The sequence below is a fragment of the Macaca thibetana genome, chromosome 18 (assembly GCF_024542745.1).
Source record: "Macaca thibetana thibetana isolate TM-01 chromosome 18, ASM2454274v1, whole genome shotgun sequence".
Taxonomy (NCBI): domain Eukaryota; kingdom Metazoa; phylum Chordata; class Mammalia; order Primates; family Cercopithecidae; genus Macaca; species Macaca thibetana.
The window spans coordinates 35,602,204-36,178,919 of record NC_065595.1 but is presented as its reverse complement, the minus strand read 5'-3'; the positions used below and the strand labels follow the sequence as shown (position 1 = coordinate 36,178,919).

The following is a 576,716-nucleotide window of genomic DNA, read 5'->3' as shown; positions in this document are numbered from 1 at the left end:
AAATGTGAAATAATAGAGTGATAACAGACACGCTTTTATTTCTCTTCTAAATTTTCAACAAGTATGATATTTGATGTAAGGTTATTTGATGCTAAATTGTATCAAATAAATACAGCATTCAATCTCAGAAACTATTAAAAAATAATACCCAAGAACTTAAAAGTATAAGAAAAGAAATAAAATCAACAGCATAAGTTAGTATAATAAAAACAAACAAAATTAATGTAATCAAAAAATCCAAAGTTGGTTATTTAAAACAGTAGTAAAATATGAACCACTGGGAAGAAGAATCAAGAAAAATAAAATTTCATATAGAAAATAGGACTTTATTATGAAAATCAAGGAAATTATATTTGAATAAATCAAAATTAATTAGAATAATTGACTCACAAATTTAATATATTCTTTTCTGGAAAGAGGCATCAGCCAGGCCTAGAAAGTTCTACGGGGTGTTGTTACCAAAATATGAAAGAACAAATATCCTGCTCTTTATTTTGCACTTTTTGTTAAACATTCACAGATTTACTCAAATCCAAATATTTTCTCTCTCCCATTATTACACTTCTGCTCCATTCCCACTTGCTTTCTCTCTTATAAGATGTATATTGAAACTTTTCATTCTATCCTTCCTCCGTGTCTCTTAAAAATTTTTAACAATTTTTATTCAGTTCTATTTAATTCACTAATTCCAGTTGTATCATTCTGTTAAATATTTCTCCTAAATTTTATTTTAATAAATATGATATTAGTTTCTGATACCTGCAATCATTTCATTTTCATATACTCCTTTTTAAAGAAAAGTTCTCTCTTGTTTTCAAAGATAATAACTACTTTGTTGGATGACATTATTTTTAATATTTCTTTCCATATGAGTTCTGTATGTTGAGTCTTTCATAATGTGTTCAGTAACTTTTATTTAGTACCTCTATATTGGTCCTCTTGTCTGTACAACCCACAACAGGTTTTATATTTGCATTTTGCACTTTCCTCCTCAACTGCTAGTGCTGTTCTGCATGCTTTTGGTATTTCTTTTTTGTTACTCTGTTTTTGTTTTGTCACTTCTCTGTTGTTTGTTTGCATTTAGATGCATTTCTTTCTTCCTAGGCCACTGGCAAGAGGTGCTTCTCTGACCATACCCACAACAGTTGTAAAATTTATTTGAACTGGAGTTCACTAACTAGCACTAAATCCAGCCCCTAACTCTGACATGTAGATTGTGTTCTCTGCCATGATTTAACACGGTTTTAAAAGTCCTAAATCACTCTGCCTATATTTTCCTCCACTTTCTTCTTGGTACTAGAATTTATTCTTACTATTTAGAGTTTTCTCTTCTTATCTGAACACACATTTTATCATCATGTATCTTACACACACACACACACAAACACACACACACAATTCTTATGTATTGGGAGTTGGGTGGTAGGGAGATAAGGCGTGTGTGTACCACTCTCTCTTGCCCAGGAGTTCACTCCCTTTATTATTCTATCAACATTCTGGTATTTATTCTATTTTTATTATAAAATTTTCAAATATATGGAAAATTCAAAATAATCATCTTAAAATGAGATAATTTTAATATTTTACCTTATTTGTTTTATCTACATTTCCACATGTAGATAAAATTCAAATTTCCCTAACTGTCTCCAAAGTGTGATTATGATTTTTTTCTTTCTAAACCAATCTCTTTTTCATTATCAAAATAGGTCAGTTGTTATATAAACAGTTCCACATTTTAGAGTTACCTGATTGCTTCCTCATTATGTTGCTAACCTGTTATTATATGATCTGTATCTCTTTAAAACTGAATTTAGGTCTAAAAGGCTTTGTAAAATTCAGATTAAACATTTTTGTCAAAAAAAAAAACCTCTAGAGGTGATGCTATGGTATAACACATTACCACATCAAAATGCACATATCAAATTGCCAATTATTAGCAATACTAAGTTTGATTATTTGGTTAAGATCGCTTGATCCTAAAGGTATCATTTTCTTTTGCAACTTATAAACAATTGGTGGAGTGGGGCTCTAGCACTTTGGAAATTTTCTGTTTCCCACAAACTTCCACCTAATCATTTTAGCATCCATTGGTGATTCTTACCTAAGTCAGTTACTTCTTTAAAGTTTGCTGAATATTGATTTTCTAAATCTATTGTTTCTTCATTACGTTAACTGGTACTCTTCTACAAAAAAAAAAAAAAAAAAAAAAAAAAAAAAAAAAAAAAAAAAAAAAAAGCAAATCCTTTATCAACTGTTATATATTGAATTTTTGCATTTCCCCCAAAGATGTATATGTTAAACCCCTAGCCAGCAGTGTGATAGTATTTGGAAATGGGGTCTTTGGGAGATAATTAGGGTTAAGTGAAATCATGAGGATGCTGCTATCATGATGGGATTAGTGCCCTTATAAGAGGCAGCAGATAAAACTCTCTTTCTCTCTTTCATCTTTACAATCAATTATAGGTATTTTTTTGTACACAACTTTTTACTTTCAAATTTGCCCATATTGGTCAATGAAAGCCTCTGCAAACTGGCATCTTATTTCTCTTGACATTCCTACCCTAGACTCTGATGCATCATTGCTTTCTGGCACAAGAAGATGCTCCAAACTCAATTTACATATTCCCTATCTTAGATCGAGTACCAGCCACTCCCCCAAAGATCCATGATTCCTTTAATGAGGAAACCAAGATCTGATTGCTAGATGTTTTCATTGCTAATTCTTTGTTGTAGGGGTTGTTCTGAGTATCCCTGGACTCTTCCCACTAGATACCAGTAGGACCTTTCCAGTTATAAAAACCAGAAATATCTCCAGATGTTGCCAAATATTGCCTTGAGGGTCAAAATCACCCCAAGTTGAGAACCTGTGGTTAACAGGAATGAAAGCATTATGTGAATACTCTTCTGAGCCTTGATTTGTTCCTTTTGATAATTCATACTGAAGATAATTCCAAATCAGCACATAGAGGTAATCTTCATTATGTCTTAAGTTCTCATGGTATTCTATTTTGCAGCAGTATCAGAAAATCCTCATTTAAACACTCCCTACTTCTGGACAGAGAATAAATTTGTGTATTTGTTCTTGATATGCATTGAGGTATATCTTTAGGAAAGATTCCTAAGAATTAGATTTCTGATTAAAAAGCAAAGTACATGTGTAATTTTGTTTTATGTTATGAAATTTTCCTCCATAACATTTGTACTCTTTTTCATTTCATCCAGTCATGTGTGACAGTGCCTTTTTCATAACAGTTTTGCCAACACATTTTATTTTCTGGGAAGTGGAGAATGGGCTGGAGGGTGGTAATATGTTTTGGCTCTGTGTCCCCACCCAAATCTCATCTTGTAGCTCCCATAATTCCCATGTGTTGTGGGAGGTTTCAGGTGGTAGATAATTGAATCATGGGGGTGGATCTTTCCTGTGCTGTTATGATAGTGAATGAGTCTCACAAGATCTTATGGCTTTAAAAATGGGAGTTTTCCTGCAGAAGCTCTCTCTTTTTGCCTACAACCAAACACATAATATGTGACTTGCTCCTCCTTGCCTTCTGCCATGATTGTGAGGCCTTCCCAACCACGTGGAGCTGTGAGTCCAATTAAACCTCTCTCTTTTGTAAATTGCCCAGGCTCTGGTATGTCTTTAGCAGCAGCATGAAAACGGACTAATATAGGTGGGTAATAGGAGTTTTGCTAATTTAATAGACGAAAAGTAATATTTCCAGGTAGTTTTCTGCATTTCTCTTTTTAATATATCTAAGAGCCACTTCCCACACACACTACCCCTACCCCCATTAACTTTAAATTTTTTTCCTGTTTCTTTTTTCTGACAAGTTTTCAGGTTTTGTCATCGCTATTTTTTAAGAACATTTTACATTTCAGTAGATATTCTTTAATATAATTAAGAATTATTTTCTGATTTATTTGTGTTTTGACTATGTTCATGGTGGTTTTTTTCTCATTACTTTTTGTATTAAGATTTTTTCTTTACTGCTTCTGGGTTTTGAGTCATTGTGAGAAAAAAACTTTCCACACTTGGAGATTATAAAATAATTCACTTTTTATGTTGCACTTGATATGGTTCAGCTCTGTGTCCCCACTCAAATCTCATCCGGAATTGTAATAATCCCCATGTGTCAAGAATGGGGCCAGGTGCAGATAATTGAATCAGGTGAATCATGGGGGTGGTTTTCCCCATACTGTTCTCATTATAGTGAATAAGTCTCATGGGAGCTGATGGTTTTATAAATGGGAGTTCCCCTGCATAAGTTTTTTTTTGCCTGCTGCCATGTAAGACATGCCTTTGCTTCCGTTTTGCCTTCCCGCATGATTGTGAAGCCTCCCCAGCCCTGTGGAACTGTGAGTCCATTAAACTTCTTTCCTTTATAAATTACCCAGTCTTGGATATGTCTTTATTAGCAGTGTGAGAACAGACTATACACACTTGTATGTTCTTATTTTTTATATTTTTATCTAAGATCTATTTAAAATTTATTTGGATATGGGTGCAAAGTAAGTAATAAAATGTTATGGCCATCAAATAGTTTTTAAACTGTTTATCAAAACCTCTATTTTTTCCATAGTAATTTGAAACGTCACCTTCATTATATACAAAATTCCCATATATCCATAGGTTCTTTTTTTAGTCTTCTGTTCTAGTCCATGAATGGATTTAGTTTTTCTTATCCTGATACCAAAGTGTTTTAAATAGAGATATTGATAATGTATATTTTTAACTTAAAATGAGGCTCATTATTATCACTGCACCTATTCAAAATGTTGCTGGCTGGTCTTGTTTACTTGCTTTTCCTATAAATGACAGAATCAACAGGCCTAGCATCCAAAAAATAATCTGTTATTCAACATGGAGCATCTATTTTTTCAGGTCTATTTTTGTCTCTTTTCAAGATATTTAAATATTTCCTCATACAGATATTATACATTTCTTACTAAATGTCATACCTGGATATTTTATTGTTTTATTTCTATTATAATTGGGACATTTAATAATAGTTTGATAAACTAGACTTCATCAAAATTAATTATTTTGGTATGTGTTTAAGATCATTTCAGGAAGATCAATACTAACCTAGATTTAGAGAAAAACCCATGGTTCTGTGATATATAAAGGTCCAAAGTAAAATCATGAATAAATGTCTCATAAGTTAGATGAAGAGAGTTTACACTTCTATTTTACTAATAAACTTGTATAATATAGTTGAATCATATTCCTTATTGCTATGTGGCCCGATTAATCTGAATATTATTAAATCCAGTTTAATACTAATATAGTATGTTAGATTTATGAAATAGTTTGAAATTACATATTTTGCAAATAGATAATCATACAGATTTTTCAAAAGCATAAGGATATCAAAAAGTAAACTATTCAATCTCTTGTTTTATGAATGAAACTTTTTCTACTATTAAATGAGCAGACTGGCCTGGCACAGTTGCTCACGCCTGTAATCCCAGCACTTTGGGAGGCTGAGGTTGGCAGATCACTTGAGGTCAGGAGTTCAAGACCAGCCTGGTAAACATGGCGAAGCCCCGTCTCTACTAAAAATGCAAAAATTTGCCAGGCATGGTGGCAGGTGCCTGTAATCCCTGCTACTCGGGAGGCTGAAGAAGGAGAATCACTTGAATCCAGGAGGTGGAGGTTGCAGTGAGCTAAGATAGCACCGTTGCACTCCAGCCTGGGCTACAAGAGTGAAACTCTGTTTCAAATAAATAAATAATGAGCTGACTGAAAAAAGCGAACAAATGAAATTAATAACTTTGGACTGTCAAAAAAACACTGTTTAGAAAATGAAAAGACATGCCACAGATTAGGAAAGAAAATTTACAAAACATGTATCTTATAAAGGACTTGTACCCTTAATATATAGTTTCCATAATCTAACATATAAAGCAAAAATCTAAATTTAAAAAAATAGACAAAAGATTTTAATAGACGTGACCAAAAAATATATTAGATGGATGAAAAAAATTTGAAAAATGTTCAATATCATTACTTATTAGAGAAACATAAATGGAAACCACAGCGTCATACCACTATACACCTGTTAGAATACCTCAACCTCGCCTAACTCCAAAAGGGCAGGGAGGTATGATCCTAGCCTATGCTCAAAAGGAGTGCGGCAAGTATTTAGCCAACAGCACAGATAAAGAATCTCACAAGGCCTTCAGGGTTCTACAGGGTCCTTCCTCTAACAATTACGCACACCTAATTGTAAAACATCTCCCTCTTGCTCCCGGTCCTAGGTCTTCTCAGGCTTTTTTAAAAAACCTTCATACTTTCCATGTTACTTTCAACCACTGGACTTTCTCACATAAGAAACCCTCTCCCTCAAGTTTTCTTATCTCTCTTGGCCTAGTCCAGTTCTACCCATCTGAAAACACAGTGACTCTTAGTTCATAGGTTAAATGCCCTTCCTCCTTCAGAATGGCTGGAAATTTAATATGGATTGTGAAATTGTGTCATTAACATCTCTTTATCTACTAGCCCATAAAGCTCTGAGGGAATGGAGACTACACTTGATTTTACTTTCCCTTATCTCTTTAGTACCTAGCACAACTGTGGCACCTTTTAGGTATTCATTCAACATTGTTGAATCAATGTATGAATGAAAGAGTAGGTGAATTAAAATATACGAAATTTGAAAACAAAAACATGAAAATCCAGAAAATTGAAGATGGACAGAATCATGAAGGTCTTTTTTTTTTTTTTTTTTTTTTTTGAGACAGAGTCTTGCCCTATTGCCCAAGCTGGAGTACAGTGGCGTGATCTCAGCTCACTGCAACCTCTGCCTCCCAGGCTCAAGCAGTTCTCATGCATCAGACTCCTGAGTAGCTGGGACTACAGACGCACACCACCATGCCTGGCTAATTTTTATATTATTAGTAGAAATGGGATTTTGCCATTTTGGCCAGGCTGGTATCGGACTCCTGGCAGGTTTCAAGTGATCCATCCACCAGCTCAGCCTCCCAAAGTGCTGGGATTACAGGCATGAGACACCGAGCTTGGCCAGTAAGCACCTATAACTGAAAAACATGCTCACCTCTCTAGGAGGCTTTTACTTCAAAGCTTGGATGCAGTGTAAAGAAATGGCATTTTTATCACTGAAGTAAGGTAATGCTAATTATTGATAAAAGCTGAGGTAATTTAAAAGATATTAAAATATACTCAGATATCAAATGAATGTATTATTTCATGACATATAGCCTCTAAAATACAATGGTCTCTAGAATCATGGGATTATAAAATGTTAGAAGTTGAAGAGACTTAGAGGTTTTTTTCTTAAAACCAGCTAACTTATTTTACAGAAGAAGAAAGCTGAGCAAGTTTCTAGTTTAGAGATGACAGTGGGAACATTTCTCCTGATTTCTAGTCTAGTGATGCTGCTTATTCCTTTCATTTTAACTTATATGTCCTATTTTTATCCTCTTTTAATATATTCATAACTTTTTTTCCAATAGGCATTTATTGGAGACCTACATTAACCAAAACTGACTTCATCACAGTTTACACACCTTATCATTGGGCACATATGGAAAACAAAATAATTATTCTTTTGTGTGCTCATTTGTTTAAATCCTTAAATATTGAAGTTGTAAATATTTTAATATGTATTTTCTATTTTTAGAGCATTGACAAAATATTGACTAAGAGAGTTATTTCTGCACTGTGTTTTAGAATCATGGCTCCCAAAGGTGGCAGATCATGTCACCACTTCCCAGATGTATCACTCCGATATTCTCAATTTTAAATGCAGATTTTGGGTATCTCCTGAGAATTCATATTTTTAAAAAATGCAAGCAATCCAAAAGCACAGCCAGGTTAGAAAATCAGTGTCTTAGAGGATTACCAAATTTTGATCAACTCAAAAACTAATCTTATGAAACATACCTAGCCCAATCTAAAATAATGATAGTAATACTTGATGGTAATATCATGTAATAGAATAAATGAATTACCTAAGGCTTTTTATTGAAGCACCCAATTATTTGCAAATGCAAAATGTAGTAGAAGCCGGATTGGTTGAACTGATAAAATAATTTAGAATGTGAAATGTCTAAGTCCTATATTATTCAGATTTAGAGAGCACCCCTCCTGACATTTCTTTCCGCTGCTTCACAAATGCCATCATCTTTATGACTATAGCCTTTTTACTTTTCCTTACTGCTATTGCCTTCCTGCAGACTTTATAGCAGCTTTGACAGTCCCCCTCTTGATTCATTTAACTCCCCCTCCTTCTCTCTGCTGTCTTTTTCCTCCATCTATTTTAAGTTACAAGGAAAGACAAGAAAATCACAGCCTAAAGGCTTTCAGAATTTAACGTTTTCACTCTATGGAATATATGAATCACCCACTTGCACATTCTGGCGTTTAGTTATTTGTTTCTTTTTCCAAAAGAAATTGTTTTTACAGATTGCAAAAACATGTATTTAGATATTGACTCTTTTTTGACACTCTCTCCCCTCTGAAATATCCGTTGCTCTCTGGTCATACTCAAACACGTTCACAATATGTGACCAGCAAAATAAAACAGAACATGACTAATATGGCACAAAATCTTCAGTAGACAGCATCTTTAAACTACGTAGTTATATGAATCTGGCCTTAGTTAGTAGAACCAGTATAAGCCAGTCACTAACAGGAGTTAAAGATCTCATTCCAGGCTAAGCTCTGGGAAGGAGGAACACTGGCATGGTTTAAGGCCAGTTGTACTTTTCCATCTAGGTGCCAGCCAGGCCCCAGAGTTTATGATACCATGAAGGTTAAAAACTCTTGTGTTATCAGGTATTGTTTCTTCTATAGAACCTGCCTTTTGGTCATCTTTTTGAAAATCTGTTTCTCAGAAATATATTGGGGGTTAATATGAAACTAGCCTGAGATGCCTTCCACTAGTGAGGAGTCCTCACGCTTGCAATATGTAACCAGATCAGGAAGAGAACTGATGAAAAAGGGGCAGGCAATGGAGATCTAAACCAGCTCCTGATACTTTGAGAAGAAACACATGCCTGGATGAGCTTTCCTCTGTTTTGTGTTTGCTGCTGCTTCTCATTGTCAGAATATTAAATCATCAAAGTTCGGGGAAGGGAACCAGGATGGCTGTATTTAGTCATTGCTACTGAGCCCTCAGAGACAGCCCAGCCCAGTTGTGAGGTCTGGTACCAAAGCTGGATAGACATAAGTCATGGATGTGTTCCCTATTCCACTTCAACAGTTTCTCTCTTAAATCTGCTTGTTGTCATGCTATGTGACTGGACAAAATTGAGTGTTAGGGACTTGAGATCCTAGGTCCTGACTTTCTCACTGTCTCTTCTCTCCCTGAAATACAACAAAAAACAATCTTTACCAGAGAGAAAATGGAGAGTGTCAATGGCCATTGGACAGTGTATGTCATAAATCTAAAAACGAACAAGATTCAGAGTTGCAGGTCAGCAGAGCCAAGAACTGAAGCAAAGAATAAAACAGAACAAAACAACGAGTGAAGTTTTTAAGTAGCAGAAGATCCAGATAGACATAGGGAACATCAGACAGAAATCCGAAAATTAACATGATCATAATATACACACATACAAACACAAACAGAGCCAAGCCAGGGCCAAAAACAATTTCTAAAATAATTCTGTCCATGAAGGCCTCAGATTTTGCAATCCCTAGACATTCAAACCTCCACTGGTGGTGCTAAATTCTAGATCAGGGTACTGTACTTTTAAATAGACTCTAGTCTATTTCAATTTGCCTATGATCTACAAAGCTATAGTAGGACATAGACATACTAAAACAGAGACAAATGATTGGTCTTTTGAGAAACAAAAGAATCTGCCTGTCTAGAAAACATGCCAGATCTAGGTACGGTCACATACCTCCCTGGAATCTGAAGCTCAAAATGGTGTCTCTGTTTTTGGAGCATTAACCTAGATTTAAAACAGAAGTGGGAATAATGCAGACAAGATGTGCATCGGGGATCACGAGCTTCTTTTCATTGGCTTGTCCTCTCTTCTATTACTACTACTGATACCACTACTGGCAGTACTACTCCTTTGAATGTCACTAAAATAGCCCAGATGCTGTTAGGGTAGCTGTTTTCATGAATAAGATCCACTAATGCTTTAGATATAGACCTTATGGACCCACCCAAGCTCCATTTTATTGTTGTGCACTGACACCCACATCTCTACATTTATCAGTCTTCCCACTTCACTCGTAAAGTGGCCTTCTTCAGGAACTGGAATTCTGATCTATCATAAGGTTCAGCTTCTCAATTAAGGTCCTCTGTATAGACATCTTCACTGCAAACAAGAGGTAGAATTTCAAAATTGCAGAAATCAAATAGAAAGTCAAGACTGGAGAAAGAAACATCCTTTAAAGTCATTTCAGTCAGATCCAGTCCACTGCTGGACTCTCTTTTAAACATTGTTTATTTTACAGCTGACATTCTCTTTTATAGAAGTCATTTAAGTAATCAAAGATAGTCTTTTCTTGTTCCGATTGAACAGTTATATTTTCTAATATTCAGGTTGCTAGTGGTAGCAACGTACTTTAAAATGACACTCATAAGAACTTCACTTAATTATTTGGATATGGTTGGAGTAGCACAGACCCAAGCAAAATTACACCTCCTTTGTTTTTGATTTTAAGTCTAATTCAATGATTAGTTACTTGGATGATAGAAGAGGAAGGGGAGAATAAGAATAGGGAGTTGAAATGACAATGATAATTTAGATCATCTGAGCTTAAAATTTAGATATTCTGAGTTCAGCATTATGCTTAGCATCTACATAGGATTTAGGAATTCTAAGACAGTTTTATATTTACTATATGAGTTGACCTACACACCAAGCGATTATGATAGATAAGACAAGGTGAGAGTTCACACTTGATTTTCTTACAAAACAAAGTATTTCCACATAATTGCTTAAAGCTGAAGCTACTCTTATCCCATCTTCCTGGAGCCTAAACCACTAACATAAGTGTATTTCCTTCAAAGACGTCACTCCCACACATCCATCTTTCACTCCAGTTGTCAAACAATGAGATACAGAGTTTGGCAACAAAAAAACACAAGGCACATTTTGACACTTGGATATCTGAAAAGACAAAATTAACAATGCATTAATGTCATGTAAATGTCACCCCTCTCCTCTTTCCTTTCAAAATATCATTTTCTTTTTTTTTTTTTAATTTATTTATTATTATTATACTTTAAGTTGTAGGGTACATGTGCATAACGTGCAGGTTTGTTACATATGTATACTTGTGCCATGTTGGTGTGCTGCACCCATCAACTCGTCATTTACATCAGGTATAACTCCCAATGCAATCCCTCCCCCCTCCCCCCTCCCCATGATAGGCCCCGGTGTGTGATGTTCCCCTTCCTGAGTCCAAGTGATCTCATTGTTCAGTTCCCACCTGTGAGTGAGAACATGCGGTGTTTGGTTTTGTGTTCTTGTGATAGTTTGCTAAGAATGATGGTTTCCAGCTGCATCCATGTCCCTACAAAGGACACAAACTCATCCTTTTTTATGGCTGCATAGTATTCCATGGTGTATATGTGCCACATTTTCTTAATCCAATCTGTCACTGATGGACATTTGGGTTGATTCCAAGTCTTTGCTATTGTGAATAGTGCTGCAATAAACATACATGTGCATGTGTCTTTATAGCAGCATAATTTATAATCCTTTGGGTATATCCCCAGTAATGGGATGGCTGGGTCATATGGTACATCTAGTTCTAGATCCTTGAGGAATCGCCATACTGTTTTCCATAATGGTTGAACTAGTTTACAATCCCACCAACAGTGTAAAAGTGTTCCTATTTCTCCACATCCTCTCCAGCACCTGTTGTTTCCTGACTTTTTAATGATCACCATTCTAACTGGTGTGAGATGGTATCTCAGAGTGAACAGGCAACCTACAGAATGGGAGAAAATTTTTGCAATCTACTCATCTGACAAAGGGCTAATATCCAGAACCTACAAAGAACTCAAACAAATTTACAAGAAAAAAACAAACAACCCCATCAAAAAGTGGGCAAAGGATATGAACAGACATTTCTCAAAAGAAGACATTCATACAGCCAACACACACATGAAAAAATGCTCATCATCACTGGCCATCAGAGAAATGCAAATCAAAACCAAAATATCATTTTCATTTGAATCACAATTCACTTAAAAATAAGGTCCTTCCTGTCTTTAACATAATGGGATCAACTTGCTTCCTTACCCTCTTTCTCTTTCCCTTGTACCCTTGGTCAGTGTATATGTATATGTGTCCTTGTGAATGAAGGAGAGGGGACAGATTTCCCACTTCCACCTCTAGGATTCTGGCTTTGAGATTAAGACGCCTTAGGAGTGCATGTCTGCATCTGCCTTGGAGACTGTGTCTACTTGGAGACCTAAGCATCATGACCTACTTATATGCAGGCCCCACCAGGTGGATCCTCAGATTCACTCCTCTGGTGTTCTGGCTCTCTTATATCTCTCCAATGTGCCAGATGTTTCTTAAATTGCTCTCTCACTCAGTACATTTGAAATCAGTAGGGCTTGGTGGTAAAGGGAGAGGGCTGTTGTTTCTTAATTTTGTTTCCTTCCTTTGAACACTCCTGCCACATCTGTGCACTGACAAAACTATCTTGAGTCCCTCCCTCTGTGGCAAATTTTGGTTTTGGGTTCTAAAGTTTCATTAGCCCAAGCAAAGTCTCCTGGAAGCTATTTCATTTTTCATAGCTGCAGGCAGCAGAAGCTAACACTCTCAAAAAATGGAAAAAGCGAGAGTCTTATTGTGGTTTTATAAGTGTCTCTTTGATGCCCCTTTGCAGGTGCGGATATAAGGCTGCTGAGCTTCAAGAAAAGTTCCGTGCTCAATTCCTGTCTATGGTTTCCTGTAATCTGCCCCTTCATCTTCCTGGGAATTTATTAACTTTAGCAGTTATTACAGAGAAGACTCAGTAGCTCACAGTAACCTTCAGAGTAATCAAAATCCCACCAGTTATTCTATGGAAGCATATTTTGTTGTCCAACTTAATGGAAGAAGTGTACAATATAGTGCAAACAGTATTTCAGGAAAACTGAATGTGATTCTAAGCCATTCCACTAACCAGCAGCATGATACTGAGAAAATTATTTAACATCTCTGGACCCAGGTTTTTGTCTTAAAAAAATTAAAAAGTTGAGTCTATAATCTCTATGCTTTCTTCCAAGTTTACCAACCTATATGTATTTTATTAATCTAATTAATGTTTATTGCCTGCTCTTTTGTATCACACTTTATGCTGGATGACTGTAGAGAAGCAATGATATATAAAATGCAGTATCTAACCCCAAAGCATATAGTCTAATTGGTGTAAAAATCATATGAACCAATAAATAAGTATAATTCATAATGTTGAGTGTTATAAGCAAGATTCCTGGTAAGGTGAGGTAGTTGAGGAATTCCTAATTCAGATTGTGGGGAGAAAGTGAATAATGAATATTGGACTTTATTTACTTTTCCATTTCTCAATTGTTCAAGATAGAGTAAATGACAACCATATTACATCTATGTACATATATTACATATATTATGTATATAAAATACAGTTGTTAGTGGTAATTGTTACAAGGTTATTGCAATTGTGTACTGGTGCTAGATATTATAATGAACATTTAGCATGTGTTACCACTTATAAAATTAAAATAACTATGGGGTAGGTACCATGTTTGGTACTTAACTCTAGCTGCTGAAACAAACATTCTAAATGTTAGTTGGGAAGCTTTGGAAGCTTTCTGCCAATTGATGACTCAAGGTTCAACTGATTTCCATCTTTGTCATCTCAGATGCATAACCTCCAGGTTCTTGCAGAGAAGACTGAGAACCAAGTCTCATCCCTCACAATGCTTTTAGTCCCACTTCCCATTTCATAAATACTGAGCTGGTTGTAGCTCTATGAATAGCCATACTATTTCATTCATCCTCTCTTTACACATACTACATGTTTAATCTGAAAGTGACTTTTGCTTCTTTCCTCTTAGCAAATTCCTATTCTTTCTCCTGCAAATAATTTTTTTAACTATTGTATACATTTCTAGGACTGTAGGAAATTTGGTTCTTCTTGTGTGATGCTAAGTGGCAAAAGCAAGACTCACAGTCAGGCAAACACACACATATTATCCTCTTCCCAAATGTACATAGTTCTCATTTGACTGCATGTGTCAAAAATCAACCTCATCTTTCACTACACCTTTCCTTTTATGATCCTTACTATTTGTTGATAGCATGATTTTCCTTTCCTTGACATATGGGCCTTATGCCTTGAAACTGACTTTTTAATGGTACCCATGGTGTTCTTTCTGCAACACAGCTCATGTTTATACCTTCTCCTCTTTCCCATGGCCATGGCCATTGGCATGGTTCAAGTCCCTATCACCTCTTTCTCTGATCATTGTAGGAGCTTCATAACCTCTAGCTACTTCCTTTTTCAATGTATTTTACTTCTGCTTCCAGACAGTTATATTTCTTTTTTAGTTTTTATCTCCACAATGCCTTACATAGTGACTTACAAAGAGAAAATACTTAATAAATTACTTTGCCACTGACAATTACAATGATAAAGATTTATTAAATAATCAAAATAACTATCAGTGTATACTTTTAAAGCCTACAAATTATAGAGGAATAAATGAATGTGATTACCACAAATGAACTTGCAATGTTTTTAGAAACCCAAAGATTTTAGAAGTAACACTGAGAGCAGTTATAGATGTTTCAGTTGTATGTGAATGTGTATATCTGTTATGTACCTGTGCAAGTACGCACACACAAAGATGAAAAAATCCATCTTGTAATAATAAAACTACTCTATATTCAGCCCTCTTTTTCAAACAATGCAAAATTTCTTAGTGAGGTTTATTTCATAAGTCTACCTAAAACCATATTTTAGAAGGTAAATACAAAGAAAATATATAATAAAAAGGGCTCTGATCAGAAAAAGCAAACAGAAGGACTCTATTTTTCTGCCTAAACTATATGCATATTTTTACCAGTGACTCTCTTCTTAATCAATCAATGAACATTAAGCCCAGAATTGCATGAGACATTCTAGGGTAAAGAATAAAGTAAATTGTCTTTTTTAAAACCTTTAAAAATTAATATTCACACCTTCATGTGAAAAGAACTTTCAAATCATGGTGTGCAACCAGAAGTTTTAAAAGAAGATACTGAGACATTCAACTAAATAAAAATGTAAAACTTCCCTGTTTAAAAAAAAAAAAAAAAGCACGATACAAGTTAAAGACAAATAACAAAATGGAAAATAATAAGAGCAACATAAATAAAAAAGACTAATATCATTAATATACAAACAGTTGTCATAAATCAATAAGAATGCTCCAGGAGAAAAATGAGCAAAGAATATAAATAGGCAATTCACAGAAGAATAATTATAAATGACTTGTAAATGCATGAAAAAACATTCAATTTTACTAGTCATGAAGGAAAAACAAATTAAAACAAGATATAATTTTTCACCTGTCAAATTGGCAAAGATCTAAAACAGATACTGTTCGCTTTTGACAGGAGTTTAGATAAACAGGCTCTCTCGCATACAGCCGCTGAAAGAATTTATTCCACTTTTTTTGGAAAGCAATTTCTCTTTATATCTTAAAAGTATTAAGAGTTTACATAAAGTTGGTTTTCTAAATTAAGAACTTAATAATTATCAAAGAAATAATTTGACAAATTTTAAAAGATATGTGTATAAGGATTTGCACTGTGCCATTATCTACAATAGCAAACAATTAGAGATAATGTTCAATAATAGGAAATTGACTAAAACATAACTATAAAAATGACTTACGTCTACATCTTTTGGCAAAGGAAGATGTTCATGATGTACTAATGGAAAAACAGACTGGATAATATGTAGAATATTAATTTATTTTAGGAAATCTACATATAAATACATTTCTGGAAAGATTTATATAAAATATAAGGGAGTTTAAGTCTGAATGAGTCATTTACTAGTGATTTTCTCTGCTCTCACCAATATTTGAATTTTTCAGCATAAATACAGACCATATATAAAGTATATATAATTCATGCTATAGTTTTGACATAATAGGGTTTTTTTTTTTTTTTTTTTTTTTTTTTTTTTTTTTTTTTTTTTGAGAGGGAGTCTCACTCTGTCACCCAGGCTGGAGTGCAATGGCGCGATCTCAGTTCATTGCAACCTCTGCCTCCTGGGTTCAAGCAATTCTCCTGCCTCAGCCTCATGAGTAGCTGGGATTATAAGCACAGGCCACCATGCCCGACTAATTTTTGTATTTTTGTAGAGATAGGGTTTCACCATGTTGTCCAGGCTGATCTTGAACTCCCGACCTCAGGTGATCTGCTTGCCTGGGCCTCCCGAAGTGCTGGGATTACAGGCATGAGCCATCGTGCCCAGCCTAGAGTCTTAAATTTAGAAGGAATCATTGAAACAATCTAATCTATTCTAACCTAGAGACCGGGTTAAGGATTCCCTACACAAATGTTTCTAACTGATGACAAAGTGTTTGTCTTGAATATTGTAAATGAATTGAAGGCCACTATTCTATGTCCTATTTTGGAATCTTTAGTTTGTTTTTAATACTTTCTACCTATTAGCCCTAGTTCTGTGCTCTGGAACAGTGGAGGAGAAACCTACTTACTTCTTTACGTGACAGTTTATCAACTCTTTGGAAGAAACAATCGTCTCCCATCCTGGGCTTGTCTTCACAAATATATCAACCCCTAAGGCTCCATCTATGGCTCTTTTGGCCTTGAGATCCTCTCTCATCAAGGACAAACTCCTTCAGATACCTCCCCTAAGAGACTTGACATACACCACTAGAAACTGTGGACCCAGTCAGAATAGGAAAAAAGGGTAAAGGAAAAAAAAATAAAAAAATAAACTTAAGAAAAGAAAAACATCTCTGTGAGTGAGAATGATAAACTCAGGCTTCACAGAAAAGATAGAACTTGCTGTAGATCTGTGAATTTTTGAACCAAAGAAGTAGAAGGGAAATCTAAGCTCTATAAAGTGAGAGACAGTTTCGTCTTAATGGTTAGCTTTTCAATTCAAAGAAGGAATAGAGGGGAATTTAAATTTGCCTTTCTTCACATTTATTCTTACGTTCTTTTCACTCCCTTTCTGCCTTCTTGCAATCTTTGCTGCTTTGGGAAATGCCAAAAAAAAAAAAAAAAAAAAATTAAACAAACCATTGTTTTGTGGCTACTATTCAAGGTGTTAACAATGTTACTTTTTTCAATATTTTTATTGGTGTTGGTCCCTAACTATTTCCTTTATATAGGTTTCAAATTCTCAGTTAGGCTACAAGCAGCTTAAAGCCAATGACACATCTTTAATTTCTTTGTCATCTCTTCCCGTGCCCTTTACCACATAAGAATGCATACCATGTCTAAAATATTGTTTAGGCTTATTAAGTAAATGGTGGTGTTTTTTGTCGTCTGATGATTAGTCTTTCTGAGGTAGCATCACACTTTTACCCTATGCCATACATAAAGGCCTACATCCTATCCTAATTGTCATACTAGGAGAAGGAATCAGGTCGCAGTGTTGTCATTGCTGAAGTCCATCCATGTTCCTTCCAGTTGTAGACAAACTCTCGTACAGCTTCTTCCTCTCCACTGTGGCTTTTGTGAAATTCTCAGTGGGAGATGATAGGGATCATTCTCTCCCAATGGATAGGTGTAGCTCTTAAGGCAAGAGCAAGGGAAATGCTGGAGGCCACTGAGCCTCCAATGTAAGAGTTGCTGCCAGTCGGACTCACGCTAGCCTCTCTCATTCTTTCTCCTATAAGACCTTTTCCCTTCTTCTGACACACTGGAGTTTCTATAGAATAATCCCTCACTTCAAAATTGTGAACTTATGATTCTCACGGGATCTGCTCTGGCTGATCCAGGGACTCAAACGATTTTTCCTTTTTCCTTCATGATCATCCCAACCGAAGAGAATGACAGGGCAGCAGGAGATTATCATACTTGGCTAATGTGGCTCCTTCTAGAAGAGCTAAAGGGAACAGTTGGTGCCTCTGAAGTGGTTTGAGGATTGGTTTTCATTGCTTGTTGCCATCAGGAGTGACCAAGGAATGATGGCTGACTCATGACCCTCCAGGTGGGGCCTCGGAGCCCAGCACCTGATTTGATTATCACATTGCATTTATCTTGCCAACATATGTCAAGAGGACAGCTTTTGGGAAAAAAATATGTATTAAGCAAAAACTATACACCCAATATACCTCATCTTTACACTCAATACCCTTCCCTTAGTCATTTTCCTCACTACTCAACTTTGTATCTAGTCCTATTCCTGTGTCCTAAAATAAATGTTCATTTATAATAAGATATTTGCATATCCAGTGAGAAAGACTTTATTATTAAAAGAGGTTTTAGAATAAACTAAGTGGTGACTGTGATTGCAAACTAGGTAGCCTGTTGACATAATGAGTTAGGATACCTTCTAAGATCCCACCACATAAACAAAATTTTCTTATTCAGTATGACCCTGAATGATTTCACAAACCAGAAATACCCATGGCCTGAATCCATTACCTACCCATACCTTATTTTTAATTTATTTAGGAAATATAAATTAAAGCTAAATTGATATTTTTTGATAAAAAAATTAATTTGAAAAATTTGCATTATGAATGCAGTGCTGAAAAACAATTTATATTTATAGTTGCTACGCAGACAACTACTTCCACTCAATACCACTGGCATGAGACAGGTGGCCAACATCAATCTTCTCCCCTGGAACTATTAGACATTAACCAACCTCTAGAGGCAGAAAGGGGCTCCAAAATTTGCTAATAGAAGGGTAAAGCTTAATTGAGATAGAAAGCTGGCTAGATCCTGAGCCTTCAGCAAAGAAGATGGGGGCAATGATATACAGGGAAATTTTTGTTGTGGGATGTACGATCAGAAACGACAAATGGTCAAAGAACTTTTGCCAAAATGGCCTAGACCCTAAACACATTATTTTCCCTATTTTTCTCCATAGTAAATGTAAGCACTTGATTAGTGTCTCATCAACAATATCATACCACAATTCACCAGGTTACTACAGAGGTTGTCTGATATGATATCTCAGGAAATAGTGATGTAATACTGAGTTTCAATGACTCCCTTTTATTAATGACTGACTTCTCATCTCATGGCTTGTATATTGAGCATCATGGGTATTGTTAATTGTCCCTGGAATCTGATTTTCACACAGAATCAGAATACATGCTCTCTGAGAAGGTTAATCACACAAACGCTCTTTGACTTCTTTCTCATGAATGCCACATCCTCCTCAGAACCAAGCCCACGACTGACTGACAAGCCCAATGGAGAAAGAGCAGAAAACAGGAAAACATGTATTACACATTGCCCTGCATTCATCAGACTGCCCTTCAGAAAGGGGAAATAACAAAGAGTGAATGGTGGGAAGTCATTTTATCTGCTAGAAAAATATGCCCTGTTCCCTACTCAAAAAACAAGTGGTTGTGAAGCAACGGCATTATTTAAAGCTACAAGGCAAACAGGAAGAGGCAAACCAAACAGGCAGACCCTGAGAACTTCCCGCAAGTGCTCCCCTCAGCTGGGCTGGTTTGCAGTCTGATGGGCATGCTGACAGGCTCCAGTGGTTGCTGTGAACCCAGAGCATTCTTGACGAGAAAGGAAAGAGGTAAAGAAAGTGCTAGTTCCTCTTTAGCAAGCTATTTGGGAAACATTTGCCAATTCAAAGGAATAACAATGATTTCTAAAACCAACAACCATTAGCGTAAGCATTAACATCTGAGAAAGAAACCCAGTGCTACAATGCAAGCTTGAAGAGTTAGGAATTGCCCAAGAATAGGAGGTAGAAGAAAGTTGTCTACAAAACCCAGAAGAATGGTGGTACTTAAAATTAATTGACAACACAAGTGACTGTAGTGGCCAAAGAATGATCATCATTGGAACTTTAAAAGTTTACAGGTTGGGATCAATGAGTCCCCAGTTTTGAAATATTTGATATGAGTGGACAGATATTCCAGGAACTGTGTGGGATGACACTCTTGGTCTCAGTTCCCCATTTTAGCCACATTTGAAATACCTAGAACTATATCTCAAGATAGCCTCTGAGCTAAGTTGTTATTTTGTTGCTTCACAAATCAATCTCAGTTCTGAGAAAAGAAGTAGACAAATATTGTGACCACAAAGCAATTCAGGTATTATTCTTAATCCTTACCATGGGCTAAGCATTAAGCGTCAATGTCATCATCTTACAAAGGAAGGTACTGACACTAGGATAATTGTTCACCATCAGAGAGTCAGTTACAGCAAAGTCCATCAGATAATATACCCCCTCTTTCTTCTGTACCATGGGATAAAACACATTTAGGAGACAGTAGAGAGATGATGCCCCTGCATCATCATTTCTCATGGCAAACAAACTGAATTTTCTTTGGGCCAGAGTGAGCAGTCACAGGGGAAAAGTCCTACCCTTGGACATAATGAGAAGTTTGAGTCTGCAGCACTTACAGAGCCTAGAGATTCACCAAGAGGTGGGAGCCAAAGACCCTTGCTTTCCAGAGATGGATTACATAGAAAAATGTGCCACTTGGCTGACAGTGATATTAGTGTATGTTTTCCCATTTCTCTCACTCCTCTGACAAGATGTAGTGTCACTGAGAACCAAATTAACACACCGGGAGGCTTTGTCATTAAAGAAATACAAGCTCGCTTTGATTATTGCTGGCAAGAGAGCAGAGTGTGTGGTGCAAACAGCAATCCTATTCTCAGAACTAATATTCTTGCAGACAGCACAGCTCTGTCTCAGTGTATCTTGAATTGGAAGATGGGGTGTAATTTTTCAAATCTAGAGGGACAAAATGATTTCCAAGCTAGGTACTTAAAGGTATAGGCAGCCATAGATCGCAATGAACACAGCTGTCAATGTTGCCATAATCATAAAAAAAGGGAGAGAGAGAAAAAAAAAAAAAAAAAACATGAGCAAGGAGGGAGAAAATCACAAGAAGTGTTTCTAGCTATGTATGTATGAACTGAATATGCTATTTGTGAGATTAAGCTAGAAAGACACTTAAGTAGAGGGTAAAAATAAAATGTACTTATATGAAAGAAGTTATCAAATATAATCAGGCAATTTACTGGAACAGCTTTAAGAGTCTTAACTTCATTGTTGTAAATGTTGTTGTTTGCCTTTGCATTCAAATTAAGGTATTACCATTTTCGTGGGTTTTTTTAATTTACTTATATTTGTTGTTTTGCTATATGACTGGAATCTGTTGATTATGGAGAAACCAGTCCTAGACCAGGAATGAAATATCCGGCATGTTTATTTTCCTCATTCATTACCATTTAATAAATTACTTTATTCTTTGGAGCCTCAGTTTTATTACCTGAAATTTGGAAGAATAATATCCATATTGATAACTCTACAGAAGATTGTGTATATCAAATGAGAGAATTAATCAGAGAGCACATTGGATGAGGATTGCCTGGTCTTCCCAAGGCTGGCAGTGTCTCAATATGCACCACACTATAAATCACATTGATACCTGGAGAAAAAGGAAGATACAGTGTGGGATAAAGGGGAGATGTAAAAGGGCTGTCCATTCCCTCAGAAATGGATGGTATGTTTTGTTTTGCCACCTGAAATAGCAAAATCATTGAACTCTTCTGAAACCTAATTCACTGCTTACATCCCAAGACTGGAGGACACATGAGCTGTGACTACATCACATAAAGATAAGCAGTTCACATAATTGTCTCAATTAATTGTCCTACAAATCAGTGTGATATTTAGTCTTTAAGGGAATAGGTAATTACACCCATCACAAAGCAGTTTGTATCTGAAAAATAATGTTAAAGGACGTAACCAAAAGCAAAGATTCAGAGGAAGCTTTATGTCCCTAAAATAAAACACTTCAGATTTGTGTGAGAGGGGAAAAAAAAATAAAAAAATCCACACAGATGACCAAACAATGGGAAACGATGACTATGGAACAAGTTCTTTCCAGTTCTGGAAAGCATAATGGTAATAAGAATTAACAACTAGTCAATCCTTTCAACTAGTCGGAGGAGGTATGTGGGGAAGAAGTCAAGTCTAAAAGAATCAGGTAGGTCCCAGGACCAGGGTCAGGTAGAATGGGTGGAGAAACATCAACCACAGCAAAATGTAACAAACAGTCGATGTTAGTGATATGATTCAGACTTTTATAAAATAACTTGACAGTTACATTTTATGTTAATCTCCCCAAAACCCTATGAATGTGTCAGCCCAGGTAAAAACACACACACACACACACACACAGACACACACACACACACACACACACTGTAAGGAAAAAACATTTCAAAAAGTTTAAGCAATTTTTCCACAGATCACAGGAATATGACCGAGAGAAACTTTCTTTAAAACAGTTCTTATAATTACAGTCTTCAGCTGAGCTCCATGGAAAAGACTTAAATTTAAATTATTACATTGCTGCAAAAACATGAATAGTTGAAAAAGAACTTATGAAAATGATGCTACTGCAACTAACTGATTATGGACTGTCATATGAAAATTTTAGCCATAAGAAATGGATTTCTTGGACCATTTTAGCACACATCTACTACCAGATAAATGGTAGAAATGGGACTCATATCAACATAGAAGGAACAAGTATTTAGGTAAACTGGCCAATAAATGCAGAATACTGGACAAGAAAACAGCTACAGAGGAATAGGTGTTTCTCTAGCAATATACAACAACTATGCATCTTGAACCCAAAAGCAGTATTTCTTGAACAATATTCCCCTTAATATGCTTATTTCCAACTCATATAATGGATTTGAAATCTAAGGAAAAGTGTGTAAAACTATAACTTTATTCCTTTACAATTGAAAATAACCTAAACCTCAATTCTCATTTCCAATAATTGTGGAAAACTGAGCAACTTGAGTAGAACTAGTCTCTTTCAGTTTATAACACAGTATCAAAGGAATCAACTCTCTACCTTTACATTCTCTCTGAAATGAACCATTATTATTCCTTGGGAGTGTAAGATCTTCAGTTTGGTGAAGTTCAGTTGATCATTTTTTAATTTTATGTTTTGTTTGCTTGGTGTCATTGCTAAAAAGTTGTTATCTACTTCAAGGTCATAAAGATGTTTGATTTTTCAATGTGTTTTTTAAATGTGTTTGATGTTTTTCAAATATGTTTGATTTTCAAAATATATTTTATTTTTAATTTTAAAAACAGTTTTATGTCTCAATCTATGGTCCAGCTCTAATTAATTTTTGTGTGTGGTGTGAGATAGGGGTCAATGTCCACCTTTTTCCTATAAGTTTATCCAACTGTTCTTAGAGACTCAGAAGGGGGAGTATGGCTGGGGGGGCTAGTGATTAAAAAAAAACAAAAAAAACACTACACATTAGATACAATGTACACCACTCTGATGACAGATCTACTAAAACTTCAAAGTTCACCACTGTATAATTTATCTATGTAACAAACCACTTGTACCCAATTGACTATGGGTCAATTGATATGTGGATTTGCATCTAGATTCTCCATTTTGTTTCTTTGTTATATATATCTGTTCTTACACAAATACCACATGTTCTTAATTACAGTAGCTTTGTAGTAACATTTTAAATCAGGTAGTTTAAATACAGTTATTCTTTCTCAATATGTGTTAAGAGTTATTCTAGATCTTTGCAATCCCATATAAATTGTATAATCATTTTTTCATTTTCTAAAAAAATTTTAAAAATCTATTAGAATTTTGTTGCATCTATAAATCAACCTCAGGAAATATCTACAATATTGACTCTTCCAATCGATGAACATGGCATATCTCATCATTACTTTAGTTCTTTAACTCATCTAAGGCATATCTTATAGGCTTCAGTGTAGACATCTTACATTCCTTTTATTATATATAATCCTGACTATGTATGTATTTATTTATAAATTTTTATATGTGTGCATATATATATACATACACATATATAATATTTTTCTAAATCTTATGAGAGTAATTTGCTGATATGATGCCCCTTCAGTGCTACTTTATTTAGAATTCATTTTCTAAAGCACAAAGGAATCAAAATATATTCAGAGTATACTTTCTAAAGTGCAAATAACTACAAAGTACAAATAACGACAAAGTTAAAATAATGAGTAATACCCTTTTACTCTCAAACTTACATACGTTATTTTAACATTTATTGATGATTCTTATCTGAGCCCATTATTACCAAGATTTTTAAAAATACTTTCCCCAAAAGTTCTACTTATCATCTGTTGAAGGATTAGTTCACTATAAACTATTCCACCATTACCAGAACCAAAATCCCCGATTACCATTTTAAACATAAATTCTCTGGGTCCAAAATGATTTGTGAAGAAACACATCAGACTGGATATTGTGGCTCATGCCTGTAATCCCAACATTTTAGGAGGTCAAAACAGGAGGATTGCTTCAGCCTAGCAGATCAAGACTAGCCTGTGCAGCATGGCAAGACCCCATCTCTATCAAAAATTTAAAAATTAGCCAGGTGTGATGTCTTGTACCAGTGGTCTCAGCTACTCAGGAGGCTGAGGTGAAAGGATCAATTGAACCCAGGCGATTGACACTGTAGTAAGATGTGTTCATGCCGCTGCACTCTAGCCTTGGTGATAGAGTGAGACCCTGTCATGAAAGAAAAAGAAAAAGGAAGGAAAGGAAAGGAAGAAAGAGAGAGAAAGGGAGGGAGGGAGAGAAGGAAGGAAGGAAGGAAGGAAGGAAGGAAGGAAGGAAGGAAGGAAGGAAGGAAGGAAGGAAGGGAGGGAGGGAGGGAGGGAGGGAGGGAGGGAGGGAGGGAGGGAGGGAGGGAGGAGAAAAGAAAAGGAAAAGGAAAAAGAAAAAGGAGAAGAGAGAAGAGAAGAGAAATATGAACATACATAGAATGGATTAAATGTGAACATACATTTAAATACATAAATGAAATATACAACAAAAGTGACAGCTAATTAGTAGTGTTGTTAAAACAAGAACACAGTTTTCCTTTACTATAATGTGTTTTTGCTATTATTATTTGTAATCACTCTGCATTGAGTACACCTGTGTACTTGCCATTTGGGTATATAAGGGTTTTAAATACGATTGTTATTTTATTTAATTCTTATAATAACCCAATAAGGTAAATGTTGCTGAAACCTTTTGACAAATGAAGACTCTGAGGATTAGAGAATTAGCAATGTCTTGGGTCAAACATCTAAGTGGCAGAGTCAGTATATCAAACTTAGGTCTCCATGACTGAATGTAAGAGTAGGAAAGTAACTCATAGCTTACTTTATTGGAACTTTTTCAATTTTCTTAAAACTTAAAGTTGGAAAAACCAGTGTTATATTACTTAGGTATCCAGTTAGCTGATTCCAGGTCACTAAACAGGTAGCTGCATTGGCATTCCCTCTGTGTGGACAGTGTGTTCAAAAAAGGGACTGAGTACTATTGTCATGAGAATAAGAAGCCAACAGGAAAGATATAGCTGAAGGAAAGGACAAGAAAAGAGAAACATTTAAGTGATTAATGTAAATCAAATTCTTTAAAACAAACCCCTCTCTTGAAGGATTAATTTTTTTAGAACATAATACATCTTGTCTTCTCCATTGGGCTAGGTCATGCATGCCAGGGATTAAAAAGACTGTTTTCTGTCTCATCATTCCTTAGATATTTACTTCTATAATTAGTTCAAGACATTGATGCTAGCCTGACTTATTAAGATAATTGAAGAGGAAAAAAATATATTTACACTAGATTTCCAAAGGACTTAGCCAATGCCTAATTTTATCAAGAACCGATTATATACTTATAAGGCTGGAAATACTGTAATTTATAGACCTTACCACTAAAAGGCTTTCAGTCCAATGGACCTGATACAGAAAAGTTAAATGCTTACTCATATTAAAGAGCATAGGAAAATAAGTAACAGTTATCACCTGGAAGTATACAGTAAATTAAATGTGTTATACATGCAAGGAGAGCTAGAAATGAGGAGAAAGCAGGTGCAATGTGGCTTGGAAACATTTCACAGTAGATTTGGCACCACATTATTGAATAGTTCATCAGCAGCAGTCGTCATTATGCCTGAAACAGAAAAGATGAGGTGTAACCCACATATATTACAGAAAGTTGGGCTGCCATTTATCCCTTTTTCTGCTAGTCAAAAAAGCACACAACAAATTGTACAAAAGTACTACAGTTGTTTTTACAGAAGCAACCCTGAAATGCTCTATAGTGTAAAAGAAATATCATCCATATACTTAAGCATTTAACTCTTTTCAGTGACAGTTGACTTATGACACACCTCATAGTTCTTCCACCTGCCGCAACACTGGTTAAGAACAGCTGGCCCAATGACCTCTAACAATTCTACTTTGAGCATTCCCTAAATCCTTGATCAGACGTTGATTAGATGCTTGATTCTATGAACATGCCATGTAAAGTTATTTATATAGAGAATAGTTGAGACAGACTTCACTATTGCCTTTTAGAATTGAGCGTTCATTAGCTCATGAAGGCATTTGAAAATTGAAGAATTTCTTGGTAGCAAAACGAAAACAGAAATTGGAATCAAGAGAGGAAACAAAAAGATTGCCAGAATCTTAGAAGTCCCTCTTTGTAGATAAGATCTCTCGGGCTAGGATCACAGCACAGAGAAATGAAGGCTACCAGACTAAGCTGTCTCTTTGTCCAACATGGTAAAACACAAAAGAGTGATACAATATGCCCCTAGATAAAAGAATCCGCTGTGGTGTTCCCCATGAACAGTATGATAGTGACAGTGAGAGTTACATGGGATGGAGCTGGTGAGGGAGAAGAATCATAATGGATATAACCCAGAAAGGCTATTTTCCATTCAAGCTTCAACTACAGTTCTGCAACCACGAATATTAAGTTCTTTATGACAAAGGTAACCATTACATTAAGGAAACAAGATGTACAAAGTGTAATCAGAAGTCACTGTACTTTTGTCTCTCCCTTCCCCGGTCCCACCCTCACTCCACCACTTTCATCCAGTCTCTCTAAATCTGTCTAGGGGAAGGGGCTTTACTGATAATTCTTACGTTATAAAAATTATACAACACAAAATCTTCTTCATTTACTAATTAACATCCCCAATCTCATATTTAAAATAAAAACAACTCAAAACTGGCTTTCAAATGAAAACTTTCCCTTCCATTTCAGAGTGCTGTAGACATGAATCTTGAAGCTGAGGAAGCAGATGTGATCACCTTCTTTAGCTTTGCTGTGGGTCTCCTCAAACCTCTTCTCACTTAGCTCAAGTGGAGAGACACAAATACCTATCTCAAAAAATTTACCCTCAAATCATCAACTCCCAAGTCTTTTGTAATTTTTGCATGTGTGGGAGGATTAATATTGTGCAATTAATTGGTTTTTGACAATTCAAAAATTTTGCATCCTTCTGTCACCTAACTAATGTCTATTGAATATTTCTTGTGTTATGCATACACTGTGTTAGCTCAAAGTATCTAAGAGACAGGAGGCAGATATTCTCTTCGGGATGAGTGCCACAAAAGTGAAACAAAAATTTCACCAGAGAAGGAAATCATTGGTCACTGGGACTGTCTGGAAAGTTTTCAAACAGGGCATGATATATGTGTTGTAACTTAAGAGAGAGATGGATGGATTTCTAACAGGCAGAAGTAAGGGATAAATTTCTTCATATTTACTGAACGAAGTCTAACTATAATCAATTGATCAAATTGTAAAGGTGCCAGATTTTTTTTTAAGTTTTCTTTACTTGTACTATATGGAATGTATTTAATTTAGTACATTTTACTATATGTCTGTCTGATTCAATTGATCTATAAGTTGTTAAGAAGATAGCAACTGAATTGGGCATTTGCCTTTTTGGGCTACTCAGTATTGGAACTCACTCCCTTGGAGAACAGATATGTTTTCCTTAGCTCCTGGCAGCTAGACAACAGGCACTTCATTGAAACTCAATCAATTGCATATTTTCCCTGGGACTTTAATTGGGAGCAAATAAAGCAAAGACACAGGAAGCAAATTGGAATGCCTCTAACTGTGGTGACGGCATGCATCTCCCAGCAACCATGTCAGTGGCGACTTCTAATACCCAGACCTAGTACTTTAGGTCAGATTCTTTTTGTGGCATCTTCTTAGATGTAATTCAGGCACACACACTAGCCTACTTCAGCTTCTGCTCATTTTCTGAGGCCAGTTCTTTACTCTTCCCAATTATTCTTGGAGTTATCCAGTGTTCTTCCAATAAATTCCTTTTCTGCTTAATTTATTCAGGCTTTGTCTCTGTTGTTTGCGACCAAGGACCCTGACTAAAAAAATGTGTCTTTTTTTCTTGTTCTCTTTTATTGACATAATAAGCACTCAATTGTTGGTCTGAATGGAATTGAAATGTCCGTTGCCAGATTCTGAAAGGCTTTAAGTTTTAAGTTGGCTATTTTGTCTTTTATGCAAAGGACTGGTATGAAAAACATTTTGTTAATGTCATTCTCAGTATTATTCTCCCTCTTAAAATCTCACCTATTTCCATGAGTTCTAAGGTTACAGTTCACGTTTCAACTTCCCAATGAATATTTTCATTTGGATACACTGCCAGCACTTCAAGCATATCATTTAAAAATTAAAATTTTTAATTTATATCCCAAATCAGCTCATTTTTTAAACTTTCTTATTTTTATTAACTTTACGACAAGGTCCACAGCCTTGGATATCCCCCCACACACCTACCCACCCACCCCCACCCCTCCCTACATACATACTTTGACCTCTTTTTCTCCTCGTGGCCTCTCACCTATTCCAACTAAATTATAGTTCAGGAACTTATTAATATCACTAAAATCCTAGGTTGGAATATTAGTCTCCTTGACTTTACAATTCGTATACTCTTCTGGCAATTATTCTCTCTAGGTTGCCCTAGGGGGGTGTCCAGAAGTGATTAGGTGAAAGCAAAAGTAACTAAAGAGAAGGATTTAGGCTAATATTGCACATCTATCAAGAAGGATTAGAACTCACCATGAGAAGAGACAACTTGAATTTCAAAGATGACCTTGAAAAAGAGATCTCAGTAGAGTTGTGGTAATGAATATGAGACAGTAAGTGTTTGCAAAAGGGTGGGATGAAAGTCGGGACCATAAAAGCAGATGGTTTCTTGAGAATTTGAAGAGAAAACAATAGCAGGAAGGGGAAATAGGTGTGAGAGAAAGCTGTACATATGTAGTTATCATAAAACATGACGATTAGAACCAAACGGCCTAGATTTACATCTCAGAGTCATTATATCCTACCAGCTCCCCGACCTCAGGCACTCAAATATTACCTCCCCTGCCTCCATTTCTTCGTCTCTAAAATGGAGCTAATAGTATCTGTCCCAGTGACGATTAAATGAATCTATACATCTAAAGCACTTCTGAGAGAGCCAGTAAATCAGTAAGACATCAGCAAGCATTAGTTCCAAAGGGTAATTTCTTTCTTTTTTCCACATTATGAAAGACAAAAGGTTATTTTAAGACATATGTTTTTAAATAAGAAGATAAGTTTTAAAACAGAAAAGAGAGAAGAAAATTTAGCAGAGGTAGATCTGTGAGACACGGAGAGGACAATACAAACCAGGATTTATAAGGTCGGCCTTTCACACAGAGATGACTCGTTGGGCAGGGAGGAAAGCAGCTCAGAGAATATTTCCATAATTTTGCAGTGAACAGGAGGATGTGATGAACAGGTTGTACTGAGCAATCCACATGCTGTTCTGCAATAGGAGAGGGAGTAGGGGACTGTCTAGGGGCTGAACTGCAAAGAGAAGGATTTTTACGAACTTTGCTGGGATGTGTAGTAACCATTTTGGTCTCATCCCAAGTAAGAAAGTCTTAGCTGCTGATCTTACTCCTGGACCAGCCATCTGTTCAGCATTTAGGTCCTCCCGATCCATAAATGCAATAGTTATGCCAACTCATCAGATCCAGAAAATGAGCTGCCATAACTTGACACTTGCCCCTTTTTGTCAAATGTGTAGTACATAGTGTGTAGTTAACAGAGGGAGAGGATAACGGGTTTTAAACATACATTTACATGGCTTTACTTTCTAGAAAAGGTCTCATATAATTTTTGTTTAAAACCTATGGGGCTTTCCTCAATGTGGTTTGGAAATATTTATGCATCCCTATAGGTATGTATGTTGGAGAATTACGTCACATTACACACAGATGTATACTTTGTCTGCTCTGGGGCCATCTGTGCTTTTACCCTTCCCACCAGGGAACCATGCCAAGAAACTTCTGAGAAGCAGACAGGCCATGGGCCTTTAAAGGAGGGGTGCTGTTTCCTCTTGTTCATTCCTAGTCCACAAGTTAGACTCAAGTCTTCTGTGGGTCCTCGGACCAATTCAGTTCCCAAAGTCAGTGTCTCAGCCACCACTCATTCTTCTGTAGAGAGGGGCTGCTGAAATGGTGGAAATCCGAAAACACTAAAAACAGTGCCTAATGAATGAGAAAACTTACAACCTCTTAGCTAGCTTTGGCATCTCTCTATCTCATTTCCTTCTAACAATAATCCAGCTGGTTGGGAGAGATAGATATCATAAGCCCCATTTTATAAATAAATAACTGAGGCACAGAAACTCGTCACTAAATCCTCCCATGATTTCCATCATGCTTTATCACAATCCCTGTGAACTCAGTTTCTACTTCTACAAAGCAAAACAAAACAGGGAAATTCACTACCTACCAAAATATCTTGATAACCATGCAGGCAGGGATTGTAACCAAATAATCTCTGTATTCTTAGCATCTAACCCAATACCTGGCATGGGATACTCACTCAATGAGATATCAAATATCTAAATATCTAAATATATCAAACTAAACAGAATAAATAATTTATTTTCTGCTTCCTTGAGCTGTTCTTGTTATCCTCACCTTTGCTGAAATGAACAGACTCAATTTCACTGTATTATATAAACCCAAGGGCTACCAAGAGAAATATTGACCCAACAGTAATAATAGGTAACTTTATTTCAAAAACTTATTCATTCCCTAAGTCTACAACTATTTCTCTAAGGATGGGTAAAATACACAGAATATATTCCCTTTACAGATTTCCCCAAGAATAGGAATCATGTCATCTACTTCTTTCTGTATCTCAACACATTGCACAAACAAAAGAAGTTTTAGGCAACTGTATTTGGGATTCTGAACACTATTCTCTTAATGACATAGAAATCAATCAAATCATAAAACTATAAATAATTTCTGGGCAAAGAAAATTAGCATCGTTTTGCACTGGGTTCGATATCAGATACAAGATCTTTATACAAAGTATTTTCTCTCAGTGTGCTTACTTGTTAAATCATGTTAAAAAATAAAAGATGAAAAAATAAGTAAAAATATGACTTAAAAATATTATAGGAGTTCAGGGGAAAAAAATTCACATAGTACAGTAGTAAGGTCTTCATTGAAAAGGTGAAGCTTCAGACTCATCAAAAAGGATGCTACATCAAGGCTATTGACCTCAAGCTACATTCCTTATGAGCCATCTGCAGCCTGGAGGTATACATTCCCTGATTGAGGTGATAAGCCTGGACTCATTTGATGGCAGGTAGAATTGTTTGGCACAACATAGCTCCATCTTTAGATTTCTTATTTGGTGGTAAATTTCTGCTTTTGTTTGCATTTTTGTTTTGTGAAAATTCTCCATCAACATCACGATCTGAGTCTGATAATCAACATATAAAAAGGAAATGATTTTAAAAATATGATGATTTAATTAACAGCACCCAAGCCTGTCAAGGTGAGAGTGACCACAGAAAGTGATTCGGAGGGCCACAGTGACACAAATTTCAAGAAAGCCTATCACACATTCACACAAAAACTACACAAACCCATGGCATCCAGACACACAACTCTCACACACAAACCAATGCATACATATAAATACTCCAAAGCCAACCTGTTTGCCATTCTTGTGAGAGGTGGGAAACTGCAATATCCACTAAAAAGTTAACGTTCCTCATTAGAAAATCTCTTATCTCACTTCAACCTAGTTTCAGATTTTTGTCTCTAAGGTCACTAAGGGTCTCAGCTTAAAGTCATTTCTCCAATTATTTGTGGCATCTTTTTTTTATTCTTCCCCCTCTTCCTATTAGCAGTCAATTAACTATAAAATAGAAAATATTAAGTTACATTTGAATTATTTTGAACAAATGCAAACACACTATAGATATTGACAATTCACCCATTTTTTGCAAATTTCAGAGCTACAAAAGTATTAATTAGGGAATTTCATGTTTTTAGTGATCTCAGGTATTTAAGGGAACAATACATGCAGATGAGGCTGTAGATACTCTAATTCTTTCTTGGTTCTCTCAGGTATAAAAGCTTAACCTTTATAACAAGTTCTCCTCTTAACCATAAACTTGAGAAACAGAAGAAAATCCACTACTAGGAACATCCTTCACCACCACACAAGCTCAGTTTCCAGAGTCCAAAACAAAAGGCCCATTATATATCTTCAGCTACATGGCCCAAAGGTACCTGACTGGAACTGGGAGCCCATCCAGTCCAGTCAGAAGGAAAATATTACCCTTCTATTTAACAAGGCAGTGCTGAAGGATTAATCATTAAATAAATAGCAACAAGCCAGGAGATTTACAGGAGGGACAGAACCCCACCCGGTGTTCTCAATTTTTCTGGGATTCAGGATGGAAATTATTACAAGAATAGTTTGGAAGGGGCTTCACTAACAATCACCTTCCAAGGCAAGATGGAACAATGCATGCAGCCCCAAGTATGACCCAGACAAGAGAGAAATTCTTCCCCCAAGCCCTCTGGGGAGCATAGATTCCTTTTGTCTAGCAGTTGGCATCCATGCACAGGACTGATCAAACCTGGAGAATTGGCAAAGCCTGGCCATGTATTGCTGTGTGACTTTAAGCAAGTCATTTAACCTTTTTGAACTTTGTCTTTCTCAATTTGAAGTGGATATGCTACCCATATTATGAAGCACACCATAACTAGTCATACATAGGAAATAAAAATCTTGTCACTTGGGTTGTTTATATCTCTTCAGGCCTCCATCCTACAAGGACAGATCCAAATAAGTCCTGACTCCTTTAGAAAAAATATTTCTGCAATCTGAGCCAGGAGACCAGAAGCATTTGTCTCAACAAAATGGGGTATATGCCTTCTCTTAGAAACTAGATCACAATTTTAAGATTGCTTCATGAATGACCTCACCTTAGGGTTGCAACATGCTTGGTCTATTCTGTGTGACTAGATGGTGTTGAAAAGATACAGACATTTCATGAAATATGTTATCTCAAAAGTACTTCCCTATTAAGTGATTGAACAAGAGTCTTTATCTGTGATTAGATTTATTCTGTCTCCTGTTAAATTTGTATGTATTAACTCAACAAAACATATTTACCAGACATCTAAAGTGTGCAAAAAAAACAGTGTTTGATGTTCAATAAAATGTAAGAAAATGATGGGACACAATCTCTGTATATATGGCAATTTATAATACAGTCAGGATATGGTAAGAAGAGAAAAAGTTAACACAAATAAAATATGTAAATAAAAATATAAGCAGCATTTGGAAGGAGACCTGAGAGCTTCATTTCCCCTGTAGCTGGGACAGACCTGTGATGTTACTTTCCTGAGTCCAGGGTGACCTGTCAGGAAAGGGCAATGATAGCTCCTGGGTGGTGGCACGCTGGTATTGTGCTAAGGGCAAGGCTGCCAAAGAGCATCACTTGGGATGTCAGGCAGGTAGTAAAGTAGATTTAGACATGTACAGGGACTCATTTCCTCAAGAAAGCATTGGAAGTTCAGGTGAGCCAAGCCACGGACCATGGCTTGATCTGCAATCCCAGGCTTCAATCTTGTGCTCCAGATCAGAGAAGGCCTGACGGAGAGTTACCACAAGGGGTCCTTGCTATGAAGTACCCATCAAGAGGATTTCTCACTGTTTTTGAAAGTTTCTGATGTCTCCTTTTCACAATGTCAATTGTTTAATGTGTAACTGAATTGCTACATCATGGTGAAAGACTTAATATCTTTAATGTTACTCAGATACAGCACAGCCCATAATGATATCATCCCAATGAGCATCAGAAAAGAAATGGGCAGGTGTTCTCTGTCACTGAGAAACTCTACTTCAGGTTTATGAACAGAGCACTATAGCAGTCCAAAACCCTGTACAATCTACATCATGGCAGGGATGATGAATGATCATTCTCCAGGATTGGAGAAAAAAGAAAAAAGAAAGAGGACAGATTGTGCTGAAGGGTCTGATCTCAAAGGGCAGACCAATAAGAATCCACTGTAGTTGACCCTCCCTCCATGCTCAACCTCTATGCTTTGGACAAGAATAGCCTCATTTTTTCTATCCTCATGGCCTTTGGTGTCTCCATTTCCTCCCTCTTTTTACTCTGCTGGTTGTGAGAGCAAAGAACCTTCCTGAATAGGGTGGATGATATGGGAAAGAAACCAAGCATGGTTGATTAGGGATTTTCATGATGATTAACAAAACAACAACAAAAAGCAAACAAAGGCAATTAAAGGAGGTTGTTATCTGAATATTATTACATAATGACAGAATATGATTAAGTGTTCAAAGAGAAGACTAAATAATGCATGTTCAAACGTGTCCCAAAAATGCAATAGTGACACGATCTAGAATCAAAAGATAAAGTTCCATAGAGGAAAAGAGAGAGACTAAAATGCAGTTTTGAAGGATGAGAAAGAGTATAATACATTGAGAGCATGTATAAGGACATTTCCAGTAAGGAGAACAGTTTTCCAGCTTAAGCAAAGCTGTAAAGATGGAATGAGTTTCATGTTTGCTGGAGGGTAGTAGCCAAAATGATCTCCTTTCTTTCAGGGTATAATCTTTTGGGGTACAGTCTCTGATTTCTGGACTCCAGCCTTCTGACTCCTTTCCCTCTTGTCTTGTTCTCTCTCACTCCCATATCCACGTCATGCTGGCAGGGAGGCTTCCCAGAATACTTAAACTAGGATGGCCCTTTTATACTTGCATATAATAGTCATCATATACTCCTCCAAAATTCACTTAAAAAATCTGTCCTAAACCTTATGCTAAACCTTACAGCTGCCATTTCTATAGGCATATATCCTAAACAATGCCTAGCACAGAGGAAATTTTAAATTAATTAAATGATTATCAGATTCTTGAGAATGAGATCTGGCTTCAAGGAGTAACATTACTAATACAAGATGAAATAACATGGTTCAAGCTCTCCATTCAGGACCTAGCGTTCGTAAGAAAAGGCTTGAATAAAAGGAATGACAAGGTAATGTTATGAAGAGTTTAATAGACACATATGGTGCTGTCAAAAGCATGAAAGGAGGCATCAACACTGCTGGGAGGGTCAGGGCAGGCTTCACAGAGGAGATGAGCTCTTTGCTGAATCTTAAAGGATAGTGGGAGGACTCACTCTTTAGCTAGCAGAGAGTAAAGCAGAGGATTTGAAATATGAGTAGTGTAGGGAGCAGTAGATTAAATTGGAGCTTAGAGATGCTTTGAATTTCAACCTTTGTTTTATCTACAGAGAGTCACAGCCAGAGCATATTGTCACAAGTTGAAGTCTAAATTGCTTTAGATCACAGGTTCCCAAAGGGTAAGGTCCATGTCTTTGGTGTGTTCTCTCAGAACTTCATGCCTCCTGCACGGTGGGTGTTCAAATAAATATTTAATAATAACGAGCTGATTAATTGAGGGCACTCATGTTCCATATGCATGGGTAGAGCCCTCTTTTCACTTTAATTACTATTGCTTTAATCATCATTAAATGCATTTCTTAGATAGCAATGTGGTTCATTGTTAAACGCTCTGGCTTCCTAAGTTTCTAGCCCTAAGGTAAATAGTAGTATCAGAGAATAATCCTGTTCTTACTTCTAGTAAATGATTTTGTGACACTGTCTATATGAACCTGAAGCAGAATTCTAGAATGACATTTATCAAGAGATTACACCTGGAAGAATGCTGGAGAGGACTCACGATGTTGGGAAATATAGGGAATTCCCTAGAAGGAATTGGGAATCCAGTGAAGAGTTTCTCACATAGCAGGGGCAGAAATAAAATCAGAAAGAGGTCTTCCAACAAGTGTGGCAAAAAATATATGGGTTCCTGACTTGATGATGGAATCCAGGGAGGAAACTATGACTAGCCATAGCAACTGATGAGTGTGCTTCAGACCCATGGACCCAACAGGGTGAATAGTAGAAACACACCTGTATGTATGAGCATCTCTGCCAGGCAGATCATCAATGATCAAACTGCCCCAGGTTGTAAAAGGCCAATCTCACCTCAACTGAATAAAGGGTAAAATGAATTCATGACTCTTGGGCCAGGAGAAGTCTGGAGAGCAGTGAACTCCAATGCAGAGGAGGTAGCATCATTTTCCACAGCAAATCTATGCCCAATGATGGAGCAGAAGTGAAGAGAAGGTAAGAGTTGAGGAGGAGAAAAGGAGAACAGAGGTTAGAACACTTACAGCTTTTTCATATGCACAAGTGGAGAAAGCATTTATGAAAGCTTCTTGCTTGACCAATTTACTGCCCCTAATACCACCTAGGGGCCAGCATGGAGCAGGCAATCACTGCAGATCAAATACCAGGCTGGGGCTTTTGGGCAATCATCCTAGATGATTTTAATAAGTGTTAAATATTGTTTATCTTTTTCCTTTCTTGCCACAGTAGAGACTATTATGCATAAAACATCCAGAGTGATATTTTTAAACACAATTCAGATTGTATCATTCTCCTGTGTAAAACTCCCCAGTGGCTCCCCATAGTATAACTCTATGATTATTGTAGTGCAGAGGTCTCAAACTCAAATGTCTAGAGGGACTAGATTATAAGTGTTAAACATGCATTATCAGATTGGAGTGGCCTCTCAGAATGCAAGTATGTGTGAATTTAAAGAACACTGTTGCTGCTTCCTCCTGTAATGTGTTGCCATGTGAAATTATTAACCCATCATTGCTAGAATTAATTTTTCAACACAACCTGGATATCTAAATTTTATGTGAAATCTAATTTTAAATGTTGGATCAAATTTATAAAATACAGTTCATGCTAAGCAAAATGTATCTGCGTAAGTGTTCTGTCTGATAACTTTATCTGACACCAATTCTAGACTGGCATTAGCCATGTCCCAGAGGACCGGCTAATGCCGGTCTAGAATTGGTGTCAGATAAAGTTATCTCATGATTGCTGACGTGGGGGTTAAAATTGCAGCAAATGTAATGAGTGTTACGAGAAGCAAATGGCCAGATCAAAGGGCTAAACTTATATCTGGGCAATCTAAAGAGGGGCCTCAAAGACAGGATAAGAGATTAAGACAGGAGAGCTCACTAGAACCCACACTATGTAACCACAGCAGAGAGGTCCATAGAGCTACTGATGCCTCAGTAACTTTCTGAAGCAACAAGACAAGCTTATAAGATTGTCTTACCATGTATGGTCTCTAACAAGACAATTTCATCTTCTATATTTATGTGAAGAGGCAACAGAATGCAGAAAGAGTAAGAACATACTATTGGCTAAATGCTCAAAACAACATCCATCTCTTCAGAGGTCTGAGTGGGCTTGTGGTTCACAGAGAGCATAGCCTTACTGAGTGGGGTGCAAAAGTATACTTCTTGGTGATTATTCCCAAAAGTAACCTGTAGCATTGGTGAAATAAGACATAGACTTAATTCAGTTGGAGATAATAAACTAAAGAGTACCTGAAGCAAACCCCAGATCAGAGGCATATTCAACCAGCAAAGAGGAAGTTCAGAATCTCAGAGAGGAAGAGAGAGAGTAGGTATTATCAAAAAAGGGTTTAGAGAGAAGGCAGGACATGAGATGAAGAATAGAATAGATTGATAAAGTTTTTATTACTTCATTAATTCAACAAAGGTTTATAGAATGTTAGGCATGATTCTAAACATTGGCATTGGGGATACAACAGAAAAGAAAACAATGACCTTGATGGAGCTTATTCTGGTTGACAAATCATTTCTGCTAGTTAGAAAATGAAAGAGGGAAATAGGACATGAAGACTAGTGTGGTTAGGAGTTGGGCATCTCTTCAGAGGTGGCACCTGATCTATATCCTGATAGACAGAAAGGAGTCAAACAGATAAAGGTGTCAGGAGAAAGCATCTCAGGCAGAGACAATAAGAGGCATACGGTGGTAATGAGCCTAGTGTGTTCAAGAGAATAAGAGGTAACTGGTGGCAATGAGCCTAGTGTGTTCAAGAAAGAGGCTAGATGCAGTTAGTGCCATGAGATGAGAGACAGTTGGCAAGGGTCTTGCAGATTCTAGACACAGGGAAAAGATTTCAATTTTGTTGTATTTTTAATGTGCAGCCATTGGAGTGTTTTAGGCAGGAGAAGAATAATATGATATGGACAGTACCTTTAAAGACCACACTGGCCATTATGTGAAAAAGAGACTTTAAGGACAAAGAATAGAAGGTCATAGACCCTCTAGAAAGTGAATGCAAGCCGGGTACGGTGGCTCATGCCTGTAATCCCAGCACTTTGGGAGTCTAAGTCAGGCAGATCACAAGGTCAGGAGTTTGAGACCAACCTGGCCAATATGGTGAAACCCAGTCTCTACTAAAAATACAAAAAAAATTAGCCGGGCGTGGTGGTGCATGCCTGTAATTCCAGCTACTCGGGAGGCTGAGGCAGGAGAATTGCTTGAACCTGGGAACCTGGGAGGCAGAAATTGCAGTGAGCTAAGATCGCACCACTGCACTCCGGCCTGGGCAACAGAGCAAGACTCTGTCTCAAAAAAAAAAAAAAAAAGTGAATGCAATAGAGCAGACAAGAGATTAAAGTGGGTCTCAGGTGGTATTTAGCAGTGCTGAGTTGCTCCCAGTGCTGAAGCTGATAAAGAAGAAAGGACCATGAAACACAGTATTTTGAAAGTTGGAGGCAAATTAATCCAATTTTTAAAGAGAGCACTGAGATTCCTGACCATAGGACTGATGTGACAGTATAAGAATAATTTATTTGCTTAGTTGCTTATCACCTGTTTTTCTCCGTAAATTTCATGAGGAATTTGGTCTTATTCTTCAGGACCCCATCAACTTTACTACCATCACCACAAGACAATTAAGCATCTTGAAGGCAAGCACCATGCTAATTTCACTTTGAACACAGTTGTTAGCATATAGTATGCTCAGTAAGTGACTAATGAATGTAATGAGCATATAAGTGGAAGAACAATGTATTCGATGAAATAAATAAGATTTAATGGAAAGATATTAGAAGAATAACAAGCAATGAAGTTGCTACAATAATATAGATTTGAAGTTAAGAGACTGTACTAAGGAAAGAAGGAAAGAGAAATGAAATCTGCATTTTTAAGGAAATCAATAGAATGTGGTAATAGTGGTGGCCTAGTGATCGTAAAGGATAACATTGAGGAATAAAATATGATAGATTAGCACGTCACATCTATTTCACCCTCAACTCGCATCTCCTGTCCAGTGTGCTAACCTCATCTGCAAAGTTGGGAAAAATGAAAAACACATTTCCCAGGGACTCTTGTAGTTAGGATTCTTGATGTGATATAGGTTTGGACAATTTTATGCATATGCACGATATTTTATTTTATTATTTTATTTTTGAGACAGAGTCTCACTCTGTTGCCCAGGCTGGAGTGCAGTGGCACCATCTCAGCTCACTGCAACCTCCGTCTCCCTGGCTCAAGCGATTCTCCTGCCTCAGCCTCCCAAGTAGCTGGGCTTATAGGTGTGCACCACCATGCCTGTCTAATTTTTGTATTTTTGTAGTACAGACCGGGTTTCATCATGTTGGCCAGATTGGTCTCCAACTTCTGACCTCAAGTGATCAACCCGCCTAGGCCTCCCAAAGTACTGAGATTACAGGTGTGAACCCCATGCCCAATCTATTTGCAAGATATTTAAAGGAAGAATTGAAGTGGAGACTGCACTACCTGCCACTGCTATTTTGCTGGCAAGCATGGCCATTGAGATGTTGGGTTTTTAATGGTAGCATTTAGCAGATGCGAGGGTCCAGTCAGGCCAGCACGGTGGCTCAAACTTGTAATCCCAGCATTTTGGGAGGCTGAGGTGGGCAGATCACGAGGTGAGGCGATCGAGACCATCCTGGCTAACATGGTGAAACCCCGTCTCTACTAAAAATACAAAAAATTAGCTGGGCGAGGTGGCGAGCACCTGTAGTCCCAGCTACTTGGGAGGCGGAGGCAGGAGAATGGCGTGAACCCGGGAGACGGAGCATACAGTGAGCCAAGATCGTGCCACTGCACTCTAGTCTGGGAGACAGAACAAGACTCCATCTCAAAAAGAAAGAAAGGAAGAAAGGAAGAAAGGAAGAAAGGAAGAAAGGAAGAAAGGAAGGAAGGAAGGAAGGAAGGAAGGAAGGAAGGAAGGAAGGAAGGAAGGAAGGAAGGAAGGAAGGAAGGAAGGAAGGAAGGAAGGAAGGGAGGGAAAAGAAAAGAAAAGAAAAGAAAAGAAAAGAAAAGAAAAGAAAAGAAAAGAAAAGAAAAGAAAAGAAAAGAAAAGAAAAGAAAGAAAGAGTCAGAAAGCAGTCTCCCATTTTGCTGATGCAGATTATAGCAGGTTCAGTTGCAGACCCAGGCCTAGGACTGACAACAATAATGGCTTCTTAATTATAGCACTTTGCTGGTGTTGACCACTTTCTGTTTGGTAGCATTGGCTACCATGAAGAATCTGCACCTTCCTTGGTGGCAAGATACAGTATGGTAGACTTGGGAGTTATTTCCAAACATTTAACACAATTTTGTTTCTTCCACCCTCTGAGAGATTTTATAAGTCATTTAATATTCTCATATTTGACTCCTTATTGCTTAAATTAGCCAGAGTAGGTTCTGTTCTTTCAAATTGAACTGTGGGAGATAAATATTTCTGGATTTGAACCTGAGGGACTGGAACAGTGGTGGACACACAAGAAAGAAAAAGTAAGGAAGATAAGAAGAGGATAGAGCCTGAAAGGGAAAGAGAAGACATTTTCTTGCCTTATGGAGAAATTGAAATAGGCAGTATGACAAGAGGGAAGCAGAGCCCAAACAGGATTGAAAAACTTCAGTGTATCCACAAAGCAACAAGCAAATACGAATAAACACACACCCTGGGACTTGAGCACAGAAGCCCTGAGTAACCTGAATTATCAGGAAGACTTTGGAAGCAGGCAGCACCCTGTTAGGAGGAGAGAGCTTCAAACACGATCGCTGAAAACAGAAAGATTCCTTGGAAAGCAGTTCCATAACAGTTTAGATGAATTCAAATGGTCTGTGTACATGTTTTGGACATTGCCACAAACAGGAAACATGGGATTGAGCCATTGGATACAGTGCCTGCCTTGCTTGTCAGCCAGGGCCACAGGGGCCAGTGCCAGTGTAATGCAGCAGAAATGCACAGAAACATTAGGTGCCAAGAAAACACAGAGCATCCTGGAGGCTGCTTTTAGACAATAGCGGGACAAAAATGCCTTCCCCACAGAATTTGAATGGTCTAAGAAAATCCCATAGTGTGAGGTACTAGAAATTGTTTTCTTAATGGAACATCAGAATGATTTACAGAGTAATGGAACTGTCTAAGGTTTAGCAATGTCCTGGGTTTCCAGACTGCTCTAGCCAATGTTAGACCAAAGATTACACAGGGAAGGGTATGATAGATGTGAAATAGGAGAAAGGGAGAAACGAACATGACTATGAATCTGTGGGTATGTTTTGCAAGTATTTGTCATGTTTCATTTTATTTATTTGTTCATGTATTTGTTCTTTTGCTTTATTTTTACTCAGACCCATTCCACAAAACACTTAGGCAAGAGTTATTTATGACATATTTAGTGCTTTTTACACTTTTATTTTCTGAAGTATGTGTTAGTAATCATTACCTTGATAATATATACAATCTGTTTCCTATCCTGCATCCTGTGGATGCTCCTTCTCTAGTGGATTTGTAAAGAACTTCTGATGAAAGCAAACAAAATATGCAATCATAAACATGCTTAACACTCACAGGCATCATTCTCATATGGAAAATTGTTTAAATCACCCATTCAAACATGCTCATTGTGGCAATCACACCACCTCCATAAACTGTGTTGTGAAAGAGAAAACACACACGCTCTCCCGCTGATGTTCCTGCCTACAATAACTCAAAGGCAAAAGCTACAGGCTACAATTTGCTGTCAGGCTGTCAGGTTCTGGACCCACTGGGCGTGTCGATTTCACTTTTCCTTTCTACACATTCAATCTCTGGCATCTTGGGGCTAAAGAGACTTCCAAGTAGGAGATAACTACAATATTCTAACAAGGAAGGGGAAAAAGGAGATTAACTCTCACAGCTCCCCGATGCATGTTAGCATAAAAACACAACAGTACTCTTTATAGTCCTTATTTTAGGGGTTATGGAAGCCAGTTTAAACATGGCTTGTAAACTTCACCTGAATTATTCCGCAGTGTGTATCGCAGTATTCTGCACCATGTGGGTCCTGTTCACCTATTATCATAGAAGTTTAGAGGTGGAAGGGACAATAAATGTTTGACAAGGTGTTAACAGTCTGTATCTCCATGTCTTCCATTCACGTGGCTCACCATCCACATATTCAGGAAGTAGCTTTTATCTTTCAAAACAGTTCAGTGATAAGAAAAGAAAATGCATTGTGTGAATGCACAAAGAAAAGTGCATTGTGATGTCACAATGGAGCAGCTTTGATTCTCTTTCCTCTGAACACTAGAGAGGCAATATCAAAGCTAGACCCTGGGAGTCCAAGCACCTCTGCAAATCCACTTCTGACAAACATGATAATTATGATGGTAGGTAATGTTATCGGTCGATTTGTGTCCCTCCAAGCTTCATATATTGAAGTTCAGCCCCAGGATCTCATAATATGATATTATTTGGAAATAGGGCCATTGCAGATATAACTAGTTCAAAGGAAGTCATACTGAACTAGGGTGGGTCCTAATCCAATATGACTGATGTCCTTATATAATTGGAAATGGGAACACAAACATGCACACAGGGAGAATGCAGGTGAAGGTGAAGGCAAAGATCTATAGGCCAAGGAATGCCAAAGATTACCAGCAAACCATCAAAAGCTAAGAGAGGGATGAAACAGATTCTCCCTCACAGCTTCAGAAGGAACCAACCCTGCTGGCACTTTGATGTTGGACTTCTGAATCCTAGAACACATTCCTGTTGCTCATGCCATCCAATTTGTGGTACTTTTGTTATAGCGGCCCTAATACAGATAAATAAAGATACTAATTAAAACCATAAACCTCTAATAACATGAGCACATATCATAGAGCTCTTTCAAGATTACTTCCCCAAGTCAAGACATAGGGCAGAGATTTTTGTTTTAAATGAGCTGATGGAAGTGACGAGACTTATTCTCAGTTTACATTCAAAGGCAGTAAAAAAAGCTGAGGCTAGAAAGGTGTTTCAGAACTGACTTTCTGCAGATTCTGTGACATTAATCCCTGGCCTATATTGGTGAAAAGAACCGGAAAGGAGAAGACGACTACGACTCCTAGATAGTCTCTGTTCTCTCCTGTCAACTTCACCAGGTTAGCAATGCATCTTCAACAACAATAAAATGCTGAAGGAGATGGGTGCTATAAACTCAGATCAGAGTGGGAGTGTGGCAGTAGAAATAACAATGATGTTATAACAATATTAATAACATCTTTGCTTCCAGAACATTTTCTCATTATCTATCTCTTTGAACTTTACCTTCAAATATATGAGATAGTAGCCCACCTATTATTATCCCTTTTTGCAGAAAGGGAAGCTGAGACTCTAAGAAGTAAAATGAATTATTCAATCAACTCAGGCCACAGCTAGGCCAATGCTCTTTCTAGGAAACCATGCTTGAAGAAAATGCTTTCCATGGAGAATTTATATAAGAACATAGTTACAAAAGTAAACAAGGAGACATTAAATTTCATTAAATTCCTGAGGGTTCTGAACCCTTGCTGCATGATTGAGGCAAGCACATCTAGGAATGTGTCCTGGGAAGGAATGGTGGAATGAATGACCAGAGAAACCCCTGAGGAATACAAGGACTCCCTGGTTTGAAAGGCAGTAGAACAGAGCTTCCAATGTGCCCTCTGGATCTAGTATTACATGAATAAACTCAAGAGAGGGCCACACCAGGCCTGCTGGCATTGGTCTCCCCAGGCAGAGCTCCTGGGACTATGTGGCCACAGCCTCTGCACACAAGCCTCTAACCTACCATCTGATGGCAGCAGCCCAGGGTTAAACCTCTGCAAATGAGTGATTGATTGCATCACTGCAACCTCAAAAGGCAGAAAATCTTCCAGCTTCTCCAATCTTCCTTCAAAATTCCTTATTGATTCATCACCTGAGTATTTATCCAATCTTTCAAAAATCTTTCATATATTCAATGCATTTCCTCTCTAGATATAAGAAGGTAAGCTTACTTCCCACTCTATTAATGGAATGCCTACTGAATTATCCTAAACCTGCCTCACTCTGTCTCACGATCTCAAAGTGATTCCTCTACTCCTTATATTCCACATGGCATGGAAAAGACCTCCTTCTCCATCGCCTAAATGAGCTTATGATTTGTATCCGGTTTCTCCAAAGTCTTCCTCTTCAAACTCCCATTCAATATCATAGTCACATAGTCTTTCTTTTCCATGGGTTCTCTCACCAATCAAATTTTAAGCATTTTCTTTATGCAACTTGCTGGCCAATTACCAGTGACACAAAGATGAACAAAGCACTGTTCATGTTCTCACAGAGTTCACGTTCTAGGGGCAGAATTTCAGTCGAGTGGGAGAGTGAGTTGGACTAAGCTCAGCTGACCAGAATGTAATGTGGGCTATGATAGAACAAGCAGAACACATGGGTTTTGCTCACAAGAGGGCCCCTGTGTTGATCAGAGTTCTTTGCAAACAGCATAAGTAAGTTCTGGCTTACTTAGACACAAAGAGGGAGAGGTTGGAATATTTGAATGGCTGAAAGAAGACTCAGGAGATCCAAAACAGACCTCAGAAAACTAGGAGCAAAGTCTGTTTCTGGGATTCAAAAAGCAGGAATTACCTAGAAGAACCAGCTCCAATCATTTCTGGTTCCATGTGCCATTTCAAGACAAATACCAAAGAGAGGGCCCTGGCTGCTCAACCTCAGTCCTAGGCTGACTCCTTTTCCAAGAAGACCAGCTCACCTTACAGATACCTTGTTCAGACTGCTTCTGTGGGGGAATAGGCAGTTCCTCAAAAACAAAAACATCAAGGTGATGACACTAAATGAAGGTGGCTGTCAGGTAGAGCAAATAACAGATGTCTATAACAACAACTAGAATATAGAGGGAGGAGGCTGGATGTTGTGGCTTATGCCTGTAATTCCAGCACTTTGGAAGGCCAAGATGGGTGGATTGCTTGAGCCCAGGAGTCTGAGACCAGCCTGGGCAGCATGATAAAAGCTCATCTCTACTAAAAGCACAAAAATTAACTGGGCATGAAGGTGCGTTCCTGTAATCCCAGCTACTTGGGAGGCTGAGGCACAAGAATTGTTTGAATTGGGGAGATGGAGGTTGCACTCTGAGATTGTGCCACTGCACTCCAGCCTAGGCAACAGACCAAGACTCCATCTCAAAAAACAAAAAAAAATTTACATGTGTATATACGTGTGGGTGTGTACATATATGTGTATATATGTGTGTATATGTGTGTGTGTGTGTGTATCTATAGACAGAGAGAGAGAGACAGAGACAGAGAGAGAGGATGGGGAAGACTCCTGAGAGGAAATGAACAAGAGCAAAAATGTTAGCAAAAAGCAGGAATTTGTGGTGTGAGTGTAAGAGACAGGGGAAGAAAAAGGAAGGTGCTCCAGGCATTTGAACAGCAGAGACAAAAGCAGGGAGCAAGTCCTGAGGATAATAGAGATGCTTTGGGACATGGCACCGAAGTGGGGAAGGAATAGGAGCCAGATTTTGAAGGAACCCATGGAAGGGCAAGGGTGTGGGAAAGATGACAAGGGAAACACAGAAAAATGGAAGACAAGACTCAGTGTGGCAGCAGTGTAAAGGGGCACATCATCAGGCAGTGAGGTTCTAAGTGTAGAATGGTGCACAATGCTTAGCACGTGATTAATGCTTAATAAGCATTAATTTCATTATCATTATAATCATAGGAGAGGCATAAGTACCTTCTTCCTTTGTAGGCTTCTCTGAGAACTCCATGAAATCAGGGATGTGAAGGGGATGGTGTAAAGTAGAATGTTTCTAATTTGTTTCCTACTTCCGTTCCCATTCATGCAGTAATCTAAGTCAAAATAATTACAAATGGTTCCTGACCTAAGTTGACTGCACTGAGAATAGAATGTAGCAAAAAGAAGAGAGGCATTAAGGTGAACAGGTAGTTATGAAGTATAAAGAAAGAGTTTTAAGACCTTACCAGGTGTCTGATGTAAGAGATTAGGTAGATAATGGCATTATTCTTCAAGATGGGAAAGGTGGGTTTTGAGGGAAAGAGGAAGTGTTTGGTTTGGTGATGTCGAGGGTTAACTATGTCAATTACGGTTTTGTGTTGGGTTTGAGTAGCAGAAGACATTCCATGGGTGGTGGAACTGCTGGCACTGGCCTTCCCATGCCTTGACAGTGTATGTGTGACCCGAACGGCCAGAGCAGGAGTTTTTGTTTTGGGGTACTGAGTTTTGGACTCTCAATGGGTATCAAGTCTTCTGACCTGCTCTGATATAAACTAGCTTACTCTTTTCTTCAAATCCTTTATTCACACTGTACTTCCTAAGGCATGTTCTCTTTATTTAAATCCCTGTGAAAACCTCCCATCTGAGGATGTCCCTACTAAAGTATTTTCAAAAGGAAAGAGAGGAAGCAATTAGAACAGCAACAATGAACAAGCCCTCAAGGAATTTTTAATGCCTGGAAAGTATTTCCCCCTGAACACCTGGGGTTTCTGGGATAGACAGTTTCCAAGTCCCCTAAAACTAGTCAGAAGGACCTGAATCCTTCTGTGGCTTACAGAGTCCAGTCCAATCTCAGCACTCCACACACAGTGATGAATCATAAAGAATGGAGGAGTTGAATTGGAACTGTTTCTAAGCCCAAAGAGTAATTTTTTTCTTACTTATGATGTATTTCAGATCTCACAACATCTGCCTGTTTAAATTTCAGCTGGGGAATTTGGGGGGGAAGTTAAAAGATTTCTGGATTTCTTATAATAGAAATAAATGTTTCCCTGTGCATTCTAACTTTTCTCCTGATGAATTTTATATCTCTTTAATCTCCTGATAAGCTTATGCCACAAGCATTACATGCTTTATTTGGAACGGAGTGCCCCCGACGCTGGATGATTTCTCCAAGGGCACACAACAATTGCACAGGTTCAAAGGAATTAGACACTGGTGCTCTTGACCCTTAGTGCAGTCTCCTTCCCATGAATCTCTCCCAAGAGTTTGCTGGGAACCATCCCTTCCCTAAAAGCAGGCTCTCACCAGAGCATAGACCATGCTAACAGGCAGTGCAATCAGTGAGGAAGTTCTTAACATCCACCTGCTCGCTTGTCCAGAGAATATACTGAACAGCTCAGGCAGCACTGATTACAAAGGTCAGTAGTCGACATGTGGCTGGAGAGCTTAGCAGAGCAATAATCAGGTGCAGTCTCTTTCCTTCCTCTTAGAGTTTTTTCAATTTGATAGAGTAACATGCTCAAGGATGTGAGGTGACCTCTTGGAGCACTGAAGCTTTGTGTTCATCATACCCATCTTCTAAAAGTCTCTGTGACCAAGAGATATATCAAGTGATGCAATGAAAGAGGTTTTGCATCCTGCTCGTATGCGACAACATGAAACTGGAGGACATAAGGCTAAGTGAAATAAGCCAGCCACGGAAGGACAAATACTACATGGTTCTCCTCATATGAGATATCTAAAATCAAACTCATAGAAACAGAGTTAAATGGTAGTTTCCAGGAATTAGAAGTAGGGAGAAATGGGAGTTGTTGCTCAATGGATATATAATTTCCATATACAGTTTATGGAAGATGAAGAAGTTGTAGAGATCTGCTGTACAATATTGTGACTAAAGTTAACAATACTGTACTGTGCACTTAAAATTTTGTCAAAGGAGTAGATCTTCTGTTAAGTACTCTTACTACAATTTGTGTGTGTGTGTGTGTGTGTGTGTGTGTGTGTGTGTGTGTGTGTATGAAGATACTAGGGACAGAGGTAAAGTAGTGTCAATCACTTACATTTATAAATAAACTTAGACCTAGGAAAATGAAGCCACTTGCCACAAGCCACAGAACTAATCAGTAGCAGGTTTGGTAGAAGAATCCAAACCTTTAACTCCCAGTCCAATAATGTTTCTACACATTGAATAGCATATAGTTGCAAAGAATACACCAAAGTAACTGCGTTAATTTCTCACTAGTCACGTCGGCAGGAAAACTCAGGTTTAACAAATAACAAATTGGAAACAACCCTCAAGGCACCACTCCAAAGCCGATCTGCCAGTCTAGGAGCCTGTGGTCCCAAGTTCTGAGTCACAGCCATTCCAATGAGTCACATTGCAATGCTGGCCCCCTGGGCATTTCACTGTATTTGTAGGAGCAATTCCAAATAAGCAGACAGACTGGCTCCATGCAGACCATAAGCCAGAAAACCTGCTCCTGTATGCTTGTCTGGAGATGCTGAAAGTGGTTGCCTGTAATGAGTGATTTATATTATATTTTTTATATATATATGTTCCTTCTACTCACCTGTACCTGCTTTAGAAGAAGTCGGGTTAGGTAATTGCCTATCCTAGAGCGACCTGAGCAGTAGGTACCTTGCTCCAAGATATCCCCACTAGTGTCAAATCAAAGTTTGTAAAATTTTAAATTTAAAAATATATATATTACTTTGATTCTTAAAAGCCCTTTTGTATTTTAAGAACCACCTTATTTACATTTAATAAAATGTAAATGATAAAATGTAAATCTTTGGAGAAGGGAAATTAGGTGAACTTAAGAGAGCACTTGCTACTAAGAAACATGAGAAAGAAAAAGGGGAATATGGAAGTATCAGAATTCAAATTAATATGCTTCATCTGTCATTGACTTTTTCTGAGCACTTAATATATATCAGGCCTGAGCTAGGTGCTGGGGGAACAAAGATGAATAAGGCATGGTCTCTGTTCTCAAGTTCAAGAGTCTCTTAGACAAACAAAGGAAAGAAATGTGAATAATCGCAACATTATGCAATAAAGTGTTTTAATGGTGATATTAAAAGTGTTTTAATTATGAAAATAGAGATGAGGGCTACCTGAAAACATCCAAAAAATAGATTATATTTGCTGAGGAAGTAATGCTCAGATTGTTTATAAATAAGAAGAAGCTCATCACAAAACAAAGAGGTCATTTGAAGCTGAAGAAGCAACATGCACAAAGGCACAGAAACAAAATAGATACTTTGCCCTCAGGAATAACAAGCAATTTGGAATAAATGTAATGGTGACATCACACACCCATTTTTAGGGTGACTAGCCATTCCAGTTTGCCTTAGTCTAAGGTGAGTCCTGGGGCATGGGACTTTTAATGCTAAAACCGGGAAAGTCCCAGGTAAACTGAGATGGTCACCCCATAGATGGCCATGAGGAGAAAGATGTTTATGTTTGGGAAAAAGTAGCAAAGCAAATTGCATAGTAAAAACCATACTGAATCAGGAGTTAGAAGCCCTGAGGTTGAACTTGGCTTTGTCATTACAAGGAGCCTTCTTGGAATCACTTTTCTAATGAATACTTGGGCAAGGAAGCTCTGGTATAATTTCAAGCTCAATAGCTCCATCGTTCTAAATGTCTTGGGATATTTAGAGCAAAGAGCAAAGTGAGGCAGAATCACCTGCATGAACAACAGAACATTCAATAAAACAGTAATTCCAAGAGTACATATCTTTCATGCACAAGTTATCTGAAGCCTTCCCCAAAAGCAAAAAGAGCCACAGGAGCTTGATATCTGAGAGACTACTTACTGCTACGTGATAAACCATGGAAGCCATGAATATGAGTGTATTAATGCCTTATTCAAAATTAGTCACTTTCAAGCACAAGTCACTGGTTTGTGGCTAGGCATCGAAATGATTAAAAAAGAAATCAGTGTCTGTTTATCATTACTATATAGATATATTTTACATTGTAATGATCTGGAGTTGCCAATCTTCGTTGCACTGTGGCTTATCACAGCCTTTCTTATTCATTCATTCCGTCAATGGATTGTAATAATAATTCTTCACTTAGGTGATTACACAATTTAGATGATTACTGCTTAGAATTACTAAAGTAGACCAAAAACTAGAATTACTTTTGTAATTGTTCTAGATCAAAGCAAGAATTACCAAACATGCTTCAGACTTCCAACTGCACAGAACCTCTATTCATATTAACCCCAAAATTCCAAGAATAAATCATGCCTACACTGCACCTTGACTGTCTATAAAACGTGAAAACAGTGACCAAATTTAGTCAGAGGAAAAAAAAAAAAAGTCAGCCTGTGAGTGAGTTAGATGAAGAGGCCTGGAGAAGAACCTTGTGGACTCATAATTGGTTGGCTGACTACAGTTAGTGTCTCAGGGTCTTATCCAGACAATCTTCTTTAATATGAATATCATGAATCCAAAATAAAATGTGAGCTCCCAAACTAAATTTTCTATTTTCTGGATTTTTAGTTTTCTCATCTACTTCCACAGTTGGGAGATCAGCCCAGCAATCCTTGCAAAAGTTCTAAAAAACAATCAGTTCCATTTCCAACCCCAGTGATTGTTCTCTGCTTCGCAGCTTGTAGCCTCTGCCAGAAAATGAAGCAAACGTTCCTTCTCAAAGCAGGTGCAGCAGCCTGACAATCATCCAATAAAAAACCTATTAGCTGGGTCTCCATGACACTCCTGGTATCCATGGGACCCACAATATCTTTAATGTAGATAATAAATCCAGACCATTTCCTTCTGCAATTGCTCCCAATATGGCTCCACTCCTAGGACTGTTCCACTAACCTTTTGTTGCTACATTTTCTCATGAATGCTGAATCACTCTCTAATCTTTGCCATGAAACACGTGCAGTCCCACTCAGTGAAACGGATCAATCTGCTTGTGTTAGCCAATTGCAATTGCCTACTGGGCCATATCCATAGATTGCAAACAGCAGGCCTAATACTGACCAAGTTGTAAATTATCAGTCATGGGTTGGTGATTAAGTGATGATGGGTAAAGAGGGAACACAAGAGGTGATTTGAGACCATTAGAGGCACTGCATATATCTCTGAGTAACTCTGCATATGTAAGCTCTAATGCAACAATTTGACCTGCATATGTCAGGTCAAAATGTTAAACAAAAATTCAAGGAAAAGGTGTTCCAACTCATCTCACATGTTGATTTTACCTTAATATTCCTGTTATCATATCTCATCTCAATTCAGAAATCTTCTATGGCAGGCTGTACTAAAAGACCAAACCTCTCTTTCACCTGAGATTCAAGACTTTCATCACTAGTACCCTCCATACGTCCAACCCCATCTCTCACTGTTCCCATGTTAACATTCTATTTAAAGAGCAAAGTGGATCACTATTAAATGTGCATTATGGTCACTGTCTTATCACTTTATTTGCGAGACTATAATCTCCATAAAGCAGGCACCAAAGTTCGTCACAGTTACCCTATATCCACAGCATCTAGCATCTAGTATATACATAATATTTCTTGCAACTATAAATTAATTTGTTATGTATGCTTCTTGCTCTAAAATTAATGCTCTTTCCTTTCTCTGTATTTTCTTAATTTTCAAGGCCCTGCTTAAATACTAAATCCTCCTGACAGATTTTCCTAGGCCATTCTTGATTATATTGACCTATTTTCATCAAAGTCCAATTATGTTCTAGAACTCATGTCTCTTTAATTCTTGACTTGGAAAATGTTAGAACTTTAAAAATACTTAAAGTTCATCTTGGCCGACACTCCACTTTTTATAAATAAGAAGTCTGCAGCCAAAGAAAATACATCACTTGTCCAAGTTTACATAATACATCACAACCAAGACTAGAACCAGACGTGGGGTTTTGCACAACCCCAGCTCTGTCATAACTTGGTCTTGTCTGCACCAGGAGGCTGTCATTCATTCCTTGAAAGCTTGTTAAGTGTCTGTCAATTCCTCCACAGGCACAGAAGAGATTCCATCCTGATGTTTGATAAATATTGTTCATTGGCATATTTGTTCCCAGATTTAAAATTGTGAAGTCTAAAGAACAATGTAAAATCAATGCTGAATAATTTTTAAAGTTGTTAAATTTTGTCTTTGTTTCATGTTTAATGAAAAATTAAAGTCACTTTAGATCTGCAGTGATTTGTCTTAAACCAACAAAAACATCTGGGTAGCTATTAAATGTCTTACAAGCTGTAACAAATCAACAGCCACTCAGAATCAATAGTTCTCCTGGGAAACTGTTTCTATTCATCAGTGCTTTCTACAAAATGTGACTGAAGTATTATAATAGGAACCTGGAAAAATAGTATGGTATGGAAAAAGGGGTGTCATTTTATGAGATTGAAAGGAAACCTTCAAAAACATTTACTGACCATATTATCTAACCATCTGCTTCTGGAGAAATATATCATAAAAGACATGTGAGCTCCTGCCCTCCTCAGTACATGTCATCCCCCCACCCCAAAAAGAATGCCAAATTATAAGACTGTTTGCCAAGGACCTAAACCCAGCTACATGTCAAACTGGTTAGGTAAGTAATCTTAAATTGTCTTAGCATTCATGAATATTATGTTTCTGATAAATACAGAAAAGACTATAGTAGTGCCTATTGGCGATTCATCACTCTCCATTCCCTATCCTTCCTGGAAACACAGGGAAATTTCATTTTCAAACTTCCCTTGCAGTTACCTGTGGTCATTTGACTGAAATCTAAGCCAATGGAATGGAAATAGAGATATCTGTGCCACCTACACCTTAACACCTGGTCAGTGAAAACCGCCTACATGTTCTCCCCAGTGTTCTTCCACCTTTCAACTGATGGCAACACTAGAACAGTCTTAGCAGCCACAGGTGGAAAATGCCAGAGTTGCCATCAATCTGAGCCCCAGAAAAGAGCTACCCTGTCAACATAAGCACCAGTCCTAGACAGTTATTATTTAACCCACTGAAATTTTAGTGACTTTTTTTTACTGTAGCTTAACATATTCTAACCAACAATAACAAAAAAAAAATTTCCATGTTACAAGACTGCTGCAAAGTCCAAATTTTTCTTTGAAAATTATATAAATATGATATAAATTGAAAGGGGGATAATTTGTTAATTGCATATATATTGTCCTTTCCCCCTAATTGCATGATTTTTACAGGGAAAAAGAAATACCCACATATTTCTGTGTTCACATTACTATAAAATTACTAGTAATAAAATATTACTATATTCCTGATAAATAAGAATATAGTATCTTTTAATCTGGAAGCTTTCAGGTAATGCAAATAAAATTCCTTCAGTCTTTTTTTTAGTGATGAAGTCACATTAGGAATAAATCAGATTTGAAGCAAAAATTACATAAACAATATCTCCAGTCTTTATTCTGTTTGGATAGTGTAAATCTTGGTCAAAAGAAAGAACCAGAACTTGAAGATGTAATCAAAGACTTTCATACAGGATCATCAAGGAATTGTGACCTGTCTCTATAGCCTCCAGACCTTGACAAAGGAGACAGAATTGCTTCTCAGTTCCTCAGAGCAGAACTGTGCATGAAATGAGACCTGTCAATAATTTTCTGGTATGTACTCTTACTAGGAAATCGGGACACATTCCAGAATCAAGCCCTTCCTTATTTCCAGAAGATCATAATTTAGTAGGCAACATAATAACAACTAACACTTTTACGGTAACTCGTAGCTCAAAGAATACTGTCAAAGTTTCCATTTCAGTCGATAGTATTACCATCAGGTTTTCAAATTTTAATTTGAATCTTGACATAGAACCCAGTTGTTTCTGGCTTCACACTATCTCTGAGTTTTATTATTTATGTTCCATTTCAATATCCAACATCCTAGTTAAACTTTAAACCCCATATCTGAATTCCTAAAAAATACTCCTAATTACTGTTAGCTCAAACACTGTCTCTTTAGTTCCTCTGCCATAGCAGATGCCTTAAAATATTGGTGCATCATATAAAATAAGAATAGTTACCTTTTACTGAATACTAAGTGCTGCACTCTATGCTAAATACTCTACATTTATTATCTGATTTTATTCCTGCAATCACTACATAGTAGATCTCATTTTTCTCCCCATATAATGCTTGAGGACACTAATCCTTAGAGAGGTTAAGTAACTTGTTTGGCAGTGTTTAGTGATAGGGATAAAATTCCCTACCTGGCTTGTCTGACTTAAGAACTTGAAATTTTTATCATTATATTATATTGCCTTTAGAATAATAATAATAATAATAATAATAATAATAAAATGTCCCTTAATCCATTTGTTGGTTTTTAAGTACAAACCCCTCTCTCAATTCAATCTTTTTCTATCTCAGATAATTCAAAATGGTCTTCTATGTTGAAACATAGTCTCACTTTCCAGTGAAATTCAAATTTGTTCATAGCATCTCCCTCAGCTATTACTCTATCATCTTTTTGGCTCTACTAAGTAGTCATTGCAACCAAACTTTTTTCTGTGTGTATGTATATGAGGTATTTTATATATATAATATTATAATTAATATTATATTATATATACACATAATACATATTTCTTTTCCCTTATATCTCTTTGTCACTCGGTGATCTTTTTCTCCAAAAACCCTTTCTCTTCTGTCTTGGCAACTTCCTTCTTTTTCTTTCTACTCGTAGTTCAGATACACACATATGTACTTGCCCACAAGAGTCTACAAATATTTATTTAATGCTTCTCACCTGTGAGGCAGGGGCTCCTCTAGGTTTCAGGAAAACAGCTGTGAGCAAAACAGAAAAAGTTTCTACCCTTAAGGAGTTTCCATTCTGGTAGCAGAGACTGACAATTTGTGAACAAGCAAATGAGAAATTTGAAAAATGAAAAGTGCTATGAAGAAGATAAAACAGGATAACCCAATAGAAAGTGTCATCGGCAAGGAGGGGATTATTCTAGCCTGGGTGATTAGGAATGGACTACCTGAAACTGTACCATTTGCACTAAGGACTAAATAATGAAAGAGCCAGCCATGCAGAGGCTTGAAAAGAAAGATTTCAGGCAGAGAGAACAGCTGTGTCCCAGGGTGAGAATACGTTCCTTGTGGCCCCACTATAGCCAGCAGGTGAATGTGGCTGAGGGTAGGGAGTAAAGGGGAAAAAACGAGGTTGGAGTTATGGCTGGACCTAGAATATCTGGAGCCTAAAAGTTAAGGTAAAGATCCTGGCTGGGTCCTCGGTGAGGTGGCAAGCAAAATGAGATGGTGAGCCAGGTTTTCCATTTTTTAAGAGTACACTCTGGCTGTTGTATAGAGAATAGACTGCCGATGCAACGACAGTGGAAGACAGGAGACAGGTAGTCTATGCAGTGGTCCGGGGAGACATTTTTATTATGTGGTCTAGAGTTATGTTTGTGAAGATGGAAATAATAGTGGGTGTTTGGAACATATGTCCTTCACTCTTCTTTTTTACTTCCAAATTATATTAAGTTTAAATCTATGTATGTTACAAACTGTATTGAAGTTTTGAATCTTCTTCCAGGCTTTTCCTTCTAATCCTCAGAGATTACTTCAGTGTATAATTGCCCAATGTAGTGAGCGCTGATGTACATATTAGGTTGGTGCAAAAGTAATTGCGGTTTTTGTCATTAAAAAGTCATGGCAAAAACGGTGATTACTTTTGTACCAACCTAATACATTACCACAGTAGGCCTTCAACAATATCTGATGTGTAAATGCATACATGAATTCTAATTTTTATGATTTTCTAGTTTCACATGTGCTGAAGTTGCCTTAGGCTTATCCCCTGACACAGTTTGGAAGCGTCCTCATCCCAATCTCATGTTGAAACATAATGCTCAATGTTGGAGGTGGGGCCTGATGGGAGGTGATTGGATCATGGCATAAATTTCTCATGAATGGTTTAGCACCATCCTTTTGGTGCTGTTCCCAGGATAGTGAGTGAATTCTTGCAAGATATGGTTGTTTAAAAGTGTGTGGGACCTCCTGCTCTCTCTTTCTTGCTCCTGCTTTGGCCATGTGATGTGTCTGCTTCTGCTTCACCTTCTGCTATGAGTAAAAACTTCCTGAGGCCTCCCCAATGACAAGCTGATGCCAGCACTGTTTCCTGTACAGCCTGTAGAACCATGAACCTATTAAACTCCTTTTCTTTGTAAATTACCCAGTCTTGAGTATTTCTTTATAGCAGTGCAAGAATGCCCTAATCCATCACCCTAGTAGACTTGTAATCCCCTCTAAGGATAGAACTTGTCCTTTATATTTTATTTTTTTATTTTTCTTGTAGCAGGGGGGTCTTTACAGGACTAGGTATATGGCTTGACATATATATTTTTTACATTTTGAATTTTTTAAAGTAATTCATAACGAAAAAGTAGCACTGATGTGTCCACTATTCAATTCAGCAAATATAGATTGACTATTATAGACTCTTCCACAGGCTAAAGGCTAAGTGTGATGTGTTAAATATGTTTTAAATGTGGCAGAATAGCAGTGTACTTTGCAGAAGCAGATAATTCAGGCTTTCTAAAGGTGCAGTTTTTCTGAAGAATTTATCAACGATAAGGTTGGCTAAATAATCTGAGGCTATGTTATGAAGGTATTCAAAAAATATTGGCCTTCATCCTGCAGGCAATGCAGAGAGCTTTTCTGAATAGGCAAATCACTTCAGCAAAGTGTTAGCTTGGAGGAAGGGTTCAGGCTTCACTGACTATGGAAGACTTTGAAACCAGACAGGCCAGGAAGAAACTATTTCCAAATAATCATCTTCATATAAGGAAGAATTAAAGGTAACTTATATTTTTTAATGCCTACATATGCTTATGAAAGTGTCAGGTATTGCTGAAGACTTTATAGACATAATCTCATGTTAATTCTTGCAAAAAATAGTAAGCGAATCATTATTTCAATGGTAGTGGCAGAGAACTTGAATCTCAGAGAGCTTATGTGATATCTAATATCATAGAAGTAGGATCAAAGTGGTATAAATTAATAATAGTAATAATTCAAAGTCATATGTAGGAATTGATGTTTAAATATGAGGGTAGAAGAGAAGAAGCTCAACATCTTTGCAAGCTTTTAATCCTGTGGCACTAGAAAATGGGAGTTGCTATTCATGGGGGTGAGAGATGAAGCTAATAAAACAGTCTATTCTCCATTTATTTACTATGTATCTTAGGTTAATTTTCTGGATAACTATCATTCTAATAATACGCCTTCTCAGCAAACTCAATTTTACCATATTTGTCTCTAAATTAACTTTGTTTGTAAATATTCTGTGCATCTTCCCAAAACAATTTTCCACCACTGAATGTAAAAGATTGTTGTAGTTTTCTTGTCTAGTAGAATATTTGTGGAAAGTTTGGCTAGCAAACCTAAGTTACATTTTAGTACATATAGCACAGGGAACAAAAAGAATAAGAGGCATCATGCAGAGTTTGTAAGATTATTGTTGCTGTTTCTATTGTTTTGCAGAGTGTTTGCAAATTTAGAGACTAAATTGTAGTTCATTTTTGTTTCTTATTTTTAAAAACTTTTTGTATACATTTAAGTTTATAGCATAAAGGCTTAATACATTGTTGCTTTTGGAAAATCATTTTATAAATCAATTTATAAATGTAATATCCCTTTCTTCTCAATAAGGGTTAGTCATTTTACAAATGGAAAATGTCAAAATTCTTATGGTACGGTTGAAAATAGAAGCACTCCTCATGGTATCTCAGATATGCAGGTAATGGGAACAAATTCTTGATATTTTATTCCCATCCACCCATCCCTTAATGTACCTTTCTTTCTTAAGCCCATGGCCAAGGAAGAAAACAAATGTTTCTAGTTTTTCCCTGTTATGTCCAACAGTGATTAAATGTCCCTGAAGCACATACAGTGGTTTCTTTGTGTCTATGTTTTCTTATCTAATGCCACATTTTGCCCTTACAGTAGCCCCAGTGGATAAGTAGGCAAGTATTACTATTCCCATTGTGCACACAGATGTTCCAAGTTCAAGAACGTTGCCTAAAATCACAAAACTGGATATTGGCAAATCAGGTCTCTAGACATCCTGCCCTCCTCTTTCTCCTGAGCAGCAGCCTCTGAGACTGGACTAACATTTTTCTAGATTAAAGTAATCCACATTAACTACAGCTGTTTTTCCAAATGTGTGGGTGGGTTAGTGAGCAGCTGCTCTTAACCCTAAAGAGAAGCAAAAGCACAACCGCAGAGAATGATAACAGGAAGCATCTTTCAGGCAATTTACAACTTGAGGCCAGGCTTCCATCTGTTGTAATAAATAGAAGAGAGGATTGCATAATTACCTATTATGTTGATCCCTGTAGATAGCCACTTTTCCTAAACCCGTCAAATCACTTCGTCTTTAGAAGCATTTCCTTCCTTCTCTTACCCTCATATTTTCTGACCAATTGTATGGTAAACACTTTGAGGGCAGGGACAGGATCTTCTATGTCCCATATAACTAGACTGCTTGGCTTAGTTGGTGATAACGAGCACCAGGGTGTCTCTTGGGGCTTCAGAGGTGGGGCGGGGCACAGGGATCCCATCTCAGTGCTGTATTAGAATCTTCCCAGAATTCTTGTTTATAAGCACAACTGGCCAAGTGTAGACTCTCCATGATATCTTTCCCTGACTTCTTAACAGTCAAAATTCAACCTGTTCTTCAAGATCCAATTAACTCCACCTTCTCCATGAAGCTTTCCCTGAATATGCAAGTTGATTTCCCACTTTAATAGAAGCCCCCAAGCTATTGATGACTCCTTTATAGCCCCAAGTCATAGCCTGCCTTTCACTGATAATTATGTCTCCTCAATTAAAATAAAAGTTCAGGGACTGTGCATTTTATTTCTTGTAGTTCTGCCCCACTCACTTACCTTCTCACCCACTCCTACCCTCAACTAGTATGAGTATCCGGCGCAGAATTGAGGTCATATGAAAAATGACAATGTGAATGATTTTTATAAATATGTTGGGACTTACCCATTCAAGGAAAAGCTGTTCCCTTCAAAGCAGTTTTCTTAGAAAGCTCAGCATATTGCAGCCTTTGATGTTCTCTCCTCTCTCAAGTAGGTTCATCTGTTAGAGGGTAGGTAGCTGATGCTTACTTTATTCTATGTTGAATAATTTGACTCTCCTATGCTTGCTCTCCACCAATAGACTGGGCACATTTCTGCAGTTGAAAATTTTTTCCAACTTGAAGCACTCTAGTTGAGATTAAAAAGATAAGGCAAATGAAATGTTAGAGAACAGCTCAAATATGTATTTAACCAATTGTTGCGTGTCTTTACATTCTTCATGCCCTATGCAGAACAGATCTTTCCTCTTTAGAGCCCCCATAGCATTGGGAACTCCAACAGAGCACATCCCTGATATATGCAGTGGTGGGCTGCTGCCCTGACTCTTGCTGCCCCACCACACCATGAGATCTGGTGGAGCAGTAAACAGGCATTGCTCTTCTGTCTTTGCCTCAAGCCCTCACATAGTATCTTAATTAACACATCCAAGAATCAACCATTAACTATTTTAAAAAAAAAAAAAAAAAAAGCTTGTTCTCTTTGCATTGCTAAAGAAATTCAGGGAAGACACTAAACAGTGTGGATTTGAGAAGCCCAGTAAGATTTCATGGCTTACCAGAGACCAGATGTACACCTTAACAGATAGTAAAACATAGGTGGAGGAAGGAGGAGGGGAGAAGCATGCAGCAAAAATGTTGATGCATTGTCTATTAGACATCAACAAGAATATTGAGGCATATTTCGTCATCACTGTCCTACATAGTTTCAGTGATTCTATCAAAATTGTTCAATCAAGAAATTGCCTCCATTTGGTAAGAGTTTCAAGTTACAGATTACCACGCCTTTGAAAGAAAGCAGAGTGGCTTTGGGAAATCAATTAAATTTTCTAGGCCTTTGTTTCCTCATCTTTAAAATGAAAATAGTGTTGTTTGTCCTGTCTCCCTAGGATGAAGATGAAGATTATATGAGATAGTATACGTAAAATACTGTGAAAAGTACTAGGGCAATTATAAGGAATTATCATCTAATTTAGCTGCTGACAGGGGAAGAGAACATAGTTGTCTGAAGATGGGTATGGTATCTACGTGAATCATTTGCTTTCAACTATCTTTTACCCAGGGCCAAAGCTTCTTTATGAGAAAGCACCAGGCAGGTGTAATCAGGCTTCATGAAAGATGGTTCTCCTCCCCTTCCTTTCTCTTTCACCTTCCAGTATTTTGGGTCCAAGGAACGCTTGGCAAAATTAACTTGAAATTATTTCCTTGCAACTACATTGTCTCTCTTTAATGTTGTAAGAAATGTATTTTAATCCTCATTGTTTTTCAATGTCTCATACAGAAAGAGGAGATGTTTCATAAAATTTGATGAATGAGTAAAGTTGCAAACCAACAAAGACTTGGGATTTATTTATTAATTAATTTAGTAATTTATACCAAGGATATATCCAGGTCATTTAGAAAATGGTTCCTCTTTCTTGTGATTTAGATCCACTAGTTAATTGGTTTCTCTGCCTGGCTGATTGTCAGTCGAGACGCCTACATTGCTTATAACTAGCATGTCCATAAACAGAGCAAAGTTATTAATTTAATCTGCTTCAGTTGGTAGGCAATGTGGGGGAACCAGTCTGTGTGTACATAGTTCTCTTGGGCTTGTTTACTGGATTCCCACTTCAGAGACAGCCAGACTGTGTCTGTCTATACAACACCTACACTACGCAGCTGTTTAGGCTGTGTACCCAAACAATTCATTGACTCAGTGGCAAGTGTCAATTGCTTGGCTGAATTTCTGGTTGTTTAATGAAATTGAATAGTTGATTAACTTCGATTGGTTAATCCAATACTGCTATGGAGACCAACTCTTTTTTAAAGAAAAATATGTATTTCTTTACTTGAAAACACTAATGATTAGTTTTAATCACCTTCACACAATATTTTTTTTTGAAACACAGTCTCACTCAGTCACCAGGCTGGAGTGCAGTGGCGCGATCTCAGCTCACTGCAACCCCCACCTCCCAGGTTCAAGCGATTCTCCTGCCTCAGCCTCCTGAGCTGGGACTACAGGCATCCACCACCACGCCCAGCTACTTTTTGTATTTTTAGTAGAGACATGGTTTCATCATGTTGGCCACAATGGTCTCGATCTCTTGACCTTGTGATCCACACCTGCCTCGGCCTCCCAAAGTGCTGGGATTACAAGTGTGAGCCACCGCGCCCGGCCACACAACTAAATTCGTTACTCCAGCCTAGGCAAATATAAAGAACATTGGTTTAGGAGCCAAGAGATCTGTATTATTTCTAGTCCTCCCTCTCCTATTGCCTAATTACTTGACCTTGGGAAATAAACCTTACACCTCACCTTCTCTCCCCACCACTATGTTCTACATTACTTCTCACTCCCAGCCTCAATGGTATCACTTGTAAATAAAAAGTTTAAACCAGTAGCTCTCAAGTTTGTGTTTTACGAACTTCTGATGCCATGACTGTACTGGATTTCCTCATTATAGAATCCTTGTTTATGTAGGCTTCAAGTACCTAAGTGCTTGTGACTCATTCCTATTATGTATATATTATATCTCAGAGAAATTGCAAGGCTTCTAAATAGGGTCGATACTTGGGCCTCATTTTAGACTGTGGGTCAAAGTTAAACTGGTGAATAAGTAGAGAATAAAGGGGAGAGTTTAAACACAACCACAATTATGAGATAGGAAAGTCATAGTCATAATGCCTCCAAAGAAGTAGATGTTGCTCAATTTACCCTGAGAAGAGATGTGGCAATAGTTAGAATGGGATAATTAGGTGATGACTTTGACATGGTGGCTCTCACAGTTATTTAATCAATGACAGTTCTATTATTTCCCAACACTTGTTTTAAATGATGACAAAGACTCCTGAAATGTAGCTTATATTCCTAAACCTAAACCCTCCTGGTGGCTCGAGGACATGGAATTGGTGCCAATGTGCCATTTGGTTGAACAGGAAAAGAGGCTAGTGTTACAGTAGGAGTACCAATTGTGGTACTGGAGTTGTGGTACCTGGAGTACCAGTTAGGAAGCTGTCACAGCAACCCTGGAGAGAAGTGACGAGGGCCTAACCTGAAGGCAGTGAGGTGGGTATGGAAAAGAAATTATTTTATTTGGCATGGACTTTACCTGAGAAACCATGCACATGAGCCTCCGCCCCTATTTTCACAGAGCAGTCCTGTTCTCCTGGGTTAATTTGGGAGTGTGGTAAGTTAGTTTAAAAAACAAATACAGTAAAATACATCCTAACAGTTACAAAACATGTCAGAAGTACACACAAATTAACAAACTCCTGCAGGCTGGGCTGACGTTTTGCTGGAGACTATAGGGGGTCTGTTGGCCTGACAACCAAAGGGAAGCTTCCTCGGAGCCCCACAGTGGATTCTGCAGTGGCCGAGGTCCGTGATAAAGCTGCCTCCCTTCCCTGCAGGCACCCATCTCACAGTTGTGTGTTCCAACAGCAGGCTTATACCTCTGGCTTTTTCAACAACATGGCCTAAGGCAGAGCCTTATAGGCTTTCTAGAGGAAAAACTTCTTTGGGAGCCCTTTCCTGCTCACTTACCAGCCCTGTGATTGTAAGTGAACCCTGGAAACTTTCAACATCTCAGCTTCATTTGTAATAAAGGTGAATAAAACATTCATTTTATATAATAAAGATTAAATCCCCAAACAAAACAGAAAACCCCCACAGCTACTCTACAGAGTTGGAAAGCAAGGTCATCCTGTGGATCCAAGGAAATAAAATTGCATGTGAAAAATCCTTGTAAGCTATAAAACACTATACATGTACTCACGTATGTCATTGTTATATGAGTACCTTATGCTGTCTTAAGTACCTATTGTTGTACAACAAACTACTCCAACATTCAGATGTTTAAACTAACAAAGGTTTAGCCTTTCTCTCAATTCTGTGGGTTAATCTGAGTGGTGTTATTTTTACTGGTCAGTCATGGCTATGGATACCCAATGACTTATCCAGAAGTTGGTTCCAGCTAACAGAAGTTGTGCCTCTTTCATGAGACTTATCATCCTTTGGTGGACTAGACTAGACTAGACTTATTTGGAACATGGAGACCTAAGAGTTTCAAGACTGAAAGCAAATGATAGGACATTTCCCTAAGGTCTAACCCCAGAAGTCATATAGCTTTGCTGTACTGTATTTTTTTTTTTTTTTTTTTTTTTTTTTTTTTTGGTCAAAGAAAATCACAAGGTCAGCCCAGGTTCAAGACAGAGGGAAAATATGCTCTGCCTTGTGATGGCAGATTTGGAAATAATCTATCACATATGAATAAAATAAAAATTAAAACATGGTCAAGAATTTCCTCTCTGGCCAAGACCAAACATACAACTCAGGAGGAATTAAGGTCTAGGCCTTGCATTTTATTTTAAGATCTTATTTCAGCTTGGCACAGTGGCTCATGCCTGTAATCCCCGCACTTTGGGAGGCCGAGGTGGGTGGATCACCTGAGATCAGGAGTTCAAGACCAGCCTGACCAACATGGTGAAACCCTGTCTCTATTAAAAATACAAAAAATTAGCCAGGCAAGCTGGCAGGCACCTGTAATCCCAGCTACTCAGGAGGCTGAGGCAGGAGAATTGCTTGAACCTGGGAGGTGGAGGTTGCAGTGAGTCAAGATCGTGCCACTGCAGTCCAGCCTGGGCAACAGAGTGAGACTCTGTCTCAAAAGCAAAACAAAACAAAAACTTATTTTGTCTTCTGATTGTCATATCTACAAACACCCAGACTATAAGCCTTCTCCACCACTCCTTCCAGAAATCCCAAAGTCCTAGATTAGCATTTTGTATGCCTTACCCGGGAATATTTTTTAACATAAGTTAAATAAAAAAGAACACTCAATACAATGGACTTGTTTCCATTTTTGACACTACTAAAAACTAATATCAGAACTAGTCAAAGGCATCAAAATTCCCCAAGCCTGAAGTTTCACACTAAAACTTAAGACAATAATGGCTACAGAGGAATTTTTACATAAAGTGGTGAAAATAAACTTCTCCTGCTTGCCATTCCCAGAAGGATCCTTGATATGGCCATAAGACAATTGCCAAACTGATTTTCCACACTCTGCCTGGGATATTAGCATGGCATCTGCCCCTAAGCCTACTCCCTCCATCCACTGAGAACTTCCATTACTCTTTGCCGCCCACCACCTTCCCCTGAATGCACATTGTTGATCAAGTGCTCTAGACTAAATGTAAACGTCTTTTCAAGCCCTTTCAGCCCCAACCTCCCACACTTCACAATATCAGAAAAAATGATACATGTGTGAGTTTTATTGTTCTTTTTCTTCTGGCCTCCTAGCTTTCTTGCCTGTGTCTCCTATCCCTGTATAACCTAATACACTAATCTAAATGAAGACGTCCTAGGAGAAAATAGCTTTAGGAAACTAACCTCCTCCAATGGCATTTGTCTGTTCATTAGCAATCTTCGAAGCTTTCCATTAAAGAATGATAGGTACAGAGATGGGAGCATCATTGCAAGTAGGATGGAAGATATTATAGAGGACAACACTTTGACTTATATTCTTCGAGCACAAAGATAAATATTTTTAATGGTGTGTGATATTTATGCAAGAAAAGCATCTTGTATAAGCAGAATTATTTTTTGGTAAAAGCTAAAAAATTTTACTGTTAATATTGATGTCAGTCAACCCCCGTTATAATGAAAACTCAGCTAACCAAAGATTTCCATGCATCAGGTAAAGGGCCACTTAGTTCAGACTCAGTGCTACACAATTTAAGCCTGACTCAGGATCCCTCACCATGGACTTGGTCACATACTAGCTCTCCAGGTAAGAAGCTGAATATTCTAAGAGCCAGCCAGCCTTATCTGCAGAGGGAATTTTAGGCTGGGATTTAGGGGGTATCAAACAGGTCCCTTCACCTAAGATTTCCTCCCCCAGCTACATGCCTCAAAGCCTGCAACCCTGCCAGTTAAGATTCATTCCCTTGAGTTTTAAAATCTGCAATTTTTCTATTGACATGCTAAATTTCAGAGGCTACAGGTGAAACCTGAGGTTATTTCTGGTCTACACCATTAACAGGCCACGTTCTAGACAAATCCTCAGCTAAGAACAGGGCTCTACAGCGAAAATTTGTAACTCAGGGACTTTTGGACATTTAATAAGCTGATGATACATTTCCAGGGACATAGGAACCCTGAAAATACATGTGAAGTTTCAGTTTCAACACCAGACTCCTCATGCCTATCTCTGTGGGGAGTGATAGGAGATTAAACTCACACATGTATCTTTCTACAGATAAGATGTCAGGTTTTATCCTAGTCAAATCCTTGATATAAAAAGATTTATAATGCTAAAAAATAAAACACAGGAGAGGATTCAGGATATGAAGTAGTTCAGAAGTGGCTGGTGGAGCAGAAGTGAGGAGAAAATCTGAACAGCAAGTCAGAGAGCCTTGAGACCAACTGTCTTGTGGTCACAACCTGGCCACAGATTCAGGCTGGCTTGTAAACTGACTCCTGCTCATCAGGGGTCCAGACCCTGTTCAAACCATTGTGGAAGCTCCTCTAACTTACTTCCCAAACCTCACCCCAGAAATACTCCTGATCTTGGAATACCTTACCACAGCACTTTACAGTAACTGGTTCCCCACACTCTGGAATCCCTCAAGAAAGAGATGGACTTGGCAGGAAAGAGATCCACTTGGGCAGGAAAACAACTAATTTCTCACCTTTCCCTTCCTCCTGCTATCTTAAGGATCTGGATTAGAGCAGACCTTTTCTTGCTGCTGCAGAAATGAGGAGGAGTAGGGGGCTGGTTCAGGCCTGGGGGAATTCATAAACACAGGTCTGACAGCTCAGGTCTCTTGCAAGGCTGCAGTCAAGGTACTGGCTAGAGTTACAGTCATCTCAACACTCTACTGGAGAAACATCTGCTTCTAAGTTCACTGCCATGAGCATGAGCAGATTCAGTTCCTTTTGGAAGGTTGAACTGAGAACCTCAGTGTCTCACCAGTTGGTGGTTGAAAGCTGCCCTCAGTTCTTCTCCATGTGGGCCTCTGCAGCTTGGTCAATCATAGCAAGCACATTAGAAGAGCCAGAGAGGTGCAGCAAACCATCATGGCACATGTATACCTATGTAACAAACCCGCACGTTCTACACATGTATCCCAGAACTTCAAGTAAAACTAAAACAAAAAAAAAGAAGAGCCAGAAACACAGCAAGCAAGGGGCAAATCAGAGTAGCTATGACCTAATCTCAGAAATAGCTTTCCATCCCATGTGCTATATTCATGACAGGAGAGGACTAGAAAGGCATGAACATCTGGAGGCGGGAATCACAACCACTGCAGGCCAGTAGCAGCAGCTTCTCACAACGATTAATAAAGATCATAGGATCTTAAAACAAAAATTTTAAAAAGTTCATAGAATCTTCAGTCTAAGACAATTCTGGGAGATTATCTGATTTCTATACTGAAAGGTAGGAGAACTGAGGTCGTGTAAAGTTCAATGTGTTTTCCCAGATTACGCAGCATCAGGTGGTGACAATTGGCAGGGACTCACACCGTCTGAGTCTTAGTCTAGTGTTCTCTCCAACAACTGCCTCAGTGTCCTCACCTGTAAAATGGGATTAATAATTTCTGGGCTACCTTCATTCCCTCAGAGATCTGTGAGAAACCAAAGCAATCAAAGAAGAATGCTTAAAAAAATAAAATACTAGCTAAAGTTGCTAAAGTTATATTTTTTGTTATTCTAATAAACGATGATGCAAATTTGTGACATGAGATTTCTTTTTACTCATCTTTTTCCTCCCCTTGGTGGACATCTTACTAGCTTTTGAGACATGTGAAGCACCTCATGTTGAGGAAGGCTACAGAAACAGACATCCTGTCTCTTTTCCACTCACTTGATTTCAGTGCCATTAATGAAGCATTTCCATTCTCAATACATACGTATCAGAGCCTACCAATCTTGAGTTCTACCCTCAAGAAGTTCTTTTCCCTCTTTAATGACAATGCCTGTTCAACATAAAAAAATGAGGCTTCCTTCCTCAATAGGCCTCATGTTTTCACAAGCACCTGAACCCTTTTCTCACTTAGAACTACCATTTGTTAAGAATCTTCTTTGTGCTAGATACTTTTTAAAGCACTTTATAGGGATCATCTTTGGTTTTCAAACATGTACACTCAAGTGTACAGATGAGATAAATGAGACTAAAAGAGGTTATTTGGCTAACTTCATAATCAAGAGCAGAACTGGGAATCAGCCCAAGCCGTGTCTAACTCCAAAACCTAAGCTTGTGTATTTTCCCATATCATCACAAATTTCCAAATTCTTGATTATATTCTTCAGCAGATCCTATGTCTCTTGGAAGGAAAATTATGTTTTTCTTGTTTGTAATCTAAGTGCCTGGCATAGTGTTGGAGTCAGTGTCAGTTAAATATTAGCATGCACTGCCCTTTCAGGCTTATTTGCCATTTTACCATCCTTTCTAACATCCTTAAGGGCAACATCTTGCCTTCTATTCCCCTCAACAGCAAGGACAAATTCTCCAACGGATTTCAGATATGTTGTTTATTTCTCCTAACCTTATCTGTCACATCCTGAGTAGCTGGCAGTGACCTTACACGGCAAACTCATGAGTTCAGTGACGGGATGTAGAAAAGATTATTTTGCCAGAGATTTAAACACCTGATCTCAGCCCACAAATGCCTTCCAGTGGATGGCTCCATATTACCTTATTACAGAAGAAAGGATGAACGTTGTTCTTTGCATGAAAAAGATAGTAACTCATACCAAGGGCATTCCTTTAATTTGTCCTAAATAATCTCCTTTACACTTCAGAGAAAGCAACCCGTATTTTATATTTCTTGTTGGAAACCAGTTTATCCACACACGTAAACACAGGGGGAAAAAGAGGCAGAAATTTCTGTATTACCTTCACATTTCTTCTTGTCATATTTTAATCCAAAATATCTATTTTTCCAAGAGTCTGACTGAATACCTTCTTAGTATCCTCAGGCTATCCACATTTTAACCTTATCTCAGCCTAAAAACATTGGCCTAGTTCAATTGTATATACAATTAAAGTGTTTGTTTATAATGCTTTCTATCACAAGTACAAAATAATCAGGTATCATTGTGTCCATTCACATTGCCAGCAAAAGTATTCTTGATGGTTTTCTGAATTTCTCACACATTCATTCACCTTTTCTCTCCTTCTTGGCTTCTCATGCTAGTTCCCTTCCTTCCTGAAGTAATTGAGACCAGAAATCTCCCTGTCATGTTAGTTCCTTATTCTGTTTGCCAAATGTTCTTTATTTCATTTATTTATTGGATTCATGCATGTCCTCAGAGTTTACAATAATCTAGAGAGTTGGTGAATTCCAATTTAGTATTTCCTTTATCACTAAATTCATTTCTGTATTACTCTTCAAGCCTTAATAGTACACATCAGTGCCAGAAAATACAGCACATATCTCACAGCAGAGGTGCAAATACGATATTCCTCAAAATATCTTACTCTTGATCCAGGAGCCATAAAAGACAAAAAAAAAAAAAAAAAAAACAAAAAAAAAAAACACCTGGTTAACTTAATGTCAGCTGCCTAGCTCCAGCTGTGCTGTCTACAGTTACAATAACAACCATCATCTATACAGTTTAAGCCTAGTTAAAGATTTACTGAATGCACACAAAGTTGTGATAGAACCTCAATTCTCTTTGTGTAAATATTCAAGAGTATTTAGTGATTTGGGGTTAACATATGAAAAGTGGTTTTATATCAGTCAATATTTAAAAATCCTCACTCTTTGAAAATGACCCAAATAAATGGAAAATAGAAGTCAGAGCACACAAACTGTAAGACCAGAGGCAATCCGAAATCAAGGTCAGAATCTGACACAACAGAGGTAGTAACCTCTGGGTCCCTCCAGCATGCCTTGAGCTTTTGCTTTGAAGCAGCTCAGTTCTTCCTTAGCAGCCCATCTCATTTCACAAATTAAGATCTTTCCTATCCCATCACCCAAACAAGGCACCTTCATGTCTGTATCCAACAGCAGCAGACTCTTAAGGTGGTGAAGCAGGATTTGAGGCTTGATCCAGTGTTGAACTGCTGTGTCCTCATAACACGTATCATAATGTTTCTCCCCTGAGCCAGATTCTCCCAGCTGAACTTTTGATCAAAGGGCATGTTCAAGCAGTTGCTGAGCATCTTACACACAAAGCATGCCTAAATATATAAAGCTTTTGAAAATTGCAAGAATGTGAAGGAAATAAAATTGTAAAAACTTGAAATCTGGGGAAAAAAATGACAAATAGCAAATTTTTTTAATTTTCATATGTCTGGTAGATATAAAGACACTTGGTTCATGTAAAATTGATAATGTACTATTTAAAATACATGTAAAATTTTCAATTTTGGTTTATTGAATGACAGAATGGCCCCTCAGATAGCTTTAGGAAAATGAAATTATTTTTAAAAGGGAATGGAGAATACTGAGTCTAGGAAATAAAGAAGGCCAAATAATCTTTGGGTAATTTTATAATTTCATATTTTATTTCTAGACCTTCATGTCTCCATAAACAACATTATGTTGGATCCCAGATAATCCAATTTAACTAGACATAGAACAATTTCAGCAAAAGTCTTTCTTTGTATTTAGTATCTAAATTTTATATTTTAGGATGGAGGGGAATTGGTACTGATTCATACCTCAAATAAGTGAAGATTTCAGAAAAATAAAAGCGCTTGACAAATGATACTGAATTCCGATCTCAGTTTTACCCCTTATTAACTGTATGATTTTTTAAGTCTCTCAAGCTAAGTGGCAGTTTCTTGTCTGGAAAGTGGACTAGTAGTATCTTTCATATATACTTTACAAAGTTTCCATGAGACTCAACTAAGTTGATATATAGGAATCTTTTTTAATAAATACAGAATGTACTATTTAAATTATTTGTCTTCAGGTACCATCATTAAAATTATGATTATTTCTTCATGCTATTCATAGTAACCAGGGAAGATAAATTCTCTTAAATTCAACGAGCTTTGAGCATCCTATGTGGCCAGTCAATACTAGCTGACATGATTTCATTTTAGGCCAAAAATGGGGAGGAGGCTTTTAATCAGAACCCCCAATAACTATCAGGGCTACAGTACTAGCAGAGTTTCAGCACAGCAGATAACAGATTTTTTAAATATACAATATCATAGCACTTGCCAATAAGGACAGTTTTATGTCTCCTTTTCAGTTTTTACATCTTTATTTCTTTTTCTTGCCTTATTGCACAGGCTAGAACTACCAGCAAAGCTCTATACTTGCTATGTGTTCCATGCATTGAGTCAAAACATGTACAGAAAATATCCTTATCTCTTCACTAGTGTTTCTTTGCTTTTCCATGACATTTTTATAACTACAGAACTACAGAACAAAACACCCCTCAATTTGAGTTGGCTAAGGTTTCTATTTTATTAAGTTTGGGTTATACTTTTTGGGAGGAATACTACAGAAATGACATTGTGATCTTTTTAATGCATCATACTAGGAGGCACAAAAATGCAACTAGTGATGTCAATTTAAACCAAGATGGTGTCTGCCAGGTTTTCGTACTGAAAAGTTACTATATGTATATTTGTGATTAATAAATATCTTAACAAATTTTGAGATTATGTAAAAATCTTGTTAATCCTCAAAGTTTAACCCATCAGCTTTATCATTCATTGATGATTCTGGCCTCCATAAATTATTATAATAATGGTTGTCAAATAGTAATTTCCCATTTTTTTATACATTTAATCATTGGTGTTCTGCTGTAAAGGTTTTATCATTTTATTTATCATTTGTTTATTTGTATGACAATATGACACATAGATTTTTATTTCATTCAATTGGAAATAATTTTGTATTATCATTATTAATTTTGAGTTTAAATTGTCCCAGATTTGAACAGTGAGAGTTCCTTTAAAATGGCTCCTATGATCCTTTCTTGTGTTTTGTTTGATATGTCACCATCATTCTTTAAGCATTTGTTTTCTGGCGCAGCAAGATGTTTCAAGTTTATTTTACACTTTTCTTTTCCAGTCTTGGAATCTATCATTTTTCAAGAAATCCTAGTTCCCTTTAGTTAAGAATGGTATTAGATTACTAAAATCTGTTCTTCAGTATGGTTATTGTTAATTTTTGTTTAATTATTCATTTTTACCTAGTTCAAATATCTTAGTCTTTTGTTAAAATATTTGTTACACTTGCATTAAATGTTATTATTGACATCTCAATTTGTTCCCTTTTTGTTTTGTTCTTTTCTTCTACTTCTTTCTTGCTTTCTTTGAATTCATATTTAAATTATTCCATATACCCTTCTCTTATCTAGTTATTAATTATTTTTTTATTATGTTAGTGGTTATTCTAGAGATGGCCATACATACCACTCCCTGATTAGTGTATAAAATAAAAAGACCTTGCAAAACTATAATGTACTCCTTCCCCCTCCTGTATTATGGTTTTCATGTTTCACTCCACAGATATTTCACACCTCATGAGATATTATTATAATAGTAACTATTTAGATTTTTCTGCTTACTCTTTTCAGTGCTCGTTATAAGCATATTTTTTTCTGCCTGAAAATCTCCCTTTAGTTTTTCTTTTAGTAAAGGTCTGCTGGCCATAAATTGTGTAAGGTTTTGTTTGACTAAAATTTTTTAATTTCACATTTATTTTTGAAGAATTTGGGGGGGGTACAGAATTCTAGGTTTAGAGTTTTGTTTTGTTTTTTTTTTCAGATACAATTCAACGGGTTTTTGGAAATCTGTTTTCTGTTTTATCATTACTACTTTGATGGTCATCTGTGTTCAATCTTTGCCTACTTTGAGTATCTTTTCCTTATCTTTAGTTTTCTGCAATTTTATTGTGATAAACCAACTGTTAATTGTACCCCCATAAAAATATATGGCAAAGACCTAACCCCCAGCACATCAAAATGTGACCTCACTTGTAAATATGATCTTTTCTGAATTAATAAAGTCAAAATGAGGCCATTATTCCCTATCCAATAAATGGTGCTGGGATAACTGGCTAGCCACATACAGAAGACAGATACTAGACCCCTTCCTTATGCCATATAAAAAATCAACTTAAATTGGATTAAAGAGTTAAATATATAACCCAAAACTATTAAAATCCGGGAAAATAACCTAGAAAATATCATTCTGGACATAGAAACTGGCAAAGATTTCATGATGAAGATGCCAAAAGCAATTGCAACAAAAGCAAAAATTGACAAATGAGTTCTAATTAAACTAAAGAGCTTCTGCATAGCAAAAGAAACTATCAACAGAATAAACAGACAGCCTACAGAATGGGGAAAAATACTTGCAAACTATGCATCTAATATCCAGAATCTATAAGGAACTTAAATTTACAACCAAAAAACAACTCCATTTAAAAGTGGTGAAAGCACATGAACAGAGACAGCTTTCAAAAGACATACATGCAGCCAACAAGCAAATGAAAAAATACTCAATATTACTAATCATTAGAGAAATGCTAATGAAAACTATAATGAAATATCATCTCACATCAGTCAGAATGGCTATTTTCAAAAAGTCAAGAAATAACAGATGCTGGCATGGTTGCAGAGAAAAGGGAATGCTTACACAATGTTGGTGGGAGTGTAAATTAGTTTAACCATTATGGAAAGCAGTGTGATGATCCCTCAAAGAGTTTAAAACGGAACTACCATTTGACCCAGCAATCCCATTACTGGGTGTGTATATATATATATATATATATATATATATATATATATATATATATATCTCCAAAGGAATATAAATTGTTCTACCATAAAGACACAGCCACACGTATGTTAATCACAATGCTATTCACAGCAGCAAAGACATGGAATCAATGTAAATGTTCACCAGTTGTAGACTGGAAAAAGAAAATATGGTACATATATACCATGGAATACTATGTAGCCATAAAAAGAATGAGATTGTGTCCTTTGAGGAACATGGTTGGAGCTAGAGACCATTACCCTTAGCAAACTAACACAGGAGCAGAAAACCAGATACCGCACGTTCTCATTTGTAAGTAGGAGCTAAATAATGAGAACAAATGGACACAAAGGAGGGAACATAGGCACAGAGACCTGCTTGAGGCAGGAGGGTAAGAGGAGGCAGAAGATCAGAAAAAAAGATAACTATCAGATACTATGCTTAGTACCTGGGTGATTAAATAATCTGTACACCAAACCCCCATGACACAAATTTACCTATATAATAAACCTGCACACGTAACCCTGAATCTAAAATTAAGTTTTTTTAAAAAGTGAGGTGATTAGGACAAGGGTGATTAGGATGATTTGTGTCCTTATACGGGGAAATTTGAACACAGAAACAGACACACACAAGGAAGATGATATAAAGACACACAGAGACAATGCCATGCAAAGATGAAAGATTGGAGTGATGTATCACAAGTAAAGAAGCAGTTGAGGCTACCAGAAGCTAGGAAGGACTTTTTCCCTGGTGCCTACAGAGGGAGCATGACTCTGCCATCATCTTAATTTCACATTGTTGGCCTTCAGAACTTTAAGACAAGAAATTTATAATGGTTAAAGCCACCCAGTTTGAGGTACTGTTACAGCAGCCCAAGGAAATTCACCCACAAAGGTATAGATTTCTTTACATCTTTCTTGCCTATTACAAGGGCCAGGATTGCCAGTGTACCATCAGTGCTAGGTAGTTATCTTACTTGGGGACTATAGCATTTTGGGATTTAGAACTTGATGTCTGGCAAATTTGAGGAAGTTTTCAGACATTATCTCTTCACATAGTCCCTCTATTCTATTCTCTCTTTTCTCTCATTCTAAGAAGCTGGTGTGATTTAGACCTCCTCACCATGACCTGTATGTCTCTCATACTTTCTTCTATGTTTTCCATTCTTTTTAGTTCTCTGTGTGCTTCAATCTGGATATTTTCTAATAATCTATTTCTAATTAATTATCTAATCTGTTATGTCAATTAAAATATATCCATCTATTAAATCCTTAATTTTAGTTATTATAATTTTTAGTTCCAGATTTCCATACTACTCTACTTTATAGATTCCAGTAACCTGGCTAAACTAGAATTTTATTTTGAATATATTATTATTTTATATTCAAGTCCATACCTTATCTATATCTTAAAATTCTGACTCATGATTCACTTTCTATTGTCTATTTTTCCTGTTGGTTTTCAGTCATTCAGTCTTGTTTCCTACCTTCCCTGGAAACTTTTGATTGAATCCTGGATATTCTTACAAAAAAATTATAGTGACATGATATAATGTTGTCTTTCTTCAGATAGACAGGTAGAGTATTGGCATATAAGCTTGATGAATTTGGGACTGGTCTATTTAAGGTTAGCTTTTACTTCTTGAGTGCAGCCCTTTCAGGTTTCTAATTATAAAGCCTGGGGTATTCACTTGGGCTCCTCTCTCTTGATGTGCTCTGAATGCTAATCCTTGACTCTCTAGTACCAGGAGACTGCCAAAGTCTCTGAGAAATTTTTGGCCTCTAAGCAGCAGCTTTTTGCATTATTTCTGAGAGTACTGCCTGCCACATGCATTGCTTTGGAGTAAAAATGTCTCTAGGGGAAATTGTGCAACAGAGATTCAGGTTCACCTGTGGTTTCCTTTTCTTTGGGATCTTTCTTCCTCACCTCAAATGATGGCTGTCTTGACAGCTCTGAACTCCAAGTTTTGTCTCCCTAGCCCTGGTGAGTCTGCCAAAGGCTCTAGGCTGCCACTTTCTGTTTGGCTTTGCTGCCATGATATGTGAATCAGTCAAGGACCTGAGGGAAAAAGCAGCCATAAATGCCAAGCTCAGTTCAATGCAATTCGCTTGTCTTCAGGATCTTGGACCTTAATGTCTGGTTGCTTTAGTTTATTTCTAATGCTTTTGAATAATCACTTTGCTTCTCTCCCCCAACCCCTACACCTAATTCATAAATTTCCTGGTGGAAGGTTTTGGCTAATACCAGCAATAATATCATAGCCAGAAACAGAAGTGTTTCCTGTTTTTACTGAATTCTGTAAAAACGGAGATGGTAATTTCTGCCTTGCTTACCCCATGGGAAGATCTAAAGTTAATTTAACCTGGAGAAAGGAAAATTAGTAAAAGAAGAAAGTTAATAACTGATTCCGAAAGTTACTTGTCAAATCTTCATTGAGTAATCAATTTGTAACAGGCATTGTTTAGTAAAAGAGAAAAAAATAAAAGGAAGGAAGGAAGGGAGGTAGGGAAAGAAGGAAGAGAGAAAGAGGAAGTAGAAAGGAAAACACGTCTGCTCCCATGAATCTTTTTTTCTAGTACATTCAAATAGATTGTAGGTAAGTAAAAATTTACAAGATAATGATAACTGCTATTGAGAGAATTAAAAGAAGGTAGAGACTGTGAAATGACTACTTTAGATTAAGAGGATAGGGAGTCGGAAGAGGCTTTCTAAGGGGATGATATTAAAGCTGAGATCCTAATGACAAGAAGACAGCAGCCACCTGAAGTTTAAGGGGAATAACATTTTAAATAAGAAGAATAGCTAATGCAAAGGTAAGCCCCAAGTCAAAAACGAGCAAGGTAAATCTAACTATTAATGTCAATAATTGCTGTGTGACACTTCTTATTTCTCTACTGCCTGATCCCCTCACCAGTCTCTGCTACTCAAGAAACTAACAGGGAGCTGACTGGCTAGGGAGACTGGAAAATGGAGTTTGTAGACTTTTAACCACAATAGTACAGAACAGAGTACAGATGGGTAAATGTGGACTGAGAAACAACAAATTAATACCAGAACAGTATACCCTTTTGGCTACTCATGCCTTTCTACACTTATTTAAGCTTCTAAACAGGGACAATAACAATGATGTGTTTACCTCATATAAGATTCAACCATCTTTTATGCAACTGATGCTCTCAACCTCTTTTCCCAAAGATGACAATGTCTCAGAAATTGTTTCTATCTTCAGGTAATGTTATTTTATTGGTAGTTAAGTCACAATCCCAAATTATTCTGTAACCTAAAGACTAAATTTTAAAAATAAGCACAATCCGTGTCTCTTACATTGAACAGTGAGAAAGGAGAAGAAAAAACATGTAAGGTATACTTAACAAACAAGAAAAAATTGTATGTAACTGTAACTAGATATGCAGCCATTACAACTTTCATCTCTCACTCCCTATTCCGTGTTTTTCTTACCCTGAACCATTACCATAATTTGTTAGAATTCCTATTTGGGAGTAAACCAAGCTGTCATTTCTGAAGGGGGTAAATCTTATCTGTATTTGGTTGTTGATGTATCCACTAAGTTGGGGCATGGAAACACAGAGTATAGATGGGTGAATATCGACTGAGATACCCTCAGAAACCCATGAGCTTCAGATGTATTTTCCTCTGTGATGCTGTGGCAAAGCAATTATTTTTCCTTTTGATAGTCAGGATCAATCAACTTAACCAGAAAGTGACTTGATTCTTTCACTACCTGTTGGTTTTGTGGCATAAATACCAGGTGTCAGCCTTAACTTTCAGTTTCATTAACTTATTGTTGTTTATCTGGTGAAAGCATACCTCCAGTGAGAACCAAGACCTTCAAATCAGTATAATCAAAAGGTAAGGGACCAGACAGTAAAAGTTTTGCATCATATGCTACCTAAATATCAATCCCTCACTAATGGTGTGCTGAGAAGGGTTCAGAGGAGACAGAGGAACGTATCAGGGAGAGAGACACTGACACTGTTGAAAAGCTATGTGATCTTTGTCCTTTGTAGGCCAGGTGTGATGGTAGAAGGCGTTGCCATTGATGTGTGCTCCCTAAGTTCAGTTGGAATGATGGGATCCCAAAGAGGCAAGCTCCACATAGCAGTAGACAAGGTAGGCACAACTGTGACAGGCAGGAAAAACAGAGTGGAATCCAGAGCGTGGCACACAGAATTCAGACGGATCACTGGAGATTACTAATTGATCATGCTTTCCTCAGAAATAGACACCATATAGTAGCAGTGCTTACCTACAGATGGTCCCTGACATACAATGGTTTCATTTAAACTTTTTACACATTGCGATGATAGAAATGCTATACACATTCAGTAGAAACCGTACTTCAAGTTACCTATACAACCATTTGTTTTTCACTTTCAGTACAATATTCAATAAATTACATAACATATTCAACACTTTATAAAATAGGCCTTGCGTTAGGTGATTGTGGCAAACCGTAAGCTAACGTAAGTGTTCTGAGCACATTTGCGGTAGGCTATGCTAAGCTATGATGTTTGGTAGGTAAGGTGTATAAATACATTTTCAACTTAGGATGGGTTTATTGGGACATAACCTCATCATAAGTTGAAGAGCATTTGTATATCTTTCAGTGCTTATAAGCATTTCTTGAATTTCAATTGTGAAGTCATTATTCTTAAAAAAAAAAAAAAAAAAAAAAGTGTAAGTGTAAGGAGACCTGAGTGGAAAGAAATGAGGAAGGACAACTAACTTTTAGTCATGACTACACTATGGATTTTGTCATGACCATGGTCAAGAGGCTTCTTTTGGGACCTCATCTTTTGTAATTATAAAGTGAGAATAACAAAATAAGTTAAAAAAGAATAACAGGTGGTATTTATTGAGCACCTACAATGTACCAAGTACTGTTTTAAACACATCTTGTCACCTCATCCAATCCTCTTATGACTTGTGTCCTATTATTAAATCATCTTGCAGATGAGACAACTGAAACACTGAGAATTTAATAATCCATCCAAGCTTCAACAGTTTCTAAGTGGTAGTCCAGGGTCTTAAATCTACACACTTAATGCCACTAAGTCATAGATGAAGCCCGTTTAATCACAGTTTCAATGTCTGCAGTTTTAAGTCTCAAAATGGCCCAGCCTGATCTCCAGAAATGACCAATTTTAGGGAAACAGAAACCAGCTTTCTGCAAGTGGGCTGATTGTGTAACTTAACTCAGGTGGACTAAATTGGCTGTAAATTCTTTTACCAGGCATCCATGCCCTACAGGCTTCTGGGCACTAGAACAAAAATAACAAAGTGCATAATGATCACAACAGGGACAACTTGCCCAAACATATCTATTTGTGCCAAAGCACAGGAGAGAGGAAAAGAAATAGTTTTCTATCTACACGACTGATCATTCTGGGAGAATACGTCATAAATGTTTGCCAAAGCAGAAAAGAAGGTGATGGTGGGTGGGAAAGCTGGGGCTTACAGGGCGTCGCAGAATGGCATGGACTCATGGGAAGGCACTGGCCTAGATGCGGGACACTCAAGCTCTAGTCCTGCCTCTGACTCTAAACTACCCAACATTGTACATGTTATAATCTCCACTGGATATTAGTATTAAAGGAATCATCAGTTTGAAATTCCAGATTTTGCAGATGAGAAAGTGGAGGTCCAACAAAGTGCAGCCAAACCTCAGCTGAACTATTCAGAATCCCCAGGCCTTCTTTCTGTCCACACTATACCGTTTTACTGGTCTAAGGCTATTCATTATTCTGAGCATCAGTTTTCTCATCTGTATAATGGGAATAGCCTGACACTCTAACCATCTGCTATAGGTGATTACACAAGACTAAATGAGGTAATATATGAGGTTGTTTTTAAAAGTGCACACCATTCAAATGCCACTGGTCTGAGGGGTTTGGAATGTAACATTTTTCTTCTCACTGGATAACTCATTTCTACAGACTGTAGCAAGAATGCCCTAAGGGTCTCCAGAAACAGACTTGGAGTTCAAAAGAAGACAAACATCATTTAAGGTCAACCGATGAGTTAGAACTAAGAGGAATAGAATGGAGGTATGGGAAATTTTAAGGAGATGGTGAAAAAGAAACTCATAAAAAGTAATTTGGCAAACCACAAAAGTTTCTCTGCAGAGACAAACTGATCGCTCTAGCGCTTGCATCCTTTAAGCTCACACCAGACACAGCACTTTAGGATGCACCAGGTGGGTGATCTGCCATAAGCAAGGAAGCAAGCAAAGGTATCCTAAGTTGGGTTTTCTGTTTTTCAGCACACAGACTTTATGCTAATGTGTCCTGTCTCCTCCTTCAGCCTGGACAGAATTGTCCCACATGGCCTGGACTTCCCTGATCGCTTTAGTCAGCCAACTTTTAAATAATGGTGCATCTTGGCCCAGGTGCTCTCATTTACTGTGCAACTACTTTTTGCTAAGCTATTATCCAATGCTTATTATGAGCCCAAGCCTGCACCCAGTGCTTTGTGTGTATTCTCTTATTTAATTCTCCCAAAAGTACAATGAAGTAAGTCACTGAATGCTTTTGAGATGCTAACGTAATCCTCATTTACCAAGCAAATATCCTGAGGCCCAGAAAGGAACCAGCAAGTGGAGGAGCCAAGTCTGAAACCAAGACCATCTAAACCTAGGGTTTGCACTTTTAACACCCTGCAATTTTGCTATCTTGGTTGTTTCACTGTCTTGAGCTATAACTTCAACCCAGTTGTGCCAGGGAATGAATCTCTTGCATTACTTTCCAAGCACTTTTTGTTTTTACAGATATTTAAGAGGCTCTCACATTGATGAAAAATTAACCTTATTCTATATAGCTTTAGAAGTTAAAATGAGACTCAATGGCTGAAAAAACCTAGCCCAATTTCTGCTTACTGTTAAAAAGACTTGTGTTTTCATGGAAGTAGTCCAATGAATGGAAACAGCTATTTTGTGAGTGTGGCAAGCAGAAATTACTGTTTAAGAAGAGATTGTCAGAGACCACCTGTTAAGGACTGCTGCCATGCTGAGGGGGGATTTCCATTTGCAAGCTCCTAAAGTCATGGCTACTCTGAAATCTTACAAGTCTATGACCAGCATGTCTCAATAAAGAATAAGTAACATCTTGTCAAGCATGGCCTTCTGTGATGATTTTACACCAAGGATAATCTGAACAATCTCCTAAAATGAGAGTCAAGAAACTAATTCTGCATATTGAGAAAGGGAATACTTATCCTGGGTTTGATCTATTTTAAAGCCATAATGCTAGTCTCTGTCTGAAAACTTTTCTCTATTTCAATTACCAAATTTATTCCTTCTTCATGGCCATTTCAAGTCTCACCACCTCCACAAAGAGTTTCTCTAGGCCATCCCAGGCCTTGACACTACTCTCTCCTCAAACTCTTGCAACACTTTCTCTTCTCCAAAAATCAATACAGTACTGTCCTACTTGCAAAAAAAGCACTGTAGGAGCTGTCAGGCTGCAGAAGAGTCAATGACCATTCAGAACAAGGATACTCAAGAAAAGACTTTGAAAGAAAAATGTGACCTGCAGCTAAATCCTAAAACATTGACTGTCAGCTCAGGAGGGTGAAAAATATATCTGATCTTCTGATGGAACCTTAGCAGTCAGCACAGTGGCTAGCACATTATAGATGCTAAAAGCATCTATCAAAGGAAAAAGAGAGGAAGGAAAGGAAGAACAGGTGGGGGAGGGGAGAGAGGAAGAGGAGAAAGGAAACCAAAGTGGTCCAGGCATGTTTGTGTAATACTGAGGAGACCAAACTAGTGAGAACAATGTGTATCTGTGTTCAACGCAGTGGCTATCGGGAAAAATGAGCAGTGAAGGCTCCGATTAAGAAGAGCCCAGAAAGTCTGGATGAGAACTTGAGGCTGGCTGTAGAGAGATTTATAGCATTCTGAATAGCGTCGACAATTTTTGTGGCTTCTTTATTAGACTGCAAGTCATGTAAGAATATGGGTCTCAGCTTATTCTTCTTGATATCTTCAGCTGGTTTAGTTATGTATAATACTTGATAGAAAAATAAATAAATAAATGAATAAACCAGTCTCTGCCTAGTCATCCCAGAGATGAATTGATTTTTCGCACTTTGCCAACATTCTGGTGCATGCCACAATGTTGGACTCTCTCACACATAGAAGAGCCAAAGAAATGTGACCATTTCTTCAACTTGGACACTACAAAGTGACATTTAATGAACTTTCTTCTAAAGATGGTATTTATCATTAAATCAATCTCACCTTTCCAGTGCTATTCAGAAACTCCCCGTCTACACTAGTAGCCAATTTCCAATTCCCAGTCATGCTCTTGAAAGTGAACTGAACAGAAAGCTTAGTAAGAGAGACTTTTAAACTGCACCCAATCCCTGGAAAACACTTTATTGAAAGTGTTTCAGCCCCTTTTTTTCTGACTAGAATATCTTTAAATCAACTGTAATTCATCCTTCAGAAGATGTTCAATTAAAATTGAGTTTTGTAGAAGAGTAGAAAGAGGTAGAAAGGAAGAGGACTTGGCCAGAGAGTCCTGACCTGAAACACTGTCTCTACTACTTACTAATCCTGAAAAACTTACCTTCTCTAGGTCTCAGTTTCTTAATCTGTAAAATTATACCAATGCCTACTACATTTTTGTACATTACAGTAACAACATTTTTGCACATCAGTTTTATACATGTATACATATATACGCATATAAGATATAGATGTATATAATGTACATATAATATATAAAATATATACATGCATGTATATTTTTATGTAAATATTAACAAAATTTAATCTGATATTTTTTTTCCTAGGGAAACAGACCTGCTTTTCACAGCAAAGACTCTTGTCCTAAAACTGTCTTATTCCTTTCTCCGATTAAGACATGACTTTCTCTTTGACATCCTCTTAGGGCCCAGCATTTGACTAGTAAGGTACCTTTTCAGACTAATGTGCTAATAGAACACTTCTTTGTGATGGAGTATTCTCATTTTTAACTAGAAAATTCTGGGATATCTTACCCCTGATAGATTTTAATCTTAATATTATTAAACATTATTAAATTGATAAATCTATGCTGATAGAAAGCCATTAAGAGAGAAAGTCGGGGTTTAATTGCTTGGGGATAACTTTACATTTTTAAAAATTTCTTCTGCATACGTGACTATGTGGTAGGTTAATCATGAGCTTGTAACTGAACCAAAGCCAACAAAATGCATTTCAGTAGAATAAACACAAAGCCCTACATTTAGATTCAAAACATCCACTTGACAAATAGAAGATGGTGCTTATTTTAGCAATACTCACATGCAAAAATGTGACAGTATTATTTGACTACAAGTTGGGGGTGTTCAAAAGGCTTACACAAAATAAGATCAGTCACATTTATACATCAAATCAATATCACGAGACAATCCAAGCTGGTTCTACTGTGATGGCTGGACTATAGGTAAAATTCAAGATAACCTATTTTAAGACACGCTGCCAAAAGAAGACAATGAAAGGTCTAAATAGCATGTCAAATGAGATTCACCTGAGGCAAATAGGCTTCCCTCTCTCTCTCTCTCTCTCTCTCTCTCTCTCTCTCTTTCTCTCCCCACCCCCCGCCTCCCCCAGAAGACTAGAAGATTAAAAGAAAATACAAATAATTAAGAGACTCTTATAAGAAAGAGAAAAAAGCTGGGCATAGTGGCTCATGCCTATAATCTCAGCACTTTGGGAGGCCGAGGTGGGTGGATCACGAGGTCAGGAGTTCAAGCCAGCCTGGCCAAGATGGTGACACTCTGTCTCTACTAAAAATACAAAAATTAGCCGCTGGTGGCAGGCACCTGTAATCACAGCTACTCGGGAGACTGACGCAGAGAATTGCTTGAACCTGGGAGGCCGAGGTTGCAGTGAGCCAAGATTGAGCCAATGCACTCCAGCCTGGGTGACAGAGCAAGGCTCTGCCTCAAAAACAAGAAAGAGAAAAAAGAGAGGTTACTCTAAAGGACAGAATTAAGACAACTTGTTAGGAACTATGAACACGTCTATTTTGCTGCATATAAGAAAGGGCTTTCGAGTAAGTAGAGCTACACAAAAATAGAAGGGTCTATTTCACAAAGAAATAACTTACTGTTTTCTGCAACTTCAAAGCCTAGTGCAGTTCTTGACTCATGGTAGAACAAGGAAGAAAGGAGAAGAAAGGGTAGAACAAGGAAGAAAGGAAGAAGAGAGGGAGGGGAAGAAGGAAGGAGGGAAAGAAGAATGGAGGGTACAAGGAGGGAAGAAAGTAGGAGGGGAGAAAGGAGGAAGTTGCCCTCTCAACTCACAGCTGGAGCCAGCCCTTTTTCCCTAACTAGATCAGGATTTCTTATTAAAACCACATCACCTGCCCTTTCCCAGAAAGTTTCCTCAATCACCACCTGGTCCAAATTTGCTTTATACAGACTCTTTCACAGCGAAATTCCACTTCGAATTTAACCTAACTCTGAAAGGCAGGGCCAGACAAAAGTGTTCTTTTTCCTAACTGGAAAAAAAAATCTTGAAATTTCTCACATACATTTTTTATTATTTTCTATTGTAAATGTTAGACATAGCACAGTTTCAGCATCTGCCAGCAAAATATATAGATATATATAAACCATTGTGGAATAAAATTTGGTCATAATAAGGGAAGATGGGTGAAGGACACACAACAATTTTTAATAGAACCATATTTTCTTAAACCTTAAAGTCCAATATTCAATATATCTTTGTTGAGTAAAATTTGTTTGTTCATGCTTAGAGATTTCATATAGTCAAGTCCTGAGTCTAATCGGAAATTCCTGTTACATTTAAAAGAGTTTCATAGCATCGACTTGTTTTTTCAGATTTTAACGACAAAAAAAATAAAAATAAAAAACACGAAACGGCCATTCTGTAACAGTCACTTAATTCACCTTGGTAATATGCCTTAACTATGCGTCATCCCTTTCAGTTGACCCTGATGGACCTGATTTCTGACATATCCTTTAGTATGATCTAAAGAACAACCTGAGAGTTGGAAATCACGAAATCTGGGTATTAGTCCCATATCCGCTATTTCGTAAACGTGTGGCCTTGGGCAATTCCCATAGCTCTTCTGAGCCCCAATTTTCTCAGATGTAAAAGGAGATAAAATTATTACCCCATTTTGCCTTTTTTGGCTTATTGCAAAATTGTCTGAGATATCCTATATGAACACGCTTTAGTAATCTGTAAAGACTTTTTTTTTTGAGAAGGAGTTTCCCTCTTGTCACCCAGGCTGGAGTGCAGTGGAACAATCTCGGCTCACTGCAACCTCTGCCTGCCTCCCCGGTTGACCCCATTCTCCTGCCTCAGCCTCCCGTGTAGCTAGGACTACAGGCGCCCACCACCACACCTGGCTAATTTTTTGTATTTTTAGTAGAGACGGGCTTTTGCCATGTTGGCCAGGCTGGTCTTGAACTCCTGGCCTCAGGTGATCTGCCCACCTCGGCCTCCCAAAGTGCTGGGATTACAGGCATGAGCCACCGCACCCAGCCTGCAAAGACTTTTAAATAGCATAGACATATTTGTCCTTCACAAGTTTATGAGCACACAAAAATATCCCTATTTCATTCTCAAGGAGCAACCTGGGATTGGGTTCCTTCTCAAATTCACACGATCTCTATAGACAAAACCATTGCTGTGACTGCAGAGTGGCTAGGATCATCACAGAGAGATGGGGGTGCAATTGAGATCCATTGATGGATATTTTGTTTTCTTGTGGAACTAAAGCAATAACAAAACCAACTTACAATCATGTATTTCCTAAACTTTTGCTTTCTGTATTTTTTGTCACTATGTATAGTTCAAAGTATAATTGAAGCCTATGTGGACTTTGTACACCCTGGAAATCTGAGAAGGACCTTGAATTGTAGGGCTACTTTTATTATACCTTATAGGTCTACTTTTATGATGATTTCATAATGGCATAATGCATGGGGCTCATACCACTCTGAATTCTAATCACAGTCCTACCACTAAAGTTACTCACAGTTTAATCCCCAGAACCTATGCATTCTATATGTGACTCTACATGGCAAATGGGAGTATGCAGCTGTGGTTAAGGATCTTGATATAGAGCTATTATCCAGAATCATCTGAGTAATCATTGGGCTCCTTATAGGAATCATCTGAGTAATCATTGGGATCCTTATAAGAATCATCTGAGTAATCATTGGGATCCTTATAAGAGGGAGACAGACGAGTCACAGGTGTAAAGGAAGTGTTGCTGCCAGAAGTGGTGGTCATAGCGATGTAGGGTCGTGAGTGAAGGAATGCGGACAGCCGAAAAGGCAAAGACAGATTTTCCCTAGAGCCTCCAGAAGAAACAGCCAGCCCTGCTGACACCTTGATTTTAGCACACAGAGCCTGATTTTTGACTCCTGGCCTTTAGAATTTAAATGAATGAATGCATGAATGCATGAATGCATGAATGAACGAATTCATGTTGTTTTAAGATGCTAAGTGTGTGGTAATTTGCTAAAACAACAACCAGAAACTAATACACTAGATTTATAAAAATATTCATCTCTCTAAAATAAAATAATTGTCATAAACATCTACACATCTAACATCAGTTGTGATGTTAGATACCTTATAAGGCTACTTTTATAGCCTATAGATAGTCTTACTCTTGGGAAAATCTAGTTTCCTGTGTGGCATTATAGTTGGATTTTATATAGATAACTAGGGCTCTGTTGCTTCTAGAAATGAGATTCTCTGTTGTAAGTTGTTTGTATTTTGGGTTTAGTTCTTGTATTTATTTGCCTGAAAGGAAAAAAAAAAGATACGTGTATTTTTTTCTGGAAGAAAATAGGGATAAAAATAAATGAATAAATGCAACGAGAGGCGTACTGGCTGCAAATGGAGAGACTTGGTCTCTACTCCTGCCTTTGCTAGTGGGTAGGCCACTTCACCTCTCTGTCTCTCTGTCTTTCCCTCTCTGTATGTGTGTGCTTGTGTGTGTGTGTGTGTGTGAGAGAGAGAGAGAGAGAGAGAGTGTGTTTCCTGGTGCTGCCATAACAAATTACCACAAACTGAGTGGCTTCAAACAACAGAAATTATCTCACGGTTCAGGAAGCCAGAAGTACAGGATTAAGGTATCAGTAGCATTAGTTCCTTCTGGAACCTCAGAAAGGGAATTTATGCCTCCTCTCAGCTTCTGGTGGCTGCAGCAGTCCAGTTCGCAGCATTCGTTTGCTTGTAAGTTCATCACTCCAATCCTTGACTATCCTCAAATGGGACCTCTTCCCTGATTGTCTTTTCTGTGTCTGTTTTCTCTTCTTATAAAGACACTAAGCATTGGATTTAGGGCCTGCCTTAATCCAATATGACCCATCTATCAGTCAGGGCTCTCCAGAGGAATAGATCTATTAGGATGTATATATCTACATATAGAAAGAGGTTTAAGGAATTGGCTTACTTGATTATGAGGGCTGACAAATCCCGAGATGTGCAGTGGGCAAGCTGAAGAAGCAGGAGAGGTGGTAATGTAGTTCTAGTCCAAAGGGCAAGAGGCTCCAGAGCCAGGAAAAGCCAATATTTCAGTTTGAGTCCAAAGAAAGGGAAAAAACCAATGCTTCAGCTGGAAAGCAGTCAGGCAAGAGGAACTCACCCATTTTCAGGGATGGTCAGCCTTTTTGTTCTAGTTCAGCCTTCAGCTGAATAGATGAGGCCCATTCACATTAGGCAGGGCAATTTGCTGTACTCAGTCTATTCATTTAAATGTTAAGCTCATCCAAAAACATCCTCACAGAAATACCCAGAATAATGTTTGACCAAATTTCTGGGCACCCTGAAGCCCAGGGAAGTTGACACATAAAATTAATTATTACAACCTTATCTTAACTAATTGTATCTGCAAGGATCCTACTTCCAAATAAGGTCACACCTGAGATTCCAGGTAAACATGAATTTTGGAGGGCGAGGCACTCTTCAACCCTCTATACCCTCTCCATTGCCTTCTCTGTGAAATGAGGGCCTGGACCTGCGGGATGGGGGCAGGTCCTCTATTAACAAGGGGTTTTGGGTGCTGATAAGATTGGGAAATGCTGCTTTGAACAAAATTGGCCAGGATTCTTTATCACTGGCCCTTGCTGAGACTTTATTTCATAAAGAAGTACTGCGAATCTTCAAGAGGAAGATACTGCTCTGTTTTTTCAGAGCTTATTTGATCGTAGAAACCCCTCTCTGTTTTTCTCGGCATGCCTATGAACACCTCTCAATGCAGAGTTCCCTAGAACCCAGTTTCAGAAATACTGGACTAGGTCAGTGATCTCCAAGGAGTTGTCAATTTCCAATAATCTGTGGTTCTATAGATCATTAGTTTTCCAACTTCCTTTTAAAAAATAAAGTACTCTTGAACTCCCAGTATTGGTTTAAATTACATTTATTAAAATGTTATTTAAATATGAATAAACATAAAACTACCTATAAATCCCTTATGCTTCTGACTCTTACAGAACTATAAAAACCAAACAAATGTGCAAACAAATTAAAAGAAAACCAATAAAATTAAAATTAACAACAGTAATTTAATGTGATAGTATTTTGTTGGAATTATATCATTGCTCACAATGTGCATATGGTATACTCTGTTCCAACGCAGTTCAACAAATCTATTACAATATGCCACAGGTGACTCGATTGCCCCATAATTTTTTTTTCTATTCAAATTCCAGGAAAGCTTTATTTGTACAGCTCTTACGGATACCATTTGCCTTCTTATGGTGGGAGCACACCATTTATATATTTTTTTTATACCTCTGTGGATTTTTTTATTACAGGTAAACATTAGATAGTTCTTTGTATTACTGTAATAATAAACACAAATAGAAAGAAGGTATGAATATTGTGAGTAGGTAATTTAGTAGCCGTCCAAAATATCCAGAATGTCTTTGCTTTAGATTCACATGATCATTAGACTAAAATAAGACACTTTAAAACAAGTGTAAAAATAAGAGATAGTTGGCAAATCTCTTTAACCTTTAATTTTTCAGAGCCCGTTTTAAAAGTGCTAACTACAGATGCTTGTAGTTCTCCCACATGAACTTGAAATTCCCCTACAGAGGCTAGCTCATCTCTTTTCTTCCATTCTCTTCCCAGGAACCAAGGAGTCAATCATACTCATGAAGATGATGCTCCACCATGAGTCCTAACCACTGATTCGGGAAATCATGGCCATGAATGTTTCCTTCATAAGACTCTATGTAGAAATTTGTGTACGGTACTTTGGCTTCTGCAGACTCCCAGTTTAACCTACAGTAAGAAAGGGACAAATCTAACAATCTCTCTAAAATGACTCTCTTAGATTGCCCTTAAACAACCGTCATTAATTCGGACTTAACTGGGCTATGAAGAGGCCAGTAGGAATTAGAGAATTCCTTTCTCTTCACTCTCTAGTAAACACAACAACTCAAATCAGCTTAACAAAGTGTTAAGAAGCAGAGGTCCTTTAATGGCCTGCTTTAATGAACAGGTAAGAACAGTTTAAAAATAGCACAATGATTGTTTTCTTGCAAATTTGATTCTCTACTATTCTATTAGGCACTTTAATTATCTGCAATCTTGTTTACCCCAGTAATTTGCTAAGAAAACCTTTTCCTTCCTAGCTAGAGTAGAAGCAACATTTAGCTCAGGCTGGTCCAAATAAGCAAGAGTTTCAAATTAGTAGCATCTGATTTAATTAGATTTTACTAACAGCCAAGTCAGGAAAATGCATTAACTCACTTAGCCCACTAGGGGTTCCCTTTGTGTTCCGACGCTAATCGCTGCCATTTACTTCCTTGCCTGTTGCCGCCTTCCTGGCTGCTTTCTCATTTGCAATAGTGTGGGAAACGTTTTGAGAAACCTCACTCAACCTCACCAGCATTCCCAGCTCAGCAGAAGGTGGATGAATGGTGATTTGGCTGTCAGTCTGCATGATGAGATTAGAGAGTCACCAAAAAGCCACCTGGACCAAAATCATTATACCTTTTTGTTTGTGCAGCAAGTCCAGAAGGAGCTATCACATAGACATCTCACCATTTACACTACTTCTTGAGGACTTTTCGAGTTAGCTCACTTTTTACATCCTCAGAATATCACTTTTTCTCTGTTACTCACACATTCCATGTACATTAGCATGTAGCATTTGTTTCTATTAACTTAAATTTCTGAGAGGTATGCTGCATCTTTGCAACTAGACTTGGCTTGGAGAACAGAGGTTACTTTTTCTTGCATTTTTGTTCAACCCCACCTCCCTCCTAAGCCCGTGGCACAATGATAAAACTGGGATCATAAGTTACTACCTTAGGACAGAGTAATTGTGAGGTAATACTTTTTAAGTGTTTTAAACAGTATCTGCCCAAGGGATGTTAGGGAATAAATAAGTGTAGATCCTTCAATCATTAACTTCTATTATCTTCCATTATCAGGACCTATGCTTTCTGATTATTCACTCACTCTGATTATTCACTCACTCCACAAGCATGATTTGTCCTCCTACCTGGTGCCAGCCACTACACAGGAGATGACGTAACAAAGAAGACAAATGTCCCTACTCTCAAGCGGTTTTTGGTTGGCAAAGCTAGGTTCTATAGCTATAATAAAGTGAGCTCATTCAGTTCCCTGCTCCCAATCTCAAAGAAATTGTTACAAAAAGGGGGTGGGCATTAATCAAAACGATGTGTAGTATTATCTTGGAGAAAATTAGCACAGTTGGGAAAATTTATATTTAGGAGAAATTACTCCAACCAATCACCAGGAAGGCATTTTTTTTTCCTGAACATAATATTAATAATCTGTACTAGGCCTAAAATAATGTTTATTTTATTCTCCTCTGGTTCTAAAAATACACAATGGCCTGAAAGCCAAAATCTAATTTGTAATTTTCACAGCTGAATCATATTCATTTCCTTCCAAATCGGATACTCCTGGGCACTGCCACCAATACTCAACAGCAGCCCAACTCGAAGCCCAAAAGCTCCCCTGGGGAAGGGCTGGGGCGGTTGCATTCCATTTATAGCAAGATGAAAAAAGAGCATCTCTAAAGTAGAGGATATTCAATCAATAGACAGAAAGTTGGAGTAGAAGACCTTCAAAGCTCTTTCCAATCCCAGATCCCATTATGCTGGGAGAATTAATGAGTGGCTCATTAATGTGACAAACATCATAGGCAGAATATGGGTGGAAGCCAGGTGTCTAACCTCCAACTGATGACTTTGAAAAGCAGATTACGGTGGGCCTGGTCTACAGCTCAAGGAATCAAATAGTGCTGTCTTTTCATTAAGGAAAATAGTTCATACGACAAAGAAATAGCAGGTTCGCAAACCATTTTATGTGAATCCGCAAAGCATTCTCTAAGCCCCAGTTTGTAAGAGGCAGATAGATATACGCAAAGGTTGTAGAGGCAGTCATAGCTGGAAAGCTAATAAGTTTTTGAGAGATGATTTGGTCCTTAGATGACACCACTCCCTTCTCATTAGGGGGCACTTAGGGAGAGGCAACAACAGCCTTCCCTGACCTTCCCTGCAGGCCCTGAGCAGAAGTTGAATACAGGCCTGGAATAATTTTAGAGCTGATGGGATGATGGCCTTTCTGTGGCTAGAATGTTCACTCTGGGAAATTTTGAAAATAAGGCACAGTGGCATGGTAATCTAAGAGTCTATTTATAAACAAGGATTCTAAATTTTGATGAACCAAAGAATAGGCATAGATTCAAAATTCACACTTGCCACCGTTAAGAACATTCTTCTCCAAAAGAACAGAATTTCTCAAGCCAATCTCTGACTGGGACGGGAACCTAGGAATATACTGCTTAGGGTTGTGGTTTTTAAAGATTCATGAACTCTCATTGGGAAATATCTATTAAGAATTAAGAGCATGGAACTTGGAGTCAAAACTGAGTTAGGTTCCAGTTTTATCCCATATTAGCTACACAACCTTATGTTAGTTATTTAATCTCTTTGAGGCCTCATTTTCTCATTTTTATAATGAGATATCTTGACCTTGGGCAGGTCAGTAGAAGTTTTTGGGTTACAACCAAAGAGTAAGAAATTTTTAGTGCGAGGGGTCCCTGGGTTTGTTCCTCTACTCTCCATCTTCATGAGACCAGAAGACTAGGCTGCCAAAAAAAAACTCTACCCCAAGCTCAGCTAAGAAGCTGAGCAGGTGGAGAAAGGAGCACAGTCTTAACTCTCGAGGAAAAGAAGGTTCAACTTCTGAAGGATCTTTGATAATTTCATCGCTGGAAACATATAAGTGAGTTCTTTTTCCTAATTTGTTTGCTCACTTATTATGCCTTGCAAGTCCAAGGGCTATACTGGCTCTTATAAGGCAGACCCAGTCTTCTGCTTCAAGCTAGGACACTTTGCTCCAATGTGGGGAACTATCTTGGACCACAAATAAGAGGAAAAATTAAGTCATCTGAATTCTGAATTACTTATTCAGAACCATAAAGATGAACTTGCCATCCAAGCCACCAGAGGAATAAATTTTTCAGTATACCTCAGCTTTGTGAGTTTGTATGTTTGAGAAGTTTTGTGAGTTTGTCCTCATTTTCAGCATTCCTGCCGAACTTTACAGAGATTAGCATCTTTTTAGTGACACTAAAGACAAAATGCATCCCATTCATTGAGCCTCTTTTTGAATCAAATGTATAATGAGCCTATGCTTATAATTATCAATCCCAATGAATCCCACTTCATTTCCCTGTGACTGTCCCGAGACACACCTTCAGCCCTGGATTCTCCATTGTGCCAGTGTCATTTTTTCAACTGTGTATTAGGCATTTGAGGATAACTTGCCACCCCCTAAAGCTAATATATTTAACATTACATTTATATTTTCTCCAAAGCACTTCATTTTATAAAATAGCCACTAAATAAATACTTGTTGGCTAAACCCATAAAACTCTTCTGTTCATCTTGATAGTAGCATCCATTGCTCCATTATTCCCTCCATTTACAAGTCTTGAATACATTCCAGTCTTTGACTCCGCCCTTTCCATGAACCCTCAAGTTCAATTAATCACCAGTTTGTCAAATATTTACTTGACACACATGCACCCTTGTCAATACCCAGATTCAAGGATCTTATTATTTTATCACCTTTTTATTAAATTCTTTATTCTCACTTTCTCCCTCATTCTAATCTATTTTTTTAATTAATCGGTAGTTACCAACTAGGACTTTGATTCAGGACTTCCCATTTCTTCAGTAGTGAAATGTGCCAGGCAGTATTTTAAGATCCTAGAGCTGTAAGTTTTAATCTGTGTTGCAAAGATCCATGGGAGTCCCATAGAGGGAGGAAGCTAAGGGGAACTTTCAAGGCTCTTTCATCTCGTCTTCCACCAGAGATGATTGTTGTTTTCCTCTATTTTACAAATAGGGATCTACACAAATTTGCTTTAAAATTGTCTATTGGCAGACATGAGTTTGGGAATCATTGGTACGTGTGTAAAAGGCAAACCTCCATAGCCTGCTATTTAAAACTTTCCCAATCTAGCCTCACACATCTTTACAAATTAGTTCATTTTATGTCTCTTAAAGTAGAGTTTTCTCATTAGTTTTTTTCCAGTAGGTCTTAGGTGCTCTCACCCTCCCCACTCATTGTCTCCTACCTAAATGCTGGCCATCTGTGGAAGTCAATAGTTCTATTATTCATCAAATATGTCTACTTCTCTATTCTTCTGGTACAAGAGCGGATTACATTTCCTAGGATCTTGTGTATAGTTCTGGCCAATGACTTTTGAGTGAAAGTGATTTGTGTCCCTTACAGAGAACAAAATGAATTGCCAGTTGCAGACCCTCCAATGTCTATCTTTCTCTCTGGTGCTTCATATCTACACTCCAGATAATGGTCGCACTATTAGACTCAGTCCAGACCGAGCCTGAGACAGAGCAGAGACTTCAAGTAGATAGAGTGAGTGAGAACCACATGTCTGTGCTTAAAAGTCACTAAGATTTTGAGATTTTGTTGTGTTACTGTAAACTTTCCTAAGCAATACACAATCCTTCTTCAAGGATGGGATAAAATTCTTCTCAAGGCAACTCTTTTAAAAAACAATAAATCATTTTATTATGTACACCAAACCTGCTACTACCACCAAGGTAAAATATTTCTCATAAATGATATCTGTGGCATATCAAGTAGTCATTCTATAGAATGCCAAAACACTTATTACTTATGTTCATGGCATTTAAATCGATAGTCTGTCCCATATTGTTAAGTAATAGATGTATCTGCTTACCTGTTTTTCATATAAACCATAAACTTCACCTTGATTATTCCCTACTGGGTATCAGAGTGGAGGGACTATAACACTGTGTGCTTCTCTCCCAGTCCCATCTCAAAGCTAATATATTTATTAATATTCCACATAAAATTCGGTTAAATTACTATCAGGAGGTTGTCAAAAGAAAGATTACCTCATGGCCAGGCACAGTGGCTCACACCTGTAATCCCAACACTTTGAGAGACCAAGGTAGGCGAATCATGAGGTCAGGAGTTCGAGACTAGCCTGGCCAACATGGTGAAACCCTGTCTCTACTAAAAATACAAAACATTAGCCGGGTGTAGTGGCAGGCGCCCGTAGTCCCAGCTACTAGGAAGGCTGAGGCAGGAGAATCGCTTGAACCTGGGAGGCGGAGGTTGCAGTGAGCTGAGATCACGTCACTGCACTCCAGCCCAGGCGACACAGTGAGACTCCATCTCAAAAAAGAGAGAGAGAGAGAAAGAGAGATTATCTCATTAAAAAACGTACAGCCTAAGAATTAAAGATGTGTGTGATGGGTGAGAAAACCAAGTGCCCCAAAGGCTATGTGTAGATATTTCTCATTCATCATTGGCCTCCTCATCCTCCCCTATCTGTAACCTCCTTGACTCAAGAAGAAAACAAGAGTTTTGAAGGTCCACTAAAATGTAGAGCTGAGGATGAGGACCTCAGCTTGACATATCTTGCACTTCTGTTGTCTGTGAAGTTCAAGACTGTATCAACTTTTAAGTTCCTTTTCATATATAGCCCCTGAGTATCCAGCCCAAGGATGCTAAACATGCTTTCATTTCTGGGTTGATGGGATTTTTTCAATTCCCCTCAAAGGATAGAATCACTTCCATGGGCATATTAAGTTGAAACATAAAATTGGTGACTGCCCTGAATTATAAAAAGAGCTGATAGTAGCTAATACTTATTTTGTACTCACAGTGTGCCAGGTATTGCTCTAAGCATTTTGCATGTGTTAATTTAATATAACATGGTGGTTAGCGTGGAGACCCGGGTCAGACTGCCAGAACTTGAATCCTTGCTGTTTCATTATGGCCTGTGTGACCTTGGGCAGTCCACCTCTCTGTGCCTTAGTTTTTTTTATTTGTAAAATGAGGTGATTGGACACAGTGGTTCATGCCTGTAAATCCCAGCACTGTGGAAGGCTGACATAGGAGGATTGCTTGAAGCTAGGGGTTTGATACCAGCCTGGGCAGTACAGCAAGACCCCATCTCTTAAACAAATTAAGTCAAAATAAAGTAATTATCATGATAGTACCTACCACACAGGATTGTTGTAAGACTTAAAGGAAGTAACATATTCTCAGATCTTAAAACAGTTTAGAGCCAGGCATGGTGGCCTATGCCTATAATCATAGCTGCTCAGGAGGCTGAGGTGGGAGGATCACTTGAGGCCAGGAGTTTGTGTCCAGCCTGGGCAACATAGCAAGACTCTGTCTCTGAGACAACATGAAAACTCAGTCCAACACAGTGTCCAAGCTCTGCATGTGCTGCCTGGTTTTCTTTTAGGGAGCCAGTCAGAATATATACTCGGGACCTATGGAACACTGCAGATGGGAGATGCTAAAACAAATATCTTCACTCTTAGTATCATGTCAGGGGAGACCTATGAGGAATCAGTCATTGTCCTCCAGAGGGATGAGGAAATTTGTTCCTGACAGAAGTTCCTGCCATCTGGCTGTGTTGCTGCTACTGTTTTGCATTAGAGAGTTTTTTTCCCCCCACCCAAGAGATAACCACAATATACTTTGCACTTCAGGGCCTTTCATCCCAGGCATTTATGGGATGTGATAACAACTCTCCTAGCATTTGTTTCCCACCAAAGTAGGCCAGGCCATCACTGGATTGAGCTTTGTGGGAATAGGAATGTTCCAATGCAGTCGAATAAGACAAGAACCAGGTCTAATATAATTCTTCAGAGGAAGAGAAGATGCGCATTTGGCCTGCAGTAATTGCTTTTAGAGCATAAACAATTGCCAAGATGAAAAAGATGAACAGTTTGGCAAATCTCAGCTCTGGAATCCTGTGCGGAGATACTCCCAGGTTGCTGTGTCATCCAGTGCCATAGCCACAGCCTGTCAGCGTTTCACTCCCCAGAACATCCAGAGGAGGTAAATCAGAAGTGAGCAGCCTGATGCTTGGACAGGTGGGTTGAAGATTTGGCTCAGGCAAATGTGAGGATGGCAGCCCTCCAAAGGCGGGCCTGGAGTAGGAAAGAGGAAGAGAGAGCCATCTCCCCTCTTTTCAAAGGGCCTGGCTTGGAAGCTTGCTTCTTTTTCTGCAGCGGCTGCCAGGAAGGCGTGTGAGGAGTTCTCTAAATGGTGAATGGTAATCCTATTTGCCAACTATGGGCAATTTGCAGTAGAAAAGAACAGAAAATAGTTGTTTGACATAATATTTGTATTGGTAGTTTAACTATAATAGTAGAAATATTAGAATATATTGAAAAAATCCATATTATTGGCTTATAACTTCACTGTTTAAAATATGATTCCTTGTTAACTTTTCCCAAAAATCATATTTCTACATATTTCACACATGAATATAGCATGATTTATTTAACCTCTCCTCTTCCCATGCTTCAATAATTAGGTTGTCTCTAATTTCTGAAAATCACAAAAGGCAGAGATAAATACACTTGACCATACATTTTTGTTGTCATTTTTACCAATTTACTTTGCATAGATTCCTGGTAGAAAAATTTCTGAGTCAAATGGTATAAGCAAATTGTGATATAAATTATATATGTGTGTGTATTTTTATATATATATATATGGAAATATATATGTGTGTGTGAGTATATAACCATATTTGTTTTTCAGGAAGGGATTATATACTTCCATAACCATACATGAAAGAGTCTAGCTCATCCAAGCCTCCTAGTCTTAAAGATAGACCATAGATAGATAGATAATATTTGCCTTCATATATGAAAAAGTATTGAATTAAGAAGCAGCTGTAAATTCACCCACATGGAGCGATATCATACATTGTAAAATGTCCTGAAGCTTTAAACAGGCTGAAAGTCCTATTGGAATTGGGAGGGGTGGGAAATAAATAAAATTGAAAGGCTTCAAGAAGCAGCTAGTCTTAAGTTGAACATGAATGTGTGGTAAGTATTTAATCAGGTAGATTGAAAATAAAAGCCTATGTATGCCTGGGTGACAATAAAAGCCTATGTATGCCTGAGGGAAGGGGAAGATTGAACAAAGAGAAGCCAGAATAAGCAAGAAATATTTGGTGGATGGTTTTACCAAAGAATGTTTATTTCCACATCTGTTCATTCAAATAATATTTACTTGGTATGTATTAGCTACCTGGCAGTGTGCTAGGTGCTGAAACTCCAAGGATGAATAATAAACACAGCTTTGGTCTCCTAATGAAATAGTCTCCTAACTGGCATCGCTGCCTCCAAGCTCAATCTACCACTATCCATCACTAGCACTGCCATCAAAGCATCTTCCAAACTATAAGCCTGTTTATATTACACCCAGGTTTTAATCCCCAGATCATTTTTACAAGATTGGCTTAGCAATGCTTTGGGATAAAATCCAAAGACCTTAATGGGGTTTTCGTGGCTTTTCTCCATCTGGAGGCTTCCTACCTCTTCACATCTAGCCTCTCTTCCTCTCTTTCCAAAAATAATAAGGTTCTTTCAGTTCCTTGAACTGGTCAAATGCGAACTCTTCACCCAATGTCTAGACTCCTGGAATTCACAAATGCTGTTTCGTCTTGTGAAACATCTCCCCCTCTGAGCCCATGTTCCTGCTCCACCATGTTTTACCTAGCTAACTTCTGTTCATCTTCTAGCAGTCAGATTTGGGAAGGCTTCCCTTGGCCCTGAGTCTGGCTTAAGTTTTCCTGCTACTTATCCTCAAAGCACTTGTTACTTCCCCTAGCATAACTCTCATCACATTTTATTTGCATAGCTTCTTTTATCATAGCACCCTCAAGAATGTAGTCTCTATAAATACAAAAACTGTGTCCTTCATGTTCACTTCCAAGTTCCTAACATTGCACTTTACACATAGTATTTTCTCAATAATTATTTATTGAAATATTTTGAAATAAAGTTAGTTGTAGGGGACTGACCTGCAACTAACCACTTGTTCTATCAACTCAGAGGCCAAATGTTCGCAACATTGAATTCCGGAGTCAAACATAACCAGCAAAGGTTTTGAACAGAACAGAATCCAGGCTCAGGAACTAAAGTATAGCATGTCAATATACTATCAACTTAGAGCAGTTCAGTTATGTCTCTTCTCTAATGCCTCTCTCCCAAGGCCATGGTAACGAGCTAATAAAACCAAATATGTAGGGCTCTGCATAAGGCATCCATTAAACTCTCACATTTACTAAGTATTCATTGCTTTCCCTTCTCTCAGCTCTTCATCTTACTCCCAAAGAAACTTTGACAAGTCACTTCTTCCGGGGCTTTCATGTTTTTTGCTGTAAAAGTAAAGGATTGGAAAAAACAGTTATTGCCTAAACTGGTCAAACTCAGCATCATTAAGAGAGCTTTGGCTGAAAACTTCCAAGGGTGGACCTGGAAGCCAGTTTCTTTATAAAGTTCCCCCAGGTGATCCTGCGGCAGCCAGCCCAACTTAGAACTGCCATTCAGTGTGTTGGAAACACTAGCCTTTTCCAGCTCTAACAGGCAATGGTTTCATTTTTCTCTCTGCTTCTCACATGGAAAGTGTTTATTCAATAAATCAGAATATGACTCACTTGGCTGGCATTTTTTGTTCCACCAGATGAAAACTATGCCATAATTAGCAGTGAAGGTCTACTTTATGTGTATGTGTATGTGCATGTGGGTATATGAGAGTGTGTGTGTATTTGTGTGTGTGTGTGTGTGTGTGTGTGTGTTGGTGGACTGAGGTGGAGAAGCATAAAAAAAGTCTTGCATCCCTCAATCACTTCCATTTCTGACTGGCAGAAGTAGACCTCCCAGTAATGACATTACAGCACAGTGAAGCAGTGAGCTGCTTCCAGAAGGCCGCCCTTAAATAGAGACAAAGTGAAGATGTCCTTTATTCTTCTGCTTTTATTACATCAACATCAATCACATTTGCATGTTGGCCAATGGCCATTGCCCTTTTAAGTAATCACCAGAATACAGGGTCACTGTGGGCTCTCAGAATGGTTTGGTAGAAACAAAATCAAGATCAGTCCAGAGCTTGGCCATTAGTTTAACAGACAGTATGACCAGAACCCAAAGCCCCTTAAAAAAACACTAATTAGATGTCCACTTGATATAACAACAAAAAATTCAAAAGCTGAATGGATCATGCAAAAGAGTCAAAGCCCATGGAAAACTTTGAACTCAAAGCCTGCAGAATTATATGGCAAATGTTTTCGGTAATCTGTAAACATTTCTTGAGCCCCTTCTCTGAACTAGATGTTGTATTATAAATTGGGAATAAAAATATATTAAGACATGGTCTATCTCTTTAAAGAACTTTCAGTCTATGGATATGGAATTTGAAAGAACAGTAATTAAGACTCACTGTGTGCTAGCTGTATTACACGTGATATTTTATTCAAACTCCTTAACACTTCTACATTGTGGGTATCAGTATTCCACTGACGCTCAGACAGTCTGAACAACTTACCCAATATTCAGAGATAATATTAGAAAAACTGGACTACTTCTTTATTAAGAATATAGATGGAACTGTTCAGAAATATTATCTATATTATACAGAAAATATTTGCAAACATTGTCTTCTAGTAAATAACCATGGCTCAAGCACTAATTAAAGGAATACTCTAATTAAGAATCATCAATCCTAATAAGTTTCTCTGTGACAGCCCAGAAACTTAATGGTTACTGGAGTTTTAAGATGGAAGATTCTGATTCTTCAAATGCCATTGTCGTTTGGGTGTTAACCCTAGAATGAGTCCTTGCCAGCCACACAAATCTGTTCTTCTGTCTTCCCAAGCCAGAATAAGCAGAACTTTCCCCTTATTTACATCCATATTTTGGCTAAAGCAACAGTCCAGACTCCAAAGAGTCATATGGAATGCTAACTGGGCACTGGTGGGCAAAGCATCATGCCAAAAAGGCTGAAGTTCTGGAGGCAAAATTCACCCAGTGGCTCCCAGAACAAAAATCCATATATTTTCTTTTTTCCTTTACCAACAAAAAAAACCATCTCAAAACTAACAATCTATCTAGGTTAATAATTGGACAACCAAGTATCCACTACTCCCCGCTACTCTTTTTAAAAATCTCATTACTGGGACTGGAAAGAAGTAGAAATAATCTTTGTGTCTGATTGAAAACAGGTTTCCTGATTCTCTTGTGCTTCCACATTTAACAGCTCATTCCACAGAAACAATCTCTCTTCCTTCTGCTTGGCCTAGAAAGTTCCTGACTTTATTGGCGCATTTTAACACGCAGACTGTCCCCCTTGAATGTGACCTGTCATCATTGAACTTTGAATATACAAATCCCAATCACCTTCTCCTTCCAAATTAACTGAACACATCTCTCTGTTTTGACTCGAATTACATGGTTGCTACTAAACTTGAAAAGGTTGCGTCTCACTTCCTGGCATCATTGGACAGGTTGCAAATCATAACCACACTAATTAGCACATGGATTTCTGGATTTTAAGTATGCCAGGCAAAGGGAGATGTAAAGGAGGGGATAGGAGAAAGAGGAAAGGGTCACTCAGGGGAGAAAATGGAAGGGAGGGAACATGGGCAGAAGGAATTTGACTTTATTTTATCCTCCAAAGCAGATACTTGCTGGAGGATTAACTTCAGGAAAAAATCCTTCAGTATTAGCCTTACTTATTTGTTACACAGAAACAAATATTCCTGTTCTTTCTTACTAGATCCTCTTCTCTTATTTTGAATCATGGTAATACAACAGATTTCAGAAGGTACTGAATTAAATTATCTCTGGCCTGGCTTCCAAGTGAGGTCAAGTCAATTGCAATCTCATCAATTACGTAAATGAACTAGAGAAAATGGGTCTTTGGAAAGTTCCTGAGCTAAGCTTTGCTTTCATAGCAAGAAACACCAAACCATCTTTTAAAAGTATACATATGTGTGTGCATATACACATATACATATGTATACATGGATATACATATACACATATACAGATGGTCCCCAAATTGCAATGGTTAGACTTAGAATTTTTGGCTTTATGATGAGTTTATCAGGACATAATACCATTGTAAGTCGAAGAGCATCTGCATGTATATGTATGAAATGCTTCCAGTCCTTCTTCAAATAAAGGAAATTTTTTTAGAGAAAAAAATATCCTCTAGGAATACCCTCCACCCATCCCAACCGCAGTTATTTAAAATAGAGACTTACTTAATTGTGTCACCTACCTACCTCTTCCTTCTCTAGAATCTCAGGCTATTGAATTGGCATTCTCTAATTAGGAATATATTTGAAATATATCGGAAGACGCAGACTGTGTGTTTTGATTTTAAACTTTGTCTCTTTGCTTTCTGTGTATTCCCCCACATCCCCCCTTCTGCAGTCCTTCAAATAGCCATGTCCTAAATGAACCTTCCAGGCCAGTCTGATGTTAAAAGAGAAATGTTTATCTTGGAGTGTAGAGATAATTGACAATTAGAAAAGAGGACGCTTTTAGCTCTTGCTCAGGGCACTGTGCTCCTGAACAAAGTGCTCTTTTCTTTGAAGCAGAGTGGATTGCTGAGTGACTCAGGCAGGGATATGTGCATGTTTATATTTAGGGCCTACCAGAGTCAAGGAGCTTTCTGGGACAGATTTCTCAACCAGCTGGTCCCAGATAATACCAATAACTCATAAAAGACGAGATCAAATGAGCCCAGCCCCTCCTGGTGAGAATTTCTAACTTTAATCCCTGATGTGTTGGTTTAGGGGAACTGATTTTTCGAGTGAAACCCAGCTCTGCCCCTAGTTTTTATTTTTTTCTGTGCACCGGAAAAGGAAGGAGGCTATGGAAGGAAGTGGCTTTTCCCCAACTCTAATCTGAAAAGTTAGATTTTTTTTTTTAGAAATTTATAAGTGGTTTTATTTTTTTAATTATCATTGTATTTTTATCTCAAATGAGGCTCACTTTATAATCTTTATTATAAATTCATTTTTATTTTATACACTATTAAAAATAATTTTTCCATTCTATCCTCAAAATCCACAACCATTACCCCCCCGATAAGGGTAACTATTCTAATGTGTTTAATAAGGTTTTGTTGTTGTTGTTGTTGTTGTTTTTATGTGTTCTTAAGATTAGGTATATTTTATATAAATATATATTTTTAAATTTCTATAGAAGTTATGACATTGTACATCTATTCTGTTTCTTGGTTTTGTTCTCACTAATTTTTAAAGATCCCTTCATCACACTTAGTGCACATCTAATCTACTGCTACTATCTGAACGCTACAGTGTCCGTCTACTCCATTTTACCTCTCCAATGCTCTGTGTTGCCCCCTGCTATGGTTTAAGTGTATCCCCTGAAAAACATGTGCTATAAACTGAATCCCCAATGCAACAGGGTTGGGAGGTGGGGCCTAATGAGAGCTGATTAAGTCATGAGGGTGGAGTCAATGAATTAACGTCATTATCTCAGAAGTGGATTTGTTATAAAAGGGGGAGCTCAGCTCCCTTTTTATTCTCTCCCTCTTCTCCACTGCCACCAACCCCTCTCCGTCACCCTCCCTTGCCCTTCTACCTTCTGCCATGAGATGATTCAATAAGAAGACCCTCACCAGATGCCAGCCCCTTGATCATGAACTTCCAAGCCTCCAGAACTATAAGCCAATACATTACTGTTTATTATAAAATACTCAGTCTCAGGTATTCTGTTATAGCACAAAATAAATGAAGACAGTCCCTAAGTCCAGGAGTAACTGAATAAACTTTCCAAAAGAAAACTAAAGACAGAGGATTTGCCCTATCAAGTACTAATACATATTACAGAGGCATAATAATAGAAACAGTGCATTTAATGGTCAAGAATAGAAAAAATATATCAATATAGAGCCAAGGGACAAATTACTGCATATATAGAGATTTACTATAACACATAAGAAGAGTACCATAAACAATGGGGAAAGGAGGATGGTTTGATAGGTAGTGGTGGGAAACCTGGTTCACTATATCTGTAGAAACACCTAGAACTCTAATGTTACATTCAAAGATGGGTCATAGATGAATTAAAGACCCACCTGTGAAAGGTAAAACTATAAAGTTATTAAAAGAAAATATAAGTAAATATTTTACTTATTTTATTATTAATAATATTTAAGTAATATTATTACTTAAAAATGTTTACCTGGGAACAGGAAAACACTTTTAAAAGAAAACTTCACAATACAAATGTAAGACAAGAAAAATTTGGTGATGTATAATTAAGTGAGAATTCCTGTTCAATGAAAACCAGAGATATAAAACGTTATTTTCTCTTTCCACACCTGGATAGTGAATAGAAAATTGTTTCATATGGCTTCTTTTCACTTGAACTGCTCCAAATTCCAAATAATACTCATTCATTCTTTCTGGTCAAAATTAATGAACAAATCAGTTTTCATTCTATCTAAGCCCTGCATGGTTTTATAAATATTGAATGGAAAGACCTTACTTTTTTTTTTCAATCTACCCCAAACTAGTATTCCCCAAAAGGAAAAGAGAATCTTACAAGTGCTTCCTGGTGTATTAAGCAAAACTGTGTTCATAGAGATATTTTGCTCTTCTGAAAGCATTAAATCATACAAACATTTATTCTCACTCTCTGCCAGGTCTCACACTAAGCATACACAGAATTCCTTACATAGTTCTTCTAAGAGAATCCTGAGTTTGCAGGACTAACAGGTTGGGGTGAGTAGCAGGGATGAGATGCCTGAATTCAAAACCAGCTCCATACTCACTTTCGAAACAAGGATCCAGAAAAATGACTATTTGTTATTTAAGGTAGCAAATTCTTTCCAAGCTTTCTTCGAAACACTGATAGAATTAAAACTCCTTCTATCATAAGAATGAAAGCTAGAAAGAAGCATGAGGAATTAACAAGTTCAGCTCTCCTCCACTGTGATAAAGGTACTGTGGTAGAGTGTGCTGACATGGCCACCCTATGATACCGATCTAGTTAACTGAGCCAGGCCCATGACTCAGAGAGCTGATTCTTGGCCCTGTTCCCATGGTTTCCCAATTGTATTAGCAGAGGCGCCTCAAAGTGCCACAGTGCTCACACAAGGTTGCTGTCAGATATTTTAAATTTTCTAGGAAAACCGTAATAGTTGACATTTGGCAGACACCACACCAACTACTAGCTCAAGATAGTTCACAGTTTTAAAATTAGATTGCATTACATTCCTTTTGATGATGTACTATCTTTACGAAGCTGGGTTTTCATCTTTCCATGCAATGAAAAGTAAGTACAGCAAAGAAATCAATGTGAAACAAGAAGTAAAGATGATGGTATACAATCTAATTCCAAGATTTGAGAGTATATGTGGAGCCCAGCAAGCACATATATCCTACATTAGCAGGTAATTGTACTTATTTAAGAATAAAAGTAAAATATGATTTCTCTCCATAAACACATATTAGTTTTTCAAATGGCTTGTAAGCTGTGAGGACAAATATTAAATCATTTGAATTTTAATACTTAAGATACTGAATATTTAATACTTCTCTTTTTTAAAAATAAACATAAGGCTTAAGTATTTCTTTTCACCTAGGCCCTCCATGAAAAAATTTCTGAGACATACGGGGTACCAAGAGCCAAAAAAAAAAAAAAAAAAATACGGAGAACATTTGCCCCATTCCTTAGATAGTCACTCAGAAGGGTAACCTATTTCATAGTCACAAAGGTGTCCCTTTAGGGACTTTGAGACTTGGAGTGGAAACCTTGAAAACCTCCACCTCCACTTTAGCAAAGCAGCTTCTTATTTACTAGTTTTCTGCTTTGCACATTTCCACAGACTTTCATTTGGAGAACCGGTTGAGGAGTTGGGGACAAATGGATTGAATCCACTGGCATGGTAGACTGAGACTGGATTGGGATAAGGACACGAAGAAATTATTTGCATTAAAAACGATGGGCAGCCGGGCGTGGTGGCTCACACCTGTAATCCCAGCACTTTGGGAGGCTGAGGTGGGTAGATTACCTGAAGTCAGGAGTTTGAGACCAGCCTGGTCAACATGGTGAAACTCCATCCCCACTAAAAATACAAAAAAAAAAAAAATTAGCTGGGCGTGGTGGCATCTACCTGTAGTCCCAGCTACTCAGGAGGCTGAGACAGGAGAATCGCTTGAACCCAGGAGGCAGAGGTTGCAGTGAGCCGAGATCGCGCCACTGCACTCCAGCCTGGCAACAGAGCGAGACTCCGTTTCAAAAAATAAATAAATACATAATAATAATATTAATAATTTATAGTAGCTCAAACGCAAACCTTCTTAACTCTGGCCTCAGCTTCCAAATTAGCCTAAATTTCAAGGTATCTTTAGTTTTTTTCTGAATACTAATGATTCAGATTTAAACTCACTACCCCTGTCTGACCCTGGTTTGATATGTTATTCATGTTTATTGCCAGTATGCACAAATACCAAATCACCTAGACTTGTAACTTAGAATCATTTTTGCCTCTTCCTTCTGTCTTACTCTTCACATTCACTTCAGGCATTAAGTTGTGTACATTGGTCGGGCACGGTGGCTCATGCCTGTAATCCCAGCACTGTGGGAGGCTGAGGCGGGTGGATTACAAGGTCAAGAGATCGAGACCATCCTGGCCAACACGGCGAAACTCCATCTCTAGTAAAAATACAAAAATTAGCCGGGCATGGTTGCGGGTGCCTGTAGTCCCAGCTACTCAGGAGGCTGAGACAGGAGAATCACTTGAACGCTGGAGGTGGAGGTTGCAGTGAGCTGAGATTGTATCACTGCACTCCAACCTGGCAACAGAGTGAGACGCCATCTCAAAAAAAAAAAAAAATTGTGTACATTTGACCAAACAGTGTATCTCACACCTGCTGTCTCTTTTCCATGGTGGTATAGCTAATTGAAGTAAGGAAGGCAGGATGTGGTCCCGATTTCGCTGAGTAAAATGATAGTTTTTCTGATGGGCATTTAGGTAGATATAGGAGTAGAATAAAGGAGGAAGATATTGATATTATCTGCATGAAGGTGATATTTGAGGTAGCATAAAAGAAAGTCAAGAAGAGAGCTTGGGAGAATATGCCTAGCAGTATGAGAAAGAGGGACTCTATCAAAAGAGTCAGGAAATCAATCACATAAAGACTGATACCAGGGGGCTGGGAGAGACCCCAGCCAGCATCCAGGCTCTTGACAAGATCGTGAGAAGGAATGCAAGGATGAGTCAGAAAATAGTGAAAGTATGGCGATTTATTGCAAAACAAATACACTCAAGAAAGTACATATTCAAGAATGGGGAGTGAGGGTATACTCAAGAGAGAGTCCCACAGTGGAGTTTAGGACTGCTACCTTGGTTTCTTTAACCAAGGAGCTGAATATTTATGAAAATCCCTGGAAAAAGGTGGAGGTTTCTCAGAACATGGTGCCACCCACTTTTACACCAAATATGTGTGATCTCAGAACTCTCATGTCACTGGTGGGTGTGTAATTTAGTATGTTAATGGGCATATAATGAGGTCCCAGGTGAAATCTAGGTAGAATCCAGGGCCATGTTGGGTCCAGTCAGTCTTAGCCAACTTGGTCCACACCCTGTTTTTCAGAATCTTATCAGCTCATAGCCTCTAGTCATGTTAAACTATTGCCTAGAATTTTTATTCTTCTGTGACCACCCTGTATTATTCCTGTCTCAAGAGAACCATTGTATAATTCAGGAACAATCACCAATGGATGAAAGAGGGCCGGAAGGAAAGGAGTGACTATCAAGTCTCAAACTGTGTTCACATAAGATGTTGGCCAAGGAGAAAAGGAAAAGATATAGAGAACAGTTTCTGGTCTTTAAAAAATCTATCCTCCAGTTGAGACTAGGGCATAGGACAACTGTAAGGAATGCAGGAGCAATGTTATTTCAAAGCCAAAATAAATCTATTAATTGGAACCAACCAAAGAAAGAAAAAAACAAAAAGGAGTACTTTAAGGTTTCTCTTTTCATTACATATCTTTAAGACCTAATACTTAAACTCTTTCAAAGCTATTTACTAGATATTTAAGATGTATTTTGTTGAAAATGAGCTCTAAGGAAATTTACCATGCATTTACATAATGAAGTAATCTTCTTGTGTTACTCAAAGGAACACAACTTAGAAGGAATTCCAAGGTGTATGGAGTCATGGAGTGTTAACACTCACCAAGACTGCAGAACTTGTCATTTAGACTTTGCAAACAGACAATCTATAAGCTACTTCTAGCCCTCATGTATTTCTTTTTTGGCTCAAACACTGTTTGTTTTGATTTTGTGTGTCTCATCGACAATTAAAAATAAAGAGATTTTACACAAAAATATCTATTTCTAAGTCCTCAGAAACAATCAGAAGGTTTCCCTGTTGTGGACTGGCATTCCAGAGTGTCTGCCATCAGCTAAACCGACTCACAGGTGCCCCCTTGAAGAAGGCACCACAGGTCTGGCTGCTATAAGTATTCTGCTATTTACAGGCCCACAGTAGGGCCAATCTACACATTTCACAGGCAAGGATCCCGGAAACCAGAGTGACAAGAGACTTGCTCAAAACTGATGGCTTACTAGAGGCCGAAATGGCCCCAACTTAATAATCTCTCAAACCACATGTCCTGACTCATTGAACTAGGGAATTCTACAATGTGGCTCACCAGAAAAAAAAAGAAAAATAATTCTATCCCAGGTCTGTGGCTTATCTTTGAGTGACCTTTGGTAAGTCTGCCCAATTTTCCTCATCAACAAAGTTTTAGCATTGCCGTGTGCCCTAATGACTTCATAGGGTTGCAGTTATAATAGAATATTATTTTCAAAAATACTCTCTAGAAAAAAAGGAAAACATAGTAATTTGTAGAAGAGCGAAGTTAGCCAAAAGCCCTGCCTAATTTCATGTTCTAGACCTAGTTCCTCCACCAACTGGCTGTATGACCTTTCACGTGTTTCTTAAACTCTGGGTTTCAAATGCAAATATTTTATTTTCCACGATCTTTGCAAGATTAATCTCATTCATCACCTTATAAAATGTTTTTCTTGAACTAAAATCTTTATGACTTGGGCCAAACCCAATGTGAATTAAACTAATAGAGAATAAGAATGGACTATTGGGTCAGGTCTACTTTATGCCCTGTCAGAAGCCCACTGAGATATTGATAATGCATAGCCATTTGAAACCCCAGTGCCTCCCAGCTTGGCACAAAGAGCAGAGATACAGAGCAGAGCTCAGAGAGGAAAAGTAGAGATATAAATGACTGGAGAAGTGCTTCCAGGGAGCTGAGTCAGCCGAAACAGAGCCTCCTGCTGAGCTCAATGGATCTTTTCTCAGTTGCTTGTAGTGTTGGCTGGAGGCTGCTTGGCAGTGCCTGCTGGGAAGACAATTTTTAGTCCATCGATTCATTGAAGCTGGGCAGTCTGCCCCAGCACTTAGGCACTCAGACAAAAATGCCCTTAATCACTGGCAAACCCAGAGATGTAGCAGGAGCCAGTGGCTCCATCAGCACCTCAGGTCTGACCAAAAGGGAAGGGTGGTCTAGAAAGCTCAAGGCATCAGTCTCTGAGAATTCACAGGATCTATGGCTTGACTTTTAAAGCCAAAACTCTAAATAATCCCTGATCTTGAGGACGGAAACATTGTAACTCAAGAGCACGGCACTCTTTCCTTTGCCCTCAGTGAAACCAAGAGCAGCTAAGAAGCAGATTTTTCGGGCTTTACTCACACTGTCCCCTCTGCCAATCTTCCTGATCAACTTAACCCAGGATGTGCTTCCTCCAGGAAGTTTTCCCTGACCTCCCTCTTTATGTTGGAATCAGGTCCCTGCCTTGACCTTCTTCAGAACCTCCTTTGTTTACCACTATTATATCACCATCACAGCATACTTATCTGTTTTCTTCTCCATCTCCTCAATAAGACTGATCTCTTCAGACTGAAGACCCTTGTTAACTATTCATCTCTAGCATCTAACATAGTGCTTGGCATATGAAACACCCTTGAATTCTTAAATGTTTATGGAGGAAAAGAGGGAGGGAATAAAAGTAAGAGGAAGGAATGAAAGAAGGAGGATAGGCTGAAGGGACTACTGTGATGAGAGTGAAAGCTGAGGAAGTAAAATGGGACACCTAAGTGCGCTATCAAAGTCCCCAAAAACTGTGCTAACAGCAGACGCAGGTGTCTGAATAGTCAATCCAGTCAGTTGAAGGAAAAAAATAATCCTGGAACTGAGAAGCAAAAGGAGGATCAGGTGAGATCACTAATATATAAGTAATATGAAAGTTTAAGGTGTCCATAAATACAAGGGATTATTACAATTTCTGTTTATTATTGTATTATTACAATATGTATTATTACAATCATTATAAAGGAATTAGGACCACTTCCTTTCATCAATTCGTGGTTTATTTCCCTGTCCCAAATCTGAGATTGTATGACTCAAATAGGAAAAAATTGAAAAGGATTATCTGTTCCCTGTTTATGAACACGTCTTTATCTTGTACGTAAAATATCTTCATGAACTGAAAATTCCTGAAACACAGAAATTATATCACATTTAAAAAATAATGATGATGATGCTTTAGACAAATGGAAGATCATTGATGGTCCTCAAAACATACACTCATGTTGGACTCTTAGGAGAACTTCTGACAGGCCAATAAGCTAGGGCAACCCCAATTTAGATGATCAAACTAAAAATCATTGAGATTAAGTGACTTGATCAAGATTGAGCTTGGTAAGCATCTTGAAAGATCTAAGAACAAAGTAAATATCCAAAAATATTTACAGAAATGAAGTGCCAAAAAGGATCTAAAAGATAAACAAGTCCAACTTCCTACATAGCACAGGAAACCCTTCTGACAAAGGGGCACACCTAACAACTAACATGTCATTTAAACATTCTTTATTTTCCAGAAACAAAACATTTTTCCATTATCCACTCATCTTAGAGGCAGTTTACTTATTGTAAAAAGAGGATAATAATTAGCACATATTTCTTGGTTTTTTTTTTTTTAAGGATGAAAATACATGATGTGTATGAACTACTTAGCAAGGACAATTACCAGCACATAGTGGGTATTCAATAAGTGCTAGCTCTTACAATTTTTATTAGTCTCTTCTTGTGTTTTCTGTTTTTTGTTTTGTTTTGTTTTGTTTTACAGAGCCTCTCCAACCTCTCAGATCTTTTTGCTTCAGACTCCAACACTGTTTCAGGTGAATAGGGGGAAATCTGTTTTATGATTCTTGAAATTATCCTTGGTGGAGTAGAAATTGTTGGTCTTAATTTTTCTCCGTATCGTAGAGACTTAGAGATATGATGAATTGACAGCAGCTGAGTCAAAGACAAAGCCTTCTGGGGAAGAAAGATTTTTTTCTTCCAGGACTTGAAAGGAGCCTATTTGGCAACCTGCCATCTCAACAGCATGACTGTGTGGCATCCAGCATCCTACAAATGTAGATGGAATTCCCATAAAACAAAGTTTTACAGTAACAACTAGCTCATTGCTTAGGAAGCTCTGATTCAAAGAATACTACATAAAGTGTCTTGTTTATGTTAACAAACTTCTTAAGTGAGAAACACCCAGATTGTGGGCAAGACCACTCACTGAAATGTAGAAAGAAATTACTGGAATTTCAACTTATATAGTAATGTAATCTTTTCCATTTGAATTTTTATCTCTATATAGAGTTTTTGTTGTTTGTTTGTTGTTGTTTGAGTTTGGGTCTCACTATGCTGCCCAGATTGGTTTCAAACTCCTGGGCTCAAGTGTTTCTTCTGCCTCAGCTTCCCAAAGTGCTAGGATTACAGGTGTGTACCACTACACCCACCTTTTATATAGGCTTCTAATGCACAAAATATATCATTAAAGTTGCACATGAATATGGTTTATGAATAAATGTGCATATATTTGAGATCTATGATCACAATTTTTACAGCTAAGGTATGTGATCAAGGTTTTCAAATCATTAGTTTATATTAATCCTAAGATCAGAAGGTGTTTAAAACAGTAACTATGTAACAATCTTTACCACTATACATGTGAAAAATAGAAAATATATACCCATTTAGAAATTAATAGTTATTTTCCTCATTTCCTAATTGATTTTGCTAAAATTAATTTGATTTTGCTAAAATTAATTCAGTTTCCTAAGTCTCTACTCTCTCTTTATAAAAGCAAATTCGTATTTACTATGATCAGTGTAAAGAGAATGGGTGGAATATGCTGCCAGCATTCAAAAGAAACATTCCTAAGGGCTAATGGAAAACCACAGATCTGACTGGAGGTCTTGACATCCTTCATAGCAGTAGACCAAATGTTAGCTACATCCGCCAACAGTTTCAAAAGTTTTTATGGAACAAACAGAGACAAATACCAAATGCCAAGTAACCAAGTTACAACACCTCACTTCCTTTAGGCAGTGCTGTCAGAAGCATGGTTCAATTCTCACTTTCAAGTTTGAGGTAACTCTAGATCCACACCCTGCCCTTCAAAACTGTAGGAAAAAAATATTGCGAAAGATGTCTTCTTCATATTCCTCAAGGTAGTTAATCTCACCCAGAGAGTGGCAAGTACTTGGAATGTTCCTGATATTTTTTTCTCCTCCAGAGCTTTAGTGATGAAAGAGGTTGGGAGAATATAGAATGCTAAGCCCCACAAATCTTGCTGGAGAGATCTCCTAGGGAAATCAGAATCTTTCAAGATTGTTTTAGAGAAATACGCTACCACTCTGACTCCGTTCTAACAATTCCTCTGTGACCCAGCTGGCCTGACAAACTAAATCACAATACTCTGCAAAACATACCCTTTCACACATGAATGCCCAAGGCAATGTTTCCTAACCATTCATGAGTCATAAAACCTATGGCAGAAATCATTCTACATGTTCACCAAGACATTTCAATTTTCCCTCTGGGCCAGGAAAACTATTTTATTTTATTTTATTTTATTTTTACTTTTTCTAATCTATATGAGGCTGTGTGATGAGTTCTGCCCAATAAAATGTGGGCAAAATTCATATCAGCCACTTCCAGGCCATGCCCTTAAAGCGTTCTACAGAATCATCCCCACTCTTTGTCTGTTATTATTAGCTGTCTGGATGCAGAGTATCAAAGAAAGGACTTTATTTATTTATTTATTTATTTATTTATTTATCGAGACAAAGTATCACTTTGTCACCCAGGCTGAAATATTGTAGCGTGATCACGGCTCACTGAAATCTTGACCTCCTGCGTTCAAGCTATCCTCCCACCTCAGCCTCCCAATAGCTGACACTACAGGCGCATGCCACCACTCCAGGCTAATTTTTGTATTTTTTGTAGAGAGGAGGTTTCACCACGTTGCCTAAGCTGGCCTTGAACTCCTGGGCTGGAGTGATCTGCCTGTCTTCGCCTCCCAAAGTGCTGGATTACAGGCATGATCCACCATGCCCAGCCCAAATGAAGAACGTGGAGTCCATGGTAAAAGGTAGAACCTCCCCAATTCAACTGAGCCGATCATGAGTGAAAAGCACATCTTTAAGCCAGGGATTTTGGGAGTTGTTTTTTACAGCAGCTAGAAAGGTTAATACACACTTCTTTGAACAAATAATAAAAGACATGTTTGCTCATTACAGAACAATATAAATTTGTCCATACATACAAAAGCTGGTGTGCAGATTCTAGAAGCCCAGCTGTGAACCTCATGACATTTTTTGTGAGGAGAAATCCTATAGCCAGTGTCAACACGCAGGTCCCATCTATCTCCAGCAGTGCTTTGAAATTCTTCCACTACCACAAGCTTTATTTTGAGTATTTTTTATTTTAGGCATATAATCACAGTATAGTGATTGATTTGGTAGTTTTCCTCTTATTAGACCCTAAATAATTTGAAATCCATGTTACCTTTTGGTCCACAATTTTCAGAAAAACATGAACAAGTGAGTGAAGCATAGTAGGCAGCAGTCCTAGGTGCCCGGGGAGTCGAGTAATGCAGAAACTATTTCCTTCCCCTGGAAGAAACCGACTGAGCTGTTGGTATTGCACTGGCTCTTCAGGACTGAGGGTAGCTATGAACTAGGAATTTTAACCAATGAGATTTTCTAACTTCAACCATACCAATAAAACATCATTTTCAATATAGTTCCTTTATCTGTCCTTCTTTTATGTTTCTAGACATGTATGGTTTTTAGGAAGTACCTGATATGGAGAAACAACTAAAAAGTCACCACGCTCTTACCACTCCTATTACAACCACGCTCCAACATTGATGCTAGTTGTAGCCGTACTCGACCTTACACCGCTTTCCCTTCCCCACACTTCACCCAGCTTGTATTACCATTAATGTTTGTGTTGCCATTTCTCTTGTTCCCCTGGCGCCTCCAGTTAATAATGGCACCTGGTAGTAAAACTATTATTACTAGCAATGGCATACATTTGGCTGCAGTTTTAAAAGAGATTTGTAGGATGCGGTCTTGAAATTTTCCCAATGTATAATTTTATTTAAATGATTTGTAGAAATGAATCTGTGTTTACTTCTATATATGCTTGTTTATGAATAATTTAATTATTTACCGGCAATCTGAGAGGCTTTCTTAACCTGCAAATGCTATGGGGCTCTACTGACAACCTGACAGTTGGAACTCAATCGTCATGGCTAGGAGCCCAGACTTTTCCAGACTTCCCCTCCCTCAAGTCGTTCTTTGAATCACTAAAGAGGCTTATCTATATCGAGAATCCGCCAGTCAAATCAAGATCATCCACAGCCTCCAGGCCCCAGTGGCTCCCCAGAGCGACCTCTCCGAGTCGGATGAAGCTCTGGCGCCTGATGCTGCCGGAGGACATGCGGGAATGTGCCCAGTCAGTCCCACTTCCTCTGGACCTAGTACAGACCTGCGGCACCTTCCAGCCAAAAACCCATGTGGCAACTCCTCTAACAAAAGATCACCCTTTTTACTTTATAGCACTTCTAAAGATAGGGGTGGGGAAGCAGTAGATCCCAAAGCAAGAGGCATGAATGCTAAAGTGCAGTGACTTTTAGTGACACAATTCGCAACCCATCCGCACATCCCACCACCATTTCCCAGAGGAGCGGGTGGCAGGAAACCCCAGCCTCAGCTACCACACTGGATCCAGAATACTCATTCCCTGAGACTTTTTCTCAGGAGATTCTTCAACCCCTGTGTCTACTCGTACATGCAAACGAACACTTAAGAGAGGAGTGTCACTTACCTCTTTTCTCATTACCCGACTCCGTGAATGCAGCTAAGGTACTTTGTTAAGTACTTCATTTTACACTTATGTAATAATAAACAGTAGACGTGAATTGGTTTTACAATAACGAAAACTTCTTCAAGCTTCCCACAAGAATGAATTTTATGTTTTTATTGTCCTTCATATTGTTACTCTCAGGAATACATGTATGTGGCTATGCTAAAGCATATCAGTTAGGCCCCATTTGCTGAAGAAGAAATCACCCAAGTGGAAAAGTGGAAAAATAAGTCAGAAAAGAAGTTATTCTTCCAAGTTTGTTCATTGTTATGAACGTATTGTTTATTCTTCTGTCTTAATAAATAGAAAATTTGCTTTATATACATCATTATGGTATTCTAACCACCAATAATTTACCTTGCCCATATAAACGGCCAATTTATAAATTGATACTACTGATACTGCTAGTTTTATTTTTTAATTTCTGAAGAAAAAAGATTTAAACAGGGTATAAAAAAGTGTCAATGACAAGGCAACTTATGTTAGAATTTCATTCACCTTACACAAAATAGCACAGAACATCGAGAGGTCAGATTATTGTGAATACTATAAAATATAGGTTTTGGATTTTGTAATCTTATTTAAATTTATAGTTGAAGAACAGTTCATTGTGCCGGAGCATTTATTAATAAACCAGTGGAATAGAATATATTATAAAAGACCTTATGGGTTTTGATTAGTTTCCAAAGGACTTGAAAAAACGATGTAGAAATTTGTCCACTCCTTAGGTTTTCAAAAATCTAGTTAATATCTACATTGTCATGAAATTTACATTTGCATAGTACTCCATAAGTTTTAAAATACTGTCAAATGCATTGTCTCATTTGATTTTTCAACATCTCCATGAGAAAGTAAAGCCGAATTAATGCCTGGTTTTAAGACAAGGGAAAAGAGGTATAGGTAAGAGCCAAGAGTCTTGTTGAAATCAACACAAACAGAAAATTAAAATCTAAGAAACTGTTCTACAAAATGTCAGTCAAGCTCTTCATATTACTCACCTTCTCTATGTCAGATAAGCTAAACTTTGAATCTGGGTCCAGCTTCCTGGGTAACCTGTGGTAAGTTAGTTATCTTTCCTAAGTGTTAGCCTCCTCATCCATAAAACAGGAATATTTCTCACAACTTCATTAAGGTTTTTTTTGGTGAAGATTCGCATAAGAATGTTTATGTAAAATTGCCAAATCTTGTGTAAGTGCTTAATAAATATTCATTTTTTTTCCTTCTCCCCTTTGTTATTTCAAGAAAGTCTCAGTCACACTATCATAGTCCCCTTGAGTATGAATCTCTAAAAAGTATTAAATATCCATCTGGAACTAGGAAAAGATTAAATCGGAAAATCATATTAAGTAGGAAATTCAGTGGGGTAGGATTGTCTACTGAATACTCCTGACATTTCTCTGAACCCCGTCCTGCCCAACTCCATGGGACAGCCAGCTTTATATGCAGATTTCCCCAGGAGCAGCCTCTCTTCAAAAATTCACCTCCCTCCATCCACCTGGTCATTGATGCCTCATCCTAGTTGACTTGATTGAAAATACCCTGCGGCTTATCAGTGCAGAAAGGAAATTATTTGGCTTTGAGCTGAACCCTACACAGCTAGATAGCATTATTTTGGCACTCTGATTTCCAACATTGAGAGCCTTCTGGATATTTCAAAATGCCGTATGGTCAAAGAAGTCAAAGAATCAGTGTACTGCAGTATAAAGCACTGGCCAAGGCACAGGAGACCCGGGTCAGAGCCTTAATCAGCCTCTAAGTGTTGACTCAATAAAGCATTTTCACCTCTCTGAACCTTCTGTTCTTCATGTATAAAACAAAGCGGGTAAAGAAATATTGAACCCCTCTTTCCAACACTGTGAGTTTATGATGCAAAGGGGATTTGCAGTGTTTGCTCTAACAGTGTTGAAGTACAGAATCATACAAAATCCAATACAAGAGCAAAAACGACTTGGGTAATTGAAGGAGGCAAAAGGAATAATGACATCTGTTATTTGTCAAGGTGTGAAGCAGAGTCTGAAAGACTTGTCAACAAGCCAACAAGACCATTGGAAGAAGTCCTAGATGACACTGGTAGATTTGGGATAAGGAGTGAGGCAGAGAGCATGGGAGAGGAAGGCGGAGGCAAGAAAACATTTAAAGAAACTTAAGAGTTGCTTGAAAAAACTTAACTAGGCAAAGGACCAGGAGGCCCCTTCTTCAGAAAAATGTGCTTTGGCCACAACAAAAGGGTTTTGGCTGGCCTGCTTATCCTAAGTCCTTCCTTCCTACCAACTATCTTGCCACTGTTGCCAAATTATTCATCCTAATTCAGAATTTCCTAATGTGTCTGGGGGATCTTATGCAAGGTTTCACAAATGAGGTTTAACTTGATAGCATTTTAAGAGATGGGCAGAAACTCAACCAAGGTGAAGCTCTTGTACTTAAAACAAAAGAAGGATAAACAGCATCTACTTTATTGATGTCATTCTGAGTGCATTGCATATAATTGCATATAATCCTGTTGCATATAATACTGTTGTTCTGGGTGCGTTGCATATATTGTATATAATCCTCACATCGCTACAAAGACGTGATTATTATCTCCATTTTACAGATGAGGAAAAAGAGGCTCAGAGAATTTAAATAATTTGTCCATAGTTACTCAGCTAGGAAAAAGCCTACACCAAGTACATTACATGATTGTTCTTTTTCCACCAAAACTCTCAATACATGCAAAGTCACAGAGTTGCAAAGGAATAAGATTTCCTTGGAAAGCATTGTCTATGCTTTCTCTGTATGAACAGGAGAAGAGGTGTGGCTGGCTGGGATGGTAACAGTTGCTGATGTGCTTCAAACGACAGGTTGACGCTAGATTGAAAGTGATCTTGGGAGTGTTCATGTCATCTTATGGATGATAGAAGACCACTGAATTTTTGAAGGGATTGTGGAAGACAGGCAAATTGACACCTAAGAAGTCTGGTGGTTTGTATCACAGGAATCTCTGTGACTGCCTCATGCCTCATTAGATTTTTTTTTTTTTTTTCTTTTTAGACAATGTCTTACTCTGTCACCTAGGCTGGAGTGCAATCTTGGCTCACTGCAACCTCCACCTCCTGGGTTCAAGCGATTCTCCTGCCTCAGCCTCCCTAGCAGCTGGGACTACAGGTGCACACCACCATGCTAGACTAATTTTTGTATTTTTAGTAGATACAGGGTTTCACCATGTTGGCCAGGCTGCTCTCAAACTCCTGGCCTCAAATGATCCACCCACTTCAGCCTCCCAAAGTGCTGGAATTACAGACATAAGCTACCATGCCTGACCCTCCTTAGATATTTATATAATATTTTCAAAATCATTAATTTTTATTAGCAACAGTATCTAGAATGGGATCAGGACTTCCAAACTACCTGTTATCTGTGATTAAATCCCTTTGCCACCTGCCATTAGGATATTAGGTCCAGAGGTCTAAAGATGTCAGGCCCATTCCCCAGTCTAAAGGGGTAAGGAATGCAGTTGCAGACACATTTGTTTGTCTTACCAATCAGACTGCAGCTAATAGATTATTCCTTTTAAAGAAATATTCCTGGCCGGGCACGGTGACTCACGCCCATAATCCCAGCACTTTGGGAGCCCGAGGCAGGCGGATTACGAGGTTAGGAAATCGAGACCATCCTGGCTAACATGGTGAAACCCTGTCTCTACTGAAAATACAAAAAAAAAAAAAAAAAAAAAAAAATTAGCCAGGCGTGGTGGTGGGCACCTGTAGTCCCAGCTATTTGGGAGGCTGAGGCAGGAGAACGGTGTGAAGCCGGGAGGCAGAGCTTGCAGTGAGCCGAGATCCCGCCACTGTACTCCAGCCTGGGTGACAGAGCAAGACTCCATCTTAAAAAAAAAAAAAAAGGAAATAATTCCTTAGTAGAGACCTCATTGGGAAGCCCTCACACCTGGATGCACTCAGAGTCTTCCTTTCTCCACTGGAGCCTTAGACTCGTGTTTCTTTCATGTTTTATAAGCCATACCTTCATTTTCTGAACCAAGATAAGCCTGGTGTAAGTTTCATTTTTTTCACTGTGCTCTGTACAAGAAAATCGGAAGCTTGTGTATAAAAAATAAAATAACAATAATAATAATTATGGGACCAGCTCCACATGACAGCAGCAATAACAGCTTTCAAAATCCTTTGAGTGTAAAAGTGTTATTTGTTTTATGAGCCAACACATGGAGTTAGTCTTAAAAATAAAATAAAAAAAATGAAAGGTTTCTTGCAGCTCAGATTTCATAGGGAAAAAAAATTGCGTCTTTAATTAAGATTTATGGCCCTCGGTAGGGCCCAGTGAGAGAAGAGAAATGGCTCAAGAGTGTAAAAAGTAACAGTTAAAAATGGGGAAATATGATTAAGGGCCTTTAATTCCTCCTGTCTCTTTTGCAGGGCCTCCAGTGACCCCAGGCAAAAACAGGCACTTATTGTCTTTAAAACAGCATTATTCTTGGCATAAAATGTTTATGAATCAAGATGAAACTTGTAAGGAATAATAATGCCAATCTCACTTGAAAGGCTTCTTTTGCTAGAAACAATATTTAGTTTAATGGGAAAAAAAATTCTTAAGAGAGAAAAAAATATATACATATTAGTTTCTATATAAGAGAAGATGCCAAAAAGTCGACATCTTGCCTGGTGTTGGTTTAACACCTTTCGATTTTCTTAGTGTTATGTGCTTGATCTCACTGGATCTTCTCAAGAACTTTGAGAAGCAATTAGAGCAGATGCTAGGACCTCTACTTTGAAAATGAAGATTCTTTTTCATGATGTGAGGTTATAATTACACAATCTGGAAATGGACATAAACAGAAGTTCGATTCTACATCCAGCACTTCCTGCACTATATCATAGTGACATTCCTCTGAGTATATACATGCAGGTTATTTCTATAACATGTATGCATTTTTAAAGCATCATAAGAAACATTTCTTCAAAAGCATTGAAATACAAAATACTATATATTTCAACACTATAAATATTCAAACTGAACAATAAAGATAACTTGTGCACATTTAAAGTGATTATAAATGTTTTAGATTTGATATAGAAACTGGAATGCACCAAGACTAGACCTATGTCCCTTCTCAACTGTGTTTGAGAATCACAAAAATTGAGAACAAATCATTTCAAAAATACCTGTGGCCACAGTTGTCCCTTCTATTACATAGACAATTAATTATGCCATCTTATGTTTGTCATTTTATAAAAAAGTTACTCTATCTCTTCTTTCTCTACAAAAAGTATAAATTACTTTAGGGAAAGAACTGTGTTGTCATCTGTTATTTTTATTCTAGCTAAAGTTGGAAATGCTGTCAGTATTTAATTTGTCAATTAAGTAGGACTTGCTTTAATTTTTAATTATTTCCTTAATGCTTTAAGGCATGCCCTCTTGATCTTGTGCCTCAGTAGTAATACATAAGCCATTCCTTTCATGATTGCATATCTTTAATTATTCATTGCTGCTGAGAGGTGCTAACCCATCTTCTCAAATTCAAGTTTCAATCTTGTTCCAGCTCTACCACCCTCATGACCAGCTTGCCGCTTCCAATGGGGGAAATTTCTGTGAGTGTCTACATCCAGTTCTGGGATTTTGACAACCTTCATTTTGTTCCAAAGACCCACAAATCTGATAATCACTCTTCCAGTAACCTCAACCTTCCAGAAAGCGAAGGGAACCCAAAGAGTAGATGAAAAGGCTTTCCAAAGGATATTCAGTGTATTCATTTTGCAGCAAAGCACGCCTTATGTCCTCATCACTCTCTCAATGAATCATTTTCATGACTTCAGAAGATATCCTTATGAAGATAATTCTATAGTCAACATCTCTAGCCCCAAGTCTGTTTAAAAAGACCAGCCCTAAAACTACTGCTACCTGTATATCTGACCAGCACTTCAAACTCATTCTATCTAAAATTACATTCATGATTATGGTTCCTAAACTCTCCTTCCTTATATTGTCCATCAGTACTTACTTGACTCATTCTGTCTTCTCCCAGAATACCTACACTTCTGCAAATATCCCTTCTACTTTCAATGATCTGCTTCAATCTCATCTCCTCAGTGCAGACTCGTGATCCCTTTATCTAAAAAGTGACTCCAGCTTCTTTCAAACTTCTAAAACATATTGTAATTCTAAATGTTATCCAAGTATCTTTCCAACTCCTAAAACATATTGTAATTCTAATTGTTACCCAAGTATCTAAACCAATGATGTGTGCAATGTCAACATAAATGCCTTTTGTGAGCTATTTTGCTTCCATTTTGCAAATGATAAAGGAGCTTAAGGAGAGCTGTTTCCAAAGTGAGTGGGGCAAGATGAGATCTAGTGAGATGCACACACACACATACACACACACTATTTGGTTTCCATTAAATTTAACTTAAACTTAGAAAATTAACTTTATTCCTATTTAGTAAACAAATGGCCTGCATTAAACCTTGTGTGAAAAGGTCTCACGTCCCATGTAGCACATAAGAATCCTCAGAAAAACATGTATTTCTCAAAGAAAAAAGTAGAAAGTGGAAGCCTCATTCTTTGCTTTGCTTTCCAAATAAGGTTGTGCACTGCAGTTCATTTCTGTCTTATTAAGAATATTTATGGTTCATGTTGTCTATTATTGACTACATTACCACCACAATAAGGTAAAGCTGCTTAAAATATTTCCTCCTTGAATAACACATGAGTTAAAGTTAAAAATAATAATGTAAACACAAATGAATAGCCAGAAAATGCTAGAACTTAAATAGTTATGAAGAGTATAAGTTCTTCATCAAAAACATTATAGGGCAAAAACAATGGATTCTGTAATTAGACCTATTGCAGGATAGACTTTTAACCTCATCTTAGCATAGGTGAAGACTTAGATTATAGCTATTGGTAGTTATGAAGCCATCAATATGCAGGGAGACATTTTATAACATTGTATATTGTATCTTGAATCATTTGAAAATTATATTTTGGTTATGTTTCTATTGTTCATTATCTGTACTGTACAGTCTTTATAATGCACAAATAAATAAATATTTATACAGGTGTTTTTCATTTTGTTTGTTTCTTTTTCCAATAGGGATGAACAATGACATAATTCAGAGGCCACTGCCCTAGAGGCTTGATTTCCCGGCCACAGGCTCTGGATGCTCATTGGTGGAGAGGAGCTATTGCTGATGATAGTGCCACATCCCTGGTGGCCAAGAGACACAGGCTGACGATGTAACACAGTGCTGCCCACTGGGCTCCAGCACTTTCTCAACACCACTGCTGCTACCGGTACAGTTCTCAGTCACAAACATCTGATAGAAAATCTACCAGGCCTCAAATGCTGCAGAATTTTACAAGTACAACACGTTTAGCTAACATTCATTTTTTTCCCCATATAATCCTAGAACAGCAAGCTCAGAAAGCCTCAAGAAAGCCTAGAACCGGAAATTCTCTCCAGTGATTAGCCCTGTCCTTCATAATGTCAAAAATTCATGATCTCTCCCCACCACCACTGCTTCCTTAGCTCTGATCTATTTTCTCTCTTGGGACCTTGTATGTCCTGTCCCTTCCCCAGGCTACGCTCAGGCTACCCTAGACCATCAGACATATTTTAATAACTATGAACTCAAAGGAAAGCTGTAAGACTCCTAATTCCTTTGCCAGGAGTCTTAGCTGCTTTTTCATAATTTCATGAATTAAAAATTGTCAGGAAGATGCTGGCTTCTATGCCAGTGTTTAAGACACAAATGAAAGTGGGAAGCTTAGAGGAAGCCAGACTCTTAGCCTCTCCATCAATATCCCATAAACTCCAAACTCTTTCAAGGAATGGGACAGTTACATGGTTCTTCTCATTTTCTCCATGACAAGTTCCATTGAGGGCAAGGAAAAACAGCATAGTGTAGATGTCTGGGGCACCAGCTTGGGGTCAAATGGTCTGGGATCCTCACAATCCTATCGCTGATCTGCTGTGTTGATTTGGGGCAATTGACAAAGCCTTTCTGTCCTCAAATTCCTCCTCACTGAAATGAAAAGGAAACTGAGGCACTGAGAATTCACCGAGCTAGTTCTTATAAGATGCTTTGAACAGAGTTATCTTTCACATAAAATCACCTAATAAATGTTAGCATTAGTAATTATTATTGTTATTATTTTTAATTTTCTACTTTCATGGTTTTAATCAAATGCCATGTGTTGTCCTCCATATTTATTTGTTTAATGGATAAATTAAGAAATACCTAAAAGAAAGAATGAGTGAATGAATGAATTGTATATGCTGCGAATATTAAAACAGCTTCTAACTTATATGTGTTCTCCACAGGGCCTCACCATGTGGCAAGTATTTTATTCTTCTCAACAATTGAGAAATCAATACAACAAAAGAGAATACCTGCCAAGCAGCCAACTTATATATTTCTCTTGGTTAGCCTCAGATTTCCATGACTTTAACCAAGAAAAATAACAACTGATAATACAAATCTGAAAAATGGCATATTCCCTTCTCTCCTATGCAATTTTTAGATGCTTTTGTTGCCTGACTTCTCTCTAGAGTTGCCTGTATTCCTCCAACATGTTCTTATTCATCAAAGAACTTCCAGGAGAATCTACAGAAAAAGCCTTTTAGACCCGAACAGCCCATCACCATGTGAGGAATCTCCTTTAGACCTGAACAGACCCTATCATGTGGCCTAAACCTAAAAAGATGTAATAACCAGGAAACCTTTGGGCTTAAACAGAGCCCCAGAGATCCCCCAGTACCCAGCTGAGAGTAACTGAAAAGGTGAAGACATTGTAAAGTATAGGAATATTAATCACACCAGAAGAAACAGCTAAGAGGATATGACAAAGATATTCAACATTGCAATATGCTCCTTGAAAATCGGTTATTTCTTTTCTTGAAAATGTACCTACTCCACAGGATGTGAGATCACACAATGGACTTAGGGAAGGTATTTTTCAAATGCATATAGGAGAAATATGAAGTTCATAAACAGCCTCTGGAAAGCATATCTGAAGCCAGGAAGTGATTTGGGATATATTCCTGTATGGAATACTTAATCAGGTCTTATATCACTAATACTATAGGCCATTCAGTCCATAGTAAAGATACTCTGTTATCCCAAAGCACACACTCTTGAAGGCCCCAGTGATGAATTCTGATTCTGCATGTGTCATGACCACATCTTTCTAGATGCATGTGCTGCTGGTAGACCCACAATCCCTCCATCTCTGGTCAGAAGAGGAAGGTACCAAATGTCTCTTCTGTCTGGTTAACCAATGCCAGGAAAATGAACCAGTGATGCTGTCCCCACATGTCCAGTTTTTCTCTGAAGCAGTTTGGCCACTGAAACCTCAGTAGAAATCAATAAGAATGGATCAGTAATGCTATGATAACAAACACTTAAAACATTTCAGTGTCTTACAGCAACAAATATTTATTTATTGTTCATATCGCATTTCCATGTTGACTGGGCTGAGGGTTTTGCTACATTGTGTGGTCATTTCAGGGCCCAGGTTAATAGAATAGTCACTACCTGGATGTTGGCAGTCATTGTAGCATTGGGAAAGAGTGCTCTTGTGGGTCTCATTGGTAATTAAATGCTTTAGCCTGGAAGTGACATACAATTTTTCTAATAACCCATTAGTTAGATTTTGTCACATGTCCCCATCCAACCATGAGGGGATAGCACATTTAATCAACGCCAAGAGATTAAAATAGTAATGAACATCACTAAGGACTTTCTCACTCAGAAAAGATGAACAAAAGTCTTATTATAAACTTGAACTTAACACCAAGGGCATAAGAGTGGGAGGAGAATACAATCTAATCTTTGCCCTCAAAGACCTGGTAATCTTTTGGAAGAAACAGAACATCCAGAAAAAACAGCAAGAGTTTACTTTTGTTGAAGACCATTCACAGTCAGAAGGAATATGAAACCCCTAACTCTACAGTACCAGGATAGAATATAATTTCCTCTTCAACATAACTGAAAATGGCAAATTATACTCTTCAGATCACTAATGATCCCATAATTCTAAGACATTCAACTCTTAAATGCATTCAAATTGTTCTTTTCTAAAAATCATTACAATATTGGATCTCCTTCTCTTTAATTCTAATAAAATTAGCAAAATTACTTTCCATGCAGACATTATTTTATACACATGATAATGTATATAATTAATAAGAACCAGTGAAGAAACAAGGACAAATGTAAAACAAAAGACTCTGAGAAGCAAGGCTTGACAATGGGATAACTTCACTCCCAGCACTGGTAATGTCCAAGACTCAAGTTTGTGCTTCTATATAACTGCTAAGTTTTATCTAATCCTAGATTTTTGGTATCACTTTCATAAAACCAAGAATACACAGTCTGAAAATACTGAAATATAAAATAAATGTATAGAAGAGAATGCATTTTAACTCAATTTCTCTCAATGTGCCATTTTGAGGATGGGGGAAGTGAGTTTTGCTCACGAAGTTTTGTCACCTATAAATCACTCTCTGTAATCTTGGTTCATCTAATCATCATTGCTTCAGCAACCTTCCGATGGTTTTAAATATATGATTTTAATATTTTATAGGCATTTCTAGTTATTCCAAGAAATTCCACAAGCTACTCTATCCTTCTTGGAATAGATAATATTGGATCATGTATAGGGCCCCTTTCTCAGCCTGTGTTTCATTTTAGAGAAAAACTGCCATTGCAGTTCAAAGATACCAGAGAAGTTCTCGTGAGTGCAATAAAAACAGAACAAGTATGACATAAAATCATAGACGTTATAACTAACAAACAGCCTCTTCCCACTTATTTATAAAACACACACGATATATTTAGATTTCCTTGTGTTCATTCTCTTTTTCGTTGTTCTAAATGCAATACCTTTTTAAGGGAGAAAATTTGCAATCACTAACTCTCTTTGCCACTTTCAGATGAAGGATAGAGTATCAGATCTGGGAGATTCCACAAATATAAAATGTCCTTTTTTTACATATGACTAAAAGATGCACTGCTTATCAGAATCATGTTATATGTTGTGAAATATAGAGAACGTACCCAAAATATGTCCAGCATACTCTGATGCTCAGGAAGCTTCCACACATGAATTTATAATTTAAATAATAGATGGAGAAAATCAAGAGTGAGGTTATATAGTATAAACAACAACAACAAAACAAGAAGTTCAGAAAATATAAGATTACCCTGAATGACTACTGAAGCATTCAAGGAGAAACTGTGAAAAAGGTGGGTTGTGACCTGTACATCTTGAAACATGAGTTTTATGCCAACAGAAGAAGAAGTTAAGAAATGAAAGAAAAATGGAACGCCTATTGAATAAGCAACGTAAGTAAATGTTCTCAGTTAAGAACCAGTGGAGGGACTTCTTCCAAGCAGGATAGAGTAGCATGTGGAATTTCTCATAGAACTAGAAATGGCTATAAAATATCAAAAGCATATATTTAAAGACATCAGAAAGCTGCTGAAGCAATATGATTAGATGAACCAAGATTATAGAGAGAGAACTACAGAGAGATGAGCTGATGATCTGCCACTGCCTTTCTCTAAGAGAGCTGGCTCATTTTGGAAACAGATGAGGAGGAACATTCAGACCAGGCTTTGCCTGTTGATAAGATCACTTTTGGGGCCTAGGCAGTCAGCAGATTTGGTGGCCTCATAGGATTGAAGGGTTATATTGAAGATTTTTTTTTCAATGTATAAACGTGTTTGCTCTTTTCCTCAAGATATTTGCCAAATTCTGAAGCTACATAGGAGCAAAAGTTAAAGGAGAAGCAGATGCCGCTGCAAAGAGAGCAGAGCTTTTAATAGTATGGCAATCCTAAGGACAGAAAGATTAGAGTCCAGAAAACACCACTTAGTTAAAAATTCTCCAAGGATACATCTTAGGAGAAAAATGACACGGGGCTGACTGAACTTTCCAAAAACTAGAACCCAGACTCAATTGAATTCAGTGCTTGGTTGAAATAAAGATGACCAGTCATCACTGAATTTGCCTGGCAGAGGAAAGAGTGAATCTTGGAAGAAATTATCTGGGGTAACCAACAAATTTTATACACAATATTATACACAATATTAGGCATTCAATTAAAAATTATTAGACATGATAAAAAGAATATATAGGTAACAAAACAAGTCTGAAAACATTTGAAAAGAATTGAAATAATATCAAGCATCTTCTCTGACCACAATGGAATGAAACTAGAAATCAACAGCAAGAGGAATTTTAGAAACTATAAAACACATGGAAATTAAACAATATGCCCCTGAATGGCCAGTGGGTCAATGAAGAAATTAAGACGGAAATTTAAAAATGTCTTGAAACAAATGATAATGGAAACTCAACATATCAAAAACCTATGAAATGCAGCAAAAGTAGTACTAAGAGGGAAATTCATAGCTATAAGTGCCTACATCAAAAAGAAGAAAAACTACAAATAAATAATCTAATAATGCATCTCAACAAACTATAAAGAAAGAGTAAACTGATCTTAAAATTAGAAGAAAAGAAATAATAAAGATAAATTAAAAATAAATAAATTTGAAATGAAGAAAACAATACAAAAGATCAATGATACAAACAGGTGGTTTTCAAAAATATAAACAAGGTGGACAGATTGTTAGCCAGACTAATGAAGAAAAAAAGGGAGAAGACACAAATAAATAAAATCAGAGATAAAAAAGGAGACATTACAAGTGATACTGCAGAAATCTAAAGGATCATTAGTAGCTACTATGAGCAACTATATGTCAATAAATTGGAAAATCTAGAGGAAAAGAATAAATGTGTAGACCCATAAACCTACCAAGATTGAACCATGAAGAAATACAAAACCTGAACAGTCTCCAATAACAAGTAATGAGCTTAAAGCCATAATAACAAGTCTCCCAGCAAAGAAAACCCCAGGACCCAATGGCATCACTGCTGAATTCTACCACACATTTAAAGAACTAATAACAATCCTACTCAAACCATTCCAACAAATAGAATAGGAGAGAATACTTCCAAACTCATTTTATGAGACCAGTATTACCCTGATACCAAAACCAGACACATAGACCAATGGAACAGAATAGAGAACCCCGAAAAAATTCACACACCTACAATGAACTCATTTTCAACAAAGTTGCCAGGAACATACGCTGGGGAAAAGAGAGTGTATGTCTTCAATAAATGAGGCTGGGAAAACCAGATATCCATATGTAGAAAAATAAAACTAGACCCCTATCTCTTGGTACAAAAATGGAATCAAAATTCATTAAAAGCTTAAATCTAATATCTTAAACTATAAAACTACTAAAGAAAAACTGTGGAAAACCTCTCCAGGATATTGTTCTGGGAAAAACTTTCTTGAGTAATTATCCACAAGCACAGACAACCAAAGGAAAAATGGACAAATGGGATCACATCAAGTTAAAAAAACTTCTGCACAGCAAAAGAAACAATCAACGAAGTGAAGAGATAACACACAGAATGGGAGAAAATATTTACAAACTATCTAAGTGACAGGAATTAACAACCAAAATATGCAATGAGCTCAAACAACTCTATAAGAAAAAATCTAACAATTCAATTAAAAAATGGGCAAAAGATTCGAATAGACATTTCTCAAAAGAAGACATACAAATGGCAAACAGACATATCAAAATGTGCTCAACATCATTGATCATCAAAGAAATGCAAGTAAAAACTACAATGAGATGCCATCCCACCCCAATTAAAATGGCTTTTATCCAAAACACAGGCAATAGCAAATTCTGGTGAGGATGTGGCAAAAAGGGAACCCTTGTACATTTGTACACTCTTTTTTTTTTAATACTTTAAGTTCTAGGATACATGAGCAGGACGTGCAGGTTTGTTACACAGGCATGCACATGTCATGGTGGTATGCTGCACACATCAACCCATCATTTACATCAGGTATTTCTCCTAATGCTATCCCCTTTGTACACTCTTGATGGAAATGTAAATTAGTACAACCACTACAAATAACATTTTGGAGGTTCCTCAACAAAAGTAAAAATAGACCTAGCACATGATCCAACAATCCCACTGCTGGGTATATTCCCAAAAGAAAGCAAATCAGTTTATTGAGGAGATATCTGCACTCCCATGTTTGTTACAGTGCTGTCCACAATAACCAAGATTTGGAAGCAACCTAAGTCTCCATTAATGGATCAGTGGATAAAGAAATGTGGTACTTACACAATGGAGTACTATTCAGCCATAAAAAAGGAATGAGATCTTGTCATTTGCCACAACATGGGTAGAACTGGAAGTCATTATGTTACATGAAATAAGCCAGGCACAGAAAGACAAACATCACATGTTCTCACTTATCTGTACCATCTAAAGATCAAAACAATTGAACACCTGGAGATAGAGAGCAGAAGAATAGATACCAGAGGCTGGGAAGGGTAGTGGTTTGGGGTGAGGGGGAGGTAGGAATGGTTAATGGGTACAAAAAAAATAGAATGAATAAGACCTAGTATTTGATAACACAAAAGGGTGACTACAGTCAAAATAATTTAATTGTACATTTAAACATAACTAAAAGAGCACAACTGGATTGTTTGTAACACAAAGGATAAATGCTTGGGAGGATGGATACCCAATTTCCCATGATGTGATTATTATGTACTGCATGCCTCTATCAAAATATCACATGTGCCACATCAATATTTACATCTACATTGTACCCACAAAAATTAAAATTAAAAAAAGAATAAATATATTTGAAAACAAAGAGAAAAACATACAATAATAATAAAGTGGCAGATAATCTAGAGAATGCCTTTGGAAACAGCAAAAACTTTGACATTAAAACAACAACATTTTTTATTTTTTGATGTTTTAAATAGTCAAAGATATAGATAAAATGGGTTAAAATAGAAAATCTCCTGAGAACCTATAGGAAAAAACAAAGAATCAATAGGAATTTTAGAACTTAAAAATAAATTACCTGAAAATAAGTACCAAAAACTTAAAACACCAATAAAACAGCGGTAGATTAGATGCAAATGGCTATAGATACAGATGATATAAATAGATATCATCCAAACTGAAGCACAGAAAATAAAAAGAATGAAACATACAGAAAAATGCATAAGAAGCATATAAACATATTAATAACAAATATAATTGGAGACTCAGAACAGGTGAAAGAAGAGGATGGACAAAACAATATTTGAAGGAGTCATCGACTGTACTTCTACAGACTAGCAGCAAACAAATAAAAATGTTTTAAATGTAATATTTAAATTATATAATAGCATCAAAAACATCAAATACCTAGGAATAAATCTAACAAAGCATATGTAAGACACAAACATTGAAAACTATGATATATTACTGACATAAAAGAAAACCTAAAAAAGATAATAAATACCATTACCATTAATTGGAATACTCAATATTGTAAAGATACTTATTCTTCAAAATTAATTAGAGATTCAACTCAATCTTAATATAAATCTCAAAGTATGTGTGGGGTGTGTGTGTGTGTGTGTGTGTGTGTGTGTGTGTGTAAACTGACAAGCCTATTCTACCATTTATATGGTCATGCAAAGAGCTAAAAATAGCTTAGGCAATCTTAAAGAAGTGTAAATCCTCTTCTTGGACTTGAGCTGAAGGATTTATACTTCCAGATGACAAAATTTGGTATAATGTTATAGTACTTTAAAAACTATGCTATTGAAAAAATGGTAGAAAAACAGACAGAAAGAACAGAATGGAGAATCCAGAAACTGACCTATTCCTATAAGGTCATTTAATTTATGACAAGGATAACATTATAGCACCTTGCGAAAGAGATAGGCATTTCAATCAATGGTGCTATGAACAAAAGTATACCATACATAAAAAATCAATTCCAGATGGACCTTGTACCTACATTTTGAAAGAAAACCAGTAATTATTTCAGATGGAATCATAGGGGAATATCTTTATGATCTTGAAGTAAGCAAAGTTTGCTTAAACATGATGCAACAAGTACTTTTAAAAAAACCACTGATAAATTGTTTTTTATTAAAGACTTTTTTTATAAAAAGAAGACAGTAAGAATTCAAAGGAAACTCAAGAAGAGTAAGAAGATATTGGCAATACTAGAGTCCAAAAACAGACTCACACCTAGGCTGCTGGGCGGGATGGCTTGTGTATGTAATCCCAGCTACTCAGGAGGCTGAGGCGAGAGGATGGCTTGAGGTCAGGAGTCTGAGGCCAGCTGGGTGAAATACTAAGACCTTCATCTTAAAAAAGAAAAAAGAAACAAACCTCATTTGCATCAAGAAGAAAGACAACATGGAAATAAGCAAAAATTTTGAAGAGAAGCTTCATTAAATCTAAATGCCCGAATGTCAAATTAACATATAAAAGGTGCTCAATTATTAGTTATCAGAATAATGCAAATTAAAACCAAAATAAAACAAAACATAATGGCTAAAATGAGTCAGTGCAGATAATAATACCAGTTGCAGATTGATGATGACTGAAACTCTCACATGTGATGGACATGTGAGTTATTAACAGCAGCTTGAAAAAATTGTATTTGCTAGAGCTAAACCATGTAACCCAGTGTTTTCACCCCAAAAAACATACTCATTGAAATGTGAACATTATGTTTATAAAAACACATGTACAATAATGTCTATATCAGTACTATTCATAACAACCAAAAATTGTAAACCACCAAAAAATCAGAGTATATATATATGTATGATATATGTATATGAACGAGTATGTGTATGTCCATTTAATAATGAACTATTCATATACAGCAATGAAAATGGTTCAACTTATAAGACACACATCTATATGGATGAATCTTATAACACTGAATGAAGGAAAAATAGATATTGTGTATAAATTTAAATATAAATTTATAAACATATAATAAAACAATGATGCTATTTATATAGCTTCCAAAACCAAGCAAAATCAGCCAAAGTCATTTTATCCCATATTTGGCAAAGCAATCCAAAAGTTGAATCCAATTCTTTAGCTAGACTAATCTCTGTGATGTTAGAAGATCACAGTCATCACTGGGCCATGACTGGTGACATGCGAGAACTTCTCTTGTGCTCATAATATTGTTATTTGAACTGAATGCTGGTGACAGGGGAATGTTCACTTTGTGATTTGTGTACCTTTCTACATGTATATTTTTCAATAAAATTTTACTTAGAGAACAAATATGAGCTATGTCAAGGAAGTTCACCAAAGATAAATTTGGAAATGAGTTCAGAGAAAGAACGTTGGTTGTTAAAAAAGTAAATTCATATATTTTAAATGATTTGTTTTATTTTAACATAAGACATTATTACAACTTTGCTGCCTTAGCACACGATCACCTAAAACAATCCAAATATTTGTAGATGTACAAATCAAGTTTTTTTTAATGCCAGTTGAGCAAAAAAAGATGTATTCTTAGTATTCATGTGTTTATGTCTCATGCCACACACACCTAGGGTGGGTTCTCTCTTCCTGCTCAAAATGTCAACCACCATTGTGATATGCGTTACAGAAAAAATTATCTCAACAAACATTTCTGTGTCAGGAATAAATGTTTGCAGTGGAAACATTTTTGCTTTTTAGAATTGAACACAGCGTTTCAACTTGGGGCCATATATCTCACCAGTGTGTGTTCTGTCATGCACAGCTAAAACAATCATATCTTACGAAATTGCCATAAATGCTCTTAGTCATATTGAAATTCCAATAAAATGATTATACTTCATAGAATGTCATGGTTATTATCTTTCTACGTTTATCTTTTTTTTTTTTTTTTTTTTTTTTTTTTTGAGACGGAGTCTTGCTCTGTTGCCCAGACTGGAGTGCAGTGGTGCAATCTCAGCTCACTGCAAGCTCCGCCTCCCAGGTTCACGCCATTCTCCTGCCTCACCCTCCCAAGTAGCTGGGACCACAGGCGCCCGCCACCACGCCCGGCTAATTTTTTTGTATTTTTAATAGAGACAGGGTTTCACCATGATAGTCAGGATGGTCTCGAACTCCTGACTTTGTGATCCACCCGCCTCGGCCTCCCAAAGTGCTGAGATTACGGGCGTGAGCCACCGCGCCCAGCCTCTACGTTTATCTTTGAAATAGCATAGATGTCTAAAAGTGATTAAAGACTTCAAGGTGTTAGTGGAGACCTTTACCACCAAGCAGCAGTTATGACCAATGATCATATAAACAATGACCACTCATCTTCTGGGCTTCCCGGAATTCTGCTTTAGTGCTCTACAAACTCTCCGTCTCCCATTCTAATATCCCACCCAAGTTCTATGATCCTCTGTATTATCAAGAAAAAAAGATAATCCACAGAAGCCATTATTGCATTAGCAGTAATATCAACTAAATAAATTGAAGCTATAGTGAACTAATGCTTCAATGAAGAGAGCACTGACTTTTTATAGAGGTCTAAGTTTTCTTGGCTTATGGGAAATAATACTTATATTCTGGGTCAAAGAATGTTCTTGCATGTAAGACAAATACGGTTTAAGTATTGCCCTCTTCCTGTAACCTCTTTTAAAATCTAAATAGCCTTTAAAGAATATCAAAGTTCTGAATACTTAATACAGGTTTGATTATCAGATTACTTTCTTTAATAAAGAAGGACAGCCTAAGACCACAGGGCCACAAAAATGATAGATGAAGCACTTAGAAAGGGAAAAGAAATCGAAAAGTGGAGGGATAAGTTGGAAACACAGATATTACCTCCTTCAAAATTATCCCAGGGGCCAAAAAGAAAAAATAAACAGAAAAACATACATATTGCTGCTCTCTGCTTGTGGCTGCCCCTTGCACATAAGAAGCCCTCCCATGTGGCATTGGGGTTGACATTAAAACTATAATAAACAGATACTGAATCCCATTCTAAACCAAACACCAACTGTTAGGCCCCAGGAGTTCAGAAAAGATCAGAAAAAGAGAGGTTTCTTCTGTCTCCATTGAAGCAGGAGTTTACAGCAGCCAAAGTCATTTTACCCCATATTTGGCAAAGCAATCCAAAGGCTGAATCCAATCCTGCAGCTAGGCTAATCTCAACTTTCATCACTGTCTGCAAACAGATTTGGGAGTTGCCAACTGCCTTGATTCCATTGGCCTGGGAAAAGTTCTGTAAGCTGCGTGTGAGGTTCTGTTTGTCACTTTTGTCCTTGGGCTAGTAGGTGGATAGATGACACCCAAAGGACACTGTCAGAGAGGTGGTAAATGATCCGGTTTTTCCCTTCATTAAAGAGGATTTGTGGGAAAGTAAATTTTCTATTGAAATACAAATATAGGAGAAATAGCAACTCACTACCTGCCCTCAACACTTTTTAGTGAATAAGTCAGCTCTGAGCCTTGGGCTAATTGGCGCACTAAGGACAAAGTGACACGCCCAAGGTAAATATTAACTGGTGAAAGGGGAGAGAGAGTGTGAAAACCATCTTCAAAGAAAATCACAGCTGTGTGAAAGAAAGCAAAAGCAGTCTTAGTGCTTCAATATTTGAGGAAAAAAAATGAGTAGGAGATAACATGCAAAAAAAAAAAAAAAAAAAAAGAAATCTCTGAGAAGATTGTGAAGAATTTTGAGAACTGGCCCTTTAAGACTGGTGGAGATTTATTCAGGAGGGAAGCCCTGCCCCAGGGAAAAGTTGCCAAGAGACCTGTTTTTAGGAGATCACCAGCCCAAATTTCCATGACTTTCTACTTGTAAATTCAAGTTTACTTCTGGCCCTTGTGGTTCCAGAAATGTCAGTACTCATTGAAATCACGGTCTCATTGTGCTCGTCAGAGTCTGATCTTACCTGAGCTTCCATCCTTGTTTTGTTTGTTTGTTTGTTTTGTTTTGTTTCTAAAGTAAGTTTTGCTATCTTGCCCAGGTTCCACTTTTCAATGCTTTTTTTTAACCACTTCCCAGTTTTGGTTTTGCAAGGCCCATTCTCTGTGAATAATTTCTCTCCATGAGCTCAGATGGAAATGCACCAGAAATCAACACTGCTGGCCTCACGGTTTTCATGCCAAAAAGAATTCCATGAGATTATCTAGGGACCTGGTAGGCTACAGTAGTGTGCCTGCTCGTGGTGGCACCAGAATGCTTGAATAAGATGAAGAGTTCTACCATTTTCAGGATAAATCAAAAGGGCTAAGGAAGAAGACACCTTAATGTAGCAACAGAGTTCTCTACCATACACAGCAGCCATAGACAGTGGGTTTCCAGAAGAACTCACCTGGGAAGACTCTATGGTCACACTGCTCAGGAAGCTCATTAGCATTTTAAGGAGACCTGGAAGCTTCAACCTCCCAGTTAAAATATAATTTCAACTGACAGCTTAAGGGCATCAAGGCATTTCCCTCCCTTTATTTACATGTAAAGCAGAAAGAAGCACAACAGTTACAAGTTGCAGTGCCCCTGGGAGAGGAAGGTGTGATTATCACAGGGTAATCATATCCCTCCAGGTGTGGCTGCCAGGCTTAGCCAGCTGCTGCCCTCAGCTAACCAGCTGCTTAGAGGACTGTTGCCTTTGGGGTTTGGAGATATGTTCCAGGTTTGGGGATAATTTGGTGAGGCAGCAGGGTGGGAGGTAACTGCAATTAAACAAAAGGGTCCACACATAGTATGAGACCTCAAGTGAATCCCTCCGATTCTGTGAAATGACAATGACAATGGTTCTTTTTCTTGCTGGAAGAGGTTGGGGAGAGAGGTTGCCCTTGGGGAGTCTCTGAAAGGAAGTGGAGAAAGGGAAGCTGTGAGGTTCGCACAAGGTAGGAAGGAGCAGGAACCCTCAGCTTTCCTTTGCTGAGTCTGAATGTCCATCCCTTTGCATGCAGGGCTCTGCTGCCAGACTACCTGCTAGTCTTAGGAGGAAGAGATGATGCTGTTTGTTCCCCAGAATTTCATGGAGGAACCAGTTTCCATATACCCATGGGTCTGAAGCTGGCAAAATAAATTTCCTCATTGTTTTAGCCTGAGTAAGGTTAAAAACCCTCACATAGAACTTTTCTATGAAACAAATCAAAAATGAAAAGCATGCAAACACCTTAATGAAAAAAAAAAAAAAAAAACAGGTATTTTATGAAATAACCTAAAGTCCAGTTGCTATGGTCTGAATATTTGTGTCCTCACCAAAATTCGTACATTGAAATTTACTTCTAAAGTGAAGGTTTTAAGAAGTGGATCTTTGGGAGGTGACATTAGTGCCCTTATAAAAGAGGCCTGAGAGAGTTTGTGTATGTCTTCTATCTATCTCATGAGGATGAAGCAAGAAAGCGCTATCTTTGTGATAAAGAGTGAGCCCTCACCAGATGTGGGATCTGCTGGCTCTTTGATCTTGAACATGAAAGCCTCTATAACTGTAAGCAAAAAATTTCTGTTGTTTATAAATTACCAAGTCTAAGGTATGTTGTTATAACAGCCTGAACAGACTGAGACACCAGTTTCAGGTGTGACTGTTTCTACTCTCTTTGTTCATCTGACCTCTATCTGGGTGGAATGCTGAATGGCCTTGAGCTCTGCAAAAGCTCACTTTGGTTGGCACTGCCACTGACTATGGTGGGACTCTTGACTCTCCCAGAACCTCAACTATTGACATTGTCAGTTCAGAATATAAATTTTCCAAGGTCTCCTCTAGCCATGAGCAGGATACATTTAAAATCTCCGGTCCCCTGGAAAAGAAAATAAATATGTTATCTGCCTTAAGAGGGTCTCCTTATGGCTTTGGAGCATCTTGAATTATTTTTTAAGTCACCACTTTTACAAGTAAAGTCTCTTTGACTTTTGTGTTTGCAATCACTCCTCTAAAGTGACTTTCTCTGTCTGGGTGGCTTGTTGGTAACAGAGTCACTTACCTGTCACTTGATTTCCTCATCTAGTGTTCCAAGCCTATATCCAGGCCTAGGGTGACTGATAGTCACATGACTCAACAGCTTTTACAATCAACTTGCAGCCTGAGTGTCTCAGTCTAAGCCCTCTATAAATGAAGAGATGCCTCCAAGTCCTTATTGTTGAAAACAATATCTCTACTTACCCCTCTCTGGCACTCACTGAGAGATAGTTCTCAGATCCGGACACCAATAATTACAGAAATTGCTTTCTTTCTGTGGAGAATTGTGGCCATCTCAATGGACCCTTTCCATTGGGGGGATTTTGGAAGGGAGGTGACACGGGGCTGTAGTAATCAGGGTTCGGTCATGGAAGCACTACTACCATCAGTATCATGGAATAAAGAACTTAAATTAGACCTTATGTAATTGAGAAAGTCACTGGAGAAGTAAACATCAAAAAGGGATCAGGGATCTAACATTTAAGTTTCTAATCCATCTCGAATTAATTTTTGTATAAGGTGTAAGGAAGGGATCCAGGTTCAGCTTTCTACTTATGACTAGCCAGTTTTCCCAACACCGTTTATTAAATAGGGAATCCTTTCCCCTTGGACACAGGAAGGGGAATATCACACACGGGGGCTTGTTGCAGGGTGGGGAAGGGGGAGAGATAGCATTAGGGGATATACCTAATGTAAATGACGAGTTAATGGGTGCAGCACAACAACATGCCACATGTATACATATGTAACAAACCCGCACATTGTGCACATGTACCCTAGAACATAAAGTCTAATTTAAAAAAAAAAAAAGGATCAGAGAAAAGTGATTAGTCATGGTGTGATGGAATGAGCTGAAGCTTGCAGGAAGGACTTCATAGACGATATGGGAATTCAGCTGAGTCTCGGGGACCTATTAGGATCAGGATAAAGGAAAAAGAATGATTTGAGCTGCTCGTATTGGTTCTCAACCCTGGCAGTATATTAGAATCACCTGGGGAGCTTTTTAACTTCCTGCTGCTCAGACTTCATCCCAAGTCAATTAAATTCAGTCTCAGGAGATGGGGCCTGGGCATCAGCATTTTCCAAAGCTCCTCCAGGTGATTCTAACCCACAGGCAGTGTTGAGAATAACCACTAAGGTAGGCAGAGCAAGATGGCCAAGACTCTCATTATTTTAATATGTTATAATAACACTTAGCACCTGCGAGGTCTTTTCATGTTGTTGGCATTTAACTTGGCATTAATATATGAAACATATATTAATTACTTACCAAAAGAAAACCCCAAAAGGCCTTCCGTTGGCCCCAGTCTTAAGCAGGAGGATGAACACCTGGGGGCTCTATCTGTGCATCTGCTGGCAAATGCTCACACTTGTGCCTCCTTGCCCACCCACACAGCAGGAGGAATGATAGCATGCACCAGTGAGCTCCCACAGCTCCCTGCCCAGACATCCACTGTAGGTGCTATGGAGTGCAGGGTAATATGTATGTTTCACTTCAGTTTCTCCCAACAGATGGTGTAGCAGGCACTGTGACTTACTCCAAGTTGTATTCACAGCAGTAAGCACAGTGCCCAGTACATTTTGAGTCACTGAATAAATGAACAAATGAATGAAATAAATTCAGTCAAGGATATCAACTCAGTTCCAGTATTTCCTGCATCCTGGAGATGTTCTCAAGAATTATCTGGCCTCTTGGACTCTACTTTTTGCCTAGATAGCCAGATGATACCTTCTTGGCCTCTTATGTCTCTTCTGTCCTCAACGAACTTGATCTCTCTTCTGTGTCCACCTATGAAATGGAAAGGGAATCTTGGCCTTCCCAGTTCCTCAGGGTGCACTCTCTTACCTAATAGACCTTATACCTAGCTGCCAAATTAGAATCTAGGCAAGAGCTCCAGATCAGCAGAACCTCAAAGCTGCCGCCTCTGCCCTGATATATAGTTCATCTTTGACAGTTATATAGAGTGTACTGAAACTATACTTTATTCATAGAAAGGCACTTCAGTTTCCACTTTAAAACAGTTTGCCCCCAGTATGTACAGTATCGAGATGGTTAATATGAAAACCAAGGCATCCCCACCAGTAGCAGTTTTAGAAATGTCAGATGTGCCCTATGCAGGCTTTTTTTTTTTTTTTTAAATGAATTATTGAACAACATTTCTTGTGGGAAAATATGCGTTTGTCTTTCTCATGTCATCTGAATCATTAAATTTAGTAACTATTTCCATCTGATCTTGTATTTTCTTTTGCTCTGTTATGTTATTCTTGTCTCTTCCCAAAAGTATAAGCTCTTGAAGGCGGGGACAATGTCTTTCACTAAAATATAAACTCCATGAGAGCAAGGACTTTGTTCTGTTCATTTCAAAGTCTTCTCAGGCTTGTCACAGCACTTAGAACACTTTCTGAAATGTGACAGGTGCTAGACAAACATTTGTCGTATAAACGTAGTAGCATAGGGATACAGTCTTCTTATTGAATGTATATAATATTCCTGACTTGATCATTTACATTGATTCATATTTCTTCTCAAAGCCAATTGACAAACTTCCAGCTTAGGTTACAGAAACCTTTGGAAAGGTTCTCCAATTTTTCTTTCTGTACTTTTTCTTAACAGTCCAGTATCTGGTATTTCTGGCTTTAAATCTGGCTACATGAACAAATTCCCTGTATGAGACTGACCTTACCCTATAAAGTATGACTTTGAGTGAAAGATCACTGCTCCAAAAAGATGCTTGCTTTCTTGCAGCCAGTGAGGGCCATTATATTCTTTTATTAGCTCAGCTAAGTTTTGGAAATAAAATAATTAACACAGAAGCCTGTATAACTAACAGGCCTATACTTAATTTTATAAAGTGTCCGCATTAAAAAAACAAAACAAAACAAAACAAAATTTCTTAGCCCCGAAGAAATTTTAAGAGATGGAACAAATAGTAGTAAAGAATGTCAGATATTTTTGGCTAAAGATGCTTTTTATTGGAAAAGGACTTCTATTATGAGGAAGGCCTTGTTTTGGTCCCAGCTGCATAATCAAAGGCAATTGCTTTTCCGAGATGTCAAACTTTTTATTGAAAAACAGATGCCATTGAGCCAAAGGAGCAGTTTTCAAATTTACAGTCTTTCTTTTCTTTTTGTGAAATGGGGTGGAACAGGGACAGCTACAGGGTTAACTACAAGGAGTCTTTAAATTCACATGTGCCAATTAGCTGAATGCATAACATCTCATACAAGCTATTTTAATATATATAGATTCTATTATGATTAACTAAATACAAAATCACTTTAGGAAAGCCTTACCAAATTTAGAGTATTTGCCATTATTCATTTTCTTCTTTATATGATGTTAACTGTACAGACACACCCATATTTATCAATATTGAGAATTGTCAGTCTAAAATAAATCCCTCTAGATCATTTCAGTTGTTTTTAGCCAAAAAATAGAATTTACTCTAGATATATAGGGTTTTATGTAAGAAGTAGGCCCTTATCACACTTTCAAAAGAGCTTGGAGGGCAAAGTTCATGAGAGCAAATGCTAAAGATTTCAGCCTAAACCCCCAAAGTTCAAAAGAACTTGCCACAAAGTACCTTTGATCCCCAAGAATCTGCATGAAGCTCCCACCAACCAGCCCTGGTCTGCAACAGTGAAGAGTGTTTCTCAAGAGCTAACCAGAAAACTCCTGTGAACCTCACATTTACTCACAGACCTGGCTGCAATTGCCTTCAAAGAATAGTGACTTCCCCTTCTCTTTTGTCTTCCCAATCTTATGTAAGTGGTGACGCTAAACTAAAACTATATGTGAGAAAGAATACTGAAACCCCAACTTTGGCTTCTCTTACTACATTGCAGAAGAGACATTAGAGGGGTGTTGTACTGATGTGAACTTTACAGTAGCCAGTGGCATGGACTACTTCTTTTGTCAACTCAGCATCTCCACACGCCCATTTTACCCATTTTTAACCTTCAATAGGATATTACCATCATTTTGACCTAACATGGCACAACTGTATCTCATACAACCAAAGACCTGCTTTCTTTCTACCCAAAGAGTAGACACAAAGTCCTGTGTATTATTTTATCTTTTGGCAATGTCCTTCATTTCGAAGGGAACACCAAATTTTCTTTGGTGTACTATAATTTAAGCCCTTAATTATAGGATCATTTATAATGAACACATCTTTTATTACAAAATAGGAGATGGGGAGGTGGGAGGAAGAACTGACGGACATGTAAAGCACATAAAAGCCATGGCGAAAAACATGCATAACCAGAAAGTTCTTATTTTTGCAACTGATCATTTAGCCAGAGTTAGTTTAATAATTTCCTTCTTCTACCACACATTCTATGTTTCCTCTGCCCTCAGCAATTTAGTTGGTCATGAATCTTTACCTGGCAGGGTATTCCATGATGATAAGTAAAAGAATGGTGGTTTTTCAAATGCTATTGAAGGCATGGAAAGCAAATACAAACCTAGGCTCTATCTATTGCAGTGAAGATAAATTATTGCCCTTTCTATGTTGGAAAAGATTCAATCTAATCGCCTGCCACAAAGTGACATATTTTTCTCCCAGGGAATGGAGCCATATAAGTTTCATTGTTGGTCTTTTCTTTTCTTTGTCTTTTTTTACCTTTTAAGTTCAGGGGTACATGTGCTTGTTTGTTATATAGTTAAACTCATGTCATGGAGGTCTGTTGTACAGATTATTTCATCACTCAGGTATTAAGCCAAGTACCCATTAGTTATTTTTCCTGATTCTCTCCCTCCTCACACCCTCCATCTTTCAGTAGGCCTCAGTGTCTGTTGTTTTCTATGTGTGCATGTGTTCTCATCATTAAGCTCCCACTCATACATGAGAACATGTGATATTTGGTTATCTGTTCTGGTAGTTTGCTAAGGATAATGGCCTCCAGCTCCATCCATGCTCCTGCAAAAGACATACATGTCCTCATTCTTTTTATGGCTGCATAGTATTCCATGCTATTTATGTATCACATTTTCTTTATCCAGTTGTCCATTGATGGGCATTTAGGCTGATTTCACATCTTTGCCATTGTGAATAGTGCTGTAATGAATATACACATGCATATGTCTTTATAATAGAACAATTTGTATTCCTTTGTGCATATACTTAGTAATGGGATTGTTGGGCATTGTTGGTCTTTTCTACAAGCAAGTTTGGCATTCAGCTGCATCATGGCCAGATCAGTCTTAATGAAAGCCCATGTTGTCATGCTTGTGCAAAACCCCAACCCTGTCATCATGGGCCCATTATACCATTGAGCTATGGCTGGAGTATCTGGGGAAGGAGGCTAACTGACATACATGGCACATGTCTTCTTCTCCACCTCAACTTTAAGAACCACTTCATCTCTTTACTGAACATTTAAGTGGTACATATCTATCCCTATATTTTCTACTTATTCTGTGAGATCTTTTCACAAATTTCTTCCCAGACTTTGTTATCACTAACGTGCTAATCTTTTTTTTCTACTAAGTCCATGACCACCTAGCCTAATCATCCCTATGTGCCCTTAGCCATCTTTTCTTCAGCAAAAATGAACAAAAAAGTTCAATGCTGAAAATTCTGCACCCCTTGGAGAATTTATTTTCACCACTATCCTTCAATGCTGTCCTGAATGGGGCCATTCCACTCAGCCATTCATTTTGGGTGTGGTGCCACCATATTGGGCAGAATTATCAGGAGAATGGGTCCATTTCTTTTCTTTAGTCAATGGTAATAGAAATCTTCCCCTACAGCCATGTGTTGGTTGAGTCAGCAATAGTAAGTGCCATGGAAGTGTATATATATTATTAAATTTGGCAAAGACACATTGAAGCTCTTGCCACCAAGAAATGGAATCTATTTTTCAATCTCTTGAATCTGAGCTCTTCTTATTACCCTTGCTATTAAATAGAATTTGGCAGAGATAACTTTGAATTCTGAACTTAGGCCTTAAGAATCCTTGCGGCTTCTACATTTATATTTCTTGGAACTCTGAAGTGTCCATGTGAAAAAAGCCTGGGCTAGCCTTCTGCATGACAGTAGAAACATAGTCCAGTCACCTCCATTGCCTCAGCTGATAGCCTGTCAACAGCCACACATGTGAGTGAGATCACCCTAAACATGCCAGCTGTAAACTGACCTTCCAGGTAACAGTAGACATATGAGCAAAGCTAGCAGAGATAAGTTGCCACAGACCAGAAGAATGATCCAACTGATTGACAAATTGTGGAAATCATAATATAAATTAATGGTTGCATTTTAAGCCATTACATTTGGAATGGAATGCTGTTCAGGTTACGTAACTGATATAGAGTCAGCCATGTGCTCATACACCTCAATTATGTATCCAGAAACCTTCTCAAGCCTAAACTTGTATATCCTACTTCCATGGAATGACAGAATGCTGCTGTGTATGCCCAAATTCATGACTTTGTGGGTCATATAGTAACCACTTAAAGATGAATAGTTCATGTCACATAGCAATTTTGTGTCCTATAATTAAGTATTCATCTCTATCAGGGCCCTGTAGAAATCAGAAGCTGCTTTCAAAAGAACTATAGCTACGTAAAAAAAAAACAAAAACAAAAACAAAAACACACACACAGCATAGCTTTGCTCCAAACCTGTACATATTTGAGTTGTAATTCTTTTGTTGGAATCACGCAGCCTTCCCTAGCTTTCAAAGGTACTGTGAGCACTTTGGATCTGCTTGATCCTATATCTCAAGAATCAGAAAACCTGGTGTCTGCCACAGAGCCTTTTTATTGGGACCCAACTCAAAACTGGCATCAAATAAATGGGTCAGCACAGTGTGCACTCATCTAGCATATGATGTTTCTAGGATCCAAAGAGGCCCCCCTGCCACACTATATTGTGCTTCTTTCTTTTCTTTCTTTCTTTCCTTCTTTCTTTCTTCCCTTCTTTCTTTCTTTCTTTCTTTCTTCCCTTCTTTCTTTCTTTCTTCCCTTCTTTCTTTCTTTCTTTCTTTCTTGCTTGCTTGCTTGCTTTCTTCCTTTTTCTTTCTCTCTTTCTTTCTTTTCTTTATTTCTTTTTTTTTATGGAGTCTCGCTCTGTCACCAGGCTGAAGTGCAGTGGTGCGATCTCAGCTCACTGCAACCTCCGCCTCACAAGTTCAAGCGATTCTCCTGCCTCAGCATCCCGAGTAGCTGGGACTACACGCCCAGCTAATATTTGTGGATTTTTATAGAGATGAGGCTTCACCATGTTGGCCAGAATGGTCTCCATCTTTTCACCTCGTGATATGCCCACCGTGGCCTTCCAAAGCGCTGGGATTACAGGCATGAGCCAACACACCCGGCCCTCTGCTCCTTTCTTAAAGATAGTACGTACAAGATTCAGAAATTTGTTCTTCATCATGGCAGGGAAAGAGAGGGAAGGCTGTGTAGTCCAGACCATTGGATGACTAGAAACTTCCTCAAGATGGACGATATCTGAATTTTTATGGGTTTGATTTTTCTAACAACTTCTGGCATGCTTATTACCTACCAAGATATCTAGGGCATTGTCTATGTCATGATCATCATTTCCAAGCAGCATGATGTAATTAATCTTACAGATTAGCATCATGCCCTGTGTGATGGTGAGACAATCAAGATCCCTGGAACCTAAATCATGATAAAGAGTTAATACAGCCTGAAGGAAGTCAGTGAATGTATATTGCTATCCATGACAAGCAAAAGTAAACTGTAAAAATGTTTGCTAACAGGTACAGAAGAAAAACAATCACCAGAGCAATAGCTTAATACCAAGCATCAGGAATTTAGATGGTTTGTTCAAGTAAAAAAAAAAACAAAAATCAAAACAAACAACAAAATACTACATCTGAAATAGCAGCTATATTTAGAGCTACCACCCAAGTTCAGAAATATATAGTTTTATTCTCTAAATTTCATCTGTCTTTTAGACAGGCCAAGTAGGCATATTTCAAATCTTTGATAATACTACTCATCTGAAATTTCCCCTAGTACAGTATATGATTTTGGTTTTCTGCTTTCTTAGGGATAAACTCTTACTTGGTTCTTCTTATCACTGTAGCTGTCTTTTCACAGGTCAGGAAACCAATATGGAAAATTTTGTCATTTTCCAACTATGTCTATTCCAACTATTTATTCAGGAACTGGGAAAATAACTAATGGTGTTTTAGGGAATCACTGAACACATTTTGAGATGGAACTTAAGCCAAAATGGCATTCATTGCTTAATTTTTGCTAGCTTCTACTCTAAATTTATAGAATAAATTGGCATTTTGAATCCCCTAGAATTAGCATAAATTCAGATGTTCAGTAATCACTCAGAATTCCTGGTATTCCCCAAGGCGGAGAACTTTTTATTAATGACTACAGTCAATTTGAAGAAAAGTAGGTAGAAGAGTCATGTTATAAATATTGACAGTGGAGCAGAGTCCTCCTTCAAGATACCACATCTTTCACTTTACTTAGGAATCTTGGCATCTGTGAAGTGAAGTCTAAGAATTGTGAGAGTCCATGATTTCTATTATAGTTACTCAACTTCAACATTACATGCTTTACTCTCTGGTCTAACACCTACAGTCCATTTCCACACATAAGCCACTGTACGTTGACAAAATATTTTGATTCTTCTCATATGAGTGGAACTTTGGCCCTAATGAGAAGTTAAATTTTATCTTATTGTCCCAGGTTTTATCAGGATTTGAGTATGATTATGGGTTTGGAAGCAAAGAAAGGTGATGGGTGGGCCTTCAAGAGAATCATGATTCGTTTGCAAGGTCAATGCCTGAGTTGATATTTTTACAGGGTAGTCAGGCAAGAAAGGAAGCACTACATACAGCTTCTTCTGGCAACAGAGGCCTGGCAGGTTTGGGGTGTTCAAGGTTTGGATTCATTGAAATCTGCCCAAGTTTCTCCTGTATATTTCCAATATGCCAGTCTTTCTTGATTAATTCTCTATCTTTGATATAAGAGACTTAATAAGTCTGTACATTCATTTTGAATATAAATTTACCACTCTCAGGATTATAGTTTTAGTTTATTTTTGGGAATATTTGCCCAATGGCTACAAGAAATATAACTCTTTCAACACAGTAACTGAAGTCATAGTCTATCGTACTTAATGCATTCCTTGAATAACTAATTTAAAACCTTGACATTGTCTTTCTTTTTCCAAGTTCTACATTATATTCAGAAATAGCCAACCCCATTGAACATTCCTTGTACTCTTTATTTCTATCACAAAGTTCAGTTACTACTATTGCTACTTTGCCTTCTGAAGTGTTGCCTTCTACAGCTGCATAACTCCAGGAAATCAGAAGCGATAACGTAAATAGCTGTTTTGCTACTGCATGCCACGCCTGTACTATCAGTGACCCATTTTGCTCTGTTGTTGAAACTGTAATCACATCAAAGAATTAATTTGTCAGTTTCATCCCTAACATTCTAATAGCCCCAAACCACTTACAGTTAAAAATCAGAAACAAACAAACAAACAAAAAACTATCTATGTTAAAGTTCAGTTAAGCAATAGAAGCCACTCTATTTCAAGTGTAAATGACTTAAATCAGGAAATAGTAGCTTAACTACTGGAAGAACTTGGAAGTACAGGTTTGGGAAGTTGACACTAAAGATCTTACCTGAGGAGCAGAAAGTTTGGAGAGCTCTCTGGAACACTGTTTCTATTCTTAAAAATTCCTGAGAAGTTTGTATCTCTTTGTTGTCAGCAGTGAACCAAGTAATTCTCTAGGACTCACCAAGAAGTTACTGTGAGCCACTCTTCTGTTCATGAATCTGGCTGCAGTTCCCTCCAAAGAATAGTGACTTCTCTTCCTTTTCCCTGTTTCCAGATGACAGGCAAATGCCTCTCACTGACAGACTCAAACCTGACACCATATAGAGAAGAAGGTTCTGAAAAACGGAGTCTCTCACTTCCCCTTTACAATACAGAAGACACCAAAGATGAAAGTAGTAATATCAAATTTGCTATGGATACTCCAATGTAATGATCTAGCTCTTTTATGTGATAGACCTTTAAACCATGAGTTAGAAAATGGACACTAGATCCTATAGTTTCCACTGACTTTGTTTCATCTGCCTAAACCTTACCCAGGCACTCCCACTAAAAATGGGAATTTTTCTCAGCCACTCACCCTGAGAAACACTGAAAAAAGAAAGACACTGTGGGGAAAAAAAGTTATTCAGTCATCCCAGGTGTGGTGATGATGATAGTATTTCAATGAATCTTCATTGTTCAGTTCAAAATGGAAAAGCATCCAGAGGCTTAAAACAGGAGCTAATATTTGGAACACAGTTAAGTCACATGAGCACCTACATTCAATTCAACTAGACTCAAGAGCATTTTCCGATTATATAAAGTTCACCTGGCATGGGATAGAAGCAAAAAGATTAGATCATCAGCCAACATATTGCCAAGAATTACAATGAAGTCAATTTTCTTTTTTCATAATTTCATACCTCCTAATCCGTCTGACATTACTTTAAGATGTCCTTTAATTCTTTTTCCTGAGAGAATATTTATCAGAGCATATAAATAAACCAGAGAAGATTTTCGCTTTAGAAATAGCAGAAGGTAAGAGGACTAAGGGGGAGACTGCTCACTTTCTAGAAAATATTTTGCTCAGTGTATACATATAGCCTATTCAAGATAACCTAAAATAAATATAAACAGTAGAAGACACTTAGATTTGAGTTTACCAAAAGTTTTCCTTGTCTGCAACAACTCCAATCAATCAGTAGTGGTGGCTGAGAGAGCTGTGTTGAGGAGTCCGATGATAAGACCCAGCTCAGGTTGAGGTGGGGAGGTGCGGGGAAGAATGCTGTGATCACCACAAGCAAAAGAGCAAAGATGATGGCACTGTGCACTTGACATCTTTTGATTCATGTCATGCAAACCTTGGCAACCAATAAGTCTAACATATCTTAGTAAATCCAGCCATACATTCTTTCCTAAATTATTATTGTTGTGTCACTTTCAAAAACCACTAAACAGGAAAGCAGGCCAAGTATTATTCTTCACATTTTACAAAGGTGAACTCAGAAGCTTAGAAATCTCAGATGGCTTGTTGAAATGATCTCACCCAGTAAGTTGGAAGTGGCAGAAGCCACACCAGAACACACCTGTCTGAGTCACACATCCTAGGGTTTCTCTGATAGTTCACGTAGTTTGAGAATAACTGGCGTACCTCTTATGAGAAGCAGAGGGGAGGTATGACAGTGACTTTAAAAGTATTATAACCAGCTTCTCTACAAGCTAAGATCTGATTTTAAAAAAAGATTGTATTTAGTATTAAGGAGAAAACACTAGGGTGACACTTAACCATTCCTTTGTCTGCCCTTTAAGGCCAACACATTGTTCCATGAGGACACATGTAACTGATGGCTGAATGTTTAACTTTGTGACTAAGAGCCTCTGCTGGCTGAGGAGAAGGGATTAATGGAGTGAAAGAGAAATAACAATGCTGACCTAATTCACAGGAATATAATTACCCAATTCACCATTGTAAAGTACTTTGAAAACAAGTGTGTTATAAATGCTAACTCACATTATTACCAAAACTAATTCTGTGTTACTATCTCATATCAAGGTTCCCAGAGAATTCCTTGGACGTGCCCTGCCCTGCCTGCCCACACCTGCAAGGTAGCATGTTAAAAACTCTGACCAGCCATGACACCTATTTTTCCCACACCTACTCCTCCTGTTCTTCTTTATTCACTTTTTCATCTTTCTTTATGGCTTCACTTCACTTCATACACAATCATGAAAGAATCTTTGCTTCAGTGATTGGCATTCCACAAAATGCCGTTAAACCAGAACCATATTCCTCTTGCTTTATTATGGTCAGCTTTCCTTAGTGGTCATCCTATCTGAGCACAGTAGCCATGTCATATGCCAATAGGTGTTCAAAAAATGCCAATAAATGCATTGCGCCTCATAATTGTCCAGCCCTTTTATTTCTACAAGGCACTCTTCAAGCCTTTCTCTCATAAAAACTGTACAAGAAAGACCAGACAGGGATGGTCACTATGGACAGTTGAGTAAACTAGTGCAATAAGAAGTTAAGTGGGTTGGGCGCAGTGACTCACGCCTATAATCCCAGCACTTTGGGAGGCCAAGGTGGTTAAATCACAAGGTCAGGAGTTTGAGACCAGCCTGGCCAACATAGTGAAACCCCATCTCTACTAAAAATACAAAAATTAGCCAGGTATGGTGGCACACACCTGTAGTCCCAGCTACTTGGGAGGCTGAGGCAGGAGAATCACGTGAACCCGGGTGGTGGAGGTTGCAGTGAGCCGAGATTGTACCATTGCACTGCAGTCTGGGCAACAGAATGAGACTCTGTCTCAAAAACAAACAAACAAACAGAAGTTAAGTGACTCTCTCAGTTCCCATTAAAATGAGCAAGGAGACTGAAATCCTCAACTTCACAAGTACAGCAGGTTAGCACAGTGTCTAATACGTCATAGGCTTTCAATACTATCTGCTGAATGTGTAAGTGAATGAGTGAACAAAATAATGAAGTAATGAAAGCGTGTGTTGAAACTCAGTGCAGTGTGTTTTCCACTTAGCCACACTGATACCATTTTCTGTGTCAGAAAAAAATTCTAACCTGGTGAAATACTGCCCAGAGAAACAGTGCCAGGGTGAGGTGAGTCCTGCATCCACTTCTCCAGTAATCTTCTAAGATGGGTAGAGAAGATGCCAACAGAAAGCCCTGTTCCTGTGAAGTCCTTCACGGAAGAAGAATGGGATTAGACACTGACTGTTACTATCAAAGAGCATTTCTTGAGGGCCAATTATCATAACAGTTTACATTTGCAACTGCTTTGCCATTTGAAAAGCACTTTCCCATTCATTAGTCCATTTGATCCTTCTAATAATGCTATGGAGAATGTGTCCTCATTATCCCACATTTTACAGATGAGCAAAATGAGCTAGAGGGAGGTAGGTAACTTGCTCAGGGTTTTATATCTCTCATAAACAGCAGATAAGTTCTGTAAATAAAACCTACCAGCTTCAAAATGAGTGTTCCTTCTGTTGCATTGTGTTGTCTTCCAAAACTCAGAAACTCGTCTCTAGGACCATTTCCAGAGAAAAATCAAATTCTCCATCACCACTGCCTACACCTTCTGAGCCCATGCCCTACCACCCAAACTTCCCCAGGCTCCCAACCAGGGACTCAATGGAATTGTTAGCTGGTCATATGCAAAGTATGAACTTAATCACATTCGCTTCCAAAGCAAGTGTCTGTGATTAAGAGCTCATCTAGTAGAGTCCTTTCTCTTTAATAATCCATTTTTAGATGGCAATATGTCCAGGTTTTACCTTCCAAAAGCCTGTTGTCTGCCTAAATGCAAACAAATGACTAATGGAGCAATTCAGAGGATTTAGCAGGGAAAACAATTTGGCTGCACAGAGGCCAGATTAAGAAACAGTAGACTCCTATTTGTAAATTACTAACGTAAGAATTGAATTTTCCAAATGCTTTCAATAAGGATTTGTTCATTCACTCTTTCCTACAATGAGTGCTTCCTTCTACTTTTGGCCTTGCAAAATGCTGCAGTGTGATAATGAATAAGGTAGGCTTCACCCTTCCCACTGCAGGTAAGAAAGAAGATTTGGAACAACATTAACACATGTTTCTTTGAAAGTGGTTACTTCATCTATTGGAGAACACCCTGGTTTTAAACTTTGCCACTACCTCTTTTGTGTTAGTTTGTGTTGTTCTGGCCTGTTGTGCTTTGTTTGTAGAGAAAGACTTACTGATTTATAAGGACCGATAAGTCTTTTTATTTGTAACTCAAAGTAACTCAGACAACCGCTAAATATCAGATTAAACGTGTTAGATCCTCCCTCCCACCCTACTCTCAAGTTTACTGTCAATTTAGTCCATTGAGAGAGGAAGTTATGTAGGAGTTAGCGGAGTAGAAATAAATCAGGTTTGAAAATCATCACTAAAAAAAGAGATTAGAGACTGGCTTCTAGCACATGGAAGTTACTGAAAGCAAAGCTCATCACATTTTTGATGGAAAGAAAATGGTGACTACTTAAGAGTTAGTACAAACTTTGACCCACCAAATGTGCACCAGTGGAAAAGAAGCAACAAATACTGAGTAGTCTTCTAGTAGGGCAAATTATCTCACACCTGCTTTAGCTGTAGCCATAGAGAAAATGTTCAAAGAAGAGCCACCAAAAACAGCACACAAAGGACTTTCTTCCAGAGGCATATTCAGGGCCTCATTTAGAACTTCCCAATCCCTGGTACAAGGATTCTTCATAAGGACTGCCCAGAGGGATTCCACAACTGCTGGAGAACTTTGTAGATGGGAGTTTTTACAGCTGTTATCCTGTCCCTGCTTTGTAAAGTATAGCAGGGCAGTGAGATGTGGGGCAGAGAAGTGTGGGAGACAGAGGTGGGAGGACGGAAAACTTATCCTTGAGTTTATTGGTCACCAGACCAGCAGGAGTCACATGGGGACCTCATGAAGAGAACTTGCATCACCTGGAAATCCTGAACACTGATGTGGATGCACTGAATAGATGGATTTTTAGATTCGTCTTCCATGGAATGGGAATGGGGACAAGTGTTCTATGCAGAAGTGCATGGCTATTTGATGCACCAAGTGCAAGCCCATTCAGAGACTGCGGCATGCTCACTATTACCAATTTCTGTTTCTTTCTGTGTATGTAGTGAGACTATACTGTCCAGCCACCTTTGGAATTACACAGCATCATGTTCTGGCCGCTGGAAGAGAATATGTGCAACACAGCCTGGGCTGGCCCATTTCATATCCCTTTTCCCCACTGAACATCCAGAAAAGAAGGATTTTTTTTTTTTAAAAGACTGGCAAAAACCACAAGATGAAAGGAGTTTGGATTCTGTAACATGAGGTGGAAGACAGCCTACTGAACACTGGTGAGATAAAAATGGGCTTCTGTTGAATTAAGTCATTAAGATTTTAAGATGTCACTCTTTTGGAAGTTTGTATCACCTAATAAAACTATGTTTTGAATCCTAGGAGAAGGACTTAAATCTTATTTCTCTCTGTGATTCTTGCAGCTCCCAGCACAGCTCCTGATTCATCTTGCAGAGTGTAAAAGACAAAATAAATTTTTTTTCAATAAATAAACAAATGAATTCAGACCAGGCCTACACAGCCATATCAAAATGTGGAAGGATAGAATTTGAATTCCCCTGATCAAATGAAATAAGGAGGATCCCTACTTGTTTCATGGGCTGAAGAAGGATATTGCTCATTTCACAGAGATGTTATGAGAACTGAATTATAGAACACATACAAAATACTTAGCAAAATGCTTAGTGCAAAATAAGCATTTAATAGTTGGTGGGTTGTTTCATTGTTAACTGTGAATGCTACACAAAATTGCTTTAGTGGATACAACAAACCATGTCTCTGAAAACAATCTGATTCATGGTCTATGCCTCAAATGCTCAAGCACAGTCTTACGCACATAGTGGTAGGGAGGAGTGAATTGCATTCTGTGGAAAGTGTGGAAGGATAGGGAAGAAGAAAACTTATTTGAATAATATTAAGAATAAAACAGAAGTAAAAATGTAGATAATGCCAATAAATAATTCCATTGTGATGTATTATTTCTGACAGATATAGTGTTTGTGGTTTTGAATCTATGTTGAGAGAATGTTTATTCTCATACATACACATTCATTTTTTATTCATTGTCACAAACTTGGCATAGAATGGCGAAATGTTAGAATATTCCCTAAATGGAATCTACTTAGGAGCCAAGATATAATAAAATGCATGAAATGACTTTTGTACAAACACTAAATTATTTCAGGACAGCCCTATGTAGAAATCCACTGATCACTCTCTACTTGTGTATATTAGGAAGACATGGAGCACAATAGAAGACTTCCTTCAGGCATTTAGGTGTAGTTAAGTAACAAGTATAGAAATTTTTTTTTACAATGTTTTCATATAATTTATGTTAAAAGCATAATCCAGTTATAAAATGTAGAGAAAGAAACAAATCATACTAGCAATCTCTTGCAAATTCAGCCTCGTACCTTCAGACTAAAACTAAAATATAACACAACATATTTGAAAATGCATCTTGGCACCAATGCTATGTATTCTTAGGTGTGCACTCATTACCTATGGAATGAGATGAGATGCAATGGAACAGATCCAAATAGAAGTGCATGTCACCAAATGGGATTAAATGCCACTGGTTTACACAGAAATTTCAGCTCTGCAATTCCCTTCCATGAGGCACACTGGAGACTTCCAACCCCAACCTCATTTTCCTCTCCTAGATGAATGAGTGACCTCTGGTGCCTTTGGGTGTTGAGGATGGATTGCCCAGGCACGTTTCCAAACACTTCACATTCTTTGAGGGGAAGATGCTATCGCTTCTCAGTGGAAGCCTTGTTATTAGTGCAGGTGAATCACAGGAGGAGAGAGTTGTGGGTGGATCCTGTATTTCATAAGCAACCACAGCAGTAAGGCAGGGTGGAGGTTGGGGCAGGGATCCAGGACCGGCAAAACTGGGAAAGGTGCTGATGGAAGGATGATTCGATTTTGGCTTATGGGAGGGTGTGTTGTCAAGAAGTCTGGGCTACAAGGCTAAGTGCCAGCATGGCAGGTTCTTTCCCTTGGCCTGACAAAGAGACAAGCACAGATTCAATCAGAACTCGCTCCAAGAATGTACTGAGAACACTGGTTTTGGCCTCTGGGAACTGATCCTCAAGGTCAGGTCATCTTGCCTGGAGCTCCAGTCCTCCTATACTTCAGATCACAGACAGCCCTAGGAGCAGACAGCCTGGAGACATTGGTATCTGATTAACCAGGTGAATACTGGCAGATACTACACACCTAGGCAACCCAAAGGATGCATTTCAGAATGTCAGCTGCAAAGCAGCCAGGAGGATTCCGCAGAATAGTCACAGTCATGGAGGGTTAGGAAAAGGAGGTCTACTGAGCAGGAAACACCAAAGAAGGAGTATGACTTGGGGAAACGTTCTCTTCCTTGTTCTATACTTCCTTTGGAAGCTGAGCACACCTTTGATCATTCATTTGTCATCCAACATTAATTAAGCACTGGTTAGATGTCTACAATACTCTGGACACCGGGGAAATAATAAAATAATGATAAAAAAATACACAGCTCTGTCCTAGCAGAGCTTACAGTCTACTGTTGGTAAGAAAACAGACATAAATACATTTTTAAAATATAAAGAAAAAGATATGATTTGTCAGATGATGATTAGCTCAATGGAAAAAAACATAAGAGACAAGGCAGTAGAGTGGAGAATTACTATTTTATAAAAGGTAGTCCGGAAAAGCTGCTTTGGGAAAGGAACATCTGGGCAGAAATCACAAGGAAGTGAGAGAGAGGTGACTGCATGGCTGGAGAGAGAAGGCTTCCAGGCAGACGAAGCTGACACTAAGGGCCTGGGTGCATGCGTCCTTAGCGGGGCAAAGAGGCTGAAGTGAGGCCAGTAAGGAGAATTGTGAGAGATAGGGCTATGGGGCTGGATCACGTATTGCCTAATGGACTATTTCAGCTTTTTTGTTTGTTCGTTTGATTGATTGATTGCTTGTTTGTGTTCGCGAGTAATATGAAAAGGTTTTGAGCAAAGGTGTGGTATGATATGATTTCCATTTTTAAATAAGCACTCTGGTGATGTGCTGAGAATATGCTCTAACGGTGGGTGGTAGGCTGTTTGTAATACCTGAGGCTGAGTAACTTATAAAGAAAACAGGTTTATTTGGCTCACAGCTTTGCAGGCTGTACAAGAAGCATGGTGCCAGCATCTGCTTCTGATGAGGGCCTCAGGAAGCTTTCACTCATGGCAGAAAGCTAAGGGGAGCCAGCATCACATGGTGAGAGAGGGGAGGGAGGGGCCAGGCTCTTTTCAACAACTGGCTGTCATGGGAACTAATACAGTGAGAACTGGGTCATTACCATGAAGATGGCACCAAGCTGTTCATGAGAGATCTGCCCTCCTGACCATCTCCCACTAGGCTCCACCTTCAACTTTAGGGGTCAAATTTCAGCAGGAGATTTGGAGGAGACAAAGACCCAAACTATATCAAACTGGACACAGGTAAGCCTGTTAAGGTGCTGTGATAGAAATCCAGGGGTGGCAAGCATACCACGCAGTTGATGCTGTGTCACATTCCAGGACCCCCACAGAAGTGCGGCTGCAGCCCCAAAGGATGACCCTCCACCAGCCTCCTGTCTCAAGCACGCTCACTTCTATGCTTCTCTGCCTGAGGAGTTTCCTCCAGAGCTAGGGCGGTCTGCTCAGGCCACATGCAGGGCAGTTTAAAATTGCCAGCTACCAAAAATTTAACACCCTGGTGCAACCCTCTACCAGGGAGAGCTGAGATGGATAAATGCCTCTTCCAATCCCTCAGTGTGACTGTTCTCAGGTTCATTCACATGGACCACAGTGGGGTTGAGCCCCAACTGCACACAGGGGTAGCCTGCTCATTAATATACCTTACCGCCTTCTCTCTCTTTCTGGACTTCCTGCTTCCTGGGATGACTTTCCAGACCAATTACTGGCCCTTCACGTCTCATCTCGCAGTCTGTTTTCAGGGAGATCTAAGCGATGATGTCAGGTGAAAGGCGACAGGGGCTTGAACAAGGGTGATAGCCCAGATGAAAAGTTCTCAAATTATTTTGAAGCTGAATAAATAATATCCATGAGTTGTAGAAACATAAAAAACAAAAGAGGAAAAGAATTATCTGAATTCTACATTTAGAGGCAGACACTGTTAGCCTCTTGATATATTTTTTTCCTGGCTGTTGATACTGGTTGGGTATGTTTGTACATGCGCGTTTGCATAATTTTTATGTTAAAAGAATAATATTAAGCATACTATATTGTAGGTGATTTTCACTTAATATATTATAAACATCTTATTTTTTAATAAACTCAGTAAATATACATCTAAATTCAAATACTCAAAGGTTCGCTCTGCTTAGCATATTCTACTCCACGTAGCATAAATTTTAAACTAATTCCCCACTGTTGAATATTTAGTTTATTTCCAATTTCTCAATACTATTAACAACACTTCAATGAACACCCTTGTACAAACATCTTTGAACACTTGTCTGATTATTTCTTTAGGATAAATTCATAAAAATGAGACTTCTCTGTCAAAGCATATTTACAATTTTAAGTACTTTACATATTGCCAAACATTCTGCCACAAGCTTTTACTAATTTACATTCCTATGAGAGTGCGTGTTTCCCCTTAATCATGAGCAGCACTTCAATGTTCTTTTGGAGAGAGAGAGAGAAAGAGAGAGGGAAGGAAGAATTCTGGAGCCTACTACAACCTTTCTATATTTCTATTCGACTTAATTATTTGATTTTAATTTAATTTGATGTTTAATTTTTAGAACTAGCTGGTTTATTAGCATTTAATTAATTGAATAATTTCATGTCTATTAATGAAGATTCTAATAGGTAAACTACTTTTTAAAGAATATCTTTTTTTCTTATAAAATGAAATGGAAAAATATTACCAGAAATTCTGTGTCATCTTCTCCTTGGAGTCCATATTCCTGGTTCCCCACTTCCTAATGTAAAAGAAATAATACATTTCTCATGGGCACGAAGTAAACCAGGGTGGTTTCCATTATATTTTGCACAATAGCAATACTTTTCGCAGAAAGGTATTCTATTAAGTTCCACGGAAACAACCCGCAAACTCTTATCTCAAAAATATCAGATATTATTTTTATTTTTGCCAATTTACTTGAGGAAAAAATGCCTAGTATTTCATGGTATTTTAATTCACATTTCTGTAATTATTAATGAAGGTAAAATATATAAAATATATATGTATGTAAATCTATATCTATGCGATGGGTGTGTATACACATACACACTTTGTTTTACTGTTTTTATCCTTTGCTCCATCGTTTTTATTGGAATACCTGTCTCTTTTCTTATTGATTTGAGAGAACTTTTCCATAAGGTTATTAACTCTTTTGTAATGGGAAAAAAAGAAAAATAAGCATAATATTCTAAAAATTATGAAACCAAATAAAATAGCTGTTTTGCAAATATTTATCCTAAATAATCATTTTCTCAATTTCCTTTTCTACAGACAATTTTAATGACTTATGGTTAAAGTGATTATCTTTCTAATCCCTAAAAGACCCTACCTTTTGTGTTTATATTGAGAAGGGACTTCTGTACTCTGAATGTTCTTCTGGTTGGCTTATTGATTTACTTCTTGGTATTTGAATTTCTCATCTGTTTGAAGTTTGTTTTCATATACAATCTAATATTTGGAGTTGTATTGTTATGTATTTTCCTAAATTGACAGTACCTGTTCAATACCGTGTACTGAATAATGACAACAGTAATAATACCTCACCTTTTTTAAAGCATTTACTATGTGCCAAGATATTGTTCTAAATGCATTTACACAAATTATCTGATTCCCGGATTCCAAAGGCTACCTTTACCATGGAGTAAATTATTTGATGTCTTGGGTCTATTTCTACTCCTGAATTTGATCTCTAAAGCAGGTGTTTCACCAGCACCTCAAAAAGGCTTCCATCCTCTGATCTCAACGGGGTGAGAGATATACGCGGGAAGGAGGCAGTTTAAAGCTCTTTGAGGCTAGTTTTCTCACTCTTTATATCTTTTATTTGTGTCCAGAATTGACAAGGTGGCATGTTTAATTTGTCTTAGTTTGGTTATTTTTTTTTCTCCCTATAAAAGTGATACATATTTCCAAGGAAGACAAACAAAACCTTGAAAGCTAGAGGACAGCTATAATTCCACCACTTTTACATTTTTGGAGGATCTTCATTACCTTTATTTCCTGGCATAGTTAATGGGGGGAGAGGACTGTTTTGCACACTTGTAATTATGCCATACGTGGAATTTTCATTTTTTGTGTAACATTCTAATATTATAATGCTGATATTTTTCAAAGGTAGCATGAAAGCTTTAACATTAATACCATTCTTCTGATGGAAGTACTAAAATTATTCATTATTCTAATGGACATTTTGGTTATTACATTTTTGTGGCTATGTAATGCTGGAGAACATCTTTATGCATAACGTTTTTCTGTATTTAAAATTATCTCCTTAGCGTATGTTTTCTGAAGTGGATATGTAGGGCCAAAATCCATGGCTATTTGAAGGATACATGCTATAAAGTTGTTCTCCAAAATATTACACAAATCTACACTCTCTCCAACAATGTGTGATCCTGCATCACAAAGTTATGTCAATATCACATATGCTCATCTTTGCCTCAAATTATATCCCTTGGGTTTTATTCCCCAGCTAGACTAGTTATAGGCTCTCTGGTTTTTGGTCACATATCCCACTTCTGATTTCAGCCATTTATTTCACAAATTCAAAGAATCCATCCTAGCTATATAAAAGACAAATTCCTGGGGTGCAGCTGAAAGGAAAAGCCTGTCTCCATAAACACAATGGCTTCCGGCACAGGTCCAAGGGTGACCGACACTAGAAGTCTGGTCAAGCTAGCATGGCTCCACGGTGGAGGACTCAGATACTTTCGGGTCTTGGCAGCCATATTGGGAAAAGATTGCCTTCTAGAAGTTAAGGAATAAGACTGGGAAAGGCAAGGCAAGGTTACAAAGCTGGGCTGCATTTCATGGAAGAGGACTATTTCTAGAAAGAAAACTAAAATCCTGGACAGGATAGCAGTATAGCACTCACAGAAATATGAAAATGGAGTAGAGCCAACATGGAAGAATAGCAAGCCAGCAATGCCAGTGCTGGAACTGGGTGGCAGGGCACTGCTCCTGAGCCTTCTGGCAACAAACTCTTACATTGGGCTCTGAGGGGACTCGATTTGAAAGTCCACACCAGTGCCATTAAGATACTTCATCTTTCCACCATATTTGCTTTGGGAGTGTACATGGGGCTAAGCCTACAGATGGGAGTGTGAAAGTGAGCCCAGCTCTAAAAAACTAGGAGAGGCCGCTTTAGAGGAATAAAAGGAAAGAGATTGCAGAACAGGGCCTGCTTTTGACTGAATATGAAACATTACACTCAAAATGCCCCCAAACAAGTTTTTACAAACTGGAAAAAATCCTCATTAGAGAATTTGAGCCAGATCCCCACCAACTACTTCAGGGACCTTGGACACACTACTTAAGAACTCTGACAAATTTCTTTTCCACTGGTGCAATCAGCTCACTACAACCCCGAACTCTTGGGCTCAAGCAATTCTCCTCCTTCCTCAGCCTCCCAAGTAGCTGGAATTACAGACATGTGCCATCATGCTTGGCTAATTTTTCTAAAATTTGAGACAGGGTCTTTGTATGTTGCCCAGGCTGTTCTCAAATTCCTGGCTTCAAGTGATCCTCCTGCTTCAGCCTCCAAAAAAGCTGGGATTATAGATGTGAGCTATTGTGCTCCGCCTGAATTTCTTCCAGTCTTGAATGGGAGCCCCATCCTAGGACACTTGTTTGACAGCACGGTGAAAATAAATCATGATACAGTCACAAAATAGATTACAGCTACACAAAATGAATGGACTACAGCCATATATCGAAATAGCAAAATAAAATAATATCAAAGTGATATAATAGCAAAACAATACTGAGGAATCAAAAATATTGAGTGGGAAAAAAGTCTCAGGAGATTAACATGTAGAACGATATTCTTTTTAAATGAAATTCAAAATCAAATAAAACGAAAAATGCATTCAAAGCAAAATACAATGTAAATATATATATGTATAATATATTTATATAACTATGTTTTAAAAGGAAGAAAATTATAACACAAAACCTAAAATAAATATTACCTTGGATGGGGAAGACCAAGTGAGGGAGGAAGGGCTGACATAGTTGTGTGACATTCTCTGATACATTTAATCATCTTCCAGTTCTCGGATTGGGTTGTAGGCCTATGGTAGTCATAATAAATGAATTAATAAGTAAATAAACAAGTAAATAAGCCAAGAAATACTATTCTGCTATTTTTCTTTTTTTTTTTTTTTTTTTTTTTGAGACCGAGTCTGGCTCTGTCGCCCAGGCTGGAGTGCGGTGGCCAGATCTCAGCTCACTGCAAGCTCCGTCTCCCGGATTTACGCCATTCTCCTGCCTCAGCCTCCCGAGTAGCTGGTACTACAGGCGCCCGCCACATCGCCTGGCTAGTTTTTTGTATTTTTTTGAGTAGAGACGGGGTTTCAATGTGTTAGCCAGGATGGTCTCGATCTCCTGACCTCGTGATCCGCCCATCTCGGCCTCCCAAAGTGCTGGGATTACAGGCTTAAGCCACCGCGCCCGGCCTATTTTTTCATTCAACAAGCTTTTTGGTTTTTGTTTTTTATTTTCTGAGACAGAGTCTCACTCGGTCACCCAGGCTGGAGTGCAGTGGCGCAATCTCGGCTCACTGGAACCTCTGCCTCCCGGATTCAAGTGATTCTCCTGCCTCAGCCTCCTGAGTAGCTGGAACTACAGGCACATGCCACCATGCCTGGTGAATTTTCGTATTTTTAGTAGAGACGGGTTTTCACCATGTTGTCCAGGCTGGTCTACAAAATCCTGACCTCAGGTCATCCGCCCACCTCAGCCTCCCAAAGTGCTGGGATTACAAGGGTGAGCCACCGCGCCCAGCCTCAGCAAGCTTTTAATAGGTATCTACTATGTACCAGAGATACAGCTGAAAATGAGACATAAGCCATCCTTTGTGGGGCTGCCATCCTCATTTAGGAAACATAAACTAAAGGAATAACAAATAGATGTATTATAAAATGTCAGGTCGTGCTAACTCCTGTGATGCAAAAGGAAGCAAGACAACAGGCCAGAGAGGACATGGGGGCAATCTTAAATGGGGTGATCAGGGAAGGACTCCCTGTAGAGGTGGCCTTTGAGCAGAGACCTGAGTGGAGGAAGGAAGTCAGCCATGTGTGTGTCTGAGAGAAGCGTGTTCCAGGCAGAGAGAGCATCAAGGAAAAAGACTCTGGGCCAGAAACCCGCTAAGCATCTTTGAAAGAATAGTGAGAAGGTCAGCGAGGGTGGAGTGAACAAAAATGATCGTAAATAAATAAGAGGTAACCAGGGCCAGATGGAGGAGGGTCTCATAGACTGAAATGAGGACTTTAGGTTGTTTTCTAACCGTAATAGGAAGCCATTGGAGGGCCTTGAGCAGGCAACTAACAAAACTGCCTTACTTTTCAAAAGGACCTTCCCAGCTACCGTGTGCAAACAGACTGTTGAAGGTCAAAATCAGGCCAACCCAGTCTCTTCACGCACTGTTGTATGAAGCTCTCTTCCAATCCCGGTAGCCTATGGCCAGATCTCAAACGAAAATTGCTTTCAATATGTGTATGAACAAATGTCTGTCCCTCTCTCTCTCTCTCTCTTTCTCTCTGTCCTTGCAAGAACTTTTAAAAACATATGTATATGTATTTTATGTGTATATTACAGCTTCAGATGATACGCTAAACATCTCGAAGCTGTTGAAAGTGCATAAAACACTTAACCTACATATAAGTGTGTCATGTACTTTGAGGGCTAAAAAACTAATTACCCTTTATTCTAAAAACAGAGGCATTAGCACATGAAAATATTTCACTAATTGAAGGTATGAACTTGTGAAATGAATGCATGTTTATGAAAAACAACCTTCTTTTATTGACTGGGAGCCTCTGCATGAGGCGAGTCCTCTTGGCCAATCAAATGCATCAACTTCGTGCATAGCCCGATAGACAAAAATACAACTTATAGACAGGCCACTTTGTTTTTACTCTGTGGTAGACAAATCTATCTGGAAGTATGAAATGACACTAATCCCATACCTGTCGTGGCATTCCCCTGGGTTTTCGCTCATTGGGGGAAACATATTTTTTAAATGATGGGGGACACGAACACTTCTGAAGAAGTTGTTTCTGTGTTTGTAGATCATCCTTGGGAATTGCTATATCACAATATTACACAAATCTACAAATTATTTCCAAGGCTTAATTTGCCCAGGGTTATCTTCCTCAATGCTAGAAGTCTCGTGAGCAATTTCGGTCTTATATTGCTTTGCAGCAAATGTTCCCATTCATTTCAGGGATATTCCTCCCTTCTCAAATTTCCACTCACTCCTACCGGTAATCTGCCAAATTCACTACAGGGTTCCCGGTTTTGAGAACCCAGATAAAGGTCCTTTGCATACCTGCCACTCCCAAGGCCCAGCTAAAGTCCTATCAGTCCCAGGGGACCGTTTGTCGTCTTTCTCTACAAATGCGTGCAGAATTAGTCACCTGTGCTACTTAATCTAATGCCAGATTGAGTTTTAGTGTTGTTCTCTCATTCTTGCATAAGGCCAAAAGTTTTGGCACAGTTTAATGCTAAATTGCCACTTTTTTTACATTTTTTATTTTATTTCATCAGGTTCTTAAGAAAGTGCTGAATGCACAGAAGATAAGGCATCTGGACTGGAATATGTAAAATTACTTAGATGAAGTGAGTATACCTGTTTAGTCCTTTGGAAATTACAGAATCTATATAAACAACACAATGTCTTGTTAAAAATATTAATATTAACTGAAGCTAAATTCTGGGCAAGCTGCTACTAATAATTAATTCTAATTAATAAATGTCAACAAAGTAGGCAGGGATACCAAGTGGGCGGTCTGCAACATCTTTGGAATTTAGCGGGCATGGACTCTGCTTTGCCAGGATATTGTAGCCACATTGACCTGAGTCCCTGGGACCCCTCCAGGAGACCTGGCCTCTGGGCCCTGCCTGAGCCTGCTCTAGGGAGGACTGTTCTCTTACCTTCAGGCAGGATTTGGCTGTGCATGTCTTCTTTAGCTGTGAATGTTCATTATTTCTATTTGTACCTGAGCCTATATTTATGGATAATCTATTGAAGGAGGAAATATGGCTCAGGTGAGTGGGAATGACAGGGCTGTATTTAATGGCTACAGCAAATAACCTTCTAACGGCCGAAAGAGTGTCATATCTCACGGTTATGATGTCTTCAAAAGGTGATATTTCTGGCTGTGTCATCATAGCTGTGAAAAGCATTTTCTCAGCATCTAAGAAAAATGGGAAGACCGTGGGGGTGATGGAGGTGCACTCAAGACAGGCTGGTATTAATCACACCAGCTCAGCCTCAACTTTTGTCTACATTTAAAGAAAGGCATCTGGGGTTGGGGGATGGGTGGGTAGAAAAGATACAGACTTTCCAGTTTTTGAGGTGGGTATTTTAGGGATATGCGACAGAGGCCTTGCCTTGGGAAAGTAGCTTAGGAGAGCTAATTTTCTGTGATGGTTCTCACTCCCCTTCTGCACAGCCCTGTTTTTCCAACTTCTGGTTCCAAGTCTGTCACCTTATCCCACCTGCCAACCCTATGAAACCTCCTTATGTCTCCAACCCACTTAAAATGTGAACCAAGTTTCTCCCAATATACTTGGAATTATACTGGATGTTATGAGGACACAGGAATTACAAGACAGAATTCTGACCTTTTGCCTCCGGTGAGACTTCCTCCAGAGACACAAATCACACAGAGGCACATACTTTACTTACACTGTAACCCTCACAAGATGATGCTCACTGCATAATGTCACAATGAATTTATGTTCTCTATTTTTGTGTACGGGGTTGGCTCTGAGAGTTGTAGCATAATACTGGGATTACTTAGGACTCCAGATTTGCCCTCCTGCCTCCACCAATGCAGCTACTAAAAATGTGTTTTCTTTCTTTCCACCTTGCTACCTTCAAGACCTAACTCACATCATACCTCTTTCATGAATCTAGTCCATGTTACTATCTGCCTTTTCTTAAAACATTTTTGCTAATAGTCTCTTAGATTTGTCTATTCCCTAATTTTTGGCCCATATTTTAGCATCTTATTGGTTACACGAAGGTGTCTTGTTCACTGATTATTTCATGCAGTTTGTCACTGAACACATATAAAAGCAAGGAAGTACTGGACATTTCTTTGCACCTCATGGCGTTTAGCCCAAATTAGATTCAGCTAAACTTTCTTGGATTGTAAAATTTGATATCCTAAGTTTCTTTCTTAACCACACTCTGAATTAGCCATCTCATTATAGTAAACATTAATATATCAATATAGACAAAGAAGTTTTTATTCTCCCCATTTGCCACAGATAAGGAAACTGAGGCTCAGAATAATATATTTTGTCCAAGTCACATATGATGGCACATAGGAAATTGTTCTTTCAGTGCACCAATTTTTCTCATGAAAATATACAACATTATAAGGGAACACGAAAGTGAATGTGGATGACCTCATGTAGCTAATTTCTAGACTATAGTATCAACTTGCATGCATATCAGAGAGAAAAGGTCTCAACCACAGGAAAGAGTAGGGCTTAGGACAGTGTCCAGCACATGGAAAGCATTCAAGAAATGTTTTCTGGCCGGACTCGGTGGCTCAGGCCTGTAATCCCAGCACTTTGGGAGACTGAGGCGGGTGGATCACGAGGTTAAGAAATCGAGACCATCCTGGCCAACATGGTGAAACCCCATCTCTACTAAAAATACAAAAAAAAAAAAAAAATTAGCCAGGCGTGGTGGCAGGCGCCTGTAATCCCAGCTACTTGGGAGGCTGAGGCAGGAGAATCACTTGAACCCTGGAGGCAGAGGTTGCAGTGAGCCGAGATTGCGCCATTGCACTCCAGCCTGGTCAAAAAGAGCGAAACTCCATCTCAAAAACAAACAAACAAACAAACAAAGAAGTATTTTCCATTACATGTTACTCATTATTTTTATTATACATTTATTATATCAGAATCATCTGAGAAGCTTTTTTTCCAAAATCCACAAATCTTTCCTTCAAGGGTATATTTGAATAAATCAAAAATAAAAGGAAAGACATAGAAATGTGCAAAAATACTTTGAATTGAATAAGTCTCCAGATGATTCAGATGCATCTCCCTTTTCCTGCCCATCAGTCCTCTGACACACACATAACCCCTACCATCAAATCAAGAACCCCCAAGAATATGGGCCAGTACAGTTGGCCCTTCATATTCACAGGTTTCACATCCAACTGCAGATGGAAACTCGCGGATACAGAGATCCCACTGCACTATGCCATTGATTCTGGTGTCTGCTGGGGTTTCTAGAATCAATTCCCTACAAATACAGAGGGCAAACCGTACTCAGTTCTTTAAGTAGAATTTAATCAAGCATAATTTGATTCTTTGTTATTATTTTGTTAGTATGATGATAATAAAAATGACTGATCGCTTTCCAGTATAAACAAGTTTCTTAGATATGGTTCCATAATTTCTCTGACTTGTAGCCACAGTAGTGGCATGACTGCAGAAAGACTAGGGCATGCTATATAATAAAGAAGGAATGTTGACCCAAAAGAGCACAGCTACCTATGTCATCCACAAAATATGTGATGCAGAGGGTGCATGGAAAGTTTGATTGCTGCTTGTTTGGGAAATGTGACAGAGTACCTTGTGGTTCTGTTGCTGAGGAGAATTGTACTTATCCCAAGTACAGGGCAGTGAAGTTTTAGAGGGCAAGTCCACTCGTCACGCCTGTGTCTCTGCAAACAAAAGCGTAATAGGAATTAGGACCTCTGTTCCCCAGCTTCAAAAGAGGGTACCCTTTACCAAGCTACACATAAAACAACTGAAGAGTTTCCTCCTAAAAGCAATTTGCAACTTGCAAAAATCATTGTTTAGCTCTTGGATTTCACTAAATCTAAACAAGTTGGAATAACTTGAGTAGAGATCCTGGTGGAAAACATTACAGGCTATACTCCGTGCGTACATAAGCCTTAAATCAAAGGCAAGACAGGTAACTTCGTTGTTTGTTTACCAGGGTTTCCATGAGCACATAGGAACAATATCCCATTTATTGTGCAGCTTTCTTGTTTCAAGCTATGTTTAAATGTTTTTATTCATCTCAGCCCATACTTTTCTGTTAGAGTTTCTGTTTCTAATGAGTCTTTGGATACTGAATACAGTGAAATTTTAGCTATTTATGAAAAAATGAAAGGAGTGAATAGTTCAAGGGAGTTGAATCTTATACATAACTAGGCATTTAAACATCATTTATTTTTATTTTTGCCATTTTTTAATGAAAATCTTTATTCTTCCCTACCTTTTCTAACCTATTGGGTAAGTACTTTTTAAGGATGCAGCCTGGTACAGCAAAGTCATCACAGTTTATTGGGTATGTAGATGTGTATTTCTGGAGAAAAGCACTCAGCTACCATGCTCTACATTCTTGTGTTTGCTTTATGTGGTTCTTTTCTCAGGCCCTGATCTGTCGCTTTCACTAAGTAGCATATCTAACGAACTGATTCCCTTCTGTAACTCTACTCTTACATTTTCTGTGAAATCCAAGCCTAACCAGCTATTTGAGGGCTTTCGAGGGGCTCTCTAAAAAGTCAAGTGCTCAAACTTTCATATAAATATTTGTGCAATCCATTTTGTTACGAACAACAATTGTGTGCTTCTTTCTGTTTCTATGTTCTGTGTTCTGACAGTGAGATTAGAGACGGTAAAATTCCAGATAGGTAAGATGCAGCCAATCTCTGTAAACTATCTTTATTTTTCATGCACCTGCTGATTTAGTTGAATTTTCACAATGACAATAAAGAAAGAAATAATCTAATAACAGTTACCATCCATGACACATCTGCCAATGCCAGCTCTTCAACCTGAATGATTTCGATAGATAGTACTGCTCCTGTGGGTAATACACTTTTAAGAGTGGGAACTGAAGTTCTTGGAAGTGAAGGTATTCACGGAAGATCACAAAGCTTGTTGGGGCAGAAATGAGATTTGAACCCAAATGTGGCTGTGTCTAAGGCCTGTGTTATTTCCATTATACCATGCCACACATAGTAATTGAAAACGTTTTAAACTGTGACAAGATTTGGGATTGTATTTTCCAGTTTCTTGGCCAAACCTCTTTTAAATACTATACTTTCAGAATCTGCAGTAACTGTCATATATAGATTTTATTTTTAGTTTATATATAATAACAGTACATATTGATGGAGTACTTATAAAATTCTAACACATGTATATGATGTATAATGATCAAATCAGGGTAATTGGGTTATCCATCACCTCAAACATTTGTCATTTCCTTATGTCGGAAAAATTTTATATGTATTTTTTAACTGCCAAGTGAACTTATTATTCTGAAGCTCCTAAAGAATAATTCTTTATATCAGAAATAGAAGAAATTCTTCATATCAGGAAATAGAACAGGAGTAGCACAGGTTACTGAGGAAATTCTGGAATCCCCTCATGGATTTTGCCCTGTGTGTGTTTTATTTATTGTTTATTTAATTGTGAATAGGTAATATGTTTACATGGTTCAAAAAACAAAAAATATTTTGAGAAAATATATAGAGTTAAAAGTTTCCTTCCCTTCCCTATTTTCTTTTGGCCCCACATCCACCAACCTTCATAGGTCACTGACAAGCTTGTGTATCTTTCCAGTATTTATGTAGGTCAATATAAGCATTGTGTTTTTGAAAGATAGCATAATATATATCCTTTGTTTATTTCACTAGCAATATACCTTGGAGGCTTTTCCATATCACTAAATAGAGAGGATCTTCATTCTTTTCTATCTGGTTTCAGTGTATTCTATTTTATGATGATACCACGATTTATTTGAATAGTCTCTCACTGATGGAACTTTGGGTTGATTCATTTGTTTATTCCTCTAAATCAAGTCTAAATGAATTACTCTGAACGAAAGTGATTCTGGACTTGTGCAAGCCATAGGATCAATTCTCACAAATAAAACTCTGGGTCAGAAGGACATACATTTGTAATTTTGGATACTTTTCAATTGCTCTCCAAAAGAGTTGTGCCAATTTGCCATGAGTGAGAGTGCCCATTGCCCCACAACCTTGCGGTAAAATGGATCAAATGTTTTGATTTTTGCTTATCTGTCAAGTAAAACCTAACATCTCAGTAAAATTTAAATTTGTACTTACTTCTCTTATTATGAAGGATACAGATAATCTGTTAATATATTTAAGATATTCACATTTCTTTAACTGTGAACTGCCTATTCATTTGCTTTGCCCTTTTTCCTATCAGGTTATTAGTCTAAGAGGCTACATATTTTTTTAATCTGTCGTTTGCCTTTTGACTCTGCTTATGATAGGGCTTTGTTTTGTCTTTACAGGCAGAAATCATTTTTTAGCACAATCATAATTATTTCTCCTCTCTGGATTCTGAATCATGGTTTGATAGATTATTTTTCACACATTGGACAAGGCTCTGGATATGATGAAGTCTAAGTTTGTAGCATAGTGTCAAGCATACTAGATAGGACTCAGCAGGCTAGAGTGTTAGGCCTATGTCCACACTTATCACTAGACAAACTTTGTCAAATGATGACTCTGGTGGATACCCAACTACAGAATCAACCGTTGTTTTCTGAATAGTATAAGCAGTTAGCTCATTAGAGAAACAGAGGTGGCTTCGGCCGGGCGCGGTGGCTCAAGCCTGTAATCCCAGCACTTCGGGAGGCCGAGACGGGCGGATCACGAGGTCAGGAGATCGAGACCAGCCTGGCTAACACGTTGAAACCCCGTCTCTACCAAAAAAATACAAAAAACTAGCCGGGCGAGGTGGCGGGCGCCTGTAGTCCCAGCTACTCGGGAGGCTGAGGCAGGAGAATGGCGTAGACCCGGGAGGTGGAGCTTGCAGTGAGCTGAGATCCGGCCACTGCACTCCAGCCTGGGCGAAAGAGCAAGACTCCATCTCAAAAAAAAAAAAAAAAAAAAGAGAGAAACAGAGGTGGCTTCAAAACTAAATAGCCAAATTCATACTAAATTGAGAATAAATGGTCCCAGGAAATTATATATTAGTAAACCTGGGATGCCAAAACAAGACTGGATGGTTTTACCAACAGAAATTTATTTTCTCACAGTTTTAGAGGCTGGTAAGTCCGAGATTAGTGTGGTGGTGGATTGCATGTCTCATGAGGGCTCTCATCCTGACTTGCAGGCAGCCAGCTTCTCACTGTGTCCTCAGGTGGCGGAAAGAGAGGGAAGAAGACATCTCTGGCTGTTACTCTTCGTGTAAGTCCACCAACCCTATCAGATTAGGACTCCACCATTATGACCTCGTATAACCTCAATTACCTCCTGAAAGCCCTATGCCCAGATAAGGTAACAATAGGGATTAGGGCTTCAATGTGGGTATTGTAAGAGAGGGCTTAATTCCATCCATAGCAAACTGGATAAACAAATTAACCAACTTTGCAATATAGAAGCAAAGTCCTTCAAATATAGATCAATCATCAATACATTAATCTTTCGAAAGCATTAGAATAATCACATCAGAGCAGTAAAGCAAAAATATCATGGTTAGAATCGTGAGGTTCTATCTTAACATTTATTTTGTTTTGGTTTAACTTCCTTTTTTATAATGAATTACAGATGAGGAGAGTGGAGAGTGAAGAATGTGTTCCCCGGAAAAGCATTTTAAGAGAGTCTGATCGAAGCTTGGATGTGAGCAGCCCAAATCAGAACTGATGCTGTGCACCTGCGCTCCGCTTTGCACCAGGGAAAGCTTCTGGCTTATCACCACCCCAGACTTTCTCCCATTCCACAACTTCCAGAAATCTCCAGCTCCAAAAACTCAGTTTTCAATTCTTGTGGCAGGCAGAAGAGCCAAGACTACAAGTACAGTAAAAATATCATGAGGACTTTCACTGGCAAAATGCAAATATAAAAAAGTAACAACATGCCCTTCATCCACTAATTTTATAATTCTTTTGAGACAAGTGATAAAGTTTTTTTGCCTGGTTTTATTTCTCTTTCTTTATACACACACATAATGTCTCCCATTGTATTCTTTATGTTTACAGATAGTCTCTCTGCTCCATTACTTTCCTAAATCACGTGGCAATCACTTGCAATGTTTCTAGGGCTAAACGAGAGTAAAAACAGGAAAAAGTGGCAAGTTGGACACCAGGGATGGCCCTTAAGCAGGCTGTTCTCACATGGTAACACGTTGTCTCCTTCTGAGGCCTGGTAAGATCTTGATTGAGCTAATTGAATTATGCAGTGGTCAGTCTTAATGAAAGTAGTGCTCATGTATACAGCACTTTAACTTTCAGAGGATTGCAATATTTACAACCTAATTTTATCCTGATAGTAGCTTGAGTTAATTAACTAGGCTAAAACCTTTATCCTCATTTTCTAGATGATATAACTAAGGACCTGAGAGGTCTAGATTTATGGTGTCCAAGCTAAAAGTCTAGTTCATCTCTTGGGTATCCTGACTTAATTGATCGTTTTGGCTTGTGCTACCTGAATTCAACTTGAAGCTGGCTGAAATGACATGGTTGACCAAACCACTGCCGGTCAGAAACTCAGCCTCAGGCAACTGCTGCAGAAAGGAAAAAGGAGCTTTGGATCTGTGTAGACAGCTACACTAGTCAAGTTTGATCAAACTTATTTATTCCCAGAATTATCGGATCAAGGTGGTTCAGACAACTTGTGTCTATACAGAGTAAAAAGATACTGGGGAACTAAATCAGTTACCTATAAATTTCTGACTGAGGGTCCTAACTGCATTGACTCACTAACATTTGGTCAAGGATTGGCTTCCATTAATAGATTAGGCATTTTCTCCTTGGAACAAGGAATGTTCTGTGAATAGTCTTTTAATTAGCCACAGTTGTATAATGAATGCCACTAGAGAAGGTAGAGTGAAGGAGTCATGCTAAGATGGGATCTTAGGGGTGAAAAGTGGCATGATGGACATACACAATGAGTCAGAGAGGCAATAAAATAAAGTAATTGTAACAAGAAAACCATGAAGAAGGCATCAAACCCTACATGGGCTATAACCATACTTGTAATGATCACTTAGTTGCTCCTTTCAACCATGAAAGGTCAGGCTTGGAATCGTAGAATTTCAACCTTTAAAATTCCTGTATGGTTAATATTTTTCTCATGACATTTGTCACATCACATATATTTAAAGAACTTGAAAAGTACAAAGAATAAAGGAACATTCATCCAAATTCTACCCATAATTAGCCATCTTGGTGTCTTTAGGGTCCCATCCTCCACAAATCAGTGGCCTGATGCTGATACTGGTTCCTCCATGTGTCCTACGGCAGACTCACCCAGGACTGTACTCTAAAACCCGAAAGCCTTCCTCACTGTCTGTCCTCATCTAACCATTCAAGCCTTGTGTTCTGTTCTTTCCCCTCCAGGCTTGGTTTCCAGATTTCCAAGAATACAGCCAGCTACCCTGGTAACCAGTCTGTGCCAACATGTTGATTAATGGATACAAATGTGCAAATCACACCAACCTTTCTTCTCTCCTGGGTAATCTGTATATTTTAACCGTGAGATGCCTTCTGGAGCTCTAAGGCTTGACTCAAGTGGAAATAGCCGTTGTGGAATCCAACAGAGAACTCTTCAGTAGTACCTGCATATCACACTAAATAGGCAACCACTTGTTGCAACTAACACTGAGTCAGCTTCTTTTGCCAGATGGTGAAAGCCATCGATAAAAGAACCCAGAAATCCAACCCAAACTAGTTACTGAAAGGGCCCGGACAAAACTTGACTCTGCAAATGCTCATGAGCTAGGAAATGGCAGGCAAACAAGAGACGAGTTATGGAAGTCATGCAACAGCCCTGGCCTTCTCTGAGCTTCATTTTTTTGCAGAGAGGATATAGTAACAGCTAAATTGGGTCAGATCTGCTGCAGTGGCTGGAATAAAATAACAAAGACCAAAGCTTGCTATGCAAAGAATTATAGGACACATGAAACCCCATGAGACTATCTATGCTATTATTCACCAAGGCGAGCCTTAGATGTACCCAGAGAGACGTCTGCCTTCACCACAATTCTGGGTTTCAAGATAATGATGTTGGATGTTCCAGCCTCAGAACTGTGGTGAAAACTCCTAACATCATACCAGTATCTTTGCATATCCCTGGCTATTGGGTTGGTGATAAAATAAAGGGAGAGCTCTATACCTGCTCCAAATGGCTTTTGGCTGAGATTCGAACATTATAATAGGATTGGAAATTAACAATGTGCTAGAAATGTTTTGTCTATATTATTTAAACTTTATAACAATAATGAAGGCAGAAATGTATTCACAGAAAGAGAAATTGACTCCCCAGATTTTTACTTAATGGGCTCGTGGTCGTGCTGTTAGTAAAGGGTCAAAGCTAATATTGACATTTGGTTCTACATGGCCCTGAGGAACTTCTTTTTATTATGCCAAGTTATTTCTAAGATGCAAATGAGTCTGTGGAAATTCAAAAGATGCTTTTTTTTTTCTCACGCTGTTGCCCAGGGTGGAGGGCAGTGGCATGATCTTGGCTGACTGAAACCTCTGCCTCCAGGGTTCAAGCGATTCTCCTGCCTCAGCCTCCCAAGTAGCTGGGATTACAGGCATCCACCACCATGCCCAACTATTGTTTTTGTAATTTTAGTCAAGACAAGGTTTCACCATGTTGGCCAGGCTGGACTCGATCTCCTGACCTCAGGTGATCCACCTGCCTCAGCCTCCCAAAGTGATGGGATTGCAGGCGTGAGCCACCGCACCTGGCCAAAAATGCTTTTATTTAAGTCAGTCTCCATAAAGGTTGTATGATACTCACCCAAAGATTAAAGGCAATACACAGATGGAATGACAATTCATCATTACTTCCAATTATTTATTTCACCTTCAGATTTCCTTCCTTCAACTTTTTTCCTTAAAACACCTGTGAGCTTAAAGCACAAAATGAAAATGGTAGAAGAGGTTCAGCACAAATCCATCTTCTCCATCACTTTCAAAGACTACTTAACCTCCGCCTAAGACCTTCTGAGTTTGTTAAATGATAAATCCAAGTCAGTCAGGGGTCTCCAGAGGCCTTTTTGCCCTGTTCAGGACTACAGTTAGATGACTTCCAATTATTTTCCCCTTCCTAAGGATTCACAAAGATCAATGTATTACCTGAATGATGAGACCAGATATTCTGAATTCAGATTTAGCATTTCCCAGTTTCACCCCCTTCCGTCTCCATCTCAACATTGGTTTTTCCAAGGAGTCTGTTACTTCCCTAGTAACCAGAGTAGGACAGGGCAGGTGTCACTCCCACTGTAGGGTACATGCAATGAGAGGAAGAAATTAACACCCTTACATATATACAGAGCAGCCCATTAATAGTCTAGGATGAATTAATTAAGGCAATTACTAGTTTTCCCCTAAAAAGCAGAATACTTTAAATTCAAGGGAAAAAACCAGAAAGTAGAAAAATATTAGCTGAAGAAAGAGGCTATTTAAAAGTATGGAGCCTTGGAAACTGCTGTAACTCCTGGCAGATCTTGGAGGGCTCAGGAGTGGATCTCATGTTGCCTGAAAAAAATGATTTAACCTGGTTTTGCCTAGAACACTGAAGATTAACTCATGATTTGCACATAGAATAATCATTGAAGGAAAAAATTTTCAGCTGTTGATTATCTTTGCTCTAGAACTAAAACTTTACTGTAGAACAAAAACTAAAATCGGTGTTCCCTATTTGCCAATTTTACACCCTTTGAGATGTTAATCATAAATGTGTAAGTTTCAGATTTTCATTTCAGGTACAAACTAATATTTTAACAGGAAACCTCTGGTAACAATATCATAACACAATGAAATCAGTCTATGGATAGTCATTTCACTTAATGAGGCAGATAATTTTGGCTAGGAAGGGCCATATAGTAATATAAATTCTTCTTAAGAACCAATCAAAAGTACGTAATGTGTATTGAGTTTGGAATTCAAGCACAATGGAACCTTACTTACTCTGCATAATGTGGTCATTATTACTACACTATGAGTTTATTGAGCTACAGGAATATTAACATGATATCCTGTTGAAGAGCCTTGATCAGTTAGGACTAGGTCAGAGAGTGAAAGTAAGCGAAGAAAATTCTAACCTAACAGTTAGAAACTACAAGAGAGTTGGCTTTTATGTAAAATACAGGTAGATGATCCTGGCCTGACATAGTACTCTGAGATATCATGCTTCTTTAGGGCATGGTCTCGATCTCTTGGTTCAAGTGGCAGCTATTACATTCTAGGTACTGTGTTAGTATGGAGAAAAGAAATGTTAGGAAAGACATTTCCTGAAATTGTATATACCACTTTTACTATCATGACATTGGCCGGAATCATTCGGCCATGCCTTGGTGCAGAGGAGGCTGGAAGTGTAATCTTTATTCCCAGTATTCATAAAAAATGTGGAAATTCTATTATTTTGGGGGAAGAATGAGTGAATTGATATCTGGTTATTTACCACAAGCTCTGTTACGAATTAGGCAAAAACTGGAAGAGAAGCCATCAGAGCTCAATGTGTGCATGTGGATGAGTGAGAGGGTGGGCATTTTGTTTGTATTTTTCATAGCATCTATAACAGACATCTCCTTGCTGATGGGTTTCTACTCAGACCCAAGACATGCATGTGGGGAAAGATATCGAGAGACACAGGTGAGGAACCAGAAGAGCCAATGAGAGATAGAAATGGAATGTGCAGTGGTTCTTCAGAGGATACAGGTTTTACTACAGTCTTCAGTAGTAGGCTTCTGGGAGGAGTTGAGGGTTGAGGAAGACCCCCGAAAATGCTGATATTCATAAGTAGGCAGAGAAGAGGAAGAAAAGACCAGAGAAGGGACATAGAATATTAAGCAATGGCATAAAAAGGAGATTAAGTCTAATCAGGCTCCAATATCCCTGCTGCACAGTGTAAGACAAACATTTTTCATTTTTAGTTTCTGTCATTTCAAATATTTATTTAATACAAATATTTCTTTTCTTTTCTTTTCTTTTCTTTTCTTTTCTTTTCTTTTCTTTTCTTTTCTTTCCTTTCCTTTTCTTTTCTTTTAGATAGAATCTCGCTCTGTTGCCAGGCTGGAGTGCAGTGGCGCGATCTCATCTCACTACAACCTCCGCCTCCCAGGTTCAAGTGATTCTCCTGCCTCAGCCTCCTGAGTAACTGGGACTACAGGCACACACCACCACGCCCAGCTAATTTTTATATTTTTAGTAGAGACAGAGTTTCGCCATGCTGGCCAGCATGATCTTGATCTCTTGACCTCATGATCTCCCGCCTCAGCCTCCCAAAGTGCTGGGATTACAGGCGTGAGCCACCATGCCTGGCTGCAAATACTTCTTTAATGCCCAGTCTGCACCTAATACCATGCTAAGAGCCATGACTCCATTCAGAACCCTCTCCCTGAGAGTCACATAAATTATTCAAATAAATATTTTAGGGAAATGTATAAAATTATGTAAGGCTTAGTTTACAAAATCAGGTGAAATAATGGTAGAAAAGAGCTGAGACATGTAGACCAAACAGAATCAAAATCAATAATTAATCGGAATTAACCAGGTAATAGAAAGGAGAGGATTATAAGGTTAAAAATAAAAGACAAAAACCTGATTAACTTAACTAATCATCTCCTCTTGTTTTTGTCTATGAAGTGTGAGAGAAGGATTTCTACTTTTCTTCTTTCCTTCTTTTCGTTTTTTCTTTCTCAGTGTAGACATTCCCATTAGACTATAAGCTTGGGGAATGCCAGGACTACATCTATCTTCTTTGCTGCTCTACTACCAGTGCCTAGCAAATTGAAAATGCAAAAATATTTGCTGAACCTAATCGAAATCTTAATCACAAATATGTACATGTATGCATTTAAGAATATTATTCATGTAGCACATATAAATGCAAACCAAAACATATATAATTAAAAATAGGCTCATAAACAAATTTTATTGCAGAACACCAAATTTTAAAATTTTTTTGTATTTATTTAAACAATGACTTGAAACAGCTCAGAAACGTATGCCTGTATGCAGGTCAATGATAAGGACACCACAGTTATATTTTACTGGTAAAGTCATTTTTAACTTGTGAATCATGGACCTACATATGAGTGTTTAAGAAACTATTTAACCTTTTCCAAAATATCATCTTTGGATTTATTTATTTGGATTTATTTATCCAAATTTTATTTATTTGGATTTAATTAATTTCTGCTATTATTTAAAAATATTATTTCCTTTCTTCTGCTTGTATAGATTTTTTTGCTATTCTTTTTCCTAACTTCTGTAAATTGATAATGAGATCATTGATTGATTGATTTTTTAGCTTCTACAATTTTCCATTATATATGTTAGGGCTATAAGTTTTATTCAAATCATGACTTTTGCTGCATTACAAAAGTTTCATTATATTGTATTTCAGTTATCATTTACTTATAATCTATCATCGTGATTTCTGTTGTGATTTCTTCTTTGACTCATAAACTATTTTGAAGTACATTGCTTAATTCCAAACAGATAGGGATTTTATGATTTTAATGGATTATCTCTTTGATATTAATTTATAGCTAATGCCATTTTTTAATTTTAATTTTTGTGGGTACATAGTAGGCACATTTAATTTTATTTATTCTTTTTTTTTTTTTTTGTAAAAACAGGGTCTCCCTATGTTGCCCAGGCTGGTCTTGAATTCCTGGGCTCAAGTGATCCTCTTATCTCAGCCTCCCAAAATGTTGGGATTACAGGTGTGAGCCACCGTGCCCAGCAAGTTAATTTTATTTTGATCAGAGATCATTCTGTGACTTTTAAAATGTTTTAATCCTTTGAAACACGTTAAATCATGCTTTATAGTTTATGAACCATGCACATCTTTCCAGTATTTACATTTGTCTATGCTTGGGGCTGGATATATTTTATTGCCCTAACTGCCAGTTTACCAATCCTCTCTTTCATTGTATTTAATCTGCCAATAAACCCATTTATAAAACCCTTACTTTCTGCCACTGAGTTTTTTCTTCTAGATTTTCTATTTCTTTTCTTTTTAATAAGAGATATGCATCTGGTTGAATTTTGCAACTTCTCTTTTTTCTAAATATGTAAATGGCAGGCATTTTATAATCCATAACTGATAACTCCGAAATCTGGATAACATTATACTGCTTCATTCTTTTTTTCTTTTATTCATCTTTTTAAATGCTTAGTAACTTTTTAATTTTTTTAATTTGACACAGAATAAACATCTTTTCAGAGTACATCTGTGATGATTTTATACATGTGATGATTTAATATATTCAAATATATGTCTTTTCTTTATGCAAATTATTCTCTTCTAGCTATTTTAAAATGTACAATAGATTGTTGTAAACTATAGTGATTCTACTGACCTAATGAACACTAGGTCTTTTTTCTTTTATCTAACTGTGTATCTGTATATATTAATAAACCTCTTTTCATTCCTCCCCTATGAGTCTCAACCTTGGGGAACTCATAATGCCCAGTACTATTGCTTGAATGCTAGACATTATGTACAAAAATCACAGAAGTTCTGGTCAATGTCACATTCCTCCAGAAAAAAATGTGTTTTTGATCTCTATGGGCAGTTCACCTTAATTGAATCAGATATTGAACTAATTTGGAACTGGACTTCTATCACTGTAAGGCCTATTCCATTTTGATCAGAGATCATTGTGTTTCTAGTTTACCCTTACCTTTAAGATGAAGGCTTCAGGAATTTTAGATGAAAGCCTGGGAGTACTTATCAGAACTCCTCTTTCTTGGTGGAGCCTGAACTGTACATTTTTTTTTCACATATTTTGTCTGCAAAAAAAACTCTGTTTAGATTTTTAGCCTATGAGTGTGTATTCTCTTTGACCTCTCAGTCTCCTGTTTAGGAGCCATCACACTCCTCACTAGGAAAAACGGTATAAGAGTTTAATTATTTGTGTTTTTCTTCTCAGTGTCTTTGGCCCTTCAAGTCCTAGCTGCCTTGGAAGCCCTAAGCTACATTTTTTTTTTTTTTTCTTCTCAGTTTCTGATATTGTCAGACTCTACTCAGTTCTTCTACCTTTTTGCTTCTACTTTCTACTTGGTTTTTCAGACTCTTGCTCTATGTGAGTTTTCTGAAACAGCAAATGCTTTGAGGGAAGAAATAGTGCAGAATACCAGGTTTTCCTCAATGCATTTTCCTTTTTGAGAGAATCCTGGCACCTAACGTTTGGACTTCCTTGGTTGTTCTCAAATGCCTTAGAACAGATGTGCTTTATTCTAAGTAGGTGAGTAGGTACAATGCAAATTACTCTGTGATAGCCAGAAACAGAAATCTATTTATTTCTCCATATAACTAAAATCCTACTATAAGTTACCCTTAATCTTAACCTCAAGTTCTGCTTAGCCAGCAAAGTTATGTAGAGTGATACAGAGAGCTGGGGAGTTTCAATAACAGAGTAGAGGGAGATCACGGTAGAGAAGGATCTGGCTGGAGGTTGCAAATAATCTGGTAACTACTCCTGAGAAGGTGATCCAATCAGTTGTTGCCTCCTCTGGCCAGGACTCCTGTATATCTTCAGCTGAACTACTTCCCTTCTCTAGGCCTCTTTCCCCGCAAGGCCAGAGTCTCCTGAATGTTAGTGTGTATGGCCAGGTAGGACCCCATTTGTGTTTTTCTTCTCTGTGACTTTGGCCCTTCAAGTCCTAGTTCCCTTGAAAGCCCTAAGGAGCATTCTTTTTTTTTCCTTCTCAGTTTCTGATATTGTCAAACTCCGCTCAGCTTTTCTACCTTTTAGCTTCTACCTTCTATTTGCTGTTTCAGGCTCTTGCTCCCTGTAGGTTTTCTGAATCAACAAATGCCTTAAGGAAAGAAATAGTGTAGAATATCAGGTTTTCCTCAGTGCATTTTCCTTTTTGAGAGAATGTTGGCACTTTACATTTTGACTTCCTTGCAGTGCCTCTTCAGAATCACAAGGGCTAGGCAGATAAGTGTCTGTTCTAGGCGCTATAGGGAAAGCTTGGTGATAAATACAGAAAATACTTTATGCAGCTGTTTGTTTGTGGGGAGGTATCAATGGTTAGGGATGAGTTGTGGCATGGAGAAATCTATGGCAAGGAAAATCCCTAGAATCCCTAGTAGTAGTTAGTATCCAAGAAATATTTTGAAATCACTGAAGCAGAGTGCTTCTTTCCCTCCTTCACTTAAAATCCCCTGGGCAAGACAGAACACTTGTATTTATACTGGAGATACAATATTTCTAATTTTTTTCCAAGCTAACAGATTTAGCTAACTGAAAACTAGACCTTGAGTAGAAGCTGCTGAGTAAACAAGTGAAACTGTTTTTACAATGTATGAGGACATTTTCAGCAGCATCTCTCAGGCTGCCTCCTCGGTTCTCCTGCTGGTGTCTTCCCTCCCTCTTCACAATAGACAGACTGATTTCCACAGAAATTTAAATCCCATTCCAGGTATCAAACAAATCTGATTTAAGGAAGAATTTTAAGTAATCTTTTCATCTCCCTTTTAACCAATAGGCTGATACGAAGAAACTGGTCATTGTACAAGTCTTGTTGGAGCAGCCTAACATGACCTGGTGCTGAATATTTAATTTCCTGCCAGGATAGCCTATTTCTGTACTGATCATTGGACGTGACTCACTGCCCTACAGTCGTTCCATTCTGACCACTAGGATCCCTCCACTGAAGTTTCAGAAACGGAGATACCTTCTTGGACATCCCCTCTGTGGATTTATAGAACTCCCCTTTTGCTTTAGTCTCTATTATGACCATAATTTCTCATTGGTCTGATTTGCCTTGTATCTCCATTGCCAGATGTAGGTCCCTGCCTTAGTCTTGCAATCTCCTTCCTTCTCCCAGGGCCATGAGCTCCAGAGGCTGGTGGCAGAGTGTTGCCACCCTAGATTTACTCTCACAGTGTCCTGTCTGCTTACTGGTACACCCACAACTTTATCTTTGACTCTTTATCTCCATTGTGTCTAAATTTAGTGTCACTGGGGGAAGACTTGCCCTGCTTATCTCACTGATCCATGACTTTCAGCTATGACTTTTACCCAAAGTCTGTCACACCTTCTTCACAGACACAGAATTAAGTTCCAACCTTTTTCACACCTGCCCTGGTACAATTAATAAATATATAATCCTAAGAATAAATATATAAATCCTAAGATAAGAAATAGAATTGCCTTCTATCAGCCTTGTGTTTTATTATGCTAGAGAAAAGGTATAGTCACTACTTTCATTAAAGAGGCATTCTTATTTAAAGATTAACATACATAAACAAGTCACCATTTTATCTTACGCATGAAGGTTTAAGAAAATTAAATTTTATTAACTTGTTCATTTTATTTTTCCTTTCTGTTCTCAAACTTGAGAATATTGGTTGGAGGTAATTGCATTATACATCACAATGCTGCAACCATATACAGGTTGCTGCAGTGGTTAAAACATTAGATACAGATAGTAATAATATCTAAAAGTTGTTACATCACCATAAATAGAATTTTTATTATTATTATTATTATTTTTGAGACAATATCTCACTCTGCCACCCAGACTGGAGTGTAGTGGCACAGTCACAACTTAGAGCAGCCTATACCTCCCAGGCTCAAGCAATCCTCTCACTCCACACTCCTGAGTAGCTAGCACCATAGGTGTGTACCACCATGCCTAGCTATTAAAAAAAAAAAATGTTTTATGGAGATGGGGTCTCCCTGTGTTGTCCAGGTTGGTCTTGAACTTCTGGGCTCAAATGATCCTGCTTCTTCAGCCTCCCAAAGTGCTGGGATTATAAGAGTGATCCAAAGCACCTAGCCCATAAACAGAATTTTAAATGACTTGAAAAAATGATACAGGAAATACATACAATCCAGGTGATGTGGAAACCACTCCCATTTGCTTGCCATCTTATGTGTCAGACACTTTGCTTTAGCATTTTATACACATCATCTCATTGTTTAGAGAGAAGGAATTGACTGTGGAGAAGTTGAGGAATAAAATGAAAATGAACATACACACACATATAATTTAATTGATTGAAAAAAAATTCAGACAGGGCTTGATGAACATTATTTTTAGATATAAGTTTTTTTCCCCAGTTTTAAATAATGGATGATACAGATTGATTAGAGACATATATTATGAGTATCCACAATATTGTCCACAAGGAAATGTATTCATTTGTAATACTATGGGAGATGTCGAGGTGTATATGATTTTGGTAAAATTGACTGGGGATTTGGATAAGCAAAGTTGTGAGTTAGTGCACTCAATCATCATTTTTTTATTGAACTCAGAAGGATCTTCAATAAACTTCTCTGCTGACCTGAAACTAAGTGATTTAAGCAACTATCTGGATTAAAAGTATCTCCCAGGCTAGGTTGGAATCTTACCTTTCATAGTATATTCTACAGTCCCTACCATTGTGTCCAGTGACTTATAATACTAAGGTTGGATATATCCTACATTTTTCACTATGAATATATGACATTGTAATTATCAGTTTTTCTTTGCAAAAATGTGCCAACCATTTTCAGAAATACCTTATACATATTTCATACTTATGGCTTATTTTTAACCTCTCAAAATATTGTTTCTTTTACTTTTACCTTGAAACATTTTCTTACTTTCAATTATTACAAGATGAAAATTTAAGTAATTGGCTGAGAGAATATTGGTCTAAATGGAACATTAAACCCAATTTTGTTTTCTTTGGACCACCATTTACATGGAAAATGAACAATTGCAAAGTGTATGTCAAATTATTTTCTCAAAGAGAACATGCCCAGATATCTCTGCTTTGAAGGCTCACTGAGATGGCCATTTGTGGAGCCTCCTAGCTCCTCGTTCTCTTTTTCCTGGTGTGCATTGGTCTGCAGAAAGTGTAACCAAGCCCTGACATCTGAATATAACGGGAAGGACTCTGAAACTACAGTCCAATGTGCTAGTTTTAAATCTGACTTTATTACCTTCATGCTTATCTTTCTGGTTCTCAGTTTTTTCTCATCGCAAAAATGAATTATTTTGGTCCAAATGATCTCTAACAAACTGCCAGCTGTATAATTTGAAGTTTCAATGATTTGTTTAGTTTAGAAGGCTGAAATCAACAAGCCTATTCAATACATACTAAAGAGGCCATGGAACGAGCATCCAGGTATCTCGTTGCTGCTCTCTGGCAAGGCAGTCGTGCAATAGAACGGCTATATGAAGCAATGGATAAGAGGGCGGGCTCTGGAGTCAAATTACTGGGCTTTAAATCCCAGTTCCAATAACTACTGGCTGTATAACTTTCCTCAATTTGTTTCAGCATACCTAGCTGGTTCAGTTCCATGGATCTTGTGTTGAATCACTAGGAACTGGGGTTGAACCAAATGACATTTCCAAAGGTCTATCTAGTGTCAAGATCCACAGTACTGTATTTGATACGTGCACTGATGCAAATAACTATCAAGGAACAAAGAGTGACTCTGTGGATTTCAACTTCAGAGTTTAGAATGAACCCAATGTTCAGGAAGCAGAGCTCATATTAATGTTTTCCCATGGCTATCCTCTTATTATTAAAAAAAACTGTCCTCTACCCAGATCTCTCTAATGTTCGTATGATGCTCACTAAACTAAGAATAACTCTTTTTAGCAATAATAGGCTGACAATTTCACATGCTTCTAAAATACTCCACGGTAAAACTGAATGATCCAGATAGGACTAGCCAGGTCCGTTGCTACCTACATCCTCTGCTTCTTTTCAGGGCAGTTCAAGTTGTCCATAAAAGCTTGTATCTTAACTGTGGCTTACTTGGGTCTCTCTCTTCTTTCCATCTCTTAGCTTCATAGTATCATATGGATAGAGAACACTTTACAGGTCATCTCACCTAAGCGCTTTCCTGTAAGATAATCCTTTCTATCTGCTCACATTAGTCAATAGTAGATACAGTTCCATACCATGTCTTGTATTTTTTTCTTACTGGTTTACACGTAGTCTTGTGTGACAAATTTGCAAGCTGCATGAGATAGGTATATTAGTCCATTTTCACACTGCTACGAAGAAATAGCTGAGACTGGGTAATTTATAAAGAAAAGAGGTTTAATTGACTCAGAGTTCCTCACTGCTGGGGATGCCTCAGCAAACTTACAATAATCATGGCAGAAGGGGAAGCAAACACATCCTTCTTCACATGGCAGGAAAGAGAAGTGCAGAGTGAAGAGGGGGAAAGCCCCTTATAAAACCATCAGATCTCCTGAGAACTCACTATCAAAAGAACAGCATGGGGGAACTGTCCCTATAATCTATCACCTCCCACATGGTCCCTCCTACAACACATGGGGATTATGGGAACTATGAATACAATTCAAGATGAGATTTTGGTGGGAGAACAGCCAAACTGTATCAGTAGGAAAGAGCTGTGTATGGAGATCTCTTCTGCTACTAACAGCTAGAGCTGGCCTTGGGTATGAGGTTAAGAATAAGCAGTAATCTCTGTTCTTCAGATTCAAACACTAAGAGATGAAAGCAGTAGAACGACAGATTGGGTTCACATACATTGCATGAGTCTCTTTTTCAAGACTGAAAGTTATCAAGGTGAAAAACATTTCATTATAGTTTTTGTATTTGTAGTACCAAGTTCAGGTCAAATATAGTAAGTTCTAATGAACGTTTATTGACAAATACGTATGCTATGTATCTCCTGTACTCTTACAGCCCCTAGCATAACCTTGGCCACATAGGTGCTTTTCATACATTATTTCATTTAACTGCATTTAATCCTCATTAAAACTCTAAAGAGTTGGTTCTACCACTATAAGTTCATATTTTTCAAATGAAGAAGCTAAAACTCAGAGAGGTAGCTTGACTAGTTTTCCTCAGGGTGAGTCAACTTCAAACCTGTCTAACTTCAAACCCAAATTCTTCTCCTGTTACAAGATGACCTTGTATTGCAAGTATATAAATTCACTGAGAGTCTTTAATCTTCATTCTAAATTGACCTGGAGGACCAGCCCCATCTTAGACACATTCCCTGTAGTCCTGCTGAAGAAGTGCTTGGGGCTACTGGGCCACGCGGGTACCATCTTCTTGGCCTCAGCCACAGGTACCAGGAATGTGCCTTGATGCACTGAAGGCAATCAGATATTTTCCTATGAGGAAGCTGTATCCCATAAAAGATTGCCAAAACAGTTGGAGGTATCATGAAAGGTTAGGAAAACCAAAGTCAGAGGTAAGCTAAAGTTATATAGGAGCAAAACCAAGAATCTTGCAAAGAAAATTTGTCTCCAGATGGATAAAAGGAAACACCGGGAGGCAAGAGTCAGTGTGACCCTGGAGAGGAAAAGAGAGGAGCTGCCTGGCAACTTCCCAATTCCCATGAGGCCTGACTATACTTTCTATATCTGCCTTCCAGCAGGTTCACTTGTATCTTTTCAACAAACTCCCTTTTAAAGTAAACAAGTCATCTCTACAATGACCTTTCTGTGCATCCCTTTTTCTGTTACAGCCCATGTGGGTGGGATTTTTAGGGAGAAAGAAGAACCTCCACAATTCCGTGGTATTCCTCTGAGATCTCCTTTTGGCTCCTATGCCATCCAGAGTGATATAAACATAAACTCTTTACAGCAGGGCTCCTAAGGCCCTGCTAGGAATTGGGAACATTTCAAATATTGCTTCATATTTGGAGCAGTCTGAAGTCACAGTGACAAATTTACTGAAGAGCCAGAAAATGAAAACCCAGAAGAATGCTCTTCCCCACCTTGTTGCCTTTCAAGTAGTGAAAGCTGGTCTCTTGGAGGATGCTCCCAAGGATAAGTGTGCCAAGAAAGCTTCCTTTAGTGAATTTCTTGCAGCCAGGAAGGCAAAGGTTCCAAAACTAAAATCTAGTCATTGTTGGACCTGGGATTCCCTTCCTGGGACAATTACATCGTGCTCCTGCTTAGCGCCTTGTTGCTTAGCAACCACAGTAGTATCAGGGGAAGGAACTGGAGAGATGAGTCTTTTCCAAAGTGGGGCTGGAGTGGAAGGAATCAGGAATGGAAATTACCTTCTCATTTCCTAGAGAGAAAAAGATATGATGTGGACCCCACAGGTGGCAAACTAAGACTGCATCAGGGAGGAGTCATGCCCACATGATATTTTAATAATCAAAACTAGTATTTGAACAGAATTATTTAACTTTGTAATGTAACTGTACATCTGATTTTCCTGTGAGCCTCATAATCATTAATATCTTAGGGCAAGATTTTAAGTTCTCAGTTTATAGAGAACTGAGGTAGAGAGGTCTGAAATTGGCTTAGCTTCACCCAGACAGTTAATGGCAGAGCAGGACTACATTCCAAGACTCATTTTCTTTCTCTCACAATATCTTTGGTTGATTCATTCATGCATTCATGAGGCAGGACTGACGTTCATCTCATATGCATAGATAGGCATGCTGATCTTAAAATATTTGAATTTTAAAATAATTACTGCTCTAAACTCACCCCCATGCCTCTCATTCTGACATTCTGTCTCTCCTGAACTCCACAGGATCATATAACCGAAAGGAAATCCCTTGACTGAGCGGAGCCATGGATCAGCATCCATTCTATGGACTGATTCCGTATCATGTTGGTTGTCAAATATTTTTGACATTCCACCAGCCCTTACTGGGCATATAGTGGGCTCCAGGTACAATCTTAACCAGTGAAGATACAGAAGTACAATGGAAAGTCTTTGATCTCAAGGACTTTTAAAAAATTTTCCCCTCAATCTGCAGTTGGGAGGAAATGAAAAAATAAAGACCCAAATTTTTTTCTGGAATACTTCTCAAGACAGCGAGCTCAATATTATTTAAGTAGTGATTTGTTCTCAGTGTAGGTTCAATAACAGTATTTTTCATTATATTGAGCTGAGGTCTGCCTCCTCATAACCTCAGCTGACCAGGGCTTGTTATCACCCACCCCCTCCACCCTCAAGCAGAGTCAAGTAATCTCGTTTGTATTTTCCCTGACGCTTTTCTTACATTTAAGAAAAGCTTTCACATCCCAATCTGACTGTTCCCAATATGCTCTCACTGTTCTTCTGGGACTCTCTTGTGACCTAGAATCAAAAATTGAGAAAATTGTAGGGCTGGTTTGGTCCTTAGAGGCTTTCAAATACTCCTCTTTTTTTCGGAAGTGAAATTGGCGGGGCAGAGAGATGATGGGACTTATCAAATAAGTTTATAACTGAGTCTCTTTTATGGTCTGGTCTATGGCCTTTTTTTATTCCAGCATAGAACATACTCTGAATTTCTACATTTCCAGAATGGCCCCTAAACTCCAAATGTGACTTATTCACTGTATAGTTCCTTGTGGCTATCACCTCCTTTGTTTAGGGAAACCTACGCATGCTATGTTAGCTAAGAGAGTAGGAGTTTTGTAAGTATCCTGATCACACTGTGGGAGCATGAGCTTTCGATTGGATTCGTGATTCTCAATGCTTGTTACATATCAGAAGCACCTAGGATTTTGTTAAAAGTACTGACATTGGGTCTATGCAAGACCAGTTAAATAAAGATGGATCCCAAGCATCAGTAATTCCTCCAGGTAATTTTGATTCATAATCAGTATAGAGAAGCACTACATTAGATATTACTAACCCATTTCCCAGAAAGGCGAGAATCAACACTGTAGAACGTGACTGGCTCTGAGTATTTGATTACACTGCTTGATCTCAGCTTCTTATAAAGGAAAAAAGGATGGGTTTGTCTCATTTCTTTTTACCTTTAGCTTCAGAGATATGAAAATGACATGACCTGGGCCGGGCATGGTGGTTCATGCCTGTAATCCCACCACTTTGGGAGGTGAGGCAGGCGAATCATGAGGTGAAGAGATCGAGATCATCCTGGCCAACATGTTGAAACATGGTCTCTACTAAAAATACAAACTTTGGCAGGGCATGGTGGTGCACATCTGTAGTCCCAGCTACTCAGGAGGCTGAGGCAGGAGAATCGCTTGAACCCAGGAGGCGAAGGTTGCAGTGAGCTGAGATCGCGCCATTGCACCATTGCCTGGGGACTGAGCGAGACTCCGTCTCAAGAAAAACAAAAAGAAAGAAAGAAAATGACATGACTTCCTCTTGTGCTTTGAGGCAAACCTTGAGTTGTATATATCCCTCTAGTCCTCAAATCCTGCTGCAAATGATCATTCTGCAGATCCTTGGAGTACATCTGGCATAGGGCCTTGGACAAAAAGGAGTTATCATTATGGTAATTTTATAGGTTAGGCACATGGATGCCCAGAGCACAGAGCCATAGTCCAGTTGGCAGCAATTCAGATATTTGGTGATATCAGAGGAACAATTATTCTCAACTACATTTATTGACATTGTCCATGCAAGGCACAGCCTAGTCCTCATAAGTTTTAAATTTGGTTGGAAAACAGATAATGGAAAAAAATATATGTGTGTGCAAAGGGGAAAATGAAAAGTGTGTATTAAATACACATAGAAAATAAATGTGCAGCAATTTTTAAGAAGACGTGATTTCAGACCCCACTCTCCTCCCACCAATTCAGCAACTGTACTCCATGCACTTTGTAAGCCTCTCCTTTCTGATATTTTTGGGAATTAGTTGTAGTCTGAAGTTCTCATGACAATCTTTCCCACTAGGTCATGAATTCTGTGAGGATGGGGACTATGTTTTGGTCACATTTATATCTCTAGTTGCTATCAAAGTATCTGGCACATCACCATGCTCCATAATTATTTGCTGAGTGCCTGCATGATTCAGATATTGGAGACTGTGTGGTACTAAGAGATGTATGTCCTGTGCATTCCCGTCAAGTGCTCGGATGGCCTTGTGATTTTTTTCAAGGGTTCCTGGGCCCTGAAAATGGGTATCTTAAAATTGTCCGACTCTATTTTCAGGCTAGATGAAATTCAGACTTTCTGTGTGTCAAGGTTTGTTTCTCAGAAGATCACAAAGTGGTCGAATTGAGAAATAAGATGAGAAGAATTCCTGTGACATTCACCTAGGATTTGAACATAGGTCCTATTCTATTAACAGATGTATAGTTCAGTGATGGGGTTTTAGTTTTTAGAAATCCTTTATTATTATATATGAAAATTTTTATATTTGTAATATATTGTTATATACTAAAAATATTAATATGTATAAAATATTTATGGCATCTATTTCATATATGTATATGTATTTATATGTGTATATATTTATATGTGTGTGTATATATATATCTATATATCTCCAATCATGCTTCAATTAACCATGGGGATGTGTGCTGAGAAATACATCGGTGGGTGACATTGTGCAAACATCATGGAGTGCAGTTACATAAATCTAGATGATGTAGGCTACTGCACACACAGGCTATATGGGGTAGCCTATTGCTTCTAGGCTGCAAACCTGTACAGAATATTACTGTACTAAATAACGTGGGCAAATGTAACACAGTCGTAAGTATTTGTGTATCTATACATAGAAAATGTATAGCAAAAGTAAAGTATTATATTATATGGGACCACAGTCATATATGTGGTCTGTTGTTCACGGAAACATTATTATGGGTGCGTGACTGTACCCCCCGTCACACACACATACGCATATATATTTTTTCATATATATGTAAGAGAGTGAGAATATCCCTCCTTTCCTTTCTCTCCTCTCCCCTCTCATGATTCAAAGATGGGCTACATATAAGGAAGGAACTTTGGATAAGACGTCAAGGAACACGGCATCTATTCCTGGCTTTGAATTAACTTAGTGGCTTGGGGTAGTGCATCGTTTCCCCAGTTTTAAAAAGATGGGACTCTAATAGGTGATTTCACAGGTAAACTTCTACTGCATTATAATTCTACAGACTTATCATCTATTGTAGTGAATTTTAATAAGGTATGTGCTTTTCTTAGCTACTCTTCTAATCCACACACCACCACAGGAAGGAAGACCCTGTAAATATGCCTAGGTTATAGAAGGGAAAGGACTAGGGCAATAGGCTTTAGTTCTGTTTTGGATGGCATCAGACAGTCAAATGCTTGTGGACAAACCCTTCTGATTTCTGGGGCTACTTTCTCCACTGGAAAAGTGTGGGGAATAGGTTACATGCTATCTTAGTTCTCTATTTTTGGTATAGGATTTCAGAAATCTGGGTGTACAAGCAAATGAGAAAGGTCATTTGATTACAGAGAATAGTTGTTTGATATTGTATTCTGTGCCTTGATCTCTACTTCTATCATCAGCTCATATGGCCTGCTATTTTTTTTCCTAATGAAGCATTATTTTCCCAGCAATAACAATGACGCAGTAATAAAGCCTAGTAGAAGACCTATTGAAACATGGCTCCACGGGAGGTCTTGCAGTGACAGAGGAAAAGTTTGTGGCCAGTCACAACATTCCTCTGAATAAAAGAGGACAGAGCACTTGGATCAGTAAAAGGGTGAACTGTCCGTTCTGAGTCAGACTGAACCTGCATCCAGACAGGAATCGGGATGGGATTGGGGCTGGAAGGGGTTCACCCTTCAGTCCACAGTCTCTTTCACTCCACTTCACTGCAGCTTTCCTATGAAAAACTTGACGAAGAAGTTCTGTGAAGGAACTCAAACCAGCAGCCACTGCAAGGAGGCAGCCACTGATGGCCTCAGTGAGGGAATGCCCCTGACTCACCTCCAAATCATTCCTCAGTCCAAATAGCCCAAAACTCTCATGAAGAACGTGAAAGGATTCGTCTCAGAATCTGAGTTCTCAGTCAACTTTACTTCAAGGTCTTTAAGCGGAACCATTTGCAGACCTTCCCGAATCCGAATCTATCCTATATTGTTTTATAATGTAGACATGTCTCTGAAGGGTTCCATTCCTCGGTTTCCCTGAAAAGACCCCCTTTGTAGGCCAAATACAAACACTCAGAGATTAAAAATGCCACCATATTTTGTAAGAACTGAAGACATTCCACTTTGTTCATTCCCACCACCCTGAAGACAACTGCATGCCAGTGCGCGTTTGCCGTCTCTCCAGGTCCTTCCCTTCATCAAGTGTCCAATTCTCGTGAATAACGAGAAAATGCACGAGATCTGAATGCATACAAGTCGCTTAACAACAACAAAAAAACAAACAAACAAAAAAAACCCCAAAAAACCCCTGAAAGTGAAATGTAATTACCAGGTTAAAAAAAAATGCGCCCAGTTTCGAGAGCCTATCACAGCTCACGTCTGGGCGCGCAGGACCCCCCCCGACACTGCTCCTGTTGTGTCAGATAGTGGCAGTGTTGAGCCCAGGAATACGCGCCTAGCCCGCGGCGCTCCCCGCGGCCGCTCAGTCTTCGCGGCGGACTCCGGCGCGCAGGAGCCACTGGGCCGCAAGGGCTCCGGGGAGCGGGAGGGGCGCTGGGGGCGGCGAGGGGTCCCGGATGCCCGTCCACGAACTGTTTTCCTTTTCCCCGGGCAAGAGACCCGCTCCCTTCAATTGACAGAAATTCACTGGGGCAGGGGGGCGGGTGGGGGAGAGATCGCTCGCGGCTCGCTACTGGCTGCGCCTCCCCCGGCTCCGGTCTGGGAAGCGGCCCTGGGCCCTTCGGGCGAGCAGCTTGGGCGCCGGCGCCCCCTGCGAGGAAGATCGCGGGGTGACGGTCGGTACCCGCTCGGCTGGGCCGCGCTGCCGCTCCGATCCTTCTCCCTCCCGCGCCCGCGCCCTCCCCCTTCCTTTCACTAGGAGTCCGGGACTCGGAGGGGGCGCGGGAGGCAGGCACACGGGCCCGACCCCAGTCCAGCGCTCGCCGGGGACGCGGGCGGGCGGCGACGGGACGCGGCGGGGGCGCGGGGCGGGCGCGGCCATGGAGCGGCGGCGGCGGCGGCGGCGGCGGCAACACTAGCGACCGCGGGCGGACAAGCGGGCGGGCAGGGCCGCTGGGCGCCGCGGACCGAACTGCACAGCTCAGCAAAAGCGCCCTCGCCCTCCGCGCGCCGCCTCCTGCGAGCCCAAACCCAGCAACATTTTTAACGCTCCAACCCATCCTTTGAAGAAAAGCAAAAAAAAAAAAAAAAAAAAAGCAAAAAAAAAAAAAAAAAAAAAAAAAAGCATTGATCGGAGAGACGGGGATATATATATATATATATATAAAATTTTTTTTTGGCTCCTGCTAAAATTAGCAGGGCTCGCCGCGCGCCTGTGTGCGAGTGTGTGCGAGTGTGTGTGCGTGCGGGCGTGTGTGTGTGAATGTGATTACTCCAGGACTCCTCGGGCTCCGGAGACGCCATTTTCCCCCTTGATATCTCTCTCCATAAATCGGTGGCGCGGCGGAGGCGGCCGAGTCGGGCGGGAAGCGCGGGGCCGGCCGGGGCGCCCGCCGCTCGCCGCCGCCTCCGCGCGCCCGGGGGCCCCGGCGCCCCCCGAGCTAGGGCGGCCAGCCCGCGGCTCGCCGTTTGACAGATGCTCATCGCCATGGAGTTGCCGCAGCAGCACCTTTGGGGGCTCGGGCGAGCGACCGGAGCCGGGATCTGAGCGAGCGCCGGGGCCAGCGGAGCCGGAGCCGCCGGGACATGGGTGAGCACGCGCGGCGACCTTGGCCCGGGAGCCCGGGCGCCCAGCCTCCCTCTGCGCCGCGGGCCCCCGCACGCCCGGAACCGGGGGCGACGTGTGTGCCCTGCATGCAAAAGTTCACGTCGCCTTGCTGGGTCTTTGACTTTGCACCCGGCGGGAAGGGGGAGACCGGGCCGAGGGGGCGGGATGCCGGTCCGGGCGAGGTTGCAGGAGATGGGCGCGATTCCGGCGGGCCGGCGGGTGGGCGGCGATGCTGGCTCAATTGGAGTGGCTCGTTGGTGGCGGCGATGGTGGAAGCTTTGGGCTGGAGGGCTGGGAGCTTATTGAGTTTCGCCTAATCTGATCTCCCCCCCCCGCCCCCCGCCTTTTGCACCCTCCCTCGGTCCTGCCGCCGGCTGGCGGGGCTGGCGGGGCTGGCGGGTTTGGCGTTGGTGGAGTGGACTCGGGAGGGGGAGGGGGTAAGGAAAGGGGTGGGAAGGCAGGATTTTTTTTTTTTTTCTCTCTTTGTAACTTGCAGGTTAAGTGGAGCTAGAGAGCTACATTGTAACCTAGTTGGATTTTTTTGGGGGGGGAATGTATCAGAATCTAACGTGTCGTTAATAGAAAGAAGAACAGGCAAGAAGTGGTCCAGCCGGCGAAGGTTGGTGTGTGCTTGTGTTGTGGCTGTGTGTTAGTCTTTTTCTTAAAAATCTTAATCAATGGATTTGAGTCTCTTTCTTATGCTCTCTGGTTTTGGGACTCTGAAAAGATAGGAATTCCCTTAAAAGCAGACGAATGCCGTTTTGAAAGCACGCATTGTGTGCGTTTCTAGAGGAGCCGTGGGCTTGGGAATGAACGGCAGGCTTCCCCGTTCGGTGGTTTCCAGTGGGAAATCACTCCGGAAAGGGAACCCTTCGGTATCGATTTATTGTTTTTGTCTTCCAAACCATTTTCTCTTTGACCGAAATACTGTCTGAGAAGTTCCGCAGGGACAAAGTCAGGTAAACTGGACCGGGCAGATCTTTAGCAAGATGGTGATAACGGGGATGCTGTTTTCAGTGTCTGTTTGTGATGGAAGCATTGTTGGGTAATAGCAATTTCTGATCGGTAGAGCATGCTGGTTCTAAAAAAATAAGTTAACTGCCGAAATACTGTCTTCCAGCCCCCCTGCCCTGCACAGTACAGCACCTATTCCCCCCGCCCCCCCATCCAGACCACTTACTACAAGTCTGAAATCGGATCCAACTGGAAATATTTTCATTGGAGATTGAAAGTTGTGCAATTGGAAATAGATGAGGCTAGAGGTATTGGGAGTGTGGAAAGGGAGTTCTTATTGCCCCCTGATGCTGCATTTATTCTTTATGTGTGTCTGTGTTGGATTCTCAGGGTGTGTATCTGTCTAAAAGGACTGTTGTGGGAAGGATTTCCGATTCGTTTCCGTTTCAAATAAACTGTCCTGATAATCTCACGGTTGACATCTAACGCTAAAAGGGCAATTTGTGCGTCTCTTTATCCCTGCAGAAACTCTCCTCCAAAAAGGGCAGTTTATTCTGGAATTCTACAGCAGATACCTTTCCCTTCCAGCCCCTACACTCCCCCCACCTCTTGCCAAATATCCACACCTTTCCTCTTAAAGTTTAGTTGGAGTCCACTGGCATTGCTTGTTTTTCTCTTCTTTTTCCTTCTTTTTCTTTTCATTCCTTCACTCTTCATCCTGTTTTTCTTCTTTTTCTGTAGATTTATACTAAAAACTAATTTCTTGAAGTCTCTGTACTGTCACCAAAACTATCTGCCAATTTGGCACCATCTCTTACCTTCCTTTAGTAAATAGGTATATCTCCTGTGCCCCATCCAAACTCATCTTCATGTGCAAAGCATGTAAGTGTGTGCTGTGGGAGAAAGGGGATGGGGTAGAGCAGAGGTATTTGGAGAGGACGGGCGGTGTTGTGTGCAGGCCACATGTGCAACACTGGACCAGACCTGGGCATTCCTGGGACAGTTTCCTTTGCACACCCCAGCTGGGATGGGAAGGCGGAGCCAACCAGCCAGGGGCGTGTGAGGGAGGAGAAAGTTTGTAGCACTTTTAAGATGTAGCTAGTTTACAATCCTAGGTTACTCCCTCCCCTTTTTCATGATTTCTGTGGCTTCTACCACCCTTAACCCTGAGGGAGGCATGAGCTCTTTTGCTCTGACGTGGGATTCCCAGGTTTCAGAGCGAAGGTGAGGTGCTGTTTTCCCCTGTGCTTAGTCTCATTGCCTGTTCCCAGAAAAGGGTATTAAGACAGAGTGTTTGGGGGAAAGTCGGAAGAGGAAGAAGAAATCAAGTGTGGTTAAACAGAGTATTTGCAAACTGCAGGGAATGTAGCCCCAAAAGATATGGAGACCAGGTACCCAGAGTGTTGCTTGGCACAAGATCTCTCCTCCCCCATTAAGGTGACAAAACCAAAACCAAAACAAACTATTGGTCTTGGGAAGTTGAGTTGGTGTTAGACCTGGGCTGTGGGAGTTGCTAGCCACTACAGTAACCTGAGCTGAGCTGGGGGAGGAGGTGGTGAGCGAATGCGCCTTCGGGAGCCAGAGGAGGGAAAGGGACTCGTCTCTCTTAGCTGGGAAAATAGATGTGTCTCTGGAATAAACAAACTGGAGGTGGGGGAGGGGATGGCTTGCAGCGAACATAAGGTGGAGTGTCTGAGAGGCAGAAGTGTCGGTTAAGAAGGGGTTCTAGCTTGGGGGAAAATATCAACTGCCTTATATGTTCATGAGAGGGCTAGGCAAGTGAAGGGCTGTAATTTGATCTTTTGTATGTTAACATCAGAATGTTACATAGGAAGGCGCTGCTGGAAGGCCCAGTTCTGGACATCACACAGGGGAACTTAGAGGTATCTTTAAGTTAACCCGACAGGCCCTGCTGCCATAAGGGCTTCTGGTCATGGACTTGCCTTACTCAGAGTGAGCTACTTTGTAAATCACCTGATCTAAATAAGGGTTGGGGAAAAAGGAAACAGTGCTTGGGAGTGTCTTAGGATTTAGTTGAAAATGGTGAGTGGGGAGAGGCAGGAGGCAGGATTTTGCTGAAGAAGAAATAAATAGGTAGGTACTTTCCCCTGGATTCCCTGTTCATTTCTCCTGTTAACTTTGAATTCCTCTATGGGATGAATCGATACTTATCTGGCACAAAAGTGTACCTCTGGGAGAGGAGAGTTCTCTCAATGTGGTCATTATTTTTAGTTGTACTTCAATCTCTGCTCCAAAGCTTCTATATAGTATGCAAAAGGAAGCAGATGAGAAATAGCTAGCTGGTTAGGGCATCCTTTCAGGGTTCCTGTGGAGACACTGAAACTTGGCTGGGCCTGGACCTCCCAGAATGCCAGTTTTTTTCCTTGGAGACTTGAAATTTAAATTGAAACCAGAAAGCTATTGAAGGCAGATCTAGCCAATGAAACCTTGTTTTCTCTGATGCTCAGGAATGGGAAATAAATAACTTTTTGCTGATGGCATTTCAAGTTGCTTCAGTTTTGCTTCTGCCAGAAGAATGGGGTAAATTATTATGAGCACATTAGTATTGTAAGGAGGAGTTGCGGTGCTTTAAAAATGGGATGGTGTTATTGAGTTTATTCAGGCACTCAGTGTATGGGAGAGTCCTATCAGGGGCTGGTAGTGGGAGCACAGGAGGCTGCCCTGGAGAGTTAGCAGCACTGGGCTGAAGAAAGGAAGCCTCACAGAGGTCTTGATGCACATCATTTTATCTGGTCCTGGGGTTCCTGTGAAGGGAGCAAAACAATCCAATTCCATTCCTATCCTGTGGCATGTGTTGAAACCTAGTGAGTTTTCCAAAGTGTTTTGGGCCAGGAATAAGGAGTGCTACCATCATGCCTATTGCCATAAGTTTGGGCTTCTTTTAGAGTGGTTTTTAAAGGCAACCCTGGTGTTTTACAAACTCTTCATGAAGTTGCACATGCTTTGGCCTGCCATATACCTGAGAAGTGCAGGAAAGAAAACACACCAGGATGTCCACAGACTACAATTCATGAACGCAGAAAGATGATGCCAATCTGCATTTTTACTTAGCTCTGAGTTTTCATTTTTCCTTTTTACTGAACTTTCTATTAGATTTTTATGCCCCCCTGAGATACATCATGTCGGGGCTGCAGAAGGTTTTGGGGGACTGTGATCATAGATGACTGAGTCGAAGCTTCTGGTCCTTGCTGTTCTGATTTAGAAGTTTCGTAGGTTCAGTCCGGAACAGCTCTTTTTTTAGAGGGTTTTTCCCCCCCATTAGAGGGTACCATCTAAGGTTGAGGAACCATTAATTAATGAATTAATTTTTGTGACAGAGTCTTTCTCTTGTTACTCAGGCTGGAGTGCAGTGGCGTGATCTTGGCTCACTGCAACTTCTGCCTCCTGGGTTCAAGCGATTCTCCTGCCTCAACCTACCAAGTAACTGGGATTACAGGCATCCACCACCACGCCTGGCTAATTTTTGTATTTTTAGTAGAGACGGGGTTTCGCCATGTTGGCCAGGCTGCTCTTGAGCTCCTGACGTCAGGTAATACACCTGCCTTGGCCTCCCATAGTGCTGGGATTATAGGCGTGGGCCACCGCGCCTGGCTGAGCAACTATTTTTTTTTAATGGCCCTTAGCTTAGAAACCAGCAGTTGACTTCCTACCCTGTTCACAGCAAATGATACCAGGTAAAGAATGTGAGCAGCCCTGAAGTCCACAGAGTCCTCTGGGAGGTAGCCGCCACCCCCTCCCAGGAGCCCATGATGGTTAATGATCAGCAGACCCCGGTAAAACAATTGTAGGCAAAGCCAGCTGAGCTAACCCTGAGGTAGGCAGAGGCTCTGCCACTCCAAGTGCTGAGGAGGAATAGGGGATGAATGGTGAGCAGATAAGAGTTTTAGAACTTTGTCAGCTTGGAAAAATGCTTCTCTGATCCAACTTATCTTTTCCCACCAAAAATACCCCCTTTCATATGCATGGCATTTTGTTCTTTTCAAAAATATCTTTATATGGCTTCCGCCCCCTTGATTCTCCTAAGGAGGAAGGCCAGATAAGCATTTTATCTCCGTTCAGAGAATGAGGCAACTGATACACTGGGTTGCCTGAAATGACACAAGTTGGTGGCCAACCTGGGGCCAGACGGCTGTGGCAAAGTGTGAAGAGCCTCACATCTGAAGTGACAAGATCCGCTTTGGATCGTGTCCCTGTACTTCCCAGTTAAATGACCCCCGTCAAGTCAGTTAACCTCTCTGAGCCTCCGGAAACTAATCAGTAAAATAAAGATAAAGATGCTTACCTTGCCTACTTCATGGGGGTTACGAGGATTAAATAATACCAGCTAATTTCTGTAATTGAACTCTGGGAGGATTTTCATGCTGCCTCCTGGAAACTGGTGCCTGGGATTATTGTTGCCATAGCCCAGTAATTAATAACCCCTTGGAATGATCAGAAATGCCCACAAGGGCTCCTGGTGTTCTAATAATTCAACCGATGTCCATATAACTGTTGAATTATTAGATGCCTACTATGCCATGTGCTTTTTGAGACTCAAAGTCTCAGGTGATATCCAGTTGGACTCAAAGATGTCCCAGTATTCGGGAAATGCTCTTTGAGTTAAGGATCAGCCAGAGAAAAGGAAAAAGATGTGCAAACACACAAGGAGGGGAGGCGAGGTGGAGAGAATGAGGGGGAGGTTTTCCATCAGGAAACCGCAATACTTAAGCAATGGCACTCAGGACAGAATTTCTAGCCTCTCTAAAGAAAAAAACTAATAGCAGGGTTGCCGCCGTCCCAGCAATTCCAGTAAGTTCTCCAGAATCAGGAAAGTTCTTCACAGCCCATTTGTTCCCTGACTCTTCTGTGTCCCTCCTTTTACCCTTTCTCATGAGAGCTGGTTTGCCCTGTCTGGCAGCCAGCAGCAGGCACTTTGCAGTGTTCTAGATTGAACCCCGATTTTATGCAATATGCCCGAGGCTCTGTTGTCAGACTGGTTTCTTCACTGACTCTGGGCATTCTGAACATCTTTCTGCCTCCGCACCTCAGCTGTCTCTGTGTTGTCACCTCCAGGTGGAAAGTGCCCTGACTGGTCCCTTATAACCAGAGCCTTGACCTCTTAGGCCAACTAGTTGCACCCAGCCTCCTCCCTGGGGGCTAACTAGTTCCTTCCTCCCAGCTCTCAGCTCCTCATCCCAAGTTCCCAGAGCAAGGCACCCAGCTTATGCTGCCTTGCTGTTTGTTGTCACTTACACCCCCAAGCTCTGAGCCCTTGAAGAAGGGGACAGGTTTTCCTACACAGCGTTGAACCTTATTTATTAATGATTTTTTTTTTGTTTCCTGAATGAATCACAGCATTTATGAAGAGATAGAATATTGAAAGTCAATGTTGTTTAAGGTGTATTAATGCTCTGCGTTATGAAGCAACACAGTGAGGGCCCCGTAGACAGTGTGAATAGTAACTACTTTAAGCCAATGATAATGGCTTTTTATATTTTCAGCTGCCTTTCAGGGGCAATCAACCCAGAGTTTCTCCCTTAAAGTTTAAGAGTTAAGCATATTTTACCACATGTGCATCCTTTCAGTCACCGATTCACTCATTCAGTCATCAAATATTTATTAATAATAATAGTGCCTACCAGAGTCTCATTGTGACTCTAACACACATAGCTCTTGACTTTCTCTGAAAATTCCAATTGTATTTTTTGTCCATCTTGCTCATTTTGGCACTTAACCATGCAGTCATCTTTGTTGCTTAAGTCCAAGTGCTTTTCCGCTCTTCAGTGATGGTGTGAGCCTGGCCACAGTGGAAAACAGAGAAGGCTGAGGAGGCTGGGTGCAACTGGTTGGCCTAAGAGGTCAAGAAGGCTGAGGCAGAAAGCAGCCTGGGCTCACACCTATTAGCATATGATGTGGGACAAGCTACATTGCCTTTCTACTGTTGTACAGTAAAAAAGTTTGGATTGGTATAGAGTGTCCCTTCTAAAATTCTGTGATTCTATAGCTAGAGGTGTCCTAGGAATGTTAAGGATTTCTTAAAGGTCAGAGCTCCTCAAACCCCTTTAAAGGCACCCCCAACAACTGTCCAAACCAATCCCACCGAGGATTTATGCACTTTGCTAAATGTTTGATGCGCTGAAAGAGTTACAGAAAGGGAAGGTGGTGCGCTGGGGTAAGTAGAATTGGGGTGAGCACTCATTAGAACACTGGAGTCAGTCTTGGAGGACCGGGAAGGGGAGAGGAGGCAATGGTGAGCTGAATGTGAGAACATACCACTAAAAGTAATGTGGAAGGAAGAAAGGGATTACATTATCCACTTTTGAACTGGTTCTCTTTGGTAAAATAACTGACTTGAATCAAGGGAGACGGAACAGACAAAGACAGTTTCTAGAAGTCCAGAAAATATTCTGTAGTTGGGCTTTGCTGCTGCTTCCTGTCAGGTGGCATCGGGAAACCCTGCTATGGATACTTTACTCATGTCATGGATCTAGGGGGCTGGATGTCATTTCTCCATGTAGATTCTAAAGAGCATGAAGTCTTGGGCCATTCCTGGGTTCCTGGGATGTCCTCTCCCTCCCCACAGCACCTGGTCTGCCCTGCCACATTGCAGCCTGTGTTCAATAATAGCTAATAGGTTGCTTTGTGTGCATTTTGAGATCAGATACAGTGACCTACAGTCTGCAAAACCAGAGCCACCTTTGATTTGGGTTGGAGTAGGATCAAGGAAATTGGGCTTTGGCCTAAGGTACTGTAAAAGTTCTGTGGGATTGATGAAGTACCTGGGAGCATACTGGTTGGATATTTAGAAAGAGGAAGCCTCTTCAAGCCACTGAAATGCTACAGTTGCTTTTACCCCAGGATCTAGTAAAGGATTAGGGATGAAAAAGGAGCTTGTAATATTGTTAGCCAAATTTAGTAAAAAGCAATTTCTTCAATATTCCCTTTATCTGCTAATGATTTTCAGTTCTGTCAGTGGAAAGGAGCTTCTTGGAGTTTGAATTTGTGGCTTGGAGAATGGCTGAGATGGAGAAGCTGAATTTGATGGAACCAACATAGTAGCTCATCAGAAGCAATGGGGGCACCAATAAGCTTGTAGCAGAATAATGAAATCTGCATGGCAGGTCCTGTACAGTTGTTGGTGTCTCTTTCTGTGACCTATTGTTATTTGAGCAATGAGACCTTTGATTTTCTTTTTTTTTTTTTTTTTTTTTTTTTTTTTTTGAGACGGAGTCATGCACTGTCATGATATCTGCTCACTGCAACCTCCACCTTCTGGGTTCAAGCGATTCCCCTGCCTCAGCCTCCCAAGTATGGGATCACAGGTGCGCGCTACCATGCCCAGCTAATTTTTTGTATTTGTTGTAGAGACAGGGTTTCACCACATTGGCCTGGCTGATCTCGAACTCCTGACCTCGTGATCTGCCTGCCTCGGCCTCCCAAAGTGCTGGGATTACAGGCGTGAGCCACCATGCCTGATGAAGACCTTTGATTTTTAAAAAAGTATTGATTAATAGTAGTGACTAAAAGGGATGATTTGATGTGAAACTCTGTGAACCTTTCTACTCATTACACTTTAGAGCTCTATTGCGATTGGTGTTTTGATCCACAAATATTTATTAAAATATCAGCATTGCAGATTGTGTGAGCCATTGTGCCTGGTACACTTGGTTGGGAAAGACCTGCTATGAGATGTGGCTTTTGTCCTGGCAGAGTGGGCAGTGTATCTGCAGATATGTGCTTTGCTGAAATGGAAAGCATTCTTCTGCAGCCAAAGTAGGAGCATGATCCAAAATGGAATTTTGCTATTTGTGTGATCAGGCTGAAGGTATAGTCAGGGAAGATTTCAGAGTATGCGTTTAGGATTTGATGGAAGATGTAGAACAAGGGGACATTCTTGGCGGGTAGAATAGCTTTGGCATAGGGTCAGCAGGGGGACAGAGTTCAAATGTGATTTGAGAATTGCCTCAAGGAAACACATACTAATTTTGAACATGTACTGCATCTTGCAGAAGCAGCACAGCCCTGAAGATGGCTGACATTGAGGGGCAGACACCCCTATAGCAGACACCTTTATGGTCTGAGGTCTTCTGTCCACAAAGAGAAGGATAAAACCCAGCGCCCTCTATGTTGGACTCAATATGCCTGTTATAATTCAAACTAATCAAGTTTCCAACTCTCTGATTTAGCAAAAATTGGTTTGTTCATTGACATTATTATTGATTGTGACCAGACTCTGATAGGTGCTGTGGGGATCCCAAGAGATAGAGTGAAAGATACTCTACGAGCTCATGAAAACCAGGGGAGGAGGAGCAGCAGCAGCCAGCCCTGTACGCCTAAGTGCTGAATTGTAGTAGGAGCCCGAGGGAGTTAGTATCTCCAAGGGTTAGTCAGATCAGAGAAAGCTTCCAGGAGTAGGTGGAACTTGAGCTGAGTCATCGACAATGGAATAGTCTTGGGTAGGTATGGAGCACCAGGGAAGATCATCCACTTGGGAATGTAGAGGGAGAAAGGAGAACAGTTCAGCATAGGGCTCTGTGGAGTGTAAGGCAGCAAGACAGATGGGATGGTGTCCTGTGAGAAACAGGCCAAGGATTCATCTCCCCTAAGCTGAAATTGGGAGACATGCCCACTGCTTTCCAAGTGCAGGAAGAGCAGTCTTGGGGAGCAGGTGGGTGTGCCTGTCAGAGACTTCCACACATACCACACATGAAAGAATGCTGACAGCTGACTCTGCCTCCCGCTGCTAGGTCCTGTCCGCTACCAGCTCTTCAGCCTGGGGTTCAAAAGAGGTATCTTTAGAACAAGAAATGAAATGATATATAAGCATTTGGAATGGGGATGGGCCACTCTGGGGAACATAAAACTCTATGATACTGGTACTTATTTCCAAGTGTTTAATGTATAATTGGAGAAGGAAATATAGAAGATTCAGTAACAAGGCAATGTTTAATGACAGTACAAGATAGCTAGAAGAGGTATATCATAGAGAAAGGGAAGTGGAGCTGGTATTTGTTTAGTTCTCTGGTATGCTTAGCATCTCCTTTGCAGCAGAAGCACAAACATATATGTGCCAGATTATGCTTTATGTTGAAATGACGATGAACATAGCAATGGCTGAATCAGATGGTTGAGAAGTCAAGGAATTTGAATTAAAACTGAACAGGTAGTGAGGTGAAAGTTAGAAGGCTTTGAAATACTTTATTAATATCTGTTAGATTGTTCAGTTTATCCTCATTGCCTCCAAGTACGTCTACCATTTTCATTCTCAATTTGCAAATGGTGTGGTGGAGGACCAGAGTTTTCAGGGACCAGTAATATCGAGTATTTGAAGACTGGTGGCTCTATGGTTAAAATAACATTTGGAGTCAGACACAACTTCTGTGATTTCAACAAATCCCTCAACTTTAATTTTCTTATCTGTAAAATGGATATGTCTCTGGGTTAAAATCAGAGGATAAATCAGGGTTAAATAGTATAATAAACTTAAATCAGATGAAAAACGTAAATAAACTTAGAGAATACCTGATGTATGTTAACAATTCAGATTATTTTCTTTACCATGTGAATCTCTCCACCCTATGTGGACAGGAAATATTTTGGTCACAATTACTTCTTTCAAATCTACTATAGTTAACCTATTTTGGCATTGTGCTGCACATATTATTTAACTTTTTTTTTTTCCTGCAAGATTCTGTGAAGAGCATTAGGAAAGGGAGATGAGAAAACTGATGCCTAAGACAGTTTAAGTGACGTGGCAATTCAGATGGCACACTGGTTTTAGAACTCATATATGTAGAAGCAACTAACAACTTTTGGTCAAAAGTTGGCATCACTTTGTGTTTTAGATACCTCATGATGTCAGAGTAAGAGGCTTTGTAATCATATATACCTCGATTTGATTGTGAATCTGGCACAGAAAGTGTGTGCTCTTGAGTAAATCATTAACCTTTCTGGACCTTAATTTCCAGGTCTGTAAAATGAGGACAAGATCTTCTGCATCACAGTGCTGTTGTGTGAATTAAATTGACAATGACTGTAAAGAGCTCAGCACAAGTTAGTGGTAATGTTTAACCACCCCCCTCCCCACCCTTTCACTACAGGAGAACACTTTTCCTTGACTGCTCAGAGGAACACAGGCACAAGTAAGTCATCAAAGCCAGAGCTCAACCTGCAAACTTGATTGGCCCAGGCAGGACTGTAGAGATTTTTCCCCAGGGAGCAAAGACACAAGGGTCATGCTGTTGTGTTGTGTTATTGGTTCCCAGAGGAGACACGGTTTTTTGCAGCTAGAGCTGGAATTATTGTTTAATGGATAGTATGTCAGACCTCAGGTCTCAGAAGTTTAATCTCCTTTCCTTATCATAGAGATCCCTGAGTACAGAGAACAATGGCATATGCTTAGTTTTGTCTTAGGCTCAGCCAGTCCAGCCAGGCGGAGCTGCAGAGTCAGCAGAATCTGAAAAAGAGGTGGAAGGTACCAGTCCTGGCTTTGGAGAGCTTCTGGTTGAGGAGACAAGGCTCAGTACCTGGGAATGTCAGAGCTGGAAGGGGCCACAGAGCTGAACTCTTGTTCTCTGATCTCAATTCTACATGTAATGTTGGGAAGACTTAGGGAGAAAAAGGAACTTGCCCAAGGCCACCAGCTCTAAATGGTGGAGGAGGGATTGGAATGTGGAATTCCTGACTGTACCCAGTATTATTTCCTCCATGAGACAAACTGGAAACAAGAGAAGAGCAATAATCAAACAACAGCTAAATGATCAGGTTAGCAGATACAAAGGAAACTAGTTGTCTGTGCTTCTCACTGCGTAGGAAGATGGAGGAGGTTGGTCTTCAACTCCTGTCCCTCAGGGCTTGACTTGGAGTCTTAGAAGAGACGGCAGCACTTAGCCAAATGCTAGCGTGGTGACTGACTATAGAAGTAAATCAAATGTAACAAAAAAATTTGCACACTTACTAAGGTGATCCCAGTATGTTCTTTCATGATTATTATCTCATTTAATCTTTAATTACTTCTTGAAACAACCCTTCAGGTAGAATTATTACCCCATTTCCAAATGAGACTTGAAAAGATTAAAAATGTTTCCTAAGAACACAATTACTAAGTGGGAAAGAGAGGCTAAGAAATCTAAACCTATGACATCAAATCAGAACTGCTTCCATTCTTCTTTTTAAGGAGAAACATGGCTTGAACATTTACTGTTGGATGGTTACTCCCAGTGTTCTCTATGCTACGAGCTGTGCAGAGATGCATTTAAAATATAGCCCTGTCCTCCTGGAGCTCGTGGTCTAGTGAGAGAGATAGACAGGTAAATAAAATGCTGAAACGGAGCTTGCCAAATGCTTTGTGATAGCAGAATGACCAGGGAAGTGAGAGCAAGACCATGTGTTTGTGTCTTTCTGTCTGTCTGTGTGTATGTCTGTGCACATGTGTATGCAGGAAGAGGTAGAAAAGGAGGTTCCAGCCAGTCTCCGTGAAGGAGGTGAAACGTGACCCAATTGTTGCAGGATAACAAGAGTTAACCATGTAGAGAAGAGAGAAATGACCAGCCAACCAGAGGACCTATCAGGGAATCATACACAGTAATGCCCATCAGTGGGACTCGGGAGATTTGCAGCTTATGAGATGCTGCTAGAGCATGTGGTATGTGAAGTACTCTGGAAATGCTGCTTGGAAGAGGTAAAATGTGATCAGGAACATACCACACAAGTGCAGAGTATAAAAACACCACTAAGCAGGAGCTTTGTCCTTTGCTGTAGACAGGTGATGTATCTGCAGGGTCAGAGAACCGTGGTGTAGAGCTGCTCTTGTCTTTGCCGATTGAGAGCTAGGTAAGAGCTGGGACACTTGCTGGATTTACCAGTGTTGATGGAGCATTTACTCTGGGTGTTTCTGCAGCAGGAAGGAATTCCGGAAAGATTACTCAGTAATAGGCACCTGAGTCAAGTAGTGTCTGTCTGACCTCTCATTCAGCATTCACTGAACGAATAATTTGGAGTGTCTGTCTGTATCAGGAACTGTGCCAGGCCCTGGGGATGACCTTGGTGAGCCAAATAGGCACAGATCTTACCTTCAAGTGCTTATCTAGTGGAGAAGGCAGAGTTTGAAACCAAGCATGGCACAAATATTTAATTATATAATAAATGTTAGGAAAGACAAGTCCTAGCCTACAAAGGCACAAAATGGTGAGTTATGATCTGGTTTGTGATGCTCAGGGAAGAGGCATTTAACCTCAGCCTGAGTAATGAAGAAGTGCTAACTCCAGGGGAGCAAGAGGAAGATTCCAGGTGCATGCAAAGTCCCATGAAGTCAGTTGTGACTCCCCACCAAAATACCTTAGAAGACATAAAGAAGGATGAATAATCAACCACTCCCAAAGCCAAAGTCAGACAGTCAGTCTCTTGCCAGAATCTGACAAGAGATTCTTATAACTATAGGCCAATGAGTCTAGGTGGAAAATACAATCTCTTCCTCATCTGTAATTAGGTAGGATCACACTCCATCTTTTTACACCATTTGCCTTCGTAATCAGAAGATTCACGGTTTCTGTCAACCAGAAAAGCAGGCAGTCATCAAGTCTACTGTATGGGCAGCTTGAACAAAGCCAGTTAAAGACTTCCCTCCCTGACGTCATTATGCATATTCTCAAAGACTATAGCTTTCAGAAAGCAAATGGGCAAGAGTGGGAAGGGGAGTTCTGGGAGGAGTGGAAGTAGGGCATTGACTTCTGGGAAGAGATGTTGCTTCGAGTAAAGCTCTGAGGTGAGCATGGAGTCTTTGTCACAGGGCATATTGTGAAGTCTAGCTGTTCAGCTGGTTTTGTGAATCCAACAGAAAAGACTCTTCTCAGTTCAGCAACACAATAGTGGATGGATGTGTACTCTCAGTGGTATTCTAGTATATGCTTAATACTCCAGATTTTTTAAAAGCACTGACTTGTAAAGTTTGCTCGTTCTTGTGGTGTAAACACTCCCACTATGGCTGAGTTTATTTGTTTGTTTGTTTGTTTGTTTGTTTTTGGAGACAGAGTCTTGCTCCCTTGCTCAGGTTGGAGTGCAGTAGTGCAATCTTGGCTCTCTGCACCCTGAGCCTCCCGGGTTCAAGTGATTCTTCTGCCTCCGCCTCCTGAGTAGCTGGGATTATAGGTGCGTGCCACCACGCCTGACTAATTTTTGTGTTTTTAGTAGAGATGCGGTTTCGCCATGTTGGCCAGGCTGGTCTCGAACTCCTGACCTCAGGTGATGCACCCGCTTCAGCCTCCCAAAGTGCTGGGATTACAGACATGAGCCACCATGCCCCATGGCTGAGTTTTAAGCTACCAACTTAATGCCACTGAATGTGGAGCTGGGGAGAGATACACACAGTGGGCTCTTACGAGCCCGTAGGCACTAGCTTCAGCGCATCCTCGTTACTGTTCACTAGAACTTGATATGGTCTCTGATAAGAGGAGTAACTTGAAGAGGAGGATGTGACTGGCTTCACAATGGGTAGAAGGTAGTCCACTTCTTCCTCTGTAGTCCAGTACTTCCTCTGTAGGCTAGACTCTCTCCTCATGAGAGCATGGAGCAAAGAAACAGAACCCAACACAAGGCCTCCTGAGGTAGAAGAAACACTTAAAACGAGTTAAAGGAACAATATCAGGAGAATTAGTTAATCCAACAGCAACATTAGAGTTTCAGAAAGCTACCTGGCATCTTCAACAAGAAGTATGACCCGTAGAAAAGGAGCATTAAGAAACAAGGAGGGAGCATGCTGTGATGAAAAGACATTAGAGCCAACTGAAAAGTTGGTGCATAAAGTAAAAGATTGCAGGGATACAAAATGTGCAGTTGCAGAATTTAAAGAATCCACAGTGAAGTCAATAAAGGCAAAGGGGGCATGGAAAATAGAATCAAATCAAATTGGTATTATGGAGAACAGATTGGGGTATGCTTTCCCACAAGGCAAAAGAAGGAAAGAAAAGCAGTGAGAGAGAAAACGATAGAAATGGAGAACAGAGATGAGAGCTCTAAACTCAGAATTATAGGAAAAACTTTGAAAGAAGAACCATTTAATGGAAGAAATTACCAAAGGAATAATTGAAGGGAACATTCCTGAACTAGAAAGAACCTGTATCTACAGATCCAAAAGACTCATTATGTTCCAGGAAAATTAAAGGGAGAGAGCTCCACACTACACTCATTTTGTCATTAATAAAATTCTAACATAATGAAAAAGAAAGTTTTCAATTATAAACGCATAAAGCAAGTTGCCTATAGAGGAAACCAAACCAGGCCAGCCTCTGTTTTCTCTTCATTACTTTAAATGCTGAAAGACATTCTACGAAGTTTTGAGGCAAAAAGTTTTCTAGCGTGAGAATTATCTAGTCAACCCAGTGTCTTTTACGTGTGAAGATGAAAGAAATGCCTTGTGGTATGGGAATTTGCAGAGTCCAGAGCCGAGGGAGGACTGAGGATGAAGAGCTTGGGGAAGTTTGCAAAACTTCAGGAATGAAGCAGAGCACTCTTCCTGTATTTGGGATTGTTTGCCTTTAAGACCTGAGAGGTGCATGTGTTGTTCATGTTTATTTTGTAATAAGGAGCATGGAGTTCTACTACCAGGAAATACGGTAAAACATTTTTAAAAAGTAAAAACCATAAACTAGTGAAGTAGGCCAGGTAACCATCATTTTTTTTTTTTTTTCTACTTTGTTGATGAGACACTGAGGCTGAAAGAGGCTTATGAGGGCTCCTAAGTGGCAGAACTAGGCCAGGAATTCACTTCTTTTGACTCCTGTTGAATATACTAAGGGCCCTATCTCTACCACCTTGTCCTTTTGGAAAGCAACAGTCAGGATGACAGTGGCCTGTATGTACATGGCACCTGGGCAAAGCAGAAAAGCGAGGTGAATGAATGATGCTGGGAAGCCCAGCTTGAGTTGCTTTGTTCATTTGTTAATTCAGCCATCCAGCATTTCTTGAATGTTCATTATGTGTTGGGCATGGTGCTAGGTGTTAGGATTATGTGGATGAATACAACACAAGTCCTGCCTGTTCCCAAGAGACTCACGGTACTGCCGTAAGGGAGAAATACCCTCATGTACTCGATAATAATGCCTATGATCTAGCAACTTGACAGGAGTAATCATATAGACCAGGCACAGTCTAAGACATTGGTTCTGACTCTAGGCCTTCAGAACCACCGAGAGGGCTTGGTAAAAGCCGGCGTGTTGGGCCGCAGCTCTGGAGCCCTGATTCAGTAAGTGGAGCTCAATAACTTGCATTTCCACCAAGCTTCAGAATAAGTAAGAGTTCCCCAGTTGGAGAATGTATTTTAGACTAGGAAAAAATATTCCATCTGGCAGTTTTGGAGGGGAGGGAGGAAGTATTCTGGAACTTATTTGGGTATAAGACACATCTAGCCAAGCAGGATTCCCCTGGCCATTCGGAGAAATAATTCTCTAGGTTTATGCTGTTCATTTTGGAGTGTACCCATAGGTCTATGGCTCTTCAGGGCAAAATTACAAAGTGTTGAGTGTGAAAGAGACTTTAGTCCCAACCCATTCATTGCTAAGACAAGTGTGGGTCATAAGAGATCCACAAAGTGTGGGTAAAAGACTCAGAGTGGCTTGTCTAGCATCTGACTGCCTGTGAACAGCAGAGCTAGGAATAAAGACTGAGTTTTGGACTCCTATCCCAGTATTCTTTCCAAATACATCTATTTCCTTTCCTTGCCCTTTTGTTTGCTTGGGGCTGACAAGGCTGTTATCTCTTAAGCAATTTTATCTTTCCTATCCTCCTCCACTCCCAGCCCCCACTGCCGCCCTGCCCAAGTCCTGCAGGCAGTCATAGAAGGGTTAACTTTTGTTGGACTGAAGGCCTGAGCCAAGTACAGAGTGTCCATTGTGTGCCCGCCCCCTCAGGAGGAGTCACTGACTGCTGGAATGTGACAAGGCAAAACATTTTTACCTTGCCTTGGCTTCCCCAACTCCGTGAGTGCGTGAGCCTGTGCGTGTACTCACACGCGTGTTTTGGCAGGGGTGAATCACAAGAGGACTCGCAGTTGACACCCAGACTCACCAAAAAACTGAACTGTGAATTTGGGGAGGCAGGTACGTGCTGGGAAGAAAGCTAAAAGAGAACAACAGCTTTGTGTGCTGATGAAGTAAACAGACAGGTTAGGTTTCTTTGCTGTTTCTTTTGAAAGCTTATTTTATTTTATTTTTCTAAGATGAGGGTCACATATGGACACCAGGGGCTGGATTATAATCCCCAGGATAGGCAGCAAATTTGGCCAGGGCTGCTGCCTGGGTGGGTGGAGCTGCAGTGGGAGTAATTTGAACTATAAGACTTTGAATAGCTGTCAGGGGGCGAAGCCGTTTTCATTCAGAAAAAAACCTTGATGTCCTCCAAGCACCTAGTCCTGCAATGGGTGCTATAGGTAATGTCAGCATTATACAACCACAGTTAGTCTCAGCCTGAGGCTGAGCTGCAATCATGTAAGAAAAATAAGATTTATATGCTCAAAACAACTAGAAGACAATACAAGGCTGGTATTTAGTGACGAACTATACAGCTGGGTGCAATGTCAGTCCACCCAAGGAGTGAGCACCATGGTCTGGAGTTTACAGAATGTTGCCATGGAGAAGTGAAGACTTGGGGATGACCTGGAAATATGGAAAGGCTTGGGATCTTTTTATTCATTTGTTTATTCATTCCTTCATGCAACAAACATTCAGCGAACACCAATTGCATGGCCGGCATTGCAAGGATGAGAGGAAGTGGATATAAGAACAGATTCTGTATATTTTGAAAAATACCGAAAGAACTACGTATAACATTGCTGTGGAGACTAGTTTGACTTGAGTAGTGAGTGCAAGTTGGTGGCTAATTTGCTTTGGTCTTTTAAGGTGAGACAAGTATGAAAAGTCTGGAATAGATGAATTCCTAAAGATTAAGGCTATTTGAGACTGCATTACTGTTTTACCTACAGTATTTATTATGACATACTCACATTGCCCTGGTTTGGGTCTTCAAGCAACATGAATGCAATTTCAGCTGAACCTTCTTATGGCCCCCTGCCTCTAACATCAGTTTCTCTTAATCCCACCCTCACACCATGTATCGGAATTATCTTACTAAAGCATAGCTTTGATATTATTCCTTCCCCGCTGCCATTCCTTAAATGGCTTCACATTACCTGTAAGATAAAATCCAAACTTGTTAGCGCAACATTCAAGGATGTTCATGACTTTGCCATGACCTTTTATTTCTAGCTGTATCTCTCACAGGTTTCCAGTTTCTACCATACTTCCTAGCCAAACATCAATTCCCTCTTTCTTCTGCATAACCCTGCACATGCCTGCCTGGGACGTGGCATCATGCCTTCCCTTTATCTGCCACGTCTTCCTTCTTCCTGCTCTACCTAGGAAACCTCCATCAAGATCAAAGATCTGTCTTGTATTCTCCTTGAAGCCTTTCTATGTAGTTTCCTAGCTATCTACACCTTGCCCAAGTGGAAAAAACTGTTTCTTCCTTTTGATTCTGTCCTTTCTTACAGTACATATAAAGTTCTGTTTTAGAGTGATTTGTCAAATCTCCCATCAAAAGCATAACTTCCTGGAGGAAAGAGATTGTATTTTCCTTGTATCTTAGTATTTTGATTTGAGGAGAACTGAAAAAAAATTTTTGAATTGAATTTTTTTTTTTATGGATCTCTTATGACTTGAATTTTAAGTTTTGGAACTTTGTGTTGTACACGTAGTTAAATGTAAGAGATGATTGTTTCATTTATTTCACTCTGAAGTGAACCTTTTTTTAATGGAAGGTATTTTCTTAATATTAATAATATATTCGCTGTATAAGCCCATCAATTCATCTAAAGTTTAGAGTTCACCTTCTTTTATTATATCACAGAATCTGTAACATACATTTCCCTACTCTGGTTCAAAGGTCCAAATGGATTTCATTTAGGAACTTTGTATATATATGCCTTGCCTTTTCTCCTGACCTGGGGAGATTTTATAGGTAGGTATTAGAGAATTAAAATGTCGTTGGAGATTCCTGCCAAAGGGAATAGACTCTGAACATTACTGCCATAAGAAAACATGGCTTGCAATTTACATGGATCTGGAATACACACTGAGAAAGACCTATTGGATTCTTACCACTTGACAAATGGGGAAATGCCCTAAGGTACATTGATGTCTCCAACAGCTGGGGTGGTGTCTGACACTAGTAAGAGAGGCCTCCGTAAAGTCAACTTGAGTATAACTTTTTAAAAAATGATGTGTGTTATTGGGCAGATAAATCTAGATGAGACCAAAGATCTTGTCACTAAAAGAAACATCAAGTGTCATCTGGTCTAACTTCTCCCCACCTCCCAAAGTGGAGACTTTGTCCGTCCTGTAGCGTGGGTCACAGGTGGCTGTTTTCAGTTTTGGCTCAACAGTGTCAGTGAAGATGCTCATGCTCTCACTAGGCAGCTTCTTCTTTTTTAGAAAAGCTGTATTCATTGAATCTTCCCTGAAGTGGAAGCAGTTGTAAATGTGTCTTTCTGCAAAGCTGAGCATTTTCCGGTAGCTGATGCTCCTGGGCTTCTCTGGGGAGCAGGGTCCATGTTGGAGCCTGGGCTGCCTTCCTGGCTGGCTTCCTCATGGGGCGTCAGCTAAAAATGTGCTGATTCTGGAGAGAGAAGACAAACGTCTGGTCTTCAGACTTCCAGTTCTTGGTTATTCTGAATGTGTTTTTGCAGGCAGCATTGAGCATTTTCTGGTGGGCACATTTGCCAGCCACTTCTTTAAATTGATGGGCTCAGAGGTAGAAACAAGATGAACAGTTATGTCTTCTGCTGGGAAACTTAAGTGTTTAGCAGCTGAGAAGGCTTGAGTGTGATCCAGCCTACAGCCTAAGGGCGGGAGGATGTGATGTTTGTAGCCCCAGGGCTCTTGGTTTTCTCTTGAGAGTGAGCATTTGGGCTTCCTTTTGGGCTTTGAAAATTATGAGTATGAAATTGGGAATAATAGAACGTGGGGTGAAGAAGCATGAAGGCAAGTTTAGCTGATCCTGTGATAGTTCGGAGAGAGCCTAACTGATTTTTCTCTTCTCATCTTGGAAGAAGGTAGAGAGGAAGATCTTGGGGGGACTCCTGACACTTCCACAGGCCTATAAAATGCTCCTTCTCTTCCTTTTTCTCTTTTGCTGCTGTGGATACACAATACTACTTCATTTAAGAAACCAAAAGGGAATTACAACTGTCTAGAAAGGCTATTTTTATCTAAATAATTGATAATGATTAAATACCTCCTTTTTATGTCAGTAGAAACATTTGTTGAGGTTGTTTTCCATTAATCACAGTGTTATAAGTGATTTGCCACTGAACTCTTTTTATTTTATTTTTGTGAGCCTCACACCTAAGCTTTGCATTTGCTTGAAGAAATAGAGAGGTCTTTGCATAATTGAAATAATGCATAGTGAAAAATGATAAAGGTAAAACAGTTAAGAGATAGGCTGAATGCCCCTCCTCCAAGTGGGTGGAGAGTTTGGCCCAGGCAGCATGGGGGTTGTGCTCAGCTTTGCAAACTGTTCTTCACATGTGAGAGAGAAGTGGTGCAAAAAACCAACCAAATACAGTTCCAGTAGACCTGAGCCTCAATACTTCAGACTTCCCTTTCGTCATGATTGGTTTTAACAGTGACTCACGGCTGAAGCTTCAGTATAAAGAAACCTCTAGCTTGCTACCGGGCTGGAGAACTCGCACCTCTTATCTTTTTTCTTGGGCCTACAGCCATAAAATTAATAGCAATCCATTATGAAGGCATGTGTGAATGTGTTTTTCCCTCTGCTCTAGTAAAATCTAATTTGGGGATGGTGCTTATTCTGGTTAGATGTTTTTCCATCACTTTTTTTTTTTCTGGATGCCATAGACAAGTGGAAAGGGGCCTCTAGAACTTAGATTGAGTAACCTTTGAGGTCATTTTCCTTTCTGCCATGCCTAACTGTCTCTTTGCTTCTCAGTTGCAGATCTGATCTCTTCTGAACACCTCATCGTGTCTCCATCCCTGGGAATCTGACCCTAGCAACTGGACCATTTTGTTCTTGGAATTTTGGGTGTCCTCTCTTCTCACCTTTCCCTTTTCCCTTTTCCCCTTCCCCCTCCTGAGAACTCCTGAAGACTGTAGAGATTGTCATGGAGTCCAGGGAAACCTTAAGCAGCTCCCGGCAAAGAGGGGGCGAGTCAGACTTCCTGCCGGTCTCCTCAGCCAAGCCCCCAGCTGCTCCTGGCTGTGCAGGAGAACCTTTGCTCTCCACTCCAGGACCTGGGAAGGGGATCCCGGTGGGCGGAGAACGCATGGAGCCAGAGGAGGAGGATGAACTAGGCTCAGGGCGGGATGTGGATTCCAACTCCAACGCGGACAGTGAGAAATGGGTGGCAGGAGATGGTTTGGAAGAGCAGGAATTTTCTATCAAGGAGGCAAACTTCACAGAGGGAAGTCTGAAGCTAAAGATTCAGACCACAAAGCGGGCTAAGAAACCCCCAAAGAATTTGGAGAACTATATATGTCCACCTGAGATCAAGATCACCATCAAGCAGTCTGGGGACCAGAAGGTGTCCCGTGCTGGAAAAAACAGCAAAGCCACGAAGGAGGAAGAAAGAAGCCACTCCAAAAAGAAGGTAGGAAGCACTGTCTTATAGTCGTTTTTGTTTGTTTCTCTGTTTTTGCCATTTTATCCTCAACTTCTTAGGGTCTATTTATATATTATATTTGACTCTAGAACAACATGGGGTTGGGGACTCAGACCCCTGCACAGTTAAATCTGTGTGTAACTTTTGACTTCCCCAAAAACTTAACTACTAATAGCTTACTGTTGACTGGAAGCCTTACTGGTAATATTATCAGTTGATTAACACTGATTTAATATATTATATTATATATATTATATGTATTATATACTGTATTCTTTCAAAAAGTAAGCTAGAGAAAAGAAAATGATCTTAAGAAAATCAAAAAGAAGAAAAAATATATTTGCTATTTATTAAGTGGAAGTACACCATCATAAAGGTCTTCATCCTTATCGTCTTTATGGTGGGTAGGCTGAGGATGAGGAAGAAGAGGGAGGGTTGAAAGTCTTCCTATCTCAGGGGTGGCAGAGGTAGAAGAAAATCTTCATGTAAGGGGACTCTTGAAGTTCAAGCCCGTGTTGTTCAAGGGTCGACTGTACTTACCTACTCATTAATTACCAATCTCCTTGATGGAATATTTAAGGACTCAAGAAGAAACACCTCTGCTATAATCTTGGTATAGTATCTAGTTCATTATCATATCTTCTGCATGTCTGACAGCAATAGCTATAGAATTGTAATTTTGGAGAGTTCCTGTTTATTGTATAACAGCCAATTGTCTGGGTCAGCTAAGCCATAACAAAATTTTTAGTATTTTTTTCTTTGTTTGCATTAGTTTTCATAGTTAGGAGTGAGATATTAAAAAACTTGGGTTAATCAGAACAGTCAAGAATTGTTAAACTCTCCTTTTGATTTCAGTCATTACTACTGTAAATCTTCCTAAGATGAATCACTCGCCTGACTATGGAAGCCCTGTCTTTGTAGTAACTAAGACTCTCACAGAGCTGAAAACTCATCATTGTGAAAGCCAGTGATGCGCATTAGAACTGGAACTGTAGAAAACCGAAAAAAGGGGCAAGTGATTGGCCTGAATCTCTGTCCAATACATCATGGACTTCTAAGATTGGGCATTGACTTAACTTGGTTGGTTGTTACTTTCCTCCTAAAAGTCAAACATGGATGTGCAATATAGCTAGACAGGTGGTTGGTGGTGTCAGTTGGTTGGGAATGAATGAGTTCATATTTCATTGAATTTATTTTGTATATTAGGGAGTTACAGTGACTTACAGTGACCTCCCTTCCTGTGTGTGGCACTCAGCTGTGATAGCAGAGGACTGCCTTAGTATAGTAAGTTTTTGTCTTTGAGAATCTTTGGGACTTGGGGATGGCACTGGAGGAAGCCCTTTTACTGACAGAGTTTTGGGGTTCTAGGTTGTAGGTGTTAATCATAGTCTTTGTCACTCTCTCCCTGACATTTGATCATTTATTTGGGCTCTAGCTATGTGGATTAGCTAAATATGGCACAAATGAATGAACTTCTCTTCTTTATAGCGCAAAGATAATCCATAGCATTTCTGTTACCATTAGGTTTTGTTTTGTTTTGTTTTTAAGCTTTGGGGTAGTTATTTTCATTAAAACCACTAGGAATCATATTATTTCTTTAGCACAGGGGGCTTGTGTCCATCCTTATACTGGGTGTTGTGGCTGATCTTGTTGCATTTAAAATCCAAAGAATGGGCTAGAAGAGACTTTCTGGGTGACTGACTCATCACAGTTTGCCCAAAAAATCTCTCCTGGTTTCAAGACTGAAAATTCTGCATCCAGAAATTGTCCCAGTTCCTAGCAAACTGGGACAATTGGTCACCTTAGTTTAACATTTTGGAAGACAAAATAACTTTTAGAAATTGGTTTGTTTTGCCAGAACATAGAGGTCGTGCTCTCTCTTCCCCCATTACAACTTTGCAGTGATTTCTGGGTACTCTGTTGTGAAACCAAAGGTTTAATCTCCGCACATACAGAAACTTCTGAGATTCGGGCAAGAAAATGCAACAGTTCAAATCAGGCTCTGAAAGTGAGACTTTGCGTTGGAGTTGGGTCTCTTCAGATACGAAAATGAATATCTTTGTTTCTGGCCATTGAGTTGGCCAGTTCTTTGTGTGTTGTTGTATTTTTGGGTGGGTGGGTTGTCTTGAAAAATGGTTACCCTTTGTCTCCATCACCTTCACTGCCAGGATTTAAGCAGCAACCCACAGTTTTGGGAGTTCAAACCCAAATTCGCTGCCCTAAAAAGAGAATACCTTGTCCTGATTAGGTACCACTTTTCCTAAAGCCACTGACTGTTCCCAAATATAGCTTTCTCCCCATTGGAACACACCAGAATAAGCTTTGGAATCTGTACCATCGAGATGATTTCAAAGCTGAAATGCGCGGTGGACCTTAGTGCTCATATCTGAAATTCTCAGGCTGGTCGTTTTCATCCAAAAAGCTGGATGCTCTTTGTGGACTTTATGGGAAAGCAATAAAATTGCTTATTTGAATATGTGATTTGCCTTTTTGTTATAAGCATTTTTATGCCTCAGCAATTGAAGGGGACAGAGAGGAAGGAGAAGGACTGAAATGCAATGCACAGTGCTCTTTATGATGACGCTGTGATGGGAATACCCTTCAAAACTTTTTAATTGTTAGAAACTTGCTTCATGTGGTACTTCTCCACCCTTCTTACGTTTATTTATGCCTAACAGTGTTACTTTCCAGAAATGAATTAATAAAGCTATCATCACTGAGTCTCAATTACTTGATAGATGACAGGAACATTCTCTGATCTCTATGGGATGAGAATGTTAACTTTATTACCCTTCAAATTCCTGCTGTTTTGCAACCAGAGAGTAAGCAAAGGCTAAAGCTGAGGGTGAGATGTGGAAACCTTGACTACTGTGTGTGTGGGAAAGTTTAGTGGCATAAACTTGCAGAATTTACTTACTTTTATGAATGAGAAGTATGTGATCAGTAATTTGGCACAGAATGGATGAGGATGAGGTTTTGTAAGCAACCCACCAGCATCTAATCCTGAAGTCACCTTCTGGATCTATTTTTATAAGTTGTACCACTTTTTGAATAAGTGGACATGGAGTGGCCTCTGGGAAGCAGGTCCTACACTAGGAGCTAGAAAGGAAGCCCTGTTAAGCTGATCTTTGAGCTGGTAGTGATTCCTGCTAGGGAGTCATCTGAATATATGTGCTGACTTTGAGCCGGGGTTGGCAAACTATAGCCCCTGGGCCAAATCCAGGCCCTGCTGCCCGTTTTTGTATTGCCCCCAAGGGAATAATATTTTTTTACATTTTTAAAAGGTTGGAAGAACATCAAAAGAATAATATTTTGTAATATGTGAGGCATATGAAATTTAAATTTCAGTGTTTATAAATAAAGTTTTATTGGAACACAGCCAAGTTCATTTGTTTATGTTTTGTCTCTGACTGCTTTTTATTATAGTGGCAGAGTTGAGTAGTTGTGACAGAGGTACTATGACCTTCAAAGATTTGACTATTTACTCTCTGATCCTTACAAAAAATGTACATTGATCCTTAACTTAGGGTAAGGACATAGAGTTTCAGGATAATAAAAGTTTTGTTTTATTTTGTTTTGCTTTTCGTAATTCAGCCTCCGAGTTTGGAGGCCGGGGGGGAATTAGGTGTTATCTTATGTGCTGCTTTTTGTTGTTGTTTAAGTGAACCAGTTAATTTTGTTGAAGTCATTGCTTGACAGCCTCAGGCAAAGACAACTTATATGGGATCCCAAATGATTTTCTTTTTCACTGGTGTTGGAAAAGAAAGCTCTGTGTGATAAGGGTAGCATGACTTACATATTATAGGCTAGTTCTCTGTGACGTTAACTCTAGTTATACATGTTCCACTGCTTTGGGATGAAGGCATTTATGTCTAGTATTGTTAACAGCCTTGTTCCAAATTTTAAACCTAGGGCTAACTCTCTAAACTGGAAAGGGATTATAAATGGTCAGGGAACATCGCCACTTAAGTGGTGAGTTGTGAGGAGGAGCCCATGTACTACCTCCCTGGCTCAAGGATGCACCGACTCTTCTAACCAGGATAACAGTCTTTTTTCTTCCATATAAAACTAGGGTAGGAATTGAGATGCTATTTGGGAGAGGGTCTATGATGAGTGGATTTACATGAGGTGTGAAAGCAGCATTTGGTAGAAGTAGGGGCTGAGGGGAGAGCTCAGAACCTACTTCGGGGCCTCTGAACTCTCCTTTGGACAGGTGTAATTTTGCAGATGGACACTACATGTGTAACTTGTTCTTTATCATGGGACCAACATGGTTGCATCTTAAACTTACTCAGGTAAGTGACTTAATAACTTACACTTCCTCAGTTTCCCTTCTAGGTGATTAGATTAAAACAACAGAGAACATGAAGATGAGTCTCTGGAAGAATGTTCCAGTAGTGGGACACGGTGGCTCGTACCTGTAATCTCAGCACTTTGGGAGGCTGAGGTGGGTGGATCACTTGAAATCAGGAGTTCAAGATCAGCCTGCCCAACATGGAGAAACCCTATCTCTACTAAAAATACAAAAATTAGCCAGCCATGGTGGTGCATGCCTATAATCCTAGCATCTTGGGAGGCTGAGGCAAGAGAACTGCTTGAACCCAAGAGGCAGAGGTTGCAGTGAGCTGAGATGGCACCACTGCCCTCCAGCCCTTTTGGATGACAGAATGAGACTCAATCTAAAAAAAAAAAATTCCATTAGTGACAGGGTTTTGAAGAGTTTCCAAGCTGGGCAGGGCTTAGCAGCTCTTCTCTTTCCTGAGGATGTTAGGAGTCAGGGACACCTGCCTAGATTCAGCAGCAAGATAAGGGCATGGGAGTTCCAGATGGATGCCATACAGTGACTCAGGGTAGGAGATGTGGTGTGATAGTCTGACACCAAGCAGCTTTGTGAATCTGGATCTGCAGTATGAATTTGCTGAAACCCTAGTTTCCTCATCTGCCAAATACAGGTGATGATATCTACATGATATAACTCAGAGGAAGATTTAGAAGGAAATGGATAATTTACAGAGTACACATCATCATAATAACTCTGATTTCTTGAGCTACATGGCAGACCCTCTGCTAGCTGTTTTACATTACTCACCTTATCTATTAGTCTTCATAACAATCCTGCCAGGAAGATCTTACTTATTTATAGGAACTTGAGGCTCAGATTGCTTCAAAGGAGGAGGAGCTGGAAGGGGCAAGGTTTTCCTATGAAGCCAATTCTATTAGACTCCAATCAAATGTATATTCCAGTCCCTAAGCTGCCACACCCTATAAAAGTAAAGGATTTCTGGAAGCTGAGATCACTAGAGTGTTTCTTCCATACTTTCTCATATAGCTGGGGTGGCACAAGCCTAATCTGGCACATTTTCCTTAATTCTAAGTTTTCCATGGTTTTGAGAGAGCATTCAAATCTCACTAGTTAAAGCCCTATTTTTTTTTCATTTATTGTATTTACAAATTTTATTTGCTTTTGACAAAAATACAACTTCTGTTTCATTTCTTTGGATTTATTTTTTCCTCCTCTCCAGTTCCATTGGGAGATCTTATTTCCTCCTGTAGCAAGGACTTCAACCTTATACCCATCAAGTGCCTGCCATGGTCCTAAAAACGCATTCAGGATTTGTCTTGGTCTAGACCATCATCATATGCGTAGGGAAAGACTCTTGTATTCTGTCCTGAGCATTCACAGTCTGCTTTTGTGAAGCCAAATAAGTCATGCACTAATTTCCTCCTTACACAAAGAGCAAACACACAAAGTATGGATGGGAAAAATGTTTCTTAGGTGTTGTTGATGGGAAGAGAGGTTGGCATCAGAATGCAGAGATCAATGAATGTCAAATAAATGGGTTTGGATTTAATTCTGTAAGTAGCAGGAGTGCTCAGAGAGCTTTGAATCAGAGAGAAGGAACTGTTGCAGGGGTGCTGGGGAACTTGGTGAGAGTGACTCTGTGCAGAGGATCTTAAAATGGGTCGAGACATGAAAGCGGAGCCTTTTGGTAACACAATTGTCAGCAAGGAGAGATTGCTCTAGGGTTCTTCCCTTTTCCTGGCATGTCCTGAGAAGCACATTTCTCTCTTGACCTTTAATGGTCGTAGCAATTTTGTTTACAGGTGGGTGCGGAGGGGGCTATGAGAAGAGGTGTTTGGCAGAGGGTGAAGGGTGGCTTGCTTTGCCAAGGGTGCAGGTTGCCTGAACTCTGGCTGCTGCACCCATGGTTTTCTCCTCCTCCACCCTAGTGGGTGGCTCAGAGAGACTTCTACTCTCCTGGTGGTTCAAGTGTCCCTCCCTTGCCATCCTCTTTTGTCAGCACTTTCTCTGGTCATTCCCAAGTATTCTGCTTTACAGAAGACTTGGCCTCTCTTCTTCTGGGGGTGGGAATGTGGTGTTTCAAACTCCTGGGAGTATGAGCTTCTTCCTCCACAACGTCCTCATCCTGACTTGGAGATCAGGTCTCCCTAGCATTTCTACACAAGAGGTCGAATTTCTCCTCTTGTTTCATTTTAGTTTTTATCTCCTGAGATTTAAAAATGTTTTTGTTTTAAGTACCACATTTCTATATATTCATGAGAATGCCTGGAAATTTTGTCTCCTGATAGATTTCTCTCTGATTATGTTATAGCTAAAGCCGCAGGGAAGGCGGGGAACGACCTTTTCTGCGTGGCAGCAGGGAGCATTGGACATGTCAACTGAAAGTGTGAGGGAAAGAACCTTGGCCTTGGAGATGGGAGCCCTGGGCACCGGCTCTGCCTCTGTGACTCACAATCACATTCGGCCAGCATACTTTACCTCCCTGCTTCTCAGCTTCTACATATTCAAAAAAAAAAAAAAAAAGATGAAGAAGAAAACAAAGCAGCATTTTCCCTCTGAGGTCTTGTTTCTGTTCTATAATCTAGAAACTTTAAGGGCCATTCTGTTTCATCAGCAGGGCAAGTGTTTCTCTTTAAGAACGCTCGTTACTATAAACAGATTTTTGACCTCTGTTTGGAACCACTGTTCCGTCATCAGATTGTTTCCTTTTAGCACCAAATGTCAAATGATCTAAAATCATGGGAGCAAGGGTCAGAGTTGAGCTTAAAATGTGGTGATTTACCAAACTTGTGTTCCATAAGTATATTCTGGGAATATTTGGTTATCCCTCAACCCTGTCTTCCATTTTTCCCTTTTTTTCTTCCTGTGTTTGAGATTCTCTGGGGGTTTAAAATATGTAGCTTGGCTGTTTCCTCCTGGTTTGGTGTTCTCTGGTTTGTTTTTTTTCTCTTTGGACTCCCCCAAGGAAGGTTTTTTGGTGAATTTTATGCCATTGAAAATGCATCTGGCAGAATAGCCAGCAGAAAACTGTGTTCTGTTCAGACAGGAAGTCATTTATTCTCTGAAGCATGGCTAGTGTGCTCTGTATGTGAAATTCTAGGTGAGGAGTGCAGGGTCTGTTAGAAAAAGCCTCCACTCTGGGAGTGGATTAGAACTCAGATACCCTGATTCCAGGAACGTGGTCTCTCTGCCTCTGAACAGAGACAGGCTGCATAACCTTAGGCAAGACTTAACCTCTTGAAATGTTTCCTGACAGTTGGAAAATCAGGGATAACAGCAGCCCCTCCTTGTTGATGTCACTGTAGTGAGGTTGAAATTGTCTGTTGGGCACTTAGGACAGCACTTTGCTCAGTATGTCCTGCTCTCATTGCTGTTTGGCATCTTTCCCGGCTGACCACCCACAGGAACTTCCTTAGTTGAGGCACAGAGGGGGCACACAGTGATCTGCAGTGGTGCTGGGCACTTGGAAGGCCTGGACTGTGTTGAATTATATGTTAGCTGGGGGGGCAGTACCAGGGCCTAATCTCTGATGCCTGGAGAAACATCTATTAGTTGAGCATATCACTAATGATTTTTTTTTTTTTTGGTGTTGGTGGTAGGAATTGCTATAGGGATTTATTTAGAGATAGTTCAAAGGTCTTTTATCTCTGTGGTCATTTATCTGCCAAACGGGGATGACTGCTGAGCACAAAGGATGACTCAAAATGAAACTTTCAAAGCAGTGTCAAAGGAACCACCAAGTGGGGTTCAGCTGGCGGCTGCTACTCTTCCAGCATTTGCAAAGTCGGCCCCTCTTCCTCATCATTGCAATTTTACATCCTCAAAAAGTCCTCTCATTGCTACATTGCTAGTTGACCCGCAGTTATATTTCCTTTTTTTCTTTTTAATAAAAGGCAAGAGAAACAATCCCTTTTTGCCTTTTCCTACCACATTTTGACTCTTCTGATTCCTGCAAGTTTAAGTTAAAAACATCCCACTTTCAAGCTACAAAATGCAGCATTTCCCAGGACATCCCCCACCTGCCTTGCTTGTTTATTAGACACAAGTGGCTTTGTTCGGGAAGTTACTGGGAGCCGCTAAAGATAGTCAAGGTAGAGAACACGGGGTGGGGTCTCAGAGTCCGAACTGAGGCCTTGGTTCGGGTTCCTGACAGCATTAAATGTAGAAAATAAACAGCACAAGGCCTTGAAGCCATGCATTTTAGGAGTTGTTTTTTTTTTTTTTTTTTTTTTTTTGAGATGGAGTCTCACTCTGTCACCCAGGCTGGGGTTCAATGGCAGGTTTTCGGCACACTACAACCTTTGCCTCCGAGGTTCAAGCAATTCTCCTGCCTCAGCCTCCCAAGTAGCTGGGACTACAGGCCCATGCCACCACACGCAGCTAACTTTTGTATTTTTAGTAGAGATGGGGTTTCACTGTGTTGGCCAGGCTGGTCTCAAACTCCTGACCTCGTGATCTGACCGCCTCAACCTATCAAAGTACCGGGATTACAGGCGTGAACCACCACACTCAGCCAGGAAGTTTTTAATATCCACAATAAACTAAAAATTTGCACACAGCCACACTGCTTTGGGGAAAGTGTTTCAACATGCATGGTCCTCAGAGTGACTTGACTTGGAAGGTTGACATTAAGGCTCTGGTCACTTCCCTATGGAGCCATCAGTGGTCAGAGGAAGAGGCTGCCAGAGAGGAGGGCAGGAGTTAAGTAGACCCACGTCCTCAAGAGGTGTACAGACAGACACAACACCTTCACTGATTTTTAGCCACACCATGTCATATCGAGTCGGCCTGAGGCTGAATTATATATTGACTGGTGGATCAGTGAGCCCCCGCTGCTGGGGGAGTGCACACCTGAGTGTGTTGAACAGGAACACCCAGGGCCCTACATTGCGAGAGGTTTGAACTATGCAACTTTTTTCTCTTTTCTTTTCTTTCCCTCCCTCCCCCACATCGCTTCCCCACTCCTCCCTGCTCCCCTACTCCTCCCTCCTCCCTCCCTCCCTCCTGATTGTTTCTGCTGCTTGGCCCTGGCTGTGGGTAAACTCCAGCATTGCAATTTCATCCTGGAGACCCCCAGCTCCCTCCCTCCATCCCTCCCTTCCTTCCTTCCTGCCTGCCTTCCTTCCTTCCTTCCTCCCTTCCTTCCTTCCTTCCTCCCTCCCTCCCTTCCTCCCTCCTTCCCTGCTTCCCTCCCTCCTTCCCTCCCTTCCTTCTTTTCTTTCTTTGTTGCCTTTTTTTTTCCTTTTTTTATCTTTTTTTAAAACAGGGTCTTGCTCTGTTGCCCAGGCTGGAGTGCAGTTGTGCAACCATAGCTCACTGCAGCCTCAAACTCCTGGGCTCAAATGATCTTCTCAGCTCAGCCTACTGAGCAGCTAAGACTGCAGGTGTGCACCACCACATCTAGCTGATTTATCTTTAAAAAAATTTTTTTTGGTAGAGATAGGTCTTGGTATGTTGCCCAGGCTGGTCCTGAACTGGCCTCAAGCGATCCTCCTGCTTTGGCCTCCCAAAGAGTTGGGATTACAGGTCACTGGCCTGGCCTGACTACACCACCTCTAGGGCACTTCCCCATTTTCCATAGTACCCCAGTGGATCTTGCCCTATGAAGGCAAGGGCCTCCCTGTGTATCTTGAGTTTGCATTTCTCTCTGAATTCCCAGGTTGTTGTATTTTTCTCCCTGCCTGCCCCTTCTTCCCTGGGCCAACTTCCCTCACCTCCCCACCAACCTGTGACCTCACACGGGAAACAATTGAGACTTTTATTTACTCTGAGAAGTCTGAGCAGTTCCCACCTCAGTACCCAGCCTGTGAGGCCATTCGATAATCATCATTAGTATGAAATGCAGGTTGCTTTGGTGTGTTTTCTAGACCTTGTTTATTGTGGTTTCCCCCCATCCCCCACCAGATGGTCTTCTTTGCCTCCCACGAGTTTCTAGCCAGTTTCACAGTGGGGGATAGGAGGATGGGGGTGGGTAGGAAATTCTTAAGAGGAGATAGAGAGCAGCTCTGTCCCTCCAGGTGGGCCACACACCATGTCTTGCCAATAAGAAGCAATCATTTGCAAATATAAATTTGCCCAGGAGTGTGGACAGCCTTTTATGCCAGGCCAGTTAGTTCATTTGTTTAGTGTTGTTCATGAGAACTCAGCTCAGGAATTTCAGCATTTTTTACAACACATAGTACCCCTGCAGAACCAACTTAAAGCAGTAGCTCCTCATGGTGGATCATGGGTTTTGTAGTGTACAATGGGACTCTCCATGATTTCTCCATTCTTATTATTTGGGGGCAGCATTATGTATAAACTAACTTATTTGGGTGTGTGATTCTTCCTGTGTCATCAGGTTCCTGAACTAACCCAGTCTTCCTGCTTGATTCCTACCATTTAGATAAATGGCAGGGCAGTGTTTCTGATTGGGCTTGTGTGCTACTGGATCATGAAGGAAGGCAAGATTGGGAGATCCAGAAAGGGTCCTCGAATGAGAAGTTAAATTCATTGAGGACACAGGTGAGAATCAGGCATCTGGTCATTAGGCAGGAGAAGACTGACAACAGAAGCTCTGTGTCAGAAGAAAGGCATAGGTCCACAACTGAGTCACGCTTCCAGAATCGTGGATATTGCTAGAAATTAGAAGGGCCTCTGAGCATTTCTTTTTCAGCATCCCTCTTTTTTTTTTTTTGAGACGGAGTCTTGCTCTGTCGCCCAGACTGGGGAGTGCAGTGGTGTGATCTCTGCTCACTGCAAGCTCCGCCTCCCAGGTTCAGTCCATTTTCCTACCTCAGCCTCCCTAGTAGCTGGGACTACAGGTGCCCGGCACCATGCCCGGCTAATGTTTTGTATTTTTTTTTTTTTAAGACGGAGTCTCGTTCTGTCGCCCAGGCTGGAGTGCAGTGGCGCGGTCTCCACTCACTGCAAGCTCTGCCTCCCGAGTTCACGCCATTCTCCTGCCTCAGCCTCCCGAGTAGCTGGTACTACCGGCGCCTGCCACCACACCTGGCTAATTTTTTGTGTTTTTAGTAGAGATGGGATTTCACCATGTCAGCCAGGATGGTCTCGATATCCTGACCTCGTGATCCTCCCGCCTCGGCCTCCCAAAGTGCTAGGATTACAGGTGTGAGCTACCGCGCCCAGCCTCAGCATCCCCTTAAAGGAACAAAACACACCTTTCCAAACCCCTAAGGCATGGTTATTTGGCTGCTGCTCAAAGGCCTTCAGGGAGGGGATGTGCCACCTTTTGCGGCAGCCCTCGTTTTAGAAAGCTCTTTCTTATATTGCAGTAGGCATCCCTTTTAAAGCCTAGATATTTCCAGTTCCTGAAAGTGTTCCTTGTATTCCATGGTTTCCTGGTGCCAAACCACCCTGGTTCTTTTGCTGGGAATACTAGTTTTTCAGTGTCCCTTCTAAAAGGTATAAGTGGGAGAGCTCACAGAACAGAGTACAATACTGGGAGGTGGTCTGGCCTTGCATTATGTCAGGGAATTGTAACCTCCTCTGTTCTAGACACAGTACCTCTATTAACATGACCCCAAGCTGTACCAGCTTTCTAGAAGCTATGTCATTGTTCATATACATTGAACTCAAGGTAAGGAAACCTGCCAAATTAATATTGTCTTATGCTACTTTTGCTGTACAAATTATCACATCCTATAGTCAGTGGATTCTCCAGGCTAAAATTCAGGTGTTTGCATTATTATCATCTCTTTGTGCACAGTTCTGGGCAGAGATGTGAATCGAATGTTATACAGATGGTCTGGTTTGGGTCTAAGGACTACATGGAAGGCACAGAAACAAGACACTTTTAAATGTAGTGCCCAACTCAGTCAGAATTCCATTTCTGTGTATTCTGTAGAGATACATCTCTAGATAGCTATCTGCCTTCTCCGAACCTGGTTTCTCATTTATATAATGACCTCCTTTATCTAAATGAAAGGGCTGTTAAGTGTGTGTTGTTAATGATAAAGTCTATTCTTCTCAATTGTGGTGTAAGCTCCCTGAGGACAGGAGTTATATCTTTTAATGTAATATTCACTTATTTTTATTTTTCCAGCCTAGATGTTAAACAAGTTCTTCTTAGCTCTTCTTTTTCTTTTCTTTTTTGAGAAAGAGTCTTGCTCTGTCACTCAGGCTGGTGTGCAGTGGCACGATCTCCACTCACTGTAACCTCCGCCTCCCAGGTTCAAGCAATTCTCCTGCCTCAGCCCCCCAAGTAGCTGGGACTACAGGTGCGTGCCCCAACACCGGGCTAATTTGTTTTGTATTTTTAGTAGAGATGGCATTTTGCCACGTTGGCCAGGCTGGTCTCAAGCTCCTGACCTCAGATGATCCACCCACCTCGGCCTCCCAAAGTGCTGGGATTACAGGCGTGAACCACCGCGCCTGGCCTTAGCTCTTCTGTTCTATTAATATCAAAACAGCTCCTGCTTAGTCAGCTCTGTGTATTTTGCATTGGTAGTTAGAAACATCTGAAATTTTGTGTCTGTGTGTGTGTGTGTGTGCACGTGCACGTGTGAGTGCTCTCCTATCCAGATATACTGTAACAGAGCTGAAGCATCTTAATTCTAGAAGTACCTGCAGAGTTTTATGGGGTGTTCAGCCTAAGTGCTATGTGGGGTATAGAAAGATGTTGCCAAGAAGTATTGATCTCAGGACATTTAGGGAAAAACCCAGGGCATTGTGTTTAATAGGTAACTGTCAAAATATGTGTTCCAGATGATAGTACATGGTGTGGACAATCACATCTGCCCAGCACCTTGACAAAGTATATTCACATCTGCCCAGCTGTTCCTTCTTTTGGGTTTGCTCTTCGTATAGTTAGGCAAAGTTGTTGTTATTTCTCCCTGTTTTATAGACTGGGGAAAGGACTCTGAGGGTTTCAAATGGCTTGCCTGGGCTTACAGCTAATTACTGAGGGATGGGGGGTGTTTGGGACTCAAACCCTCAGGTCTCCTGGTTTCCGGCAGTAGGAAGCTATCTTCAATACATTCCACGTTGCCTTGCCCTGCTGAAACATCTTTAAGAAGAGAATAGTTGAGTCTCTTGAAACTCACCTGATTGTTTCTGCTGCTTGGCCCTGGCTGTGGGTAAACTCCAGCACTGCAGCTTCATCCTGGAGACACATAGCGCCTTTCTTGACTGCCCACAGCCATATTCCTGCTAGAAAACACTGGGCAGGTCACAGCGGCAGTGAGGCGTGGTACGAAGTGATGGGCTGGCAGCAGCACAGGGCTGTGGGATAATAGGCTCGCTGTGACTTAATCCAGAAGTTATTTACAGGGTATTCTAAAGTGTCCTGGTTTGGACTGAGAATGTGGGATTCAGCTGAGGCCCTTGCAAAATAAGATTCCATGAGCGCTGACTAGCCTGAGGCCTGAGGGGAACAGTTTCTCCAATCAAGGGTTCTGGGTCCAAGTCTCTGTTCTGCCTTTAACAAGTCAATCTGTGTTTGCTCATATTTAATAAGGGAGTAATAATGTCATTCTTCTTTCCACATTATTCTGAAGATAATCTGAGCGAATGGCTATAAAACAGTTCTGAAATGTTAACAGTGCAATGGAAATAGAAGGTGTTCTTTAAAACTACTATATAGTAGATTTCCAACAAACTATGGTTGCTAATTGAACTTTTTCATCACTTCCTTTGATATCCTTTTATTCCCTGGCCTCTCTCCTCCTCTGTTCTTAATAAAGCCCCCAGACGTGGCTGTGATGGACAGCAGCTGCAGGTTGGAAGTGGGCGCGTCCAGATACCCACCACATGGTGTAATTGCCCTTTGTGAAATTCTGGGGTGAGAGGTCAGTCCTCTTTGCCCATCTTTGTCACTTCTCAGTCATCTGTATCCTGGTGGCAGTTGTGTTATCCCAGCATCCTTCCCCTACCCCCACCTTCCCCCCCTTCTCCTGGAGCCCAGGAAAAAACCATCTGCTGAGTTGGCTTTCAGAAGATTTTTTTTTTAAATACCAATTTCCCTTTGTTCCGAGGCAACCTCCAATCAGGGCTGGTGTCTGCCGGGTTTGGCGAAAGGCTGGTATTGTGTTTCATGCTCCCGGAGGAAAGGTTGTCCACTTGCTTTTCTTTTTGATTCGATTCCCTGCCATTCTGCAGGAGAGTCAGAGGTTGCAGCTGCTGCTGTCAGCTGTAAGTGGGGGACCCCCTTGTTTAAGAACCTATACGTTAATCCCTTGGCAGGGGGAGAAAAACAAAAAAACAAACTAGGGAAAATATTAAATCCACCAGTGACAGAAGTTTCTCTTTCTGTGTCCAACCTGCCCCATAAGTCACACCCAGATCCTACCGCTTGCTAAAGGCGAGGCCTTGCTGTCCTTGGAGGTTTTCTTGAAGGTTCTTTGGTGTCCAGGCTCTTTACGTTTTCTTATTTCTTTCTGAGAAATGGGAACTGTGTATCAGAAGCGTAGGCAAATCATTCTTTTTGTTTGTTTGTTTGTTTTTGAGACTTAGTCTCACTCTGTTGCCAGGCTGGAGTGCAGTGGTGCGATCTCAGCTCTCTGCAACCTCCACCTCCCGGGTTCAAGTGATTCTCTCACCTCAGCCTCCCGAATAGCTGGGATTACAGTCCTTTGCCACCATGCCCGGCTCATTTTTGTATTTTTAGTAGAGACAGCGTTTCGCCATGTTAGCCAGGCTGGTCTCGAACTCCTGAACTCAAGTGATCTACCCACCCTGGCCTCCCAAAGTGCTGGGATTATGGCATTAACCATCACCCTTATCCAGGTGAGTTGTTCTTTTGTGGAAAACCCGAATCACAGAGAAAGCCAATTGGCTATGCAGGTTGCTTTTCTGGACATAGCAACAGCTGCCATTTTGCTCCTTAGAGGAGCTGAGAACTTTGCCAAGCACTTGACACACATTGCTACTGAATCTTCCCCACAACCACAATGTGATGTTATTATCCCCCTTTACAGATGACTCAAATGTGGCATAGAGAGCTCCAGGAACTTGCCCTGGGTCTCAGAAGCAGCCAGGATGTTGTGATACCGGTGCCACACCCTCCGAGCTCCGTGGCAGCCACTGAGGCTCCTCATGCAGTACTCAGGCAGCTGAACACAAGGTGGGAACCAGAGTTGCTCACCTCTGACTCTGCCTTCTGGAAAACCGGCAGAGAAGTGTTTTTCCGGTCCTTCCATTAATCTCTCTGTAAAATGAGAACCACAATGGCCTGGTGCCAGGGAAACCAGAGAGACAGTTGGGTTGAATCTTGTCAAAGCTGTATGAGATTTGCTCCCAAACTTCATGCTTTTGTCCTCTTTTTCTGTCATGTTCCACAAAATTGATGAAACTTGTCTCAACAGATTTAGGATGCTTGAGCGCATTCTCTCAGGTTGTCTTCTGACTTTGCAGGCACAGGGCTCTGCTGGCCTCTGGCTCTGCAGGGTCTGCCCTCACTGCACACACTCCCATCTCTACTTTGGGCCCATTGCAAGGGATTGGCCCTTTACCAACAAAAGGGTGTATTTTGATCCTTTATGGTGATGAGAGAAAGGGTGAGGGAATGAACACATGATGAATGCACTAAATTGGTAAAAATACGTGAAATCCAAAAAACTTTTCTTAAACACACCATTTTCTCCCTCCTCTTGCTGGTGGACTAAGCCTGTGACCCAGAGCATTAAAAGACCTGAGGACTCCCTTAGAATAGAATATAAAATAAACCAAAGATAAGAGAAAGAAAAGACAGAGATAGAGAGAAGGTCAGAGAGGTTGAAGATTTCTCTGTTTCTTCCTCCTAAGGACATAGAATTTTTCTAGATGACTTAAAATGCATATGTGCATCTGTGGGTGTGTGTTTGTGTGTGCATTTTAACTTCTTAAAATATATCATAGGTTCATAATAGTGTGGATTATAAGAAATGTAGCAACTTTACTGAGTAATGAACTCAACTTTGCTCCTGAAACTAATAGAGTTTTTGCTCAGCACTTTACCATATGGAATGATCTGGTTTTTAGTAAATGCTCTCTCCTTCTCTTCATTTTTGAATATAATCCAGATATGAAAAGAAATCTTGCCTGAAGCCATGAGGGAGAAATAGCAGATAGGATATAGACACACTGGGCTAGGTGAGGGAGGTTGAAAGTGATGGATACCACAGATTGGGTAGCAGCAGGTGCAGGGCAGACCCTGGACCTGGAGTCAAGAATGGCCCTCATGCTCAGCTCTGCCAGCTGATTCATGCTGCACCTTGCGTTAGCCAGGGTCCCTCTTCAGAGCCCAGGGTCACCAAAAGCTGCAGATCCCAGAGCTGTGAGAGCAGGAGGAGCAGGATAAGTGTCAAAAACAAAATTTGATTTCAGAACAGTGGGCTCTACTGAGCCTGAGAAAGATGTCCTAGTAGCAGACAGAGAGAAAGAGAGAGAGAGAGAGCGCTAAGCTGAATGGAACCAGGATGCTCCTGCTGATGCTGCTTATCTCACTTAAACTGGTCTCTTCCGTAGTGTAACTGAGTTATTCATTCATTTATTCACTCATTCAACCAAATATATTTTCTTCAATAACTATTTATTGCATGGCAGGCAGTACTATGGAGGTGTAAGTGAGTATTGTCCCTCAGATGATGCAAGTGGCGTACTGTTGTCTATTTGACTCATAAGCTTCCCACTGGTATCAGAGCTGCTGCAGATACTCTATAAGCAGAAAGTTCCTCCATAGTATCTCAACTAGGACAGAGGATGTCAGAGATTCTCAAATACTAACTTGTAATTGACTGATTAATTTGATTGAGTGATAGGGACAGCCTGTGCCTAATTGGAAAGAAAGTCAAGAAACACCTTCGAGCAGAACAAAGTGAGATGTCAGTTGAAGGCTTCCATTCTGTTGTCTATGTGAAGACACACGGGGTTTTATGGTACTGATGTATTTAATCTGTGGGATGTCCTTGAAAGTCCCAGCATAGGAAGAGGAAGGTAGAATAGTAAGCTTGACAAGAAACCTGAAAAATCATGCGTCACACATTTTGGAAGATGGAACAGAATCCAGAAAAAGCAGCAGAGGAAATAGAAGCAGAAATCTGATAAATCAGGGGAAGATCAAAACACCTGAAAGGCCCGGTGTATTGGGGCAAATCAGGTGCAGGACTGGAGGCCACGTGAGCACTGGTCACTTCATGGAGGAAGGGAAAAACTGCATCCGAGAGAGAATGTGTGCAAGGGGTGGAGGGCAGGGGAATGGTACCTGCTTATGGGCGGCACCAGTATTTCAAGGTCTGAAGGGAAGGACTGCCTTTGAAAGTCTCCATTAGTTCAGAAGAGCTTTGCAGAGAAGGAATGGAGAGTACCTTGGAGAAGCCTGGTCTGTGATTCTGGGACCTTTTCAAAAATGCTTGTTGCTCCTCCACCCAAGGTACCAGCATCTTCCCACTGGTACCAGAACTGCTGCAGATACCCTATAAGCAGAGAGGGGCTGCTCCAGGCTGGCCAGCTGTGCCCCTCTCCACCTCCAGGGAGGAGCAGGTGCTGCAATTCTGGATACCTGCCTTTCCTTCTGGCTTCATTTCTAATTGACAGCTGACCTTTGCTCCCAATTTTAGACTTGCAGCAGATTCCTCTCTGGCTGGGCCCTGATTGCGGGAGCAGCCGTAGCCACTTCTGCTCATCTTATTTAACACTGAGAGATAATTGTTGGTCCTTGGAGCTTGTCATCCTCAGAAGACAGTCCAGCTGTGGGGGTCAGGGGTCAGAGCACACAGCCTGCTGGCAGTGGAGGCAAAGATCTGGATGGGAGGACAAGCATATGAGAAGATGTCAAATCTGGAGAGCATCCGGGGGATCCTCAGGCATTTGTGTCATTCTATCCTCAGGATTCTCTGAGGACCTCAGCTGAAGAGGGTGGCGCGCATTGGTTTGCATGTTAGAGAGAGTGCACTGTTGTGTGCACATACATGTATGTGTGTGCATGTATAGCCTCTGGGATGATAGATATTGCATGTGATCTGATAGAACCCTGGCTCAAGAAGCAAGAATTTTAGTCTCTGTCCCTAGCCACCTGTGTTTTCTCACCTGCCTCTTGTTCTCAGAGGTGACATCTTGAAATGAAGGCCATGAAGCAGAAGACACTGAAGTCCTTTCCAACTCTTATATTCCAGGACATCACCATAGAAATACCTATTCCTATAACTAGGTATTCACATGTACATGATTATGGAGACATACGTAAACAAATTTTATCTAATCAACAGTATCGTTTTCTCAATAGCTGCTGCTATAGCTATCCAACATACATATTTGAGAAAAAAAGTAGACATATTCATCTTCAGCTAGTATGAATGATGCCTGTGAATGAAGAAAGAGAGGAACCACGTGGGCATCTGGGCAGGTGACAGGATGCAGAGCCATCGCTCCCAGTTTAGACTGACTTGTCTGGCTTTCGGGGAAGCTTCCCAGTGTCTGCCTTGTTAGGGAGGTTACATCCACGCATGGTACTCATGGTGTACTGGATGCTGGAACATGTGAGAGAGTACAGGGAAGGATGGAGGAAGAAGCTTGAATGGGCCTTGAAGAAAGCATAGGATTTAGGCAGGAGGGAAAGAGGGATAGGGAATGTGCTTGAACCATTGTGCAGAGGGCAAAGTGCTCATGGTGGGCAGCCTTGACTTGCTGGACTGCAGAGTTGACCTGGAATCTGGAGTGGAAGCTTCAGTAGGCCAGATCAGACAGATCTGACTTTTTCCTAAGTGCACTAAGAAAGCAATGGAGCCCTCCAAATCCCCACCCCTTGGGGAGAAGAGAATGAAGGAATGTGCAGAGAGCTGCTTTAGGACATCGTACTGCAGCCAGCATTGGTGGGGAGTGAGCCTACAGACTGGCTAGAAATTGATGGCAGCACCCGGCGAAGGGCATGAGTACCCTTGAGTTCTGCCATCACATACAGAGAAGAGGCTGAGAGAGCCTTCTGGGATGTGGAAAGGAGCCACCTCTAAGGTCTCTATTCTTGTGACCTAGAGAAGTTCAGGTGTTTTTTTGAAGAAGTAATTGATTTCTTTTCTTAAGGATTCAAAAGCATCTTACTGACACTTATGGAAAAGAAAAGGGCCTTGCATGAAGAAGAGCTCCAGATATGCACAAAGGTCCTGAATCCAGCCTCTGTCTTGAAGTTTTGTTTCCAGGAGTTGTGCCTCATGTAGGAATTCATGGAGGAAAGACTTCATCAAGTGTTTCTTCTTTTGCTGCATAAAGTCAAAGTTTACTTCCTGTATATGAGGCCAGTTGTAACCCATCACATGGGAAGGTTTGAATTTCATCTGATAGGTTCACTGTCTGTTTCTAGTCCATTTTGTTTTATTTATTCTTTGCCACTCATTTCTTTTCTGCTACTGAGTTCTCCAGCTCGACACGGGACTCCATAAAATCTTTTCTTTTCTACCCCTTTCTCCAAATAAGGAGTTTAGGGAAATGGTGTAGGTGGGTCGGTGGGGAGAAATCAGCATATGTTTGCTTCCACCATGTCTCCTTTTAAATCTGTGTTACCCACTTTAAATATGACCCATCCACACTATGGATGAAGCAGTTGCACTTTTTCTGTGTTGGAAAGGAACAAAAATGCATATGGCCATGATGGGGAATTTTCCTTACCCTCAGAAGGTGGGGGAACAGGGCAATGGTGTGAAAGAATGAATTAGTTCTGGCAAATCTTGTTAGTGTCCATTGTAAGCGGAGAAGCTAACTAAGCCATCTGTGGCCACTTGCAAAATTGTTCCCTGTTTGTTCAGGCTCCCCACCGAAGCAAATCTTTGTGGCTTCTGATAATTTGCATATTGTCACTTGTTTGCCAACTAGAGGGTGTCTGGACATGTGTATGTGAGAGGGCATCTGCGTGGACATGCATGTGTGTACCGAAAAGAGTCCAGCGTTGGTGTGACATTGACATAGATGTTTGGGGGGCTGGCTTTGACTGGGCTCTAAGCTCAGGAGGAGAGGAAGGAATCCTGGGAGAACCTGTTTATATTATTTTGGGATATTCCTAGCCACCATCTCCAGTTGCCTTTTTGTGCCCCCTCCCTTGCTTGTCCCATGAGTCCCCTGCTGCCCTGCCTTCTCACACATTTTAGCCTCAATTTCTAAGTGCTTAATCTGTGGTGTTTGTGAGCAAGAGGCAGAACATATTTAGGGCAGCTTGTTATAAGCTAAGAGAGATGTGTTAGAGTAGTATTTGCTACCAATGGATCATTCTATGTCAAAGACACTGTTGTTTTGTCTCTATTAATTCTACAATGTTTATGGGTGCCTATTGTAGACCCTCCTGCAGATCAGCAGTATTCGGTTGCTGCAGCTGTCTAAAGGCTGCATGGCCACCATGATTTCTGTCTTCCAGTGATGAGCATCATGTGCTATGTGGACGGGATGAACAAAATTCGGGCGTGGAGGGACTGGTGGTTGGGTTCTGATAGTCACTGAAGGCTTCCCATCTGACTGCTCCTAGAAGGCAGATGACTGTGAAGGGCATGTAGTCAGGATGGTTCTCTAGTAGGCTTCTAGGATTCCAGATTGGCCAAAGAAAATGGTAAATGCAAATCCGCAAAAATTAAACAGCACAAATACTATTTCTTTTCATCATCACAATATCCTATTGGAAGGATAATATAATAGGATTAGAATCTAGGACAAAAATGGGAGTCCTTCTGAGTTTTATTTTTAACAGCACCAATAACTAATTGTATGACATTGGTAATTTAACCCATTTATACTGGAGGTTGCAAATTTTTGTGTGTGCAAAATCAGACCTTGGTGATGACCTTGAGCAGTAGGCTATAAATTACTCCCACAAGCTTAGCGTTCCAATAATGGAACACTAGGCATAACTGGATTAATTGGCCAAAATTTCCCTACCCCTTAATTTCTCCTTTGTGAAATGGGCAATCTTGCCTCTTCCTTCTCCTTCTCTTCCTCTCACTTCCTTTTATATGAGACAAACTCTGCCTATAAAGAAAGTTGCTGCTTTCATCTCTTCAGAAGTCCTCTTTCTATACTGTCAGGCGGTATTCTCCATAGCTATTTGAGAGGGTCACACTGTTTTTTATTGCTTGATGGATACACACAAAGAATGTTAAAGCAGAAAGAGACCTTGAAGATCATCAGAGCTGTCTTCCCTTCACAGATGAGGACATACAGCCCAGATCAGTGATGTCTCGTGATTTGTTCAAGATCACATGGCAATCAGCGACAGTCGGGGGGAAAAGAAAACAACACCCTTTTTAGTCATCACAAAGCTGAGTGCTAAAAATGAGACAGGAGACTGAATTGCTGTGGCCGGCCATTGCCACTGCATGGGAGTCTGCCCCAACTATTTGCTTGGCCCATCTTATTCCAGTTTGGCACTTCTCTGTTGAACCCTCCTGAACTCACCACGCCTTTGCCCAGGATAATCAGATAAAGGGGTCTTTTATTTCCCAGCTGCCCTGTGCATGCAGCATTCAGAGAAGAGGGGCTGGCAGTGGGGGTGGGGAGGGGAGAAAACATTTGTCTTTCAATACTGGCCTGACATGAAAGCTTCACTGCCGGGCATTTTGAGAACCCAGCTAAATAATGGTCGCAGCCAAGACAAAAGATAAAACTGACCCACTAGTTATGCAGTTACTTAAACATGATTTACCCTACATAATGCTGCCTGGGACCTGAGGGTCTCGTTTTTAACGAGCCAAGAGACAGCACAATTAATTACATGGGAAGCAATGCTATCAGAGAGCAACCTAGTCTTTGCCAAGGAAAAAGTCCTGAAATATTCCACACCTTTCTCAAATACTCACAGAAACACCCAGAAGTGGCACAGCTCACAGGTTGGTGGACACAGGCAAGGATGGGGAAATGATGAGTCCCAGTGGTTCTAATGTTGGATGTCACAGGGCTGGGGGTTTAGCTAGAGCCAGGGAAGTTGCAGTGGTTACAGGAAGTTGGGACAGCGGTTTAGAAGCAAATTATCTTGTGGTTTGGCTGAATGTGAATATCGGGAAAAGTCAAACAGGAGCTCCGCATCTTATAGCTATAGCGGACATGATTTCCATTTTGTTTCTACATCTTACAGCCAACCCTTGAGCCTCTAATCCCAGTGACATGCCCATTTGAGGGAGTTAGGATATAGGGTGGGGGAGGGGAGCAGGCCTAGACCAGAGAAGAGGCTCTGAAGACCAAAGGTAGGTAAGTGAGAGTGGGAGTCTATTTACAGGTTGTCTCTCATCCACTGTGATATGCTAATTTTTCTGAGCATCTTTTGATCAGATAAGCAAATCTCAGCAGCATGTCTCTTGTTCTGATTGCTTTAGGGGCATCACTGTACCTCTTGTGGTTAAACACAGTCGTCGGTGACACCATCCCTGGAGTGGAGTGTCTGGGCTGGGCGGATGAGAAGGTAAAGGCTAGAGGATTTGAAGAGGACGGGGTCAAAGGTTAAAGGACAGGGGTTAGCAGCAGGCAAAGGCCCAGGATTGAAATATTTGCTGAAGGCTGACAGGCAGCAGAATAGAGGCAGACAAGTGGCAAATTCCTGTTTTCTCCTCTAATTGAGAAAATATTTTGAGTGGTATTCAGTCAGACTACATAATGAGTGGGGGTGGGGCTGGAAGTGGAAAGAGAGAATATGAATGCGCGAGAATATTATGAAATTACTGCAAGAAGCCAAAGTGTCTGCAGAGTTCAAGGAATTGTATGAATGTGCCCCCCTTCCTTGCTTCCTGATTTGGGATGCACAGCATTCATTTCTTCACTCACTCATTCAGCAAATGGTCACTGGCAATGGGGGTTTACTTTCAAAGGAGGGTTTAGTAGCTGCCCATAGAGTTACCATTAGATAAATGAAAAGGGGGCCAGTTTTCTCTCTCAAGGCTAGGGAGACACATAAGCAGGTGATTGCAACAGGTGAGACTCCTATCTTGATGCTGTTACTCTCAAGGCTAGGGAGACACATAAGCAGGTGATTGCAACAGGTGAGACTCCTATCTTGATGCTGTTATTGGTCTTTTCAACACCTAAATCTTATAATCATCTGTATCTGCTCACAGTTTGGGGAATAATTTCATATAATTTCATATCTAAGAGAGACTATAAAGTGATTCCTGCACTAGGTCTGGCTCTCCCAGGGCCTCTGTTCTTAATGGGGTTACCCTGCACTGCCCAAGGAATTGTGTAGCAAAACTGGGTTTGGTGGGGGGGCGGGCGGTATGTGGAGGGGCAGAGTCTGGGTTTGGGGAAGTGGTTAGGAAGTAAAGCAGTTAGGTCTTGATTCAACCATAACCAGCCTGCCCTTGCTTGAAAGATATGGCTTTCATATTTTAGGAGCACAGGTTCATTTTGTTTTCTAGGCGGACAGTGAATAGCACTGATGGTTTATTCACCAGGACCTTTCCTGCATTATAGGGGCATATAGCTGGGAAGGCCTTTAGGATCATTTTGCCAATGGGAACCCACAGAAGTTAAGTGACATCCTCCCGTGCTACGTGAGGTTGTGGCAGAGCTGGGACCTCCTCCTCCTCAGCCCCCTGACTTCCCAGCGGCTCTGGGTGTGCTGTCACCTCTTCCAGGAAGTGATGACTCAGATTATTTTCATCAACATACCTCCCCCCCGCCCAACTCCATTTTCTTCCCACAGCCACCAAAGCCAATAATAGACTAAGACAGTTTCAATTTTAGACAATTTCCTTTTTTACTTAGAAATCTATGGTTAGAAAAGGGTGTAGGGTGGTAATGGTGGCTGGGGGTGGGGAGGGAGGCATGAGAAGCTTCAAAGGGGATGGGCATCTCCTGGCTCTCTGGTGGCCCGGATGGAATTAGAACCAAGAACCTTCATATGACCTTGAGTAGATCTCTAAAAGATTCCTTCCCCTCTGAAGTTTTTTGACTTTTAAGTTCAGAAGGGAATTTCCTTTCCACCAATTCAGGGACCATTCCTGAAGCTTCATGAAACCTTTACATAATTTTTAAACTTTAACAACTAACTCATGTGAGTTGTTACACATAGTTTGTAAGTGACATTTCAAGGCGTCTTGATTTTCATTCCAACAGTTCTAGATACATAATACATTCTTTTCAAGGAAGGTAGGGACTTTGTTTTCTTGTAGTAACTAAAGCTGGCAATCATTGAACAAGATTATGAGTAATCAAATAATAATACTTATCTCTTGAGTTCTGTATGGGAGGCACCAATCTAAGCCTGTTACCTGCAAATGTATATGTAATCCTCCCCAAAAACTCTAAGAGGTAAATCTTATTGTTCTCATTTTGCTGATGAGTTAACTGGCATGGGGAGGTCAAATAACTTGCCAAATGGCATCTAGAGAGTATATAAAAGAGGTAGTGTTTGAAGTCCAGTTAGTCTGATTTCAAAGTTCATATTCTTAAACACAAAACTATCTAGGACCTCCTCCCATTTGCAGATTAGAGGTCATAAACTGTAATAATATTGCTTTTAAATTTCATGTTTGATTCTAAGTGACATGAACTTGAAGTTTATTAAATATGTAAAGTATACAAAGACTTCATAAAGGCCCTGTTTTTAATAAATGCCTCAAGCCACACAACTGTATGCTTTGTTACATAACTTGTTTTTGTAATAATACGTGGAGAAGAGCCCAAGATGAAAGGGCGGGCTAAATTATTGTGTGTCAGTTGTGCACACACACTGTTTCTGTTTTTCATTCTGGGGTCAACTGGGGAGATAAATCCCTTTGCCATTGATCTTACCATCTTGAGGGTGGAGTGGTTATCGGAGGATCCTGGAAAGTTTAAAGCATTACCCAAATGCGAAATAAAAGAGGTGGACGGCTTTTTATTTTTTTAACACTATAAACATACTTCAGTTTTGCTGTTCAGACTCTTCTCTTTGAAGTCCTTTTCCATAATGTTTGTTTGGATAACTAGCATTGGAACATTGGATAACTCAGTGTTTGAGCTCTCTGGAAGAGTTGCGTGCATTCGACTCACATATTTGGTCACTGTGTGTGTGTGTATTGATACCCAAACAAAAACAAACTGTTAAGGTTTTACTGTCAGTTTCCTTATTTCTGCCTCTCACTTTGGGGTGAGAGATTAGGATGAGTGATATCTGCAGAGGTTCCTGTCTTGAGGCAGGGCTTTCCTTCTCATTTGAAAGCATCTTAAGGATGTGTTGCTGAATGTCTATCTTCAGCATTTTGTGAATGTGTTCACAAAAACGCATTCAGATGACATTCTAAACTTCCTGCTTTCCTGGCAGCCTTTTCAGTGAGTGGCCAGCATCACTTTTCAGTGCAGTGGGGTGGAGAGTAGGTGGACACTGTCTATGTATGAGCACTGTAGGAAGTTGCCAACTGAATGGTTTGAGATGTCCAGAATGTTCCTTTCAACCTCACAGGAACAACAATCATTTATGCATCCCCTACTGTGTCTTCACCAAGCTCTCAAAATACCTTAAATATGAAATCTCTACCACCATCATAAAATCAGATTCTCGAAGGTGAAAGAGAATTATCCTGGCATTCCTGACAGACATTTAGCCAATTTCCTTGGTGCTTTGTGGGTGATCTTCCTATTGTTGAATACTTCCGGGCTGAGATGCTGCTTCCGTTGTTGGGTCAAAGTAATCCAACAAGTCATTCTTCCTATAGCCTCCACTTCTTGGTCTTATCTAACCCTCAAACACAGAAGCTATCCTAGAGAGTTAGTGACAGTTTCCTCAGAACCCAAACTAAACCAAGCGCAATTGTATCCAATAAAAAAAAGAGACTGAATTTGAGGGGAGGTCCTTACACGTACCATTTATCCCTTGTTTGCTCTGCCGTCACTTACTAGTTTCACTCTGAAGAATTAAGGAAGACTATCTCAGGAAGAAAAGCAAAGTCTTCTCTCATTTAAGACTCATTACTTAGAAATATGCTAATTCTGAGAGACAGAATAATGCACTTCTACTCCATTGTGATCACTTTTGCACAGTTTGGCTACTTTATTCAAATTCCTGTGTTGTACTGTCTGATTTATTCCAGAGAGCAGGACAATCAAGAGACAGGCAGAAGTAGAAACCTTCTGGAGATTTAGCAGTTATTTACTGTCAGAGACTGGTGGTTCTCAGAGCTGATCATTTCCCTGGACATGATCACGTCTCCCTGTGCTAAGTTTATTTGCAATCTATAAAACTACACAAGGCATGCGGGTCTTGGGAAAAAGTCACTGTTTTGTTTCAAGTGCAGGTAATCAAATTTAAGCGTGTTTGGGTACCTGTTATTAATATTCCATAGGGACCATTTGTTCATTCAGTTAACAGTGGATGAGTGTGGATTCTAAGGTAGTCATTGTACTCATCATTAAGAATATAAAATCAAATAAGACATGTCATTTGCCTTTAAGAATCAGACAAGCTTGAGTCAGATAGGCAAATAAAATGGTAATTATAAAATAGTGTACCAAATTCAATGAAGAGAAAGCATAACCCTCCAAATCAGATTGGGAGCAGGGAGAGAAAGCTCTGGGATGGAGGGAAGGTAGTCTTGGAGCAAGTTTTGAGGAACAAGAGGAGTCAGCTAGAGGAAGAAGGAGAACGGGCATTCCAGGAAGAAATAACGGCATATGCAAAGGCATGGGTGATGAAATGATAGATTTGACTAGAAGAAATGCAAGTAGATCCATTTGAATGAATGATGCCACGGGTGGTTGGGAGCAGAGGTGAGAACTAGGCAGTGGGAAGAACGCAGCTAGGAACTAACTAGTGTTTATTGAATCCTTACTGTGTGCCAGATAGAGTTCTAAGCTCTTTACATGTTTATTTCAAGTAGTCTTCATAAAACCCTAGGCAGTAGCTACTACTATTATCCTTACCTTACAAATCAGGGAACTGAGGCACAGACACAGTAGGTCATCTGCCTGTTACAGAGCTAGGAAGAGGCAGAGTTTGGATTGAAACCCATGAAATCTGGCTCTACAGTTCACTTTGAATCACTGTTCTTTGGACCCTGTGTCCTAGGAGGTTATACATTATCCCCAAAACTCTGATTTATTTTAGACAAAGAAGGACATGAGCAGAGTTATGTTCTGGAAAGGTCACGTGGAGAACCATGCGGTGAGCAGATCATAGGGGAGAGAGACTGGAGCAAGAGAGGCCGGCTAGAGGCCTTTGACGTTACGCAGGTGAGAAGTGAGAAAAACCTAAAACACATTGGTGACAGAGACAGCATCAGAAGTGAATTGATATAAAAGGCATTAAGCGGCCGGGCGCGGTGGCTCAAGCCTGTAATCCCAGCACTTTGGGAGGCCGAAACGGGCGGATCACGAGGTCAGGAGATCGAGACCATCCTGGGTAACACGGTGAAACCCAGTCTCTACTAAAAAAATACAAAAACTTAGCCGGGCGAGGTGGCGGGCGCCTGTAGTCCCAGCTACTCGGGAGGCTGAGGCAGGAGAATGGCGTGAACCCGGGAGGCGGAGCTTGCAGTGAGCTGAGATCCGGCCACTGCACTCCAGCCTGGGTGACAGAGTGAGACTCTGTCTCAAAAAAAAAAAAAAAAGGCATTAAGCAGGTAGCATCTGTGTGACTCAGTGGCTAATGGGATTTAGTTGTTGAATGAGAAGGTGGAATTTAAGATATCTCCGAGGCAAACGGATATCACTATTCATAAAGAAGGGAGGCCTTGAAAAGAGGATGCTGCAGCAAGTCAGTGTGATTCCTGTTGAGTTTAAAGGGGCCTATGGGGACACTCATGTGGCGATACTTGTTAGGCAGCTGAATATTTGGGTTCTGCAGATTACTGTGGGCTTTGGAATCTGTTAATGGTTAAAACCATGGGTGTGGCTTAATTTGCCTGGGGTAGCTTGTAAAGCCTTAGAGCCGTGGAGAGATCTTTGGAGATTACAAGCATTTAAAAGATAAGCAGAAGGGGAAAAAAAAAGTGTTTGCAACAAGTGATCTGGCTAGAGCAGGAGAAACCCCAAGAGGTCCCTGGGAGGCTGTGGTTTATGTCACACAGGCTTTGGCACCGCAGGGTCACTGTGACTTTTGAGAGAGTGTTTTCTGTGGAGCTATGAGATCAGAAGCCAGTGAAGAAGGAGATGCAGAAACTGTCATGTAAACTAATCTTTCCAGAAGCCTGAGTGTGATGTGAGGTCTAGCTATGCATCTGTGTGAGTCAACTTCTTGAAAACTCAGCATGGAACATCTGCAGAAGCCTAGAGTGGTGAGGCTGAGACCTTATCTGCCCTTGTTATATGGGTAGCACTAAATTCCCTTGGATACATATTGAATACGACTTGTTTTATTGTGTTTGGTTCTGTGCATTTTACTATGGAATATGAAGAAAAATTATGTAATATAGGTTTTGCCCTCAAACGAGTTTTATTCTGTCTGTTCTAGATAAGTCAAACATGGAAAAGTAAGAGTCAATATGAGCTAAATGGTCAATAATTCAGCTGTCAGAGAGTGGGGAGGTAAGAGTTTGCTGGAGTCCTTGGGATGCATTGAGTAAACTCTATCCTGAAGGATGGAAACACGGAGGATTTGGAGAACATGCGATCTGTTGTACAGATATGTAGATGGGGTGGCATGCAGGGGTCAGGGAAAGAAGGCAGTGAGGAACCTGGCTCTTTTCTTGATCCTATGCCTTTTTCTAGCCTCTTTTTTCAGGAACTTTCCTGTGTTGCTTCATCTCTCCATCCAAGAGGCTCTCATGTACCATTTTTGCCTACCAAGAAGAAAGCATTTTGACACATGCTCCCTGTTGTGCCTGTCCTCTTTTTCAGGCCCTCAACAGATCCTTCTTGCTTTCATCATTCCCCACTGGTCTAAGAGAGACATCAAAAGGAGCAGCTAGAGGAGTTACGGTGGGGGAGGGAGAAAGAGGAAGCTTAAATGGTATCAGGGGTTCTGGATGATGAGATCGTCCTGGGAACCCTTTATAGATGAGACACAGATGTTCTAATTATCTACTGCTGTGTAACAAACTACCCCAAAACTCAGTGGCATTGAAACTAGAGCCATTTTGTCATGTTGTCAGTGTTGTGGATCGGCCCAGTGAGGCTAGCTGGTCTCTGTTCCTCCATAATCAGGAACTCAGTTGGTGTGGCTGCGATAGTGAGACATTGCCCCACTTGTGACTGGCTCTGGCTGTGGGCGGGATCTCTCAGCTCTTCTCCTTGTCTTGTCTGCTGGATGACACTGGTGATTGGGCTGAGATGGATGGAACAGCTGGGGCTGCCTGGGTTCCACTCTGACCTCTTGACATGGCTGACTTGTACTTTCCACCCAGCATGGCAGGTCTCGGAGTAGTTGGACTTCTCACATGGTATCATTCAGAGAGAATCAAGTGGGAGCTGCAAGTCCTCTTATGTATGACCCTCAGCATTTCCAAATGTCCCTTCCGTCACATTCTGTTGACTAAGCACGTCACTAAGGCCAGCAGATGATCAGGCTTTGCAGAAGCTGTGCTTTTTCCACATGGCCATAGGTGGGAGAGGCACCACTTGCTAAACTGACAGAAAACAGGGTCTGCCGAGAAGTTTATGAGACTCCCTGAATCCATGTGGGTTTTTATCTACTGTCTGGAAGAGCCCTGAGTTAGCAGCCAAGAGACCTGGGTTGTGACTGTGGCTTCATCTCAATCTAACCAAACCTAGAATTGTTTTGATCTGTGGATAAAAATCTTGGTCATGATAGTTTTATATTTTATTCTACTAGACCCTGGGGCTAATGGAATTATTCTGATTTTAAAAGGGAGGAAAATGGTTCTTTACACACACACACATGCGTGCACACACACATACATCCTCATATGCTCCATAACCTGAAGTTGAGTGACTGACTGCAATTAAACAGACCTTGGTCTAGTTCCTGTTTCTGCCACCTGACAAACATGTGCTCTCTCAATCTGACTTTCCTTATCTATCAAACGGGCATAATTCTAATTACCTGGTCCACGTGAAGACAGTATGACATACAATATTCTGTGTCTGTTCAGAGTAGACTCTCCCTAAGAAGCATCATAGTAATTCCGATTGTTTGCCCTGATAAGAATCAGGATTTCCATAGTATCTGGCTGAACCTGTTTTTCTCTTCCTAATGCCTTGTTTGATCCCATTTTTCTTTATTACGAAATACCCAGTGGCTGGTATGTGTGAGGTACATGTTCTCAGTTTTTGTGTTGAGGCTGTCTAGTTCTATTTGATGAGCAATGTGTCTGTGTGAGTATGCAAATATGCTGGACTCTTTGCATGAAGGATTAAAAATAGAAGCTGACCTAAGAAAGTTGATTACCACTCAGATAGACGATCACATACCCTTGTTATGAGTCCTGAATTGGTTGAACTTTATGACTAAATATGATATTCTTGGAATTTAGCTTACTGCTCCTTGAAGCTGAGCAGGGCTATGCAATTCTGTTTTCTTTAACATGCTACAACTTGACTGCAGACGCTCTAAACCCCTGATGTCTTCTGCATGTACGATCACAAATTCCTAGCTCTGGGAACTTGCTGTGCTGAGCAGACATCCAGTGAAGGAGGAAACCCAAAGCCTGTGTCCTCACGAATATATAAGTGAAGACGTTAGTCAAAACAAGATGTTAGTGCTATTTCTCACCGTGGCAATAGACAGGAGCAGCCATATTGTATGTTGCATTTATTTAGACCCTTCTGCGGAGAATAAGTGCTCTGTAAACATGCCCTATTTAGCCCTCAATGCATATACTGCTGCCTTTCTGAAGTCTTGAAGTCAATGAAATAAATTATTCTAAAAAGAAGTGCTATGCAGCCCCTTAGAACAGTAAACAAGAACAGTTCAGGTCTTTTCAGGAACCTGAAGCCAAGGGATGGTTTGTTTTTTTGGTCTCCAGGAAGAGCCAGTACAGAAGGAGGTATTGACCTCGCTACTTTGGCTGGCACCCACCGGGTCCCTTCCTGGCGCTCACATTCCCCGAGTGTGTAACTCAACACCTGTCCTTCTGCGGCAAACAGAGCTTACAGTGATGGCTGAGCCCCCTCCTGCCCTGGCCCTACTAGCAGCTCGCACCTTTCACCTAGGATTTCAAACTCTGAAAAACCAGAGTCAGAGAATCAATTCCCCCCCAGGATTCTGGTTTGGGCCAGGAAAAAAAAAAAAAAAATCAGAAAAACAACTCCCGTAAGAAGTCCTGGGATCAACGCAGTGATCTGTTTCTAGCTCCAGACCTAGATGAGGGAAGGTGTAGGGATCTTAGGGACATCTAAATTTCACAGGTGGCTCCCTCTGAACCAGAGAGGGGCATGTGGCCTGAGTGATGTCCTCTCTTACTGTTTGAATGCCAGCTCATCTGAGCTACACAACACCCCCTGCTATTTCCGTCTGACATGGCCAAGCTGAATCTCTGGTAAGTAAATAATTAATTTGGAAGTTGGGGATGTCAGTGGAAAAGTCGGCTATGACGGCTCAAATAACAGGCCCCAAATGTGATAGCCACGCTCTGGCCCTTTGAGAGACGACCTATCGGTTCTATTAGACCTGGACAGTCCTGTCTTCCGGACTGTCTCTCCACATTAAAGTCAAGGAACTGTATCTCTCCATCTTCGGATCACATCTCTGTCCCCAAATTCTTGTGCACACTGTGGAGTCTGGTGTTTTTCTTTCCTAAATCCACCAGGCCCATGCAAGTCCACATGACTCATGAGAAGAGATGAGTCGCAGCTCCAGTATCCCTGTGGGTTTGGGGAGGGGTCAGGCTGTGAATAAACCACTACACGGCTGATTTTACATCCTTCTCTTTCACCACAAAAACCTCAATTTCCCTTTTTGTGGAAAACAAAAACCCTCTTTCAGTGTTCCATCAAGGGGACTGTGGCCTTTGAATTGCGCGGTGTCCCCGAGAAATTTTAAAGATTAATCAGCGTTTGGGGGGAGTGGCTGGTAGAGGCCCTATTCCTGTCCACTGGGGAGTAGCAGGTCTCCACTTCTATTCCTTCTGACCAGGCTGCCAACTTCATGTGTAGATGAGGAATTGATCAGCCTATGAATGATCTGTGAATCCACAGATGTGTGGCTGAGACCACAGGATCTGCCCACTCCGAAAGTTCCCTTCCCCCATCACAATCCATGGCCTTCACAGAGCTGGGGGAGTGAGTGACGGTGGGGACAAAAGTCACACACTGAAGCAAATGAGGACAAGCCCTGAAAATCAGGGCCTCTTGAGGCCTGGTCCAGGGGCTTTCTAGTACACTAGTTGAGATCATTTCTAAAAGGAAATAACAGAACAAAATCTCAGATAGGCAGTATAAGAATTTGTAAATGGTAAATGTGCTATAAGGGTGAGTAAGATGCGTTGCTTATTGCTTGAGAGAATTTCTTTGCCCTTCAGTGTATCTGGATTTGTCATTTGTGAGCTATTAATGAAATTCGTACTCTCTGCTAGTCTTAGTTTCTTCCCTGGGCCTTCCTGAAGACTGCATGTGTCCTAGCTGTCTGCTATTCCAGCTCTCCTGTATATTCTGGGAGTGTGTATGGATCGACTTAGGCCCTTGTTAATACCATTGTTCTTACAAGACATAAAAAGAAAGTGAAAAAACTTAGTTTGACATTCTAAGATCTTCCAGTTTCACCCAAACTGTTATTTACTAGACGGAGAGAGAGGAGGCATTTAAGGTCAGAGCAATGTAAACAGAAGTATGGAAGTGGGAATTGGAAGTGTGGTCAGGGAATTCACGGAACTCAGAAACTAGTCAATACTTACCTCTCCATGAAGAATCCCCTTCCCTCCTGGTTTCCTCAGCTTACACCTTCCTTGCCTCTAAACTCGTAGAGCACCTCTCCCCAGTAACAGTCATTTCCTGGCAAAACGTGTCCCTCTATTGTTACGTTTCTTCTTTTGGACTATTTACAATTTATTTATTTTATTACATTTTATGTTGCTTTCCCTTATTTAGATTAGAGATTATCTTGGGGATAAAGGGTTTCATTTATTGGCATTTCCCTAGCGTATCACCTAGCAAGTACTCAATAAATACAAATTGACTCTATATGATTAAATTTTAGGCAGTATCGAAGTGTATTATATTCCATTTCTGCTCCTAAGGAGTTTTGCTGTCCAATAAGTAAGAAGAGAGTCGTATATAAGTCTACATAGAATTCTACTTAGAGATATTCACTAATACAATATTGTGAAGTTGGAAAGCCACACCTCAATGAAGTTTCTCAATATTCATTAATCCCAAGAAAGGGTGTTGCTATAGGTGCAGAGGATTTAGTCCAAGTTGCTACATCCTGTTGAAAATGTGCTTGAAGATTCATCTGTGGTCATGTGTGCTGAAATCAATTGATGCAGACCCAGCTTGGCTCTGCATTAGGAGGTAGGAGACCTGAATTCTAGTTCCTCTTTTTTCAGTTGCTGGCAGTTTAGCCTTGAGTAAGTCACATAATTTCCTGGGCTCAGCTGTTTTTTCCTTACAACTAAGGTTGCAACAATTGCTTGTAGTTAGAGATCTGAACCAGATGATGTATTAAATCTCCTATCTATCTCTAAGTTCTTTGATTCTATTATTTAATGAGATTAATTCTGCTTGCCGTTGCACAATACATTTTAGCAAATAAAAGTTCAACTGAACAGACATGACAGTAACAAACACCCAAACATCTGCAAGACTAAACATTAAGAAGAGAGACAGACAATGGCTTAGGCGGGGGGCCTATGATAGGTGCTCCTGGGCACAGGGTGGGTCAAATGCTGGAGTGGCCCAGTCTTCCTGGGATAAAAATGAAAAGGATCAGGAACACTTTTAGAAAAGATTCTAGATCAAAACTGTAAGATGCATGGCCCTTCCTTTCTCAGCTACGCCTACTAGTAGTCCATGACTTAATGTAAGTTCTGCAAGGGACAGAATGGTATAAGATATTTCTTACCTGCTGCTCCTGTGTTCAAGGAAACTCATCAGAAAGATGCTCCAGGTTGGCTTCCGGTGGGTCTTTTTTCATAAAACATCTGGGCAGTTTCAGCCTGAGGAACATATACTGCTATCTTCAGCTGCTGTGGTGGGAGGGAAAGATAACATTTTGTGGGGCTTGTTTTAGTAACTGTCAGCTGCTGCTGCCTTAGAATCATGAAGAACATTTTTACCTCCAAATGCAGATCACGCTACTGGTCTTTTGGAATAGTCACAAAGGGAAATGCCATATCATTAAGAAGGTCAGGTTGGGCACAGTAGCTCATGCCTGTAATCCCAGCACTTTGGGAGGCCAAGGCAGGAGAATCGCTTGAACCCAGGAGTTTGAGACCAGCCTGGGCAACACAGAGAGACCCCCTTCTCTATAAAAAAGTTACTCAGGCATGGTGGTGCATGTCTGTGGTCCCAGCTACTCAGGATGCTGAGGAAGAAGGATCATTTGAGCCTGGGAGGTCGAGGCTGCAGCAAGTCATGATCGTATACTACTGCACTCTATACTGGGCAACAGAGTGAGATCATGTCTGTTTACTTAGGCTTTGTAGAGTATGCAAAAGAACACAAGACAAGTCTTTAAAATTGACACTGTTATTGGAGAGATCAATTTTATAGACATAAGGATGGATGTCATTGTCCTAAGTTGGGAAGACACTGTCTTCTCATCTAGAAAACTTACCTTGATAACATCAACCCACTGTGATATTTCCCTTTTTTGTGCCACATGGTTGTTGATGTAGATTCTATCCTACTTCACTCTTTCCACTTTTCATACTCCTTTGAAATCAGCATATTTCAATTTTATACAATATGTTGTGTATATATTTTATCACTTTAATAACTGAAAATGGATCAAAGCAGAAGTTTCTACATACAGTCCTCTCATAACCCACAGTGCACTTAGAACACTTAATGTGTTATTTGTTAACTGACTTGCTCATACAGTTTGCATGGCTTTGCAGTTCTGTGAAAAAGAGGTATTGCTGGGAAGGGAGTTTTATCTGGAACTATTTCATAAAGCCTACTCTTATCTCCATTGTGCCCCAGGCAAACTTAGCCACTCTGTCCTCTGTGCTCACTCTCTCTCTCTTACACACTTCATTGCCCTCTTTCTTTCAGTCTTTTTTTCCTCAGTATATCTCCAATGTTGAGCACAGGGCCTGGTACACAGTAGATGCTTGGTACACCTTTGTAAAATAATAAATGATTAAATAATGATATTGAGGTCTAAAAGCTCAGGATGAGAAAGAGAGGCAAATACAGTTGCAAGTCTGGCAAGTGGCTCAGTTGGAACTCCTCAGCAGGCCTGGCTTGCTAGAGGCCTGTGTTGAGTTTGTCTGGGACAGGCCTCCTGTGAAGAGTCACTTCTATGATCCAGCGGTAACAGCTTTCATGCCACTGTCAGGCACAAACTTCTTGGCTGACTGAAAGAGCAATGTGTTGGTCTCTAGAAGTGGAGTGAACTGGTGTCTGAGGTGAGTATAGCCCACTTGGATACAGATGCTCAGTATTTGGTACCTGCCCTGGGGAGGGGACTGCTTTCTTCCTGGTGTATAGACTCATAGGCTGGTTACAGACATATATATGTGTGTGTGTGTGTGTGTGTGTGTGTGTGTATATATATGCATACATACACACACACACACACACATACACACCCAGCTACTGATTTGCCTTGGGAGTACACTGTGCTTACTTAATATTGTATAAGCTGGTGACCAGATTACCTTATGAGAAGCCACGTGATGTAGAGTGTAGAATCCACTAGATTTGAATTTAGAAGACACAAATTCTACTTCCAACTCTGGTTTGCCCTGAGTGTGTAACCTTAGAAGGGTCACTTCACTAGGCCTGACTTCTGTCTGTAGGATGAAGGCATTAGGCTACATAATCTCAGAGTTTAAAGCTAGAAATTTCCAAAGCTGGAAGAGCTGCCTTTGAAGGCAGTGAGTTTCCAATAGCTGGCTGGAAGTTCCAGAAAAGGGATTCTTAGCCTTAGAAGTGTAGTTCTATTGGGCCTTTCCAACCCGATTGAGTAACTTTCATCTGATTTGGAATCCTATCAGCATGGGCCAAATTGACGTCAGCAGGGAGACAGACAGCATTACGTTGTTTACTCTGTACGACCTACGCATGAATTAATGACCTGCCATGTCACTATTTTGATAGCAACAACATCACCCTCATTGTCTACCGTTGATGAATTATCTTTTTGGGGCTTGTCAATTGGTTGGACATCTGCATATCCTAGGGCATGTGCAGATCCACATGGTCACATGCTCATTCTCTGTGTCTCCTCCTTTGAGAACCTAGCATGTGGTGTCTTTTGTGACTTGCCTATATAAACTGCTATTAAAGCCAAAGACTGAGTGCCCTGTGCTGACTGTGTCCCTCTGTGAGAGACTCAGATGCCAAGGTCTCCAGTGGCACCTAATGCTCCAATTGCCATTGTTTGAAGAGCGACATCTACCCTGTAGTCATACGTACCTATGTTGACATCTCTTTCCACTTGCTCTTCGCAATTCTCTTCTGGTGTCCATGCTGCTAGCGATCTTTATTAGCAGCAAAATGCTTCAAGAGCTCCATAGCCTTAAAGAAGAATTATGCCATCACCTCCATTTTACTCAATTTCATTTTTCTGGAAGCATTAGAAAATGAGTGTTCACATTTTCCATAACTTTATTTGCAGTTTAAAAGAAGGAAAGACTGAGCACGGTGGCTCATGCCTGTAATCCCAGAACTTTGGGAGGCGGAGGCAGGAAGATCATCTGAGGTTAGGAGTTCAAGACTAACCTGCCCAACATGGTGAAACCCCATCTCTACTAAAAATACAAAAATTAGCTGGGTGTGGTGGCACATGCCTGTAATGCCAGCTACTCAGGAGGCTGAGGCAGGAGAATCACTTGAACCCGGGAGGCGGAGGCTGCAGTGAGCTGACATCGCGCCATTGCACTCCAGCCTGGGTGACAGAGTGAGACTCTGTCTCAAAAAAAAAAAAAAAAAAAAAAAGGAAGAAGGTATACATGAACACACACACATACACACACAGTCTCCCTTTATGTGTAACAGTTGACCACAAACTTAGTGGCTTAAAGCAACAAACATTTTATTATTTTATATTTGTGGGGGTCAAAGTCAGAAATGGACCTCACTGGGCTCAAATCAAGGTGTTGGCAGAGCTGTATTCATTTAGAAGACTCTAGGAGAGAATGTTTCCTTTTCTTTTTCAGCTTCTAGAAGCCACTGTCATTTCTTGGCTCTGTCCTTCCATCTTAAACATGGTAACTCAGGTTCAATCATTTTCACACCGCCATCTCTGTGGTTCTACCTATTCTATTTGCTTTTCCACTTTTAAGGACTCTTGTGAAAACATTTGGGACTATCTGGTTGATCCAAGACAGTCTATTTCAGGGTCAGCTGATTAGCAACCTTAATTCTGTTCCGCTTTTATTGCCCTTTGCCATCTAGTATATTCACAGGTTTCAGGGTTTAGGACATAGGACATCTTTGTGGGGCCATTATTCTGCCTATCACATCTTATTTTAGTAGTGCTAATAACTTGGATTAATAAAACATTAACAAACAACCTTACCTTGCCTTTATCTCCTTGATCTGTGACTACTCCCCCAAGCAAAATTCTTTATACTGGGGAATGAAATAATTGCTTTTTAAACAAAAAGCAATTTGCTATAATTTGTAGGACTGTTGGAGTCATAATGCTTTCAAGATATGTTTTAATAAAAAGATACTTGTATATTTGTAAAAGAGTCTAACTAAATATTTTGATTCATCTGAGGTTCTGGGAAATCTGATTTTAATTGTCAGTGATATCTGAATTTGGATTCAGGTCTTTCACATTTAAAATACTCTGAAAAGGATAATTTGGGTTATTTGACTTGGAATCAAATGAATGACAGATACAGAAGAGTTTGGCAATGTGCTCATTAAATTCAAAAACCAGTATACTGGGTTATCATCCAGCAAGTGCTAACTATGTCTTGGCAGATGTCTGATGTCCGAGTAGGAGTGATTATGGTTACTGTGCGAAGACTTGACTCTCATGGAGTTGTGGGATCACACGTGGGAAGTGGAGGGGTTCCCATGTCACCTTCCATTCAGATCAGAAGAATAGCAAACCTGAAGAATAGATTTTGGTTGGAAGAATAGAAAGTCTGCCTGGAGTGTCTTTGGAATGCCAGAGGATGAGATTGTCCTGTTTACTAAGGGTTGTCACAGTTCCCCTCGCCTCACCTCCCCAATCCTGGTAAGGAATCAGGACCTGCCAAGGTGAAGCACTGATAGATTTGGCCTTTAGTCTGCAGGTGCTAAGGTTTGGGTTATTATTCTAGAGTGGGCATTGTGAGTCATAGGGCTCCAAAGATTCATTGATAAGAGTTACATCACCTCCTTTGGGCATTGCAAAGTGAGCATAGGTATATGCCTACTACTCTGCTGACAGCTTGGGAAGGTTGCCCATCTTACCTTTATACTAATGACGATATTACCTATTACACATTGTGGCCATTACAATGTGTACACCAGGGGAGGAGACAGCAAGAAAGTGGTTATCAGGACAGCTGAGGGCTGGCACTCGTTAACACTTGTGATCAGTTATTTCCTTTCTTCGTGTTCGGAATAGGAATAATGATTCCTGCCCAACTTGCCTCAAGAATTATTATGAAGACAACATGTGATATAAATGCACTTTGAAACTGTCTAGTGGCTATTGAGTTCCCAATACTTTAAAAGAAAAAGAAACAGAAAGACGAGGTAGAAAGTCTTTCTATGTTAAGGTGAAATGATGCGATTCGACTCTGACCCTGTGCTTTTCCATACATTTCTCGTGGACACTGGGAAAAGGATCTGCTGCCTTTTGCTTTGAATCACAAATCCTGTGCATTAATTGGAGTTTACTGGTTGAAAAGCATTCGTGGGATGAGTTTGTAGAGTATAGAATGGAGGGTGTGTATGTTTGGGGTAGGGTGAGTACAAGTTGTATGATCCATTGTTAGTTTAATTCTCATTTTTAATTGATTTTAATTTAGTGTTTTGTCTGAAGTGATGATCTACATTCACAAAATTTTATGGATGGCTCTTTAGGGAAAAAGGAACCTGCACTTGGATAAATTTGAATGTACATCTTTATTTCTCAATTTTCTCGGAAGTATGGAGGCCTACTATATCTTGCACTATAGACTCCAGTAGATTATAAGATCATCAAATACAGGAACTAAAAGTGACTTTATAATTAACTAGCCCAGGGGGCTAGAGGAAGGAAATGAACAAACAAAAAACTTTAAGGCAAAGATTGGGCATTCATTCAGTGTAATATATTTTCATTCATTCAGTGTATATTTTTGAGTACCTATTCTGTCCCAAGCCTTGAGCTAGTTGCTAAGGGCACCAAGATCAAAGACCTAGTGCCTGCCTGTAAGGAGGTCATGGTCCGGAGAGGAGATAGGCATTAAACAATTAGTGTTCACTGTGCTCCTTGCTAGGTCTGGCTGATGGGAGGATAAGAGGGATGATCAACAGCAAATAGGAACTGTCCTAAGATTGCCTGGGGGTGGGGGCGGGGCTGTGAGGAAAGGCTATTTCCTATCTCTTCCTCTAGAAAAATAAAATACAACTAGAGCTCTAAGAGATCACCTTTCATTGCCTGTGCCATCAGGACCCCTTTTCCTTTTCAGTTCCATGCAAACCCATGACCCTAGTTGCCTAAGATCTATTTTTTACCATCATCTTTCTTACTGTTATTATTTATGACGGTCATTGTTTTAACTGCTCCAAGGAGATAATTGCCTTAGTTGCTAAGGCAACCCAACATATTGGGTATAAGAGCAGCCAGCAGAAAGGGTTTGCCAAATTGCAGGGCTGGGTGGGAGGTGTGGGGTGGGAGAGCAAGGGAGCTCAGCTGTGGAGCTTGAAAATAGCCATGTTCAAATTATCTCTGCATTTCTTCCACTGAGGAGCGTGAAGCCACTTGGAATCCGGTGCCTGCCAACTCCTCACCCACCCCTGACGCTTCCTATTTTCAACCCAGCCAGTGCACTCCCTCACTAACCCTCAGTGCTCAGCGGAGAGCTTTCTTGGGTTCCAGTTCCCAGACTCACTACTCCTATTCTGTCTGCTGCTACTCAGCCCTGGAAATGTTCTTGCCCTGTATTTCTGGCCTCCAAGGGCGGAGGTGGAGCCGGGTGCAGCACACACAGATGTGTCTGTAGACTCCCCTGTCTGGGCAGTGCACATTACCCATTTCAAACAGAGCATCATCCTTGGTGGTCTTGCTCAAGTCTTGTCTTCTTTCTAACTTGGAGAACTGTAGGCAGATGACAATAACCATTATTATTTTAATTTTTGAAGGTTGAAACATCTTAGGGGGTCAACCTTGCTGTCTCCATTAAATAGGTAAACTGAAGCCGAGAGAGGAGGGTTATGCAGACAAAGCAATGCAGCAAAAGCGGGTGATCTCAGCCTCATACCCTAGTCTCCTGACTTTCACGCTCAGCCCTTATCAGTGCCATTGGCTTTGCTCCTTGGCTAACGACCATCTCAGTCTGAGGTCTTCTGGGAGATTTTGCTCTGGTCTCATGTCCTCTAGTTAGCCCCTTTTTTTGTCTCCTGGCCCTGGTCCTTATGCCAAGATGGGGTGACAGAGAGGATGCTGGGGCAGGAGGGTGCAGATCATAAAGCTGTAGCTCATTGACTGGCTTTGCTTTTCATGATTTGATCATCTGGAAGCAGCTATTGCCATGAAAGAAGATAATGGCAGGAGAAAAGGCAAGATGACAAAAGAATCCCTACCAGAAGATTCGGGAGGTTGTTGCTGACTTCTTTCAGAAAGTGTTCTTTCTCCTCTTTTTTTCCTGCTCACCAAGTACACATTAGCCCCAGGATGTCTGTTGGGAGGGCCAGCCTGCCTCTGTGTCCTTAGCAACCTCCAGGGTGTCTCCCTAAGTATGTCCCAGGGCCCTCTGCTAGAGCTCTGCCTCCGAGTTGATCTATCTGAACAGGTTAAATAAACAGGTCTGTGTTTGGGTTAATTATCACTGGTTCTGTTGCTCTCCATTACTGCTCCATCCGGGACTCTGGCCAAGGAGCAGATGGGAGAGGCTGCATCATCACCCCTGCCTCCTCATTGTGTCTGGCTCTCCCTCCTTCCTTCTCTCTCTCTCTCTCTCTCTCTCTCTGTCTCTCTCTCTCTGTCTCCCCCTGTCCCCTTACCCCTTTCTGTCTCACTGCCTTCCTCCTTCCCTTCCTGCCCGCCTCCTTTCCTCCCTCCTTTTCTTATTCTCCTCCTTCCTCCCTTTCTCTCTCTCCCCTCTTCCCTCTCCTAGCCCTGCTTCCCTGCCTTCCCTTCCCCCTCCCTCTTTTTGCTCTTTCTCTCTCTCTCTCTTTCTCTTTTTGGCTGAGCAAATAGGCCAGATGGTGGTGAGGGGAACAGACAACAAGTGAGGCATGGCATATGGGGAGCTTGTTTAATTTCGGCTCCTGTAGGGAAGTAGATTGGAGGAGGTGAGCTACAAAAGCAGAAAATGGAAAGGGGAAGGGTAAGAAAAAAAAAAAAAAAAGAAAAACAACAACAACAACTGACCCTTCCCAGGGGGAAATTGGATTCAATTTACTATTGTTGGTCAGTAAGCAGTTGAGAATGAACTGAATCAAAAGCAGAAAGTGCCCTTTTTGAATTTCAAAGGTACAGCACCCCCCCAACCCCCAACCTACAGCAGACCTCACTTGTACCAACTCCATATTGCCTAAGGATCTGGCTTTGGGAGAAGGGTCTGCCAGGGGCAGTGGGCATGGGCAGAGTTTCTTATACAGGATGGGATATGGCTGTCTGTTGGATCAATTCTAGGAGAGAGAGAGGAAAAAGAAAATAGCTCTGTGGCTAAAATAAAGGATCAAGGAAAGACTAGCCCCCATTTAACCTAGCTCTTTTTTTGTACTAGTTGTCTCGCTTGGTTTGATGCACCTTTTGTTTCAATTTTATTCTGCTCTACCCATGGGCAGCTGCCCACATAGCCACACCTCACCCTGCTGCCATTGTCTGCTCCCTTTGCATACTTGGAAAAGTGCAGGCAGGATCTCGGAGAAATGAGTATAAAGATGTCACTGAATGACCCTCTAGCAGAAGCCTTTTGTTTTCAACCAAAATGTATTTAACCTTCATGGTGACTGCCAAGAATGTCAAATTTAAGGCTACATTAGCTGGACCAGTTTCTAGAGATATTCTGGCCACATATAATGGCACATGCGTTGGTCTCACTGGTGTGCCATTCCCACAGATTAACGAAATACTGCCTGCTACACCCCTGAACATTTCCACTCTGCCATTGCTGGCGAACCCCCACTCTCAGAGAGCAGGTGGATTTCTGACATCCAGGAAAAGCTGTGACTCAGTGCAGAGTTGAATCTCAGGCTCCTGGGTCTCTGGGGACTGGAAGAGACCAGAAGCCTTAACAATTACCTTAGGAAAGGAGACTACAATCCAGGCTCATCTGCTGGAGCTGCACGCCTGCTCCCCGCTTCCCTGCAGGGGCCTCCCCAGCTCCACCAGGCAACCCGTTGTTCTGCAGCTGATAACCGGATTAGGCAGCAGAATGGGGCAGATGAGTACCCTGAGGGGCCCTGCCTGGGAACAGGGGCTCCCTGGCCTGGCGTGGGGGCTGCCACTGTCAACACCCTAAGCCGCTGCCTCCTGCGAGGCATTTGCATGTGTGTGCGCCCTACTGTACGCGCCCAAGAGCCAGTGGGAAATGCCGGCGGTGGCAGTTCACACGGGGCACTGCTGCACAAAGCCCCAAGGCCAAGCTGCACGGTGGCCCTGGCTGGCGAATGTCGCGCACCCAGTCTCTCGCAGCAGCGCCTGGCGCGACGACTGCTGGAAGCCGGGCCAAACGCAGTCTTTGCATGAGTGTGGCCCTGGCTGTGGGAGCCGAAGCACAGCCACCACGCGCGCCCGGAGCGCAGGGAGAGTCGCCTGCATCGTCCAACCCTCCTCTTAAAAAAAAAAAAAAAAATGCTTTCTTCGTGCTTGCTTTCAGTGGCAGGCCGGCGGTTTGATCTCCCCTGAATGCTGTCCCCTCATTTGAGGCTTCGATTCTGAGAAGATTCAGGGCATTGTCCAGGGTGGCGGGATGTCGGATTGATTTCGGGGCCTTTGTGTGGACGTGGGGCTCCTGAATGAAGCTGTTATGCGCGTCTGGGGCTGGCGGGCAGGCTGTCCGGCTGCAAGCTGGGCCTCCCTTTGTTGTGGGGGCCTCATTGAGCCCACGGAAGAGGCTCATTTCAGCGTGATTTACTACCACCCAAACACCAGCTGTCTGTTGTGCTGCGGCTGCTGCGACGCCCTGCCCGGCCCCCTTTTGGGTAGAATCTCTTCTCCTTGTGAAGCTCTCAGAGCCCCCACCCCTTTCTTTAAATGCTTAAGGTAGATTCATAATCATTCGTGTATATTCATACTATATACTTGTGTATGTACACCTACGTATGTATACACACACACACACACACACACACATATATATATTCTTTTGGTGTGTTTCTTTTTAATAGAGGGCCCTGAGCTGAGGTAGGGAGCAGGTGGAAAAACGCTGCTGGGCTAGGGGCTGATGACCAAGATCGCAGCCTCAGTTCTGTCCTTGAGTCATTGTGTGACCTTGGGTCAGTCACTTGATGTCTCAAAGACCCAGTTTCTTCACCAGAAAAAAATAAGAGCATTATTTTTGATAAAAGGAAGGCATGCCTGTATTTCTTGAAATATTACAGGATTTCAAAGCTATGACAAAAATAGAAAAGAGAGTGTCCTATTACTCTAACCATTTTGTAAAGCATTATTCAGTGAAAAAGCCACAACAGGAAACAAGGTTGTGCTCAACCTTGCCAGGCACTGGGGAGGCAGGGTTCAGACTCTGCCTTGTCCTGAGGATCTCAAAGTGTGCGGTCAAAAAGGAGACTAGGGCCATGGAGCCTTGGAAGTGCTAAGTGAGCATCAAAGGAGGGAGCCAGGAGAAAGCCTTGGAGGGAGAAGGGGCCTTCAGGGAAGGCTCCTGGAGGATGTGGTGCAGGATTGTTTTGATGTTCAAGGTAGTTGGTAAGAGGCGGAGTGAGCGAAGTTATTCCATGGAACTTGAGTGTCCAGTGTAGTGGTGACCATCCCATCTCTGGCACCCTTCCTTGATCTAGAAGGCACACATGCACCCAGGAGTGAAGAGAGAGCTTGAATCGGGGCAGGGAGATGTGGTCAAATATGCAGGGTAGGGGGGTTACTCTGCCACTCTGTCATTTCTGTTGGAATGTCTTGAGGGTGTCTATGTTGTCATTCAGGCAGATAACCATTTAGAAGGTAGCTGTAATAGTTCAAGCAAGAATAGTGATTAAAATATGGGGTGGCATAGGAGAGATGACAGAGGTGGAAAGGGAAGACATTGATGTAGTGGGACTGCCTTTGAGAATCATTGGATGTAAGGAGTTGGAGAGAAAGGAGCGGATCTGTAACGATGCCCACATTTAGGTAAAATAGGACACATAATAATATAATGGTCATAGCGTTGCTAGCCTGGCACATAATAAGCACTCAATAAATGATGGTGATAAATAATCATGATGATTATTATTGTGTTTTTTAGGTGATCTAGTGAGTGGTTGCCTTCAGACCATGTTCCAAAATGGGGAATTCAGGAAAAAGGACAGATTTTTAAAGGGGGAGGTGGTAAGAAAAGTAGGAAGATATGTTTTTAACATAATCAAGTCCACACAGGAGTTATCAAATGTGATATTTGGGGAGTGGGGTCTGAGTTGGAATTATCTCTTTATTCCCCCATAATGTTTAGCTTAGTGCTCAGAACATGCAAGGCATTTAATAGATGCTTGATGAACTTATGGATTAATGTATATTCTGACTCTTAACAATCAGGAACTATCAGTTTAGAAATAATCATTTATTCCTCACATATTAAGGGAGTGGCAATTAATATCATACACGGGACACAGGAAGGAACAAGCAGGTGGGATCTGTGCCAAGATGGAGTCTGTGGTCTGGTGTGGCTGTGAGGACGATAGGAAAGCTACATGCACATGTGATTGGAGAGGATTCTGCATATTGTTTCTGAGTGTGTAAACATTGTCTTCTGGTAAAGGTGAGGAACAGTAGGGCGTGGTATGGATGCATATGGCATCTAAGTTATATTGAACCAGCCTCATGTTTTTATATAGTATCTGATGGCCAGAGACAGACCTTGGCCCAACAGTTAGTCACATGCCAGTCCCAGCCTTGGCTGCTGTTTAATGCTGTGCTGCAGGTGCTTAGGGAAGCTGCATGTGGGTGGAGCTGCCCAGGTTCCTGGTGACCCCAGCATCAATCAGATCTACTCTGAGGCTTCTACAGGTGATGACCAGGTCTCCAAGGTCCTGCTTCTTCCCCATGTATCCTTTCAGGGATACCTTCATGGCCCCCAGGGGTTTTGCTCTTGGTTCTCCTTCATGTGGGTTGACAATCTCATGAGCTTTTTAAAGTTTATATTTAGAACGACTATAGGCTCACACTTCTGGGACCTGCTCCAGGAAGTAAGTACTAGAGTCATTCAGCGTCCCAGGAAAAAGGAACCGAAAAGAGCATTAGAAATCCTCAGAAGAAAATAAAAATTCTCCTTTTATTAAGAGTGAAAATAACTCTAGAAAGGAGAGGTGCTGGCCCAAGCCACACAACTCAAGAATGGCAGGGAGGAGCTTTGACCCAGACATCCTGGCCTCCCAGTCCAGAGCTTGCTCTACTTTTTAAGCACTGCTCCACATTGCTGTGCATGTGTGAGATTAAGTATACTGATGCCTCCCTCTGTTTCCTACATTTCCCATGAGAAATATGAAAGTCAGTGTTTTACAATATGCAGTCTGTGTAACTCAGTTACTCAGAATGTTAAGAGGTGTTAGAGGCCAAAAACATTCTCCGAGCAAGAAACATTGGGAAACAACTGGTTTAACAAAGCTAAACAGATGTCTTTGCAGTAGGATGTCTCAAAGCCTTTAATGTTAATAAGCATCACAGATCTTCAAGTGTGATTGAGTTTTTGGTCTCTCACAAATTTATTAGGTCACAAGTTGATATCTAGGAGACCAGCTATCCCTAGACTGCACTCCTAGGTCTGATTCTTGTGTAGAGTCAACCTCCCTGGCAGAGAGCATAGATTGGGTTGCATTTGTAAAGATGCTACATGGATCTTTGCTTCTGCCTTGGGAGGCTGAGTTGGGTGGGGAGGCTGACAGTATCCTGAATGCACTGGAGTACAGGACTCTGGAGAAGGAAGCATCCTGAAACACCACCTCCATTGAGTGTCACTCCTCCTGTTCACCTCCCACTAGAGGAAGAAACGGGGGAGGGAAAGATAGAAGAAAGGAAGGAAGGATGGATGGATGGAAGGAAGGAAGGAAGGAAGGAAGGAAGGAAGGAAGGAAGGAACCATTTCACTGCTCTCAAGGATTCTCATGCCCTAACAAGAAGAAGGGTTGCAAATACATTTCTCAGAGTTGGTATAAAAGATGATCTCTCTGTTTCCTATTTAATTAGGAAGAAATGTTTAGACATGTAGGCCTAGAGAGGCAAAGAAAATAAGGAGAGCAAACAAGAACATTTGTTTACTTTTCCAGAGGAGGAAGAGGAGAGCACACAAGCATGGGGAAGAGCAGAACATGATAGTTTTATCAACTTCAGTTTCACTGCTTTTCCTAACAAAACTTCAGGATGATTCCTGATTGTGGTCAAACCTCAAGTAGCTCAAGAGGTCATGCTTTTGCAGTGGGTCAGTTGATATCATGAACTCAATCCAAGACTGCTTGAGATGCCCCTTGGAAAGAGAGTTATGCGTGTGCAGGCACCATGTGCATGCTTGTGCATGCACATCCCAGGAGCAATGCAGGGAAAAGGAATAGTGTCCACTTAGCTTCTGTCTCATTGCCTTGGTATTTCTGGACCTCAGATCCAGACATAAAGATCAGTCTCAGATAAGCGGCTTTTGGCAACTTAGATTGTGTCTGTTATTTATTGGAAAATGCAGGATGGATCATGCAGCAAGACATATTTGCACATTCTTTGTGGGGATGTGGCAGGACACACAAGTCGACTCACAGACAGGTGAAGAGAGGTGGTAAGCAAAAGGCTCCCAGGGGCTGCTGCAGAACACTCTGCTGGCTGTCTGCATCACTTCTATTCTGTCATAATCTCCATGACCACAGAAGCTTGCCTGCTTGTCAGCAGAGTGATTTCTGTGGTCGTTATGAGAGGGGCAAGCTTAAGGGGAGGTGTTAGTGCACAGTGTCTACAAAGAGCAGCAACTTAGGATCTCCAAGCCTTCTTCCCCCTTTCCATCATTCAAAGCAACACTCTCCCAAGGCAGATGCATAATCATACTTATGACCTCCTCTGCAGCAGTTACGAGATATCATCCTTAGTTCTGTTACATTCATTACCCCTTGCTGGGTAGTTAATAATTGGACCCATTTTATAAAAGAGAAAGTGAGGTGCAGAGATGCAAGTGATACTCTGGCCTTCAGAGAGAAAAATTACAGTGGAACCAGAGTGTGTCTCCAATTGTAAAATTCTAGAATATTGTAGGAGAGAAGGGACCAAGGAGGAAGCTCCCTCATCACTGGACACACTCAAGTCTCTGGCTGCTTTCTGCCTTGTCATTCTTTTTCAGGAGAAAAGCAACAATTAGGAAACCCAGACGCTGGGAGATGGAGCTTTTCACTGGATTCCAGGGAAGCAATTTCTTCTTTTAGCAAGAAGGTATGAAGGACTGATACTGTGCACAGCATCTTTGCTAGGCAAGTGAGAGAAAATTGATCTGCAACATGTGGGTCCTTTTCTAAAAGAGCTTGCAGTTTGTTGCATACAGACATACATATGAAAATTAAAATACCATCTCTCACCGAATCTAAGATGTCATAAACTACAAGCCGATTTCAAATAAGTTAGAAGTAAAAAATTGTGCATCCTATAATCAATGGGATATGGTAGTAATAGAAAAGGTAAATAAAAATACAAGTTTATTATCCAGAGTTGTTACAGCCATATGTGTTGATTCACTTTTTGTTTTCTGACTTCTCTGATATGCCAATGCATGGTGAAGTATCCAATGAGTGGTACTGACAGTTGTTGCTTTGAGCTCACAATGAAGAAGGATGCCTGGGTGGGAGCAGGGTGGGATAGAAAATGAAGGACTCATAAATGATGCAAGATTCAGTTAGGTCTTAAAGAACAGGAAAGATTTCAAGTGGGAAGGCAGGAGGGAGGTGTGATGGGAAATGTCTAGCTCTGGGCTTAACTGCCAAAGAGGATTTCTGAGAAACTGATTTATTCATAGGAGAAGTAAAATACTGGTGTATTAGTCAACTTGGGCTGCTGTAACAAAATATCATAGACTGGCTGGCTTTAACAACAGACATGTGTTTCCCACAGTTCTGGAGGTTGGGAAGTCTACATTAAAGGTGGCAGTAGATAGATTCAGTTCCTGGTGAGGACCCTCTTTCTGGTTTGTGGATGACTGCCTTCTAGCTGTAGCCTCACATGGCACAGAGGGGAAGCTCTGCTGTTTCTTCATTTTCTTATAAAAACGCTAATCCTGTTATGAGGGCTCTACCCTCCTGACCTCATCTATACCCAGTTACCTCCCAAAGACCCCACCTCCTAATACCTTCACACTGGGGGTTAGGGTGTTAACGTGAATTTTGGGGAGACACAAACATTCAGTCCATAACAATTGGGAACCAATTTAAATTGGATTTGGGTCCTGGAACTTAAATCATTGGACAAACCTGTGAGATGTTTTAGGGTCCAAGTATGGCAGTCATCCGTTCGATGTTTTGAAGGGATATGGCCACCTGAGTTGGTGTTTAATCATGCCAGACACCACTGGACTTCTTCCGGGTTTCCTATCTCAGTTTCATTGATCTTTCAGAGTTCTGCTTTGTAGAGAATATAAGGGAAGGGAAGGCATGACCCCTGCTCTCAATAAGCTTACCTAGGTCCTAAAAAATATAAAGTTATGAAAGATTTTAAGAACAAAACTAGGTAGGATGCAAAGTGTGTAGGGTACTGACAGTCTGTGTTATAAATATAAAAAGATAGGAGACCACTGTGGGCCAGTTGAGTAGGACATGGCTTTTTGGGGCAAGTGACATTTGTGCTGGGCCTTGAGGATGGTGGGAGCTGTGGTAATGATGAGGCTGATGGAGTGGAAGCAGTATGGGCAAACATAAGTGCACAAGGGTGAGCTTGGTATTTGGGGATCAGGGAGAGGTATGGACTTAATTTAGCACTTACCTATCTCCTGCAGAATATGGCAAAGCAAAGTTGTTTGTTTGTTTGTTTGCTTTTACAGAGTGTAGACAGTGAAAAGGGTAGGCATGGGAGGAGAAAGAAGCAGGAAGGTAAGGGAGAGTTAAACATGCTTTCCACATCAGCCTCACCCTTCTGTTCCTCACAGCTATCCACTGCTCGTCTAGGAGAACAGTTCACAAACTCACACTCTTTAACTGGAAGATCTTCGCAGCTTACCTAGTGACAAGAGTTTGAGAGAGTTTGAGCGAGAGAGTAGAGAGCTGGAAGGCAAGAAAGTAGATGAGAGAGGTTATCAGATCAGCAAGGGCAAGGAGTTCCTAATTTGATTTGCGTCCATTCTTTGCTTTCCATGCCCCTTTCTCTTTTTCTACCACTATTTGTCAATGAATCATATGGAACTTATGGTTTCTATTTTTATTACTATTTATAGTTATTTGCAGGTTTTGTAGTTATTTGATTTATCCTTTATTTGTCATTTTGTTTCTTGAAATTTCATTTATATCTTCTCTCTTTAGTTACAATGCCAGAGACTTGAAAGGAGGAACTATGCTTTTTTATATTTCTCAAAGTGTAAACAGTTTTCTTTTTCTTAGTAAATCCTTAATAAAGTTAACTTCAATACATTTGGAAACTAGGCAGGCATATTAGTCTTCTCAGGCTGCTATAACAATATAGCATAGACTGGGCAGCTTAAAAAATAGACATACATTTTTCACAGTTCTGGTAGCTAGGAAGTCCAAGATCAAGGTGCTGGCCAATTCACTTCTTGGTGAGGGCTCTCCTCCTGGTTTACAGGCAGCTGCCTTCTCATTGTGTCCTCACATGGTGGAGACTCTCTCTTCCTTGACTTATAAAGCCACTAATTCTTTCTCTGAAGGCTTCACTAACCTTTATTACCCATCTCACCTTGACTACCTCCCAAAGGAACCATCTCCTTTCAACATGGATTTCAACATATGGATTCTGGAAGAACACAATGAAGTCCATAGAAGCAGGATGCAACATTTAAATACAGGGGGAAAAAATATGGAAGAAATGAAAGAACAATCCATGTTTGTATATTTGATTTTTATGTATTCAATGAATTACCCTCCCAATCCAGCTGATTTACCAATTATAGTGTGAGACACTACAGGACCCCAGTGGTTCTTGAATGATTAATCATTACATTGATTGGTGGTCAGTGCTGGGATGAGCCCCAGACTATCTTCTTCATGAACAGAGAACCTAGATAGCTGTCTGTGGTTCTTGAGGTAGAAAGTGTATATGTCACGGTTAGAGACATAGGCAAGCAACAGGAACGCTTCGAGGAAAGTGGCAGCTCTTGGGGAATGACCTAAATGAAGTGCTGGTGGGTATTGAAATCTTTAGTTGGTAGGGAAATGTGCAGCATATTTTTGCACTCTAGCAGTGGACTTGAGTGATTATCAGTTGCTGTCTCTATGTCATCTAAAGAAATGAGTATACTGGACAAATTTTATATATTTTATATGTTACTTTAAGGGACATGCGGTGTGATGAGAATTCTTGTGTAACTGACTGGGGGCTCAAAAACAGAAAAATACTTAATAAAATCTCACATTTACAAAGAAGGTTTGTAGTAAATAAGATGGAGAAGTGGAGGCAGCATAGAGAGTTATAACTGACAGGTCCATGAAGCCTTTGACCCAGGTTCCAAGATCATTGTCAATAGTCATAAGTGGCCTTCAGGTTCTCCTCTAACTTTCTGGAATTGGATGCCCAATTTTGTGTGTATGTGCATTTAAGTATTTTCTTGGAAGAACCTACAGCATTCTTCAAATTCTCAAGATGGTCTGTGACCCAGAAAAATTAGAAATTACTACTGATTCCAACTTCTCAAATCTACAGATGAGGAAACCAAGGCTTAGAGAGGGTTAGTAACTTTTTCAAAGCTACGGAAAGCTGGGACAGTTATGGGTTTTTTTAATGTTACGTCACTGCATTCTCTCTACTGTTCTTCTCTGAAGGATCAAGAAGTCACTTTGCTTGTAGATTATTTCCAAAACCCTACTGAGAAGGATAAGGTACTAAAGAGATTATAGATCAGTTTCCTGCCAGAGCCTCTAATCCACTGAGGCTGCCCTGTGTTGGGACCAATTTGAACCCACCATGGGTTCATCACAGAAGAATGGGAATTTTGTGCAATGAATCGTAGAACCCCAGAATGATAATCTGGATAGATCCTAGGAGGCTGGTGTGAGAATACTCCTTCATCTGTGGGAAACATCATTTTAAGGAGCCTGACCCTGAGGTGTCCTAAGCATAGGAAACAGAGACAGAGCCCGGGTTACTTAATGTCATAGAAATGACTTTGCCTAACCTTTGACAGACTTGTGTATTAGAACTAGTGCTACCTAAACAAATAATAGAAATACACCATTATGGAGCCTTTCTAGGCCATGGCTTCAGTCTACCACACCCAAGAAAATTCATTTCTCAAGTTCCCGCCATATGGGCATTGGCCACCCTATCCCATGCCTGCTGTGACCATGAATGACCCAGACAGAAATGCTTTAGGTGCGCATGAGCTTCATGTTGGAGGTACAGGATATTGACATGGGTGGAAGTCAAGTCCAGGGTCTAGAGAAAGAATAGTGGAACACTAAAGGTGGTGTGTGGTGGATCAGTGACAGCGGGGTGAGGGAGGAAGGAAAAAGACTGAATCATAGTCATGAATGGGAAGGAAGTCAGGAATCTGAAAGATACAAGGTGAAGACGGATGGCATAACTCTTGGGGCATAGTGGAAGCCATCTCACCTAACTCTGGCAAAGTCTGGTTAGAGCTGGCTGTTCAAAGGTAGCTTGACATCTGGCTACCTACCATTTGTGGACAGCTCAAACTCATGCAGAGTTATTTCTAATATTGCACTGTAATACTCTCTCCTTGCATTCACCATAGATCGCCTCTGTTCAGTTTCTTAAAAACCCCACAAACCAGTTTTATCCTCTGTTCCATGAGACAGCTTCCCCAGTATTTGAAAATGACTTGAATGCAGTGCCTTAGGCCTCTCTATCTTAACTGTTTCCCAGTCACTCTGCAGGTTATTCCTAGTAACCCTTCTTAAGTGAGAACTACTCTCTTTATGCATGTCGTATTTAAATATACCTTAAATATGAATAAAATAGAATCTATTCTTCTAGATGTAGAACACAGTGAGACTTCTGTAGGGTACTTTATGTAGGGTCCTAGTCTCTTTAGGTTGTGTTTATGAGAACTTAAGCCTCAGTAGTTTTATTAATGCTAAGTTGATTTTGGGTTGGCATCCCAGAATGTGGAGATTATTTCAAATTTGATGTATTTTGTCCATCATTTTGGTTGTTTCTATTTTGTATCATCAGTGGAGCTGAATTTTTTTTAAAAGTCTTAGATGAAATCATAGAATAGGCCAGGGTTATGTGTAAAAGTCAGGAGCATTCTTATAGAGAAGTCCCTTTATGTCTGTGGTCTTGGCCTCTTAAAATAAGTACCACACATTCATAGTAACACATGAGACCATATAAATACCCAGTCAAGGCCGGGCGCGGTGGCTCAAGCCTGTAATCCCAGCACTTTGGGAGGCCGAGACGGGTGGATCAATAGGTCAGGATATCGAGACCATCCTGGCTAACACGGTGAAACCCCGTCTCTACTAAAAAATACAAAAAAGTAGCCGGGCGAGGTGGCGGGCACCTGTAGTCCCAGCTACTCAGGAGGCTGAGACAGGAGAATGGCCCGAACCCGGGAGGCGGAGCTTGCAGTGAGCTGAGATCCGGCCACTACACTCCAGCCTGGGCGACAGAGCGAGACTCCGTCTCGAAAAAAAAAAAAAAAAAAAAAAAAAAATACCCAGTCAAGAGAATGGAGCTTCATCTCAAGAATTTATCTAAGCTACTTAATAAATTATTTAGACTCCGTCAACCACACCAATGTGAACCTTGTCACTCTGGTTCTCTTTGGCTCTCTCTCTACTGGACTTGCATCTCAGCTTCATGCATCTGTTGCTGGGCTTGATGCCGAATTTCTGTTTAAACTTAAAATCCTCTCTCAGGAATGAGTGTGGAATTTAGTACACCCAAAGCCCCAGCATAGTGGATCAAAGACATTCCTTCAGCCTAGTGCTCTTGGGAGAGAATAATCAATAGGTTAGTATTGATCTGCTGATCATTATTCTGTCCTGACATCTTTACCAAATTTCTGGAATCTCTCTCCAAACTATCTTATGCCCTTAACTCACTGAAAAATATGAACTACTAACTTGTGTCTGACCCTTTGTAGGTTACTAAAACTTCAGACCCTTTTCACAGGTTGTAAAATGAAGGATTTTGGACAAAACAGCTTTTCAGAAAATGTTTTCCAAAATGAAATGTTGTTAGAATAAAAAATGAGAAGGGAGGAAAATCAGTGATTAAAAAAGTTTTACAAATGCTTGTGTGATGGTTAATATTAGGTGTCAACTTGATTGGATTGAGGGATGCCCAGAAGGCTGGTGAAACATGGTTTCTGGGCACGTCTGAGGGTGTTTCTAGAGGATATTGAGACATGAGTCCGTGGACTGAGAGGAAGACTCACTGTAAATGTGAGGCATCATCCAATCAGCTGGGAGTGGGCTAGGGCAAAGTAGGAGGAGGAAGAGGGATTCTCAGCTCCCTCTTGCTTCCTCTCTTCACAGTGGGGCGACTTTCTTCTTTTTTCTTCCTCCTGCCCTTGGACATCAAACTCCAGGTTCGTAGGCTTTTGGACTCTGGAACTTAAACAGCAGCCTCCTGAGCGTTCCCAGGCCTTAGGCTTCAGACTAGGGGACACACTGTTAAGCTTCTCTGGTTCTGAGGCTTTTGGACTTGGACTGAGTGAGCCATACTACTGGCCTCTTTGGGAGCCACACTACTAGTTCCCTGGGAGACATGCTTCTGGCTCCTCTGGTTTTCCAGCTTGCAGACAATCTTGCCTGGGACTTTGTTTTTGTAATCGTGTGAGCCAATTCCCCCTTAATAAGTTCCATTTTATATATATCCCGTTTGTCCTGTCTCTCTGGAAGATCCTAACCAATACAGCTTAGTTAAAAAAAAGTTAAACAGGGTAATCACTCTGTGGTTCTTCTGTGTACATGTTAATAAAATTTGTATACCTTTTCTCCAATTAAACGACAAAGTTGGCCCGGCACGATGGCTCACGCCTGTACCCAGCACTTAGGGAGCCCTAGGTGGGTGGATCAGGAGGTCAGGAGATCAAGACCATCTTGGCTAACACGGTGAAACCCCATCTCTACTAAAAATACAAAAAAACTTAGCTGGCCATGGTGGCACAAGCCTGTAGTCCCAGCTACTTGGGAGGCTGAGGAGGCGGAATTGCTTGAACCCGGGAGGCGGAGGTTGCAGTGAGCTGAAATCATGCCAGTGTACTCCAGTCTGGGTGGCAGAGCGAGACTCCATCTCAAAAAAAGCAAAAAATGAAAAAGGAAAAACAAAGTTAAACAATTTTCTTTATAAAGCATTTCTCAGAGCCTTCCACATGCTAATGTTGCTAATGTGCCTTGTGACTCTCCATAGTGAGAAGTGCTATGCAGTTTTTCCCAAACTTTATTTGATCATGGAACACTTTCAAGTGGGACACATTTTCCCTGGCACCCCTTTTGAGAAACACTGAACTAGTTGGCTTCTCACAGAGCCTTCTGGGATCACAGTGCTGACAAGAGCATCCTTCACTCAGAGAGCCCAGGGCCGGATGCAAAGGGCAGGTTGCTGTCCAGCCAAAACCAGGCTCCAGGGTCCATGGGGAGCGCTTGTCCTTCTGCTGTCATGACCACCATTAGGAGGGCGCCTACTGACCACCCCAGACATTGAAGAATGGGAGCAATTCCCTGGGCGTGTCTCTCAAACCACCCCTTTTCCTTCTCTTCCCTCCCCTCCTCAGCATTCAGGGCATCTGCCTCGCTAAGCTCATTAACCTCCTTAATGATGCAGTATCTTTTTTCCATATAAACCTCTGTCCTTAAAATTCAGCATTCTCAGTGCTTCCCAGGAGGAGAGCTTGCTCTCCTGGGCTGCTCTGTGAATTGGAACTTGGCTCCTCTCTATGTGAGGAGAATAAATGGCATGCTGTCTCTGGGGTGAGGACATGCTTAGGAGAGCACCAGGGAACAGTTTTGTGGATTTCTTGATTTTTCAAAATGACATTACTGGTTCACAAATGTGGCATTTTGGTGCCCTGCAGATGGATACTCTAAATTTATTTGACAAAAGGCAGATTTAGCATTTTAAATTCTTTTTTTTTTTTTGTGGGGGAGAATGGCTCTAAAATTTAGTTCACGCATCTGACTCCTGAGCCATCCAAGATAAGATACAGTTGTTAGGATGAGCCCCTGTGATATTGTTAACAGCATCAGGTGATTTAGGGCAGTGGGGAAGGTTGGAGATTATTTCCAAAATCCCTTCAGTGGCCCCTCTCCCTATGCCCTGAGTTTGGCTTAAAGGCCAAGATCAGTCTCCCTGATCATTTTTGTCAATGAAAAATGTATGATCTGAATTAAATACTCTTAGTCTCCATTAGTGGCTTACCAACTATCTGTGTGGTCCATATATAGCTCTACCCCTGCGGGGAATAGCAAGCATGGCATTGTGTAGATCCTGCCTCACTGCTAATGCCAGCTCACTAGACAGGATCCATCCACATTAGCCACCTATAGCCAAGGATGCAAGAACACACACACACACATATATATGTCTGAATTTGAGTGCTCTGTATCCCCTGCCAGCCTCCACTACAGTTAACTGGATTGCATTATTGTGAGATCTGAAGAACATTATGTTAGTAGCAATAGCAATAGTGAACATTTACTCAACACTTACTATGTGCCTCTCTACTGTGTGCTTCATCTGTACTATCTTATTTAATCTTCCTAACAAATCTGAGGGAAATATTTAGCAGATAATGAAATTGGAGATTTAGAGAGATTAAACGACTTGTCTCAATTTCACACCACTGAGATTTAATCCTGACTCCTGAGTCCAGACTCTTAAGAACTCTGTTTGAAAGTATTATAGGAAGCAATGCATAAATAACACAGTGTGGTGTAGATCAGGTAACATTAATTTGTTGCTAAACCTATCACAATTCAAAATATGTCAGAGGATAATGAGGAAAGTCTAAGTCCCAAGACATCCCAGGCACATCATTTATGTTTGTTAGAGAGATGTGTTTCTGACCATTCCATTTCTGGTTGGAGATGAGTCTGTTATGCATTGTCTCAGAGAGTACTAAGGTTGAGGAGGGGTGGAGGACTCTATCAGGAGAGAGAACAGGGAAAAATCCCAGCTTCCATCCCTCCCATCTATTACCCATGTAGAGTCCAGCTCTTATTTTGCCACCAATGCAGGGAGAGGTTAGTCCGGGCGTAGACTACTGAGGCAGCCGCTGATGTCAGGATACCACAGAGCTCGGACCGAGAGCACACACTCCTGAACTTTAGCCAAGTTAAGAAGGTTGATCAAATAATTCTGTTCTTAGATCATTCTCTTTACTAATTGGCACTTTCCTTGGAACAAATAAAACAGCTGAGAATAGATCTCAGGACCTAAATCTTGAGATGCCAGAAGTCACAGAGCTGAAAGATTTTTTTTTTTTTTTTGGGATGGAGTCTCGCTCTATTGCCCAGGCTGGAGTGCAGTGGCACGATCTTGGCTTACTGCAAGCTCCTCCTGCCAGGTTGATGCTATTCTCCTGCCTCAGCCTCCTGAGCAGCTAAGACTACAGGCACCCACCACCACGCCTGGCTAATTTTTTGTATTTTTAGTAGAGAGGGGGTTTCACTGTGTTAGCCAGGATGGTCTCGATCTCCTGACCTCGTGATCCGCCTGCCTCAGCCTCCCAAAGTGCTGGGATTACAGGCGTGAACCACCAAGCTGGGCCTGAAAGATTTTTAAAAAGATCTTGCTGCTGATTTCATAAATCACATCAGTGCAGAATTGCATGTCCTTGACAGTCTAGTTCTCCTGACTGCCTCTTTTTCTTTCCTGGTTTGATCATTAGGATGGTCTTATGAGAAATGATGGACCTGGATTCCCAGCTGTTTTCCACATCAGAAAATACCAACTTAGATTAAGGACCATTTCTTCCATTGCCCACTGACAGAAAAGTCCCCCATGTGTCCCTGGGACGCCTGCAGGGCCCACCACAGATGCTGTATGTGTGTGATGCTGGCCCATGGTCTACACCCAAACTCTTTTCAAAATTATTCTCTCTAAATAACACCTTTCTCCATCAGAAAATCTAAATGTGGGCTCTTCCAAATTGGAGAACCATCATTTTTCTTCCCTTAGTTCATAATTGGTGAGTCAGTTTTTTTGTGATGTGGCAAGGGGACAATATTTCAGTTATCAAAATGTGCTGCTGTGGGGGTTAGGTGTGCTTTTACAGGGGCATGGGATGGTGGCAGCCTCTCGATTTTACCCATAGTGGTCCATGAGCCGTGAGCACTGTCTTCCTGTTTTGTATCAGGAGGTATGTTTTCAATCAGCAGACCTTTATGGCTCTGCAGTTGCCCCCAAGAATTGTGGTGTCTGCGAAGCTTTCCTGCGAAGGGGATACATTCAACATGTAAAGCATAATCCCTCCCTGAAACCTTAAATTATCTAAACTGAAAGAACTTTCCGGGTCTAACTGGCTTTTCTCAGTGAGGTGGAGTGTTTTCATTTGCTTCATTTCTCCTCTTTTGGCCTTTGAGCTGACTCTTGTCAGTTTCGTTCCTATTTAAAGTTAGTTTCACCTTTCAGTTCCCTCCTCCATCTTAGCCTTATAGAGTTTCAGTTCCCCAAACAGTGTGTGTGTAGGGTGAGGTGGGACGAGAAGCTTCATAATTCAGTCTAAAATAAAAAGATTTCCCTGAAATATCACAAAAATATTGGACAATGAGAGAAAGGCAATTTGATTGAAGAACGAATCTAGCACATTTTATGTTAGGCAAGTCACTCATGGCAAATCTTTGAGCCTTGCGTTCCTGTGCTATATGCAATGGTTTTAAACTGGATTTTCGTTCTCAATTCTGACTGCATGTTGGAATCACTAGGAAATTTTAAAAGCAGCAACCAAAAAACTCCAAAAAACCGATGTCTGCAACCTATCCTATACCACTTAAACCAGAAAATCAAGAGATGATTTTTAGGCATTGATATTTCTTTCAAGCTCCCCAGATGATTTGTCTGTGTGGCCAGGTTGGGAACTTGTGGCCTGCATGCTTGCAGAGAACCTGGGGTACTTCTCAGCTGAGCATTGCCAGGAGTTGTGGTGGTGGAGGCTCTTGTTATAATAGCAGTAACAATACCGGGTTAACACATGTCCCAGACTGGTGGTTCCATTTCCTATCAGACCTTTGCTTTGCTTGGTAAACACTGTTTCTGAAACAGGCCTTATTTTAAAGGTGGCCATATAGAATATTTTCACCTTTAACTTCTCACTACTTTCTTGTTGAAATAGAGGCCTCCTCTCATCAGGTCTCAGACATCTCTCTCTGGATGGGGAAGGGAGGAAGCTGGTTTACGTGGGTGCACTCTAGAGGCCTGAAATGTGTCTGTACTTGAAGATGCTCAGCTTAACCTATAAATTATCAGCCAGGACCTGTTTAGAAGCCCAGTTCTGCCTTGGTTACCCAAGATCTCAATGCAGCAGTGGCCAGCAAAAGCCAAATCTGAAATCTTGGTCAACTGACCTAATTTCTGTCATCTAAGGAAGCAGTGAGGCTTTGACTGAAGCCCAGTGCATTTTTATTACCTTTAAGTTTAAATGCTTATTCAGAGCCATTCTGGTTTACACACCTCCTCTTTCCTTTTCCTTCTCCCTTCTCTCTAGCCCCTACCAATCCAAACATGACAGAAGCACAAAATCAAATTCAAATTTCAAGTGTAGTATGCGATAACAATACATTTTTCAGTTATTTTGCAATCACTAGACCTAGAATTTGATTTTTTTTTTTAGATGGGTATGGAAATAGGGGGAGGTGTATATACTGTTTTTTAACTCACGGTGTAATATGTTTAAATAGCGTTGAATGGTGATTTCCACCATGCCATCTTCAGTTTGAGAAATAAAGGAATACATAAAGAAGGGAGGAATCTCCAGTAAGATTTGTTATGTTTATGATATCGAAGACATTTCAATCCCTTGCATATGGCTGATTAATGTGATGTGGTATCTATTGCCCGTAGTGTCTTTCATATTGAAATAATTATAAAAATGGTTACAACATTTGTAGCTACTGTGTACCAGAGATTGACTTAGAACTTTTCCAATTGAGGTCATCTTTAATTCTCACCACAAAATCAGCCATGTTACTTTATTTATTTTTAAAGCATCTTTTATTTATTTTTTAAAAAAATTATAATTGACAGATAATAATTTTACATATTTCTAGGGTATAATGCGGGTTTTCAATGCATATATATGTAGCATAATGATCAAATTGGAGTAATTACCATATACATTACATTAAACATTTATCATTTCTTTCTGGTGACAGCATTCAAAATTTTCTTTTCTAGCCATCTTGAACTATAACTTCATTGTTATTTGCTATAATCACCCTACAGTGTAATAAAACAGCACAACTTACTCTTTCTCTCTGACTATAACTTTGCACCCATTGGCCAACCTTTACTGGTCCACTCTCCCACATTTTAATTTTACTGATAATAAACTAAACAAAAACTGAGGTTTAGCAAGCTTACAAAGCTTGCCCAAAGTCATACGTGATAGATCATAGCAGAGCTAGATCAGTCCATGTCGATCCTAACATTCTTTCCAGCACCCCACTAATCCTGAAGAATTGACTATAGTTTCTTATCAAAAGAATGTCCTCTTGAGTAAGGGCAGCCATAGATTACAGTGTTCTCATTGGATCTATGTTGTTATGTCAGTGTATTTCTTAAGACAAGTACCATATTTTTGTTAGATATTTATGCCGTACACATACTGCTTTTGAATTGACCTTTGGTAATCATTGTTGTATATGAGCCTCGTGATAACCAAAGGAAGTAGGCAGAACAATTGTTTTTCTTTCCTTTTTCCTGCTAAGGGGAGAAAATCAAGGCAAGGAGAAATAAGTTGCCTTGTTTATAGGTTTTTTGATGTCTGAGCCAGGGCCTTGGACTCAGGCCTTCTGTCTCCTGCTCCAGTGGTCCTTCCATGACTTGTGACTAATGGTAGGTCTTTGTGCATGACCTGGCCCCATCGTTGTACCCTGGCTGACCCTGGCCATCTAAACTCACAGAGGGTGCTATATTAGGACCATTATGTAATGAACTGGGCCAGCTGGCCAGACTGGTCTTTCAAGCTTTACCTCTCACCTTGGCCAATTCACAGTTCTACCAAGCTTCTGAACACTTTATTTTTCCCGCTGCTTCAGGCTTTCCTGACTTCTTTTCCCACTTCTGGAGTGCTCTCCCTGGAGTTATCACTCTAGCAAATTCTTCCAGTTCTTTAGGCCCAGCCCAGAACACACCTCTTCAGGAGCTCTTCTTCATAGCAGTCTGTTCTTGGTATTACCCTAGGCCCTGAGTTCTTAAGATATTGTTATCTGGACTGTACAACTCATTAAGCAAGTAGCACATATAGATTTACATTTTGTTCATATCTTCAAGTACATGTAAAGCTAGAGATATTTGTCCATTCTCTTCTGTGTGCCAGGTATGGAGGTAGAAGTGGGAGGGGTGCTAGCATAGTTCTAAGCACACAGTGCTTAGAACAGATAACCATTGACTTGTCTCTTGTTTATTATATAGTATTATCTCAATGGTTGACAGGGTATATTGTGAAGCAGAAAGGGAAGATGTAATTATTTTTCAAACAGAGATGGGTTAAGAGTTTCCCATTGAGGCTGGGAATGTGGGAGTGGTACCCAGGGAAGGAAAGGCAATGCAACCCCATGTCTGGGGTGAAAAAGCCAAGTCCTTCAAAGCATATTTAACAGTTCTGTCACCATCAATGATTAGCATTGGCAGAAAAAGAAACAGCCGTTTCTAAAGTGAATCTAAGTGTCAGAATTTAAAGGTCCTGAACTGGACTCAACTATTGACTTGCTTTTAGCTCTTAAGTTCTATCATTCTTTGTTATGAGTTTTTCATTCATTCTCTAAATAGTAACAGTATTTATTTGGTATAAGGCATAGTGTCAAATATTACATAGAATAAATACTTGATAAAGATTTAGTGCCTGTCAACCAAAAGATATCATTAGCAGGAGGCAAACACTAATATGTATATAATAAGTGCTATGTGAGTGTCACAAAGACAAGGGAGAAATTACTCTAGACTTTGAAGAGGCCTCATTTACAGAAGTCTTCACTGATGAATTTAACTGGACCTTAAAATTAAATAGAGATGGGGAGGGAAGCATGCCAGTCCATAAGTAAAACATCATTCCAGGTGTTGAGGGAACAGTGAGTAACTACAGCAGTTGAAGTAAATAGTTGAAGTTATGAAATAGTAGGTCACAGAAGATGTTAAATGCAAGGTCATGGAAGTCAAACTTTGATGGACAGAGGGGATATATTAATGGTACAAACTGTGCCGTAGTGGCATAGAATCGAAAGAAATAATTCAAATTCGTGTCCCGGTGTCTTCACTTCTACAATAAGAAAAGGTAAACTGATCACTCCCTCTAGGCTTCCTGGCATGTGGTGAGGAACAGGGAGGCAATTGACATGAAGGTGTTTGCATCTCTGGTGAAAAGAAGCATCACCAGCTGCAGCACGGAGCTGGGTTGTTTGAAGTTGATGTTTACTGTATTGACTCTCTAAACTCCCACTGTGAACATTTGGAAACTCAAGAGAGATGGTAAATGGCATTTTAAGCTATGAAACACTTTCTCCAGTACTCTTCTAATTATGCTGAAAGCCAAAATTTAATCTTTGGAGAGATATCCCTATGCTTCTGATAACATTAATTACTGACTGACCTCTCAGTCTCATTTGACATATTAATCCTTTCCTCCTTCTTAAAATATGTTCCCCTTGGCTTCTGGGACACCACCCTTTATTCTTTCCATAGCTCACTAGTTGTTCCTTTTCTGAATCCTTTGCTGGTCTCTCTTTATCTCCCTGACCTCTAAACATTGGAGTGCCTCAGGACTCAGTTCTCCATCCTCTTCTCTGTCCTTTCTCATGGCATTAAATATCATTTACACACATAAAACACCAAACGTTTATCTATACCCTGGACCTAACAGCTGAACTCCAAACTAATATCCATTCTATTTTCCACATAGTAGCTAGAGTAATCATTTACAACATCAGTCAAATTAGGATGCGCCTGTGCTCCAAACCCTCCCATGGCTCCCCATTTCATTTCTTGCAAAAGTGAACTCTTTGTAATGGCCTACAGAGTCCTATGTGACCTGTCCCCTGTTAGCTGTTGGCTTCGTTTCACTCTGTTCCACCCTGCTGAATACTCTAAACCAAAATCTATCTCAGGCACTTGGCTTTTGCCATTTATTCTACCTGTAAGATTCTGCCCCAGACACCTGCAGTACTTGCCCTGATTCCTCTGCTTAAATATCCATTCATTATCCATGATGTTTCTCCTGACTACGCTGTAAATAGTCACAGATCTCTCCCCTTATAACTACCTTTGTTGTTGTTGTTGTGGTTCTTCTTCTTCTTTGTCCTCCTCTTCTTCTCCTCCTTCTCCTCCTTCTCCTCCTCCTCCTCCTCCTTCTTTTCTTCTCCTTCTCCTTCTTCCTCTCCTCTTCCTCTCCTCCTCCTCCTTCTTCCTCCTTCTCCTCCTCTTCCTTTTCTCCTTTTTCTTCTTCATCTTTGTCTTCTGGAGCCTTGCTCTGTCACCGAGGCTAGAGTGAAATGGCGCAATCTCGGCTCGTTGCAAACTCTGCCTCCCGGGTTCAAGCAATTCTCCTGCCTCAGCCTCCTGTTCGCGGGACTACAGGCGTGTGCCATCATGCCTGGCTAATTTTTTGTATTTTTAGTAGATATGGGGTTTCACTGTGTTAGTGAGGATGGTCTCGCTCTCCTGACCTCGTGATCTGACCGCCTCAGCCTCCCAAAGTACTGGGATTACAGGCGTGAGCCACCGTACCTGGCCATCTCTGTTCTTTTTAACCTGCCTTATTTTTAGCATTATCTGTGAATGCATACTACATATTTTACTTGCTTATTTGTTTATTACCTGCCATTCTGTGCTAGAGTGGAAGCTTTTTGAGGGCAGGGACTTTGTTCTGCTCATGTTGTGTCCTTGTGCCTAGAACATAGTGCCTGGCACAGAGTGCATGTTCAACAAATATTTGTAAAATGATTTGTGAAGTAATCCCCTCTAAAAATAGAATTCAGAAGAGACAGTCAGGGTTAGAATCTAGCCCAGGATGAAGTTTGTTAAAGGCCGCAGCAAAGGAAAGCCCTTAAGGTGGAAGCCTTGGGTTGAGACCAAGTTTTGCCACAAACATGCTCTGTGTTATGAAATTCACCTAGAGCTCACAAACCACACTTTCCTTATGTGTTGAACAGGTGTTGACATCTTACCTATAAGATAGAAGTAAAGATCAGTTGAGTAGGTAGATGTACCTTTCCCTCTGTAGGAAAAAACAAACAAACAAACAAAACCAAAAAGACAGATTTGGTTCCTCTTCTTTCCTTGGAGAAGGAAAGAAGTTGTCTTGTTGATTTTGTTTCTCTCTCTTTGGAACAAGATAGCGACACAAGGGTTTTGTTGTTATTGTCGTTTTCAGCTTTAAGCATGCATTTTGTGGGTGGATATGAAGGCATTTGGTTTTATTTTGGTGATGGTTTCTAATTTTATCTTCTCTTGTTTATGTAGGTTTTTTGTTTTGTTTTAATGTGATAAATGGCCAGCAACTTCTCTGAGCCCTGTGGAAATGGTATCCAGGCTACGGAATAATTATTTAGTGAATGGCAGATCTAGTTTATGTCGGCACAGATCAAATTAATCATTATTAATCATGCCCCAATGACAGTAACCTCATCCCTTGCAGAAGTGCTATTCTTTATTAAGCAGTAATAGCTGTGAGGAATGACTGCGCTCTACTCTGGTTACACTCTACTATACCTTTCCCTATTTCTCAACAGGAGGGAGAGCAATACACATCTAAAGAGAAAAAAAAGGAAGAATTAAAAACAAACAAGCACCCATGAAGCATCTCCCTCTTCCTGCTACCTACGACAAGAGCTCAAGTTCCAGCATAAGCAAAGAAAAGGGGCTTTGCAGTATGCTGCCCCTCAAAAGGAACAGAGTAAATGATTATAATAGTAATTAGAGTTACACTTAAGGAAGTGGTGTTTATTAGCCAGCCTATAGTAGGACTAAATCCACAGGCTTCCTTGCCTAGTTCCTATGCCAGTGCTCGGATCTTCGGAATTGCAATCTCTAAGCTTTTTAAGCTCACTTCTATCTGAAAGGTACTTCCCATGCTGGGGTATGTGTGTGGAATTGCTTCCAAGAACAGGATAAGTTCTTTGCCTAGGGAAAGTTGGTAAAGGAGGCTTACTGTTCAGTTTCAGTCCACATTGAAATACAGGACATTTGGAAAATAGACCATGATACATGGTCAGGCAGTGGATACGGGGTCATGGGGCTTGTCTTCAGTTCTGATTGTGTGACCTTAGGAAAGCTCTTAACTTCTTGAAGTCTTGATTTTTCATGTCTGTAAATTGGAATGATGATATGGAACATTATTTAGCCTTAAAAAGGAAGGAAATTTGAATGCATGCTACAACATAGATGAGACTTGAGGACATTATATGAAGTGAAATGAAAACAAAAGAACAAACACTGTACAATTCCATCTATATGAGTATCTAGAGTAGTCAAATTTATAGAGACAGAATAGAATAGTGGTTTCATGGGCTGGGTGATAGAAGGGAAGGAGGGGTTCTTCTTTTAATGTGTATAGACTTCCAGTTTTGCACAATGAAAAGAGATCTGTGGATGGATGGTGGTGATGGTTGCATGGCAATGTGAATGTACTTAATACTACCTATTATACACTTAAAAGTGGTTGAAAATGAGCCAGGCATGGTAGTGGGTGCCTGTAGTAACAGCTACTTGTGAGGCTGAGACAAGAGGATTACTTGAGCTCAAAGTTCAGGGCCAGCCAAGGCAACATAGCAAGACCCTGTCTCTGAAAAAAAAAAAAAAAGTGATTAAGATGATAAATTTTATGTTATGTGTATTTTATGCAATTTAAAAAATGTAAAATGAAATGGTAATGATCTCTAAAAACATATCTTTGAGCATTGTTCTATTATAGTCCCTCAGAGTACTGGGGAATGAAGTGATGAGATCACCGGAGGGCAATCTGTAAGACCCCATGAAGGCCTGTCCCATGGAAGGGGGAGAATTTCGTTTCATTGTCGTTTCACAGAGCAGATTTAGAAACAATGGGTAGGAGTGACAGGAAGAAAAACTTCGTATCAACTTAAGAAAATTTGTCTTTGTAAATAAAAATCTAAAAAGTCTGCCTGAGAGGAATGTGATCCCACAGGAAGTTGTCATCTCCCTCTGCTGGGGATGTCCAAGCAAAGATGATGTGGTCATCTGCATGGCCATTGTCCTCCTTCCCAAGGTTCTACAGTCCTTTATTCCTTTCCCTTCTTACTAGTGTGAGTGTTTTTTCATTCCCCAAAATAATGGCATCCATTGGTACAAAAAAAACCCCACAATCCTGCAGCTATTAAGGACTCCACGGGTTACGTGGGAGTAAATTGAGTTATCTGGGCACAGATCAACTTATTAGAAAACTATTCTCAGAGGAGTCACCACCTGTGACTTGGGTCTTGAACTTAAAGGTTTCCAGTTCAGCAAAGGAAAGGATGTCAGCAAATTCAACTCACCAAATTGGTGTTCAGCTTAGGAACTCCTTACCTCCTTAAGATGGTTATATGAAATATTTGTAAAAAAAAGATTAAATGGGTTAGTAAATTGCATTAAATGTGATATGCGTTATCAGCTTCATGTTTGTGTTTAGGGTCAACGTAGGCCACCATACCATCTGCAGCATTATAATCCTGGGGGATATGTATGCTGTTTGATATCTTGTAAAAATTATGTTATTCTTGTGTCTTCAAATGTTTGACATCATAACTTATTTACAGTGTAGATGGTAAGTGGGAATGAAATGAAATAGACATTTCATAGAGTCTTTCTTAAACAAGCCTTTGATATACTCATTTTCTCAGTGCCCAATCTTCTGCCCCAGTGTTAGCAAGCTGATAAATTGAAAGATAGTCCATTTTGAAATAGTGTCCTGAAAACTATTGGTAGGATGAAAATTGGAAGCCCATAGCATCCTTTGACGGCCTCTATCACGTTACTTGTTCTAATGGTTGGAAAATTCTGATGACTTCTCTTTCCCATAATAGACTGAGCTCCTTGGAATCAAGATTCATGTCTCTTTCACTTTGGTGTCTCTGTATAGGAGCACAGTAGGGACTTGGTAAATGAACTCTAGAATGAATGGTGAAAGCACATAAATCCTTTTATAAAGAAGACCCACACCTGTTGTTAGTAATGTATAGTCTTGTAGAGTCTGGGCTGGTGGTCTTTAAGGGGTGATTTGGGAGGTTTTGATGCTTCAAAGTCCAATGTTGATTGCCAAGAGATTGTTAAGTGAGAGGAATCTGTTCTTCTGACCCCACTCTAACAATGCAAGCTCTGCTTTTCATTTATGTTACATATTGGGATCTCCAGTGAAGTTTTCTCTAAAAATATTTTGAAAGACACATATACACATACACAGATACTTAAAACCTTAGTAAATGCTTTCTTGGTGTTTGTGTGTGTGTGTGGTATGTGTCTGGTATGTATGTTGTGTGTGGCAGAGCTTAGGATAAGGTGTAAATGTTTTCAGATTTCTTTATTCAGTTTAATTATTCAATTAATGTTTCTCTACTTTGGAGGAATTGGGTTGGTTACAATACAGGTTGTTCCATTAAGGATCTGTCAAGACTAGCGGAGGATTTTGTTCATATTCACCAAGAGTTTTGGTGATTACCGGGTGTTTTGTTCTTTTCCTTCTAAAAGGATTTGAGCTTCCCATTAGTGGATTTATACTGATCATTGCTTAACCATATCAGACAATGAATTACACAAGAAACCTACAGTTCCTGAATTGTTGCAAACCTCATAAAGCATATAGGGAGATCTATTTCACTAAAGACTTTGTTGTTTTGACAGTTGCCCTTGGTTGTTGAAGAAAACCTCCTGGAAACCCTCATAAGAAGACAAAGACTGCTTGCTCTGCAGTTGTTTTCCATATACCCACAGTGGGTGATAGAGTGGAAGATGGGCAGATAGACTCTTTTACCTCTGCAACAGTCCTGTGAAGAGAGCTTGACAGTGGGACCTGTGGGGTATAATACACCTGCTTGTGGTTTTTCTTCAGTGACAGAGGCAGGAGGTACACTAAAATGGCAGGGAAGAGAAGAGGGAAAAACAAGCTGAAGGGTCAGCCAACTGCTCAGAGCTGAGTCAAGGAGGCTGGAGAGGGTGCTGGGGCTTGCGTTTGGTTTGGTGGTTGGTCCAAAAAAGGAACTCTCATCTACAGTGAATTCCTTGGCTCTTGATCAGTTAGACATCAAACATCTTCCAAGTTCACCTCCTTTATTTGGTTTATTTTTAACTTATTTTTTTATCTATTTTTGCCTTTGATTTATCCTTTTAGTCTAGAATTTTGGTATTTTTGAAGTGTCCTTGGGATATACAGTGGATTCATGTTTTCATCTATTGCACTTGGATGTTTCATGACAAACATCTCACACTACTTTTGTTTTTGTTTTCGCACTTGCCAGAGCAAAACATTTTTCAGCCTTAATTGTTCAGGAACAGCCCACAGAAGATTCAGTGTCATTCCTATAAAAGTCTTCAATTGTAGGTGATAACTATACAGATGTCAGGGAGCTCAGTAAACCCAATCTTATCAGAAAGTGTGGGAGGTATTATACACTAGAATGTGGAGTCAAATATATCCTGACAGTACAGTGGTAGCAAGAAAAGTTGCATTCGAGAAGGCATTCTTGGAATCAGAGAAGGCCTGAGAACAGAAGGTGGAGGTGTGATTCCAGACCCAGGATTGTCACCGGAAGGCAATGTAGAGAACTGTGTGGCCCTTAGAATGAGGGTTCCGAGTCATGTGAGGTTCATCATGGCCATCACAGTGGCCTGCTGCATGTTGAGCTGCCCACTCTAGACCATTGATTTCACCTTGTAGGAGGCCAATACCGTTATCTCTGATAGCCTATGTCACCCATTTTCAGCCTGCTGTTGGGGTTGCTGGCTGCACCAGAATTACCTGGGAATTTTTCATAAATACAGATTCCCAGGAGCCGCTCCAGATCTACTGATTCAGAACTTCTGAAGGTGAAACTTCAGGATCCACTAGGAGTTAGGGACAGTCTAGAGCATTCTTTGGATGGTTGGGTTGAGAGTGAGAATTCTGGGACTTCTGCAATTAAGTGTCTTTGTGAGCCCGCACAGAGGCTGGTGTGGTTTCGTGTACCTGGTCTAGATGGTGCTTGGGTGCACAGGTGGTGTCAGGTCCCGATACTGAAAGAGGACCCTCACCAGAGTTTCTGAGGGTGAAACTGTTAGGTGAGCAGCTAACATAACAAGCACAATGAGAATAGGCAGAGAGCTCATCCAAGAGACCCTGCAAAGGGGCCAGGCCCAGACCATCCAACCGGTGGTTTCTCTTTAACTGCTTTGGGCTCTGCAAAAGGGCATTTTTCATGTAAGGCCCTAAGACAGAGTTGGGATACCCACAGAACTGGTCACAGGGTCAGAGACACCCACAGTGAGGAGGACATGTGGATGCCATTCATCTCAGGCCTCCCCTGGGCTCAGAGGGACCACGTCATGCCTGGGAAAGAGCAGAAGGTGGAGGCAGGGTTGTGCCCTGAATTCTCATCAGCATGCAGCCCTTTCCACTCTTATCAAAATCAACGTGGGTATTTCCTGCTCACAGGCCCCTGGAGGTGCAGCAAGAACAGAGGCTGGCTGGGAAGGGAATGGAGGAGAAACTCTGTATTGTGGATTCAATATCAGCTCCATGATTTCCCCCCGCAAGGGATAAATATTGTGCTTTGCAGCTTATATGATGGAACAGACTTCCTATGTGTACGATTCCAGGAAGAGAGTTAATAAAACCTCTTGATACCTTGCCTCCCCGGCAGCATTTATTTGTCTAGCAGTGAGGCTGTGTGCTGTTCATACAGTACTGGTGTTAGGTTGACATTTGTTTTGACCTTTAAACTTTATGCTTCCTCCTTCCCGGTCCTCTCCCCCGCCCCAGCCTGCCCACCTCCTGTTGTTCCTCAGCATGTGAGTTTGATCTTCTGTGACCTGGGCTTTTCCAAAGGTTGACTCTCCTGGGTTTGGATTGGGCGGGGTGCAGGCTTTTCCTCTTTTCTTTGCTCAAGGGTCATCGTGTGACTGTAAAATTATTGTCTGGCAGCAGTGCTGGTGCCATTTCACATGTGGGGAGTGTGTAGAGTTTTGTTTTTTCTTTAAATAAGAAAAAGGAAAGAAAACACCTCGAGGACCCACATCTGCCTGGAGAGCACAGGGCTGGGCCTCCTCCTCTCCTTTGGAGTCCTGCCCTGGCCCAGCAGGGACTGAGAACTGCATCCCTGGGAATGCTGGTGCCTGTCAGGGAGAGGAACATTCTTGGCTCTGAGGCTTCTTCAGATCCTGGGGGTATTTTCATAAGAGCGTAACCCCCAGGGATAAAGGAAAATTCCACTCTTCAGCAGTGTGATGCATCTGTTCTTGGTCATCCTCCCAAGTAATTATGTGCTGTGCTTAAGCTTTGAGCTTTGCACTTGGACTAAACTGGGTTTGAATCTAGCTCCACTAGATACTACCAGATAACCTTACCCAGGTTTCTTCATGTTTCTGCACCTCAGTTTTCTCGTCTGTTTAGTGGGATTCATGGGGAACATTTTGAGAATTAAATATAGTGATCGATATAGAAATTCCCAGAATAATGCCTGGCAGAGCGTAGACCCTCAAAACATGTTGGATCTTAATATGATGATTCCTCCTTAAGCATCTTCTACCTGAAAGAATCTTTTATTCTATTCATATTTTCATAACTCAGTTGGATTTTTGGAGGTATGAACTATGCCCTTTTGTATAGAAATGTCTAACAGAGGTAATTTGTTCTTTAAATTCCTTTTACTTTCTTGATATTCATTGAAGACCAAAGACACTTTGTTCATGTGGATCCTTGAATGGATTGTTGCTGCTGTACCTTATCTTCCTCTCCCACCTACTCCTATTGAATAAGGGTTCATAATTATCCATCTAAAACCTACAGTAACTTAAAAAAATAAATGTAGAGACCGTCCATAGAGGAAGCATAGCATATACACTAAGGTGCCCTAGACCTCTGCACTATCTGTTAGTGGGCATGCACAGTTTTGCTCTCCTGATGTTACTTGTGCTGTGAGTGATCTTCCTGTAACTGAGGGATGGCCATGGAGGGAGGGCTCTGTGGCTTTGACACCTACCTACTAGTGGGCCTTAGTTACAGATATGGCCCCAAAGGAATCATAGCAAGCTTTGCTCACAGACAAGCACAAGGAAAGCAGGTAAAGAGGAAACCCCAGGAGACACTGCAGAGCTGACTCCAGAGAACTGTGGGGTCTGCTGGGCACCTCCCTCCCCCTTCACAGCAGAGCACTGAAGTTATGTTTTTAACACGTTTTTGCAATGTCAATAGAAACAAACTTTCTTCTTGCTCCCAGAATATAGAGAAGTGATAGTGAGATGTTAGAGTTCCACTGTCTAGGTGTTTATTCCCAATTGATGGAAAATAAAATCCAAACCAAAACAAACAAGTAAACAAAAACCCAGTCCAACCGCTGGGGGACTGCAGAATATCTCAGGCTAGCTGAAGAGAATGTGATGAAAGTAGGTTCATACCTTAGGTTCCAAGTATTAATCTCAACGAGTCTCTCTCTCTCTCTCTGTATTTGTGTGTGTGTGTGTGTGTGTGTGTTTATGTGTGTGTGTGTGTCTTTCCTCCGCCTTTCTGATTGTATGTCCTTTCTTGGCATGGCATGGTGAGGTAAAAGGCAGAGCTCCTAGGTGACATGTTAACATACTTCTAGTTTCCTACCACAACCACTTATAGGTGCCTGGGGACAACATGGCCATTCAATCAGATTGAAAACAAAAGTTTGAGCCAGTGGTAGATCATAGTTATTGAAGGACAATGTGAGAAAGAGGAAGGGAGGCCCAAGATTTATACACCAATTCCTCCTAGAAATTTGTTGGGTTTACTATGAGCTGAGGCTGTCACTTTGAAGTTTTTAATCTTAAAATTAGGACAGGTTTTACTGCCTCTTTTGATGTAGGCATGGATCGCAGCACAGTCAGGGGAGTCTCAGTCAGAGTGAGGGGCGAAGCCGTAGAAAATTGTTCCACCTGAGAAACTTTATTGAAATATACATTTCTGACCTTGATCCTTGGAAGTACGCTTCAGGAGAAAGTATATGTGTTTCAGTGTGTGTGGGGGGGTGGGTGTGTAAGTGTGTGTGTGGGTGTGAGTGTGGGGGTGTGTGGATGTAGGAAGCTTAGATATATGCATCTTATAAAATAACTGCAAAGACATGCTGATGACCCGTCTTGCATCTTTCTCTCTCCTAGCATGAGCATCCTCTGATGGATCACTGTTATAGGTGGTGATCACAAGTAGGACGTGGAGAGGAGACTGGCAAGAGTTGTCATGTAGAATGTGACTTGGCAGTAGATGATTTGTGGATAGGGTGCAAACACATGGGATTATGAAAACTCAGAGTTGGAGGACACTTGGGAGTCATCTAATCTAACTCTTCTACAGACGCTCTGGAAAATATTCGTCAACCTCAGCTTGAAAATAGTTATACAGTCTGGAAGGGTCCTGGCCAGGATTTGAACCTGGGTCACCTGATCCCAGAGCACATACTCTTGACCCTCATCAAGACAAATGACTGTAGCCTCTCAATTTGAGTGAGTTACAGGTCTCTAGGAGTTTAACAATAGATTCCTGAGATTCTATGATTTTACTTGGCGTTTTTTTTTTTTTTTCTTTTTCTTTTTCCTGAGTCAGATCACTTCAAATTTGATATAATGCTTTGGAGCGAGGCTAATGGAAAGGTTCCTAGAGGTAAATTTAGAATTTTTTTTAACTTTCTTGAAAATGCTGATGAAAACTATGAAAATGCTGATACCTTCAAATCAGTGCACCTTGCGTTGCTGCTAAAGGTCTCACCAGAAATCAAAACCTTTAGCCTGTGCCCTGGATCCTTTTTTCTTTAAATTGCTATTGGGGATATAGTTTCATGGCTCACTGATTCAAAATATTTTTTGGTCAATTACTTTATAGAGGCTCTGTGCAAGGTCCTACACTGACAAAGTTGAATAAGACGTTCTCCTTGTCCTCAAGGTATTCACCATCTTCTGGGAGAGACAGATAACTCAGTCAACATGGATATTTCTCTGTGATACCTGCAGTTAGCAGGATGTAGAAGATGCTACAGTAATATAGCCTGGGAAGGCAGGAAAGTTTCCAGGGAAGTAACATAAGGTTTATGAAGTCTAGAATCTTTTCTCTTTCTCACTGAGTGCCTGTAAGAATTCAGTACTTGAGTTCTGGCTACTTTTTTTTTTTTTTTTCCCTGCCATCACTTCCTCCATAGCGTTGTTTTCAACAGCTGAATAAAATATAGTTTTGTCTACCTTACTTTCTAATTTGCTTTTTTCTATAGTTTATTGTTTTACCACTTAATTCCTTCACTCAATTCAAGTGATTAGGATGGAGCATACTTTTCATGTTTAGGTCAGTTTAGGAATTTCCAAGTGTAGACAGCACCATTTTTTTTTTTTTTAATTGTCCAAGACTAAAAAACAGTGAGTCTTACAGACTGGATTTAGAATAACAAGATTAAAGACTACCTGAGCTGGAAGGGACCTTAAAGGCCGTCTCACTCATTGCCTACATAGATCCTATAGATACATGATGGATCTGTGTTCCAGAGAAGAAGATCCCTGCTCAAGCCACTTTCTTTGCACTTTGATCTCTACATAAACTGTACAAATGGGATCACGTTTTCTTTTCTGAATGGCTCTATCCTGCCTCTATCCCTTAATTGCCCTTCAATATTCAATGAACAGAGCCATTTTAGTGTAGTTGTAATTGACTTGTATTTCTCTTTCATCTCCTGTGAAATCCGGAGGTGTGGCTATCTGTGTGTAGCTGCCCTGGCAGGTGAGAGGGAGGGTATATGAACAGGTACCCATCCTGAAAGTACTGTGGACAGGCGGTTGAGGCCTGGATGTCAAGCAAGAAGCACTTTTCTTTAGTATATTTTCTTCCCCCCACCTTCTTCTAGGGTTCCACTAGGCACCCAACCCCTAGGGCTCATATTTAACTGTTCCTGATTGACATCAGGCTATAGAGCCCTCTCTTTGCTCCATAGCACAGCCCATGTTTTCCATATGGGTGACGATTTAAACCCAGGCTAGATTGTTTTTTTTTTCTAAAAGGCCAAAGAAAATTTGATTTCAAAACCAGACAGAATCTTCTCTCATTTCATTTAGTGACACCGTGAGGTGGAACTGTCAGGATAAGACTCCATCTAGCAAGTTAGAAACTCCCCAAAAGCATAGGCACAGGAAATTTCATGGTAAATATTTAAGCTCCTGGGCTCCAGGGCAATTGGAAAGTGTGTGTTAAGAAGCTTTCCTCTTTCCCTCTAATTCCCCGTATTCATCACTTGAGCTGTGCCATTTGGGCTTATCCTTTATGGCTAAAGAAGTCTTGCCTTTTAATCTTTTAGCCAGAAAAAAAAAGTAAAGAAATATAAAACACCTTAAATAATAATGCCCCAGGGAGATAATATCCTGGGAAATTTAGGGCTTACGTGTTCCTGTGGAGCACACATGTGTTCACAGATGCCCATCTCTGATGCTGATCAGTTTAATAGAGGTTAATACTTTGTGTAGGATCAGCAGGGCTTGAGGTCTTGTCCTGGGCATTCTGCTCCTGCTTTGTCTCTGTGTGACTCAGTTTCCACACTGGGAGAATAGGGAGAAGAGTTTTCCTTTAGGCTACCTCCCAGGAGGTGGAGAGGATCAACTGAGATGAGGAAGGCAGAGATGCTTTAGAGGCCAACATGTGGACAATAAAGTAAGGTAGGCCAGGTATGGTGGCTCATGCCTGTAACCCCAGCATTTTGGGAGGCCGAGACAGGAGGATCACTTGAAGCCAGGAGTTTGAGACCAACCTGCACAACGTAGTGAGACCCCCGTGTCTACAAATAATTAAAAAATAAGCTGGGCATGGGTGGTGCATATCTGTGGTCCCACCTACTCGGGAGGCTGAGGCAGGAGGATCCCTTGAGCCCAGGAATTTAAATCCAGCCTGGGCAACACAACATAACTCCATCTCAAAAAAGTAAAAGTTAAATTACTTGGCCACTATCCCACCATTCTAAGTGGCAGAACTGGGTTATACACTCAACTCAGTCTCTCTCTGAAACTCAGAGTCACTCCCTAACACTTAGTAATCTCTCCATCAGCATTAACTGTTAGGTTGTGGCTGTGATTTTGTCACAGTTATGCATGCTCCTGTGTGGACCTGACTGGTTCCGGGTCCTGCATCATTTCGCGTGTGTCCTGGGGCTGCCATCCCCTCATCTGGTGGATAGAGTTGCACCTGTATGTCTCTGGCTGTTCCACTCACCACTTCAGAGCAGACATCACCACCCTTTCCCCAGGCTTCTATGCAGGCAAACTGAGGACACAGGAGGTTCCTGGACACCCGTCAAGGAGGAAGGCAGGGATGCATGTTGCTCTGGGCTCCGTATCAGTTCATATTTGGCACTGCCTCTGTAGTCTGATAAAAACAGGCCAAAAGAGGAAATCCAAATTCAAAATCTGACTTTCACACAACTTCTGACAAGCTGAAATAGGCCCATTTTGGGGCCAATGATAAAAGTCTGATTTCTCAAGCACTTTATTTGTCTATTGGATCAGAATGGCACTGATTAGTACTTTCTGTGCAGAAGCAGAGACGGGGAGCCGCCTTCCCATTTCTGAACCCGACTGTTCTATTTACAATCTCTAAGCAAATTTCTGGAATTTCACTGACAGATTCCCTGGGGCATGAAAATCAAGCTTCTTGTGTGTGTGGATGGGCTGCAGGATGGGCTGGCGTCTTCTCTAAAGCGTCTTTATCTGCCCGGACCCCCTCCCTCTCTTCTCCCTGAAAGAGAACTCCCTGAGTTCTCCCAACTCAGTGCCAAGACTTGAGTTGTTTCATTTGGCTCAAGTCTGGAGGCATTGATACCGAGCTGGCCTTGTATGAAACCCACTTGCTGGTCCTCTTCGTCTGAGAGTCAAAAATGTAAGACCCTCTGGAGTAGAGACAGTCCCTCCCTGCCATTCTCCTCTCATTCTCAGCCTAGGGGGGGCCTATTCTCAAAAACCTGGAACTAGAGGAGGGTCACCTAATCACTCACCATTTTTTTCTCCGAGTTTTATTCAGGGTATTTTGTAAACTTGGACTTAGTGTTAAATTCATTAAAAGCTTTATCAGTGAGGCTTTGATGTCACTTGCATAATATTTTCATAAAGAACTCTCAGGTACCAAATCCTACATATTGTTTATTTTTATCATCTGATTTTCTTTATCTCATTATGGTTTTTACTAAGAAAACAAACAAACTAACAAAAAGCCTCTGTTCTACCTTTACTGGGGTCAAAATGTAATTTTCTTAAGTTGGCCAATTCAGTAGTAAGGCACTAGACTTTTCCATTAAGTGACTTATTTCCTAGTACTCTCCAAAGATTCTACTTCAGTGTTTGGCCCCTTCCTTTTTTCCCTCTGTTCTTGTCTCTTTCAGCCTAGCTCAGAGGAGGAGTGAGGAGCCTGTGGAGGGCTTCCATGGAGTGAGGAATTATGGAACTTGTCATTTTAGCCCAAGGGCTGGGGCAGACCGGGGATCTCTCCCCTTCAGCCCCTGCAGGAAACTGCCTGCCAAGGTCTATTTACTCAGCCCCAGAGCATTTAATCCTGCGCAGTGTGGGGTGGTGTCACTGGGTCAGAGCCTTCGAGCTGAGCAGCCGGGTGGAAGGAGAAGGATGAATGGCTGGTTAAAGCCTGAGGTGTTGGGTGGTCACTGAGCAATGGTTGGAGCAGCCTCTGGCCACCGCCGTGTGTTGATTTTGTAGTGAGATCATTACCTTTCCTGGGTTGTTAAATGCAGTTTAATCTTCCTTAAGACAGGACTGGACAATGTTGCTTTTGTAACTTCAGAGAGTCACTAGATAGGTTAGAGGAGGCTGGGTTTCCAGATTTCCACCAGGAGAAAATCACAGCCTTGTCAGAGAGGCAGGGTATATGTGATGCTTCTGTTCTCTTCTCATGTACACTGTATCATCATCTTTGGAGCCTTGCACTTGGTGGGGGTATTGGAAGGCTGAGGACCATGCATTGAGCCCCCACAAAGTGCTTAGAGCTAGAGAATACTCGCCTCTGATAGAGCATAGTACTCTCCCCAAACCAGGAGTAGAGGTTTTAGGAGCGCAAGAAACACATGTCATGCAGTACAGATGTCAAAATATATAAACTGCCTCAGCATGTATGAGTTTCCTTTTGTGGCTAGGGCGAGTCTTGCAGTTTCTTTTTCTTTTATAACTATAATGGCCTGTCGGTGGTTGCACTGGGAACAAGCAGTTGGCAGGAGAGGATGAGGAAGAGAGAAAGGGACAGCGAGAGGGAAAAAGAGAGGAGAGGGAGAGAGAAAGGTGGCTTACCTAGGCTGCCTCTAGCTAGCTCTCGAAGACTTTGTGCAAAGGCGGACCTTGAGAAAACTCTGACACACTTGGAGTCCGCTTGTGAGCTGATCCGCCCTCTGTAAGGGGAGGCTCCTTAATCGTCTTCCTTTTCTAGCTTCTTATCCCTCTACTCTGCTGCATCAATCTCAGCAGTCACATTTCCCTCCTGCCTACTGCCTTCTGTTTTCCTCTGTGGTTGTGTTTTCTTCCCTTGTCTTACTAGTCTAATAAAGTTTAAATTGCAGCCCCACACACACATACGCACACACATGCATGCGCGCACACACGCATACTCCGCACTTTCCCGCCAACACTTTGGGACTACTTAAGAGAGTTCCCTCCTTGTTTGGGAGTGGGAACTCACAGCTTGCCTGCTCCCAGCACAACCTGTGCCCAACTGTGCAGTCATCTGGGTGTTCAGAGACAAGAAACAGACAAGCCCTGCTCCTCCAACTCTCGCAAGGAGGCATGTATTGTAGGAGACTCTCCTGTGCCCCAAATCCCCAAGGTTCCAGAGACCAGCCTCTCTTCCCCTGCCTTTTCCTAATATTTTACAAATGAAGGAAGCATACAGCTGGGCTTTGAGGAGCCCTGAGTCCTGATTCCTCTTCCTGAGCCTGCCCCTCTGAATAACAAAGTTCTCATTTTGGAGCTATCGTTTCTGTATCTCTTTCATCCCTTGGGTACCTAAGATTTTAATTTACCTGAGCCACTTTTTAGGATAATGAATCTTAAATATTTGTTTCCATCAACGGTCAGCTTTTCCTTACTTTAGGACATGCTCATTTGTTCTTGAATTCCAGAACTCAAGACAGATCAAGTTCATGCTGGAACTTTTTCATCCCAGTCATGGTTTTGTGGGGCATTCCCCATTTGAGATGCCCATAGACACACCTTCATACATTCATTTATCCAGGCAATCAACGAATGTTTTTGGAAAACTGGCTGATTGCCAAGCTCTGTACTAGACCCCGGCCTTACAGGGAACAAAGCAAAAACAATAGTTGCCCTCACAGTGATGGTCTACTGAGGAATAGAGACCTTAACAAGGCAGTATAATAAAGCTGTTGAATGTAAGGCAGAGGAACCAGCATACTATGGCAGCACACAGAAGGGCTGTCACTTGATATTGGGGGTCATGGAGCTCCCTAAAGATGTGGTGTCCAAGCTCAGAGCTGAAGAATGACGATGAGTCAGCTAGGTGAGCAGAAGTTAGAACAGAGTGATGAGAAATCCAGCTGGCGGGGGAAAGAGTTCAGAGAAGGGGAACAGCTTGTTCAAATGACTCTAAGGCAAGGGTAAATCCAGTGCTTTGGGGAAACTGACAAGGACCAATATGTCAGGCCGGGTGCAAGCAAGGGGAGTAGGCAGCCCGGACTGGCGAGGCAGATAGGAACAGGATACAGGGTATGAAGGAGTGCATGTTAGATAGGGGTTTTCCCAACCCTCTGAGGAACTCTGGAATTTATCCCATGAACAATGGATAATCATTGAAGAATTTAAGTGAGGGAATCAAATGACCTTGGTCATTCCTTAGAAGGATTGTTCTGGCTGCTGTGCAGAGAATGGATTGTAGGCCATTGAGGGTGGCTATGCAAGGATATGCTCATTTAACTAAAATTCTTAGAGACAGGGAAGATTTCACACCTGGTGTTCTGATTGGCATAACTCGCACCATGATATTTTTAAATGTAACCTCATCACCAAAGCAATGGTATAAAGTGATTGTGCTTCTTTGCACCTCTCTCTCTCTCTGTCTCTCTCTCTCTCTCTGTCTCTCTCTCTCTCTCTCTCTCTCTCTCAGGGAGAGGTCTACATCATTTTCATTTATGCATCCCTGTTGCCTAACACAGTTCCAGGCATAAAAGATGCCTAATCCATATTTGAGGAATGAATGAATGATGAAATCTGTAATCTCTCATAGATTCCCCTCTTGACAGAATTTTCCCTAAAGTTTCCCTAGATTTTGAACCCATGTGTTAGAGAGGATGGTACCACAATGCAAAAATCTGGACTAGGAGCCTGGGTTCTCTTCCCATGTCTGCCCTTGAGAAGCTGAGCAAATGGAGCCAAGCTGCAGTTTCTTGATACCTTGTTACTTCAAGTGTAAAATGAAGGAGTCAGGCTGGAGAAAGCCTCTTAATCACTGGTTTTTGTGATTCTATGACATAAGGGACTGTAATACTGTAATACTGTTTAAATTAAACACAACTCTCACTATTTGCAACCCTGAGTGTTTTGAGTTTGTTAGAAAATGTCCTTTGCTAGAGGGATGTCAGAAAACCAGGCCTACTTTATCTTGGGTGTTACATTATTCCCTTCTGGTCTGGGGATTAGGGAAAATGAAGTAGCTGTTATGAATGCAGAACGACCTCAACCAGAGCATCAGAAGCCACTTAGAGGCACACTGCTTCCAGCAGGGCATGGGTAGAAAAAAGGGGTTCCACTATAAAGAGAGATATTTGTAGATTTGTTTTCTTCTTTCTCCACGTTAAGGAGAGAGAAAGGGAATGAAAGGAAAAACAAAACCTGAACTTTCACACCCTGATAAGAATTTCCTGGTATTTACATGTAAAATAAACTTTTCTTTTTCCCCAAAAAGAAATATATTTTTTGCTACGTGGCCAACATGACTGGTTTTGGGGAAAAATATAGTCTTTTAGTTCTAATATGTAGATTAGACAGAACAAAAAAGCTCACAACTTTCTTCTTAAAGTATTTATTTGCCTCGTAGAGGAAGGAAAGAAAAGCCAGGAGGAAAGACGAAGAAAGCCCTGTCAAGAGTGCTCCAGCAAGTGAAGTTTCCTGGCTGTATGGAAATCATCTAGGTGGGGGCTGCTGGGACTCCAGAGCGGGGCTCCTCTCTTTAAAAAACCTGGGATGGTTCTAATGGAGAGAACTAGATAATCTTTCAGGCTAACCTCGGTCAACCCACAGAGATTGATAGAAGCCCATTATCTGCTTTTCCAGGAATCCTGGGGGTTGCAAACATGTCTAGGTCAGTCTGGAACTTCCCCCAGCTTGTATTTGAGGTGGGCATACACCGCTCACTGGTCAGGGAATAGGAACGGGCAAAGGAAGATAGCATGCCAGGGCGATCTTGTTCTTGTGATAATTGTGTCTTACCACTGGGAAGCCCTTATAGTATTTATATCCATGACCCCATTTTTTTAAAAATTAATTTTTGTGGGTACATAGTAGTTGTGTATATTTATCATCACTAGATCCTGACTGGAAGAGGCTTAGTAAACTTCAGGGATCACTGAAGTGAAATCTGAATATCTAGATTTCTGGGAGTTTGGACTAGACACATAACCACAGAAAGATTTATTTTCTCCTATATAAATTTGCTTTTCTTATCCCTGTTCTCACTTTTCCCAAGGTTATTAAAGGTATCAAATAAACTAACGGATTTGAAATTGCTCCATGAACTCAAGGATATCAACATTTATGAGATATCCTGCATGTTTTGGGGGACAGATAAGAAGTGCCCTGCACATTTTGGGATTGAAAACATACTGTGGTAGCGGAACGGTTAGAGACTTGCTCAAAGTGCCACAGCTTGCCTTTAGCAGAATCTTTCTCGTGGATCTTTATCCAGGAGGTATTTCCATTATAATCTGCGGTTGCTTCTTCCACTGCAGGAAATCAGAAGAAAAGGAAGGAAATCAATGAGAAGTACATTCATGAGGCAAATTTCATAAATCATCAAGTGTCCATAGAGCTCCTTAGATGCAATTTCTTTAACTCACAAAATAGAAGGATACCCCAAGGCTTATCCAAGGTAATGGTAATTGTGCAACATGGTAGAATGCTGGCAGTAGTGCAGAGTCAAAGACCTAAACAGAACCTATGCACAAAAACAAATGACAAAGGGTAATGATATTTGTTTTGTGCTTTACAGTTTCCACAGATTTTCGTGTATATCAGCATATTTGATCCTTTCAGCAATCCTATAATATAAGGATGGAAGGAGTTTTTATTATCCTTAAATTTTAAATGCAGAACATGAGGCCTGGAGAGTTAACATGACTTGTCCAAGGTTGAAAAACCTGTAAGAGGTGAGTCTAGAGTCAGGCCTGGATGTTGAGACTTCAAATTCTTATCTCCATGGTGCTGACACTAATTCTTTATATTAAGCCTTGGGCAAATGGTTCATTATGCCTATATTGCAAATTTCTTGTAGTGAAATAAGTCATCTCAAGAAAAGTGGGAAGCCTTGCTTCCAAGCAGCTAATGTAGAAGGCCACCCTCACCTGATAGGCTGGGTCCTGGAAGGTCACTGACAGGGACTTGGGTAAGTTAGTGCCTTTGTCCTCCGATCGGGAAGATGAACGGGTTAGACAATTCTCTTTTGCGCTAAAAATTATGTTTTGAGATACATGGATGAAAGATGTTCTAATTGTGGGCTTTCCTAAAGATACAGTGCAGAAAACAGGAGTTCTTTCGTGTAACATGAGCAGGTTCTATTAATTCATTTTACTTTGTGGACTGCTTCACCTTACTTTTAAGGACATCCCCGTCTTTTTTCATTCATTCTTATAACATTCTTTAGCAAGGTTGGACAAAGCATTTTTTTTCTTTTTTTACTTCCTGTGGCTATTCTTGCCTTTCTGTTCTTTAGACAAGCCTAGCCCAGTGCCTCCTCAAGGTGTCTGCACTTGCTATGATCTGTTCTCTGCCTTCACATGACCTGCCCCTTCTTGTCACTTAGGTTTGGATCACATGTCACTTCGTCAGAGGGCCTTTGCAGATTCTTGCAGTTAAGGTCCCCAGGCCATGTCATTTTCTATCACACTGACCTGTTTTATTTCCTTAATATAATTTTTCATCATCTTAATTGTGAATATTATTGATTTGTTTATGTTATCGTGGTCTGTCTCTCCTGCTGGAAGTTAAGCTCCAATAGAGCTATTTTTCTTGCTCTACATTGTACACCAAACACCCAGAAGAGTGCTTTGCACATAGTAGGAGGTTAATACATGTTGACTGAAATAAACATCTTATGAGAAATTTGACAGCTTGCTCAAGGTTACATAGTCAATGAAGGACTGAACTAGGGCCAGAATTCAGTCTCTCAACTCTTAGTTTATTGTTCCTTTCACTTGATATGATGCTGCCAAAATGTATATGTATTTATACATGGGAGTTCCTGATGATTACTGATAAAATTTGGAGTGATTGTGAGACATTTATGTGAAACTGAATGCATTATTAAGGGAAATAAGGAACTCCCCAAGGCTCACACTATTCAGCTTGTGATAACAGAATTTATAATCTATGTACTTTGTATATTGGGCATCAATCATCCTATATTTGTTTAACTCATTCTTAAAGGGAGCTTATTTTAGGAGCATTTTCAATATTTTGTATTGATGATGCTTGGATTTTAACAAATAAACACATCATGTACACACACTCGGGAGAGAGTATAAACAGTGACAGGTGACAGGCAAGTTAGATTCTTGGTCAAACTGCAGATGTTTTCTCTCTGACAGAGGCTGAAAGGGTTTTATGGGTGAAACTGTTGAGCATGTGAAGTTGCCAGGGGACATGGGTATTCCTTCTAAGTTCAGCCCCAGAAGTTGCATTGCAGGTATTTTCTAGATGGCCTACTTTCTCTCAATTACCAGTCATGAATCTCTCAGTTATTGGAACTTTTAGGGTGATGAAGTAGTGGATGTCACCTAGATTACCTCTTAATTGTATAGTTTTTCTTTTTTTTTATTCTTGTGTGAAACAAATTGCCTTTCATTTGCTCTATGTTTTCTCTTTTGAGCATTAAGGAAATTTTCTCTGGATACAAATGTTTGAGTGCTGGTGAAGAAGACTATGTTTATTGATTTTTCCAGTCCCTAGACTTGTCAGCCCTCATCTCCCCATTAGAGAACAAGTGTTATTAATCTGTCATTTTAAGACCATTGTTCCTTCTCCTTGCTGATTTTAGCTTTGGTTCTTCCCCTTCGTTATCTCTTGATTGAGACACAACATGCTCAACGGCACATGGCGTTTCGGGTTAGGGCTAAGGATGATTTTGTAAAAGCACTGGCTTCTCTCTTATGTGTTGCCACTTTGCGATTTTGCCGATGGGACCTGCTCAGACCTGAACGGATGGTATCAGTGCCTTATAAGTACATTTTAGTAACCCCCCCACCATAAATCAAAGTATTATCTTGTGCAAAAAAGCTCTGATTCGACTTTTTCATTTTTCTCACTCTGTCACCCAAGAGCTTCCTGCTGTTCCCCTCTGTTTTTACATATGACCTTCTCTGTTGCATGGGGTGCTTCTTCCTCTAGTTCATTTTTATCAATCTCAGTATTGATTTTTCAGAAAGGCCATTGATGACACTAGCAGAGATATGTCCATTTCTCCCACCTTTTATTGCTGGCCTCTAAGTCAACTTCCTGTCTAGGACAGAGCATCTCCTTTTCCCTTGGAAATGCAATATTTTAGTTATTTGTGGCTGATACCTTTTCTAAAGTGTTTGAAAGCTACAGCGTTGACATTCTAGATTTTTTCCTGTGTACATGCTTATTGATTTGTATAAAGAACACACCCCGCCCCCCAGGCTTTTTGGTTTAATATTGACAACAGCCCAGATTTAGACCTAAGCTCTAGCACATATAGAAATGCAAATACGTGATTCGAGAGGTCTTTGATTTTTTTTCCCCAAGAATTACATCTTTTCTATACCACCTAATTATGGCACTACTGTGTACTTGTTGTGTAGTCATAAGCAGAAGTCACTGGCCAAAGCAAAGATGCAGATATGTTGTATGGAACTTGGAGGTTTTACTTTTGGATAAATATGCCTTCTTGGTAAAGACCAAGGGTAACAGGGAAGGGAAAGATCCCGTGTAGGACTATGGGGAGGGGAGAATGCATTTGAAGCTCTCTCTAAGACAACATCAGCTCCTTTGGTCAAAGAGCAACTGCCCCTGACAGAAAGAAACATTTTTGGGTATTGGTTAAACATTCCCTGAATATTTGGAGTTTGCTTTTTTCTCTCCTCCTCCAAGAACAAGTTTTAGTGGCCTGGGTTTAGAGAGCCACATGGGACCTAAGGAGGGAGGGGCTGTATTGACTTTCACTTGATTTACTCAAGCAATTGAGTTTGTCAGGGGAAATGTGATCGTCTCCATCAGCTGTCATGCTGAGGTTGCTCCTATCAGGCTGTCAGTAGCTTTCGCTTTCTGATCTTTCTCTCAAATTTGCTGTCTATTTGAAGAGGAGACGAAAGATGCTTTGGGTATCAAGAAGGGAGAACATTTTGAGCAGTTACCTGGGAATCCATTTACAGACTTTGATGCCCTGTCAGTTTAATTCTGATGGTGTGTAGTAACATAGAAGGGACAATAATGCTTTCAAAGGTAATTTAGATTTCTCTCTTTAGGAATAATTTTATTTATGAGGAGCTGAGCATGAGTGGAACTAGGATGAGAAAGGGTGCCGATGTGTAGGCAGGCTTCTTTCCTTGTTTATGGTGATATAGCTTAATTCAATATCACACAGTAGCAGTAATTGAAAGGATATTTCATTTATATAGCATCTGTCAGCCTGAAGTACTTTCAGAGTCTTCACAAACAGGAACTGCTTTCCTTCTCAGAAAAAAATGCTGCTAAGTTGAAGATGGAACTGAGGCAGGCTCCAGGAACCCCAACTAAATACAAAACTGAATGAACTGTTGTGGCAGAAAAAAATGGGAGCAGGCACTCTTCATTTTATGAGATAGATGAATTACTGAAAAAAAAATACATAGACATGGAGTTTCTTGGGGAAGTCAATTGAAAACAAAATCCCAGTAATGTAGTAGTTGGTCATTTAAAAGAAAATTGTTCTCTAAGGAGAAAAAGGAAATAAGAAACAAAAGACTTCATGTAACACAAATAAAGACCTTCTGATTTGTTTAGTTTTCTTTATTTGGACTTGTATACATTAGTTTATTGGAGTTTTGTTTTGTTTTGTTTTTCACAACAGGAGTAGAGCTATGCTTTAGAGATCAAAGATAAATTGTGGCCCCCGAGGGTAATGTCCCAGAAGATGTTAGGTCGAAAAATTTCTCAAGTGATTGAAAGACATTCATCCTCAGAGTGTAGAATCTTAGTTTCCACTGGCTCCTGGGAAAAGCCATTCTGCCCACTTCTCTTGGGCAGATAGGAGGGAAGGCTGCCTCCTTTCTGAACTGCTTCCTGAACTCCTCCAGCAGCAGGAGGCAGAGGTAGAGAGGGAATGTATATTTTGGGGGGCTTGTCCAATGACTTCAGGAGACAGGATATCACTTCTGACACATTTGCAAATTAATATGTCACCTGACAGCAGCTGGCTTGTTCCTTGTTGAATCTTTAATTTATGCACAACCTCCTAAGCTTTGTCTCTGTGTTTTTTCTTGATGGGGACCCTGTGGAAGGTTCTCATTGTGTTAACTTTAGATGGCTGAGGACATTAGCAGAGTGAAGAGAATAGGTGCCTGAAAGCCTGGCCTTGCTCATATAGTATTCTGTGGAGGCTCAAGACCTTATCTTTGCAGTATTTCCACTCACTTATGTTGTTTATTCTGCTAGAAACACTCCTAAGAAGGGAGCAGAATTGTTTATGGAAAGGCAAGCACGGAGTACTGTTTTAGTACTGTTTTAATTAGTAAAACTATCAGTCATGAAAGTGATCATTTAAATGTAAGAACAACTCCCCACTCAGAGAAACTGATTTTTTTTCCTTTTTAATTTTTTTTTTTTTTTTTTTTGGAGACAGGATCTTACTCTGTTGCCGAGGCTAGAGTGAACTGGCATGATCACTGCTTACTGCAGCCTCGATCTCCTCGGCTCAGGTCATCCTCCCATATTAGCCCCTTGAGTAGCTTAGCTGGGGCTACAAGTGCACACCACTACTCCTGGCTAATTTTCTGATTTCTTATAGAGACAGGGTTTTAACATGTTGTCCAAGTTGGTCTTGAATCCCTGGGCTCAAGTAATCCACCCACCTTGACCTCCCAAAGTGTGGGGATTACAAGTGTGAGCCACCGTACCCGGCTTCCTCATGTTTTAAAACATGATTTAAAATGTCTTATTTCTTTTAGATCTAATGGACTCTGACAAATTTCATTTTAGTGACAGTGGATAAGAGGAGAAAAGGATCATGCAGAAGAAAACATGAGATTTGACCCTTTACCAAAATAGCTTTGTGACCTGAGATTAACCATTTAACTTCTCCAGTTCTCAACTTTTCCCTCTGTAAAATGAAAGACAAAATGGTTGTTGGTGTACTTTCTAGCTCAACATCTCTAAGGTTCTAAACTTTAAAGTTGCATAAAATTGATTTATTGAAATAAATCCCTGTGTTTCAGCAAGTACAAACATGCCCTCTCGAATCTGACTTCGTTCAGTTTATTGAAGAATATAGAAAAAAATAGAGGACAGGATCTAAGTGATCATCCAGGCAGTACGTGGAGGATCACTCAGTAGAATTTATTTCCAGGCCATGTCCATTTAACTTAAATACTGTTGAAATTTATATTCCTATTTGGGTGGCAGTCCATCACCTCCCTACTCTTTCGCTCCCGTTTTACTCCGCTTCTCTTCTTAAAAAACAAACAGTAAAAGATTTTATTTTCTGATGATTTTTTCTGTCGTTATCTATGAACGGAGATGGGAGTAGGATGGATATTGTGCTTTTAGTAAACGGAGTCTGTCCCAACCTGTGTGCATAGTAAACTCACTCCTCCCACATTCCTGAAATTTAGCAAAACCAACCATGACACGCCTGGTTTATGTTAGTTTTATTTCAGAAAGTACTTTTCCACACTGATTCCTCCCGATAAGGCCTGCCCGGGGCTGCTTTGCTGGCCCCAGGAGATTCAGAAGTCATTGTGTGACAAGCTGTGTGATCCAATTCACTGGACAAACCCAGGAATGATGTCATTTACCCAGATCTATTCTTTAAACCAAATCCCCACCCATCATAAGATTTTTCTCACTTCTCGTTTGAATCCTGGTAGCTGCTGCACAGATTACAGTTCTGTGATCCCTGCAGGAAGAACAGGCTGTGTTTTATGTGGAAAAAATAGCCACATGCCCCACTGTCAGTTTTTCTTGTGATTACTTTTGCTCCAGAAAGGAGAATTTGGATACATTTGGCTCAACTTAAAAAAATAACAAAACAACAATTAAAAAAATAAATATATCTCAACCAAATCAAACTGTTTGTCAATAAGTATTATTCAGTTTTTTCCTCTGCTGGGCACCTTGAAAAATAAAAGGCAACTCTAAGATACTGCTTCCAATGTATTAGCACCACATGGACTCCTGTTTACAAAGATTTTGTTGCCTGAGCAAAAGGTATTTATTAGACAATCATACATTAATTTTCTCATGAGCTAAAACCAGCCAGACCTTCTGATCCATGATAGCTAGTGTCGTCACACTGAGGTGCTGCAAACCCTCACAAGCTGAGAACCTTATTCTTTTCGTTAACATGGGCAGCCTCATCCCTAGAAAATGTAAAACTTCACTCTACTTTTTCAGGTATATTCCCAGGATTCATTCACAGGCCTGTAAGGCATGGGATCTCAGCACTGACTGCATAACAGAACCACATGGGGAACTTTTTGAAGACCAAAATGCCTTGGGCTGACCCCCAGAGATTCTGTTTATTTGGTTTAGGAGGTGCTGCCTGGGTGTTGGGATTTTTAAGAGTTGTGTGACCCAAGTTGAGAAGCACTGTCCTAGGGGCTCATGAATTGCTTGGCCAACCTTCTTGCTTTAGAGAAGTCTACGGTTTGTTTGGGGAGATAAAAATGTGCATTCCTTAAAAGAGTCTACCCTGAACAAACACAAAACCTAGATAAACTATGACAGCATTTGTCTATTTAAAAAAATTTATTAAAAATGTGCTTTTTCAGAAATGTCAATTGAATACCTACTGTGACCAATACTATTGTAGACCCTGAGATTACACAGGCTGAGCTGGTGAGGAGTCTGCCTGCCTGGAGTTTAGAGAAGTTCAAGGGCAGTTAAGTTGACAATGGACTAGAGCTACTTTGGGAAAGAGGTGTACTGAAGACAGGGTTTTGTCCTGCCCTTGATTCCAGGGGATATTTGGTAATGTCTGGTGTCATTTTTGATGTCACAATTGGATCGGAGGCGCTATTGTATCCAATGGGTAGAGGTCAGGGATGCCACTAAACACCCTAAAATGCACAGGTCAGCTCCCACGACAAAGAATGATTCAGTCCCAAATGTCAAAAGCACTGCATTTGGGAAACCTGTCCTAGAGGTAGAAAAAGAAGATGGAAGAAGGACTTTTTGCAGCAAAGTTCTCTTACTGTAATGTTTCTTACTCCAACACAAAACACATACACATACATATATACATGCATGCTCACACAGATAAGACAGACAAATCAGTGCATTGCTTTGTAGTCCTCACATCAGCCTCTGAGGAGACTTGCATCTCCCAGTGGTGGGGGACACATTCAGGTTTTCTAGACTTTCCCCAAACCACTCACTTTCCCTGAATTTTCAGCACTTAGGAGAAATTTCCATGGAGAAGAAGAATTGCTCTTTGGTCATCCGTGCAATTTCCTGCTCAGTTTTAATAGCAGCTGGGCTTCTCACTGTCTAAGGTTGAAACTAAAAGGCTGTATTTTCCTGTGGGGGCGAGAGAGAGAGAGCGAGAGAGAGCTAGAGCGAGCTTACAAACGCCTCCCTGGACATTTAGAATTTCTAAATAGAATTTTGGCTCAAGTCTTGAAAAGCACAGAGTGATGTCAGCTGAGGCGGCCGCTTAATTGCCCTAACTTCTTGGGTAGGGGTGAGGCAGGAATCATCTCTTCTTCTTCAAGACCTCCTACCCAACTGTGGGGAAGGCATCCATCTGGAGCCAGAACCATGCATTTAAGTCCTAGTTCTGACACTGTTGGCTATGCAGTTTCGGGCTCATCATTTCATTTCTGTCTGCCTCTGCTCCATTTTCTGTGATCTAACAATTCTACTGATTTTCGGCTTTGGGTGAGGATTAGATTTAATTTGTATAAAGTACCTGATATATAATAGGTGTTTAATAAATAGCAGCATTTAAAATGTTACTATCAGCAAAGGGGGAGTACAGGACTAGGAGATCCCCAATATCCCATCCAACTACAATACTCAAATACATTGTCATGCTGGAAAATACAGAGGCTTGGCATGCTCTGAAATATGGGAAAAGGACTTTGTGTTTATGTAAGAGAGAAGATATCCATGTCTGTATATGTTTCAGATGATTTTTAGGTCACATCAAATTCCCCCTTGCTGCAAGGAACAGCAAGAGCTGGAGCGCAAGGTAAACATGTCTGTTGCCTGCCTGAGAAATGAAGTCAGAACTGTGCCTGAGCCCACCATTCAGGGAGCAAACTGTGCACCCAACTTGGGTTCCGGGTCTTTGGTGGTAGAGCCAGCACAGGGCAGTTGCCAGAGCTGGCATGTGTACTTTTCCTGTTGCCCACCACCGCCTGGAGTACCTGGACCGGATGCCCACGCTCCTCCCCCTGCTGAGCAGGATGTGTTAATTGTCTTTTGCCTGGCCACTTCCCCCTTTCCTCTGCCTCCCCTTTATGCACACCACACAGACAAAGTAGGAATATGCTTTTTGATGTTGGCTGCTTTTAGAAGTTTGCCTCCCACCTTTTTTTCTCTTTCCAAAGGAGAACAACCTGAATACCACACACAGTGTTATCTAGCTCTGACTTTGAAGAGGATTTTCTCCCCTTAGGGCTCTATTCCTGGTATAGCATAATCTAGGAGGAAAAAAAAAAAAGTTTATCCCAGGGAAGCCAAGTCAGCCGAGAGTTATTCAGAGTGTCTGACTGCCTGTTATATTTAGAAACTACCCGGAGGAGAGCTTTGAGAATGCAAGAGCCTTCCAACTACGAGTGGTCCTGTTGGATTCTCCTTCTGGTTGCATGGAGTGGCCAGATGAAGAAAGTCTCCCTGACTGTTATTATTTGGGAATGATGGGATAAGAGAAAAAGGAGAAATGCAGCTATAGAATGTGATAGCCGTAGAATTAAAACCTGGGGTCTCCAAATTATTTTGTCCAAACCTCCCCTTTTGCAGATGCATGTGCTGAATGAGCTGTCATTGGTCTGCTGAACCTCAGTTTTGTTATCTGTAAAATGAGGCAGCTGGGTGGAATCAGTGTTCTAAACCTTTGCTGCACATTAAGATTATCTGGGGAATTTGTTAATAATAGAGATGCTGGGGCCACATAACCAGAGATTCTCTTTGAAAAGGCCTGGTGTACACTGAGCACCAGCATATTACCAGTGCCCCTCCTCAGGGCAATTCTAATTTCCAGTCCTGGTTGACATCACTGGGCCAGATCAGTGCTTCTCGAAGTGTGGTCTCAGGACCAGAAGCAGCAGCATTACCTGGGAACTTGTTAGCAATGCCTATTCTTGGACCCCACCCCAGACATACTGAATTAGAGACTTGGGTGGTGGGGACCCCCTGTGTGTTCTGTTAAGCTCTCCAGGTGGTTCTTATGCATGAGAAAGTTTGAAAAGAACAATAGATTGGATAACTTGTTAAGGGGTGCCTACTAGGTTTCAAAACCGATAATCCTATAAATAGCCTAGATAGGGTACAAGATCAAGCCAAGGCCACACAGATGGCTGAATATGTAGGGGAGCCCTTACCAGAATCCAGGTCTTTTGAACTGCCATCCAGAACTCTTTTAATTATCCAATTAGGAAGATGTTTAGGATTCATGGCAAGTCATTCCACTCTCTCTTTCTCTCTCTTCCCCTCCCTCACTCCCTCCCTCTGTTGAGCTTCTTGTGGGCCAAAGGATTGTGGAGGACATGTTATTTTTAGTTCATGGTATACTTACAGTACAGGGTATGTTAATTGCAAAAAGAAATTGTTTTTTAATTCTTAGCCATGTAACAAGGGGTTAGTCAGAGTTGGACTATTGGCCACTTCTTTGGTTTCTGTAACTACTGTGACTGAACAGATTTTTTGGAGGTTGGTTGGCAGGTAAATGTAAAGATAATAACAGCCTGCTGAGTATGAACAGAGGAGAGCGAAATGAGAGGGGGAATGGGGACGCCAGCAGCACCTTTCCCTTGGGACACAACTGTAATTCTTTTAGCTCCTCTAAAATAGCTAGGATTGCAGCCATCATACGGCATTTTGTAAAATTCACTGTCTGTGATGGATACAGCTGTTTGAAGAAATATTCTTAAACAGGAATGAGTTTTAGGGCTGAATTTTTGATGCATTAAGAGATCATTTTATTTAGTTGTCCTAGAGATAAATGCTGTACCCCCACACCAAGAGGTGGAACTGGGACTAGAAGCTTGCTCTTTTCATACCCAGGCTGAGGTACTGGAGTCAGAAAGAGCAGAGGGAACCTCCAGGAAGATATGGTCGTGCACAAAACTTGGGAGGTTACTGGAGGCAATGAGATTGGAATTCAGAGGCTCACAGGGCTGAAAGAAGGAGTTGTAGACATTGCCCAGCACATCTCTCGTTTTATAGAAGAGGATATTGAAGTTTGGATGAGGAAAGTAACCTGCTGGGAGGTCACAAAGGGTTGCAATGACCCCAGCCCTCTTGGTGTCCTTCTTATCCAGTGCTGTCCCTAAAATATTACCTCATTGTCTAAAGTCACTCAAATAACAGGAAGATTTGCTGGACCTCCTACCTTCACATATCACTGCAGGCTCTTAAGTAAATGGTGTTGGGTAGGGATGTGACTTGGGATCCTGATTCGGTTTCTTTAGGGATGACTATTGGTGGCAAAATGTGTCTTAGGATCTGAGATTTATATGTGATAATTCTTCCTTGGGTTATCAAGCAGGAAACATTTATGAGTGCAAGACATTCTACCTAATATTATAGACAAGGCTCAGATGCAGTGGAGGATCAAGGCTTACCCAGATTTGAAAATGTGGCAGAGGCCCTCCCCTCTAGTTTCAAGGAAAATATGATTCCTGTGCTCCAGAAAAGTAAGTTGATAAAGTGCTGCTTCTACGTGAGTGCAATAGATCTAGTACAAAATAGCAGTGTCTTATGAGGGGATGTTATTGTGAATAAGGTCCCTGTACCTTTGAATAAGGTCCACTGTTTGCCATGGTATTTATTCAGAGTCAACGGTCTACCAGTTCCATGGATATTTTCTCACTCATCTCTTTCTCTTTTCTTGGAATACCATGACTTATTAAAATGCCACAACTGATGGTGATGAGCCCTGAAATAGCATGGGTGGTCTCTTAGTTGTTCAGTCTCAGCTTCCTTTTAGATCCTCATAGTGTCAGGAACCCTAACAGGTTTATAATTCACTCATTGCTACTTGACACATCGAACACCAAGTCTTCTTCCTCATGGCCTGAGTCTGCTTCTGTAACTGTAGCTGTTACTAGAAGGAGAGTGGGAGTGATTGAGCGGTTTTTGATCAGGTTTACTGACTAAGAGTGGCAGGGGAAACTGTGTCTCATTCTGCCCACCTATAGATTCTGGGGTTTCTAAACTCATCTACTGGTTACATCCAGGGTGAACATTATCTGATGAAAACCTGAAGAATGTTTTTGAGGTGGAAAAGGCTATAGATACCAGGTCTGTTTTTAAAAGCCTGACAAGAATACAACAGTGTTTTATGCTAACCCTCAAGTTTTGAACATTTAAAATCATTGCTCAGAAAATCACCAAACAGATACAAAAGCATACACACATACACACGTGGGCTTGCCTTGTTAAATATAACTCAGTCAACATAAGCTCTTCTCTCCCTAATTGTTAGAGAGTAACACAGAGGTATTATCAGTCTTTAAAAATGAGTAGAGCAGTTTGCCCCTACACTAAACATCCCTAGACTATGATTTTACATTGGTGCCTGTGCTGTCTTTTTATATCATTTGAGTTTTCTTTCTCACTGTGAAGATGCTAGTTCTTCTCCTTTTCTACTGTTAATAAACATACCCAGCTCCTTCACCAAAGTAACCTTCCAATTTGTGCTTCTAATCTGCTGTGGATGGGATACGACATAATCAAGCTGGTGAAAAATGTGCTGAATGTTGGAGCAAACTGATCCCGAATTAAGACTCAAGTAGATCTTCTATAATGGAGTTCTCTTTCCACAGATTTTTCATTTTCAGTCAGCTCAGTGAATTTATTTATCGGGTATTTGCAAAATGAACATCAATATTTTATGTATTGAATTTCCCTTAGGATTATGATTCCTTCCAGAGTCACAGAGGAAATGGGAAGAGAATTATATATATGAATGAATTAAGTAAAGTTTTAGAGCTAGAAGGGTTCCTGCCTATCACACTAGGAGAGACCTCTAGGATCATCTAGAATTATCCAGTGGTAATCTAGACCAGTGCTTGTCCATCCTCACTGAATCCATGTAAGAATGGCCTGGGGAACTATTAAAATACCGGTGCCTGTTTCCCTCCTAAAGAGATGCTTCTCTGGGGTGGAGCCCCACAATCTGTACTTGTTAAAAACTCTTTATGTGATTCCAATTGCAGCAAGAGTTGAGAATTAGGCATCTCATACAAGTCTCTCACATTACAGATGAATAGTCGGAGGCCCAGGGAGTGCAAGTGACAGGCAATACAGCATTGTCTATGCCCACAGTCAGCAGCAATCCCTGCACATGGCAGAATACTGTTATGATAGCCTTCTTTCAATGTAGGGTTTCCCTGTCTAAACAGCTCCTACTCCTTCAGCTTTTTCTCAAGTGACATGATTTCAGAACTTGGCCAACACATGCAAGCCTGCTACATACACACACACACACACACACACACACACACACACATGCATACACACACACATACACACACACCACTTTTATCAACTGTGGGATGCTCTACTGTAGCAAAATAATAATCTCTCCTTTATTTTATCTCTCTCTCTTCTCCCTTATTCCCCTTTCCCTCCTGGACTTCCTTCTACCTGAAGGGGGGTAAGTGAGGCCTCAGGAATACACTTGCTCAGTATTGTTCCCTAAACTTGATCTGCCAGTGATGTATTAATTAGCTGGGGCACTGCACCTTAACGAACAGGTTATAGGCGGATCCCAGTGTGTGTTAATGCTTAACCAGAGATGTTTAGCAGTGGTCTCATTTGTGGCCTCAGTGTAAAGAGAGAACTGTACTTATTGTATTTTTATAGATGTTTTCTTACTTGTAAGTGTTGACGTATTGGTTTCAATGCCATATGTCAGCATATTTGCTATATGTTGTCTCACATATGTTTAAATTTTTGAATAATAGCACTTTCTGTGTAAGTTATAACTCCTGAGCTTCAATTTATACATGTTTTCCTCACATGCATGTATAACTGTGTATGGCATAGCTTTCACTGTCATTATATGTTTTAAATTTACCTTAAAATCAATGAATGCCATCTATTTTGCATTAATCTCAGAGCAATATGATACTGTTAGCTGTCATGATTTATTCTCTGTTAACCATGATGAAAAGCACCAGGCCACTACCCTGTCTCTGCCCCTGGTATAGCCTGTTGGTATGTGGCCCCATCCTGGCTGAGTCACAGATGCAGGTTCAGGATCTCTTAGAATTCTCTTAGCAAAAATGGCAGCTCTCTCTCGTGCCACCTCCCAGCTGCAAAACAGAGTCCTGCTCTTTCCTTGAACCCAGTACTCTGGGGGCTGATGTTAATGGAGGACAGGTAGAAAAGAGAAAGTGCATGAACCTCCAGGTGCGCCATGGAGAGAGCTAATTCCCGCAGCAATTGAACATTTTTTTTCTTTTCTTGAGAACACAGCATATTTTGCCCAGAGTTATACTTTTGCATTGACTTTCCAAACTCTCTTTCTCTTTAGCAGTCCACCTCTCTGATCTCATCTCAAATCCAGAGCCATCCTGTTCTGGAAGATAACCCAGGTTGTCATAGTGCTTGGCAGGTGGATTCATGTTGGACTTGCTCTTGATGCTGGTGTCTTATGAACACGTTCCTTGACATCTAAGCAGTCACATTTATGCTGTTCTGCTAAGAGCATATAGGGTCCATATATGGACCCAAAAGCTATGGATGCTTTTAGGCCAGGGAAAATTACACATAGACACAAAATGTTATATGCAATATCTGGAGTTTCATAGACCCTCTTAGGAGGACTGCAATCACAAAATAAGAATCCTTGGGTGCGGGGATGGACTGTTCCCTCCCAAGAAATAAGATAACGTTGAGAACATGTGGACTTTCCAGACATAGTTGCTGAAATAGTAACAAAAAATCATGGTGTTCAAAATCATAAAATCTGAAGATCTCGTAGATCATTTAGTATAAGCCATTCATTTTACTGATGAGAAAATTGGGCCCCAGAGAAGGAACGTGCCTCCCTAAGGCCACACTGAGGTTGTTAATTACAGAAATGAAAATGTCTCCCTGACCACCTTTTCTTTCTGGTACAATGAAATGCCTTCCACCTGAGTGAAGGTGGACTTATTTTGCTATTTCTTGGGTTCTTTATAACTCCTTGAGGTATAGGAAGATACCCAGGAATCAAACTTATACACCCCAGGGTGGAAAGAAAAAACAAAGCTGCTGAACCTAAAATAGCACTTCCCCTTTATGAGGAAAGGCATCATTTTTCAGGCAACAGGGGCTTTCCACAATGGTATCTCTGGGTTATAGGGAAACCTCTACCCTCCTCTGATGCTGTGTTTTTAATTTGTGGGGACCTGGAAACCTCACACTGAGACTGAACTTACATATTGCCCTAGGAATGGAGGTCACGATGTGTAGCTCACCTCTTTTCCTAAGCATTCAAAAGACCAAAATAACTCTTGCTTATCTCCTATCTTGGGGCCTGAGACCTGAACAAACATTATTGAGAGGTAAGTGTAACTTGCTCAAGGTCAGCCCCATACTTAGCCTGAAGTCAACTCATTCACATTTCATGCAACTGCCTCCACTGATAGGCAGTGCTAGGTCTCTGCTGGATTTCTTCCATCCTTTGGTTCCTCAGTCAATCAATTATTTGCAGGTGTTTATTGGACTTAAACTGTATATTAGCCATTGCGCTGGGCACTGTGGACAAGATCTGGCCTACAAGAAACTTTCATGTGTTGGAGAAGTAAAATCAAAGCTAGAGGATTTTTATGAACAGAATTATGCCTGTCATTAACATCTTATATTTGTGTAGACATTTAAAATGGCTGTGTGTTCCCCATAATAGCTTTAATAGACAGGTGAGAACCTTTGTATAAGAGTGGGCAGGGCCTTTGCATAGGTTGTTCTCTCTGGGATTTTTCCTGTTCCCTCTACTAGCCTCCTACCTATGCCCCACCTAAATTTGACCTTGTTCTGATGTCAAATCAAGTATAGATTTTTCCCGAGAATCCTTGCCCATTAGATCCTGCAACCACCCCAGATCACAGAAATGCAGGCATGCATAGAAACACATTCCTTACTTCTTAAAACTCATCTCCTAAAACTGCACTCTTGCTCATGTGTGTACTTATTGAAATGATGTCTCTCTACCTCCAGGTTGTGACCTGGGTGTAGGGAAACCACAAAGATTGCTGCAGCATTACAGGGATAATAGCCCAGGAAAAACATGATCACCGTAGGCTTGAAGAAGGAGGGTCAGTTTCAGAATGTGTAGGTTTGCTGGAGATAGGGAGCTAGAAAGAGGGCACAAGCAAGCTCTGTTGGAAGCATACTTGATAGGAGCTGTGGCCTTTGGTTAAGGACACAGCTAGCCTGGGGTGACCCAGCAGGGAGGAAGCTGGGAGAACAATACTTCTGACCTCACTCACCTCCCTTTTGTGATCTCCTGCTGGTGCCCCTTCTTGGCTAAAACCAAAGGGTAAAGGAACTTGAATGTGTAGGTACAGAAATCAGCATCACTGGCTAGATAGCAGACCAAGAGGCAAGGGCAAGATGTCCTGCTCAGTGTGGAAGCTACCCCAGTCTTTGTTCCTTTCATCTCCTTTTCAGGTCAGTACCTTGGAAACTGTGGACAGCTGTTCATGACTGACAAATCATTCCCTACCATAGTTAATATTTACTCCCCTTTGGCTACTGGGACCTTAGGAACCAGGTGTGTGATGGGCAGGGAAATTGTCAAAACTCAGGCTGGTGGTTGTCAGTGGTTTCTCTGGCCTGAGGGAAGTGGATTTTTATTTTATGCCAGGAGACCTCAAGGCTAATTATTCACCCAGTTGTGGTGGCTACTGTGTTAGCCTAACATAAATTTTAAAAATGCCTGCTTTGGATGTCATTTCCTTTTGATGTTTGGGGAAAGTGATGATTCTGCTTTCACTTTCTTTTGGGGGCTCAGAGTCCTTTAGAAGCAGCAGTGAAAAAAGAAGGGATTTACGTTGGGATTCTGCTTATAATTCTTGAAGGGTATCTATACCCATTCTCAGATTTGATCTTCACACCAACCCTGGTGGCCTTCCAAGCACGGATCAAACAATCAAAATGTAAATAAACAGTTTCAAAATAGCAAGAACACTGAAGAAAACCTGTGGTGCTGGGAAGGACAGGAAGCTTTCCTGATGCATCTGTGCAGAGGGGTGAGCAGGAGTGAGCCAGTGAATGGAGAAGGCGAGCGCAGCCCAGCAATGAGGACGTTTTTCCACAAGACCCCAAGAGGGGGTAGGTATGGCTTAGGAAATTTTGAGGACCTGGAAGATCAATGTAGGGCCAATGAACTGATGAGAAACAGTGGGAAATGAATCTGGAGTGAGTACCTGTCCCATCCTTGTTGACCAGAAGAAAAATTTCCTGTCCCTAGCTTAAAAGCAATGGGAGCCATTAAAAGGTTAAGTAAGGGCAGGACAAGATCAGATTTGCTTGTAAAGAGATCCTTCTGGAAGTTCTAGGAAGCTACTCTTGTAGCTTGGGAGACGGATGAGGATGGGGGATTAGACAGAGAATGAGACAGGTTTGGGATCCGTTTCGAGGTAGAAGAAAGGAACTTCTTGACAGGGACATGACTGCCTTTGGAATGTCATCCAGTTGAAGTGTGATGTGAGGACTGTCACTACACAGTCACGCTCAGCAGTGGAAGCCTTGACTTTGTTCCCAATGAGGAGTGTGTGTGTGCATGTGCACAGGTTTGCATATGTGTGTGGATTTGTGTGTGTGTTTCTCAACATTGGGACCATTCATGTTTGAATGACTTTTGAAGCTTGAGATGAATTTATTTTTTTAATTTGAAAACAAATATTACACTTGCTTATTGAGCTTGTCATATAAAAAGAATGAGATGTAGGAAAGGGAGTGATTTCACAAAGCTTTTTTTTTTTTTTTTGTGGTAATTTCTTGGTCTTTGATTTAGTTTACCCAGAATCCAAAAGCAGCACTTCCCACATTGTGGTAGTTAAATTGTTCCTTTTCCAAGCAGACATGCCTATAAAGTCATTAATGTATTTATGGGGAACCATCTGGCCACTGGAAATGATCCATTTCATACCCTAATGAGAATGTTCTTCTCAGCCCTTCAGTCCAGCCCAGGTTAAAGGAATTAGACAGCCTGTAGGTGAACTCTGGCTACAGTAAACTTCTCACCCCACCTGGCACTTGCCTCCTTTCTTGCTCTCCTCTGCCAGGCAGAAATAATTGGCATACACCATCCTCCAGGGAATCTCCTTTTCAAGGTTCAGATCAGGGCTGGTGCTTCCATCATTTTTTTTTTTTTTTTTGCATTAATGTCACTGGTCCTGAATCTTTTTCTGAAACAGAGACAATCATTCTTCTGAGGATCCAAACATTTTCTATGATAGTTTCTGCTCACCTTTCCTAGTCTGGTTTCACAGAAGAGAGGTTCATAGATAAGTAGGTTGATTCTTGGCAAGAACCTTTGTGCAGATGGCTTTTGTTCCAGGAATCATGAAGAACCCACTGATACTTGTCAAGGTACAGGATTGGGGACTTTAGCTTTGCAAAAGCATCTGACTATATACAACCAAATAATAAGGGGCATCTTTGCTTATTTTATCTCATTCAACTGGAATGCTCTCCTTGCTTGTCAATACCTCATTCATTCTTCAAGAAAGAGGTGTCTTCCTCTGAAAAATCTTCCCAGACTTCTTAGATTCCAGCTGTCTCTTCCTTCCTCAGCATTCATCTTGAGCCCATGTATCTATTCCCTGTCCCACCTGTGTGATTGCTTTATGCCCACGTCACAACCAAATCTCCCTGAGAGAGAAGGGAATGCCTATGTGTGGTTTGTCTCACAAAATCTAATAAGATGCCATATCCAGAATGATGACACAATTACTTAATGAATTATTCAGGTCAAGCATGGGTTTCTCAACTATTCCTAGACTTCTCACTTCTCCTTAGTGGTAGCAGGTCTTCATTTCTGGCCATGGGGTATGCACGTTGGTAACCTGCCAATCTCCAAGATCCAAGTTTTTGTTTTGTTTTGTTTTGTTTTCAGTAGGAGTCAGCTATGTTCCCCTGGCATCGGAGGAAACCTGTAGGTATTTCTGTGGGTCATTTGGGCCTGGGTGTCCTTGAGTAGACATTGAAAAGTATTCTTCCAAAGCATAGAGCCCCATGTGGAGTTAAAGCAAAGATCAGAAAACCAGAGGAGGTCTCAGAAGAGAACACACCGTATAAGGTAAGGGGCAATATTTGCTTGCAGGGATTGGGGGAAGGGACATCCTTAGGAACCGAGAGTAATGACTTTGGTGTTCTGAAAGTGCTGTTCTGTTATACAGCAGGTCATTAAACTATGTTAACAGTCATATCAGTTATGTTCAAAATGCTGCTCCTTTGTATATAAACACAGTGGAGTTCTGTAGCTGTGAAGGCGCAGGCCCTTGACATGACTATTCCAGGGTAGGTGGTAAAACGTTTCTTCAGGACACTGCAGCAGCTGCCCTAATGGAACACTATTGACTTGAGTTACATCGGAGCTAAATATAGCTGGTGCAGTCATGTCCACAGGATTGCATCTGATAGCCAGGACAGAATGTGCTTCTTAGAGACGTGCACTTCTTAGACTGAGTCTCCCAGAAGCTGCTTCGAGATTCCTATCCTTTCCCTTTCCTCCATTATTTTCTCTCTTGATTACTCTTTCTTATCACTTTTCCTCTTCCAGCTTTCCCGTTCTTCCGCTCTCCATACTTTAGGTCTCACTTCCTCAACAGTGAAAACAAGGAGTTGGGCATCTTTTAACTAACATTCTTAAATTCTTACATTTATCTTTTCTCTCTGTGTTATTTTCTCTTCACCTCTTTTTGCATTATTTTTCCCATTCTTTACATTTCTTAATTTTTCTCTATAACTTTTTCATTTTATCTACCTCTAAACAGGGTATATTCTTTAAAAGAAGCTTTCTCATATCTAGTTAAAATTTACTGTTTTCAGGGAGAAAACTCAGATTTAGACAATTGAACATTTTTTCATTAAGTAGTGATGTCTTCTCATGGTCTGTTGCAAAATGACAGAGAAGTATGAGGTAAAATGGCATATTATGGGAACTATTTGTTTTCTCTTTTTTCATCCCTGACTCTTTTGGCTAATTAGTTATCAGGACAAGGTAAGAAGTTGTGTCTACAATAAATAAATTGTTTTGAGCTATCCACACCTTTTGGCAAACCAGTTGCCCTAATACACACGATTTTGAAAACAGAAAGACACTTGAAACAAAGAAAGGAAACCAAGAGGTTATAACATTGAACAAGTTAATCTCACATGTCTTAAAGAGGAGGGTATAGTGTGTGCATGGTTTTACAAGTCTGTGAGTCAGTGTGTGACATTTATTTCCATTCAGGTTTTGAGGATGAAAGAGGAGAATATGTAGATTGGCTTAGGCTGGCTTTTTCAACCGAAATGTTATATATTCTTCATCATGGAATATTCTAGTCTGCTTCAAATCAGGCGAACCTCATTTCAAGCAGCAGATATTTTCCTGAAGAGATATGAATTTTTGTAAATTAAACTGTAGAGTCTGTGGACAGCATTTTGGCAGAATATGACAGGTAGAATAGGGTTAGAGAGCTGTTCGAACGTAATTCTGTGGCTAACTTATTTTGCAAGGTTTGGTTTTGGGATCTGGGTTTTCCCCTCCATTTTAATGGGTACCTTAAAAAGAATGAATGCTTTCACTAAAGGATCTCACAGTATTTTCATAATTCTCATGGTCTATGAGAGAACATGCAGTTCTATCCACTGTGAGGAAGGCAAAAGCCCATAAATATGGTTCAACTTGCCCCAAACACACAGAGAACTTGAGTATTATAAAGGGCTTTGGGGACCTTTAAATCCAGCCCTCTTCTTATTAGTAAGAAGACTGAGCTCATCGTGGGATGGTGATTTCTGATAGAGCTTGCATCGTTTCTTACACTCTCGTAGTTTTTTTCTCCAGGTGTAGGGGAGCATTCTTAAGGGGCCTGTGCAAAGGCCTGCACTCCTCCAGGCCATATCACCTATCAGTCTGTGTGACATGTGTTTCACAGAACACACATTGAGACATAAACGATGATGGGAAATTCCTCTGTAAGCCTTAGACACAAGGCTGCTGCAGGATCCCAGCCTCGCCTGGAATAAGCGCTGTGTGTGCTTCAACTCCTGGACTCAAGCTTCTCCCAAGACCTCAGCTGTTTGAAGTCCCTACATTTTGTCCATGCAACTGAAGTCTAAGGAGAGCTGATAGAGGAAGTTTCTCTCTCTAGGGATTTAAATGTATCAGAAGGCTTTGAAGATGAGAAACTCTTTAAGACTCCAAGTAATGAAATAATAAAATAATAAAAGTATTTCTAGCATGTTGAAAGGTGACATTGGGAACCTGCTTATTTGCTGCTCAGCCATATGTCTGAAGGATTAACTTATTCTGTGTGTCCAGCAACTGCCAGGCACCCATGGGGATAGCTGTGGGTCCATGTATATGCACATGTAAGTAAGCGTGTGTGTGTGTGTGTGTGTGTGTGTATGTGTACTTCTCTTCCTTCACCGTCTCAAAACCTACCAGTTCTTCAATTCTGTGCTCAAGTCTCAACCCCTTCACAAAGCCACTTTGTACTTCTCCAAAGGTATTTTTACCCTGGACATCTCCTTTTTAACTTTGATTATGTTCTGTTGTCCTTATAACTTCATATGCATTTCCGTGGTCTGTTGAACTGTTCTTTCTTTATTTCAGGCATTTGCTTTTTCTTCTGAGCTAGATCTTGATTTCCTTGATGGCAGAGAGTGTCAACTTTTTCTTGATTTCACTGTAGCCTGAGCATAGCCTTGAGCTCAGCGCTGAGCTTGTAGAGCTAGAGCACCTTTGCTTTGGGCATCCAAAGAGAGCTTGACTGGCCCAACTCATTTTTTCAGCAAAGGAAATAACACTTGACTCAGCTAAGGTTAATCAGATAAGGCTTTGGTAGGACTGGGGGGAGCACTAGCTCATCCAGCCTCATTGCTCTATGCTAAATTATAAGTGTCTGAACTAGATTTCAGGGGAGAAGTCTGGTAGATCCCCCATGCTTGGCAGGAAAGTGTGCTGGAGGGTCTAGAAGTCATGCCTCACACCTTCTTTGCCTCTGTCACACACTTCTTGATATTTCTGTTATCCTGAAGTACCATGTATGCACACATGCACCTGCCTACCATTAAATGAAGGAAATGCCACATTAAGAAGCTGAGAATAAATAGAAAAATGTGGAAGAAAAGTTAATCTACCTAGGAGAAAGTAGAAAAAGAGGTCTTTGTTTATTTTTTAAAAATCTGTTTTCCCTTATGGATAACTTTCAAACTCTGTTTTTGGCTTTTCTTAAAGCCTGTGAATCTGTCTTCTGCCACTGGCATATTTTAGCAGGAGCAGTCACAAAATCTTGTCCCCTGCTAATGCATCATGTTTGGATCTTCCATGTAATATTTTCCACTTCTCATATCTTTCAGGAAAGGTTCATTCTAAGTTTTTCTCTCTCTCTCTTTCTCTCTCTCTCTCTCTCTCTTTCTCTCACTGTATGTGCATGTCTTTCTGCTATCACAAAGATATCTGTATATTTATGTACCAGTTTGTTTTGATTTTCTCACTTATGTGACTACTAGTAACACTTAAACTCTTAACATGCTGAAAACTAGCCTACATTTTCTGACTGAACTTTCTTTTTCCGTAGTAGACTTTGGCTCATAATGAGCTCCTTTTTTTTTTTTTTTTCCTGGTAATGGTGCTTTTTCTTTAAGAGATATGGGTCTTGTTATATTGCCCAGGCTGGAGTGCAGTGACTATTCACAGGTGTGATCATAGTTTATTCAATTCCTGGGCTCAAGCAATCCTCCAACCTCGGCCTTTTAAGTAGCTGGAAGTACAGGTATGTGCCATTGCACCTGGCTTGGTAATGGTGCTTTAACATAGTGTCCTTATGTTTAGGACTCAGTTTCCCTCCTGCATGCCACCTAGCCATTGTCTTCTCATCTTTTAATGTCTAACTTTACATGTAGATTTACCCAGCCTGAACTGGCAGCCTCTATTTCAGGATTCCATTATTGTTTGCAGTAAGCTCTAGAGAGCTGATATAGAACTGGGTTCAAAACTGCATTGAGTGTGTTAATGTTCACCCCCTAACTACACTGTAAGCTCTGGAAGGTAACAGTGGGAATCTTATATTTTTTTCTGTGGCAACCATTTTGCATAGCACAATCTTGGCATTATAATGTGAGCTCAGACTGATTAAGGCTCAGGGCACAGGGAACAGTATACATTAAATCCACATTTTATAGGTAGTACATATAGTTTATTTCTGGATTGTATATTTGCACTGTAAATCTAAAGTTTATGGCCACTGATTTCATTTTTCCATCTTAAGAGTTGTTTGTTTCTTGTTTTTGTTTTGTTTTGTTTTTTGTTTTTGTTTTTGTTTTTTCATCTTCTGCTAAGGTATTAGTAACTACTCTTTCAAGAAGCATTTCAAATTTATTTTACTCCATTCGGAATCACAAGACTTTTTCTATCCTATTTTAAATTATCCATGTGCCATTGCAGAGACATTTCCATTCATATTTGATGCTGTTTTTTTTGTTCGTTTGTTTGTTTTGCTTTGAGATGTTTCTGGTCAAGAGTACTTAGCAGTTTCACTTTGATTTTGAGAGCCAACAGAAGCTCCCAAATGGTAATGATATAGAATTCCGTCCTGGACCAATCATCATCTTACCAATTTGGATTTATTTGCTGAAGGCCATTTATGCCTCCTTGATTAATTTTTCAATTATTCCTGATGTGAGGAAACTAGTAGGATAGTTCATTTCTGGAAAGATTTATATTGCTAATTTAGGGTGTCCTGCACAGTGCTATTGCTGGAACCCAACACCTTTTCCAGCCTCAGAGGAGACCATTGTACTGAAGGGCATGAGGTCATGGGAGCACTTCAGAAGAGGAGACTCGAAATAACTATCATTGCTACCATTATCATTTGTTCTCCTTGAGTTATCCTCATAATGTTGTTTTCCATATTTTTTGTTATGTGAATATATGGATATAGCCAATTTTAGTAGCCACAAATGTTATTTTTTGAATTGTCTTTGAATTATCCTGACCTTCTGACCACAAAAAGAAGAAATGGGTCCTTTGGGATGTGACCACATGGTTTTGGAAAGGGAGTCCAAGATTTAGACCAGGATACATGTCTCATTGGTCACTGTCTTTCTGGCCCTGCTTAAACCGAGAACCTCTTCAACACTCATCTTTTTGGGAGCCATAAGAGATACAGGTGATACAGAGCTTGCATGCTAAAGTAAAATACCTCCATTCAGGGGTTAGGCAAGACCAACAAGGAAAGAAATATTCGGGTTGGATCTTGAAGGACAAGTAGGGCTTGGCTAGTCAAAGACAGTGTTCCAGTTAGGGGGGAAAATGGAACTCACAAAGGCATGGTGGTATAGATGATGGCAGCTTCAGGGTGGGGGAAGTGACAAGCTGGACATGTGGGCTGAGTCCTGAGGCTGCACAGCCTGGAGGATCAAACCAAGGCATTTGGACTTTACCCTCAGGGTCAACAAAGCCATCAGAACCTAGAAACAGGCAGTGGAATCTTCATATCTGGCCTTTAGAAAGGTTTTTTCTGGTGACAGAATGGAAACTAGATTGGAGGTGAAAGACATCAAAACCCCACCAGCACTCTGGAGTCTCCTATCGTTGCAGTACCTGCCTCTTTGTGCTTTAAGCCAAGACGCAGTAACAGCTTTTCTGTTCATAACTTCCTGTGCGTCCCTTTCATTTATCCACACGATGGTAAATTAGTTCTCCTTAGCAATCATGATTTGGGTGTGCCATCTCTTTCCTGTGAAGACCCTGACTGATCTACCCACCTTCACACGTCTTTGTAACTCTTTGTTTCTTTGTTTGCCGCTCCACTAGTCCATGAGCATCCACAGCAGAGGCCATCTATGTGTGGTTCATTTTCAAGTCTTCACTTGTTCAACTGATATTAACCGTCTACCAATTAAGCTTCATTTGAGGCCATAATTTCAGAGTTGGGAAAGGTCAGAGCCAACCAGAGTAGCTCAGGAAGGCTTCAGAGGGGAGACCTGAGGTGGGCTGAGAAGCCTCTGCTGGGTGGGATGTATAGAGTGAAAGGAGAGTCATTGTGAGAACACAGTGCATGCGTCGACAGAAAAGCGGTCAGGACCCTCATTGGGGCCACTGAGGAGACCACCTTTCCTGGAACACATGTGAGCTGCAGGAGGAACCAGCAGAAAGTACATTTGAGAAACCAAATTTCCCTTCCAGAGCTTGTTTCCCCTTCTAATTACATTTGATCCAGGCTAACATGATTCTTGCTGACCCTAAGCATTTGCTGTAGTAGGGCTGGGGAAGAGACTTCAGAAATTGATCAAGGAAGAATTACAAAACAAACAAACAAAAATACCATTAACCAGCTACTTATGAGTAACTAGGAGTTGCTACAAATCCTTTCTTTCCCTCATCCTAACCACCAATAGCATACAAATCCCACGCAAAGCAGGATTAGGTTCCTGCAGCAGTATATAACATCCAACAGTGCAGATTGCTTCTGTATTTTAATCATTGGCAGCAGAATCCTGAAAGGTAATTCTTGGCATGGATACTTTTTCTTGTCCCAGTGAGAATATTGCCTTTTTCTATTCAACTACTGGAAGGTTCAGGTGTGGTCAACAGAGAAAACAGAGCAGAAGTTCTGGGAACCTGATTTTTTGAAAGAGGAATATGTAAGAAACAGTTGGATGAATCTTTCAAACCACAAGTAGATGATCCTAGAAACATGAGGTTTCCCTTCACTCTCCTATAAAGGCAAATCCAGCAAACCTGAAAGTTTAAAAAATTCTGTGAATAAGCTGACCCCAAGCATTCTCTGTAATAGGACTGGGAAGAGATTTCAGAAACTGACCAAGGAAGAACCTATTTCAAAACGAAAAAAAAAAAAAATTCAAAACAAGAAATTACTCCCATTCCCCCAGTCTGGGCATACATGTCTCAGAGAAGAGTAATGTGCATATTTGATTCCTGACCTTAGGATTTATAAGGAAAATTCATCTGAAATCCCGAAAGACTCCTTGGAACTGTGAGGGGAAGGGATGTATGGGGAACCAGGCCATAAAAATCAAGTTGAAAAGTTACCCATGGCCTTTAGTATTTTTCTGGATCCAAGGAAGAGGCTCTATCAAGTAATTTGTCCCTAATGCAGTCTCAGTGCAGATGATGTTGTTCTTTTAAATAAGAGCTCTGGTCTCAGTGGCCACAGCTCATTACCTTCGGGTTGGGGAAGGAGGTGAGGGGTGAAAGGAGCAGAGAAAACTCAAACCCAAGTGTTAGGAAGGCTGATTCATGGGAGATCAGTCCAGAATATATATGAGAAGCTCTGAAGCCTGTGAGTCAGTGGAAAATAAGAGGCTAGGAAGATTAGGAAGTCAAAACACCCAGAATAACCCTTTCTAGGAAAGAATCTGATGCAGAAAGCAAGGGTCCCTATGCCCACTGGCATAGCTAGTGTTGAGACCACCACATTCTCCAGGCTTATCCCATCTGCCCTGCAAAAGGCAAAGTGTCCTTAGGGCCTCTCTGCAAGGACTATTTTCTGCCTCATTTTTACAGGTTCTTGTAGATTTAATGGATTTTATCACTGCATTTATTAGAAAGTAAAGCAGTGGGGAGCTCTTATCCTGGGTACTCTTTTCTTCATATCACAAAATATTCCTACCTTTCCTCTCTTCCCCACATATTCAGTCTGCTGTATTCTCTCATATCAGGTCTCCAAAACAGGCAGCAAAGGACAAGAAAAAAAAATCAAGATTTGAGAATCGATAGAACTGGATCTGGGTCTCAATTCTACCTGGCACAGGCCCTCCTTCCTGAACACCCATCTAACATTGGGAAAATTGAACTAGACAATGTATAAGGTGCCTTCTAAGCTCTAACATTATGTCCTTTTTAAGGAAGACAATGAAAAGTGCTCTAGAACCCCTTAATACAGATGGAGGGATGGTAACTTTACAATATTGTCTGAAAGCAGAATACCTCTTTCCTCATGGTTTCCTGGTGTCCATTCACAGTCAGATTCAAGTAGCATTTGAATAATGGAACCCCCAAAGCAGCATAGGAGAATTCCATTCCCAAAGCTTTCCAGATGATCATTGCCACAGCTGAGTGAATGATGTTTGATTTAGGGTCTGGAGATCCTTATCATGTCATGTCCACTTGGGTTTGGGAAGTAGTTTTCTAGAACTTGAGAGCTTCAGAGCTTGATGTAGATTTCCATGTGGATCATTGGGTTGAGGGAATGAGGAAAAGAGAAGTTGAAATGGAAGCCCACAGGCTCCAATTTTCTTGCTCAGAAATATTAAAAAAGAGATTTTCTCAAGCCTGAAGGGACGCTGGATGTTGCCTCACCCAGAAATTGGCTTCAGGTGATTAATTCCTTTGAATGTCATGCAGAATTATATCCGCATATGAACATGTGCATTTTCTGGGAAGAACCATGTAAATTTCAAAAGTTTCTGAAGGGGGCTCGTGACTCAGTAAAGATTCACTTTCCTCATTTTCCAGATTAGAATGCTGAAACTCTAAGAGGGGAGGTGCTCAAGACCTCCTGTTGATCTCAGAGTCCGGACTTGAACACAGACTTCTTGAGAACAATTCTATTGCTTATTCTCCTTGAGTCTTTTTCAGACAACTTGCCCTAAGGTATTAGACCAGACCTTAAATATGAAATTCTTTGAAAACATAACATACTTTATTTACTCATGAAGAGACAAATGTAGCCTTGCAAAACATTTTCCAGGCTGCAACCTTGATCCATCCACCCATCCCTCTCTGAACATTCATCCAGGCAGAGATGTTTAAATGAATACACATACACACGTGCTCACACATATGCATGTGCTCACTCACACCTGTGTATACACACACTGTTTGTCATGTGTGTCTCTTCCATACTGCTCCACATGCTTTGCCAAAGGAGGGAGATATCAATGAAAGTAATTACAGGTTGGCAAATTGTGCTGACTGCAATAAAGAGAATGGGTTTCCTGGAAGGAAACCTGCCCTTCTGCTGCTGTGCAGTCCTATGACTCTGTAACCTGTACCTGCCTGGGTATGAAGTATACTTTCGTAAGTAGAACGATGACTGCTGAAGATACCAACAGAGCTAAGGAATGAAGGGGATAGAAAGCAATTCTGTTTAAAGTTGCAGTTAAACCTTTGAGTTCACATTGAATGTCAACATCTGTCTTTCCTCCCCTACCATGAGGCGGAGTTAAGCTACACAGCTGCTCATGTCCCTGTGAGGAGTACAAGCCTGCCATGGCTCTGGGTATGCAAAAGGCCCCAAGTCAAGGCCTGTTGCTGGGGATCACCCATAGAGATCAGAATTCTTGAGGTGGCTGGTCTGAATGCTGACACAGGAAAGGAGGCAGTTGGCTTTTCATGCTTTGAAGACCTGTGTGGCAGCTTTTCTGAGCAGGACAGCTGGCTGATTCACCAGAGAATAACAGCTTGATCCCGTTCCCCATAGAAATGAGCTGTAGGAGGCCCAGAAGCATCTGACTGGGTGGCCTGAGCAGCTGCCCCATCAGCATACCCAGGATTTGTAGAATTAGGGGCCTGCAGAGAAGTGGAGGCAGTGCTGGTGTGGGGCTCTCATGAGGAGACTGTCATGAGGAGACCTGCAAGTAAGTCTCTGCAGACATGGCTCTCTGCCTCCCTTCTCCCAGTCCTCCTATCCCGTGGCACATGCGCACCCCCTGCCCTTCCTCCTTCCCCCCATAACACACACACCTGCAGAGGTTAAGACTATACCACAGTGATAATGATGTCATTCCTAAAATACTTGAATAAATTTATGTTTTCGCAAATTCAATCATTTTTTCTTGATACGCAGTTTCCCTGACCATCTATGATTTGCTTGTAATTCTGATTGATTTTTAGTGCTCCTGGATTCCTCTAGAAAATAGTTTCAGGGCCATAAAATAGCCTTAAGAGAGCAAGAAAAAATGTTTTCTCAAGCACTTGTGGGTTGCACTATTTTATTAAATGAACAGTAATTAATTATTCTCCTCATGATTGCACGTGAGATATTTTTGCTCATTGGTTTGGCAGGGAGTGCTGTCCATGTGGGCAGTGCAAAAGGGATCTGTTGGTGCCCTGGCTGGGTATCTCTGCCTGTCTCCTGTGGACTGCAGGATAATTGCCTGTTCTGTGGCAGCACTGATGTCTGTGCCCCAGTTGCACTTTGTATTGCGTCCTGCCAACACCTTGAAAATCAAGTTTCTATATGTGAACTGGGATGGAGCCAATATGTAAGCTGGAAGACGATACTTTATGGGGCAGCATTTTCTTAGCATTTATAATTTGAGGAGGGCTGAAGTGTGAGAAAATGCTACACTTCAGCAGGCCTGGGATTTCTCTTATTTCAAGATTATTTTCGTTGATGTGAAAACCTCACAGGCCAGAAGTGTTGCCAAGATTGTCCCTTCCATGGCATTAGCCATGGGTGACTTCAGAGGTCTCTTTGGGGCCACATCAGTGACATGTTCATTCTGAGGATCAGTTGTCCATAGAAGAGAGAGGGGACACGCTGTAAAAAGGTAAAAAGGCATGAGTCCACTTAAAAAAAAAAGAAAGAAGCTGATGCAGTTTCTTTGTGACACTGTCCACAAGTGTTTCTCTGAGAGTCTTTCCCACTGATGTCCTACACTCAAACAAAATTGAAGTTGAACACTCCATTCTGTGGCCATGTCCTTTCAGGCTCTCTTTGAAATGGAGGCATTGCCTTTGGAAAATACCCTGTGATGATGGCTCCTCCCCATGTTTTTACATGGCAGAAGATGTAAAAACTTCTGGCTGTTTCCTGGGAAGAAGAAGGGCTTTTTTATTTTTTCTCTTTCCTAAAGGAAACTCTTCTTCATTATGGGGAGACAAGTGCTGGACAGGGGTGGAAAGAAAGAAGCCAATACCCCACTCAGCCATTGGCCTTGCAAGCTCTTGAGGCTTGGATTTCCTGCAAAATGTGACAGTGTGACGGAGATGAGTGTGTGCTCGCCTGGGAGCAGGGTGCCTTCTGTGAGATCTTGGACCTCAGAGTTGCCATCTGCAAATGAGAAGCTGGAACCAGCTCCCCAATTCCATCTAGACTCTACATTTCTATGATTTTTGCCATCATTAAAAAGGGAAAGTTACACAGCTTTGCCTTCTGAGGAAAGACAGAGAATGTGGTGATGGATCCAGCTTGTATTCAGTAATTAATTTATGCAAGAAACACATAGTAATTCTGCAGAACGTGCCAAGCACTGTCCTGAGTGCTGCAGATGTAAGATTTGAGTCAGACACTCAGGTTCCTCTGAATGCTCACACACTAATGGACCACATCTGTTTCTGGACATGGGAACCCTGATGGGGTTTCTGTTGTTAAATAATGCTGGAACCCTCAAATATCCTGGAGCTGTAAGAGAGTACTGGCAGCCCTGTCTGCCAGGTTGAATCTGCAGGTCCTTTGGTTCTGTTCCATGATAGACTCCAAGTCCTATAGGCTGGAAATAATGATAAATGAAGATGAGGGCCCTTGCCCTCCAGAAACCCCCAATCTAATGGGGTAGTCAGGCAAAAAGATAACCTGAGAATGTGATCTATAGCTGAGGCAAGGCCTGAAGGAGTAGAAGAAAGTCACCTAGACCAGTGGGAGTAGGACGATGGGGGAAGGTTGGTACAGGGAACCACACTCATGAACAGAGAGTAGAATCTTCTAGAAACTACCTCTAGCTTATTGAATTTGCACAGTTATATAAAAATGTATCAAGAACTTGCCTCATGCAAAACTTGCACTAGATGCAAGATAGTTGTGATAGAAATGGAGGTTGCTGGGTGGGGTTAGGAGGAGTTTTGGCCCAAAGAAAACAGATAGCAAATTAAACAGAAGGCCAGATCCAAGGGCCAGGTTGAGTGCTGCTGATTTTTTAAAAATTGAATTAATTACAATAAATTGGGCAAAAATTAGATATGGCTTCTTACACATCTAGAATTGGCAAAGCAAACATACTGTCTGTTAGTCTAAATGATGGCAAATTTTAGGTGGCCTAGGAAGTAGGAGCTTCTAGTGATAAGCCAAGACTAAATAAAATTCCCTCTCTATGTAACCAAATGTTTGATTAAAACCTCACATGACAAGGACAAGTGTTTTTAAGAATCAGGGATCCATATGAACATTGATCTTTAAGGCTTCAGAGAAGAGATAGATGCAGACTGGCTGCACTCTGAGCTGTAACCTCTGATGTTGGGCAGTGCGCAACTTGTGCACCTATTCATAGTATTCCAGAATGTCAGAATCTGAACAGTTTTTTAAAAATTGGCTTGCACTGATAATCACATTTGGTGACGAACATTTTCTGGTAGGTGAAATAGCATATCAACAGGTGTGTAGAGGTGGCTATGAAGATAAAGTGTGTGGAATTCGGGGTCCTTGAATCCTGTTTAGCTGTACTTAGTGTCAATTGAAATCTCATAACATTGGCTATGTACCCTCCCTCTAATATCACAAGCATATTGTTGGTCATGGAGGACTGCCTCTCATGACAGACCCTGATGGTGAGGTGAGAAGATATATAGCTGCTGGCCTTGGCATATCCTGTGCCAGGAACCAAGTGAAGACTTGGATTCCTCTTCTCTCTGATTCAGAAATCAAGCACCTGATAAGCTTTTATCATATTTCCAGTGCATGTTGAGCACTAAGGAGTAATAGAGGAAAATATTGTTCCCACCATTAGGAGCTGAACTCTCTCGATGAGGAAACAAAGTTAGACTGCACACAATCTTACATTAAAATGTGTGGTAAAACCCATCTGGGCTTTAGGACTTTGAGATGTGAGTTATCAGCAGGAGTTTTCAACTGAACTTTAAAGTGTGAGTTGGATTTCAAGAGGAGGTTGTATGGGGCAGCCTGTATCTACTTTTCAGGGGCGAGGAAGGGAGAAATGGGCAATAGATATTTGAATTATCAAATGAGACATAGTCTGTTAGACTCCTCTTTGGCTAGTATTTACTTTAGTCATTTTCTTAGGGCTGGAGATATACAAGTGACAGAAACCTGAATCTTTTCTGGACATGCTACTGCTACCTGTGCTATTCATGCAAATAGTGCCTTCCAGTTTGTTTCCCATGGAGGATGCAGGGCAGTTGATAGGACTCATGTATTAACAATGAGGCTGCAGCCAGGATTACCCATTCGCTGCTCTGGTCAACCAACACAATTGGGATTGTCAAGATTTTCTTTGAAATTCCAACACATTGTTTCTGTTGTCAGGCAGATGAGGAAACTGAGACTCAGAAAGGCAAAACAACAGCCTGAGGACATACGGATGCCCAGGAATAGGGGCCTGCAGCTTCTGTTGGCCTCTCTTTCATCTTGGAAGTGACAAGCTTGAAAGAGATGATGTTGGAAGACCCTCCCAGCTTCAGTGTCCAGAGTCTATAATATAGCTTTTCTGAGGCCACGTGAATGTGTCCTCTGTGACACCACACTGTTTCTTTGGCTGAACAATAGTGATTTGATTCCCCAAATCAATAAACAAATTAGAGAAACAGTAGAGAGACCCTGGGAACCAGGGATAACAGTGAAAGAAGGAGGCCTGGGAGAGAGAAGGGGAGGTGAGGGAGGGGCTCCAAGGGAGCGTCCCATAAAAGCCAGTGCAAGGCAGGTGGGCAGGGGGACAGCAGCTTCCATGAGCCTTTTTCATTCTGTGCTGCAGTCATCTGCCTGGGAATCTACTCATGGGTGGGAGGGGGGCTAGGGCAGACCCCTGAGAGGAGAGCGAAGGGGAGGGGCTGTGTAGCAGGTGCAAGCAACGGCTACAATGCAAATTCTCAGGAAAGCCTGAGGGGCCAGGCTAGAGGGGCAGTTGTGCAGCATATACTGGGAAAAGACAGAGAGGGGTCAGCAGCTGGCTGAGGGGAGCGGGTGCAAGAGGGGAAGGGAGGGAGCCCTCCGGGGAGGGGTTGGCCAGACTCTGGGAAAGGCAAGTGGTAAGTTTTTTGTACCTCTGTGATTCATCTACCTCTGCCTTTACTAGAAGGGAAATTTCCCATCAATGTCCAGTTATCTAACCAGGACGGGAGCCCTTTCTGTGCACACCAGAGCATCAGCAAAAGAAGGGGCGTAGCCTCTCCATGAATGAGTCCTCAGCTGCCTGCTGAAATAAATGCTGCTTTTACAACCTGTCAGAGGCCTGTGTTCAACGAAATAGAACACTGCAGTTCATCACCCCCACATCATCCCCTCCCCTAAATTTTTATTCTTCTGGATCCAGTTCTAACAAAGAAGCAGTTAGGATTTTTAAAAAAACACCTTTCAAATTTGTCACTTTCTGCACCTCCCTTCCTCCCCCGTGGGTCCTCTTGCCTTTTCCTGACCCAGGATACTGTGTGTCTTACTCTGAGTTGACAAGAATGCATTAAACATGTATCCAGCCAGCGATTTAGGGAAATTGACGATCTTCTGGGGCTTGTTCTGTTTGGGGTCAGATGATAATATTGCCCCTTGGGTGAAATCCAGACAGCACTGAGGGATCTCCAAGCTGGTACTGTGTATACCCTCAATCGACAGGAGGCAGATCTGCACAGCGGCATAGCCCTGCTGCTCCTAAACCTAGAAAGCTTGGATCCAAATGACTTTATGTAGTGATTAGGGTAGAACGAAGAGCATTTAATAAGAGAATTTACAAAGAGTGCAGGTAGCTAACAGAAGAGCATTACTTTTGAAAGCTGCAGGCTTCATTACATTCCAAACCAGCTGGCTCACCAGGCAACCACAGCCCAAACTGGGCGTGTGACTTTCCTAGGGTCACACAGTTAAATAATTGAGGTCTCAGAAATGGAACACCCAGTCTCTGTCTTTGCCAGACCACCTCCACGCAGAACTCAGGCAAGAATCTAGCCCAGTAAAGAGCTTCAAGAGGTGGCTCACATCTGTAATCCCAGCACTTTGCGAGGCCGAGGCAGGCAAATCACCAGGTCAGAAGTTTGAGACCAGCCTGGCCAACACGGTGAAACCCCATCTCTACTAAAAATACAAAGAATTATCTGGGCGTGGTAGGAGGAGTCTGTAATCCCAGCTAATCGGGAGACTGAGACAGGAGAATCTCTTGAACCCGGGAGGCGGAGCTTGCAGTGATCCGAGATCCCGCCATTGCACTCCAGCCCAGGCGACAGTGTGAGACTCCATCTCAAAAAACCAAACCAAACCAAAACAAACAAACAAACAAACAAAAAACTTTGCACGTGAGTGTTGTCTCATGGACGGAAAATGCAGAGACTACGAACGCTCTTCAAAATCAGAAAGTCTTCTTGGTTGAGGAGGAACATGGATTTCTGTTGAACGATGAGGTGCACCATGACTGCACTTGCCAGACAGAGATCAACACATTTGTGTGCTTACGGGAACAACCAGAGTATGGGAAATTAGAGCTGTCTCAAAAAGTCTGGAACTTACTGTCTTTGGACACATATAAGCTTTCAGACTTACCTGTTTTGCTATGTAATTGACTTATGGCTTGAACACCGTTTTAACCAGGTGTTTTTACTCACTCAGCACCACTCTTGAGTTTCATAAATCAACACATTTAATCTTCTATTACAGCGAGATTAAATAATTTCCTGAAAAAGTAAACATCCAGGAAGCAGCAAGTCAGGATTCGAACCTTTGTCTGCCTAACCCCACATTCTGCACTCTCTGTTGGTCTGTGCTGCCTTTTGAGAAGCCTTTTTTCTTTCTTTTTTTATTGGAGAGATGTTTCATTGCAGAGTTTTTCACATACAAAAAGGAATTTATTCATGTCGAGATTTAGAGGATCATAAAATCACCGAACCTTAAAGAAAGAAGGACTTCAGAGTTCGTTGATCTCAACCAACTTGTTTTGCAGATGAGGACGTGAGGCCCAGCTGGGCAATGACATTGGTCAAGGTCAGGCTGCATTGAACCCAAGACTCCCAGCGGAGTGTGCGTTCCACTCTGACACGGGAACTCCTTGGGTTTAAAACCAGTGACCATGGCCAGTGGGATAGTGGCCAAAGGCTGCCAGGGTCACCAGAGTCTTTTTTGGGCTTTGTTTAATGTCTTAACTCCCACTCCCATCCCCCATCGATATTAACTACCTTTTGAAAAGATTGAAATCATGCCTGCCTACCTCATGCAAAGTTAAAGGTCTACAGAGATCTAAAAGGCATGAGCTACTATTTGTGATACTTATCTTCACAAAAGAGTTTATAAAAACAATTTGAGATTTCTTTTTATGAAAAGACATACATACACACACACACACACACACACACTCTTCTCACCAGCATAACAGGATTATGTTTAGCGGTTAACCAGTGCCCTTCCACCATCTCCCACTGTGAAAACATGCTACCGTACACTCATCATCTTACATATCCTTTTGCGTTTGCTTTCACTTACCATGGTTACAAATATTTCCCCATGTTTTCTTGGTGATTCTAATTACCAGACAATATTTCATTGAATGTGTGTGTGTGTGTGTGTGTGTCTGTGTGTGTGTGTATACATATACATTTACTTTAATGTTTTACTATTATTGGACTGCTTTTGGAAGCAGTTGCACAGCTTTTTATGTAGCTTTTTATTCTCTGAGATTGTTTCATTCAGACAGATACTTGAGAGTGGGAGTAGACTTCCCTTTTTCCTCTTGATACATGTGTCACGCTGTTTTTCAAAAGAGATATAGGATTCAAAATGCAACCTTTGGTTGGAGATGGGCAATCCATCACCTGGTTTCCTTTTGAGCAGCAGTACCAGACACCAGATACACACAAAATTCATTTTCTCTCTCGTCAGAACTTCTGAATGTTTACCTGCCACTCTGTCAGCCGAGAGAGTGTGGGTATAATTCTATCCTTTTCATCCTCCCTCTGCATATCACTGGATGTTTTCTTTCTCTGGTAAGTCTTACTGTGTATGTTTCCTTCATTTGCAGACTATCACAAAAACATTTTTGAAAGTAGGTGGAGGTGCACATGGAAATGGAAGCTTTTTCTCTCACTTCATCTTCATAAGATCCCAACTGGTGGCAGAGGGTACCCCTGTATTACAGCAGAGGACACTAGATCCTCAGGTCAACAGTCTGCTCATGGTCCCATGCAGGGCAGAGGAAGGAGACTCCCACCCAGGCCCTGTGACTGCATATTTGGCATCTTTTCGCAGCGCCACAAGGAAGTGTAATTGTGTGCCTCCACTGAAATCACACATGGCTTGACTATCTTGGTCTGCTTTGGCTTACATGATAATCCTGTCCTCAGGTTAAAATCAGACAATAATTGGACCCTAACAATTTCCATTGAGAAAGGTTGTTTCAGTATGAACTAGGACTGTGTGTAAATCACATGGACACCTCTTGAAGACAAGGCAAATTGTAATGATCTCCAAACCAGCAGCAAAAAGTAAGGACTCAACGACCAGGTTAGGGCAAAGAAGGATTATTCTTTACAAAAAAAAAAACAAAAACAAAAACAAAACACAAACAAGTTGCCTTGCTGTACACGTCATCATTGCTGATGGTGGAAGGAGCAGACAACTGGAAGTTGTACTAGGCTTGCCTGTCCTGGCAGCTTTGGGAGGTTGGCTGGTTATGGGGAGTGGCAGTGCTTGCTGGTGGCCCTTTCTGGCCAGCTCAGCAGGGGGACATTCCTCACCAGGGCAGCCTAGGCTGGGCTTGGAGCCACCCAGCTGAGCGCCACGTGGCGGGCAGGCAGTCACATGGCTGGGATTTGGGTTTGGGACCATAGTGCTGAACCTACAGCCTACTCATCTCCCTGTTTCAGGGCATTTGTTTTTTCAATCACACCAGGTAACTGACAGTTGTAAATGTTCTGGGGGAGGACACTAGAATGCAGTGAAGGCATCATCTCAGTTTCCTAACTCCTGTAGCTTTTGACTGGGTGCTTTCCTGGCCATCAAATGCTGAGAGATCTAGCACCTGCTGGTCCTCTGTGTGGGCGGGAACTGTGAGGTCCAGCCTGATGCGTGTCTCTGTCCTAAGCCTTATATTTCTGAGTGGTGGTGGGTGGGGGATGGGGACCAAGATTGAGACTTGGGCTTCTTTTCTCCTTTACAAGCTGTGCAGGCACAGGGCACAGCTTCAGAGACCCCTCCATACTAGAGGAAAATAGTGCAACACTACCAGCTCCCTCATTTTGTCATCCACACAATTTTCTGAAATGTCAATCCTGTGCTCACTTCCTGGGAATGCAGGGTTGGAATGATTGCAGTTCCACAATGGGCAGAGACCATGTCTTGATCACTTATGGTGGAAATACTGCATGTCTAGCACAGTGCCTGGCACATGGAAATTGCTTAGTTAACACTTGTCTTATGGACTGATTGAAGATGTAGTCTCTGATTTCAAGGAACTCACAATTTAGTGGGAAAAGGAAGATGGATAAAGAGTCCCAATGACATTGTGGTAAGTGATTTGATAGAAATGTATACTTGGTAGCTTGGGAGCCATCAAAGTAACATTTCCTTTCATTGAAGTAAGAGGATTACAGTTCCTTATTGGCAGGTAAGGATCTTGCTCCCCACAGGATATCCAAAGAAATATATTGCTTCCCACAAAGAGGTATTGACTCTGGAAACAGCATGGGTTAGTGGAAAGCAGTCTGGGTTGGGGGTAGGAAGAACTGTGTTCCAGACCTCTCTTGCTGAGTGGCCTCAGGCATAATCTCTTTGTGCCACAATTGTTTTCATACATGAAATCAGGACATTAACTCCTTCTCTGCCCACCTTCCCTCAAAGGCATTGCTTAACAGGCCCTACTGGCTCCCTGTCCTCCACAGAATTAAATCCAAACCCTGAAAGGTGGAATTGAGGCTCTTGATGGTATGTCTCTTTCCTTTTGCGTTTGTCATTATGATCACATCAGTCCCCTGGATTTCCTCAGGCATTCTTTGTCTTTCTGTATCCGTATACATCCTTGTGGGGCGCTACCTCTGCCTCGAATGCTCTTTCAGAATTGGCTCGTCCAATGACTTTCTAAACTTAAATGGAAGTTTCTCCTCTGTGCAGAATGGTCACTACGTCACCCATGGCTGGACCCATGCCTCTTTAGGCATCCTTCTAACAGAGTATTAGTTCCATTATTGTCTTGTTTATGTACCTTTCTTCTCCCCCTGGTTTCTCAAAGACTTTATATCCCCCTGCCTATCCCCTGTTCCTGACACACAGCTGAGTGTTAAATAAGTAATTGTATTGTAGTTGAATGTATCAACATACACTGATTCCTTAATACCTGTTAATGCAGCGGGCAAGAAAGACCCATGGGTGGAAGTTACAAAGAAGCAGGTTTCAGTTGAGTATTCAAAAGAATTTCCTCAGAATCAGAGCTGTTTAGCAAAGACCTGGGTCCCCTTGGTGTACCTGAGGACTTGTGCACTGTCCGTAGCTAGGAACACCTGCTGTCAAGAGCTGTACCTCACATCTGTGACAGCACAGCCCCTCTTGTGTGGTGCTGTGGGAGCAGGAAGACAGAAGGGGCTAGGATTCTCTGAAGCCATTATTTAAAGGATATTCTTCTCTACTGAATAAATTCTCACTTGTCTCTCCCTTTACTTCTTTGATTTCCTGCTAGTGTTCAATCAGCATTTGTTGACTGAGTGACTGTGTTTATTTGTACAACAGTGACTTTTGTTCTGCAGAATGGAATAATCCAGTCTGGAACATGAATTCCATGTCTGATTTAGGGAGAAAGTTTACTGTCCTCCTTTGTAGTCCTTTAGTTTGACCAAGCACTCCCATTGTGAGAATAGAGTTACTTAAGGTCAGTGCGGTCTATCCCTAAGTCCTTCATCATCAGCAATCCAGGCAGTATTTGGGAAGTTATAAGTTTCTGAGGGTGACCGTGTCTCATCCCCTTCTCTATTTTTCATACCATCTAGTGCTGTCTTGCACATAAATATTCATCAATTTAAATTTGTCTTCTAAAATTATTGATAGTTGACATTTAACCACTGACTAGCAAAGAAGTTCCAATCAAAATGTCATGGAGTAAAGGGTATTTAAATTCTTTAGCTGTTCACCCCAAAATTTCCTTTAGAAATTAACCACCTGCCATAGGGAAGATACATAGGTGATTAGGTTAGAAGTTAGACTGCAACTCTTTGCAGCTCGTTCTGCTAACCCTACTCACCAATTAGCCTCACTCTTCAACTGCCTCCACTAAAGATACTGAACTGAAACTTGCTCCCTATCGCAGCTACATGGAGAAGATATAATTTTGACAGGTAGCATATGACAATGGCTATTCCACTATTGAAAACCTGGGCCTCTGACTTAGGTGCCCCCAATCTCCCTTCCCCTCTAGTACACATATACATGTAGTTGAAAGTTAACAATTATAGTTGTTTTCCATGGGGTATAGAAATAAGAGAGAATTAGCTGGGCATGGTGGCTTATGCCTGTACTTTGGGAGGCTGAGGTGGGCGGATCACCTGAAGGTCAGGAGTTCGAGACCAGCCTGGCCAACATGGTGAAACCCCATCTCTACAAAAAATACAAAAATTAGCCAGATGTGGTGATGTTAGCTTGTAATCCTAGCTACTTGGGAGGCTGAGGCAGGAGAATCACTTGAACTCAGGAGGCGGAGGTTGCAGTGAGCCTAGATCATGCCACTGCACTCCAGCCTGGGTGATAGAGTGAGACTTCTTATTAAAAAAAAAAAAAAAAAAAAAAAAAAGGAATAAGAGAGAATTTATCTTTGCCTAGCTTTTCATGTCTTATTAATTAAAATAGACTACTGCTTACACAAAATATCCAGCAGAGTCAAAAATCTTAGACTGGATACTGGTTACTTGCAAGCTATTAGCATTTAACAGAATAAAAAGAAATAGATATCCCTGGGTTTGTTTTCTTACAGGTGTTACTAATGAAAAAATCCACGCTTTCATCCATCTGAAGGAAAATACCAAATGAAACAAAAACCAATGATAGCTTCTCTCTCCCTGCTCTAACAATAAGCAGTTATATTTTCAGAAAGCAAATCAATGATTCAGCAGGAAATAGGTGGCATTTATTTCTTATGCCTAGCTCTATCATTTGGTGCTGAAAACACTTGCTCTGTGATGAGGACTCACATCTATTCAGGCTCATGAGCTGCCAACTTAGGGACTTAGGTACCACATACCGGGAGGAAAATATTCTAGAACAGGACTCATGCTCAGGTCAAGGAAGTTCAAACTTTGATGCAGAGCAGACCCCTTGTTTATGAGACCTGGGGCTTTTGTGCAATAAAGAAATAGAAATAATCTTTATTAGCTAAAGTGGCAAAGCATTAGAAAGGGGGATGACATATATAGGAGAGCCAAAGATCTGTGAGATTAGTCCCCTTGATTCACAAATAAGAAATGATTTTACTCCTCTCATTCCCGCTCTCATTGTTCTGCTTAGTTGTGGTAAGTTCTTGAGGTGAGCAGTGAGGTTAAAAGCATTTGGTTATGGGATTAGTTGAATTTAAGAGAAAACAATAGTTGATGAATCCTTCATATAGCAGCACTTTGGTTTCATACCAACCATGGCAGCAATCCCAGGTTGCTGTGAGGATGACTCTTCAGTGTCTTGACAGGAGACATTACTCATTCATTCTCACCCCAACCTCCATTCAAACTTCTTTTCACTCCTGCCCTAATCTTAAGACCAGTTACCTTGACTTGAGAAGTGGCTGACTGTGTGTGTGTGCACACACATGCGTCGGTGTATGTGTCTGTGTTTGGGGGGGCAGGGGCATAAATCTTAAGGCCGCAGCTCTCTTCTGCTGCTTCTCTGTAAAGTTCAACCATCCTTCAAAGCTCATCTCAAGCTACCCTTTCTTGAGCCCATCCAACAGTGCACCCTGCCTCTGAGAGTTCGGGGGTGCCCATCTAATATCTAGCACTCTGCCCTGATACCTGCTCATTTACTGCACATAACATGGGATCTTTGTAGGGTTTTGTATGATTCACTTGGGTTATTGAATGTGGCATATGTGTATATCTCACTCGATTCTATTCTGTCTGTGGTAAGGGTCCACATTGAAATTTATTCATAATTTTAACAGTATCACCTCACTAACCCAGTTCTTGCATAAAGTAAATGCTCCGAAGGTATTTGCTGATGGATTTCCTGATTGCTGTTCTGTATTTCTGAGGGTGTAACATAACGCTGCCAGAGGTGTGTATCTTTCATTTTAGAAGGCCCATTAATATTCAACATTAGCAGAATAATTTTCTAAATGACAAGTTACAACCTTTTGGCTGTCTCCTCTTTCTTTTCCCCAGGGAATTGCCCTTTTAATGCAATTGGAAAAAAGAAGGGGATAGGAAGAGAAGGAAAGTGGGGGGCAGAAGAAAGAGCAATAGGAAGGGAAGGAAGTGGTGATTGCCTAGGAAAGCAGATGAAGAAAGGCGGTGGGCCATTATAGAAAGTAGGTAAGGGAGGGAAATCCTGAAGCAGGAAGATAAAGGAGCAAAGTCTTGGTCTTGCTGCAGCCATGGTGACTGCTCCTCTCCTGCTCTTACTTGGGATAGCTGCTTCCCAGTTCTGCTCCCAGTAGAGTGGAGTGCAGATTCTCCTGCACATTGTTCACCTAAGCAGATAGAGTTACTTTTTTCACTTCCACTTAGGAACTTGCTTTATCTTATTCTGCTCTATCCCCACCTGGGGGCATTAAGGTTAATGTTTCAAGTTATGGTGCTAGACTTGGAGTTAGACTGGGATAGATCTTGGAATTATGTCTTGCCTGTTTCCAAAGGAATTTCAGAGGTTCACAAGTGTAATAAAAATTCAGCAATTAGGGGGAAAGCAAAGCAGAGATTATCTAAAAGGATTGGGAGCTACCTGGCTCCTTCAAGGCTCTGATCTTTTACATTGAGGACTGATGTGGGCTGTGTTTGCTGGAAGCCAGGAAGAAAAGGGACCCACCTTATATGACAGACAGTTTTTGTTTAACCAAGAGCACAGGTTTATCTGTCAGAATATTTTTTCACCCAATGAAAAAGACACAATTTTTCTGAAAGTATCTTTAAAAAAGAATTATCTCTTATATAGTAGACAATATTTTTTAGAGCAGTTTTAAAAAAGACAAAGGCTTTCAAACTGCCCCTCTTGAAATGTAGAGGCTATCATGTTAAATTGGATATCCAAGAAAACATTTATAAAGTAAAATTAGATAATATGGTTTATCGACTTCGGGACAATCTTCACCCGACCTTTGTATTCCAAGTTAGTTATGATGAGAAAGGAGAAGAATAATTTTATGGATGATGCAGATTTCTTGATGCAGAATTAGTGGGAGTACAAATACAAATACTAGAAATAACAATAGTGTTCTTGTCTTTGCCAGGAGCCCTTCATTCAATCATTCTTTCATTTCTCAAAGTTTACTGTAGCAGCAGAGTAGTGCAGAATAAGTATGGTCCTTGATATTGCAAGACCTGAGTTCAGTTCCCAACACTGTCAGCTACTAACTGTGATACAGGATAAGTGAACTAATCTCTCTACACCTTAGTTTTCTCATCTGCTAATAAAGAGTGACTAGTACCTTGATGTTTCATGAGTTAAACGCATAAGCACACGACTTGCATAATACCTGGAATTTAGTAGGTACTCAATAAATATTAGATGAATCTTTTTGTAACTAAATGTGATTGAAAATATCATGTTATCTCTCAAGGAAAGTCAAGAGAGGCCAATAGAGTTCAAAGGAAAGTTCTGGTATAATGATTTTCATTGTTTCAAAATATACTTGGTCCTTTGGAGGTTCACTGTGGTTGCCTTTCTCATTGGGGCAAAGAAACAGGTGGCAAAGAGGTATGGAAAGACCCTCTTGCCCCTTCACCCCTTTTTCGCCTCTCCTCCCTCTCTCCACCTCGGTTAGTCCCTGGCCCTCGCACAAAAGCTCATTGCATTCAGCTCTTTGGTTGCTTTGTACCTGTTGGGTCTGCCCCCATCTAGGGCCCCTTTTTGGCCTTTCTTTTTTTCTCTCTCAAAAGACCCCAAGGGGGTTCCAGGGCCTAGTGGCTGGGCTCCCAGGTCGCCTCACAGAGAAGGTGTTGTTCAGTAGAAAGGCATGTGGAGTCCCAGGGTGAGAGAGTTGGGGGCGATATCAATCATGAGCTGCTAAAAGCCAGGAGAGAGACGGGAGAGCTAGCAAGAGCAGGGAGGACTGAATTGAAGTGGAGGATTTTTTTTTCCTGTTCCTGTTGTTGTCGTTGTTGAAGGGAGAGTTCTTGGACATCTGCCCAGACACATGCTGAGTTAAAGAAGCAGCAGGATAAATTCTTAAAGAATGAATTGGGAGAGGGGAAGGAGCTGGGGGTGGGGAGGAGTAGTGAAAAGGAACCAAGGAATGATTCCAACCCCCAAACAAAGGAGGCCCCTGCAGACCAGACCAGCCTCAGCCTGGCCCTTCTGTGGTTCAAACATTGGTTTGTTTAGCACATAATCCAGGAACACCAAGGATCTTTAATAGCTGCTTTGGGCCCACAAAAGGGCCACAGAGGGAAACTACAGTTTCTTGAGCTTTCCCCTTTATATCCAATGCAGGCTAAGAATGCCATGGGAGAGCTTCTCTCCCTCACTTGATTGGCCTCAGAAATGCTTACTGAAGGACCTCAGTTCATGATGCAATCAGTGTGGTAGCATAAGCATAGGGCTCACTGGTAGTGGTGACACATTCTATTTGATGACAAATGTCTTTTTCTTTTTAAAGAAAAGAAACTTGTAAAAAAAAATGCTCTCCTAGATTCTATGGTAGGAAATCAGGGAGCTTCTAATTAAGGAACTTCCCAACATAGTTTCTGAAAGAAAAATAAGCAAAACAAAACAAAAGCTTGTGACGATGGTGGGACAGTTGGATTCTAACTGCGTCCCCTTCCTCACTAGACTAGAATTGCCCATAGACGTGTCATTAGAGACACACTTGTGTTATTCAATTAATTCTCTTTGCTCTAAATTTCCTAATAGAAATTATATTGATGGTTGTTCTTAGACTTTGGAATAGGTCGGTTCTGAATATTGAGCTGACATGTCAGACAGCCCCCATGAGAGCTCATTCATTCATTTCTTCATTACAACATATACGTCTTCACTATCGAATGGATATCATTGACGGTCTTTCATGGTTTGCCCCTATGCTAGGGTTTGGGAAGACGCAGGTATTTTCATTTTCAGCAAGAGTTAACAAACCATATTCTTCCTGGGTGAGGAAGTTCATACCAAAAGAGAAACTGCATAATTTATAGAAACATTAGGAGACCAAAGCATTATAGTCAAAATATAGTCTCTGAAAATGGCACAGGTTTAGCATTGTACAATCTGCACATGCCACATTTGTTGACCCTGTTAAGCCTTGAACCAGCTCTGTCATGGGTACACACACTTTCCCTATAGTTCCCTAGGTTGGAAATGAAGAAAAGTAAGAGAAGCGAAATGGCAGACAGTGCCTATTCAAACCTAGTCATGCTCAGAACCTTTTATTGATGACCTGAAATTAAGAAGGGTGGGCACGCTCCTGTCCAAAGCAAGAGAGATTAAGAGACTAGCTTTGCAAAATACAAACTTGACTTTATTATACATTCACATAAGTGTACTCACTTATCAAAGTGTTCTTGTGACACTATGCACTTAATATTGCCATTGTTCAAACTATGGTTGAAATGTCCCTTTGTTGTCTTCAAGTCATTGGTTTTAAAAAAAGAGACCAGCACAGTGGTCTCTAATTTATGGAGCTGATTGTTCTCGACAGGGCCCCAGGGATCTCCAGTTAGGAAGTTCCCTTATGTTGAAATGTGGTGGAACAGGTTATCCATGGCCTTGTCACATGGCAGTGAAAACAAAGGGACTCAGGATCTGTGAACTGCCACATGTGCTGACTTAACAGCTCTGGCAATGGTTCTTGAACCATCAGTCATTATTCAATGTAGTAGATGAAAATCCAGATACTATTGAACTTGGTGTCTCTTTGAATATGGTGATTTGAGGGGCAGCTGAGGGAATGAGGTTTTTTTATCTATTCCAATCTGTTTTAAATTATTTTGAAAATTATTTCTTGAACATTGACTGTTTTTCCTATGCTGTAAAATATGAAGGGTTGGACAGAAAGGTGGTGGATGATGGAAGGAGAGAGAAAAAGAGAAGAAGCTTCCACTGACTTGTGCTTTGTATCTACATGGCTGCTATGGAGAAAATTGTGTTCCCTTCCACCCAAATGCATACATTGAAGCCCTAACTCCCAATGTGACTGTATTCAGAGTGAAAAAGTAATTGCAGTTAAGTAAGGTTATAAGGGTGGAACCCTGAGCTGATAGGATTAGTGCATTTATTAGAAGAGACACTACAGAGCTCATTTGCTTTCTCTCCACCATGTGAGGACACAGGGAGAAGGCAGCTGTCTGCAAGCTAGGAAAAGAGCTCTCACCAGCAACTACACCGTGCTATAATCTTGATCTTGGACCTTCCAGCCTTTAAAACTAGGAGAAAATAAATTTCTGTTGTTTTAGCCACCCAGTCTGTGGTATTTTGTTAGGTAGCTCATGCTAAGACAAGACATTTTTCCGGTTACATCTACTGGATAAGTGGAAAAGAGTGAAAAATAGTGAAAGTTTCCATCCCAACTCCCTAAGGCCAATCTCCATTTAATGGTGGGAGCCACTTAGAGAGTGAAGAGAAATGGTTCCCACTACAAGCCCTGTTTGGGTCCATGTGGGTTTTCTGAATCTGCAGATTAGATGTTAAGGTGTTACTATAAACTTGGTTGTCGGTGCACCTTCTCCTTTCTCAAGAGTGCAAGCTCAGAACATCATATACATGTTACTGATCCGCCCTATTGTATTTACGCCTGTGAATAATTTTTTTTTGGTCAAGTATAATTCTGTTGAAAAGACTAAATTTTGCTGATAAAGTGTATCTAAACTGAGTTTGTTTAAACTCATAAGTCAGCTGAACAACTGAAAATATTTAAACATTTTTTGAAAAAATAAACTGCTTAAGATGAATAAAAATTAGTAAAATGAAATCCTGAGTCTAGTTATATCCTGGTTTCCATCTTGCGGAAAGAAGGCTATCCGTGATCAGTTCTGTTTTGGTGACATGACATTTTTAATCTCAACTCATCATTAGGCACCTACTGTGTGTCTGCTATTTTGCTCATAAAAGATGTGGGAAAGGAACCTTATAGTAGAAAGTAGTGGTTTGGGGCATATAAGAGTTCTAAAATTCAAATCAGGATGAAATTCTGCAACATAGGGACAAAGTGGTCAGTTGATTGAGTCCTTGTCTTTAATTTCTTTGACATGGCACAGTCCCACTTATAAAATCTGGCCATGCTCAGGGCCAGATTGTTGTCAAAATATATTTTGCATGTCTCAGATCCTTCTGAGTATCCAAATGATTTACCATTACCTAACCCTTCTTATCGGGGAAACTGAGACTTGATGAGTTCTAAATAACTGAATGTGAATCAGTATAAAATACTATCCTTGAGTTTTTTTTTCTCATAAAGAAGAGAACACACTATGATATAATGTCATACTTTCCAAATGGCTTACACAGAGGCACTCATTCCTCTGCATGTTAGTAAAAATTATATTGTAAAAAATGTAAGTAAGTTTGGGGGAAAAAGCCTAAATAATTGGGTTCTTGATGGTAGAACTTACTGGAATCTTTAATCATGTACTAATTTTCATTGAGAATCCACAAAAGGGAGAAGAGGGGAGGTGATGTAATCCACACAGCATTTTCCAAACTAATTTGACCATGGAACATTTATTTTGACCCAAAGTCAGAAAGGACCAGCATTTTACTGAACACATTCTCTTTGGGAAGTACTGCTGCAGTTTAAAAACTAAATTCTTATGCAAAACAGTGACCTTATATAAGGTGGTATTTTACTCAACCATACAGTTTGAGGACTGGCCTAGAAGATCTCAAAGGCGCTTTCCAGATGGTAATTTTACACATCTTTATTATAAAATCTTGGCGGCATCTCTGAGGGGAGACTTTCAGGCTAAGGGAAGATGTGTAGGGGAGATGTTTGGAAGTCCTCTAATTGCACCGAAGAGTTTCCCATCTCTTTTTTGCCTATACGAAGGGTGTTTCTGCTTATTTGATTGTGCAGTGCAAACTTTTGGGATTTGATCAGATGGAGGCTGGGTGGGACAGCTCTCAGAGAGCAGAGTTACTAGGGATACTGTTCTGCTTCCTTGGCCAGAATACAATTTTATTCTCATCCTCTGTAAACAGTGAATACAGGAAAACCACACACAAGTTTTAAACATTCTGTTGCACGAAGACTGAAGGTTACTGTGTACTATTTGGGGGAGGGGAGGGGTAGAAACCCTATACATTGAGAATTTGAATTGATTCCAAAAGTCTGGATTCACAGAACAGTACATTGTGTTTTCTCCAGTTTGAAGTGTTTCCTTGGTTTCATGACTGCTTTCTAGAGGGAGTGGATCATTCCACAAAGCATTGGGAGGATGGGGAATATGTATCATTTGGAGAAACTTAAATTCAATTTTCTGCTCAGTGACTTCCCAGAGCGCTTAAGGCCTTGTATAGAGCTGTCTTTTCTTTTCTGTTTTTATTCCCAACCCTCTTTTTTTTTTTAAAAAAAAGGACAAATAAGCGCAGTTATAAATTTTGTAAATCCAGTAGAGACCTGTTTGTGAACATTGCCTATGATGAACTGTTCTTATGTTGGCCTCAACCGACGTGGAGTAGTGTAGCATGGACAGTGAGCTCAGTTTGACTTGTTTTCATGGATTATTTTAGACATAATACTTTACCTAGATATTCCCAGAGATTTTTCTGCCTCTATACTGTATAAAACAAGGCATGTGATTAAGGGGTATCTAAGGTCAGCAAGTTTCAGAATTTCCCCTCCAACAGTCCATCTCTTCCATGAGGTTTATTCCTAACTCTTGAAAACATCGCTGACCTTTTCTTCCTTTGGGGTACCATTGTGCCTTTCAATGATCTTGCTAAGGTTTGGCATTTAATTACATTCATGATTTTCAAACATAAGACTAACAATGAAAATACTATGTTCTGACTCCATCTCTTACTAGCTGTGTGAACTTGGACAAATAGTTAAGAGCCAAATGAATGAGAATCCTCATTTATAATTAAAGAATAATTGTACTTATCGCCTCAGGTTATGAAGAGGAGTAAGTGAGGTAATATAAGGTGAACACTCTTCATGTCTGGCGCCGTATACATATTCTAATAAATGAAGGCTATTGTTACTATTAGTTCTGGGTTACACAAGGCATATAGACTTCGTGAATTAAAATCAGTATTATTCAGGTGATTGTGACACTGATTGTAACAGATTTTAAATCCCCCCATGACCCTGCCCTCCCATTCACTTGCTGTGCTTTCTGCCTCAGGGTGTCCTTGACCTTGTGTGGGACTGAGTTGTGTTTATCCTGCCATGTTTTCACTCCGGCTGTCAAGGATCATGACTCATAATTTTTTCATTTTCCTGACAGGCTGATAAACACAAAATTGGTATTCAATAAATATTTGTTGATTATTAAATTGGTTGATTTTTAAAATGCAAAGAATGAGAAGCAACATGCCTCCCTTGGCTCTGGAGAACAGGCGGCCTTTGGATACAGCAGACAGGAATGAGCCCTTTTTTATGGTTTTCGACTGCCAGGCCCATCAGGTGATGCTACACATCATTTATAAATTTGAAAACGGAGTTGAAAAGGGTGTAGGCTTCCAGCACAGGTCAGGTTCAAGCCACTGACCAGTTACCCTGGTCAAACATCAGTGAACATAACCATCATTCAGGGAGATTTTGTAGCATGCGGTGTCCCAGGCCAAGCCCGGGGCTACCCCCAGAGGTTCTGATTCTGAAGACCTGGCAGGGCCTGAGAATCTGCATGTTCACTATGTGCTCAGGAAATGCTGATGCCCCGGCTCTCTGATCACTCTCTCAGGAACACATCATCAGAGAAACACGGCAGTCAGAGCAAGCCCCTCTAGTCCTTTGTTTGGTCCGGCTGAGTTTCCTCCAAATCCCAGGATGCAAACTAGTCATGGCAGAACTAGATATCCATAGTTATTCTTTTCACTTAGCATCAGGATATTTGCTAGGTAAAGCTGACATCCCCAAACTCAGTGCCCTTTGGGTACCCCTCCCCAACCTCCCTCATCTCTTCCTGCCCCTCTGAGTAGCATGGCTGATGTGCCCACCAGGTTCTCATTACAGGAGTCTGGCTGGGCAACACTGTTCTTAGCTTCCCATTCCTTGGGCCCTGCTGGTCCCTGAATGAGAAACAGCTGTCTGCTCACACCCTACTCCATCTAGACTAGTTACACAAAATGCGTGCTGTTCTGCAAGTCGGGTCCCAGCTCTCCCAGTCTTCTGGCCCCTGAAGCATTTCATATTCGATTTTTAATTACATTGGACAAATGCCTGCAGCAGGCCAGGGCTGCGCCTTAGAGCACGGTGTCACCCTAGACCCGTCACTACCGGGTCGAAGACCTGCCACTGTGCCACTGTGTCTTACTGGGGACAGTGGAGGTGGATGTGTCACCCTAGACCCGTCACTACTGGGTCCAAGACCTGCCACTGTGCCACTGTGTCTTACTGAGGACAGTGGAGGTGGATGTGTCACCCTAGACCCATCACTACCGGGTCCAAGACCTGCCACTGTGCCACTGTGTCTTACTGGGGACAGTGGAGGTGGATGGGAAGTGTCTGCTCTGATTAGGGACCTAAGATACTGGACAGTAAGTCTAAGAGCCCACAAGCTGGGCATGATGTAAACTAAGTGCCTAGGCTAGCACTTACATGTTACCATCACCTTGGAGTTTGATAGAAATACAAAATCTCAGGCCTCACCTGGGATCTTCTCATTTATGCTGGAGATGGGGCTCAGCTCTCCAGGTATTTCTGACACATGTTCAAGTTTACTTTTAGAATGTTGGAAGCAGCAGTTGTGTTTAAGGTGGAAAGATCTTTCTGGAGAAAGAGAGGCTTCTGAGAGCCTAGCAGAGCTTGGTTTTCCTCCAGTGTTCCGAGAAGTAGGAGTGTGATGATTTGCTGTGACCAGAGGGTTGGAAGAATGAGGAGAGTCCCTGGGAGTGGGAGGAGGGTGTTAGAGTCTGGAAGACTGGGAAGTACAGGCGTGGGTACCAAAGCCCATGTCTGTCCTTTGGCCTTCCTGCATTACATGGGCCTGGGAACTGGACCAGAAGTGGCAGAAAAATCGGGCTGAGTATTAATTACAACCCAGGAAACAATGGTCAAGATGGAGAGCAATGCCTTCAAGGGGAGAGCTAGAAGTGTGCCCAGTGGTTCCTGCCCACAAAGTGGACATGCAAAGGTGGGTCAGCTTCCTTAAACCCAGAGAACATGGTCTGCAAATGCTGCATTTCCTGGCTCAGAAATGGCCACTTTTTACTCCAAGTTCCCCTGGCTCATAGCAATTCATGCAATAGTTATTATAGTGGAGAGGGGAAAAGATAAAGGATCTTTTAAATTACAAAATTTGCCCTTGATTCTGCTTCTTGGACAATGTGTGGTCTTTTACTAAACAGATACCTGGTTTTGGGTATAAAAGGTGAGGCCTGCAAGGCATGGCATGAAAGAAAATAAATTGTTCTGCATAAGAAATGATTGAAAATTTTAATGCAGGAGTGGGCAGAGTGGAAAACTGAAAAAGAAGGTCTGTGGAAGGGGGAAGATCTTATTTCCATCAGAATAGAAAATCAAAAATAAGAACATAGAATTGGACTTCAGAAATTTGTAGAAACTCAGGCAAGGCATTAAACTTCTCATTTAGCTTGAGATAATAGGTGTGGATACATTGTATATAGATTTCCAAGGATGGATCAGCTATGCTATGGGTTACCTTCAGTTTTACCTTGAACACAGAAGCTCCCAAGACAGCTGGGGCCTCATTTACTGGCTTCATTCCTCAGCAAGAACATGGTGCTAAGCCTTGCACAGAGAGAGTACTAATGAGATACCTCTTTATGGGAATGACAATACAGTGACTAAGTCAAGACATAGCACCTGGGAATGTATGGGTAATTACTAAGTACGTATGAACTAGACTGACAGTGTAGATTATAAAATGGTAATAGCCAATTCAGAGCTGTGAGTCCAAAGGAGGGCTTCCTGAGTGTTTGTCAAGCAGGAAGAGTGTATGTGGATGGGTAGAAGGTGGCTAATCCCAGAGATGATTTGTGACCCCTGGAAGCTATAGAAGAGGCACAGAGCAGAAGAAGGGACCAATCAATTGTTCTCCAAATGTCCTCGATCAGCAGGGACCAGTAAATATAATGATTAATCAATCAAATAATTACTGTACACTCATCAAATGCCAGGAGATGTGGCAAGGACTAGGGATTCAGAAATGAATTAAGATGGAATTACTTGCCCTCAAGGAGTTGTGTAGAAAGTGACCGATAGGGGCAAGACATAAACTAAAATTACAACCAGATACCTTTGTTCAACATAGGCCCACATGAACATGGTAGGGACAAGAAAGGATATGAGTTAAATCAAAAGGAGGGAGAGAGGAGACAAGGGCAGTTCTCTGGAAAGGGTGCAGTTGTAGGTACTTGGAGACAGGAACAGTTTTCTAAGCAGAGGAAGGAGGAAAGGGTATGGCTGGCTTATGAAGTATGAGGTGGGAGAGGCAGGAGACTAGGCTGGGGAAGGGATCTATTTCAGAGCCCACTGGCCTTCTTGGAGTTTCTAGGGAGCTTGGATTTTACAGAGCAGCTAGAGAGAGCCATTGAAGAGTATTAAGGATGAGGGGAGGTAATGGAAGTCGTGTTTTAGGAAGGTCCATGGGTTGGGAGAAGCAGGCACAGGGTCAGGTCGCAGAGGAGTAGCCATGCAGTGCTCAGGACAGCTCTCCCTGGGGTCACTGCCCTGCAAGGGAGGGGCTCTGCAGCTCTTGCATCTCGAAGAGTCCCTTGGGTGAGGTGCATTTTATCAATATCATCCCACTAAGCCAGCCCTCAAAGGATTGTGAAGGAGGCAGCGTCGTGTTTGACAGTCTCTCTACTGTGTCCTCTTTGCTCCCTGCCCTCAGCTTTTTCCCATTCCCTGCCTGTGCTCATCCTGAAATCTCTCTCCAGATAAAAGCTCGTCTGATTAAGATTTAAGCAAAAGTTTAGCAGGTAAAAACACAGGACTCCAACTAATACTTTTTTTGTCTCATGAATACTTCTAAAAAAGAACTGGTATTTTAAATTCAAATTTAATGATTGTCTTGTATTTTATCTGGCAACCCTGTATTTAATACATCCAAGAATCTCATTTTAGAGTTTAGGGATCCACCTTGTCTGGCTGCTCAACATTTCTTTCCCATAGGAAGATGCTGAAGCCCCTGAAGGTCAAGTGGTTTGTTTGTAAAGTTCACACAGCCAAGCCGGAGCAAAGCTGTGACTTCCAGACCAAGTCTGTGTCCACTTGGCAACCTGTTCTCTGTACCTAGGAATGAATTAGTTAAATGTGGCAGACTTCCTAGAAGCATTTGCATTTTAAAAAGAAGGGCTGAGGGCAAAAACTCCTAGAGTAAGAACGTCTAAGAATGAAAATTCAAGTCCTATTCAAGAAGAAAGGCAGTCTGTCCTGGAGCTTTCTTGGAATTAAGGCTTCTTTCTGCAGCCAGGGGAGCCTGCCTGGCCTTCTGATCCAGCAACTAATCACGTGAAGCATTTGGCCACGGACGACGATCCTGTCCATTGGAATGATACTTTGAACTTTTCAAAGTGCATTCAGAAACATCATTTCCTTAATCTCTATAAGCTTTTTTTTTTATTGTAAATTATATTTACATGCTTTCCATAGTTCCAATTTGGTTTCTACCACCAAGCAAATCAGAAAAGTTTGATCCACAAACACTGAATTGCATACCAGCTTTTTATAAACACGCTGCACTCAAATTTCCATTCTTTTCTTTTCTTTCCCTGCTGCCTTCATTTTATTAGTCTCATGCCGTTTCCCCAGTTAGGTTCTGTCTTGCATACCTCTGGTTCAACGTTATTGCTGCCCAAGAAAAAATTTCAGATTGTTAAAACCATAGAATGGAAAAACTGGAAGTGCCCTTAGGCCCAGCCAGGCCAAGCTAGTGCTAGAGCTCAGAGCTGCAGCGTCCAGGGGCCACTCCACTCCATTCCACTCTTTCCTTAGGATTCTGAGTTCTGATTCTTCCCTAGTCTAGAAGAATGCTGTGAAGTTTCTGGACAACCATGGCTTGCCCACTTTTTCAAATTAATTCTTTGTCGTGGTTTTTGATGCTACTCGATATTAGTCTGGGAAATTCTAGGCTTACACAGGTATATAATTGTCTATTTGGCAGCTGAGAAAAAGGACTGACTGAGGCAGTATGGGACAGGTGTTTGTCCTTGGTTCTTCCAGCTCCAGTAACAGTTTGGTTTTGCTGTGATCTGTTCTTAGCAGCTTCTCTGGTCATGTTCCAGCCTGTGAGGAACAAGGACTTCTTGTTGTGTTTCTGTTTGAGCCACTGCAGTTTTGGGGCCCCATCACTTACATTCCTTTTTTTTTTTTTTCTTTGCAACTGTATGGGGCCATGATTTTATCTCCACTTCTTTCCACTTCTTCTTTAAGAAACTTTTCATGCTAATGTTTTGAGTTCTTTGTACTCTCCAGCCCCCACAAAGGATTGCAAAGGGCAGGAAGGGCTCTGCTCCATGGGCTAAGAACTTTGTTTGACATCTTGATAACCAGCAGTGCTGGTGGTCACCCTACCACGTAAGAGCCAAGGATACAGGTCCCTGTTCAAGGCGCGCAGTCTTTGCTATGCACTCCTTTTTTTCAGCTGACACTGTCCATATAAGGCAAATACAAAGTGTTAACTGAGGATAGAGCAAGAGTGCTTCATTCTGGCTGGAAGAGGGTCAGTCAGGCTTCCTGGAGGAGGCTGGTCCCTGTATCAACACTCAGTTATTTGCTGGTAAATAGTCAACATTGTGGTTTCATCTCTAGCAAGTCTTGTTCTTTCTAAATCATTTATTTAAATACCTTTATAAATGTATTAAGTATGTTAAATGCATTAAAATAAATTTAATGAAATAGTTTTTATTTGATAATGGATACAGGACTATTGAATGTTCTAGTCCTGCAAAAACTAAGAGTATGTGTCCTTGTACATAGTCATCACGTAAGTGCTGTCTTTGCATCACATGGGTGGGGTGGGAGAAAGGCCCAGCCTCAGCACATTGGAAAATGCAGGTGTTTTGCCTCAGCCTGAGAGGCGATGCGGTCCATTTGCTGCAGGAAGGAGCTGGGAGGGACACACGCATTTCTAGGATGAGCATGACAGCTGCCCAGCTCTTCCTGACTCAGGTCTTTAGAGGCGTTTCATTATTTCTTGGAAAGTGCTGCAAGCTTTACATTTTCTGACCCATCCATATCAATTCCAGGGCATAGATATATACTAAAGGATGTTTTGATTATCTGTCATTTCAGATTATCTGCCCTACAGCCGTGGGTGTATACAGAGACATATGCAAACAAATCTCCTCTAGTCACACTAGAGGAATTCAGCTGAATTGCCTACCATTCTCTTGAACTGGCTGGGTGGGCCATGTTTCCACAATTCTTAGGGCTCATTCCCACTGTAGCTTGTTTTCTCTTGCTGACCCGTGCTTGGTGGACTTTCCCTCCTCCTTTCTGTAATGAAGATGCTCCCAGGATTAAGGATTCTTCTAAGTCCCATGCCTGGCTCTGCCCTTTTGCTTCTTCAGTCATTTCTAAAACATTTTGTGAGCCACATTTGACACCCAGCTATATTCAGTTTAGCATTTTATTATCTACTCCATGTTATCCATCCTGTATTTCAGAGTAGGAGTCTCTCACTGCTTATCTACTCCTTTTGTATTGATGTTTAGTATTGAGTTGCATTCGCTTCAGACCCTGTACAGTGTCTTCTTATGGATATGAATGACAGCCTTCAATATATGCCAGAGCAGCGGAAGATTCTACCCTTTTTCTGGTCTGATACTTTAGCTTAGCCCTTACTTTCATTCATGACAGAATGGGAAGGAGCTGGGACACCATGAAGAGGCTCTTTATCCAGATACTGGGAACATCTGGGTCCCCTGCTGCAGTTGTACATCTGTCACCTGGCCAAAGCTAGGCAGCCCTTGGGGAGTGAAGATGACAAATGCTTATGACAGGTGTATCGTTTACAGCATTCCTTACTAGGGTGGTTTACTCCAAGGCCCTGCTTAGAGCTGCTTAGAGAAGAGTGCTGCAGCCCCAGCTCATCTCTTCTCCAACCAATGGGGTGTGGGGTAGGCTGGATGGAAACTGTCTTCTCAGCTTTCCTGAATGCACATAAGCAAATCAACCCTTTTAATTACTTATGTTCTGAATCTCATTGCTCACTTTTTCAGAAAACAGGAATACCCAGAATGACCCCCCCCCCCGACAGCCCCCACCCCACACTACACCTTAATAACATAATGCCTGGAGCTGACAGTTGTTGTGGCATGCAGGAGCCACGCAGAGACAGATGTGACAAAGATGAACTGATCCCATTTTTAAGAGAATGAAATAAGCTCTTTAAAACTAATAATCAGGCTCTCTCTCAGGCTGACACACACTCAGCTGTCGGTTTGAAGGATGAGACCCTGATGTGACTTCTCAGCAATGAATGATTCTCTTAATATCTTACAAAAAAAAAAAAAAAAAAAAAACCCAGCCTTCTCATTGCTTCTTTGCAAAGAATTAAGTATTACAGGGTAGACAGATGAGAGAGCTGGGAAGCACTGCTTCTGGAGGGCCTGAAATGCTCAGCTGGCAGCATCTTAAACAGTTTATGAGTGTAGATGAACCCCAGAAATTGTGCTCCTTGGTGGGATCAGGGTGAAGAGGCCACCAGGGAAGTAGCAGACATTCTGCCAAAATAGAAAGTCTAATCTGTCTCTCCACTTCCGTCACCCCAGGGGATGGGCAGCCTGGTGTGTGAATGGGGAAGGAAGAAGAATGAGTCAGCATGCTTGGCAAACCTGGGTGTTGCTGCTGCCGCTGCTGCTGCTGCGGGGCTGCCCTTAGCCCACACTGGCTCTTTGAGCATCTCCCGGACTCTCAGCTGTTATTACAGATGTAATGGAGAACCATGGGACGTGCCCTCTGCTATGAATCTTCCATTCTCTTGGCAGTCCAGTTGTATACTGTGCAGAATGAGTAGCCAGCACTGGAAATAACACCAAGGTTGAGGCAAATGTGCAGTATTACAAAGTGTCCAGAGTACTTAGGCTATAACAGCGTAACAACAGGTAGAGGACCAAACAGGGGCATCCAGATAAGTGGAGGTCTGAGATGAAAGATAGATGGGATAAGCATTCTCCTTCCCCTTATGGGTTTTAAGGGTACCTGTGTACAGTACACACTGGATAAACACTTGTGGAATGAGTAGATGGACAGATAAGGGAGGGCTCAGACTTGATGTTTGCTGAATGCCCATTAATAGCACAGAGGGATGTGATTACACCTCCTTAGGAAGAGCAGGTGGAGAACAATTATATTTATATGTAATTTTTGATTGCAGCAGGAGCAGGAAAACGTGAGAAGGAGGTCACTCTGAGAAAAAGTTGTCCGCTTGATCCATATTGCTTTTTATTTTATTTTACTTATGCATTTAGTGTTTACTGTTTTCCCATAAGAGACCTGTGCATGGTCGAATTCTCTCCATGGCTGTTCGTGGTTTAGGGACAGAGCACCCTGCACCCTGACATGTGTACATTTCTCTTTATGAGGCTTACAACCTTTATTGTCTCATTCCTCCATTTGGCAAGGTCAACATGGCAAATATATAATTTCCATCTTTAACAGATGTGGACCCTGAGTTGGAGACATGAACTGACTTGTTTAGTTTCTCACAGCCAATGAGCCAGCGTGCCTTTTGGCTCAAATTCACCAGCATGAATACCCTTGCTAGATCCCAGCAGTGACATGGTGCTACCTCTGCATGGGGCTCATGCTTAGTAGCATAACACACCTCTTTTGCAAAAGGACTCTGCTAAGCCAAGCATGGCCCACTTTTAACTCTCTTCATGCAGTGGGATAAGGGAATTGATCAATTGCCAGCTCACCTCAGGTCTGGGCTGTTTTCCTATTTCCCAAGATTCATCCTTATTGTAATGACATTTTACATCTTAAAATACACTTTTTTGTCTTGGGCCAGGTTTCACCAGCTGGAGTAAAGGAACTGTCTTTGGCTCTCCTGGACAGTGTCCAGGCATCTGGAGTAATGAGAGGGAGATGGGAATGAAGAAATAGTCCAACTCGCCCGTTCCCAGTTCCTGAAACTGCCAAGGGTATTGTAAAATTGTAAGAAGTATTTTAGAACACAAAAAACCTATCTAGTTCATTGGTACTCAATTCTGGCAGTACATCTAGAATCACCTGGAGAGCTTTTTAGAAATGTCAGTGCTGGGGCCTCTCCATGCCCAGGGACTCACTTTCAGTTGGTCTGGAATAGGTCCTGAGTATTAAATGCTTTTAATAGCTTCTAAGTGATTCTAATATGTAGCCAGGGTTGGACACTTATGACTTGTCCATCCTTAACATGAAAGTAAGGAAACTGATACCTAGAGAGTTTAAGTTAATCACCTTGTATTAGCTATCTATTGCTGCATTAACATTACCCCAAAACTTAGTAGCTTAAAATGATAAGCATTTATTACTTCTCAGGTATTCTGTGGGTTAAGAATCTAGGAGCAGCCTAGCTAGGTCATTGTGGCTCACGGTCTCATGAGGTTGCAGTCAAGGAAGATGTTGGCCATGGCTGTAGTCATCTGATTGTGTGATAGGTCTATGGGATCCCTTTCCAGGGTGGCTCATTCACACACTGGCAAGTTCCTCCTGGCTCTTGGCAGGAGGCCTCCAGTTCTTCAGCACATGGACTCTCCATGGAGCTGTTGGGTTCTCACAACAAGGCAGCTGGCTTTTTTTAGAGTGAGTGATCCACGGAGAAAGTAATGATGCCTTTATGACCTCGCCTTGGAAATCACACCCCTCACTTTCACCACAATCTATTCACTAGACATGAGTCACTAAAGCCAGCCACACTAAAGGGGAGAGGGATTAGGCTCCACCTTTTGAGAGGAAGAGTACCAAAGAATTTGTGGACTTACTTGAAAACCATCCATAGCCAAAGTCATGTGACTCCATGTAGTATCCGAGCTACAAGTCTGCTAGTTCAGTGCCTCATCAACTAGTCTCATAATTAATTGATTGACTCTAAATAAGGAAATCCCCATGAAATATTTAAGATCCCATCAATTACCTTCTTCCTATGATTAAGCTGGCTCATCAGCCTCCAAGGAAGGGCCCCTCTTTCCTTAGGCATGTGACCGTCTCACCCCTTTTGTGATTCTCTCTGACTTACCGCCTCTTTGCACCTATTAGAGTTCTCTGAAGGATCAGATTACCTTGCCAGTGGAAATATATGAGCTCCCTGTGTGATATACCATAACTGCCGCAGCACATCATATAATTTCCCCCGAAGGCTTGTTGCAGCCTATGTCGAGTCATTTGTATTTATGACAGCTTGGGCGTGATTTAGTGCGACCTCACTTTGATAAAAGCCATTTAAAGCTCATAAATATGGGTGACATGCTGCCTCCCTGGCTGGGGTTTTTAAGAAGAGATTGAGATTTGCATTGCCATTCAACTTTTATTGTTCAGTAAAAAGAAAAGGAAAGAAAAGAGCAAGGAAGTAGGAAATGGGAAAAGAGTGTCCAGGAGGCACTGAGAAAGACAGAGGGAGAAATGAGGCACATTGCAGGTTGCCACTCAGACGGTGGGCATCAGGCTTCCTGTGCTTGCTCCAGGCTCATCTCTAGCCTTTCGCCAGGAGGGCTGGGATACGTGAAGGGCGCCAGCTCAGGGGGAGGGCCCGGTGAAGCACACAGGAGCAAATAGGTCACCAGACTTTATGAGCCATTTACTTCCTCTTTTAAAAGCATTGTTAAATCACAACCAAATTACAGTAAATTGTCAATTTTTATTGAAACAGGAAAGCCCTATAGCTTCACTCTTCCCAGCCCTACTCCCTGGGGACAGCGTTACTACAAGGTGGAACAGGTGACTACCCTGGGCGTAGAATCTGAAGGGCATCAATCTGGTGCCTTTCCCAAAGAATATCCCGCAGTGCCCCACAGGGAATGGGCAATTTCATCATGTATGAGCCAACTGGTTTTGGTTGGGAGTCCTGCACGGTCTACAGATTTCCAAAAGGGAACCCGCTACAGCCTACCAATGAATGCATGGATTGTGAAGGTTAGACCCAAGGGTGGCAGAGACAGGAGGTGTGTGGGAGGAAGCTGAAAGGAGGGACCACACAATACACACTTCTCTAGTTTTGTGGGTGGACTTCCATTTGGACACCCTGCTTACCTATCGCCCTCGATTTCCATCTGAGGAGCCAACTGTTACAGATGCAGCCCTCATCCCTCACATGGATTTCCATTGCTGTTTAGTCACAACCACTGGAAGATGCTGAGGTCATCAGCCATGACCCTTGAGCTGTCAGAGACCTGGGAGGACTCTTGGGGCTGCCCCTTCATTCTACACATGAGGAAAGCTAGGGTCACACAGAAAGCCAGGATCAGACAGCTGGTCAACCAAAGAGACCGATAGCAGCCAGGTCACTCAGCCCAGAGCTGCTCCTATGCCATGCGGGCCCTAGTGAGCCAGGCCTTTTGTAGCCTGTCCACTCTTTTACTCAGAAGCAGTAGCTGTAGTGGAGGGACGTGGGAAGGAGGATGACAAGCGGACAGCTCCCCAGGCAGCCACACTGTAAGAGGCGCACAGCACCTCTGGCCACAACTTGAACAGAGGCCTCACACTGAGGGCCTGAGGGCCACAGTCATCCCACAAACATGTCTCCTTTCACCCTCCCAGTGTTTTACCAAAATTTGCCAACATTTCAACATAAAGAGATTTCTCACCTACATACTCATGCACACCACACCCCTGCTAGATTTTTGGCTTCTGGCAACCATTGGCTGGGGAGTTCCTGCTGCTCCCCAGATGACCCACTGCCCTCAAAGGACTTGTGTGAACGTGCAGCCTCTCTCCTTTCACAGGTGGGAAAACCGAGTCTCCTCAGTTGCTCCTCCAGAGAGCCAGGTGAAGTTAGTGGCTAAGCAGAGTTCTCCTGACACCCATTTCTCAGGTCCTGCTTGAAAGCCCTGCCCATCCAGGCCAGCCGCAGTCCTCAGGGTCCCTGCAGTGGTCATGCACCCCTCCCAGGTGGCTCTTGGTGGGTCACATGCCCCTCCAGTCAAAGGGGCCACCCTTGAAGTGCAGGCACATGGAGGCAATAGGGAGTACAGCTTCCCGGGAGCGGGGAAGGTGATTCATGGTTTATCCATCAGTTTCTCATGTGAGGCTGGGCACACAGTCGGGCTTGGGAGGGTCTCAGTGCATCTGCGCTGACTATTTTCTATAAATCCAGGACCAAACCACCATAATTCATCTCCACAGGCATCTTTATCAGAGTGTCCTCCCGACAGACAGACAGAGGATGTTATTTTCCACAAATTAGATTTCCATTTGGGCCAAGTTGCCCTCTCAGGTTCACAAACTCTTTTTGTCTTTGATCCAGATTTTTATTTATCTTTTTACCAAAGGCTCAATTTTCACTCCTGTCATTTTTTTTTTTTTTTTACGTGTGTATGGAAAATGGGGTCTATTCTTTGCCTTATAATACAGTTATTTGGGATGAGGGAATGTATTTTCTCCCTCAAATAAATTGGTTGTTAATTAAAGCTTTTTGATGTAGTGCAAAAGGAGAATATATCTGATATCAGCAGCTGTGTGCTGTTTGATTTATAGTTTGTGCAAGTGCTGTGAGGAATATCAGCCCCCTTCCCCCGTGTAACTCCTCCTTCTCTCTCCTGGGTCTCTCCTCCCACCTTCTCTCTCTCTCTCTCTCTCTCTCTCTCTCTCTCACACACACACACACACACACACACAAACACACACACAGACACACACACACACAGTATTAAAATCCTACTGCACTGCTCTGACTTCAACTAGAGAGGCATACGTCCTGCTTCGTACTGTCTTATGCAGTGGTGTGTGCTCTGGAGGCCATGCATGGAGGTGTGTGGAGCTTGAGTGTGTTGCAGGAGGTTAAAGCAGAAGCTTAGAGAAATTCTGCAGTCTGCTCAGAGAGGTACAGTTAATAAGGCCAGAGCTGAGATTGGAGGCCAGGTTGGACTGCTCCAAAGCTTCCACTCATCATGCCTCCACCCACGATCATGATAAATCATGTGATTTGTCCTGCAGGCTCTTACCAACAAGCTGGAGGGACAGGCTCAGAACATGAATTAGGTGGACAGCTCAGCAAGGCAGCATGTGCTAAGTGCCTCCACAAGGGTTCTCGGTGACTGAAGCTTCCAAGTTCAGAAGTGGAGATTGCTGGCAGTTCTTGCTGGCCAGGGAGGCTTTTCAAGGCACACACAAGCCTCCTGCACCAGACAATGAAGAGGGCTGACCTTGGCATCAGGCTGGTAGACAAGAGCCTAGGAAAAGTTTGCTTTCAAACACAGTGTGCTATTCACATTCACGCTTGGGGCCAGGAGTGAGAATGGCTTGATGGAGAGGAGGGTCTTGATGGGAATCGGTGACAGACCAAGTGTGATCACCTAAGGAAGAGCTTTCTTTGTGGTTGTTTTGAGTGGCACAAAAGAGTGATACGTGGCTATTCCCTTTCACTATGGGGTGATTGCCAGAGAATTCTCTCGCAGTGATTAGAAAAGAGACAGAGATCTAATTTTCTTTAAAACTCAGAGCAGAAGAGGTTTTATTGAGTGTGGTTATTGGGCCGCATGATGCTGCTTCTCCCTAAGTTGGTTTCCATGCTCTCAGTTAAATGACATTCCTGTATCATGGTTCTTCCACAGTGACATCTCCTGGAATCTCAGGAACCATCCAACCCCCTTCCACTCTCCTCGTTTCCCTTGGCCCCTTTGGAACTGCCTGACTGCAGTCATTTACACATAGAGAACTTTCCAGGAAGCAGGAGGCTTCACACTTCATCTCATTAACCTACGTGGTGCCAGAGAGCTGAATTCCCATTTAGGGCACCAAGATGTTTTGCCTGATGCCCTTCTGCACTCAGTCTCTGGTCTCTGGGTGATTAATTTCCTTGTTGGTTTGCACAGTGTACTGAATTCAGAGGAGGAAGAGTGCTGCTGGGGGTCTCTAGGGTCATAGGCCCCCATCTGGTTGGCTCATTTCCATGCATCCAGCACTGCCAGGGGCCGTGATGCCCTCTGCCCTGCAGTTCGGGCCCTTCCCCATGGGTAACTGGCTCACTGCTCCCTCTAGGGCTTGTTCCGTGCAAGGCCAGACCCCCAACTGCTACTTTCTCATTTATCTAAATTATCCAGGGAGCCCACTTCTAATTAATTACTACCTACCCTGCACTCAAGAGGGAAACCTGCCTGGGGGACAGTGGGAGGTAATCGATGTAGAAATTCTATCAGGGTCTTCAGGTTGTGAACCCTGTTGTTGGAAGCAATACCTCTTCTCAGGGCACATAAGAAGAGGGCCCTGACTTTGTGCAAAGCTGTGTCTGAATTTGGCTTTCCTTATGTGCCTAGCAGAGGGGAAGGCTGGTGATGCCTGACAGCAGAAGCCTCTGAACCTCAGCCTGGAAACTCAAGTCTCCTTATGTTGAAGATGTATGTAAACCACATTCTTACCTGCTGCCCATCGCTCAATCCTTAATGCAGTCTCTCCTCTCAGAGAAGCCAGGTGTTGACTTCGGAAGTAACAACAGTGGTTCTTAGCCCAGGCCACGCTTCTCAACTGTGAATTTTTAAAAAATAATCCGGATATCTAGTTCTGCTCCTTTATTTTTAAAGTTTAATGCTCCCATAGTATCTTGTCTTGAGATATAATTCACATACTGCAAAATTCACTCTTAAAAGTGTTCAATTCAGTGGTTTTTACTGTATTACAAAGTTGTGCAAACATCTCCACTATTTAATTCCAGAAACTTTCAACTACCCAAAAGAAACTCATACCCCTTAGCATCATTTCCATTCCCTCTCTCCTCAGCCCCAGAATACCACTAATCTACTTTCTGTTTCTATGGATTTGCCTATCCTGGACATTTCCTATACATGGAGTCATACAGCGTGTGCCCAGTTCCATTTTGAATCTGTGAATTGAAATATCTGAGCCTTATATGTTGAGAAAGGATCTCAAGTGATTAGGCACAGCCAGAGTTTGAGTTTCCTGAGCTAGAAATAGGGAATTGCCCTGCACATGGATGACCAATTTGCTCTAGTAAACAGCCAGTGCTCAGAAAGTGTTTGTTGAATGTCCAAGTCCACATTCTAGAGTAATCTTCCAAAGCCTAGTGGCATTAGGATGTCTCCCTCCAAAGATACCAATTAGCCCTAACTTCTTCAATAACTGTTTCACCAATATTTTATAGAAATCCCAGTCAAAATGAGTTTTAGTCTGTCCTTTTCCAAATCAATAAATTGAATGAGTCTCAAGGGCTGTTACCATCTCCCAAACTTGTCTAGAACTTTTCCACATGGGGCTGAGGCTGGGAGTGCATGAAAGGTGTTGTCCCTTGCAGAGAGCTCTTTAACGGCAGGGGTGGTCCTGGTCACGCAAAGGAACTTAACTGAAATGGCCAGACTGGGGCCTCCTGAATGCACCAGGATGAAAACTAGACTGACATTAGAGGAGAAGAAACACAGCCTATAACTATGTTAGAGTTGGAACCTTCCAACTGAAGGAAGGTTAAGAATAGGCATAACACTGCAGTGATTAGAATATGGTTTAGGACCAATCCGCACTCTCACCATAGGGTCTGTTTAGCAGTCCAATTCTTGCTTCTTCACTTCTGAGGCCTTCTGTTTTCCAAAGGAGCCAGTCTCAGCCAGAAGACACTCAGGTCATGCCTGTCTGCCTAGTGCCTTGCACAGTTCTGCCACGGTGCCTGGATGGTTATTTATTACATTAACATCTCCATCCTTTCCTCCGTGCCTTCTGGGATGAGCGAAGGAGTCCAGGGTCAGCTCTTGGTCAGTACCTGCAAAGAAAGAACCTTCAGAAGTACGTGGGGGGTCATTGGCTGAGCATCCAAACTTGACAGTTGTGTGAGGAAGTGGGAATGGCTCGAAGCAAGCCCATCTCCAGGGCTAGAAACACAAAGCAGAGCTCCCTGATATAGAGACACTCATGCATTGCTTTGTGCAACAGGTACTTTTTGAGCCCCTACAATGTGTCAGGCACTGTGGGGATAGAGCACTGATTAAAACAAGACAAATCCCGGTACTTCTGGAGTTTCCACTGAAGTGGAATGGGACTGGGGTAGGAGAAGAGAGATACACAATAATTGAGTAACAAATGTAGAATAAAATGCTGGTTAGAGATCATGCTACAAAGATAAACTAGGTCCAGAGGATAGACCTTGCTAGAGGAGAGGAACACAAGCTGATTTGGAAAGTCTAGCCAGGAAAGGCCTTTCTGAGCCATGTCATGACCTGCATGAAGTTAGGGAGGGAGCAGGCAGGCATCCCAGGAAAGAGCATTCTGGGCAGAGAGAACAGCAAGTGCAAGAGCCTGAAAACTCAACCCTGGCTCAACATCATAATGACCCTGGAAACCCTCAGAAACACTCCAGGGCCAGACCTCACCCTAGATCGGTTAAATTAACATCTCTCCTCTGTGTGTGTGGGGGGTGTGTGTGTGTATCTGTGTATGTGTGATGTGTAAATCACCAGGTGATTCTATAGTACAAGTAACTAAGATTGTAAACTACTGGGTAAGAAGAACGGCAAAGAGTCCATTGTGACTGAAGCACAGTAAGCTAGTGATGGAAGGGTGGGAAAGATGAGGTAAGCAGGGCTTAGCTAGTTCGTGGAAGGCCTTAAAGCTCTCGGTAAGGATTACAGATATTATTACAATTGGCGGAAGGCCACTAGAGAGTTCTGGGAGAGGGGGTGAAATGAGCAGATTAGCACACTTGGGTCTGTGCCCTCCCTATGGAAGTGTCATCAAAGGCTGGGAAGTGGCCTGCAGAAAAGCTATCTTTGCTCATATAGAAATACACATGGCTAAGCCATGTTTGGTTATATGTGTTGAGAAGAGACATGTATACACATATCATGGGCTAGAAGTCACAAAACTAGAAGACCTCTGAAGTCACCACATTTTAATTTCTCCTCTGGCATTTTAGATGAAGAAGATAAATTCGTCGATAGGTGCAAGTCCCCCAACTGTCTCATTTCTTCCTGGAGAGGTAACTTAAACAATGCAAACACAATGAAACAGATGAGAAGAGTTGTGGATTACATTTCTGACAATGCATAATCTCTGTTTATTTGAGCATTGTCATTCGGAAGCCTCCTGATGATTCTGGCAGGTCTGGTTTCTAGCTCCCCATGGACAGAAAGAGGCATGAAGAGAATTACATTTCTCCAAGGATGGGGCCAGAGGTCACTCTGTGCATTGGACAGCTGGTTCTAGTCATATTGAAGTGCTATGGCCTCAAGTATTACTAACAGAATAGCTGATGACCCTGTTGTCAGTTTCCTTACACTCACTATCTATTAGAAATTAAGCTGAAATTGTGGATTTCCAAAAATCAAGGAAGAAAATCTCCACCTGCTCTCCCCATTCTCATGCATTGATTACAAGTCCCTAATACCATAGCTGTGTTAAGGCTGTGGGGATGCAACATGCTGTGTACTGACTGGATGTCTGTGCCAGAACCTCCCCCATCTGCTGCTGGGAGGATGAGATTGGCACAGAGCCCACATGCTCCTGTGGACAACATATTAGTAAAATATCTCTGGACCTTTTAGGTACAGCCTTTTCCATCTAACGACATGCCCAAAAGACAGACACCTCCACACCTCCACTTCTCGACCTCTGTTCTATTCCCAGATCCCATGATTCAATAAAAATGGCACTGAACTGGGAGTCAGAGACTTAGGTTTTAAGGCTGGTCCTATCACTAACTAGCCTTATAGTCTTGAACAGTTGATTAACCTTTTAGAGCTCCAGTGCACTAATCTGTAAAACAAGAAGACTCGATGTGAATATGCCCTAATGGTTCCTCTAGCAGTATGAGCCCGGGATGGTTTCCCTATTTGGCAGGGCACTGAAGTGTGAGTGAGCAAGAAGTGAGGTGGATGCGGAGTGTGTCAGCCCTGTTCATGCTGTGTGACAGTAACAACACATCAGTGACCCCCTCTCTGAAATGTGACTGAGCCACAAGTGATGAAGGCCGTGGGGAAGAGTCCATAAGCACTGGGGTGAGAGAGAGAGAGAGAGGAGTTCAGGTCTCATCTTCATCACTTTCTAACTGTGTGGTCTTGAGCAAATGACGTAACCTCACTGAGCCTCAGAACCCATACCTTCAAAATGGAACTGCTGTGTCTACTCACAAAAAAAAGTGAGAAATAAACAAGATTTATATGATGCACCTGGCACACGTGAGAGTTTATTAAAAGTTTGTTATTATCATCAGTCACCTATTCCATACTGAGTAATTATTTATTATTTATTCTTTTGGGGTATTTGGTTATCTTCCAACATGACATAGAACTCAGCAAGAGAAAGATTAGTTATTTTACTATATGCTTCTATTGCAAATGTTTCTAAATTGCTCCTGAATCTTCCCACTTGGCTCTCACCTCCAAAACTTGATCATTCTTGGTGCAGAGGACCCCACAATGTTGTCCAAAAATTGGATCTGGAGTGTTTCTTTAGCACTAAATCAATGGTAAAAACTACAACATTAACTCATGACATACCATGGAATTTGCATTCCAGTCACCCATTGGGATCTTTAAAAATGCATACAACTCACAAAGGACTATTGTCCATGCGGAGAGGTTAGACTTTGCCTTCACTCAAGGGGGTGGTCAGTCCCACCCAGCATTGACATGCACCCAGGTCATGTGTACAAAGCTTTAATTAGGCCCAGATGGGTTCCTTTTCTTTTCTTTTCTTTTCTTTTTTCTTTTCTTTTCTTTTCTTTTCTTTTTTCTTTTCTCTTCTCTTCTCTTCTCACTTTTCTTCTCTTCTTTTCTTTCTTTCTTTTAATTTTTATTTATTATTATTATTTTTTTGAGACGGAGTCTTGCTCTGTTGCCCAGACTGGAGTGCAGTGGCACGATCTCAGCTCACTACAACCTCCGCCTCCTGGGTTCAAGCAATTCTCCTGTCTTAGCCTCCCAAGTAGCTGGTACTACAGGCGAAGGCCACCATGCCTGGCTAATTTTTGTATTTTTAGTAAAGGCAGGGTTTCACCATATTGGTCAGGCTGGTCTCGAACTCCTAACCTCAGGTAATCTGCCCGGCTCAGCCTCCCAAAGTGCTGGAATTACCAGCGTGAGCCACTGCACCCGGCACCAGATGACTTCTTGTATCAGGAGTAGGCGGAAGAGCCCCCAACTTCTTTGCTCTGAAAAACCTTTTTATAAAGAAGCAGCTTTCCTGGCTTCTTGGTTCCCCGACTTCTCCTACTTCCCAGACCTCTAGACAGCCTCACTGACCATGTCACAATTAAATCACAGTAAATGTTCATTCCAAACCCTTTGTGTTTTTCATTCAGCATTTGGTAGACACTTGTCTACTCTATCCAGGGAGAGTGCTTGTTTCTAGAGATAGGTGCATACTCATAAACGCTTATCTCCTGCCTTCAAGAAGCTCCCAGTCTCCTATCAAAGACTCAGGATCTATTCAACCTTGGAATCTATTCTATTAGTTGTGGAGGGGGTTCTGAAGTGCACTATGTAACAGCTGTCCTCTGGACCTTCGGTCTGGCCGATGAAGCAAGGCACATATTGTCATCATCATCATCATCATCATTATCATCATCAAAAGTTAAAAGAATTATTTACCCTTCAACCCAAGAGCCACCTGAAGGACAGTATATGCTAAGTGGCAGATAAGTGGCATAGATAGAACATGGTAGACTATTTCAGAGAAGGAGGGTCCAGGAAAGCTTCCTGTAGGAGGTGAGTCTTCATTTGGATGGTAGTGATGTTTATGATTTGGATTGGCACAGAGAAGTGGGATCTCAAACTTTACTCAGGCAGAGTTTATAAATAGAGGATAAGATCTGGGCTGAGATCTTCTGTTTTAGGGAGATGCAACTCAGAAAACTACCAGAAGTGGTGATCAAAAGAAACATATAAACTGTTGAAACACCAGGACTCAGCTCTTCTGGCCACCTTTGCATCTTTAGTGTTATTTCTTCTCCCAGCATGAGCCTACACGGTCTCTGTACCAGCTGTGCATCACTTCAGGCGACTTCTTTTGTCCCTTCCTCTCTCCTGGTCTCTTCCTTTTCCCCTCTCTCCTTCCTTCCTTTTACATACACAAGTGCCAGCCAGGCATATAATATGCTTTTCTTTTTTTTTTTTTTTCTGGATCTCATTGTCCTCTTCAATAAGATGAGAGAGTGTTAGAATCCTTCATGAGTCTAACATTGAATGAGTCCTGCTTGCTTTCAGTCTGCCATCTGCTCCATTCTCTAGGTTGGGAATGCCAGCCTCCAGAGGTGAAACCTGGGCCGTGGGCCTCTCCGGGGACCTCCTCAAGATTGCCAAGCCTCACACAGGCGAGGCTACACTTGCCATTCCCTGGCTCTGCTCCTGGAGCCCACCCTCTTTCTGAGTGCCAACAGCTGCCTGCCCCATACCCCAGGCTCATGGCCTTCCATGCCCTCCCAGATGCAGGCGGCTCTAGGAAGCGAATTGAGCCTCAGCTTTGATCACACACACAATAACCTCAGCACCGAGGCATCCATCCTAATCACTTTTGATTACAAATGGATTAAATGGGACAGCAGCTGCACAGAGCTGCTTTGATTCAGGCCCGCTCAATAATGAGATGCACAGGCACAGGCTGGGAGGCTGCAGCTATCAGCCCCGCCCAGCCCTCAGCCCACCACCTTCAGGGGCTCCTCTAAGTGGTAGGCAGTGATCAGAGACACAGGGGAAACTAAGGCAACTTGCATGAGCCCTGAAATCAGTAACCTCAGTGCCCTCAGCCTCCTTTGAGATCTCCTCATGGCCCACCTACATGCTATACTCTGCCAGTTGTGCCCCTACAATCTGCACCATCGCTGCAAACATGCAGCTTGGCCCTCTGTATTCCCATGAGGTTAGGTGTGCAGCCATGGGTCAAACAGCAGCTGTTCTGCTTAAATGAATCCCCGGAGGGTCCAGGGGCTCTTCCCCTCCTCTAGCTATGCCCCATATATGGCCATGTGATCTATCAAGGCTGGTAGGGATAATAATATTCTCATTAATATCATTTATTGGTATAATAGGTATAAAGCACATTCATGCCTCCATCCCACTTTATTTTTCCCCAAATCCTGTGAGCTAGCCGGGATTTGGAGGACCTTATTTTCAGAAATAAGGAAATTGGCTTTTCCTGGGTGCCTTTGATACCCATTCTGGTTCTTTGGGGACCAGCCCAAGCTCTGTCATTCTGCCATGTAAGCATCTACCAGCTTCTCCTTCCCCTCATTGGAGAGTGTCCTGAGTATATCTGATTTCTGATGGTGGCCCCATGAAAGCAGTGATCGCCATGTGTGTCTATTTTTGTATACAGACTGAACCACTCAAGGGCTGATGAGGTATGAGCAGCTGCCTTGGCTAAATTGCAAGGCTTAAGGGAGGGAAGGGAGATAAGTGGGATTCAACCCCAAAGCCAAGAGTCCTCTGGGCTGGTGGATGCACTAACAAATTTGACCTTGGGGCATTTCATGTTTGGCCAAAAGAGTTTGAAAGAGCAATGAGGAATTCCCTGTTTCTAATAAAAGCTTCATAGAAGAGCCAACATTTCCAGTCACCTCCCGCCCACCCTTGCCCTAAGTCCAGGAAGGCAAGTTGCCAACTTTATGCTGAGGTGGCTACTTACAACTTGCTCATGGCAATAGCCAAAGCCCCTCCACGTTGCCCACAGCTCTCCCATGTGAAGAGATTAGTGGTCTGAGTTGAGCCTCACCATACCCTTTAAAGATATCACAGATGGAGGGAAGACTAACTCATATTTATGAGGCACTGACTCCTGCGTCTCATTACAGACATCTAAACATCCCCATCCAAACATCGCTATGAAGTATCTAATGTTATCCACCTTTTATGGATGATAAACAGAAACTCGAGATTCAGCTTCTAAGAAGAGCTCATATCTGAATTTGAGTCTGATTGGCTTACTAAGCATGTGTTACTTTGCAGAACACACTGCCCCATCTGCATTCTAACTGCACAGGTGAATAAATTGAGCTGAATACATGAAATGATAAGTAACTGGAATAAGGTCATGGTGCTAGGTATTGACAGGATTTGGATTAGAATACAGGAGTCCTAGCCTCAGTCTAGTCCTCTTTTTACACTATAAACTGCAGGGGTTCTTCCAATGTGCAAATTACTTTTTCCTGCTAGAAGCCTTCACCATGATGTTTCATCTACCTGAAGTGCCTGTCCCACAGCTCTTCAGTTAGCAGCTTCTACTCATCCTTTGGGGCATGGCTTTATTGTCACTTCCTCAGGAAAGCCTTCCTTAACCACTCCCAAATTCTACATCAGACCTGTCTTCATTAATTCTTTTGTCCTACCCATACCTTTCTTCTCATTACTTTTTCTTGAACTTATCACAGCTCTAAATTATATTTGGTTTGCATATTCAAAATAAATGCTGTCTCCCCTAATAGACTCTTGGGTTCTCTGAGAGCAGGGCTTATACATTATTTGTTCATTGGTGTATCCCCAGAATGCATCACAAGGCCTAGGACTTGGAGGGGCTCCCTAAGAGAAATTTAAAATTCAGAATGAATGTAGCAAGCAGATGAGAGGGGGAAATGGGTCTTCAGTTCTGAAGAAACTCACAGACCTGTAGACCCACTGGAATAGGTCCAGGTATAGCAGACTCATTGCATTTATCTGAGATTTATTCAGTTACATCTTGAATTCCTAATAACGTAGATTTCTCAATGTGTTCTACAAAGTCGGTAAATCCCAAACACCTTTTAAGTCTCCTTCCCTAAGACATCCTCAATGTATCTAGTGCTGCAGCCAAGATAAGCTATGCATCAGCCCACAAACCCACTGTGTGTTAGTGTTCTATATTGATGCTAACAGCACTGAGCCAAACCAAGATACTCATGGGTTATTGACCATGCCTACACTACCACCTACCCACTACAATCTTCCCAATGTCAACAAAAATCATTCTCCCACCATTCTTAGGCAAAAACCCTTGGCATCATCCTTCACTCTTGTCTTAACCTCTCATGCCATCGCTAATCCATCAGCAAATACTGTGGGCTGTTAAGACTACAGCCAGCGGGCACTTTTTTCAGTGTATCTCAGATTGTGCCCCACATCAGTTTTTGTCCTCCATTACCCCCCATATCTCTCAGATTCATTCATGCACTACGACCTATACCTCTTAGCTCTGACCTAAAGGTTCTTATGTGATGTGGCTTCACTCTGCTGTCACCTCCTACCACTGCCCTTGCTCTCTTTCTTTGCTCTAGGGTGCCAATCTCTTTGCTGTTCTACCAGCATTTTGAGTACAGTTCATGTCAGTAACTTTGCATATTCTGTTTCCTCTTTTGGATTGCTCTTCTCCCAAATACCACATGGCTCACTCCCTTCTTTCATTCTTTTGGGTTTCACTCTAATATTCCCTCCTTAGAGAGGCCTTCCTTGATCAGCTCATTTAAAGTAGCATATCCCCTACTCTGCTTTTTCTTTCTGCTTTATTTCTCTCTTCTTTTATTACAATTGACAGCTTATATTATGATGGTTATTGTTTATTGTTATTATTTTACTTCATTGTTTGTCTCATTAAGAATAAGGACTTTGGGTTTTTTGTTGTTGTTGTTGTTGTTGTTTGCTATTTCCTCGCATCCCAGAAAAATAAATATTTATGGAATAAATTCACTGGCATCTTTCACATGAACTCCATACAAAAGTCTTACTACCCTCACACCTGGATTGGCACTGAGGACATGGTAATTCCTGAAGTTGTTGGGATGCCCTGTTCCATACAAGTTACCCAGACCGAGTTGCAGACTAGTTGTTGATGTCTTAAGTGGGAAGGCTGATGAACACACCAGTGGTGCATTGGAGCCAACTCATGCTAGGTGGCACGAGCCAGATGGGCACATCTCTTTCCAACTCTGCAATCAGTGACTTCAGCTAGTAGCTTGACATATTGGGAGTATTTACACTATGGAAATTGGCAAATGCCTCACAATGGCGGTTCCCCCACCCAGAGAGTCAATTGTTGAAGATTTTCCAGCACATGAATGGTTAGTTACAGTTACTCCCACTGGCAATGTGTGCTCAGATCTGCCTGCCACATTGAGGAGAAGGCTTTTATAAGCTAGATGATGAGTGATGGCATTGGGATCCATGTTCAAGAAGACAAAATTGAAAGCACTTGGGATATTTTGCCTAGGCATGTCATCAAATGGATCAGAGGCTGGCTACTGGAATAAACAGGCTGTAGTGTGTGCCTATGGGCAGGGCTGGGGAGCAGCGGGAGAGGATGAGTCCTCTAGTTTTGGTGTTTGGATCTAACTTCAGTCATGGGGCCTAGAAGCTGTGCTTAATTCATCTTTTTTTGTTGTTGTTGTTCAATCTGTAGAATGAGGTTCACATTTCCTATTTCGCAGGAAGATCATGAAGGTTAAAAGACAAGCAGTTAGTTCCTGCTCCCCAGAACTAGGGAGACAAGTTTCAGCAAGGCATATTTCAAATGCGTAAAGGTAGAACTTGTTAAAGACTATTGCTGTGTCACTAAAATAGCAAGTGCCACTTCCCCAAAGTGCTCAAGCTGGGCTCCCATCTGTCAGAAAAGGTGGAAAAGGGGATTCCTGCATTGGAGGAAGGCTGGTCTGGATTATCCCTTCCATGCTAAGACTTTGAAAGCCAAGAGCATGTCCCTGGGCAAGTCACTGCCCGATTTTTTGCCTCATTTCCTCCATCTGTCAAACCAGCAGGGAAGTTTCCAGCCCTTCCTGTTTTTCATTGTTGTTGGGATGATTAAGTGAGATCATCCTTCGAAATGTTTCTAGGTTGAGGGAGTAAAGCAATTTTATCAATCTCATATCTTACTACTCTTGTTATATTAAAAATGCTTTATATCTTGAAATAGGACAAGACTCCCTGTTACTTGATTATCAGGAATACCTGCCATTTTGCACTCAATAGATTGAAAGGGTAAATACTTTATTAAAAGCAGCCCTATTTCTAAACTCTTGTAAATTTTATGTGGAAATAGCTGTATAAGTTATAATTGGAATGCTTATTAATATCCTATGAGGTTGAGGAAAGCCTTAGAGTGAATAGAGAGAATGACCACTGCTGTTAACATACACGTCTTTCATTGCGATATGGCAAACATAAGAGAGGGGAAAGAAGTTGGTATTGTTTTCCACTTTCTTGATGTTCTTCTGTCCTGGAGCCACCCTTGCTTTGTATAACTCCCCGTGTAGCAACGGTTCTTATGCTCTCCAAATTATGAGCCTTTCTTACCTCTACTTTCTAGATCTGGAATTCCTCTTTATCAAAAGAGCTGAGTTCTCCAATTTTTCTTATCTAGTTATAAGTGAAGCACAAAACAGTAATCCTGAGAATAGTTGCATAGCGATTGTGGTGTAATTGACGAATACTGGGTTCTTTATTAAAACCAGAGTTAAGTAGAAAGGGTTGTGGAGAAAACATGAAATCTCTTATTCTCTGAAAGACCAGTGAGAGATGAGGGCATGGCTCTTCCTAGAGATACAGATAGGCTTTACCAACTCCTGTTGTGTCAAGAGCCCTACCACTTCACCACTTTTGCTGTGTTATCCGTTCCTCAAGTGGACTCTAGGTAATCTCACCCTGTGGTAATAGACAAGGTGTATGAAGCTTAATAATGCCTTGGGTGAGTGTCAGGGCCATCCGTGCCTGTCCAGTTTCAAAGGCTGTCAGATCAGAAGGGATTGTACAGAGTTCTTCATGTTAGGGGTGGGGAATACTAAGGGTCTGCAGGGATGTGACTTACCCAAGGTTGCACTATTGGTGAATTGCTGAGTGTGTCTGCAAAAGTGAACATTGCCAGTTCCTGCTGTGGGCCCTTCATTTGTGCTATAAATAAAGGGTTTGGGCATGTGATTACTAAAGGGCTTTCAGACTAACTTCGCAGCTACTTCCAGTCCTGCTGATGTAGCATCTGTGTGTTACATTCATTTTGCTCAGTCTCAGTGGGCAATATATAGAGAGATATCCCCCAACTGAATCAGCCAGAAATTCTGGACAGGTTTGGCCAAAAATGGGTGGACTGTGAGTCAAGCATACGTGTGAGTCCAGGGAGAACAATGAAAGGATATCTTGTTTGGAGAAGAGGTCTGGGGAGATCTAATCCACATTTGACTGAGATGTTTTGGCATAAAGAAAGCCTTCATTTCCAGGTACCTCTGTGAGATGAGCACAGAGTTCTTGAGAGTGAAATCATAGAGATCATTTTTAACAAATGGATTGGTTGAGGCAGGATTGTATGAGACACAAATACACACATACATAGCCCAGAAGAGGAGAGTTACTGGTGACACAGCTGTTTCCAGAAGGTATGAAACACAAGAGGGAGATTTTCAACAAAGGACCAGGAAGTGTACATGCCAAGGAGCCAGACTTCCTTGGAAGTTGTCATGAGAAGAATCTGGTCCTGTTTTCCAAGGATGTTTTGTTTGCCTAATGCACTGAGAGCATCTTTAGAAGCTGTGGCAGATTCTGCAGAGTATCTTCAATGGTGAAGAATCATTTTGAAAACAGCCAGCTGTCTCAGTCCTCAAAGAGTTCCCAATGCTAAGGAGTGGCAGGACCAAATCCTGGCATTTGCAATGCCAGTAGCATTAATGCAAGAGCAAGGCCATCTGTGGAAGGAATTGCAAACTGATTGCGCAGTTTTCAAATAGCAGTTCAAAGATATTTGCATTTCAACCAATGTCAAAGCATACAAGCAAGCAAGTTCTGGCTGACTAATTAAAATAAACAAGCAAATAACCTGATTTAATGACTTTGAAAATACTCAGTTATATTTCTGGTAAAAACTGTTAGCAGAAGTATTTGGTAGACAAAGACTATATTTTACATTTTTTATTTTGTGAAGGTTGTTTTTTGCAAAGGAAAGGAAGAACTTGCTTTTCACCTCTCTTCTCTTTGGTGAAGATGGTTGTCTTCCTTGAAGGTCCCGCCTCCTGCTGTCCAGCTCCTTCATTCTGTCAGGCACAAGACTGTTCTTGCCACCTGTACTCTTTCTAGATCTCATGCTGTATTGGATTTGAAGATGAAACAATAGCATGTTTCACACCTGTAGTAATAGAGATGGCTTATTTGGGATTTTTCACTTCTCTGTATTATTAAAAGTAATAATACACTAATATTATTAAAAGTAATAATTGCCCACTTATATGATTATGATATCACTCTTTCTTGGGATGCAGCTATCTCTTTCCCATTATTGGTTACCATCTGTGATGGTGTCTGGAACTTGACATGCCATTGCTGGAAAGAAGGAAGGAGGGAGGGAGGGAGGGAAAGAGGGAGGGAGGGAGGGAGGGAGGAGGGAGGAAGGAAGGAAGGAAGGAAGGAAGGAAGGAAGGAAGGAAGGAAGGAAGGAAGGAAGGAAGGAAGGAAAAAAGGGAGGGAGGAAGGAAGGAAGAGAGGGAAGGAGGAAAGAAGGAAGGAAAGAAGGATGAGGGAAGGAGGGGGATGGGACAGAGGGTAAACTTGCTTAGGGAGAGAAGATACATGCCAAGGATCCAGACTTCCTTGGAAGTTGTTATGAGAAGAATCTAGTCCTGTTTTCCAAGGATGTTTTGTTTGCCTAATGCACTGAGAGCATCTTTAGAAGCTGTGGCGGATTCTGCAGAGTATCTTCAATGGTGAAGAATCATTTTGAAAACAGCCAGCTGTCTCAGTCCTCAAAGAGTTCCCAGTGCTAAGGAGTGGCAGGACCAAATCCTGGCATTTGCAATGCCAGTAACACTAATGCAAGAGCAGGGCCATCTGTGGAAGGACTTGTGAATTGATTGCGCAGTTTTCATTGATAATTAACAATGTTCATAGCAGTGTACAGTACAAAATCCTTTGGTCACCCAGATTTAGGAATGAAACTCCTTTGAACAAAGTCAGCTTGAGTTCAGAAAAATTTGAAGGGAAGATCAAGATGGCAGAGACAATGCCTACGTCGTGGGGCTGCATAGGGCTAATGGAAAGTCTGACTTTTACCTGCATGGTGAGTCACTTGAGGCGTGGCTGGCAGTGGTACCAATGTCCCTGGGGACCAGGCTGCCTCCCTGGCAGAGTAGGGAGGGAGATAGCAACCTTTCATGAAGGGATTCCCGAGGGGATCATGGATAGCTAAGACAGAGAACTGGACTTTCCATGATTCAGAGCTATGTTCAAATTCCAGTTCTGCCACTTTTTGCTGTCATAACCTCAGGTGAGTTATTTAAGCAGTAAATGGAGAAAATAATACTGTCTTGCACTGACAGTGTGAAGTTTAAGATGGATAATGAAGGTAAAGCACTTACCTGGTACAAGAACAGGCTAAAGTAGGTCCTGACAGAAGAACAGGAAAAATGAAGATCCTGAAAAATCATAGTGACTTTTCATATTATAATAGCCAAGAGTTCAAGGTGGGCTTTCTGGAGAAGATTCTCCTATTTTACCTGCAATGTTTACAATTATAGAAGTTATGGCTACCTGCAACTACAAGATTCAGTTCATTGAGTCCTGCCTGGCTTTATCCCTTTCAGATATCTACCTGTAATCATGATTAATTGCTCCAGTTTGGGCCCAGGGACCCAGATTCTCTGCCAAATTGGCTCCACTAAGCTGAGGAGCAGAGCTTTTGACTTTGGTGCTCAGATACTCTCTGAAACAAGCACCTTCTGACTTTCCCATTCTCTGCCACTGAGTGAGCCCAGGGGGTTAAATCAGTTTCCTGGGATTCACCAAGGGGATGAATTAGAAAGCTTTGATACTTATCTTGGGCCAAGTGAGCAGATCATCTGGTCAGTTCTAAGCAGAAATTCTGTAAATGATGAGAAGAGGGAGGCGAGGGTGGATATTCCCTCAGCACCCAGCTTTGCTTGGCATACGTTCAAGGAGGGAATTCTCCTTTATTGGCTTTTTACGGACTTTGGAAACAGCTCACAGATGCTTGCAATGTGATTTCTTAATTTTGTTGGAAGGAAAGGACCTACAACCCAGATTGTGCTCCTGAGAAGCAACATATCTTTAGCTCTTTCCTCTTCTTACATTAGTTGTTCTTTCCAAAGTGTGTAGCTTGCAGAACTTCAGATGAAGAGAGCAGGCATACTGCCTGCAAAAAGTATACAGAAAGGTTGGCCAGGCGGGGTGACTCATGCCTGTAATCCCAGCACTTTGGGAGGTCAAGGTGGGCAGATCACCTGAGGTCAGGAGTTCAAGACCAGCCTGGCCAACATGGCAAAACCCCATCTCTACTAAAAATGTAAAATTAGCCAGGCGTGTTGGCGCGTGCCTGTAATCCCAGCTACTTGGGAGGCTGAGGCATGAGAATCGCTTGAACCCTGGAGGCGGAGGTTGCAGTGAGCCAAGACCGTGCCACTGCACTCCAGCCTGGGTGAAAAGAGTGAAACTTCATCTCAAAAAAAAAAAAAAAAAAAAAAAAAAGTGTAAAGAAAGGAAGGGAAGGCATTCTCCCCATGAGTAACTCATGCACATATTAAAGGCAGTGTGGTCTTAAAATGAGGTCTGGTCATGTGTTCAATCCACTCCCAGTAGGAGAAGACTATCTTAGCATCTTTAAAGAGATAAGCTGCTTAATTCTCTTTCCCCAGGTAAATTCTGTTAACCCTGAGAATGGCTTGCTCATGTATGTAGTATCCTTCTCTGTTAAAATATGGATTTGCCAAATTTCTTTTTTACAAAGCTTTAATTTAAATAGGTCTTAACATGGAAGTCCAATATAATATACCAATAAAAGTTATGTTATTCTGAATAAAGAGGGGTTAAGAGCCTGGAACTCCCACCTCAGTGCCTCTCACTCACCTCGCAATCCCCAAGGCCCTTCTGTGAAATCCAGGGCTTCTTAGGGTATAGTTTGAAAACCATTGTCTTGTGGATTTCTTTTTTTTTTTTTTTTTTTTTTTTTTTTTGAGACAGAGTCTTGCTCTGTCACCCAGGCTGGAGTGCAGTGGCATGATCTCGGCTCACTGCAAGCTCCGCCTCCCAGATTCACGCCATTCTCCTGTCTCAGCCTCCCAAGTAGCTGGCACTACAAGAACCTGCCGCTATGCCCGGCTAATTTTTTTTTATTTTTTTATTTTTAGTAGAAATGGGGTTTTACCGTGTTAGCCAGGATGGTCTTGATCTCCTGACTTCATGATCTGCCCGCCTCAGCCTCCCAAAGTGAATTTCTTATTCATCATTCAATTCAGAATGTTAGACACATCATGGACAACCTGATAGAGCTCCCAACAGCATACATACCCAAGATAGCCAGAAGCTCATAAGATATTATGATGTAGTGAAAAAGAGCATGAGTTAGCCAAGCCAGGCTCAAATACATTCTATCACCTGCTAATCCTGAATGAACCCCAGAGGCTACTTTAGTCTCTTGAGCCACTTTTGACTGAAATGATTAATAAATGCTGATATTAACGTCCATGTCACCAGTTTCTACCAGATTTACCCTATGTAAACTTCTCACCCATAGCCACAGAAGATGCCCCACATAAAATCCAGTTTTCTTGAATCTAAAAAAAAATTCTATGTCAAGTTTTAAAAGGGTGGAACAAACTTCTGTAGGTTCATTAAGTTCAAATAAGTTTCTTTGGGTTTATTAAGTTCAACATAAAACAAGACTCATCATCTTAGTGAGTCTAGATCAGGGCATTCGGAGGTCTCGTCTTTCATGTGGTCTCTAGTTATTGCTCCAATCTGAAAGGTGGAGGATAAAAGACATTTCCACCCAGAAGTTGAAATATCTATGACTTGGACAGCAAGCAAATGTACACCCCACTGTAAGAGCATGGGTTGTATGTGCCAAGATTACACATGGAGTCTTTAAAAATATATATAAAAGCTCTTTTGGCTCCATATCTGGGGGATTTTGTTAAAGATCTCACCTGTAAATATTAGAACCCCGTCATTTAAAGAAGCAATAAAAGAAAAATATAGGCAATCAAGACCAGGCTTGCTTGGAGTTATGTGGAAAGTTATTATTAGTCATCCTTGTTGCTCTTTAGGAAGGGAGCCTAAAATTAAGACTGTGGGTGTCAGTGATTTCAGGTTTAACCTTTAAAATTTCATGAGGCTGAGAGCATTTAGCAAAAGGACACAGTTCAGCTAGGATGGCAATTTTGAGTATATAACTTGCTTCTTAGGCTGGTAGGAAACCAGCCCCTCAGTCTCTACACTACCCATCCACTGCCACCCCCACCCCAATGCCTTGGCCATTAGAACTAATGCCTTTTGAATTGGAAGATTGTTTACTATTAGTTAGGGTGTGGATTTGACTTCAGCCTCACTGGAATGGGGAACTCACGTAGCAGTCTGAGTGGTCATCTGTCCAAATTCCTATTTGTAAGTCAATAACAGATCCATAGTACAAGACTGTCTCATTGTCCTCCCCTCTGACCCTCTGATTATTAATAGAAATTCTTCCACAAAGTGTAAACAAGTTCTTAGAGGTGTGTGTTTTGAAGGGACAGAGGAGATAGTGTCCTTCCGTCTTTTCTTCAGCCTTGAGGTGACAGGGATGCTTTAGGGTGCTGGCAGGGTAGAGCCAAAGGGAAAATGGCATTCATTTCATAGGTGGTAAAATGAGACCTGCATAGGCAAATGATCCCATGACAGATCCCATATTGAGTTGCTGCAGAACCAGGGCTATGACTCAAGTCTTTTTTTTTTCCCTCCGAGTCCAGTGCTCTTTTGTATGACAGTGTTTCACTTATCCTTGGAAAGAGTGGCAACCTATTGGTTCCATTTTACCTACCTTATTTTCCAGTTTCCAGATTTCCTTCTGTGATCCCAATGGATTTGTGGTCTCCTTCATGGTTGGTCGTTTCAGAACGTTTTGCTTGGTAGAAGCCCTCCGTAGACCCCTTTCCTTTTCTCTGTCTTGACCCCCGACATATTTGACAATTCTTCCTGCCTGTTTCAGAATCCCCAGTACCCAGTATGGCTGGATATTAGAAACTTTCTTTGGGTTGCATACATACAGTTAGATTTTTTGTTTCTGATTTTCCACTGGGTAAGTCACTTTTTCTTTCTGTGCTTCAGTTGCCTTTTACAATGGAGAGTGTGGGGCTAGTTCATCTCAAGCAGCCCCCAGCACACATACGATTAGATGTTTGCCTCAGCTTGCTGGAACAATTTTCCTTACCCGTAGGCTGTTTTGAACTTTTTTTATGGGTTGAAGGGTTGGGGTGGGCCTGAGTTCAACTTCCATTCTAGAGCCAAAGTAAGAAGTGAGTAACACTTTACAAAATAAAGAGGGAGAAAAAAGGTTCATTTCCTACATTGGAAATAGAAATGAAGGCAGATTGAAAAGAGTAGAGGTGAAGTAGAAGGCTTACTAAATGCAAGGATGGTACATTTGAGGGTAAATTTGAAAATGGGTCATTTGCTGTCCTCAAGGCCAGCTTCACTCTGTTTCTTTACCTACCTACCTAGCTACCTATGCATCAATCCATCTATCTATTCATGTGCCAGCATCCTTTGCTTTGGCCCATAAGAAAGGAGATATCTGGGAAGAGCAAATGACTTGGAGTATCCCCAGGGCCACCAGTCTTCAGCTTGTCCAGCTGCATAAGATCCTTCTGGCCAGATGTTCAGCATGACCCACACCCTGCCTTTTGTGTCAGTGTCCCCCTTCCCTATGCAAGCATCTGCATTCAGCCAGAGCAATTGGTGCAGATATGTGAGGCCCCACTCTATCCAGATGGAGTATGCATTTTTGATAAAGGGCCAGGAGAGGGGACATGACGGTTGTTGCTGGGGCAGGAGGACAGAGAGGAAAAAATGGAGTCACCTCCTCCCATTCTGTGTGAAAGTTTAGAAGCTATAGACGTTTATAGGGAGCAGGGCAGCTGTTTAAAGGGACAGCTTTAGACTTGCAGAGGTCACAAGGGAATGCTAGATGCAGCTGTACCATAGGTAATTTTGGGTGGGAGATGCAAAGAGAGAATCCCATTCAGAGAACAGAGTTTGAAAAAGACAAGGGAGCAGAATGTCACTGCTTAGGAAGCTGAAGGGATTTCCACTCTCGCCTCCTTAGGGCCCCACAGCATCCTTCATCTCCCTTCAATTCTCCTTGTTCTCCAACCCTCCCCTCAAGCTCAGAGAAAGAGAGAGAAAATAAGAAAGCAACATGAATTGATGCCAAGAAAGAAACTGCAGCTTCTCAAAAATGGAAGGCAGGGTCATCCTCCTAATATTTTGAAAGTGGACTGTTCCAGAGAGCAGCAAGACGTGTCAGGAATGAGATTGTTCTGAGCAGGGCCTCAGGAACACTGCCGGGCTCCACCAGGGAGATGAAAGAATTTTCTCCTTCCTTTGCCTTTTAAATGTAATTCTGTCTGCCCTCTCCACCCCGCACACCCTGTCGACCCTCTAGGTGGGAGCGGTGCAGACATTTAGCCATTCTGGGAAAAGACAGGATCCTTTTCATTAACTTCAGCCTGATTGGAGTCCCTAGGGCCATGGCAGATTTCATTTTCCTCCCTCTCTGCCTCCCTGTCTTGGATCCCCCCCAACCCCCGACACAGCAAGGCTACCATGAGCAGTGAACTGTTTCCCAATGGGATGGAGTGGAGATAGGGTTCAAGCAGGGGAGGCAGTAGAGAAGGGTCTGGGACGTGCACTTTTCAAGGCAGTGACTTTGAGGAGGGACATGTATACTTCCTCCCCATGCTTCAATTTCCCCTGGATTTCTGAGCAAATCTATCCCAGCTTTAGGGTAGAAATCAGCAGCCGGTTATGTCTGGTTGTCAGTGATGGACTGGACAGATATAATCTCTAGTGGAGGTTTCTGCAGAGGTGCTCGGGTTAGCAGACTCAACCAATCCCATTGTTAATTAGTGTGATCTTGAAAATGTCACTTATCAGCTTCTTCTGCGAAATAAGGACTTAGTCTGGAGTTTTAAGGTATGTTTTAGTACCAAACATTGGTTTTCAACTGAAGTCACATACAAGAACCAGGGAAAAGCAGAGCCACTCTGAGTGAAGGTAGAGAGACAGGCACAGTGTGAGCCCTTTGTCTACACGTTTTCTCACCCCAGTTTCCCAGCAGAGGTGGCTCCTGAGCCCACTGGGGACACACTGATTTTCTCCTCTTCTCCAGGGGCCTCCAACTGCCTCCCCAAGACCCTGACACTAAGAATGGAACTCTTCTGCAATATCCTGATGTAGGTGGTCTGTGATCTTTTCCTTTATTTCTAATCCACACTTGAGCACCATATATTAGTGCCTGACGTTCAGCTGTTTCTCCATCCCTTGGTGTGGAATTTGTAGACTTACGGGAAGTAATCTGCTTTGAAAAGGGGAGTGCTCAAGATGCAGGGCCTATGTTTGACCCAACAGTCCATGCATTTGGTTAGAGCGTGGTTAGAACTCAGAAAGACCAAGAAGGCAGAAGGCCAGAAAAGCCAGAAAAGCAAGGGGTCATGGCGTAATGGTGAGGAAAGACACACTGTGGTACATACCGTTTTCAGACTCATTGTGAGGAGATGTCACAAACCTTGCCTCTGGTTGTTTCCCAGGTCAGATAACACCTTCAATGCATGCTAGTTTGTGAGTTAAACTTTCCAAATCTCCCAAGTAAAGGAATCCAGATAGAAGTTATTTGAGTTCCATCCCTGACATTATATCCCTGCATCCTCCCACACATCATCAGATGCGCTAACACATCTGAACTGGGATGGGCCCATTTAACATTTTACTGTTTCAACCAGAGCAAGGGGTGAGACCCTGATCTCTCCCTGGTGATGGATTTATTCACCATTCAGCTTCTTTCCCTTTTATACTGTTCTTCCTTAAATTTAACCTCCAATTTCTACACTGAAGCAGCACCCAATATTCTTCTAGTAAAACCTGTAGCGGCTGGAGAAGAGCTTGTCCCCAGTGCCTGAGTTGATTAACTCATTCAATTATTTGAGTGCCTGCTTCACACAGCAAATGTGCTAGGCACTGAGTGCTGTTTCCTTTTGTTGGCTTGGAAGATATCTTTAGCCTGCCTCTCACACTTCTGTTCTCTAGGCTCAGCAATTTAGGTATTCTGGTCCTCACCTCTGGGCTGACAATATTTCCACTTTCCTTTTAAGTCATTCGGCAAACAGGTTATTTAGTGACTAATTGTATATCCAGACTCTTCTCAACACGTTGAGATATGCAAAATTTACATAAGATAGAAGCCATAGTCGTTTTAGACAGGGTCTTGTTGGGCATGTTCTTGTTAGGTGAAAAATAGACGAGTAAAAATACATGCAACAGCATGAAACAAAACTAGGAAGATCTCTGCCTTCTGCACGCCCAGGGTCTGAAGAATTCGAGCTCTGAATCTAATATGCTAACACATGTTGGTGGGCGTGTTCCTGCACAGGTCACTCTCATGCCCGTACCTCATCCCAGCATTTTATTTTCCCTCCTTTCCAGCTCCATCCCAATGTTGTGCCCAGCTCAAGCTAAAGGTAAAGGTTTACTGCTAAACTCAGATGAGTAAATGGTCATTATCAATTAAATACAAGCATTTCTGCAAGGAAGAGTTAGTTAAGGGTTGTTCGTGGGGATGCATGTTTTACGTTACTTTCTGTGGCTCATTTGACTAATATTCTGGCACTCAGCTTTTTTCCTGTGCCACATCTCAACAAATGGTCTCCGGTGTGCTATAATTCAGAGGCATTTTATTATAGAAGAAAAAGCATGAGCTTTGGGAAAATATAGTTGGGGATTTAAATCCCAAATACATGTACTGGCTGTGAAACCTAGAAAATGTTACTTAGCTTCCATAAGTCTCAATTTTCCCATCAGAAAAGAGGAGATACCTTCTGTCTCATGGAGGAGTTGTGAATATTAAAAATGAAAAATTACATAAAGCAGCACCCAGAATGCCAGCCACCCAGGTGATCCTCGATGTATCCTAATTCCCTACCTTTCTCCTTAAGGTAGGCTATGGCTGGCACTTAACAGATGCAAATGGAGGTGTGTTAGGATTGGCCATTTCCTTTTTCACATCTTTGCTCTTGCACCTGCTCCCACCTGAAGTGCCTTGCCCTACCACCTTTCCAGTGAATTCAAGGCCAAATGCAAGCTCCATCTTATTTCAACAAGCCCACCCTGACTGCTCTTGCTTCATTTCCCCAGTTTGATGCTCACACTCGACTACACTCTGCTCCCACTGATGTACACGTGTCTGCATGTCTGATTCTTCCACCAAACTATAGGTTCCTTGAAGGCAGGGACTAAGTCTATCATTACATTTCACCCTTAATTCCTAGCATGTGGCCTAATGGGTTGTGGCTTGGCTGTTTCATTACAATCGGAGGGGTCAAACCAGCTCTCCACCAGGATGGTGCTGCCTGCCACCAAGACACCTTCCACATGGGGGAATCTAGCCTGCAGGATGGGGAATGTGGGGTTGGGGAACAGCAAAGTGTTTACCTTCTCCACCTCTCTTCTGCTGGATCCTAGCTTCAACATCACTTCAGCACCATTTATGGCAGTCATTTAAGGAAGCTAAAAAATCCAGTTGAGCTTTTGCGAAGGCTGGAGGCCCTGGGGCTCAGCATGACTTCTTCTCTTTCTTGACCCAAACAAAACATTGTTACAGCAAACATGAAGTCTTTTCTATTTTTCACAAATGCTCTCCAGGCCTAACAAAGCTAGCAGTCACCCTCCTTGAATCAAAATAAGCATCTGCCCTTTTTCTCTTTATCTTACACTTTCCCAGCATGTATTATAAGAATGCGATTATTTTACTAATTAGTCTTATATTTTTATTTAACTTTTTTGGTGCAAAACCCTGGAAAGGATGCAAAAATATTTAAAACCTTAACTTTAGTCTTTAATATTGATTAAACACAGAGGTGCAGAAAGTCCATATAACTGACTCTTACTCTTTTATGTTGTGTATGATTGTTTGAAGCATAAATGATAAAAACCTAAATAGTGTATAAAATCATAGGCAGCCTATGACAAAGGGAAACTGAGTCACATGTAGCTGTGAAGAGGAGAGGGTCATTTTTACTGAGCTCATTTTTTTGTTTGTTTTAATAAAGAAAAAACGGTCGGGCACAGCGGCTCATGCCTGTAATCCCAACACTTTGGGAAGCCAGGGCAGGCATATCACCTGAGGTCGAGAGTTCGAGACCCACCTGACCAACATGGAGAAACCCCTGTCTCTACTAAAAATACAAAAATTAGCTGGGCATGGTTGCGGGCACCTGTAATCCCAGCTACTTGGGAGGCTGAGGCAGGAGAATCGCTTGAACCTGGGAGGCAGAGGTTGCCGTGAGCTGAGATCATGCCACTGCACTCCAGCCTGGGCAACAAGAGTGAAACTCCATCTAAGAAAGAGAGGGAGGGAGGGAGGGAGGGAGGGAGGGAGGAAAGGAAGGAAGGAAGGAAGGAAGGAAGGAAGGAAGGAAGGAAGGAAGGAAGGAAGGAAGGAAGGAAGGAAGGAAGGAAGGAAGGAAGGAAAGAAGGAAGGAAAAACCCTCGTGGAGGAGATGGACCTTTGTTTCTGAAGCAGTAAGTCTTGTATCACAGACCACTTTGATAGCAGGAAGAAAGCCAGGGTCCCTCTCTCTAAGGAAATATATACATCTACAGATTCACACATACTTACAATTTCAGGGAGCCATGGACCTGATGAACTCCATCCATAGCCCATGGTTCCTAATTTAAGAGCCTCTGAAGAACTGATAGCACATAGAAATAATTTAGAGAGAGCAGCAAGAGAGAGGTGGTGAAGTCAGAGATGGAGCACAAAGTGGGAAGGCCACTGAGCCTAGATTCCCGGTCCAGAAATCTCACATTTGTCTTCTGCAATCCCACTTCTGTAGCTCTCATCCAGGCTATGGTAAGTCCATTGCTGGTCAGTTGTCATGGGGATACTGTATGCAAACTGAAAAGTGTCACTGAGAAAATTTCTTTATTTTTTTCCAGCTCCTCACAGCCAGTGACCTTGCAGCCAGTGACCTCAAAGGATTTCAGCCACAGGTAAGTTCCACTGATGCTCTTATGAAGTTTGGAAGAGTGAAATGCTCCACAGTTTGGTGGTCAACAAGCACCCTTGGGGCCAGGACAGAAATCCCAACCTTGGATTTCTAGCTTCTTTCCCTCGAAATGCTAACTGTGAGAATGACCTGGTAGCTTTCTCTCCTCCTCCAGCTCCTCTCATTCCAGCATGGACAAAACCACCTCTTTTGGCTCTTTCATTCCTAATATTGTATAGTGGAAAAATATATAGAGATCAAGATGCTCGGAATGTTAAGTGTTGGGGATTCAGCTTAGGAAAGGGTTAAACCAAAGGCGGCAGAGGGTGGGATGGGGTTGGGGTTCTCCCCTGTATTTCTCTCTTTTTGGACAGGACACTCACATTTCTGTAATCTTTGCGGCAAATGCCTCACAGTCAAGGCCTGACAGCCAAGTTAATCTCAGACTCCTGCAGAGGCAGACAGTTGAGGTTGGCTGATCTTGGTCAGGAAATGGGCCGCTGTTATCTCTGGCCAGAGTGGTGTTTGGAGGTTACTATGGGCAAACTGTGTGAGGGTGTAGGCAAGGGCTTTCTGGAGACTTTTTTGCAGGGGTGAAGATGGACATCTTCCTCCCTGTCTCTGGAAAAGGAGTCTATACACAAACATATAAATACCAAGACACATACAAATCCCAGCTATACAAAAGCCCTCGTTTGCTCACACAGAGCCCAGTATAGGTAGAACGTATACATAAAGAAAGATAAATCCAACGGTGATCATTAGGGGACTTGGCCCTTGCCCTGTCCCCCTTGCAAAATGAAACTTTCTGTCACCCTTCAGCTCAGTGCCTGCCTCAAGGTCTCAGTGCTGTACCTTTGTGGGAAAATACATTATAGCTAATGGCAGTGAACTTCCAGGGGTCAGCAAATACTTTTCTAATTGCAGGAGTTTCATATATTTGGAACGTTTTCTTCTTTAAAGGTATTTCACATCCAGGAGCCCACTGCATCCTCCCTACCCTTATCCCAGGTGAGCCACATCCTGTGTGTACCCTCTCACTGCTGAGGAACCTGAGGACCCAGTCCTGATGCACAGTGGCCCCAGATCACACAGAGAGCTAGGAACAGGCGACAGTGGGAGGCCGGAGGAAGAGAATTCACAGAATCAAGGGCTTCATTGGTGGGAATCAAAGATGGATTCACACACCAGTGTGGGGTGTTGTCATCTCGTCTTGTTGATCTTCCTGTCTGGAAAGTAGTGAGTTTTTAGACAGACGTGGCCAGTAAGCCTTTTTTGTCAACCATCGAAAACTGTTAATTAATTACTTATTCACATGTTTACGCAAACTTCCAGTTTGGCTAAGGGAATGTGAAACAAAAACAAAAGAAAATCCACATTTACCACCTACCCCACTCACCTCTGCACCTACGCTCATACATGGTGGCAATGCCAGCTAATTATTTTGTTTTAATCTGAAAATTTATAACATTAAAGAAAATTGTGTGGTGCCATTTTACTGCTTGAAAAGGACACCCAGTAGAGACTGAGTTTATTGGAGTTGTGTGTGTGTGCGTGGTTTTGGCATGGTTTCCTTCTGAGCTGAACACGTTCTGTCCATGTTTGTTGACCTACACTTTTAGATATTAGATTTAAACTAATAGAGCGAACTTTCCAGTGAAGGAGAATTTAGATATATTTAAGGTTCGTGCATAACATTTGAGAGCATGATCCTAGAAAGGCAGCTCCCAGGCTCCCCCACAGCCAGCCCCACAGCTTCCAGTGCAGATGGCTCGCTCCTCTGGTTCTGTTCAGCCCTTCCATGTTATTCCATTTGTGTGTCATCCCCCTGAGGCTAGAAGCATAAATACATATTTTTCACTCCTCAGGATGCCTGTTCTTGAGGCCAGGAAGTCCTGGGAAACTTGTGGCCAGGGTGTAATGCCCAGATCAAAGTTAATTCTCTAGTGAAAGGTTCAGATGTGTCTCTGGTCAACACCACCCTTTTGGGTGCTTTTTAAAACAGAATCAGAAAGCTGTCCACAGGCTTTGCACTGCCCCCTCCAGCCCCACTGCACCAAACTGCTGGCTTCTGTTGTTATGTTTCCCCTTCTCTCTTTGGGTTTTAGATGAAACTGAGTCCCACACCATAATTCATGGGTGTGTTCCCCTCCAGGACCCATCATTGACTGGCAGGAGGGGACTCCCTGAGGACCCCTCCCAGGGATAACTATCTGTCCTCTCAGCTTTTGCATAGTGCCCACTTACCACTTGAATGTAGAGGTTTTCTGTTTGTTTTTCTTGATGCTTGTTCCTGCTTTAGACTCTTAAGGAAGATAGTTACAAAATCTTCGATGATTTTGAATGTGTGTAGAGTCGAGTCTGTATTGAGCTGGCTTTTCTGTTCATTTGTCTCTGTCTTCTCTCCACATCCAGATGGAGAAGAGGAAGGTAAGGAAGTGAGTAGCTGCCTTTCTCCTCATGGTTATTGGTTACTAAAAATGCCACGCTCATTCCTGGAAATAAACACATAACTTTTCAAGATGAGCCTGAAAGCCCGTTTTTCTAAGGTATTATGTTTTAGCGGGGGGCGATCTCCCCAGAGACTGGTGAGCCTGGCCTCTGGGCCACAGGGTAGAGCTTCTGCTAGAGTCAGGCCTGGTGCTGGTAGGCGGGTACTATTCTCAGCAAGTTTTAAAGGCACAGATGGAAAAGCTTCTCAAATTCACACCTAACCCACCCTGACTCTTCTACCTCCAAACACATCTCCTTTTACTTTCTAACATCCTGTTCTTGCCTTTTGAAGCAACAGACACACTTGAGTACCCTCCTTTCTAAGCCTGTGCGTTATTGGAAATTAGAACCCTCACTTCTTTTTGTCGGACCAGTCCTCTCCATTCCTATGAGGAATAAGAGCTGACATTTAATTCTCTTTAGTAAAAGCCCAATAACTATATGCTTTCCTCTGCATTTTTCTTTTATTCGTTTTTTCCTCTAATATAAAAGTTGTAAGTGTCTGTTGTAGAAATTTGGAATATACAGAAAACCATAAGAAAGAAAATACCCTATTATTTCACCTCTGAAACATACACAATGACGTTTTGGCGTATAGTCTTCCAATCTTTGTTCTACATAGGCACACACATCTATTTTTTTTAAATGGTCATATTTTATATGCTTTTTTGTTACCTTATTTTTTGTTGGTTTGCATGCTTTCCACAACACTGGAAAATCTAGCAGCTAGCCATGCTTGCACTAGTTGTTAGTACTGTCATTCATTTACTAGTCCCCTCTTGCTGGACATCCCATTCCTTTTGCAGGCTGAGATCTCCAGGAGCAATCCAAGGCAAATGCTGAGATCCAGTGCCTTCATCCAGGATACAAAGAGCATCCAAAGCTTCTTGGCATTTATTTATTTATTTACTTTTATTTCTCAGTTCCTACAAGAATGTCCAGGCTGCTTAAACTTCGCAGTAAAGTGCCCGTGGGTGATGCCCACATACTTGTGCACATGCTTACGAGGTGGGGGATGTGGTAAGGAGATAGCCATAGCATGGCACCAAATTCAGATGCATGTCCTGCATGCCCAGCCACCGTGTCAGAACAGTGATGTGACAAAGAACGCCCCCCACAGAGGAAAGCACAGACTAAAGGATTGGGTCCTCACCTGCTACATAAACTCTCTGTTGTCTCAGAGAATAGGGTACTTCCTTTAGGAAAAATGGAGTATTATTTCAAGTGCGGGGCAAATGTAGTGGCTGCCTATGAAGGGTGGCTATTTTTAATGAGTTTCTAAAATGTCAGTTGCTACTATAGTCAAGGGCACACTGTGGTGGAAGGTGAGAAGACAGTAAACCAGAACACACAGGAAAACATGTTTTAGTGCAGAGAAAACAGAACTTTCAGTCACTCAGTTGCCATTTCATTCAACAGGCATCCATGGAAGACCTTTCTGTGGTGCTCCCAGCTATGCACAGACCCTTCCCCAGATGTTGACAGTTCTGGAATGTTCTGCCACCATTGTTAGCTTTGTGACCCTAACGAAGTTATCTAATGTCTTTCATCTTGATTAACTTTATTAAGCAAAGGAGTTGTGCAGCTTATTTCACAGAGAGTATGGGCATCGATGAGACAATGCATGTGAAGGTAGCCTTGTATGCCTGAAATGCACAGTGAGGTATTGTTTTCTTCCACTAGAGAAGTGCAGAATAAATTAATTAAAAATTCAGATGTAGAAGAAATTATATGTCTATGGAACAAGCAGGGAAGTCTTCCCGGCCGAGGTCTTGTTGTACCTGCCAGGGTGGGCGAGAAGAAAGTGAGGCGGTGGACTTGTTCCAGAGCAGGTGAAGTGTGGATGAAGGCTGAGACCACAATGCGGTGCTTGGGTATGTGTGAAGGCTTGGAGTGATTTAATTGCGGAGCCTCAGAGGAGACCATGGTGGGAAATTATATGCAAATTAAAATAGGGCCAAATTTCAGGTCTTAAATGTCTTGAAAATGAAATAATAGTTTTTTTTTAAAAGTCCAAAAAATAAATTGGACTTAAAAATTAACTATTTAAGTTTTCAAACTTACACAAAAGTTAGCATAATAGTGTAATAAACCCGTGTACCTGTTACCCAGTTTCAATGGTATGCTGCTAACAAAGCCCACATTTGTAGCATTTGGTAAGTTCTGTTGTGTAAATACCTCCATCATGACCAATTTTAAGCTATCAGTGGTTTAGCCACCTGTTGGCAAAGTCTTTGACAGTCAGCTCTGCTCCCCAGCATGCCACTGGAAGAGCTGTCACAATTGTTACCATTTTCCAAACTTGTCTATACTCTCATCTACTTTGGTTTTTAATTTTAATTATTTGGGGCTATACTTTAAAACAAATCCCAGTGATTATGTTATTTCACTGATAAATAATTTAATTAACTTATCTAACAAATAAGGGCTTTTTAAGAACAATCAGAATGCCATTATCACATCTATCAAAATTACCAGTAATTTTTAAATGTTTTCAAATACCCAGTCCATATTCAGACTTTTCTGATCATTTTTAATACATCATGTTTTAGTTGATTTGTCTGAATCAGGAAACAGAATTTGGATTTTTGGAATCCATCCTAAGACAATGGCAGGCACTGAAGGTTTGAGGGCAGAGAAGAGTCAGAACCGTGATGGACGAAGGTTCCTCAGTGGGTAGAAGGCGTGATGAAACCAAGAGGGCATCCGGCACTCAGCCTGTGCTGTTGATCCATACGAGGAGTAGTGGGGAATGAAGGTGGACTGAGGACCGTGGGGGTATCACAGAGGAGATGAATGCCAAAAAGTTTGGTGGCAGAATTAGTGGACCAGCAGCTGCTCAGTAGCTGGAGAATTTGGGATGCTGTTAATCAAAATGAGGGCCCACGAGAAGTGCAGTGTTCATTCTTGGAGTAAGAATGATTAAGTGTTCAGAGGGGGAAGGCTCAGTCCTCCTCAAATGAACCTTTACTCCACTTTCCTTAGCCCCCACAATTAGTCCTACTTGGAGATCATCAGAGGACACAACCATCTGCAGAACAATCCTGGGTTCCATGGGTCCTCACCTAGAAGTTTTAACGCAAAATCCCCAAGTATTCTGTGAGGAGAAGCTACTTTTTAGGAAGGTGTGACTGTGGAGTTTCTGCATAGAGAGAAATCCTGGCTGTGCTTATCTCTCAACAGAAAAGGAAGGCTGAAGCAGGGCAGGGGCTGTGACAGCAGCTGACGTTTCAACGAGGGTCTGTGTATTGGATTGCTACATTTGGGCGTTCCTACACTGGGAAATGGGAGGCAAGTGGGGAGTTAGAGTCTCCGACAGCTCTTTTATTTTGTAGAAGGGAATGTCTGAGTTCCCAGGTTGCTTGTTCTTCTAGGGTTGATCATGTTTTTCAGAACAAAACCACCACTATCTGACTCAACTCTAAATGGACATCAGCTGTCTACAAGGTCAGCATCAACACTTAGAAAGAGTAAAATTGGGCAGGGTGCGGTGGCTCTCAACTGTAATACCAACACTTTGGGAGGCCGAGGTGGGGGGATCATGAGGTAAAGAGATCGAGACCATCCTAGCCAACATGGTGAAACTTCGTCTCTACTAAAAATACAAAAACTAGCTCGGCCTGGTGGTGCATGCCTGTAGTCTCAGCTACTCGGGAGGCTGAGGCAGAAGAATAGCTTGAACCCAAGAGGCAGAGGTTGCAGTGAGCCAAGAACGTGCCACTGCACTCCAGCCTGGTGACAGAGCGAGACTCCGTCTCAAAAGAGAAAAGGAAGAAAAAAAGGAGTAAAATTGAAGCTCTGGATTTTCCAGGGCACTGAGCCTCATTAGACTCTCAACTGGAGTTTGTGGTAATGCATGTTCACCCTGCTTTTGGCTCAGTACACATATGCCAAGGACTTACTGAGCATATATAGATGCCAGAAGGTGTTCTTTGAACTTTACATGTATTTTGTCATTTAATCCTCACAACACTCTGTGAAATCAATAGGAACATTATCCCCATTTTACAAGTCAGCACACAGGCACAGAGAAGTTAAGGTCACCAAGCCTGTATGTGCCAGAAGTGAGATTTGAACTCAGGTAATCTGGCTCCAACATCTGTATTCTTAACCACTTATGCTATGCCATCTTGAATTAGATTTATCTCTACAGTGAACACAGACCAGCATGACCACTGGTAAGTGCAGGACAAGTGGCTGCACCTTCATTTTCGAAGATTGTGTTGAGTTTCCTTGATCTTTGACAAGGTCCATGAAAAAGCAATTTCTTCATCTGAGTAATAGAGGGAATTGCTGCATAGCATTTTGAAACCTTCTACCTTGGCAAATACTTTCGTATTGTTCTTGTTCCTGTCCTTCCCCAAACTCTCAAAGGGACAACCACAGTGGTGTTTGTCCCTCCCACAGAGGAGGAAACTGATATGAGACAGAGGTAGCCTGGGCCAGCAGTGAGGATACGGGTTGCTTGTTTTGACTTCACCACATAATATTTACTTTGCTGTTTAGGGAAGAGCCATCCCAAAGCAAAGCAGTGTATAAGGAAATACTTCAGCTGCTGCTGCCTTACACCCTCCCACATCCCCACACCCCTATTTTAAAATGGAATGAGACACTAGAGACCACGAAAAGCTGCCATCCCCAGCCTTGGCTGCAGACAGGAATTATCAGGGCAGTTTGAAAAATACGGGAATCCAGTCCTAACCCCTGTAGTGTGGATTGAATTGGTCTGGGTGGGGTCTGGATGTTGGTATTTTCAGAAGCTCTCCAAAATCTAAGTCAGCCTCCTCATTTTCTAGATTAAAGACTCCAGTAAGGAGGAAGTCTGGAAGAGAAGAGGAGGCCAAGGCGTCACATTCAAAAAGCAATTCCTGTCCCAGGAACGTGCCGTGTGCTTCTCATGCCCGCAGAACCCATTCCCCACAAAACCCGGTTCTCTCTCTTACTCTTCCCTTTTCACAGTGAACCTGCAGTCTGGGCACAAGAAGTATAAGTTAGCATGGATTCTGTAAAGCCCACACCTGTGGTCATTCCCTGTTCTTTCCATTCAACAACTGAGACTTGCCCAGGATAGTAAACAAGTGAGTGACAGCATTTGGGCTTATGGTCTTCTCTGCCTGCTTAGCTAGACATTCTCTCTGGGTCTAAAAGATAATCCAAAAAGATCCAGCTTCACAATGCTGCCCTGAAGAGATAATGCATTAGGCGGCCCCGATGCAGCGTTCACTGTCTTCCGGGGCAGGCTTGATCCCAAGAGTTTGCCTGCTCAGATGATCGCTTAGTAAACACATGCCTTTACTCTCTAGGCCTTTTTTCTAGCTTGCCTTGTATCACCTGTGCCATGGATCTTTGCTCTCTGACCCCACGCTATGCAGACTGTGGGCTCCAAGCCACTGCTGGCCTGTTGAGTGTGTGTCGCTGGTCCACCATGGGATACATTTAGAAACTTTTATAGCAATTTGACGTTTTTGTGATATCCAAGCATGTGATTGTTTTCCTACTGATTTGTCTTTATAGTATTTTACCAAAGTTTCCATACAAAAAACATGGATTAAGGACAAAACATCTGGTCCTTCATCAAAGATTGTTTGACAAGCTCTGTTCTAGTTAACCCACACTGAGCTTTCCTAGTATTAATAAAAGAGTAGGATTTGGGCTCCTCGTTTGTTTTTTCTTCTTCTACAAGCCTATATGTGAATATTTGTAATAGGAATAATGTTCACCCTCCAAAAAAAAGTGGTTCCGCTCGTAACAGTATCTTTCTTGCTATTTTTAGGATAACTGCACGCAACGTGTATCTTTTCTCATAATTCCTAAGGAAACCCATTTAATTATTTTTCTTATCAAACATGTGTGACAATAACAGGGCATTTTTAACAAAAATATTTGCCCACGTGCATACATGCACCTCACACTGAAGCCCAAACGGACACTTTTACTCTTCTTACACGAAATCAACAGTTTCCTCCCACAAGTATACATTTTTTGCACTGCTTGCCTTGATAGTGTTTTTAGTTGATTTTTTTTTTAACCAGTATTGGCATTTGGTCCTGGAGGAAGAAGTTCTCCAGGTGTTTTCCAGAAAGTCTGGCATTTCCGTGGAACATTCTGAAGTCTTAATAAGTTCTCTTGGGATACTAAATCTCTAGACCTCAGTGAATATTTTGTTTTTTAATTCCAAGACGTTCTGACCATCTGAGGGCTGTGTGCAGGTGGGCCTGACTTAAAACAAACCTAATGTGCAGAAGGTCACGTGTGAGAAAACTGAGAGACGACAGGTGGGTATTGGCGGGGAGGTGGTTATTCTTATGCAGAAAATTGTTTCCACTTGATCAAGGAAATCAGTATAAGTCATCCCTGCTAGTATATTCAAATATGATGTCATATTTCAAAATCTGATTTACACTCAATTTTTTCAGAACAGAAATATAAACAAAGTGAGGCCAACTGGTTGAATTAACTTTGAATGATGCCCTTAGCAACAAGGGAGTAGGAGTAGATGATGTCTGTGATCCCTTGAGACCCCAAAGATTTACTTATTCTGTGAATCCTTCCACTGTCTTTACATCTTCAGTTTTTCATCCGGTTTTTTTTGTTTTTTGTTTTTTGTTTGTTTGTTTGTTTTTTTCCTCTTCAATCCTTTTGGTAAAGTGGCCTAAAGATGAGCTTCTTCAAACTTCTCCTGTAATTCTGCTCACTTGAGACCTGGGGTTATTGATGTTTTGTACTGTATCTCTAATGTCTGTGTTTATTACTAGATTTAGTTACAGCATCATATTTTCCTGTGTCTAAAATGTTAGTATGATACATGACTGTGCTCTATACATTTTTAGGTCTAGGAATGACTCCTGCATAGTAAATGCAAATTCACAAACCACCTTTAGGGCTTGAGAGATTTCTTTTTCTTAATTCCTTTATCAGGGTAGTTCCAAATCTCCCTCTTGAGGATGGAATAGGCCCATCTCCACAACAAATAAGCAAGCTCACTTTTTTAGTTCCTTCCAACCCCACTACCTGGCCCCCACTCTCACCTTTTTGTCCTTCCACCTATCTACCCACCCCGTTTCCTACCATGTTGTACCAGACAAAAGACATCCATTGAGAGGTGTCAAGAGACCTCCACAAGAGTGGGGCCCTCGTAGTGGAACAGCTTGCAGCTCTCACGTGGCTTCTTCCAGACGTCTGCTTGCTTGTGTTGTGAGGCTGGGTTAAGACTGCAGACAGCCTCCCCTTCATTTTTTGGATATTTCCCTGATAGTGGCCATCCTCTTCCACCGCCCTCCAGCTCTGCCATGATTTCCTTTGTACGTCTCTCACCTTCCTAAAAATATGCACCAGAGTTATTGGCAGACCTCATGTTTCTAATGGGTGACCCAAGCCAATGATGCATGGAGGGAAAAACTTTGTGTGATGTTGTTGTAATCTTTACAGCTATAAATAGTAAAAATTGATGCTTGTTTAGCAACAAAGCATAAATCTCTCCCAACTTTCCCAACTCGCTGTATCCAGTATCAAGCACAGAGAACATTTTCCATTACTTTATAGTTTGGTAGTTAAGAGCAATGATTTTGGAACCAAACTGATAAGTTTGAATGACAGGTTTGCCCTGTACTAGCTGTGTGACTTCTGTAAGTTATTTGACTTTTGTGGCTAGAGTCATCCTTAGTAGAGGAAGGATACCTACCCCATGGGGTTTTGAACAGGATTGAAAAGATAGGCCCATAGAAAAGTGTCTGGCATCTAGTAAACACTCCACAAATGTGCACTATAATTCTTATTACTCTTATAAATTACATAACTGAAATTGATCTTGGACTGCTGAAGTCAGGGTTAGAGCACAAATTTTAGCTTCCCAAGACCATATGACTAGAGTTTGGGATTATCCAACAGGAAAAACAAACAAACATAATAAACCAAACCCACAAAACCTAGATTCACCTAACCTTTCACTAGGCTGTTTATGATGCTTGCCATTTTAAATGAGCAGAGATAAACACTGTAGTCCTGGGAGAATGGCCCTAGGAGAGGAAGCAGGAGGACAGCGACTGATGAGAACAGGCTGAGGGATGCGTAGTGACCATTTCACCAGGAGAAGGGAACACCCCACATGTGCCTTCATTGACTGCTTCCTTCTCTTCCCACCTACAGCACTTTCTGAACTAACATTTTATCTTTCACTCATGGAGGAGGAATAACCATAAGGCACTAAAAATGATTTTTAATAAATGTATCAGTAGATCATTCAACCATAGGGTATTGCCTCATTTAAGCAACTTTCTCAGGCCCAGTGATCCTCCACGTATTTCTGGAGGTCCACTTTGGCTCCTACCATGTGGAAGATTCACAGGTGCAGTGATTGATTGCCCAGAAACATCAGTGAGGAACCAGACCAAAGGACATTTAGATGTTTGGAGAGACTGCACTAGGACTTGGGAATTTTTTAGGATTTTATATGATGACTTTCACACCGCTAAATTCAGTTGCTTCCATATGAAAAATAAGAGATGATTCAAGAAGCACGTAGGTTTTGGATTTAATGAGGCATCAGGGGAGTGAGAGGGCATCTGCAAAAAAGAGCCATCCAGGCTGCAGAACTCTTGTTTCCAGCAAATAGTCCATTGTTGACTTGGTGATAGGGCAAGTAGTTTGCTGATGGAAAAAAGAGAGGTCTGTGCCAGGCTTAATTGTATTGTGAGAAAATGCAGCTGGCTAAATTTGGCTTCCCGCCTTTGATATGTGTAAGAACAGAATTACCAAAGTAGAGAACATGGAGTGAGCATTGTATTAGGCTGTTCTTGTATCATTATAAACAAATACCCGCGACTGAGTAATTTATTTAAAGAAAAGGTTTAGTTGGCTAATGGTTCTGCAGATTTTTCAGGAAGCGTGGTGCTGGAATCTGCTTGGCTTCTGGGGAGGCCTCAGGGAGTTTACAATCATGGCAGAAGGTGAAAGGGAAGCAGGCACATCACATGGCCAGAGCAGGAGCAAGAGAGCGAGTAGGGGCAGAGGTGCCACATGTTTTAAATGACCAGATCATGTGCGAACTTAGAGCTTGGGTACTCTTATCACCAAGAGGACAACCCAAGTCCTTCATGAGGGATCTGCCCCCATAGTCCAAACTCCTCCCACAAGGCCCCACCTCCAAGATTGAGAAGTACATTTCAACATGAGATTTGGGCGGGGACAAATATCCAAACTATATCAACCATGGGTGTAAATCCACTCTATGTGCTTCCAGCCAAAAGTAGATGCTCAATAAATATTTGTGGGACCAGTTCTAAGGCTGTTTATATACCCAGGGGTCAAAGCAAAAGCAAATCCCTTAACAAAAATTCAGGGATACAAATTCTGACATTTCTGTAATGCTTTCTGGCCTTGGGATCATATCAAAAAATGTCTTCTATTACACATCTTATTTTCGGAGTTAACAAGTTTTGTGAGCCTATTTTAGGACCATCAAATTTTGGAGGTTTATTTGTCACTCACCATGATTTTATGGTATAACAGGAATGTTCAGGTACCTCTGGAGGTGGGACCAAAAGTGGACAGCTTTGAGTTAAATCAGCTTGATTCACCCACCTCAAACCCATTGCATTTTTGGTTTATTGGCATCTGGTGAACAGTGGCCTAAGGCAGGGGTGGGTAAGAGGAGAGACGGGAGGGTGTTGGCAAAAAGAAATCTCAGCCTGCAGGCATCTAGAGAGACAGCACATTTCATTCTGATAAACTCCAGCAGAAAAGAGCAATCAGCTAAACAAGAGCTGGACAAATTAAATGGCTGAGTATTATTTCAAAGGAGAGCTCAGGCAGCATCAGAAATTCCCCATCAGCTGTAATAACGCCAATTACTTTGCCAATTGCAGATTCCATCGTGATGTGTTTAGTGCAATCAGGCGTCGGACTCTTGCAGGGGCCTGATGGGTTTTGTTTACTCTGAATGTACATTTGTAGAGAATCTTTTGCACCTAAAGGCTTAGAGCTCTGAATGTCCTTCGCTCGATCCAGATTCATACACAGCTGAGGGAGATTATCGTTGAGATAGAGGCAGGGGCAGGCTGGACCCAGTGCCCCCGCCCCTCACTAGAGAATGCCTGGGATTTAAATATAAAGAGCACAGCTGGGTTTGGTGGTTCTTAGTAAATGTGGCAATCTCCAGAAAACCTCTCTGTCGATTAACCAACCAGTTAATCAATATATATTTCTGATTACGAGCAAGGCTTCTTGGCATGTTGGAGTGTCGGACAGATAACCATTAAGCAGCAATAACAAACACGTAGCTCTGGGAGGACAGACTTGCCAAGAGTTCATTAAGCATTAAATACTGACAAATGGGGGTGCGGGGGTTTTCATTGTCTCCCTTTGAGAATCATTTGGTGGAATGTCAAACATACAGATCATTTCGCATATGGAAAGAGACCAGTAGAAAGGAAGGTATCTACTGCCCTCCCCAATATTTTAGCGGAGAAAACAAAATTTGGAGAGTATACAGGAACATTCATTTTTTGTTTACGTTTGGCTCCATAGAAATGAATGGGTATGTGACTGCCGCTACTTTCAGAAGTGAGCTGCGATTCTCCATTTATACCCTCAGTCCAGGAAGGTGCTAATCATGAACACTTTGGTCAGGCTGACAGCTCAAGTGGAAGCTGTATCTGTGACTGCTGGGGGTGCGGACGAAGCGCTAAAGGCTGATTTGATTCCACTTGTGCTCAGCTGTCATCTGGGGCCAGAGCCTGAAGGAGAATGGGAAGCTATTCTCTTCCCTCTGCTGTGTGACAAGCAACCTTTGTGTCTTTTTTTTTTTTTTTTTTTTTTTTAACCTGCCTCTTTCTCCTTTACACCTATGATAAAGGTCCCTTTGCTTGCAAAGAAAGAATTCTCCAAATTGAAAAGCAGTTGCCATTGCCTCATAGTGAGTGACTCTTGGACTCCTCAAGCCCTCCCTCCCTCAGCTGTTGCTGAGGGCTCCCTGTTCACAAGGATGGGTCAGGTCCTATTTTAGATGGGAAGGCAGACATGGGAGCAGACAGGAAGAATAGGTCATAGGATATCAGATTAGCATGGCAGGGCTCATGCTATAGGCTTCAGCAGCCTTGCAGATCATTTATTCTAGGGGTGTGTGCGTGTGCATTCACGTGTATGTTTTCCCTAAAAAGAGGTGCTTCAGCCAGTGCATTTGGTTTGACACCAGTGTTTCTGCAGCCACCTCCTGTTCAGATAGTGTTCCTGGCTCTCAGATAAGAGGCAGAGCTTGTTTCCTGCACACACTGGGGACAGGAAAGACTCTTAGAAATCATGAGATAATATATGAAGCAGTAAATGGAGGTGAGGGCATCAAGTCTTGTCACATGTACTTGGCATCAGTAACTTCACCGCCTGTGGCAGAGATGCTGCCTTCTCATTCGCATGGAATGGAAAATATTCAGTGATTGATCTCTTTGTCTGTAAGGAGATTCATTTGTTCACATGTGAACTCAGAGGACATCTCTGACTTGATAACATAGCCTCCACCATGAGAAAGATGTTCTGAGATGCAATTCATCAAAAGCAATCTCAGTGGGGTGTGATCCTGTGTCTCCCCTCTTGAGGCTGGGCCAGTCTTAGAGGCTACTAATGTAGCTCAGCCATGAAAATAAATTCTCTTCTTGCAGCTAGTATTCTTCCTCCATCTTTCTCCACAATGTCTTTGAAATAAGTATATAAGCATGCCATTTTGAGAAACTTGGCCCTTGTGCTAATCTTCGTAACTCCACTTTCCTTAAATATGTATCAGCTAATCAGGTTGTCTGTCACCATATTAATTCATCTCCCCTAGATATAGGACTCTCTACTAAAACTTATGGCCAGAGAGCCTTTCCTTACATACATGGAACAATTAGGGTCATTCACTAAACTTATTTACAGGACATAAAACAATAAACATCCTGGCTAACACAGTGAAACCCCACCTCTACGAAAAATACAAAAAAAAAAAAAAAAAAATACCTGGGTGTGGTGGCGGGTGCCTGTAGTCCCAGCTACTTGATAGGCTGAGGCAGGAGAATGGCATGAACCCAGGAGGCGGAGCTTGCAGTGAGCCGAGATTGCGCCACTGCACTCCAGCCTAGGCGACAGAGTGAGACTCTGTCTCGGAAAAATAAATAAATAAATAAATTAAAATGGTAAATAAAACAAACAGCCTATGTTTATGAAGCAATTTTAAGTGTTTTCTTATACTTGGTAAGCACTAGAAATGTGAAATAGGCAAGAATAATTAACTCCATTTTACAAAAGAAAAAGTAGACACTGAGGCAGATTAAGGGATTTTTTTTTTTTCCCCAAAATTCTCAGCTGTTAAATGGTGAAATGGCAGAACTGGAGTTAAAACCAAAGCCCTCACACTCTAAGATCTCTTTCCCCTTTTGTTCAGTCATGAGACAACCAGGAAGTATATATTATGTACCGATGGCATCTTTATACATTTCTCTTTTATGTATACAAGAGATTTAGCATTTCTGCTAAACTAATTGCTCCCCAAAGGAAAACTAGAACCAATGGGAGTTGGTTGAAAGAGGCAGAGTTTCAGTTTATTTAGGAGAAATTTCCCAGCAACAAAATGAACTCACTCCCATGTGCCTAGTTAGCACCCCATCTCTGGATGCTTTAAGTAGCATCCAAAGGCAAAGCAGTAGACTAGAGGATTTTCTACAGGTACACAATCAGCGAGAACTGAGGTTGAATCACAGCTTCAACACTGGCTAGCTCAATGACCTTGTTCAACGTGGATTAGTCTTCTGATCCTCAGTGTTCTCATACATACAATGGAGGGAACGATATTCACCTCATTTGGTGTAAGAAGGATTAAGTATACATGTAAGAGATCTAGCGCTTTGCCTGTAATAGAGGCCTTTTTCAATAAATACAATTGTAAAATCCTCTCCAGCCTGGCCTTTCTCCAAGTCATTGCATCCCATATGTCCCCTCTTTCTCTGCCAGTCTTCCCAAGGCTTTTGCCACCCTTTGCATGGATGAGGAAAGTTGGCCCCAGCAGAACCTTCCCATGGCAGCATTGGGAGCCCAGAGGCCATGATTCCCACTCCCAGTTTTGGGTCCAGAACTTTCGTAAACCGACTTTGGATTCAGAAGCCAGAAGAAGGTCATTAGGCAAAATGGAACTGGAATCCCTAGCAACTGAGTAATTCACAAGTATGCCATCAAGGGAATAGTTTTGATGGTTGCCAAAAGATGATACATGGAAAATGTGTCAGTGAAAATACTCTTGTTTGAATAAAACTTCTTTGAGTCTGTTCTACTGTACCCCTGCTGGCACCTTGAAGAGTGCCCCCCCCGCCGCTAAAAATAAATGGCATGGGTAACTGGGTCTCTCAGTATGTCATAAGTTCAGTGCCTAGGTATATTACTACAAACATAAAATACATATCTCTTATTACATATGTCTGATTACTATGGTAATACAGAAGTATTATAGAAAATTTGGAAAATTAAAATTAAAGAATTTAAAAATCACCTTAAATCCTACCCAGGAATGACCACCAATAACACTTTTCGAATATAGTCTCTAGATTTTATTTTACGTGGACACACATAAATAGATGGGACCTTGTCACTTTGAGCTAAAGCCAGGCAAAGCTCACCACCTTAGATTTTCATGATATCAGAATGGCATCTAGACGGGAAGTTGTCATTACCTGGCTGACTCTCAGAAATTCCCTTTGCAACCTTAGCCCTCAGTTTTCTTATCTGTGAAATGGCCTTGATCCACATTTTGAAAAGCATATTTCCTGGAATGTTATGGATGTTTCTTGAAAGAATCTGTAATCAAATAGATTTGGCAAAGGCAGAGTTAAAGAAAAAGCAACACTGAATATTATCAATATTCTCAGAGCTCTTAACAAGTAAATGAGCACATGAATTCCAAGAAAGGGACTTAATAGGCCACAGAATCCGTTTTTCATGGCACACCTGTTAGGATGTTGTAGCAGTGATATTCTTCAGAACATCTTGGGAAGCACACTGTACCGCAATCACTGAGGCGTTTCTAATTCAATGTGTGCTGGATTCCCGCTTTTTGGTAACACAGGAACATTGAAACTGATCCCTGGAATGTGAACCTGATAGGATTAAAAAGCTAATCCATGTGGCATTGACTCCCATTTATTTGGAAAAACCGAGGAGTTAAAAATTGTTGAACAGCTGTAACCTTAGACCTCGGAAAGTAAACATTTCACAACTGATATCAAGGTCACTGACAACCTGAGTGCAGGGGGACTGGAGATGTTGGCTGAGATTTTGTGGATACCAGCCCTGGACCGTGTGTAGACAGGGAAAAACATGCTCCCAGGCTATGTCCTGAAGCTTCACATGTGCCCATTTGATTAAAAAAAAACAAAACAAAACAAGGTGACTTACCCTGTGAGAGTCGCCTCAATTCTGCTATTCCTTGTATCCTCCGTGTTTGAGTCTTATATTCAATGCAGTTTATTTTCCTAAGTTCTCAATGAACTGTAGTGGTGTGCCACAAACTATGCTGCATACCTGCTCTACTGGAAAACTTGGCTGCAACATATAGTCGGATGGTTTAAGAAGGACAAAAGTCTCATGCGTGGGAAAATTAGAAAGCAACATGACCATGTCCAAAAGTATGTTCTAAAGTTAATAATAAAAATTCAGGGGGATCAAGAAAAGGACTAAGCCATGTGGCCAGTGTGTCTTTGCTAAGCTATGTCTCGGTTTCTTTATGTAGCACATGGGAGGTACATACTTGAATGATGCCTCAGAAGCCTTCCAGCCTCTAGCGTTTTACTCTTGTCCATTCCATTTCTGTAGAGATGAGACCTCCAGAAGCCATAAAAAGTACAAATGAAAGATTTTCAGAATAGGTGTAGCCCTTCCAGAGCTTACTACTTGGGACAGTGAGCCTTCTTGATTAACTACTTAAATCTTCACTTTGTCGAAGATGTTCCTCAGTTTACTTGGATCAAAGTCTTCTTCTTTCTTGTCTTCTTATTTTTTTGATTAGCATATGTTTTTCCTAGTTGGATAGTGTACTTTTATATTTATATGTAGAAGTGGTTTTCATTTAAAATAAAAAAGCAATGTTTAAAATTTCTAGCCCTTAGGTCAGCACAGGTGATTTGTGTAGAAAGGGCCCTGTCACTTTTTAGATATATCCAGTTCCTCTTAAACATGAACACCTATCAGAAATAATGAAAAAACTCACCCTTGGGATTTTCATTAGTTTGGCAGTCACTTCTGTTGAAGGGCTGGTGGACTATACATTTTATTATTATTATTATTGTTATTGTTGTTATTATTATTATTATTAATTTAAAGGGAAGCCAACTGTTTCATTTGATACCACACATAGATGACAGCATTGTAAAGTCCCAAAGAGTTTCCCACTGAGTTCCTCCAAAGTGACCTTCTAATTCCTAGCAAAGGGTCTTCTCACACTCAGCTTATCAGAGACGTTGATTGCAGCAGTGTCTCAGGAACACTTGTTGGCTGAATTGAAGGAGTGAATGAATTAGTAAATTAGTGAGTAGTGTCCCTGTGTGGTATCTAAGAAGAATTTCGACTTTGGGGTCAGATAGAATTGGTTCTAAAATCGTGTACTTCCTCTTAGTGGGTGTATGACCTTCAGAAAATTACTAAACTTCTGTTTTCTCATTTGTCAAGTGGGGACATGAACTCCCTTTCAGTGTTATTGGAAGGATTAAAGATGATCGGTGTAAAGTGCATGATACAACATAGGTACCCAATAAAAGGAGGTTTCCTTTTCCTCTCATTCCTCATGCAGCATCTGGCTCCTAGTGGGCCTTTGGGACATGTTTGATGACTGAAGAGAGCTGAGCACCATGCATTTGGAGACCATGAGTCATTCACACCCAGAAATTACACCTCCTTTATTTACTGGGCTGCTGTTTTCACTGGGGAAGTCCCCAGTCGCCTGGTTGGCACATTGTTCCAGCCAACCAGGTATTTACCGCTATCTCTGGCTATTCTGAGCATGAACAAGATTACCTGGGAATTTCCCTCTTGATAGGACTAGAGACTCCTGTCCTTAGATCAGAGAAGGCAGCTCTGATAATGAGATGACAAAACAGAGGGCTTTTCTCTGTTCTCAACTAAACCCTGAGAGGCAGGAAAACAGACTGTAGTGTGCACAGGCTGAGGCCAAGGGCCACATAAGATCTTCAGAATAAGAGTACAGGGGCAAGGAGAAGCTAGGATCAGTGATACCCACTCAGAGTGAGGAAAATCCTCAGGCCACAGACAACAGGAAAAGGCAGGCAGAAAGTAGTGAGCAAGTGGCCAACTGTGTCCTGGATGTCCAGGGCTTATTAGAGCAGGGGAAGGCCAGGAGGAGTCAAAAAAGCCTAGGCAGAGATGGTCAAACAAAGATCATGTCGAGGAGCGACAGTAGGTTATCCAATTGTAAATACCTGGAACCCAGATTCCAAAATACAAGGGCTCAGTGGAAGGCAGAGAGAACACTGGGGAGCAAGACAGTAGAGCCAAGCTAAAGAAGATCTGGAACAAGCAAGAAAATCATTTTCTAGGCTCAGATAAGGAGCTGAAACATTAGAAGAGCAGTCAATCTCCATCTCAGATGATAGGCATTCCAAGTTCTTGCCTGGATGGTGTATTCCAGGGTGCTGGTCCTGGTCTCTGCCATCAGGGGTGATCAGTTTCTACACCAGGTTCCCAGTGAGTCAACTTATATAAGTTGAGCCTAAAGCCATGCACCTCAATTGGTGAGAAATAGAGCTAATAAAACTCAAACCATGGAATTTTTCCCTTGTGAGTTAGTTACCTTCTCCTGCCTGAGGGTCCCTTCTTAGCAGCTAGTCAAATGTCACTTACAGGCCACTTTTAGAGCACACACACCTAGAGGTTTTGCTCAGGTCAGTGCTTGGAGGAGCCTTTTTTCAGGATCCCAAGAAGTAGTATTTCAAAGCTGATGCTGTTCACTCAGTTCTTTAAAGATTTATCTTCCCTCAAGCCTTATGAATTGAATTGTTACCAAAAGGATGCACTTCCCATTTGGTGCAAAGCAAAAAGTTATATAGCAGATAAGAAAGCTTTGTGCTTTTATTAAAACTGTCACAATCAGCCTGTTCATTTCCCCAGACTTACCTTGTCTACTAAGGCCTAATACCTCTCTATTATGTGAAGCCTCTGTGTGGCCTTATATGAGCAGTGACTGTCATTGACATGGCCACTGAGATTAATAACATTGATGCTACTGACAGCTTACCCAGGGCTTTAAAGAATGGAAACTGATTGCTAGTAAATTGGAGGTCTAAGAAAAAGTGCAAAGAAAGAGGGCCTAGAAGAAGTTGACAACCAGTCTTTCTTGGGAGTCAAGTCAACTGACTGCTTTAGTTTTAATACCTTCTTGAGGCCTAGAGAGTTGTCTTGATTTATGTTTGAAATGGTGCCTACCTGTTTTTTCCCAAGCATGTAAAGTGTAGTATCAAATAACAACACACCTGACCACTCCAGCAAGTGGAAGCTTCTCTCTCATTCTGCTTTATTCTGGAAAAATAGCAGCAAATAAATTTTATTTGCTTGTAGGCCTTAATTGACTTGAAAGTTGAATATCTTTCCTAACAAACACTTGGTTTTTCTTCCTATTTTTATAAAGTCACTCCCCTCCAACGTTTCTTTTTCTTCAGTATTTCAAAACAGAGATAAATAATTTTGCTGATGCTTTTAGTATTTCTCTGATTCCTTCATTAATCTCCGGGGACAACCATAAGCCTCCGTGGCTTTAAAAACATTCCATTTCTCTTGCCAAACCAGGAGAAGAATCAAAAGAGGAAGTTAGTTATCTTTGTACTAAGTTGCCCACTCTTCCTCTAAAAGTTTGAGAGCTACCATCAGAGCCTTATTTATCATCTCTACTAAAGCCTGTTCTATGAACCATAAACAACTAAAAGACTTGGATCAGTTAGCTTAGACTGTTTTGATTCCCTGCGGAGTTCAGTTTGGACCCAGTCATGTGGGGAGTGTAGACTGGCGTCATAAGAAATACTGTCTTTGGATGCTCAAGTCATCTTCTGTTCTAGAGAGCTCAGAGCATTGCTAAGGGAGTGGTGATGGTGTCTTCTAGCTGTGAGTTGCACTGACTCTCCACCTAAAAGTGCTGACACTAAGGTCCACAATTGTTGCGTTCTGCTGCAGAAGTCTTAACAGAGAGTTAAATTAAACTATTGAGATGAGGCCTGTTGATATACAATTAACCCAAGACAGTTTTCATAGATATATGTCTGTATATATATAGAAAGAACAGATAAATTTGAATGTTGGTAACCCTTGCCATCTATGTGGAGAAGCCCCAATGAACAACTTTTACAAATAATTGGCCAATAGAAATTCTACTACAATCCCTATTTCTCTAAAAATGTTCTCCCTTTTTGTTGGATAGCATATTTTCCCAACATTTATGAAGGATTTTTAAATTCAGTCAGCATTTGTTTACTTGTTTACTTAATTAACAAATTAAAATTGTACATATTTATGATGTATGACATGTTTTGATATATGCATCCGTGGTAAGGATGAATCAAGCTAATTAACATTTATATCACCTCACACATTTTTTTCATTTTTTTGTGGTGAGAATATTTAAAATCTATTTTTAATTTCCAGGTATACAATACTTTGCAATTTTCAAGTATACCATGCCTTGTTATTAACTGTAGTCACCATGTTGTACAATAGATTTCCTGGATTTATTCCTCCTAACTGAAACTTTGAACTCTTTGACCAGCATCTCCCCAAACCCGTTACTCAACTCCCAAGGATTTCTTGTTTTATGTTTTCTTACTGCAGTATCGCCAAATCTTTATGTGAAAAGCAGGGCAAGAACAACATTGTAAAACATAAAAGGGGCTATTAGTTCTGTATAACACTGGATTATTCTGTGTCCAGGATTTTTCTCCATCTAAGATACTGTCCTGTTTCTCTTAACCTGATTAGGAGACTCTAGCAGATGGGGAAGCCTCTTCCACGGGAATCTTTTTAGAGGTCAAAGATGGAGTATTTGGAGATGTTTGTGTAGATCCTTTGGACACACGATATATCATCAAGTTATTATTAAAACAAATATGCCCATTTTCTCTATTTAATTTTGAGGATCCCTCAAAGTAGCCTCAGCCTACACCTGGAAGAAGGAAAATAAGAGGGTGACCTGTGGACTATAATTTTTTCACCTAATCTTACACTTGAGAGTGCTTTGTTGCTTAAAAAGTAATTTCCTAATGATTTTTGCATTTTATTTTTGTATAAAACCTGCAACCTCATGAAGGCAATTACTGTCATCCAAGTTTTAACTCTAAGGAACTGAGGATGGAGAGATTAAAAGAATTGCCCAAGCTCACAGTGTTAGTAAGTGACCAAACTGGATTGGAATTTACATAGATCTTCTGATTCCAAGTCTAGGGTTCTCAGCAAATACCAAATGTTAAAACATTTGACAAGGAAGGTGTATTCATCTGTTTCCATGCTACTGATAAAGACATACTGAAGACTGGGCAATTTACAAAAGAAAGAAAGTTTTAATGGATTTACAGTTTCACATGGCTGAGGAGGCCTCACAATCATGGCAGAAGGAGCAAGTCACATCTTACATGGATAGCAGCAGATAAAGAGAGAGTGCATGTGCAGAGAAACTCTCTCTAATAGAACCATCAGATCTTGTAAGACTTATTACTTTCATGACACCAGCATGAGAAAGGCCTGCCCCCATGATTCAATTACCTCCCAGCAGGTCCCTCCCACAACACATGGGAATTCAAGATGAAATTTGGGTGGGGACACAGCCAAACCATATCAGAGGGGCACATCAATACAAAATGAAATGAAACAGAGGCACTAATATATTTGATCATCTAGGTTTGATCTACATTTTATTATACACATTCAGTCAGCAAATATTATTAAGTACCTATTGTTTGTAAGGCATTGCAGTGCTTAGATTTTACCTCTGAGTACAGGACAGAGATGGGATATATTGGGCCTCATTATAACCCAAGCTTGGCTTCAGTGAAAGTCTTATAATGGACTTTGCACCAGCCACAGCTTCTAAAGTCATTATGGGTGGGTCTGTTCCACAAAAGTGAGCCAAGACTACTGTAACTATGCTGTTAACTCAGGCTGCAAATGTTCTATTCCTGAAAAAAAATATATATATATTTGAGGTCTGCTTGATCTCAACTGGCTGTAAATACTTTTCATATTTCCTGGACTATTGCTTAGTCTTCTGTTTTTCCTTTCCGTCTTTATCTGACCAGAGTCCTACTTCACAAATGCCAAACCATTTTGCTTTCTGTATAATGGAGGTATTTTTTTTCCTTTTTAGGTCACATGTCTTTCACAGAGATTTTTGTCATAGATGTCTTGAGATAGGAACTATAAAAGACATTATTTTTGAACGTTTGAACATTGCTTTTTATTTTCTCAAAGGAGTTTGCACATGATCAACAGATATATTCATCAAACCCACCTACGAGATGAGAAACCCAGACTCAAAGTTGAGGGGAGGAGAAGTGTTCTACTTTGAGAAGAAACAACAGAAATTAAACTCAAATGTCTTATAAAATGAATCCTGAATAATCCTTCTACATTCAAACATTTTGACAGTTTTTAGGCATGAGAGGGGGAGTGAGGAGTTTATTTGGAGCCTAAATTATCACCAAATTGTTTGTTTGCTATTAAAGGGCTGAAAGAGAAGTAAGCAAAACAAAAATAAAACTCCACTGGCTCTCCACTGTGGATGAGAAGTTGCACAAAGTCCTAGCTGTTTCATTGGTGGAGAGCTACATGGCTGCCCAAGTTCTGCAATAGAACTTAGGGAATGGCCTTATATGGGAATTAAGGATGGGAAGCAAAATGTGTTTTTGAGGACTTAAACAGACACTCCAGGTGGTGCAGACAGGTGCAGACACATTGACATAATGTCACCCACATATGTGCACGGCTTAGGCCTTTTAAAGCCCATTTACCTGTGCTATTGTGTTGAATTTTAGCTCTGAAATAGGTTGTGATTTGATCTTGTTACCAATTTAAAAAATCAGTTAGGCATTCCTAGTAGGTCATCTTGTCTCTGCTTGAAAGTTTCCAGTGATGGAGAGCTTTCTGTTGGCCAGGTAATGTATTTTGTTGCTGGACAGCTTTTATTGTTTGGAAATTATTCTCTATATAGAGTTCAAATGTATTTTATTGAAACTTCTTTCTACTGGTTTTATTATAACTGCTACACAATAATTTTTCTTCCTCATCCACACAATAACTTTTCAACCATTTGAAAGCAGTTATCAGAACTCCCTTAAATCTTACCATCTCCAAGCTAAACACCTCTCATTTTCTCAACCAAGCCTTTATTAACATGGTCTTCATCTCCTCCCAGCTCTGTTCACCTTCTCCTAGAATAGATTTCTCGCAGCTCCATGACCGTAAGTGATCAACCCTTCCGGTAGCTCCATGACTTTAAGTACAGTGTATTAAATGTTTCCTGACCAATATAGTGTGATTATTAGCAGCCTCTACTGACATTTTTTATTTCACTTACTGCCATCTAGGATTATGATGACTATTTTAGCAACTATTGCTAGCTCAAAAAAAGCTTGTGGTCAAATGACATTAACAGTCCATTTTCCATAACAACTTTGACTCATTTCTCCTCATTTAATTCCTTCTCATCTTCTTAAGAATGAGCAACCTATGTGAAAAATTTCAAGGGTTAGAACAGATCCTGTCACCTCAATTTAAAATAATACTAGATAACATTTACTGACCACTGACTAAATGCCAGTCATTAGAACCGTTCTGAGTAATTTTCCTACAATAACTCACTAAATGCTCATAATAACCCTTGGGGGTAGGTTCTATGAATGCTCCATTTGAAAGATGTGAATATGGAAGTGTGGAGATGTTTGGTAACTTGCTTAAATTCACACAATTTGTAACTGACAGAGGTGAGATGCAAACACAGGCTCTTCAGCCCATACCATTTACCCTGCTTTCTAGCTGGTACACATAGTTAGTAGTCAACAGGAATCGAACCTCAGTCTCCCGGCTGCTAGATCAATGTTCTCTCCTCACCCCAGTATGACCTTCCTGAAGCAGTAACAAGTCTTTCACTTTTGAACTTTAAGCTGTTTTGTTTTGCTTTTATACAAACCGAGATTCATGACCCATTATGAATTCAATTTAGTGGGTCAATACAAGAAAGAGAAAGGAAAAAAGAAAGGAGGGAGGGAGAGAGAGAGAAATATCAAAAGACGTCATATATAGTAAGTGCAAATTTTGTTTCTTTAAATTCTTATTTTAACATGTGTAAAATGCACACAAAAATACCTATTTGTATGTGTGTGTACAGAATATAATGAAAAGTGTATTTCTTATCTCTCTCATACGGTCAAAACAGTTTGAGAGTTGCTGCCTTACCTATTGTTTATACCAAACTTTGTCCATTTCTTCATGCTAGGGTTAAACAGGGATTGGAGGGGACACTTTAGTTTTAAATCTCCACTCTTGATCTGCAGCCAGTAAGAGCACAACTTGCAACTAAGCAGAAAGTTTAAGCAAAGAACCTTAGAGTGAAAAGAGATGATTGAGGGCTGAAATAAAAAACAAAAAGCTGTTCCAATTTCACTTGAGTTTCCATTCAGCAGCCTCATAGATTCCTAACTCATCACCTCAAGCAGGTCACTTCCCCTCTCTCCAAGTTGTTCGCCAGAACCAGCCAGAGAATGCAGGAAATGGTACTCTCTTTTTTTGTGTGAATCTTGGCAAAATGACTTCAATTTAGCCAGCAGTGCAGGAAGCAACCATAAATATGAATTTGTTTTATATACTCCTCCCAGAGGAGACTTGCAGTTTGCCTCCCTGGTAAACAGGGATGTGTATCCCTGGTCATCTTACTTGGATCATTTTTTTTTCACCCTTCTGTGTAGCAATGTCTTTAATTGAGGTAGTAATATTGGGCTTGTTGGATTGTCATGAAGTTTAATTTGAATGTTAAAGGACACCCTTGGTGCTCAGATAAAAATCATTATATAAGGAGGAAAAGAAAATTATGTTGACTAATTATAGATATATAGAATCCCATTCATTATGTCCACAATGATATATGTATCCGAATATGATATGTTGTAGATTGAAAAATAGTAACTCTCCATGTTTATTTCCAGAGTCACTTTAGGCACTTGGGAAAATGCATTCTCTCATTTTATTCAATTAAAGTATGTGTAGGAATGAGGCAAGTACAGTACAAAAGTCTCCAGGAATCAACAAAGGACCACCAAGAGAATTTAAATGGATTTCAGCCATTGTAAACAGAAGGCAATTTAAGTCCATTTCACTGTTGAAAACATAATTGAGGCTGGGCACTGTGGCTCACACCTGTAATCCTAGTGCTTTGGGAGGCTGACGCAGGATTGCTCAAGGCCAGGAGTTCAAGGCAGCCTGGGCAACATAGCATGACCCTATCTCTGCAAAACATAAAAAAAAAAAAGTAGCCAGTCACATGTGCCTGTAGTCCCAGGTACTAGGGAGGCTGAGGTGGGAGGATCACTTGAGCCCAGGAGTTCAAGGTTACAGTGAGGTATGATCATGCCCCTGCACTCCAGCCTGGGCAACTGAGGAAAACCCTGTCTCAGAAAAGAAAAGGAAAAGCAGAGAAAAGAGAGAAGAAGGAAAGAAGGAAGGAAGGAAGGGAGGGAGGGAGGGAGGGAGGGAGGGAGGGAAGGAAGGAAGGAAGGAAGGAAGGAAGGAAGGAAGGAAGGAAGGAAGGAAGGAAGGAAGGAAGGAAGGAAGGAAGGAAGGATTTGAAAAAGTATGAGTTCACATCAAATGCTGTGGATAAAAGTCTTTACTCAAGTTATTGAGAATTGAGAAAATCTAAGAGCTGTAGAGAGTACTATGCATTTTGAACCCATTTTCCCTGAGTGTGTGTCCTCAGGTATAATTGTGTAGTCAAGTGGTATTCAGTCTTCTCTGTTGAGTGATTATGGTTGAGTTAGAAAATGGCAGTGACCTTTGGCAGCAGAAGTGACATGGCTGCTCGAGGTACCATAGCAAGTTGTTGGAGCAGGAAGTTGGACTCCCAGACAAGTGCTCTTTCCATTACCCCATGCTGCCTCCCAGTGGGAAGGTGGCAATGGTGTTAGGATGTAATCTCATAAGTTACTATCTTTTCTTCCCACTGGACAGGTGGCTCAGAATTTTAGGATGACTTACCAACTTAACAATGTTGGGTTTAGCATACAATTTGAGAACTAAATGACTTCTCTTCAGAAAAAATTAAATATTTAGTTTTGTTTATTTCAACCAAAGAAAAAAATAACACTTTTTTTTGCATTATGAGCTATTTATTAACATCAAGAGGCAAATCTAAAAACCTTCTTAAAGGGGATTTGGTGAAACAGTGCAATGGCCAAGTAAAAATCATTTCCTCATGCCTGCATGCTCACCCCATCCTCCTTACACACACTCCCTGATGAGCATGATCACTCCCTCAGTGAAAGTGTTGGAGAGGAACCCAGAGCCACAGCAGCGCTTCCTGGGTATTGCATACCTGTAACATTTGATCCTCTTAACATTGCCTACCCCTGACAGGTGGGCTGAAAGGGATGGTATTGGGAAATGATGAGGGACAGTGTCTTAGCACACAATCTTTGAATTGGTATTGGAAAGTAGCTTGGAGGTTAACTGTTCTAACTTCCCATATCATAAAGGACTCTGACAAAAGAACATTCTGTCTCGTCTTAAATTTCCAGCAGCTTCTCTATTTCTGAACATTTTTGATTTTCAGAAAACATTTTATATTTTGTAGAAATCTATTTCCCAGCTACTTTCACCATTAGTCTCTTCCTGGAATTATGCATATGGTACAAGTCCCATTCTTCTTCCGTGCCTTGGCCCTTGGTATATTTGAAGACAGACATCATCCCTGATCCTCCCCACTCTACATCCAAGTTTTTTTGTTTTGTTTTGTTTGTTTGTTTGTCAGGTTTTTTTTTTTTTTTTTTTCTTTTCCTGAGATGGAGTCTTGCTCTGTCTCCAGGCTGGAGTGCAGTGGTGCCATCTAAGCTAACTGCAACCTCTGCCTCCCGGGTTCAAGCAATTCTCCTGCCTCAGCCTCCTGAGTAGCTGGGACTACAGGTGCACACCACCACACCCAGGTAATTTTTGTATTTTTAGTAGAGATGGGGTTTCACCATGTTGGTCAGTATGGTCTCGATCTCCTGACCCCATGATCCACCTGCCTTGGCCTCCCAAATTGCTGGGATTATAGGCGTGAGCCACCACGCCCAGATCTACATCCAAGTTTTGACTCTTCAGGCTAAATATCCTCATTTTTCCTCCTGTGATATCTTTCTGCTTTGATCACCACCATTATTTGTGTTTCTCTTTATCTTCTCCAGTTTGTCAATGTCCTTCTTACTTTATACTCTTTGGTTACAGATATTTAAGCAGCCATCAAATCCACCCAACTGTGCCATCACACATACACACAGGGTTCTATCAAAACTGCAAGGCTTGATCGGAAATGTTTACCCAGCTGTCGCCCAGAGCGTGTTGACTCACTCCTGTTGAGACTTTGCTTCACTTCTGGTGGGGCAGCTGTGCACTCCTCACTTTTGATTTTCTGCCTTGTTACAGAAAAGCACGTTAGAGGTTAAGATTGCGTTTGCACTCTAGAGTTGCTGAATCTCTCTGCTTTTAAGTTCTGCAGAGTCCTTTGGGGGCTATTTGAAACCCAAATTGGTGAGGTGTGGCCCACAGTCTGTGGCCACATAACTCACTGTGGGCTGCTTCCCTATCCCACGCTGTCAGCCGAAGCTTCGGGGCATCCCTATGTTTGAGAAAAAAAACAATCTGGACCTTCTGTATATTAGAAAGGGTGAAGATCTGAAGCTTTTGTGAAGACAATATGGTATTTCTATTGATCCATGTGAGTCGAACATATGGAGGCTCTGCGAAAAAAAAGTCTGCCCTATTTAGCGACCCAGGGCTGATGAGAAGGTGTGTTACAAATTCGTATTCCTCCCAGCATGTGGTCTGGGACACATCGGGCTCATTTTACTGATGAGTTCCTTGAATCAAGCAGAGGCCATCATCTTTTACCAGTTTATAGCATTAATTGAGTTGCGTGGGAAACACTGCAGGTGTGTCTGTGAGAGGAGAGAAAACTAGGAAATGCTTTTCCAGCTCTCAGAGAATAGGTAAATAGAAAAGAGTGAGCAGCCATGTAACTGACAGCATATGAACAAGAGCAGCTGTGCAGGGGCAAAACGAGGCCATCTTTTTAGATGGAGGAAGACAGCTCTAGTGCTAATGGGGGAAGGCAATGTGAGCTTTGGGCTGTTCTCTTAGTTATGGTGACCACATTCATCAAGCCAGAAATACAGACCTGTGGTCTGATAAAGGATTTTTAGTGCACTTTTGAGAGTGTTGAGTTGTTAAACCTTGGGTACTGAAGTATTGAGACTTCCAGTATATGAGCGTGTTCAGTGGAGACAGTAAATCAGAATATTGGAAGTATCAGCTGTCCTAAAAAGGTAGGTGTGTATGGTAATTGCGATGATAGTGCCCAGACCTGTGAGGAATGGAAACCCTGACTCTAAATTCATTCAGGGCTCTTTGCTTGTAACTTGGCATACCTTTCCATAGAGAGATGCCTGTTTCATTGTTCCTTCACATTCTTTCTGGATCCCACAGCAGTGACCCGTATTGATCAAAGGTCTTTTTAGCCACACCACTACTTGATTCTATATATTTATAACTCATGACCTTTAAACTGAGTTACACTATTAAGCACCAATGGGTTTCCTAGAAGTAATATATTTATACAGTGAATGTACATTGAGGATGTGAATGGCTAGCCACATCTCAATTTATGGTACATAGGAGAATCACTTAGGAAAATTTAAATGTAGATAGATATAGATGGATAGATAAATTTTCTGTCTCTAACTTCTAATTTAGCATGGCCAGAATAGAACCTACTTAGAAAGTTAGAATTTTAATAAGCCCTGCAGGTAAATCTGATGGAGGGCTTCCAGATGTGTATCTTCAAAATACTAGCTGGAAGACAATTCTCTCAAAGGGCCCCAATTTCCTGAGTTTGGGGAAGGAAGCCAGGAAGGCTGCCTCCAGGATTTTCTCTCCCTTCTCACAGTCTTCATGAAAGGGCTTCGAGTTCTACCGTAGTCTTGCCAAGCAGAGTTTGGAGCAGAGTAAATTCCTTTTAGGATTAGAGGATTAGGAAGCTGAAAGGTGATTCAAATTCTTGATTAAACAGAAAGAAGGAAACAGGAGGGGACACACCTGAGCACCCACATCACTCCAATGTGTTTTCTCTGTAATTAAAGGAAGTGATTGCAAAATATTTGAGAGGATTAAATGCTCAGAGAATATAGTGATCAAATAACATAAGATGCTGCATTCTTTAAAATGATCCCTGACTTGGCTTTCCATGTGTTTTTTAACTGCTGTCACTTACACCTCAACACTGAGGGATTGCCCTAATGGAAATACTCTCTGCTGAGTTTGGAAAACAGCCCTGGATCTCGTATCAGGAGGTACTGGGTTCTAGTCTAGGCTCCTCCATGAATTTTTGAGTGACAGTGAAATAAGGTATAATGTTTTTATTGCTCGGGGTTTTTTTTCCTTTTGTAGAGTTAAAACAATAATCCCTTCAATGTCTTTCTACACTTCTGCCTTTATTAATATCCACTAATCCACCAATGATTTATTGAAAAGCTATTTTGAATATTCTCTAGAACAAAGGAAGTAAATTTTTAAATAAACAGTCACATTTGTCAAGTAATTTCCAGATGCCAAACTTTTTGGGGGAATAGAGAGAGGCATTCCTCCCCAAAGGAGATCATAACCGGGGATTGCAAGGTCATAGTGGTTTCACAAGAAAGGAAGGCGATTCTGTCTCCAAAATAAAACTGCAATAGTTCCCCATGCCAGTGTATGTTGGCCATGCTATGTGGTCAGCCATGTAGGAAACTGCTCCAAGCCTTGGGACCAGACAGCTCAGGACTGGACTCACCACTCAGCTCAAGGCTGGGTTCATGGTCATTCCACCCTGGCATTCATGAAGGGCCCGCACTTAAAAGATCTCACACTTGGTTTAGTGCTTGGTTTTTGCTATCTGAAATTCTTAATCTTTGAACAAGGGGCCTCACAACTTTATTATGCGCTGATCTCCACAAACTATGTAACTGGTCCTGACTCAGATTCTATGTGCCCTTGTACAAATTACTCATCCCTCTAAGGTAGAAGAGACCCAAAATTCATTTATATGACTGTGAGAACAAAATACAAAAATATATATTAAGTCCTTTTTAAAATATAAGATATTTAATAAATATTATGCTTAAAGGAAAGGAGAAAGACTAGAGCTGAAATTGGCCAGCGTTTTCTACAGTGGGCTGAATAGTAAATATTTTAGGATTTGCAAGCCATACAGTCTTGTTGCAATGACACAACTCTGCCATTGTAGCTTGAAAGCAATCATAGATCATACAGAAATGAATGGGTGCAGCTGTGTTGCAATAAAACTTTATTTAAAAAAACAGGTGATACAATTTGCCAACTCCTGGACTAGAAAGTGCCAAAGCCGAAGAGAAAGAAAGCTGAGGTGAATAGATCAGTGGTTTCAAAGTGTGGTCTTAGGACAACAGCATCATTTGTACCTGTTGGAATTGCAGGTTCTCAGGTCTTTCCCCTGACTTGCTATCTCAGAGATTCCGGGGTTGGGCCCCAGCAACCTGTGTTTAATACATCCTGCCAGTGATTCTCATGCATGGCCCAAGTTTGGAAATCACTGCTCCTAAAACAAAGAAATTCAAGAATGTCAAACTGTAAATTGGAGAACAAACTTAAGAAGAATCCATCAAATGACTGTTGATCATTATAGTGATCTTTATGCTGCCTTATAGTCGTGAACACACCTCGAATCTTTTCTGCTTTTCTTTCCATTGATCCTCATAACCAGTCTGTGTTTCATAAGAAAATAGTCTTACAGAAAATGATTTGAGTGATTTATTTTCTCTGTTCTCCCAAGGATGATACATAGCTAGTACCTTTCTAGATTCATAGGAGAAAAATTTATTACCAATGAATGCCACAGGACATTAGTTTTCAAAGTGTGCCCCCCAGCCAGCAGCATCAGCATCCCCTGGGGACTTGGTGGAAAGGCAGATTCTCAGGCTGTACTCCAGGGTTACTCTGGGGATTGGTCCCAGTACTAGTTTAACCAGCCCTCCAGGTGATTCTGATCTCACGCTAGTTGGAGAACCACTGGGTTGGGGAACTAAGGCCTCTCAACTCTGCTTGAGAAGGGCTGTCATAACCACCAGTGAAGGAAATGGGTTGAGTGATGGCCCAAGGGCACTTGACTGGTACCAGGAAGGGTGTGGATTTGAGTCCAAGCCTTCCAATTCTAAGCCCGGGGACTTTTATACTCTGCCAAATGATATTAGAAACAAATAAAATCTCCTGTCTCCCCCGACCTTCTTAATTTAACATGTGAATTCATTTAACTCCACAAAAACAATAAACTACACATGGGTCTTTAATATATAAAACAGAACAAACTGTTTAATTTAACACCCTGAGAAGATTCAGCTTCCTCACTTGGGCTAATATTGTTAATTTAGTTTTGTTGAGGGAATTAGCCCCCTCTTGCTTTGATGGGTTCTCTTCTTTCTACCCTACCCTGCCCAGCATGAGGAATAGTCCCTAGTCCTGCAGTGGTGTATAGCTCTGTCTGTTCTGTGCCCTTCTATCTATTCTGGGATGAGACTAGACTTTCTTGTCCTTTGTTCAGGCAGGAGCAATGGCATTGAAAAGTTGAAAGAAAAATAAAGTCAGCAGGAGATAGACTTTTGAGATTCTAGCTTTTGAGGCCAAACAGATTCATCTAATGAATTCAGCCTTTTTCTGATTCTTTGTATTCTTAACATCATCTTTGCCTGCATGTGAGTGACTTCTGGCCACCAAGGGGCAGCACTTCAGCCTGTGGCCATGTGGGAGGCATTTTCTTCCTTTTGGCTGAAGCTTTGGGTAGGATGGGAGGTAGAGAAGGTGGGGAATGGGTGGCACAACCCTCTGCCTGTAGCATTTAACCCACACAGTGGGCTTGGTGACATCCTAGTGGTTTGATGTATCCCACCCCTAGAATCCAACCTTTCCTGTCATTACTGCCAGGCATTATACACTCAGGGCATACATATGCTGCACATAGAAGCTATAGGGAAACAATTGATACTAGGGAGATCCACTCTGTAATAATTGTGACTTGACCAGTTAGAAATATTACCCAGGGACAAGCATTCTTAGAAATGTTTAACCATTAAGGTTCTTAAACCATTAAGAACCACCACTTTTTCTTAAATTTCTTTCCCACCAGTATATATATTTAACACATCTTTTAAATTTCCATAGAAAGTGCTAATTCCCCAGTTACCAACTTACTTTAGAATCTAGTTATTCTGCCTATCTAGGCTTCTGTCTGTCTAGAGCTGCATGCTTTCGTGTGGTAGCCACTAGCCACATGTGGCTATTTAAGTTTGAATTAATTAAAATTAAGTACAATTTAAAATTCAGTTCTTGGGTCACACTAGCCACATTTCAAGTACTCAGTAGTTCAGTGTGGCTACTGGCTGGACAGTGCAGGTGTGTAATAGTCCTATCATTTGAACAGCACTGCCCTAGAACTCTGTTCCCACTCACTACGTATACCTCTCTTTCTCTCTCTCTCTCTCTCTTTCTCTCTCTCTCTCTCTCTCTCACACACACACACACAAAATTTATAGTGTCTTCTCATGTCCTTTGCTCCTATCAAACCTATCTTAATCAGCACCTGTATTAAATATTTATTTCTACATTATATAGTTTAATTGCTAATATTGTTTCATGTATGTACCTTTTAATAATAGTAAAGCTTACCAGCTAAATTGGGTTGGGGCTCTTGATGGTGGAATTTCAGAAATTAGCTAGTACAAGAGAAAGTGGAGCCAGGGGTGGGTAGGCTGGGAATGGCATTCAACCAGGCCCTTCCCAAATCATACACAGTAGTTAAGCATTTTCTAGCCAATGTTTACTATGAAAATGTAAAAAGATTCAGAAAATTTGAAAGAATACCAGATTATTATTGGTTCATGATTTTATATGTGAATATATAGGATATGTTTTGCAGTTTTATAAATGTCCATGCCTTTTTATAAAAAAAGATGCTATTGATATTCTGTCTCTAGCAGGCAAGAATACTTGACTAACTCTTTTTGCCTCTTTGAGGTATTTTCAGGATGAATTCTGACTTATGTTATTGAGATTATTACTGCCTCATTAATTCAGCAGTAAATGAAAATATGGATCTCAAAAATTGGCAATAAAAAGTTATTTCATACATATGTGATAAAGTTTTCATGTTGTTTATATATGTTGTATTGCCAAACACGGCTATTAAATACCACATAATATTTTTTTTAAAAAAGAATACAATGAACATCTATATGACCTCTACCTAGATTCAAATATAGCTGAAATTGGCCACATTTATCAAATTTGCTGACCCATTTGAAAGGCAGATTTCAGGAAGCATGACCATCTACTGCTACCTACTTCAGTGAGTACTTCTTAATTCCCTTACTTAACCACGTCACCATTTTTCGCACACACACAAAATAAACACTGATTCCACATCAGTTAAGCATTTACTGACACGAAACACACCCACCTGTTTCCATTCTATTCCACATAAAAAAATAGGTTTTAGGTATAAAATAAATCTCTTTTTCCCCACCTACTCTGGGCAGTGCCTCTCCGACATGCATACACCTGCTGCCAACACAAGGAGTTCAGAGCATTTGTCTTCCCTTGCTGGCCCTGAGATGTCAGGGAAAAGGTAGATAAATAGATAATTATCTGATGTTATTGACAACTTAGATCCCTTTCGCTTATCAGCTAACTAAGAGAAGTCTCTTTTTGAACAATGCCTAGCCACCCTGTGAAACAGCTTATAAACCAATCTACAGAGAGTCCAAGGGGACTCCATGGGGATGACAAAGATGATGAGAGAGAAAGAAACAAAGAAACGGAAGGCACAGTTCTTGCCCTCAAAAACTTGATAAAGCAGTCAGGACTTTTGAGCTGGACAAATACAACTGTCATTATTATTGTAACACCTATCACACAATCTCTTTTTCTCTACAGTGAACTTCTTGCAGGTATCTTCATCCCCAGGGTATAGCACAAACTAGGGACAAAAATAAATGTTTATTGAAATTCATCACAACACAGTAATCAGACCCAGTTCATCTAATTTCACAGAGGGGTGCTCAATAAATACTATAGTGGTTAAATTGAACTGATTTATTCATCTCCTTTCTGGGAACTCTTTGACACCTAATATCTGTATTACTCATTTGATAGTCTGATGTTATTTAATAATTGACATTATATTTATTTTTCCTTATATATAGCTTGTCTCCGCATTAAATTAAAGGTCTTTTAGGCCAGGAGCTATATCTTCTAATTCTTATTATCATACCTAAAATCTTCTAGGATACTGAGTCCACAGCAGGCAACTCATACATATTTGCTCGATGAATGGACACATAGATGAATAAATGAATGAATTAAACAGAATTGAATTTTGCAAACTGGAAATACAGTTACTTTGGAGACTAGGTTTAGTGTGGATCCATGCTATAAAATCAATGACACTATCACTTTTTCAAAAATAAGGGCAAAATGAATTACTCCTCTGTGACTAACTTTTTTTGTTTATGCATAAGATTTCTAGGTTTCTTAGAATACATACACACAAAACATAACATAAATACAAAGCTATTTGTTGCTACATACCTGGGAGTGAGTGCATATTCTTTTTTGTTTCCTGGGCATATGTAACCTCTGTTCATTTTGCTTTGAATTCCCCTAATCTTGTAAGTATAATGCAGTGGGTTTAAATGTCCTCTTTATAGTGTTTTTCTCATGGTCAAAGATGTCAATAAAGTTGGTATTACCAATAAGAAAAAAAGAAATCTCCCAAAATGGAAACTCATTTTCACAGACTTAGCAATGCAAAATCCTGTGATTGCATTGAAACTAGCTAATTGCAGAGCACAGGTTGTAATGAATCTGACTTGATAACAGCTTATCTTAAAAAGACCTGGTCATCTGTAGTTAGGGTAGGCTAGACTGACTTAACAACTATGTGATGGTTCAGGGCCTGATGTTTCTGGCTAGTAAGCAATACTTCTCCATGCAGTGATGCAGGGATCCAGGCTCCTTCTACCTCGTGGTTCTGCCATCTGCTAGGTCTTTTCTTCTTGCATCAAGTTGGCAAAATAGGAAAATGGGAGCATGATAGAGCACATTCATTCCTCTAAAGACTTAGGACTTGGTTGAAAAAAGGCACATCTCTTCTGCTCACATGCCACTAAAACTGTCTCTGGTGGCCACATCTAACTAGTGGGAGTTGACAAATATAATCTAATGGTATACTCCAGAAAGAAATGGATTTTTTCATGAAGGGCTAGCAACCGCTGACAGGAAGTTTTAGGTGACCTCAAAATGCAACAGATCAAAGAAAAATGTAGACCATGAATAAAAGTATGAGAGTCCACAATTAGAGAGGTGAGTCGCTTTAGGATAACATACTGGTACAACCCAGCTGGAGCAAGTGTCTGGGTACCACATATTAAAGGGAACCTCAATAAAACAGAGCTGGAACAGAAAAGAACAGACCAAGATGACTGGAGTCCAAGAAGCATGTTCAGGGAGAAAGGATGACTAGAATTGGAGATGTTTGTCCTGGGCAAAAAAGATACGGGAATATGCAGTGATTGCTAAAAGCCTTTTAAAAGATGAAGCTGACTTTTTCTGGAGGGTTACAGAAGCCTGAATGGTGACACTCAGAGTTTGGAAGGATAGGGAATATGTATATATTGTATATATATGTATATATTGGAAGGATAGGGAATATGTATATATCAGAATAGAACTGGACAATCAATTCTATTCTGTCGATTTATATGTCTTTTCTTATGCCAGTGTCACACTCTTGACTGCAATAGCTTTGTAGAAATTTTAAAATTGAGAAGTGCGAGTCCTCCAACCTTGTTCTTTTTCAAGATTGTTTTGGCTATTCTAGGTCCATGGCATTTCAGTATGAATTTTAGGCTCAACCTGTCAATATCTGTAGAAAGACTCTCCTAGATTTGTTAATGCTCTCCTAGATTTACTAAGCCTCAATTTTCTCATGTATTTAAAAAGATTGGTAATTCATGTCCTATAGAGTACTTATGAAGCCCCCCAAAATATAACTCTGCTTTAAATGTTTAAAATACTAATTTCAAATCCACATAAATTTATCCATGGCTCCTAGCACCATGTCTAACACATCTCAGATACTCAGTAACTATGTCTGGATGGAATTAATTAGTACATTAATTATCAGTACCCAGATTTCAGTTATGGGTCCTACGATAATTTCCTGAGAAATAAAAGGGTTCTGACACTAAACGCACTGAAGAATTGGCTGAACGTGCCAGGAGTACTGCAGCCGTGACAGAAATGGGGATGTTGCAACAAGCCACAACATGCACAGCGTTCAGTCCTCTAAGCTAAGGGCCCTTCCACCTCTGATTCAAAGACTCCTCATTGCACAGCAAACTTTTCAGAAGTGACCATGTCACAGCAGATTTCAGCAACGAGGCTAACATCAACAGGCGTCACACAAAAATTAATTGACCGGGAGAACTGTCAGAGGAGTTGTTTCCTCATAATTGGAGGAAGCCACCTTTAGAAAACTCTTTCCAGTCCCTTGCTTCCTTGCCAGAAAGTTTTGGTGCTACCATGAACTTTGGCTCAGGATTTTACCTCCACAGCCTTTTAGCCACTCATCTCTTACCATAGGTGTCCTCACAGCCAATCGTCAGAATCACCTATTGGGCACCCTTTCATTTCCCATGGCCCAGCAGCAGTTCTGATTAGAAAGGTCAGTCGCTTCGTGATAAAGCTCCTCAGTCCTATTTTACAGATAGCCAGGTGTTATGTGGATAGGGTCACTAGTCCCAAGTAAAGACTCGAGGGGACACTGGAAATCTTTGCATTTTCAGCTAAGTCCAGAAACTGGTGTGATTCTTGGAACTTAAGTGATTAAGAGGAGCCTGAAACACCAGAATTGCAGCATTGTGGACAACTCTGGAGAAAGCTCCAGGAAAGTAACTAGGGGCTATCCTTTTTCCTTTCTGATAGTAGTCCTAGCAGCCACTAAAGTGACTAGCACCTACTCTGTTTGTCCTTAGTGTTTGTGCATTCTTAGTGCCTTTTGGTGTAGCTAGTTCCAGTGAGAATCAAAGGAAGAAAATATCCAGCAAAGATAAAATTTTAGACAAACCATTCCCCATAGCTCACTTTCGTCAGGAGAGAAACTGACAAGGCACAGAAAGAAATGTCTTCCTCTTCTAAGAAGAAAAACATTCGATATTCAGTAATAGGAACTGTCCAAAATTGAGTCAGTAACTACAATTTGACTAGATTAATTTTATGTGTTTGTTTATAGCCCTCCCTTGTTCTGGAAGGTATATTAAAACAGCTTAAAAGGCAAAACTCAACAAGGGAGGAGAAATAAAGAAAACACAACAGAAAAAATCAAAGGTGGTGATATACATGAACTCAAGAAGGGGACTAGACTAGTTTAAGTAATCTTGTTTTGGTGGTCTTGCTCATAATTGTATGACCTTGATAACGCTCTTAAACCCTTTTTTGTTGGTTTGTTTTTACCAACAGCTTTTAAAAAGTATGACTACGTGCCATAATATTCATCTTTTAAAAAGGTGCAAAATAGTGATTTCTAGTATGTTTGCAGATTTGTGCAATCAGTATTACTTTCTAATTCCAGATCATTTTCATCACCCCACAGAGTAAATCCTGTACCCATTAGCAGTTACCCCCCATTTTCTTTCTATAGTTCCTGGAAACTACTAACTTAGTTTCTGTTCCCGTACATTTGCCTTTTCTGGATGTAATCAAACAATAGGTGGCCTCTTTTGTTTGGCTTCTTTCACTTAGCATTGTATTTTCAAGGTTTAGCCATGCTGTAGGATGTATTGATATGTTGTTCTTTTTATGGCTGAATAATATTCCATCCTATGGATATGCTCTATTTTGTTTATCCATTCAATAGCTGATAGACATTCTGGATAGTTCTGCTTTTGGCTATTGTAACTAATGCTTCTATGAACATTTATGTAGAAGTTTTTACATGAACATATGTTTTCCGTTCTCTTGGGTATATACTTAGGAGCAGAATTTTTGGGATATGTGGTAATTTTACACTTAACTTTTTGAAAAAACTTCCAAACTGTTTTCCAAAGCAGTTGCACCATTGTATATTCTCAGTAATAATATATGAGGATTCAGATTTCTCTGTGTTCCTACCAACATTCTCTGCTGTCCATCTGTTTTATTACGGCCACCCTAGAAGGCATGAAGTGGCATCACATTGCGGTTTTGATTTGCATTTTTCTAATTGCTGCTGATGTTGATCATCATTTCCTGTGCTTCTGGCCACATGTATATTTTTTGGAAAAGAAATGTCTATCCAAATTTTTGCCCATTTTTCAATTGGATTGTCTTTTTATTGTTGTATAGGACTTCCTTATATGTTCTGGATAGAAGTCTCTTATCAGATGTGTGACTTGCAAATTTTTCCTTTTATTGTATGAGGTGTCTTTTCACTTTCATGCCAGTGACCTTTGAAGCATAACTTTTTATTAAGTTTAATGTATTATTTTTCTTGTTCCTCATGCTTTGGTGTCATATTTGGGAAGGGTTTGCCTAACCAAAGGTCAAAAAATATACTCATGTTTTCTTCTAAGAAATTGATAGCTTTAGCTCTTGCCTTTAGGTTCATGATCCACTTTGAATTTATTTGGCATATTGTAGAAAGCAGGGCTCCAGCTCTTCTTCTTTCTTCTTCTTCCTCCTTCTCCTTTTTTTTTTTTTTTTTTTTTTTTTTTTTTTTTTTGAGACGGAGTCTTGCTCTGACACTCGAGCTGGAGTGCAATGGCGCGATCTCAGCTCACTGCAACCTCCGCCTCCCGGGTTCAAGTGATTCTCCTGCCTCAGCTTCTTGAGTAGCTGGGATTACAGGTGCCTACCACCATGCCCGTCTAATTTTTGTATTTTTAGTGGAGACAGCGTTTCACCATCTCGGCCAGGCTGGTCTTGAACTCCTGACTTCGTGATCCACCCACCTCAGACTCCCAAAGTGCTGGGATTACAGGAGTGAGCCACCACACCCGGCCCCTCCTCCTTTTCTTCTTTCTCCTTCTCCACCTTCTTCTTTTGCATGTGTATATCAGGTTTTCCCAGCACTGTTTATTGAAAAGACTTATTCACCATTATATTATATTAGCACCCATGTTAAAAGTCAATGAGCAATAAGTATCAGGGTTTATTTCTGGACAATCAGTTCTATTCTGTTGATTTTATGTCTTTTCTTATGCCAGTGTCACACTCTTGACTGCAATAGCTTTGTAGAAATTTTAAAATTGGGAAGTGCGAGTCCTCCAACCTTGTTCTTTTTCAAGATTGTTTTGGCTATTCTAGGTCCATGGCATTTCAATATGAATTTTAGGCTCAACCTGTCAATATCTGTAGAAAGGCTCTCCTAGATTTGTTAATGCTCTCCTAGATTTACTAAGCCTCAATTTTCTCATGTATTTAAAAAGATTGGTAATTCATGTCCTATAGAGTACTTGTGAAGCCCCCCAAAATATAACTCTGCTTTAAATGTTTAAAATACTAATTTCAAATCCACATTTTATATTGTTTATCTCATTTTATAAAATTCAACCAATTTTAATCTTCATTTTCAGAAAAATATGTTTTTGCCATATTTATTCACCTAGCATAGTCATCATCACACCTTTGGACTCACTGAAAACTGTGACATCTCCCACTTTACCCAAGGACCAGATTGGTGCTACTGCCAGGTACCTGTATTAGAATTGGAGAATTCCAGATGTGTAAAGGACAATGGCCTCACCTACCCTAAGGTAGGATGTGGTTACTGTCAGAAAGGTGAGAAGGAAGGAGCAATTGAAAGGAAGGACAAGTAAGGAGAAATGGTGAACTTCTTTGACTGCTGGCAGTGTGTAGAGAATTAGACTGAAAGTGGTTTGTCTTCAGAGACTGGTATCTGGAGGGCAAGGCCGAGGAGAAAATGTGTTCCTGCTTGCTATACCTCCTGTAGCTGAAAAGCCCCATTATTTGGATGGACCAGAATCCAGTGATCCAGTTTGTAGGTGTCTGCTCGGCTGTCATTTGTTCTCCTGGCTGACTCCAAATATAACTCAGAGTGATGAAGATACAAGGAAGAGTGTCTTGGCCAAGGTCCAAGGCTGTGAGGGTTTCTCATTCAGTCTGTCCTCTGAACTTGGAGGGAGTATGGTACCAATCCTGCAGCTAGGCTCAGAGTGACCTAAAGCAGAAAGCAATCAAACCGCAGCTTTTTCTCTTCTCATCTCCCAACTATTTATAGTAACCAATTCTACTATCACAGTTATCTTACCTCACATTCCCTGAAGGTAAGACCTTGTGCTATGTGTTACCTTCATATGAAGTCAGCACAGTTACTATTATCCTGATTCTACAGATGACAAAACCAAGGCACAAACAGGTTATATATTTTGTCAAAATTATAAAGATTTAAAGGGGGGGGTCTCTCCAGGATTGATCTGAGAGGTACCATGCTGTACCATGTCAACCCTCTTTTCTTCTGTTTCTTGTGTCTTTCGCTCAAATAGCATTTTCTCAATTTGTCTATACTTGGAGAATCACAGAATTAGCTTACAACCCTCAGGAATTGAGACTCTTAGAGCAGTGACCTAATTTCATTTCTTCAAGGAAGCGCCTTCCAAGATTCCATAGGTGACACTATGGTTTATTGTCTATGAATTCCTATCGCATTCTTTTAAGAAGTCAGCACCTGAGTCCATAACCATGCGATGGGTGTTTCTGAAGGCTGAGAACTGCCCTCCTTCTGGGTTGCGGGCATCACTGACAATGCCAAGACTTGCCTCTTCCTCTGAGATTGTTGTTAACTGGAGCAGGAAGTTCTCACTAAAAACATGGCTGATTCCCTCCTAGGGCCTTCATGATGTAATCATCATACACATTGCTGCTGTTCCGTAATAATAGGATGCCATTCAGGGACAAACAGCAGTGACTGACTCATTCAAGAGATGGTGAAGGGGTGATGGGAGGGATGACTAGGTAAAGCAAGGCGTTCTTTAGCATTTTTCCTTACCTCAGAGCTCTATTGAAACCAAACCTGGATTGACCTGCTTTTCCAAACCTTTGTCTTTGATGGAGTCAAGAAGATGAAATAAGCTGTTGTCAGGACAACTATTTCCCCTTCTGTGAGTTGAAGTGAATTGAAACTGCTTCATGTTTATCAAAGATCAGGCCAAGATATAAGCAATGTCCTGATGTCAGTGATAAGGGCCAGTGTCCTGCCCATGGTCAGCATCCTGGGTCTCCATTATTGGAAGGCCTTAACATCTTCATGAGCAACCTTTTTTTTTCACCCAGAGGAAACTAAATTTCTTGCCCTGTTGTACTAAGAAACTAGAGGGGGTTTTGTCTATTTTACTTTGTTTTGTAAGCATACATAAGAACTCCTGATTTCATTTTATGTTGTTAATAGTGGGTAGGGTTCTTCCTACTTCTAGATCTCTTCTAGTGCCTCACCACAGGGAAATCAGCCTCTGGTCCCTCCATGTGTTCAAGTGTACAGGCCTCTGGTTGCCCCCTGTCCCTGACGCCCTTTTCACCCACCCTACATTATTCTAAGTTGCCACTGTCTGAAGTTATGGAAGGTGAAGGCCAGGGAAATTGTGGGTATCAATACAGCACTTTGATTTTCATACACTCCTGTGTACATACATGCTTTAGGGCTATGTAACACAGGCTGTAATTTCTTTGGGAAAGAAATGAAAAGTGAGAAACAGTTTCCATAAAATAAAAGGGCCATTGGATCTGGCTCAGATTTGGAGTGGGGGAGGGAGGATCCCTTACCTGAAAATGTTGTATCTATGATGAGTCATTTTGGTCTCATATGATTATCCTCATCTTCTATGGTGTATCTTTAGCTCTTTGAGGCTTCTATTACTGAAATACTACTAGCGCCGTAAGTGGAACCTGATTTAGAGTATATAACTGACAGAGAATTTGTATTAGGTTGATGCAAATGTAATTGTGGGGTTTGTCATTACTTTTAATTGCAAAAACAGCGATTACTTTTGCACCAACCTATAATTGAAAAGGTCCTTAGAAATCCACTACTCTGGCTCTTCATCCTCCAAATTATATTCTCCAATAAGAGGAACTGAAATGACCTCTAAAGTCACTCAACAGAGTTCACGTTAGAACCCAGAATGCCAAAATCCTGATGCCATGATTCTGCTGCCTACCAGCCACCTGTCTCCAGTTCAATAGCATTTTATCCAAGTTATACAAAAGATGCGACCCTCTGGGTCTCTCGCCATTAGGTGATAATGTTCTCCTCACTCTGCTTCACCTGCTTAAATTCTACTACAGGTCTAACCCTGCCAAACCTCACCCATGGAGCCCTCTGAGCTCTCCAGTGAAACTGTTCATCAGAAAGGGCCTGCTATATATGCTATTCAGCACCCCATACCTGTTCCCCAATAGACATTCAACCCATATTTACCAGAGCTTGACTACGTGCCAGGGACAGGGGCAGACATTGTGGAGGAGGCACAGATGTGTAAGCCTTTGTATTTATCATTAAGGAACTTCAACAATAGTGGAAGAGAGAAGGTACAAACATGTGTGCGCGCACACACACACACACAGGCATAAACTTCAAGGCAATAGGTGACAATTGATATATAACAGATATAAAGAAAATGCTACTGGTTTTGGAGGAGAAGTAAGAACCTCCAGCAGGGGTGAGAAGATGGAGGCTGTTCCTGAAGGAAGTGGCATTGAGCTTCCCTTTTAAGTATAGCTCACGTTTATCGTAAGAGTCTTTTTCTAGATGATATGTTTATTGTTTGATAAATGTTGGTTTTTGACTCAACTAAACGTGAAGCTTTTCAAGGAGAAAAACCATGTTCAAGGCATATAATGATAACTCAGTTGATGTTTATTTTGGAAGTGCTGAATTTTACTTGATTCTCGTAGAATTTGTAGCAATATCATCCAAGGAATGATGAAATTTAATTAAGTTGAGTCTGCAGAGGACCATATATGTTGCGAAATAAATGCTGCTGATTGCCTTCCTTCTCAAAGCCCACCTTATTTCTTGATGTTCACTGAGCACACCTATCTACATATTTTAAGGAAACTTTTTTTTTTTTTTTTTTTATTTGAGACGGAGTCTCGCTGCCTCAGCCTCCGAGTAGCTGGGACTACAGGCGCCCACCACCACACCCGGCTAACTTTTTGTATTTTTAGTAGAGATGGGGTTTCATTGTGTTTGTCAGGATGGTCTCCATCTCCTGACCTCGTGATCCACCCGCCTCGGCCTCCCAAAGTGCTGGGATTACAGGCGTGAGCCACCGTGCCCGGCTGGAAACTTCTTTACAGTAACTTTTCTATGTGCAGAGAATGTTTACCTCTCCTCTACGCACCTTCTTGTACACAAGCAGTCAGTTAGCTGCTCCCTTTTCCGCTCTCTCCCTTCCTTCTTTCTTCTTCTGTCATGGTTACTGGCCTTGTCTCTCAAAAATAACCAAGGATGCAGTGGGGACAGGTGGTGCTTGTGTCATCCTGGTGCTCTTGAGGTCTCGCTCTGGCACTTCTCTTCAGTGTCAGCAACCATGAAACAAAAGGTTTCCTCCCTCTGGCTTTGGCTTTTATCCCAGAGGAACCACAAGTTCTAGAGCTAGGAAACTGAGTGTTTTAAAAGAGGTAGACAATATCCTTTGAGAAACCCACTGCTCTAAGCCCATTTTGACTCAGCTCTAAGATCTGCCTTTTCTGATCCAGCAGGTCACCAGAGGAGTTTTCCTTCATAAATTCACATTGATGGGCTTCTATATCAATGAGGTTTAAGTTCAGCTTCCCATACGCCCACAGAACAAGTCTTGGGCAAGACAGACGTTGAGTTTTCTTTTGATTATGGAAGTCCAGGGGCAAGCATGTCAGGACTGGTGAGGCAGTTTCATTACATCACCAGGGACTGAGTCTTCTCCTGTCTGTCCTTCTGCTCTGCCATCCTTAGATCAATGCTTCTGCCCTCCTGGCTACCTCTCATGGTTAGATTCAAATGTAAACTCTCTGGTTCAGACTATAGGTGCAGTGAGAGTCCTGAGAAATCAGACACATGCATAGGGGGTGCAGGGCCAGCTTCACAGAAAGCAGAGACTAGAGGTGAGTCAAGACTTCAAGCTGGGTACAACTTGAACATGTACGGCAGGAAGGGCCTGGAAAACAGAAGGAGATGTCTTTGGAAAGGGCTAGAGTGGTTAAAAAAAAAAAAGTAGTTTCCCTGCACTCTAATCAGGAGATCACACTGGCTATCATTACATGTCCAAACTGGAGCCTCCTTGTGTTGGTGGAGTAGTAAGAAGAGTGTTCATCTCTGCCTTGGGCAGCCCAGAGCTGTATGTATGTTGGCCTTTCAATGTGGTCTCTCAGGCATCTTTGAATGGCCCACAGTGACTATAGCCAACTGTGGAAAGATCAGGCTGATGCCATAGGCTGGGTTCATTCCATTTTTAGTTACTGAAAAGGCTTGGTTCATTGATTTATTTTTTGTTTTCACTATCCCTCCATTCCTTTCTCAGACTTTTGCAATACAGAACATGACTGCCATTCTGGTGAGCCAAATAATCATAATAATAAAAATGCGGGGTTCAGGCTGAGGCTCAGACCTGGTATCTCAGGGTCCACAGCCTTTGTCCTTAGCTAGGGGACAGGCCCTAGACTCAGTGTAGAATATCTGAAACTACAGATGGCACTCCCATCATCTCTACTCCCAAACATGCCTTTCTTTCATATTCTTTGTGTGTGTTTTCCTTTTGCAATTTGTATATGCTTTGCACGGGTGTCAACCCAAAGTAAACTGCAGTGCCACGAGTTACCTGGGATGGGAATATGTGTCATTCAGAATGTGGGGATCCCATTAGCTGTTAATTATGAACACACTGGCCTAAGACAGGGCTTGACTAATGAGGCTATGTCCTGCCCTCTCGAAATACTCTACTCTTAGGCAACAGAGAGCATACTTGAGCTGTTGGAGAAATCATGCATTGTATTTTGGTTTGCTATGTCAACATCAAGGATTGAAGTTTTATTTTTAGTCTTGTTTGGTGGTTTTCACTGGTCAGGATCAAAGTCACAGTTTCTCTGTATATCAGGCAAAGACTGGAAGTAAACGAATGGATTTGGCATTCTATTCACTTTTTGAGTGACTATCACCTTTTAGATTCTAATAGAAGGAGAGACATTTCATGCAATAGTCTACGTGATCAAATGATGGTGGGAGGTGGGAGGAAGAGGTGAGAATGGATACTGCTGGTTGCACAGCCTTTGAACTGAGGTGAGATTTTTTAGAAGGTTAATATCTGGAAGGAGCCTAAAAGTTCAAGGTGACCCACCCCCTCATGTTATAGACGAAGTACTATAAGAACAGAAATAGGACTTGAACCCAGGACTCCAATTCCCAGACCAGTGCTTTTGACAGCAAGCTTTCCTGGAGCTCTATCAACCCCAAGACTCCGCCCAAGCAAACGTCCTGAGGACAGGTGCTTTGCAGCTGGCTGCTGGAGTAAGCTCTGGCTTTTAAAATCAACACTTACTTTAATGCTTTTGCAGATCATAGACAAGCAGAAGAGTCTATTTAAAAATGCTAAAATTTACTAAGTTAATGGTTCAGGTTGCAACTGATGTCATTGCATCATAAATATGTGTTTTATATTGATTTGAATATAACTGTGGAAATTCATGATGGAGAAATTTTACCTACTGCATGCCCAACTTGGTGATCAAAGATCCCTGATATAATAGGGAATCCTTGGAAGAAATCACAGGGAAACCTTTCCTCACTGCATTTCCTCTCACTTCATTATGCTCCAGGACGTCAGCTCTCCAAGCCATTCTTCTGACTTCAGAAATGTCATTAAGGAGTGATCCCCCAAGGAAGTATGGGGTTTTATTTGGTGGCTCAGGGAAGAATTATGAATCTTTTCTTCCAGGCTAAAGGACCTTGGCAGCAAATGGGGGGTACAAGTCATTCAACTAATCAGTGAGTCAATTAATAAGTATACACAGGGCACTTAACAATGTGTGCAGCCCTATGCTAAACACCATGGGAATATAAGAGCAAACATGATCTCAGCCTTCAAGGAGCTCAGAGCACTGTTTAGAAGAAAAAAGACAAGAACACATAAAAATAATAGCTAATAACTAAGGACTCACTATTGACTGTTAATAGTAATCACATGTCAGACGGGCAAGATGGGAGATGGCTGAGCAATAAAGAATTCAGAGAAGGTTCCAGGCGGGACCAGAGCAGGGCTTTACTTGAACAGAATGTGGTTAAAGCAGTGAAATGAAATGCTTGGGAAGAAGCAAGCACAGGCACCTGCTACGACTTACTGTGTGCCCTAGGCAAAGCATTCCGCTTCTCTAATCTTATTCTGTCCCCATGAGATGGCTGTTATAATATGATCCTCATTTTACAGATGAGGAAACAGAGCAGCGGGCAAAGGGACTAGATGTTTGTTCCATATCACACACTAGAAGATGTTGGTTAAGCTCCAAATCTAAGACTAGACTCTTCCAAAAAGTTTTCTCTTGGCTGGGCATAGTGACTTAGGCGTGTAATCCTAGTACTTTGGGAGGCCGAGTCAGGTGGATCACTTGAGGTAAGAAGTTTGAGACCAGCCTGGCCAACATGGTGAAATCCCGTCTCTACTAAAAATGCAAAAATTAGCCAGGCATGGTGGCACGCACCTGTAGTCCCACCTACTCAGGAGGCTGAGGCACAAGAATCACTTGAACCTGGAAGGAGGAGATTGCAGTGAGCCAAGATCACAGCACTGCGTTCCAGCCTGGGTGACAGAGCTAGACTCTGTCTCAAAAAAAGTTTTCTCTTAACTAATCTCTTTTTCTTTCCAAATCATCCTTCTTATTGATGCTACTCTTAGTCCAAACAAACATCTGTTTCTTTTCTGATTTCCGATTTTCAGGCTGACTGGAGTTTGTGGGACTAGGAATGCTGTCTAATGAAAGGTTCCTTGGAATTTTCCCATAGAGAACAATCTTTTGCCTGCTACCCATGAATGTTTCTGTCTTTCCTTTTTTTCTTTCTTTCCTTCATTCCACAAATATTTATTAAGTTCTTCTCAAGCTCTCAAATATCCTAAACTTAATTTGTGTAAATATTGCTACAGCCCACGTCACAATGGAATCTTAGACTGAGACAGCACCTTCTGTTTACACAGCAGCGTGAATTGATGTTACCCTGTTTGGCGAATATGGGATAAAGTATCCAAGAAACAGCCCAGACAAGGAGAGCATATTTTCTGAGCAGTCAGCATAATGAGGTTGAATGAGTCCTAAACTATGTCAGAAAATCTATATTTAACTCCCGACGTTGCTATTCATTGTGTCAACCTCAGACAAGTCATCTGAACTCTTTCTGCTACAGTGTCTTCAAATATAAAATTGGACTCATAGTTTCCTCTCTTATGAACTTTAAAGGGATGTTGGGTGGTATGAGGGATAACATAAATGAAAATGGTACCAGAAAGTGAAGGTCCCCACCTCCCCGAACCTGGTGACTCAGATTTCGCCAAATAAGCCACTACCCTGGTTTCCCAGACCTCATCAGTACATGGCTGCTGTCCAACCTGCCAACTCATTGACTTCAGCATGCCCTGTTAATTGATTCTAGGGAACCCCATCAGGGAAAGAAATTAATAGGTGTAACTGTTTGGAGATAGCCCTGTTCTCCAGAGAACCTCCTGAATGTCCCTCTGAGTAGATATCAGGGGAAGGACACCCTTCTCAAGCTTCTGTGTGGGATAGGAAGAGCGTGCACCAGGAAGCCTGTGAGACAGGTGAGCTGGAAGCCCTTACTTGCTGGATGTCAGTTTCCTTATTTGTAAAATGAAAAGGTGGTCAGTCTTACTTGGTGGTTTTTGAACGGTGCTTTCCAAGTGCTGTGTGGGGCCCACTCTAGGGTCACTGCCTGGGGAGAGGCAATTTGGTGCAGGATATTTGGGAGTGTTTCCAGCTCTCTGATCCCAGAGTTACTCAGCTTTTACTTTCTTTATTTGTTTATGCTCCAGCTGTGATTTTATTTCAACCGAGGGTTACAAAGCTTTAAAATTTTTTTAACCCAGGACCAAGTCATATCTAAATGCCCGACTTTGTGGTTCTCTGATACAGTTACTGAGCGAGTTGTCTTTCTTTCATCTTCTTCCCTTGTCTATGTGCAAGGGGTTCAATGCTCTGATCCCTCCCCATCCACCCCCAGCAGGAGGGTTGGAGCTCTGCCTCCTCGAGTTGTTGATTTCTGAGTCCTCAGCATTCCCCTCACCCTCTCCAGCTTGTCCTCAAGCCTGCCAGTGTCTGTTTCATGCAGCAGAGGCTGCTGTGAGGTGCCCTGGAGCTCTGTGTCCTTGGCTTCAGCACTCAAAACCCGTGCATGGCGGGGCTCTGGCATACTGGGCTTCAAGGGGATGACTCTACCACTCATCATGACTTTTAGGACTCCCAGGAGCCAGGTTTAGAGAAGGAAATAGAAGGGGAAAGAAAGCCCTGAGCATGTCAGCCCCCACTGCAGTGAACTTGTGTCTCACCTAATAAAGCCTCCCAGTGCTCATGTGCCCTTAAATGGACTTGTTCACCATGGCCCTCCCAGAGCATGCTGCCCTCATTTTGTATTTTGGAGGGCTTAGTAGATTAGATGTTTGAAATCCAAAATCCTTCCCGGTGCTGCTGAGCCATTCATACTTTCTTCTCAATAAACAGTTGTCAGACAATTTGATTAAATGAACGCCCGCATATAGTCTACTTCAAAATAATAATCCACAGGACAGCCTGTTCCTCTGCATTATCTGTGTTTACATTTGGATCTGGTCACAATGCTCTGGTTATACTTTCTGGCAACATGCACTTATGGGGCAAGGGTCGCTGGGGTGGAGCCATCACCTCATCCTGAAGAATAGGGGCCCAGGCTCAGCTGGAGTGAACTGGAGCTCAGGTTCCCCCAGGCCAGGCCTTCTCCATGAAAGGCTTCCTTGGCAGTGGCCTTCCAGGAGAGGATCCCATTGAAAAGACCACTTCACTTTGAGCTAAAAAACATGAAATTTATCCCACCTGGCCACTAACTTTCTTGGACTATCAAGAAATAGAAGAGATTATCCTCATAATCATGGGTTTCTTGTCGTTAGAGATGTTGAGGCAGAGATGGGTGGCCCTTGCTCTGAAATGATGAGGACAGGAACCCAACAGTAAGTAAAAAGTTGGATCAGATATCCTCAAAGGTCCTTTCCGACTGTGAATGTTTCCAATTCTAGCCTTCTTGTGCAGTTCTACCTAGTGCATAAAATTGCTAGAATGTTTACAAAAGAAGATGTACATAAAAACATTTGACTATATAATATGGCAAGAGAATGTGAGAATTTGTGTTGTACTTATCAACTTTAAATCTGAGGTGATGATCTTATGTGCACTGCCACTGGGATGGACCCCACAAATGACCTCAACAGAACTGTAGGGGCAACTCCCCTTTCCCTGGAGCATTTTGCTGAGATATGTCAACTTCCAGCAGACTCTTCTCTTAGGGCTTAATATCTGTACCAGTCCTCCACTTTGGATTCTGCTGGAGATAAAGAAGTAGCAAAGCCAGCGTAGCTCAGCCCAGTGCCCTTTTCACACTCATGTGGTTAAGGATGCCGGTTCCTGTACTAGACCTTGAGCTCCACGAAAGCATAGCCATGTCCATTCCATTCTCTGCCATGTAGTCATCATCTAGCCCACAGTGTCTGGTACACAGTTTGTGCTCAGTAAATATTTGTTGAATAAAAATATAATACATTAAGAGAATTAAGGAATTAACCATAGGGTTCTGACTCTGCAGGTAGAAACTATTTAGAAATGTGAGAGCTCATTTCACCTAGGTCTCCACTTGCATGTTACCCTATCAGAAAGGGTATCCATAGCCAGCCTGTCTAAATCAAATCCCTCATCTTTAACCTTTGTCCCCATATCCTGTCTGGTTTTTCCTTAATAATTAGTGCCATTTGATTAATAGATATTTATTATATATAATATATACACATATGTGTATTGTATGTACATATACACACTTACATGTACATATACACACGTATGCATATACATACATGGATTTGTATCTAAATATTACGTATATGTTTATATGTATGTCAGATATATGTGTGTCTGTGTAAACAGTCACAATATAAATATAAACATAGTTTTTGGGTTGTTTGTTTTCCTATCTCCTTTCTCCCCACTGGAATGTAAGATTCATGAGGGCAGGCAGGCTGTTTTGTTCACTAATTGTCTTCAGTCATTTTGTACTTTTATAAGAGTATACTTCAGACTGGGTAATTTATAAGGAACAAAAATTTATTTCTCATAGTTCTTCAAACTGGAAACTCCAAGGTCAAGATGCAAGAAATTTACCTGATCTCTCTTCTGCCAGTGTGGTGTCTTGAATGCTGCAGCCCTCAGATAGGAACACTATGTCCTCACATGGCAGAAGAGTAGGAGAGAGCGAACCCATTCTTGCATGCCTGTTATCCATAGTGGTATGAATCAATTTATGAGGGCGAAATGGATTAGTCCCATCTCTAGATACTATTGCATTGGGGATTAAATTTCCAACATCTGGGTTTGGAAGGGAACAAAAGCATTTAAACCACTGCACTACTCATCCCTGTATCCTAGAATGGGATCTGGCATCTAGCTTTTTCTCAAAAAATATTTGTTGAATGGACGACTAAATAAAAGAATGTTTACTAGAGAAAATGGACTTGAGTTGGGTATGAGAACTTACAGACTGATTGTAATTCGGCTAAACCCAGCAAGAGTGTGAGAATCCTGCAAGCAAGGGGTGCAGGAAGATCAGACGAGTTAGTAAAAGGGAGAAGAGCAAGAGCCCAGGGGTTTAAAAATAATCTCTGTGCTTATCCATCGTCATAAGGGTGACTGTCAATCATCAGTGGTTGTCCCCTGTGGTTTCAGCCTCTGCCAGTAGTGGCCACAACAGTCCCTATCACATAAGTTAGAGCCCTCAAGGACAACAGCTACTTACTGGGAGTCTATGGAAAGCTCCTCCACTCAGACTTCCCCACAATTTATGCTTTAAGAATATAATGATAGATTAATTAAAAACTAGCTACTAGCATTGGCATAGTCACCTTACTTCTTTGCAAATGACTTGCTTGCCCTGCCATCATTCTTCAGTTTTCGCCTTTGTTCTCACGTCTACTAAAATATTAGTAATAATTACAGGAATATGGTGTAATTAGAATAGAGCTGAACTGACAAGTCTGAGGCCTGGGTTTCAGTCTTTCCTCTATCATTAACTACCTGGATGACCTCTCTGGTTCTCAGTTTCTTTATTCATAAAAGGAGGTAATCAGTTTACATCAGTTGTAAGCACTTTAATTCTCAAATTAATCTTCAAATTCTACAATCATTTTGTTCTTCATAAAGTCAACCATTGATTTATAAATGGAGGCAGTTCCTGTCTATTGGCAGTTCAGTTGTGAAGAACCTAACTACAGTGTAATAAATGATGCTTAAACTCCCAGGCCAGCTAGTACAACTTACAAAGACTATTTGAAGCATAAGGTAGTTGAACTCTCATTCTGATAGTCCAGCAGTCTCCAGAATCACTGACTAGTGGGTGTCAAGTGCTGAATTTCTCTGAGCTTAGCCTTATGAGCCCTGAGCAGGGGGCTGGACACTGCCTGTTGGAACCGGGTTGAGGTTCCAGTGGCAGTGGGTCTTAGATCATCCATGTTAGAGGGGCTAAAGGCAGAGCAGAAGGGAAGCATGGAGTTCTCCCAAACGAAGGTTAGCGCGCTGGGGGAGACCCATAATCAAAAGAACAAAAATACTTTGCTTTCAGTAGTGCTTTATACCTTTGGAAATGCCTCTGCAATTTTTTTTATCATCATAGTCAGTGCAGATGTCATTGCTGGGATCTGCGCTAAATGTTGTAAGGGATCTCCTCAAAAGATTTACAGTCCAGAAGTGAGGGCAGCAGCAAGTAACTGTACTGTAAGCCTGACTGTGCTAAGCCGTATAGGATATACAGAATGAGTATCATGGGGGCCCAGGGGACAGAGGGATAAATGTCAGCATGAAGCCTTATGAAGGAGGGGGCATTAGAGATGGCTTTTCCCAGATGGAAACAAGGCAAGCAAGGGTAATATAGCAAATGGCTTTCCAGGGCACAAGGAACTACACAATTCATGTCACAGGCATGTAGGATCTTTTGTGATGAGAGTGGTTAGGATGACCCATGTATTTCCAGATGTCAGATTAGGAGGACCAATTGGCCAAGCTGAGGAATTTGAACTCTATTCGTGAGTCAGAGTGGCCACAAAGACTTATAAGCATAAGAGATACCCAAACATTCCATTTCAGTTACTTTGTATGTAAAACTAAAATAAAGTGGCTTGAAGTGGTTTCCTTATTCTCCAAGTGCTTATAGATTAGGATAGTAAGGAGCGCATGCACAGGAAGAGATGGAAAAAATATGAGTTAGCTCTCCCAGTATCTCATTTCTTTCTCACCGTGTATGCCATTCTCATGCTCATTTTATATATAGGCAAACAGAGGAATAGAGACTTTGGTAAGTAAGTTGCCCCAAATCTCACATGTAGTAACCAAAGAGCCAGAACAAGAAGTTGCACCTGCAAAATTGCAAAACGGATGGTCCTTCTAATAAACTATATTCTGGTCATGTCTATGAACTTCACTGAGGTTCTAGGAAGGGAGATGTGTTCTGCTGCATCCGATGTTACCATGTGAGCTACAGCCATTGTTGGAATGTAAAGTGTTGATGTTGCAAATTACCTTTATAAAGAACTGGAGTAATTATCTCCTGTTTCCTGCTCTCCCAAGTCCCTGGGGTTAGAATCTTAGCTTTGTGTGGCCCAGTTAAAAATCTCTTTTCTCCAGTTCTTTGGAGCAGCTGTTGAAAGGACAAAGGCCTCATTTTAATGACAGAGTTTTTCTTGCCTAGCTGAAGTGATCACTAGTGAGCGACACACAGCATTTGCTAACCTCTCATCTCTGGGTGAAGTGTCTCTCTCCTTTCAAGCTGAAGGGGCACAGCATCCGAAGCCAGGAAATCTAATTACGTGGCGCATGTTCTAACTTAAGGTGGTGTCAGTTGTAAAATGCTGGAGAAGCAGAAGCATTAGGATAGGCACTTACAGAGACCACTATATCCTCTAAGTGACGAGAAGAAGAGAGTCAGGGACCACTCTGGGAGATAATTAACCCAGAGCTCAGAGATTCCACAGGTTGGTTCTCAAACCATGGATTAACCTAGCCTTGAAAAGAGACACTTGGCTAATTGCATCGGCCAGCTGCCATGTTGCTTACTACATAGCAAAGAAGGATGGTGTCATGATATTACAGATCTCTAGATCCGTACTGACAGCTTCAGAGATCACCTCATCTGACCATATGGTTTTATATTTGAGGAAACAAAGAGAAATGAAGTGACTCACTGAAGGTCAAAAAAATATGACCTTCTGGGCATTTGAAGAACATGGAACTTCCCTTGCATAAAAGGTGTGAGTTTCATTCAGCTCAATTCCATTTGTGTAAATTTAACTCCTTTCCTCCTGAGCAACATGACTGAGTATTCTGTAGGCAGGGGACAGAATTTCTGTTTAACTAATGAACAAACTGAAGTCAGGGAGTGTAGACATTATGTCCAGGATCACCCAGAGATCTAACATTGTATTGCCTGGACAAGCAGGCAAGTCTTCTGATGTTGTTGAGTCTTTGTAGGGCATTGATTCACGAGCATTTGGCCATTTACTTGGGAAAACTTTGTCCTACACCAGCTATGCTCTTTAAATTAATTCTCTCCATGGCCAAGAGTGTATGCATTTGTGAGCCAGCTGACAAGTCAGGGTTATTCCTTTTGGGGGAAAAATTAAGTAGAATTAAGCAGTTAATACACCATTGAGCATAGAAGCTTCAGCATTGAACATTAAACAGTTATCTTGATACCCTTTGCTTCTCTTCCATCTACGGACATGATTGATTACTTAGTCTCCCCTTATGACTGGTCAAAACTTTGAGAATTGGTTGTGATGGAAAATGAGCTATGAAGTACATTGAAACCCACAACTTTCATAGCAGTCCTCCTGATGGTGCCCTAATGCTACCTGGAGGAGTGTGTACAATCTAGAAGACACAAGATAACAGATGCCCATGAGAAAATGAGCCCGCATGGTGGTGGCTTGAGGGTAAAGAGAATGAGGTGTTGAGGTGCATTTGCAGAAGTCCCATGGCTGTCAGTGAGACCCACACTCCAGTCCATTTTTTTTTCCTTCTCTTGCCAAATTTTCTGCTTTTCAGAAAAATCCCTACAGCCAGCTTTTTATTTGGTTGTAGACAGACACAAACAGGAAAACATCAAGATGGCCCAGTTGTATATGTGGGACCCTTGAGACTGTGGCTTCTGTTCAGCTTGCACTAAGAGGGCAACTGCCATCTAGTTAATAAATGATGCCAGGTTGGGGGTTAGGCACTTTTGTGATTCTAGTTCCCCAGGCTCCTGTCACTCTGTCCTTCCCACTGATAAACAGGCTTTGGGATCAGTGAGTCAGATGTCATCCACAGCCTAGGGCTTAGTGTAGAATCAGTGCAGGGGAGCTCTAGAAGAAATGGCTAGAGAGGGAAAATGACCTGTACTGTATTTAGGGCTTTGAAGATTGAAGTTTTTACTCCAACTTTAATCCAAAATTAAGAATAGTTGCATTTTAGAATTTATAATGGTAGAGCTGAGTAGAACTGTGTACACTCTTTATCATATTAGCCACTTTATTATTTATTATATGAATGAGGAAAGTGAGGTTCAGAGGAACAGTGAATGCACCAGAAACCAGGTTTGTTAATATGCTTTTCCTACCATGCCCCCTGTGCTTTGAGTTGCCTTTGCATTCTAGGAGCCAAATTTGCTAACATGGCAGAGGATGGATTTATTCAGAAGAAATCTAGAAATACACCATAGACCCTAGGGTTGTTTCCATGCCAACTTGCCTGATTATTTAGTAAGAAATAGACTCCCAAAGTACATTGCTTATCCCCCGCCCCCAACCTTGGGGATAATTGATTCATCTAGATACCCCTTTAGCAAATCCCCTCCTGTGTGGCATCAAATGTGTTCCCAGGTGGTTCAGAAGAGCATAGTCACCTTTCAAGACCAGGGAGAGCAGAGCAGGGCAGCAGTTCAGGATAGGTGTATCCAGCTTAGGCAACCTCTCTCCATGTTCCAACCGTGCTCTTTTCCTTCTTGAGCCTGTGTGAGGTTTTTTTTTTTTTTTTTTTTTTTTTCACGAGAATGAGCTAAATTTTCCAGAGCTCATTTCATGGCTGGGAAAGTTGCTACAGTCCTGCCTGGATTTTTTTTTTTTTTTTTTTTTTTTTAACCACAGCACTCAAGCTGTTGGGAACGTACCCATGAGGCTGTAACCAGAAAGCAGAGAGACAACTAAATCTTAGTTCCATCTCCAAAAATGTATGTTTTTTTTTTTCACCCTGAAAATTCACACATAATAAAATACTTAAGAATGGCCTTTCACTTCCCCATATAAATACAGGGCTGCAGTGGAAGGAGATTGGATCGAAGAGGAGAGGACAGACTATAGCCTGCACCAGAACTGGGACCCACTCAACTCGCAGACTCACTGCAGAAAAACCAGGCTGGATAGTCAGGCTACTTTTATGACAGGAGAAATGACTGTTTTCATAGCACACTAAATAAAACCTGCTTTTGGAGCTGGAAGTTTACTGCCAGAATGGGGAGGGCTGTTGTTTTTGTTTTCTGTTCTCCTCCCTTTCTCCCAAACCCTCCTTTTCAGCGAGACAGGAAAGGAAGGTAGTGAGTTTTCACGAGTCCTTAGAAAGTCCATAGAAATAATATGATTTTAAAGATTATACTAAACATTGTCCTAATTTATCCCTGCATCTCATGCTGACTTTACAGGGAGTACATTCAACATTCTTGGCTTTCCGAAATCGTTAGAAGAGTTCTCTCAACCAAGTAATAATAAACAACAACAATAACCTCCATTTATATAGTTTTTTATGGTTTCCAAAATGTTTTCACATCCATTAGGACTTCAGGGCAACCTGGAGAAGCAGGGTGATCAATTCCTTATTATAGAAAGAAGGAGTGATACCCAGAGAGGTTAGGTCACTTGCCCAAGGTCATGCCACTAATTAAGGGGTGAGTGAAAAATAAAAAGCAGATAAATTAAATAAAGAGCAAATAAAATTAAGACCCTCAACTGGGAAGGGGGAAGTTGTTGGGGACATTACAGTGAGAGTAAGGCAAGGCTGAGGCACCATTCTGAATATAGATACTACATTTTATTTATTTTTGTGTTTGAGAAGGGGGTCTCACTCTGTCACTGAGGCCAGAATGCAGTGGCACTGTCATAGCTCACTGCAGCCTTGAACTCCTGGCTTCAAGTGATCGCCCCACCTTGGCCTCCAAAAGTGCTGGGATTACAGGCATGAGCCACTGTTCCTGGCCCGAATGTCGATGCTATAGAAGGTGGTTTCTGTTGACCTGCAGCTGCAACATGCCTTTGTCTTTAAAAGCCTTATTCCCAGTGCATAATGTTCAAAGGCTGGGAGAAAAAAGGCCTAATACATCTAAAGCTTCCATAAAGGCCACAGAAGAAAGCTTTTCCCTGCATGATTTTGTCCGATGGTTAGTGCTGCATCATCAGGAAGTGCTGTAGAAAGATGTTTCCCTGACTGGGGATGCAGTGACCTCATGGTATGACACAGTGGTCCCTCAGGGGCCCTCCCAGCTTCCTTGTGCCCCATCTCTTCTTAGATGCAGGAAATTTCTGAATGCCATTCCCAGAAGTGCCTATCCCAAAACATGGTTAAGCTAGTGGGTCAAGGAAGGAGATCCTCAGAGCAACTGCCAGTAGAGCAGTGATTAGAAGGGCAGGTGTCTGAGAAGGGGCCTGCTTAAGAAGCAACCAAAATGATCCACGCCAAGCTGGTCTAACCAGAAATGGTCAAGGAACTGATTGAAAAAAAAAAAAAAAAAAAAAAAAAAAACCGAGACAGAAATTCTGCAAGAGATAGTCCAGCCATCAAGATAAGCAAAAGCTTCAGGTTCATGTCAGGCTTTCCTTGGAGGCTGGTTCAAGAACCCAGAGCTATTGGGAGAGGTTCTATAGGTAAGAAAGATTCAGCAAAGTGTATGGGCTTGCAGGGTACCCAGAGGCTTTATGACAGTGCTTTTCACGTGTCTCCTGATGGGAGGGCTACGGTCAGGGAAAGTAGGAGGTGTAGCTTGAGCCTGGAGACAGGAGACTGTGGCTCAAGTTCTGGCCCTGATTATCCATGTGAGTTTAAGCAATCCATTAGTCTTTTAAGACTTGATCTCTTCATCCGTAAAATAGGGTCTTCAATGTCCTTCATAACTAAGATTTCATATATTTACAAAAGCACCATGCCTTGTCTATAGTGCCACCGAATGTATATGTTTGTTTAATGAATGATTCTCGGATGAAGAGAGTCAGATGCCTCAGGCTATGGCCTAATGTAGCTCTGCAGCCCACATTCAACCTTCACTGTCATCATTCCATGACAGCAGCTGCCCACAGACAGGTGCCAGCACTCATCATTGAAAATATGTGATTCGTCTTGTCCCCATGACTTTATAACATGTCAGCACCCTCACCCCAAAGCTCCGCTTCAAGAACTATACAATGTCTAGCTTTTTATATTTTGATAGAGGAAAAGACAAAACTCTCTAAGACAAGGGGTATAAGGTGTGACCATTTCACAACTCCTGGATAACTGATGAATAATCTTAAAGTATCTATAGTGTAGGAAGGCAGAGAAGATTGAGACTGAGCCATTTGGCCCAGAATAACTGCAGGATCACAGCCAGTGAGTGTGCCCAATCAAAACGTGGCGGTAACCAGAGCCAGGTCTGGGCTGGTCTCCCCTTCAGACTAGTTATTGTCACTGTGGTTAACAGCGACCTCTCCCAGACCTGGCATCACCGGTCAGGAGTTTGAAATGGAACTGTTGTCAAAAGGGATGTGGGGATGAGTAGGGTTAAATGGTGTGGCATCCTGTACCCTTGTTAGTGCGTAACTGCATTTATGATGGATGTTGATACTAGTAATTAATTTTTAAAAGGAGTCTAGTAATAGTTGACATTTGCTGAGCATTTCCAATGTGTTCTGTGATAACATCTATATATTTTATATATATATACACACACACACATATATTTTATTATTACTATACTTTAAGTTCTAGAGTACATGCGCACAATGTGCAGGTTTGTTATGTATGTATACATGTGCCATGTTGGTGTGTGGCACCCATTAACTCGTCATTTACTTTAGGTTTATCTCCTAATGCTATCCCTTCCCCCTTACCTCACCTCATGACAGGCCCCGGTGTATGATGTTCCTCACCCTGTGTCCAAGTGTTCTCATTGTTCAGCTCCCACCTATGAGTGAGAACATGCAGTGTTTGGTTTACTGTCCTTGCAATAGTTTGCTCAGAATGATGGTTTCCAGCTTCATCCATCTCCCTACAAAGCACATGAACTCATCCTTTTTTATGGCTGCATAGTATTCCATGATGTATATGTGCCACATTTTCTTAATCCAGTCTATCATTAATGAATATTTGGGTTGGTTCCAAGTCTTTGCTGTTGTGAATAGTGCCGCAATAAACATACTTGTGCATGTGTCTTTATAGCAGCATAATTTATAATCCTTTGGGTATATGCCCAGTAATGGGATGGCTGGGTCAAATGGTATTTCTAGTTCTAGATCCTTGAATCGCCACACTGTCTTCCATAATGGTTGGACTAGTTTACAGTCCCACCAACAGTATAAAAGCATTCCTATTTCTCCACATCCTCTCCAGCACCTGTTGTTTCCTGACTATTTAATGATCGCCATTCTAACTGGTGTGAGATGGTATCTCCTTGTGGTTTTGATTTCCATTTCTCTGATTGCCAGTGATGGTGAGCATTTTTTCATGTGTCTGTTGGCTGCATGAATGTCTTTTTTTGAGAAGTGTCTGTTCGTAGCCTTTGCCCACTTTTTGATGGGATTGTTTGATTTTTTTCTTGTAAATTTGCTTAAATTCTTTGTAGATTCTGGATATTAGCCCTTTGTCAGATGGGTGGATTGTAAAAATTTTCTCCCATTCTATAGTTTGCCTGTTCACTCTGATGGTAGTTTCTTTTGCTGTGCAGAAGCTCTTTAGTTTAATTAGATCCCATTTGTCAATTTTGGCTTTTGTTGCCATTGCTTTTGGTGTTTTAGTCATGAAATCCTTGCCCATGCCTGTGGCCTGAATGGTATTCCCTAGGATTTTTCTAGGATTTTTGTGGTTTTAGCTTTAACATTTATGTCTTTAATCCATCTTGAATTAATTTTTGTATAAGGTATAAGGAAGGGATCCAGTTTCAGCTTTCTACATATGGCTAGCCAGTTTTCCCAACACCACTTATTAAATAGGGAATCCTTTCCCCATTTCTTTTTTTTGTCAGGTTTATCAAACATCAGATGGTTGTAGATGTGTGGTATTATTTCCAAGGGCTCTACTCTGTTCCATTGGTCTGTATCTCTGTTTTGGCACCAGTACCATGCTGTTTTGGTTACTGTAGCCTTGTAGTACAGTTTGAAGTCAGGTAGCATGATGCCTGCAGCTTTGTTCTTTTGTCTTAGGATTGTCTTGGCAATGCAGGCTCTTTTTTGATTCCATATGAACATTAAAGTAGTTTTTTTCCAACTCTGTGAAGAAAGTCATTGGTAGCTTGATGGAGATGGCATTGAATCTATAAATAACCTTGGGCAATAATTTGGCCATTTTCACAATGTTGATTCTTCCTATCCATGAGCATGGAATGTTCTTCCATTTGTTTGTGCCCTCTTTTATTTCGTTGAGCAGTGGTTTGTAGTTCTCCTTGAAGAGGTCCTTCACATCCCTTGTAAGTTGGATTCCTAAGTATTTTATTCTCTTTGAAGCGATTGTGAATGGGAGTTCACTCATGATTTGGCTCTCTGTTTGTCTGTCATTGGTGTATAGGAATGCTTGTGATTTTTGCACACTGATTTTGTATCCTGAGACTGCTGAAGTTACTTATCAGCTTAAGGAGGTTTTGGGCTAAGACAATGGGGTTTTCTAAATACACAATCATGTCATCTGCAAACAGGGACAATTTGACTTCCTCTTTTCCTAATCGAATATCTTTTATTTCTTTCTCCTGCCTGATTGCCCTGGCCAGAACTTCCAACACTATGTTGAATAGGGGTAGTGAGAGAGGGCATCCCTGTCTTGTGCCAGTTTTCAAAGGGAATGCTTCCAGTTTTTACCCATTCAGTCTGGTATTGGCTGTGGGTGTGTCATAAATAGCTCTTATTATTTTGAGATACATCCAAACAATACCTAGTTTATTGAGAGTTTTTAGCATGAAGGGCTGTTGAATTTTGTCAAAGGCCTTTTCTGAATCTATTGAGATAATCACGTGGCTTTTTCTTTGGTTCTGTTTATATGATGGATTACATTTATTGATTTGCGTATGTTGAACCAGCCTTGCATCCCAGGCATGAAGCCAACTTGATCGTGATGGATAAGCTTTTTGATGTGCTGCTAGATTTGATTTGCCAGTATTTTATTGAGGATTTTTGCATCGATGTTCATCAGGGATATTCCTCTAAAATTCTCTTTTTTTGCTGTGTCTCTGCCAGGCTTTGGAATCAGGATGCTGTTGGCCTCATAAAGTGAATTAGGGAGGATTCCCTCTTTTTCTGTTGATGAGAATAATTTCAGAAAGAATGGTACCAGCTCCTCTTTGTGCCTCTGGTAGAATTCGGCCATGAATCTGTCTGGTCCTGGACTTTTTTTTTGGTTGGTAGGCTATTAATTATTGCCTCAATTTCAGAACCTGTTATTGGTCTATTCAGGGATTTAACTTCTTCCTGGTTTAGTCTTAGAAGGGTGTATGTGTCCAGGAATTTATCCATTTCCTCTAGATTTTGTAGTTTATTTGCATAGAGGTGTTTACAGTATTCTCTGATGGTAGTTTTTATTTCTGTGGGGTCGGTGGTGATATCCCCTTTATCATTTTTTATTGTGTCTATTTGATTCTTCTCTCTTTTCTTCTTTATTAGTCTTGCTAGCTGTCTATCTATTTTATTGATCTTTTCAAAAAAACAGCTCCTGGATTCATTGATTTTTTGAAGGGTTTTTTGTGTCTCTGTCTCCTTCAGTTCTGCTCTGATCTTAGTTATTTCTTGCCTTCTGCTAGCTTTTGAATGTGTTTGCTCTTGCTTCTCTAGTTCTTTTAATTGTGATGTTAGAGTGTCAATTTTAGATCTTTCCTGTTTTCTCTTCTGGGCATTCAGTGCTATAAATTTCCCTCTACACACTGCTTTAAATGTATCCCAGAGATTCTGGTATGTTGTATCTTTTTTCTCATTGGTTTCAAAGAACATCTTTATTTCTGCCTTCATTTTGTTATGTACCCAGTAGTCATTCAGGAGCAGATTGTTCAGTTTCCATGTAGTTAAGCGGTTTTGAGGGAGTTTCTTAATCCTGAGTTCTAGTTTGATTGCACTGTGATCTGAGAGACAGTTTCTTATAATTTCTGTTCTTTTACATTTGCTGAGGGTGCTTTACGTCCATCTATGTGGTCAATTTTGGAATAAGTGCGATGTGGTGCTGAGAAGAATGTAAATTCTATTGATTTGGATTGGAGAGTTCTGTAGATGTCTATTAGGTCTGCTTGGTGCAGAGCTGAGTTCAATTCCTGGCTATCCTTGTTAACTTTCTGTCTTGTTGATCTGTCTAATGTTGACAGTGGGGTGTTAAAGTCTCCCATGATTATTGTGTGGGAGTCTAAGTCTCTTTGTAGGTTTCTAAGGACTTGCTTTATGAATCTGTGTGCTCCTGTATTGGGTGCATATATATTTAGGATAGTTAGCTCTTCCTGATGAATTGATCCCTTTACCATTATGTAATGGTCTTCTTTGTCTCTTTTGATCTTTGTTGGTTTAAAGTCTGTTTTATCAGCGACTAGGATTGCAACCCCTGCTTTTTGTTTGTTTGTTTGTTTTCCATTTGCCTGGTAAATCTTCCTCCATCCCTTTATTTTTGATATTATGTGTATATCAAAATATCTTTATTTTGATATTATGTGAATCTTTGCACATGAGATGGGTCTCCTGATTACAGTACACTGATGAGTCTTGACTCTTTATCCAATTTGTCAGTCTGTGTCTTTTAACTGGAGCATTTAGCCCATTTACATTTAAGGTTAATATTGTTATGTGTGAATTTGATCCTGTCATTATGATGTTAGTAGGCTATTTTGCACGTTAGTTGATGCAGTTTCTTCCTAGCATTGATGGTCTTTACAATGTGGCATGTTTTTGCAGTGGCTGATACCAGTTGTTCCTTTCCATGTTTAGTGCTTCCTTCAGGAGCTCTTGTAAGGCAGGCCTGGTGGTGACAAAATCTCTCCGCATTTGCTTGACAGATTTTCTTTCTCCTTCATTCATGAAACTTAGTTTGACTGGATATGAAATTCTGGGTTGAAAATTCTTTTCTTTAAGAATGTTGAATATTGCCCCACTCTCTTCTGGCTTGTAGAGTTTCTGCCGAGAGATCCGCTGTCGGTCTGATGGGCTTCCCTTTGCGGGTAACCCAAGCTTTCTCTCTGGCTGCCCTTAACGCTTTTTCCTTCATTTCAACTTGGTGAATCTGACAATTATGTGTCTTTGAGTTGGTCTTCTCAAGGAGTATCTTTGTGGTGTTCTCTGTATTTCCTGAATTTGAATGTTGGCCTGGCTCGCTAGGTTGGGGAAGTTCTCCTGGATAATATCCTGAAGAGTGTTTTCCAACTTGGTTCCATTTTCCCTGTCACTTTCAGGTACACCAATCAGATATAGATTTGGTCTTTTCACATAGTCCCATATTTCTTGGAGGCTTTGTTCGTTTCTTTTTACTCTTTTTTCTCTAAACTTCTCTTCTCACTTCATTTCATTCATTTGATATTCAATCACTGATACCCTTTCTTCTACTTCATCAAATCGGCTACTGAGGCTTGTGCATGCATCACGTAGTTCTCGTGCCATGGTTTTCAGCTCCATCAGGTCATTTAAGGACTTCTCTATACTGTTTATTCTAGTTAGTCATTCGTCTAACCTTTTTTCAAGGTTTTTAGCTTCTTTGCAATGGGTTTCAACATCCTCCTTTAGCTCAGAGAAGTTTGTTATTACCGATTGTTTGAAGCCTTCTTCTCTCAACTTGTCAAAGTTATTCTCCGTCCAGTTTTGTTCCATTGCTGGTAAGGAGCTGCGTTCCTTTGGAGGAGAAGAGGCTCTCTGATTTTTAGAATTATCAGCTTTTCTGCTCTGGTTTCTCCCCGTCTTTGTGGTTTTATCTACCTTTGGTCTTTGATGATGGTGATGCACAGATGGGGTTTTGGTGTGGGTGTCCTTTCTGTTAGTTTTCCTTCTAACAGTCAGGACCCTCAGCTGCAGGTCTGTTGGAGTTTGCTGGAGGTCCACTCTAGACCCTGTTTGCCTGGGTATCACCACCAGAGGCTGCAGAACAGCAAATATTGCACAAGGGCAGATGTTGCTACCTGATCGTTCCTCTGGAAGCTTCGTCTCAGAGGGGCACCCACTGTATGAGGTGTCAGTCGGCCCCTGCTGGGAAGTGTCTCCCAGTTAGGCTACTCGGGGATCAGGGACCTACTTACGGAGGAAGTCTGTGTGTTCTAAGATCTCAGACTCTGTGCTGGAAGAACTACTACTCTTTTCAAAGCTGTCATACAGGAACGTTTAAGTCTGCAGAAGTTTCTGGTGCCTTTTGTTCAGCTATGCCCTGCCCTGAGAGGTGGAGTCTACAGAGGCAGGCAGGCCTCCTTGAGCTGTGGTGGGCTCCACCCAGTTCGAGCTTCCTGGCTGCTTTGTTTACCTACTCAAGCCTCAGCAATGGTGGACGCCCCTCCCTCATCCTTGCTGCCGCCTTGCAGTTCGATCTCAGACTGCTGTGCTAGCAGTGAGTGAGGCTCCGTGGGCGTGGGACCCTCCGAGCCAGGCGTGGGATATAATCTCCTGGTGTGCCTTTTGCTAAGGCCGTTGGAAAAGTGCAGTATTAGGGTGGGAGTGTCTCGATTTTCCAGGTGCCATCTGTCATGACTTCCCTTTGCTAGGAAAGGGAATTCCCCGACCCCTTGCACTTCCCAGGTGAGGCGATGCCCCACCCTGCTCCATGGGCTGCACCCCCTGTCTGACAAGCCCCAGTGAGATGAACCCCGTACCTCAGTTGGAAATGCAGAAATCACCCATCTTCTGCATGGCTCACATTGGGAGCTGCAGACTGGAGCTGTTCCTATTCAGCCATCTCGGAACCTCCTGTGATAATACTTTTGCCAACTTTGTCTTGTTTAATTCTTAACACAACCCCATCAGGTAGGCGCTGTTGTTTTCCCTTTTTTTTTTCTTTTCATTTTTTACACTGAGTCTTGCTCTGTTGCCCAAGGTGGAGTGCAGTGCTGCTATCTCAGCTCACTGCAACCTCCGCCTCCCGGGTTCAAGCGATTCTCCTGCCTCAGCCTCCCAAGTAGCTGAGATTACAGGTGCACACCACCAAGCCCAGCTAATTTTTGTATTTTTAATAGAGACAGGGTTTTGCCATGTTGGCCAGGCTGGTCTCAAACTCCTGACCTCAAGTGATCTGCCCTCCTCAGCATGCCGAAGTGCTAGGATTACAGGTGTGAGCTGCCACGCCCAGCCTGTTTTCCCTATTTTTGAAGTGGAGAAGATAAGTGACGAGTCTCAGTTCTCACAGGTGGTAAGAGGCAAAGTTGGGATTCAGACTTGCTTTTCTGGTTCCAGAGTTTCAATGCAGTCCCAAGATTTCCCACTGTGTAGGAAGCTCTAAGGTAATCCTGACTGGGCACCAGGCACTGGTCAAAGTGCTTTACATAGATTATTTGATTCACTTGTTGACCTCACCTTAAGGGTAACTATATTATGTTTCCCATTTTACAGACAGGGAAAGTGGGACACAGAGAGGTAAAGCAACTTGCCCAAGGTCACACAGCTAGTCATATTTGGACTCAGCTCAGAATTGACCCCATTTGTGCTGACTCAAGAGTCTGTGCTCCTAATTGCTATACACTCCTGCCCCATCCTCTCAGAATAAAGATAGAAGACAGTCCAGAAGTTGCAGATGCCACTCCATCTTCAACAGGAAGCCTAGAGAAAGTTCTGGAGCAAATATAGGAGATTCCAAAGGCAGTGGCCCTGGGTTGACATGGGGACCCACATGACCACTGCACCTGAGGCATTGTGATGGGAACCCATTAGGACATGAACGTGTTCTTGCAGCACTAGAGAGAGGAGCAGGAATGAATCCAAGGCTCAGACTTCACCCACAAGGCCAGCCTCTCATCCTGGCTCTGCCCACCGGCCTCTGCGAGGTCACTTGTTTCGGAGGGGACTCACGCTAAATGAGTGAGTCACCAAATGCTCGCAGTTTGCAGTGTTCATGGGAAGCTTAAAAGCTGGAATTTTAGATGAATTCAGCATTTTCTTGACATTTTAGACTTGATTTATAATCAACGGTTATTTTAGCCCTAATGGCAAAAAAACACCGGTTTGGCAGTAAAAAGCATTTATATAAAGGAAAAAAAGGAAACATGAGGTAAAGAGGAGAAGGATGCTTATTTTCCTCTGTTCTTTCTTATCTATTTTTTTCTTTTTCCTCTAATACCCACAGGCTAGGTATAATCTTGGTGCATAATCTTGGAACCCTCTCCTGCTTCTGCCTTCATGACTGTCTCTCACTGGTCTCCCTGCACCCACTCCACCCCAAGACAAAGCTGAACAATTCCAAACCTTCTCCCATGTAGAAACCCTTGCATTACAGTGTTGACCCAACTCGACTGAAGAGGCTCTCTAGAAGTACCTGTTAAAAACACCAGAGTCCTGGGCCCCAACCCAGAAGCATGACTCCACATGTGCAGAAGGGGGGCCTTGTGAGCTGTGTATTTAGCAGAGGCCACTGGTGATTCTTAACCATAAACAAGCCTGGGAAATGACTTTTGGCCACATTAATGACCCTCTCTCCTCATTCATTTAACTTTCTCCAGGAGGCAGGCTTCTCAAATCCCTTGCCATGCATGCCCTGCTACAGGTTTTTACAGATAGGCCATTCACATGTGACTGTTCCACCACACTAATTTTGCCCCTTCATTGTAAGCTACCAATTCTCAAAGAGGAGACAAGAATGTGTTATGTTTCTTTCTTTTTTGGGAGGAGTAGGATGGAGAACAAAGCCTCAGTGAAGAATAGCTAAAACATTTTTAAAACTGAAATGTTGCTCCGTGTAATTCTTCTCCATCAGGATGAGTCTGCAGTTGTCACTCAATGCCTTCCTACTGCAGAATGTATCTGAATCAGGACTGCATCCTAATTTCTGCTTCATCCCTCAGAAGCCCAGCGCAGGGCTCCCAGGACCCCACTGGAGGCGTTCAGACGCCTGAGCAGGGAGGGCAGAGGCTGCTGCTGGAAAAGACAGAGCCATGGTGTTGTGGTGGGATCCCAGGGCAGCCGATCCTCGATACCTGAACAGTGCAATCTGGAGGCCTCCAGGTCCCTTCTGGAAGGATGCAGCGGTGCCATTGCATTCCAATTAGCCCCTCCAAGCCTGCCCCATGGCTGTCTCTGAAGTGGTCGCCTTCCAGCTCCACACTAATTTACCTCTTTCTGTAAGTTTTCTGAAGTTGGCTTCCAGCTCTACTGCTGAGAGGCTTTTTTTTTTTTTTTGTAAGTCACATAATTGAAAGTCCAGTTTTTATAATTTTTTCCCCTACCAGTACACATTTCTCGACCACGGGGAAGCCCCTTGAAGCCAGCTAAAAACAGCCATAGGAGAGGGTGCTGGGAAGTCTCTTCTAGGGGCACATTTGCTCTCAGTTGCAGTGACCTGGTCCTCGGATGCCAGCCAACACAGAAAGGGACGCCTGTCTTCTCTGCTTGCCAGAGCTATCCAAGGACAGGCAGATAGACTCCAGCTCTGAACAGGAAGCTGATATCTAAGAGGTAGAACAAGGTAATCTGTGCACAAGTCAGCTCTCTGTGACTGCGTATTGTCAGGTAGCCCCGAAGAAAGCTGTGCAGGAAGATCTCGAGCTCTGAGCATTAGGCTAGGTTGAAAGCAGAAAGTGGTGGGAGACAGCAGCCAAGAGGGTGACCAGAATGAATGACTGTAAGAAATGACCATCTGAGTTTAGAGTCACTCCCTGGTTAATGTCTCCACCCTAGACCCTATTTCTGCTGGATGTTGTTTTCAGAAAAGCAGTTCACTGAAAAGTATGGGAATAAAATAGCTATATTTTTATAATGCCTACTATGGGCCAAGCACTGTGTTAAATACTTGACACTCCAACTTCTAATGCTTTCAACTCCCCCTTTAAGGTAGGCACTACTGCTAGTTTCTAGACAAGGAAGCTCAGGTATAAGAGGTCAGGTGATGTGTCCAGTGAATGGTATGTAGAGCTGAGATTCCATCCCAGGCACAGAACCCGAGCCTCCCCACCACCCTGCAGCCTTTCAGCTACTCCTTAGAGCCCAGGAACAGTGAGTCTGGTCAAGGTCTTAGGAGAAGCCCGGCACATCTCAGATGCTAGTCCTTGGGCTGCACCTGGGAGCTTGTTAGAAATGCACGCTTGCAACCGCGTCTCAGACTTCCAAAATCAATCTGCGTTTCAGCAGAATCCCCAGGTGACTCTTGTGCGCTTTGAATGTGAGCAGTGCTGGGTTCCAATTCGCACTCCACGGTTTGGTGTGACTCTTTCCTCTACACTCCAATCGTCCTCTCTTTCTTCCCCATCCCATAGTTGAACTGTGGAGAGGGAAGAGAACAATGAACAGACTTTAAAATATAAAATGATCTCTCATGTTCTTATCATTTCAACACATTCCTCTCACCTCCAGATATTCTGGTTCGTCCTCAGCAAAGTCCTGATCTGTGCTAACAGGGAAAGGGACTCCACTAATTGGAAGCGGGGAGCTGGGGAGCAGGGCAGGGAGGTGAGGGGGCAAATACCATGGTCAGGACCACTCTGGAGCAAGCCAGGTCCTGGGTCCCTGTGTTCCTCTGTGCCACCACTCCCTGCTGTCTGGCCCCACACCCCTGTTGGCTTCCCTCCTCTGGGGAGGATAACAAAGGCTGACTCCCCCACCAGGAGCGTCCCGAGACGTCCCTGAACGTGACAATCCCTCCAGCCACTGCCGATGTTATTAATTTTTAAAACAAACTTCCTGATTGAGGTTCTGGCTGCCTCTAAATTGTCTCTACAAGGAGACTGTGTACTAATTAACCCATAGAAACAATCAATGATGTACCTTTTTCAAGTTTCAGGGTGATTAGAATATGAAAATGAAGAGCACAATGGTGCAGATGTTTTAAAATCACAGCAGACAGCAATTAGTGACACGGAAACCAGCTGCTTATCTCTCCAGATAAAGCCTCTTAATAGGGAATTACACTGGAGGAGCCATTACCCAGATGGATCTCACATGATTTACAGAGGAGGCGGGGCAGTGTTAACTTTGATTTGTGAGCCAGGTTCTTGTCAAGCTTCCCTCCTTACCTCGGAGGAAGGTGAATTTGTGGCTGGGGTGGAGACATGGGCTTCAGCTTTCTACCTCATGGCCCAGGTTAGGGACACCACCAGGATGAGAGGAGAGAACAACGCTGTTTACAGAAGCCACCAGCACCTGTCTTCTTGATTCAGGCTCTATTGTTTTGAGATCAACTCAGTCAGCTGTCTCTGTGCAGAGGGGAGAGTGAGGACCTGGGAAGGGGGAACAGTGAGTGGCTTGCGGGCCGCCCTACGTTTCACTGCTGCTTGGCTTTAGGGTGTGTGCGCGTGTGTGTGTGTGTGTGTGTCTGTGTCTGTGATATAGGGAGTTCATAGTCATCATTTTTGAATGGGTTTCTCGTTTTTGATTTTTTTTAAATATGATTGAGGTTAAATGTACATATACTGAAATGTACAGATCTTAAGTATGCAGTTCAAAGACTATCAACAAATGTACACAGCTGTGTAACTCACACTCCTATCAAGACACAAATTACATCCATAACTCCCTGGAAACTCCCTCATGCCCATGCCAACCCTTCCCAGCCCCCATCCCACCACTCTCTACCCTGGAAGCAACCACCATTCTGACACCTATCAGATTTGTTTTGCCTGATCTACAACTTTATATAAAAAGAATGGTACAGTATGGATCTTGGGGTCTGGTTGCTTTGGCTCAGCATGATTATGTGTATGTGTGTGGCTTATCCATGTGGTGGGGTGTGTCCATGCTTTGTTCCTCATATAGATAAGTTAGTCTGTTCTCCCTTTGATCAGCACCTGAACTGCTTCTAGGTGCTAACGACTCTGAATACGCTGCTGTGAAGTCTTTATAAAAGTCTAATTGTGGATGTATGTTTTCTTCTCTTGGGTAAATATATAAAAGTGGAATTGCTGGCTCTTGGGATTAACTGTAAAAGACATGTGGAGAGATCTTCCAAAGTGATGTTTACTGTTTTATAGTCCCTCCAACAATGTATGAGAGTGCCAGTTGCTCCAGATCCTTGTCAACGTTTGTTATTTTCAGTCTTTTTCATTTTAGCCATCCCAGTGAATGTGCAGTGGTATCTCATTATGGTTTTAATTGACATTTCTTTGATGGCAAATAATGTTTGAAAACATTGATAAGTGTTCACTGGCCATTTCTACTTGTGGCACAGCATGTTTTGACAAAGGTATTTTGCATTTGTTGGGTGAGGGTAAGTTGGTTGATAGTATAGATGTAACCTCTGGTGGATTTTTCTGATTTTTTAGGAAATTTGTTCAGCAATTACTGAGAGAGGAGTGTTAAAATATCTTTAATTGTGGAATCATCTATTTCTTCAATTCTCTCATTTTTTGTTTTATATATTTGAAGTTCTGTGGCGAGGTACAAACAAATTTAGTATGATTATCTCTTCTTCATAAATTGACTCAAAAATATCATTTAGAAATGTCCATAATTATCTCTGGGAATGCTTTTTATTCTGAAGCCTATTTTTCCTTATATTAATATAATCACTCCAGCACTTTTATGTTTAGTGTTTGTGTAGTATGTCTTGTTCCCTCCTCTTACTTTTAAGCTGTCTTTATATTTAAGGTGTATCTCCTATAAGCAGCATATAGTTCAGTTTTTCTTTTTTATTCACTCTGATAAGCTGCTTTTTATTTTCTTGCAGTGTATACTTTTTGGTATCTCTAGAGTTAATGTAATTACTGATATTGTTGAGTTTAAGTTTACTATGTTGCTTGTATTTTGTTTTTCCCATTTTCATTCTTTCTTTTTTTTCTGCTCTCTTTTAGAGTCATCAAGCATTTTTTTAGTAATCCATATGTTTCCTTTTATTAGCATTTTAGATATGCAACTTTTAAAAATACTGGTTGCTTTTGAGATTACAATGCACACCCTTAAAACATTACAGTTTACTTTGAACTAATATTACATCCCTTCACATATAAGAACATTACAAGTATATACTTCTATATCTATGCTCTTATTCTTTGTTTTATTGTTGTTGTAGAGTTTGTTTCTACAAATGTCATAAATTCTAAAATGCATTATTATTATTTCTGCTTTAAGAAGTCACTTGCCTTTTAACAATCTTAACAAGAATAGAATATTTTGTATACACCAATATATTTACCATTTTCAGCACATTTCGTTCATTCATGTAGAACTCAGTTTCCATCTGGTATCATTTCCTTTTGGCCTAAAGAACTTTCTTTTACATATCTTGTAATTCAGGTCTGCCAGAAATGAATTCCCTCAGTTTTTATTTATCTGAAGATATCTTTATTTTGTTATCATTTTTTAAGGAATATTTTCACTGGATATAGAAATCTGACTGTTTTGTTTTCATTTCAGTACTTTAAAGATGTTGGCTCATTGTCTTCTGGTTTATATTCTAATTAATGAGAAGTCAGACTTTGTTTTTGTTTTTGTTTTTGAGATGGAGTCTTATTTTGTTGCCAGGCTGGAGTGCAGTGGCGCTATCTCACATCACTGCAACCTCCACTTCCTAGTTTCAAGCAATTCTCCTGCCTCACCCTCCAAAGTAGCTGGGATTACAGGCATGTGCCACAACACCCTGCTAATTTTTTATTATTATTATTTTTAGTAGAGACGGGGTTTTGCCATGTTGGGTCAGGCTGGTCTTGAACTACTGACCACCTCAAGCGATCCATCCCTCGGCTTCTCAAAGTGCCGGGATTACAGGTGTGATCAGACATTATTTTTGCACCCCTATAAATAATCTCTTCCTTCTCTGATGGCTTTTGAATTTTTTCTCTTTATTTTTGGTTTTTATCAATTTGTCTACAGTGTGCTTAGATGTGGTTTTCGTGGGTGTTTTTATTCTGCTTGGGATTCGCTGAGCTTCTTAGCTATGAGAATATGTATACACTAATCTTCCTTTCCCTTCCTTCTGGTATTCTCATTATCAGTATGTTAGACCTCTTGATATTGCTCCATAGATCAGTGAGGTATTGGTTTTCCATTTTTATAGTTAATTCTTATTATTATTATTTTCCCTTACGTATTTCAGTTTGGATAGTTTCTACTGCTTTCTCTTCATGTTTACCGAACTTCTCCTTTGCAATGTCCTAGAAGCTGTTGAGTCCCTCCAGTGAGTTTTGTTTATTTGTTTTAGATATTGTATTTTTCAGATTTAGAATTTTCATTTTATTATTTTAGTGTAGTCATTGCTATCCTGAGACTTCCCATATGTTCATCAATTATGTGTATATTTTCTTTTAAATGCTTGCATATTTTCATAGTAGCTGTTTTGAGAGCCTTGGATTGGGTTTTACTGTCCTGACTGTGGGTCCCATTTGCCTGCTTCTTTGCCTGTCTAGTAAGCTTTTTATTGTGTTCTGGATGTTGTGGATGCTATATAAACTGATTTTCTTGTTTTTCTTTAAAGAGTCTTGACTTTCGTTCTGATCAGCAGTTAATTTATTGGCAGATCAGCTTTATGCCAAGAGTTCTTTTCAGAATTTGTTAGTGAGGAGCTTGAGTAGCTTTTATTCTAGAGCTGGAATAATTCTGCTCTTAAGGAGTACCATTTCTGAGATGTCAGCTGAATGCCTGGGATATTCATTGATGCCTCCCTGCTCTGTATGGGAAGAAATCCAACCTTGCCCAATACTACATGACCTAAGGACTCATAGCTGATAGCCCCTGGTAGCTAATCTCTGCTAGGCTTTGTGAAGTCTTCCCTTCAAGTGAAGACTAGAATTTTTCCAGAGACTTAAGATAATCCCTATGAAGGTTTCTAGAGTTCCTTTCTGCATCGCTCCCTCTTCTCAGGTATCCTAACCTGCAAATTCCATTTCCCTCGGGAGCCCCAAACTCTGATCTTGGATTTTTCTTCCCAGTGAAGTCACAGCTATCTCAGCTTTTCTTCCCTATCTCAGCTTTTCTTCTTGCCCAGATTTAGAAAGTACTCCCAGGCAGAAAACTGGAACATCGTGAGTTTCTCTTCTCTAGAATCTCAGCCTGTGTTGTCTATTGTCTAGTGCCTGAAAACAATTATTTCATATATTTTGTTTAGTTAGTTTTATATTTCTCTCCAAGGAAAGGTTATGTCTACTTCCTATTACTCTATCACAGCTGAAACCAAGTCAGTGATTATTTTGAGTTCTTCAGAATTATTGACTAGTAAAAGAGGCATATGATAGGGCCCTGTGTCGTATATGAGCTGTTACCACCTTAAGTAAAAGAAGTGCTGTAGTATGATCCACAGCCCTTAAATAGCAAATAAGAACGAATTTTATGGGAATAACATCCAGGTGAATTCCCAGGGTGATAGGATATGAGAATGGGTTCAGTTTACGTATTTAATTGGAAACTTCATATTCGTTTAGGAGCTGCATAGCTTCTCTGTGTCCATTGGAATCAAAGAATCATAAGACCATGGTACTAAAAAGATACTTGGTGACATTCTTCTACAGCTACCAGTAGCAAATGCAGGAATGAACTGGGCTAAGGAGAGATAAGCTTTGGGACAATTTCAGTGGAAGTTGGAATGTGCATTCCTACTGTTCATGAGCCTAAATAGTAATTTTCCAGTTTTGTTTTAAATTAAGTGACAGAACTGCTTCACTCTCTCTATCTCTCTCTCTTAAATGAAATCCCTTGGTAGGCTGGTCTGTTCCATTGGGGGTTTGGGGGTTAAAAGGAAGGTCTGAAACGTTTTTCTTGCCCCATCCACTGGCTGCAGTTCAGAAATGTCTTTGCAAAATCCTAGGACTTTGTGAAACACATTTGAAAACCACTGAGCTGGAACATCTCTTGATAATATCAGAGCCTCTCTAGTCCTTAACCCAGACCCTGTCTTTGATATAATCCAGTGGTTCTCAACTCTGTCTGCTCATTGGGATCACCTGAGAGCTTTGAAAAAGTACTGCTGTTCAGGTTCCACTTCCAGACTGTTGATTTAATCACGCTGGGTCAGGTCTCAGGTATGTTGATCTTTACAAAACTTCCTAGGTGATTCTAACATACAGCCAGAGTTGAGAACCTTTAATCCAGTCACACCGTTTGTGGTTGCATTCTTTGTCTCCCACACTCAGTTCCTGCTGAGGCCTGAACACTTGCTTCTAGCTTCAGAGATGGCCTGCCAGGATTCCCCAGAGGTTTGAAATCCCACAGTGGGAGGTCATCAACACCCACATTCCTGGTCCTTTCTTTCTTTTTCTTTTTCCTCCTCTTCTTCTTCTTTTTTTTTTTTTTTTTTTTTTTTTAGACAGTTTCTGTCTGTTGCCCAGGCTGCAATACAGTGGTACAATCTCAGCTCATGGCAACCTCCACTTCCTGGGTTCAAGTGATTCTCCTGCCTCAGCCTCCTGAGTAGCTGGAATTACAGGTGCACACCATGATACCCATCTAATTTTTGTATTTTTAGTAGAGACAGGGTTTTGCTGTGTTGCCCAGGCTGGTCTTGAACTCCTGACCTCAAGTGATCCACTCGCCTCAGCCTCCCAAAGTGCTGGGATTACAGGCATGAGCCACCGCACCCGGCCTCTCTGGTCCTTTCTTATCCACTCAAATCATTGGTTCTTCAGTCCACCTCAGCTTCACTTGGAATACCTACACAGGGAACCATGTTAGAGTTTCATAGTATGTAAATTGCACAGAGTTCAGAGATTAAAACAGTAATGCTCCGTGTTGCTAACTTACATATCCTAACAGGCCTATGGTGGTTGGTTCCGCATATTTATTACCAAAAATTGCTGTGAATGTTATAGCAAACACAGAAGGACCCTACCCCAGAGAAGAAATGTGGTGTTAAAACGTTAGATTGTGGTTTTAAGACTTGGTTGCCCATCAGAATTCTCCTGAGGAGCATGTGAAAATGCATATGCCTCATTCTCTCCCTGAGAGACTGTGAGTTTGTAGGTCTACAGTGGGCCCCGGTATCTGTATTTATAACCAGCACCTTAAGCGATTCTGATACAGTAATCTAGGACCACATCTTGAGAAGTGCCAAGTTCCAAATTAAGAGATGAGGCCTCCCTCATTGCTTCATACCCAGGCATATTTTCCTGCTCATGTAACCCAAAATATCTTACAAACAGTAAATTTAAATTATTGGTGTCAGCAGAAAGTAGCACAGACATAGCTAACCCAAAAGAGTAGTTTATCTCTCACAAAGTCAAGCTTGATTCTTTTTTTCTTTTTTAAATGAGTTATGTGATTTTTATTAGATTCAAATCACCATCTTCTCATCTCTTTGCAATAAATTTTGCATTAGGTAAGCCTGAGATAAGGCTAGGTCACTCATTTGCTTCCCATTTTTTGGATTTTTAAGATTTTACTCAATGATCTAATTTTGTTTTGAAAAATAAACTAAAAAATACTTTTTAAAAAGAAACCTGACTTGCACACACTTTAAATGTATATTATTTAGTCAACTTATAGGGGAGAGAATAACTATCTACTTTACAAAACGATTCTTTACATTACAGAAGAACTTGCTTCCATGAAGAAATACTGTAAGCACAAATCTGCCTAGTGTTTTCAGAGTTTCACTGAAGCATTCGACCTAGGCTCAATGTGCATGGAAAACATTTTTCTTATAAAAGTGAGCCACACCTTCAAAACTGCCATGAATTTCACAATCAATCAACTCTTGGGAATGGGGAGAGAGGTGGGAGGCAGCCGGCAGCCATGAAGCATGCTAAGCTTAGTTTGGTATTGAAAGTTTTCCACCAGAATTGTATGCCCAATATGGAATATCATTGACTGTTCCCTCACATGTTAACTGTTAATAGTTCTGCTGAGGGCTGAGGATGGTATAAAGGCTGTAAAAGATTCAGACCTCATCAAAAAGAAAAAATCAAACCCCAAAACTCTCAATCTAAAGAGAAAAAGGAGATGTGGTGCATAGGTCAATAAAGACCTGAGTCCAAGAACCCAATAAGGTATCATCTCCCCAGACCACTAGGATGGGAGGCAGAGGCTGCGGTGTGTGCTTCCCCCGTCTTGCAGCTTGCCTTGTCCATCTCTGTCTGGGTGGAGTAAGTGCTCAGTTCTCAGCAAAGGACATATTGGAACTGACAGCCTCACTATTGTGTATATAATATGTCATGGCTGACAGATGAAGCGCATTGCAATGGGATATAGCCATCAGCCAAGGCTGGAGGAGGCCTTGTTCTCTGGACCTCTTAGAAAGCACTCCTTCTGGGTCCTCCCTGCCCCTTCTCTGCAGCCCAGCTGAGTGAAGATCTTAAAGCACCATTCCCTCCATTACTCCTGATCCTTTGTTGTGCTTCCCTTTTGTCCACCCTGCACTTTGATTGCTGAGCACTCCCAGCAGGGCAGACTGCAGCTGAAATGGTAGGAACAATGGGATCAGGCAGTGGTCCAGGGAAGCACTAGGGACCGGGCATGCTTAACTGTATTACTCTCAGCTGGTCTGCCCTGGGTGTAAGCGAGCAAGCTCTACCTTTCAACTGCCAGGGTGAAATCCACCCTTCTGACAGTCTCATGGCCTTCTCCAAAGGCAGAGTTAATTGAAAAGTGAAACAATTAGGAGATGGGGAGAACTAACAGTAAAAATTACATTGAAGGGGAGTTACCTTATAAGCTCCTTTCATCTTTAAGTATTTGGGAAGGATTTCTTGCTTAGCACGTAAGGCATTTCAGTGTTCCCGTTTCATTAGGAGCCATCATCAAATGACAGATTAGTAGTGTATTGTCTTTTGTGTGCAGCTGTATATTTTGCCATGGTAATAGGCACCTCATCCATTTATTTATTTAACAAGCATTTATCAAGAGCTTTCTGGGTGCTTGGCTTTGTAGTAGGCCTTGGGGATAAGACGATAAGTCTCTGACCTCAAAGTACTTATAGTCTAGGAAAAGGAGACAGAAAAGTACACAAATAAATGCCACCTAGCAGTATAAAGACTGTGATAGATGTCTTTATGGGAGGCAGTGGCACATCCAGGAGGTATACAGAGAATAAGAAATTAGGCTGAAGGCAGTGACTGTGTTTGCAGACAACATGTTGCAATATACAGATTATTGATCTCACTATTGACAAAATGAAATGCCTATAGTAAAATGTATGCTTATTCATTCAGTAGATGTTTATTGAGTGCCTACTGTGTGCCAGGTGCTCTGCGTAGTACCTCTGTGATGATGTGTACAAGCAAGAAGGGGAGACAGACATTTAATTCAGTTAGCACACAAATCAAAACTAAATCAAAACTAAAACTATGGTAAGTGCAACAAAGATAAGTTACATGGTTTCATGAAAACTTACAGTAGGGGTATATCTATAAGGTAGGGGTGTCTCCCCAGGATTGAGCTGAAGCCAGAATATGAAAGAAACATTAATTAGAGACTCTGCTAGGTACCAAGAATATGATAATGGAACAACAGAGAAAAAATGGTACGAGTTGGGGCCCAAGATCCTGGCCTAGTGTCACCATGGAGCCTCTCTGTGGACTTTGGTGCCTAGAACTAGAAAACGGATGGGGGTAGAGGTGGGTAGAAGGCCACTACAAGTCCTGTTTTACCCAGGTCCAAAACAGTCACACTGTTTGTCCCACTTTTTTTCTTTTTTGAATGGAATTTCACTCCTGTTGCCCAGGCTTGAGTGCAGTGGCACAATCTCAGCTCACCACAACTTCTACTTCCCAGGTTCAATTGATTCTCCTGCCTCAGCCTCCCGAGTAGCTGGGATTACAGGCATGCACCACCACACCTGGCTAATTTTGTATTTTTAGTAGGGATGGGGTTTCTCCATGTTGGTCAGGCTGGTCTCAAACTCCCAACCTCAGGTGATCCACCTGCCTCGGCCTCCCAAAGTACTGGGACTACAGGCGTGAGCCAGCACGCCTGGCCATCTCACTGTTATTTTTAATAATCGCCCCCACTAACCCTCAAGATGCCCCAGTATGAGGACCTAAGGAGCAGAAAACTTAACCTCCAAGAGCTCCTCTAGACCTGTGATCCTGTGAGTGAACACAGAGTGCCAGCTAATTTCCAAAGCAGAAGTAGAAACTAGCAATGCCCTGATCCATAAAAGATAAGTAAGCAGCACTTAATATTTTATGCCACAAATAAGATTTCTATGTTTTTGCTGAAAATGGAATAGCAGCCTATGTTCACAGCAGTAATGCCAGTGAACACCCTCAAGTGTATGTTGATGGTGGCGTTTCAGTAGAAGTTTAAGTTGCAAGATGAATTAAAAAATTAAATTGTTTTCTCCTGGGTATTTACAGGCTTCCCTTGAGGAAACTATCTCATGATGCTTACAAAATATTGTAAGTATAAACAGGATTTCACAAAATCAGGGAGGCAGGAAATAACCCTAGGGATTCCAGAAATTAGTATGAAGGAAATCCTAGTTTCATGACTACATTGAACTGTCCCTGTAATGCTTTATGCCATCTGTGTTTTGACTCTTAACAGGGGCTGTAAGACGTGTTTTCCTATAAAGCATAAGTTCTATAGCTTCAATGAAAAATAGAGATAAAATGAGATATAAAAAGATAGAGGATGGATGGATGGATGGATGGATAGATAGATAGATAGATAGATAGATAGATAGATAGATAGATAGATAGATAGATATTACCAGCTAACATTTTCTAAATTCATGAAGCCAGTCATCATACACTTCCTGGAGGAGTTCTTCAATTTACTAATATTTTCTCTTTTTTAACAGTTCTTAGGCTAATGCATCCTGTAAGTTTACTACTCTATGTATAAATTGGGCTTATAATAAACCTTAAGGAATGCTTCTTTGAACTAGTGTCATGGCTTAAAATTCATCTGGAACAGTGAAAGCATATTTTTATTAAAAATAGCTTTAATGTCTCCAAACAATGTGTTCATTGTCCATTCCATTATGGTTTTGTAGACACTGATTATGTTGTGCCTCCAGCAACAGGTTCAGCTTTTTATTTTAGCTGGAGAGAGTCAGTCCTGAGAAACATGCTGGAGACATTCCTTTAGAATCAATGTAGGGGAAACACAGTTGACAAAGTTCAAAGGAGTGATCTTGAATGACAACTACTTTTTTTTTCCTGACACATTTGTCTAGCGGACTCAAGGTTCCTTTTGAGACTGTCCAAAAGTTTCCTCAAGAAAGCAATAAGTGCATAATATAAAGTTTAAGGATTTCTTTGCATGCTAAGCCCCAAACACAGCAACACTCCTAGAGCCCACAAGGATTTGAAGGCTTAGGACAATTCTTGTGTGTTTCTTTTCTTCTTCCATTTATTCTCCATGCCCCCTTAATTCCTCAACCTGGGCTGTTTTTACTGGTTACAGTGGTTCTTTATGAGCTACTTGTACAGAGATGTTGAGCTTTAAGACAAGGTACAAACTGAAATGAGCTGGAACAGGAAGAAGTGAGGAAAGACATTCATTTGAAGAGAAGCAGGGACAGAAATAAGAGGCTGCTCGAGTTAGGTGAAAGAACTCTGGGAGTCAGGAATTTCAGATTCTCTCCTGGGATTTGCCATCTTTGGCAGGACTCCCCATTGTTCAGGTCTCAGCTTCTTCATTTGTAAAATAGCATGTAAAAATGTAAAAAGTCACTGGGCTAAGTGACCTTTATGTCCCCTTCCTCCTGTCTCTAAAGATTGCATTAAACCAAGGTAGGTCAAGATTCCTGTTATTTAGGGAGAAAAGACTGCAATTAAAGCATGCTTACTGATGTTCAAAACCAGTGCAATACATCTTTACTGCTGCAATTGAGAAAACCTCTGTAAAACATTCTAAAATTAAAGGTGGCTGTTCATTTAGGTATTCATTTCCAACTTTCAGATCATTGAGACTTTTGATGTCAAATCTTAAGTAGCTTCAACATGCTCATCTTTGTTTCTCTCTCTCTCTCTCTCCTTCTCCACTCCGCCCACCCTTAGGCTTACGAGAGGCCCCAGAAACATTCAACTCTCCATTATGACACAGGCCTCCCACAGGACTTCACCGGTGACACCTTAAAACCAAAGCACCAGCAAAAAAGCAGCAGCCAGAACCACATGGACTGGTCCACCAACTCTGACAGCGGACCTGTCACTCAGAATTGCTTCATCAGTCCAGAGTCTGGCAGAGAAACTGCAAGCACCAGCAAGATCCCAGCTCTTGAGCCCGTGGCTTCCTTTGCAAAGGCCCAGGGTAAGAAAGGCAGTGCAGGGAACACGTGGAGTCAGTTGTCTAACAATAACAAAGATCTGCTTTTGGGAGGTGTGGCACCATCCCCAAACAGCCACAGCTCACCAGCCCCACCCAGCAGCTCTGCTGAGTGCAGCGGGCTTCAGCCCTTGGTGGATCAAGATGGAGGAGGTACAAAGGAGCCCCCAGAACCACCTACTGTGGGCAGCAAGAAAAAGTCCAGTAAGAAGGATGTGATAAGTCAGACCATACCAAACCCAGACCTGGATTGGGTCAAGAATGCCCAGAAAGCATTTGACAATACAGAAGGGAAAAGGGAAAGTTATTCCACAGATAGTGTCCAGGAGGCATCACCAGCCAGGCAGAACGTGAGTTCTGCCAGTAATCCTGAAAATGACTCAAGTCATGTCCGGATTACTATCCCCATCAAGGCACCCTCTCTGGATCCAACCAACCATAAGAGGAAAAAGAGACAGTCCATTAAAGCGGTGGTGGAAAAGATCATGCCAGAGAAACCCCTGGCTTCTGGAATCACTATGAGCAGTGAAGTAGTTAACAGGATACTTTCCAACTCTGAGGGGAGTAAGAAGGATCCCCGTGTCCCTAAGTTGGGTAAAATGATAGAGAATGAGTCCCCCTCAGTTGGCCTTGAAACTGGTGGAAATGCTGAGAAACTTATCCCAGGAGGTGTGTCTAAGCCGCGGAAGCCACCCATGGTCATGACACCTCCAACGTGCACAGATCACTCTCCATCCAGAAAGCTGCCGGAAATCCAACATCCAAAATTTGCTGCAAAACGAAGGTGGACTTGCAGCAAACCAAAACCCAGCACCATGCTTCGAGAGGCAGTTATGGCCACCTCTGATAAACTGATGCTGGAGCCCCCATCTGCGTATCCCATCACCCCATCCAGCCCTCTCTACACCAACACAGACAGTCTTACTGTGATCACTCCAGTCAAAAAGAAGCGGGGACGACCAAAGAAGCAGCCTTTGCTCACAGTCGAGACGATTCATGAGGGAACTTCCACCAGCCCCGTCAGTCCCATCAGCCGAGAGTTTCCTGGCACTAAGAAAAGAAAGCGACGACGCAATTTAGCGAAGTTGGCCCAGCTAGTGCCGGGAGAGGACAAACCCATGAGCGAGATGAAATTTCACAAGAAAGTTGGAAAGCTCGGCGTGTTGGATAAGAAGACCATCAAAACTATCAATAAGATGAAGACACTCAAGAGGAAAAACATCTTGAACCAGATCTTGTCCTGTTCCAGCAGCGTTGCTCTGAAGGCAAAAGCTCCCCCAGAGACCAGCCCTGGGGCAGCAGCCATTGAAAGCAAACTGGGCAAGCAGATTAATGTCAGCAAGAGGGGAACCATCTACATTGGCAAGAAGCGGGGCAGGAAGCCAAGAGCAGAGCTGCCACCCCCATCCGAAGAACCCAAAACAGCCATCAAGCACCCCAGGCCTGTTTCTAGCCAGCCGGATGTTCCAGCCGTGCCTTCCAACTTTCAGTCACTTGTGGCGTCTTCACCAGCAGCTATGCACCCACTTTCAACACAGTTAGGTGGGTCCAATGGCAACCTGAGCCCTGCCAGCACTGAAACCAATTTTTCAGAGTTGAAAACTATGCCAAATCTCCAGCCCATCAGTGCTCTTCCAACCAAAACCCAAAAGGGAATACACAGTGGAACCTGGAAGCTGTCTCCACCCAGACTGATGGCCAACTCCCCTTCACACCTGTGCGAGATTGGCTCCCTAAAGGAAATCACGCTGTCCCCTGTGAGTGAGTCCCACAGTGAGGAGACGATCCCCAGCGACAGCGGCATTGGGACAGACAACAACAGCACTTCTGACCAAGCGGAGAAGAGCTCAGAATCCCGAAGGAGGTACTCTTTTGATTTCTGCTCCCTGGACAACCCGGAGGCCATTCCGTCCGACACCAGCACAAAGAACCGGCATGGCCACCGGCAAAAGCATCTCATTGTGGACAACTTTCTGGCCCACGAAAGCCTCAAGAAGCCAAAGCACAAGAGGAAACGGAAAAGCCTGCAAAACCGTGATGACCTCCAGTTTCTGGCAGACCTGGAGGAGCTCATCACCAAGTTCCAAGTGTTCAGAATCTCCCACCGGAGTTACACCTTCTACCACGAGAATCCATATCCCAGCATTTTTCGGATTAATTTTGATCACTATTACCCGGTGCCATATATCCAGTATGACCCGTTGCTCTATCTTCGTAGGACTTCAGACTTGAAGTCAAAGAAGAAGCGTGGTAGGCCTGCAAAAACCAATGACACCATGACAAAGGTGCCTTTTTTACAAGGGTTCAGCTACCCTATTCCCAGTGGAAGTTACTATGCACCCTATGGAATGCCTTACACATCAATGCCTATGATGAACCTTGGTTATTACGGTCAGTACCCAGCTCCTTTGTACCTATCGCACACGCTTGGAGCAGCTTCCCCATTCATGAGGCCAACAGTGCCACCACCTCAGTTCCACACAAACTCCCACGTAAAGATGTCCGGTGCAGCTAAGCATAAAGCCAAGCATGGAGTACACCTGCAGGGACCTGTTAGCATGGGCCTTGGTGACATGCAGCCTTCTCTGAATCCTCCCAAGGTAGGCAGTGCCAGTCTGTCCAGCGGTCGGCTCCATAAGAGGAAACACAAACACAAGCATAAGCACAAGGAAGACCGGATCCTAGGGACCCACGACAACCTGAGTGGTCTCTTTGCAGGGAAAGCCACAGGCTTCTCCAGCCACATCCTGAGCGAGCGGCTGAGTAGCGCAGACAAAGAGCTCCCGCTGGTGAGTGAGAAGAACAAGCATAAGGAGAAACAGAAGCACCAGCACAGTGAAGCCGGCCACAAAGCTTCTAAGAACAACTTCGAGGTGGACACCTTGTCTACACTGTCACTTTCCGACGCCCAGCATTGGACACAGGCCAAGGAAAAAGGAGACTTGAGCAGTGAGCCTGTGGACTCCTGCACAAAAAGATACTCTGGCAGTGGCGGGGATGGTGGCAGCACGAGATCGGAGAACCTGGACGTGTTCAGTGAAATGAACCCTTCGAATGACAAGTGGGACAGTGACGTGAGTGGGAGTAAAAGGAGGAGCTATGAAGGCTTTGGAACGTACAGGGAAAAGGACATCCAAGCCTTCAAGATGAACCGCAAGGAGAGAAGTTCTTATGACTCCTCCATGTCTCCAGGTAAGGCTAAGTTTTTCTTCAGACTTGGATTGTCTAGTTATTTAATTGCTGGACTTTGCACCTCAGACACATCTGTGGCACATTGTGTTCATTAGTTTGCACAGAGGTGGGAATCAAATTAAAATGGGTCTCCTTGCACATTTGAGTTTGCTGCACATTTTGTACGTTGTTTACTTGGTATTTACTATCTTCCTTCTCTCCTGGAGCCATTGTTTGAGAAACTTTGAGACCATAACCCTAATAACTGCCTACGCTGCAGTCATGCCCACTGTGTTTATGCTTTTTATTAAAGATGCTATTCTTAAGTCCTCATCTGATCTAACAGTACAGTTTGCTGTTTGGATACAGCCTCTAAAACTCATTAGGAATACCAATAAGATCCAAGAATGCCAAGCCTCGAAGGAAATGACTAGCTAGTTTATCTGGCATGCCAGGTCCAGAAGTCACACATGTAATGTGAGAAGTCCACTGCAGAGCCATTAGAAGCTGATGACCAGTGAATCCTGAAGTCTAACTGATCAGGTAGCCACAGCTTTGAGCCATATTGTTTCCCTTTTTTTCCATGGGCATTTGATAAGTTGTCCTGGGCAGGTCCCTAAAATGAAAACTTGACTACATTCAGATACTTGTCATTTTTGTGCACTCAGTGGAAGGAGGGAGGCTAGAAGGTGGTGTGTGCCTCCTGCTCCCAGGAGACCTTATAACTGTGTCTCTTTGCATGCCCACTAGAAAGGGATTTTGTTCACTAATTGAAACTGAAATGCTGGTTGCTACTAGAAGGACCGTATTCCTTGTCAGTTGCTGGCAGAATTCCCTTGCTAACCTCCCCAACCACACAAATCCTTCCCTGCTGTTAGGGCCTCACATTTCTGCAAAAGTATCCCTTTGACCCTGGCCTTACATCATATATGATAAAACTCCTATAGAAGACTAGAGCCATTCGTTATTAGGAAAATAGTAGAAACTTCTTACCTAGGAGTTGCAGAAGCTTAAAAAAAAAAAAAAAAAAAAAAAAAAAAAAAAAAAAAAAAACCAATCATCCATGTTTAAGGTTTGGTGTAGCATTTCACTTCTGTTTATGATGTGTACCACTCACTTGTCCTCTCCCTTCCCAGGAAGCCCATATTTCCTGAAGGCAGGAATAGTCTATTCATGAAGAATTAGAGACATTTTTTAGGCCAGCAGATTTCAGGAAGAAATATGATTATGAGGTGGAAACCACTTAAAGATCACCCCAGATTGCCACTAGCTTGTGAGTTGTAGTGGTAGATGTTCTCCTTGGTTAATGAAGAGACCAATTAGCAGTCACATCTCCTGCATTTGCTAAAGGTAATAAATGACCTACACTTTGTGTCTGCCCAAAGTGGATGTGCTCATCTGGGCGTCATCATTTTTCATCATCAGACTTTGTTGAAGGTGCTTGGTTTTATGCAGAGTGCAGGCTAAGCCCACCTGGGCAGGATTTACTGCCTTGACCTTGCATGACATGTGAGAAACTGATCTCTTTCAGCATGATGAAACTGATTCATGGGACCTACACTAGCTGTGGACAGAAGATGTTCTTATTTTTGTAATTTTATGAGCCTTATTTAGCTAGAAAATAATGATGAGGGGTAATTGTTAAGAACCTACAAGCAAAAATCCTGACTTAACAGACCCAAGGAGCAAGATCTCAAGAAGCTAAAGCCGGACGTTGTTGCGTATTAGTTTTCTCAGTGATTTTACCAGGATTTGTCTGTGGCCAGGCTGTATTGCTGAGTGCTGGTGGACTTCATCAAGTTTCCCAGCTGGGGTTCATGTCCAGTCACTGTGTGCCCCTACTCTAGTTATATTGCTTTTCATGTGCTTGCATTTATATCATGTTCATCACTTTATTAAAACTCCTCCCCATCTCTGTCCCATCTCATGGGATCTTCAGCCAGCCACTTGAGATGGGAAGAAATAGGTATCATGACAATGTCACGAAAGAAAGCTAGATTCAACCTGAAGAACTGGATACAAGGCCCAACTGTTACTACTTCTCCGTGTGGCCTTAGGCATGGGGTTCCACTTCTTTGGGGTACTGTCTTCCCATCTGTAACTCACAGGGTTGGGCCAGACCTTTTGTGTATAGTGTGCTTCCATTCTTAAAGCCATTTCACATAAATTTCTGTGTAATGTCCTTTGTGCAATCTTATAAGACAGGTATTTTTATTCCTATATTACAGATCAGGATACTGAGGCTCAAAGAGATCAAGTGAACTGTCAAGGTTCAAAAAGCATTTGGTTTTGATTTTAAGCCCAGAAATTTGCCTGCTGCATTGAACCTTGACTACCTGCCACGAAGCTGGTGAAAGCTGTGTTTAGAACACAGCTCTTGGTGCCCAGTCCAGTGTTCCTCTATGTCACCTCTGTTCTTGCCTTCAAAATCCCATTCATCCTCAGATCATATGCCATTCCCTAAGGTGTCTGCACAGTGATTATGTGATCATTACTGAAAAGAATAGTTAAGGGAAGAAGACACCCATTTATTCAATTCCCGGCCAATGTAGAAGGAATCCTTGCGGCCTTACCTTTCCTGAATTGATATTATCAGCCTGGAAACACCATGGACAGAGCTTCCACCTCTGTCCTTACTGAAATCCAGCACTCTGAGTTATTTTTGCCACTGCTTTGTGTCTATCTCTGTCTTCTATGAGCTTATTTTTTCCCAGAACTTTAATGAATCATAATTGTTGGTGGCTGCTACATCGATATGAGCTATGCCTGATGTTCCTGCATATCTCATTGAGCTTCTTACTGAGACAGGCCAGATTCCCACTTATTCCCCTCCCTTCCAAGCCTTAGCCTCTCATTGCCTATATCTCAAATGTCTCCTTCATTGCTGTGCCTCCAAAGCATGAAAGAAAAATATCTTTAGCATCACATAGAATCCAATGTCAGAGTTTGTCAAGACTCCCTGAAGAATATTCACCTTAATGTGATAGACTCTGAAGAGTGCCAAGTTCCATGAAAAGACAGGAGGCAGATGAGATGAAGCTGAGCTTACTAGATGCATTAAGAGCTTTCAGTGACTTTATCTGAGTGGAGGTGTCTATTCAGCTGGATGATACTGAGGGTCATGATTGGAAATAAGCATCTGCACTTTCTACAACTTCTCTCCCTCCACCTTTTCCTTCGTCACACTTGATTCATTTCCTTAGCATCCGAATGTCCTATTTCACATGAGCTATTCTTCTCTAAAATAGATACAGTATAAATATAGATGTCATCCTTTAGCCTGTTAAGGACCAGATTTAGGAGCAGAGTCAAGAGAAGGCTTTCAGTGCTCCCTGAGATCAGAGCTGATGAAAGATACCATATAAATGTAAGTCATTACCATTATGGAGAGAGGGATTAGAGACCCTATTTAGCAATAGCAGCAGTTGCACACTCTATTTCCTTTTTCTTGCTGGGAAATCTTTCATTCTTTGTCTCCATGGCCCAGCAGATGGTTGCATTGTCTTGTTAGCCCACTTCTAACATACCTGGGCCTAGGATGCAGTACAGACTCCTGACCGTTTTTCTGTATTTTACGCCTCCCTTTTTCGGTTTCAGAATGCAGTAGCTCTTTTGGCCTGTTTTCTAAATGCATACCATCTGCTAAATGTCCATTTATAAAAATGCTTGCTTGGGACCACAAAATGGATAAATAGTGAGAAGGTGCAATCTCAGAATTGGTATAAGCCTTATCAGCTCCTATTTGGGCCTGTCTGTCGGCAGGCATTGACATCTCTTGCACACTAACATGCAGCAGAGGGCCGGAAAAGCGATTGCATACTCCGGGGTAACAATGCTTAGTCAGAATGATGCCATGTGCCCTCAAAACCAAGTTTTCACATGGTGGTGGAAGAGTGATGAGTGACATTTTCTATTCAGATCACTTGGAAACAATCTTTGCGTACTTTGACCTAAACTTACACCAGACACTGAGACCTCATGACAACTGCTGTTCAAGCTCCAATCAGATAACTTAAAAAAAAAAAAAAATGAGAAGAGTGAATCTACATGTGTTACCTCTTAGTTTAGTGCCATTGTTAAGAAGGTAGCCATCCCAAGTCCCCAAATGTAAAGTACTTTCCTCATGATGAGTGGATGCTGAGAACTGATTCTGAGTGCACATCTCATATATGCAAATCCTGCCATGTATGTAGCTGGATTCCCTGGCACCTGGCCCCCTCCATCTCTCCTTATAGCTTCCTTCTTGCCCTTTGCCAACTCCTCTTATCAGCACTGTGGAAATTTGAGGAGGCAGTCTCTGCTGTCACTCACTGGCAGGATATGGATGCCCAAGCCAAAAATAATACAAAAACCTCCTCCAAGCAGTTATCCAGTTGATGGAATTAGCCACATGGATGAAACGTCATGAAAACTATACAAAAGAAGCGTTTGAGTATCATTTCCTTAAAATGGAATAAAAGGAAGAAGAGGACTAATGTGAGGAGAAAATTAAGACCAGGAATAAAGAGAGTAAAATCTGGGAAGCAGATGAAATATAGTCTTTTTAACCTTAATCCAAGTCCAATTTTGAGTCCTCTTGTGGGAGGAAATGAAAGATTAGTTAACTAATGGCTGCTGTGCAGTTCAAGTAGGGTTAGGAAGACCTGTCCAAGTCTTATCTCTCATACTAACCAACTGAAGTACCTCTTCTGTTTTTTGACTTTCAGTTTTCCAGAATGGGATTATGACCATAAAGGTTCTGACCAGACCTGATAGTCTAGGATTCTAAAAGACTCAAATTTATACAATGGAATTTCATATGTACACAGCTCCCCCACACACATGTACAGGCAGAAGCTACAAAGTAAATATCCAAGTTATTGACCATGTTGACCAAATAATTAGTTGTTCAATCAAGTTTGAAAACAGGTACCAGTGGTTGTATATTAATCTGTGAGACTTACCCCCATTCATCTTTAGCTCCAGCCACTTCACTTAGCCATTGGATTTCTCCTTTGCAAAAGGTGGAACCCCTAGTACTTGAGTCCCACCAACAAATTAGCTTGTTCCTTGTACAGGCTGAAACCATAGTCACCATCTGAGACACAAATAGGTGAGAACACAAATACGAACATTTTTATGGGAACAGACAGAGCACACTTGGATTTGTATTTAGACTCAGCATTAAATGAATCTTAATAATGTAGTACAAACACCTCATTTTGCTGATGAGCACACTGAGGCTTAAGAAGGTCAAGTGACTCATCTAATGATACATATTTCATTGGGTGAAGAGCTCAGACTGGGAAGCTTCACATCAAGGAGAGAGGCACGGGAAGGGAGAGAGAGAGAGCGAATACAAGAAAAAAACAGAAAGGTGAGTCATGGGAGAGATGTTAAGCTGTATATTTTCTTTTGCTGTGAGCTGTTGTAAAAGGTAAGCATCTCTTTGACAATAATTTGGTTTCCAGGCTATCTCTGGGGACCCATGTTTGGGACTGGAAACGATCTTTGTGGGCTCTGATGGAAGTCATTTTTTTTTCCTCTCTTGTCTTAACAATTGCACATACTTATTTTATTGAGCCTCCCAAGGTTCCTCCTAAGGTTTCCTTTTGGAAACCAAGAATTAATCAAATTAAATGATATAACCCGTAACTTTGTAGCAATGAAACAAAAAAAATAACAGACTCACAGCATCTCCTTTGCTACATTGAAATCAGAAATGGAGCAATTCTGCCTTTGGAGCTTGAAGTCTCCAAGCCATTTATCTTCCCACAGTTGGCAAATGTTATCCTGTCCTGGTGAAAGTTTTTATTTATACCTCTGTGGGATTGGGAAATTATGCAGATTCAGGTGTGGGTGCAGAGAAGTTACAGTTTTGACAGACTTGGCTTTGCTATAATATGGATCCTTCTTGGCTGGAGAAATCAGGAAGCATGCCTTCAAAAGGCTGTCACTGGGCAGAGATAAGCAAGGCACCTTTGGAAGGAAACTCCAGAAAACCATCTCTTCACTCTATAAAACAACAAGTGATGAATACTTTTAAAATTGCGGCCTAGGCTTGAGCCAGTATAGCACTTAATCCAAGTTGACTGAATTCAAGGGGAAGCGATGAGGACAAGACAACATTTTTTAATGTATAAGGCTTATTGCAGTCCCAGGAAGAAATCAAAGATGAGTAACTCAATGCTTTTGCCTTCAAAGAGGCTACAATCCAGGAGGACCACTATAATTTAGGGGAAGAAACCAGCAGCACCTCCTCATGTTAAAAGCCGACTGCAAGAGCCATCATTTAGCCATAGAGAAAGAGCAAGGGCTGTCCAACTGACTTGTGAGCCACCTCTGTGTTCTCAGTGGGGGAGGAGAGGTGGGACCTGGAAATACTCTTCATAGCAGTCACCATGTAAGATGGGTCTTGAATGATGCAAGACACTTTCGGAGAGTGGAGATGGTAAGGTTGGTGATGGGACATGGGGTAGGAAGTGTGACCTAGAACAGGAGCCATGCAAACAAAGGTATGTAGATGGAAACACCAAGAAATATTTGGGAAAACCTGTATAGTGCGGTTTTTTTGTTTCTGGTTTTTTTTGTTTTTTGTTTTTTGTTTTTTTGAGACAGAGTCTCACTCCATCACCCTGGCTAGAATGCCATGGTGCGATCTCACCTCACTGCAACCTTCACCTCCCGGGTTCAAGTGATTCTCTTGCCTCAGCCTCCCAAGAAACTGGGACTACAAGTGCACGCCCAGCTAATTTTTGTATTTTCAGTAGAGACAGGGTCTCACCATGTTGGCCAGGCTGGTCTTGAACTCGTGACCTCAAGTGATCCACCCTCCTCGGCCTCCCAAAGTGCTGGGTTTACAGGCATGAACCAGCATGACCAGCCTATAGTCCCATTTTACTGGGGTTTGGATCTGTCGTTGGGGAACATTGGCAGATAAAGTGAGGGAAGAACGTTGTAGTCAGGGGCTAGAGGGTCTTTTTCCCATACTCTGAGGCTTATGCTTGATCAAGCAAGCAGTGGCAAGCCACTTTTTATTTTATTGTATTTCATTTTGTTTTTAGAGGCAGAATCTCTGTCACCCAGGATCCTAGCTTACTAAAACCTCCAACTTCTGGGCTCAAGCAATCCTCCCACCTCAGGACCCCAAGTAGCAAGGACTACAGGTGTATGCCACCATACCTGGTTAATTTTTGTTTTAATTTTTAATTTTGTAGAGACAGGGTCTCACTCTGTTCCCCAGACTGGTCTTGAACTCCTGGGCTCAAGTGATCCTCCCTCCTCCACCTCCCAAAGCACTGGGATTATAGCTGTGAGCCACCGTGCCTGGCCAGAAACTACTTTTTAAACAAGCGAAAGTCATAAAATGACCAGATTATACTTTATCTTTCTTTCCTGACCACTCCCTCTCCCTAACCTCAATTGGGCAAACTTACCTCATCTCTGTACTCTTCATGCTGTGTTGCAATTATTCACTTACTTGTTTAGGTTGTACCCACCTGCCCTTCCTCCTCCACCCTCCACCCCCAGATTATAACTACATAAAGGAATCACTATCTACACAGATGCTCAAGCAAAAATTATATTTAAAAGGAGCCATCCTTAATTTCATCTCTTTCCCTCTCTAGCTAAAGTCAAAGGTGAATCCAATGTGTGGCCTCCAGGCACTGAGAGGGTGGGAGCACATGAACAGAGCAGAAACCTGGCTGGTGTCCAGACTGATGAGGGGTTTAGGCAGCAGTTGCCAGCGCTGTGCAGAGCTAGACCTAGAGATTCAGCAAGGAGAGAGTCAGAGGGAATGAAGGAAGGAGGGTGGAAGAGATGACCTGGCAACCCACCTTAAACAGAGACACAGAGGAAGTGGGGACCAGGAAGGTTGCAGAGAAGGAATGCCAGAAATGTCGGAGACTAAATTTAAGAAGAAAGAAGTGATCAGCAAGCCAGAAGATGCAGAGTTTATGGAGAATGGAAACAAATGAAAATATGCATGAACATATTGGTGACCCTGAAGACAACAGAAATGTTAAACATTATGTATTTGATATCTCATCTGTTTGGAGCCTCATAGACTGTGTGCCTAGGCCGAATGGCAAGGAGTTAATGAATAAGTGGATGATGAGAGAATGGAGGCTGCAGGTGCAGATAATGAAAACGTTGCTGTGTTTCTAGCAGTGCCCCAGCTTCCAAGAAGACTATGTTTGTGAAGTCAGCGCTTGATGAGAAGTGATACTCCCATTCTCAATAGGCCTTAAGTCTAAGTTTCTCCAATTCTGGGAGCAGAAATGCAATGCCAGATTCCCTTATACTATGTCATTCCACATGTCATAGTATAAGGCCAAAAAGGCCATGTGTAGAAAAGGTAAAGGTTATAATATTTGAAAAGAGGTAAGAGATTTCAGGTCAGCTTCCCTTTCCCTGCCTCACAGACACACAGGCATATAACTTTTGATCATATGATGACTATTTGAAAATTCCTTTCTGTGGTACCTTGGGTGTTTGCTGTGCATCTGTGAATGTATGGAAGAATGAACAAGTTATCACAAGTTCTAATAAATGGTTCTGTTACTGAACTCTTGCCATGTACAAAGGATTATAGATGAAAGCCTAACTGTCAGTCTTACAGAGCTTTTTACTAGTTTGTGGAATAAAATATATATGCTGGTACATAAAAAGCTTGCACTCTTAAAAATGATTGAGAGGTCTTTGGTCACCCAACATATAGCATAGTGCCAGAGACAATTAGGGAGACCAGAAGGAAAGAAAAAGCAAGACAGAAACTAAGTTAGCATTCGTAAAACAACCAGAGAATAAATGCAGACCAAGTTTAATCCATGCTAACTCACTGGCCAACAATGGGAGCTGTGGGGACCCAGGATCAGGAAGGATAACAGTGTTCAGTGAAAGACAAGGTCCTGTGGCAGAAGCTCGGAGAGTAGGTTCACTGTGAGTGCTACAGCAGCATGAGTGAAGATATTTGAGGGGGTACAGGAAGTCATTTGGCTAGATGGAAGTTAGCAGTTGAGTGGGGATGGATTTTTAAGAGGCACAACTGCCATGAAGAGGGGTTGAACTGCCTCCCAGAGGAAGGGAAGACACAATGATGTTCAGGGGTGCTGAGTGTCAAATGCTTTGAGCTTGGTGCTAGGTACTGAGTGGAATGATGAAGTACCAAGAAACATGCCTGTCCTCAAAGACCTTATACAGCCATCAGGAGATAAGAGATGGATATAGATATACACACAAAGCAATTAGCAAGAATAATGGGAGTTATGCACTTAATGACTAGAAATAAAAACCCATTCTACAAAAAAAAAAAACCTGAAAACTAAGTATCAGTGAAATAAGCTGCATGTTGTAAAAGCAAGTTGATATTGGTATTTGTCCTGTTACAGAGAGATTCAGAACAAGCTGGATAAGAAGAAGGAGGCATTAAGCGAGGTCAACAGAGTAGAGCAGGCAAGTCCCAAGAGCTGCTTCTGCTATTGTTTCCATGCTCTTCAGTGTGGGGACTGGGGAGAAAGATGGGCAGTGAGTCAATAAGAAGATGGGGCTCACCTTGTTGATGGAGGATCTGAGGACCCAGAGATAAAAAGCTTTCCCTGAGGCTACATCACAGTCATCCCATACATCTGAACAGGGTGTTATGCTTTTCAAAGCGCACTTCCTTACTTTCATTTGATCTTCAAAATCCAGTGGGGTCTGCAAATAGGTGTTACTTTTCCACTTGACAGACAAGGAAATCAAAACCCAAAGTGATCAAGCCATTTTTTGTTTAGAAAAAGTGCTAGATCGCAAGTCTCCTGGAATTTTCCCAGCATCCCCCCAACCCCCACTGCCATTTTTCCCACTGTATTTCTTAAGTATTTGATCAGGCCAGTAGTATGACTTACCTTCCAAGTTATCCCTAAAGAACCCTTGCCAGTGGGTTAAATAGAGGAGCCCAGAATAAGACACTAACTAATAGGCAATTTAGTCTTTGCTGAAAATAGGATTTTTTTTACATACAAAGGGAGTTCTTTGGAACCGGGGTTAGCCAAGCCCAGGGTCTGATGCCAATTCTGTCTGCAAAGCCTTTAGCTCACTTGGGGAAAGAGAACTTGAATGGAGCATGAATCTCCTGAAAATCACAAGGAAGACACAAATGGTGCACAAGAATATTCTTATTTGCTAAATTACAAAGCACTAAAACTAACATTTAAATCTTTGTTTTTTAAAATTAAAATTTAAGGATCTTTACCCACCTTCTAGTAAACATACAAAAACTTACACTTTAAAAATGCTATATGCTGACTGGGCATAGTGGCTCACACCTGTAACCCCAGCACTTTGGGAGACCAAAGCAGGTGAATTGCCTGGGCCCAGGAGTTTGAAACCAGCCTGGGCAACACAGGGAGACCTCCGTCTCTACAAAAAAAAAAAAAAAAAATACAAAAATTATCCAGGTATGGTGGTGCATGCCTGTAGTCCCAGCTACTTGGGAGGCTGAGGTGGGAGGACTGCTTAAGCCCAGGAGTTCAAGGCTGCAGGAAACCACAATTGTGCCACTGCATGACACTGCACTCCAGCCTGGGTAACAGAGCAAGACCCCATCTCAAAAAAAAAAAAAAAAAAAAAAAAAAGAAAAAAGAAAAAACAAAGAGTGATATACACTAAAAGTAAAACTGGAATGGATCAAGTCATTAAGAGATCCCCGGGAAAAAAAAAAGAGAGAGAGAGAGAGATCCATGAGTTTGGGCTACACCTCAGAAGTTTGGGAAGTTGTTAGAGTGGATGCCTCATCTCAGTTTGAATGTCCACAAGGAAATGGGATGTAGGCTGGAGAAACTGTAGTGCAAAGCCTATCTGAAGCCTGTCTGTCATGTCTTATATTGCAAGTAAGACTCAATAGGCAAAAAAGGTTTCTCTTATAGGATATGCTTCTTTGGGCTGTTATATTTTTACTTTATTCCAATCACAGTTTTAAAATTATTGGGTGCCTAATATTTGTAAAACATAGTCCTGGGCAAAGTGGCTCACACCGGTAATCCCAGCACTTTGGGAGATGAAAGCAGGCAAATTGCCTGGGCCCAGGAGTTCGAAACCAACCTGGGCAATAGGAGTTTGAAACCAGCCTGGGCAGCTCTAAATATGTAAGGGACACCTTGTCATCCTTTAGTAGATGTGTCATAGTCCTACAAGTCTGTGTCAGTTTATCTACCACTAAATAATTCACCTTTTTAGTGCTAAATACTGTTTTTCTAGTTGAGGTCCCAATGACAGGGACAATAAAAATGGATTCGCCACCTATAAACCTATAGCATGGGATTATTTGAAAACATTTTTATTATCTTTAAAAAAAAACCCTGTTAATAAAGAAAATTTGAAAAATTCAAAAACAACTAAAATCACCTACAATCCCACTGCCCAGAAATAGCCACCATGGTAATGTAAACACACAGGTCCCCAGCTGATGGAAAGCACTCACCTTGCTTCCTCTTCCAATCTGCCCTTTCTCCAACCTAACCTAGGAAAACCAACTCATGCTCCCCCCAAGCCACACCCCATCCTTTGCCTCCTCTTTCTCCACCACCACCATGGTTGCCAGGTCTTTTCAGTTTTCTCATAAGTGTTTTCCCAGATTTGCTCATGATAACCTTTCCTTCTGCATGTTGTGTCATTACCCAAACAGGGGAATACATTTTAAAAATAAATGCAGGAGGAATTGGGCATGAAAACTGTACAGATTTCTAGATTGTCCCATTTAACTAAAATCTCCACCAGATTTCCAGTGTCAGGACATCGACTGAGAAGGAGACAAATTAGGGCTGAAGACAATTGCCAAATATCTTCCTTGAGTGTCACTGAGTGTTGAATGTTTCTTCTCAGATCAGAATTGGACAAGGGGAAAGGTAATAAATTTTCTGAAGTTTGAAATTCCAACTTCGCCTCAGCAATGTAAAATGTAATCAGTCAGTTTCTGTTACAGTTACCACTCTCACTTCGCACACATTAGACAGACACACACACAGATCACTCAGAACAAATCAAGTTGTGGATACTCTCATTGGTCAGTGTTGCCATCACTCATACCAAGAGCATTTAGAGAGAAAGCACTTGCTATTAATTTTAGGCTTATCACCAGAGAACTTCCTAATGCTTGCTTATTATATAAATATCCTAGTACGTCTATGGAAATTCCTAACATAAAATTGTAAAGCTAATAGTTTCCATTTCAAAATGCAGCTCCCCTGTTTGTTTTTTCTTCCATTGCTCCTCAACCAGTAAGTCCACATCTATATATCCTCCAAGTTGGACTTTTGCACAAGGTATCAGGCAAAGGAGAAAACAAAATTTTCCAGGAGACTTCTTAAATATCCATGGACAATGCAAGCATCACAGAGGGTTTGCTCAGATCACTGTAACAGCTTTTCTCTTTCCCTCTTCCTCCATTATTTTTGAATTTCAACTGTGATAGAGGTAAGTCTACTGCAGTATCTGTCTGATAGAGGAGAATCATGTTTCTGAATGTCTTTCCTGGTGATGAGATCTCTAACAGTGGCTCCCTCAAGTGAGTCCACAGCTTGGAATGTCACCTCCACCTACAGTGTCCCTGGGACCCCAGAAACACTTCATTCACATGAGTTTACCTTCCACTACGCCAGGGTTGCAACTTCTTGGTCCAGAGCAATGATTCTGTGCTTATTTTTCATTTCAGTGATCCTTTGGGCAATAATTAAACAAAGCTCGATTGTATCTGTCTCTGCTTACAGCTCTAACAAAATAAATACATGAATTATTAGAACAGGAAAAGAAGAATGTAATATTTTTTCATGGAACACCTATGAAGGTAGCCATAAGTAAATGAATAATTGATGTCAGATGCAGAAATATCAATTCCTATTGCATTAAGTCTAAAACTCTCTGGCTTAAAAGACCCTCCATTATCCACTCTTGCTGGTCTCACCTTGTTTCCTGATCATTTTCAGGTATTTCCTCACTATGAGTCCTGCTAAATCTCCTCCTTATCCTAGAGAAAATGTCATAATGAGCCCCTTACCTGAGTGTGCAATCACCACATGGCTTCTTCATGTAGAACTTCCTCTCCTTTTCCATCTGGCTTGCAAATCTCACCTACTAATTTTCTTGGCCATTGCGGCATCCCCTGCTTCTCTGATATAACTAATATTTTCACTTTCATTTCAGTGTTTATTTTTATATGGCCTTGCATTGTTTACCTTTATATTAGGTAGGGAGATATTATTCACCCAAATCATATTTGAGTTGTAGGAGAATCACAGTCATGTCATACGCTTTTCATAGCTTATATGATCCTTAGGATGGTGCTGAGCAGATATTACTGACCAACTGACTGTGTTGATCCTTGCAGACCACTGTCATTTCCTGACTCATGCTTTAAGATGCACTAACTTAAGAACAAATTCAACAATTTCTAATGCAACTTAGTAGAGCAAAGAAAGCCCGGGAGTTAAAGACTCAGATCTAGATTTGGATGCTAAATATCCCACTTGCTCGTAGTGCAACCTTGGGCAACTTAGGCTCTTAGATATCCCTTTCCTAGCCCGAAAAATGAAGCTCTTAATACCCGCCACACAGAGTTTTATGAGAGCCAAAGAAGGGTAAAATACACACAGGGGCATCCAGCACACCACTTACCATATAGTTGTCAATAATGTTCATTTCCTTTCACTTCCATTTTAGATAATATATTCAAACAGAAAATACAAAACAACAGATTGCTATAGAAGTCTTCTTTAAACAGCAGGCTTTCCTGCCCAATTACACTCTTACTGTGATGAAGTTAAATCCAGCTCTGAACACACATTCTCACAGGGAAAGGTGGAAATGGGCTTGACCACAGTTGTAGTTCACGATGAAGATAAGATGTCAGGATTATACTGTTATGGTGGCTAAGTAACAAAATACACATTTCACCCAAAGATAACGGAAAGCTCACTGAGTAGACATTATCCGTAGAACTTGGGAATTCTCTGGAAAGGGCAGTCATCACCATCCCTTGGCATTGGGACTGTCATGGCAAGAATACATACGACTATTCAGTAGCACCTGTTTTGTACACCAATGTATCTGCTCACCCCAGCCATAAAAATGCAGTGATAATAAAAATAATGAAACGTGGATTGGTACTCTATCGTTGCAACAAACCACAGATTTAGCAGCTTAAAACAATGCACATGTGTTATTTCACCATTTCTTATGTCAGAAGTCAAGTGGGCACAGGTGGCTCCTCTGTTTAAGGTCTTACAGGGGCTGAAATCAGGTGTGGTCAGGGTTGTGTTCCTCACTAGGGGCCCTGGAGAAGGACCCACCTCAGAGGTCAATCTGATCATTGATCCACTCAGTTCCCTGTGGTTTTAGGTCTCAGGCCTTTTGCTGGCCTTTGCTTCTAGGGGCTGCCCACATTACTTCTAATTCTTTCCATGTGGCCCATCCAGCAACAGAGTCAAATCACTATGAGTCTTAGACACTCCTCCCCCACCACGCTGCGGCCCCTGGGAACTTCTTGCTCTTCTGTGAATGCAAGTACCACATTCTCCCACACCTTCTGGCTTTGTCCATGCCATTTCTCTCTCAGAACACCTTGCAGGGAGGAAGATCCTAGCATTTTGCCTCATGACTAAGTACCTGTGTTCTTTGTATATTTCTCCTTGTGACCTGGCAGATGCAGGTCTACCTTGTGGATAAGTTTGAAAATGCAGTGAAAAAAAACATCAATTCCAGAACTGCAAATTAATCAGCAGGATGGTAAAGAAGGCAGTTCATGTTTAGACTGGCATATGGAATGCTCCATGAAGGAGGTGGTACCATACCTGGTCCTAAAGAATTGGTTGGATTTAGGTACACTGGGAAAAAAGAGGAACCACTGAGGGAAAATATGAATATATATGTATAGTGTTCTTTGAGAAAAGATTGCATTTATTCATTTATCATACACACACACAAAATTCCTGGGAATACAAGAATGAACAAGAAAGATAAAAGATAGGGCTCCTGTACTCATGGAGTTTATAGTCTATTAGTAGATGTGCAAGAAGAAGAAAAAGCAAATATAATAATTAAATAGTTCAGTGTGATAAGTTTCGGAAACTGGAGAGTGGGCATGATTTGCTGTACTTCAGTGGTAAATTCATCTTAGCTGGGGGGAAGCCAGCTAAGTAAGGCGTGGCCTTATCAGACAGCCTGGACTGCCTTATCAGATAGCCATTGATAGGGCGCTGCCAGCAAGAGGAGACCACTAGGAGCAAAGGAATGGCATAGTGATCATTGTGTCTTATGCAGATTAGTATATTACTTAACAGATTAACATACTGTTACTTACCTTGATGGGTTAAATAGTTCCAGACCATCTTTCAATTTTGATGTATGTCTCAATGGCTTCATAAATTCTTTCTTCCCAAGTAGGCAACAATTTTTCTCAAATCCCTGCCTGAATGATTGAGTTTCAATGACTTGCTCCTTGAGAGTACACTGGCGAGACACACCAGCAACCAAAACCTGTTTGTCATCCAGGAATAGCCTGCATGCTGGGAGGAGGTGGCTTGGAACATGTGTAAAATCAAAACATTTCTCACTGTTAATTTCTTTTCACAGTTCAGAATCTCTGTTCTATTCCATGTGAAAAGTAAAATAACTCCTTTGCTCGGATTTCTTGCTGACATTTCTTTTTGGTGGGAGTCAGGGGTGGGGGTTCACTCTGAATGCTTACTATACCTCCTGCTACAGCTCTGTGGCATTTTCATAAAATACCAACCACCAAAATTCGAGTAATCACAAAAACATGTGCTTTCTCCTCATATCCACTGAAATTCTTTCTCTCATTAGAAAATAGAAGTCTCAGAAATGTAATTAGAAAGCTAAACTCGATATCTTTACATTCTTTTTGGTTTCAAGGGGGGAAGAAAGCTGCAGTTTTTCTAATTTCCCTTCAGTGCTACTCTTGAATGGAGAAAATGATACAAAACGTCTGAAGAATTGAGACTCTTGACAAGAGGGGAGGATTTGTATTTCCTTGTTATTAAAAAAGAAGAAAAAGCCCTCAGTTATGTCTAATCTTTAGGAACGCAGTGCCCTGTCCAACCCGCGAACTGTTGGCAGCATCGTAACTCTACACAGAATGTTCTTTTAAGCTTTTCCCTCCTTCCCAAGCCTTTCCTGTGAAGTTATAAATCTCAGCATTTAGAGAGGTTCTTATGCAAATAAAGGAGGGACTTCAGGTTGGGCCCTTTCCTGTTGATTCTGCTGAGGGCATGCTAGAGAAACAGCCCCAAGGAAAGCAGGCGCACTTGCATGGCTAGGTTCTAGGTTTGACTTTATTTGTGAAACCCCATTTGTCCCTCCTACACCAAGTACCAACTCCGGGAAGCTGTGATTTAATAGCTCTGTGCCTAGAGGAAGTTTTACCCAACCCCTCACAACATCCTCCTGATTGTTTGGAAAGTGAAATGATTCTGAAGATCAAACTCTACCGCTTCTTGCACTGCCTCCTCTTCTGTTTATAGCTGACCTCCTCATTCCACCTACACAACACTCCCTTTAGACTTTGTGGCAGCAGGCAGAGCAGTGTGGCCTTAGGTGTAGCTGCCCCTGGAAAAACCCCAGATAATGTCCACTTGAGGTCACACAGGCAAGCAGATGTCCTGAACCCATTGCTGCCCTTGAGTCAAAGAATCCTAATTCTCCATGTCTGGTTATTTTGGCTGCTCCGTGATAGTGACATATTTTTCAAAATACATTCATGTGCATTCTTTCTTTTGACCATGATAGCCCCATGAGCTGAACACTCATAGAGTCCTTGGGGAACATCCCCAGTGGCTTTGCTCAGGGACTCAAGCCAAAAAGGTGATGATGGGCTCTGACTTAGGACAGTGAGTTATCACTGAAAGGAAATGGGAAAAGAAAGAGACTGACCAAAGAGATCCAGCCAGGCAGCCTTGGGCAAGTGATTTAAACAACCTCTGCCTGTGTTTGCAAATCCAAAGTAGGGATAACAGTAGTTAGCACCTCACAGGGTGTGTCTGCTTATAAAGTTGTAGCATAATGCCTGCCTCATAGGAAATGTACCATAAATATTAGTGGTTATTAATGATTATTATTAATGATGTATTGAACACCTATAGTATACCAACCTTTATTTCATATTTTGTTTACAATGATTCTAGTTGGTCTTCAATAGTAGAATACATCAATGTTGGTATAATTACAAATGCATGGGCCTTTATTTATTTATTTATTTTTTGAAATGGAGTTTTGCTCTTGTTCCCCAGGCTGGAGTGAAATGGGGCGATCTCGGCTCACTGCAACCTCCACCTCCTGGGTTCAAACGATTCTCCTGCCTCAGCCTCCTAAGTAGCTGGGATTACAGGCATGTGCCACCACACCCAGCTAATTTTGTATTTTTAGTAGAGACAGGGGTTTCACCATGTTGGTCAGGCTGGTCTCGAACTCCTGATCTCAGGTGATCCACCTGCCTCGGCCTCCCAAAGTGCTGGGATTACAGGCGTGACCCACCACACCTAGCCGGGCTTGTTTTCAAACAAATGTGTGTTAAGCAGCTACTTATTTTGTGTCAAGGAATCTTATACATGGAGACTCAAATGATGCAGTTGCTGCCCTCTGGAGGCTGCCATTCTAAGTGAGGGAGATGCTCTTGGAGACAGAGAAGGGCACCGTGAAGTCTTTGGTGCTGAGACAGTATGGGGCCATTGGGGGCAAATGGATAGAGTCGTTAATGCTTCTTGGAGGGCTAAAAAAGGCAGCATTCCATTAAGTTTTGAGGGCCCAATGGCTAGACATAGAAAAAGAGCAGATAGAGGCAGAGGAGCAGTGAGAATAAAGACAGGAACCCTGAGGCAAACAGCTCTGGAAGAGGCAAGAAAATGCTGATAGGGCTGCCCCATGGGGCGTGATGCACAGGGATGGCCGTGGTAAGTGGAGAGGCAGACAGAGGAGGGGCAGACACACCACACAGAGGAGTTGGTACTGTTAAGACTGCACTTTGGGATACCACACAAAGGTTATAAGCTGGCAGAGTGGGGAGTGGGGGATAATATTCTCCGAGTCATGCCTTAGGACAGGGCTTGTCAGACTGTAGTCCAGAACCATTTTGTTGTTGTTCCAATACCTATGTAAAAATGAAAAAAATAAAGTCCGAAAGGGCTTGCAGTGGCTTACAAAATACAATTCAAATTTGCTTATTATTAGGTTGTATGAATATAAAAGTATTTGATCACGTTGTTATGAAAGTTTCCAAATGTTTCCACTCAATTTCCATAATCATCATAGGCCGATAACAGCCTGTGTATGGGCCCTGGTCATGGGCCCCATTTAAGTGGCATTGCTTTAGAACCGTGGCTCTGCCAGAAGAATAAAGAATATATCTCAGAGGGAAGAGGGAGGCAGGAAGACCACCTGGGAAGCAACTACAATAATCCAGGTGAGAGATTCAGAAGCTCAAAACTAAGGTAGCTAAGTAAGGTTGGCAAGGAGGGGAGGGAGAGGAGAGTAGCTGAGGAAGGAGACAGCGGGACTGCAGAAAGGCAGAGAGCTTCTGGGAGTTGGATGACTGATGTGGAGTCTAGGATGTTTTAAAATATATTTAAAAGAGGAGAAAGGCAGTCCATCTTTTTAAAACAAAATAGGAACATCCCAAACTCTTAGGATATCAAGAGTAAGACGAGTCAAAAGCAGACCAGTTTTACCTAGAAAACATAGTCACTGTATGAATTTCACTTTCCATTTATATATAAAATATGCTACATTAAGAAAAGGGAAAGCAGGAAAACAAAGACACCTAAGTAAAAAATAGGATACATTTTTACCAAACTGGCCTGTGAGTGACTCTTTTTAAACACTGGGTTATTGTCTTTTTGCCCTTTGTGAACATGTAGACCTCACAAAGGCACTTTTTGAGATCTGATTTGACCAACACCTGTTTATTAACTTCTATACATGTGGCCCTCTTATCAATGCCACACAAGGTGTGTAAAGATCAGTAAGGGGTACAAAGATATGATTGGAAATTTCAGATCCAAGAAGAGAGGCTCTCTTCCATTTTAATATTTGCACTTCTCTGGCCTTAAGAGTCTTTCTGCACTGAAAAAGAAATTTATCATTAAGAACCTGTGAATAGGGTATAACAAATCCTGTCTGCATCTGCAGTTCTGCTAGACGCAGGGCACAGTTAACAGTCTTACTGTGGGGAACATTCACTGACCGTTTACCTTTCACTACTTACATAGAGATGGAATTTAGGCTTCAATTCTACTGTCTTATTAATTGCCCTACACTAAAATAAATTCACTTTTAATGCCAGTTATAGGTTTTCTCACGTTAGCAATTCCATCATTTAACAAGTGTAGTAACCATTGAGTTACTGAGGTTCGAATGTAAAGGTACTGTACCTGGGATAGCTTGATATCCTAAAACTAATTCAGCATTATGCAGCACCCCAAGAAGCATTGTTAGGTGTTCTGTGAATAAAAAGAGTTTGATTATCAAATAAATTTATTAAATACTAGAATAAGCAAAAATATATGATTACTATATAACATCACATAGCTTTCAACATAATGATGAGTGATATGGATCTATCTATAAAGGAAAAGTCATCTTTTCCCAGTTTATCTGACTGCACAACTCTTGTTTCTCCAAATCCACCCATTAATCTATCAAAGAATACTAACATTCTGCAGAAGACGGTTTGGGAAATACTAAGCTAGTTTAATCCCCTAAAATTAAAAATGCCAAAATCAAGGCTCAGGGGGTTAAGTGTCCTTGCTGATGTGAAGCAGTAGTGGCCAAACCTGGAACAGAATACAGGTCTGCAAGTCGGAGGCTTTTTCCACTTTGTCTACCTTAAGGAATTATTTCTCAAAATACCTACCGCCACCTTCAGTAGACTGTGCATGTGTATTCAGTGTTTAGTAAGTTGAGCTTTTGGGGAGGGATATACACACACATACATTCACAGACACTCACTCACACACTCCTATGCATATAGACACCAGAGCTCCTCGGGGGTATTAAGGCCCCTTTTGCACAAGGCCCAGGAAATGTGCTGGAGCAGGAAGCAGGCGGCAGGTGCTGAGGAACAGCAGAGGAGAGCCACCGTGGGTTTTGGAGGCTCCTTGTTTACAGTCCGTATTAACCCTGGGCTGTTGCAAAGGCCAAAGCTTGGCTCGCATTTGAGATATGAAGCTCTGACATTCAAGAAGCTCCAAAGCAAATGAACCTGAGTGAGTAAATAAATAAACCACAAAGAAAAAGCCAGTATGGAAAAAGATTTGCATGGTCTGGTGTAAACTCAGGAAAGGCAGGCTGCTGGGAAGTAAACTGGTCCTCATCCACCCTGCTGTGCCTAGTCTGGGCACCAGAAACCAGAAGCACATGACTGAACCATCCCGTGTTTGAGGCCTTAGAATGGTGACCCACATACATGTCCTCAGGGCAAAGATACTGCTCAGCGCAAGGAGAGAAATAATTGATCGTGGTTATAGTTAGTAGCTGTTAGAGTCACAGGCTTCCAAATGCCCAGACTTGGATCCCAGCTCTGTCACTCACTAGCTGGATGATATGGGTGTGTTATTTACTTCTCTGCATCCCAGCCCTTTTGTTTGTAATATGTGAATAATTATATAGAGAGGCATAGATGTGTTGTGAGAATTAAAGGAGTGACTTCATAGAAGATGCTTAGAACTTAGCCTGGCGTATAGGAAGTGCTCAAAAGGTATTCATGTATTTATATTTTATTATTGTTGGTAAGTCATAGAGTCATAATTTAAGGACTATGAGCTTCAGTTTCTGTATCTCTAAAATGGGGGAAATGTGTGTCTATTCTGGGACTTCTTGTCAAGATTGAAAGAGTTGATATATGTAAAGAACATATAACATTTCTAACCTATAGTAAATAATCAATACATGGCAACTCTTACTACATCTGAGGATTCCTCCATCTCCAGCTCTGAAATGATTCCTTCTCCTTCACTATGAGGCCAACCCCTATGGCACTGAAAAGCTTTCCTTCTGTACTCACTAGATGTGTTCTTTCTGATCCCAGATAGAGCCCATGGAAATGTCTTTTGGGCATGCTGTGGTCTCCTTTGGATAGATATAAAAAAAGAAATGGAGAAAGTATGTGTGGACAACTGATATATTCTAGGGAAAGGGCCTGGGGAAGGAGCAAAGAAGGGAGAGAGGGCAGATAAGCCTGATCTAACTTTGGTTATAAACCCTGGCCAATGTATAATCAAGAAGGATCACCTACCAGAAAAGCTGGATGTGGCTGGTAAATGTCCCAAATTATTCTGTAGAATGAGGGCCCACGAGTGGGGAAATGCTTTTTGATGGATGAATTGGATTGTGAATAAAATGCTGCCTTCCAGGCACTAGCATTGGAATTACCCTGATATGTTGATTTAATTCAGAAATCAATGTTTGCTGAACATTGACTTTCTAACCTTAATTGTCTTCTGATTTATTAGTAGATCGCTGTGCTTCTTATATTTCCTTGGTAGAAGTTACAACCTTGTTTCCCAGAATAATCCCATAGCCTGGAACAGATTTTAGGGATGACAGGCTCAATTCACAGAGGCCAAAGTGGCCGATAAACATGGGCGTTCTTGAAGTTGCTGCCCAGAGTCTGACCCAGCTGAGAGGAGAGAACACCTTTCACTTTGCCCTCCAGCCTTTTCATCTCCCCCTTATATCTATTCAGGAATGACTGATCTTTTCTTGCTACTGATACAAGCAGAGCTGGTGAATTAGTAAAATCTTTCCCAACTTCCCCAACAGTTTTCATCTATCAGAAAGTTTAGCAGCATGGTGCATTTTTCAGCTCTGGGGCCTGTGCTCTTCCTATTCTTGAATCTGAGATGACTACACAGCATCATAAAACCTTCCTTATTCTGAAAACAGATCCATCCTCCCACCTCAGTCAGCCAGGGCTGCAACCAGCCCACGGGCCAACATTAGGTGGGGAAGAGCAAGGAAAAAACATAGCTCCATTATTCCTCAACTTGCAAAGGAAGCTGACAGTCACAATTGATGACATAAAACACTAGGACAGGCTCATATTTTAAGAGTGTCAATACAGAGTTCATCATCACAGGCCCCAATTTCCAAGAGGCCCCTCACCACGTTTATTTCATGCCAGTTGCTTTTTTTGTTCCCACTGCAGAGTGAACAAGGAGAGAAACTGGAAGCCGGGCCCAGGAATAAGTTGTCTACCTGTGCAGGGGAAACCGTAACATTTTACATGATATCTTGTGACATTAATCACAAAGCACAAATAAACTGAAGCCCAAATGAGTGAGCAATAGGAATCCAATCCTGATAGTATTACACTACCTAGTATTAATTTATACTCAACTGCTTTATCTGCCATGATTCTAATGATATCTGCCTCTGCCCAAGGTGGACTGGGTTAAATGTGATTAGCTCCATTTAACAGATTTAACAGATGAGGAGACAACATTTCAAACGAGGGCTCTTACTGAATGTCAAAATGGAAGCTTGCATTGCTGTCATTCTTAACAAAGTCAGCAACACCAGCCATAGTGAGTCCTTTATAGATGAACATAGGCACGTATGTTTCCTGAGCCCTGTTCTGTTTCCTGCACTGCAGACATAGGGTGGCTGCCCATGATGGCCTGCAGTGAGTTAGAGCTACTGGCTGATAAGTTTTAAAAGCTACAGGACGTGATGCCATTTGACATTTTAAAAAGATCTTTAATTATCCCGGATGTCTTAAAGATTGTGCAGACACAATTATCCTGATTTTAAGATGAGGATATTGAGCCTCAAGAAGTGAATAAATTGTCTAAAATCATGTGTCTCATAAGGGGCTGACCTAGGATTCGAGCTCAAATCTGGCTGACTTCAGAGTTGGTGCTTTTTCTCCTCTACCAAGCTACTGATTTAAACAACTCACTTATTTTACAGATATTGAGTAGGATACCTCTGAGAGCCCATGGAGGCTTTTCCTCTCCTGTCCGGTGACTGCCACCACAGCACCATGAGAGGACTTCCATGGACTTTTTGGCCATTAGGGACCCAGCAACACCGAATCTGCATTTGCTTCCGTTTGCAATCTGAGAGGTCAACTCCAGTATGTTTAAAAGTTTTGTGCTTTAAAACTGTATTCCTGGAAACAGTCTGTTTTTAACTTTGCCCCTAAGCCTTTCATATTTGCCTGGCCCTTTGTTCTAGGATAACTTCAAAGGAGCTGCCTTATTTTAATGAAATTCAGGGTACTACTGGCCATATCCATACAACATTTGGTTCAGTTCGATGCTCAATCCACAGTCTTGAAATAAAATGGTAGTCAATGAAATTTTCTGAAGAATATTATCCTCTGTAAGTTCAAAGATAATTTAGTAAAGCTTGGCTCATGAAAGTGATCACAGAGCTATATGATTCTACTAGGGATAGAGGGGTAATATATTTGTGTGTTGAATGAATCCGAAATTTTGAGTCATTGATTGAGCTTGTCATTTTGCTTTAAGAATTTGCGAAGAAAGTATTCCAGACCTAAATGCTAACCAATGGTCCACACTGATATAAAAATCACAAATACCTCTTACATATGGAGGCTCTCAGAGAAACAAAATATTTTCAAGGCTCAAGAAAACTCACTCTATGCAATTGAATATTCCTTATTTTTTTTCTTACCGCCATCTATTGCACATATTGGCTCACAGGGCAGAAATATGTGACTGTCTTGGTTCTTCATTCATGTTCCTAATTTAATACATTTACAAACAGCAGTTCCTTCTTAATAACTAAGTTCATGTGTTTGAAAACCTCTGTGGATGTAAATTTGGAGGTATGGAAATTTCGGAGTCAACTCAGCAAATGTTGACCCAGTGCCACTGTGTGCCCAGCACTGTCTGAATGTTGTGGTTAGAGCAGTGACCACGAGAAGTGATGCTTTGTTCTCTATTCTTGTTTCTGTGGAACCAGACAATAGGCAAAGCCAGGAGTCTATAATATGATCTCAGATATTGATGAGTACTGAGTATACAATGAAGCAGATTGAGAAGATGTAGAGTGATTGGGTGAGCTGGGAATATTTTGATAGTGGTGTCAGGACATGTTTCTTACAAATTGATTGCTGAAATAAGAGTGGAAATAGCTAGTTTGCACGGTAAACTGTTTTCAGGGCTCAGCATTATTTGATTACAACTTACGTCTCGTCACAAACCATTTCGTAGGGTTGGAAAGGAGGAAATTTTACTACAATATGTATTAGAAGAGCTAATTTCATAGATCATAGAATCTCAAAGTTAGAGGAAAGCTTAGAGGTCATCCAGCCCCAAGTAGTTTCTCTGATTCGCACATTCTTCTGCTTTAAAAAAAAAAAAAAAAAACTAGTCTCTAGAAACCCATTGCTTTATAAGACAACCAAGTTCAGTTCTGAATAGCCCCAACCTCCCCTGCCTCTCCCTTCTCTGACAAACGGAAACCTTGTCAGAGGCGGGAGAGGCAGGGAGGTTGAGGAGCCTCGAAAGGCTTTTTCTTTTTTCTCAAGCACTGGGGCTGCTCACCTTCACTGAAGGCACAGAAGGTGCAGGCCTTCGGCAGGAAGATGAGAGCCCATCCCGGACGGCGTTTCAGAAACAGTTTCCGCAGCTCTAGGTTAAGGTTATGGTCATGTGTAGCAGGGTAAGAGGTTGCAAAGCATGGTCCTAGGGAAGCAGTAGGAGCCCAGGTTTAAAAGCAAGAAATATGGGTCTTCTAGACCTAGCTCTCATGGACAGGCTATTGCTTGTGGCCTTCGCAGATCAGTACTTCTGTCTGGGCCTCAGTTTATGCAACTGTGAAAAGAAAGAATTGCATTAAATCAGTGGTTCCCAAAGTTAAAGTGGTCCCCAGACCAATAGCATCTGCCTCACTTGGGAACTTGTTTGAAATGGAAATTCTCAGGCCTCATCTCAGACCTATTAAATCAGAACCTCTGAAGCAGGAGAACAATAATCTGTTGAAAACTGATGTACCCTCAAGTTTGAGAAACATAATTCTGCATGATCTTCAAGGCCCTCAATTCCAGCTGTAACATCCTGTGAATCCCTGAGGCAGAGCCCCAAAAACTGCAGCCGCCTCACTTCCCCCCACCCTCACCATAATCTCTCAGGTTCCAGCAGTTTCTTTCTGTCTCTCCTTGGATCCCAGAGCCAAGCTACAGAGCCAGTTGGCTTCAGGAGGTGACTCTAACTCCCAGAACATGCACCTCCCTTAAAAAATCTATATCCGGTCTTACATGGAATCAATGCTTACAGTCACCTTGTATCTAAGCAAACTGAATAAAGCTGGAAGCACCAGCAAACCTGCTTATTTATTTCATGACAAGGGAAACAACTTTCAGTTCTGTGGAACTTGACACCTTTGTCAATAAAATCTGCAGATTGCACAATATAGAGTTGTTTTAGAATTCATCTTTCTGACAATAACAGGACTTTGCAAGAGAAGAGCATCCGGGGTTATCATGGCAGCCACCTCTTTGCCTTGAGACTACTGGCTGCCTTGCCCATGTTTACATTTTACATCAGAACCACTCAGTGAATCTCCATCAGCATAGAGAAGATTCAGGGAAGAATTTTAAAGCATGTGCTCCCTTTTGGTTGCCTTTTTTTTTTTTTTTTTTTTCCTTTTTCATATGTCTAAAGAAGGCAACCAGATTTGAGTTTTTTAAGAAGCACTTAGTTTTAATAGCTGATTAGCCTACAATAAGGTCGAACTTGTGTTTTGTTTCTAATTAGCAATAAAAACAACAGGGTATTATGTTTGCAGTTGCTTCACTGTAGCATCTTTCCAAGATTTTCTATTCATGCTGTTCAAAAGTGCCATATACGTTGGAAATGTGCATTTATATTCAGAGCAAGCTTATTGTAGGAAACATTAAAAAACACCCCATAAAGTGAAAGTTTGGGGAAGGTAGGGTGGAATTGAAGGTAGTAAAAGCTTCTCAATTGCTTGATTGTGTGAACTGAAGTTGCTGTTGAGTAAATCACCATTTGTGGTTTCACAGCTCTGGAATAAATGACACTTCCAATAACATTCTCCTATACAGGTGTAAAATATACAAATTGGGTGAGGAAAATGGTAGCATCATTGAAATGCGCACAAGCAAAAAGCCTGGGAAGCAAGCATATGGCAGAGTGCCGGGCTGGGGAGGCAGGGGCCGCCGGCTGGAAGATCCACACACCTTGGCTTCCTAGAGCAGTCCCCTCAGGGGGCCAGAGCCAGAACTCCATGCTTCCACATCTAATTTGGATGATTCTGTGATTATTATATTATTTAGGGTATTCCCTGCCTAAACGCTTTTTAAATTTATGGCTCTGGTTCGACTTGCATTTTTTTCCCTCCTCTTCTGAGTTTGTCATGAGTTGTTGAAAAGCATATTCAACCAAGCAAGAGCGTAACTTTTTGAGTTTATCCATACAGCAACAGATTTGGTGAGTGATAAGCAAAGTAGTCATCAACGTAGATAAATATAGAGACTGAAAGCTCTATCATTTATGTATTTCTTCTGCAGCAGAATATATGATGTTTCCTCTTGTTTTATTTCTGTTCCCAGTGGGTCATATAATCTCAGCTGGTTTATGAAGGCTAATCTTAAAACCCTTTTTGACTTCTACTTTTAAAGGCTTGGAAGTGAGTATGACATCATGGGGGACACTCCAAGCCTTAGTGAGGAGTCATGGGTTTCAGTACTAGTTTCCTCTGCTAAACCCAGTCCATGGCCTGAGGGCAGCTGTGTTTCTATGCTGATTTTATAGATGATGACACCAAGGCCTAGAACAATTAAGGGACTTGACAAGGTCACAGGATGCTTAACTTCAGCCGTGACTATAATTGCAATTGTGGTATGTGGGCCCCCTGAGAAGTCACTGAAAACCCTTGTCTAATATTTCCTGTGGACCCTCAACCTCCAGACCACAAGGCCTTGTAGGGAAGTTACTCAGTGGAAGCCAGGCCAGTTGAGTAAATCATGATTATGAACATTGAAAAATGAGAGGAGGGAGAACGTGAACAGAAGCATTTTAGTTTATAGAATCATAGGGTTGGGTGCATTTCTGCATTCTGAAAGCTTTTGTGTGTATCAAAACATGATTGGGGCAAAACAGGTACACAGAGCCTTCTTCAGATGCATTTTCTGTTATGGTCAAGTTCATTCCAGTATAATTAATTTGAGGGCTCATGAAATGCCAGGTGCCATTCTAAGTGTTTTGTATGCATAACTTTATTTTTCCACCAGCCAGCTCTAATAACTAGGCACTACCTTTATCCCCATTATACAAGTCAGGGACATGAGGCATGGAGTGAGGAAGTAGCTTTCCAAGGTCATAGAGCCCACAAGGAGTAGAGTCAAGATTTGCCCCAAGCCAGCCCAATTCCAGAGCCCATACTCCTAAACACTGTCCCATTGCCCTCCTTGTCTGAGCAGATTTTCAAGTCTAATTTTCAGTCCCTCCTGCTGCAGCAGCACGCCTTAGTTTTCTTGCCAAGTAACACCAGAAATGGTAATCAGCTCAAGCCAGCTGAGTGTTTTCTTCTAGGCTTGGCGACAGCCGTAAGCCATCCACCTGGTTAAATAGCCCCCTGCCTGCCGCTCCATTCCTTTGGTCTGTGATGGTATGAAACTTTGGGAAGAACCCAGAGACTAAATACCTGTTTGCTGTCTGCCATTGAACAAGTGACTCACCATTTCTCAACTTCAATTTTGCCATTTGTCAAAACATTGTTGTTCCTGACCTGGCCGTCTTAGAAAAGGTACACAATCAAAATACTGTATAGACCGGGCGCAGTGGCTCACGCCTGTAATCCCAGCACTTTGGGAGGCTGAGGCAGGCGGATCACAGGTCAGAAGTTCAAGGCCACCCTGGCCAACATGGTGAAACCCCGTCTCTACTAAAACTACAAAAATTAATCCGGCATGGTTGCACAAGCCTGTAATCCCAGCTACTCAGGAGGCTGAGGCAGGAGAATTGCTTGCACCTGGGAGGCGGAGGCTGCAGTGAGCCGAGGTTGCACTCCAGCCTGGGAGACAGAGCAAGATTCCATCTTGGAAAAAACAAAAACAAAAACCATGTATCAGTGGTCCTCAGCTTTTTTAGTGCTACGGACTGGTTTTGTAGAAGACAATTTCTTCACAGACGGGCAGGGGAGGGGAGTGGGGTGCGGAGAAGGGAGGATAATTTCAGGAAGAAACGGTTCCATCTCAGATCATCAGACATTAGATTCTGATTAGGAACATGCAAGCTAGATCCCTCACATGTGCAGTTCACAATAGGGTTCAGGCTCCTATGAGAATCTAATGCCACTGCTGATCGGACAGGAGGCGGAGCTCAGGCAGTAATGCTTACTCCACTTGCCTGCCGCTTACCTCCTGCTGTCCAGCCCAGGTCCCAACAACTTACCACTCCATTGCCTTGGGTTTGGGGACCCCTGCCATATATGCTATAACTACAGAATGATGTACAGTGATCAAGTGATGTTGGCATTATTGTTATGTGTCATCAGGATGTGGTGTGGATTAAATGAGGTCACGCATCTCAACCATTTTTCTCTCATGATGTCTGACACATAAGAGACACTATGAGTTGGTTGGTTATCATGTTACTCATTGTTATCGTTGCTAATGTACCTTGCAGTGATTTAAAGTTTACATGCTTAATTTGCAGAGAAGGCACGAATTTTAAGTTTACATGATTTAAAGTTTACATGCTTAGGCCAGACGCAGTGGCTTACGTCTGTAATCTCAGCACTTTGGGAGGCCAAGGCGGGCAGATCACCTGAGGTCAGGAGTTCGAGACCAGCCTGGCCAACGTGGTGAAACCCTGTCTCTACTAAAAATACAAAAACTAGCCCGTCATGATGGCGTGCACCTGTAATCCCAGCTACTCCAGAGGCTGAGGCAGGAGAATCACTTGAACCCAGGAGGTGGAGGTTGCAGTGAGCAGAGATCACGCCATGGAACTCCAGCCTGGACGACAGAGCAAGACTCTGTATTAAAAAGATAAAAAAAAAGTTTACTTGATTAATTTGCCAAAAATGGGCAATGCCCCAGAGCTAAGCAGTAGGTACTATTGTTTCCATTTTCAGATAACTTGTAACTTGTTCAGAGTCTAGTTTTGTTCAGATTTTATTTCTCTAGAGCTATGCTATTCCTCTATCTCTGTCTTAAGTGGCCCAGACAACTGTACATGTGATAATATAATAGTAATAATAATTCTGGCTTAGGCTTAATACACTTATTAATGTTGAACTATTTTAATCTGTGGAATCAATCAAGGAGCACAGCCTTATTTATTTCATATGAATCTCATGCAAGGGCACAGTTACTTGCGTGATGATTCCTTTTCTTCTTTTAAATGTTCTTAACTTAAATCTACAGTACAACTGTTTAGTTTTGACAGCGTCTAGGTGCCAGTCCATCAATTTGTCAATAATCACTCTGTAATCCACCATTTAGTATCTGCAGGATTACTTGTAATCAGCTTTTAGGGCTATGAATTCTCCATTGTTCATTTTCACTGTTCAACCTTTAGCCAGCTACATTGCCAAAAGTACCATGATTTCCTCACAGATTTACAATGAAGGCCACAGAGATCCTGCAGGGGAAGCTAGTGTAAGACTTTTTGATTTTGAAACAATATCTGGAGCCAAGAACCAGAGTATTCAATACTCCACTAGAGTCTTGTTCCCAGAGGGAAAGGGCAACCAATTTATAGATTTTGAGTTTTAAAGTGAGTTAGAAAAATATACATTAATTATGACAGAGAGTAGCTGAGGAACAACTGTAAAATGATGTTGCCTCTGCTAGTGTGCGCCACCAGACCTCTCCATCCCAGTGCAAACATCATAGTGTACTTAGTCAAACCTAGATAGGATAGCCTGGTACACACCTAAGCTATATGGTGTAGCCTTGTACTCCTAGGATACAAACCTGCCCCGCATGTTACTGTACTGGATACTGTAGATAATTGTAACACAATGGTAAGCATTTGAGCATCTAAACATAGAAAAGGTACAGCGAAAATATGGTGTCAAGGATAAATAATGGCACACCTGTCTAGGGCACTTATTGTGAATGGAGATTACAGGACTGGAAGTTGCTCTGAGTGAGTCAGTGAGTGAGTGGTGAGTCATTTTGAAGGCCTAGGACATTAATGTATACTACTATAGATTTTATAAATGCTCTACACTAAATGTTTAAAAAAATTTTCTTCATTAATAAATGAAATATAGCTTACTGTGACTTTTTACTTTATAAGCTTAAGTGCTTAAGTAGCTTAAGGTTTTTTAACTTTTTCACTTTTGTGATACTTATATTAAAACACATTCTACAGTTGTACAAAATATTTCTTATATTCTGATTCTATAAGCCTTTTCTTATTTTGATTTTTTTTTTTTTTTTTTTTTACTTTTAAACTTTTTGGTTAAAAACTGAGGCACAAACAGATACACAGGGTCGGGATCATCAGTATCACCGACTTCCACCTCCATAGCTTATCCCACTGGAAGGTCTTCAGGGCAATAACACGTATGGTGCTGTCATCTCCTATAATAACAATGCCTTGCTTGTTCTGGAATGCCTCCTAAAGGACCTGTCTGAGGCTGTTAACATTTTTTTATAGGTAGGAGTGTACTCTAAATTAACAATAGATAGTATAGTATAGTATAGTATAGTATAGTATAGTATAGTATAGTATAGTAACTAAAACCAGTAACATAGTCATTTATTATCATTATTAAGTAGTATGTACTGTACATAATCCTGTGCTAACTTATACATGACTAGCAGTGCAATAAATGTTTATACCACCATCACCACAAACACTTGTGTAAAGCACTGTGTAATAGCCTCTATGATATTACAGTGGCTTACAACATCACCAGGCATTTTAGGAATTTTTCAGTTTCACCACAATTTTATGGGACCACTGTCATATATGTGGTCCATCACTGACCAAAACGATGTTATGCCATGTATGACTGTATTTCAAGCTCCTTCTCCAGAAGAGCCCCCAGAGTTTTCCTGCTGACCACTCTCTAGTCACACATGTTTGAGACAGACAGCAATAAGATAGCATAAAACACAGAGACTCATGAAGTCAGTGGTACTCAAACCCCCAATTAGGATTATTGCCTGTCCATCAGTAACAATCACTAGACAACGCAGATTCTGGTTCAGCTGCCTCTGCTCAAAATGCTTTGGAGCTCTCTTGGAAATTCTTTCAAGCCCTGCCACATTCTTCTAAATATCTGAAATGTCTTTGCCTTTGAAAGGAAGATGTGATTTATGGAAACCGCCAAATCACTTGGAGCCAAGTCTGGCCGGGAGGTCAAGATGTAAGGAGGGAGGACGTCAGGGGAGATTGGAGCGGGGATCTGGAGGTGGAGCGAACAGGTCGGGAGGTTGGACGAGTAGCGGAAGGGAGGGATGAGACGGGGCCAGGCGGCAAACGTGCGGGGGTAGGGGGAAAGCATGGGCACGTAGGGGAAGAGGGAGAGGAGGTGGGGGCCCAGGGAGGACCCGCGATGATGGCGGTGGGGGGAGAGGAGGCGATAAAGAAAGCCACCGAGCCGGACGGGGAGGGGGAGAGAGGGTGGGCGGAGGAGAGGGGGGGCATGCAGGGGAAGGCTCGGGGGCCGGTTAAGGGTGCAGGAAGCCAGGCAGGGGGTAGCAGACGTAGAAAACTAGTAGAAGCTGACCGCGAGACGCCCGGGATACCGGGTGGTATGCGGGAGACCAGCTGGGGGCGACAACCGTTGCGAAGAGTGATTGGGGGGGGAAGAGGATTAGAAGGATGATGGATCCGGAGACCGGAGGAGCAGAGGGGAGCGGAGGGGATCGAAGAACCGGGTTGAGTACGATGTGAGCGGGCGAGTGACGATAGACACGAGCGCCGGCGGCCGGGCAGACCGGAAGGAGGTAAGGGATAGTCGGGGTGATGGGACTAAGTGGGCAGCGCGATCGTGAGGAGCCGGGAGGGGCATAATTGAAGAGGGCGAGGAGGCGCGGGTGGGACCGGGTGGGGCATATACGTGCGCCGTGGTGGGTATGGGTTCCACCCCTATAACACCCGCAGTGGTCCGTGTGGCGGGACGACGAGGGAAGCGGCGGGAGAAATGAGCGGGGGGGGGGTATCAGCGGCAGGTAGTTGGTAATGTTAGTTTAGAATTACCCATTTTAGATAGGAGTGCTGTCAGAGTTTTCTCAGCAATGACTGGTTTGGTTCTCCGTGAAGATAAGGCGGTTTATTATCTTTAAGCTTAAGCTTGCTGTGGAAAAATACACATAATTAAAACAAATTTAATATTGATAATAATCCCAGTCTCTCACCCTATTTCCTATTACGTTGTAGCACAGCAGCATGTGCCTGTATGTATGAGAGTGTGGCCATATGTGTTTGATTATATGTAAATAGGCAGATCAATCTACAGCTGGACAGACATATATAGATATAACTATATATACCGATTCTCATGGGATATTTTTTCATTCCCTTTTCCCAGGCATAGTTTCCAGAATTCTCCTATAAATGTGAACCTGTTTAATTGCTGATATTCTAAGATAAGCAATTCTTAACCTTTTTTAAAAAGGCTACATACTTCTTTTAGAATCTGCTGAAAAGCATGTACCCTTTTGTAGAAAAATAAAAATATATACACATGCATACGATTTAGAAAAGAGGAGACATGAATATCATGTTTAGAACTTTTGACCTAGGATTTGAAAAGAAAAGCGGCATAAAATTCACATCATAGAATATATTTACAAGACTAACTTAAAAATGACTTTTTAGTAGACACCGTGCATTATTTATTATATAGCATCTCTAGTTAATTAGTTGAATTTCAGGTGTCTGAATAAGGCTAAGAACAAATAAGTGATGATAATGGAGACGGACAGAAGTCAGTGGGTCACTGTGTATTGACATTGGGATTAAAATCATATAAAAGGTTTCTGTTTTCAAGATACAGCAGGCAAGATATACTTCAAAACCCTTCTGATATAAAATGTTTAAAAACTGAATGAGGTGTAAGAGATCTGTGTGTATGTATTTTCAGGTGAGAAATGTGGGTAGGGGTTCTGAGATGCTAAAATTGACAAGAAAGCTCTGATACAAAGAGGTAGCTAGCCTTAAAGTTGGTGGGCTTTTTCTGCAGCTCTCTGCCTGTTTCTGGATAGGCAGTAGTTCTGGATAGTTCAGACTGTTTGGTTTATTTGGTTACTTATAGGGAAGAGAAAACAAATGTAATTCCCATGCAATCTAGGATGTATGACCAAAAATTCCTTTCAAAGAGTATATTTCATAAGGCAAAACCCTCAGCAAAAGACTGAAATAGCATATAGCCCATCATAGTCTTCACTATAGTTGCAGGGGACCAGTAACCTCTGAGAAATCTTAATCTCAAGGCAGTTTTCGTATGAATGGGGGTGTCGGGGAGGGGGGTCAAAATAGATACTTGCTTTGTGACTACAAATGACCAAATGAAAATTTTAGTTTGAAGTTCTCCTGGTTTGATGGAACCCCTGGGCACCTAGCAAATGGAAGTGCTTGTAATCTCTGGAAAAATGCACTTAGTAACCATGACTCAAATAGTTCTCATAGAAGAAATGCCAAAAACATAAATCATGATAAAATATGATAATGCAAAATACATGAGGAAACAAGTTTTTATAAGACTCAGCAGAAGCAACAAGGAGTAAAATTAGACCCACTATATCTGGAAAAAATATGAATCCCCTCAACTACAAGCTAAGTAAGCTCAATATGTTTTAAAAAGTAAAGAAGAACACCAAAAGAATAAGTATAATAGATTATGAAATATAGCAAGGTAGATTTGAAAACTACCCAAATAGAAAGTCTAAAAATGAAATACATAATAATATAAATTAGAAACACAATGATGGATGATGTAGCAAATTAAGAATAGCTAAAGAAAGACTTGCTGAACTGGAAGAAAGATCCAAAGAAATCATATGTAATATAGACAGAAAACAGTAGAAACAAAGGTTAAGAGAATCATAAGTTAAAGAACAGATTTTTCATACATTTTATTGAAACTCCAGAAAAGAGATAGTAAAAGGAGTAGAGTGAACAGGATATTTGAATACATAGTCCTTAAGAATTTCTAGAATTGATGAAAGGCATCAATCCTCAGAAGCTGAAAGCCCAAGAAATTCCAAACAGGATTAAAAAAAATTATCTAAGTAGACACACTGTAATCAAACAAAAGCCAGGAGGAAAAGATAGATAACATTCAAAACAAACAATCATTAGGCTTTTAGCCAACATCTCAACAGTAACAATGAAATCCGGTACATGGTTAAAAACTATCTTCAAAGTATATAGAGAAAAATAACTTGTGAAGCCAGAGAAACATCCAGAGCAATATCGTCTTTCAAAAGCAAGAATAAAGATGTTTTAAGTCTAACAAAACAGAGTATTTTCTACCAAAAGGCTCTCCCTAAAGAGAGTTTTCCAACATGTATACTGCAGAAAGACAAAATATTTTCCAGAAAGAAGGCTGGAGATGTGAGAAGGTATAGTGAAAAAAATAATAGAAAAAATGTGGATAAACTTATATTTAAATATCTGAACGCTGGCCAGGAACAGGAGCTCATGCCTGAAATCCCGGCACTTTAGGATGGGAAGGGGGAGAATCAGTTGAAGCCAGGAGTTTAAGACCAGCCTGGGCAACATAATCAGACCCTGTCTTTACAAAAATAAAAAATTAGCTGAGCATGGTGGTACATGCCTGTAGTCCCAGCTACGCAGGAGGCTGAGGTGGTAGGATTGCTGGAGCTCCGAATTTCAGGGTTGCAATGACTTATAATCATGAGTTATAATCACTGCACTCCGACCTGGGCAACAGAGAAAGACCTTGTCTCAAAAAAAAAAAAAATACACACACACACACATTGGCTCTACAAAACACTAAATAGTGTTCAATTTGTAGTACTAGGAAAAGCATAGAAGTACTAAATAATAATGTAAATAGGAGTAATCAGGCTAAAATACTCAAAAGTTGTCTTATTGTTTTAGAAAAGTGTAAAGGTATTAAATTTCCATATTGTTACATTAAATTTGGGTTTTATAATATTTAGGTTAGCCACTAAACAGATAGAACTAAAGGTATAACTTACAAACCATTAGAGAGAGAGGGAAAAAAAAAAAGAAACCAAAAAGGAAGAAATGGGACGGGCGCGGTGGCTCACGCGGGTAATCCCAGCACTTTGGGAGGCCGAGGCAGGCGGATACCTGAGGTCAGGAATTTGAAACCAACATAGTGAAACCATGTCTCCACTAAAAATACAAAAATTAGCTGGGAGTGGTAGCATGCGCCCGTAGTCCCAGCTACTCAGGAGACTAAGGCAAGAAAATTGCTTGAACCCGGGAGGTGGAAGTTGCAGTGAACCAAGGTCACGCCACTGCACTCCAGCCTGGGTGACAGAGCGAGACTCCATCTCAAAAAAAAAAAAAAAAAGGGGAAGAAACATAAGAAATGGAAAATTGGACAATATAAATCATGAAGTAATCCAAACAAAATAATAATAACAGCAAACATAAAAGCTTTAAAAAGGCCAGATTGGATCTTCAAATTTATAATCTAGAATATGCTTGTTATAAAACATATACCTAAAATATATGGAAATATATGACTGAAAAGAAAGGTATGAAAAAGATAGATAAATAGGAATAGAAAGCCTGTATACTTATATAAATACCATCCAAAGTAGTCCTTAATGTCTTTTTCCTTAAAACAAAGTTATTGACGGTAAAAAGGGTCATAGTGCAGCTGAAATGATAGAATGTTCAGTTAAAACCAATAATATTTTAAAATTTCTACTTATATGGACATAATAATGTAGTTTACAACTAAATAAAGATGACAAAGAAATTCACAAACTTGATTTCAGAACGGAACATTTTAACAAATCTTTGTTAGTAATGGATCAAACAAACAAAACACAGATGAGTAAGAATATAACAAATCAGAGAAAAACAATTTCCAAATCTAATTGTAATAAGCACACATAAGTGCTACATCCAACTAATAGAAAATACAACAAAGCACATGTAGAACAATAATAAAAATTGATGACATACTGCGCCATAGAGCATGCCTAACAAATTTCAAAGAGTCAATGTCATAGCGATTGTATTCTCTAACAAAAGTCAATTAGATTAAACTCAGTAATAAAAATATAACATTAAAAGCCCCAAATCATTGGAAGTTAGAAAACACTTCTATTTAATTCATGGGTCAAAAAATTTAGAACTGAATAATAGTGAAAATACTACATGTCAAAACACATAGGCTGCAGCTAGGTTGGTTCTTGGAGAGAAGTTTAGAAGTTTAAAGATTTACATTAGGAAATAAGAAAGGCTAAAACACAGTGGCTCAAACCTGTAATCCCAGCACTTTGGGAGGCCGAGACAGGCGGATCACGAGGTCAGGAGATCGAGACCATCCTGGCTAACACAGTGAAACCCCGTCTCTACAAAATATACCAAAAAAAAGCTAGCCAGGCGAGGTGGCAGGCGCCTGTGGTCCCAGCTACTCGGGAGGCTGAGGAAGGAGAATGGTGTAAACCCAGGAGGCGAAGCTTGCAGTGAGCTGAGATCTGGCCACTGCACTCCAGCCTGGGCGAGAGAGCGAGACTCCGTCTCAAAAAAAAAAAAGGCTAAAACAAGAAAGGCTTACCATATGACTTAAGAAATTGGAAATTATTTTTTAAATGAATTTACTCAAAGAAAGTAGAAGAAAGGAATGTATAAAGATAAAAACATAAATCAATAAAGTGCAAAACAGATGCTATAGAGAGGATCAATAAAGCCAACAATTTTTTTAAATAGTGATTGATGTAAAAAAATGCTTCTCAGCCTTTTGGCTAAGATCAAGTGATAAAAAATTATGATCAAGATTAAAATTATGATTAAGATCAAGACTGAGAAAAAATTATGACAATAATAGTTGAGGGGCAAGGGAAGGATAGAATGCAAAGAAAAATATTAGGGAGAGAAGTAAAAAGAAAAAGATAGTGTTATGGAGAGTATATAATTGCAAATGCAATTGAGATGAAAAGACTAATGTATTATGAGCAACTGTATGTCAACATATTTGAACACTTACATGGCACAGACATAGCTTGGGAAGAGAATGTAACTTAAAAATATCAATTCAGGAAGAAATAGAAAACCCACATTTCCCTTTAATCATTAAATACATTGAATCAATAGTTTAAAATCATTTAAATAAAAATGGTCCAAAGGTTTTACAGTTAGTTCTGCCAAGAATTCCATTATTACACAAACTTATTTAGATTACAGAAGAAAGAACTTTCCCAGGATGGAACATAGATCACTCTCAAACACAGAATGAGAAAAAAGAAGTAATAGTGGGCCAAGTTTACCTATAAACATAGATATAAAAATTCCAAACAAAATAAAAACAAACATAATCTAGAAATATATTTTAAAGATACAACATTTCAACTATGTTTGATTTACCTCAGGAATGCAATTTTGATCTAACATTAGAAAATAGATAAATATATTTCCCCATATTAACAGAACAAAGGAAAAAAAGACAAATGATTATGTCAATTGATGCAGAAGTCATTCACTAACAGCCAACATTCATTTATGAGAAAGGTTCTCAGCAAACTAAGCATAAAAATAAACTTCTTTATCCTGACAAGAGATACCAAGAAAAAACCCTGCAGTAGACATCGGACCTAACAATGAGACATTAAAAGGCTTTGTTTTACTATCAGAAACAAGGCAAAGAGGCCCAATGTTCTCAAGTCTATTCAAAGTTACATTACAGGTCTCAGGCAGTAAGCTAAGGAAAGTAAAACAAATTAAAATTAGAAGGCTTGGAAAAGTAAAAATAAAACTCTGATTGTTTTCTTATGATATGACTACAATGACATCCAGAAAGAATATATAAATAAGTTATCAAAATTAATAAAAGTATAAGACTAAAAGTGATTAAATACAGAAAATCCTTTTGATATATTTTTCTTCTTATTGCTGTTGTATAGAAATGAATATTTATAAGAACAAAAAGTAATATGATACCTAGAAATACATCTAACAAAATACATATAGGATTTCGTTTTAAAAAATGAGTCTTACTGAAGTTTATTAAAAAATACAATTGAGAAAAATATGTTGATGAATAGAAAGACGCATTACGAAAGTATCAATTTTCCTCAAATTTATCTATAGATTTTAATGAAATGTCAGTCAAAATTTCAACAAGCAGATTTGGAACGTTATAAGATAATTCTATACTCATATAAAAAGCCTACATGAAAGTTATAGGAATGACTAAGATACTCTTAAAGAAGAAGAAAAGGTGGAGGACTTACCCTACCAGATATTAAAATATACAAAACCCACTTTTAGATGGATTACATTATTAACTGTGATAGTTGAAACTTTGTCCTTTTAGAAAATATAGAGCAACACTTTATGGCCCCAGAATAGGAAGGTATTCTTAAGACAAAAAGGCAAATCACACAAATTAATAAATCTGACTATCAATGAAAAATGTTTATCAAAAGACATAAAAAAGATAATGATAACCTATCAACTGTGAAAATATTTGCATTTTATATTACCAAAAAAGGAGAATTCGGAATATTTAAAGAACTGCTAAATAAAGAAAAGACTTTCAACCTTACTTTTTAAAATAAACAACCTGGGTAAAAGAAATGAAAAGGTGTTTTAGATGAGAGGACACACACACACAAAAATTCAGTAATTTTCCTGATTATAATCCAGGAAAATTATAATCAGGAAAATCCAAATTAAATTATAGGATTACTCTTGTAATCCAGGAAAATTATAATCAAGAAAATCCAAATTAAAGCCACAGTCACCCACACTGGCAAAAATTGAAATCTGTGAATACTAAGGATTAAATAATTATGTGAGTAATTATTCTGCTAGGAGTTGACACAAAAGTTTTTTATTCTGCTAGGAGTTGACACAAAAGTTTTGAAAAACAATTTGGCATTATATATTAAAATTAAAGACACATTTCCTACATCTTACCCAACAGTTTCATTCCTCCATGTCTGTTCTCACAAAACTCTTGCCCATATGTGTAGAAGATAAATACCAATGTGCTCACAGGGAAAAATTTTTTTGTGATAGCTAAACACTAGACACAACTTGGTTGCCCATTGACAATAATGTAGATATATACATGGTGGAATATCCATACAAAAGAAGATTATTACCAAGAAGATGAATGAGTCACATCTACACATATCAGCTGAATCTTAGAAATAGCATGTTGAGCAAGAGAATATGTGGCCCAATATCTACAAAATTCAAAAATATGAAAAAATAACATACTGTTCAGAGATCCACATGTATGATGAAACTGCAAATAAGGGAGATTGGGCAGGGTTGCCATGTATGGTTGTACATTGCACAAGAATTTCCAGCCAAGGGAGTAATTAGAGCTAAATACTAGCCCTTCAAGATACTCCCAAGCCTTTTGCCCAGGTGTAGGAATTCACCTCACAAAGAAGAAAAGGGTACTTTTCTTAAGTTTACCCAAAGGCACCTGGTGCGGGTTGGGAGTGACATACATGTGAGTGTCAAAGGTATTGGCAATATTATGTGTCTTCAACTGAGTGATAGTAGACAACTGACCACGTTATTTACATTTTTTTTTTTTTGAGACAGAGTCTTGCTCTGTCGCCCAGGCTGGAGTGCAGTGGCACGATCTCAGCTCACTGCAAGCTCCACCTCCCGGGTTCACGCCATTCTCCTGCCTCAGCCTCCCAAGTAGCTGGGACTACAGGCATCCGCCACCATGTCCAGCTAATTTTTTGTATTTTTAGTAGAGACGGGGTTTCACCGTGTTAGCCAGGATGGTCTTGATCTCCTGATTTCGTGATCCACCCGCCTCGGCCTCCCAAAGTGCTGGGATTACAGGCGTGAGCCACTGCGCCTGGTCGTTATTTACATTTTCAATGTACATTTTAAATGTAAATATGCAGACATGTATATGTAAATATGCAGTCTTAATACGAAGGCCACATTTTTAAAATGTACATGTGCAGACTTGTGTGTGTGTGTGTGTGTGTGTGTGTTTGTTTAAAACATACATAGATAATTTAACCTTTCTGTCTTCATCCATTTATGCTTCTAGTAATTTGTAAAGAACAGAAATTTATTTATCATGGTTCTGGAGGCTGGGAAGTCCAAAATTAAGATGCTGGGATCAGTGTCTGCCAAGGACCTTCTTGGTGCATCCTCACATGGTGGAAGGTAAAAAAGATAAACACTCTCTCCTCATAGGACAGAATAGCAGAAGAGAGCAAACCAACTCCCAAATGACCTTGTTATATTATATAGCAGCATTAATCCATTCATGAGGGCAGGGCCCTAAACACTTCCCATTAGGCCCCATCTCCCAACACTGTTACATTGGGGATTGTTTCCTACATCTGAATTTTATGGTACACATGTAGGCCATAACACCTATCAAATGATTTGAACTGATACTTTTCAGGAAAATATTTTTACCAACTTTGAGAAATCAAATTTCAACAGGTCTGCAGTGAAATTCGAATGAAGCTACCCCAAAAACCCAATACAGGGTTTATGTATATTAAACATCAAGTAGCTACTGTTCTTGTTTCTTCCTCTCTCCCTCCTTCTTTTCTCTCCTTCTCTCTCAAAAAGTATAAAATACTTATGAGGCTGAAGAGAATGCATGTTTCAATGAAGCCTGATAGCCAGGAGCATTATTTGCCTGGGCACATGAAAAGTCTTCTCCAAAGAATGTCTCCGAGAATTACAGAGACTAGAGCCTGCTGGCCCTGGGCCAGATTGTCAGTAAAGCAATGCTCTGTATCTACAAGGTATTTAGGAGAAGAGGAACTTGTGGGGTGGAGTGCAGGGTTCTGGGCAGAGCCAGCTTTCTCTGCTTGGTTCCATTCAGCTGTGTGGAGTCACCTCTAGGAGTGCTTCTCTGTCCACATGTAGGCCTGACAGTAAAAGGGGAAGTATTTACAGACTGGATTTTAACTCTGTCAGGCCCTGAAAAACTACCCATGAAGATAAAACTGCTAAACTGACTCTCAGAATCCTCCCCATTCATATCCAACTTTCTGATTTCCAAAGGGCTTTCCCATATGTTATCCCATTTGTGCTTCAACACACTCTGTGAGAAAGGGATAGAACAGTAGATACTAGCATTTCCGTTTTACAAGATGGAGAACCTCAAGTCCTGAGAGGTGAAATGAGTCTTGTAACATCAAGTCAGGCAGACCTTCTGGCTGCTACTCCTATACTCTTCTTTTCCAGCCCACAGAGCACTGGGTTAAGGCAGAGGCAAGGGAGAAGACAAAGGGAAAGAGGGAAAATATATGGGGCTGGTGGAAGAAAAAGGATAGGAAAAAGGCAAAATGATGGACACTCCTGTGCAAAAAGCAGTGAGAGGGGGTACAGGCAGGTCTCAGCTGAAGGGGGTATCCCAGAGTGTTACCTTTAAGACTCTTTATTGGCTAGGGAAGATCAGATTAGAAAGAGGGGAAACACTTGCCATAACACAGGTGGTGTAATCAGAGATGAGGAGGACATCTTGGGGGAGTTTTGGACTAAGAGAGTTGAAGTGTAGGTCTCCCAGTTCCAGGAGCATCTCTTTGTTCTTTGTGTCACTGCAACCCCCATCAGGCTGGCAGCATCTGCCCCTATGATACTAGCTGAGCCACCAGCCCTTCAAAATAGGCCTCCCTAGTCCTCTATAGATATCATTCATAGACACCATAATGTCAGGATGGCCTTAGGCCTTCCCAGAAATCTGCCATCTCGGGACTGCACTCTCCAGCAAGCACACACACCTTCCAGTGTTGGAAGAAACCCAGGCCTTATGCTTGGCCTATTTGCCCGGTGGCTCCCAGCTCTAATCCTTAAATACTGCAGCCCATTGCCAGTGTTCTGCTGAGTATTCCTGTGTAACTTTTCTGCAAAGTTCTAGCCAAGCCCTGGCAAGATGCAACTGAAGACAAAGGAGTTTCCCCTTAGGTAGAGGTCACTATACAGTGGAGCAATTCTTGAGATCTAAAGATCGAGGTTTTTAGACTAATGATTTGATATCCATTGCGTTAGTGTAAATTGGAAATGGATACCATATCTTTAATGCTAATTAGGCATTGCATTACTTAGTCTTCCAGGCCTCATGTAAATAACAATTAGCAATAATTTAGCAGTTGTACATGCTGGCATCTTCTAAGCCATACCATTGTATACCATTCCAAATTCCTTTGCATTAATTAGGATCATAAGCCAATCAGCACTAATTAGGAAGAAAATAAGTATAATAATAAATGAAACAAAATTAGTGATTTGTATCTGGTCGGTAGTTCCTTCACTTTGCTGTTCATCAAATAGTCTTAATGCGTAGGAACTTCTTGTAATTGAAACTAATTATGAGGTTTCCCCTGCTACTTTGAGCCTCATGTTCAAATCCCACGAAGCTCATTAAATAAGTAACAAAACTGGAATCTTTAGCACATATTGTAACTTGGATCATGTTAATTAGCACCACACGCAAAAGGCAGCAAGAGGCCGTTTAGCAGCCCCTGTTCTAGTTAAAGAGAAGGGAGATTGGGACTGTTACAGTTCTTTGGGGCTTTTAATAAGCCAGGCCAGTGGTGGGTGGGTACTGTGGTGAGAAAGTTCTTATTATAATACAGTGATGGTTCGGGGCAGAGAGGACAACATGGAATCCAGGGCCAAGCTAACCCTTGACAGGAGCATTTCTAGCTGTCACAGTTGTGTATGGAAAACACCTGAGTGGGGTGGTAGCCCCATTTCCAGGGAGTCTCTCCTCACACCAGGCACTTGCCCCATACTTGACTCTGTGGCGACCTCTTCCCAACCTTGGGCCAGTTACAGAGCTTTTCTCTTCAAGGTTGAGTGGTGAGCATTAAAGACCCCAGAGATTTCACTTGCCCTGCACAGAATAAAATTGTATACACATAAACCCATGTGTCTGTTTCTAGTCAAACATATGTACCGTTCAGTAGACATATTGGCTGTATTCACAGCTTCCAGCGCCGATCTCAACGACTGCCGTTCCTTTTTCATATACAGCTAGATCTGTAGATAGCGCTCTAGGCCGCAATTGGAAGATGCAGTAGAAATATGCTCACCCACCAATGTGTCTTCTGCCCTCCTGTCTGTACTGTGGAGCAGTCTGAAGTTAAGCACTCGGGATGATGATGGGCAAGGTTGGATATGGGGAAGTAAATCCACAGGGATGTTGGTTTATGGTGTACCCACCTACGGTACTAGAACTCCATAAACAATATTATTCACTGCTGTTTTATGAGAAGCAGTTCTAAAATAGCCCTAACAGAAAACACTTGTTACTCTACCATTTTGACACGTCAGGTTTGATGGCTTGACAAGAAAAAAGACATGGCCAGAGCTTTCTAGACACCCAGCAGAATCAGAGCTACTGATGTCTTAAGCTACTAATGTTAACTTTACTTATTTGGATATAGAATCTTCTGGTTCTTATGTTACAACAGAAAACAATCCTGAGCATCCTTCTGGCCTCAACTAATGCCTCATTCTTCTGTAAAGCAGGTCCTACTGTTTGAGCTCACAGAATTTTTTTTTTCTTTTACTCCTAATGCTCTGGTTACCACTATGAGACTCATGTATGTGTGATTCCAAGTTATCAGATGATAATCTTAGGGGTAATAGTCTGGCCTCCCTAGGCAGGTTATTAGTTATTTAGAGTCTGAAGTCCTCATGTGTCACATCCCTTTTCAGCCCTAGAATGACTGACCCAGGATACGAACAAAAAGTTTCCAGGAAGTTATGATTTTTTGACAGTGAAGCATTGAAGAGCCTCCAGAACCCAGCATAAGAGTGACCCTTTGAAAGTAGAAAAATCTCATTGTAATCACTCCTGTTTTGTTCTTAACATTTTATATATTATGCAGTGTGCATGAGTGAGAAGGTGAAAAGTCTGTGGTCTTAACATTGTCTACTGAGAGATACCTGAAGAAAAAACTCTGGGATATGTTCAGTGTACACCCATGTCACTGGCATAGGTCATGAAGTTGGTGCTTTGGCTACATAGGCACAATAAGATAAAGTCAGAACCACCTCAGAGATAACTCATGACAACCCTTCTTACTAATGTTCATAGCAAAAAAGGACAGTAATAGTTAATCAGGTTGTCTGCATTGCTAAAGTCAGCTACACCTGGTGAATCCATTTTATACCAGTTGATTCCATTTTTCTGTGTATGCTCAGCCCCCAACAGCACACATAATTATTTTTAAGGATGTAATTCTGCATCATGTAATGCTGGATAATTGACAATGAAACTAATAAGATAATAGTTATACCCTGCCACTAGTAGTTTACAGTCTAAGAAAGCTCGTGACTGATCATAGTGAAATTAAATACAGCCAAATTAAGATGTTTAATCAAAAGAAAGAGAAAAAGCAAAACACAAAATTCATGTTAGTCTTTCTTGTTTTAACAAGAGATTATTCTTTCCAAAATTTTCTCATCCGTAGTCCAATGTTACGTTATATGACAGTGAACTGTTGGCACACCAGCCCGTCCTAGTAGTACTGCGCTCTAGCCTCCTCTTTGGTATGAATGCCAACAAAGGAAATCAGGTGATGTTTAAGTAGGAGGGATAAGCTGTCTAGACGGGACTTTTGAACCAAGACACCCGTCCCTAGTAGAGGATGAAAGAGGAGGCTGGTCTTCATTATTAGGTACTAAGACATTTGAACTTGGATAGACAAAAACACGCTTATGTTAGTAGAATCAAGTCATTAGGCAGAGATAGGGTCACAAGGAAAAACCAAGAGCCCAGTGGTGAGAACTAGGCCCAAGGACAGAGCAGGGGCTACAGTGAGCAGCCAGGATGTTGGGCAGCCCATGTATTGCCCTGAGGTCTTCTGAACACGTTCCTGCCTGGAAACAGGGCATGGTAAGTGTAGGGGGAGGTTGGAGACTGCAGTTGTAGCTCTGTGGATCATTGCAAAGCCCCACTCCTCCATCACCACCACCAAATCTGTTGAAAATGTGTCTGTCTAAATTGTACTAAATATACTCTTAAAATAAAAAATATACATGTATATTTTAGGCTTGATAAGGAAACCTCCCAAAATTCCATAGCTTTTCATCTTATAATTTTTTCATTGGAAAAAAAATGGAAGAAAAAGTAGAGAAGTTGTAAGGGAATATGATGAAAACCTTAAACAGTAAATAAGATGCTGCTAAAAATCTGTGTGACTAGAGCAGTACATCAACAGGAATGCACACCACACACACACACACACACACACACTCCTAGGAAGCTCTACACTAGACAGAGTGCATGCTTTACATTTTTGTCGCCTTAAAAGCAGTACTGAGTTACGAAGATAGCCTAAGCAATAAAGATGAGGCCAGGATGTATTGAAAGTGGGACCCTAACAAAATCGAGGTTGAAACAGCCCAGGTCCTGACTACTTTGCAAATAGATTGCTTCCTTAGTATGTGTGATTCATTCATTTGTTCATTCACTCATTCATTCATTCATTCTCCATTTGCTGAATAACACCTCTGAATTCGATACTACACTAAATGCTTGCCCTACCAAGGACAGCAGTGTAGTCTGAAATTGCAGCATGAATTGGGACTGACAGTGACTTGGGTTCAAGTCTCAGCTCTTTCACTTGTTGAGTAAGACATTTTTGGTACGTCATGTCACCACTCAAAGCCTGTTTCCCCATCTTAAATGAGGGCAATATTAACTCCTACTTTATTGAGTATCGTAAGGATTAAATTCTATAATGCCTGAAAAGCTCTTAGGTCAGTATGCAAAGTAAATGCAAAATAAATATTAGTTGTTTGTGTTGTTGCAGTTAAAGTAGAAAGTAGAGGAAACCCAATACTGGCTCCCAGTAAGAGCTTGACAACAGGTAGAGCTACCTATACAGAGTAGGCTGCCCGAAGAGGTGGGGAGCTGTTCATCTCTGCCTGTGTTCAAGCAGAACTTAGATTTCCAGTATTAGGGATACTGTAGAAGAGGTTCATCTTTGAGAAGGAGCAGCAGGAAGGACCCTACCATTTCTCTTGTACCCTTTGTGCTGGGCCTGCTGCTCATTACTTAATAGATGTGTTCTAATTTGAGCCTTGCAAAACTCCTGCAATGAAGATAGTACCATTCTCCTTTTGGCTTTGCAGGGACAGGTAACATACCGAGATGCCACAACCAGGAAGAGGTAGAAAAGACCTTAGACCCCTAAATCCATGCTTCTTCCACTGCACTATCTTCATGCTCAGTTAACTCACACTGAGACTAAAGGATCCTCAGGAAACTTACTTAAGACAGAATAAAGTCAGGGTGGCATTTTATCCCACAGAGTGAGAGGGAGCTGTTCTTTTTTGACTCTCCAGATCTCATGCATTATCCAAGGCTCCCCCACCAAAATAATAATCATAATAATAACCTGCCTGAAAATACCACAGATCCGAAAAGTCTGGAAAGCTCCTTCAGAAAAGCTTCACTTCCGTACACTGATCTCTTTTTGAAAAAACAAAGCCTTCTCCCCCATGGTTCAGGTCCCTGGCTCCTTGCCCTCCCACCCATCCCTCTCCACCTTCTAGCTACACTGATGAAAACAGGCCAAAACAGAGCACTTCAGTAATTCACCCTAGAACCCCAGCTTTCAGACCTGGGATCTGAAGAAGGCAAAGAGTAGAAGGTGGTAGAGGGCAAGGGTTGAGAAAAATCGTTTTTGTTTTTTTTCTTTGTCAAGAGGAACAGATTCCATTCTTGAATCCTTTGCCGTGTTATAAACAAGGCTGAGCACACAGCATTCCTCCTAAAGCACGTGGTCCTGTTTTTACAACACAGGCCTGGTCCCCTCTGGAATTCAGTGTTTGCTTCAATACTGTTCATCCTATTCATTTGGGATTTATTTGAATTTGGTAGTATTAATGGTGGCCAGAAATGGAACAGTTCTTTCATTCTTCTTCTCTTTTCCTTCTTCTCTCCCTCCACACCCTCAATCTTTTATAATTATATTTTTAAGCACATAAATGTTTCCAACAGCAATGCCGAATTCTAAGCACTGCTTGTTACTGCCTTTGGTGGGTGGCTTTGCCCTCATACCTGTAGCTTCCACTTTTGCTGGCATGTTGCAGTTCCTTCTCCAAGGTGCTCAAACTTCAGCAACTCTTTCATCTGAAGAGACATTATTGAGATTCTCTTCTTTATATAGAAAGGTGTTCGTTTGTTTTACCCTTTCAGGCGAGTTTTAAGGGCTCAGTTGAAAATGTAATCTGAGAAGGCACAGTGTAGATTTGGCTAAAAATTGAAACAGTAGGTCCTCTTAACTACTTACTGCCTCTTTGAGGATTGATAGTTAAGAACTTGGATTGTTGGGGTGGAGGTGGGAGCTGAGCACTTTGGTATATGTGGGAAATTAGTATTTAGTAATTAGATTGATCCATTTAAGAAATACACTGATATGTGCCAAACTCAATAAACAGGTCTTTTTCTCAAAAGGATACATCACATTCCACAAAGCTGCCATTGCTCAAAATACTTTGGAATATTTCTGAAATTATCTCCAGAGATTTTGGTATATTTTCTTTTAAAATCATTCATCAGAAAAAACCCTCACCCTCTGAGAAAACAAAAGTATGCAAACTTTCAAAAATCACGTGTGCACAATACTAGGGAATCGGTGTATTTTTTAGTTCCTCATCCATGATCATACAGGACCCTGGGCTTTATTGATTGGCTCACAGTCTGGTTTTATTGGTTTCAAACTCTAAGTAACATCTGAACAATGGCAATATCGTTGCAGTGAGTAGTTTGCCTTTCATGACTACTCTCTTCCATTACAAGTAATGTATGTATGCGAGCTCAAGCCTACTCAGGGGGCCTTTGTCCTATTCAAGGAGCATGATTAGACAGCAGTCTTTGCCACCCAATGCCATCATGAACCAGCTACATGGGCATTGTTTACTCTGGTCATGGCCTTGAGGACAGGAGGCGCTTCCCACTGTAAACATGTGAACAAACGAGTAGCCTGTCCATATCTCCACAGTCAAACCATCCTAATATGAATCCAATAAAAGACTCCACTCCTCTTTCCACGTTAGATGCTGGAAGAATAGTAATGTCATGGGGGGGAAAAAAAAAAAAACAGCTGTAATCTGAAAGCCTTTTTTTCTTTTCCCAAATCTTTATAAGATCTAGTTGCATAGGCACCCAAATGTCTGTTGACCTTCGTAATCTAAATGTGGTGACACTCTTAAATTCCAGGAAGGGTGACATTTCTTACCACTGTGCTTTATGACTTGGATGTGGGTAGTCCTTTCATAAGATAGTATCCCACTACACCAGTGATTCTTGCCTGGGTTTATTTAACCCCCCAGGAGAGTTTTGGCAATGTCTAGAGATATATTTATTACAGCTCAGTGGGGGCTTCTGCTGGCATCTAGTGAGTAGAAGCCAGGGATGCTGCTAAATACCCTACAAGGCATGGAACAGCCTTTAACCCCCCCACACCCCCACCCCCCTAACAAAGAATTATCTCATCTAAATGTCAGGAGTGCTGAAGTAGAGAAATCCTGCACCAGAATCAGTCTCACCCGATAAATACCAAGGTAGCATATGGCATAGGCGTGAACATAGCCCGGCCAAAATGTATGCATTCCTGCCTTCTTTGAGCATGACTTAGTATGGAGACCAATTATTGTGGTTTTTTTCCATTCATGCCATAAAAACAGGAATACTCCAGGTAGATGTTGTCCTTGGCATCCCAAATTCATCTTTTCTACACCGACGTTTGGCGTGATGATTGACCTCATTGTACCTCGGGTGCGATGGATCCTTTCACATGCACTGTGTAGAAGAAACAGCATCTCTACTGTCCAAGTTTATGTAAATTTCAATTTCTGTTGTGTAACCAGCTGCCTTTTACAGAATCAAAGAATATCAGAGTAGAAGAGTCTCTTCTGGTTATCTTACCTGTGAGGAAACAAGAATTATAAGAATGTGGGTAACTCTTCAGGTAGATGAAAAAGAAACAGGGTTAGGACCGGGTGTCCTGAGATCGAACCTGGTGCCCACCTCACAGCCTTTCCACCACTCCTCTGTCTTTTAGGCAGAGAGCATGGCGGCCCCAGGCCCAGTGTTTCTGGCTCATAACATATCTCTTTACAGGCCTAGGCAGTGAATCACAGGCTTCACTCAAGGGTGAGAGCTTATTTCCCTCTGCTGCTGGACCCTGCAGAGTCTCTGAAGGGTAAAGCTCAATCCCTGACTTTTCTGCCAAGATTAGAGAATGGTTTGCTTTCTTCACTTCACTCCCAATGTCATTTTTTAAAACATCATTAATTGACATTGGGAGTGATCCTGATAAGCTTCTCCATCATCACAGTCAGGGAACATAGCAGAAATACAGCTGGTGTGGGACAAAGGAATTTCATGGGATGTGATTGTTATTTTTAAAGTAAATAGTAGAAGAAGCCAAGTGATCTGCAAAGACCTATAAGGGCTTTGGCACAGCGTCTCAGTGAAGGAATGAAACTAATATTATGACAAGAGAGACGCCAACCATCATCACTACACAAGAAAAATAATATATAGGAAGAAAATACAACCTTATATACTACATAGTCACATTGTGTTCCCTGGGCATTTACTAAAACAAGAGTCTTGATGGTTAACCCTTAAAAGTCTCCCAAATTAAGGTGCTTTTCAAGCCATTCTTAGACTCACCACAAAGTAAATGAAAGGAGATACAGTCGTCATTTTTCTGGTGGGAAAACTGAACAGAAGAATATTCAGCCCATCAGCCAGAAGGTGGGTTTGGTGTAGGATGATGCCTGTAATCGGGTCATAAGACCATGGGGTCAACAGATTCTTAAAACTGGGAAAGAATTTCTAAGTGCACCCAGAAGGTATGCACTGGATAAAAGAGGAGTTGCGAAATATGACTTAGGGAAAGAGCTGCAGACTCCATGAAAGTGTTCAGAGGGAACAGAATGCAAAACCACCTGCAGATTCACCAAATCAGGGAATAAGCCTTCAAAGGTACTCCAGGCCTGACTCAAGCCCTCCTGCCTCCTTGAAACCCTAAAATCTTTTTTTTTTTTTTTTTTCTTTTTTTGAGATGGAGTCGTGCTCTGTCACCCAGGCTGGAGTACAGTGGCATGATCTTGGCTCACAGCAAGCTCCATTTCCCGGGTTCACACCATTCTCCTGCCTCAGCCTCCCAAGTAGCTGGGACTACAGGCACCCACCACCACGCCCCAACTAATTTTTTGTATTTTTAGTAGAGATGGGGTTTCACTGTGTTAGCCAGGATGGTCTCGATCTCCTGACCTTGTGATCCACTCCTGACCTCGTGATCCACCTGCCTCGGCCTCCCAAAGTGCTGGGATTACTGGCGTGAGCTACCGCGCCTGGCCTTTTTTTTTTTTTTTTTTTTTTTTTTTTTTTGAGACAGAGTCTAGCTCTGTTGCCCAGGCTGGAGTACAATGGCATGATCTCAGCTCACTGCAGCCTCCGCCTCCCGGGTTCAAGCAATTCTCCTGCCTCAGCCTCCCGAATAGCTGGGACTACAGGCATGCACCACCATGCCCAGCTAAGTTTTGTATTTTTAGTAGAGACAGGGTTTTACCATTTTGGCCAGGATGGTCTCAATCTCCTGACCTAGTGATCCGCCCGCCTTGGCCTCCCAAAGTGCTGAGATTACAGGCATAAGCCACCGCGCCCAACCTAAAATCTTTCTTAACCAGCATATTTACCCCTTTTACTCAGCACCCCTACTTCATATATGTCTGTTCCTACTAGCTTGTTCTTTAATTGTTCCTTGTAGGTTTGTTCAGAGTCTTTGCAACTGTATCAGCTTGGGCTGTCATAACCAAGTTCCACAAGCTGGGGGCTTAAACAACTGAAATGTATCGTCTCATAGTTCTGGAGGCTGGAAGTCCAAGATCAAGGTGTCGGCAGAATTGGTTCCTTTTTAGGACATTGAGAAAGGCTGTTCCATGCTTCTCTCCTTGCATTTGGTGGTTTGCTGGCAACCTCTGGCATTCTTTGGCTTAGTATGTATCGCCCCTAACTCTGCCTTCATTTCTTATGGCATTTGCCCTGTGTACAGGTCTGTGTCAAAATTTTCTCTTCTTATAAGAACAACAGTCATATCAGATTAGGGCCCACCCTAAAGACCTCATTTTACTTTGATTACTCAATAAAGACTCTCTCCACATAAGGTCACATTCTGAGGTAATAGGGATTAAAAGACCATACATCTTTCTTTGGGGGACACAGTTCAACCCACAATAGCAACTAAACCTTAAGGTCTCAAGAAGAGGAATTGCCTTACATTCGCACATCCTCTATTGCACCAAGTGAACTCTACAGCACACAGCAAGTTTCTTGGTTGATCAGAAGTACAATGTGGAGCCACAAACATGTGGTCTGTTCAGCTCAGGCTCTCATCTCCCATCGAGCTGCAGAGGGCTGGTTTTCAAGAGATTATCATTTAAGAAGTTCTGTCAAAATATGCCCCACTTCCCCCAGTTATAAACTTCCTCAGTATAAACTGTGAAGTTGAGAAAGTTGACTCAACCATGTCGCTATTGGAAAAGTTAAGATTCCACCCTCAGTCCTTTCACTCCTGAGCTAACGACTTGCCTGACCCACAACATCTCTTCCTGAATCAGTTTCCAGTCCCAGCCACTCCTAGTCAATGGATCATATTTGTTCTATGCAATTGTTACTTTTATCTCTTTCATTTCTCCTGTGCAGTCACATACTGTATTAGATGGGTGTTTTTTCATTTGTCTTGCTCTGTCTTCTAAATGTACTTGCTAGAAAACAATACACATCTTGAGGGTTTGTTGATGAAATGGAACAAAAGATATCCAGTGAGGCTTAAAGCCTCACTTTGATTATTATTCTCCAGTGTGAAAATTTACATGGGCTCCCAAGATCCTACTAGATAAAGCCTATGAGGCCTCCAGGCCATGCTCTGTGTTCCTTGCCTACCATCTTCCATGATGTACCCACATAAATCCTCTGCACCAGGACGAGGTCTCCTGATCTTTCCCATCTGGTCTTTCCCATCTCACAGCTATGAATTTTTTTCCATTTCCCAGTTTTCCTACCATCATTGGGATTAATTCTCACATTTAACCTGGAGATGTTAATACTTAAGAACACTCAGAAATGAGTAATTTCCTCTTCAAAATTGAGTCAGCTGGCCATATTTTGTCTCTTTGTGAAGGCCAAAGCATTTCATGAATCTAACATGATGCAGTAACCTTTGAAGCTATTCTGAGGATGAAGAATGCATCCAGTTGAACCAGGGCTGACCCACCTCAGGTCAGAGTGGATCTATGCATCCAGAGCCCAGAAGTCATATAAAAGGCGGGTTTTTGCCCCAAGCCTCCTGAAGGAATGATCTAGTAATGCCTCCAGAGCTTCCTGAGGTTTGGCAAGGGCTTCTTCTCAGAGCTCCTGAGCTACCAAAAGCTGGCTTTACATTATCTCTGTGAGTCTCTGAAGACTCCCAGGACTTCCTAAGAAATCATCAGCCGTCCGGTATATGCTAATGTAATGAGGGTTCAGAAAGAGTTCAAGACACTTCTCTAGATATCCTTATTTGATTTGCCCCTTTTTTCTTGTGGTATGAGCAGCAGAAACCAAGTTCTATCTTGTCCCTAGGGGACAAGAGGTTTTCTTCATCAATCTCATGGATGTTGAGTATATATTAATAAGTATGAAGTCGTAGTGATAACTCCCAGGGATCCTGAGGGGTCTGGCCAGAAGCTGAGTTTTGAAATGATGTGTAGTCTTTATCGGAAACCATGTATGTCCATTATGAATCTGACGGAAATTTTACCCTGAGATTTGTGTCTCTTCTTTCATGAATGTATTAGGGTTAAACCCAGATGTACTTCCAAGAATGTAAGCCCAGGGTCTGCCCTTGCAGAAGTAATGATGCTGAAGATTTCATCCTGTTGCTCTCTCAAAAGAAAAAGCAGTTTGCAGAGATGGAAAGAAAAAGGACTTTGCAGTTTGACAGACCAGATTTCTACTTTGGGTTCCAACTTTTTACTAGCTCTGACCTCAGGCAAAATCGTTCAGATATCTAAGCCTCAAGATCCTCTTCAGAGAAATGGAAACAATCATATGAAGCAGGGAGCAAAAATAAATCCCAGAACTCCGTGGTTCTCATTCTTCTAGGTAAAGGCAAGGTTGTGACTGCCCTATAAGCTAATAAAAGCAGACCCCAACTCCTGGTGTGGGATTAGTGGTCAGTACTGAGCCAGCCAGGTGGGGAGGAGGAAGCCCAGCCCTGCAGTCTCTCCACTGTCAAGGTTGGGTTTGGAGCTAATCCGCTGTCAAGGTTGGGTTTGGAGCTGATGAGTGTTTAGGACAGTGCTCTAGCAGTGGAGGAGTGAAGACAAACAGCAGAGCAGCTAGTGTCCCCTTAGCTGTGGAGCAGGACATGGTGCCTCACCTGCAGCTGGCTTCCACAGATGAAAGAACAGGAGACTGGGGAGGCGATTGCCACCGTGCACTGTGGTGGCAACATGCCTTGTAATGACGGCTCCTCAGAAGTCGTGTTCTCACATGGGAGGACACAGGAAGAAGTGTGTTCCCTCCCAGCCGCCAGCCATATCTACAGGACACCGGAAGGAGTTTCAATCTCAGCACTGGGCCCTGTAGCCAACCTCACAAAATGCTTTTTGGCATTTGCCAACAGGGAAGCTCGGGCTGCAGCTGCAGCAGCAGGTGCTGGCTGCCAGGTTCCCTGTGGCAACCCAGTGTACGCCAGGTTAGCAGCTCAGCCTTGGAGAAATGGCCTCCATCTCGGATGCCTGTGGCCCAAAGCATGGAGTGGAGCTGTGTTTCCCCGTGGTGGGAAGATAATGACTGCGCTGGTTTTTATGGGGCATTATATAACCTCAGCGGGTGGTTCAGCAGTAGCAGTGGCTTTTAGAGGGTATGGAAGATTATAACATGCTAGTTGTTTTTTGTTCGAGGGATTTTTTTCACTTTTGTTGTCATCATTCAGTCTGATTCATTATCATTCATGGGTTTTCTCAGGCCCTTGGCTAATAGGTTTATGACTCCAGGAGGACATTCCTTCCGGCCACATGATAACTCAAGTCTACATTTGTATGTTTTGCAGAAAGTTTCATATCTAGGATCTTAATTTGGGCCTCTCTCTGAAATAGAAAGAGAGAGAGAGATTAGGAATTGCTAACCTGTTCTGTTTGATGTGTAGACTGAGGCTCAGAGTGTGACCTGCCTTGTTTCATACCATGCCTGTTCTGGAGCTAGGACCCCAGATAAGGTCTTCTGAGTCTCACTATCTTATTCTTTCCAATCTACCATGCTGCTCATGCCTCCCTGCTAGCCCTGTGTTTTTGTTTCCAGTTGGCAGTGAACTGTTTAATCACATGTCCTTTCCTCTGATCGGTTGTGGTCTTGCCTTTGGTACACAGATCAATGCCTGTTAACCACAGTTCCTCGCCTGGGAGGTTCTGTTACTGAGCACGACTGGAGGAAAAAGAAAGGAAAAACCCTGAGTTATAAAAGCATCTCCACCTGTGCACTATGCCCCTTTACCCCATGCGCTCTCCTGCACTGCGGGCCCCATCTCCATCTGCTTCTAGCCCACCCCACGAAGCTTGTTTTGACATGAACTGCTGCAGCTCTTGGAGATTCAGGCTAAGTGAGACATCAAGGGTGGCTTAACTCCTGGACCCAAAAGCACGTTGATTAAACATCGTCTGATGCCTTTGCCTCCATCATATTGGTAAACTCACACTCTAGTAGATGGTTAACTTTTAATTCTTCTCAATTTAGGAGGAAGCGTAGGCCTGGGAAATTCCTAAAAGCTGATAATCTCCAGTTACTTATAGAAATTACATATGTGCACCCACATACACAAATGCTTCCTATAGTGTTTTTCTGTAACTTCTTAGGAACTTGACAGTGATATGTGTCATGACATTTTTTGGATTAAGCAGGTGTTAAAATGTGTTTACATTCCTTAAATAAATAAGCACATATAAAGGCATCGCAGACGTTTTTCCAAAACATAGTGCTGAGACAACATGTATCTTTGATGGTTCTCATTGGTGTTGCTATGAAAATGATTTCTAGAATTTCTCCTCTTAATTTACAACTAACTGAAAACAGTGACAGTAATACTAGCAAATACTAATTGGACATTTACCATGAGCCAGACATTGTGCTTAATACTATGCATTTATAAATAAATACTCATGTTTTATTCATTCCTTACAACAACTCTATAAAGTTGGGTACTACTCATATTTACAGATGAGAAAATTCAGGCTTAAGGGGGTTAAGTAATTTCTCGAGGTCATGGCTGTCATAGCTGGTGTGGACTTATTCTGGAGTCTAAAGGAAAGCAGAATTCTAATTTTAAAAAGCAAATGATAATTTTATAACTGGATGTTGATAGGATTACATATGATATTCAGTAAGAAGACATAATTCATGTGATCAAGTGAAATCAAACAATTTACTGATATGGATGCTGTGGGGATGCCAAGGAAATATGCAGCACAGTTCTAGGATTAAAGAGTCTACAATCTGTTAAGGGTAAATAAGATATAAACACGTGAAAACATAAATCACAAATGATGATTCTGATTTGATTGGAACAGGACTACGTTGTTAGAATCATAGAGTCCCAGGATACAAGAAACTTGTACTCCAGGGATGTATGTTGTGTCACTAACATGCACCACCTATCAGACCTGAGATGGCCCCCCGATAAAGATCTGGTCAATGATTAAACAAATAAACCAGCAGGATAATCTAAATAAATCTCCTATCTGGTGCAGGAATTCTCAAAGCAGCAGCCGCAGGGCTTCAGAGAGCTAGGGCAGCCTGTGCCATCTTATTGCAAGGGTGCATTCAAAGTGCTGATCCAAGACAGCAAGATAAGGAAAGCGTGCCTCAGTGGAAATCACCACGCTGCTTCCTTCACCCACAGTCTCACTAGGAAAAAATACAAATGCTGCGCTGAACAGCCTGCTCAGCATAATACTTGATTTACACACAGGTGTAGCCTCTCTTTCTCTCAGGGGCCAGGTAATTGTCTGCTGACCAACAGCCAATTTGCTAACCAGGCTTTGTGCTATTCTAAAACCTACTCCCCCGGCGTGGCTGCCCCTGCATGTGCATTGGCTTTTTGTGCTGCCCCATGAGTCAGACCACTTAGGTCTGAATGCCACCTCTGTCCAGCTGTGTGATCTTGGGCAGTCAGTCTAAGAAGATGAAAGATGGAGATAATCTGAATTAAAGAAAATAATCCATAGAAAATGCCCAACTCATAGTAAGACTTTGTACCTGGTAGCTCTTATTGCTGTGGTTGTCGATGATGTGGTTAGAAACTCTAGAGAAGTTTCTTTAAAAAAATAAAAATAAAGATCCTAGTGAAATAAAGATCTTACCTTACACTGAGGGCTCAAGAAATGTTAGAAGAGTGACTTCTTCATAATTCGCCGGGCTTGACCCAGGGGAGCTGAAGAGAGACAGACAGAATCCTGGTGTGATACAATGCATTCAGGATTTGTTTGAATCATGTATGGTAAGAGATGCAGATATGGAATGACTGTCATGAAGGAAGAGGTTTTTATACTCGCAGATCCCTGGGAACAGGAGGCATGGCACACCAGGCAGGGCCACTGGGGGAAGAACTAGGTCAATCAAGAGGCAAAAGGATGAAGGGAAAGTGTGGGCAAAAACTTTTACTGTGGTTATCATGGGATGGAATCGGGGAGGCTGGGGAGGCAGATTTAAGATTGACTAGTTGGAATAATTTCAGGGGACTCCAGGGTGTAGAGATTGCCCCTAATTGTCTGGTACCTTGCCCTGGGGTGACGTTAGTGTGGGGAATAGTGACTCATCCTGTGAGAGCCTCATAAAGGAAGTGGTTGGTAATGTGGGCTCTGGATTGGTTGTTTTGTATGTGAAAGATGCATTCCCAGGGGAGTCCTTTGCTAGCTCTAGGAATTCACTAACCCTGGGAGGAGCAATCTCTCCAGGATCAGCAGGATTTGTCAAATCATCATAAAATACAGAAAATAAAAGAAAATGTGGTATGTATTCACACATACAATGGAACACTACTCAGCCATAAAAAAAAATAAAATCATGTATTTTGCAGCAAAATGGATGGAACTACCGGCCATCATCTTAAGTAAAATAACTCAGAATCAGAAAGTCAAATACTGCATGTTCTCACTGATAAGCAAGAGCTAAATAATATGTACACATGGACATAGAGTGTGGACTGATAGACACTGAGGACTTGAAAGGGTAGGTGAATGGGAGGGGGATGAGGGATGAAAAATTACCACTAAAAGCCCAGACTTCACCATTACACAGGATAGCCATGTAATAAAGCTATACTTTGTAACTGCTAGATTTATTCAAATGTTTTAAAAAACATGAATAATATACTTGGCACTGCAGTCCTGGAAGGTGACAGGAGTAGAGTCAGTACTTAGGAAAGGCAAGGTGATGACTTTGTCAAGCTCACAACCACCTCATATGAACTCCAGGTTGAGTCCCGTGGGTGTCTGCACAGTAGACAGCAGGATGCTGGGTCTGTGCCAGCCGCAGGCCCTACAGCCTCCTGCCATTCCTGGAGGCTGAGATAACATGGGAGGGGGCCCAGAGCTCACCTCCTTGGCCCCCACCCTGCCTACCTGCTCTAGCTTTGATAACACACCACAGGGGATGCTAGGAAAATCCGGTTGCCTCAGCCAGTGGGAATTTTGTTCTCAAACAAAGGACTGTTTCTAGAGCTGGAGTCCACTTAGACACAGACCACTTAGGACTATATCTGACTCTTTCTTGCTTGCTTGCTTGCTTGCTTGCTTTTTTTTTTAATGGAGTCTTGCTTTGTCACCCAGGCTGGAGTGCAGTGGCATGATCTCGGCTCACCTCGACCTCCACCTCCCGGGTTCAAGCGATTCTCCTGCCTCAGCCTCCCAAGTAGCTGGGACTACAGGCACCTGCCACCAACTTATTATTGTATTTTTAGTAGAGATGGGGTTTCACCATATTGACCAGGCTAGTCTCGAACTCCTGACCTTGCGATCCGCCTGCCTTGGTCTCCCAAAGTGCTGGGATTAAAGGCATGAGCCAGCACCCAGCCCTGACTGTTTCTGAGCAGCAGCCACTGAGCGGCTGTGCCCCATGTCAGTTCCCAGGCATCCCCAATCCTGCCGTGAAGTCTGAAGCTCTGATGGTTGCGATTGACAGACAAAACTCACCCACCATGTTTCTTTCTGCTCTGTTTTTAAATTTACTTTCAGGAAAATGCATGTGGTGTCCAAGACACTTGGGAATACACAGATGTGTTTAAACAACTTGGTTTCTTCTCAGGTTCGGCCTTAATTCAATAATCCATTCACCCTTTCATTCAACAAGCAAAGGATGTTCGGCAGAAAAAAAAAAAATTCTGAATTCTGAGACAGTACAGCAAATGAATCATTGAGCATTGGGACTCAAATTCTCCAAGGTGGGAGGGCTGTGGAAAGCCAGTGCCTGCTGTACAATCAGCAGCCAGAATGTAGGCTGAGGGAGGTAGTAAAACAGCCTGTGCCCATCCATTAAGAAACAGCTGAGCTTCCTAGGGAAAGCTTGTCCATAGCAAAGAGGTGGAGATCAGAGGAAATGGTTTCAGCCCATGCCATCTAGTTAGGTCTGTTTTACTTTGTGGGCCACAGACTTCCCCTGGCTCTGACCTGCCACCCTGCAGAAAAGAAGCAAAAGAGGAGGAATCTGTCCTGGTGACCCAGGGCACCTTCCCCCGCAAGGGAGAAATAATTCAGATTACATCCTCCTGCTGTTGGATCAGGGCAGCACATTTCCATTTAAGCCCATACAGCCAGAGACAGGTTCATGTAGAATGGAATAAATTAATAAATATGCTGTTGTTTAACTGGGAAAGTGCTCTGGCCTAGGGACAGCTTGCTGAATTTCCTCCTGACACACACTCAGGAGACGAAAACATCGAGGGAACTCAATGTCTAATTCTTGACAGGGTCAAGAAACAAGGACCGTATGGCATTGTTTGGTGGTTAAGACTTTGTAGCCAGGTTGCATGCATTCAGAATCTGACCCTACCACCTACTAGTTGTGGTAATAAAGGGCGAATCACTTACCTTCTCTGTGCCTGTTTCCTCCTCCGTAAAATGGGAAGGAATATGATGCTCCAACAAATAGGCTTGTTGTAAATATTAAATGATATTTCAATAATTAAACAATAATTAATAATTAAATAATACATGAAAAGGTCTTAGAGAGTGCCTTAGCATGGAGTACCTGCAGTTGAAGTATTGGCTGTTCTTATTACCAGCACAGCTGTGAGATAAAGAGTTTCGGGAACTGGAATGCATGTTTCAAACAGCCAGTGGGGTGCCTGCTCTGGACTCTGTGCCTCATCATCAGGGGTTTCCTGATCAGTGCTGAGCATACCAGGGCTTGGGGAGGATGTTCTTGGAGGTAGATCAACTTGCCCCAGGTTTTTCAGGGTCCAAGGCACAGTGAGTAGAAAGGAATGACCCCAAACCTGGCCAGAGCAGAAGACGGGGAGCCTCAACACTGAGATGGAGCAGGTATGACGGTACTAGAATAAAATCAACTTCTCAAAAGTCATGTTTTCACTCCCTACTCTTAGGGGTCTGGGCAAGCTGGGTTGTTCCATCAGGCATGTCAGGCCATCTCACATTTTGGCCCCAATTCAGAAACCTGCCCCCTCTGCCAGATCTTTGGATTGGCAACTGCTGCCTAGGTCTTGATCTACCTTTACCTCCATCACCATGAAATCTTCACCTAAGAACCTAACCACACTGAACAGGTGTAAGGTGCTTAGAAGCACATTTACCTTTCGCAGGGCCTTAAAATATAACAGACATGCACCTGCCATTCTTGGGTGATCCTCAGCATGCCTCCAAACATCCGTTCATGCCCCAAGCCTGATAAAACTGGCAGAAGGTCAGAGGGTTTCTGAAGATGTCTAAACAGTTGTGTTTGTGAGAAGTAAGAGAAGAATATTAGATTGCACTTTCTGCCTGTGCATCTACCTTTATCAATGTTTCACACCAACAAGCACATGTGTAATAAAAGGCAATGAGGGAGGGAGTCAGTGGCGAAATTGTGCCATAGAAACTATCTTGGGGTGAACAGAGAAAAACAGATCATAAGTATGACATACTTATGCCCATAAATCATTTCTTTTACAGGGAGAAAGATAAGGGATTTGACATTTAGTCATGGGGATATTCTGTTCTTGAGTTACGTACTCTTACAAGATATCACATGTATACAGTCCTCGTAAGTACCATATGAGAAGAATTATTACCATTTTACACTTAAGAAAACTGAGGCCAAAAGTCCTACATGCAGCCTCCACCCACAAGGAGGTTCCTTCTTAAACAGACAATCCATCCTAGCATCACTGAAAGAAACCAAACAACAAAAGAAAATACAGCCCATGCATGATAGAACTGACCAGCTACTTTATTTTGCTTTCTAGAGGCAAACAATTAGTTTGAGCTGTTGCCGAATTTCATATGAACTGGGCTGGAGGATCTGAGGGTGGGGGAGGTTTTCCCTTATACACTATTTTAGGAAAACTCATAATTGAATGTAATTTCTGCAGCTGCCATTAGAAAGCAGGATGGCAGCCACAGCGTCTAGGAGAACAGCAGGGCGGGATAAGCCAGGGTGCAACTGAGAAGCTCAGGGAAGAGAGCAGAGCCCATGCCCTAAAGTGACACCAAGGTCAGGACCCAGGCCATAGAGAAAGTGGTGGGGGAGAGTGTGAACCCCTCCAGCCCCCGCCTAGGAAGGGCAAGCATCCCGCAGAGTTCCTGTCGCGGCGGAACCTTCTGTATCTTTGTTCTCTCTCCGCCACGGCTTGTAAGTATTAGCCTGATGTTGTTTACTTCTTCTCCCAATCTCTCCAAGGAATATGATTCACACGTTTTCAGATTTATTTGAACAAAATGCAATAAATATGCTGCTTCAATTTTAACTGCTGGCCTGTAGCCAGGGTTTTTAATGAATCTGGCCTGTGCTACTGAAGTGTTCCAGGATCTCCAGGGCTCTGGGCACTGTGAGATTATACACACTGGTGTGCACACACACACACACAGAGCTCTCACCCCACCCCCACCCCCACCTCCCCACCTCCTATTCCCCAGAGGGCCAGTGACTCACAGTCAACAGCAGGTTTTCAGAGCCGACTCTGGTAAAAATTAGCAGGAGCCTTTTATTGTTCAAGGAGAGGAAGGACTCCTCCATCTCCTTTCACGGCTGCGTGGAAGTGCCATCTTTTAATTTTTCCCCCTCTGTTGGAATTGCTGTACCCACCTCTAAAAACTGCCATCATCAGCCTTTTTGTCTCTTCCTTTGTTTTCTTGCAAATGGTCACTAGACCAGGCCCAGCCTGTGGGGACTTCCATATAAAAACAGCTGGCCATGGAGGCTTAATGTGGAGATAAAAGGACTCTGAATTGATTTTCACCACAACCGCACAGCCAGTGCTCCAGGCTTTGGAGAGCTAGGAAAAAACAGGAAGAGGGACCCAGGCCAAGGTGGTCTGGGCACGACACACTTTCTCAGAAGGAGTGGAAGGAGGATGACACTGGCTGACAGCAGACCTGAGGCGCACACCTCCAGACCCCACCCTCCAGTAAATATGACCAACATAGGGCAAAACTGCGGACTCTGCAAAATGTGTCCCCTTGGGTAGCCCCAGCCTCTTTTGGCAGGAAAATGATCACTAAGACCCCCAGCAGCTCTAAGAACCTGCAACTCCAAAGTCCTTTGCCCACTGTGAACACTTAGCTGCATTATGGATTAGCATCTGAGAAACCCCTCTGAAGGAAGGGACCATTGCAGGGAAGGGCAATTTTCGGGACTGGGATATAGTTTTCCACTGGTGACAGAGACAAAGGGGTGGCTGTAAAGACCCCATCTATCAATGTTTTGGCAAATGCTGCCTCGTTGCTGATGAACACCACCACACCACCACCTAATTTTTTTCTTTTAAAGTGCAAACCATGGTCTGATCTTTTCCATTATGACCAGTGACTTTTATTGATGTCAGAAGCCCCTATATGTGTCTCCTGTCTTCAGATTACTCTCAAAGGCAAATCACACATTGCTCTGCAGGAGTCTCCCCACCACACTGCATCCCTACCTCACTTTAGCACATTCCGTAATGGGGCCTTCACAGTCATTAGGCAAAATAAGCAAAGAAACTGCAAAGTTAGGAACCTGGGCAGGAAAATTACATGAAAGGCCTGGCTGCTCTCAGTGAGTTGGTAAGAGGACCAAGGTGCAGAGGTCTGGGTTGGGACAGTGTCACCAACAACGTAGTGTAACTTCTGGGTGCCTCAGTTTCCTTATCAGTGGAATGTTGGAATCCACTTAATGATCCTTCCCAGTCCTGATAGTCTGGGATTCTAACCTCTGGGCTACAGACTTTTTGTGATTCTCCATTACCATATCTGACCCTCCATTTCAGAAGTAAAGACACTTACAGTTAAACATGTTCTCTGTTTTTCACTTTCTTTAAATGGGAAATAGAATAATAAATAGCTGTTATTTCTACTGTGACTCCTCAAATCATAAAAATTGAATTATCTTATTTATAATATTTATAGACTTGTAAAACATTTCTCATGCAGACTGAGAAAAATTACCATCTTTTTTCCATTTCAAATGGTAGTGTTAGTTGTGTGGTTTTGTATGTGTTGAGCTGTTCTTGTCTGTGCCCTTTACCAAACACGGTGTACTTCCATTAAACACATATGTGTTGATCACGTGACCTCTCACTAGCCCTCTGCTGGGTGGATGTTCTTGGAAACATATGAGAAATATATGGCATCGTCTCTTTCCGCAGCTAATTATCTTATTGGGAAGTCAAGATTGTTATGTGTAATAGTAATAATGTTAAAATAACAGCATGCTAGTTAGGAGCCAGGTGATATATTATGTACTGAATAGATTTTTACTTCATTTAAGCCTCACAACAAATTCCTTAAGCTGTCCTATTTTATTCCCATTTTACAGACAAGGAATCTAAGGCTTAAGTTAATTTTTCTGCTCAAAACAGAGCAGTGGTTAAAGATGTATCTGATTGATTCTATGAATTCGAAATGTCATGTAGCTAAGTATTAAACTGAATACAAGCAAATTCTACGGAGCTATGGTGTAGGCTGGTGCTGCCTGCAAGCTCAAGGATGTGGAAGTTCTGAGTAAGTGAGGTTACCTGCTGCTGACAGGAATAAGCAGGAAGGAACCTAGGACAATGGAGAGGAGGCACTGATCCAGAGGTGAGAAGGAAAGTATAGACTCCTAATGAGAGATGTTCAGACAATCACTGGAAAACCATTGCCTTGCCACCCCACCATGTCTTCAATAACAGACAAGCCTTTGATGACACCATTGGAGACAGGAAGCCTCCACCTGCTCAAGCCTAGAACCCAGGAACTCTCTAGGCTGGATGTCCTTCAAGCACATTTTTGGCTCAACAACAGGGCTGCCCTCAGATAACTTTGTGATTATTTTAAAAATGGTCCTTTTAAAAACAAACACATTCCACATATTACATAATCAAGGCTGGAAAAAATAATGTTTTACTGTCAGGTTTGTTAGTTGGGAAATGTAATAATTTCCAGGTTTGGGGAATACAGTCAGGGAATTTCTTTTTACTTGACAAATAAAAATTATATATATTTATCCTGTACAACATGTTGTTGTGAAACATGTATATATTGTGGAATGGCTAAATTGAGCTAATTAACATACATTGACTCATGTATTTATCATTTTTTGTGAGTAATTTTTTAAAATCTGTTTAAAAGTCTGGCATTTGCTTCATTGGCAATTCTTGACTATTTCATTTGCTCTCTGAATCCCAGCTTCCTTTCTTCTCTTTGGGAAGTTGAATTCTCAGGTTTCGGTCAAACCTGACAGTTATTTTTTATTTCTGAGTGCATGGAGATTTTCCATAGTTGTGGCCTAATTGCACATTCAGTCAGAATTAGTATTTTTTTTTCAACAGGTTCTGCAACTTCTTAATCCCACATTAGGCCATTACCTGCTTGAACCCAGGGCTAACTAAACAGAATTAAGAAGCAAGCCATTTGTTGACAAGGATTCTTTTTCTACACCTTTGCCTCAAGGACATGCATAAAAAACACCTCTCATTCTCTCTGCCGGTTTTTGGAGTCCACACACTAAATTGTCAATTTGTATGTCCAGTGGCCATGGGAAAGGAAAGCTGCTTAAGAAAAAGCACCTACCATAGAGACTTGGGTTCAAATTGCTGGTAACATTTAGTTGTGAGACCTTTGAATGCTTCTGAACATTTCGGCCTCGTTTTCCTTTTATATAAAATATGGTTGGTATTGTCTACCTCCCAGGGTTGTGGCAGGTTTAGATTTAAAGTTACTCATATAATTGTTTGTTCTTCAGCCGTGGACAGTCAGTTGGTCCTGAAATAACCAAAGGGACTTTGTTAAAAAGTGGCTTCTCCTCGATCGCTTGAACCCGGGAGGCAGAGGTTGCAGTGAGCCGAGATCACGCCACTGCACTCCAGCCTGGTGACAGAGCGAGACTCTGTCTTAAAAACAAACAAAAAAAATGTGGCTTCTCCTCGAAGGCAACACTAGGGCATGTCCTTTTCCTTCTGAGTCACTTTTACTATGAGGCACCCACACTTACATCATAGAAACACCCAGACAAGCCTGGACCTAACTGGGTTTTCCAGGCCTTTCCATGCCCAAAACCCATTACACTTTATTTGGTTTATCTAAAGAAAAAATGAGATCTTTGTTATCTTCTAAAAAATAGGAATGTTTCCCACATTTGGCTCTCAGATTTTTCCTTAAGGGGGCCAGGTGAATTTCCTACAGTTTAGGATCAAAGGAAACTCTTCTATCTACCCAAAATGCAGAATCAGAAGGAATTAGAGGCCATAAAGAAACTCAGGACAAAAAATAATAAGTCATAGAGCTCAAAGTCATAGAGCTAAAGATAAGTGAGTCTGGAAATCCTGTGTCCTGAATCTCTGTCCTCTCACCATGCAGTTTTCTTTGATGGCCATAAACCATACACTGAGCACCTGAAGTCACCTCTGTATGGAGATGCTCCTGTCCAGCATGGTCTATAAATGAATCACTGGGCCGGTGTGCAAAACATTCCAGACATCAGTGCAATGTGCTTTGTTCTCTATTGCATATCCATCCACAAATGTGGGGTGTTTGTGTATTGAACTAATCTCAGTGTTCAATAGTCTTCTTTCTATAGCAGTCAGAAATTCAATATGTGTGGTTTGTCTTTAGTTAGAGTGATAATCATCACTGCCCTTTCTTGATTATTATACCAATTCTTTTCGTCTTTATCTCATTTTGCAATGGCATTGTTACTAAGGTCTGCCAGACATCCTTCCTCAATATAGATGCTCAGTAGATGTCTGTTGAACAAATAAATAGGTAAATGAATAAATACCTGAATATCCCAACACATATCAATTCAATGGTATCTATGACTTACTGGACTGACTTGAGTTTGCAAATTAAACAACGCATGAAATTTGAATTTAGTTTGGAGTCGGTATGCCAACTCTCAACTATTTTGACTAGTTTTAATCAGTTATTAGGATGCCATGGTTTAAATCTATAATACATCTGCTTCTTTAGGAGCTAACATTAATCCCCTAGCCTGGTCTAATGGCCCCCCCATCTCACTTTCCTGGCTAAACTGCCTGTGTGGTTTCTATCTGCATATCTGTCCTCTTAGACCACCGATGAAATGTTCACTCCCTGTCATTATTATTCAGTTTTTTCTCTTCTCTTCCCAAACCTCCCATTTTCTTTCATGTGTTCAAAGCTTTTTCATAATTGGAGAAGGAGCATTAATAGGAAATTTTGTGCTAGGAATGAAGTCCTTCAAAACTATGTCAAATACAGAACTTATAAAGAGAAGAAGAAAAATTGAAAACCCCAGAGCAAATATATAAAAATTCACATTTGCAGAATACATACACTAGAGAGGGAGGGTCTTATTCTCTTGAAAACATAATTCTCTCTAAGTCCTCCTCTCCAGCTTTCTGTAAACATGAGCTGTACCAATGAATCAAATAAAATTTGATTTGGAAAAATAATCATTTGAGCATGGGTTTAGGTGTCTTCTGAGCAAAAGACATAATTTATTCCTTAGTGTTTCCCTCATAGTGTCTAGAAATAAACTTCGAATGTAGAATTTGTCCAATAAAGGTTGAAGAAGAGAAAAGGAAACCAAGGGAAGGCAAGTAGGAATTATGTACAATAGGGTGCATAAGTTAACCATGCCATATCAAAGGTTCAGTTTCTACCCTTGATTCGAAAGTGTCTTATAATTGCTTGGCCACCTTCTCAAAACCTACTAGGAGCAGATTTTGCCCCTTGTAATCCAAATTGGACACATAGAGAACAAACCATCTCTTCTCCATGGCTGAGTGTTTATGGCTCTACATAGACATCCTTCATGACTCCATATGACCCACAGGTGAAATTCAAACTCCAGGCACTATTCCCTGCCTGATCCTGAGCCCAGACATCTGTTATGCTTCACCTGGCCACCCCAGAAACCCATACTCTGGCCACACAAGAATTCTTGCGTTTTCCCAAACATGCGGTACTGTTGTGTGTTTCATGCCTTTATGCTGGCTGGCCTTTCTTCCTGGAAAGTCTTTCATCTCCTTTCAGTGAATGCTTCCAAATAAGACCTGAGTACAACCACCTTCTCAGTGATGTCCTTCCTCCTCAACAGTGAAGTCCCTCATTCTTCAGGTAGTCATGGCTCTTGTACCTGAGCCTGTGATCCTTCTCACAGAGTATTAAAATTACATTTACAGGCCAGGCACGGTGGCCCACGCCTGTAATCCCAGCACTTTGGGAGGCCAAGGTGGGCAGATCACATGAGGTCAGGAGTTTGAGACCAGCCTGGCCAACATGGTGAAACCCCATCTCTATTAAAAATACAAAAATTACCCAGACATGGTAGCGGGCACCTGTAATCCCAGCTACTTGGGAGGCTGAGGCAGGAGCATCACTAGAACCCAGGAGGCAAGGTTGCAGTGAGCCGAGATTGCACCACTGCACTCCAGCCTGGGCAACAGAGCGAGACTTCATCTCAAAACATAAAAACAAATAAAGTTAGCATTTATATGTTTGCCTCTGGCACTTTGAAGACAGAAATGGATCTTTGTATCTTCGTAGCCTCCCATTTAAGCCTGGGGGATAGGTACTACTATTAGTTATATTATTGATGAGTAAACTGAAGCAACAGAGATTAAATGACTTACCCAGGCCTGGATAACCAGTAGCTTGTAGAACAGTGATTTGAGCACTGAGAATGTGGGCTCAGAGCTTATCCTCTTAACCACTTTGAAATGCTGCTTTTTCATAAAAATTATCATACTGGTTCCCTTGTTACCTTTACTGTGGTATCTATATTAACATAAATTCTGATTCTTAATCAACAAGATCAATTATTTATGTTTGTATCTAAGTTATATGGTAAATAAATTCCATTTTTAATGATTGTGCTAGAATATGCTAGTTCAAATCACCTCCATAAATCTCTAGTGTGGTCCCAGGTACAATGGAAGGTAATATGGGTGATCTTTTCAGCTCAGGGGACGTTGTTATTTTTATTTAAATTTCTTGTTCCAGCATCTTGTTTCATCAACTAGATATTCAGCTACCCAAAGACTAGACTGTTTCTTATATTTTACAGTCCCCTAAAGGGCACAGAGTTGCTGTATTCGCAGTAGGTACTGAAACTTTTGCTGAATAAATTAACGCATGCACAAAACTGCTTTCTTATAGCCGACCACCAGCAGTTTATTGAGAATGTGGCATCAAATTGAATATTTAGAAGTTGACAAAAGTTGGCCCGTTGGGGTTCCAGCGTTCAGAGAATTCAAAGTTAGTAAGGATGGCAGAGATGGAGAAATTAGTTTGCCAGCAACCTGTCATCCAAATTGCAAGCCCTCCAGTCAGGCATTTGGTAGCGTCCACCCTAAATACCTTTTAAATATTCAAAGTTCTTTGGATTTGTTCCTGGCTGGCCTATTCTGAGCATATTCTCTGTGCCAGCCACTTTGCTAAGCATTTTATTGGCATTATCTCATTTAATCCCTATGATAGCCCTCTGAGGTGGGAGGTTTATTACACTTTAAAAAAATAAGGAAACTGAAGCTTTGAGAGGTTAAATCATTTAAACAAGGTCAAATACCCAGTTAAGTGACAAAGCTGGGATTAAACCAAGGAGCGTCTGGCTCCAGGGTCATGGCCTTATCCACCAGCTGAAAACTCCTTTTCTTATAAGTGGCATATTTCCCAATTACTGACTAACGTATTTGTATTTTGATCCTTACACAGAATGCTTCTGTCTCCATGTCTTTGCTTTGCTCTCCTCCTCTTAACCTCACTCCCCTTTAAAATAAAGACTAAACAATTTCACAGGCTGTTTCTTATGTCTTGAGACAGGGATAAAAAGTAAGGACTTCTGTACTGGGGGTTTCATTTGGAAGGCTGAGAAATGGGAATTTCAAAGACTGGAGACAAGATACCAGTTCAGAATCAAAAAATAAGATTTTTGATTCTAAACTAGCATTCTATACTCACCTCTCTGGTTCCATAATGCTGAATAATAGTGTGAGGCTGCTTTTCCTGAAATGCTTCTTTCTTTTTTAATAGCATTCTGCCTCCATAGCAGTCTGTGAATCTTTGACTCAGAGGCAATAGTCTCTCTACCAGTTCCAAACCTCCCCAATGACAGTTTCCTCTCCTACCTCAAGCCCCACCAAGGGCCCTTCATCCTCATTGTCCACTTACGTAAACTTCCCACTCCTCTTTTCTGGATGACCTAAAGACCTCCTCAGATACAGTTACTATTAAAATGCTTCCCTTTTATCTTAACTCGTCAGTCTTGCTACAGTGTAATGGCAGACTGTCCATTAGCTCTGTGCACAATGCAGTGGTTGGAACCAACACAGGCATCATCCAAATCAAACTTCCTTTGGACCACTCTGGGACCAGGCAACAGTGAAATTACTTTAGAGGAGGGTTGAAAGAAATGCACTGCATCCATTTCTTAAACAAGAGCTTACGGAATCAACCAAGTAGAAAGAAATGTTGAGATGCATTTAACCTCATTAGTTTCAGTAGGACTGGCTCTCTCCAATCCATCAGGGTTGAGCTACATTAGTGAAACTCAACTATTTCCAAATCTCATTTACATAATGGATGAGATGTGAAATGAGCCCAATGTGAGGGGAACCGCCTGGAGGCACTAAAGTTTATCACAATATGTAAGAGTTCTTTTAGATCATTGCATTAAATTTCCACTAACAAGGTAACAAATTAATTGTCTGTATTACTGTACTAGCCCAAAGTCTATTGAGTACAGAGTATCAGCCGAGGAAGGCAGCTGGGGTTTCAAGGGCTGCAGATGCTCAGAGATGCTTAAAGGGAGGTGATGAATACTACCTTGGCTTTCTCCTGCCCCTTTAAGAAATCCCAGGCCCCTCTGTAATCTGATGGTGGACTTTGGCTTTATTAGTGAGGTAAGCGAGGATGAGTAAATCAACTGTATCAGACAAGCCTCAGGACATCTAGAAATTGATCATTCTGCCGAAATAAGCACTCTGTGTTTATTAGCTGGGAGTTCATCACTATCGCTTCTCCTCATCCAATTCCTAAGAGATTTCAAAGCCATCATCATGGTATTAGCTCGTCTGACTGAACTACTAGAGATAAAGATTAGGAGATCTATCTAATGATGGGTCTGAGTTTCTCTGATTTTTTTTTTTTTCACTTCTATTGCAAAGAGGAGAGCTTTTCTAGCACACATTCTGTGTCTACATGTGCATGCCTGCACACAATCAGGATGTATTTCTATTCTACAGGAGGAATCCAAACAGTGAAATAAAGTAGGTGGTTTGAAGAAAGGACACCCAACAAAGCACTTAAAACAATGCAACTTTCTCATATCAAAAGACATGACTACTTAACAAGGGGAATGTATGCTGAACTGATTTCTCAAGCCATATACAGTGGGTGATCTTTTGCTGAGAAGACTAATTATATTCCCTAACCTTATTTATAATTCCAACATCAATACACAGCCAAACTTCTATAGATATGTCCATAAAAGGTGAGGACATTTTGGGCTAATCTTTCACAAGCTAGTAAATGTGCATTTATCTGTTTATACATATATTTATGTGCACACATGCACTAAGCTCCTGATACCAAGCTCTTTTTTCAATGTGGCTTCTAAATAAGCAGTAATCAAAATGCAAATAAGGTGACCCAGTTAGCATTGAGATCTGTATTACCATGCAGATGTGCTCTGCGACTGTGTGCTCTAGAGGTAAAAAGAAAGACACTACGAAAGATGCTTATATTAACTGGCATTGATTACTAAGTCCTTCACATTTGGAAGAATCTAGAGAAGAATCTTCTAGAGACAATGATCCTACAGCTTATATCACATCTGGCATTTTTGGCTTGGTCTGTTTCTAAGCCATCCTGTGAGTGTGGCTAACAAGCATGCACCAGGAGTAAAAGAAGACTGGTTTCTTGAAGTCTCAGAATATGACCTTTGAGCACCAAGCCAGCATGCTGGCCTGAGACGATCCAAGGACATGACTAGTGTCAGAATCATGCCTCTGCCACCCTCTGTATGTGACACTAGGCACAGCAAGTCACATCCCCTTTCTGGGACTCAGATACCCAGGAAGGATTGGACTAGCTTTCTTCCAATGTTAACCTACCTTGATTTTACTCTACTGAAGCTCCAATATGTTCAGCAATAGCCTGTAACATGCTTTATGTCTATTACTATAGCAAATTCTTAACCTACCTAATTGACAAGGATGTAATGTGCATACTTGGTACATTGTACTAATGAATTGGTCTTAATTACATGTATGCATTGGTTTTTTCCTCATTAGTACCTTTTGCAACTCCGTTTGTTATACTTTTCAAAGAATAGTTGCCACCCTATTGTCTCTGCACTTTTTAAAGCGTGGTCGCAATTACATCAGCATTTTGTTTGGTTCTGTCTATCTGTGCTTTGTCCTTCTGTAGTGTGTGTGTATGTGTGTGTGTGTGCCTGTATGTGTGTGTTCATGTGTGTGTACAAACCAACTTAGGCAAGAATTCTAACCTGAGCTTAAAAATATCTGTGAACTGGCCGGGCGCGGTGGCTCAAGCCTGTAATCCCAGCACTTTGGGAGGCCGAGACGGGCGGATCACGAGGTCGGGAGATCGAGACCATCCTGGTTAACACGGTGAAACCCCGTCTCTACTAAAAAATACAAAAAACTAGCCGGGCGAGGTGGCGGGTGCCTGTAGTCCCAGCTACTCGGGAGGCTGAGGCAGGAGAATGGCGTGAACCCGGGAGGCGGAGCTTGCAGTGAGCTGAGATCTGGCCACTGCACTCCAGCCTGGGTGACAGAGTGAGACTCCGTTTCAAAAAAAAAAAAAAAAAAAAAAAATCTGTGAACTGTAAACTGGGTTCTATGTGTATATGTGCTTCTCCCCCTCCCACCACCAGTGACCGGGGAAGAATAGAATCTGATGTTGGAGATGCAGAAAAATTAAAACATTTAATTTTAATTTAATTCAGTGTTTGTTTTTTTTTACAACTCATCCAAAGCACTCTCTTTGCAGCTGCACAAAGAAATGTAATTTCTGCTTTTGCTCTGGTCATTTTCCAGCCCTGGCAGGCCCTCTTTCTGCTTCTAGTTGTGGAATTCTACCCAACTTTTAAGATTGGCAGTTTTGTACCTGTGTGTATCTTCCTGAGTGGGTGGTTGACTCCATTCAGGAAGGACTCAAGTTCCTGAGGCCTGATGGTGCTTGTCACTTATGGGTTCTTCGTGAATGTTGAAATAATAAATGGATGAGCAGGTCACCTCAGATCCCATTGAGATCTCATTTGCCTCCTAATTTAACTTGGGATGGCTCCTCTTTGCAATTTTTATGTCTAATACCTCTCCATTCTAAGTGATGTCATTGGATACTTCTAGAAAACATCTTTGAGCTGGCATAATCTTTCCACTATAGAATTGAGAGAGAGTGATTTCTGCATCATTAGAATTTACTGCATCGAGTAAAATACTCTTTAGTGTATATCTGTTATTTTCTAATGAACAAAAATGTTATCTTCTCAGTCCATTTCTGCACTTCTGAATTAAGAAGGCAAGAACTAGCCAGACTGTGTATAGCGGTTTCTCTCAATCTAGAAAACTCAGAATCAGAATAGTGATTTATTCTGACCAGGAGGAAACTAAAGCAGAATGAGATTCCAAGTCTTGTCCAAGTTCATCTAACAGTCATGGGGAAGAGCTTGCAATAACCCAATGTCTCATAATTTCTATCTCTTAACTTTCATATTAGCAAATTATTTCTCTCTCATGTAAGACATTAACCATAAATATCCATTGAATAATTTCTTTGGATCAGTCTTATGCTAGCAAGATACAGGAAAAGAATATAAACTCTCTGCTTTCTCAGGAATTAAAATCTTGTAGGGGACACACTTTAACATACATAAGACATAAGTTTAAAATGAGACAATCACTAAGTGTAGTGCTAAGAAGTTATCATGGTTAACACAATTGAGTGTTTACTATAACTAGGCACCAAAGGAAGTGTTCTTACATGTGCGTTAGTTTTCTCTTGCTGCCATAACACATTTCCACACACTTAGTGGCTTAAACAACACAAATGCATCATCTTTCAGTATTAGAGGTCGGAAGTCTGAAATGGGTCTCATTGAGCTAAAATCAAGGAAAGCTCCATTTCTTTCTGGAAACTGTAGGGGAGAATCCATTTCCTTATTTTCCAGCTTCTAGAGGCCATCTGCATTCCCTGATCATAGCTTCCTCCTCAGTCTTCAGGGCCAGCAACATTGCAGCTCTCTCACCCTATTTCCATCATCATAAATCTCTCTTTCACGAACTCTTCTCTTCTGCCTTCTTTCATTTGAATTGGCTTTTGTGATTGTACTGTGACCATCTAGATAATGAAGAGTACTCACTCTATCTTAAGGTCAGCTGATTAGCAGCATTAAGTTTTATTTGCAATCTTAATTTACCTTTGTCATATTCACAGGTTCTAGGAATTAGGATGTGGACAACTTTGGAGGGATAACATTATTTTCCGTTTACCTCAATATGTAAACTCCTTTAATCCACACAACAACCTCATTAACAGATGAGAAAATTAAGGCATGGAAAGTTAATATAACTTTCCCAAGATCACACAGCTAGTAAGGCCAGTAGTCTCTCTCTAGAGAATATATTCTTTACCCATTTGCTATATTTCATAGCATGTACACTGTATATACTTTAATGGAAAAAAGGAGTTTTAGAATAGAGCGATATGTGGGCTAAAGTAGTTAGTGCAGTTTCCTAAAAGGTTTGAGCCTAGAAAGATAGATGTGTCCATCTACCATTTGTAAGTACCTAGTACCTACCAAGCTAGGTGCTGGGGAACCAACAAGAAGTGAGACATGGTTTCTAACCCCAAAACTTTTGCAGTTGCCTAGAAGAATTGGCAGAGAAATGAACAAGTAAGTGTGAAACAGGAGGTGTATTCTGTTACAGAAGTCTGTTCAGGATAGTGAGATGACAAACGGGAAGGAGGCCTAAACTCTACCTGACAAGAAGATATGGTTTTAATTTTTCCCAGCTGCCTTTCCAGGCAGCGCTCAGTGTTTGTTTTTTTTTACAACTCATCCAAAGCACTCTCTTTGCAGCTGCACAAAGAAATGTAATTTCTGCTTTTGCTCTGGTCATTTTCCAGCCCTGGCAGGCCCTCTTTCTGCTTCTAGTTGTGGAATTCTACCCAACTTTTAAGATTGGCAGTTTTGTACCTGTGTGTATCTTCCTGAGTGGGTGGTTGACTCCATTCAGGAAGGACTCAAGTTCCTGAGGCCTGATGGTGCTTGTCACTTATGGGTTCTTCGTGAATGTTGAAATAATAAATGGATGAGCAGGAGGTCACCTCAGATCCCATTGAGATCTCATTTGCCTCCTAATTTGTGAAGGACTCATTGGGCTTCCTTTGTTGTTTGGTTTATCAATTTTATAGGTGTTTCTGTCTTACCCTCCTCTCCACTTCTAAACCATCTCTGTGAAGACAGAGATCACAACTTCCAAGTTTTGCTAGTCAACTCTCAAACAATTGTTAAATTCCAAATGATTTATTCTAGAATCAGTGAATAGTATTCTGCCCCAGAGTAACCTTCATCCTAAAAGGTGAAATTTATCCTAGAATGAAGGTGATGATGATAAATTTCCTTAATTCATCTCTTCACTCATCCTAGAATGAAGTAAAACTCATTTGACATAAAACTAATGCTGATAGGGTCATCACCTCTGATTAAGCAGGTTGTTTGCTATTCACAGGTGCCTAGCTTAGGGGGAGAATGGGGATAAAATCCATCCTGCGCTCCTCTCCCCAAGCTATGAGCCCCTGGGGTTCATGTGCACACAGAAAGCTGTGTCTTTTTCTAATTTGCCCAAAGGTGCCCTCTCTTTGCTAAGCTCTGAGTCCATGGAGCTATATTCACCTGGAATTTTGCCTTTTTCTAATTCACCCAAAGATGCCATATGAATAGTAGCAGAGGCTCTGTCTTCTGATGATTAAAAAGTGCTTTAGGCTCTTTCATTGCCCTTCCTTACAAAAAGCCACAGCTACTCTTATGCTACACAAAAATTATTAGAATGTAAATCTTGGAAAAAAGGGCCTTTAATTGTTTTGACCAGTGCCATATCTCTTGTATGGTAGATGTTCAGTACATATTTGTTGAATTAATGAATAAGCCAGTTCAACAAAAATAAAATATGTATTGACTTTGGCACAGAAAAATATTATTTCCCAAAACCTACAGGTATCTATTACTTGATTCACTTTCTTCTGTAATGTCGATTCCCCTTATTGCCATGAATGAAGTTCATTTGCAAACAAGAAAAAAGAACAATAGAATAATCTGAATAGACAACCAATATATTGGCGAGGGAATTATTATCAAGTTTTCAAGAGTAGTTTTTTTCTTGTGAAAAATATGTCATTTACTGGTTTACCCAAAAGTCTATTTGTTATAGGGAAAGAAAAACATTGAATTAAGTCAAGAAACATGGATTTCAGCATCGCTTCATCCACACATATGATATGTAAACTTGGGCAAATCACTTGGTCTTCTGTGCCTTTATTTCCTTGTTCGCAAATTAGGGATTTCACCATTTGCAGCACAGGGATGCTGCAAGGGACAAATAGCATAATGCATATCAAAGCTCTTTGCAAGTTTAAAAACCACTAACTGCTCAATATAACTCCCAGTCTATGCCAAAATCTGCCTTCTGCAGTGTAAAGGGAGCCAGAAAGATGACTAAAGGGACCAACCATCCCAGTGGTGTCAGCCTCTTCCACCATGCCAGCCTGGGCTTTGTCACCATGAAATATCTACATTTGCAAATCTTAGAATTACAAAATTAATTAAACTGTTCAACAAGCCTATATTAATCACATACTATCTGCCAGATATACTGTGCTCTGCAGCGGATGTTACAAAATGAATTATGTATGGATCCCTTGGTGATAACTCCATCACCTCTTTTATTTTCAAGAAACTGCAGAACGAAGAACCAACTGGGAATCAGAGAATCTAGATCGTCCCACCTCTTACAGCTGTGTGATTTTAGATAGATCAGATGACCTCTCTGAACCCCTTGACTTTCTTATCTAAGAAAGGGTAGTAAATAATAGCCATCCCACAAAGATTTTTGTTTGTTTTTCTTCAGATAGAGAAATGATATAAAGTAGATAACTAGCTTTATAAACCATAGAACAACATACAGCTTCTCTAAGGTGAGGCTGGTTTTTATTATCCAAGGTTGCAGAGCTCATTAAAGGGATCCTGCGAAAGTCAGCCACCATAGACCCTACTTTTCCTTCATGACCTCTGTGACCTTCAGCAACCTGGGGAGGAGGTAATTGAGCAGCAACTACTACTTCGGAAGAAACAGAATCGAAATATTGAAGCTATTGACTCACCCTTAAGGTAGTAAACAATGCTTTGGTCTCTGACCTTTTCGCATCCTGGGGCAGTCAATAACCTGGCCACTAGATGCAGCGCCTGCCACTGATTTTGATTTGGGAGTAGTTTAACCTTGAACTGAGCTCCAAGTAACCAAGGCAACAGGAAGTCAGCTTCTGCATCGAAGGAGCAGGAATCCATAAATCAAGTCCCTAATGCAAACACGGTGTGCAGGTAGAGGTTTGAGGGGATAAGTGGTCTATGAGAAATTACCTTTGAAAATGAGTGACTATTTCCACATAGGCTACAGCACAGTTTCAAAGACTTTAAAAAAAAAAAATTATCAATAGAGGTCAATAGGTTATAGCGGAATGTTTTTCTTATAGGTTTAACTTTTTTGTATTTCCTCCTGACTGTGTCTTTTAATTAAGAACAGCTGTTGGATCCACAAAGTTACTGGCATTGTTATTTTCCTCTCTAAAAACTTACTGGCCTCCAAATAGGCAATCCTCAGTGCAATTTGTCTCATGTTGGGGTTTAGGGATGCTCTGAACACGCCTACCAAGAGTGCTCTCCATACAGTCTACATTCTGAGTTTGAGACAGTGATCCCTTCCCAGAGCACACCAGTGGCATTACAATTGTCTCTGTGTAAGCAGTGGTGCTACATCTCAATGGTCCCGTCAGTACAAGGTTAAATCTGGGTTTCTTTATGATCACCCTCTAGCATCAAAAATCTCCCTCCCATTGATAGAAGCCTGGTTCATGCTGAGAATAAACGTTTCAAATGCCGCCCCACCCCCAACCACTTTGCTTTTGCTCATCATAGAATATCAGTCACCACCTGGAATGAAGGGTAATGAAGAGACTTCCAGTGGTCAGCCCGCCCAATGCACTCTCCCAAGGACCAGTACCCCATCACCATCTCCTGACACCTCTGCCCTCAGACAGATTTTGTGGATTAATAAGTGTTCATATTAGCCTTTGTTTAAAGTTTACTTAATATTCTTGCTTGTATTATTTCTGGGATTGTTTCCATTATCCTTTCAAAATTCAAAAATGGCTGAGAAAAATGTCAGGGCTTTTTTTTTTTTTTCTTTCTTTTTTTTCAATTTGTTTTCCAAATCATTGGGTGGTAACTAGAAAGCTGTACTCTAATCTAGAAAATTCTAAAGGATCTAGGGTTTTCAAGAGAGCTAATAGTAACCATCTAAATTATAGAATGTTTTAAGTATCATTTTATTACTATTAGTATATTATGTAACATAAACACTTGAGTAGCAAAGTACACCCATGAGAGATCTGACTGGATCAACTCTAATGAATTGATGTGGACTGAGACTAATTTGCATTGTGAGCATTTGCATAAAAATGGGTACAACTAAAGTGACTTAACTCCATTTATTCCCAAGTGAGAGCTAAATATCTGACTGCTAATCCTGTTTATGGCCTTCATGCCCCAAGCATATCATAATTTGAACAAAGAATTACCTTCCCAACTTGTGTCCATGGTATAAAGATGACATATCAGTGAGTTTTTCCAGAGGAGCTGTTATGCAATAGAAATCTGACAGCTTAGATTTCCTGAGGTGTTCCATGGAAATTCTGCCTCCATCCATTCGGTGGGAATGCCATGGTGGTGCAGTGTACCAAAATGGGAAATTTTCATCAGACTCATGCCTGCTTTGCCCATTATCAGACTTTTTAGCAGCCACGTTGTGAAAACACCTCAGTCATTCTGCCCCTGTGCCCACAGGCTTCTGGATAGTTTCCAAACTGTGTTTGTTTTCTGAAAGGAATGAAAAGTTTAATACATGTTTGTGGGTTTTTTAAATATTAACAATAAAGAAGGCTAAGAAGTGGCCAGGCGCGGTGGCTCATGGCTGTAATCCCAACACTTTGGGAGGCTGAGGCTGGTGGATCACGAGGTCAGGAGATCGAGACCATCCTGGCCAACATGGTGAAAACCCATCTCTACTAAAAATACAAACAATTAGCCGGGTGTGGTGGCAGATGCCTGTAGTCCCAGCTACTTGGGAGGCTGAGGCAGGAGAATCGCTTGAACCCAGGAGGTGGAGGTTGCAGTCAGCCGAGATTGTGCCACTGTACTTCAGCCTGGGCAACAGAGTGAGACTCCGTCTCAAAAAAATAAAAAGAAGTAAAAACACTGCCTTTTCCTTAGCAGTCTCTGAGCTCTCCTTCCTCAGAATAACCACTGTTACCTATTTTGATGTGTTGCTTTACAGATGATTTTGAATGCATTTTAAATATGTCTGTACCTAGCCCATGATGAGCACACCTGCAAATTTTACAAACAAGGCATACTATACATACTTGCTACACCTTCTACTTTCTTGATGGTTGTGCCTTGCAATCTGTCTGTCACAGAATTTGATGTTTGCCTATCTCCACCTTCAAAGGGCTATGAAATATAAACTCCAAGAAAAGCATAAGTGGCATTTTTATTCATGGCATCACAACTGGGAGTTTCAGGGACCGAAATGGAGAATAGGAGGAAGGAAGGAGGTAAATGTCAGCATGACTGTCTTCCTTAGATAGTTACAGATGCCTTATCCAGGTGTGATACTGGGGCCTCTTCATCCTCTGCATGAAACATGCTGTCGGCAGACTGGGGTCATGGTCAGGTATTAGAGTATGGCCAGATGGACCAATATGATCCCTGGGTTTAGCGTCCAGCTACCTGGAAACTTCCAGCTTTGACATTAAGAGCTGTATGAGTGAGTTCAGTTCTCTTTTAACCTTTTAGAAATGTGTTCTCTTCATCTGTAAAATTGAGAAAATTGTAATATCCACACTACATGCTTCACAGGGTTGCCACGAAGCCCAAGAGAAGCTGATCTCAAAATGGCAGTGAGATAATGTTACTCTGGGAGGGGACTGTATCACTCAGGTTAGTTAGGATAAAAAAAAAAAAGAGTCAAGAACCAATAAGGTAAGGCCCAATTTGTTGTTGTTGCTGTCAGTGTTATGTAGCTGACAGATGGAGAAACTGAATAGGTAACCATTTGAAATGGATTCACATGCCCTCAGCCTCTGGACTTACATTTGGATGAGTTAGAGAGCTTTGTTTTTGCATTGGGGTGGGGAGGAAGGTGCCCATATATTCTTAGTCATGTCAGGGAGAAGAACTGACCCTTTGCTTGCTGGTTACAATTGGTTCTGAGGAAGCAGCAGGTCATAGTAATGATAGTTGCAATAATAGGGATAATAATAATGTTAAGCACTTTCATAGCACGGACTATGCACTAGGCACTGTTCTAAGCACTTTACATCGATCGACTTGTTGGATGCTCACAACATCCCCTACAAGGTAGTATCATCACCACCCCATTTTTACAAGTAAAGAAGTTTAAAACTTGGAGAGATTAAGTAACTTGCTCTTCATCACAGAGTTGGAAAGTGGCGGAGCCTGGATTCAAGCTCAGGAAATGGAATTGCAGAATAGCTCTTACTGTTTGTTACATAGGAAATTTCTAGGCCCTTACAGGGGCACCTCCTGACTCCTCAGGCTTTTCAGCATCATCATGACATGACATATGATGCCTGTTATGACCAGACACTCAAAGGCCCCCAAATCAGCTCTCCTTACCCTACAGGCTGATGACACACTAATCCCCACAGTTCATCTTCCACCTCCAGTATGCTGGCCTCATCTGCATCATGTTTACTCCCCTCCCATGCCTTAGCCTATGCTCTTACCGAAAGTGCCTTTCCCTCATCCTTGAAGCTTCAGCATGAGCCTTTCCCCACTTCTTTCAACACTGATCTCTACGTCCTTAGAACTCCCCAAACACCTAGGATAAGTAACACACAAGCCTGCACAAGCTTGCTGTCCAATTTTTCCTTCTCACTCAGTCTTGTTTCCCCAGCTGGATGAGATGAGAAGTCTTACTAGGGTAGGAGCCATGTCTCTTCCACTCTGAACTCCCCATCATGCTGCACACAGCACAGCCTCTGTAAAGATAGGAATGTACATCATCAGAAGGCAAAGGGTCACCTGATGGATTATTCTGCTTCACTAGGCCTATGCTGTGACCCCACCACTTCCAGACAGCCAGCCTAGAATGGCATCACTCCTAACCTCAGCCACAAAAGCAAAACCAGTCATAGCTATTTTTCCTCTTTAAGCATTTTTAAATTTCATTCTTGTTGTACCAGAGGGAGGTGTTCAAATCATTTGACCATTTCCTCAGATCATGTCCAGGTTATATGTTGTCTATCTTCCTGTTCCCTTAAAGTGACTGAAAGCTTTGGGGTTGTTATTTTTTAGGGATGCCAAGTCCCCACTTAAAAGTGGACCAGACAGCAGTGCATAGTAAGAACGAAGGCTCAGTGCCCACCATGATGACCAGGAAGAAGCCAGCCGCAGTTGACAGTGTTGCAATTCCACCAGCCCCAGTGTTATCTCTCCTTGCTGCATCCGCAGCAACATCGGACGCAGGTGAGCACTTTTCAGATGCTTTGGGTTCACCCCAAGCAAGACGAATGTGGAGAAAGCCCACTGAGAATGGCCTGTCGAATACAGGTAAGAGTACTCTGTTTTGCCATCGTCCCATAGACTCTGAACATGGGAGCTGTTTCAGCACTGGCTCTTTGAAGTGGGAGGAGATCTGAGAAAAGAAGGAGATCTCCTGGGAATGTGGAGGGTGGGTACTCTGGAACATTCTTCACTTTATTCTAACATGGGTCCACTGAGTAGCAACTAAATGCTAACATTATTAATCACTCTTTGTCAAGCCTTAGGAATTACTAATCTCTACATCAAGGGCCTTATATATGTTATTTCTTGTAGCTCATAAAATAAACACTTGTATCCTCATTTTCAGAAGAGGAAGCTAAGAGTAAAGAAGCCTGCCCCAAGAACCTGTGGACAGTCAGGATTCCAAAGCCCATGCTCTCAACCAGTGCATTTCACTGTCCCTTGCTCATCAGGGTTGAAAGACAGTAATCACTGATTTATTGATGCATCGATACCTCCTACCCATGAATTGATGAATTTCTCAGTAGTTCCCAGAGTCCTCGCCAACAGTGGATAAAATATAAACTCCTTATTTAGATATCTCAAGTTCTCCACAGCCTGGTCCTTTCCACCTCTGTTCCCCACAGTGCCTCCCACCAGCCCCTGTGCCCACCTCCACTGTGTCAAGCTCATCCCTGCCTCCAGGAAGAGAGGCCTTGGGTTTGACTTAACACCGAACTTGGAGACAGCCTTACTCCATTCCTAATCACATCCTACAAGTCCTTAAAACACAGCTAGTCACAGCTCCTCCAGGATACCCAGAATGTCTACCATGCAGTTCCCATCATTTCACAGACTGCAACTTCTCCCATGTAACAAAATTGCACATACCTCAGAGGCAGAGTCAACTATTTAGATTCTTGCTATCTCCCTGACATGCAGCATGACAATGTTACATACATATTTCTTGAATTAACATATTAATGTAAATGTGGCGAGCACATTACAGTATTTAGAAAGGCCTGTTATGATTAGAAACCCAAGAAGAGACTCATTCTTAATATTTAGTCCAAATTCATTTTTCAATTTAGCAGTTTGCTTTGAGTAAAGAACTCAACTTGTCTATATAACTACCTCCTTCATGGAAAGCACTGGTAATTAGAAAATGAGCCCAATTGAAATAACAGAAAGAAACACTTGGAATGACACTTCCCCCAGTTGAATGCAGCAAAATACTAGTAGGTGTTTTGTGATAAAGGATGTTTCCATGGAAAAGTAGGTGTAGGAAAAGCTGCTTCCTTACCCGTGGTTCTTTCTTGCAGGGCTTTTCAGGGCCTTGCATTGACCAATGTGCATTGTGAGGTTGCAGGATCATATCTGAACACACAACCCTTTTTGCTGGGACTCTCTCTTAACATCTCTTGGAACTGGTGTTCTCTCCAGCCATTTGAAAACTCTTGCTCTGAAGGAATGGGGTCATCTCTCAAATACGATCATGAGCCTTTACTTGGTGTGAAACAAAAAGTTTTTGGTGGAATTGCCAGGTAAATGGTGACAGTGAGGAGTACAAGAAGAAGACAAAGGAGGGAAAGTCACAGACAAATGCAGAGGAAGTTGCCCCTGAGATTTGATGGATTAGTAGCACCTTGGAGGGAGGGTGTCCAAACAAAGGGAGCAAGTTGGGCAGAGTCTTGGAAGTGGGAACTGGTGCTATGGCTGACTTCAAGGAAGACATCATTTGGCTTAAGCAAAAGATTTGGGCTATGCCCTGCACCCACCCAGATCAGTGGTTATTCAACCTTGTCGATTAAGCACTGGAGACCTCCATTTATGGACTGAGAAATTAGCCTTTGCGTTTCCACCTTTGCCTGCCATGCACAGATAGTCCTCTGAGGCAAAAGACAGGTGGTCCCCTATTTTCCTCCCCTGCACTCTTTCCCTTCATTGTGAGAGAACTTACTCTTGGGATCACATGCTTATATGGGCCTGCCTCCTCTAGTGCATCCAGTAAATAATTTACAAATATGCCAAATGGGCAGTAGAAACAGGTGGGTATTACACTTTTATACTTGACTCCCTGGTAATCAGAGCTGAGCCCAGACGCCCCTGTTGCAGGATGCAAGAACGGCTGTTTATTTTTGGCAGTACTTAAACGAGACCCTCATGAGAATTTCACAGATTTGGTCCATTTCCGGGTCTCTGGCTGCTGAGCTGGACTTTTGAGGGGAAACAGGCCAGATATCTACCCCAGGTGCTGGAAGACAGACCTTCCTGAGATTTCACTCCCCACAGATAAAAAGCTTCCCGCAAACCTGGGAGAGTTAGAAACACACAGGCTGGGCTTGTGGCCAATGCTCTGTTTTACACGTGAAGAAACTGAGGCCTCTTGAGATTCAGAGATTTGCCTGAGGTCATACAGTTGGATTGGAACCCAAATTTCCTGATTTACTGCCCGATTTCCAGTGGATTCCCACTTCTGTCATAGTCCCAACATGAGCAAAGGCAGATTTTTTTTTTCCATAAATATGGACTTCTACTTCTTTTGGAGAACAGTGAATGAAGCTCATAATTTGATGAGGTAGATAGAGAGCTTTAGCCAAAGCCAAGCACATAGTAGGTAGTTAATAGTTTCTGGATTTGATCTTATTTAATTAGGTGCTTGAAATATATAGTAACATATATAGTACAGTAATATATATTTCTGACGAAACAACTCACTTAATTTTTGTTTTCTTTCAAGCGCCTTTCTTCATCTTTCACTATAAACAAGGTAGAATTACTTCTGGCTTTAGGCAGGGATCAGCTTATTTTTTAATAGGTTATCATTTCTACAGAATGGTTTTGGAAACACAGACAATTACAGGGAGAAAAGAAAAAGGAAAGAAGAGTTAAACTAGGTGGCTTATAAAACAAATTTAAGAAATCATGTATAGACATAATAAGGTGCTGAAGTAATTCAATTAATTAGAAATTTTATTTAGAAATAATGGATGCAGGCCAGGCATGGTGGCTCACGCCTGTAATCCCAGCACTTTGAGAGGCCGAGGTGGGTGAATCACCTGAGGTCAGGAGTTCAAGACCAGCCTGGCCAACATGGCGAAGCCTCTACTAAAAATACAAAAATTAACCAGATGTGGTGGCATCCCCCTGTAATCCCAGCTACTCGGGAGTCTTCTGCAGGAGAATTACTTGAACCCGGGAGGTGGAGGCTGCAGTGAGCTGAGATCGCGCCACTGCACTCCAGCCTGGGTGACAAAGCGAAACTCCATCTCAAAAAAATAAAACAAAAAAAAAAATTTAAAAAGAATGGATGCAAAAATACCTAGTACAGTTCCTGACACATGTTACATGCTCAGTAAATAATCACTGAGTGAAACAAATGATTGAGAGGCAGTAGCTGTGTGCTTTTACAGCATTAAATATGATGAGAGACATCTGAGAAAAACATAATCTTGAAACTGCCTTTTTTTTTGTTTTTGTTTTTGTTTTTTTTAAAGATGGAGTCTTGCTCTGTCACCCAGGCTGGAGTGCAGTGGCGCAATCTTGGCTCACTGCAACCTCCGCCTCCTAGGTTCAAGCGATTCTCCTGCCTCAGCCTCCTGAGTGGCTGGGATTACAGGCACATGCCACCATGCCCGACTAATTTTTGTATTTTTAGTAGAGGCGGGAGTTTCACTGTGTTGGCCAGGCTGGTCTCGAACTTCTGACCTAAGGTGATATGCCCGCCTCAGCCTCCCAAAGTGCTGGGATTACAGGCATAATAACAATTAAATGAAAAACATTTGACAGGCACTTTGTAGGCTGCTGGATAATACTCGCCAAATAATTTCTCAGTCTCTAGTAAGAACAGTACTGTTTTCAAATAGGTGATCTTTGATAAAAGTACAATAAAGGAACATTCCCACCTTATGTTATAAACAATACAGTATGGGAGAAATGAATATGGGTCAAGGGTTTACAAATACGTGTTTTCTAGCTTGTATGCCTATATGCATGTGCTATATGGGTCCCCCAGGTTTTTGTTTCAGGCAATTTTTTTACTTTCTCAGAGTCTCAGAGGCATACTGATTATGACATTATTGATTTGTAAAAGGGGCCCATCGAGGAGATGCAGGAGGGAGTGGCGAGCTGGGAACATGTCAGTTTGTGAGCTACTGGGAGGGAGGATGGCGGTGGCTGCCGGAGGTGCTCAAACAGATCAGCCTTGGTGATCAAACTGCTCAATAGCTATTGATCAGCTGCAGTTCCCTGGTGCAGCCATGGAGGTCTGATTCAAGGGAGCACTGCATCATTATTGTGAGTAATTAGGGCTAATGCAGTAAAAGCGCCACTAAAGTTTGCTCAAAGTGAGGCATAACTTGAAACAACTTCTATTACACTAGCCCAATAATGATTTAACAATCATATCAGATAATCCATACCTGAATAAGCCAGGCTGATTTTTCTGATTTTCTAGATGTTGAACTAACTTCTCAGGGAGATCATGTAATGTATAGAGAATATGTAATTTCATTTCAGAAACATGTTTTCTCCCCTTATTTAAGATGAGTCTATATGAATAAGTAGATTCCAAATGGTGGTAAGAACTCAGTAAAACATCAAGGCAACAAAATCTGAATGGTTTTGCACTTGAAAGACTAGACTAGCAATAACGGGAAAACAAGTATATCCTTTTTCTCTCTCTCTCTCTCTCTCACACACACACACACACACACACACACACACACACACACACATCAATATTCTCTCATCTTAAGTCCAAGGAGAAAAAAAAGCGCAAACATGTATCAGCCATGCTATCATCAGATCTCAACTGCTCGAGGTGTAGCTCAGTTCCAGATAACAAGGAAGTAGAGTGAGCACAGCTCTTAGCTTATATCTGTTTTGTATCAAGGCTAATCCATTATTATTTCAAACTATATTATATACCATGTTTAAAACTACCAGAGCCAATGAATAAGTAAAAATATTTAAATTTCATAAGTCTTTCAAATTTTTAGGCATTTTGTTTCTCATGGCAGGGACTAATATTAGGGAAATCATTTTGTTATTAGCCAAACCATCAGTCCAATCAGAACTAACTGATACCTGTAGTCAAGATGCAAAACCTTAATCTTGAAAAATTATTTATCTTTACAAATAATAGTGGGAATTCTTAATACTAATGAAATCAGAATGAAATTTAATATACTAGTAGCTAGAACAAAATGATTGTGAAAATTGCTTTCAGCTCCCAAATTCTAGGATACCTGAGTTTTCTCTTAGCCACCTGCCATCTATGGAAAGGGGCGCAGAATAATGAAGTAATATCCAGCTACAAAAAAGAGCAATGAATAGGAATTTAAGAATGATGCAATTATTTATTTTACTTCTTTCTTTGTTATGTGGAGTCATGATCTGAAGCCCCTAACCAAAATGACAGGTCAAGTCAGCCAAAATCTTATCTTTAGAAGAACGAAAATAGAAGAAATAAAGGTGCAATTTAATAGGATTTGGAACATCCAGGGACCACAAATATATACACTGAAGAAGTCACCAAATTGTAAAATATATTCCTGTGTGCCCAGTCTAATCACTTAAAATATTCAGTAGAAAACCTCCCAAAGAAGATCCAGAGCAAACAAAGCTTAAATTTAAAGTAATTGTTCAAGTTGACTGAAAAGCGCTACCTATGGGCTCATGCTGAAGCATCACAAAATGAGCCAGTTGGCCCTGAAAGCTGTGCTGAATATGACAGGCCCATGAAAGGCGCCCCCTCCTGCAGCTCTGGGCCACCAAGGGACAAGGGACTCGGCAGGGTTGGAAGCTTCTGTGTTTTCCCATCACACACCAAAAGCCTTCTGAAAAGCCTCCAAAACCTGTTGTCATTTTCACTGTTAAAGGAGACATAAGTTCTTTTCTGATTTAATCTGAACCTCCTAGAGCAGCTGAGCCATTCCTATGGCCAAGGGAAGCCCGGGGAAGCACCAGATCTTCCAGAATCTGGCGCTGCCTTCTGCCCCAGCCTCATCTCCTTAGAAATCTCAACCAAATTTCCACTCCTTTGGGATTTCCACTGCCACGGTATTATTTTCAAAAAACTAAAAAGTTATTTCAAAGGCTCATTCAACTCTTTAATGCAAAAGACAGCATGGTGGTAAAGCCAGCCCAAAGGAGAATTAGAGAACGGGGCATTATGAGAATGCAGGCACTGGAGAAAGCGTGTAGAGCAAGTTGTTCAGTTACTGTCGTAACAGGCAATAAAATCATAACCTCATAGTTTATCTCTTCTACCAAAGAAAAATCATTCTTCTTTGGTAGGCAAAAGTCCACAAGTTAACATAAAAGCTGGCAGATTGGCCAGGTATAGTGGCTTATACCTGTGATCCCAGCACTTTGGGAGTGGATCCCCTGAGGTCAGGAGTCCAAAACCAGCCGGACCAACATGGTGAAACGCCATCTCTACTAAAAATAATAATAATAATAACAATACAGGCTGGGCGCGGTGGCTCACGCCTATAATCCCAGCACTTGGGAGGCTGAGGCGGGTGGATCACGAGGTCAGGAGTTCGAGACCAGCCTGGCCAACATGGTGAAACCTCATCTCTATTAAAAATACAAAAATTAGCCAGGCATGGTGGTGGGCACCTATAATCCCAGCTACTCAGGAGGCTGAGGCAGGAGAATCACTTGAACCTGCTGGACCTGGGAGGCGGAGGTTGCAGTGAGCCAAAATCGTGCCACTGCACTCCAGCCTGGGCGACAGAGCAAGATCCATCCTCCCTGCCAAAAAGAAACTGGCAGGTTCCAAGCCTTTAATCAGTAGTGGACAGCAAGCCTAACAGAGGCACATGTTCCTGTACTGTTAATAATCCTTGGGGAGACCCAAAAGGACTTGTCTCCTTCCATTTGCCTTGTTTCTAAGTTTTGGCTCATTTTTTCTATATACCACACATGGGCCATGAAATGCTCTGGTTGAATGCATGTGTTCTGACTTTATATTGCCTGTGTTGAAATCTCAGTGCTCCACTCACCAACTGGGGGATCTCAAGACTTCAGTGGTCACATCCGTAAAATGGGGAAAAGAGTATCACCTAGAGTCAAGGATTGTGGTGAGGAATAATGGAGATAATCCTCGGGAAATGTTTAGCAAAGTACCTGATACATAGTAAGAGTTCAACAAGTGGGTGCTGTTTTTGCTGCTGCTATTGTTGATGTTGTTGTCTGTTTTCTTCCCTGGATTGTTTTTATTTTTGTCCCACTTGCCCACCTGTCATGCCCTTTGAATGGCTAATTCATGATGCTTCTTCAAGCCTCAGCATAGGTGCCTTCAGCTCTAACAAGCCTTCCCTGACACTCATACTGAGAACCACGCCAAGGTCAAGTTGAATGCCACATTCTCTGTGCCTCACTGGCTCCCTATAAGCTCACTGATCATAGATTCCTACATTTAATACAGTGTCTGTGCTCCACCTGTGTCCCACAGTGGACCAGAGGATCGCATAGTCCCTGTGGCCAGATCTTATTCAACTTTACCTAGCACTGAGGTGGGCAAACAATAGGTAATCACTAAATATTGGTCAAAGTGTATTGAACAACTGTTTCCTGCACAAAAGTGTTTCATTCATGAAAAGATACATTCTAGAGTGTATGAACTCTAATATTCATTAGAGTTAAGGAGCAGTGATTTTCCTTCAGTTTCTATATCAGATCCAGAAGCAGCAAACCACCCTAAGAAAGTTCACCAGATGGAGCAACCTGGAGCAACTTGGGAGCCCTCCAGCCTCCTTTGTTCATTAATAGCAGCAGCCCAGCCCTTGGTTAGTCTCCCAGCGTATTGACAATGATTATTCTTGAGTTAAGGATTCAGCCTATATGGCATTGTACTTGCACTACAAAAGCATGTATTTATTCAGAGAGGAGGAATATGCACACATATGTGTCTTCCTTCACTCAGAAGTTCTGTGAGAGTTTCAGGATAGGCCACTCAATGGAAAACAGGAGAGTGCATCAGCCTATGCAGTACTTTAATTATTTTGTATGTGTTAGTCTTGCATTGTGGCCAGAGTATTGGTTTCACTAGGACAGCAACCATTTCCTATTTAGGTTTTGTCTCACTCAATAAGTATTGGGCATCTCAATTCCCAGAACCTTGGAATGTACGGAATGAAAATAAGAGAAGCAAAAGCCAGGAGTCTTGCTGTTAAGCAACTCATAATCTTATTTGAATGTCAGGAACCTTGCACGATGCTGAGTGCATAGTAGATACTCAATAGACATGTCTGGACTTCACTTAGCTAATTATTTTCTCTCTAGAGCTGAGATTTTAGGAAATACAGAGGTTTAATGACAGGTTTGAAAGTGCTGTGTCTTAAGAAGTTTAACTCAATTTATCTTCTCTGAATGCTTCATACAGATTATGCTCCCAACACCTCATGCCACAGTCAGACCCTCTTAAAAATAGAGTAAGGATAATAACACATTTTATCTTCTTCCCAGTGATAGTATCATTCACACCTCCATTGAAGCCCAGTGGGAGGTTTGGCTGTGAGGCATCAGATGCCTGGGGAGTCAGGTGCGATTATTGTAATGACCTCACACTCAGAAAAGAAAACCTCCCATACGTGAAGCGATTTCTATTAAGATACTCATTTTATATCAAATATTCAAGCTCCTCTTTATAAATGGGAGAGAATGGAAGGAGACTCTTATAGGGGCAGAGTTTATGTGGCAAAGAACGAAAGGGCACAAATATTTTATGATCAGTTTTAAGATGAAAGTGTGGCGCCTGCCTTGTTCACTGGCACTTTCCATTTCCAGAAGTCTAATTAGATTGTGGGGGTCATGATGGCGAGATAATTTAGTGGCAACTGAAAGCAACTGTGTTAATGAGAAGGGGGCACTGTGCGTTGGGGTTCCTGTAATTAATGGAGAGTTTTTGAAAAACTTCTTGGTTCCAATAAAGTTGGCATAGTGAGCCCAACTACAGGAGTAGGGAGTGGCAGGGCAAAATCTTTCCTGCTATTGCTGCAGAAATGGCCTCAGGCAACGCAGAACTATGTAATGACTGTCATTAAGAATGATCTTGAGTGGTCCAGGCAGGCTGTAGTCAGTCTAAGACGGCAGAGAGACAGAGAAGAGGCATGGAGAGAAAGGAGGCAGGCAGAGAGAATAGACTAAGGATTGTGAGACAGGTGTGACAAAGACAGAGAGAGAGAGAGAGAGAGAGAGAGAGAGCACTCACCTGTCTGCTCTCTCCATTCTCTCCCTGGGAGACACTGGAGTCATCCCAACATATCCTCCCAAGGACTCTCCTCCTGCTGCTTCAAATAGAACAGACTAGACAAACCTGGATTACAGTAAACTAGAAGGGACCTTTGCCAAACACATGTTGCAGATGAGAAGATTGAGGCCAGAAGGGTTACAAATATTGCCTAACTGGGAACTAGGAAACTTGGACTCTTTCTGGCCACCACATTGAGGCAGAGTGAAACTGGATTTGAAATTCAAGGGTCAGGGTTATTGCAGAGTCCTCATTACAGTACTGCCATACTTTTTAATCCATCCCCTTAGGTAAGTCACAAAGTCTCACTGAGATTTCTGAGTTCTAGTTTTCTCATCAATGAAATGAGAAAAATAATTTCTGCCTTCTAGGCAGTAGCAAGAAAGAAATGAAATATGAGATGAAAACACCAATCACATATTCAAAACTTAACATGTAAGTGTTTTATGAAACCCTCTCATGTCAGAACTGAAGTTATCTCATGTCAGGATTTAATCATGTGAAGTCACAATTTAGCCATGTGATGACTTAGATCATAATATCCATTAACTATCCTTTAGAAACTGATATGTATCCTCACTCTCCCTTCCAAATACTCTTATCACAGGACACAGTCCAAGCCCCCTACTCTTGAAGGCATTAGTGACTATATCAATCTCATCTTACTCAAACATCTGTAAGACTTTGTTAAAAATTGTCAACCTTTTTTTTAAGAGCCTGCCACACTGCACTCAATTCTATGATATATACAAATAGAAGATTAGCCCCTGCCCCAGAAGAGCTTTAACACTACATGGGAAGGCCTGCCTCCAAAACATGAGATGACCAAATAGTATTTTTAAATGAATAGATCGAATAACAATCTGAGATACTAACAGAACTATTATTCAGCAGTTGATTTCAACTGAATGGTACTAAGAGATTTCTCTTTTGGGAAGAGAAGAGTTAAGATGGACTTCTAAAGATAAACTGAATTAGGTAAGCAGACAGAAGCTAGGAGATAGGAATACAGCACTCATATGGAAATAATGGCAGATGAGTCTGGAAGGGAAATTTGAGATCAGAAGATGGAGTACCCAAAAGTCTAGAATAAGACAGGGTCACTATTCTGACCGGCAATGATAGCAAAATGACAGCCATGGCCCAGCTGCTGTCTACACTTGTGTTTTGGTTGGCCTACAGAAGGTTGTAAATTTTAAAAAATTAATTAGCAGTTTATGAACATCAGAAGATTTACATAATAATCAAGCTTTCTGACTTTATGAAACTATCATCTTTGGGCTCAGATTTTTTAACTGGCAGCAATTGATTGGAATAGGATAAATTTTGTCCATTAAATGTGCCATAGTCTCTTGTGTTTACCATGCCCTGCCTCCCACCTTTCTTCGTAACCCTGACCAGCTTCTCTCAGTATCTTGAATGTCTGGCTCCCTACAAGGAGCAATTGAAGGCATTGAACTGGAGCAGGATCAAAACAATGTGCAGGAACAGTTAATCTAGCAGCAATGATGTGTCATCTGCAGTAATATCTTCTGTTATTTAATTATGGAATTTAGGGGGTTGGAAAAGGCCTTCGAGATGGTGAAATTCAGAGAAATTTGGCACTCCAGTACAGACAAGAGTATAAAATTAATGAGGAAACTCAGGTTTTATCAGTCTTTTTCTAGCTCCTTGTCTTCTTTGCTTTCTTAAGGAAATATAGCATGAAACTAGCTTTGACATGAGACAGCCATTGCTTGAATTATTGCATTCACAACTTCTGAGATGTGTGCCCTTAGGAAAAAAATACTTGGTTTTCATCTCTGTACTGTAAAGAAACTAAGGGATACTAATCAAGGTCCTCAAGTGGTTGTTATTATCACAGGTAAATGAGGAAATATGTGAAATACTGCAACATACACTGTAGGTTTTCCAGAAATGTTAGTTCCTTCCCCGTCACCTTCATTTGAGGGCAAGAGCAATGCATTCTACTTGCCTTTTATGGTGTAAGGTATGACACAAAGCATAGATGTTACAAAAATAGTCCCCGAGTGTATGAATGGTTGAAAGCTACCTCCTCACCCCCACAACTAGGAAAGAGCTAAAAGTCCTTTTCCTCCTCTTTCCCCCATCCAGGACACCTAAAGTTTAAGATCTGTTGTTTTAATGTCCATTGGAACTAACTCTGTTAGTTTATTTTATGGAATCAGCTTTTGAAAGGGACGTAAGGAAAGACCTCACTTCCACCTCTCTTGGAGTGTCTGACCTATTGAAGAATACTCTTCCCCAGGAGTTATGTTTTCCTTGATACCTCTTTAAACTAAAAGAGACCAGATAGTCTTCATGAGACAATCAGGAAATATAAGTTAGTGCTACCAATGGATAGTTTCAAAAGACAGCGAGAAGGAACTGAGCAAAGGAACTGAAACTTTTCAATGGTCCCAGCAATGTGTGTGAAAACTCTGTGTGGCCGGGATCCAGGGCTAGCCAGCATCAGAAAAATGACAGGACACAGAACAAAAGAGAATGTGCCTAATATTACCTATAAATTCAGCAGGGATCCTTATCAGCCTCCAAGCAGTCTTCCCAGAGTGCCTGGGGATAGTTTTGTTACTCAAAAATTCTCCTCCAGGGGATCTTCTTGAAGATATTTTGAAAGGACATTTTTTATTTTGAAATCTAGTTTTGTTAGTGCCTACATAGTCACAATCCTGGTCTTTGTCTTATACAAGTTGCCAGAGTTAAGTGATTTGGGCTTTACATATGGAAAGTTCATTTTGTTGTGTAATTAATGGGAAGCAGACTCTGGGAAGCTGATGATCCAGGCCCTTATTTATATGAGAGCATATGTCTGTGTTTTGTTTATGACTCACTCTCCTACTCCACGCATTGTAACTTGGATTTGTTTACACTAACTTTTCCTAGAATCCAAGCCACATGGCGTATGAGCCAATAATTTATGGTCTCTAAAAGGGAAAGATGATGAATGAGCTTTTTCTTCTTAAATTGTCAAATCTTAAATTGAGGAGGGAGTGTTTGCCGTCTTGAGTCTGTTCAAGCTTATACTTGAAAAAAAGAAAAAAGTTGAAGCAATTTTTTTTTCAAAAAACTCCTGGTATAGCACTCAGAATGTGAATGTATATATATTTGCCAAGAGAGCATATGACCCTTCTCCCATAATAAACCATTATGATTCTGATTCACATGCTTGGCAATGAAAAGACCATTCATGGTAGAGGCTATACATGTGCTGGGACAAGGGAATATATGGGAAACCTCTGTCTCTGTACCTTTAGTTTAATTTGGCTATGAATCTAAAACTGTTCTAAAAAAGTCTATTTAAAAACAACAAAAAAGACCATTCCTTCCCCTGCTTCTCTCTCTCCCTCTAATGTATAATATGTACATGTGTTCCTTTTCCAGGGGACTCGTCATTTCAGTCAATCTTCACGTTCTTAAACATCCTTAATGTCCTTAAGTGTTCAAGCTGGTCTTCTTAGTGACTCAATAAATTCCAGACTTGCTTTAGTCCATGTTTTTGTCATTGAAACTCCACTTCTCTTATGGAATGAAGTTTAGATATTGGTCTATATTTCACAGTACTTTTGGTTCTAACTGAGAGACTTCAGTTAATGGTGCTCTGAACAGAGTAGAGAACAGCTGAAATATGTGAGGACCTAATTTAATTGACAGTGATTTGAATCTCCAAAAACATCCTTTCATGCCTCAAACACAGACTTTATGAAATAGATGGTAAGTGCTGTTCAAGTCAGGTCACACAGATTGATTTCAATTCAAGTAAGTCAGCTAGACTCTGTGCTGCTCACTAGGGGGAAGGCACAACATTCCATGCCCCTTATAGTGCCTGGCACAAACTGGGCCTGAATCAATGTTTATTCCAAGCATGAATACAAATTGCTAAGACAAGGTCCTTGTCCCTTAGGAAAACTACAATTTAAGAAGAGTGTTAATACAGATTAATCCCATAATCATAATAGAGGACGGACTAAGTGAAGTGCCATCAGAGAGATACAGGCAATATAGAGAGGAGCAAACAGATGAATGCTGAAATGAGAGTCCATGGATGGCTTTTAGGAAGAGAACTTAATTGGACTTTTAAAGAATGGGTGGAATATACAAAGACATGAAGTGTTCATAAAAAGCTTTAAGACTGAATTATAAACTGAATTCCAGTGGAAATTTGTGCGCACTGGAACAATGCCTGGTATTGCTTTGTTTTGTATCTTTTTTTTTTTTCTCACTAGGGCAGAAGAGTTGCCTCTGGATAAAAGAAAAATGCAAGACTTTTTTCCCTGTTCAACATCAGACGTAATATCCTCTCTGACACTTACAGAAATAATAGAGTTGGGCACACACACCTGTAGGCTATGCAAAGTTATTGTTTCTGTGGTACATCCATCTTCCACTAACCAAACAGACATGAGAAAGTCGAAAACAATTGGTGTAAATTTCTTATTGTTTTTAGGGAGAATACAAAGATAGTTAATTTGTAAATTGACATCTTTTTCTTTAGAAACTTCAATAAAGAAAAAATGATAGCATGGCTTTTAGTTACTTGAATCCAGCCCAGAGGTAGTTAAAAGGAGAGACATTAACTTTTAGGGTATTCGAGCCCTCTGAATATTCCTAAAAATGTGAGAACTCTTTGAGAAAACAAAATTAAGTTTCAAAATTTTCACAACAGACTAGAATATTAATTCACAAAGTTAATAAAATTAAACTTTGCAGATTTAAATAGAAGGCCTGCATTTAAGCTTAACACCCAATTCCACATAGCAGTGGCCAGTGTTGATAGCTGTTTATATGAAAGTGTTTAAGGGAGTTAATTGAGCCTCCATTTAACATGAGCCAACAGTAGGATGTTGTTGGGGGAAAAAAAATGCAGTTTTTTAAAAATGTAGCTTCTATTAATATAAGCATGGTGCCTTGATCACAGAAATTAATCAAACCCATTTTTCTGTACTAATCCTTCGTATCTAGAAAATCAGTTCAATTCTAGGCACTAAAATTTCAGATCAACTTTAGCAGATGACATAATCTCCAGAGAGTGATAAAAATGAAGAATTTGCTTTGATCTAGAATTCATCTGATAGGAAACACAGATGAAGGATTTGAGGATGTCTTACCTAGGGCACAGAAAACTTGGAGGTATATGACTTTTATAGATTTATATTTATTGAGAATCAAGGGTCGGTCGTTTCAAGAAATGGAGAGATTTGTCTGGAGACACAGAACTGAGGGGTGATGAGCTAAGATCCAAACCTCATTCTTCTAATGTCCTGGTCCTGGTCAATATGTTTTCCATCAGATTGCCAAGTATGCTAGCTAATACGTAAACAAATGCAGTTACTATTAAGACCAGGAAAAAAACAAAACAGAGATACTTACCGCTATATGTAATTCTTGAAGTTCTAGCATGGTCAACAGGACTTATTTTATCTGAGCCCGTGTTCATGTTTGTTATATGTTTCTTTGTTCTTCCCTGTATTTTTTTTTTCAAAGTTTTAAAGAGACAAAGAAAATGTCTCACAATCAGGTAAGAACATGCATGCATAATAGTTGGGGTATTATATAAGAGATGGTATTTATGGTTAAGGATAAAGTGATACCACATTTGAGAGGAAAGAAAAAAGAAATATAAAGAGCCCTTTGAGAGGGTGCAACCACCCCCGCTGTGTGACCAACTGGCATGCTGTGAGACTCAACAGATGTAGCTTCAAACTTTTTGGCGTTAACTACATTTCTATCCAGCCTTCCATGTTGTCTCATCAGTGTGTTGGGACTTGATCCACATTACAACAAACAAAAGCCAAAGTTGAATGAAACAGAGGAGGGCTAAATGCCCTCGTATTTCTCAGTTTACCAGTGCTGCCATTCTCAATTCACTCCTTACCAAAAGCCTAGTTTTTTTTTTTTTTTTTTTTTTTTTTTTTTTTGGAGATGGAGTCTCACTCTGTTGCCCAGGCTAGAGTGCATTGGCGCAATCTTGGCTCACTGCACCCTCCACCTCCTGGGTTCAAGCAATTTATCGGCCTCAGCCTCCCGAGTAGCTGGGATTGCAGGTGTGCACCACCACACGCGGCTACTTTTTGTATTTTTAGTAGAGAAAGGGTTTCACCATGTTGGCCAGACTGGTCTCAAACTTCTGACCTCATAATCCACCACCTCAGCCTCCCAAAGTGCTGGGATTACAGGCGTGAGCCACCACTCCCGGCTGACTATTTACAAGTAACTTATAAATAAATAGCACCTCCAGAAAATCCCCCAAACTTAAAAGACTCCTCTGTTCATCCATGGTGGGCAACCCCTTGTGATGAATATTCATGATGCACCTTACAGGGAGCTATAATCTCATCTTTTTCTGGTTCTCTTATCTCTGAGGTCTCTCTTTTGCCCAGTTTTTTCAGGACTGCCAAAATCCGGCTTGCCCTCCTTAGAAGTCCCTTGAGCAACCTAGTAATGTTTTTACTCAGCTTGGATTCTCTCTGGAATGAGTCGCCACTGTCATTATCTGTCCAAAGTCCCAGGTGGTTTGTCTAACCCATGGGCCCATGAAATAACTGGCATTATTTCCTCGTGGTCAGAGAAGTCAAGGACCCTGAAAGCCTACAGACCAGGACCTGTGAATTGCCTAATCAAATAAAGGATGTCAGCATTAAATCCCATTCGAGGAGCTCTCCATGGATAGGGCACCCCTCACTGCCATGGAATGGCATGCCACTCAGTTAAAGGTGTTCTGGGGAATATAAAGATAAATGATCTCCAGAATTTGGGCTCCGGGAGTTTACAGTCTGAAACAGTCTAGCAGGAAATACTAATCAAACACCTACTATGACACAGGAACTGTGTTCTTTGTTTTGAAAGGTATGAAAAAGGACAACACATGCTGTCTTCAAGAAGCTTTAGTTAAGATCTTTGAGGATTAAATACCAAGTGAGTGAATAAACTCTTGAGGAGTTTTTTAAAACAGAAAGGATAACTTTAAAGCAGTGGGCTCCAGATTATTGATCATGCAGTGATATTAGTAACATAATTTTGAATAGTCACACCATTTAAATACATACTAAAAATACGTGCCCTCTTTTTCTTAAATACAAACTTTAACAGGATGAGATCAACTTGAAATATATTCTTAAAATAATTTTAAATTTCATTTTACCTATTATTAACAAAACAAAAATATTTTTGTTGCTATCAAAATGTTATACTGATTTAAGTGTTTTTAGTAGTGTTTTAAGGAGGGCCAAGCAATTGAGTTTGTATACTTGTTTTCAAAAATCTTGGGGTTTTTTTTAAGCACTTGTGATAAGTAATTTAAAGTTCTCGTTCTGAATTCAGTTTGTTTCAATACTTGTTGTTAGCAGATGTTGTAGGATAAAGAATATTTCACATACACATAGATTCAAAAGAATAAAGTAGATTGTTGACTGTGCTTAAATCAGTACTATTTTTTTTCCAATCTCATCTATCAGTTAAACAAGATTTTTGTTGAAACTTGGCAAACCATCCTCTTTATTAACAATTAGATGGTCCATATTTTTTAGTCCAACTCTTCATTTGAAAGTCAGTTCTGTTTACAAGGTATTCAGATTTGCAGATTAAAGGGATTTATAGGCTATATTGTTTTCAGCAACAAAATTGCCAAATGGTGGAAACATTTGCAATAAATTTCCAAAGCTGCTCTTTCTATAGCATGAGTTTCTTTCCAAACACGGTTACTTTCTGACCCAGTTTACTGTAAAGGGACATTAAGTGTTTTGTTGTTTATCATCTGCAGGGCAACATTACTGACAGCCTAGAAGAGTTAAGAAAATTTGGAACCCTTGTCTTTTTGTACAAGAAAACGGCCAAATTCATCTTTGAAAGTGGCCACTCGTGTATACAGTTTGGTGTGAAATAACCAACAGAACTCTGTGTGGTATATAAAATATTGTATGGGTCTTCTTCATCTCATTACAAAGTATTTTGAAATTTTTTTCTGTTGAAAAGTCTTGCTTTTCTAAAATTACCACGTGAGCTGGCCTGCTACAAATTTAAAATATAGGACACTGACAGCACCCTGAAAGCAACTAACCAGTGAGATCCCCTGTCAACCTCTTGAATGCACATGGCCTCCTCTTCTCCCAGGAATCTCATGCCCAAGTGTAACAGGTGACCTGTCATCTGATGGGCAGCGCAAGTCAGGGCATGGCTGCAGTTCCGTTTATTAAGCATGAGGATTATTTAGGTAAAATATAAATAATGTAAATACAAATTATTAATGTGTTCTTTCTGCAGCCCAGTAAATTGTCTGGCTTCCTCTGGAGGGAATGTGCACTTGGGAAGCTGCTGGTTTAATTTAGAGAGGCAGAGAGGAGGTGAACAGTGTGGGCAAGGTGGCAGGGGCAGGAGAGCACTAGGCCGATTTCTAAATCCAACACCATTCCTGAGAAGATTAGGGAGCTGCTCTGGGACACTAACTATTTGGTGGCCTAGCCCACTTCAGAGCTCACACACATAAACATGCTCACACCTACATACCCCACTGCTTCACCTGTCCATCAGCCAGTCTGCCCACCTCTCCTCCTACCTTGTCCCAAGAAAAAATGTGAAATAGGAATAGAACACAGACCAGAGTCCTTCAAGCCATTGCAACTGAGATAAAAAGTTCTTTCACAATAAACCCCTAAGAATAAGTTGTTGAATAGTCAAGCAGTTACTATACTTCAAACAAGCTACTCATGTTTTCAAAGAAACCCCAAAGTATGTTAAGATGATATTAAGAACAGAATGAAAACACCATCATATTATGACAAATCCCCCACATCTGCTAACTCTTAATTCTAAATTGCTGCTTTAAACTTAGCAGTCCTCTAGCACTTGTGTTGATAACAAGCAGCAACTCGGATGCCCCCTACCTTGCAGAGGCCTCACCAGCAGAGGCAACTTGCCATCTTTTTCAAAAGAGCTTTTAAGGCCAGTACTATAGAAGGTTAATTTAAATTCTAAGGATGGAAGAAGAAAGTTTGCATGCCAAGGCAGGTTACCTCATTCTCCCCATTAAAAATAAAAAGCAGCATTAGGAATATAAGAGACCATTACCAAGGCAAGCACAAGTACAAAGTAAAATAAATAAATAAAATGCAGAATTTATATTGGAGAACATGAGACAATTGAATGCCATTGAGCTTGTATTTGCTGACCACATAGTATGCACCAGATCAGGTACTGCTGTATCGATGGGCCTGTGCTGGGAACTCTGAAAGTAGAGAAAAAAAGGTGTGGCCTTTGCCTTCAGAGAATCTTCTGACATGTATCAGCACACAAAGCAATTCACACTGCAACTCTCCGCCTTGATTAAAGCACAGGATATTCCAGCTCTATCTGCCCTGAAATGCACCCCAACTCCAGGCAGTTCAGCCTTCCTCAACATCTTTCCACCTCCCCTTAGGAACATTCAAACAGCAAGAAAAACTCTAAGGAGTCTAGAGGTGAATTTGCCTCCCTCCACAATCCACCCAAAGCTTTCTTGTAAAATAGGGTGTGTCTTGTACATGGGCAAAGTACAGTCTACAAACATGGGTATCTATTTCTTGGGAATCTTCTATATAACTAAGCCTTGTTAGCCTTTGTCTCAGGGGGCCTACTATACATACAAATTCTGCATCCAAAAAGCAGTGCTAAGTCCATTCTCTAGTTACCATAACCGACTTGACAAAATCAACAGAATGCTGATGAGCCAATCTTCTGATAATGGGAGTGAAAAGATAGAATGTCTAGATCTGGACCAAAACCAGCTCAACCATTTGCATGGCAATTTCAAATATAGATAGGGTCTGAAAGAAAATTTGTATTGCTGAGTTATGAAGAAATGAATTTGCATTTTGCCTGGGCCACTCAATAATTATTCTTTAAAACTAACAAAGAGCAGGCAAGATATAGGACAATTATAGGAAGGAGAGCAAATATGGAATCAATCTTGCAGCAAGAGCCCAGAAATGACTGTCCAATAATGAAACGATTTGAAGAGAGAAAAATCTGTAAACATTTAGAGGGACAGTGAAATCATAAGCAATAAGGAGAAAGATCTGTGAATATCAAACGCTGCCAAGTCCGAAGTTCTCCCCACACACTAATATTTTAGAATTATTCAATGAATAAATGTTTTAGAAAGCCGCCCCACATCTGGGGATGCAACTGCTAATGAGTATAGAAAAGAATTATGGCAAACTAAATATAGAAGGGAACTTCCAAGAGCATCTGGTTCCACCATCCAGTGTAACAGATGAAGAAACAGAGATGGAGGAGTTAAGGGACTTATCTCAGTTCACCTTGTTTTCCAGCTTCTTCTACACACAGTCATTTCTACTATACCATACTCTGCTATTGTTCACACAGAGGGATAACAAATCTGAACTGAAAGTTTGGATAACAAACATAAAGGAAAAATAAATGAAATTCAGATGTTCAGTAGATATGAAAAACCCCAAAGATTATAATGTGCAAAAGACAGAGGGATACTGTCATAATACCTGATGCCATCAATGGAGATTGGCTCATGACATATATTTATTTATGCAGGTGGTGAAAGCATAAAACACAGAGAACTCATTCATGTTTCTATGCCATTAAAACAGGAGGGCAGCTACAAGCTAAGCCTTCTAGGGAGATGGTGGATGCATGACCTTCATTGAGGACATCTCTTATTCTTCAAAAAGTATTTAGGTAAAATAAAGCCCCAAGAGAGTGAAAATTAGAGCACTGTCCAGCCCTAAGATTTTAAGATGCTTTATTGCCACTTATTTATAGTTTTTTAACATTGTGTTATGGAAAATGTCAGACATACATCAAAGTAAGCAGAATAGCATTAACAAACCTCATGTACCCATCAATATCAACTTCAGCTTCAACAATATCAACTTACAGTCAATCTTGTTTCATCAATACTTCCACTTACCTCCTCCCTTCCTTAGTATTTTAAAGTCAATCCCAGATGATAGTATGTGATTTCATCTATCAATATTTTCACAGGCATTTCTAAAAGATAGGTACTCAAAAAGCATAATCACAATGCAAATATCACACCTATGAAAATTAACAGTAATTACATAATATCATGAAATGCCCATAGTTCACATTTCCATTTATTTCATGATCTCTCTTAACAGTTTGTTCCAACTGTCATCCAAATAAGGTCACTTTATCTCTTTAGTCTCTTTTGATGCACAGTTTCATCTTCCCCCTGCCCGGCAATTTATTTGTTGAAGACACCAGGTTGTTTTGCCTAGAGTCTCCCACAGTCCGCAATTTACTGAATGAATCCCTGTGTGTCTTCTGTCCTCTGTATTTCAAGGTAGGTAGTTCTAGAGCTGTGCTGCCCCATAGGGTAGCCACTAGCCACACTGTAGCTATTTAAATGAAAATTAGGTGATACTAAAAATTCAGTGTCTCAGTCACACCAGCCACATTTCAAGTGCTCAGTAGCCACAAGTGGCTAGTGGCTACCTATGGAGCAGCACACACAGAGAACATTTTCACCATCTCAGAAAACTGTTGGACAACCCTACTCTAGAGGCTTAATAAAACTCTGTGAGGTTGCCTTGGGGAGAAGTAGATGTTGAGTAGTAGGTGAGTCATCCACCAAGTATTTGACTCACAGCTGATCTCCTACACAGCAGTCACTTTAAACCTCCACAACTGGACTCTGAAGATAAAATAAAAGTTCAAGAAGTATGTGTGTTTTTAAAGTTATGTAAGTAGTATACTTAAACATGTTTTTGTGATTTCCTTTTCTACTCAACTCTTTAAGTAAGATTTAACCATGTTGATATATTTATGTGTAGTTTATTCATTTTAATCGATGTATAATATTGCATTGTTTTATGTATCACAGTTGATTAATTAGATTGTTTTCAGTTTTCTGTATCATACACTGAGCTTCAAGGAACATCCTTATATAACTTTTGCCTCCTGTTATATATAAGTAAAGGAGGCAAGCTTGACATGAAATTGCTGGGACATTGAATGTGTACATCTTCAACTCTAACAGTTATTGCCCAATCACTCTCCAAAATGATTATAACAGTTTATACTCCCGCCAACAGTATGTGAGTGTTCCCAGTTTCTTACATCATTACCAACACTAGGTAGATTCAGATTTTTAATTTTTACCAATATGAGCTCATCTATATGCAACAAAAGGATTAAAACAAGCATAAAAAAGAAAGGGAAAGGAATGGAGAAGGGAGCCATGACTTACCTCAATCTGTAATGTTTTCTTTCTTACTAAAAAAAAATATGACAAAAAGTTAACATTTGCTAAATGTGAATGGTGGGCACAAAAGAGTTGTTTTGACATTTTTTAGGATTGTTTGGTAGATTTACACTATCAGAATTAATTTTTATTTCATAATCCTTTTTTAATGCAAAGACTTAAAAAGTTATTCAGCACATGTTTTTGAATATGGAATTAGCTGCTATCTGCTATGTTTCTGTTTATTTCTTTATTTTGGTTTGGAGATTTTGTTTTGGGGGTTTGTTTATTTACTTATTTATTTTGGCATTTCACATTAAAAAGACAACACATAGAGCGACAATCCATTGGTTGTATTTTCCCCAAATGACCTGCAGCTCATGGAGTATTTCCGTCAAGCTTAACTCAGTCAAATACAGTATTGCCAATTAATTGATTTACTTTATACTTCTATGCTATATTACATGTCAGCAAGGCGATTTCCTTATACTTTCATGCTATATTATATAACATATCACATAGCATTTGCTTCCTCTATGGCTGATATAAACTAAAGAGAGGGCAAACTGTAAATGAAACCTTTGCTTGGAATAGTGTCAAGTTTGTGGAGTATTACTACTGACTAGTTGCCATTGACTCATGGACTATGTGGACAAAGTAAATTATCTGTCACTGACATGGAGGTGGGCTAAGTTTTAGTATAACTATATTTGCAATGGTCACTTTAAAAATTCAAACTAGAACTCTTCTAGGGAATATGACTACAAGGCCTGATTAGATTGATTTGTCAGTCCAGAAACAATTCTTAAATCTCTTTTACATACCAGGCACCCTGCTAGGCCCTTTGAGGGCCATAAAGACAGACAAGCATTGGTTCTTGCCTCTGATAACTTACAACCAGGCAACCTTTTTCTTTTACAAAACTAACTACAAAAATTTTATTTTTATAGTCGGAAGCTCACTCTGGCTTTGTTCTATTTTGATCTTTATAACTTATTTTAAAGATCATTGAGTAGTTATTCATTGCTCGGTCAGTCTTACTGACCTTTGGCCAAAAGCAGTAACGTTTTGACCTGGCCTGTGGGACTCAGCTCTCCCCACTCCATGAAGCTGGGGGTGTAAATAACTTCAAATAAAACCCTCCTGGCAATCTGTGCTGGGCACAGCATGAGAGAGAAATGGGACAAAGCAGAGGAAAGAATCAAGTGGGAGTACCCAAGAATAAGTGAGAATGGTATCCATGTTTTAAGCATCTTTTTTCCTCCTCTCTCTTAAGATATTTATTCTGCTTCTCTATTAGTAGGTACAAAAAAAATTATGGGAGGAAACAACAAACCAAAATGATAAAATGCACCACACTCCCCTCTATGCGTAGGTCTTCCACGTGGGCTCCTTTCGGGCTGAACATGCAGCGTAAATCATAGCAGCAAAGAACTCGGTGAAGACACACTTATTATGTTTATAAACAGCCAGGGGGAGTGGCCACCTTGAAGGTGGAGCCATGGAGTCTGTGTGAGTGTACGTGCCCGTTTGTGTGTGTGTGTGTGTGTGTGTGCAGACAGGTATCACACATGCGCTTGCTCATGAACAACACAAGGAGAAAGAACGATCTGCAGGAGGAATGGCTGGCTATGTTTTGAAGCCATTCACACTTTATGCTGTCTGAACTTCAAAACTAAGCAGTTCTGAAGGCCATTTAGTGGCAGCAGTGCAGGACTTCCTGAGACAAGAAGTTCGGCTCATAAAATAGAGGTGCAGCTGCAGCTGGCCAACAGGACATGAAAAGAGCTCTTTGCAAACGCCAGCCTGGTAGGGGTAGTGTAAATGATTCAGAAACACCTGGCTGATACTTCCCTTGAGGTTCCCAGAGGATGAACTGGTTATGAAGGACCTGGTTAACTGAATGCCATCAGGCAAGCTGAGTAGTCCAGAACGCTGGGGGAAAAGCACAGAGAGATGATGCCATGATAAGGAGAGTGCTCCAGGAAATAGGCCTCCCTGTGTCAGTGGAGAAGGGTTAGGAATAAAATGGTTCACTTACATTTTCTTATTCTTGATCAAGCCAAGGCATCTCTTCTATGAGATCGATAGTATATCTGCATGATCCCAGTTGCTTGATATGGAGGCCCATGTGCCTTTTCATTCATCCAACACCTACAAAAAGAGAAAGTCTAATCCTGTGCTAAATTGAATCAGATCAAATGTCAAAAGGGTGAATAAAAAATTACCTGTATAATAAGATAAACAATGGGAAGATTTATATTGTGATTCTGCCATTGAGTCCCACGGCTCTAGGCCAGTTTACCTCAACAGTGTGAGCCTCAGTTTCCACATCTTTAAAAAGGGAACAACAATATTTCACATAATTGTTGGGAGGACTGAAATAATGTAAATAGAAGTACTTTGCATGCACAATGAATATTTGAGAAATGTTTATTTTTATTTTAATACCCATAGCATTAATTCTCCATAATCTTTATAGCCAAGTAGAATGCTAGCTGTCAGTGAAGAGGCTGGGTTGAAGGCAACCTTGCATCCTGTGCTCAATTTCTTCTCTCTTCCCCTCCTGCAGTTGGCTCCTCCCTGAAGAAGAGGTTCAAGCGGCGGGAGATCGAAGCCATCCAGTGCGAAGTGCGGAAGATGTGCAACTACACCAAGATCCTATCCACCAAGAAGAACTTGGACCACGTGAACAAGATCCTGAAGGCCAAGCGGCTGCAGAGACAATCAAAAACAGGCAACAACTTCGTGAAGAAGAGGCGCGGGCGTCCCAGGAAGCAACCCACCCAGTTCGATGAGGACTCCAGAGACCAAATGCCGGTGCTGGAAAAATGCATCGACCTGCCCAGCAAAAGGGGCCAGAAGCCCAGCCTGAGCCCGCTGGTGCTGGAGCCCGCCGCCAGCCAAGACACCATCATGGCCACCATCGAAGCGGTCATCCACATGGCCCGGGAGGCGCCGCCCCTGCCCCCGCCACCCCCACCGCCCCTACCGCCACCGCCGCCACCGCCCCTACCCCCACCACCCCCTCTACCCAAGACCCCCCGAGGCGGAAAGAGGAAACACAAACCGCAGGCCCCCGCTCAGCCCCCGCAGCAGCCGCCCCCGCAGCAGCCCCTTCCCCAGGAAGAGGAGGTGAAAGCCAAAAGGCAGAGGAAGTCCCGAGGGAGTGAGAGCGAGGTCCTTCCCTAGGGCGGGTCTGGGCGTCTGCACCTGGGGCCTAGGGAACTGATACGTGGAAAGCGCAGTGGGCGGGGGCGGAATCCCCGGCTGCAGGGACACCCACGCCCTTCTCTCCAGAAGCCGGGCAGGCAGAATCCGGCCAGACGACGGGCTGAGCCATCAGGAGCTCTAAGGAAAGCAAAGCAGGGAGACACCTTCAGAAGAAGCTTGTCAGCTTCACCGCAGCTCCCACCACGCGGCGCTTCAGTACGGCTGGATCGTCCGCAGGCGAGCGGAAGGCCCCCAGGAGGAGCAGGATGGTGGCGCTCTCCTGACCTCCCGCTGCCAAAGTGCGCCCTCGACTCCGATTTCATTTGCTGGCCAGGAAAATCGAAAGGGAAACACCCTCAATTAGGAAACATTCCAAGGGGAGAAAAGCTGCAAATTGCTCAACTGGCATTGCTGTAACCCGTTCCATTTAATTGGTTTTTATTTCTTTTGATTTTCAAGCTCTGCTAAGCTTTGGGGTACCAACGTCATCTTCAGGTGACCTGAATCTTTCCCTTAACCGTACAGTTTCTCAGATGGAATTGTGTGATCAGAAGGTGGAGTTCTAGTGATAGGCGACCTTAGACCCGCATTCATGTTCTGTGTGCCTCTTCTGTCGCACATACACTGATTTTTAGCGTTGTCTATTCCTACTTTTCCTTTGCCCGTTGTACTTCCATATATCTTTTCATTGACGTACTTGCTGCTTTTTTTTTTTTAATCTTGGTACACATTTAAATAATACAATTCTTAACCTGTGCTGTAAAGTTCAACCTTGGCATGCTGTTCCAAGAACCTGGCTTTGAATCCCAATCATTGTGAAACATACTCAGTATTGATAAAACCTTTTTAATAAGTTACGCAGAGCAGCCAAGGATATGTTGACCCAGATGTCAACCAGGCTATTTTTATACTTAAAACATGTCAGCAGAGCAGAGGCAGAATAAAATGGTTTTAATACCCCACAGCAAATAGAATAACTTGACAAGCCACCAAAAACTGACACCCCAGACCCACCAGAAAGACAAGTGTCTAGCAATGCCCTGGTACCTGATCTTTTTCATACGAATAATTGTCATAGGTTGTTCAAAAAAAAAAGGAAACAAAAAGACAATAGAAGAAGTCCATTATCCCTGGATAATTATTTCTTAAAAGCAAATGGGAGTAAGTGTTCTTATCTGGAAAAATAAATAAATAAAATGCTCAAAGGGTATCACCACTTCAATTATATCAAGCCACCTTGGACAAAGTATCCAAATTGTGGTTGCCTTAAATAAACTAAAACATTATTGTACATAATGTAATTATAAATCTATCAGTCTGCATGGATGCAAACTGTGTGTGACAAATCGTCTTTTAAATGGTCAATTTCAGCTGTACATTTCTCATCCAAGTTGTACTCTAACCATTGGTTTAGCGTGGACAGATATTCCATCTCTATTATCCATTTCCACAGCCCGAATAAAATATGTTAAGCAGGCTCAGAATGAATACGAAGAATTCCATTTCCGTAGATGTTTTCTAAAAGTCAGATTGTGGAAATTTCAAATAAGTATTTTCAATTTCCTCCCTCACTCCCCCTTACCTTCCCCAAGACATCAAACACCTGGCATGGTAGATTATAGAAAGAGACACTGAGAGAGAGAATTAAATTTTCTAATGGGAATTAGAATATCTGGTTTACCTCCAAATTAAGTTTCTTTACGGGAAGTTGGGACCAGCTGGAAATTGTATTATCATTTCAGAACACAATATTATTTCCTTAGAGAGAGAGAGAGGGATTTTTGTTGGCAACATAAGAGAATAAGTGATGGGGTATCTATGTGAGTAAATTTTTAAATTCCAAGTTAATGTGCTTGCAAACATTACTGCTCCGTTATGGCACCAAGAGTTGGTTGAAATTACCCACATAGTCATACTATTGTGCTCTGTCACCATGGACTTCACATCATTTGCTGCCCGCTAGGTCAGTCGCATTTAATATTAGCAATATGTAAGTTTAAAGGACGGCATTCCCCTCTACTTTAAAGCTTATATTCTAGATACTCAGTTTGTGACCTTGGTTGACCTTTGGCATTTCACACAAGTTAAACAGCAAAATCAAAGCAGCCATTTTTAATTCGTCATTCCCAAGCCCTGTCTGAGTGGTTCCAAAGTCACCTGAGAGGAAGGTTTAAATTAGCCCCTCTCACCCCACCATTGCTAAGAAACAGCAACCATTTTCATTCCAATTCAGCCATAAAGAGGTTTCTCTTCCTGGGTTTTGAAATCATTTCCTTCTTTCTTTCGTTTGCCCTTCCTCCTTCCTGTGTTGTACTGTCTCTCCAGCCACGTCTATAAGCAGACTCAACCTTCTTGCAGAGGAAGATGAGCTGGCACTCTGCAAACTTCTTTAATAAGGACCCAAAGTTTAATTGACATTAACCTCTAGTAGGTGAGAAATTCCAAAAAAGCTTTGGGGTACATTAGAATTTCCAAAGCCCTGAAAGATATTTCAGGAGATTAACAGCAGAGTTGCAACTTACACGTGAATTCTGGTCTATAGTGGTCATGTGAGTTAAATTCGAATCCCCTACTTGTATGACCCTAGGAATAGACTGGAATACTGCAGAGGACCAAAGCTGAGGCATGCGAAACAGCCGCTTGGAGGCGGAAGCAAGTTCGGTCACCTACACAGCTTCCTCTCTCCACCACCCAGTTCCTCTCTCAGTATCACATTATGTTATTCTGCTTTTCATTTACCTAACTCATCAGTACAACCATTTCCTTATTCTCTAACTACCCCCAATTCCTTTAGCCTCTCCCCACCTGTCCAAACTCAGCTCAGCCGTGGGCCAATGCAGCTTACAGACAGTTGGCAGTTGGTTGCAGAGCTGGGAAGAAAACCCAACTCTCCTGACCCTGATGGTGGAGGTCTCTGGGCCCCCCAACACTGTCTTCTGGGTGGGGCTGCTTTTTTTTTTTTTTTTTTTTTTTTTTGAGAAGAGGTCATTTGGGATACATGGTACTCCATATACAGCTTCACAAAATATTTCATTATTAAAGAAACCCCTTGATTTTTATTTCTCTGGTTTTTTTGTTTGTTTGTTTGTTTGTTTTGGTTTTGGTTTTAGTTTTTGTTTTCTGGATGACCTGACTTCAGTAAGCAGATGCGGACCCACTTGTAAGGAGTCTGGTTGGTGATGAGAAAAGGATGAAATCTAGATACAAAAGCCTCCTTGAAGGTGATGATGGATCTTTAATCCACTTGGCTAAGTGTCTGGAAGAGCTACTTACTCTTCCACCCCTCATCTCAAATGAGAGGAACAGAAGTTTAACTTCTTCAAATAGCCCAGCTCTGGCGAAAACCCAAGGAAGAAAGGTCAAAGGAAAGGAAAGCATGTCAGGGGCTGGTTTGTGACTTGGCAGGACCAGGAATCAGCAGCCACTAACAACCCAGAGAAGGTGACTAAGGGCTGGCAGAAGATTAGCATGTTAATTTGGCTGCTGTCCGGAGTAGGAGGCCATGTTCAATGGCAGTCAGAATTTGTGTTCTGCACATTGCTGGGTCTATAAATATGATAAGCAAGTGGTGACAGAATTATAGTATAAGGTGATGTACTACATGCAGATCATAAAGGATTTGGTTTTAAGACTTAAGTAGAAAATCCCTCTTGTAGCTTATTACCCAACAATATTCAGATAATGAGCTTTTGGAGAATATTTTTTTCCTATCACTAGAAAGATTTACCTGGGAACTGTCTAAAGTCTATACACATATTTCCAAAGCCTTTAAATACCAACTGCAGCATGGAGAGAGAGGGGTGGCAGAAGCTGAAATGCCTCAAAAGCCATTTAAGTGTTACGTTGCAGGATTTTCAGTCCTTCTTGTTATGTAAAAGTAGATAAATATAGACGTTATTCTCAACTCTACCCTATAGTATCACAGTGGTCCAAATGCCAGAGCTTACAGATAATGTCATCACAGTGCCTAGAAACTCGAACTGTAATATACCGTAGCATTTTCTTGGTGTTTCTTAAAGTTTCTTTCCACAATACCAGGTCCTCTCTGCCTCCTGTTTCTTGGAGAGTTCACCCCACTGATGAGTCTTCCTTCCCTGTTGGACTCAGTCATTTGGGGAACAGTCTTAGAAGCACATATCAACCAAGGAAGAAACTTCCTGGATATCTATTGCCCACTTGCCCAGGTCTGATAAACACTAAAGGGGGGAAATTGAAAGGAGCTGCCAACTGGTCAACGTGGAAGGGCAGTTCCACCCTAGATTGGTGTCTTTCTTTTTCTTCCTTTTTTTAAAAAAAAAAAAAAAAAATCTATTTCTTAAATAATAATAAATGCACATGATGTGTTAAATATGTACATATATATTTCAAAAGAAAAAAATGGGGCACAAGATTGTCTTACAAGTCGTGCTGGCTAATTTTTAGTTTGTATTCATAAGTGGTTTTTAAAAGCCTTTTTTAAAGTGTAATTTGCATGTTCTACTTTGATTGTATGTAAACATATTTTAGAACAAAAAATGTATTTGTATTTTATTGAATATAGAGGCAAGAAAATTGTACATTGTTTGAAATGTTCTTTTTGTAACAGTTTTTATTCATAAAGCATTTTTGTACATTTAAAATGAACATGGACTTGCTGTTATTTGAGGCGTAGATACATCTAGCATGCTTACTGTCATGCTCCTCCATGGTCTTAGATGTTGGGTTTTAAACATTTTTTTCTAAAAGAAAGCTCAGTCTTTTTCGCTACCAGATCAGGTTAGCACAGTATAGAGCACTTAACTATTAAAAAAAAAAAAAAAAAGTTAATCCTATTCATATGTTATTCATTGTGTGAAATTAAAGACATTCAATTCAGTCTAACATGAGTTGTGAATTCTTTTGTTTTATTTTCCATCTGGTTCACATCACTAAGGAGTTTAATAGCATTTGGGGGTCTCTGCTCACACCAACTGGATACAGAATCATTGAGAACATTTTAACAAACGTATCTCTTTTGTATGATACTGGGAAGTACATTCTGGGTAAGAGTTGAGTCTGATTTACTGGGTTACTGTTCATACAGTATTGCACTAACTGGCCACTAAGCCAGGGCTGATTCATAGAACCAGTCAGGCCTCTGCTGAAAGTGATCAAAGGGGACTGTAGGATGTTGAAGACCCACCCTGTCCTAAATTTTTAGAAGAGCATTACAGATAGGGATTAAGCTTTCTTACTAAATATCCCATGATGTCAAACATCTGAAGGAAGGATCCCTGGCTGCACTTAAGGTTTTACTGGAGTGACAGGAGGGACTACTTAATAAATGACAGACAGTTACTGATTACCTACCCAGTGCCTATGCTGAGCATCCTTGCCCTAAAGGGACTTACTAGGCCTGCATTTGAAAAACAAAGCTAGCAGTTTAAAGCAGAATATGGCCAGCTGTGAAAGAGTGATGGGGTCTCAAAAGAAAGGCGGAGTCTTCACTGCTTCCCTGCCTGTTTTTTCTACCCGTTCTGTTCCAGTTTTTAGTCTGTATTTACACGTAGGGTTTAAAAGCCTGTCTTAAGGACTTTGCACATTATACTTTAATTGTATGTGAACATACAGGCATTTATATATTTGTTGCCTTCTTTCTTTGTCTTACCTTTGGACGTGCGTCTTCCAAAAGCCAACAAGATAGTCAGGAAATGTTATAGTCATAACATTTCCTGCTCACTCCCCATTCCTAGCCATCAATTGACCCAGCATAACATCCACTGTGACTTTCGGTATTTGCAGCACCTGCGGTAGAATTATAGCAGTCAATGGAAGTCTTCAGGAGTAGAGTATTAGGGAGCCGTTGCAGGAGGAGTGAAGCACTGCTACCTCAGCTCGTCTCCTGAGACTCAGAGAATTTGGTCAGCAACCTCTAGTAGAATAGGACTTGCCTTCTTTTTCCTCTCCTCCTCTCACCGTCTTGCACTGAACTGGGACAATTTAAAGCATTCTATAATCCTCATTCTAACTTGGACTCATTAGTTCCATTGATATTTCTGAAATCAGCAATGACTTCCAAGAGTGGCCCTAATCCCTTCCTACCAGCTTCTCATGCAGGGACAAAGCTGTTGCCTAGAAATGGATTGGCTCAACTCTAAAGTTTTTAATCAGTCCATAGTGGAGAAATATGCTGACAAAGATTCTCAGGAAAGTTGGATGTGTCCACACATGCGGCTGGCCCAAATCTCAGTCTACAAATTGATGGGTGGGAGGAATATACACTTTTTAATTTTTCTCCAGCTCTATTTTTAGTAATTTTTAAGGCCCCATGCCACCAGCATATAGCAGAATCTTACTTGCAGAGCCAGGGAATCATTTTTCTAATCTGAAGGGGAAGGAAGAAGGGATCCTGGAAAGCCTGGCTCCAACTTTCTTCCACATTGTTTCTCTGTGCCCAATTCCTTTCAATTTCCCAAGTTTCTAGACATTTGAAGCCAGAAATAAAGTATTTTTCATGTTTTCCCTGCATTCTGCTGTCAGAAACATGCCCTGAGGGGATAAGCACAAACCAGCCTCGCTGCCTGTACTGGGGAGAGGCGATTACCAGAATAGTGAGGATGTTGGAAATCAGTTGCTACATGGAAAAATTTAACCTGTCACATATGCAATAGGGAGTGAGGACGATGGGATGCACAGGGCTGAAGGATTTGCCCACGGTCGTAAAAAGGCCCTTTACAGGTCAGATGAAATAATGAATGGCAATGAAAGGGAGTGGGTAAGTGGAAAACAGTGGTGTGTTCATTTCCATTCCTTATTACTAACACTTTCACTTTTATGGACATGCCAATGCCCAGTTTTAAATCGTTATAAAGCTGTGGTAATACACTTTTCTAAAGTGTCATAAGGGCTTTCATTTTGGATTAATTAAAGAAAAAACTAGTTCCAAAGTGTTACATTCACATATGGGAAGATTAGGAAGTAACAAATGATAAGTGTTAAAACCTCAAAAGAGTTGGAAACTATACATCCTCTCATTATAAAGCTTGATATTTTAAAGCTTAATTCTCTACTTTTTAGGGCACCGAGTACTGGAATAAGGGTCAAGTGACATGGAATATGTTCCTGCTTGGTCACTAAAGAACTCTGTATCCAAGAGCAAAAGTTATTTGAGTCTCATCTGCCTACTTTATAAGATGGGAGGTTAAACTCTCAACGGTGTCTCCAATGTTCTTCAAGTCAAAAAATCTCTGATCCTCTCATCTTTGTACCTTCCCAACAGAACCTACCTTTGATTTCCAACTTTATTCCCACCATTGTGTAAAGCCAGAAACACTCTGGGATTGTTATCTTAGCAGTCTATCCTATCCTAATACAATGTGGTAGCATGGAAGAAGTTAATGAAAAAAATAGAATGAGGACATACAGTTAAATCTTTCCTTCCTTCTTCCCTCCCTTCATTCCATCCTCCCTTCTTTCCTTCCCTGCTTGCACATTACCAGGTACCAAAGGTGGAAGAATAAGCAAGAAAGACAAGGCCTCGTTGAATTGTATTCAAGCAAACATTCCTAGATCATGAATATCCTCTATACATTCTCTGCCTATCCAAATTCTACCTATTTTTAAGGTTTAATTCCAACTTCACCTTCTCCAGGAAATCTTATGACCACAGTCCAGAAACACCTCTTTATCTCTTGCACCACTCATTTGGTAACTGCCCTTAATAATTCTACATAAGACAGAATATAATCGTACACCAGGGCTATCATATAAGGTTGCACCAGTTGCTGCCTGCACGAGGGGACTTGGCTGAAAAATTCAGGGCTGAAATCCAGCCTGTACTTCTCTTTCCAAGATCTGCTCTCTTGGTGTGGTGTCCACCCTGAGTGGGCATCTTTTTCTCATTTTCACAAAATTTCTTTTGTGAGAACAGAACTCTTAAAAAATTCAAGATTTACCATGTGTCTTTGTAAAGCAGAATAAACTCCTAGCAGAATGGTATCTGCCTCCTCTTCCCACTCAAACCATCCATGCTGCCCTCGCCTCAAGACCTCCATAGCCACTCATAAATCCAGGAGATCCAACCACCACCATTATAGTCAGCAATACTCCGTACTCTAGAAGACTCCGGAATCCATTTCCAAACTTCACAATTGCCTCAGCTGTCTGCCAGAAGTGGGAAGAAAATGACACCAGAAAACAACCTTGCACAAATGAATCAGCTAGGTTCAATGGCACATCTTAATAAGTAAAGTTTACTAAGATGCTGGCATCTGACATCTCACAAAGTCTTCAGTTTTTCAAAGACTTTTAAAATTTTTATTTTTACGTAACTGCAGAGTCACAGGAGGTTGCTAAAGAATATACTGAGTCCTATGCAAGTGTCTCCCAACTCTCCCCATCCCATGCCGACGTCCCACACAACCACAGAACAATGTAAAAATCAAAACATTGACATTGGCACAATCCATAGAGCTTATTCAGATTTCACCAGATATACATGATTTCATTTATGTGTGTGTATTTGTGAGTGTGGTTGTATGTGTAGAGATCTGTGCAATTTTGTCACATGTATAGCCTTGTGAAACAACCACCACAGTCAAGATATTCAATTACACCGTAGCCACAGAGCTTTCCCTGCGGCAATTCTCCTTTGAGTTCCCCTCACTATCCTTAACCCCTAGCAACCACGAATTCCTGCTCTATCTCTACAATTTTGTTATTTCAAGATCTTGCATATTGCATAATGGAATCATGCAATATGTATCCTTTTAAAAATAAAGTCTATTTTTAGAAAAGATTTAGATTTAGAAAAAGTTATGAAGATAGTACAGAGAGTTCCCATGAACCCTGCACCTACTTTCCCTTAGTATTAAACTTTGTACAATAGTATGGTACATTTGTTACAATTAATGAAACAACATCAATACATCATTATTAATAACATCCACACTATATTCAGATGCCCTTAGTTTTTAGCTAATGTCCCTTTTTGTTCCAGATTTCCACCCAGGATACCATATTACATTTAATCTTCATGCCTCCTTAGGCTTCTCTCCGCTATATCAGTTTTT

The 576,716-nt window shown here is 40.9% G+C and overlaps 1 protein-coding gene and 2 long non-coding RNA genes across 6 annotated transcripts; 2 read left to right on the top strand and 1 right to left on the bottom strand.

Annotated features, from left to right (window-relative positions):
* Positions 1–189,337: 189,337 nt before the first annotated feature.
* Positions 189,338–572,547, top strand: SETBP1 (SET binding protein 1). Of its 4 annotated transcripts, none has more exons than XM_050767821.1 (6): positions 189,338–189,841; positions 210,809–211,466; positions 378,475–378,528; positions 458,854–462,313; positions 542,792–542,962; positions 567,047–572,547. In XM_050767821.1, the coding sequence occupies exons 2-6, from the start codon at positions 210,981–210,983 to the stop codon at positions 567,664–567,666; spliced, it is 4,791 nt and encodes a 1,596-aa protein (XP_050623778.1). In that variant the 5' UTR covers positions 189,338–189,841; positions 210,809–210,980; the 3' UTR covers positions 567,667–572,547. The 4 variants fall into 4 exon arrangements, with proteins under 4 accessions (XP_050623778.1, XP_050623777.1, XP_050623780.1 ...); XM_050767820.1 differs by lacking the exon at positions 189,338–189,841 and adding an exon at positions 190,316–190,478; XM_050767823.1 differs by lacking the exon at positions 189,338–189,841 and adding an exon at positions 190,488–190,818.
* LOC126941350 (uncharacterized) lies at positions 367,585–380,997 on the bottom strand. Its single transcript, XR_007721271.1, has 3 exons — positions 380,772–380,997; positions 368,853–368,909; positions 367,585–367,627 (listed from the first exon to the last, which is right to left on the bottom strand). It is a non-coding gene; the product is annotated as an uncharacterized LOC126941350 (long non-coding RNA).
* Positions 404,836–429,152, top strand: LOC126941351 (uncharacterized). Its single transcript, XR_007721272.1, has 2 exons — positions 404,836–415,206; positions 418,671–429,152. It is a non-coding gene; the product is annotated as an uncharacterized LOC126941351 (long non-coding RNA).
* Positions 572,548–576,716: the final 4,169 nt, after the last annotated feature.

Coding starts and splice junctions, on each gene's coding strand:
- SETBP1 (XM_050767821.1), top strand. CDS start 210,981: ATGGAGTCCAGGGAAACCTTAAGCAGCTCCCGGCAAAGAGGGGGCGAG. Junction 378,529..458,853: donor TCAAAGGATTTCAGCCACAG/GTAAGTTCCACT, acceptor GCCCACCCTTAG/GCTTACGAGAGGCCCCAGAA. Junction 462,314..542,791: donor TGACTCCTCCATGTCTCCAG/GTAAGGCTAAGT, acceptor GTTATTTTTTAG/GGATGCCAAGTCCCCACTTA.